At 42.4% G+C, this 576716-nt stretch overlaps 1 protein-coding gene across 2 annotated transcripts; it reads right to left on the bottom strand.

Annotated features, from left to right (window-relative positions):
• Positions 1–170232: 170232 nt before the first annotated feature.
• Positions 170233–551492, bottom strand: pot1 (protection of telomeres 1 homolog). Of its 2 annotated transcripts, XM_073059088.1 has the most exons (21): positions 551443–551492; positions 465245–465386; positions 459571–459643; positions 443541–443638; positions 435446–435556; positions 415667–415717; positions 400601–400715; positions 339827–339957; positions 307341–307631; positions 256224–256379; positions 229203–229384; positions 224343–224431; positions 218458–218514; positions 217321–217477; positions 212257–212468; positions 211105–211240; positions 210176–210264; positions 208096–208190; positions 202907–203012; positions 200341–200493; positions 170233–170354 (listed from the first exon to the last, which is right to left on the bottom strand). In XM_073059088.1, the coding sequence occupies exons 2-20, from the start codon at positions 465365–465367 to the stop codon at positions 200378–200380; spliced, it is 2388 nt and encodes a 795-aa protein (XP_072915189.1). In that variant the 5' UTR covers positions 465368–465386; positions 551443–551492; the 3' UTR covers positions 170233–170354; positions 200341–200377. The 2 variants fall into 2 exon arrangements, with proteins under 2 accessions (XP_072915189.1, XP_072915187.1); XM_073059086.1 differs by lacking the exon at positions 170233–170354 and having other exon boundaries at positions 199447–200493.
• Positions 551493–576716: the final 25224 nt, after the last annotated feature.

Genomic DNA, 576716 nt, shown 5'->3' with positions numbered 1-576716 from the left:
GAACAGAAAGGAGATGTAGCAAGGAGGCAAAGGCTTCTGGGAATAAAATCCTATGGGGTGCTGATTCGCCCGAGCAACCAAGGCCCCAGCAACAGCTCCCATCTTCTATTCTCAGTTGATCTGATGCAGCTGTTCATCAGGACTACTGAGCAATTAATTATCCATGAATATTCTTGGATGCACTAGGGTTCCAAATGTAATTCTGTTTTGATAACAAAATGCTTATGACAACAGACAGTGTGAGTAAAGTGAAACTATGTTACTGTGCAGGTCACTGATACTGCATCAATACTGAATGAGACATTAAGGGTGCAGCAAGATTTCAGTAAAGGAAAGAGAAACAAAGTAAAGTCTGTAGAAGACAGAAAGGATTATGTGTGCTAGGAAGTTTGTGAACCCTGTAGAATTTTCTCTTTTTCTGCATTAATATGACCTAAAATGTGATCCAATCTTCACATATGTCCTAAAACTAGATAAAGAAAACACAATTAAATAAATAACACAAACGTATTGGACTTGTTCATTTTTTATTGAGATAAATGATCCAATATTACATGTTTTTTGTTGGAAATGTATGTGAACTTTTGCTTTCACTAATTGGTGTGACCCCCTTGTACAGCACTAACTTCAACCAAGCTTTTCTGGTTACTGTTGATCAGTGCTGCACATCTGCATGGAGGAATTTTAGGCCATTCCCCCTTACAAAACTCTTCAACTCTGGGATGTTGGTGATCTTCCTTGCATGAACAGCTTGCATCAGAACTTCCACAAAATTCCTTTAGGATTAAGGTCAAGACTGACTCGGCCATTCCAAAACATGAATTTTCTTCTTTTTAAACCATTCTGTTATTGAAATACTCTTGTCTTTTGGATCATTGTCTTGTTGCATTACCAACTTTTATTAAACTTCTGGTGATGGGCTGCTACCCTGATATTCTCCTGTAGAATATTTTGATACAATTTTCAATTAATTGTTTCCTCAATTATTGCAAGCTGTCCAGGCCCTGAGGCAGAAAAGCAGCCCCAAACCATGATGATCCTTCCACCATGCTTCACAGTTGGGATGAGGCTTTGGTTATGGGGTACAGCGCCCTTTTTCCTCCAAACATAGCAATGTGCATTTCTGCCAGAAAGTTCAACTTTTGTCTCATCTGTCTATAGAACATTGTCCCAGAAGCATTGTGGGACATCCAGGTAGTCTTTTGCAAACCTGAGATGTGCAGCAATTTTTTGTTTTTGAAGAGCAATGATTTACTCACTGGTGTCCTTCCACGAACAACATTCTTGTTCAGTGTTTTTCTTATAGTGGACACATGACCAGGGACTTTACCAAGTTCTGCCGGTCTGGGGTTCTTTTTCACTTCCCTCAGTATTGCATGCAGTGCTTTTGATGTGAGCTTGGCAGGATGCCCATTCCAAGGGAGATTAGCGAGAGTACTGAGTTTCCTGGATTTGTAGACAATTTCCCTTACTGTGGATTGATGAACACTGAGGTCTTTAGAAATGCTTTTGTAGCCTTTTCCAGATTCATGCATCTCTAAAAGCTGTTCTAAGACACAAGACCATAAGATATAGGAGCAGTATTAGGCCATCTGGCCCATCGACTCTGCTCCACCATTCAGTCATAGCTGATCCTTTTTTCTATCTCCTCCTCAACCCCAGTTCCCAGCCTTCTCCCCGTAACTTTTGATGCCATGTCCAATCAAGAATCTATTAATCTCTGCCTTAAATACACCCAACGACCTGGCCTCTGCAGTTGCATGTGGCATCAAATTCCAGAAATTCACCACCCTGTTGACTTTTATAAATAGTCTTTGTGTTCATTTAGAAAGAAAGGTTTCCTGAAGATGAAGTACAACAATGGTCAGCTTTTGATTTCTCCGCAATTGCAGATTGTGACTTCACATTCAGCGATAAACAGGTTAATGCCTAATGTCTAAAATATCATGATTTTCTAGCTAAAAATACTGTAATAGTTAGACAGTTTAATGATTTCAAATTTTCTGTGCAAGAAAAAATTAAATCCAAACTGATTTCAAAGTTTGCTCAAATGGTGGCATTTGTACTTCAAATGAACAGTTTTGCAACCTTGCACAGTTGATGGACACTGGGGGAACCTTTCTTGCGTCTACTGTGGACCATGAGCAAGGTTTTAGCCTAATGAATATACTCAAAACCAAGCTGAGAAACTGTTTAGGTGAATGTCATTTAGATACGTTAATGAGAATCAAAAGCTGTCAATTGGATGGAAGTTCTATTAGTCTAGACAGAGTTTACAAAGAATGAGTAATTGTCAAAGACAGAAGAGAGAAAAAAAACTGAGTGACTTAAATATGTATGTTATTTTGTTGTTATTCTGTGCAGTTTTATGTCAAATATTCTGGTAACCTACATAAACTGTACCATGTGTGCATTCAGTGCGCACATACTATCGTCACAGGAAAAAAATTTGCATAAATTAAGATTTTTGTGCACACTGACTACTAAAAATTAGAGGGAACATTGCATGCCAGAGTCCAATGATTTTTGAAAGATCATTTCTAATGCCTCCACAATCTCTATTGATACCTAATTTAAGACCCCTAGGATGCAGTTCCTCTGGTCCGGGTGACTTCTGAAGTCTTTCAGCTTTTTTGAGCACCTTCTCTCTTGTAACAGTAAATGCACCCACTTCTCTTGCTTCACACACTCATACATCAGGCATACAGTTAATGTCTTCCACAGTGAAGACTAATGCAAAACACTCATTTAGTTCATCAGCCATCTCCTTCTCTCCCATTATTATTTCTCCTGCCTCATTTTCTAGCGGTCCTGTGTCCACTCTCATCTCTCTTTTATTTTTAACATACTTGAAAAAACTTTTACTATCCACTTTGATATTATTTTCCAGCTTGCTTTCATATTTCATTTTTTTCACTTCTAATGATTTTTTTTTAGTTGCTCTCTGTAGGTTTTTTAAAACTTCCCAATCCTCTGTCTTCCCACTAATTTTTGTTTTGTTGTTTGCCCTCACTTTGGCTTTTACAATAGCTTTGACTTCCCTTGTCAGCCACGGTTGTACTATTTTACCATTTGAGTATTTCTTCATTTTTGGAATACGCATGTCCTGCACCTTCCTCATTTTTCCCAGAAACACTCGCCATTACTGCTCTGCTGACATCCCTGCCAGCAGCTCCTTCCCACTTACTTTGGCCAACTCCTCTCTCATACTTCTTCAGTTTCCCTTACTCTACTGAAATACTGCTACATCAGACTTTACTTTCTCCCTATCAGATTTCAAGTTGAACTCAATCATATTGTGGTCACTGGTTCCTAAGGGTTCTTTTACCTTAAGCTCCCTAATCACCTCCGGTTCATTACATAATACCCAATCCAGTATAGCTGATCCCCTAGTAGGCTCAATGAGAAACTGCTCTAAAAACCTATCTCTTAGGCATTCAACAAACTCACCCTCTTGAGATCCATTACCAACCTCATTTTTCTAATCAACCTGCATATTACAATTTCCCATTACTACCATAACATTACCCTTTTGACTCACCTTTTCTATTTCCTGTGGTAACCTGTGGTCCACCTCCCAGCCACTGCTGAGAGGCCTGTATAATACTGCTATCAACATCCTTTTATCCTTGCAGTTTCTTAACTCAACCCATAAGGATTCAACATCTTCTGATCCTGTGTCACATCTTTCTCCTGAATTGGTGCCATTCTTTACCAGTAGAGCCACACCACTCCTCTGCCTACATTCCTATCCCTCAGATAAAAAGTGTAACTTTGGACATTCAGCTCCCAACTACAACCATCCTTCAGCCACGATTCAGTGATGGCCAAAACATCATACCTGGCCATCTGAAATATTGCAACAAGATTCTCCACCTTATTTCTTATACTACGTGCATGTAGATACAACACCTTGAGTACCATATTTGCTATCCTTTCTGACTCTGTGTCCTTAATGATTTGATACTCAGCCTGTTGGCTGCAAGTAAGTCCCATCACCTTCCTGCCCTTCCTGACAATCTGAGTCCCTTCACTCCAGTTCCCACCCCTTGCTAAGATAGTTTAAACCCTCCCCAACAGCTCCAGTGAATCTGCCCATGAGAATATTAGTCCTCTTCAGGTTCAGGTGCAATTCCTCCCTTTTGAACAAGTCATACCTGCCCCAGAAGAGATCTCGATTATCCAAGAACCTGAAGCCCAGCACCCTGCACCTGCTGCTCAGCCACGCATTTATCTGCCAAATCATCCTATTTCTACTCTCACTGGCGCATGGCACAGGCAGCAATCCAGATTCACTACCTGGGAGGTCTTACTTCTCAGCTTTCTACTTAGCTCTCAAAATTCTCTTTTCAGTTTCAATCAGGACATAGTGCACATAAACAGATCTTTTTTGAGAAGAGCAGGCTCTGTCAGTAACCTGACTTTGTGTGTCTTTTTTAATATAGGGCAGGGCATATCTACAACCCACACCTCCAATTTCATCTCATTGACTGGAGAACCTGACTCCAAATAGCCTTTGTAGAAGGCATTGCCCCAGAGGTTCACATACTTTTTCCAACAAATATGTAATATTGGATCACTTTTCTCAATAAATAAATGAATGAGTATAACGTTGTTGTGTTATTTATTTAACAGGGTTCTCTTTATCTAATTTTGGGATTTACGTGAAGATCTGGTCACATTTTAGGTCATATTTATGCAGGAACAGAAAAATCTACAGACTCACAAACTTTCTAGCACTACTGCATGCCTTGCACCTTTTCTGAAGGAGCAGAGCAAAAGCAGTGGCAACTAAAGAATGAAAAGCTGATTCTAAGAGAGATGTAAATAAAATTGGAGTTATTAGCTGAAAATATTGAACCAAGTGTTGAATCTCCAGGACTCTGATGTGCCTAATCAAAAGATGCGGTGCTATTTCTCAAGCTTATTTTGAGCATCAGAATCAGAATTACAGTTTGTAGCTTCTTAAAGAATGCAGGTGGCCAGCAGAAACAATCATCAATCAGTGACTGGACTGGATGAGGCCGGGGGCTGAAGTTATAAGCTCCGCAGTAACTCACTATTATGCTTCCGGACTAAACCGTGATGTTCCATGTCACAGACGTCCAGTCTGTGCCTGGTGCAGTATAGACCTCCTATGTCCCACCTTGCTACTGACACCCTCTGTTGCTCTTTCCCTTTCTCCTAAAACTTGCTTCTGTCTAACTTGTCCTTGTTCCGATAAGAGGGCATTGCCTCTTCTTACCTCTCCAGAGATATGACAAGGCCTACATTTCTATGATTTCCATCGCTTTCTGTTTCATTTTGTTTGGGCAGAATTTGTGGTATTAGGTTTATAGTAAGTGCTTTATCAGATCCTTTAAGTCATCCGAACAGTTAACTCCCACAGGTATTGATTGCAAGTGTTCTGTTTGAATGATAGGCCAGTCGAGGATCAAATTCTTGGTTACCCTCATAAAAGAGAAATATCCTCAGAGGATGCAGGTAGAATGAGCATAATTCTGAAACTCTGGAACCCATTTCTTATTGAATCTCTCAGTGTCTCACACCATTAAAAGGTGCACTGCTTTTGGCTTACCTCAGAATATCCCCAGGGAGGTGTCTAACCTCATCAATGATGAAGTAATGGAGAGACTGGATGAGTGCAAGGTGGTTGACTTTCGAATGGCATTTGATAAAGCACCACATAATAGAGCTGTTAGCAAAATTGAAACCCATGAGATCAAAAGGACTGTGGTAGCCTGAATATAAAATTGGCTATGGGACAGAAACAGAGTTGTGGTGCATGGTTGCTTTTCAGACTATGGAGGTTGTGTGCAGTGATGTTCCCCAGGGATGAGTGCTTATTCCAATCTGTATTAATAACCTGGCCTTGGCTATACAGGGCACAATTCCAAAGTTTGCAGATAGTGCAAAACAAGGAAATTATTAGCAAAGGAGGAGGGGTAAAAGATCCCCTAAAGGCATAAACAGTGGTGAAAAGGCAAATACTGGCCTTTGAGCTATGATGAAAGGATGTGATGTATGATTTATTCTGTTATGCATTATTCCTCAGTGGTACTATATTAAAGAGAGCTGAGATCCCTTGAACTCATACAACCTTCTACCTCAAGTTATCAAACCATAGTGTACTACAGCACAGAAACTGTGCCTTCAGCCCATCTAGTTAGTGCTGAACTATTATTGTGCCTAGTCCCTTCACTAGCTCTCCATACCCTTTCCATCAATGTACTTATCCAAACTTCTATAAAATGTTGAAATTAAACCTTCATACAGAACTTCCACTTTCACACTCCCAATATGCTCTGAGTGAAGAAGATCCCCCTTATGTTCCCCTTAAACAGTTCACCTTTCACCCTTAGCCCATGATCTAGTCTCACCCAATGTAAGTGGAAAAAGCCTGCTTGCGTTGTGGAGTCACAAGCAGGAAAGGCTATTAAAATAGTTGCATTTCCATCTCTTCTTATTCCTGACTAAGCATTGGACTTGAGGATAACTTAGATCCAGTCTGGTTTCATGGTTTCTGAGGTGACAGATGAGGCCATTCTGTGAACTGCGTACTCTTCCATAGAAGGGAGTGGTAGGCACATAAGGGTAGATGGGTGCCCGCCTTCTGCCACTTATGCAGGACATCTGCGCGCTCCTGGTCTATTGCTTCAGGGTTCTGAATGTCATCCTGCATGCTTCTACTCTGAGTGAGTGGGGATGTTGCACTACCTCAAGGAGGCATTGAGGGCATTGTTGAATTTATTCCTCACCCCAGCTGGTAATTTCACCCATGACAGAGCTGGCAATGGAGATTTTGTCATGTGACATCAGGTGAATCATTTTCTTTACCAAATGACAGCCAGCTGAGAGTAACTAAGGCGTAGTGTGTGGGCCGTTGTCCTGGAGGAGTACACTGACATTCTTCTTCCAATGAATTTGCAGGATCTTGCAAAGACAGCATTAGCTATGTTTTCCTAGTGCCCTGACAACCATCTCAGAAGCTGGTAGGAAGGTAAGGATCATTGCTACATGGAAGCTGAACAGATTGCAGTTGCTTTCAAAGCATAGATTTAAACATTATGTCCCAATTGAGGTTGTTCTATGTAAGACTATTGAACAGAGCTCCTGTATGATAGGATGGACTCTTGAATTCTTAATCTTCCTCATCATGGCCTTGCACCTTATTGCTTATCCCTGTGACTGTAACACTATATTCTATATTTTGTTATTGCTTTTCTCTTGTACTACCTGAATACATTGATGTGATGAAATCTTCTGTATGGATGGCAAGCAGGAGAAATTTTTCACTGCACCTTGGTACCTGTGTCAATAATAAACCAATTATCAATTGCCAATGACATGATATGCCATGGATTTTGTGACAGATATGAGGCATTGCTTTTCAAGCACAGGTAGTTCTGCTACAACGTGCGTTCCTATAATGCTAATTGTTTATACAGGGTAATGCATTTGAGGGATCATGAAACAGTGTTTGCTTTACGTCAGTTGCATTGGTTATAGAGTAACTGTGAACAGGAAAACCCTTTTCAATCTGTGCTTTGGGGGCAACTACAACCTGTTCTACTATAACTCAACTTCCTATAGCACCAGGTTTCTTTGGAATGGAACAATCACATTATAACAGAACTACCTGTACGTTTTTCTGTAAATCACACTGGCACATTGCAGGCAATGGCGAATTTTACCCTTTACCAAAAACTAACTCATGAAATATGAGCAATAGTTCTGATTTCTCAGACTTTCGGCATTGAACTTAATTGTAGAAGGGCCGTAGTGGACAGCAGACACCTTTGCCTTGTAAATGTAGACTGCAAGTTTGGTCTTCTTATCAGCTTCAGTGAAACCACTAAAGCTGACTTGGAACTCAGCCCCTGAGTATGCAAAAGCAGGAGCATCACCCACTGCTATAGCTTGGGCTACATAGAAATGGATGTTCTTGTTTCTGAAGTACAGTCAATTTAGAAAAACTTGCCAATTGGTAGGAAAGCCAGCTCCACTCTCACAGAAAATTTGTAGAAAGTGAGTTAATGCATGGCAAAAATTATTGAGGCAATGGCATAGCCTTGGATAAAAACAGAAGATGCTAAAAACAATTAGCAGGTCTTCTTTTTGGAAAGAGAAACACTTAATAATTCAAGGTGTAAACTCACAGAGTCATAGCCATAGAACACTACAGTGCAGGCCCTTTGGTCCATCTAGTCTCTGATCTGTTTTATTCCTGCTCCTATCTACCCATACCTGGACCATAGCCCTCCTTACTCCTTTCATCTATGTACATATCCAAACTTCTCTTAAGAGTTACAATTGAAACTCCATCCTACTACCACCCCCCCCCCCAGCATTCTAGTATCACCAACCCTCAGGGGAAAATATATGCATGCATTTACCCTATTTATACCCTCATAATTTTGTATATCTCTATCAAATCACCTCTCATTCTCCTAAGCAGAGAAACAAAATCCTATCCTATTCAACTTTTCTCGTTTACTCAGGTCCTCAAGTCCCAGCAACATCCTTGTAAATTTTCCTTGCACTCTTTCAAGCTAATTAATATCTTCCCTTAGACAGGTGACCAGAACTCCACACAATACTCCAACTTCCACCTCACCAACATTTTATACAATTTCAACACAGCATCCCAACTCCTGTACTCAATGCCCGGATTTACATAGGCCAATGTGCCAAAAGCTATAATTATGACCCTATCTATTTGTGATGCCACTCCTAAGGAATTATAGATGTGTATTCCCAGATCCCTTGTTCTACTGCACACTTTAATGTCCTACCATTCACTGTGTAAGCCCTACACTGGTTTGTCCCGCCAAAGTGCAACTCTTCAGACTTATCTGCATTAAATTCCATCCGACACTTTTCAGTCATTTTTCTAGCTGGTCCAGACTTCAACAACTTTATTTTTCTGCCTACAGATGCTGCTTGATCTATTGATTACTTCCATCATTTCCTGGTTTTATTTCAGATCTCCAGCATTGCTGTGCAGTGAAGGGGAAATATTTAAGAGGAGCCTGAAGGGGAGCTTCTTCACTCAGAGGGTAGTTGTGTGTGCAATGAGCTACCAGCAGAGGTTCAATTGCAACTGTGGGGATGCTTGGTTGTTTCACTAGGAAGAGAATCAGTTAATGTTTCACGTCTGGGATCCATCACCAGTTCTGATCTATACACAAGGTTCTTAAAGCAAATGCAAAAGCATATCAACATTACCGATGGCTGAAGAACTAATGGCAATAAAAGCAAGGGGGAACAGGAGGATTTTGTTTTTAAAACCTCTGATCTTTAGTGTCTTGTAAGGGTAATGGTAGACGATTCGATCAGATCTTTCAAAAAAGTTTGCTCTTGTAAACAAACAAAAAATAAAGGCTATGATGACAGAATAAGGAAGAAAAATACCACACAAAATGCTAGAAATACTTGTAATGTCAAAGAGTACCTGGGAGAGAGAAGTAGAGTACACGTTTATGTCGATTACTTATTGAGTAATTCTAGCATTTTCGTGTTTTTTTTAGATTGACAGCATCTGTAGAATTTTGCTTTGTGGAGAAGAGAAATTAATTGGTGCAGATTTGATGGCCCAAATACTTTCCCCTTCTTTTGTTTGATTCTATCATCTATTGTAAGTGCTGTAATTGAAGCATCTAATGGAGTTTTTTGCCATATGCACAAGCACAGGTGCAATGAGACGATTAATTGGCAGCAGCATCACAGGCATACAGTATCATGTATACAGCATTCACAGGAAAAACATAAATGAAGCATACATTAACACAATTTTTATAATAAAACACAATTAGAACAAAAACATACAAAGACCATTTCAATGTAAAATGTACAAAGTAGTCACAGTGTTGCAAAGCTCCAGCTGGTTCAAGAATTGAATGGCTGAAAAGCAATAGCTGTACTTGAACCTGGTGGTGTGGGACTCTAGACTCATGTATCTCCTGCCGGATGGTAGCTCCAGAAAGATGGCATAGCCCAGATGGTGGGGATCTTTGATGATAGGTGTTGCTACATTAGACACTTGTGTTGTTGATTTCCAAATACTGTATTGCAAAGCAATAAGGATTAATAAAGCACAACCAATTCCAAATGTTATGTTTTCACACTGACTAATTACTAATGCGCCTGTAATTCTAAATCCCACTGTCTATTTTTTTTTCAGAATAGGAAATGATTCCCATGGTGCAAGTAAGCTAGTTGAATGTAGGTCAGGCGTAAAATCAATACAATGAACTCAGTGCCTGAGGATTTGGGACTTTTAACTGCACATTTGCAACTGGAGTGTTGAAGAGGCCAGAATTTCGGGTCAATCCTTTTGAGCTCTGGAAATCAACTTAAAATTGAAAGGTTTTAAATTAAAGCGAGGATGTAAAATGCATCCCTTCCAAATGAATGGCAATTCATTTTCTCCATTTCCTATCTCTTTCATTTCTTGTTCTACTGATATATTTATTAAAATTCATGGAACGTTCTGTTTCTATTTTTACTTCAATAGATGGTTGTTTGCTTTCCTCTATTTGATCTCTTTATTTTTAAAAGTGCAATGTTTCTGCCATCTCTCTATTTTCCTTTTTCCATCTAACACTGAATTTTCTATCTTTCCTCGGGTTCCACATTATTAATTGTGTACACGTTTAAGCTGACACCCAGTTGTGTTCTATCCTTATTCTGGTCACGAATCCTCAGTTTCTCTCAGACTTTCAACAACTTTCCAACCTTTGAACCATCACAACATATGGACTACTTAGATTTAGATTTACTTAATTATCACATGTACATTAAAATATACAGTGAAAAGTGCCATTTGCATTAACAACCAAAACAATCTAAGGATGTAGTTGTGGGGGGGGGGGGGGGGTGGTGGGCAGGCCTCGACTGTTATCACACATTCCGGTGCCAACATAGCATGCCCACAGTATAAACAACATAAGCAATGACAATATCATCAACAAAACAAAACAACACAGAAAAACAAACACAAGAAACTCTACAGATGCTGAAAATCCAAGCAACAGACACATAATGCTAGAGGAACTCAGCAGGCCAGGCAGCATCTATGGAAAAGAGTCAACAGTCGACATTTCAGGTTGAGACCCTTCTTCGGGAATCTTTACTCTTACACAAGACTGTTCACTGTTAAACAGGTAAACAAGCCATTTTCCTACGCTATCACCAATCTATCCACTCACACACATAGGCAGGCCACCTCCAGGCCTCTTCCCTCCAGGCCTGGTCTCTCAGACTCACAGACATCAGGCCTCCGACCTCTGAACAAGCCGACCCAGGGTTTTGGCCTTCAGATCCTGGACTCCGGACTTGCCAGCCTCTGGCTTCAACCTCAAGACTTGGCCATCCGCTAGGTATTTGTCACAAGGATTCACCAGTCACAGGACCTCTGTGCCTCAGCCTCTGGATTCACATGGATCTCTGACATTAGGACTTACCGACAAGGGGGTCATCAGTCCTCAGCCTTGGGGCCTGTCAGTTCTTGACCACGGAGACCATCGGTCTTTGTACTCAGTGCCTGTTGAATAACCTGCATCCTCGGGAATTGCTGGCCTTCAACCGCCAAGCTCTCCGACCTGGGCTTTGACCTTTGGATCCTGCCCCGCATCTTTATTTACTGCCCCTGATGTTCAACTCTCCTTATCACTGTACCTAAACCATAACCCAACCCCTAACTCTCTGTGCTGTCCCCAAAACCATCCCTATAAACCTAAAAAACAACTAAGTCCGAGCCATGAGCTCAATGCACATTGCAGCTCAGTGCCATCTTGACCCCTCCTCTTGCCAATGAAACTCCCAGCATTGTTTGTGTGGAATTCCATTATTTTCTCCAAAAAGAGAAACACCTAGTGTATTATATGATTTCATTAAATATTAGCATCTGTGAAACATTTCAAGGTTTGACTTAACAATTTTACTTCATTTGTTATGCAAATTTGTTGGCAGCCTATGATGCTTTTATGAATATTCTTAGTTCCTTGTTGACTTGATTAGTGGTGTTTATGCCTCTGAGCCTAAAGATTGTCAGTTCAAGTCCCACTTCTGTGACTTGAGTTCATATACAAGCTTGGAATTACCGTGGAGTATTGGGTGATGCATAATCACAAGTGCCATCTTTCAGATGAGACATTAAATTGAGAACCGGAGTGTTCTGTTGGAGGATGTTAAGAATTCCATAGATCAAAAAGAGCAGAGGAATTCTCTCTGGTATCCTGCTCTACATTAATTCTTCATGCAACATCTGAAACTGATTGCATTGACATTATCGTATTGTTGGTTTGAGACCTTGCAGTATCCACATTGTCTGCCATACATCTTGCAGGATGAATGTGATCAGATTCCGAAAGGAACTTAATTGGTGGCAAAATGTTTGGAATGTCCTGAGCTCAGGAATAGTGCTACAGCACTCGCAGCCCTTCTTTTCCCCTTTTTAGTTTCTTCCTCCAGGCACCAGAACCAACAACTACTGGCTCAGAAAGGAAAGTCAGAATTGTTTGTGCTGGTGACATGCTTGTTCAATTCAACAGAATAGAAATGACACACCTTTGATTTTAGAGACTTTAATCTGTGGTTCTTCATTGGCAAACACGCTGAATGGGTGTGGAGTCATGGCTTCATGGTGCTTTAATTTGCTTTTGCAGTTCTTTCAGTCTTAGTGTAATCTTCCAGAGGGACAGGGACTGCACCTCTAAAAGGGTACCGCACAAACTGCATGTTCATGCAATTGTAAATGGAAAAATCATGGAAAAATTCCCAATTAGCATATAATATGTCATTCTGCCCTCAAAGTAAGGCATACAGAAACTGTAATGGTCTGCAATAATAATTTGCTTGCAAACTTAAAATTTTAAAATGAAAAGGGATATTGCAAAGGATGTGGATATAAATAAGAAAATCTAATGAACATTGATCTGACTTCAACTGATGGCAGATGTCATTCTAAGCATTAAAGTCATAACTTTGTGAGTAATTCCCAGAACTTCAAAATACTAAAAAAAATCTGCACTTTAACAGTAGTTATATCTTTTGAAACCTGAAGGTGACATCCTTACATCAGTCCTTATAACATATTCAGTATAGCATACTCACTATTTACAGCCCAACCACAAAGGTCTTCTAGACCCTGGTGCTGTGCTATACAGCCAGGTGATGGATGTCTAGTTGTTAATACTGGACGGTGCAGTACAGCTGGGACGTTCTCTTTTGCCATGAAGGCAGTATTAAGAGGATGAGAGATGCAGTCTTAAGTATGCCATGGCAAAGTAAGATGGTGCATTAATAATACTATTCAAAACTGCGCAGTTATGTTCTTTGAACATTAGAAAGACGAACAGAGTGGGCTAATCAACAGATTGAAGATGGTTCAATCATTAGCCTGAACACTTATTTCCCACGCTTTCCCCACATCATTGACTCTCTTGAAGTTTAAATGCCTGTCTGTCTTCATCTTGGCTATAGTGAATGACTCCATCTCCACAGCTCACTGTGATACACAAATCTAAAAGTTTGTCAATCTCTGAGAGAAGAAATTCCTCCTCATACCTGAAATGAGTGATCATTTACTCTGAAACTGTGCCCATAGTTCTAGACACATGTTTGCACCTCCTAGTCTCCACCTAGCTAACAAGAGTCACTTGTCACTCATTTCCAATTCATCACCTGCAACCTATTTAAACCCAGGTCTAAATAATAATTCATACTAGCCAGCCTCAACCAGTTGTTCCCAGCCTTCAGTTACCTTGTTACTTTGTCATGTAAAATGTCTGTTCTCTCTTGCTTTGCGGCCCCTCGTGACATGTTATTTTTCCATTTATTATTAAAGTGTGGTCCAGAAGTAGTAGAAAACCATTAACCATTGGCTCACTGGTCTCAGCTAACTCCCTGTCTCGATACAGCGACCTTGCACCAGTCAACCACCTCCCTTGGAACTCCAGATTCCACTGTCTGAATCCTTTGATGGATCCCCAGCCTGATACCACAACTTCTTGTCCCAGTGTGTATTACACTTCGAGGTCCAGCTATCTCTGTATGCCACAGACTGAGCCAAGGATGCTTCTGTCATTTCTGTCTCTACTGGGCAAGCTCTCACTTAGGAAGTCGCTAAATATGGAAATTCAGCACTGAGATGCTCTGGGTTTTTGCCCATCCAGGAAGTGGAAGAGGAGACAGTGGATTGGATACTTAGCCTGTATCAAGACTCACAGATGGTGCTGGAATTCTGGATCCTTGTGGTGGAGTGTGGCTGGAATGTGGAATGTGATGCCCATTACCATCATAGCCTCTTGGATCACTGGAATGATGAGCTGTCTACACGGGAGATGTCCACCAACATTGAAAGCCTCATCATTCTGGACCTCCTATGGAATGACCCACCAGATCATCTGTCATAACCGCAGTTCCACTCCCAGAACAATTTTCGGCTGCAGGACCCTCATCATCAATGCCTCCAAAAGCCATACAGTTGGGGAGAGCTCCCTTAAACCTCCAAGAACAAGAGTGTCGGTGGAGAAACAACTTGTGCACTTGCTGCAGAGCTGCAGATCACCCATGAATCAAATGCCACTGCATCTGGAAAAACAGCAGAAACATGTAGAGACAAGGAGCCTTCGATCTGGTAAGCTCCCCAGCCCCTCGTTCCAACATTATAGCCTGTCTCATTCTCTTGGTCATCCTCTATATCCCAAAGCTCTATACACATAAAAGGGCTGTTATGGATTCTGGCACAGTGAGCAACCTTCAGCCTGTACTCCCTACTGAGACAATCTTTTGTCCGTTCTGCATCACAGCCATTGATGGATATTCTTTGAGGTATGGGTTGGTCAGAGTACACATGAGCTTCAAATAACACCGTGAATCCATCAAGTTCCTCCTTCTCGACTCACTCAACACTCCTCTCATTTTGGGTTACCCCTTGCTCTCCATTCGAGACCTTCACTTCAGCTGGTCAACTGGTTCACTGCTGAATTGGGGACCCATCTGCCAGACCACCTGCCTGCAACCTCAGTTGACCTCATCCCGCAACCCCATGGAAATGGAGGTAACCCTCGACCTCACAAAATTCCCACAAGAGCACTTAGCCATCACTTTCTGTTCTCTCCCTCCCCTCCTGAGACTCAAGACATGAATGAGTTCATCAAAGCGCTATAGCACAGCTTCATTAGACCATCCCAGCCCCCAGCTGGTGCACAGTTCTTAGAACCATAGAACCATAGAACATTACAGCACAGAAACAGGCCTTTTGCCCCTTCTTGGCTGTGCCGAACCATTTTTCTGCCTCGTCCCACTGACCTGCACCTGGGCCATATCCCTCCAAACCTCTCTCATCCATATACCTGCCCAAGTTTTTCTTAAATGTCAAAAGTGAGCCTGCATTCACCACTTCATCTGGCAGCTCATTCCACACTCCCACCACTCTGCGTGAAGAAGCCCCCCTAATGTTCCCTTTAAACTTTCCCCCTTCACCCTTAACCCATGACCTCTGTTTTTTTTTCTCCCCTGGCCTCAGTGGAAAAAGCCTGCTTGCATTCACTCTATCTATACCCATCATAATTTTATACACCCCTATCAAATCACCCCTCATTCTCCTACGCTCCAGGGAATAAAGTCCTAACCTATCCAACCTTTCTCTGTAACTCAGTTTCTCAAGTCCCGGCAACATCCTTGTAAACCTTCTCTGCCCTCTTTCAACCTTATTAATATCCTTCCTGTAATTAGATAACCAAAACTGCACACAAAACTCCAAATTCAGTCTCACCAATGTCTTATACAACCTCACCATTACATTCCAACTCTTATACTCAGTACAACACACACAAAATGCTGGTAGAACACAGCAGGCTAGGCAGCATCTACAGGGAGAAGCGCTGTCGACGTTTCGGGCCGAGACCCTTCGTCAGGACTAACCGAAAGGAAAGATAGTAAGAGATTTGAAAATGCTTGCATTTCCACCTCCCCCCACTACTTTCAAATCTCTTACTATCTTTCCTTTCGGTTAGTCCTGACGAAGGGTCTCGGCCCGTAACGTCGACAGCGCTTCTCCCTGTAGATGCTGCCTGGCCTGCTGTGTTCCACCAGCATTTTGTGTGTGTTGTTGTTTGAATTTCCAGCATCTGCAGATTTCCTCATGTTTGCTCTTATACTCAGTACTTTGATTTATAAAGGCCAATGTACCAAAAGCTCTCTTTATGACCCTATCTACTTGTGACGCCACTTTTAGGGAATTATGTATCTATACTCCCAGATCCCTCTGTTCTACTGCACTACTCAGTGTCCTACCATCTACCTTGTATGTTCTACCTGGCTTGACCTTCCGAAGTGCAATACCTCACACTTGTCTGCATTAAACGCCATCTGCCATTTTTCAGCCCATTCCTCCAACTGGTCCAAATCCCTCTGCAAGCTTTGAAAACCTTCCTCACTGTCCACTACACCTCCAATCTTTGTATCTGTGGTGAACTAGATATACCTGTCTGACTGCTCCTGTGGCTCCTCCCACAGACCCTGCTGACTGCTCCTGTGGCTCCTCCCACAGACCCCTGTATAAAGGCGACTGTGGTCTGCTGCTCTCCCTCATTTTCCCAGGATGTAGTGTTGTTCTTCAGTCAATAAAAGCCGATATCTCACTTCCTGTCTCAGCGTGAGTTATTGATGGTGCATCAGTATCATCAGCAAATTTGCTGATCCAATTTGCCACATTATCATCCAGATCATTGATATAGATGACAAATAACAATGGACCCAGCACTGATCCCTGTGGCACACCACTAGTCACAGGCCTCCACTCAGAGTAGCAATCCTCCACTACCACTCTCTGGCTTCTTCCATTGAGCCAATTGAGCCTTTGTCAGGAAGAAAGATGGGGGTCTTCATCCATGCATTGATTACTGTGGACTCAACAAAATCACCATTAAGAACCTTTGCCCTCTCCCCTTGATAGATAGCACATTCAAAACACTCTGAGGCCCAGATCTTCACCAAATTGGATCTATGAAGCACATACAAACTGATTCATATCCACCAGGAGGATGCAGACAACATTCATGACACCCACTGGCCATTGCCTTCTCTACATTATCCTCTGTGATTGCTTCTCCTTCCTTGGATATGGAGACCAAAGTTTTCTACACTTCTCCAGGAACCAACTCATCAATCACAGATAAAGTTGCATCAAAACTTCTCAATTTTAATCCCCGTGCTATATAGACAAATACTGGCACACAGGGAATACAATTTTCAGTGTATATTACCAATCTTGCAAATGCAGAAAACTCATGTGTAATGTATTGCTCTCTAGTCATCTGATGTATACTATATAGACAGCCACAGCATAATAAGTTTTAAATTGTCCCATTCAGGCCTAAATATTTAATCATGGTAGAGGATTTCTTACTCTTGTAGCATAATGTATTTTCTGTCAAGGGGGTGGGGGGTGCTCACTCTGCCTGGCGGGCGAGACTAGTGGCTGGGGAACAATCTCAGGTTCTGGGGCCTCCTCCATGGTGGTTGTAGGAGTTGACTCTGGGACTGCAGGAAGTCATTTTAACAGCTCTGGGCACCTTACTTCTCTAACAAATGACTCTGCTCTCCTCAACTGATTGATATGTCATCTGCAAATGACATCAGACGCAATCTCCACTGTGTAGGGGAGTGATCCAGTTCTGTCCTTAATCTTAACAAGTACCCACTTTTGATGACCTCTGTAATCCCTTGCCAGGACTGCTTGTCCAAGTGTGAAACATGAAACTTCCTTGTTTCAGGAGCCTTCAGTTTGTCTCAGCTGCATACTCCTTCTGAGATTGACTGAGTTGTTGGCTGTGGAGTGTGCTGCATTGTGGTATGCATGGAGAAAATTTGCGAGCTTCTGATTAAGTGTGGTGTTTTCTGTTGGCATTGCTCACAGAGCAGTCTTTAGACTCCATACTCTGGACAAACCTTTCTGCCCTGGGCGGTAAGGTGTCTTATTCAATTCATCTTCCTCAACCAAACTGTGGCCCTTTGTTGCTGACTGTGTTCTGGAACACCCATCCTTGAGATGAGGCTACAAAGTTCAAAATAAATTTATTATCAAAGTGCATATATGTCACCATATAAAACCCTAGACTCTTTTTCTTGTGGGTATACTCAATAAATATATCATAGAATAAACCATAATAAAATCGATGAAAGATTGCACTAACTTGGGTGTTCAACCAGTGTGCAAAAGACAACAAGCTGTGCAAGTACAAAGAGAAAGAAATAATAAATAAATAAGTGATAAATATTGAGAACATGAGATAAAGAATCCTTGAAAGTAATTCCTTTGATTGTGGAAAGAATTCAATGATGGAGTGAGTGAAGTTTCCCCTTTGGTTCAAGAGCATGATGGTTGAAGGGTAATAACTGTTCCTGAATCTGTCAGTGTGAGTCCTGAGGCTTCTTCCTAATGACAACAGCAAAAAGACAGCATGATGTGAGTGGTGGGGGGCCGTGATGCTGGATGCTGTTTTCCTGTGACAATACTTTGTGTAAATGTGTTCAATGGAGGGGAGGGTTTTACCTGTGATAGACTAGACCATATCCATTACTTTTTGAAGCTTTCTTCCATTCAAGGGCATTGGTGTTTCCATACCAGGCCAGTCAATATATTCTTCACCACATGCCTGTGGAAGAGTATGCAAATCATGAAGGGTATAGATAGGGTAAATTCATGCAGGCTTTTAACTGAGGTTCGATGAGACTGCAACTAGAGGTCATGGGTTAAGGGTGAAAGATGAAATGCTTAAGGGGAACATGAAGGGTAACTTCTTCACTCAGAGGGTGGTGAAAGTGTGGAGCAAGCTGCCAGCGGAAGTGATGAATGCAATTCCGATTTTGACTTTTAACAGAAATTTGGATAGATACGTGGATGGAAGGGCTATTGTCGGGTGCAGATCAATGGGACAAGGCAGTTTAAGTGGTTTAGCATGGACGAGATGGGCCGAAGAACTGTTTCTGTGCTATATGCTTCCATGATTCTATGACACCTTAGCCTTTCTAATTATTTTTTGAACTTTATTTAGAGATACAGCATGGTAACAGACCCTTCTCACTGAGCTAACATGCATGCTAACAATTTGTGCTTCATGTACCAGACTGCTCAAATCACTTTGTAACACAACATTTTGAGTCTCACTAATAATAGTTTTCATTTCTTCCTTCCTAAGTGGATAAACATGCGTTTGCCCACATTAAACTCCATCTGTCAGTTTCTTGCCCACTCACTCAAACTTTTTCGTCCAAGTACCTTGGTATCAACAGTTCAGCTACAGTTCACTTGGTCTCTTCATCAAAGTCATTAATATAGATGAAAATAGTTGAGGCACTTATGCTGATTCTGGTATCATTGCATTAGTTGCTAACTGACCCACTTACTGATTTTGTATTCTGTTAGTTAGCCATACTCTGTCAATGCCAGTATAATATTACCCCACCCCATGCACTTTTACTTTGTGCAATGCCTTTGTATAGCACTTTGGCAAATGCCTTGGAGAAATTCAAATGCATTACTACCACTGATCCAGCATTAATCTCCCTGTTTGTTACATCCTTTAAAATTTTACTCAGAAATTTATCAAACAGCTAATTATCCAGCTAATTTGTCAAACACAATTTACGCTCCATAGAGCCATAATGATTCATCTCGACGGTCCTACAATTTTCGAAATGTTCTGCCATTACCTCCTTACTAATTGATTCCAACATTTTCTCGATGACAGATATTACTGGCTATAACTTTCTCATTTCTATGTCCCTCCCTTCCTGAAAAGCAGCATTATATTTTCAGTTATCTAGTCCCCTTAGCAGCTCTCCAACATCTGAGATAGTTTGCTAGGTTATAACCAACGCATTTGTGTCACTTAATCAGGGGCCTGCGATGGAAACCATTTACTTTAACTACTCTCTTCCCTTTTACACACCTGCAGAAGCTCTTCCTGATTATTTTAATGTAAGGGGTTTCTTAAGTTACTGCGTATGTTAATCAAAATGGCTTCTTTGTTAAGTAAAAGTAGGAATGCTTCTTTGTTATGGTAACTGGTGAGAGAGTGCTTTCTCTGGCAGCTTGTTTGGGTTATAAGTACTGATAATGAGAATTGCATTCATTTGTTAACCAATTGGGATAGATGTTATTCTTTCTTGTGGGTCTATGAGCTGTTGTTGGCGGACTTTTGGGGAGTTGGGGAGGAGATCGCGAGGAAGGCGGACGGTGCTGGATGCGCTCTGGTTGACCACCGAGGTTGGTCCCAGGTGCACGGGTCGTGGAGGTTGGAGAAGATCGAATAGTCGACCAAAGACTTTAATGGTTGAGCTCCAACAACTATGCACTAATTGACTGAACCCTGATAAGTTCTGGCGCCTTTTCTTTCCTTTCTTTTTTTCATATATATTGTATCGCTATTAATCACTTAGTTCTAGTAAGATTTATAAAGTGTATTCTGTAAACGTACATGGTGTGCGGTTTGATATTGTGTGTGCTAGTTTGTGCCAGTGTGCATTTCACAGCATCCACGTATACAGAAGGCGCGGTTTGGCAGGTGGACGAATTTTCCCCTAGACATACACCGCGTGAACGTTTTGGCTATTTTATTCTTATTTTATATCTTCTCCCTTTTCATGGTTTTTTTGAATCAGAATGCTATTTTTCTTAACTTTCACAAACCTCATGTCTAAAACTAATTTGATGCCATCATTTCCTTTCTGATATAGCCATATAGTTAAAATAAAATGAGAATCCATCGAACACAGGAAAATACTGATATGTAAAAAGCCATACTTAGAAAACCCAACTTTCTCATTGGAATAAATCTACATTCAGAATCAGAATCAGAATCAGAATCAGATTTATTATCACCAGCATGTGTCATGAAATTTGTTAACTTAGCAACAGTAGTTCAATGCAATACATAATATTGAAGAAAAAAAGTATAAATAAGTAAATAAATTACAGTATATGTATATTGAATAGATTAAAAATTGTGCAAAAATAAAAATAAAATATATTAAAAAGTAAGGTAGTGTGGACAGGTTCCATGTCCATTTAGGAATCGGATGGCAGAGGGGAAGAAGCTGTTCCTGAATTGCTGAGTGTGTGCCTTCAGGCTTCTGTATTTCCTACCTGATGGTAACAGTGAGAAAAGGGCATGCCCTGGGTTCTGGAGGTCTTTAATAATTGACACTGCCTTTCTGAGACACCTCTCTTTGAAGGTGTCCTGAGTACTTCATAGGCTAGTACTCAAGATGGAGCCGACTAAATTTACAACCCTCTGCAACTTCTTTCAGTCCTGTGCAGTAGCGCCCCCATACCAGACAGTGATGCAGCCTGTCAGAATGCTCTCCATGGTACATCTATAGAAGTTTTTGAGTGTATTTGTTAACATACCAAATCTCTTCAAACTTCCAATGAAGTATTGTCGCTGTCTTGCCTTCTTTATAACTGTATCGATATGATAGAACCAAATTAGGTCCTCACAGATCTTGACACCCAGGAACTTGAAACTGCTTATTCTCTCCACTTCTGATCCCTCTATGAGGATTGGTATGTGTTCCTTTGTCTTACCCTTCCTGAAGTCCACAATCATCTCTTTCATCTTACTGACGTTGAGTGCAAGGTTGATGCTGCAACACCACTCCACTAGTTGGTATATCTCACTCCTGTATGCACTCTCATCTTGTTGATCAACAGCGAGGAGGAGATATTATCACCAGTCTGCACAGATTCTGGTCTTCCGGTTAGGAAGCAGAGGATCCAATTGCAGAGGGTGGTACAGAGGCCCAGGTTCTGTAACTTATCAATCAGGATTATGGGAATGATGGTGTTAAATGCTGAGCTATAGTCAATGAACAGCTTCCTGACTTAAGTGTTTATGTTGTCCAGGTGGTCTAAGGCCGTGTGAAGAGCCATTGAGATTATGTCTGCCATTGACCTATTGTGGTGATAGGGAAATTGCACTGGGTCCAGGTCGTTGCTGAAACAGGAGTTCAGTCTAGTCATGACCAAACTCTCAAAGCATTTTATCACTGTAGATGTGAGTTCCACTGGGTGATAGTCATTAAGGTAGCTCACATTCTTCTTCTTAGGCACTGGTATAATTGCTGCCTTTTTGAAGCAAGTGGAACTTCCACCCATAGCAGTGAGAGGTCGAAAATGTCCTTGAATACTCTCACCAGTTGGTTGGCACAAGTTCTCAGAGCCTTACCAGGTACTCCATTGGGACCTTTCGCCTTGCGAGGGTTCACCCTCTGTAAAGACAGCCTAACATTGGGCTCCTAGACAGAGATCACAGGGCACCGGGTGCAACAGTGATCTTCACAGCTGTATTTACATTCTCCCTTTCAAAGTGGGCGTAGAAGACATGAGTTCATCTGGTAGTGAAACCATGCTGACATTCATGCTATTGGGATTTGTTTTGTAGAAGTAATGTCTTGCAAACCCTGCCAGAGCAGTTGTGCATCTCATGTTGTCTTCAACCTCATTTGAAATTGTTTCTTTGCCCTTGAAATAGCCCTCCACAAATCTTAACTGGTTTTCTGGTACAGGCCTGGGTTGCCAGACTTGAATACCACAGATCTAGCCTTCAACAAACGACATAATTCATGGCCTTGGTTTTGGGAATGTACAGTAAGTCTTTATAGGCACACACTCATCCACACAGGTTTTAATGAAGTTAGTAACAACTGCAGCATACTCATCCAGATTTGAAGATGAATGATCCAGACCACAGATTCAAAGAAGTCCTGTAAGCACTCCTGTGGTTCCCTTCTCCATACCTTCTTGGTCCTCACTACTGGTGCTGCAGTCTCTGAGATTTATGGAACATGTTCTGAAGGACTTACCACTGTTGCTTTGTATCCATTCATCAACTTTCCCAATCCTCTTTAACCATCTTTGTCCTCGAACCATTACAATTGTCTTTATTTAAATTCAGGATATTATTTTCAGACCTGAGTTTCTCAGCCTCAAGCTGCATTTGGAGTTCTGCCATGCCATGATTACTTGTTCCTATGGGATCCCTTACTATAAGATCATTAATTAATCCTGTCTCAAAACATAATACTGGATTTAAAGTACTCTCTTTTCCGACTGGTTCCATAATGTTTTATTTTACGAAACTATTTTGAAAACACTTTGTAATTCATCCTAATGGTGACCCTTGATTGGATTTCCCCATTTTATATAATTAGAATTACCAATGACTAGGGCAGTTTCTTCATTACAAGCCCTATTATTTCTTGATTTATAGAGTACAGTATCTTGTTATAACTGGGGGGGGGGAGAGTCTATGTACCACCCATTACTACTTAATCCTACTATTTCTTATCTCCAGCAATCTGATTCTACACCTTGATCTTCTACCCATATATCAGTGCTCAGTGAGATCAGCCTTTAACACAGCTATCTTTCTGTCTATACACCTGAGTACCAAAGAACACTGAAGTTCATTCCCATTCTTGGTGCGTACAGCCATGACTCTGCAATGATGACAGGAACCATACACACTTCTTTGTACTTACGGCATCAACTACCATGTTATGAATGCAACCTACTAATGCAACAAATATAATAAACCTTTAAGCTTAGCCTAACATTTTTCCTTTATCCAAATCTAATTACTGGTGCGCTCTTACACACATGCTCTACCCTACATGGTACGTTCTTGTTGTCATTACTGTCACTGCCCTGAATTAATTATCCCTTTTATTTCAACTCATCTTTTATTTCCAGCTTAGTTTTACTCCCTTCTGTTGTACCCCTAACCCTGTCAAGCTTCTTTAAATCTTCCTCAAATGTACAGGCAAATCAACCCCCTGCCCACCTCAGCTCCCAGCCATGATGTCGGCCCTGATTCTGTTAATGTGCAAAGTTTGCTGCCAGCCTGGTTGTCTGCAGCATCACGAAACCTCTCGGTCCATATTCGTGTCTTCTATCCAGCTGAGCTATTTCAGACGTTACTTAATAACGGCTCCTCACCCTGGGAGACTTCATTTGTTAAAAGCAGCTGTCAATCAACAGTTATGACCCATTTAATAATGTACTGAAATGCTGTAGAATGGAATTTACATGAGAAACTGTTTGAATTCTAATAAATACACTTCTGCTATTCAGAAGAATATTATTCACGCATCTTGATTATCCTCAGATAGGGACATCTAAAGCTTATGCATTTAAATAACTAGTTTGCAATGATTGTACTTTAGCACATTCATTGCGCAATAGAATTTTAAAATAAAATGAGAATCCTTTGAACACAATGAACAACCTATTTTCGACAAGAAAATGTTGATGTATAAAATCAAGCCTTCTAACATCTTGCCACTGGTCTAAAAGGTACTTGAGAGAAAAAAAATTCAGCGTTTACTGCACCAAGCTCTCAATGACACGATGCTTCGGTGGTAAAAAAAAACTATCACGCCCAAATTTCAGCTTTATATTTTGGAAAAATCTGCAAGTCAAGACTGAGCAGGAATCAATTTTCTTGTCAGTAAAAGATCCATCTTCTTGGACATGAATAAAAATGAATTTTAACAATCAGTATATACTTAGAATCTGTACTTTGTGTACAGTATTGTACGTCTTCAGAATGCTGTATGTCCTTTGGCTGTGGTGAACTGGAAAGCTCACACTGTGGATAATTGTTACTTATTCATTTAGAGATACTACGTGGAAAAGCCTTTCCTGCCCTTTAAGCCACGCGGCCAGAAACCCACTGATTTAACCCCAGCCTAATCGCGGGACGATTTAAGTGCTATATTTTTAACAAATTCAACCAAAGTGTGGCTCCATGAATATAAAACTAACCAGAAGGTTAAGTAACAAACCTGACCTGAACTGAGCATGAAGTGTCAGGGATACCACCTTTGTAACAATGTGCTAATAGCAGGAACATTCATTTACTGTCTTCCCCTTTGCAGGTTCAATAGGACAGAATCAGAATACCCCAGAACCAGTGATTGGTTTCACTAGCCACTAAATACCAGTTGCAAGTTAAATTGTGTATAGGTTTTATTTCCGCAAGACTGGTTAACATTTCGTAATTATGCAATACACGATGTCATTACTCCAGAATGATCCCTACTACACGTAACACAAAGAAACAAGAAAAGTGCTCAGAATTTATTACCTGGATATTTATCTTCCTCTGGCAGCACTGAACATGTTTTAGTGTAATGTCACCGTGTGCGTGGCCCAAAATTCAATTCTATTGATTTTAATAGAACCAAATTTGAGAGGCAGAATGCAAAGCTTTGCTGTTACTATAAACGTAGTAGTATCGTTGTAAACTGTATGTTCAGGAATGTATACAGAACGAAACCTTGAAGATAAAAACAAGATCAGTCTACTTGTTAGTTCTGCTTCTCTCTAACAGTCTACAGCACAGAAGACCTTCTTTTATCAAAATTTAGAAAAAATTGCAATGTTTCACCAAAACTAAGTAATGACTGAATTGTTTGTTTTTTTCAGTTTTGTTACAGGATGTACTTCCCTGCTTTTTATGAGTATTCCAATCCCCTCAGAGAATGGATGCAATTCCACTTTCATTTGTCGTCCAACAGTATGGTGCAGCAATTCGTGTGGCACTCTCTGCAGCAGAACCACAGGCTAAATTGTGAACTGCCGTCTTCGAAATGGGTCTTGGGCCTATAACCTTGCAATTCAAAGGCCAAAGCATTGTCAATGAATCAAACAGTAAAACAACATAGGTCACAAAAAAAACTTAATTAGTTTATGAAAGCAAAAACCATGATAAATCTTCAGTGGTGTTGATAAAGAGATACATGAGTAAATAAATGTGAGAGTTTTCTCAGTTGCTTTAGAACACTTGCAGTGTCGTGTGCTGTTCTGTTTACCACAATATAAGAAGGATATCATATACTGGAGAAAGTGCAGAAGAGATTCCCCAGGATACCGCCTGGATTAGAGGTAGCTGAGAGAAATATCTAAAAATATGGGTGGTGGAGATAGAGTAAATAGTCAAATTCTTTTTCCTGTCGTAGGATTTAGAAAACTCGACACAGAGAAAAACAACAGCGATTGGGATTAAGGTGAGAGATAAGTGATAAAAGTTATCTTGGAGAGAAGCTTTACACACAGAGACCGATTGACATTGAAAGCACACTGCCAGAGGAGGTGGTGGAATTAGATGCAATTACAGCATCTAAGAGGCATTTCAATAGACATTTAAATCGGCAAGGCATACAGTAGATTGTAGGATACTGCTTTCGTGCTGCCAAATGGGATTAGTGTAGATGCGGCTGGTGGCCAAAGGGCCATTTTTTGTACTGCACAACTCTATGATACAAGAAACCTTGCTCAAGTGGATAAGTACTGTATATTTCATATACTGTGAGTTAAAAAGTCATAACTTCCTTGGCAGCAGACTGACCTAAACATGTCAGGAACAGCAAAAGGCTCTTTCTCATGTGCTGATTTGTATTTACATTCACACAAAAAAGTAAATCTCATTAATATCATCTTCTCTGTGAGATATTGGTGACCACAAATTACAGTAAAATTTTGATAAACACATGTCTGATTGTTTGTTCGGAAATCCTGATAGTTTGGCATATACCTCACTTAGTGCTCTATAATGTGAGTGTGAATGAAGGGTGTTCCGGAGCTGGGGGTTCAGAGTGAAGTTGTGGCCAGAATCTGGACCATGGGCAGACAGAGCCAGAGTTAGGGTCAGGGACGTAGGTTTGCCAGAGACCAGTACTCCTGTATATAGTGGATTCTGATTATTAGACGCTGCAGCATGCTTAGGGCGAACAGTTTTTTAAATAGCTTCAGTTGCATGTGCTTGTGTTCAAAAAGCAGTGATTTTTGTCAATGATAGTTGATGAGAAATAAGCAAGAAGACAACTTAGATCTGTTTTGCCCTCTACAGTTTCAAACGTTCAAGCTTGGAGATGTGAGAAATGGCTGGGAGCGCAAGTGAAACAATTTCACTACTTCAACAATCAGGAACTATGAAGAATTTGAAAGTATTGACAATCATCTTGAATGTTGCAATGAAAATGAAGATTCAGAGGATGCAATAATTGAAAGCATTGTATGACAGCAGTCCATTATCTACATTAGGTGTCTGTGCTGATTTTATTCATTTACCACCAATCCAGAGAACATGGCAGTGTATACTGGATGAATTCCTCCATTGATAACTATTAGGAACTAATACACAGTTTTATAGTACTGTAGTAGTATTGGTAGTGCTCTAAAATGTTCTGAATTTCATTTAAATACAGAACTTGTTACTCAATTAAATAACAGTTTGTCTTTTTTATACCTTTTTAACTATTTCCATGAAACTTTGGCTAATTGGAACAGCCACCTAATAAGGCCAAAATGTACTAACCCCAATGTGTCCCAAGTAGCTGGAATCCATCGTATTTTTCACTCCATTTAAACTCACAGGGTTAACGAAACATTTTATTTACAACTGTGTAACATATAAAAATGTAAAATGAAAATGTGTTTGAGTATAGGAGTAGAATACAGTATTTTGGAAAATCTGCTTGCCTAACAGTCTCATATTATCAGTTTCAGTGCGGTTGTGAAAGTCACTGCATAAATGCAACTCTTCTTAATATAATCGTAATGAAAGATGATGGTGCTGGAATGTGAACCATTTTTTGATGTTATGCATCAATTGTCAGGATCAAATTGCCCTACATCAGCTGAAAGCCGGCCGAATGAGGCAAAAAGGACCTTTTCGTTGTATGTATTAACCTCAGATTTAGAAGATCACCTCTTTATAGTGCCAGCATCTCAATTTTCCAGTTTGCACACATAGCAAGCTTGCAAAACCCCACTGGGAATTAACTGAGACAGCAACTAGTCTTCCCTTCAGATTAGTTGTGAGTTATAGCTAGATAGGAAATGGATGACATACAAAGCTATTGCAGAGATCAGCTGTATATTTCATAGACTATAATTACTTCTGATGGCATTGAATATCCCAATAGGAAATTCAGAAGTTCCTTATTTACCAGAGTGGTTAGCATGTGTAATTCGACAGTACTAGTAGACAAGAAGAATAGATGTACCTTTGTATTTCAGGAGAAGCCACTCAAGGTAATTAGTATGGAAGTTCATTATCATGTCACCATTGCCATAGATGTGGACTTTTATCAGGCCAAATAATCCATGGAACACTGGACTGCAGTGAAGATGCTATACTTCGAAGCTTGGGGAAAAAAAACAAGCTATTTCATTCACATGACATAATCCGTAATGTGGATCAACACCTCTGATTATTAATAATTATTATTATACAAGAAGCATTTGTTACATCTTTCTATCATTAATGAAAAAGGAAAAAAATATAAAGAATCCAAAGTTGATAGACCTGGTTGGACGTGACAGGTTTTGAGAGGCATAGGTAGACTGTGTCTTTTTCCAGTGCTGACATAGAGTGCATGCATTGAAGATGAGAAGGGGTAAGTTCAAAGGAGATGCAAAGGCAAGTTGTTTTTTTACACAGAGAGTGACGGGTGCCTGGAATATGTTGCCTGGGGTGGTAATAGGGGCAAATATGAAAAAGGCATATTTATTAGGCATATGAATGTGCAGAGATGGAAAGAAGTGGACATTGTGTAGGCAGAAGGGATTAATTTAGTTAGACTTTGATTTACTAGTTTAGTCTGGCACAACATTAGGGTCTCTAAGGTCCTGAACCTGTGCTGCACTATTCTAAGTTCAAAGTAGCACTTGTGTTTTATGTACTTTACCTGGGTACACAGTTTTACAGTTACTTGTGGTGATAGACTGTGCTTCTAGATCTGGTTCCCACTGCTTGCTATTCTTCCAGTGTCTGTTGTCTAGCTGTAAGGTTTGTGCACTAGAAAATTATTGGTGCAACCTCTAGATCTACTTCATAATGCATCTATTTGGAAGAGCTCTCTTACCAAACTGGCACACCCACTTTTTTATGCTCTTGGCTGAGGTTAATTTCGTGTCACCATTGCCCTTTTTACATTTGGCATTGGTTTGATGTTGACTTCATACTCATTGCTTCCACTTCTTCCAAGTTTCTCACAAGACTCATTGAACCAAAAGTGCAGGATAAAGGTTATTAGTATAGCAATGCACTGTGCCAACAAAGAATGTGCTGCTGGGATTCAGCTGTCGAACAGCATCCATAGGGAAAAAAGGAATTGTTCATGGTTCAGGCCAAATCCCTGCAAGAGGACTCATAGCTGAACATCAGCAACTCCTTTCCAGCTGAACCTAGTGAGTTCCTCCAGCAGACTCTTTGTTGCTCCAAATTCCAGCATCAGATGTCTCTTGTGTCTCCAATACAGTGGGCCATGTTTCTTTATATCGGCTAGTTCTCTCACTTATTTCCAAACTTATTCTTGATCCAGCTGCCAGGAAAGGCAAAAAGAAACACCTTGTCAATAGTTAGCAATCAGACAATTTTTTTTCTATTTGTAAATATTTGAGGAAGTTCATATCCCAACATTGATAAAATTTTTCCCTACCTGTATCAAGAAAATCCACAGGTTTTGTAAGTTCGCATTTATATTGAGTAGCGCTCAAATAGTCATTGCCAAGCTACATATTCTGTCCTTACATGCCTATTTTCATCATAAAACCACTGAACCACATTGTTGGCCAATGATCTGTGGCTATGTAAGCCATGAGATCCATTTAAAGGGAAGTGTATACTCACAGTACGTGGACTCACTGAGGCTCCAAATGTACTTTGAAATGATCATACTATTTATTTTGCCACATTAACTTATTGCTGGAGATATTCATGCTTTCATCAGTAAAGTCATAAATAAGATAAAGATTGGTAGAATAAGACAAGATTCTGAATACTAAGAGGCTTTCAGAATCAGAATCAGGTTTAATATCACTGACATATGTCATGAAATTTGTTGTTTTGCAGCAGCGGTACTGTGCAATACATAAAAATCTATAAATTACAATAAACATATATTAAAAATTAAATTAAATAAGTAGTTCAAAAAGCAAGCAAAAATACTGAAATAGTGTTCATGGGTTGGTTCATTGTCCATTCAGAAAGATGATGGCAGAGGGGAAGAAACTTTTCCTAAAATGTTGAGAGCACTGTATGTCTTCACATTTCAATTAAACTTTGTTAATTTTCTAAGATAAGTTTCTGAGAGCAGAGAAAGGTGGATCAATATAAACAACCAATTCTGAGCAGTAATTGTATGGGCTATCAATACCACTGTCTGTGTACTTTCTTGCTGAATTATTGGGGGAAACAATGCACCAAAGATTTTGAAATGTGTTGCTGTTCTAGCTGAAAGAAAACAACCAGAGTGCATTGTGTCTTGTAATCACTTGAACTCACTGCCTGACTTTTACCCACAATATGTGGAATCCAAACAGGGCAGATATTGTTCTTGTTTGGACCTTGAGAGCTGCAAAAGCTACATTTTTTTGCTCAATATTCTTTGTGAGCAGGCAAAGAAAGGTCTGGACCTTCATAATGTATTCACATCTTGTCCCCTTGTTTTGTTCCCCACGCTCCAGTCTTTGTACTGACAGGCAACTCTCTTGTTGAATTCCCATTGGAATAAATAAGCAACTCCCCCCCCATCCCCCCATTCCTGCTATTAGACTATTAGACTCTCACCTTGGTTTGGGGCATTTTCATCTTAAATACTTCAGGTTTTTTTTATCATTTTCAATTATGTCACTTTATTCAACATGCAACTTAAATAGAAACTGTCCTGAATAAGTATTGCAACCTTATCTGCCATTTTATTAACAGAGAAAATTGTTTTGTGACCTTGCATAATTTCACCCAAAGAAAAAGATAGAAATTATAATTCATCATTTCTTCATCTATCACAGTCTCATCTCAATGAATTCTGTCATAAGTAACAGATAATTCTTATGAAGTCAAACTCAGTGCAAGTTCATTCATGTTAGTATCTGCTGGAATACAATTCAAGTAAGTCATTAGTTTTGCACTGTTGCTGTGATTAGCATCTTATTCTTAAATTTGCACTGTAAACCAAGCAGTGCCAAACAATGTGACACCTGCTTCTGTGTAATATAATAAAGAGCACATTGTTTATGTGTACTTCAATGAGACAAAAGAACAGCAACTTGCTTCATTCTCTAAATTCTTGCGTGGGGGCTGTGGGAGAAACAAGCAATCTGTATATACCATGGCACTTAGCATAGAAATGTGGGCCTGCTTACCAGCCTCTCGGTTTAAATGATTTTTTAGGCTAAATGCTTAACTAGTAAAAATAACTCTTAGACAGCTGATTTTCTATCTGCCTTGACCAAGAGAAAAAGTGCATCAGTTCAGTAACTAGCTAATAAGATACTTTTTGGTTAAAGATGGCGTTGGAGGCAAAAACATACCACTTAATGGTAATTATCTGAATGGACTCATTCATGTAGGTATTAAAAGAGGAGTGACACTTACTGGTGGGTGAATCTTGGAGGCAGAGCAGGAATTCAAGTCTAAACTGGTGAAAGGATCGTTGCAGCAATCGTGGAGAGCATGCTTCATCATGGCTGAGCTATGCTAAAAGGAATTTATCTGGCATCAGAGGATTCTATGCTGTTAATCTACACAGATCATAGCACAACAATTAAAAGCAAGCGTGGATCACGTGAGCCAGTTCCACCATTCAATAAGCTCATGGATGATTTGATTTTGTCCTGAGCTCTAGCTCTGAGGTGGTACCCTATTGAATGGCTTCTAAAAATTAAAATACACCACATCTCCTAGTTTGCCTCCTTGTTACATCCTCCAGAGTTCGGATAAGTTGGTCAACACAATTTCCCTTTCATAGTGCAGTGTTCGCTCTGCTTGATTGTGTCAGGAATTTCTAAATGTCCAACAAATGCTTCTTTAAAAGTATAGTGGATTTCAGTTAATTAATTCACATTGGGAGCAGCACATTTTGGCCCAATTAAACCACTACCGCAGTTAGCCAAGGTTTCATAGAAATAGTTAAAAAGGTGTAAAAAAGACAAACTATCGTTTAACTGAGTAAACAAAATTGTGTATTTAAGTGAAATACAGAATAAATCAGAACACTACTAAGCAACACACACAAAATGCTGGAGGAACTCAGCAGGCCAGGCAGCATCTATGTAAAACAGTACAGTTGGCATTTCAGGCCGAGACCCTTCAGTGGGATTGGAGAAAAAAAACACTACCAATACTACTACAATGCCACAAAACTGTGTATTCATTCCTAATGGTTATCGATGGAAGAATTCATGTAGTGAATGTTGTTGCTTTCTTTTAATTGACTGTAAATAAACAAAATCTGCGCAGTCACCTAGTGCAGATAATGGACTGCCTTCTTGCATTGAAAATCCTAATTTTCATTGGAACATTCAAGATGATAGTCAACACTTTACATTTTTTTGGAAATTCCTAACTTGATGAAGAGGTGAAATCGATTCATTTTCACACCTGGCCTTTTCTGGCATCTCCCAGTCTGAATGCTTGAAACTACAGTGAACAAAACAGTTCTGAAATAGCTCTTAGCATGGTTAGTGTCTAATGGCTACACAGGTGTGCAACTGACGCTAGTTAGAAACTGTTTGGCAATAGTCTCCTGTTTTAATTAAGTATCTCAAATCAACTAAGGGAATCCCAGCTATTTTCTCATTTAGTTTTTGTTCTTTAAGAGTTGTCCCAAATAAGTAGTTACCCCAATTAGCCAATGGCCCAATTAACCAGAATCCACCTCATATTCCAAAGTTTTTGTAATAACCTATTGGCCAGAGTTTTCTGATTTTCTCTGGCTCATTTCAATAGACAATAGGTGCAGAAGTAGACCATTTGGCCCTTCGAGCCTGCACCACCATTTTGAGATCATGGCTGATCATCTACTATCAATACTCGGTTCCTGCCTTGTCCCCATATCCCTTGATTCCCCTATCCATAAGATACCTATCTAGCTCCTTCTTGAAAGCATCCAGAGAATTGGCCTCCACTACCTTCTAAGGAGTGCATTCCAGACCCCCACAACTCTCTGGGAGAAGAAGATTTTCCTTAACTCTGTCCTAAATGATCTACCCCTTATTCTCAAACCATGCCCTCTGGTACTGGACTCTCCCAGCATCTGGAACATATTTCCTGCCTCTATCTTGTCCAATCCTTTAATAATCTTATATGTTTCAATCAGATCCCCTCTCAATCTCCTTAATTCCAGCGTGTACAAGCCCAGTCTCTCTAACCTCTCTGCGTAAGACAGTCCAGACATCCCAGGAATTAACCTCATGAATCTACGCTGCACTTCCTCTACAGCCAGGATGTCCTTCCTTAACCCTGGAGACCAAAACTATACACAATACTCCAGGTGTGGTCTCACCAGGGCTCTGTACAAATGCAAAAGGATTTCCTTGCTCTTGTACTCAATTCCCTTTGTAATAAAGGCCAACATTCCATTAGCCTTCTTCACTGCCTGCTGCACTTGCTCATTCACCTTCAGTGACTGATGAACAAGGACTCCTAGATCTCTTTGTATTTCTCCCTTACCTAACTCTACACCGTTCAGATAATAATCTGCCTTCCTGTTCTTACTCCCAAAGTGGATAACCTCACACTTATTCACATTAAACGTTATCTGCCAAGTATCTGCCCACTCACCCAGCCTATCCAAGTCACCCTGAATTCTCCTAACATCCTCATCACATGTCACACTGCCACCCAGCTTAGTATAATCAGCAAATTTGCTGATGTTATTCTCAATGCCTTCATCTAAATCATTGATGTAAATCGTAAACAGCTGTGGTCCCAATGCCGAGCCCTGTGGAACCCCACTAGTCACCACCTGCCATTCTGAGAAACACCCATTCACCGCTACCCTTTGCTTTCTATCTGCCAACCAGTTTTCTATCCATGTCAATGTCTTCCCCCTAATGCCATGAGCTTTGATTTAACCCACCAATCTCCTATGTGGGACCTTATCAAATGCCTTCTGAAAATCGAGGTACACTACATCCACTGGATCTCCCCCGTCTAACTTCCTGGTTACATCCTCAAAAAACTCCAACAGATTAGTCAAGCATGATTTACCCTTGGTAAATCCATGCTGGCTCGGCCCAATCCTATCACAGCTATCTAGATATGCCACTATTTCATCCTTAATAATGGACTCTAGCATCTTCCCCACCACCGATGTCAGGCTGACAGGTCGATAGTTCTCTGTTTTCTCCCTCCCTCCTTTCTTAAAAAGTGGGATAACATTAGCCATTTTCCAATCCTCAGGAACTGATCCTGAATCTAAGGAACATTGGAAAATGATTACCAATGCATCCGCAATTTCCAGGGCCACCTCCTTTAGTACCCTAGGATGTAGACCATCTGGACCTGGGGATTTGTCAGCCTTCAGTCCCATCAGTCTACTCATCACCGTTTCCTTCCTAATGTCAATCTGTTTCATTTCCTCTGTTACCCTATGTCCTTGGCCCATCCATACATCTGGGAGATTGCTTGTGTCTTCCTTAGTGAAGACAGATCTAAAGTACTCATTAAATTCTTCTGCCATTTCTCTGTTTCCCATAACAATTTCACCCAATTCATTCTTCAAGGGCCCAACATTGTTCTTAACTATCTTCTTTCTCTTCACATACCTAAAAAAGCTTTTGCTATCCTCCTTTATATTCCTGGCTAGCTTGCGTTCGTACCTCATTTTTTCTCCCCGTATTGTCTTTTTAGTTACGTAAGTTCTGTTGTTCCTTAAAAACTTCCCAATCATCTGTCCTCCCACTCACCTTAGCTCTGTAATACTTCCTTTTTTTTAATGCTATGCAATCTCTGACTTCCTTTGTCAACCACTGTGGCCCCTTTCCCCCCTTTGAATCCTTCCTTCTCTGGGGGATGAACTGATTTTGCACCTTGTGCATTATTCCCAAGATTACCTGCCATTGCTGTTCCACTGTCTTTTCTGCTAGGCTATCCATCCAGTCAACTTTGGCCAGCTCCTCCCTCATGGCTCCATAGTTTCCCCTGTTCAACTGCAACACTGACACCTCCGAGCTGCCCTTATCCTTCTCAAATTGCAGATAAAAACTTATCATATTATGATCACTACCTCCTAATGGCTCCTTTACTGCAAGATTGCTTATCAAATCCTGTTCATTACATAACACTAAATCCAGAATAGTCCTGTCCCTGGTCGGCTCTCGTACAAGCTGTTCCAAGAATGCATCCCGTAGGCACTTTACAAACTCCCTATCCTGGGGTCCAGCACCAATCTGATTCTCCCAGTTCACCTGCATGTTGAAATCCCCCATAACTACTGCGACATTACCTTTGCCACATGCCAATGTTAACTCCCTATTCAACTTGCACCCAATATCCATGCTACTGTTTGGTGGCCTGTAGACATCACCCATTTGGGTCCTTTTGCCCTTACTGTTCCTCAGTTCTATCCACACAGACTCTACTTCTCCTGATCCTATGTCCCCCCTTGCAAAGGACTGAATCTCATTCCTCACCAACAGGGCCACCCCACCCCCTCTGCCCACATTTCTGTCCCTACGATAGCACGTATACCCTTGTACATTCATTTCCCAGGTCTGATCTCCCTGCAGCCATGTCTCCGTTATCCCAACAACATCATAGTTACCCATTCGCACCTGAGCTTCAAGTTCATCCGCCTTATTTCTGACACTTCGTGCAGTCAGATATAGAATTTTTAGCCCATTTCTCCTCTGTCTGTTTGAATCGCTGCCTATTATGCTTAACCCAGCTCCCCAAACTCCCATTGGGCTATACGCCCCTAGAATTTTGTTGTCCTTCCTAAATTTACTTATTCTTTCAACACATTTAACTCCATGTTCCGTCAGACCATCCCTCTGTACATGTGTCCTCCTTATCACTTGTTCCGTCTCACCTTTCTCTACTACACACTTAATATTCCAGGACCGTGTAGTCCCCACCTGTTCTTTATTCTTCCTCTCACTATCCTCTCTCACATTCTGGATCCCCGCCCCCTGCAAATTTAGTTTAAACCCCCCCCCCCCCCCCGAGAAGCACTAGCAAACTTCCCTGCAAGAATGTTAGTACCGCTCCAGTTCAGGTGTAAACTGTCCCTTCGGAACAGATCCCACCTTCCCTGGAACAAAGCCCAATTATCTAAAAACCTGAAGCCCTCCCTCCTGCACCATCCTTTCAGCCACGTATTAATCTGTATAATCTTTCTGTTCCTTGCCTCACTCGCACGTGGCACAGGTAGCAATCCTGAGATTGTTACCCTGGAGGTCCTGCTCTTCAGCTTCGCACCTAACTCCCTGAACTCCCTACGCAGGACCCCCTCACTCATCCTACCCACGTCATTGGTCCCTACATGGACCACAACATCTGGATTCTTGCCCTCCCTCTCGAGAATAACCTGCACCCGATCTGAGATGTCTCGGACCCTGGCACCAGGGAAGCAACATACCATCCGAGACTCCCGATCTTCCCCACAAAATCTCCTATCTGCCCCCCTGACTATAGAATCCCCTATCACTACTGCTCTCTTCTCTTCCCTCCTCCCCTTCCTAGTCGAGGGTCCAACCTCAGTGCCAGAACAAGCTACCGACTTGTTCCTGGTAGGTCATCCCCACCAACAGTATCCAGAACGATATACTTATTGTTGATGGGAATGGCCACAGGGGTGCTCTGCTCTCTCTGTCTGCTCCCCCTGCCTCTCTTGACTGTCACCCATTTGCCTACCTCTTGTCTTTTCGGTGTGACTACCTCCCGATAACTCTTATCTATCTCTGCCTCTGCCTCCCGAATGATCCATAGTTCATCCAGCTCCTGCTCCAATTCCCTAACTCGGTCTGATAGGAGCTGCAGCTGGATGCACCTTTTGCAGGTGTGGTCATTAGGGACAACTGTGTTGACCCTGACCTCCCACATACTGCACACGGAGCACACCTCTGCTCTAACTGTCTCCCCCATTACCTGATCCCAGATTAGTCAGAATAAATGAAAAAAGAACCTACTGACCTTACCTTTTTACCTCAGCAAGCACGTAATCAGGCTCAGTGATTTCTTCTCACCGAAGTCCTCTTGCGCCGAAGCCCGCTGAGCCAAAGCCCAGCACTCCGCTCCCACGCAGTCCGCTGCCTGCTCCTGAAAGTGGGCCGCTTTTTAAAGCTTTCTGAGGAAGGGATATCAAATTTGTGTTTTCCCAAGCTTCAGGAACTTTTCCATAATTCTGGATATAGAATTTTTCTTCAGTAATTATTTTTCTTCAATAATTATTCACTTATTTCTTTGCCTTTGTCCCTGAATTTTCTAAAGTTATATCTAAACTTTCGGGCTTTGAGGACAAGGAACCCAATACCATTACAATAAGAAATTCTATCTATGATCAATGTTCCCCAGAGCATTCTTTACAATGAAATAATTAGTTAATCATTTTTCATCACATGGATCTAAAATTATAATTGCTTCGTTACAAAATATATTCTAAAATCAATTCATCCTCAAAGTAACATTGATAGTTTGATTTGTCCAACCTACAAAAAGATTTGAGCCTCTCCTGATTATTGTAATAATTTCCATGCAAGCTCCCATCTTGTCAGGGTTGATCATTTGTTTAGCAATGATATGGGGCCAACGGATTACTCTCATCACTGACTTTGTAACTCTCCTATTTTTTACAATCCCAAGCTGCTTCTAACTCTTCAAACTTCAAAGTTCAAAGTAAATTTATTATCAAAGGACACATTTGTCACCATACACTGTACAAAACTGAGATTCATTTTCTGGTGGGCATTCACAGTAAAGACAAGAATCACATCCAACAGGGCAGAGAGCAACCAACGTGCCAAAAAACAACAAACTGTGCAATTCAAAAAGAAATCGAAAAAAATAAATAATAATGTTAACAATAATAAATAAATAGCAATAAATATTGATAACATGAGATGAAGAGTCCTTGAAAGTGAGGCCAATTCAGAGATGGGGTGAGTAAAGTTGAGTGAAATTATTCCCTCCGATTCAAGATGGTTGAGGGGTAATAACTATTCCAGAACACAGTGGTGTGGGTTTTGACGTTCCTGTATCTTTTTCCTAGCCGCAGAGAGAAGTAAGCATAAACCGGGTGGTGGGAGACCCTGATGATGGATGGATGATGGATGTTCCTGCAACAAAGCTCCATATAGATGTGCTCAGTGACGGAGTGGGCTTTACCTGTGATGGACTGGGCCATATCCACTCCTTTTCCATACAAGGGCATTGGTGTTCCCATACCAAGCCAAGATGCAACCAGTCAATGTACTGTCCACTACACATCTAAAGAAGTTTGTTGCAGTTTTAGATGATATGCCGAATCTTTCCAAATTTCTAAGGAAGTAGAGGCACTGCTGTGCTTTCTTTGTAATGGCACGTACTCTACAAGCTGCACCCAGGACAGGTCCTCTGAAATGATCACACCGAAGATCACCCTTTCCACTCTGATGCCCCAATGAGGACTGGCTCATGGAACTCCAGTTTCCAACCTCCTGAAATCAATAATCAGCTCCTTGGTCTTGCTGACATTGAATGACATTGGTTTTGCTTTGTAGAAGGAGATAACATTCAAGCCCTGCCACAGCTGTTGAGCACCTTTCAGTGATTCAAGTTTGTTCCAGAATTGCCACTTTGCATGTGAGATGACTTTCCAGAGATCATACCTGGCCCTCTTGTATTTAACTTGGTCGCCAGACCTGAATGCTGCTGATCTGGCCGATTGGGAATCCCATGATTCATCCAGGGGTCCTGGTTAGGGAAGACTCTAAATGATTATGTGGGGACTCACTAGCTTATGACCACTTCCATAAAGTCAATGACACCAACAGAGTATTTAATCAGATCTTCTGATGAATCCTCAAACACAGCCCACTCTAACGACTTGAAGCAATCTCATAGCCACTTTGTAACCACCTCTTTGTTGTCCTTATCTCTGGAGCTTAATTCAGATTATTGTTCTGTTCTCATCCTTTTTGACAAAGCTACCCCACGATTCCATTCAACCACTCCAAAATTTTTGGTTCTTACACTCAGTTATCTGGCAACCATGTGTCTGTAATGGCTAACAGCTTCCATCCACTCACTTGTATTTGTACCATCACTTTATCAATCAGCTTAAAAATACTGTATGCATTCAGACGAAGAGCATTTTATTCTGCTGGATGACTACTCCCCCCTAAGACCCGACCTGCAGGTGCTCCTTTATATTGTTACCCTCTGCTCCTTCATGTCAAATTCTGGTTTTTGTTCCCTTGCATTATCACATTATCCTGGTTCGATAACTTTCAAATTACTCCTTTACCTGACTGCATTTCCCTCCACAGCTATAACTTAGCTCAATGCCTTACCTTTAGTTTGTGCTAATTGATTTACAGGGAGACTGATTTCAAACTGATTCAGGTAAGCAACAGAATGGGGCAGCTTCCTCTTTCCCTAGCATAAGTTGTGGCCTGACGGAAATTGAAAGCAAATTTTCCTGCACCAGTCTTTGAGCTACATATTCAGCTCACTGGTTCATGAACTAATGGCAATTCATATTGTTTTTGGCATCTCTCCACCCTTGTGATTATTACCAGGCTGTTTGTACCTCCTTCAGCAGAAAGAGTAATGGTCAGATGGCATGGGGAGAGAGAAGGGCTAAGGAGGAGTCAGCAAAATATGCAAAATATGAAATTCTTTTGATCAAAATTAACTTCTAGTTTCACTTTCACTTTACAAAATATGCGTAGCATTTTATGCACTGTGGATTCTGAGTAGAATACAATCTGTTAAAGATGTCATTATACTTCTGTAGACTTAAGCTAGCAGGGGTGCATGGAAAGAAAACCGTCCTCTTTTTAAAATAGACTTGAGCAGAATTAGCTTTGACAGTCTCCAACCCATTCCTATCAACTATACCAATATAGTGTAGAGCTGTCCGTTATTAAACATTAATTTGGTGAACACATGGCAGGGGGCTGTGAATGACTGAAGGGTATGCTTCTGTTTCAATTACTGTACTCCCTTTCATTTCCCATTGGTGTCTCAGATATGTTGCTGGATACTGGAGCAAAAAGTCTACATTTTTATTTATTTATAATCTAATGATGTTTAGTCCAATGATAATAATTTATGGAGTAAATACACATATTTTACACTCTGGGATGAGGGGTTACACTAGAAAGAAGAGTGTGTCACTAAAAAGCAGTGTATTTCAAAGGTTCATTTATTACCAAAGTATTAATGCAGTCTACAACCCTGAGATTCTTCTTCTCCAGATAGCCACGAAACAAAGAAAAACCATGGAAGTCAGTTTGGAGAATAAACAGCAAACACCTGCCCACATAAAAAAGAACAGCAACACAATCATCAACCCCCAAACCCCCCTCTGCCCACACAAAATGCTACAAGAACGTTGGCCCACAAATACCCCTTTCCCTGCACCCTCCTCATCCAGCTCGATGTTTCATTCTCCCTCATTACTTTAATCAGCAAAATGGAGGTGTGCTTCAGCTCATGCCCCGTCCCACAGTTTCCCCACCTCAAGGCTCGTGCTCGCTGTCTCACAGAATCCTCTCGGAGGACACCAATGTACTGGATCACCCAAATAATCTCCAAACTGCAATTTGCAGGCTCCAACAGTTCCAGAAACACATTAAAGACAAAAAACCAGATGTAAAAGAAGTGAAAAAAGTAGTTTTGTGGTATATCCAGAAGATATCGATCAAGGGAGTGTTGTGTGCAGGCGCCATCTTGACTGGATTTCAGATTGGAGTCTCACCTATCTACTATATGTTTAAACAGGCACGAAGTTGATTACCACCTCAATAGTCCTCAATAGCTTTTTTTTAGTAACTGATATCAAACAGAATTCCTTATTCTGCAGAGAAATGCTTTTATTTTTCTTTGATAGCTTATAGTAACCTTAATTGAATCGAATTGACTTTATTACTTACATCCTCCAAATACATGAGGAGTGAAGAACTTTACATTACATTCCATCTAAATATGCAATGTGCAATTTATAGTAATTTGAAATAAATAGTATGTACAGCAGGACAATCAATATAACATAGAAATACAATTGTATCAGCATGAATTATTCAGTCTGATGGCCTGGTGGAAGAAGCTGTCCCGGAGCCTGTTGGTCCTGACTTTTATGCTGTGGTACTGTTTCCCGGATGGTAGCAGCTGGAACAGTTTGTGGTTGGGGTGACTCGGGTCACCAATGATCCTTCAGGCTCTTTTTACACCCCTGTCTTTGTAAATGTCCTGAATAGTGGGAGGTACTCATCTACAGGTGCGCTGGGCTGTCCACACCACTCTCTGCAGAGTCCTCTGATTAAGGGAAGTACAGTTCCCATATCAGGCAGTGATGCAGCCAGTCAGGATGCTCTCAATTGTGCCCCTGTAGAAAGTTCATAGGATTTGGGGGGGCCATATCAAACTTCAACTGTCTGAGGTGAAAAAGGAGCTGTTGTGCCTTTTTCACCTCACAGTCAGTATGTACAGACCACATGAGATCCTCGGTGTTGCGTATACTGAGGAGTTTACAGCTGTTCACCCTCTCAACCCCAGATCCATTGATGTCAATAGGAGTTAGCCTGTCTCCATTCATCCTGCAGTCCACAAGCAGCTCCTTACAGCTGGCACTAAAATCTCCTTCGTTTTCTCTATACAAGCTACAAACTAAACACAATGTTAAGGTCATGTCCATTCCAGTCATCAGTCTAGTAGTGGACTGACAACCAATGATTCTATGAGAAATAACTTCCCATAAGTGACCAGTTCACATCATTTGCTGTAGCCCCAGTCACAGTGTAGCCCTTATACCAATGTAACCTGTCACAGTACAGCCTATGTAACAGTGTAGCCCCAGTCACAGTGTAACCTGTCACCATCTAGCCCCAGTAACAGTGTAGCCCATGTAATGATATAGTCTCTGTTTCATTGTAGCCCCCATCAGTGTAGCTCCTGTGACAGCGCAGCCACATTATAGTATATCTCCTTGTCAGTATTACCCCTGCCACAGTATAGTTCCCACTCCATTGCTTCACCTTGCTGACTTTGTTGGAGAGAAACAATTCCCTTTTCTTGACTGCAGCCCTTTTATTATAATTTTTATATTATTATGTCATATTTTAAGTCACACTCCAAGAGATCAAATGTTGTTTCAGTGGTTCCAATCGCTAAATAAAATTCATTAAAACATGATGAGAAGTGGCCACAACTTCTTCGGACACAAGCAACACAGTGCCAGTTCAGTCTTCTAGCACCATCAGTGATCACAGCCAGCCACTCGTCCCGCAGGAATTGTTACAGTGTACAATGGAAAAAAGGATCCCAAAGCACGGCTCCCTGAGGGACACGTGAGATTAGAGCATTAATGTGTTAATACACTGATCTCATGGAGGATTTAAAAGGTGTGCTGATGTAATAGTTCAGTAAGTGGGTGAACCTCTCAGAATGGCAAGTTGACTGCTGGATTTGACCATCAGTTCAGACTTCATACAGTTTAATTCATCACTCCTGCACCCAAACCAATTTTAACTTTTTTAATATATAAATATGTGTGCAAATCCCTTCAATAATCTTACATCTGAATTTGAAATCTTTTCCAGATCAAAACCCATCTGCTCCAATGTTTCCAGTGTTTTATGTAACCCTCACACTCTTTATATCCTGTGCATTGAGATTCTCTTCCTAAAACCATATGCCACTTCACCTCCCTTTCTTGCAATCCACTTTATTATTCAAACTTCTCGCATTTTTAACACTATCTTTTTTAGATTTCCATCCATTTCATTTTTGATTAAATCCCTTTTAATCTCCTTCACCCACTTTTTTTGTATCAAAGCTGCTACATTAATGCTGTTTTATTATTTTGTTGCTGTTATTTATTTGTTTATTCAAGCATCCCAATTTGCTTCTACAAGAATTAATGGGAGAAAAACTATCTCGGTTTCTAGTGCCTATGCCTGGTGGGAGTGCCCTTGTATGAGAATCAGGTAAGATTGACACTGGAGCTGTCTATGAAGAGCTACAGAACATTGTAAACTTAGCCTGCATCATCAGTACCCTCCCCAGCTTTCAGAACACCTTCAAAAGCTACAAACACACTGGAGGAACTCAGCAGGTCGGGCAGCATCCGTGGAAATGAACAGTCAACGTTTTGGGCTGAGACCCTTCATCAAGACTGAAGAAGGAGGGGCAGGGGCCCCATAAAGAAGGTGGGGGGAGGGTGGAAGGTGCCAGGTGAAAAACCAATCAGAGGAAAGATCAAGGGGTGGGGGAGGGGAAGCAGGGAGGGGAAGCAGGGAGGGGATAGGCAGGAAGGGTGAAGAAGGAATGTAAGGGGAAATCACTATGGGTAGTAGAAGAAGGCAGAATCATGAGAAAGGCGATAGGCAACTGGAAGAGGAGGCAGAGTGAAAGTGGGATGGGGGAAGGGAGAGGGAGGGAATTACCGGAAGTTGGAGAATTTGATGTTCATACCAAGGGGCTGGAGACTACCCAGATGGTATATGAGGTGTTGCTCCTCCAACCTGAGATTGACCTCATCATGGCAGTAGAGGAGGCCATGTATGGACATATCCGAATGGGAATGTGAAGCAGAGTTGAAGTGGGTGGCAACTGGGAGATCCTGCCTGCTGTGGCGGACAGAGCGGAGGTGCTCAACGAAGCGGTCCCCCAATCTGCGTCGGGTCTCGCCGATGTAGAGGAGGCCGCACCGGGAGCACCAGATGCAATAGATGACCCCAACAGACTCACAAGTGAAGTGTTGCCTCACCTGGAAGGACTGTTTGGGGCTCTGACTGGTGGTAAGAGCAGAGGTGTAGGGACAGGTGTAGCACTTATGCCTGCAGGGATAAGTGTCAGATGGGAGATCTGTGGGGAGGGACGTGTGGACCAGGCAGTCGCGGAGGGAACAATCCTTGCGAAAAGCGGAGAGGGGTAGAGAGGGAAAGATGTGCTTAGCGGCGGGGTCCTGTTGAAGGTGGCAGAAGTTGCAGAGGATAATATGCTGGATCCGGAGGCTGGTGGGGTGGTAGGTGAAGACAAGGGAAACTCGGTCCCTGTTGTGGTGACGGGAGGATGGGGTGAGGGCCAAAGTGCGGGAAATGGAGGAGATGCGGGTGAGGGCATCATTGATGACGGCAGAAGGGAAACCACAATTCTTAAAGAACGAAGACATTTGAGATGTCCTGGAACAGAAAGCCTCATCCTAGGAGCAGATGCGGCAGAGACAGAGGAACTGGGAATAGGGAATAGCATATTTACATTTGGCAGGTTGGGAAGAGGTATAGTAGAGGTAGTTATGAGAGTCTGTGGGTTTATAGAAGATGTCAGTGGACAGTCTGTCTCCAGAGATGGAGACCAACTCTGCCTCCTCTACCAGCTGCCTATCACCTTTCTCATGATTCTGCCTTCATCTACTATCCATAGTGCTTTCCCCTTGCATTCTTTCTTCACCTTTCCTGCCCATCCCCTCCCTGCTTCCCCACCCCCACCCCTTGATCTTTCCTCTGGTTTTTCACCTGGCACCTACCAGCCTTCTCCTTCCCACCCTCTCACCACCTTCCTTGTGGGGCCCCTGCCCCCTTCTCCTTCAGTCCTGACGAAGGGTTTCGGCCCAAAAGGTTGACTGCTCGTTTCCACGGATGCTGCCCGACCTGCTGAGTTCCTCCAGCGTGTTTGTACGTGTTGATTTGACCACAGCATCTGCAGTGTGCTTTGTGTTTACCTTCAAAAGGTGGTGCCTCAAAAAGGCAGTATCCATCATTAAGGATCTCCACCACTCAGGCCATGCCCTCTTATCATTGTTACCATCAAGGAGGAGGCACCAGAACCTGAAGGCACACACTCAATGTTTCACAAACAGCTTCTTGCCCTCTGCCATCAGATTTCTAAATGGAAAATCAACCCATGAACACTAATCAGTATTTTCCCTCTCTTTTTGTACTATTAATTTAATTTAATTTTCTTTTTTATATATACTTCTTATTATAACGTACAGTTTTTAATAATATGTATTACAAAGCACTGCTGTTGTAAAACAACAGATTTCAGGACATAGGCCAGTGCTATTAAACCTGATTCTGATTCAGAGTTTCCTCATGTCCAGTAGATGTCAATGTTCACATATACTAACAACTACCTGGCGCAGTATCAGAGAGGATCTGGAGCTTATGCATCCCCAGCGAGCAGTCAACACCCACGACAGGGACAGTGAGAGCAAAGCCCCGGGCTCTTTTCAGAAACAATGCTCCTGAGTCAAGCCAGCGATCAGACACTGGTCACAAGGTGCTAGCACAAAGAACCTGCTAGCACAGCATGGCCACGTCATGCACATTCCAGCTGTTCCTCACTGAGTTAACAAACACAGCTGTGGCTGAGCACTCGACACAATGCCATGTTTGTTAACAGTTGCTGTTGAGCAGCCACTTATTCCGCCGCGTGATATAAGAAATGCAATCTATTTTCTACTGGTTGTTTGGGATGGAGGAGGCCAGCGGTCAAAGAAATAAAGTCATTAAGTTGTAGGGCAACATCAATGGCTGGAGAGTCACTGGTGAGCAGCTAAAAAGGACCATGGCAAATAATGAGGGACTCGTGACTCCTGTGTAATGGGCAGAAATGGGGGGAAGTTGGATTGGTGAAAATGTGAACAGCAACCCTGACTTACTAATGATTTAACCATAGCAGGTGTGACATCAGCTGGGTAAATGGGGAGGAAATACAGGAATCTGAGACGCAAAGGGACTTGGGAGTCCTTGTGCAGAACACCCTAAAGGTTAACTTGCAGGAAGAGTCGGTGGTGAGGAAAACAATGTTAGCATTCATTTCAAGAGGTCTAGAACACAAGAACAAGGGTGTGATGCTGAGGCTTTATAAGGCACTGGTGAGGCCTCACCTTGATATTGTGAACAGTTTTGGGCCCCTCCTCTTAGAAAAGATGTGATGGAATTGGAGAGGGTCCAGAGAAGGTTCACAAGGATGAGTCCAGGAATGAAAGGGTTATCATACGAGGAACATTTGATAGCTCTGGGTCTGTACTCACTGGAATTCAGAAGGATGAGGGGGGATCTCACTGAAACCTTTTGAATGTTGAAAGACCTCGACAGAGTAGATGTGGAAAGAATGTTTCCCTTGGTGGGAGAGTCTAGGACAAGAGGGTACAACATCAGGATAGAGGGGCACCCTTTCAAAATAGAGATGTGGAGAAATTTGTTTAGCCAAAGGGTGGTGAATTTGTGGAATTTGTTGCCACATGCAGCTGTAGAGGCCGGGTCATTGGGTGTATTTAAGACAGAGATTGATAGGTTCCTGATTGGACATGGCATCAAAGGTGACGGGGAGAAGGCTGGGAACTGGGATTGAGGAGGAGATAGAAAAAAAAGATCAGTCATGATTGAATGGTGGAGCAGACTCGATGGGCCAGATGACCTAATTCGGCTCCTATGTTTTATGGTTTTATGATCTAAACAGGTCTGGAGTTGGGATCATTGATCATGATAGTTAAACGATCTTCACTGGTGTAATGTTAGGAACCTAATGAACATTAACAGCAGTGGACCAGGATTACTGGAGCAGGGAAAAGCCTACAGCTGAATGCAGGTGGATATAAGAGGTGACAGATATTTTCCCTGATCCCTCAATCTGACACGTAACAACAATTCTTACAATTGGCATCCTTCTGTTCCAATCTACCTCTCCTGAAGTCCCCTGACCATTTGACTTTTATGAATTGATCTCTCCTATTGCCATCGCTATCCCTTGGAGTTATTTGCATTCTCTCCCTTTTCCTGGTTGCCAAACCCCAGACTCCAACCTCCAGTCTCCAATTGGCAAGTACCTACCCCAGCAAGTTCTACCCATCCAGAGTTAGTCAGCATTCAAGCTTTCTACTTATTCCACAGGAAACTTGGTTAAAATATTCTCGCAAGGACTCGCAACTTAGATTTGAGTGGTCCTCTCTACTGCCCCAATACATCCATGTTCCTGGATGCAAGGGGGAGTCCCAATTCCTTAAAAAAAAATACTAGCAGTAGAACTGATACTCTTAACAGTATAATTTATATCAGATTTCGCAAATTGGACTGAAATTCCATGGGAATTCTTCTACAGAAATCCCTGAAAAATCAAGGAACTGTCATAAAATGCTGCAAATATTTCTCTGAGTTTCCTGTTGGTGCTCTGACGGATGGCACTGGTGAACGCCATCTGCACGAACCCGACCCCTACTGCTCTCTCTATGTTTGCACAGAGTTCCTCCCGATGCTTTTGGTTTCCTCCCACATTTCAAAGGCATGCAGGTTGATAAATGGATTGGTCGATCCATTTGCTCCTGGTCTAGGTGGGTGGTAGAACCTTTGGGGAAGTGGCGAGAATAGGTTACAAGGACATGGGTGAATGGGAGTGCTCTATGAGATGGCAGAGAATCGTGGACTGAATGGTCTCTCCCTCTGTTGTAAGGGAATATGGAAAAGTGCTGCAGCAGACTTGGAGAGCCTCTGTGGAATTTCATGGTCTTGACCTTGGTGCAGCAGTCCACTGAGGACATTTAGATTTCATACAGGAGGTTATCCACTCCACAGCATACTGGTAGAAATTCACCAGTATTTCAAAACTATTATTAAAATGAGGGGCTGTCCACAGGTTTTACAGTGTCACTGAGGAAAGATTTTTGTTAGTGCTCATTGTACAGTGTTGCTTGTGTATAATGGCTCAATTCACATCATTTTTCTGACTGCACAACATCGATCAATGCCACAGCAGTTAACATGATGCTATTACGGTTTAGGGCGTCAGAGTTCATCAGAGTTCAAATGCCACCGCTGTCTGTAAGGAGTGTGTACATTCTCCCCGTGACCACGTGGGTTTCCTCCCACTGTCTAAAGGCATACTGTTTAGTAGGTTAACTTTTCAATGTAAATTGTCCTGTGATACGGCTAGGGTTAAATCGGTGGGTTGCTGAGTGGAACGGTTCAGTGGGCCGGAGGGGCCTGTTCTGTGCTGTATCTCTAAACAAAGATAAAGTCTCACTCAATTTTAGGGGTCATGCGTGCCATGGTGAGCATATCTATGCTATTTAATGTAACAAAACACAAAAATACAACTGCAAATGCTGTGCATCAAAGAATATGTACACGACGCTGGAAGAATTCAGCAGGTCAGGCAGCATCCGTGAGAAAAGAGTAGCCAACGTTTCGAGCCGAGACGTTGGCTACTCTTTTCTCACGGACACTGCCTGACCTGCTGAATTCTTCCAGCGTCGTGTACGTATTCTATTTAATGTAATGTTAGGACAACATCTGCCTATCTAACCCATAGTAATCTGTGGTAATCTGTCTGGAATAATCACTCAAATAGAGGATTAGGTACTCACATCTCCGCAGAAACACAAAAGGTTTCACCTTTCTCGTGAAACTGGAATCTTATCTGACCTTATTGACTTCTGCTGTTACTGCAAGGGTGTGAGCAATGGTCCACTGAATGTGTGGGATATGTTTTCTTGTGACTGGGCTTGGTTCCTTAGTGTTAGAGTAGAGGACATAGAACATTATAACACAGTTCAGGCTCTTTAGCCCATGATGTTGTGCCAAACTTTTAATCTATTCTAAGATCAATCAAGCTTTTCCTCCTACATAACCCTCTATTTTTCTATCAACCACATATCTATCTAACATTTCCTGAAATGTCCCTGATATATCTGCTTCTAGCACCACGTCCAGGCACCAACCTCCCTCTGTGCAAAAAGCTTACCTCTGACATTGGGGCAGCACATTAGCCTAGTGGTTAGCACACCACTTTACCAGTAAGATGGCTCAATTCCCACTGCTGTCTGTAAGGAGTTTGTACGTTCTCCACGCGACCACATGGATTTCCTCCGGGTTCTCAGGTTCTCACCTGCAGTCCAAAGACGTACCAGTTGGTAGTTTAGTTGGTCATTGTAAATTGTCCCAGGATTAGGTTAGGTTGAAATCAGGGATTCGCGGGCGGAGTGGCATACTCTGCATGGTATCACAATAAATAAATTTTTCAAGAAGGTTCACAGGTTCATTTATCATCAAAACATGTATCCATACACATCTCAGAAATTCATATTTCTCCAGACAGCCACGAAACAAAGACAGAACATGAAAGTCGTTCAGAAAGAAACATCAAGCCACACCCCCTCCCCCTGGCACAAGAAAGAATGGTATCCCAATCATTAACCCCCCAAAACAACCCTCCCCCACACAGAACAGAGCAGGAACATCAACCCTTCAGAAAACAACCCCTCCCCTGTACAAAAAAACTAACAGAACATTCACAGATCATTAACCATCAAACACTTCCCACTCACACAACAAATGGAAAAGGAAAAGTTGATTAAAAAACACAGAATAGAAAAACCATAAGTCTGAAAAAGTCCATAAACACAATAGTCCAACGCATACACAACTCTGAAATTTGTATTTCTTCAGAGAGCCACAAAACAAAAAAAGAACATAAAAGTCATTCAGAGAGAAACACCAAACCACACCACCCCCAGTACACAAAAGAACAGCATCCAAATCATCAATTCCCCAAAACCTTCCTTCCCCACTCAGACCAGAAAGGAACATCAACACCCAAAAACAGATCATTAACCCCCAAACACTTTTCCCTCACACAACAAAACAGAAAAGGAACAGTTGTTAAAAAAACACAGAAATAAAATCCTTAAATCTGAAAGAGTCCATAAATGCAATAGTCCAACCCATACACACAGAACCATGATACCATTCTACGACAATACCAACATTCACCGAAAGAGAGGGTCACCACATGAGGCAGAGAGGCCTACCCGCCTGCCACAGTGAATCACACAGTGATAGGCTGCTTACAGACTCCGCTGGCAGTGATCAAAAGGCAGGCAGATGGTGCTGAAACTCTCACTCGCCTTCTCCATTTGGCTCGATGTCTCAATCTTCCTCAATGCTTTAATCAACGATTAATGGACACTTTAAATGCTGAAATGGAGTCAAACATTAGCTCATGCCCTGTCTCGAAGTTTCTTTGCATCGAGGCCACGCAAGTACGTGTTCCATCCTGGAATCTTCTTGGAGCCTGCTGAGCGCTGGATCACTCAAACAATCTCCAGACTGTAAATCACAGGCTCTAACAGTCGCGGAAACATAGTTGAAAAACAGATGAAAGAGAAGCAAAAAAAAAGCTATTTTGTTTGTTATCTGGAAGATGTTGACACCCCCCCCCCCATACTTTCCTTCAATCATCTTAAAATTATGACCCCTCGTATTAGCCAATACCAACCTGGTAAAAGTCCCTGGCTAGTCACTTGATCTATGCCTCTTACCATTTTGTAAACCTCTATCATGTCACTTCTCATCCTTCTTTGTTCCAAGGAGAATAGACCTGACTTGCTCAACCTATCCTCAAACAAGGTGCCCAAATCACTTTTTCTGCATTTGAGATCAATGTAGAAGTGGTGCTGATGAATCTCTGCTGTAGAACATCTGGCAGCTTTGCCACAAGCCCGGGGTACTGGATGGATGTGAGCATTATGCAAAGAATCATCTAGCCCCACACTCATTGCAATGCAGTAAGCATGCTGTAATATAACGCTCATGTTTACTCATCAATTTTATTCCATCAGAAGTCAATACCTATGAAGGTTACTAGATAAACGTTCAGTTTTTTAGATTAACACACAATTCTTGTAAAATCTTTTCCAGCCAATACTGTCAATTGAGAAATCCAATAAAGTCAAGTCTGAGGATTTTCTCTGACACTGCTGCCCATCAGACATGTTGTGGATCTTAAGAGTGGTCTTTCATTAAGTATCCCACCTAATTCAGAGGGCAGTCTTTTTTACAGTCTTCCTTAATAGTTTTCCTTAAGGAGGCTATTGCACGTATCGGACCCAAATTACCAGCTTGATCTCTCCCTAGCTTCATCAGTACCTAAGTTATTTGGATTTGGGAATAGCAAATGGTTCCTAAAATAGAGGCAATCAGTTGGAGACTGCTGATCTGTTTCACGGCCAGGGGAAGAGAAGCAATCTGCTGAACCATAAGCCACTCCATCATCTTCAACAGGAACGGGGATGGGGAGGTGAAAGAAAAATGATGGTGAATTAAAGCCTATTTAGCCAGAAAAAAATTAAGTGAGAACACTAACCCTTACATTTAGGTAATTTGTCTATTTCCACAGAATATTTGCAGCCGTGTTTGAGTTGGTGTTTAAATATTGTGAAAGCAGAAGTCTTTAAAATGCAAGACACTGCACAGCTACAGTGCGATTAGCACAGTCCTTTAATTCAGCTTTAGAGCTGATAATTCCCCATGAGGCTGTGTGCATCACCTGATGGTATTGATCTTCAGTAAAGACATTGCACCAGCTTCTTACTGCCTTCGACCAGTGTAATTTCAGGGTTGCTTTCATCTCATCAGTGTAATCGCCAAGTTATTGTGTGATGAATGCAGTGTATTAGAGCCAGAAGAAAGCAACATATCCAAAAATTAATCTCTGGGAGTAGATTGCATTTCAAACTCATTTTATTTATCATTTCTATGTTTAATACTAATCCTCTTGTGCCTTCCCTTCTAGAAACCTCGTGGCAACGCTGCTCAAGTCTGATTCTGTAACTGTTCATTAATTTTGCACAGTAGCTTTATTCAAATTTATCCATTGTGAACTGCCTTGTTATCCTTCTTCTCCTATCAATTATGCCTCTTCTCATGGACAGTTCCCCTTACTTTATCTTTGAGATGTACTGGGAGAGATGAGCACAGAACAACATGGCCCAGGATTTTGGGCTGTAGCCAGTAAAGTTAGAGCAAGGGAAATCAAAGGAGCTTCTTCTTTGGGGACAATGTCAATACACTTTGTTTTGAAGCACAACAGAGGAAATGAAGATAATCTGTAGAGTTGCCATGGTTTTATATATATATATATTCAAAATAGCAGAAAGTGAAATGTTTAACAAGAAAATTTGGATACCAAGAGGCATATCACTAAATCTTCCTTCTTTTTCAATATCGTCATTGGTTGAATGTTTGGACTTAGCAATGGAGCACAATTACAAAGTACAGAAAGACCTGTGGAATGACAATGCGGTTGTCAATTGGATATCAGCATAATTAAATGTATGATGAAACAATTAGGTAGAAAGATTAAGGAACCCACTTACATCTGTGAAAGTATCTTCAATATGGAGAGGAACATCTGGATGTGGGAAAATGAAACACTAAAAATGCAAATGTTTAATATTGCAGATGGTTTCATCTAGTTTTCTCTCACTTTAATATTCCATCCTATATCTAGAATAGAGTGTTTTTGCCCTATACTGCATCAGTAAATGGAGGATAAGAGGTGACTGAATAAATGATGAGCGGCATAGATAGAGAGGATAGCCGGAGATTTTTTCCCAGGGCAGAAATGACTAATACAAGGTGGCATCATTATTCGGTAATTGGAGGAAAATATAGAGGGATATCAGAAGTATGTTCTTTAAACAGGGAAGTGGTAGGTCTGTGGAATGCACTTTCTGGGGTGGTGGTAAAGGCAGATACATTTAAGAATCTCTTACTTGGCATATGTTTGATAGAAAAATGGAAGAATATGTAGGTGGGAAGGGATAGTTTGATCTTAAAGTAGGATAATAGGTCAGCACAACCTAAGACTATAAGACATAGGATCATAATTCATCTATTCAGCCCATCAAATCTGCTCTGCTATTCCATCACGGCTGATTTATTATCCCTTTCAACCCCATTGTCCTGCCAGCTACCATAACCTTTGATGACCATACTAATCAAGAACCTATCGACCTCCACTTTAAATATATCCAATGACCTGGCCTCCACAGCTGTCTGTTGCAATGAATTCCACAGATTCACCACCTTCTGGCAAAAGAAATTCTCCCTATCTCCGTTCTAAAGGGATATCCTAATATTCTGAGGCTGTGCCCTCTGATCCTAAACTCCCCCACTATAGGAAGCATCCTCTCCATGACCACTCTGTCTAGGCCTTTCAATATCTGATAGGTTTCAATGGTCTCATTCTTCTAAACTTCAGGAATACAAGCCCAGAGCCATATAACATTTCTCATACATTTTAATTTGAAGTTGATTAGAGGAAAGTAGAAGAAATAAGGAATTTTAATAAATATCAGAGCAGACTCGAGGAACAGATGTCCTATTTGTTCTCCTAATTTGTATGTTCATATTCAATCTTTCCTTGCCCCCAATCAATCACAGACCTTCACTTTTGTTCTCTTCACCCCAACACCATTTTCCACAACTTACTGTAATTTTTACACTCTGTAATTGCTAACTGATCTGATGAAAATGTACAAGGGGTGATTGATAAGTTTGTGGCCCAAGGTAGAAGGAGCCAATTTTAGAAAACCTACCACATTTATTTTTCAACATAGTCCCCTCCTACATTTACACACTTAGTCCAGTGGTCATGGAGCATACGGATCTTGGACCTCCAGAAAGTGTCCACAGCAGGGGTGATTGATAAGTTCATGGCCTAAGGTAGAAGGAGATGAGTTATACAGCTCTCGTTACATACACATGCAGTTCAACTCTTTGAGTGATTATGCAGAAAGTTTGAAGCTAATAACTCATCAGTTAATAACTCATCAGGGGTGATTGATAAGTTCGTGGTAGAAGGAGATGAGTTAGGAACTTCAAACACAGTGGCTTTCATCACACAATAACTTGGCGATTACACTGATGAGATGAAAGCAACCCTGAAATTACACTGGTCGAAGGCAGAAAGAAACTGGTGCAATGTCTTTACTGAAGATCAGTACCATCAGGTGATGCACACAGCCTCATAAGGACAGTGGCTTTACTTCATTAGGAGTTTGAAGGTATTTAGTATGTCAACAAATACACTCAAAAACTTCTATAGATGTACAGTGGAGAGCATTCTGTCAGGCTGTATCACAGTCTGGTATGGGGGAATGCTACTGCACAGGACCAAAAGAAGCTGCAAAATTAAATTCAGTTGGCTCCATCTTGGGTCCTAGCCTACAAAGTACCCAGGACATCTTCAAGGAGCGGTGTCTCAGAAAGGCAGCATCCATTACTAAAGACCTCCAGCACCCAGGGCATGCCCTTTTCTCACTGTTATCATCAGGTAGGAGGTACAGAAGCCTGAAGGCACACACTCAGTGATTCAGGAACTGCTTTTGCCCCTCTGCCATCCAATTTCTAAATGGACATGGAACCCGTGAACACTACCTCACCTTTTTAATGTATATTATTTTTGTTTTTTTGCATGATTTTTAATCTATTCAATATACATGTACTGTCATTGATTTACTTATTTATTATTATGATTATGTTTGTCTTATTCTTCTTTATTAAATGTTGCATTGAACTGCTGCTGCTAAATTAACAAATTTCACGACACATGCCAATGATAATAAACCTGATTCTGAATCTGATTCTGACCAAAAAAGGAAATAATTAACTGTTTTTTAAACAACCGTGAGGAGTGGCAGAAGGAAACTAATATCTTTGTAAAAGCAATGTCCCTGTACTCCTGAACAAACCTTACCCAGATCTCTAACCCACCACCACAAACCCAGACTCCGCCACAGGCACCTCTCTAACCAATGGCATGGAAATAAATACACCACTTTAAAGTGAAGACAGGGAAGATGACGAGGTATTCAGGAAGGAAAGTTTGCTGGGGTTAAGCAAAGTGAATGAAGCCGTTGATGGATTATGTCACTCTGATGAGTTGCATAGTTTCCCAAGTTGTGAGCAAGTTCGTTGAACTTGGTACCTACACAGGTGTTGTCCCTGTGAGGAAATTAGATCCCCATCAAGCAGGTGTTGAAGCTTCAGTTAGACACAGCTGAGGAAGCTGTGTTGCATTGCTTCTAATTCCAGAGGATCACAGCGATCATCTTTAGTTGGAGGAGTGTAGGTGTGGTAGAAAATTTCAAGGATATGTAAGGGAAAGCAGTAGCAAGTTTTGTGAGATTAATGAGGTCTCAGCAATGACTGTTACAATGCAGCAGAGTTCTACTAATTAAAAGGTGTGCCAGTAATGGTAATACACATCACTCGTAATCTTATAAATGTGGTGTAACTGATTGTAGCTGACAGACGATCTTACTATTACTGTCAACGTTGATTCATCTACTACATTATTAAATGCCTTCTTAATGAATTTGCAATGTCAATGATTTATGATAACAATTTTTGGAATGATGCATGGAGATGCGCAAGAGATTTGATGAGTGTAAAGCATCACCCTGTCAGGTTTGTGCCTATCAGGACAGAACAATTTATAGTGTCTTTTATGACTTGATGAAACTATGTGCAGAAACGGCATTCTGCTGTCATTACTTCAGACAAATGTTAATTGGCAAAGCAAAGGATGTGGCACTCTGACAGAGAGAATGATTGTACACTTGAAACATAAACAAGCATGTACAGAAGCTAAATTATTAGCTGCAATGATTACTTTGGGTGACTAACGTGACTAAGCACATCAGTTTGACCAGTGATTAAATCAAACTGCACAACATTTCCATCCTTGGTCCATTAAAGCATTCATGTGGTCTTCCAAACTTTACTTTTGTGCTTAGGGTCCTTCATTTATGGCATAGTAATGGAATACTCGTATGAAGCAGATAAAAAACAATTTCAACAAATGACATGAAATCAATTACTATAGTATTCCAAACCTGTGTCCATCATCAACAAACAGGTTATTAGTATTATTCTTAACCACAAAATAATTCAAGCAATCCATCCTTTGAATGATTTGGATATTCAGTGTAATTAAGAGCGTTTTTTTTTATATTGGTCAATTTACAGAAATGTGGGCAGAATTCAGTCTCCAATCTGAAATCTTCTGGAAATCATAAATGAGAGAGACTAATGAAAAAAATAAATAAATCAGGTTGTTACATTACTAAATGTCTGACTTTCTAAATACTTGGGAACCACCAAATGCTTGCACTTTTTGTTTGCCAAAGGACTTCATTATATTGACTTCATGAATAACATCAGCAAATTTGCTGATGATACTAAGCTGGGTGGCAGTGTGACATGTGATGAGGATGTTAGGAGAATTCAGGGTGACTTGGATAGGTTGGGTGAGTGGGCAGATACTTGGCAGATGATGTTTAATGTGAATAAGTGTGAGGTTATCCACTTTGGGAGTAAGAACATGAAGGCAGATTATTATCTGAACGGTGTAGAGTTAGGTAAGGGAGAAATACAAAGAGATCTAGGAGTCCTTGTTCATCAGTCACTGAAGGTGAATGAGCAAGTGCAGCAGGCAGTGAAGAAGGCTAATGGAATGTTGGCCTTTATTACAAAGGGAATTGAGTACAAGAGCAAGGAAATCCGCTCACATTTGTACAGGGCCCTGGTGAGACCACACCTGGAGTATTGTGTACAGTTTTGGTCTCCAGGGTTAAGGAAGGACATCCTGGCTGTAGAGGAAGTGCAGCGTAGATTCACGAGGTTAATTCCTGGGATGTCTGGACTGTCTTACACAGAGAGGTTAGAGAGACCGGGCTTGTATATGCTGGAATTAAGGAGATTGAGAGGGGATCTGATTGCAACATTTAAGATTATTAAGGGATTGGACAAGATAGAGGCAGGAAATATGTTCCAGATGCTGGGAGAGTCCAGTACCAGAGGGCATGGTTTGAGAATAAGGGGTAGGTCATTTAGGACAGAGTTAAGGAAAAACTTCTTCTCCCAGAGAGTTGTGGGGGTCTGGAATGCACTGCCTCGGATGGTAGTGGAGGCCAATTCTCTGGATGCTTTCAAGAAGGAGCTAGATAGGTATCTTATGGATAGGGGAATCAAAGGATATGGGGACAAGGCAGGAACCGGGTATTGATAGCAGATGATCAGCCATGATCTCAAAATGGCGGTGCAGGCTCGAAGGGCCGAATGGTCTACTTCTGCACCTATTGTCTATTGTCTATTAGTGTTCAAATCTGATTGATACCCAGCATGTCATTGCTCAGTTATCAAGGAAGTTCAGTATATTCCTTTTAGAATTGAGAGGTATCAAAACTGTAAGACTTAAATGAAATGTAATGGTTTAGATATAACATTCGTGAAACTGTCAGATTTTCTTGTCATTTCATGATGAAATGATGGTAATATCTAGATTTTACACAGGAAAGGTTCAGTGTCGAAAATCAGTAGCACAGCTTTCGGTACATTGATGAAGTCTCCTCAGAACAGAACCTTCTTCTAATACGTGTACTGATGACAAGTTCAATCTTTCAGGCACTCTGTTAAGCCTAGTTCATTAAGGTGAAACTGTGCTTTTAATGGAGCTATAATCACTGCTTTTTGATGACATTTGCATTGCTGGGAGCCAAGTAATTCTGTGGCAATTACCCAAAGGTAATCTGAAATTAATGTCAGGAAAGGGAAAGTCCAGGAATTTAGAGCTTACTTATATTTGTAGGGAGGTGTCTTCAGATGCTGTTGTTACATTGAGAGCAGACTTAATGTATTCAGCAAACACCAGTGCAGTTTTTCATTTGTAGTTTCTATAGACCTCTGCATCCATCAGAACCTTGGTTTAATTCTTTACATATCGTTACATGTAGTTACCACTGACCCTTGTGAAGATGTCTTTAACCTAACAGCAGTAATTCTCCATGAAAAGTGTTAGACTAGCAAATGTGTTAGACTCTCTAAGTCGCCTGTAATACTCTTTCTAAAATGAAGAGAATGATATTTTCACTTTCAAACGAAACAATTCTTCATGCAAAAATTCCAGCAAACTATTTGACAGTAATGCGTTCAGTGTCATCATGCCATTAACGCTTAATGTTGGCTTTATGGAAAACCTGTGGATTAATGTTCATAAAAGCTCTGACTCAGGACACACTCAGGGATCTGACTCAAGTAAATTTAATCTGCTTTGTAATATTTTGAAGTTAATCTCCACCCCAAGAGACATTTGATTGCATTGGAGTCGGGATTCTCAGTGACTGAGCATCCCTTATTCTAATCTTATTACGTTTACTGTCAACATTAAACTGGGAAATTATTGGAGTCAGAGGCAATTTGCAAAACTGTTTATGTTAATAAGGCATAATAAAGCATAACACACACATACACACATATATATACACACACACACACACTCACACAGACTTATGTGGGTATACACACAGACATGTATCAGTTCAATTTAAAAGTCAATAACACATTGTAACATTTTGTTCAATGAGGAGAATGTGGTTTATAATCTTGTTCATATGGCACAGTTTTCACTCATGCTGTAATCCCAACTGAGATTACGACAATTTGTGATCACAATATTATAGTTATCTTCCATTACTCATCAAATTGAACTGCAATTGAGTGCACTATGCACTCATATTGAAAATAAGTAAAAAGGACTTTGGTGATATTACACCTTAAAAAACACTACCTTGGCACATATTCTGCTAAAATCAGCGCACATTGCCACTGGATGTAGAATCAGACCTTGGATGTTATATTGGGCTTGAGTGTGCAAGTTCTTCTATTAAATCTGGAGATGATGGGTTCTAGCCTTTGCTTGGAGCCTGCCTTTACAATGCTACTTGAAATTTCAAATTAGATTTTCAGGCTGCCCAGACAGAGTCCCGAACACCCCCTTTCATCCTCGCTTTGGCCAGGGAAAGCACGTAGTTCCTAATGCAACAATCTCACCTTGAAGAGCTTGTGTGATGAAGAGAAGGTGAACTGTGGAAAGGAGTGTGCACATCAATTCTACAATCCATTTCTTCTGATTGCAGTTAACTGTGTCTTCAGCTATTATGGTATTTAGTATGCAAAATACAATTGTGAAATATTTTTATGCTGTTTTGCAGTAAAGTACATTGTCTATATGGACTTATAGATACTTAAATACATCAGAAGCCATTCATCTCATCATGCCCATACTGGCTGTAATAACATGTTCCATACTAATCCTGGAAATGCAGGTGTGCCCCTTAAATTTATAAGTAAAGAATCATTTATTCATACTGAAACAGATCATGTTCAATTTTCATGTATAATGCTATCATATTATGATAACTGTTCCCAATAGCCTGCTCAAAGACCAGATCATCAGTCAACTCTAAATTACACAAAACTGTAGTAAATTTAAAATAGTCTCTTCCCTCACTGGTTCCTCAACACACTTATCCTGAAAACCAACTTCTATATTCACTATCCTCCAATCTACAGCTGATAATTTGGTTTGACCTACTTATATGTAGATTAAAATTCTCCACTTCCCATTATTTCCCTATTAATTTCTTGATTTATACTATGTCCTGCCTTACCATTGATATTTGTGGATCTACAGATAATTCCCACCAGTGTTTACTGCTCCTGTTTCTTAGCTCTGAGTAAGCTGTTTCTACTTGATTTTCTGAGCACAGATTCTTCCTTTCCACTATCTCTTCCCTACCTTCCGAAAGAAAGGCAAACTACTTCTCTACACAAGAAAAGTGTCCTGGAATATTTGATTCCTAACTCTGATCACTTTGCAACAAAGTTTCCATGAATCCTATTGGGTATTACATATTTGCTTTTATTTTTGCCATATATTCAAATTATCATGAATAAATGCTGAGCATACTTCTAATTATAACATTTTCCAATTTACTCCTGCCCCGATTTTAATCTTTGCATTAGTTCTTATTGTTTTCATCAATTTTTACTTCTGACAAAGCCATGGCGTCTCAAAATTACACCTCACTGGAGTTTGAACTTGGATAGCTGTGGTCAAGCTTCTAGACTGGAAATTGAACTTTGTGGTTCTGATACACAGGCAAAAGGACTAGAATATTTGCACAGCAAACAGAGAACACCTTAAAAGAAATGCAAGGAAAGAATAAGCATTTCTTAATTCGCATTTACATTATAACAGCAGCAATGATATGCTTCTTAATATATAATCACCAGAGCAAACATTTGATGCATTAAATAATGTAAATCAATAATGAGGATTTCATGGTTTTGCATGAAATTTACAGAAGCTAAGACAAGAAGCAGACAAGAACAAAGAAAAACATCACAGAGGAGGCTCATTTTGCTAATCGATTGTTGGGGTCAGAAAATAAATGAATCAATTTAGCAACATTTTCTCAATTTTTTTTCCTAAGCCACAAAAATCCTCCACCTGAAAGTTATTACCTCTGATTGTGACATTAATAATTAGCTTATTTCTTTTGTGTGTTAACTTTTCATACCAATTGCACAGACCAGGCTGTTAATACAGAGATAGCTTTGCAGTAGTTCATATCAACTACATCAATGTTTTCTTATTCAATGAAAGATCCAGGAAGAATGAAAGTAACTAACACATTCTGTTAGATTTTAAACCATGCTCAGCAGGAAAGAAAAATGCAAAATTTCAATCATGTCTCAAAATGTTTTTGAAATATTTCTCCTTTCAGAGATTAATTGAGCTAATTCAATGAAAGTAATTGAGGTGGCTCTTGAGAAACAACATTAGTTTGAGGTTGTGAGTGTTATTTACTTATAATGACGTCAAATAAATCTTTCTGAAATCTTCCCTTTATTGCAGTGGTCTTTCATGCTGGCAGTAATTAATATATTGAGCTTCACACTGATGAACTGAGAGTCGAAATGCCCTCTCACAGCAAACACAGGGGAAGCATAGTACAGGCACAAGCCAGATGGATATATTGTGGAGTCAAAAAACCTTCTCAGATGGCTTATTACTGCATTGCCGGTTTCCATCAATGCTAATTTATACCTTAAGTTCTATCCATTATATCCTGTTTCTTGCTGGAGACATATACTGCTAAAGGAATATCTATGGACTTGTTTAAATTAGTTTTCACTGTTGTATTGGATCAAAGCCAGTGAAGTGAAGGAAAGGCCAGTGAAGAAATCACTTGAAGGTTATGAGGAACTTGCAGCTTTCCTGTGCACAGATTCACCAAGGAACTCTTTTCCGCCCGGAATTTGCCCATCTATTTTTGAAACCATGCACCCCGATGTGAGGAGACTGCTCCTCAGTTTTCCCACTCTCTGGTTTCTCTATCTGAAGCACACATCAAAGGACATGAAGCAGAAACACTAGAGAATATCCAAGCTCCCTTGACTCATTGAGATAAATGGGAAATATTCAAGCTGTTGTGTCATAGCATTCCCACTCATCCTTCTCTGTCTAACAATAGACAGGTTTCTAATCCAGCAATGTCATTGAAGAAGAAACTTAATGTAATAAATCTTGAAATACAAAATAATTTATTAGAAAAATGAAGAAATTTAATAAGTCATTAAATTCTCTAGCAAATTTATACAGATGTAATGTGAAGAGTACTCTAACTGGTTGCATCACTGTCTGGTATGGAGGGGCCATTGCAAATGATCAGAAAGCACTGCAGTGAGTTGTAAACTCAGCCATCTCTTTCATCTCCCACCATTGAGGACATCTTCAAAAGATGATGCCTCAGCCATCATTAAGGAACACACCAACTAGGAAATAACTTACTCTAATTACTACTGTTGTGTATTTAATATTTCAGTAATATTTGAGTAATATTGCAAATGTGTCATTTGATTAAGCATTGTTTGTTTAAATAATTTATGATGGGTTATATGTAAAATTATGCAAATGGAACACATTATCACGCTTCCACACCACATGTGTGCATCATTATGTAACTACATCATATCATATCTCTGCACCTCGTTAAAGTAAAAATTGAAGAGTACATGTTTTCCTAGTCTCTCCTTGTTTTTCTTTCAATTAGTTTCATGTTTTGCACAACTGAAGCACAACTCACATTTAAAAGAGCAGTTGAAATTACTGTATCAATGGTAACAGCAGACAGAGACACAACTAAGTTGCAGTTTGTAATGGAAGTGACCGTGACCAAAATTGCAACTTCTAAGCAGAAACCTGTCTGGCTAAACACATGTTGTAGTCCAACCCAACCTCAGTGGAAAAAGCCTGTTTGCATTTACTCCATCTATACCCATCATAATTTTGTATACCTCTACCAAATCATCTCTCAATCTTCTATGTTCTAAAGAGTCCTAACTTATTCTATCTTTTTTTATAATTCAGGTCCTCCTGATCTGGCAACATCCTAGTAAATTTTCTCTGTACTCTTTCAACTTCATTTACATCTTTTCTATAGGTAGGTGATCAATACTGAACATAATACTCCAGATTAGGCCTCATCAATGTCTTCTACAACTTCCCATCTCCTGTACCCAATACTTCAATTTATGAATGATAATGTGTCAAAAGCTTTCTTTATGACCCTATCTACTTGCAATGCCACCTACAATGAATTATGGACCTATATTCCCAGATCCTTTTGTTCTACTACATTCGTCAGTGCCCTACCATTCACTGTGTAAGACCTAGACTGGTTAGTTCTACCGAAGTTCAACACCTTGCACTTGTCTGCATTAAATTCCATCTGCCATGTTTCATCCCATTTTTCCATCCAGTCCAGATCCAGCTACAAGCCATGGCAGTCTTCCTCGCTGTCCACTACACCTCTAATCTTGGTGTCATCTGCAAACTTGCTGATCCAGATAAGCATATTATCATCCAGATTGTTGATATAGACGATAAGTCACAGGCCTCCAGTCTTTACAAACCTTTCTGGAGGGAAACAATTCAGCAACATGGACTTAGCTGAGAGTGACCTGCAGATGGAGATGGAAGAAGAGTTCCATGTGTTTCTCACAATAAGCATACACAAAGGGCCTTATCATTATAATAGGCTTATTTTTGGAGTAGCATTTGCCTGGCTCTCTGGCAGAAAACTGTATATGCACATATATGCACATGTTTACTTGAGTGTTTGGTGACATGCCAAACCCCTTTAACCTTCTAAGAAAGCAAGATGCTAGCATGCCTTCTGTGTTGCCTTTAAGGCATTTGTTTAGTTTATTATATTTTCGCTTTAGTAATTCATTTGTTATCGTTTTCTAGTTAAAGTTAAGGTTGCTTAAAGTAAATTTGTTGTCTGTGATATATCACGGCATGCGATGACGTCACACCCGGTTTCGCCGCATCTTGTGGGAAAATACCGGTTTGGAGAAACGGGAAGGAGGGGGCTTATGTGTGCAGGATCAGCGCGAGAAAAGTTTTCTTTCTATGCACTAGAAACATTAGAGAAGCAATGCCGTAAGTTCATGAGATAATCGATAAGTTGAATTAAAAATGTTAACGCTGATTCTGTTAAAAGTAATGACAGTTGATAAAGTTTATGTTTTTTGTTATCTAAAGAGTTGCGGATAGTTTGTGTTGAAGTGTATTTAAAGCCAGTCGATGGCGTAGGTAGATTCTGACTGTATGTTGCACTTTAATGTAATATAGTTGTTGTAGTTTTACCTTTGCAAGTATTTATGATGTAAATGTGATGTCAAGAAGGAAACAAATACCGTATATATTTTGTATTGTTTTATCAACAGTTTTCACCATACGTTAATGTGGAAGAGTGAACAGTAAACGGTTAATCTTACTGGGACCACCTCATTGACTGATTTAAGCTTGGTGTTTAGTTCAGAGTTCTTTTACACCTGTGCGAGAACACTACACCTTCTTTATGATTACATCTATGTACAGGACCCCTGACAACTCTTCTGATATGTTAACATCCAAGAAGTTGAAGCTGATAATCCTCATCAGCACCCATCCACCAATGCAGACAGCTTCATGTTCAACCTCCTTCTCTTTCAGAAGCCAACAATGATCTCTTCAGTATTACTGACGTTGAACAAAAAGTTACAATTGTTGGGTTGAAACATCAACAATTTCTTTTCTCCATCAGATTGTTTGCTACCATCTGTAGTTTGTTCAATAGCAGTGGTGTTGTCAGCTTGGTAATGTTGCATTGGGAAGAAAACGGAGTTTTACATGTATAAAGTCCAAAAGCACCACATCCAATGAATCACTTCTAAGGGGCAGTTACTGTGTATCATGGAAATATAGCAAACAATTTGCATACAGTAAGCTCCAACACAAGAAACATGACAAAGGAATCTATTTTGGTAATATTGGTGGAGAACAGAATATGCCAAAAATAGAAAACTTACAAAAAGTAATGGATACAGCCCAGTCCATCACAGGTAAAGCCTTCCTCAGGATTGAGCACATACACAAGGAGGGCTGCCACAAGAAAGAAACATCCATCATCAATGATTCCCCCCCCCCCCCCACCTATCCAGGCCATGCTGCTGCCATCATGAAGGAGGTGCATTAGCCTTGGGTCCCACATCACCAGGTTCAGGAACAATTATTATCCTGCAACCATAAGGCTCCTGAACCAGCATGGATAACGTCATTCATCTCAACAATGAGTTGATTCCACAACCTATGACTCAGTTTCAAGAACTCTACAACTCATGTTCTCCATTTTATTTATTTACTTATTTATTTTTTATTTGCACAGTTTGTCTTCTTTTGCTCATTGATGTTTAGTGTGGTTTTTCATTGATTCTATTGTATTTCCCTGTTTTACTGTGAATGCTTGTAAGAAAATGTCTCTCAAAGTTCAAAGTAAATTCATTATCAAAGCACCATGTACAACACTGAGATTCATTTTCTTGTGGGTATACACAATAAATCCATAATTGTATAATAACCATAATAGAATCAATGAAAGATCATGCCAACTTGAGTGTTCAACCAATGTACGAAAGACAAGAACCTGTGAAACCACAGATATAATAATAATCATAATAATAATACTATTAAGTACTTTTTTATTGATCCCGAGTGGGAAATTACTTCGTTATAAAAGCAACTTTTAAAAATACACAATTAGCAATAATAAATATAATAACAACAATATTAACTAATAGCAAAGTTCAGAATAACATACAGAATAATAATTTGCCAATGTGCAATATTATGCAATAATAATGCATGAAATAAAACAGAGATTATTGTACAGTACTAAGATGTATGCTCTCCTATCGCACAGAGATGATCTGTTGTATATGTTGACTACATTTGGTGGAAAAGATTTTCTGTAATGATCCTAGTGACAGCGGAGCTGAATGAGTCTGTTGGAAAGGGTGTTCTGCTGCTTATTCAGTAGGTCATGGAGAGGATGTGCCAGATTGTTCGTAATGGATAACGGTTTGTTTAGTGACCTCCTCTCCACCACTAATTCAAGAAAGAAATAATAATATTGAGAACATGATTGTTTGCCACTGTTTGTTTGTTTGTGTGCAGCTTTTCATTGATTCTGTTGAATTTCTTTGTTCTACTGTGAATGGCTGCAAAAAAAAGTATCTCTGTGCAGTATATGAGTATCGGTCAGGATGCTCAACTCTTCTTTAAAATAGTGCCTTGGGATACTTTTTGTTCACCAGAGGGAACAGTTGAAAACATGGATTAATATTCCTTCCACAAAATGGAACTCTAATAAAAAAAAACACAAGCAAGTTTTATAGTCACGATTCTGGAAAAAGATTTGGAGTATAACCTGTAAATTCAACCGAAGAATGCTATCACTGAGCCACAGATACTCCCAACAGATAATGAGTTGGAATTCACTGTAAAAAATAATGACCCTCATTATTATTTGGAATCAAACAGTAATTTCAGCTGAATGCATATTTCTCTGAAATGTGAATTTCTTGCACTTGTGTGGTGTGTGCTGACTCTAATCACCACAGATAATTAAAGCTGAACATATCACTCAAAGTTTGCAACATTGTACTTGTAATTATTGCCAAATGAGTTCTTTGTAATGAAAAATAAATATTATAAGTTGGTATCTCATTCACCCCTCAGGTTTTAAAAAACCGTCTCATTCATTGTGTTAATATTTACTTGACTTTTGTGCCCTTTAATTTAATATCCTAAAACTACTTTCTGTGATGATGGGAATCTCAGGATCATCCATTCAAAACTGGCTGAGCGTGGTTGTGAATACTTCGGTCAAGTCTTGATCACTCATTTATTAGTTCCTGAATTTGATGAGGATAAGGATGTTCTTAAAGCCTCTTCCTCCGCTTAGTCATTTAATGTTCATCTGTAGGTCATGATTTTGCATAACCTTGTGATTTGTCAATTGCAAGACACTTTTGTCTGTGTTTTGCATGTTGTTCTTACTGTTTGACATGCATTCTGAGCTGTGGCTTCACCATGATGGCACCTCACATAGGTGTGCCTTACTCCAGAACTCCCTCTTTGCACTCCTCATTAAACAAGGACTGGTGGCCTGCTTTGCTAGCAAGAGTTGGCTTGCAGAATGTGGTGATATATATTGATGCTACTACTGGTGGTCAATGTGACAGAGCATGCCCTTGATGTGGATATGGGACTTGTCTCCGCACAGCAGTCACTTCTACCAATGGATTGACGCATTTTCCACAGATAGATTAGGTAGGGCAAGTTTAAAGGTCTATATTGTAGCGGTGTGCTACACGCAGCACTGAAATAATGACACGGAGTCGGTAAACTGCAGTTAAAGAAGACTTTATTCGAACTTCGTGGCTTCCCTCCCCGGGCGCGGATGCTGTAGGGGGCACGTACTCACAGTCCTGCGCGGGCTTTTCCCTTTGTTGGTGAAGCAGACCTGGCGCCCTTTTGAGACTGGCCTTTATGCCGGTGTGCTGGCTATTTGTGAGCCGATTCCAGTGCGCTAGGAAGTGGGTCGCCACAATATGACGTTAAGGTCTGGTCCAATTTGTTCAGTGATGAGCACTGATGACCATTACCCAGAGTACAATCTCAAGGGATAAGAGTTTCCAATCACATTTTCATTGATTCCAGGAACCCCCAGTGAAGATCCCTGATGTTTAGTAACCACAGAAAGCAAAATGAAATGTGCAGGGTCATCTCTAAATTGGGTACCATACGCTCACAAGCAGAAGGGATTTCTAAGGCAAGGTAGTGAAAACTAAAAGGGTACTCACTGCATCCCTAACCTAAATTACATCTTGCATTTAAGTTAGGATATAAATGATGGAGCGCATCATTTTGATTTACATTCCTAGTTATACAATAGATCATGATTATTGCTCTCATGTTGCAATTTTGATTCAAACATAACTTGCTAAAAGAAATTATCTTGTTCGAAGAGTAAAGACGTCACAAACTCTTAAAAGTCATTTTAGCTTTGCAAGAAAAAAAGAATCAAAGTTTTGGGAGAAAATTATTCCAATTATCTTTGGTGAAGATTAGGATTAAAGTTAAGATTACGAACAGTACTACAGTGTATTAATGTCAAGATACTTTGTGAGCAGACCCTAAAAAAAGCACACTGGCCTAAAATATGATTTATTGAATCATAATTCAGAGACCCAACCTCAACCTGAAGCATAATGAACATTCACCCTCAAGGGCAAGTTTGATGACTTCATCAGCTTACTGAATTGTAGAATGTAAAGGAAAACCAGCCTACAATTAAAATTAAGAATGGAATATTACATAATGCTGACAAAAGCTGATTTAAATGAAAAGAATTCTCTCATGCTGGTTACAATCAATCTTTCAACTAAAAGGCCATGATTCATAAACCAAAAGGTCTTATGATAGTTATAGGTCATTCTGTGAAAAGATACATTATGAATGCAGAAGCATATGCAGGAGGCATTATAAAAACAAAACCTCTGCAAAGTATTAACTCCTCACATCTTTCAAACTACATGACTTTTATTATGGATGTGGCCATTAATTTTGAAAGCTGTAGGGAAAACAATTAACGAAGGAGATAAGAAGTGATAGAGTCTGCATCTTATAATACATTCCCTTTTGCAGTTTTTTTTTTAATGTGCAGACATTTGCACATTTGAAATGAATGGATATGTACTAAAATGGTGCCCAAAGGTACTTAATGCAAGCAGCCTAGCATTTCTACATGAGCCTTATCAACGTGAAGTTTAACCATAAAGAAAAGTATTTTCTTTTACATAAATTCGCCAAAGGTAATTCAAATTATGATTCTAACAGGTCAATTATATCATAGACAAATTTATCTCACTCTGGGTATTTCACAACATGATCCAGATTGATCCTCCTACAGTACCGACCATGTTACCTACTCTCAAATGTGCCATCTGTCAATGAAGATATTAAATGAGCTTTTGACATCTGTTTTAGCAAAACAATAAAAAGAGGGATCATCATTGGCAGCCTGACTAACAGCCTAATATAGATTATTAATTAATTCATATATTCCATATTTTACAACAGTATTTAATTGTTTATGAAGAGCTTCATAAATAGGATTGTGACTGTAGAAGTCAATTACTAGAAGCAGGTTTTGCCTCTGTAGAATCATGGGTCTAAGTGGACAATCATATGATACAAAGTTCTGATGTGCTCAATGGCTGAATCCAGGTGTAAAATCCATGAATGTGTCTGGGACTTATTAGTTCACATATGGAGTGTAATATGCTTGCACACGAAAGGTGAAGGATACACTGATGTGAGGTGAATCATTGTCAACTAAACTGGACTGCTGATACACAATGCAGAACCACCATGGCTCTCAATAGAGAAGTAGCTTCACGCTCCCCCCCCCAACCCCTACATTCAGAAGGTAGCAAGCCCACTAGAATTTTCTTAGCAGGACAGACATTGACTGCAACATCTGGGGGATACAGTGACAGCAAATGTGGTGCAAACTAGAACACACTTATACTCATAACATTTTTCATGGTGTACAGATAAGATCACTAGTTTCCAATACGCCCAGATGAACCTTGAATTGAGACTCCTGTTCAGAGATATTTTCTAACCTCTATGCTCTGATTCATTAAATACTCTTTTTGCTACTGTGCTCTTTATCAGCTCTTGTACTATCTGCAACTATGAAGATAACACCGGCCAGGAATATTTACAGTTTATGGGTAAGGGGTCAGGGAGCCTAAACAAAGAATTTATCATGCAAAACAGCATCCAAAAGTACACTGGTTTTTGACAAAAGAACAAATATAGATTCCTGAAATCCAAAGTTTTGAGTTAGTAGCTTGTTTCACACCCAGGATCCTATGAAGATAGTGGTGTTATCAGCAGATCTGTCAACAAGAGAAACTAAAACAGCTGTTAATCAATATGGACATTGCAGGCATTACTGTGAAACGATTAATCAGTCAGTGTGAAGCTCTTTAGAAGTAAGAGGATCAACAGTGACAAAATCTTTGATGAAAATGGCAACTTCACTGCAAATTTCTAACTCTGTATAATTTGATATGATCTAAGATCGTCATTGATGCACCATTCCAAAATCAAGAGGAGGTGCCTTGAAGTAGATAGATGCCAATCCGTGTCAGAAAAGGTGATGTAAATTCCAACATCAAACACCCCCTCATCCCAACATGCAGTATAAAAAACAAATCACACAAAGAGCAAAAAGTGTGCAAAAAAACCACAGAATATAAAACACAAAATCGAAGGAGTCCAGGCATATTCAGTTCAGTTCAATCCAGCACTGCATCGTTCATTATCGGCAGGCTACCCTGATCAAACTCACACAAAATAGCAACAACTAAAGGAGGGACCAGCAACCAGAAACACATCAGAACATGAACTACAATCCACAAACCACATCGATTAAACCTTACCCAAACCCAGATCTCCAGCACCTTCTTCCAACAGCATCGAGGGAGAGAGAGAGAGACGATTGAAACACAGGGATGGTCACATGCAGGGTCCAGCAGCAGTGAGTTAGAGGCTGGTAATCGGCTCTGAACATCGGCTCGTTTTCTGCTCTCTCCTCGATGATTTCAATATTCCTCTACACTTCAATTGACAAAATCGGCGAGAAATTGAGTTGATCATGGGCTTGAACCCCGTCTCCAGGCCTCTTGATCTTGAGGCTGCACACTTCAGTCAAAATCTCTTGGAACCCTTTCAGAGACACCAAAGCGCCAAATCGCTCAAACGGCACAACACCAATGCAGTTATAAAGAAGGCAAGACAGCAACTAGACTTCATTAGGAGTTTGAAGAGACTTGGTATGCCAACAAATACACTCAAAAACTTCTATAGATGTGCCGTGGAGAGCATTCTGATAAGCTGCATCACTGTCTGGTATGGGGGGGGGGGGCACTACTGCACAGGACTGAAAGAAACTGCAGAAAGTTGTAAACTGTTACCATCAGGTAGGAGGTACAGAAGCCTGAAGGCACACACTCAGCGATTCAGCAACAGCTTCTTCCCCTCTCCATCCGATTCCCAAATAGACATGGAACCCGTGAACACTACCTCACTTTTTCAATATACATTATTTCTGTTTTTTGCATGATTTTTAATCTATTCAATATACCTATACTGTAATTTATTTATTTATTTTTCTTCTCCTTCTTGAATATTATATATTGCATTGAACAGCTGCTGCTAAGTTAACAAATTTCATGACACATGCTGGTGATAATAAACATGATGCAGATTCTGACCAAAATGCAGATCACAGGCTCCAGTGGTAACAGAAACACATTTGAAAGAAAAAGAAGATGTAAAGAAGTGAAAGAAGTAGCTTCGCGAACCACCTGGAGGATGTCACTCATGGTCACGTTGTTCGCTGCCGCCTTCTTCTTCCAGAATGTCTCAACTCAGATGACCAAAAGATTCCCATATGCTAATGAACAGTAATACAGGGACTGATTTCAGGCCAGTTTAACTAAAAAGTGACTTTGAGAAGAGGCTCAGCTTGCTTCAGCCTATGAATTCCTCAGTGGTACTGGAGCACATATTTGTGGATAACATTTCCTCCATGGTATAGCTGGGAAGGATGCTCCCTCAAAGCTCCAATGACCCAGGTTCAATCCTGACCTCTGGAGTTGTCTGAATGGAGTTTGCAGTTTCTTCCTGTGAATGTATGGGCATCCTCCAGCTGCTCGATTTTCACCAATATGTTAGTTGATAAGTTAATTAACCACTGTAAGTTGCCCCTCATGTAGATAAGTGACGCTTTTGATGAGGAAGTGGGGAAAACATGACAGGGAAAATCAGTAGTGAACAGAATTGCTCTGTGATGCAACTTCACTTTGATGGGCTGAATGGCCTATTTCTATATTGTAAGGAAACATATTCACTAAATCCAATACATTCGCTGTTTTCGGGGTACTGAAATAGTTTTGCAAAGATATTCTACATGATTTTCTCAACACTGATGGGATGGTGGAGCAGACTTGATTGGCTGAAAGGCCTAATTCTGCTCTTATGTCTTATGGTCTTATGGCATACGTTTCCAAACGCATATCTCTTTTGTTGTATTTTGCATATTTATCTATTATAAATATAATCAAGTAAAACGTTAAGCAATTAAATTTAAGAAGCAATACATGTTAAGAAACTGCAGAAATTCATTTGCTGTGTTCTAAATGTATAGATTGTGAGAAATATATTGGCGTTCTGACATGGACATGGCAAACATGCAGTTATGACCTTTAAAATTTCTGTATGAAGGGGCAGTCTGCTCTGAGCATTATTATTATTCAATAAAGCCCTTCTGATTTTGACCTTAAATTGTAACCAGTCATCATATCAGGCCTTTCACGTACAGTGAAAATGAAGAAACAAAGCAGAGTAGAGGGACAGTCGATAATTGCTCCCCTTCAACAGCCATCAAATGGTTCCTTGGGTGTCACCAAGATGAATGAAGAAATCTCAGCATTGTTCAGCCCAAAGAAGTAGGGCATGCTGAAATTGCATTCAGCCAGTGTCATGAGATTGGCACAAAAAAAACAGCCCTAATTAAATGCTAATGAATAAGCTGACTGTCTGGGATTGTTAGTTTTAGAAAAACAATGAACATCAGAATTAAATTGATTCTGGCAGACATGTAGTTATTAGACAAAATGTGCGGATCCCATGGGAAAAATAACTTCTAATAATTGTTATGAAGCAAATTTTCTTGGAGGTAGCTGTTGCTGACTACAAAATTATGAAATTCAGGGATCCTGGTTGAGAATGTGCTTATGAAAGATACAAAATAATCTGGATGGTATGGCACTTTATTTATTAGGGAAGAGACAAGACCCACATCTTATTAACAAGTTAATGTGCTAACTCAGAATTTTATTGGTGTCATAACCACAAGAGATTTTGCAGATGCTGGAACTCCTGTTGTGCCTCCCTCCCTCCCTTCCTTTTATAGTTTTCCCACCTCTACTATCAGATTCCTTCTTCTTCAGCCCTCTACCTTTTCCACTGATTACCTGCCAGCTTAGCACTTCTTTATCCGTCCCCCACCCATCTACCGTTCCCCTCACCTGGTTTCATCTATCACTTTCTTTTTTTTTAATTGATTTTTTTAATGCATTTTCTACAACACTACAAATTAAAAAAAACCCAAAACAAAGAAGAAAATTAGTACAGTGCAAGATAAACATACAATAGTAATATAATACACAATAAGATAATTGAGAAAGTACCCAAATTGAAGTCATGTAAAGTTAGTATCCTCCCCAAACCCCACAACAAAAAAAACTCCAGACCAACCTAAACAAAATGTAGAAAATATAAATCAGAACAATCAAACCCCCAAAACTGTAAATACACTTGAAAACAGAAGATAATAGTGCCTACTACCAAAAAAAAAGAGCTGAAAGCAAGGGACTGAAAAAAAACGTAATTAAGAGGAAAATTATGAAAATACTCAATAAAAGGTCCCCAGACCTTATGAAACTTTATATCCGAATTAAGAATTGAATAATGGATTTTTTCAAGGTCTAAACAGGACGTGATATCGTTAAGCCATTGAGCATGCGTCGGCGGAGAAACATCTCTCCATCTAAGGAGGATTAGACGTCTAGCCAGGAGAGAAGCAAAAGATAATATTCAACATTTAGTCGAACTCAAGCGTATATCTGTCTCACCCAAGAAACCAGACAGAGCAATTAAAGGGTTAGGTTCTAAGTGGTGATTCAGAATACAGGATAAAGTTATAAAAACATCTTTCCAAAATTTCTCTAAGCTGGGACAGGTCCAATACATGTGAATAAGAGAGGCCTCACCATTTTTGCATTTATCACAAAGAGGACTAATACTAGGGTAAAATCGAGATAACTTAGAATTGGACATATGTGCTCCATGAACAATCTTAAACTGTAAAAGACAGTGGCGAGCACAGAGAAAAGTTGAATTAACCAATTTGAGAATCGAGTCCCAAATCTCATCAGATAAAGGGATATTTAAGTCATGCTCCCAAGCCATTCTAATTTTATACACAGGGGCACGCCATAAGGATACTAATTTATCATGAATAAATGATATTAAGCCTTTACCCAGTGGATTAATAGAAAGAAAGAAATCCATAGCATTTTTCTCAGGCATTTCAGGGAAGTTGGGAATTAAAGGATTGATAAAGTGTCTGATTTGGAGATAACTAAAGAAATGGGCATTAGGCAGATTGAACTTAGCAGAGAGCTGTTGAAAGGATGCGAAGTGATTATCGATAAAAAGATCTTCAAAATGTCTAATGCCCTTCCTATACCAATCATAGAATGTTGAATCATACATAGTAGGTAAAAAAAGATGATTATGTAAGATAGGACTAGAAAGGGAAAAACCATAAAAACCATAAAATTTCCTAAACTGGGCCCATATTCGCAAAGTATGTCTAACAAGAGGATTTACAATTTGTCTAGACAAACTACTAGGGAGTGCAAAACCAAGAAGTGCAGAAATAGATAGATCTTTAGTGGAATTCAGCTCCATTGCTACCCAATTAGGGCACTCAGATTGGCTATGAAAAAAAGACCAAAAGATAGTACAACGAATGTTAGCTGCCCAGTACTATAAACGAAAATTAGGTAAGGCCATGCCACCCTCTTTTTTAGATTTTTGAAGATAAATTTTATTAATTCTAGAATGCTTATTCTTCCACAGATAGGACAAAATAATAGAGTCTAAGGAATCAAAAAAGGTTCTAGAAATAAAAATTGGGATAGATTGAAATAAATATAAAAATTTAGGGAGAACATACATTTTAACAACATTAATACGACCTACCAAGGACATAGATAGAGCTGACCATTGTGACAGACTCTGTTTTGTAGTGTATAAAAGATTGGCAAAATTTTCACAAAAAAGATCTTTAAACTTCCTTGTAACTGTAATACCAAGGTAAGTAAATTGATTATGAACTACTTTAAAGGGGAGGTCACGGAATGCTAATACTTGTGCTTCTTTATTAATTGGGAAAAGTTCACTCTTATGTAAATTAAGTTTATACCTATCATTTTCTAGCTTGTACTTCTTACTCTCCTCCCCTCCCTCCACATTTTTTATTTGAGCTTCTTCCCTGCCTTTCCAGTCCTAATGAAGGGTCACGGCCCAAAACATTGGCTCTCAATTCCTCTCCGTAGATTTTGCCTGACCTATGAGTTCCTACAGAATTTTGTGTGTTGTATGGGTGTCTCAAGCTTTACAGTTCAGAAGGGAATTTAAATTCCTGTGTGCTGCTTTTTGGCTCACCAAGGCTTCTGACATTAATCAGATCAGCAGGAATTACTTCTATATGAATGCATTTTTCCCCTTACTCTTTCCAAATTCCTTCTTCCAAACATGCGTAGGGCAACTAATTTAAAGGAAAGCTAAATAAGCACAAAGAGGATAAGGAAATAGACAAATAAAAAAAACCTTTGGTTAAATGGGATAAGGTGGAAGAATTTTCCTTCAGAACATTCAACCTGTTGGCTGAAGGGCCTGTTTCTACACAGTAACATTTTTGTGTGTTATGTGGTTCAATTTCTTCAAACATTGGAATATATTTGGAGTAAGAAATTTGCATTGAGTTACAATTTTCTGGAGTAAAATGGATCCTCTCTGCACCTAATACATTAACAAACAGAGGAGCCAGGATATACTCAGTGCATCTAATCGCAAGCCGATAATGGAACATCCATCTTTAAAAGCATAAAGCATGTTGCCATGGTTACTGCTGAAGGTACCAGGACTTCACAACATATGGGAGCGAACTTCAGGGGGAGCAGTCTCCAGTTCATGGTCCAACACCAGGAATCCTAGGCATCTGGCTCCCATTTAGGTAATTTACTTAACTGTTTCACTTTCTGCCTTCCCTCCTCTGTACTTATTCAACCATCCCAGCTCATGGCTCTTGCCTGACTTGTCCAACTATCTATCAGCTGATCACCCCACTCCTTGACGCTGAACTGCCCCTTTAACTCATATCCTGTTTCCAAAGCAACTGACCCAATTTACTACACTGAAAAACAATCCCCCCCAATCATCTCTATCCCTAACCACTAATCAGAACTTCTACCCCCACCACACCACAATCACTAAAACAACTAACAGCACACCTCTCACAAGTTTCTAGGAGCAGGGTCCCGTTGCCTCCTGGCTTTCTTGTTCATCCTCTGCACTTGCATTGCCTGACGTTGCCGAATCTGGGAATCGGGAGGACATGCACTGGAGATTTGGATGGACATTCCCATTCAGCACGGGTTCACAGGGTGACCAGTGCAATCTTTTCTACTTTCTTATGCTTCCCTTCAGCTTCCATTAATAACATCCCCAAAGTTCAAAGTTTGAACTAAATTTATTAGCAATGACACATACCTTGAGATTCATCTTCAGTTTCTACCTTTAGTCCTTCTCATTGACCACGTATTATTGCTATTTTGTGAAATTTCCTCTGCTTATTTCTTCTCATCCCATTTTCATCTTTTTTCTACTTTCTTATGTAGCATCCAGACCTGGCACAAAATTGTAAATATATAATTTCAAACATTTGTATTCCCTCTCCTCTGCTAAATTTTGTATTTTAATTTTTGATTTGCAAAGTAAGTAGCATGGATGCTCTATGCTTTTGAAACATGCATGGTGTTTTAAAATGGGGGTGTATAAAAATCAGTCAGCAATGAGACCCACTGGTTTAGTTATGAAGATGAAAGATTGGTCAAGACATCAGGGATAGCTTTCCTATTCTTCTTCCTATGACCTTGACATCTCAACTTCAAAGCAACACCTCTGATATTGTCTGTCTCTGTTCTCAATATTTAGGCCAAATCCTTCTCAATCAGAGCTGTAAGATAGCACAGAGCAATGGCACACGAAGGATGAAATTACTTTTTCTTCTTTCCAGTGCCTAGTCATACAAGGCATGCCATTTCCTCCACTGACTGATAACAAACAGATCGGTTCTGGCTGTAAGGCTGTTTGAGTTGTTAGACTGACTCTCCTAATGCCAACATATTCAAGGTCAAATTTCAGTCCATAAACCAATAAGTAATGGTTTATGTTTTAACGTAGTGTGCTTTAGTAATTGAGTGTAATTGAAGAAAAGCAACTGTATCCTTTGTATTTCTGTTACGGAGGAATATCTACTGATAAGATGTAGTCCGTGCCAAAGCATACTATATCTGCTTGGAGACCTGTTGCAGCACAAGTTTGGTAGCAGCTTTCTAACAGCTGAATAGATCATTTTACCAATGGCTACGTAGGTGAGGTCAGAGAATATCACTATATCCTTGTTTCTCAATAAAGAAACAAGAAAAGATTGCTGATAAAAAAGGAATACCACTCAAGTCTGTGAGCTGTTTCAGGATCTATTTTCCTCAATTGTTCTCAATGAATAAATAACGCTAATGATAAAATGCTAAACTTGAGAATTTATACATATGTATAATTTTTTGCTTCTTTTGTTAATTTCTGTTTCTTAAACACATTGCTTGGTTAGACATTGTGGATCCCTTTGTATTGATACAGTGATTTTTTTCTGCGAATAATGCATGTGTTTGCCTGCTAACCTGACCTCACAGACTTTCTGGAGAAATGCTGCATAGCATTTTCCATGTTCAGTTTTATACCTGGCTTCCACAGGGCTGCATCTGCCTCATTAGTGTTTGCAGACAGCACAAAATGGGAACAGCCAGAATTGCAAACAGGAGTTCCCTTACGCAGTAACAAAGCAAATAAATTCATGGTCAGAGAACTGTCATCAGATTGTCAGGAGAAATACACTTCTTCATTTAGTCAAATATATTCCAAGGAACATTACTGCAAGAAAGAATTATAAGTTCAGAGCCATCCACTAGAACAAGCAAAATGTATTATTTATGCACATAAACCTAACTTGGTATTGAATTGCATTGAAGCATGAAAAGCAAAGCAGACCTGTGAATCTCCTGTTCACTTTCCGTTAGTAAATGAATGTAACTAAGTGCCAGATTGAATTTTATACACTCAGTATGATGGTCATGGGAGAATCAACAATTTTCTGCAGACCATTTTTCGGAGTAGAATTATAGGAGCAACTGGATGAACATATCACTCGCAGATTGTTTGATAAGTAGGTCTGACACACCGACTTAACTTCAGCTCCCTGATTTAGTGGTAAAATGTAAGTGTGATAGTTGAAGAATTTTGGTCTTGACTGCAGCGCTACCTGGCCAGCCCCAAGAATCAAGGGCTTCTCGCTATGTGTTGTGACATAACAGAAAGGATTTCACATTTCTCACTGATAGAGGCAGACACTTGCCAGTGATGAAACAAAATGACTGCTGAGGTCAGTAGTAGGAATGTGGCTTGCTTATTCTAGTTTCAGTGGTGTTTTTTGGTTTAATGACCTCACCAGGTCAGCAAAGGTGATGACTGAGGAAATTTGATCCTACATCCAAATATCCATTTGACTTCAACTATCTTAGTCTGTCTCTTAAGTTTAATCCAGGCCATTATTCTGAACACCCAGAATGCAGTAGGTAACATTCTAACTTCCAACTCAAAGGCTCCAGAAGAACAAAGATCTAAAGTGGCTTGAGGAAACTGTACACTACTAGAAGAATCCTCTTTGGCACATTAAATCACATATAATAGCAGGCAACTTTTGTGACATTTCCTAGTGGTGTGTATGAATTCAGATTCAATGTCTACGCATGCATATTTTATTCCCTCCTTTAGTCTGTTACCTATGACAGTAATGCAAATCAAGATATAGTAATCCTGAAACACTTTCAGGTGATTTTTGTGGCCTGTTAGTCACCAGAAGTATCCATGGAGAATTCTGGGAGTGACACTCAGTCATAGTTTAACATTGTTTCCAACAGTTTTACAGGGTTAACTTGCATAGCCTCAGAAACAGCCACAGAATCACAATGTACAATTAACCCATGATTGTTTATTTCAATAGCAGCTTTCTGCTGCTTGTATATTACAACGATTTCTGCATGTAGCCAGCACTAGCCCTGGTGTTTATTATCTAGCTAGTGGCCAAAGCTGAGCTTTCAAGATGGCAAGGTTGTGGAATACACAGCAGGTCACAGTTGGCCTTGAGATTTGCTCACTGGCACCTATTCATTTGCTGGTCCTCTGCCTCTGCATCTACCTGAGAGATTCATTCATTTCTTTCCGATCCAGCTCACCCATTGTACCCAGTCCTTGGAGGCTGTCACTGGTTCTCTTCTCTACATCTCTCACTTGTGATGATGTCATTTATCAAGACTACAAAACTGTCACTGCATTTATGGATATCTGGCTGATGGGTAAGTCATTTCCCCCAAAATGATATTTCCTTGTCTGACCGGAGTGACAGAAGCACACCTTGATCTGCCTCCCTATTTATCTAACATTTACTACCCCTTTGAGGTATCTAATCTTATTCCAAATTCTCAAAAATGCTAAGTTCAAAGTACATTTATTATGAAAGTATGTATAAAGTGTGCAACCTTGAGTTCATCTTCTTGCAGACAGCCACAAAACAAAGAAACACCATAGAACCCATTTAAAGGAACCCCCCAAACAACAAGGCCATCAGCTGTGTGAAAAAAGGCAAACCATTCAAACAGCAAAAAGCCAACAAATAAACACACAAAACAATAGACAATAGACAATAGGTGCAGAAGTAGACCATTCAGCCCTTCGAGCCTGCACCACCATTTTGAGATCATGGCTGATCAATTCCTATCAATACCCGGTTCCTGCCTTGTCCTCATATCCCTTGATTCCCCTATCCATAAGATACCTATTTAGCTCCTTCTTGAAAGCATCCAGAGAATTGGCCTCCACTACCTTCCGAGGCAGTACATTCCAGACCCCCACAACTCTCTGGGAGAAGAAGTTTTTCCTTAACTCTGTCCTAAATGACCTACCCCTTATTCTCAAACCATGCCCTCTGGTACTGGACTCTCCCAGCATCTGAAACATATTTCCTGCCTCTATCTTGTCCAATCCCTTAATAATCTTATATGTTTCAATCAGATCCCCTCTCAATCTCCTTAATTCCAGCGTGTACAAGCCCAGTCTCTCTAACCTCTCTGCGTAAGACAGTCCAGACATCCCAGGAATTAACCTCGTGAATCTACGCTGCACTTCCTCTACAGCCAGGATGTCCTTCCTTAACCCTGGAGACCAAAACTGTACACAATACTCCAGGTGTGTTCTCACCAGGGCTCTGTACAAATGCAAGAGGATTTCTTTGCTCTTGTACTCAATTCCTTTTGTAATAAAGGCCAACATTCCATTAGCCTTCTTCACTGCCTGCTGCACTTGTTCATTCACCTTCAGTGACTGACGAACAAGGACTCCTAGATCTCTTTGTATTACTCTCTTACCCAACTCTATACTGTTCAGATAATAATCTGCCTTCCTGTTCTTACTCCCAAAGTGGATAACCTCACACTTATTCACATTAAACGCCATCTGCCAAGTATCTGCCCACTCACCCAGCCTATCCAAGTCACCCTGAATTCTCCTAACATCCTCATCACATGTCACACTGCCACCCAGCTTAGTATCATCAGCAAATTTGCTGATGTTATTTTCTGTGCCTTCATCCAAATCGTTAACGTAAATGGTAAACAGCTGCGGTCCCAATACCGAGCCCTGTGGCACCCCACTAGTCACCACCTGCCATTCCGAGAAACACCCATTCACCACTACCCTTTGTTTTCTATCTGCCAACCAGTTTTCTATCCTTGTCAATGCCTTCCCCCCGATGCCCTGAGCTTTGATTTTACCCACCAATCTTCTATGTGGGACCTTATCAAATGCCTTCTGAAAATCGAGGTACACTACATCCACTGGATCTCCCCCGTCTAACTTCCTGGTTACATCCTCAAAAAACTCCAACAGATTAGTCAAGCATGATTTACCCTTGGTAAATCCATGCTGGCTCAGCCCAATCCTATCACTGCTATCTAGATATGCCACTATTTCATCCTTAATAATGGACTCTAGCATCTTTCCCACCACCGATGTCAGGCTGACAGGTTGATAGTTCTCTGTTTTCTCCTTCCCTCCTTTCTTAAAAAGTGGGATAACATTAGCCATTCTCCAATCCTCAGGAACTGATCCTGAATCTAAGGAACATTGGAAAATGATTACCAATGCATCCTCAATTTCCAGGGCCACCTCCTTTAGTACCCTAGGGTGCAGACCATCTGGACCTCGGGATTTGTCAGCCTTCAGTCCCATCAGTCTTCTCATCACCGTTTCCTTCCGAATGTCAATCTGTTTCATTTCCTCTGTTACCCTATGTCCTTGGCCCATCCATACATCTGGGAGATTGCTTGTGTCTTCCTTAGTGAAAACAGATCTAAAGTACTCATTAAATTCTTCTGCCATTTCTCTGTTTCCCTTAACAATTTCACCCAATTCATTCTTCAAGGGCCCAACATTGTTCTTAACTATCTTCTTTCTCTTCACATACCTAAAAAAGCCTTTGCTATCTTCCTTTATATTCCTGGTTAGCTTGCGTTCGTACCTCATTTTTTCTCTCTGTATTGTCTTTTTAGTTAAGTTCTGTTGTTCCTTAAAAACTTCCCAATCATCTGTCCTCCCACTCACCTTAGCTCTTTCATATTTCCTTTTTTTTAATGCTATGCAGTCTCTGACTTCCTTTGTCAACCACTGAGGCCCCTTTCCCCCCTTTGAATCCTTCCTTCTCTGGAGGATGAACTGATTTTGCACCTTGTGCATTATTCCCAAGAATACCTGCCATTGCTGTTCCACTGTCTTTTCTGCTAGGTTATCCGTCCAGTCAACTTTGGCCAGCTCCTCCCTCATGGCTCCATAGTTTCCCCTGTTCATCTGCGACACTGACACCTCCGAGCTGCCCTTATCCTTCTCAAATTGCAGATAAAAGCTTATCATATTGTGATCACTACCTCCTAATGGCTCCTTTACTGCGAGATTGCTTATCAAATCCTGTTCATTACATAACACTAAATCCAGAATAGTCTTGTCCCTGGTCGGCTCTCGTACAAGTTGTTCCAAGAATGCATCCCGTAGGCACTCTACAAACTCCCTATCCTGTGGTCCAGCACCAACCTGATTCTCCCAGTTCACCTGCATGTTGAAATCCCCCATAACTACTGCGACATTACCTTTGCCACATGCCAATGTTAACTCCCTATTCAACTTGCACCCAATATCCATGCTACTGTTTGGTGGCCTGTAGAGAACACCCATTTGGGTCCTTTTGCCCTTACTGTTCCTCAGTTCTATCCACACAGACTCTACTTCTCCTGACCCTATGTCCCCCCTTGCAAAGGACTGAATCTCATTCCTCACCAACAGGGCCAAACGTCAAACATCAAGCCACAGAGTCCTCAAAAGTGAGTCCAATGATGGTATCTGTACGTGAACGCATTGAGATAGCTTCACTGCTTTTCCCCCCTGCCTCTGAAATGATCAACTTTTTATCCTCATCAATTTCATTCTCCCTTTTCTTCTGAATTTACTGTCCTTCCATCTATATTGATAGACACCTCCTTGCCCTTACAATCTCTGGTTGCATCACTATTCCCATTTTCTCTTTCATGGGTAGAGCCATCTACACCCAGAGTCATTCTGGTCTCCATCCACACCCCCTTCTAATCTTTGATCTTGTTTCATCTTCCCTTTGAGAAAGCTGCTTTGAACATCCTTTCATACTACTGAGCCAAAGCTTTATGATTTCCTAACTTCTAAACTTAAGTTCTGTTTTTCTCACATTTATCCGTTCTTCCCTTATTTCCTACTTTCATAACAGTTCTCTCTCCTCCCATTCTACCTATCTTCTAAAAGCCTACTGCCATCACCCCTAACTTTAAGAAAAAGCCTCGATTCTTCTGTACATGAGAACTACCAGCTAGCAGTCAGCTTCACAAGCTGTTATCATTTGTTTTGAGAGAACTTGAATATTAAAGCAAGGATGTAATGCTGAGGGTTTAGAAGGCATTGGTCAGACCATATTTGAAGTATTGTGATCAGTTTTGGACTCCGTACCTAAGAAAGAATGTGTTAGCATTGGAGAGGGTCTAGAGGAGGCTTATGAGAATGATCACAGGAATAAAATCCTAGATTTGTCCATCTTTTCTAGAACTCCTTTACTAAATTTCTCCAATCAGTATTCCTCCTTGACTCAGTAATGAAACAGCTCTGTTCAAAGTCACGTTACGAAGATGGTGAACTGTATCTCCTCAGGCAATCCCATGTCACTTCCAACCTTTGACAAGGTAAGATAAAATCCTCCTTCAGCATCTCTCTGTTGTTATGCAGCTTGTGGAGACAACCCTCTCTGGCTCCAATCGTATGAATTAAGGTGCAGCTAGAGATCAGACTTTGACAATTTCCATGCCATTATTGCCTCTGGTGTGTTCCATGCGTCACTTGGTTCCCACATTTTATTTGTCATCACCGAACTGGTAGCTAGCACAGCTCATATCATACATGTACATGTGATCTTCTGTGTTGAACAAACCAACCACAGTGTTAAGAAAGGCATCACAGAGCTAGATGTTGCAACTCTGAGCCACTCCAGAGAGTATGATCCCAATTACTTTTCCACAAGCTTTCTACCAAAAACTATGCGTTCCAATTGCTATAGAATTTCTGTTGATGTTGCAATTCCAAACTTTAGTCAAAAACATTGAGTAGAGAAAGATTGATCTACAACCATCTGTCTTTCATTAATGTTATACACAACATATTGCGTAATTAAAACTCGTGAAATGTGCAAACGTCCATTAATTAGAATCAGTATTCAAAATACGTGCCTTTTATGTAAAAACCTGTACATTACAAGTGCTCATCCATTTATTAGAATTTCAGAAGTGACTGAAATTCCTATAAATAGACGAGCCACTTCGTTCACTCTTCTGTTGCTGATTTCTATTTGGCAAAGCAGCCGCAGCATGGGGATGTGGGGAGCTGAGGGGCTCATTGAGAATTGTTTTACTTCATGAGCTCAATGAATGTAAAACTGCAGTCTCTATTCCACTCTACAAAATGGGAGCACGCTCTGTCACAACCTCGGACTCTACCGCGGAGTCTGGGCACCCTTGCAGGTGAGCTGCTGAACAGAGTAGGCAGTTGTGCTCGTGAATTTGCATGTTCCAGCCAATTAGTGGTTCATTGACATTGTCTTTAATTCTCATTTCAGTCTTGTCGAATATTGTCCAAAAGCACAGCGATATCACCACTCCCTGATTACCATTGTCCTTGTGTGGGAAAGAAAACGACCATTTAAACTGATGCCATAAAGAAGCAGTATTTATTCAGTATTATGTTACTGCTTCCAATCCTCAGTTTGAGTTAACAACCCTGTTGGTCTGGTATTTATCGTTTTTCCTTTGTTCTCCACAGTTCTTATTAAAATTCAATGAACTCTTCATCCTTTTCAATGTCTCTCCCTTTGCACTTGGACCATCTGCAAGACTCGACCAGACTGAAATGGACCCGGCTGATCTTGGCCCTGAATATTGATGGACAGGTAGGAGAAGCTAGAGGATGAGTTGGCAGAAATACCTCTTGCAGTGCATCAGCTACTCACAGAGCGGCATGCCCAGTCCCCCAAAGTTCGTGGGTAAGAGAGAGGAGTTGAAAGCAGTGGAGTTTTGGTTAGCAAAAATGGCTCAAGCAGTACAATAATCGCTTTCAAAGTGGCAAGCCTCGTCTGAACATAAAGAATAGGAGTTAGCAATCAGAGCGATGGTTCAGCTACTCACCCCAGACAGCCAGAATCAGGTGGCAACAGTTACTGCTCTCGTTGATGCATTCAGCAGCTCACTACTGACAGCCAGCATCCAGTAGATGCCATTACTGTTCCCACTGCCACAATTCAGGAGCAACAGCCTTCAGCCAGCACAGACACTGTCAGCATCTCCCACATCTTCCTCTGCAACAGTCTAATCAGCCTTGCCAATAATGCCCTGATTCCCTTCGTAGTTTTGGATCAGAATTGAGTATTCCTCCGCCAGATAGATACTCCTGTGACCCTGATAGCTACAATAATTTTATTGCTCATTGTGAGCTGACTTTCAAGCCCAGCCGGTATGGTTTGGTGATGATGTGAATTGCCTTACATGATGAATCACTAGATGGATCCCCCACTCAGCCTTTTCAAAGCTCTATGAGAACAAGGTTCCCCTGCAGCCCAGTCCTTCCAGTTGGGTTCAAGAGAGTGCTTGATCTTTCAGTATGGTCAGGAGAGAGGGAGGGAGGGAGGGAGAGGGAAAGGGAGAGGGAGAGGGAGAGGGAGAGAGAGAGGGAGAGAGAGAGAGAGAGAGAGAGAGAGGAGAGAGAGAGAGAGAGAGAGAGAGAGAGAGAGAGAGAGAGAGAGAGAGAGAGAGAGAGAGAGAGAGAGAGAGAGAGATCGCAATGCATGACAAGCAGGACAGCCTGGATGACCTGATAAATCTGGCCATTTGATACGACAACTGGGGAACTGAGTCATAGAGAAAGAATGCCCCAAGCTTCCTATTCTTCAGATCACCATTTGTCCTCGTCCATCCTCTCACTCATCACCCAGTACACAGACCATGGAGGAGCTTTTGAAGGTTGGGTGCATGCACCTATCTCAGGAGGAATGAGATCAGTGCAGGACAACAGGTTCCTGCCTCTTCTGTGGTCATTCAGGCCACTTCTGGGCATCATGCTCCAAGCGCTCAATAAGGAAGGAGAATTCTGACAAGTTGATTCTACCTACAAGAATCTTCCCCAATCACGTAATGCACCAAGCTTCTTATTGTGTGGGGTCCCAGAACCATGAGCATCAGGCATTTATTGACTCCAGGGCAGCTGGGAACCTCACAGATATCTCTCTGCTTCAAGGCTGGAGAGTTCCACTTCAGTAACTGAGAGAGAATATCAGTGTCAAGGCTCTGGATTGTCAACCTTTGGGCACCAGCAAACTCCATCTCTCCACGGAACCCCTCCATTTTGTGCTAGAAGGCACCTGAACTGCTGCTGGTGCTTGGTCTTCCCTAGCTATCTCAACACAACCCATGGTCTCTAAAGGCAATCCAAGGACTGGCATGCCTGTCTACCTGTCTGAGTTCAGCTCAGGCTTCTGTCAGCGTACCCCCCTCTTGTGCCAAATGCTAGTGAGGTCCTGGCTGGTATTTCAGTAAAATATGATTACATTCTTTAGGACTCCAGTAAGAAACAAGCCACCTCCCTGCCTCCACACTGGCCGTACAATTGTGCCAGTACCAGCCCTCCCCAGAGATGGCTCTTTTCCCTCTCTTGTCCTGAAACAGTGAATACATCAAGGAAGAAAACATCAAGGAGCATTGGCCTTGGGATTTACCGCTAGCAGGGGTGGGCTTCCTTCTTGTGAGCAAGAAGGATACGAAGCTCTGTTCCTGCATTGATTACCCACCCCTCAACAACATCACAGTGAAGAACAGCTACCCTCTTCACCCGCTTGCATCTACGTTTCAACATCTCCAAGGAGCAACCAAGATAGATCTGTGCAATGTTTACAACCTGGTTCACTGAGAAGGGGACAACAGGAAGACAGCATTCAACACCTCCACGGGTCTCCAAGAGTACGTCGTGATGCCTTTTGGTCTGGCCAGTACTCTTGCTGTTTTTCAGGCCCTAGTCAATAATGTGCTTTGGGTCATGTTGAGTAAATTTGTTACCGTGTGTTTGCATATCATTCTTACGTATTCCTGCCCTCACCTGGACCACATCCAGCATGTCTGGAGGATTCTCAGACAACTTCTCCATAACAGCCTTTTTTCCATCAGAGAAGTGAGTTCCACAAAGAGCTGCTATCATTCTTCGGCTATATCCTCATCCCTTCCAGTGTTCAAATAGACCCATATAAAGTTCAGGTAGTCAAAGAGTGTCCCAAATTATTTACGGTCAAACAGCTGAGGTGTTTCATGGGGTTTGCAAACTTTTCTCGCCACTTCATCAGAAACTTCAGTTCCATCACTGCCCCCATAAATGCACCCACCAAGAAGACCTCTGCAGGATTCCTATGGACAAGTGAAACAGACCAAGCTTCTCAGAATTAAAGCAACACTTCACCACTTCACTTTAACACTTCAGCCCTCGTGCTGCAACATCAAGCCCCATCCTGTCCATTCATTGTTGAGGCTGATGCACCAGATGTCAGCGTTAGAACTGTACTCTCCCACTGCTCTTCTGTGGATAAATGGCTGCAGCCCTGTTCTTTTCTCTCCCATCTTTTCTTCTGCCAAGTGTAACTACAAGGTCAGGAACCGAGAACTTCTGGCTGTAAAGGAGGCCCTGGAAGCATGGTAACACATGCTGGAGAGGACTGAGCATCCCTTTCTGGCATGGACATATCACAAGAACTCTCCTACATTTCAGATGCCAAGAGACTCAACTGCTGTCGAGCTCTCTTCTTCACCCAGTTTAATTTCACCCTCACCTACTGCCCTGACAGCAAGACTACCAAGGCTGAAGCTCTTTCCCACCAGTTTGACGTCTCTGAGGACAATGCTAATCTAGAGCCCATCCTTGCTCACTCGTACGTTACTGCACCAGTGATTTTGGGAATAGAGACAGAGGCGTGCGCTGCCCAACAGTTGACTCCAGGCCCAGGCACAAGACCTAGCAACTGGCTGTTTGGCCCTGTCATCGTGCACCCCAGGGTGTTGGATTGTGGTAATTCTTCTCACCTGCTTGGCTCTCTGCGGATAAAGCTGACCCTGGAATTTACAAAGAGTTGATTTTTTTGGCCATCTATGTCCCAGGATGTCCATGACTTTGTCTCTGCTTGTCTCACTTGTGGCCAGAACAAGATGTCATGACAGTGCCCTGCAGTTCTCCGTTGCCCACTGCCTGTGCCCCACTGCCCCTGGTCCCACCCCTCAGTGAATTTCATCACTGCTCTGCCTTCATCAGATGGAAATTCTACCATTCAGGTAGTTGTGGGCTTATTCTCCAAAGCTGTCCACTTCATCGCTCTTCCTAAGCTCCTGTTGGCTCATAAGACTGTCACCCGGGTTCAACACATGGTCAGGCTGCATGGTTTCCCTCAGGGCATAGTTTCTGAACAAGTTTACATCCTGTTTTTGGACGGCTTTCTGTTCTCTTTTGAGAGCCGCAGACAGCCCCTTATCAGGGTTCCACCTGCAATCTAACAGCAACACAAAGGGTGAAAAAGGAATTGGAGACAACCCTCTGTTGCCTTGTCTCTCCCAAACCCACAACCTGGAGTTCCCAGAGGGTTTGCGCAATAACCTCCAATTGACCTCCACTGGCATGTCCCCTTTAGAATGCCAGGAGGGATTCCAGTCACCACTCTTCCTTGACCAAGAGATTGATGTGGGAGTTCCTGCTGCTCAGTTGTTGGCCCAATGCTAAACCACACATGAAGATAGGTCAGGGCTCTCTGCTGCACATTCAGAAACAATATGCCCAGCAGGCTGATTGGCTCTGACAACAGGTGAGTCCTTTCAAGCTGGGGAGAAAGTCGAGAGCCTCAGGTTGGTCCCACGCTACGTGGGGCCATTTGTAGTGGAGAAGGCTATCAACAGAGTCTCACATAGACAGTGCTGATCGTCATCGATGAAGATTCACCCAGTGTTCTGTCTTTCCCAGCTCAAGCCCCTGACTTCCTCGCCCCTTGCTCTACTCACCCATCCCCCTCCTATACTCTATATGGTGCATCTTCTCCTGGCATATCGCCATGATTGGAATGGGTATGACCCTAAAGAACACTTTTGAGTTCCAGACCATGACAGCCTGGACAATTCTCTCATCTGGAACATTCAGTGGCAACAGGTCTCTGGCACTTTGGCAGCTGCGCCAATGGAATGGTGCCCTGTCACAACTACAGACTTTGCTGTGGAGTCTGGGTGCCCTCGCAGATGGGCTGCTGAGCAAGGTTGACAATCAGGCGGATGAGTATGCACGTTCCAGCCAATTTCATTGAAATTGTATTTAACTTCTTTTCTCTTGTTTCAGTCTTGTTAAATCTTGACCAAAAGCACAGTGATGGCAATGCTCCTTTTCTACCTTTGTTCTTGTTCTAGGAAAGAAGACTACTGTTTCGATTGACGTGGTAAAGAAGCAGTATTGATTTAGTATTAAGTAACTGCTTTTAAGCCGCAGTCTTGGGATTTGCTTAAAGTTTCAAAGTTTTAGTTAACAGCCCTGGTGGCCACAAGTTTATTGTTTTTCCTTGTGTTCTGCACAGTTTTTATTAAAATTCAGTGAACTGTTCCCCTGCTTTACTGACCCTCCCTCTGCACTTGGACCATAACGGCACAACCCAAGGCAGAGAGCCACTTTGTATTGGGTTAATTATTTATAGGATTTTGATTGCTTTCTGTCACAGTTTGTTCTGATCTTAACCTGAATTTTTGGCACAAAAATCAATTGCTGAATGCACTTTGAAGAGTCCATTGATAGATCTCATTCCAACTCCACCAATTTAGAATGAGCTATTTGTCTCAACAAAGAGCAATTACAAGTTGTATTGTTTACCTTACACTAGTCGCATACAGAGTTTCTACTAACTATATATAACAGCCCAGGAAGCATGAAGACATCTTTTTGAAAACCATGTAACCTTTCACAGAAGTGTATCCCGCAGCTTAGCATAAATAATGATCTGCTGATCATATAGATGAAAGCAGTGCATAATGTCTGCATACAAGACTTGTACATGGAAATAATGAATCTTTGATCATATCTTATTGGTGTTATGGCATTCATTAGACTTGTTCCAACACAGAACAGGTAAATAAGAGAGGTTCAGCAGTGATCCTGTTAGTGATGTAAGATCATGTAATGAGAGGTGATATCCCACTGAGTATCTTTGCTACAGGTCAGTTATGATAGATAATGTTGCAAAGGCACCATTCCAGGCAGAGCCTGCTAAGCTAGATATCCTCAGGTCCTGCTGAGAAATACAATTTTGGTACAATCGCATGCGGGAAAAATCAATTATATTAAAGAGGATAACAAAGGTTTGTTCTGACGCAAGAAGTGTAAGAGAGGTGAGAGTAGATGTCGGGCCACAGGAAAACAATGCTGGAGGGGTAGTAATGAGGGACAATGAAACCGCAAACGAACTGAATAAGTATTTTGCATCAGTCTTCACAGTGGAAGACACTAGCACAGTACAGTGGAAGTTCCAGGTGTCAGGGGGCATGAAGTGTGTGAAGTTACCATAATTAAAGAGAGAAAGTGATGCACCATCAATAACTCTCGGAGACGTGAGGCGAGATATAGGCTTTTATTCGCTGGAAGAGAGCAGTCAGCAGCAAGAGATCCCCATACGACATCCTGGAGACTGAGGGAGGAGCCGTGCCTCCAATTGCCTTTATACAGGGGTCTGTGGGAGGAGCCACAGGAGCAGTCAGCAGAGGGGGCGTGTCCAGACAGGTATATGTAGTTCACCACAGAAAGTTCTTGGGAAACTGAAAGGTCTGAAGGTAAATGATCACCTGGACCAACTGGTGTACAACTCAGGGTTCTGAAAGAGGTGGCTGAAGAGAACACGGAGGCATTAGTAATGATCTTTCAAAATGCACTAGATTTTGGAATGGTTCCGGAAGACTGGAAGATTGCAAATGTCATTCCACTCTTCAAGAAGGAAGAGAGGCAGAAGAAAGGAAACTATAGGCCAGTTAGTCTGACCACAGGGGTTGGGAAAATGTTGGAGTTGATTATTAAGGATGAGGTCTCTGGGTACTTGGAGACACATGATAAAATAGGCCGTAGTCAGCAAGGTTTCCTCAAGGGAAAATCTTGCAACACAAATCTGTTGGAATTCTTTGAAGAATTAACAAGCAGGATAGACAAAGGAGAATTGACTGACATTGTGTATTGGGATTTTCAGAAGGCCTTTGACAAGGTGCCACATATGAGGCTGCTTAACAAACTACGAGCCCATGGTATTACAGAAGAGATTCTAACATGGATAAAGCAGTGGCTGATTAGCTTGAGGCGAAGTGTGGGAATAAAAGGAGCCTTTTCTGGTTGGCTGCCAGTGACTAGTGATGTTCCGCAGGGGTCTATGTTGGGACCGATTCATTTTACATTATATGTCAATGATTTGAATGATGGAATTGATGGTTTTGTTGCAAAATTTGCAGACGATATGAAGATAGCTGGAGGGTTAAGTAGCTTTGAGGAAATAGAGAGGCTACAGAATGACTTAGACAGATTAGGAGAATGGGCAAAAAAATGGCAGATGGAATATAGTGTCGGGAATTGTACGGTCATGGACTTTGGTAGAAGAAATGAAAGTGTTGACTATTTTATAAATGGAGAGAAAATACAAAAAATTGAGGCACAAAGGGACTTGGGAGTCCTTGTGCAGTATTTCATAAGGGCTCATTTGCAGGCTGTGCCTGTTGTGAGAAAGGCAAATGCAATGTTAGCATTCATTTCAAGAGGACTAGAATATAAAAGCAAGGATGTAATGTGGAGACGTTATAAAGCAAAAGTGAAGCCTCACTGGGAGTATTCTGAGCAGTTTTGGGCCCCTTATCTTAGAAAGGATGTGTTGAAACTGGAGAGGCTTCAAAGGCGGTTCACTGAAGCGATTCTAGGATTGAGTAGCATGTTGTATGATGAGCATTTGATGGCTCTGGGCCTGTATTCACTAGAATTCAGAAGAAAGAGGGGTGACCTCATTGAAACGTATTGAATAGTGAAAGGCTTTGATAGAGTAGATGTGGAGAGGATGTTTCCTATGGTGACAGAGTCTAAGACCAGAGGACACAGCCTCAGAATAGAGAGGTGTTGTTTTAGAACAGAGATGAGGAGGAATTTCTTTAGCCAGAGAGTGGTGAATCTGTGGAATGTTTTGCCACAGGCAACTGTGGAGGCCAAGTGTTTACGTATATTTAAGGTAGAGTTGATAGATTCTTGATTAGTCAGGGTACGAAGGGATACGGGGAGAAGGCAGGAGATTGGGGCAGAGGAAGATTGGATCTGCCATGATGAAATGTTGGAGCAGACTCAGTGGGCCACATGGACTAATTCTGCTCCTATATCTTATGGTAAGAGTCTCCTCAGAGTCCCACATCAATTAGCTTTAGTGTTACATCCACTTCTGCTGTTCTTTCATTTTTTGCTGGCTATGACAACATGACCTTGCTGGATTCCACCAAGCTGACTGTTGCCCCTCTAGAGGAAGTTGTAATCATTCATTGTGAGAGGACTAGAATATAAAAGTAAGCATGTAAGCTGAGGCTTTATTAGACGTTGGTCTGACAACACAGAGTCATAGAACACTACCGCTCAGTGGGAAAAGCTTGCTTGCATTCACCCTATACGCACACACCTCTCATAATTCTGCATACCTCTTTCACATCTTCTCTCAATCTTCTACATTCTAGAGAGTTAATTTCTAACCTATTCAAACCTTTCCAAATAACTCCAGTCCTCGAGTCCCAGCAACATCTTTGTAAATTTTCTCTTGCACACTTTCAATCTTATTTACAACTTCCCTGTAGGTAGGTGACCAAAATAGGACACCAAATTAGTATTCTCCATTGTCTTATACAATTTCAACATAACATCCCAACTCCTGTACTCAACACATTAAAGTATTGTGAGCAGTCTTGAACTCCATATCTAAGAAAGGATATGCTTGCATTGGAGATGGCGCAGTGGAGGCTTATGAGATTGATCCCAGGATCAATAAGGGGTTAGCATATTAGAAGCATTTGATGGTGGTACTCACTGAATTTTAGAAGGATGAGGGGGGATCTCGTTGAAGTCTACCAAATACTGAAAGACCAAGATAGAGTGAAGATGAAGAGGATGTTTTCAATAATGGCAGTATCAAAGACCAGAGGGCACAGCCTCAGAATAAAAGGATGTCCCTTTAGAACAGAGATAAGGAGCAATTTTTTTAGCCAGAGTTTGGTGAGTCTATGGAATTCTTTGCCACAGATGGCTGTGAGGCCAGGTCATTGAGTGTATTTAGAGTAGAGGTTAGGAAGTTCTTGATTAGTACATGGGGAGAAGGCAAGAAAATAGGTTGAGAGTGAAAATAAATGAGCCATGATCGAATTATGGAGCAGACTTGATGGGCTGAATAGCCTGATTCTTTGTCTATGTCTTATGAGTCAATACACATATTTGTAGAGAGCAGAACTTACATATAATCAAAAGGTCCACTAACCAGCACAGCACTACTTCTTACATGCACTCATCCAAAAACAACCATTTCTTTCTCTTAATGCAAACACGAGGAAATCTGCAGATGCTGGAAATTCAAGCAATACACACAAAATGCTGGTGGAACGCAGCAGGCCAGGCAGCATCTACAGGAAGAAGTACAGTCGACGTTTCGGGCCGAGACCCTTCGTCAGGACCAACTGAAAGAAAAGATAGTAAGAGATTTGAAAGTGGGAGGAGGAGTATACTCTGTGCATTGAGATATAACACTTTGAGTCCTGTATTTGCTATCCTTTTTGATTCTACATCCCTAATGCACTGATATTCACCCTGCTGGCTGCAATGTTGTCCTATCATCTGCCTGCCCCTCCTGACAGTCTGACTGAATGCTATCTTTGCTTTTTTACAGTCCACCCTATCCTGATTCCCTTCACTCCAGTTCCAATCCCCCTACCAAATTAGTTTAAACCCTCCCCAACAGCTCGAACAAACCTGCCCCTGAGAATATTGGTCCCCCTCAGGTTCAGGTGTGACCCATCCCTTTTGAACAGATCATACCTTCCCCAGAAAAGATCCCAATGATCCAAGAACCTGAAGCCCTGCCCCCCGCACCAGCTTCCCACGCAATAATCTGCCAAAATATCTTTTTCTGCCCTCAGTGGTGAATGGCACAGGTGGTAATCCAGAAATTACTACCCTGGAGATTTTGCTTCGCAGCTTTCTGCCCAGCTCTCTCAATTCCGCCTAAATGGCCCTCTTTGCTTTTCCTTCCTACGTTATTGGCACCAATATGTACCAAGGCATCTGGCTGTTTCCCCTGCCCCTCCAAAATGCTGTGGATGTGATCTGAAATATCCCTGACCCTGGCACCTAGGAGGCAACATACCATCTAGATGTCACGTCCAAATGCACAGAACCTCCAGTCTGGTCCTCTGACTATGGAGTTCCCTATCACTGTCACTCCTCTGCTCTCCCTCTTTCCCTTCTGCAGCACGTACCCATGTAACCTGGTCCCTTGGGAGGTCATCCCCCACTACAATATTCAAAACGGTATATTTATTATTAGGGGAATGGCCACTGCGATGCTCTGCACTAATTCCCCATTTATCTTCCCATTTCTTCTCCTGACAGACACCCAGCTACCTGCCTCAATGTAACTTCAGGGTGACTGCTTCCTTCTAAATCCAGTCGATGATCTCCTCACTCTCCCGTACAAGCTGAAGGTCATCCAGCTGCTGCTCCAGATCCCAAACATGGTCTTGAAGAAGCTGCAGTTGAATGCACTTCACACAGACTTCCCTGGGAGACTCTGGCATGACAAACACACAACGGCCATTTAATCTACACCAAGTACCCATGGCATAGTAAGAAAAATGGATAACTTACCCAGGCAACTTCCGAGCGGAAGCCTCCTTTGAGCCAAAGAGGGATGCTGACTCCCTCTCTCACCACTGGCTCACTCCCAACAATGGCCGCTCCGCTCGTCTCTTCTGTATTTTTACTTACTCCTCACTGCATTGCTCCAGCTGCCGGAATGACACCAAGCACCTGCAAAGCTCTCCTTTTAAATGAGTGCCATTGACATTTCATGGCCTTTACAGTTCAAGTCCACAGCTTCTGTAATTTCATCCACCTTCAGCATGAGGCCTCTGCCAGAACCATGTTACCCTCTCCTCTCTTATCTGTATTGCAAAGTAACCAATCGTTCATGGTTCTTCACCTGACTCTTCCCTTCCAGCAATCGCAACACCTATTCTTATCCCCACAGGAGATACAACACCTGCCTTTTTACCTCCCCAAATACTCCTTCCACTTGAAGTAGCTTTACTTATTCCAAATTTGTATCCCCATTTAGTGACCAAGATGGGAGTTTTCTCTTTATTCAAGATTAATGAAAAGTACTCTCAACCATGATTGTTCTATTTCCCTAAGTTTTGTTCATCGCACCCTAAATAAGGACAAAGGCCTCCGTAGCCCTTATCATGTAAGCCTCTTCCATCTGGCTGATCACTGAGAAAGTCTCCAAGGATTATACTGGACTTCCACTTTCCAACTGCACTTTGATTTAGTTTCCTCAGCCACTTTGACGACAGCCATTGGCCGTCTACGTCCTTCCAGAGACACCCAATATCTCTGGAACAGTACCTCACCTTCTGACTTGGTCCATCATAGCCCCCTGCAATCTAACGTTAAATTAAATGACTATAGATTGCCAGCATTTCCAATTTGTCTCAGAACGGATGAGCTCTAAACAAAGGGCATTGTTAACTTCGCTTTTCTCCCCTCCGATGCTGACAGATATGCTGCATATTTCCAGCATGTTTTATTTTTATCGGTAATTGTAACCCATTAACTGCCAAGAAAACAATGTGTTAAGGCTCTGACAAAGTTTGCATCTTTCATGTAGATGTCTTCTGCTCGGTAGGAAAGACAAATCAAACTGTTGGTAACTACTGAGATCTCCACCACACAGAAAGTAATTACAAGGTTCCTTCCTCAGAATCACGTTTATTATCACTGACATATGTCATGAAATTTGTTGTTTTGCAGCAGTAGTACAGTGAAAGGCATAAAAAAACTTTTATAAGTCATAAACTGGACTGGTCAAAGAAAACTGAGGCTGTCTACAAGAATGGTCAGAGCCGTCTCTACTTCCTGAGGAGACTGAGGTCCTTTAACATCTGCCGGACGATGCTGAGGATGTTCTACGAGTCTGTGGTGGCCAGTGCTATCATGTTTGCTGTTGTGTGCTGGGGCAGCAGGCTGAGGGTAGCAGACACCAACAGAATCAACAAACTCATTTGTAAGGCCAGTGATGTTGCGGGGGTGGAACTGGTCTCTCTGACGGTGGTGTCTGAAAAGAGGATGCTGTCCAAGTTGCATGCCATTTTGGACAATGTCTCCCATCCACTCCATAATGTACTGGTTAGGCACAGGAGTACATTCAGCCAGAGACTCATTCTACCGAGATATAACACTGAGCGTCATAGGAAGTCATTCCTACCTGTGGCCATCAAACTTTACAACTCCTCCCTCGGAGTGTCAGACACCCTGAGCCAATAGGCTGGTCCTGGACTTATTTCCACTTGGCATGATTAACTTATTATTATTTAATTATTTATGGTTTTATATTGCTATATTTTTGGTTGGTGCAGCTGTAATGAAACCCAATTTCCCTCAGGATCAATAAATTATGTCTGTCTGTCTGTCAATAAATAATTAAATAAACAGATAGGAAAGTAATAAATCAAGGGATAAGTGAACAGATAGATAAATAGATAGAGGAGTAGGGTGAGCTGGTGTTTATGGGTCCATGGACTGTTCAGAAATCTGATGGCAGAGGGAAAGTGGCTAATCCTAAAACTCCGAGTGTGTCTGAAAAACTGCTCTCAAATTCACAGTGTGCATTCCATCCATCCAGAGACGCAGTGGTCATGATCTTCACCATGCAGCATTACTGAAATACGAGAAACTGTACCAGCATCTGTACATGGGGTTTGACTCTACAAATGAGAAGAGACTGTCAAATTCAACTGCCCACAGAAGCTCATCTCCATTTTCTGTTTTTCCGCCACCATGGCATATTATTAACTAGCCGGTCTATAACAGAACTCATTCATTCAGGCCAGTCCTAGACAAGGTGAAACACTTTTGTAATCTTCCTTGCTGCAATGTGGAGTCTCAGCTCCAGGAAATGCTTCGAGAAGGTGGAGCTGTTCCTCTGAGTTAACAAGGAACTATCTGTGGTGAACTGCATATACCTGTCTGGACACGCCCCCTGCTGACTGCTCCTGTGGCGTATAAAGGTGATGGAGGCCTGAGCCCGGCCTCTCAGTCTCCAGGATGTAGTATGGTGGTCACACACTGCTTGTTCCTTCTTCCAGTCAATAAAAGCCAATACCTCGCTTTTACATCTCAGAGTGAGTTATTGATGGTGCGTCAATTTTATTGACTGGAAGTTTTAAAACATGGAAAGCGTTTTACGTCCAGAAAGATTGGATTTGGATCCCCAAGACCCTGAAGCAGCTCTTGCCTTTGAACTCTGGCTTGCATGCTTCCAATCATACTTGGAGGAGGTTTGTGCAACTGAACCCGCAGTTATGCATCGAATTCTCCTCTCGAGGGTCACCCCGAAAGTTTATTCACTTATCAGGGACCTGTCGACCTACCAAGGGGCTCTGGACACCCTCAAAAGACAGTACCTGCGGCCGGTGAACACCATCTACGCAAGACATCGCTTAGCTACCCGACGACAGCGGCCTGGAGAATCGAGCGCCCAATTTCTCCGAGCCCTACAGACACTCGTCCGAACTTGTGATTGCAAAACACTCACGGTGGAACAGCATGCGGAGCTGCTAGTACGAGACGCCTTTGTGAAAGGAATGAGGTCAGTGTACGTACGGCAATGGATGCTGGAAAATGCCGATCTTACCTTATGCTCAGCGATCGAGACGGCCGACACACTGGAGGCTGCTCTGCACAACGCTGACGCTGTCCAGTCGCGCGATTCCCCGCCAGTTCCGTGGACACCTCAGACCCCGCCGCCGCCGGTTCCTGCGAGTGAATTCACCAACGCCGCAGCCATTCGCGATTCCACGAACTCCCCGAACCCGACCACGGTGGCGGCCAGGCGAAAGCCTGAGCTGTGTTATTTCTGCGGGCTCGAAAGGCACCCCCGAAAATGCTGCCCGGCCCAAGAAGCGACCTGCTCCAGCTGCGGGAAGACGGGCCATTTCGCCAAGGTCTGTAAGTCTAAACTACGAGCGGGGTCGGGCAGCGTGGCGTGTGAGATATGGGGGCCGCCATCTTGCATGCCCGGATGTGGGCGGCCATCTTTGTCGGCGTCAACATGCCCCGCCCCCGACCCGTGTGAGTCATGGGGGCCGCCATCTTGCATGCCCGGATGTGGGCGGCCATCTTTGTCGGCGTCAGCATGCCCCGCCCCCGACCCGCCGGTGTTTACCGGGCACCAAGCTGGCTCAACTCTGGCCACCGTAACCCTCGACCAAAGCGCCCCACACCAGCTTGCAAGGTCAATGATGGACATCCTGGTGGAGGGGCACGGGACTAGCTGCCTGTTTGACACGGGTAGCACTGAGAGTTTTATTGACCCGGACACAGTGCAACGCTGTGGACTCGTGACATGGCCAGTAAGCCAGAGGATCACCTTGGCTTCTGGGTCGTATTCCACTGACATCTAGGTGGGTTGTGTAGTGACATTGGTGGTGCAGGGGACAGAATATCGGAACTTTGCGCTACTGGTCATGCCTCAACTGTGTGCGCCTGTGCTATTGGGGCTGGACTTCCAGAGCCATCTCGAAAGTGTGACTATGGCATATGACGGGCCCCTCCCACCACTCACTGTCAGGAATCCTCAGTTTGGTGGGACTTCGTCATATACCCCGTTACTGCACACACACACACACCTAACCACACCATGCCGACAGCTGCGCTACCAACACCACTTGCAGCCTCTCCACCCTCAAGATCCCTCCCCCATCGCTGTTCGCCAACCTGACCCCTGACTGTAAACCGGTGGTGACTAAAAGCAGGAGGTACAGTGCGGGGGACGGGGCCTTCATTCAGTCAGAGGTGCAGCGGCTGCTCGGGGAGGGGATCATCGAGACAAGCACAAGCCCTTGGCGGTCCCAGGTGGTTGTTGTTCGGACTGGGCAGAAAAATAAGATGGTCACGGACTATAGTCAAACCATCAATAGGTTCACGCAGCTTGACGTGTACCCCCTACCCCGCATCGCGGATATGGTCAACCAGATAGCTCAGTACAAGGTCTACTCGACAAAAGATCTGAAATCCGCTTATCACCAGCTCCCCATCCGCCCAGAGGACCGCCCCTACACCGCCTTCGAGGTGGGCGGCAGGCTCTATCACTTCCTGCGCGTCCCATTTGGTGTCACAAATGGTGTCTCGGTCTTCCAGAGGGAAATGGACCGGATGGTGGACCAGTACCAACTGAAGGCCACATTTCCCTATCTGAATAACATCACCATCTGTGGTCGCGACTGGTCGGATCATGATGCCAACCTCCAAAGATTTTTCCAAGTGGCCGAAGCTCTGAACCTTACTTATAACAGGGACAAGTGTGTGTTTGGAACCACCCAACTCGCAATCCTTGGGTATGTCGTGGAAAACGGGGTCATTGGCCCTGATCCCGACCATATGCACCCCCTGTTAGAACTCCCTCTTCCCACCACTCTCAAAGCCCTCAGACGGTGCCTGGGTTTTTTTCCTATTACGCCCAATGGGTCCCCCATTACGCAGACAAGGCCCGCCCCCTGGTCAAGTCTACCACTTTTCCCCTCTCGGCTGAGGCCTGCGCGGCCTTCAGCTGCATTAAAGGGGACATTTCCAAAGCAACGATGCATGCGGTGGATGAGACCATTCCCTTCCAAGTAGAGAGTGATGCCTCCGATTTTGCGCTTGCCGCTACCCTCAATCAGGCAGGCAGGCCAGTAGCATTCTTTTCTGGTACCCTTCAAGGCTCTGAAATTCGGCACTCCGCGGTGGAGAAAGAAGCCCAGGCCATAGTGGAAGCTATTAGGCACTGGAGGCACTATCTCGCCGGCAAAAGGTTCACCTTGCTGACCAACCAGCGCTCGGTTGCGTTCATGTTCACCAACCAACAGCGGGGCAAAATCAAAAATGATAAAATTTTGCGGTGGAGAATAGAACTCTCCACCTACAACTATGATATCCTGTACCGGCCTGGCAGACTCAATGAGCCCCCTGATGCCTTATCACGGGGAACGTGTGCTAGCGCACAGCTCGACCAGCTATACGCCCTTCATGCACATCTTTGCCATCCAGGGGGTCACCCGATTTTACCATTTCATGAAAGCCCAGAACCTGCCGTACTCCCTGGAGGACATCAGGACGATGACCAGGGACTGCCAAATCTGCGCTGAGTGCAAACTGCACTTCTACCATCCTGAAACGACACAACTTGTCAAGGCCACCCACCCTTTTGAGCGACTGAGTGTTGACTTTAAGGGCCCCCTTCCCTCCACTGACCGCAATGTCTATTTTCTCAATATTATCGACGAGTACTCGCGGTTCCCCTTTGCCATTCCCTGCCCCGACACCACTACCACGTCCGTCATAAAAGCCCTGCGCCAGCTCTTCACTCTGTTCGGATATCCCTGCTATATCCACAGTGATAGAGGGTCCTCCTTTATGAGTGACGAGCTGCGCCAGTACCTGCTGGCTAGGGGCATTGCTACTAGTCGGACCACGAGTTATAATCCCCGGGGAAATGGACAGGTGGAGAGGGAGTATGCCACAGTGTGGAAGGCCACACTTCTGGCCCTTAAGTCAAAAGGGTTGCCGGTCTCTCGATGGCAGGAGGTCCACCCTGAGGCACTCCACTCTATCCGCTCCCTGTTATGTACGTCCACCAATGCCACCCCTCACGAGCGCCTATTCTCTTTTCCCAGGAAGTCTGTCACTGGGACCACCCTACCAGTTTGGCTGACGTCCCCAGGGCCAGTGCTGCTCTGGAAACATGTGAGGAGTAATAAATACTCCTCGCTGGTCGAGAAGGTTCACCTTCTACATGAGAAGCCCCAGTATGCCTACGTGGTCTTACCTGATGGGCGGGAGGACACGGTCTCCGTCCGCGACCTGGCGCCCGCAGGAGCAGCAGACCACTACCCCGAACACTCCACGGTAACTAAGAACGCTGTATCCGAGGTGTCACCGCGCACACCGAGCCCTACACAGACCCCTAATGACACTCATATACCGGGAGTCTCGTACGCGTATATACCAGACGCCTCGCACAGGCGTGAGGGATCACTGACGCCTAGTGGGCTGACACCTCCAGTTAGGCCGGAACCAGCACAGCCTCCATCTCTGGTGCAATCACCATCACCGGCACCTGTGCAATCACCACCGGCATCTGTGCAATCACCATCACCGGCATCTGTGCAATCACAGCCGGTGCTACGTAGATCGCAGCGACGGATTCGACCACCTGATAGACTTAACCTGTAAATATACTTGTAAGGAACTTCGCCACATGGGGACTCTTTTTAAAACAAAGGGGGGGGGGGGGTGAATGTGGTGAACTACATATACCTGTCTGGACATGCCCCCTGATGACTGCTCCTGTGGCTCCTCCCACAGACCCCCGTATAAAGGTGATGGAGATCCATAAAGATTCTCCATAAAGAAGAAGAAGAGGGCGGGGAACATCATAAAGGACTCCTCCCATCCTACGCAGGGACTGTTTGACCTGCTTCCGTCTGGTAGGTGCTTCAGATCCCTCCAGACTAAGACTAATAGGCACTGGAGTAGTTTTTTCCCTACTGCGATCACTTTGCTGAACAGTTAACTGCCGGTTAACTGTCAGCTAACTATTACTTGGATTGCACTACCTGTATGTATAATCTATATTTTCATTTATATTTATCATTATTATTGTTATGAGCAGAGAGACAACATCTGCCTGAAGTAAATTCCTTGTATGTGCATAGGTACTTGGTGATTAAAGTCTGATTCTGATTCTGATCTGAGCCCGGCCTCTCAGTCTCCAGGATGTAGTATGGTGGTCACTCACTGCTTGTTCCTTCTTCCAGTCAATAAAAGCCGATACCTCGCTTTTGCGTCTCAGAGTGAGTTATTGATGGTGCGTCACTATCCCTCCTGTGGTGACTACATTCCAGAAGCTCACTCAATGTCAGAAGTCAATGACCCTCTTGTGTGCGTACACTCCAAGGCCAAGCTCAAAGCCAGCCCAGGCTTGTTCAACAAGGCATGCAAAATGATGGAGCTCCCATTCAACCAACCTTTCCCCTCCACACCACAATAAAGATTAGCAGCAAGACCCTGGAAGGGTCCCATAGTTAAAAAGACTCCTATCAGCGAAGGCTGTTATCCCCAATAAAATTCACCACTGCTTTCCATACAGAATGGAGAGCAGCATTTGAAATGGTATGGGGTACATCAGGACCATGCATGAGGAGCAAAAAGAAATGCACCACCTCACAAACTACCTACCCACTTGCCCCATCAGGCACCTCTTGCCCCCACCTGCATAAATGAACGTGCACAGACATTGGCCTCAATTGCCACCTCAGATCCGACAAATCCAGCATACAATCAAATCACCCTCAATAAAGGGATGGTCTAAGGTGAAGAATATTTAGCTATGTTCCAAATTATTTTTTCTTTAAGATGTTGTATTCCTCGTCCCTTACATGGTGCATATGTTCTGGACTCCAGAATGGGTTCACTCCCAGGACAGCCTTCACTACCCTGGCTGAGGGAGAAGTTTACCTCTAGCCAAAGGGCAATAGATACCAGTCATAACCATGTGGCCACATCCAAGCAATGATTTTTATTAAACTGTGATGGCTGTGATTAGGACAGAGAAAAAATGTCCCATCTCGAGTGTACTTTGTTAGAATAACATTTAAAGTTTGATTTTGATAAAATACTTCTCACATCATCTTGTTATTATGATTATATGTGGCTCAAACATTTTCTCCCTGCTACTACACATCTCCAGTGTCCAATCCCTCATTTATTTTTATCATAGACATTCCTTCCTGTTATTCTAAATGCTACTTGTCATTTTTCACAACAAACTCTAAACAGCAGAGCTTAAATTAAATAAAAGCTTCCCACGTACTCACCTGGAGTTGGCTGGGAAATGAGCAGACCAACACTCTATTCATGTACATTGATGGAGTCAATAAGAACTCAAACAGGATCACACTTCACTGAGCAGCATATTTAATACCTACTGGCACATAAATGGACTGAATCAAGCTTCCAGAGGATCTCAGCTTAGCTTGTCTTGTCTCTAACTAAGTGTGACCTCCATTGGACCGTGAGCTTTTATCCGTTCTGTTCTCATTATTGTCTGTTGCCAAATTCCAAGCCTTTGTATCTGGCTGGTTCCTCAAAGCCCTTCACCAACCCTCCGGCTCCCAGAGAGACATCCGAACAAATTGCCTTTCACTCAATCCCCAGTTGGTTACTTGCTTGGTATTTACTTATTCAATTATGTTGTGGAGATGTGTGTAAGAAATCTGTTCCTGTTTCTTCACATTAGCAATTGCTTAAAAGTTAATTCTAGATGCAAGCTTTAGATTTCTAAATGAGCTTAAGTATAATTATGAAATATAATAATTATTAAATACAAAAAGTAAATTTTGAGGAGTTTGGAACAGCTATATTAAATATACTAATGCAGGAGGGTGCCTGACCTGCATTTTTGATTTCATTTTATATTTCTAACATTTGGATTTTCATTTGCTGCAGAAATTGAGGTTTGTTTTACTTGAGCAGGATGTTTTTACATTTACTCTTGGCACATGGGCAACCAACATTATTGTCTATCCTAAGTATCAGGAGAATAGCTGACAGTCTGTTGAGACAACTCCCTTCTTATTAATCTGTCCTCAACAGAACTTCTGCCATTGCTTTTAATTTTAGCAGTCCTGCTTTGGGACCAGACAGATGAAATTGGACATATGTCAGCAGGCTGTCAGTCACAGCTCATGAAGATTCCAAGAATCACTTTTGCATTTGGGAAAATTCATATAACTTAGAGCCCATTTTTTGCCTGTATGATAAAATACAAACTCCTTTCAGATCTACTGTACAGTATATGCACAATGTAACTATACTGCAAGATATTCACATAATTCTACTTGTAATTTTGCTGCATTTTAATTTGGGACAGACTTCTTCACATTTTGCTGTAAGTTATCAACACATAATAAAGGGTTCACTGATTATCCTTATAATAATGATTAATTACTTTGGTTAGTGTAATGGCTTCTAGAGAATCTAACTTGCTGACTAAACAGGTCAGATACCTAAAATGACAGAGTGAGAGAGCTTCATCTTCACAAAGATTGTGCCAAAGCTTTAGTTTTAATTGAAATTTTTATAAGATGATGCCCTGGTTACATGACCGGATTTTAACCCTTACACAATCACCAGGGGTTACAGATTAAAGCCCTTGTCTCATTACATACTAATTGATTGGAATCTGGATTAAAATTCCTTGAACTATTTGCTGAAGGGTTTTATATAATGATAACTGCTGTCGTGCTAACATAATGTAATAAGAATATTATTGATTTGAATGCTTTGCATTATACAGTATGTATCAAGTTTTAGAAAGAAATGCTTAAATGAACTGAACTTCAACAAAATGATGTTTAAATTATCTATTCCTCAACAAAATGATGTGGTCATTATCTTGTTAATTTTGTGGGCTCCTGCTGTGTGCAAATTGGCATACTGTTTTTGAAAATTGAACAGTGACCACAATTCAAAAATTTCATTGGCTGTAAAATCCCTTCAGATGGCTTCCTATAAAAGCTGAGGCTTTCTTTCCATCCTTTCATGGATCAAGCTGGAGCAGGAGGAAATCAGAGTAAAGCACAGGACACTGCGAGAGCTAATTTTCTTCTGGTTCACTTCATTCTAGTTCATATAGCACAAGAGACTGTTAATACCACTTTAGCTTCAGAGTCAAATGCCTCTAGTTTAAGGCCCATTCTGAGATCTCAGCGTAAAGGTCTTGACCAACATATCAGATCAACATGGAGCTCTGTCACAGGAAAGCAGCATGCACCATCAAAAACTATCCTGGCCAAGTTCTCTTCCTGCTGCTGCCATCAGGAAAGAGTGCCAGGAGCCTCAGGACCTATGCCATCTATTTCAGGAAAAGTTAGTACCCCTCAACCATCATGGTCTTGAACAGGAGGGAAAACTTCACTCATCTTCACTCACTCCAACTTTGAATTGTTTCCACAGCCTATGGACTAACTTTCAGGATCTCTTCATCTCATGTTCTCAATATTATTGCTTATTTACTATTATTATTATTATTATTTCACTTTGTTCTCAGCTCAAGCTGGTAAAACCTGAGGTATGGGCATAGCCATGCGAACTCATTTCTCAATTGCTAAGAACTACCTAATTATTCTAACCGTGTTTAGTATTGTGGCTTTCTGGAGAATTACATAAATATTGTTCTGTAGGCCTAATCGTTTAATGCTATTGTGACATTGGGATGATACCAGTTGTAGATATTACTATAGGGACAATGTATACCCTGTTCATGTTCCATAGTCTTTCAATTCAGCATATTTCTGGTGTTTTTCACTTATTAATTTCTATAAGTTACAGTATGTGTTTGGAATGGCTCTATCTATTAAGTTGTTCCTGCTTTTTTATCCTGTAATATTATATTCAGATTATTATTATGAATTGTCCTATCTGTAAAAATGGATTTGTTGTAATATAATTTGTAAGATTCTGACTCTAAAACTGGATCATGGTTGTATTTTAGTCAGATGCGTTGTCGTTCATGAGTTTGTATTTTAAAGCAAGATTTTGGTGAATAATGTTTGCCACTTGATTGTACTTGTGTAAGTAATCAGATTGAGTTAAACTGCTGCAGGATCTTGTAATATATTGGATTGTTTCTGATTTTCTTTTGCATTTTCTGCATTCATCGTCTTAAATTTGTTGATCATTTGAATTGTCCTGTATTAACACAAGGAACTCCTCTGTTTCTGCGAAAAGGTCTCCAACTCTGAACCAGGTGTTCGACACTTCCCTGTTGACCTCTAATCTGCTCAGATCGTGAAAATGTCTTCCATACAGGCTCATGTTCTTCTATTGTGATAGTTTCATCATTTTTCTGGGTTGTTCTTTAATTTAAGTGTAGTGGTGTGTACTTCTTATCAAAATTGCATATGCTTGTGTGGAGTACTGAATTCAGTATTTGTTGATGTAATTATATTCTTAGAAGTTTTATCTGACTGTTGTGTAAAATTTTTATATCTGTTATTCCTCTTCCTCTTTCTGTTCTAGGAAGTGTTAATCTATGTGCATAAATTCTGTCGACAGGTTTCACTTTATGGCACTATAGAAGGTGGCAAGGTGGAGACATGTCACTACCAAAGGAGGTGTGAGGCGCTCGTTCCCTCTGCTAGGCTGCAGGTTACCCTTAGCACCTGGTTAGCCCTCGGTCAGGGTTATGTGAAGCCTTGGGAAAAGGTGGTGGATGGTCATATGAGCAGCTGGTGCATATCACAAGCCCTGGTTACGCGGCCACTGACACCAGGCATACAATCTCTAAAGGGTATTGTCTTATAAAGACAATGCCCAGAAGAAGGCAATGGCAAATCACGTCTGTAGAAAAAGTTTGCCAAGAACAATCATGGCCACATATGGAAGACCACGATCGCCCAACATCATATGGCACGGCACATAATGATGATGATGATGATGATGATCTATTTTCTTTGCTTGCTGATCTCCAGATATTTATATGTTTCATATTCATCCATTGTTTGTGTTGTTTCCTGTTGCTCTGTTTTAAATTCTACTAGCTCTGTCGCATCTATCTTTATGTTTAATGTTCTGCACTTATCTTGTCCAAAGTTCATGTTTATATCTTTAAAAAATACTTCTACTATTTGAATTATTTGCTTCAGGTGTACTGATGAAGGAGTGCATAATTTCAAATCATCCAATTATAGAAGGTATGTCAGAGTATAATTAATTTGGTTGTCTCTGATTTGATACCCTATTTTTTGTCCGATTCAGTAAATTAGTGAGCGGGTTTAAAGTTATGCAAAACCATAGTGGGCTTAGAGAGTTGCTCTGGAAATGCTTCCGTTTATTTTGATAACAATGGTTGTTCTTTATTGGTGACTAATAGATATGGTGATTATAGTACACCTATGATTAATCAGATGTTGCAGGAATTTCGTAGATTCTGGGTGTAGTTTATATATTAAGAGCTTCTATTAACCATGAGTGTGGGAGAGAATCAAATGCTTTTTGGTAGTCAAAATAACAACATTAAATTTTTTGCTTTTCAACCAGGCTTGTTCTTTACATCTTTTCATACCATTATGGCATCCTTTCTGCTTTTCGGTATGTATATTATGGTTATCTAAGCGAGTTGTGATTGGGTTGTGAGATGCACAATGTTACAATTCTAGTGTTCGCTATTATCTGTCTGTTATCATGAGGGTGTCGGTGTTGGTGAGAAGTTGATATCCTATATTACAACAGTAATTATTTTCAAAAATACTTCACTGGTTATAAGTGCTGGGATTATTCTGAAAACAACATGAAGGGTGTCATATAAATGCAAGGTCATTTTTATGCAGGACGGGCATACAATGTGGTTTCGAAGGTCCCCTAACGTACATAGGCAAAGATTGCTACAAACACATGGCAGGCTTGATCAGCACCCCAGGTGCATCTCTTTAGCACAGCTGCCAACCTGGCAGGAATACTATGTGTGACAGCAGGTTTAGGGCAAAAACCTTCCACGGGGAATAATGGTGCCGGCAAGAAGGAAAAACTGTGCACATCATACAAGGAACTGTTTTACAAGCGTTCCCAACATTGATAAATATTATTCCCTCTGAACACTGCTCAAAAATAATGACTGAAGTGTTCGAATACATGGGAAAAAATAATTAGCAAAAACTATAACCCATCTGGAATACAGATATGCAATTCATTTCATTAGGGTTTAAAGCCAAGGGGAATACAGCACTTAACAAAAAACATAATAGTGTAAAGTGTTTTGAAGCCAATGGAATATTAAATTTCTGGAAGCAACTCAAGTTCAGCATTTGAAATAATAATACTTGGGTATCTGGTTGCATTCACAGTAACTCACTGGCCTGTTCTATCAACATTTCTCAAGGTTAATAAAGAAGGTTAATTCCATGCACATCTTATCCCAAGCAAAAGCCAAGGATTGGCTTAGGATGGCTATTGTGTTTGTTCTCTAGCTGGAGTTACCCAGTAAGTGGCCGAAATGCACAGTCATTTCACCAGTCAGACTGATACCTAAGGGCAGTGTGATTTTGTTTAGTGATGATAGAATCACCGTTCATCTAATTAGATTTCATGTAGATACGGTAATTGCTTATATGGTCTATATTCCCTGTACAATGGCATACGAATTGAGTATGATCTATTTTCACACAGCATGCACATTAATAGTCAGATCTTGCCTATCGCCTACTAGTTCTTCCTGCAGTAACTCCATTCCCAAACTCACCCAGTCTGGATGTGGAGAGCACAACTTGCAAGTCAAAGCAACCCAGACTTTAGCAGTGACTCCTGAATGTCTGCAGGGCCTTCAGTTGCTTACTGGAGAAACCCTGCCCTCAAAATACCTTCAAGAGGATTGGATACCTAACAAAGCCCCCCCAACACCTATAGTTTCATACACTATAAAAAAAAAACAAGAGAAAGAAAACCTCTGATAATCTGAAATATAAAAGTGTGTCTAAATTGAGATTACATCTTAAAAGTACAAAAATTAAGACTTACAATAAATATTTTAAAATGTGAGTAAAATAATTAAAATGTTTAGAAAAGAAAGTTTAGAAAAGAACTGACGTCCTCCCTTCCTTTCTTCACATAGTATTGCAGTCCTCTTTGAAATGAGGTCTGCTTGACAACCTGCTGGGAAATCTTATTGAAATTAAACTCCATTTTTGGAATCCATAGGGATCCCAACAGTTGAGGGGCTAAAAAGATACTGCCCACTCTTACCAAGTGATTTCAGAATACAAACAAGAGAAAATCTGCAGATGCTGGAAATCCAAGCAACAAATACAAAATCCTGGAGGAACTCAGCAGGGCAGGCAGCATCTAAGGAAAAAGTACAGTTGACGTTTCAGGCTGAAAACCTCCAGCAGGACTTCAGGATAATTTCAGGATGTCTGTTAGCAGCACATACAAAAGTCCTAGCACTTAAGTAAATATTGCAGTTTAGTTCTAAGCTGCATACACTGTATACCAGAGGTTCATTTTGGAATCTGAGGTAGATTATAAGGACAATTCCATAAATAGTTTTGATCCGAAGGTTACAACCACACATGAGGGATCTCAGTGTTTCTGGGACAACTATATGGGACATATAGTTGCCTGCAGTGATGCTGTCATCATAGAGTCATAGAACACTACAGCACAGAAACAGGCCCTTCGGCCCATCTATACTGTGCCGAACTATTAATCTGCCTAGTTCAATCAACCTGCATTTGGACCATAGCCTTCCATACCCTCCCATCCACACACCTATCCAAATTCCTCTGAAATGTTTAAATCAAACCCGCATCCTCCACATCTGCTGGCAGCTTGTTCCACACTCTCACCACCCTCTCAGTCAAGAAGTTTCTCCTCATGTTCCCCGTAAACATTTCATTTAGAAACTCCTGTTCTAGTCTCACCCAACCTCAAAGGGAATAGCCTGTCTACATTTACCCTATCTATACCCACCATTATTTTGTATACCTCTATTAAATCTACCCTCATTCTCTTATGCTCCAGGCATAAAGTCATAACCTATTCAACCTTTCCCTAAAACTCAGGTCCTCAGGTCTTGGCAACTTCCTTGTAAAGTTCTTCTGCACTCTTTCAATCTTATTGATATTTTTCCTCTGGGTAGGAATGCACACAATACTCCAAATTCAGCCTCACCAACATCTTACACAACTTTAAAATAACATCACAAATGCTGTACACTGCAGTTTTAAAAACCTTTTAAAATAACATCACAACTGCATAGGTCTTCTTTGATCTATGAAGACCAATGTGCCAAAAGCTCTCTTTACAACTCTATCTACCCGTGATGCTACTTTCAAAAAATTATGGATCTGTATTCCCAGACCCCTCTGTTCTACCACACTCCTCAATGCCCTACCACTCACCATGTAAATCCTACCCTCGTTTGTCCTCCTGCACTGCAACACCCCTCACACTTGTCTGTTTCGTTTGCCAGTTTTCAGCTCATTCAGATTTCACTGCAAGCTCTCCACTATGCCCTCAATCTTGGTGACATTGCAAATTTGCTGATCCAGTTTACTACATTATCATCTAGATTGTTGATATAGATGCCAAACAACAATGACCCCAATACTGATCCCTGAAGCACACCATTCAGCACAGACCTCTCCAGTCAAAAAAACAACCATCTACTACAACTCCTGATGAAGAGTTTCGGCCTGAAACATCGTCACTACCTCCTCCCATAGATGCTGTCTTGCCTGCTGAGTTCTGCCAGCATTTTGTGTTTTCATCTACTACCACCCTCTGGCTTTTCCCATGAAGCAATGACTAATCCAATTGGCTATCTTATCCTGAATGTCAAGTGGCTGAATCTTTTTGATCAACACCTCACATGCGACTTTGTCAAAAGCCTTGCTAATGTCCATGTAGACCACATCCTTGCCTTTATTAACATTAACTTCCTCAAAAAACTCTATAAGATTAGTTAGACATGACCTACTGTACATAAAGCCATGTTGACTATTCCTTATCAGTCCCTGACTATCTGAATATTTATATATTTGGTCCTTTAGAATACCTTTCAAGAATTTACCCGCTACTGATATCAGACACCAGCCTATAATTTCCCAGCTTATTCTTAGAGCCTTTATTAAGCAAACAGAAAAACATTAGCTAACCTCCAATCTTCCAGCACCTCACCTGAGGCTGAAGACCTTTTCAATATTTCTGCTAGAGCCCCTCCAACTTCTGCTCTTCCTTTAAGATCCAAGTGAATACCTTGCCAGACCCTGGGCATTTATCCACCCTAGTCTGCTTCAAATCAGCAAATATTTCTACCTCTAATCAATATATGGTTCATGATCTCCCTGCTGTTTTGCTCCACTTCTACAGACTTTGTGTCCATTTCCCAAGTAAATACAGATGTAAAATATCATTTGAAGTTCTCCTCCATCTCTCTTGGCTCCGAGTATTGCTGACCATTCTGATCTTCAAGAGGATCAATTTTGTCACTTTCAGTCCTTTGGTTCTTAATATATCTGTAGAAGCCCATGAGATTCTTGTTTACCTTCTCCGCTAGATCAACTTCATGTCTTATTTCAGTCCTTCTGTTCTCTTGAATTTCTTACGCTCCTGAAGTACATCATTTGTTCCTTCCTGCCTATACCTGCATTGCACCTCCTTCTTCTTAACTAATATCTCTCAAATATAATCCCATTAACATGGTTGTCACTTTTTTATTCCTCAGTTTTACCCATGCAGACCAAGTAGATGAGTTCTCCATCCTGTCCTCTCTGAGCACTGCTGTGACACTTTTTCTGATTAGTAATGCCACCCCACCCCCTTTAATCCCTCCTGCTCTATCACATCTAAAACGAAACTCTGTAACATTGAGCTTCCAGTGCTGCCTCTCCTGCAACCAAGTCTCACTAAGGACTACAAAGTCATAATTCCACGTGCTGATCCGTACCCTAAACTCATCTACCTTCCCTACAACACTCCTTTCACCAGATAATACTCAAGATTGCCACCTGGCCCGTCTGTATAGCTTCCACTTTCCCTGGAAGAGAGCCCAATGATCCAAAAATCTGAAATCTTCCTTCTGGCACCATCTCCTAAGCTACTTGTTAAACTGTCTCACTAGCATATGCCATGGGTAGCAATCCTGAGATCAGAACCCTGGAGGTTCTGCCCTTTAATTTAGCTCCTAACTCCCTGAATTCCCTTTGAAGGACCTCACCATGCTTCCTACCCATGTCATTGTTGGCAATATGGACTGTGACCTCTGTCTGCTCAGCCCACCCCCTCCAATGCTGTGCACTTGATCTTATATATCCCTGACTCTGACATCTGGGAATCTTGTTTTTGGCCACATAACCTCCTGCCTGTTCCCGTAAGCAATGAATTGCCAATCATTACTGTTCAGTTCTTCTAATACCTTCCTTTCTGAACCATTGAGTCAGACTCAATGCCTGAGACCTGAGCACTGTGGCTAATCTTTGCTAGGTCATCCCTCCCCAGCAGTTTCCAAAGTGTTATTGAGGGGAGTATCTACAGGAGTACTCTGAACTGGCTGTTCCCGCCTGATGGTCACCCAGTTACCAGTGTCCTGCATCTTGGGTGTAACTACCCCTTAGTTTGTCCTGTCAATCAACCCCTCAGCCTTCTGAATGATTCAAAGTTCATCCTACACCAGTTCCAATTCCTTAACACAGTGGATAATAAGCTGCAACTGGATACACTTTATGCAGATGTAGTTGTTAGGTACACCGGAGCTTTCACAGCCTTCCCACATCTCGCAAAAGGAGCATCCCACGATCCTGCTGACATCCATATTGTTTAAGCTATACAATGAGAAGGAAAGAGCGAAAATTAAATGAAAAAAATCTACCTACAACCTTTACCCCTTCTCACAAAGCCAAAGTCTCAGATCTCCGCTCCAACACTATCCTCCTCACACAATGGCCACTGCACCTAATCATAACTTCACTTTATTGGCCCTTGCCAAGTGCCAAATTACACACAATCCAATCTCTCCTCAGGAACAATGGCACACAAAATGTCCTGACTGTCCTCATTCACTCCTTCTAAAATCCTTCTCCGCTAAGCACAGTCCAGCGTTTCTGCAGAATGTTAAGTTTTAATCCAGGAATTTAACAGAGCATTCTAAGAGACTTTGATTCAAGAATCATAGAATCGTTCAGGTAAGGAAGTATACTAGCTGCATTGCTTCCATGTCAGCTTCTTGTACACTAGTTCTACCAGTCCCATCCTCCAGCTCATTCTCTGTAGCCCTGCAAATTATTCCTTCTCAAGTACCGGCCCAATCTGCTTTTGAGGGCACCAATTGATTCTGCTTTCACTACTCTGGTAGACCTCGAATCTACAAAGTTTTACTCAGATCCCTCTTTTAATTTTGTTTGAAGTTTTACATATCTGCCCATTGGTGTCAGAACCATCCACAGATTCAGTCATTTATTTACCATATGTACATTGAAACATAGTAAAATGCATAGTTTGCATTAACAAATGTGCCAGGGACAACCCACAAGTGTCACCACACATTCCAGAGCCAATGTAGCATGCTCACAATGATTGGCAAAACAACACAAAACACAACAAAACAGAATAAAACAAGAAAAAAAACAATAACAGCAAAGCAAATCCCTTTCCTCCTTCCCATCCACCAACCGACACAATGGACAGTCCTTCAACTCCAGGACAGGTTGCCAGTCTCCAGACTTTGACCTTTAGACTTCCGATCAACCCCTGGGCTTCAATCTTCTGTATTAACCCCAAGACTTGCCGGAGACGGGATAGGAAACTCCAGGCTCAAGTGCCTCTTGCTCGCAAGGATATTCGATCCCGACTTGGGACAGCCTGAATCCATATATGCCCTTTATCACACGCCATGTTGCTGACCTTCAAGCACAGAGCTATGGCATAGATGGATGGGACTAACTTCTCTCTAATGGCTTTCCCTAAAGCAGACATTGTCTTCTATACTGTGGCATAGTCATAATATTTATGGGATTCAAAATGCTGAATGTTCATAGCTCTTACAGATCTTCAAACGGCTATTTGATTGAGTGTAATTCTATCATGTGGAACTGCAGGTAATCATCAGTCACAAGATTATCAGATTATTCTTCAGCTAAATGACTAAATACTAGGTATACAACTAGAAGCTGTGACAGAATCTGAGGCTCGTGGAGACATACAAGGCTGGATAAATCATCTGTCTTTTGTAACGTTTACACCACATTTAGACCATAAGACGTAGGAGAAAAATTAGGACATTTAGCCCATTCAGTCTGCTCCACCATTCCATTATGGCTGATTTATTATCCCTCTCAACTGCATTCTCCTGCCTTCTCCCTGGAACCTTTGACATTCTGACTAATCAAGGACTTATCAACCTCTATTTTAAATATCCTCAAGGATTTAGCCACCATAGCCATCCATGGCAATGAATTCCACAGATTCACTACCCTCTGGCTATAGGAATTCCTCCTCATCTCTGTTCTAAATGGATGTCCCTCTAATCTGAGGCTGAAAGATTATACATGGAAACATTCAAAGTAATTGGAGATAGAAGTCAACAAGTTAAACTATCTATTGCCATAGTGAGCTATAGATGAGGTCCAAGTATAAGAGGTGAAGACTATTTACAAGTACTCATTGTTAGTTGAGAAAAATACTGAAGTACAAAGGCAAAGACACCAAAACTTAAGATTCAATGTTCAGTATGTGAAGTTTAAAGCACTTCAGCTCTTGCCACAGAATTGCACAGGTCAGTTTGTTTGGATAATAGGGTTTCTTTGTTAATGGAAGACTACAGATTCCTAATCGATCTCATTATGACTGTGTACAAGGTTCCTGGAGCAAGACTCAGCCACTTTTCCACACTTGCAGTACTGGTCAGTATGTGAAGTGGGTCCACAAAGGCTTGTTACTAGGTATAAGACAAAAGGACAGAGACGATAGAACATGTTTGAGACATGATACACGTACTGTAGTTGCACCTTTACATTATACATGAGAAACCTGAATCCCATAAGAAAGGTCTGAGAGCTTAAGAAAACGTAGGATGGCCAATCAAAGCAATTTGCATTGCTTCAGAAGGTATTGTAACAATGCTGACTTCGACTACAGAGTGAAGGCGAAAAAACCATTGAAACTGAAAGGGCCGTGCAATCAGATTTGCTTTGATTTGCAACATGGGTAACACTCCAGCTACAATGAATAGAACCAGCAGTAAAATATAGCTTAACAGGAGACTTCGTTGTAGAACAATCATAGACTAACTTAAAGGGGTATTGTTTTCAAGCACAGGAAAGGAGAAGTGGACAAATGATGTATGAGCATTGTCTTTCACGGACCATCTCACTGTGCTGGAGTCCACAGCTATTCACATAGACCAGATTGAATCAGCATGAGCCACAACTCCTCAGGCCAGAGAACTTTTTAGCACTTGAGGTCCAATCATTACAACATCTCAGAAGACATGTTCTAAACACTGGCCACAGGATTTCACATGGTGCAGAGAGAGGAAGCGTGATTGTATACAGTAAAGGAAGTAGAAAGAGGGAAAGCATGCTGGCGTATTCACATGTTTTAGATACTAAATGGATAATGGAGAATTCATCTGGATGATAATAGTGCATCACTACAGTGTAGCGGTTAGCATGACACTAGTACAGCTAAGGGCGTCAGAGTTCAGAGTTCAATTCAGATGGTGTCCGCAAGGAGTTTGTACATTCTCCCTGTGACGATGTTGGGTTTCCTCTGGGTGTTTCGGTTTTCCCCAACAGTGCAAAGACCTATTAGCTTAATTGGTCATTATAAATTGTTCTGTGTTAACTCAGTGGGTTGCTGGGTGACACGGTTTGTTATATTAATTTATCTAACCACATGATTGACTCTTATAATACGATGTGATATACAAAGTAATGGTATGACCATAACCGCATGTACCTTCATCAGCGTGTTCTTGACCTATAAGGATTTAAGACCAAAAGATATAGGTGCAGAAGTAGGCCATTCAGCCCATCAAGTCTGCTCTGCCATTCAATCATAGGCTGATCTAATTCTTCTAGTCATCCATACTCCCCTGCCTTTTCCCCATACCCTCTGATGCCCTGGCCAATCAAGAACCTATCTATCCCTGCTTTAAATGCACCCAATGACTTGGCCTCCACAGCTGCTCATGTCAACAAATTCCACAGATTTACCACCCTCTGACTAAAGTAATCTCTCAGTTCTAAATGGACGTCCTTCAATCCTGAAGTCGTGCCCTCTTGCCCTAGACTCCCCTACCAATGGAAATAACTTTGCCATATCTAATCTGTTCAGGCCTTTTAACATTTAGAATGTTTCTTTGAGATCCCCCCTCTCATTCTCCTGAACTCCAGGGAATACAGCCCAAGAGCTACCAGACGTTCCTCATACGGTAACCCTTTCATTCCTGGAATCATTCTTATGAATCTTCCCTGAACCCTCTCCAATATTAGTATATCCTTACTAAAATAAGGAGCCCAAATCTGCACATAATACTCCAAGTGTGGCCTCACGAGTGCCTTATAGAGCCTCAACATCACATCTCTGCTCTTATATTGCATTAGCCTTCTTCACCACCGACTCAACTGGAGGTTAACCCTTAGAATATCCTGCACAATAACTCCCAAGTCCCTTTCCAACTCTGCATTTTGAATTCTCTCCCCATCTAAATAATAGTCTGCCTGTTTATTTCTTCCACCAAAGTGCATGACTATACACTTTCCAATATTGTAGTTCATTTGCCACCTCTTTGCCCATTCCCCTAAACTATCTAAGTCTCTCTGTTTCCGCAACACTACTCACTCCTCCACCTATCTTTGTATCATCGGCAAACTTAGTCACAAATCCATTAATCCCATAGTCCAAATCATTGATGTACATTGTAAAAAGCAGCGGTCCCAACACTGACCCCCGTGGAACTCCACTGGTAACTGGCAACCAGCCAGAATAGGATCACCTTATTCCCACTCTCTATTTTCTGCCGATCAACCAATGCTCCACCAAGGCTAGTAACTTCCCTGTCAGTCCACAGGCTCTTATCGTGCTAAGCAGCCTCATGTGTGGCACCTTGTCAAAGGCCTTCTGAAAATCCAAGTACCCCACATCTACTGCATCTCCTTTGTCTACCCTGCTTGTAATCTCCTCAAAAAATTGCAGTAGGTTAGTCAGGCAAGATTTTCCTTTCAGGAAACTATGCTGGCTTTGGCCTATCTTGTCATGTGCCTCCAGGTTCTCCATGATCTCATCCCTAACAATCGATTCCAACAACTTCCCTACCACTGATGTCAGGCAAACAGGTCTATAGTTTCCGTTCTGTTGCCTCCCACTCTTCTTAAATAGCAGGGTAACATTTGCAATTTTCCAGTCATCCAGTACAATGCCAGAATCTATCGATTCTTGAAAGATCATTGCTAATGCCACCATAACCTCTCCAGCTACTTCCTTCAGAACCCAAGGGTGCATTCCATCAGGTCCAGGAGATTTATCCACCCTCAGACCAATAAGCTTTCTTTTCACTCGTAATTTTCATTGCACATACTTCACTTCCCTGACAATCTTGAATGTCCTGTATACTGCAGATGTCTTCCACTGTGGTCTGATGCAAAACACGCATTCAGTTTATCTGCCATCTCTGTGTACTCATTACAATATCTCCAGCATCATTTTCTGTTGGTCCTATATCTATCCTCAATTCTCTTTTACCCTTTATATACTTAAAAAAGCTTTTACTATCTTCTTTGATATTAGTTGCCAGCTTTCTTTCATAATTCATCTTTTCCTTCCTAATGACCTTTTTAGTTTCCGTCTGGAAGTTTTTAAAAGATTCCCAATCCTCTATCTTCGCACTAGCTTTGGCTTCCATGTATATCCTCTCTTTTGCTTTTACCTTGGCCCTGACTTCTCTTGCCAGCCACGGTAGTGTCCTTCCTCCATTTGAAAATTTCTTCTTATTTGGAATATATCTGTCCTGCACTTCCCTCATTTTTCGCAGAAGCTCCAGCCTTTGCTGCTCTGTTGTCCTTCCTACTAGTGTCCCTTTCCATTCAACCTTGGCCAGTTCCCCTCTCATGCCATTGTAATTTCCTTTATTCCACTGAAATACCGACACATTGGAATTTAGGTTCTCTTTCTCAAATTTCAAAGTGAACTCGATCATATTGTGATCACTGTTCCCTAAAGGTTCCTTAACCTTAAGCTCTCTTATCACCTCCGGATCATTGCACAAAACCCAATCCAGCACAGCCGATCCCCTGATGGGCTTAACAACAAGCTGTTCTAAAAATCTAGACTCCAGACAATACTACAGCACAGTGCAGGCCCTTTGGCCCTCGATGCTGTGCCGACCAAAATATTCTTTTTAAAAAAGTACTAAACCCACACTACCCTATAACCCTCTATTTTTCTTTCATCCATGTGCCTGTCCAAGAGGCTCTTAAATACCCCTAATGTTTTAGACTCCACCACCATCCCTGGCAAGTCATTCCAGGTACCCACAACCCTCTGTCTAAAAAAAAACTTACCCCTGATGTCTCCCCTAAACTTCCTTCCCTTAACTTTGTACATATGCCCTCTGGTGTTTGCTATGCATGCCCTGGGAGACAGGTACTGGCTATCCACCCTATCTATGCCTCTTATAATCTTGTAGACCTCTATCAAGTCCCCTCCCATCCTTCTATGCTCCAGTTCTGCTAACCTTGCCTCATAAAACTTGTTTTCCAATCCAGGCAGCATCCTGGTATATCTCCTCTGCACCCTCTCCATAGCTTCCACATCCTTCCTATAATGAGGTGACCAGAACAGAACAAAATACTCTAAGTGTGGTCTCACCAGAGATTTGTAGAGTTGCAACATGAACTCTCTACTCTTGAACTCAATCCCCCTATTAATGAAGCCTAGCATCCCATAGGCCTTCTTAACTACCCTATCAACCTGTGCAGCGACCTTGAGGGATGTATGGATTTGAACCACAAGGCCCCTCTATTCACCCACACTCTTAAGTAGCCGACCATTAACCCTGTGCTCAACCTTCTGGTTTGTCCTTCCAAAATGTATCACCTCACACTTATCCAGATTGAACACCATCTGCCACTTTTCTGCCAAACTCTGCATCCTGTCTATATCCTCTTGTAACATTCGACAACCTACAGCTCCATCCACAACTCCTCCAATCTTCGTGTCATCCGCAGATACTCACCCATCATTCCACCTCTTCATCTAGGTCATTTATAAAAATCACAAAGATCAGGGGTCCCAGGACAGATCCTTGTGGCACTCCACTAGTCACCGGCCTCCAGGCAGAAACCACTACAACCCTCTGCTTTCTTCCTGTAAGCCGATTTTTTTAATCCAAACAGCCAAAGTTCCATTGATCCCATGCCTCATGACTTTCTGGATGAGTCTCTCACGGGGGAGCTTGTCAAGCTCATCCCTTAGACATTCTACATATTCTCTCTCTTGAAGTCCAGTACTGGCTTGGTTTTCCCAATCCACTTTCATGTTAAAATCCCCAACGATTATCATGACACACCTTTTCTATCTCCTGCTGTAATTTGTAATCCACATCCCGGCTGCTGTTTGAAGGCCTGTATACAACTGCTATTGGGGTCCTTTTACCCTTGTCATTTCTTAACTCAACCCATAGAGTCTCCTTCTGATCCTATGTCATTCCTTTCTAATGATTTAACATTATTTCTTATACATCAGGGCAACCCTCTCTGCCTACTAACCTATCTTTCCGATACACCGTATATCCTTGGACATTCAGCTCCCAATGACAGCCATCCTTTAGCCAAGTTTCAGAGATGGCCACAAGATCATACTTGCCAATCAGTAGCTGAATTTCAAGATTGTCCATTTTATTTCTTATGTTGAGTGCATTCAAATATAACACTCTCAGTCCAGTTTTTGTTGCTTTTTTTTAACTACACCATGACCCTATTGCCCTGTAAATCATCCCACTGGCTGTGATTATGCCTCATCTCCTGCTTGTCCCTTCTATCATCTCTGTTGCACGCTATCTTTGATTTATTGCAGTTTTCCTCTTCCTCAGCCCTAAGACTCCAGTTCCTATCCCCCTGCCAAATTAGTTTAAACCCTCCCTAACAGTTCTATTAAACCTGCCTGCTATAATATTGGACCCCTTTGGGTTCAGGTGTAACCTGTCCTTTTTTGTACAGGTCGTACCTCCCCCAGAAGGGGCCCCAGTGACCCAGGAACCCGAAGCCCTGCCCCCTACACCAGTCTCTCAGCCATGCATTAATATGCCTGATCATGCTATTCTTGCACTTGATTGCACATGGCACAGATAGCAATCCTGAGATTACTACCCTGGAGGTCCTGCTTTTCAGCTTCCTACCCAACTCCCAGGACCTCTTCCCATTTTCTACCTATGTCATTGGTACCAACGTGTACCAAGACTTCTGGCTGTTCACCCCCTCCCTTCAGAATACACCGCACCCGATCCAAGACATCCTGTACCCTGGCACCTGGAAGACAACACACCATGTGGGTATCTCTATCAGGCTGACAGAACCTCCTGTCTGATCCCCTCACTATAGAATCTCCTATGACTACCGCATTCCTCATCTTCTTCTCTCCCTTCTGCATAACGGAACAAGGCTCAGTGCCAGAAACCTGATCGTCATGGTCATCTTCTGACAGGTCACCCCCCCCTCAACAGCATCCAAAATGAGATAATGATTACTGAAGGGGTTGGCCACAGGGGTACTCTCTACTATCTGAGCTCTCCCCTTCCCTTCCCTGATAGACCCCCACATGTCTAACTCCTGCAGCCTTGGGGTGACTAACTCTCTGTAGCTCCTATCTATCTCCTGCTCACTTTCCCTAATAAGCTGTAGGTCATCAAGCCGCAGCTACAGATCCATAACACGGTCTCTCAGGAGCTGCATCTCGTTGCACCTGGCGCAGATGTGGCCATCTGGCAGACTGGAAAATTCCCAGGTTTCCCACATCCAATGCCCAGAGCTAAGTACTAACCCTACAGACATGCTCTCTATTCCTCAAAAAATGCAAGGGAAAAAACAAAGTCCACTTACCCATTCATCTCGCCAAAACCCAAATGTGCCAAAGCCCTACCACTCTGACTCAGACCATTCTAACGATGACCGCTCCGCAAGGCAGTGTCTCCCTCTTATACCTGAGCCTTCCCTGCTCTCCAACTCATGATTGGTGCACTGGTTATAGCCAAGTTCCCGTGAAGCTTTCCTCTTTTAAACTTTATTCCTGGACTTGTGTACTGCCTTCTCTCCCTTAGCTCTCCACCTCATGATTGGTGCACCAGTTATTTTCCTTAGGGCATATCTGGTCTTAAAATATTCAACTAACTCTTGTGGTCTGTGTTCATTGATTGGCTTGTAGTCTGAGTTCTTTGCCAAACCATCAAACCAAATGATGAGAGCCTAAATAAAGAAAGCACACCCAGTACTGTCAATAGTCCTCTCTCAAATCTGTTCTTAACAGTCCTAAGATTTGAGGAAAACAATGCCAGCTTTTTCATTCTAACTTTTCAGTTGAATTACTTTGTCTCTAGATCCATTCTAATAGATCTCTTCTGCACCTCTCTCTAGAGCCATCATGTATTTTCTGCCATTCAACTTTGATCACCATCCTTTAGCCACAGCATAACCAGTATTTTGTACAGGTTCAGCATAATTTTCCTGCTTTGATACTGTACGCCTCTATTTATGAAGCTCAAGATCCCATAGGCTTTATTAACCGTTCTTTCAACAAGCCCTTCAATTTCCAAGGATTTATGCATATATACATCCAAATCTCTCTCTCTCTCTCTCTCTCTCTCTTGCACACCCCATAGGAATCTGTAATTTTGTCAATGTTTTGCCTCCTTTTCTCTCTGCAAAAATGTATTGCTTCACACTCTTTCTGTATCAAATTCCACCATTTGCCTGCTCCTTCAGCCAGTCAATATCTTAAAATCGGTTACTATCATTCACACTTCCACACTTTGCATCATCTGAACATTTGGAAATCTGTACGTGTAAATCGTTAATTTGAATACTGAAAAAAAAACAGTCATCCCAGTACTAACTCCTAGGGAACAACACTCAACAACATTCTCTGTTTTGAAAAATAATCATTTGCCACCACTCCCTTCTTTCTGATTATAAGACAACTTTGTTTTATAGTTGTTTTCCTTGCTGCAATGATTGGTTAATTCCATGGGTGTTGGTTCTGTTAACTCACCTTTTTTCATGGGACTTTATAGATTGTCTTCTGAAAATCCAATTACAACTTCATCAACCTCCCATTACCTCATCAAAAAGCTAATGACATTAGTTAAATGCTAGTTCCCTTCAATAAATCTGTACTACTTGTCTTTCTGAACTCAAACTCATCAATTTGCTGTGACATGGTTATATCTGCTCTGTCATGTGGATATTAAAAATATCTTGGCACACTACTGAGCTATGTTGGTTATTAATCTTGAGAGTTTTGAATGTCTACTCATAAATTTAGAGGAGCTTGAAACTGATAAAGCATATTGAGTCGTCCTGATGAAGGGTCTCAGCCTGAAACGTTGACCGTTTATTCCTCCCCCCAGATGCTACCTGACCTGCTGAATAGCTGCAGCATTTTGTGTGTGTTGCTCCAAATTACCCCCCATCTGCAGAATCTCTTGTGTCTATGGAGAGATGGAAAATTCTGGTTCTTTGTCATCTGGACCAAAGGAAACTGAGAGTTGACACGATGCAGGCATAAAATAATTACAAGAGGGATACAGAGGATAGATAGCCAGAGTCTGTTTACCACGGCAAGGTGTACAAAAATAGAGGGGAGAGGATTAAGGTGAGGGGAGAAGGTTTAAAGAGGATCTGAAGGGTATATTTTTCACAGGAAGAGTGGCTGGTACCTAGAATGAGCTGCCAGATGAGGAGGCTGATCAGGCACTGGTATGAGCAAAGCAAAACATTATAAAATAATTGTAGGCAATCCAGATCTCTCTTCCTAAATATAACAGCACTGATAGACAGGATCATGAAGAAGACCTATGGCAAACTTGCCTTCGTTGGCAAAGGCATAGAGTATATGTGTTGGGGCATCATGTACCAGTTGAGGCATTGGGGCTACCAATATAGATAGGCATTGAAGCGGTGATTCAAGAGGCCTCTTTCTATGATGTAACCACTCTATGACTCTAAGAGTAAGAAATGAGCTGATAACAATTTTGTTAAGTCACATCCATATTCTTATTGTAAACTAAATGTCAGAGCAATACTAGTAAACTCATTGCCAAGACTTCATGTCTTAAACTATGTGAGTTCAAACAAATTAAAGAATTTCGGAAATGCTAGTCATAGCACATGAAAGTAGTGAAAGGGTACATCAGTGGCAGCCGATTTGACATCAGGTAGCGTCTGACTGCAAGATACTGTTTTGTACTTGCGTGTCTGAATAAAGCCTAACGTTCCCTGACAATTCAGACTCACTTGAAGCGAATGAGAACCTTTGGATTCCCAGTCGTAAAAACCACAGAGGACTTTTTCCAAAGCATCTTGGTTATTATGTTTTTCCCTCAATTGACATCACAAGAAGTAAATGATCAGGTCATTAATACATATAATTGATTGGAGTTTGCTGTGCACTAATTGACTAGTTTTTTTCTATATATATATATCAAGACTGACTGTGCTTCACAAGCACTTTGTAGGTCATGAAACACATTAGGACATCATAAAGTCACTAAAGATATAAATGCAAGTCATTCCTTCTTTTAATAAGATGGTTGTTAAAGCAGAATTTTTTAGGATGTGAAACTTCAATGCTCTGCACAAGATAATGAACAAGGGCCAGGCACTTCTTACAAAGAGCTTGATTCTGTCATTGATCGGTTATAGAATCTGCATTCAAATCAAAATCAGGTTTATTATCTCTGACATATGCCAGGAATTCTGCTGCTTTGGGGCAAATAAATGCAAAGGAAATGCCACCCAATGCGTCACACAGTGCAAAACGGATGGACAGACAGACAGATAGGGCAAAGGAGTATGGTGGTGTAGTGTTCATGGACTGTTCTGATTGTAAAGGGGAGAACACTGTTCCTAAAACATTGACTGTGGGTCTTCAGACTCCTGTACCTCCTCCCTTCTGGCAGTCCCAGAAGAGGGCATGTCCAAGATACTGAGGCTCCTTAATGATGGACGCTACCGTCTTGAGCCATCGCCTTTTATATATGTCCTAAATTCAATAGTTTCCGAAAGTGGGTGCAGGATTATCATTAATTCATACTTATTGCTTCCAAAGTGGTCTCCATGCCATTTTTTGATGTGTCCAAATAAGCTTAACTGAAGCTCTCTGTGTCCCCTGTCCATTGTTCCATGCATCCTCTGCTTCAAAGGGAATTTCCAATGGTCCAGCATGTTGAAAAAAAGGTTCAAAATGACAACCTGTCATCAACTGATAATGCACCCTGACTGAAGCTACAATCTGCTCGTGGAACACGGTAGGAATCAGCTCATCATGTAACCGTGGTCTCTAGTTTCATGGTGTCTGGTGCAACTCGCACCTCAGAACTATTCTGGCACAATAATGCCTGGATAACACTCAACAACAATTTGCTGCTTCCTCAGCTTTGATGATTTTCATTTGTACTCAGTGCCTGAGTCTTCTTGCTTAAGTGTCCAACAATAATCAACCGACATTGATGGATTCCAGTTGCCCCGACACCGTTTCTCCATGATTGCAATGTCCTAGTGAAGCCTTTCACCCATGCTTGTCACTGACATCACCCAAGTTTTGCAGGGAATAAGTCTAAATAGGTATGCAAAAAATGAATCTTTAGTGACATGTTGCACTTCATTGTGTTTTTGCTTGAAATATGTTGTTAGCCAGCGGTATGTAGTTCGGTGCGCTGTAGTCGGCAAGAAAATTTTCACCAACATCCTTGAATGTCTTTTCTCCAGTCCCACTAGAAGTTCTTCGAATTGCCTGTCATTGATGATCTGTTTGATTAGTGGACCAGCAAAAATATCTTCCTTAATCTTGGCATCAGTTATTCTGACTAGAATTATAAATTCAAATAACAGATATAGGTGATTTTTAAAATCATGTGACAGGGAAATTTCATGGTGATTTTTCAAGATCAGCAGGCTAAAATCCATAAGATACACCCAAAAAATAGACAGGAAGCAAAATCTTTGTTGTCCAGTGTCATTTGTTGTAGGGATCTGAATTTTGTACCAATATATTTTGTTTAGTATTTAGCAATAAGCAGAGATAACCATCAGCTTTGTGCTTAATTGAACCTTTTCCTGACTTGCATTTAGTGTCATCTCTGTGTGGTTCTGTTGTCTAAGCGTGCTCAGCCACAAAAGGCTATCATCCTGCAGCACTGACAAATGGATGCAGTCCAAGGCTGGATGATAAACCGTTCAGTTTTAAGCAGACAGTTACTTATGATGTTGAACAACGCTGATACATTACGATGAAGGATTAAAGAAATGGATGCTGATGATTCAGCTCATGTATCAGGAAAAGATACCCTCAGTCTGTTTAAATTTAGGTGAGACAGTTCAAGTGATTTTATATTCAGTATTCAAAATTTTGAATGTATAATTACTCTAATTGTAACAAAAATTAAAAAATACATAAGGGCTTCCAACTCTCAGTAACGGAATATTACACAGATTTTGCTAGTAATTCAACACCCAAGTAATCATCAATGTTCCAGATACAGTCAAAAAGTGGAAAATATCAACATTAACAACATGCTATATTCATGCCAAACCTTTAATGAGTTGCACTGAATGGTTCAGATTCAGATTCATACATACAGTGAAATGTGGTAAACTTTAAATAGATTACTTTTCAAAACACTATTGATATTTGGACTTGATTTCTTACACTGGTGATTTCTTTCATCGAGTTTGTGAAAACAGCAATGTGTATTCATTTCAATTATATGACATGTTATATAAACATATATCTGGCCCTCTGACCTGTGAACTCTCTCCTGGCTTCCAGTTCCAGTCTTTTGCCCAGTGTGCATCAGCCACTTCAGTTACCTTACTGTACCTTGTCCTTCCCTCCATAAATCCCCCAACTGTCTTTCTCTCTACTCTTCATTAAATATTCTGCAAAACCACTCAAACAAGGATCACTATAACATTTCCTAACTGAGGATTAATAATTGCATTCTTATTTCTATATACTGATTATGATGGTCTGCTCATCCATCACATCATCTAGCCATGTCCTTATCTTGTTTTTTCTTTTATTACTAGACTTGGCAGGATTAAAATATTATTGGTAAGCATCAATAAATGTCTATTTCACCTCACACTTACATTTATTTTATCAAAGCAAAATCTTCTGTTAATAATTGGAATTCATTAATATATGACCTCATAAAATGCAACAAAAGACCAGAATATTTTTCTATCTTTCGAACTTTTACATTTGATTGTGATGCTCCTGCCAAGTAACTGCAGTGAATTAAAGCAAGTAACAGATATTCATTCACGCATTATCTCTATTTTGACAGGTTATATAAAGCCCTTGATGATATAGTCATTCACATATTCCCTGCCACATATTCCTAATTTTGTGCAATCTTTAAAGATCAAATCAATAAACTTTGATATAAATGTCTAAATAGAAACATTGATATTTTATTTATCTTTTTTTTGTAATTTGCTAAGCCTATTTATCACCATTACTTTTCTGGTTAAGGAAAGCCTTAAACGTTGCTTGTGACTCCTCAATTCCCTGCCTCAAGGTGTTTATTTCTAAGCTAATCAGCCTTATCTATCTTACCTCAGGAATGATCATTTTACTTTGTTTCCTCTGCAGCACAACCCAATTACCATTTATGCAGTCAAAATCCAACTTACACGTACCTCTGAGCACAATATCCAAAATTTTAAATGTCAACTTGAGTTTAACAAATGCATATAAACTTCTCTACTTTGTTATATTTTTCTTCTGGAGTTCATATCCTCCGCTTAACTTAAAGTTATAGAACACTACAGCACAGAAACAGGCCCTTTGGTCCATCTAGTCCATGCCAAACCTTTAACCTGCCTGGTCCTATCAACCTGCACCTGGACCATAGCCCTCCATACGCCTCCTATTGACGTTTTTATCTAAATTTCTTTTAAATGTTGAAATTGACCTCATGTCCAACACTTGCATTGGCATCATGTTCCACACTCTCACCTCCCTCTGAATGAATAAGTTCCCCCTCATGTTCCCCTTAAACATTTCATTTTTCACCCTTAACTCATGACCTCTAGTTCCATTCTCACCTAACCTCAATGGAAAAAGCCTGCTTGCCCTATTCATATCCCTCATAATATTGTATTCATCTATCAAATCTCACCTAAGTCTGTCCTAGGGAACAAGGTCCTAACCAATTCAACCTTTCCTTATAACTCAGGTCCTCAAGTCCCAGCAACATCCTTGTGAATTTTCTCTGCACTCATTCAATATTATTTACAACTTCTCTGTAGGTAAGTAACCAAAACTGCACACAATATTCCAAGTGAGGCCTCACCAATGCCTTATACAGCTTCAACATAACATCCCAACTCCTGTACTCAATACATTGATTCATGAAGGCCAATGTGCCAAAAGCTTTCTTTACGACCCTATCTACCCGTAACCCCACTTTCAAGGAATTATGGATCTGTATTTCCTGATCCATCTCATCTACCACAATCGCCAGTGCCCTACCACTCACTGTATAAGACCTCCCCTGGTTGGTCCTACCAAAGTGTAACACCTTGGGCTTGTCGGCATTAAATTCCATCTGCCATCTATCATTCCATTTCACCAGGTGGTCCAAATCCTGCTGCAAACTTTGATAGTCTTCCCGCTGCCCACTACACACCCAATCTTGGTGTCATCTACATATTTGCTAATCCAGTTAATCACATTATCATCCAAATCGTTGATGCAGATGACAAAGGAGCCAGCACGGATCTTTGTGACACACCACTAGTCACAGGATTCCAATGAGAGAGGCAACCATCCACAATCATTCTTCTGACTTTTTCCACAAAGCCAATGTCTAATCCAATTTGCTACCTCATCTTGAAAGAACTTGTTTAATTTTTTCAATCATCTGATGTTTCTTGACCAAATAAACCTATTTATCAATTGCTATATCTATCTGTGATTTTTTACTTCAACTTAACTTTATCAGTTATGTGAAATTGATATTCCTGCCGTTTCATTTACATTCTCAAATGATACACTTGCTTTACCATTGACAAAATATATGCAGTATATGCACTCAGTGGCCACTATATTAGGTACCTTCTGTATTGAGAGTATGTTTGTGGGCTTCTGCAGCTGTGTTTCATTCACTAGAAGTTTTGACACGTTGTGCATTCAGAGCTGCTCTTCTACACACTGCTGTTGTAACGTATGGTTGTTTGAGTTACTGTCACCCTCCTGTCAGCTTGAACTAGCCTGGCAATTCTCCTCTGACCTCTCTCATTAACAATGCAAACACGAGGAAATCTGCAGATGCTGGAAATTCAAGCAACACACACAAAATGCTGGTGGAACGCAGCAGGCCAGGCAGCATCTATAGGGAGAAGCACTGTTGACATTTCGGGCCGAGACCCTTCGTTAGAACTAACTGAAAGAAAAGGTAGTAAGAGATTGGAAAGTAAGAGGGGGAGGGGGAAATGCGAAATGATAGGAGAAGACCGGAGGGGGTGAGGTGAAGCTAAGAGCTGGAAAGGTAATTGGCAAAGAAGATACAGAGCTGGAGAAGGGAAAGGATAATGGGACGGGAGGCCTCGGGAAAAAGAAAGGGGGAGGGGAGCACCAGAGGGAGATGGAGAACAGGAAAAGAGTGATGGACAGAGAGAGAAAAAAAGGAGGGGGGAAAATAAATAAATCAGGGATGGGGTAAGAAGGGGAGGAGGGGCATTAACGGAAGTTAGAGAAATCAATGTTCATGCCATCAGGTTGGAGGCTACCCAGACAGAACACATAAGGTGTAGTTCCTCCAACCTGAGTGAGGCTTCATCTTGACAGTAGAGGAGGCCATGGATAGACATTTCAGAATGGGAATGGGCCAGAGAAAGCAGGATCTCCCAATGGCCACGCATTTTAATTCCACGTCCCATTCCCATTCTGATATGTCTATCCATGGCCTCCTCTACTATCAAGATGAAGCCACACTCAGGTTGGAGGAACAACACCTTGTATTCCATCTGGGTAGCCTCCAACTTGATGGCATGAACATTGATTTCTCTGACTTCCATTAATGCCCCTCCTCCCCTTCTTACCCCATCCCTGATTTACTTATTTCCCCCCCTCCTTTTTTTTCTCTCTCTGCCCATCACTCTTTGCCTGTTCTCCATCTCCCTCTGGTGCTCCCCTCCCCTTTTCTTTCTCCCGAGGCCTCCCGTCCCATGATCCTTTCCCTTCTCCAGCTCGGTATCCCCTTTGCCTATCAACTTCCCAGCTCTTAGCTTCACCCCACCCCCTCCTGTCTTCTCCTAACATTTTGGATTTCCCCCTCCCCCTCCTACTTTCAAATCTCTTTCTATCTTTTCTTTCAGTTTGTTCTGACGAAGGGTCTCAGCCCGAAATGTCAACAGTGCTTCTTCCTATAGATGCAGCCTGGCCTGCTACGTTCCACCAGCATTTTGTGTGCCTCTCATTAACAAGACATTTTTGCTCAGAGGACTACTGTTCCATGGATGTTTTGTTTTTCATACCATTCTCTGTAAACACTGGAGACTATTATGCATGAAAATCCCTGGCTATCAGCAGAAACAATCATTCCATGGTCAAAATTACTTCTATCATTTTTCTGTTGCTTGGTCTGAACAACAACTAAACTTGTTGATCATGTCTGCATTGTTTAATCATTAAGTTGCTGTCATATGATTGGCTGATTATGTATTTACATTAATAAGCAAATGTATAAGTGTACCTAATAAAGTGGTCACTGGGTATAAATTCCCCACTGAGACATTCCATGAAAGACATCAGTGAGATTGTGTTATACTAATGTTTCTGTTTCACTACTCCTGATTTTTTGTCAAATTTTGAATTTATTTTAAAGTCTTATTTCTGCTTATTGGTCTTGAAGTTCTCAATAATCCCTGAATAGTTCACAATTTTATATGCCTATCAATAAAGTAGTTCTAATTTTTTCCACTCTTCATCATTGCTCAAAATCAAAGAGACAAAAGAAAATACACATGCTGGAAACAGAAAATAAATTGCAGATTGCTGGAGATGCCCAGCATGTCAGGCAGAGGAAAACAGAGGGAGCTGGGATAATGAGTAGGTATAGACTGTGCTCTTGGAAAATGGTGCGTATTTCCTATATAGAATTTTCTGGCTCATCATGACAAGAAGAATTTACCCCTAATTTATTTCCTGAATGACTTAAGCTTCACATCAGTATAGATTTTTGTGTTTTAGTAACATCTTTGAAATTTCAATAGCTTATAATCCTATATTTACAAATTTCCAGCAAAAGATCGGATCTGTAGTCTTCTAATATAGAAGCACAAAATTCTGGAAAATACTCAGCATATCAGTTAGCAACTGTGCAAAGTAAAACATGGTTAATGCTTCAAATTGATGACTTTTCGAAAGTTCAAAGTAAATCTATTATCAAAGTTCATAGTGTATATGGCTGCATATTCTATCCTGGGATTCATTTTCTTGTGGGCATTCAGTAAATACAATAGAAACAATTGCACCAACTGCACACAAACAAAGATGGACAAACACCCGAAATACAAAAGAGCAATGACCAATTCTGTTAAGGAAATGCACGCTATTTCCACAGGGCCATTGTGTCTAACCCTAATCATTGTTCTGTGTCCCTCTCATTCAAATATTCAGCACCCTTTCAGTGCTGTACTTTGTGATGAAAATCCTGACGGATGCTTGCTTTGAAAATCCATTTGTCAGTTAAGCCTGGATCTTGTGATGTTGCTACCTACAATCCATACATGCAAGTGCATATATTTCTACAGTGATTATACTTCAAAAGTACTTATTTGGTTGTCGTGACTATTGAATGAACTGGAGTCATGGAAATGTTGTTTTCTTTCTTTTAACCAGATGATATCCAGGTGACATTAACATTCAGAGGCAAGTGAACTATAACTAAGCCAGTGATCAAACTATCCTGCTGGATGTTTGCCCAATGCCTTGAGCCTGTAGTCTAAATATTATTCACCTGATCATAGAGAGTTGGGGATCAAAGCATTCATCTCCTGGCTTTAAACTAGGAATGTTATTACTGTTCTAAAGGCTCTGTCTTCTTTCAAAGTCACATGTTACTGAATCTCCCATGATAAATCTGCATGAATAAAGCTTTGATTTTTAAGTTGAAATATAAAAAAGGACTGTTCTTCCTACAGCTTCAGCATGCCTGTCCAGATTATATACTGTGCATCCCTTAATGAACTGTCCATCATCAGCAAGACCTGCTTAATTTTTTGACACCTGCTACCGGAAGGGCATAGTTTCCTGCCTGGAATGCTGGAGTCGAAATCTTCCCTGTGGTTTTTAGAAAGCAAGAGAAAAGTAATTGCAGGCAAAAGCAGAAGAACGGATTTTTTTTTATTCTCTCAGCTAATTTGATCTCCTTTGAAACAAATAACTTATTGGAGGAAATATGGCTCAAAGAGAGAAAATTACCCCTTTGTAACCACACAGCAACTCTCCATGTGTGAATTTTTAAATCAGAACTCATGTTGTTAAAGTACAGAACTTATTGAGCTCTGGTGAAGACCATTTTCTTTTACTATGCCATTCCATTCTTCTGTTTAATTAAATGGTTTTGAAATGTTCAGTTTAGACACTGGTGAGCCAATTCCAAAAACAAGTTTCAAAGTGCAAGGCTGAAATTATCTTCTTGTGAATTTTTATCATTTTTCTGTCCTTGTCAAATGCAAATGCATGGATTAGTCCGTGCCGCTTTTGTGTATTACTGTTTTGTCTATTACTGTGGATGTTGATTTAGCAAAGTATTTAGAAGTGTTCTGAGATTAAATTAATACATAAAATGAAATGCATTTCATCAATGTTGTGCTCAGGACATAGGTTCAACAAAGCAACTTGAGGGACTGCTGCTGTGCTGTGTAATTGTACATGCCCAGGTAGAAGTACAGTGAAGCAGTGGGGTCCACATATTGTTGTTTGCCTCAAACCATCTCCCTCCCTTCTAAAGCAGAAACCCTTTAATGGTAATTTTCTTTGAATTTTTTATAAGTCCTGCATCAAATGTCTTTTCTCATGGGAGGGCTGCTTTGGCTAAATAAAGATAGCAGCTGAAAGCTCTTACAGAGGAAAGTAAGTTTGTTTTGTTCTTCCCAAAGAATTGTGTGTCCTGATATTGTTGCAACGGTAAACAGCAGGAACAATGCAGTCTTGCTTTATCAATGTCGATTTGCAGTGGAAATTCTGTTTCATGTGCTGCAAGAATATTTGCTCTAGTCTGGAGAATAAGGACCTACCTTCTTACCTTGGATTCAATCTAAAAGAGGAAAAGCAACCCTCATTAACATAAATTCTAAGAAGAGCAACTGCCTTATTCACTTGGACAGATTATTCATTCCTTTGCCATGAATGAACTGATATGGGAGAAGCCCTAACTAAAACCCAGGGGGAATCATATTCACTTTGAATGTTCTGACCCAGAAAAGAACAGAGCCTCTGTGGGGAGGTAAGTATAAATAGGACACAATAACTTTTGAAAGGCTAAGGTAGCTTCAAAGATATTTACAGTAGATACAGATTCTGATGATCTTGTGTATCACAACAAGAAAAAATGGCATCAATTCCTCTTTGATTATTGTAACTATAATCCACCATCTATATTTTCAATGCATAATATAATTAGGTTGAAGCTGTTTCATGTTGACTGTGACTTAATAAAACATGAAATACTCAGCAAGTCAACCAGCATCTAAAGAGTGGGAAACAGAATTAACATATCAAGTCAATGATCTTCCTTCTGAACCAAAAGTCCTTCAACCTGAAACATTCTCCCTCCACAGATAAAACATACAAAATACTGGAGGAACTCGACAGGTAAGGTAGCATCTTTGGAAATGAATAAACAGTCAACATTTTGGACCTTGCCTGAAATATTGACAGTTTATTCCAGCATTTTATATATGTTATTCTAGATTTTCAGCATCTACAGAATCTCTTGTGTTTATGACTTTTCCCTTAACTTCCAGCATTTTGGTTTGTGTTTCTAATTCCCATTATCCACATTATCTATTTGGCACGTGTCTCTCAATTCGAAGACATTTATTATCAAAGTATGTATACAATTGTACAGCCCTGAGATTCTCTTCCTGCAGGCAGCCACAAAACAAAGGAATTCAATGGAACCTTTTCAAAGAATATATCAAATACTCAATGTGCAATAAAAAGAACAAATCTTACAAGTGGCAAAATAACAAGTGAATAACAGAATATTAAACATCAAAACTGCAGAGTTGTTGGCCATGAAGAAATTAAAATATAGAAGAAAATATTGAACTCAGATGGGTCAGGGACAGTGGAAGCACACAAGCCAGATGACTTTATTCTTGCCATCTACATGAAGGAATTGAGACCACAATTTTTGTGTCATCGTGTCTTTCAGTTGTCTGCAATTTCAAGTTGCAATCTGTGAGATTAACCAAGCTGATAGGATACTGGAGGAAGCCACAGCCAGGAATCTCGGGGAACAGTTTCCAGAAGTCAGCTGAAGAAGATTGGGAAAAGTTTGTCCAGGGGAAAATGGGAAGAAGAGATGGGTGTGCTGATTTTGAGTGAAAAATAGCTTGGAGGAAGAAGAAATAAAGGTTCAACTTTTTTTAAAAAAAAGGCATTCCTGCTTTTCTTGGCTCACAAAGAAACTTGGTAACCTGATGATGAGCAGGTGTCTTCTGGTCTGGAACCAATTTTCCATCAGCCAGATGTGACCCACCCCTCACACACCCCCCCCCCCACTCAATTCTCAGACTAATATCGATGTCAAAACCAGATTCAATACATGTTCCCAGATGTATTTCATAATTTAAATGTGAATATTGTGCAGGTCATAAATTTACGTCTCTGGATTATACTCCTCTGGTAGCTAACTACTGAGCAATCACACCTCACAGCATTCAGGTAACCAGGGAACTATGACCACAACAAAGTTCAGCACTTCCAGAATGCAAATCATGGAAATAAAAACTCTTTTCATATATTCTTTGGACAGACTATCTGTACTTAGCAACAGGAGCCTGAATTCTAAACATTTAGATCAAACAGGTTACAAATCAGACAGGAAATGCTAGTTGTATGAATCTTGCAGAGAGGCTTCAAGAGGATATAGAGAAGCTAAGTGAATAGGTAAAGACGTAATAAAGAATATGTGAAAAAATTTGAAAAAGCTAACACACAAAATGCTGGAGGAACTCAGACGCTCAGGCAGCATCTATGGAAATGTATAAACAGTCGACATTTTAGGCCAAGAACCTTCTCCAGGACTCTTTGATGGAAATAAAATAGAAAATTGCACTTGTTTTGATGTGGTAAGGAATAGAAAGATGTTCAGAAAGGCCTGGGTGTCTTCATTCTCTTCACATACTGCATGAGCCTTTGTTCACAAATTCATGTGCAGGAATCATTTGGAAAACCAAAGTCAGCAAAACCTTAGCCTTTAATAAAGGGGTAATTGAGAGACCACAGTTTCAAAGGGTCCTGGTGAACCATACACAGAATATTCTGTACTGGTTTCTGTTCTTTACCCAGGAGACAGCAGGTGAGCAACAAGTGTTCACCAGATTGATTCCTGGGGTGGAGAATTGTTCTATAAAGGGAAATTCAATAGACTAAGCCCATTAGCCTTAGAGGTAAGAGAGGTGATCTTATTGACACTTGCATACCTCTGATAGAAATTGATCGGGAAGGCGTAGAGATCTTTCTCCCTAATAGGATGTATCTGGAACCACTGGCCACAGGCTGAAAATAATGAAACAGCCATTAGATGAGAAGAAATTTCTTCACCCAGGGAATAGTGAATCTTTTAAAATCTCTACCCAAGGGCTGTGGATGCACAGCAGAATAGAGTTGTGATAAAAGGTTAGTGGTGAATGGTGGAACAGTTGCTAAGGGCAAAACGGTTGATTTCAGTTTTTTTAATTTTTTAATTTGTATTTGTTTTTCCATATGAGAATATATAAAATATATTTACCTGTTTAATATTTATACTTATTTATGTGTCATATATTACTATTTTTATTTACAGTGTATATATTATAGAACATAAAACATAGAACAATACAGCACAGGAACAGGCTATTCGGCCCACAATGTTGTGCTGAACCGGCTAAAAAGCAAATAAAAAACAACCAAACACTAACCCCTCCTACCCACACCATGTCCATATCTCTCCATCTTCCTTACATCCATGTGTCTATCCAATTCTCTCTTAAAAGCCTCTAATGTATTCCATGTATAACCACCATTCCAAGCATCCACGACTGAGTAAAAAACTTACCCCTCCCATCCCCCTTGAACCTACCTTCTGTCACATTCAGTTCATGCCCTCTGATACTAGATGTTTCGAACCCTTGTAAACAGATACTCTTTGTCCACTCTATCCAAGCTTTTCATAACCTTGTAAAGCTCCATTGGACCTCCCCTCAGCCTCCACACTCCAGAGAAAACAACTGAAGTTTATCCAGTCTCTCGTGATAGACGTGCGCTCCAAACCAGACAGCATCCTGGTAAACCTCTTCTGCACCCTCTTCAAAGCCTCAACATCCTTCCTATAGTGGAAATATTAAATATTAAATTATTTCTCATTATGCAAATACACTAATAACTATTAGATCATTTTCCAATAAGATGTAGTCTCCACCAGAAAACTGCGGAACTTGTTATGTGAATGATATTGGCAAAGTGATTTTTAAAGGGGTAGCACCTTTATAATGAATTGAAAAGCTTTCCCGTTGTTTTTCAATATTGTAATTTATGCCAGTTATCACAACAAAAAGGCGTGACATCATGATAAGATCAAACATGACATATTGACTCTTCACCCCTCCCAAACAGGGTTGCTGAATACATTTCATCGAAGGAAAGAACTTCTGGTGAAGAACGCATAGGCTTTTAAATACATGACCATATGGTTGCTCTCAATGATGCAAACGGAGGGGTAAGTGATTTTCCTGGGTTAGAAAGGACAGGATTAACTGGGAAAGTGGGATTTGCAACTGTATGAGAGTAACGGGTGGACGTTATAAATATGAAATTAAAAAGGGAGAATGCTAGCTGGCCATCAGCACAATTTGTATTAATGTTTAATAAGGACTAACAATGGGATATCTCCTTTCATGTCTGTGGTGAACTGCATATACCTGTCTGGACACGCCCCCCTGCTGACTGCTCCTGTGGCTCCTCCCACGGAACCCGGTATAAAGGCGATTGGAGGCACAGCCCCGGCCTCAGTCTCCAGGATGTTGTGTGGTTGTCACTTGCTGCTTGTGCTTTCTTCCAGCTAATAAATCCTATATCTCGCCTCACGTCTCCGAGAGTTATTGATGGTGCATCAATGTCCCTGGCTCACTCACAGACATTGAAGAATTCTTGAATTGTAATGACTGTTGTAATCTGAGAAATATAGCAGGCAAATGCACACAGCAAGATCCCACAAACAACAAAGCACCAATGACAGTATTGTAACCACTGAGCCAGTGGTACAGGCAGGTTATGCACCTCTGTAAGGCAGGCAGCCTGACAATGCAGTTTATAGTTATGACAAATTTTACTAACGAACAGAAGTTTTGTTAAATGGAAAGGCAGGGCAGATTTCAAATAAAATGCAGCTCCTGAGTTACCATCAGATCGAAAATGCAATAGTACTATCTTTAGCACTACGGCTCATAAAAGACTAAGGTCTGAGCTGTCCATCACATAGAAATAAAATGCACCAGTGCTATAAGGTACGTTGTATAAGGTGACTACACCAGTATAATAAAGCTCATCAGTGCCTCAGATTCACATGGAGATTTAAGATCAGCCATACAAATACAACAAGTTCAAGTTAAGCAAAATGAGTCAAATAAAAGGCAGAAGCTCACGCAAAGGCCTACACAATCCTGCAATGTACAAAGGGAGTTGGATAAGTGCACACCTCACACAGGTACACGTGTCACTAAAATCAGTCAACCAAAAGGATCAGCAATACTGCCACTCACCTTCCATTATGGACTAGACAATGGCCCAAGCACTTGTGGGCAGCACACTTTTAAGTCCACCTGGGGAGGAAGGTACAAGCATCGAAACATAGAAAACCGACATCACACTACAGGCCCTTCAGCCCACAATGCTGTGCCAAACATGTACCTACTTTAGAAATTACCTATGGTTATCCATAGCCCTCGCTATTTTCCCTCAAGCTGAATCCAACAGGCACAATTCTTTGTTCCACCTGTCTACAATATGATCTGCTTCTGTGATGTTGAATGGATACATATTGGCCCCACATAAAAATTCCCTGATTCTTTGAAATAGTGCTGTGGACCATTGACAGGTACCTGGAAAAGCACACAATTCTTCCACATTCTATCTTATTTTAAAATCAGCACCTCCAGTGAGGCAACACTGCACTAGAGCATAAAGACAGTGTCAAAAGGGTGCCAATTCTATGTATGTACCACAAGGGAAAACATTCAAGATTGTTAGCGTTTAATTATCTGAGGTCCGAAACATTGCAGCCGGAATTTCATAAGGTAGACACTCTCTTCATCAATGACCTGGATTTCCCAATAAGATTAAATGTGGCGAATGTTAGTAAATGCTGTACAATATTCACCTGAAACCCCACAGATAATGAAGTAACCAGCACAGGCAGGTATGGTATAAGTAGTAAGTAACATCCATGTTACACCAGAGCTTGGCCATAACCATCTCCAACAAGAAAACGCAGAACAAGTATTATTCACATTAAAAATCTCAGCATTTTCCATGTCCCACATGCATCCACACTCAGAGGATTCCCGCTAACTAAAAATGAATTGGTGCAGTCAAATATATTCTCAACAGCAAGTCTGGGACCAGGAACCCCGCAATTCCTCACTGATCTCCAGATATCCCAAGCCTTTCACTTTTTATGTTTTTATATGACATTGAAGGACCCCACTCAGTCCCCTGACAACTTGTACATTTTCCCCACTGCTTCCTCTGTAAGCTACTCACTCTCACGAGGCCGGGGGCCATCAACTTCACCCTCATTCTGCTGCCACTCACATACAGTGGCCTACGTACCCACCAACCCGCACACCTTTGGGATGCGGTAAGGAAGTGGAGGATAGTAACAGAGATGATGTCTGCATAGTGGTTATGTAAGGCTTTGCAGCACCAGAGACCTCGGTTCAACTCCCGCCATTGTTTGTAAGGAGTTTGTTTGCTCTTCCCATGACGGCATGTATTCCCTCTGGGTGTTCTCATTTCTACCCACAGTCCAGAGATGTACTTCTCAGGAATTAGTAAGTTGTGGGCATTCTGTGTTGGTGCCAAAATCATGGTGACACTTGTAGGCTATGCCGAGCACGTGCTCGCTCTGCATTGGCCGTTAATATAAACGATGCACTTCACTGTCTGGTCTAATGTACATCTGACAAATAAAGCTAATCTTTAATTTTCACAGGATCAAAGCTGGCTCACTTTCTACCACCTACAGGACAGAATGGAATATTCTCCACTTACCTGGATGCATGTAACTTCAACAGCACTCAAGAGGATCAACACCATTCAGGACTAGCCATCTTAACATTCATTTTCTTTACCACCAGCACAGTGTGACAGCAACTGAATCTGCTGATGAAGCACACTGCAGCAAGTCGCCAACTGCTCCCAAATCTCAACTATTTATAAAGACTAGAGCAGTATCTACTGAAATGGACTACTATGAACTCCTCTCTAAGCCAAGCGTCAGACTTGGAAATAGCAGTCTGCTTATGGCCTAACATCCTCCTAACCTATCAACACTGTGGGGCACCCAGAAAGCCTACAGTCATTGAAGAAGCCGGTGCAGGCTCAATGGGCCGAATGGCCTACTCCTGCACCTACTTTCCATGTTTCTCTATGTTTCTCATCAACTTCTCACTGCAAGATAGGAATGGGTAATAAATGATGGCCTACCATGTCTTAGTGGTGATTTAAAGATAATATCTGTGACCCTGTGACTTTCAGTAGTAAGAGTGCAAACAACTGAACTGGCTCATATTTTCACACTTCCTTGGTATCCAGTATTTCTGCCAGAGGTGCATATGCAAGGCATCCACTAGGAAGAGGAATATGAGGGTGAGGTGATGGCCTCAGTCAGTCAGAGTTGACCATGGATATTGCATCCTAGCTGACTAGGTACACAAACCTGGGCAGTACGATATGGAGAGCAAGTTGTTGCCCATGTAGCAAGATCTCCCTCTCCACACAACTGATGGACCCAAAGGAATGGCAGAGACCAATATAGTTTGGTCCCAGCAGCATCAAAGGTGTTGCCAGTCAACAATGAACTTAACGTAGGACTACCTAAGGGACTCCACCTCTGGAATTTTACCTCAAGGTTTACTCCCAAAGCCTTCCCCATGAGTGGATGTTTGAGATCAGAGTTGTCCTTTTCCTGGATGAGCTGCCCACCATGGCTGATGAGTCACATCTGCCCGAAGTGACTGGTTTTAAGGCACCAGTAACTCGCCTTTGCCCCTTCTTCTGTTGGTAGAAACGGTTCTGCTGGGTTTAGTAGCTAAGCCACACTTGAAGGCCTGGAGCTGGACTTGGTTGTCAGAAGCTATTTGAGGCGCACGCCATTGGAAGCATTTAGTAGGTAGTGGGAGCTTGTCCCCAGCTATAACAATCTGAAGAAAGCAAGAAAGAGGAATGTAATACCACATGCTGACAATAAAGAAGGCACTTTACGAGTCCCATAAGAATATAAGAAATTCGAGCAGGAGGAGGCCATCTGGTCCATCAAGCCTGTTCCACCATTTAATAAGATCATGGCTGATCTGACCATGGACTTATCTCCATCTACCTGCCTTTTCCTCATAACCCTTGATTCCCCATCTATGCAAAAATCTATCCAACCTTGTCTTAAATATATTAACTGAGGGAGGCTCCACTGCTTCGTTGGGCAGAAAATTCCACAGATTCACCACTCTTTGGGAAAAACAGTTCCTCGTCATCTCCGTCCTAAATCTACTCCCCCAAATCTTGAGGCTATGTCCCCCTAGTTCACGTTTCAACTACCAGAGGAAATAATCTTCCTGCCTCTATCTTAACTATCCCTTTCATAATTTTTTATCTTTCTATAAGATCTCCTCTCATCCTTCTGAATTCCATCTGGTACAGTCCAGGCAACTCAACCTCTCCTCATAGTCTAACCCCCCTCATCTCTGGAATCAACCTGGTGAACCTCCTTCTAAATTACTTGAGGGAATCAAACTCTGTGCTGCAGCAGTTGATTTTCGATCAGCTTATTTTGCATAATTTAATTTGTCGTATCAGAATCAATTGTCAAAACCTTCAGGGATGATATTTATTGAGTTTGTGAGGTATCTTAAAATCACTGAAGTATTTCATTCTTTGACCCACATTGCTTGAAGAAACATATTATAGTTCTAAATTATAGTTCACTCCTGCAAAAAGTCAACTGCAGCCTAATTTGAGATAGGCTTGCTGAAATGTCATAGACATTAGAAGCTCATCCAGAAAATGTGATAGGCGCTGTATGTCATAGCGTGATAGACTGGGTAAAACCTTCCACCGAATTATTAAGGTGAACAAATATGTATTATTAAAGCCAAAAGCATAAAATTGCAATTGATTTATTCTGAATACATCAGTGTCTCATGGGGCTGGCAAACAAGCCTTTCTGTATGTTAGTGTGAGTGTCATTTCAATCAAACCAATATGCTGTAGAAAAATGTGAAAGGTTAGATAACTGGAATGGCCATATGGTGTTAATATGCATAACTGTATGCCCGAGACTGATGCTGGAGTATTTGCTGAACTTTGGTCTAATTACATTTGATGTGCCATCTCAATGTGTTTCAGGAGCTGTGAGTTTGGTCAAGTAATTCACCACAGATACAGAAAATTATTTAAATACATGCAACACGTTATCACCTACCAGTGCAAATAACGGACCCTGGAAAGTCTGACCTGAGCAGCGTTTTCTCCAATCCGCCTGAAATGATTGAGGTGAGTGAAGAAAATCAATTAAATGTGCAGTGAAGACATCTCAGACTTTGTCCTTGTACAGTTGTTCGATGTCATTAAAAATGTAATATTACACGTGCCATCAAAATGAACTAGCAAAGAAGAAGTTTCCTTCTTAGGCAGTGCCTCGGGATTGAGGATGACTCACTTCCACCCTGGGCTTATAGTGGCTGATTACTGGCAGTTACCAGCTGACCGGACATACAGGTTTATAGCTTGTGAGAGGCCTGTTATTTCCATCATTCATACAGGATTTCTGTGCACTCCAGATGTACGGACTCAAATTTCTCAATGCCATCACAACTGCACATTATCCACTTTGAACAGTCATGGGCCAGAGCTTCCGAAGAGTCAGTGAGGTTGTTACATTTCTTTCGGAGAGGCTTTGAGCTCATTCTTGCATCCTTTCTCCCTCTGGTTGCCACCCTCCTTCCTTTATCCCATGCTCTCCTCTCCTCTCCTATCAGATCCTTTCTTCCACAGCTATTTGCCTTCACTACCTATCACATCCCAGTTTCTGATATTATTTGCATTCTCCCCCTTTAACTTGGATTCACCTAACACTTGTAGAGTCCCGTGCCTCCCCTTGCTCTTTTATTCTGGCTTCTGCCACCTTCCTGATGAAGGGACTTGGCCTAAAACATTAACTGTTCTTTTTCCTCCATACATGCTGCCTGACCTGCTGAGTCTTCCTGCAATTTTTTGTGTACTTATCCAGATTTCCAGCATCTGGAGTCTCTCTTGTGTGTCTGTGTTCAAATGGTGATCATTGCCCATGACAGAGCTCAGAACTCTTTAGCAAATCTGCTTTTGGATTCACAAACAACATAGCCTAATGAAGGGAGTTAAATGATTGTAACCAGGACTCAATACCTTGGGTGTTGGCCGGAAAGTGGTCTCCAATATTGGTCCATTTATCTTTCTACCAATTTTTTGGAATTTAGCGGAGACACCATTGTCCTGGAAAGCCTGCTGTAGGTAGTCCAGGTCTTAAGGTTTGCATCACTGTCGCTCAGTAGACCATGAACTTTTTGCCAGGTCTGAGGTCTTGATCCTTAAATACCTTTTCTCTCTATCGTCCAAAGGGTGTGTTGGTGAATTGAAGGCAGTGGTGCATTTTATCATCAATGTCAGAATTTGCTGAGAGGTGACTCCTGAGACATGGGGTGTGAAGCAACAAAGGCTCACACCAAAACCACAGAAGGACAAGATTATGTTCAAGCAAATTATATTATTCAACTAAAGCAGTCTGAGTTTATGGGAGTGACCTCCCGATACCATGATTATATAATTGAGGATTAATCTTGTGCTGAACAAGATTTTACATGACATTATTTACAATAGAAAAAATGTGTTTAAATAGCAGTTTTACTCATGCCTAAGTACTTCATAACCAATCAAATGCAGCAGTAATATTAGAACTCTACCTCCAATTTGTAAACAGAAAACCTCTTCAAGTAACAATTCAATATAATCCCATGTGATTCTTGAATTGAATTGACTTTATTTCTTACATCCTTCACATATGTGAGGAGTAAAAATCTTTACATTACGTCTCTGACTAAATGTGCAATGTGCAATTTATAGTACTTTGTAATAAATAGTATGTACAACAGGACAGTCAATATAACATAGAAATACAATTGTATCAGCATGTATTAATCAGTCTGATGGCCTGGTGGAAGAAGCTGTCCAGAAGCCTGTTGGTCCTGGCTTTTATGCTGCGGTACCATTTCCCAGATTGTAGCAGCTGGAACAGTTTGTGGTTGGGGTGGCTCGAGGCCCCAGAGATCCTTTGAGCCTTTTTTTACACACCCTTCTTTGTAAATGTCCTGAATAGTGGGAAGTTCACATCTACAGATGCGCTGGGCTCTCCGCACCACTCTCTGCACAGTCCTGAGATTGAGGGAGGTACAGTTCCCATACCAGGCAGTGAAGCAGCCAGTCAGGATGCTCTCAATTGTGCCCCTGTAGAAAGTCCTCAGGATTTGGGGACTCATGCCAAACTTCTTCAACAGTCTGAGGTGAATGAGGCGCAGTTGTGCTCTTTTCACCACAAAGCCAGTATGTACAGACCACATGAGATCCTCGGTGATGTTTATGCTGAGGAACTTAAAGCTGTTTTCCCTCTCAACCGCAGATCCATTGATGTCTATAGGGGTTGACTTGTCTCCATTCCTCCTGTACTCCACAACCAGCTCCTTTGTTTTTGCAACATTGAGGGAGAGGTTGTGTCAGGGTGATGACTTCTTCTCTGTAGGCTGTCTTGTTATTATTTGAGATGAAGACAAACAAACAATGTAGTGTTGGCAGATTGGAGAGTTGATCAGTGAATGTGATGGAGAATGTGTGGAGCAGGTTAAGACCTACAAGTATCTGGGAGTACAGTTAGACGAGAAGCTAGACTGGACTGCCAACACAGATGCCTTGTGCAGGAAGGCACAGAGTCGACTGTACTTCCTTAGAAGGTTGGTGTCATTCAATGTCTGTAGTGAGATGCTGAAGATGTTCTAAAGGTCAGTTGTGGAGAGCGCCCTCTTCTTTGTGGTGGCGTGTTGGGGAGGAAGCATTAAGAAGAGGGACGCCTCACGTCTTAATAAGCTGGTAAGGAAGGCGGGCTCTGACGTGGGCAAAGTACTGGAGAGTTTAACATCGGTAGCTGAGCGAAGGGCGCTGAGTAGGCTACGGTCAATTATGGAAAACTCTGAACATCCTCTACATAGCACCATCCAGAGACAGAGAAGCAGTTTCAGCAACAGGTTACTATCGATGCAATGCTCCTCAGACAGGATGAAGAGGTCAATACTCCCCAATGCCATTAGGCTTTACAATTCAACCGCCAGGACTTAAGAACTTTTTAAAAGCTATTATTAATGCTTTTTGAGATAGTGATTTAGATGCATATCATATTTTTTATTGAGTTAAGTATTGTATGTAACTAGTTTTGCTACAACAAGTGTATGGGACATTGGAAAAAAAAGTTGAATTTCCCCATGGGGATGAATAAAGTATCTATCTATCTATCTATCTATCTATCTATCAGTTTTGTCAGTAGGCGAATTGTAAGGGGTCTAGTGTGGATGGTAACAAGCTGCAGATGTAGCTTTGACCAGCCTCTCAAAGCATTTGTTTATTATTGAGGTGAATGTGACAGGACACCAGTCATTCAGACATGTTACCTTGGTCTTTTTAGGTACAGGATCAATGGTGGATGGTTTGAAGCAGGAAGGCACTCTACACTGGGAGAGGAAGAGATTAAGAATGTCTGTAAACACACCTGCCAGTTGTGCCGTGCACATCCCGAATACTTGCTCTGGGATGCCATCCCGTCCTGCAGGCATGCGACTGTCCACTCGTTGGAAACACCTGCGGACCTCAGCCTCAGAGATGACTAAGGTGCAGGTCGCTTCAGCAGCTCTCCTCGGGGGCTCAGTGTTGGCCTTCACAGCTGCCTGGGGAAAAGTTACTACTTCTTATTTTTATTGATTGACGGGGTACAGTCAAGAAGGTTTTACCATTGGCATTATCCTTCAGTTCAAGGTAGCAATTCCAATCAAGTGGATACACCCATATCATCTGAGGATTTAGTTCAGTCTTGATACATCTTATATAGATTAACAGCAGTGTCCAGATGACACACATGAAAAATAATTAATTCAAAGGTAAAATTTTGTTGGGCAATTGTAGTAAGACAGAAATTGCTCAAAATGTCAGGAGGATCTGTGAAAAGCGAAAAATAGTCAATGTCCTTTCTTCAGGATGCAGGAAAGTTACTTAACTGGATTACTGGAAGTCATTAAAGGTTCAATGGTACATAGCTACCTACCAATTGTAAGTGAAGCTCACATGTGAAATTCTCCCAATCCCAACAAACTCAAATCATCAAACAGAAAACATCAATTTCTTCAAGAGATGTAGAGCTGTGTCAGTTACAACTTTATAAACTTAACCTTGCAATGAATTACCTGCTGAAAAAATACAAATGCAATAAATGAAGAGGGAAAATATATCACATTCAGAAGCTGTCAGGACATTACGATATGTTTTCTTAGGCACAATTCTATTTACATTGTGAAAGAAAAACTGGACTCAACTGGGAATGAAATATTTTAAAGCAATTTTGTTTTAGAAACAAGAGTGAGAGAAAAATTTGTCTCTGTGGCCTTGCTTATGACAATAACTCCCACCTCACAAAACAGTCATTGTAGTATATACATTGAAATATATATTGAACAATTCCAGGTTTTTCTGACAAAATTACTAATGGGGGCATTTTTCTTGGAAGGACATTTTTCTCTTCTGAACTTAAGAAATGGAATAGTTTTACACCCTCAAGCCTCTTAGTTTTCCTGAGCCAGCTCACTTTTGCACCTGTTTAACCAGAACCCTTTGTTACAGGCCAAAATGTATTTAGAATTCAACTCTGTACTTGAGTCTTCAAAATGACTTTTGGAATTCTGTTAGAAGCCTGCTCATGTCAAGGAGAAATAGTAAAAAGTAATAGCACTTCACGCAGCCTGAATCTAAAGGAGCTGGAATTTATATTCCCATTTCCTGCTACAAGGCCCATATACCTAGTCCTGCATTCACGTGCAGGTCTCTATAGCATCCCACCAAGCCAGCAAATCATCATCCATTGAGTGAACACCAAAAACAAGATGTTGAGACAATGCATTGTGTTAATATCCTGCTACTACGGAAAAGTTTCATGATGTACTATAAGGGTTTGTTTCTATCCTTGAGATTTCATTTCAGGCTAAAACTCAACTGTGGTGCAGGAAAAAAGTGCTTCTTCACTTTGCAACAGGCTGCTTGCAATCTTCCTTCAAATCTGGAACATGTGGTGCAGAGCTTTACATAACATCTGGTGTTCATATGAAATCTTAATGAGGGATCTTGGCCTGAAATGTCAGCTGCTCATTTCCCTCTATAGATACTGTCTGACCTGCTGAGTTCCTCCAATATCTTGTCTGTGTTGTTCAAGACTTCCAACACCTGCCGTCTTTCTTGTGTCGTATCCTTCCCATAGTACTGACACAAGGATGAATTGGGCTGCTATAAAATTAAAGGTTATGGGAAGGTAGTCTTACAACATCTCAACCCTGAACATATTTTGATCACAGTCAATGATGTAATGCCCACCAGTTGTGTAGCGGCATCGGCACCAGACTTCAAGGTGAATGGTCCCAGGTTCGAATCCGGTCGACCCTCGCACGCTCTCCATCCGTGCTGGGTTGAGCGTTGGGCTAGCAACTTGGCCTCATTTTTAAAAAAAGCCAAAGAAACGGCACAGTTGCTGCCCGATGCGCCACAAGCCACGGAGAAGAAGAAGAAGAACAATGATGTAACATGGGAAACTCATCTGCCATTGTCCTCAAATACTAGTGCGATGAATTCTTATTAAACCATTGGTATGGTGCTGGTTGATGGATAGTTACTGAGCAAGACACCAGAAGAACTCTACTAATCTTCAGTGGTGCTATGAGATATTTCTGATCCACTTGGGAACACAGATAAAGCCTTGGGTATTATGTTTCATCCATAGGCTGGGACACCGAACAGTGTGGTGGAGTGCTTGGAGTTTAAACTTAAATACCTGGAGAGATACTTAGAAGCTGCAACCGTTTTACACCGAGTGAAGGGAATTCATTCTGTCAGACTAACATTTTACATTTATTTATAGTACACTTTACATTTTATAGGAAGTTAAATGTCAAAATTTTCCTTTCTTGTTTTTTATGTATTGTTAATCTTCTTCAAACCTTTAAAACTAGCATATTTGCCATTGACTAGGACATTATCTCCTAAAACACAGAACTTCATCAATTTTTATTTGACTTTCAAATTTTTTCCCTGAATTCATTCTCTGTGGTTGGACTAGTTCTGCAATGAATGTTAAAAGAGCTTTTCAGACCTCTCTGAAAATGTGCTCCATTCACTCTGCCATATTGCAGTTGGTCATCCTACATCATATCTAGGTCAGTAGCCTGGGGTCTGCTTAGCTTCCAATGTGGAAGAGAGATATCGTGCAGTAGGGAACCACTTGGATGGATCAGCATGTCGGCACTGGTCAAGATCAAAATTTGTTGAAATCCCTGAATGCATGCAGAAGTGGTGAAGTAGGTTAACTGAATTGTATGTGGTGATTTCCCTCAATTAGCTCTGAGCTAATGGGACTTCCTTTTGTAGTAGAAGCTTCTACTTGTAGGGAGTTCTGTACGTTTTTCAGTTTTATGATGTCATGGCAGTTTTTGAGTGTATGTTACAATTCAGTTTTTATTGGTTTCTGGAATATCTTGCATGGAACTTTTAGCACCTTAGATTTGTGTTTAAGTTATTCTTAAACCATCAGTTACACAATCTGAAAATAGAAAATTATGAAGTGTCATGTAATGTACTCAAACGAATTGCGATGAAGTGATTATAAATCCAATTGGGCATTAGTTTACTTATCAGATAGTACATTGATTATTAACATTGAATCTCAAAGCTCCTAGTGTAAAGGTAAATGTTCCACATTGTCTGTGAAACTGTTATATTAATTGAGAAGCAGATACACAGTATGACTGTTGTCCAAAAGGATCACAACGCAACACACACACACACACACACACACACACACACACACAGAAAATAGCAAATTCTGTGTTTAAAAATACTTATCACTCTGCTTCCCTGTTCTTTCTTTATAGCAATAATTAAATACCAGTTACCTTTGCACATTTAAAGGACAGCAAAGTAAATTTAGTCTAGTAGCCGGTTTCAGGGTCTCCCTGATCACCTTATTATTTTTAATATTTAATCCTCTTGTGGATTGTTTGTTTCTGAATTTGAGCTCAGAGAAAGACCTTTATCCACCTTGATCCTTCACTTCTCCATGAGGGCATTTAAAATGCCATTTCTCACAACACATCATTTTAACCCCCAAGTCTGCATCTCAGGATTTGTTCGCGTATCAGCTTTCACTAAATTTGTTTAACTGAAAGCTCACACACAGACCTTTCATAAAAGACATGATCCAAAAAGGCTGTGCAATGGTAAGTTTTTAACAAAACCCATCATTAACTGTCTTCCCCTACTTCTGTCTCTGGTCGGCCCAATGGTTTCAGTTATTTCTCAAGGCTTTTGATGAGAGTAATCTCCCAGTTTCTGTACATCTTCAAACATGATGCAAGAACATTTGTCAATGTGACATATGCTTCTTCGTTGGTCACCACTCGGAATAACTTTTCTTGCTCTTTGTTTTATGTCTCATGTTCTCACTTTCTCTTTCAAAATCCAGAATGATTTCCATAGCAACAGCGTGCCCATTCATCTGATATAGAAGCTGATTCTTGAGCTCAGTCATACTTACTGAGGTCTTTGGTGTAGCTACTTATAGAAGCTATGCACTCCCCTTCCTATTCACCTATGACATGGCTAGTTTAGTATATGCAGTAGCCCAATGACAAACCAGTGCCACTGTGACTCACTATGCCAAATACTCACATTGGTATTTACAAAGACCTTTTACAAATGGGGCTGTATGGGAAATTTTGATGAGAAACACAATGAAATGTCACTTCTGCCAGTTATCTAAATCTTGACAGGCAGGGAGAGGTTTAATTAGAAGACCACACACTGCTCATATGTTAAGTCTCTCAGCTCCTGATGCAAAACCGAATGTTCAGACTGCCGGTGAAACAAGTATGCAAACCATACAACTCAGCTGTCCAACTGAACCTTTGAAAGACCAAAGAATGCTTCCAGAATACTTTCTCCTGCATCACTCTAAGCAAAACTTCTCAGTGTGCTGTAGATGGATTTGGACAATGCTTAGAAGACATTTAATTAAATTAACTATCACTTTATAATACAGGGCTGACCTTTATCTCTCAGGCCAGATCTGCAGCCAAGCAACACGGTTCTAAGGTTTGTGCCTGAGCCCTCATCCTATTCATGGTGTTTTACCATTCTGATTAACCTGCTTCTGAATAACAGCCAACAATTGTCAGGGCGGCCCTGTTCCTGTAACATTAACTTCCTTTCATCGCAGTTAAATAATGGAAGAGCAGACTGTCTTCCTCTGAGTGCTGTCATATCTTCGCCTTTGGAGAAAGCCGCGGACCCCATTCAATTGTAAATTAAGTTGAATTAAATTCCCTCTGATTTATTAACTTCTTTCTCTCCCTAACACTCATTTACTTGTTCAAGCCATTGTTAGTTTCTTCCCCTCTCCCTGGGTGGCATTTGAGATCTCCCATTGTCCTAATCGGCTCCTACTGACAACATGGGCCTCCAGTTAGAGATTGAACTCAGCTGCATTAGATTTGTGCTCCTCCACTCTGTTAGCTGAGTGCCAGTTCCTCCCACTACTGGTCAGCCAGTGTTTTCACTGTTTCCTTTTTAAAATTTAATATTACTTTCAATGTTACCTAAAACATTAGGAGGGAGTTAGATGAAGAGGAAAGACCAATTTCCTGAAGCAGAGGGGTCATAGTGTTTGGTTGAAGGATTAAAAGGGGGGGGGGGGAAGTAGGAATATGAGGAAATATTTATTTTGTGTTCGTTAAGGTCTGAAAGCAGGCAGAGATCCCAGATGCAAAACACATTTAAACAGCTGATCAAAAACAGCAGGAGCTCAGCAGGTCAGACAGCATCTACGGAGAGGAACGAACAGCTGGTGTTTTGGGAGGTACTGTTAAGTTCCTCCAGTGTTTTTTAAGTTTCTTCCTCTGGATTTCCAGCATCTGCTGAATCTCTTGTGTTTTCATTCAAACAGCTTTTGGATGTGTACTTCAGGAGTTCAGATCACCAGAGCTACAGAGCATTGTAAGGTTGCATTCGAATGAGTTGCTTTTTAATCAGCTGGCAGAGCTGGACGGAGCCATTCATTTCATAGCTACCTAGGACTGTCATATTAGAATCAGTGAATGTGAGCGATCTGCGACTGGCTACATACAGAATTGCACTGAGGACGTTATCAAGCACATCCGTGTGAGGGCAATTCAGAAGCCATGGTTGCCAGCAGAGGTCCAGACACTGCTGAGTGCTACCTTCTGATCAGGGGATACGGCAGCTCTCAGGATCGGCAAGCTCTGTGCTTTCCCGCACCATCAGGAAGGCAAAACATGATTATGCAGAGAACATACAGCATTTCTGCGACTCCAGAGACACGAGGCATGTGTGGCAGGACATTCAGACTATAACAGAATACAAGTCTACTCTGCATGTCAAGAAGTGATGCCTCTCTTCCTGATAGGCTGTATGTTTTTCCTGTACAGTCGCATGTAGTGATGTGCTAGTGAGGAAGGCCTCCCTCTCCCCAACCAGCTGCATCATCATCTGGCATGGGAATCTGACCACAATACTGTAGGAGGTTTGATGAGGATGGCTGGGGTCTCTTTCCCACGCATCCAAGATATTTATCAGGCATTCTGTGCAGGCAGGGCCCTTGACATTGTTAATGATCTCTCCCATCAATTCAGCATTCTCTTTGACCCCTACCATCGGGCAGGATATACCATAGTATTAGGACAGGGACTGTTCTTTCTCTAGGCTGTGATACTACTGAACTCCCTGCCATCCCTCAAGGCTCATCACATATGAATTGCCAGTAGTGTATATTGTTTACTTTTTGACTTGTGTCATAAATGCACCTTATTACTTGTTCATTTGTTTGTGGTAATATATTTTTTGTGTTGCGTGTGCACCTTGGTCCAGAGGAATATTGTTTCGTTTGGCAGTATACACATGTATGGTAGAATGACGATAAACTTGAACTTGAGCCTGAACTTGATTACTGCAAGCTTGCTTTGATTCTCCCTTTGAAATGAAATGGTAGTACGAGAGAGGGAGCAGATGAGAAAATGTAAGCACGAGATGCAGATGCTGGAAATCCAAAGCAACACACACAAGACGCTGGAGGAACTCAGCAGACCAGGCAGCACCCATGGAAATGAATGGAAAGTCGACGTTTCTGGTCGAGAACCTTCTTCAGGACCACAAGGAAGATGAGAACTCACAACAGATTATAGATAAACCAATGAAAAGCACAAGCCCAGCCCAGGGGTCAGCACAGATTTCTGGGCTGACCTCTTATGGGATGGCAAAGTGGCAATGCTCAGACTGGCTGTCACACAGCTCGAGCAGCTAGGGTCCTGAACTTGGTCCAGGGTTTCCACCAGTTCTCTAATATCCCAAATATAAGTGGGTTGGTAAGTTAATTGGCCACTGTAAATTGTATGGGATGCCCAGGGAGGAGTAGCACCTCTGGTGAAGGAACTTGTTGTACCTGTTTCAGAGCAGCTCGCTCACCTTTGGTTTGCACCGGACCCTCAACTCTCACCAGTGGTTCCGAATAGCTGTTCTCATATGACAACTGCCACACCCCGGTACACGGCATCAATAGATGGCTGAAACCAGGTGAGGGTAGCTGGTGGCCTCATACCCCAGTGAGATAGGGACATGCCTGTCCTAGACTAGTGGACTGGGTGGATGAGATCTACAGAGAGATCCAATGGCCAAAGAGATGGTACTGTTACACTCTGTAAAGAGTGGGGGGCATGAGAAGGAACAGAAGATGCCATGGTCATCCACAAGTTTATGATGCTTGTTTATACCACCGTTCCTGGACTTTTGAGGTCGATAGAGTGGAAGTGCCCCAGTTCCACGGCTTTTCCACATTAAAAACTCTCCTGCACAGGTTTCCAGTCCTCATCAGACAAGACACCCTAGTGTGAATTGGGTGGGGGGGGGGGGGGGGGGGGGGGAAAGCTGATGAAGATAAAATGGGAATAGTATTAATGGGTGCTTGATTTACACCACGAGCTTCAATGTGTATGATGATATGGCCCATATACATGGATCTCAAGCTTCTACAGTTGTCCATGAGCTTAGGAAGTTCCCAAGTGCGTGAGCTCATGGAATCATAGTTATACAGCACTGAAATGGGCCTTTCAGCAAAATCCATTACTGCCAACCAATGATAGGATAAAGTCGAGATGGACTTCGAGGATAAACTGCAGTCAAGATCCTCTTGTTAATGAGTGAACAGGAGGAGTGAATTAGAAGGTGAGAACATCAACTAAAGAATGGTGACAAAGCAATGTAGGAGTCGCAAAATGAAGAGCAAGAGGTCTTCCACTTTCGGACTTTAAATAAAGAGGAAACAAAGTAAGGAAGGGAAAAAAGGAACAAGCTAATATCACAGCTGGATGACCGATTCAGACTGAGAAATCAAGTTACCTGAAGTTGCAGAATTCAGTAATGAGTCCAGAAGGTGGCATCAGGCCCAGATGGGAATCGAGCTGCTGTTCGTCAAGCTTAGAGTGACCATCAAGGTTCAAGTAACTTTATTATCAAAGTGAATGTATGTCACCATATACAACCCTGGGATCGATCTTCTTGCAGGCATACTCAATAAATCCAAAATAGAATAATAACACTAATAGAGTCAATGAAAGGCGGCACCAACTTGGGTGTTCAATCAGTGTGCAAAAGATAACAAAGAGTCCTTGAAAATTAGTCCATAGTCCATAGTCCGATTAGTCAGTTTGAGAGTTAGGTGTGGAATTAAAATGGCAGGAACTGGGAGCTCAAAATGGCCCTGGTGGACTGAACACTGGTGTTCATTATGGTAATCACCCAGTCAGTGTTTGGTTTCTCCAGTGTAGTGGATACTACACTGTATACACTGAATGCAGTGTATGAGACAGGTAGAAGTGCAAGAGAATCACTGCCTTCGCTAGAATTATGTCATCCCAGATTGACCCTATCAGAGACATCCCCCTCAACTCTGCTCCCTGCAGTTTATGTTATCCCCCTCCAGTCCGCTCCCTGCAGCTTAATCCCCCAATTTATGTCTCCTTTACAATTCTGAGGAAGGGACCCTGACCTGAAATGTTTACTCTGTCTCTCTTACCACAGATGTAACCTGACCAGTTTTTGTTTCAGTTTTCCAGCACTGCAGATTTTTTTTTTGATTTCCACTTCAAAAATGGTGCCTGCCACTTGCTACATCAATGAATAACTGAAAAGCTCCAATGGATTGAATCTCTTTTTAAAAATATATCTCGTCCTGGCCATTTCTTGTATTCTCTAGAAACAGAACGGCATAAAGTAGGATCAGAACTAAGGCAACTGAAATCGTCTTTCATCAATAATGCAAGTGAACTTGTCTGCACAGATGGCGCAGTGGATCCATTTGCACAAACAGGTACCCAAAGAGCTACTCTTGAATGACAGCTTGGATAATATGCCTCCACAAATCTTGTAGGTCCATGGTTGGCTTCACCCTGCATTGACAAATGAACTTAAGTAAATGTGACATGTGTGGAACCAGCATAAATTAAAGAATAAATAAAGTATTATGAAAAAGGTTTGAGGTTCTTTTTGCCATGGTAAAATCCAGCTATTTAATTGGACTTTTGCTTCAGATGTTATTCTCAGCAATGTAATCCTACACATTGTGGGCAATTGGAAATGTATTATGAGACAATGGAACCACAATTAAAAAGGGTCAACAACAATGTTCAGGGTTTCAGCATGATTTGCTGTGCTCAGTGCAAAAGAAAGAGGAAATTCTGAACTAATTGTCACTAAGCAGCAATTACTCTGCTCTGTAATTTGTGGGACTTTCCTGAAAACTGAAGATAATGGCCATAGCTTAGCTCCCATCAAAATCAAACAGCAGTTCATTTTCCTGCATCTACACCAACTTCCATCAGCTGCTACTTCAGATAGTAGAAAAAAATGAGAATGGAGTTCTGGTAACACCATGATTTGGTTGACAGTGAATGTTTATTCTGATTGCAATCAAATGAGCTGATAATTTGGACATCGGTGCGCTTGTTGATCAAGAAGCAGTGTCTTCGAATCGTCCAAGAATTACCCATAAAATAATGAATTTGGTTATTTTCCCCATTATTAATAAGAAAATTTTCCACCATCTTAGGACAGAAAAGAAATTTGGCATTGTAAAAAATTCTGGACCATAATGTGTGCATGTAATCCAACACCATGAATTGGACAATACATAATCAAGCAACTTGCACTGTAGAGTAACGTAATTGGTGGAAAAGTACATAATTCACAACCATAGACATTGAGTTGGGGTTCACTTTAAGAGGCAGGTCTTACACGATGACATACTACAGTATGTGAAGTTCTGTTACCGCACTTTGTGTTCAGTTTTTGAGGTACAATAAAAGAGCTGTTATGGTTATGCTAACTGCCGACGGGACAACAACCATCTCGACTTCACCACACCTTGTTCCAATTCCAACCTCACTCCTTCTGAACGCTCTGCTCTCCACTCCCTCTGCACCAATCCTAACCTTACTATAAAACCCCCTAATAAGGGACGCTCTGTTGTGGTCTGGCATACTGACCTCTACCTTGCCAAGGCACAGGGGCAACTCACTGATACCTCCTCTTACTTACCCCTCAATCATGACCCCACTAAGGAGCACCAGGATATTGTCTCCCACACCATCACCAACCTTATCAGCTCTGGGGATCTCCCATACCCCGCCACCAACCTCATAGTTCCCACACCCTGTACTTCCTGTTTCTACCTCCTACCCAAGATCCACAAACGTGTATGTCCAGGTAGACCCATTGTCTCAGCTTGCTTCTGCCCCGCCGAACTCATTTCTGCATAGCTCAACACTATTTCATCCCCCCTTGTTCAATCCCTTCCCACTTATGTTCATGACACTTCTCACGCTCTGAATGTTTTCAATGATTTTAAGTTCCACCACCTTATTTTCATCATGGATGTCCAGTCCCTGTATACCTCCAACCCCCACCAGGAAGGTCTCAAAGCTCTCTGCTCTCTACCTCTCTACCACCTGTAGAGGTGGTAGTTCCCCTCTACCACCACTCTCCTCCATCTAGCAGAATTAGTCCTCACTCTTAGTAATTTCTCCTTTGGCTCCTCCCACTTCCTCCAAACTAAAGGTGTAGCCATGGGCACCTGCATGGGTCCCAGTTATGCCTGCCTTTTTGTTGGCTTTGTGGAACAGTCCATGTTCCTAGCCTATACTGGTATTCGTCCCCCACTTTTCCTTCGCTACATCGACAACTGCATTGGCGCTGCTTCCTGCACGTATGCTGAGCTCGTTGACTTCATTAACTTTGCCTCTAACTTTCACCCTGCCCTCAAATTTATCTGGTCCATTTCTGACGCCTCCCTCCCCTTTCTTGATCTTTCTGACTCTATCTCTGGAGACAGCTTATCTACTGATGTCTACTATAAGCCTACGGACTCTCACAGCTACCTGGACTATTCCACCCTGTCTCTTGCAAGAATGCCACCCCATTCTCGCAATTCCTCCGTCTCCACCGCATCGGCTCTCAGGATGAGGCTTTTCCGTCCAGGACGAAGAAGATGTCTTCCTTTTTTTTAAGAATGGGGCTTCCCTTCCTTCACCATCAACTTTGCTCTCAAACGCATCTCTTCCATTTCACGCACATCTGCTCCCACCCCATCCTCCCGCCACCCCACCAGGGATAGGTTTCCCTCTGTCCTCACCTACCACCCCACCAGCCTCTGGGACCAACATATAATTCTCTGTAACATGTACAAACAAGCTGGATGAACTCAGCAGGTCGGGCAGCATCCATTGCAATGAGCAGTCAATGTTTTGGACTGAGACACTTCGTCAGGACTTCCGTTGAAATGAGCTGTCAATGTTTCGGGCCGAGACCCTTTGTCAGGAATTCTCCATAACTTCTGCCACCTCCAACGGGATCCCAGCACTAAGCACAACTTTCCCTCCCCCCCTTTCTGCTTTCCGCAGGGATCGCTGCCTATGTGACACCCTTGTCCACTCGTCTCCCCCATCCCTTCCCACCGATCTCCCTCCTGGCACTTATCCTTGTAAGTGGAACAAGTGCTACATCTGCCCTTACACTTCCTCCCTCACCACCATTCAGGGCCCCAGACAGTCCTTCCAGGTGAGGTGACACTTCACTTGTGAGTTGGCTGGTGTGATATACTGCATCCGATGCTCCCGGTGTGGCCTTCTATATATTGGTGAGACCTGACGCAGACTGGGAGACTGTTTCGCTGAACACCTATGCTCGGTCCGCCAGAGAAAGCAGGATCTCCCAGTGGCCACACATTTTAATTCCACGTCCCATTCCCATTCTGATATGTCTATCCATGGCCTCCTCTATTGTCAAAATGAATCCAAACTCAGGTTGGAGGAACAACACCTTATATACCGGCTGGGTAGCCTCCAACCTGATGGCATGAACATTGATTTCTCTAACTTCCGTTAATGCCCCTCCTCCCCTTCTTACCCCATCCCTTATTTATTTATCTATTTATTATTTCCCCTCTTTTTTTCCTCTCACTTTTTTTTTCTCTCTGTCTCTCTCACAATCACTCCTTGCCTGCTCTCCATGCTCCTCTGGTGCTCCCCTCCCCCTTTCTTTCTCCCTAGGCCTCCCGTCCTATGATCCTTTCCCTTCTCCAGCTCTGTATCCCTTTTGCCAATCAACTTTCTAGCTCTTATCTTCATCCCCCCCCTCCTGTCTTCTCCTATCATTTCGGATCTCCCCCTCCCTCCCACTTTCAAATCTCTTACTATCTCTTCTTTCAGTTAATCCTAACGAAGGGTCTCGGCCCAAAACGTCGACAATGCTTTTTCCTATAGATGCTGCCTGGCCTGCTGCGTTCCACCAGCATTTTGTGTATGTTGTTATGGTTTTTCTTCACGTCATTTTCCTCACGTCACTTTACTTGTGAATACTTACAGCATCACTACACCATTACTCTCCGATGGCAGCTTGATATTAACCTTGAGTACTTGCTGCATTTGCATTGTAAACTTAAATTAAATGTGCAGTATAAAGTTAAGGTTTTTTAATTATCAGTACAAGTCCCTTCCTAATGATGTGATCATTGTTAATGTATTGCCAGTCAACTCTCCATTAAATGACAACATTTATCCTGCTATTTTGGGAAAAACAGAGCTATTATCATGAGATTACATGCCACCATGTGAAAACAAATTTGTGTGAGTTAGGATTACTGTGAGTGGACTTCTAATTATTCATCTTCCCTCTCCAACATTTCCACGATGTATATTGACTTTTCTCTCTTCGATAATAACATTACATATTCCTCCTCTTTTCTCAATTCAGATCTGATAATGTGCTGAGCTATTAAGAAATAGGAATGGATTTATTTCATACTTGGATTTCAGGCAAGAAAATGTCTGTTAAATCTGAGAAAAAGGTCATCGTCACGAAATGTTAAATCTGTTACTATAGGCTGCTTGACCTGAATATTGCCTCACTTTCACTTTTATTTCAATGATTATTGCTCTCAACAGTTTACAAGAGTGGGGTTTTGGTTTATTTTTTTACCTTGTGTTCTCACCTCAAGGTGTATATAACTCAACTGGAATAATGTTCCACAAATTCTTAACAACAAGAATAACTGGCTATTCACGGCAATGTGCAAAATCCACCCGCTTGGATTTTCATCTCCTAGCCATGAAACACACTGATTTCCTAGTGATAGGTCACTGCCTAGCATTTAATAACAGAAAAATTGGCTTTCTTAGGATAGAGTAATTGAAGCTACTGACAATGGTTCAAGCACTACTCTGGTACTTCTTACCGTAGTACAATTGTAAGTTTTAAGACTCATAGAGCATTCAACCCCATATAATACTTTAATGGGAAAGTGCTGTTGGCATTCCAACTACACAACATTTCAATTCAGATTACACAATATGGGAAGGTCAAAAAAAGGCCAACTTGTGCAAATTAGGTTTTTTTTTCAGATCGAAGTTCTCCAAACCTTCATTATGCAACAGCTAGAAATGACAGGATCTCTCAGCAATGGGCAGATTGGTATAAATCAGTCTGACCAGATGTTGATGGAAGAGGTGCAAATTAGGCCTGACCTGGATCAATTTTGATAAGCTGCGTGGTATTAAAATTAAAATTCAATGGTCTTCCTGGAGGCCGTAATCATAAGAAATTATATGCTTGTGATATTGCATCAATCAAAAGGAATCTAAGACTATTTTTCATTTGTTCAGGTGTGATGAATTCTCACATGAATTATTAATAGCTGCTTTGCAATAGCTATTAGTTAATGCTGCATTATAATGGTCTACAATTTACATTATGGAATGTGTTAAAGTTGAAATCAGTTGGTGTAATTTGTCATTTCCACTTGCATATTCTATAAGAATGAGAACATGAACAAAAGGGGGAGGAATCAGTTATAGGAATCTTTGAGGCTATTTTGTTATTTAATACAACCATCTCATCTTTCCCTCAGCTCCTATTTTCCTGGTTGATCTCCATGACCTTTTGATCCCACCTCCATAGCCAATAAGCTGTCAACCTTGACCACTGATACAGCTTTCACAGCTCTCAGGAAATACACTGCCCACTGAGAGAGAAAGAAACAAAATGACCTTCCCATCGTTTTCTTAAACAGATGACTCCTTATTCTGAAACTTTGCCCTATAGTCCCACTTCACAACACTCCTCAGAATCTTCACAGTTCTTCTCAGAATCCTGTTTGTTTAGTAAGGTCACCTCACTTATTTCTATACTTCATGAAGCATAGATCCAATCTGCCCAATCTTTTCTCATAAAATAATCAGTTCAATTTTAGAATCAAGATAATAAACCTTCTCTGAATTGCTCCAATATCTGTGCCTCATTCCTTAGATATTACCACTGTTCCAAATTTGATCTTGCCAAGACCTTGTACATCTATACAAAGAGTTCTCTGTTTTTATACTCCATTCCTTTGCAAACAATATATTTTTCCTGTAGTACTGCAATTCTAACCTCACTGTCCATTGATGTTTGTATCACCTGTGACACAAGCACTGAACGGCATTTAACTGAAGAATTAGATACCGAACACTCGGAGGAAACATCAATATGACACATCATGAACCTTATTGCAAAACCAGGCTTAGCATATCCTATGGAACTATTATACCTCCTTCATACTTTAGCTGAAGTATATTTTCAACTTAGCAGCTCATATCTTTGGATACTGACCTGAGTGAGTCCAAAATTATAATGATTGGTACAATGAAAGCATACATATTCCAAAGAATGTAGAAATTAGGAGCAAAAAAAAACCCCCCACAAACTGCTTGAGGAATTCAGGGCACTGAGCAGTAACTGTTGGTGGTTGGGGAGAAGAGGAAAAGGCTTTGTCAATATTTTGGGTTGAGATCTTGATCAGGGCCTATCAATAACACCGTTTCCCCAACAAATGTTGCCTGGTTCACTGAGTTCTTCCAGCAGTTTCTTTTTGACTCCAAATTCTAGCCTCTACAATCCCCTGATTTTCTCAAACACTTAACAATTCAGTGTAAAGTTACACTTCCTTAGGTTATTCATGTTCCCTACATTACAACAGAGACTAGAAACGTAGAAAATAGGTGCAGGAGTAGGCCATTCAGCCCTTCGAGCCTGCACCGCCATTCAGTATTGATGCACCATCAATAACTCTCGGAGATGGGAGGCGAACGATAGGCTTTTATTAGCTGCAAGAGACCACGATTAGCAGCAAGGGACCACCACACAACATGCTGGAGACTGAGGGAGGAGCAGTGCCTCCAATCGCCTTTATACAGGGGTCTGTGGGAGGAGCCACAGGAGCAGTCAGCAGAGGGGCGTGTCCAGACAGGTATATGTAGTTCACCACATTCACCCCCCCTTTGTTTTAAAAGAGAGTCCCCATGGGGCGAAGTTTCTTACAAGTATATTTACAGGTTAAGTCTATCAGGTGGTCGAATCTGTCACTGCGATCTAGGTAGCACCGGCTGTGATTGCACAGGTGCCGGTGGTGGTGATTGCACAGGTGCCGGTGGTGATTGCACAGATGCCGGTGGTGGTGATTGCACAGATGCTGGTGGTGATTGCACAGGTGCCGGTGATGGTGATTGCACAGGTGCCGGTGGTGATTGCACAGATGCCGGTGGTGGTGATTGCACAGATGCTGGTGGTGGTGATTGCACAGGTGCCGGTGGTGGTGATTGCACAGGTGCCGGTGGTGATTGCACAGATGCCGGTGGTGGTGATTGCACAGATGCTGGTGGTGGTGATTGCACAGGTGCCGGTGGTGGTGATTGCACAGGTGTCGGTGGTGGTGATTGCACAGGTGCTGGTGGTGGTGATTGCACAGGTGCCGGTGGTGGTGATTGCACAGATGCCGGTGGTGGTGATTGCACAGGTGCCGGTGGTGATTGCACAGATGCCGGTGGTGGTGATTGCACAGATGCTGGTGGTGATTGCTGGTTCTGGCCTGACTTGAGATGTCAGTAATCCCTCATGCATGTGCGAGGTGCCTGGTGTGGGAGTGTCGTGAGGAGTCTGTGTAGGGCTTGGTGTGCGCGGTGTCTTGTGGGTATACACCTCGGGTACAGGGTTCATAGTCACCGTGGAGTGTTCGGGGTAGGGGTCTGGTGCTCCTGCGGGCGCCAGGTCGCGGATGGAGACTGTGTCCTCCCGCCCATCAGGTAAGACCACGTAGGCATACTGGGGGTTCGCATGAAGTAGGTGAACCCTCTCGACCAGCGGGGAGTATTTATTTCTCCTTGTATGTTTCCGGAGCAGCACTGGCCCTGGGGACGTCAGCCAAACCGATAGGGTGGTCCCAGTGGCAGACTTCCTGGGAAAAGAAAAGAGTCGCTCATGAGGGGTGGCATTGGTGGACGTGCATAACAGGGAGCGGATGGAGTGGAGTGCCTCGGGGAGGATTTCTTGCCAGTGAGAGACCGGCAACCCTTTTGACTTAAGGGCTAAGAGTGTGGCCTTCCACATTGTGGCATTCGCCCTCTCCACCTGTCCATTTCCCCGGGGATTATAGCTCGTGGTCCTACTAGTAGCAATGCCCCTAGCCAGCAGGTACTGGCGCAGCTCGTCACTTATAAAGGAGGACCCTCTATCACTGTGGATATAGCAGGGATATCCGAACAGAGTGAAGAGCTGGCGCAGGGCTTTTATGACGGACGTGGCAGTGGTATCGGGGCAGGGGATGGCAAAGGGGAACCGCGAGTACTCGTCGATTATGTTGAGAAAGTAGACATTGCAGTCGGTCGAGGGAAGGGGGGCCTTAAAGTCAACACTCAGTCACTCAAAGGGGTGGGTGGCCTTGATAAGTTGTGCCTTTTCAGGACAGTAGAAGTGCGGTTTGCACTGAGCGCAGACTTGGCAGTCCCTGGTCATCGTCCTGATGTCCTCAAGGGAGTAAGGCAGGTTCCGGGCTTTCACGAAATGGTAAAATCGTGTGACCCCCGGGTGGCAAAGATCTGCATGGAGGGCGTATAGCTGGTCGAGCTGTGCGCTGGCACACGCTCCCCGGGATAGGGCATCAGGGGGCTCATTGAGCCTTCCAGGCCGGTACAGGATATCATAGTTGTAGGTGGAGAGTTCCATTCTTCACCGCAAAATTTTATCATTTTTGATTTTGCCCCGCTGTTGGTTGCTGAACATGAACGCAACTGAGCGCTGGTCGGTCAACAAGGTGAACCTTTTGCTGGCGAGATAGTGCCTCCAGTGCCTAATAGCTTCCACTATGGCCTAGGCTTCTTTCTCCACCGTGGAGTGCCGAATTTCAGGGCCTTGAAGGGTACGAGAGAAGAATGCTACCGGCCTTCCTGCCTGATTGAGGGTAGTAGCCAGCGCGAAGTCGGAGGCGTCACTCTCTACTTGGAAGAGAATGGTCTCGTCCACCGCATGCATCGTTGCTTTGGCAATAGCCCCTTTAATGCGGCTGAAGGCCGCGTGGGCCTCAGCGGAGAGGGGAAATGCGGTGGACTTGACCAGGGGTCGGGCCTTGTCTGCATAGTGAGGTACCCATTGGGAGTAATAGGAAAAGAAGCCCAGGCACCGTTTGAGGGCTCTGAGGGTGGTGGGAAGAGGGAGTTCCAACAGGGGTCGAATACGGTCGGGGTCAGGGCCAATGACCCCGTTCTCCACAACATACCCAAGAATAGCAAGTCGGGTGGTTCCAAACACACACTTGTCCCTGTTATAGGTGAGGTTAAGAGTTTTGGCCGCTTGGAAAAATCATTGGAGGTTAATGTCGTGATCCTGCCAGTCATGACCGCAGATGGTGATGTTATCCAGATATGGGAACGTGGCCTTCAGTTGGCACTGGTCTACCATTCGGTCTATTTCCCTCTGGAAGACAGAGACACCATTCGTTACACCAAAGGGGACACGCAGGAAGTGATAGAGCCTGCCTCCCACCTCAAAGGTGGTGTACGGTCGGTCCTCTGGGCGGATGGGGAGCTGATGGTAAGCGGATTTCAGGTCTATGGTCGAGTACACCTTGTACTGAGCTATCTGATTGACCATATCCGCAATGCGGGGTAGGGGGTACGCGTCAAGCTGCGTGAACCTATTGATGGTCTGGCTATAGTCCACAACCATCCTATTTTTCTGCCCGGTACGAACAACGACCACCTGGGCCCTCCAAGGACTTGTGCTTGGCTCAATGATCCCCTCTCTGAGCAGCCGCTGCACCTTCGACTTAATGAAGGCCCCGTCCCCCGCGCTGTACCTCCTGCTTTTAGTTGCCACAGGTTTACAGTCGGGGGTCAGGTTGGCGAACAGCGGTGGGGGAGGGATCTTGAGGGTGGAGAGGCTGCAAGTGGTGTCAGTAGCGCGGCTGTTGGCATGGTGTTGGGTGGGATGTGTGGGTCGGTGTGTGTGTGTGGTCAGTAGCGGGGTATATGACAAAGTCCCACAAAACTGAGGATTTCTGACAGTGATTGGTGGGAGGGGCCCATCATACTCCATTGTCACACTTTTCAGGTGGCTCTGGAAGTCGAGCCCCAATAGCACAGGGGCACACAGTTGAGGCATGACCAGTAACGCAAAGTCCCGATATTCTGTGCCCTGCACCACCAATGTCGCTACACAACCCCCCTGGATGTCTGTGGAATGTGACCCAGAAGCCAAGGTGACCCTCTGGCTTACCGGCTGTGTCACGAGTCCGCAGCGTTGCACCGTGTCCGGGTGAATAAAACTCTCAGTGCTGCCCGTGTCAAACAAGCAGCTAGTCCTGTGCCCCTCCACCAGGATATCCATCATTGAACTTGCAAGCTGGTGTGGAGCGTTTTGGTCGAGGGTTACAGAGGCCAGAGTTGAATTGCCGTCTTGGTGCCCGGTAAGCACCCGTGGGTCAGAGGCGGGGTGAGGTGGTGCCAACAAAGATGGCGGCCCCCATGCCTTGCACGCGACGCTGCTTGACCCCGCTCGTAGTTTAGACTTACAAGCCTTGGCGAAGTGGCCCTTCTTTCCGCAGCTGGAGCAGGTAGCTTCTCGGGCCGGGCAGCATTTTTGGGGGTGCTTTTCGAGTCCGCAGAAGTAACACTGAGCGGACTTGCAACTGGCAGGAGCCGTGGTCGATTGTGGGGACTTCACGGGCTCGCGACTGGCAGTAGCCGTGGTCGATTCGCCGGAGGGTTGCGGGGACTTCATGGGCTCGCGAGTGGCAGCAGCTGTGGTCGATTCTCCGGCAGGTGGCGGGGTCTGCAGTGTCCATGGGACCGGCGGGAGATCGCACAGCTGGACAGCATCAGCGTTGTGCAAAGCAGCCTCCAGCGTGTTGGCCAGCTCGATTGCCGACTGTAAGGTAAGATCGGCATTTTCCAGCAGCCGCTGGCACATGTACACTGACCTGATCCCTGTAACAAAGGCGTCTCGTACCAGGAGCTCCGCATGCTGTTCCGCCATCAGTCCCCTGCAGTCGCAGGCCCGCACGAGTGTCTGTAGGGCCCAGACAAACTCAGTGCTCGACTCTCCGGCCCGCTGCCGCTGCGTCCCTAAGCGATGTTTTGCGTAGACGGTGTTCACCGGCCGCAGGTACTGTCTTTTGAGGGCGTCCAGTCCCCCTTGGTAGGTTGGCAGGTCCCTGATAAGGGAGAATACCCACGGACTGACTCTGGACAGGAGAACTCTGTGCATGATAGCAGGCTCAGTCACGCGAATCTCTTCCAGGTACGATTGGAAGCATGCAAGCCAGAGTTCAAAGGCAATGGCTGCTTCAGGAGATTGAGGATCAATGTCCAATTTATCTGGTCGTAAAATGCTCTCCATGTTTTAAAATTGCAGCTAATAAAATGGATGCACCATCAATAACTCTCAGAGATGGGAGGCAAACGATAGGCTTTTATTAGCTGCAAGAGACCACGATTAGCAGCAACAGACCACCACACAACATCCTGGAGACTGAGGGAGGAGCAGTGCCTCCAATCACCTCTATACAGGGGTCTGTGGGAGGAGCCACAGGAGCAGTCAGCAGAGGGGCATGTCCAGACAGGTATATGTAGTTCACCACAAGTATGATCATGGCTGATCATCCAACTCAGAACCCTGCACCTGCTTTCTCTCCATACCCCCTGATCCCTTTAGCCACAAGGGCCATATCTAACTTCCTCTTAAATATAGCCAATGAACCGGCCTCAACTGTTTCCTGTGGCAGAGAATTCCACAGATTCACCACTCTGTGTGAAGAAGTTTTTCCTCATCTTGGTCCTAAAAAGCTTCCCCTTTATCCTTAAACTGTGACCCTTCGTTCTGGACTTCCCCAACATTGGAAACAATCTTCCTGCCTCTAGCCTGTCCAATCCCTTTAGAATTTTATACGTTTCATACATTGCAAAGGTATTGAATTCTTTGTATAGCACTCCAGTTGTGAAGTCATACTCCAGCCAACACTTCCACAGGAACAAGTCAAATAATTAGTGAGCATTGATTAATTCCCAGGTTTAAAATTAGGACTTCTGGCCCCTTCAAGCTTTTCTATCATCATAACCAATTTGTTTTCAAGCCATTTTTAAGTGATTTTGGAGATAACTCATAAAATCCAATGGGAACCTTAAAATGTGCCACACAACACAATCAACAAAACAACACAATATTTCACCAAGCACAAAATTTATTTTTCAGAGACATAACACATTAAATTTAGCAAATAAAATGCTCCACAAAAATAGTCTCCCAAATTACTTTGGCATTAAGCATTAAAGAGCTCACAAAGGTCAAGACACAGGCTCATCAGGGGAGATGTTCCCTACCTTACTGAGTGTCTCTGATGAATCTGAAGAATGAGGAGCAAAGATTATGATCAAAACACAACTGAAGACATTTCCTATTCAATAATAATTTTATTTTTGTATCCAACTTATTTTTAGATTTTTTTGCTCAATGCAAAGTTCAAGATGACATTTGGAAGTTTTTTGGTAAGTATTACTTGATTACATTCCACAGTCATGCTAATTATCCATATCAGTGTTGAAATTACTTTGAATTTTATAACGTCAGGAGAGAATTTAGTCTGCTGAGCCTCCCTGGATGCTTTGAAAGAGCTATTCAATTCATCACATTCAATTCTCCTGCCTTTTCACTTCAAAGTCCTACATACCTTCTCCCTCAAGTTTGTAACTATCTCACTTCTGAAAGTTACTGTTGAAAGAACTTCCAACAGTCTCTCAGGCTAAAAGTTCCAGATCATTATAATTCCATGGATTCTTTCTGACAGTCATATCATAATAGATTTCTTCTCAGTTTGTTATCTCTTAAATAGCACTTTCCATATTTGCTTTAATATGTTATAGATGTTCAGCCTTTCAGGTTTAAGTGTGGTGTGGAAATTTGCAGACATCAAAATATCAAGTGAAATCACACAGAATAAAATATTTATACTGGAGGCATTTTTTGCTATGAATTTGAAAATGAAAGTTTTCCTAAAAATATGAATACCTCTCTGGTGCTGAGCTGGAGATGGTTGATAGATTGAAGTTTCTAGGTATGAATATCACCAGCCACGGGTCACTATGGCCAAGAATGTGCATCAGCACCTTGACTTCCTTAGAAGGCTGAGGAAGTACAGCATGTCCATATTGATACTCAACAGTTTTTATAGGGGCACCACTGGAAGCATCCTATTTGTATGTATCAAAGCTTGTATGGCAATTGTTTGTTTACATAACACAAAAAACTGGACACAGCTCAGGGCATCATGAAAAGCAGCCTCCCCTTCACTGACTCTGTCTTCATGTCCTGCTGCCTTGCAGGAACAGCCAGCATAAACAAAGGCATATTTTATTGCAGTAATTTTCTCTTCTGCTTATTTCCTGCAGATATAAAAACTTGTAAGTGTGCACCACCAGGCTCAAGGAAGGCTTTCATCCTACTGGTACAAGACTTTTAAATGGATAGTGATAAACCATTGATATCTCAGTCTACTTCATCATGGTCTTTACACCCTATTTATTCAACCACTGCATTTTCTCTGTAACGGTAACACTGTATCTCCATTCTGTGATTGCATGTTCCCTTATACTACATTGACATACTTAAGTTTTGTAATAATGTGTATGAAGAGCATGTAGATTTTCACTGTGCCCCAGTACATGTGACATTATTAAACCAATTACCAATAACAAATATCTGCTTAGGTAAGTATAATGTGGGACCAAGAAAAGCAGGACATAGGTTGATGATTTCTGCACGGCTTCACATCTGGGTAGGAGGTCTTCATCCCACACTTATATAGTATTTACAATAGCGATTATGCATCTGAACAGATAGTGTATATTGTGGTGGATGATATCAATTTTGGTGACTTCATTGTTTCCCAAAGTACTTCTGAACCTTCAAGAATCTAAAGAGTTTGGAAAAAGAAACTTGATCTAAAGAAGCTAAAGTACACCACCATCAAATAACTGCAGCTTGAAACAAATACCATACAGTCAAACATTGAAAATGTCACCAATACTTATGAAACACATTCAAATATAGAGTTATACCCTTACATCAGAGTATGCTGAATGTCAGCAGCTGGTCTTAATAGTGAGAAACACATGCAATAATGGAACTCTTATAATTTTAAGTGGCTTGCTCTGAGAAATTTTTCACTTGCGTGCAATTTTGATGTTTCACTTCAGAGAGATTCTCAGCAGTCAGTCTGGTCGTTAGTACTCCAATTGTCAACATTGTGATTTGCATTGAAATGGGTGGAAGGTCAACTGGGGTATGGAAGTGATCTTCAAGGCCAAGGGCCCAGGGTGCCGACCATTAGACTGGGTCATCACTGATAATGAAAGGCTCCATCTGCATATTCCACAGCCAAACCTGTTATTATGTGTAATCTATTTTCCAGTGATTTGCACAGATTAATGCACTCGAAGGAACCCTCACAGTTTCTACCATGCACAGCCATGACCTTTGTAGGTCACTTAGATGTCTAATAGCTTGGAAGCTGGCATTTTTTAAAATGACAACCCATCTGAAGGACAGTGCCAACTTCCTAATAGAGTATAACATTGGGTGTGTTTTTAGTGGTTCCTGCGCAACAAAGGTAATATTCTCAAGTTTAATATTGTCAGCCACTTCTTCCTTGTGAATGGGAGGAGGCTGGGATGTGAAGAATATTAGATGAGCAATCTTCTTCGCAGTTGACAGATAAACTCAAGGTCATCAATCTGAGATGAATTCCTGCAAAAGTAGGTGGTCAAGCGTGGCGGGGGGGGGGGGGGCACGGTGGATAGATGAGAGAACAGGGATTTCTAAGTCACTTGCTGATGACATCATTGTTGCCATGATTCAAATTTAACCTATTGAGGAGGCTGGAGCTTGAGACCAAAGCAGAAGGTGCTGTCTGGCCGGGATACTTGCCAGGAATTAGAAGCAGGAGGGTGCCACTCATGATCATGTCTGATCTTTTACCTCAGTGTCAATATCTTGTACTAACCACATAACGTAAAAATTCTATCAGACTTGTATATACTCAATGAATGAATGAACTACTCTACTGGGCAGAAAATTATAAAGATCCCCCATTCTCAGTTCATAAAAAAAACTTACCTGTCTTGAATGGTTGACCTTTGCCTTGAGACCGTGACCTTCAATTCTAAACTCCCCAATGAGAATCTTTAACCCTGCATCTGCATTATCAAGCCACGTAGGAAGTTGGTAAGTTCAAATATCTCCCATTCTTACACAATTAAAAATATAGATTCATTTTGCTTACTTGCCCCTAATAGAACAAAGTGGAAATCAACCTGGTGGTCCTTCAATGCCCACTTTCTATTACATGTGTAACCTATTTTAGATAGGGTGATAAAGCCTTTAGTCAGTGTTTCAGGACTCTACATCATTGGAGCAAGATATCCCAATCCTTGAGCTCTTTGTACTCCATGCAAGCAGGGAGGAGCTGGTGGGCTCCCTCTAGGTCTCATACACAAGCATGCAGTGACTGCCCACCCTTTCTTCCCCACCTGTCACTGCTCCTAGATTTCTGATCTCCACACAGGACCTATGAGGTATGCTTCACCTATGAGTTATGGGGAAAATTTTGAATAGTTTAGGACTTTAGATCCTAGAGCATAAGAGAATGAGGGAAAATTTGATAGAGATATGTAACATTATGGGGGGGTATGAATGGGAAAAATGCAAGCAGGCTTTTTTCACTGAGGTTGGGTGAGACTAGAACTAGAGATCATAGGTTAAGGGTGAGAGATGAAATATTTCTGGCGAACCTGAGGGGGAACGTCTCCACTCAGAGGCTGGTGAGAGTGTGGAATGCACTGTCAGTGGAAGTGGTGGACGCAGGTTCCATTTCAATATTTAAGAGAAACTTGGATAAGTACATGGATGGGACGGGTATAAAAGGCTAGGGTCCAGATGCAGTGAATGGGACTAGGCAGAGTAATAGTTTGGACTAGATGGACCGAAGGGCTTGTTTCTGTGCTGCACTGCTCTGTGACTCCATGACACAATCAAAGATTGGTTCTAAGCCACTCCTTCTTCTCCCCTTTAGAAGGAAGCTTAGGCTGGTTGGTCCTAATTTCTAAAGACCAGTACTTGCACCCTCCTTATCAGACTATTTAATCAACAGACTGGTTAATCAGGGCCATTACGTCAGCAGTTTACCTGGCCTACCACAAACCAGCACCTTCCTGTTAACAGCAACAACATAGTGTCAGGCTGCTTTGTTTGTTGACGTAACTATTGACAGACAGGGCATCACAATCCCATCCAATTTCCCTTTGACATTTGTTCATTGGCCTTTCCAGCACTGAACTCCACATCATTAAAGCAGCCTTCCCCATGCCCATCCCCCATATGGCTTTTTGATTTCAACTAGATTTTAATCTTAACAAGTTGCTTTCTAGTTATTGATCTCCTGCCAGCGGAAGCAATTTCTCTCAAACAACTCTATCAGAACATCGCACTATTTGAACACCTCAATTAAATTGCTTTTAGCAAATTGCACCTGACGCTTTGCTCTCAACACTTGATGGGCCAGTTTAGGCAAAGAAATCCCACTGCCCTTGATCTCAAGGTCAAGATATCAAACTAGAGACAACTCCAGCACAACAGGAGGGGTGGGGAGGAGGCTGAGTTCCTGGAAAACGTTCTGCATTGCAATTGGGAGTTAACAAGAAGTTGCATGGTGTGCACGTAACACGAAGGAAAGCAAGCTTTAAAAAATGTTCAATTTACTTTTCTCACACAAATTCTAAGAGAGAAAGCTTTATTTTTTGTATCTCCATCTTTTAGATAGTGACGTGTGTAAGTCCTGAGAGCAGGAACTTCTGTTACCTGAATAGCAAAAGCCTCATGGTGGCCTGTATATCCGTATTTAGTTTGTCAACAAAACTGCACCAAGATTTTGAAAGTGCGATACCTCTGATGTGTAAACAAACTATGTGCTCGATGGCAGGAATTCAAGCACAGCAGTAAGTTTGTTTGCCATTGTTATTAGCATGTCGTTACCATTAACGTCACATCATTGCCATTACTCTTGATATTATGATGTCATTGGCACTCTTGACATTACCACTGTGCCTGTCATCACCTGCCAAGTTAGCTCATAGACCTCCCGTCTGAATCCTACGTCTTGGCCCAGCAAATGAAACGCAACTGATGCACAGTGATAAGGACAGGGCTTAATGAAAGAAAGATACCTTGTTTTAAACTTACAACTTTATTTGCAAGGAAACGTCTTAAAAAAAAAACAAATGGTTACAGAGCCCATATGGAGGATTATTAAAGTAAAATTATGTTTTTGATTTACAACTTGATTTTACAAAACCAACATCACAAAATAGGAACCATATATTGTCAACATCGGGAGTCAGAACTCTGAACTGCTCATGTACACAGCTTCCAACATTAAATCTTACAAACCAGATGGTCAAAGGATGACAGCTGGCTGCAGTTACTATACAACAAAATACAGCATGTTAGCTAGTTCACATAATTCCCTATGCACGTCACACTTTACACACTTCACCTTTAAGCTTTTGTAGAACACATGGATTAGGGATCACGTGATCTTGACTCAGCATGGCAGTGCAACATGTTCTGAATTATGCTGAATGGATGGAAATAAAACCCTAAATTCTAATCCTGCCGCAGGCTTCCTTCCCCTCCTCTGCAGCCAAGTTGCCAAGCCTTGCAACCATTCCATTGCCACTCTGGGAACTGCCAACGCCACCTCATTAGCACATCTGACACGATATGGCAGAATATACAATTGCAAAGCCTTCTGGTCAACCTGGGTCACATTGGAAAGGATGTGCTGTCAAGTTTGTTCCCGGACAATGTCGAAACATGGCAAAAGAGGGCACTTGCCCCAGAAGTTAAAGGTCAAGGCACCAAGCTTCAACAGTGTGTGGCCACAGACGTGTAGGTGGACATCTCCCGCCGTATCGTGCTGAATGGTGAAAGCTCGAGCTCGGTGGTAAACTCGTTGTCATTGTCGTCACTTGCCACAGTGGATGACTTGGGGCCACATTCCTCACAGCAGCAGCAGCAGCAGTCCAGGAAGGCACGGCTGAAGGGCTTACAGAGGCAGAACAGGATCACCGGGGTCACGCAGGACTTAAAGAACAAGAGGAACTGGCTGATGAGCTGAAGAAGGTCCACCGTCTGCTGGGAGACCCCAGTGGCCATGTAAGCAGTCACAATGTTGCAGATGTTTTCAGGGATGATGCAGAAGCCATAGAGAATGGTCAGCGCCACCACGGTGCAGTTCATCTGGCCTTCGAGTTGAATTTGACGCTTATTTCCTCTGGCACAGGACTTCTCCGCCTTCCTGATTTTCCTTGCAGTCACAATGGAGCTCCCGATGGTGAAAAGCGTGGGCAGGCAGAAGTAGCAGCCAAAGTACCACCACATTCTGGCGCTGTCGTACGTAAGTGCCAGCACGTAAATGGAGTCTGGCAGCTTGGGAGATATGCTCACAATGCAGCGGTCCACGATCGCCGAGGAGGAGGTGATCTCCTCGGTTAACAGCTGCCGAAGGGCGACCTCAGGAAGTGCCAGCAGCATGGCGCCCACCCAGATCACAGCCAACTTGGCTGCCGTCGACGAGCAGTTCTCAATCATCTCGTAGTACATCTGCACGTTGGTGGCCGCTCGGAACCTGTCGATGCACAGCGCGCACAGAGTGAAGGTGGTGACTCCGAGGGAAGCAACCTGCCAGAGGAACAGTCATGAGAAAAACGTTAATGGTCTACTTTTATACATTGCAGAAACAAAATTCTCAAGTAAGAGTCATCATTTACTTAATGCTAATTTTGTTTTGTTGGTTCTTTAAAAATATATATTACAATATTTGAACAATATTGCTCAATATTGTGCTGAGGGAGAAGCATTTAATCTCAGGCACTTTGATGGCTAGGTATACCAGAAGTTTGACTTGAAACTTCAGCAGTAACTGTTAGCCACTCATACCATGGGACTCATACTAGCTTCTTGAAAGAGTTGTCCAACAATCCCAGAATCCTGTTCTTTACCCACCACCTTGTAATTATTCTCCCTTTAAGGACTCCTCCAGTTCTCAATTAAATGTCATTAGTTCAGCTTCCACAAACCCCCCATGTAATGTCTCCTCATGTTACTCTTGGTTCTTTTGCCAATTACCAAACGTTTGTGTCTTTTGATTAATAACCCCACCCCACCCCCAGCAACATTGTCATTCTCATTTCCTTTAAATCTTCCTTTAGCCATTCGAAAAAGGACATTTCCAGCAACACAAGTTCACTACATCGACCCGACATCCTGAGATCTTGCAAGCCACAGCCTCCATTTTGCACCTTCACCACATAAACCCAAGAGCACATATGTAAGTAACCCTTGATGTTAGGTGCACAGCCCAAGGTAGCTGAAACCTTTGCTCCGGAAAGCCCTAATTTACATTAGGTTGGTATTCAGATGCGCACACATAGCAACTGTTCCATGTACACAGGTGTTTAGGTGTGGTCACATTCAGATACACATCCACCATTTTGTGCTCGGTCTTGCACACTGAGTCTCCTATTCTGGTGCACATGTACATAGTTTGGTGTCTAGATGTGCATGTGGGCCTACATTCAAGTCCACACATGTCCATACTCAACTGGGTGTACATACCCAGGGGGATGTTGGACACAGGTAGTGAAGCTGTTGTCTGAGCAGTGACCCAGGGGGTGTTAGAATATCCTTCTTGGGTATTTACACACATCCCTGTTGAGGTGTATGCACACAGTTGTCTACGTATAGGTTCATACTCATAATATACACACATATTAGACTGTACTAATACAATTAACATATTACTTCCATCTTCCACTGTTTTCTCTTTTTACAAAAATACTTGTCAGAAGGATTCTAAATTTCAGGGACTTATGCAATGAGAATGCTAATGAAATATAAATGGATGAAAATAGGAGGAGAGAAGAGTGTGAAAGCAATGGGAACAGCTGGATGATTGGAAAGAGGGAGACATGGATTTAGAATCAGAGACAGAGCAGAGAAACAAGCCCTTTGGCCCAAAGTCCATGCCAACCATCTATTTTCACTGACCCTACATTAATCTTTTTTTAAAATTTAACCTAAATGCTCAATATTCCAAATTCCATCACTCAGTTATGTATTAGTTTCTGTTATAGTGTAGAAACTTATAAAAAAATTATGCATTAGTGGCAAATATCATTGGGCAGTGACCTGCTACTAATCTGCACATCTTTAGGATGTAGGAGGAGATTGGAGTACAGGAAAATCTACAGGAAAATTTAACATCATTTACTCTGGAAAAAGAAACGGAAGAAAAAAAATATAGAAACGATCACTGAGAGGTTCGGATTTTCAGAGAGATTTAGGGATCTCTCAGGAATGATAGGAAATCATGTAAGGGGCTGGGTTGGACTGAAAACGTCTGACCATAGCAACAAAGATTTTTGTGGGAAGCTGTACATTGTGTTCTGTTGTCTTCACTTCAGAAAAAGAGAATCCTTTCTAAGATGGCCCCCCTGAAGGGAAAATGGTGCACTATTGTGGTGGTGATGTATTTTGTTTGCCGGTACGCCTGGTACTTACTGTAAGATGGTAAATCATAACATTTTTTGCTGGCTGATAAAATTACTGATCTGTGATGATTTTTAGTCCCAACAAACTCTGTTAGCTGGTACTCTAAGCACATTCTAATTTACTGGTGATCAATATGCATCATGTTTGTTCATTCTGGTAGTTAGTAACCTCCATAGTATCTCTCATACTCCTTGTTATGAACTACTGTAAGCAACTTTGAGGCTATCTAGGTGAACAGATCTGAAATTATGAGGGCAATTTACAAAGAAGTAGATGATACTATATCTGGAAATTAAATGATGAAATTACAATCAGGAACTGAAATTGGAAGACAAACAGAAGTTGCAGAAACACTCTGCAGGTCAGGCAGCATTTGTGGAGTGAGAAACACAGTTAATGGTTCAGGTCAATGTTCCTTTGTCAGCACTGGAGAAGTGAGAAGTCGTTTATGGTTTCCAGTGATCTTGAAATAATTAAATTACCTTTGTTATCTTAATTGAATTACTAACTAATTTGAAATTCCAAAATTACAACATGCTAGCAATCTGAAAAAGGAAGCAAATGGCTGGAAGGACACAATAGGTCAGGCAGCATCTGCAGAGAAACAGATGTAATATCCCCGGTCAGTAATCCTTCATTTGAAATTCTGAACCAACCAACTCCTCACTATTTATAATTATCATAAAAGTGGGTGTAATTTCTTGGACTAATAATTGTTAACATGCTTTGATACTTTTATTACATATTGTGACCTCAATATGAATTATAAACCATATACTCTTAAGTAGATCTAAAATATGGAAGTAAATTTGTATTGTCAGAATATTTTATAAAATAATAACCTATACCTATAACCTTAGGTTAGTCAAAAGTGCTTCAGGATCAAGAAAGTATTATACTTTTGTAGATGTAAGAAATGTAGCCGTCAATTTTGGCAGAACAATTGATTCTTGAAGGTGCACTGTGGTAACAAGTCGATAATCTGTTTCTTCTGCTTAAGTTTATAAAATTAATATGGGTGGAGAATCAAGAGAAGTCTTTGAGTCATGTTATGAGAGCACTTTTTTTTTACCTTTGAGGGTTTTGGTTTAATAGAGAGCCTAAAACCGGCATCATTTAGATCACGGATTCCCAACCTGGAGTCCATGCACCCCTCATTAATGGTATGGGTCCTTGGCATTAAAAAAAAGGCCATGAACCCATGATTTAGACACACCAATGCAGTTTTATCTTAGTACTAAATAGAACTGTCCACCTAAACTTTTTGCATGTCTCCAACATGGAGTCTGACAATGTGTCAAGAATGGTGCACATCGGTGAATTCTTCTTTCTAAATACTCTTATCACAATTCATTTAAAATCAAGAGATTATTCCAGTTTTACTCCTGGTATTAAAACAGAATTATGCTCTGACGAGCTAGCTGAGATAATCTAATTTTGCACTGTGAGTTTGAAGTCAATTTTCATTGACATAAATGCAATACCCTCATTAAATAAAAATATTCTGGAAGCCAAGACCAGATCTGCTTCAAGTGGATTGATGTAGGCCTGCCACTCTAAGTCATTCTAAAATACTTCATTCTTTGTCATCTATTCAGAAGCAATTATCGCACCTTTCCAAACCATTTATTTAGTCTCAAATATCTGCATTTTAGATCATTGTTCTGTAATAGTAAACGTGCTTTAAGACACTGCAAACATTAACTTGAAATGCTCTTTAATGAGAACATTCACAGCCCAAAGTAGTCACTTTCTCTATCATTGCTACACTTTGCCTTTGCCATGTATCAACTTGCCAAGAAATTTTTAAACAGTATTTTTCAATGCCATAACTTCCAGTGTTTGGAAATACATGCTATAGGAAAGACTTGCTTTCTCTGGAGAGGATGCAAGAGGAAATTTACCAGGGTGATACCTGGAATGGTGTGTTGTAGATGCTAGGATATGCTGTGTTTGCTTTCCTTGATGCTTCCAGAAAGTTGACTATGGTATACACAATTATGAGTGGCTCAGATAGGGTAGATGATGAAATCTTTACTCTCTCCTTAATAGACCTGCCCATAACCAAAGGAAATGGAATTAGATAGATAGATAGATACTTTATTCATCCCCATGGGGAAATTCAACTTTTTTCCAATGTCCCATACACTTGTTGTAGCAAAACTAATTACATACAATACTTAACTCAGTAAAAAAATATGATATGCATCTAAATCACTATCTCAAAAAGCATTAATAATAGCTTTTAAAAAGTTAAATTAAGGTGAGAACTGGGATATTCAGAAGAGTTCTGAGGAAGAATTTTCTCACCTGCAGGGCGGTTGGAATCCACGCTGCACTGTCAGAGAGGCAGACACCCTTGCAACATTTAAGAATCACTTGTTACCTTCTAGAGGGCTAAGGGGTGAGTAATGGAAAAGGGGATTATGATAAACAGAACTTGGACATGTTGAGCTGAAGGACTGTGCTCAGTTAAGCAACAGGTGCATGAGTATCATCTAAATCTTCAGATTCCCCTTTCAGTCTTAAGCCTTCATGGCCTGCTTATGCGCTGCTAGCTGCTCTCTTATTGTTGCTCGTCAACAACTTGGTACTCAGTACCCAACAGTATTGTTGGAGTATCTCACAAGAGCGGCAGGAGCTCAAAAAGGCCCCTTGTTGCCATTTCAAGGTCAATTGCCAAGGGCTAATGAACACAGGCCTTGTTCACAGCACAAGGTGGAGATAGTTAATCAATACCATTGAAGACACTCTCATCTTGTGCAAAGTGGGAAAAGCAACAGAGACTGGCTAATACAACAGATTGACCTTTGCTAATTTATCACTCTTATTGTTAAAACTATCCTTAAGAGTGCTCTTCGATAACAAAGCAAATTTGGATAAGTATATTTACATAAATACTTATTTCATTTAGTTTTCCCACGAGAGGTGAGACGGAAAGACTTGTAACAAATGGATGTTGGCAATCTTTACGGGAACATGATGGTATTGAGAGCCATTAGGGTAATTCTACTCATCTTCAAATATCCTTTCACCACCTAGATTGTTAATTCAACACACAGGCAATGAAAATTCTTCAACAGTGATGAGGGTAGTAATGGTATTGCTTTTCAATCAGATTGTCTCTAAATGACAATATTTCCATCAGCAGAAATTGTAGCATTACTGTTAATGATGCTTCAAATGCTTAAAAAGTCTAGTGTGAAGTATTAGGCTGCCATAATGACAGAAAGCAGTGAGATGTGCTTCGCACTTAATCGAAATAAACTGACCTACTGATGCTGGCAAATCCATTGAATATTAGATACATTGGACTGACTACAGATGTTGAATAAATGAGTGTGGTACCAGATAAATAAATTATAAATACTACATTGTCACTCTCTTGCAAATACTTTCCTTGAATGAGGATGCTCTGTGCGATGAATGTTAAAAATCACAAATAATGTTAAGCTGAAATAAAAACAGAAAATGCAGGAGCTATTCAGCAGGTCTGGCAGTACCCGTGGAAAGAGAAAAAGTTAATGTTTCATGTCAAAAATTCTTCAGAACGATCTGATCTTTGGCTGTCAATTCACTTCACTGCCTGATTCCACAATCCTTGACATTGATCTATCTCAGAATATACATCCTAAATTTTTCAGAATCTGCAGCCTTCTGAGGCAAAAAAATCCCCCAAAAAATTGTGATGCTTTGAGAAAGCAAGAGTTATAGAGTGATAAAAAAAAATCGTGCACAAATTTATGTACTAATCCTACCCAAACACATTCAACTCTCACCAGATTCAACCACCCCCTTACACAAAAGTGGCAACTTACAGCAGCTAATTCATCCCCCAACCCCACACATTTTGGGACTTGGGAAGAAAGCCATGTAGTCACAGGCAGAACGTGAACCTCCTACGCATGGCAGCTGGAGTCAGGGTTACCAGAGCCGCGAAGCAGAAGCTCAATGAGATGTACCGCCATGCTATTCTTAACGAGGGTAAGGGGAGTCTAAACATCTAACTCTGTTGGTATAGATTTCCTTTGATGATCCACTGCCTCTCATCACAAATGGTGTTACAAATGGAAGTCATCATTTTCAGCATGGAATTTAAATTGAGACATATTCCCCTGCCACAAAATAATTGACCAGAAATTCTCAACTTCTCACCAAACTCATATTGTTAAAAATCTCTTGAACAGTGAAAGATAAAATAGAAGCTAACTGAAAGGAAGGGATGGCACAGATAGGAAGCAAACCCTCAACACTTCTGCTCAAATTATTAATGAGAAATTTCATGCACAGAAATGTAATGATTATCATTTATATTACCATTAAAGACTGACTCTATGCTTTAACTCTTAAAGTTTTGTACTACCTTTCATTATCAATAGTTCAACAGTTCCATTTATCAGAGAATGTATACAATATACAGCCTGAAATACTTGTTTTTTCACAGACATCCACTGAAACAGAAGAGTACCCCACAGTGTGCATTACTGTAAATAAAAAACCTTAGAACCTCAAAGCACCCCCACGCACAAGCAGCAGGAAAGCATCGATCCTGCCCCTCCTCACTTATTTCAGCAAAAAGCATCAGCACCCTCCACCCACAAAGCATGCTACAGCAAAGCCCCAGGAAAAACCACAATCTACAGTATAACAAAAAACTGACCGTCCATCTGACAAATTGATATAGCACAAGCTCTCTCCCTCCCCAGTAAAGGGACAGAGAGGTTTCACTCGGCAATTTACGGAGTTAAAATCTGTCGCGCCGCTTTTTCTCCCCCGCGTTCTCTGACTTGAGGACCAGCAACAAACTCCCCCCCCCCACCAACAAGAGAAAGAGGGAGTGAGATCTGGGTACAGAGACCCCGATAGCCGATCCACTGTTCCCGATGTTCCGTTTTCTCCCGTGAGGCTCTAGTCAGCCGCACCGGCACAGAATTGGCTCATCCCCAGGGCTGTGAAGCCTTGGAACCCCAAAGGTGCACTCATTTTCTAGGCCACGTCCTTGGGATATTGAAAGACTGCTGCTCAGTGAGCCCCAGGAGCGGGAACCACCGCCACAAAGAACCAAGGTTACTTCAATTACAATACATATTTATGAAGCCAGTATTTATGTTGACATCATATGCTGCATTTTTACTTTTAACAAAATTCCACCACTTCATCCTTTTCAAATGCTTCTTCTGAAGAAATAATGCATACCCAGAACCCACTGCATGGGCATATGACAGCATTCAATGCTTCACCTGACTTTGATTAAACATTTAAGCAACACTGGGATTTTCTACTTTTGAGTTTATTTGTTTACAGTTTATTGACATTCACTTCAATGAAGAGCTAGTGAATTCAGACAGAAGACCTCTATCACTGAAGGTTAACAGGCTATTTTATATTTGAGTGCATGTCTGATTAGCTATGGCCTATGAGGCTCCATTCTTTTGTTTTCCTTAATGGTCGCTTACAATGTCAAGATACTTTAACAAAGCAATTTTCAAATGAAAATGGATGATAGTCCTCAGTTGATATTCTATCATATTTGTAAGATCAAAGAAAAATAAAATATTGCAGACGCTCGAAATTGGAAGCGAGAAGAAAATGTTGAAAATGATTAGCATCTGCGGAGAAGAAAAAGTGTTAAATTTTACGATCCAATGACATTTCAAAGGTAAGTGTAAAATGGAAATGTCTGCTATTTGCTGAGACTTATAGTACACATTAGTCCTCATGGGATATATTGTGTTCAACTTTGAATAATATGCAATATTTTTTATCAGAAGCACTACAAAAAGTTTACAAAGGAATGAACTATGAAACAGAACGTTCTACATGATAGTACACCATGCATTTTTGTAAGGCAAGACCGTAATCAGTTTCAATGAAGAAGGAACTCAGTTGGTACTGAGCAGACCTCCCTGGGGTAAAGGTAAGTTAAATAAAATATACACCAATTACCATTTTTAAAAAGACTTGAGTGCATAACTGGAAATTGGTCTAAATTAAATTTGGAATTGAATATCAAGAAGTACCACTTTACTTAAAAACTGTTATGCTCTGCTGAACAAAAGATAGGGTAAATATATTGTTTTGTTATTAAAATAGATGCCAAAATGAGAGAATTTATGTAAAGGGGTTGGGAATGAATGCCAGACAGATAATGGTCTTTCTTATACTTGGTTCTACTTGGCTGTTTGACTGACAGAAATGAGGGGCGCAGTTATTAACCTACATTGCAACACATTTATGCAACTGGAATATAGAAGAAACACTTGCGATCATATCATGTATTTCATGACCCTTTCAGAATACTCCCAAGCTCTTTAGATCCAGTGAAATGTTTTTGAAGAAAGGTTTATGTTGCATTGTAGAATAATCATGCACTGATCTGGCTGAAAGCTATCACAGATTGCAATTACATACCTCATACCAGAATGGCCTGTGATAACCCAACTTGCCCCTTGAATCCTAACATGGGTATTTTAACGTCATTAGCACAGCCATTTGGTAATGTATTCAAAACTATTCTACAAATAGATTTGCACTTGTTACAGATGTATAGTAGTTTCTCAATCTCACTTGCACAGATTATGCCGCAAGTTGATTAATACCACTTTGTACTCTCAGTGGCCATTTTATTAGGTACACCTGCTTATAGGAAGGTAGATGTCACCTGAGCCAGATGGACTACACCCCAGAGTTCTGAAAGAAGTAGCTGAATAGATTGTGGAAGCCTTGGAAATGTTCTTTCAAGAATCACTAGATTCTAGAATGGTTCCCGAGGACTGGAAAATTGCAAATGTCACTCCACTCTTTAAGAAGGGAGGGAGACAAAAGAAAGGAAATTGTTGGCCAGTTATCCTGACTTCAGTAGTTCCCATGTTGGAGTTCATTATAAAGGATGAGGTTTCAGGGTACTTGGAGACTCATGATAAAACAGGCCAAAGGCAGCATGGTCTCCTTTGAGAAAATCTTGCCAGACAGATCTGTTGGAATTCTGTGAGGAAGTAATAGGCAGGATAGACAAAGGAGAGTTAGTGGATATTGTTTATTTGAATTTTCAGAGGTCTTTGACAAAGTGCCACACATGAGCTGCTTAACAAGGTAAGAGCCCATGATATTATAGGAAAGTACTAGCATGGATAGAAGATTGGCTGACTGGCAGGAGGAAAAGAGTGGGAATAAAGAGGGATTTTTCTGCTTGGCTATTCCACAAGGTCAGTGTTGGGACAGCTTCTTTTCATGTTATATGTCAATGATTTGGACGACAGAATTAATGGCTTTGTGGCCAAGTTTGTGGACAATACAAAGATAGGAGTAGGGGCAGATAGTGTTGAGAAAACAGGGCATCCATAGAAGAAATCAGACAGATTAGGAGAATGGGCAAAAAAAGTGGCAGATGGAATAAAGTTTTGTGGAGTGTATGCTCATGAACTTTGGTAGAAGGAATAAAGGTGCAGACTATTTTCTAAACGGGGAGAAAATTCAAAAATCAGAGGATTAAAGGGACTCCCTGCAAGTTAATTTGCAGGTTGAGTCAATGGTAAGGAAAGCAAATGCAATGTTAACAATTATTTCAAGAGGATGAGAACATAAAAGCAAGGATGTAATGCTGAGGCCGTATAATGCATTAGTCAGACCACATGTGGCGTATCGTGAGCAGTCTTGGGCCTCTTATCGAAGAAAAGATGTGCTGGCTTTGAAGAAGGTCCAGAGGAGATTCACGAGAATTATTCTGGGAATGAAAGGGTTAACATATGAGGAGCATTTGATGGCTCCAGGCCTACACTCACTGGAGTTTAGAAGAAAGAGGGGAAATCTCATTGAATATTCAAAGACCTACATAGATGGGATGTTGAAAGGATGTTTCCTATAGTTGGAGAGTGTGTGACCAGTCTGTATATCTTCAGACCAGAGGGATGTCCATTTAGAACAGAGATCAGGTGGAATTTCTTAAGTCAGAGGGTGGTAATTCTGTGAAATTCACTGCCACAGACAGCTGTGGAGACCAAATCAATGGGTATATTTAAAGCAGAGTTTGATAGGCTCTTAACTAATAAGGATGTCAAAGGTTATGGAGAATGGGGTTGAGTGGGATAATAAATCAGTCATGATGGAATGGCAGAACAGACCTGATGAGCTGAATGGTCTAATACTAATCCTGTTTTATGGTTTTACTGCAAATACCTAATTAGCCAAACAATCATCCTTCCACATGCCCACAGTTAAAACCCCTCAGTCTTCGAGGCTCCAATGAATATCAGCACAAACTGTCCAATCTTTCCTCGTAAGACTAACCCACTCCTCTCTCCATCCTATTCAGGTCACCAACCACCAAATGTTCTAGAAATGAATTTCTGGCATGTTAACAGCTTTCCTTTAAAAAATGACATCAATACTGTCCACAGTTGAGCTCTCACCTGCGCCCTTTATAGCTACAGCATAACCTCCTACCTTTGTGTTTATTTCCCTTTGCAATAAGCAATAACACTTAGTTAGATCTCCCAATTATTTCCTATACCTGAAAATTAGCCTTTTGAAAAGCTCTGCAGTAGGACACCCAGATCACTATGCATCTTGGAAATGTGTAGTTGCTCACCATTTAGATTCACATGCTTTTCTTTCCAATCTTTCTGCCAAACGGACAATTTCATAACCGGTTGCAGTATGACTCAGATACGAGGTGTTTACCCATACACTTAACGAATTATATCCTTCTGTAGCCACCTTATGACTTCTTCACAGCTTACTTCCCTACTTCCCTTTTTGTCATCAGAAAATTTAGCAAGCACACCCCTACTGCCCTCATCCAAATCCATAATACGAATAGTGAAAGGTTGAGACCTCCACACTTGCAGCCACTTATGCATCACATCTTGCTGACAAGAAAAAAAACACCTGTGCCTAATTAATTGCTGGAACTACTTTGAACAAGTTTATTTCACAATGTATTCTATTGCAGCCGCTGTATTCCTATCTCACTGAAAGGGAAGTCAGCCAGGTCTCCACTTTTGATTAGGATTCACTGACCTGGAAAATGCACAAAGGATGCATCTTTGCTCTTCTTGGCAGTTCTCCAGCAGGCAAGACACAAGAAAAGTAAATCGCCTCTCAGCACACGTCACTGCTTTTACTACAGAGGCTTGGATTTTAAAAGAAAGAGACAAGGGAGATCTTAAATGAATTTTTTTTGCATCTGTATTTGCTCGGGAGATGGACACAGAGTCTATAGAAGTGTGGCAAAATAGCAGTGAGGTCATGGGCCCCATACAGAGGAGGAGGTGTTTGCTGTGCTGAGGTAAATTAGGTTGGATAAATCCCCAGGGGCAACGAAAGAGTTCCTTTGGACCTTGTAGAAATCTAGTACAGAAAATCCAGAGGCCCTGGCAAAGATATTTAAAATGTCCTTAGCAATGCATGAGTCGCAGGAGGATTGGATGATGGATAATGTTCAGTTGTTCAAGAAAGGCTGTAAGAATAAGCTGGGAAATTATAGGCTCATGAGCCTAACATCAGTTGTGGATAAATTATTGGAAGGTATTCTAAGGTACTGGATATATAAGTATTTGGATAATTGGAGACTGAGAAGGGATAATCAACATGGACTCATGCGTGGTAGGTCATGTCTAATTGACCTCAGTAGAGTTTTTTGAGGAAGTTACCAGGAAAGTGGTTGTTGTCTACATGGACTTCAGCAAGGCCATTGACAAGGTCCCAAACGGGAGGCTGGTCCAGTCGTTTGGCTTTCAAGATGAGGTAGTAAAATGGATCAGACATTGGCTTTGTGGGAGAAGACAGAGAGTGGTAGCAGATGGTTGCCTCTCTGACCGGTGGCCTGTGCCTAGTGGTATGCCGCAGACAGCAGTGCTGGGTCTGTTGCTGTTTGTCATCTACAGTATATCAATCATCAAGATGATGACGTAGTAAACTGGATTAGCAAATTTGCAGATGGCATCAAGATTGGGGGTGTAGTGGACAGCAAGGAAGGCTATCAAAGCCTGTAATGTGATCTGAATCAGAGGAAAAAATGGGCTGAAAAATGGCAGATGGAATTTAATGCAGACAAGTGAGAGATGGTGCACTTTGGGAGGACAAACCAGGGTAGGACTTACACTGTGCATGGTAGGGCACTGAGGAGCGTGATAGAAAAAAGAGGGATCTGTGAATTCAGATCCATAATTCCTTGAAAGTAGCGCCACTGGTAGATAGGGTCATAAAGAGTGTTTTTGGCACAGTGGCAGTCAGAAGTCAACGTATTGGGTATGGGAGTTGGGATGTTATTGTGAAGTTGGTGAGACCTAATTTGGAGTACTGTGTGCAGATCTGGTCACCTTCCCTCTGGAAAGATATCAATAATACTTAAAAAGTGCAGAAAAAAAATTACAAGGATGATGCCAGGACTTGAGGACCTGAGTTATAGGGCTGAATAGGTTACGACTTCATTCCCTATGGCGCAGGTGAATGAGGGGAGATTTGATATAGGTATACACAGGTGTTCAGATGCAGCAGCCTCTCCCGGACCAACAAGTGTTTTTTTTTATGGTTGCAAGACAATACTGGACATTAAGGACTATCCCATCTACTCCATCAGCAAGCTGTGGAGCTGTAGAAACATAGAAAACCTACAGCACAATACAGGCCCTTCGGCCCACAAAGCTGTGCCGAACATGTCCTTACTTTAGAACTGCCTAAGCTTTATCCATAGCCCTCTATTTTTCTAAGCTGCATGTAGCCTTTCGGGAGACTCTTAACCCTTACATACTGTTTGGGTCAAATTTGACCCGTTTTGACATTTGACAGCAGTAAAATCAACCTAAATGCCATTTTTTTAAGCTGAAATTTGAGTGACCCAAAATGAGCACAAATGAAAATAATTTAAAAATGTATACTTTTGTACAGGTGCTACGAATTTTTGTACATTGAGGCTGTTCCGAGTCAAATTTGACCTATATCTATTGAAATGGATTTTAGATCTCTGGAATATTAATTAAGGATTAATCACCCATTTATTAATGTCAGATAGGCTATTTATACAATCTAAATAGATCTGTGGTTCAAAATTTGGTATAGACACTTGTTATGAGCGGATTCTTGGGTCAGGTCAAAATTGACCCCGACCATACTGTGAAGGTATAGAATATGAACAGGTAGCCAGGGTTAAAAGACCCTATCATTTCCACCTCCACCACTGACCGCCACTGGCAGCCCATTCCACACACTCACCACTCTCTGTGTAAAAAACTTACCCCTGACATCTCCTCTGTACCTACTTCCAAGCACCTTAAAACTATGCCCTCTCGTGCCAGCCATTCCAGCCCTGGGGAAAAGCCTCTGACTATCCACACAATCAATGCCTCTCATTATCTTGTACAACTCTATCAGGTCACCTTTCATCCTCCGTTGCTCCAAGGAGAAAAGGCCGAGTTCACTCAATGTATTCTCATAAGGCATGCTCCCCAATCCAGGCAACATCCTTGTAAATCTTCTCTGCACCCTTTCTATGGTTTCCACATCCTTCCTATAGTGAGACGACCAGAACTGAGCACAGTACTCCAAGTAGGGTCTGACGAGGGTTCTATACAGCTGCAACATTACCTCTCAGCTCTTAAACTCAATCCCACGATTGATGAAGGCCAATGCACCATATGCCTTCTTAACCAAAGAGTCAACCTGCGCAGCAGCTTTGAGTGTCCTGTGGACTCGGACCCCAAGAACCCTCTGATCCCCAACACTGCCAAAAGTCTTCCCATTAATGCTATATTCTGACATTATATTTGACCTACTAAAATGAACCCCCCACACTTATCTCGGTTTAACTCCATCTGCCACTTCTCAGCCCAGTTTTGAATTCTATCAATGTCCCGCAGTAACCTCTGACAGCCCTCCACACTATCCACAACGCCCCAACCTTTGTGTCATCAGCAAATTTACTAACCCATCCGTCCATTTCCTTATCCAGGTCATTTATAAAAATCACAAAGAGCAGGGGTCCCAGAACAGATCCCTGAGGCACACCATTGGTCCCCAGCCTCCACACAGAATATGAACCACCTACAACCACTCTTTGTCTTATGTGGGCAAGCCAGTTCTGGATCCACAAAGCAATGTCCCTTTGGATCTCATGCCTCCTTACTCTCTCAATAAGCCTTGCATGGGGTACCTTATCAAATACTTTGCTGAAATCCATATACACTACATCTATGGCTCTACCTTCATCAATGTGTTTAATCGCATCCGCAAAAAATTCCTCTTACTCCAATTAAATGCTTTCTAACTTGTCTGTTCCTATATCTCTCCAATGCTATTGTAATGGAGATAAAATTATGATCACTATCTCCAAAATGCTCTCCCACTGAGAGACCTGACACCTGACCAGGTCCATTTCCCAATACCAGATCAAGTACTGCCTCTCCTCTTGTAGGCTTATCTACATACTGTGTCAAGAAACCTTCCTGAACACACCTAACAAACTCCACCCCATCTAAACCCTTCACTCAAGGGAGATACCAATCAATATTTGGGAAATTAAAATGTCCCACCACAACAACCTTGTAATTATTATTCCTTTCCAGAATCTGTCTCTCTATCTGCTCCTCAATGTCCCTGTTACTATTGGGTGGTCCATAAAAAACACCCAGCAGAGTTATCGACCCTTTTCTATTCCTAACTTCCACCCACAGAGACTCTGTAGACAACCCCTCCATGACTTCCTCCTTTTCTGCAGTCGTGACACTATCTCTGATGAAGACTTGGTGTGGATTGTGTTAGTGGCCATTACAGAAAGGCATCGGAGTTGGTGTTAGAAGGTGTTGTGTGGCCTAACAGTGAATGATTGTCTCTGATGTATCTCTTGCGATCACAAGACACTGTTGGACATTGACAATGTAGGATACAGCATGTCCATTTCCCTTGTTTATTGTCATGACAGATAGCAGGGAAGCTGTGTGGCCTTGGTTGTAGTGAGGAGCAGGCTTGCCTGTGCAGCAGTCCAGGAGGGGAGATGCCGGAGGTGGTGTAGCAAAGCCTCCATGCTGGGTTGGAGGCACGCCCCTCCTGTTTGTGCTATATATGTCTTGTACTGTGTATAACTGTTGGTACTGTACTTTGCACTTTGGCTCTGGAGGGATGGTTTCATTTGGCTGTATTCATGTGCAGTATGGTTCAATGATAATCAAAGTGGAACTTGAAAATTATGAGGGGTATAGATACGGTAAATGCAAGCAGACTTCCCCCCCCCCCCCCCACTGCGGGTGGGTGAAACTAAAACTAGAGGTCATTGGTTAAGGGTGAAAGGTGAAATGTTTAAGGGGAACATGATGGGGAGCTTCTTCACTCAGCTGGTGGTGAGAGTGTGGAGCAAGCTGCCAGCAGAAGTGGTGGATGTGGATTTGATTTCAACATTTATGAGAAATTTGGTTCAGTACATGGAAGGGATGTGGAGGGCTATGGTCCAGGTGCAGGTAGCTGCTCTGGGCAGATTAATAGTTCAGCACAGATTAGATGGGCCAAAGGGCCTGTTTCTGTGCTGTCGTGTTCTATGACACTATGATAAAAATGTTACCGTAAAACTATGAAAATCCGGTACCAAACTGGTAATTTTTCAGCCGCACAAGAGATTCTGCAGATGCTGGAAATGCAGAGTAACACACATAATGCTGGAGGAACTCAGCAGCATCCACGGACAGAAATAAAGTGTCAATGTTTTGGGCCAAAAATCTTCATCAGGACTGGAAAGGAAGGGGGTAGAAACCTGAATATGAAACGGGGGGGGGGGGGGGAGGAGAACAATTGGAAGCCAGGTGATGGGTGGGTGAGGGAGGGGGGATGAAGTGAAAAGCTGGGAGGTGATAGATGGAAAAGATAAAGGGCTGAAGAAGAAGGAATCTGATAGGAGAGGAGAGTGAACCATGGGAGTAAGAACTCCAGAAGGAGGTTACAGGAAGAGAAGGAGCAAGAGGGGAGTTCTGGCAAATGGCTCTCTTACTCCTATAAAGTACGAGTAATATCCAATTGTACAGTTTAGACAACTGGATATTACCCAGTGTGAAGCGTGTGAAAATGGGGATTGGTAAGCTTAGATGGGGTACAGGAAACAACTAGCTTGGTGAGCCAGATGTCAAAACAATGTGAATTATCTGGGTTTTTCCAAAATACTTCATAAACTACATATCCCATTTCTGTATTTGAGCAGATAGTGTCAAAAAATAAACTACATTTGACAGATCATTCAGAATCTCTAAGCTGACAAAATGAGAAAGTGGTATTGTACATGACAAACCGATGGTGGATTGTTGGCAGACAACACTTAAAGCAGAATTGCAGAAGCCCATATAGAAGATGATTCACACACGGAGATTGAAAGATCCCTTTTCTGAGGTGGTTGCAATAGATTGTATTCAACTTTCACAGCTGAACATCACTGAGATGAGATCACTTCAAGATGTTCAGTCATTTCAACTCAACAAAATACCGACTCATTTCATCCATAATTGGCTAGAATCCTCCTGCCATGCCCCATTATTACAGGTAAAACCTGTAATTAATTCTGTTATATTTCACTTCAGGACTCATTTAACATAGGATCAATCAGCATGGACCGGTTCTTTATGCTTGAATGCCTCAACTTGTTTAAACAGTGCTAACATAAATCAGCCAGCAAAATGTATTCCACAACTACAGACAAATACATGCATTTTAATGAACTATAGGTGAGACTCCTAATTTTTCTATTGCATACTATTTAGTAACACACAGCTGTGGCAGTGATTAATTTAGTGATTACTAATGTGAATGAATTCCATCTTAATGAATGTTAAAGCTTTTCTTCTGCTATGCCATTACCCAAGTGAAATAAAATAACAACTTCACACAGTATATGATTCTTTTTGATGATAAAGCTGCTTTCTGTTCTGTTGTAAAACACTACCTTGTTTAAACATCAGTTAGGATTTAACTGCTCCTTGGGCATTAAGCTGTCATTTTCACTGAGAAACTGAATGATGCCATGATGGCATTAGTCTTGCTTGTCTGTATTAGAAAGAAATAAAGCTCAGTATGTCATCTGTAGCAAGAGAAACTTCTGACCCCTAGTCTCTGATGCTGTGTGTATGGATTTTGCTAATTCTTCCTGTGACCATACAGATTCCTCCTGTACATCGGTTTCCTCCCAATCCCAAAGAAGTGCAGGTAGTGGGTTAATTGGTCACTGTAAAATGCCCCTAGTGTAGGTAAGTGGTCAAATAATGGGAATAAAAGGAGAACAATAATGGATTAAAGTAGAATTAGTGCATGTAGATACTTGATGGTTATATGACCTCAGTGGACTGGAGGGCCTGTTTCCTTGCTATATGACCATTTATTAGTCTTTATTTAAGCATATTCTTATGGCCACGTTATTAGGTATGCCTATACAACTGCTCATTAATGCAGATATCTAATCAGCCAATCATGTGGCAGCAAATCAATGCATAAAAGCAAGAAGACATGGTGAAGAGCTTCAGTTGTTGTTCAGACCAAACATCAGAGTGGGGACCAAACGTGATCTAAGTGACTTTGACTGTGAAATGTTTATTGGTGATTTGAGTATCTCAGAAACTGCTGAGCTCCTGGGATTTTCATGCACAACAGATGATAGAGAATGATGTGAAAAAAAAATCCAGTGAGCAGCAGTTCTGTGGTCGTAAACACCTTGTTAATGAGAGAGATCGGAGGAGAACAGCCAGGCTGATTCAAGATGACGGGAAGGTGACAGTACCTCAAACAGAGGTGTGCAGAGGAGCAAGTCTGAATACACAACACATCAAACCTTGGAGCGGGTGGGCTGTAAAAGCAGAAGGCCACACCGGCTTCCTCTCCTGTACCTAACAAAGCAGCCACTGAGTATACGCTCCAGGAGTTTGAATTCTGCGGAACCGCACCTGATGCTCACACCTCCAATCCCACTTCAGCACTGCTGTAAAACAGCTGACATGTTACAATATAAGAATCTGCAAAGTTACGCACACACCTCTGCATATCATAGAAACCAGCTTCCCCTCCATGGACTCCGCCTACACTTCCCGCTGTCTTGATAAAGCACCTAGCCTAATCAGAGACCCCACCCACCCAGGAACTTTTCTCTTCTTTGCCCTTCCCTTCCTACAGAAGCTGTAAGCGCCAAAAGCAGAGACTCAAGGACAGCTTCTATCCTTCTGTTATGATTATTGAATGGCCTCCTAGTACAGCAAGATTGACTTTGGACCTCATAATCTATCCCATTAGGGCCTTACATCATATCGTTTGTATGCATTTTGTTAGCCTTCCCTTGTACAACCCCGGGGAGTGATGCGATGAAATGATCTGTAGGGACGGCGTGCAAACGAAGTTTGCCGCTGTAACTCCGTAGCAAGTGAAGATAATAAGCCAGTTTACTACTTTACTACTACAGTATTTGTACATTGCAGGAAGTGGACTCTTTCACCACTCCACAGAACGACGATGAATATCGAAATCAGATTACCTCAGCTCTTTGGTGCTGAGTGGATTCCTATTTAAGGTGTTCAAGAGCCGGGAATTGGTGCTGTGAGAGACTCTTCAACGCACAGGCCGATTCGTTAAGCCAGCCCACTACTATCGTGTGGATGGGAGGCAGGCACCAATGGACAGACCAGGAGTACCCATATTCCAATCATGTGCACAGGTGGCACAGCAGGGCAGCTCGCAGAGTCGCTGTCTCACAGTTACCGTGACCTGGATTCAATCTTGACTCCCCCTGGCCTGTGAGGGTTTCCCCGGAGGCTCCGGTTCTTCCCATATTCCCAATGATAGGCGCAGAGCTAGTATGGTTAGTTGCCCACCACAAATCCTGCCTGTTGTGATAGAATTATGTATGGGGACGGGGCTGAAATGAGTGTTATAGTTGGGGGCGGAGGATGTTGATAAGAATGCGGGGAGAACACTATGGGTTATGGGAGTGTACTCTCGGGTGAATACGCTCCGCCTGCTTCTGTGTAGAAAGTAGCTTCAAAGTAAGCGTAAAATTCTGGAAAGATGTCTTTTTTTTCCTCACCTCAAGATAAGGGATCACCTTGCAGGAGAAATCTCCAAGCAGCCACTTTTTAGTCAGTTCATGAAATATAACCAGCGGCAGGCAGAAAAAGATGATGAGGAAGTCCCAGAAAGCCAGATTAGCCAACAGGGAGTTGGAAATACTCCTCATGTAATAATTGTGGCAGACTATGCACATGACGGACAAATTCGCCATAATGCCAATCACAAAGATGACAATGGAGAGACACATGACGGCGTAGGCTCCATAGGAATTCTCGGTCACAGGGTAGAAGGGGTTCTTCAGCTGTCGCCTCTTGCTTCGTCCATGGAGGGACAACACGCCCGGAGTTTCCTCCGAGGTGAGGGTTAAGGAGGTGTTGAAACTCGCTCCGCTATGGATGTTTGAGCTATCCGCCGACCAGTTGAGAGAGAGCATCGCTGCTTCCTGTTCCTGCACCCCATTCCAGCCCGAGTTGTTGCGAGGCTGCAAGTCGCTCCCTTGCTGACTCTTGCCTCTTGTTTGGCCATTGTTTTTAATCCCATCCGTGCCTCGTTTAGACCTTCCACCCGTGCTCATTGGGACGAGCCCATCCATTTCCCGGGAATGGCTAATTCCGACTGCACCGCTCTCCGATAGGGCAGTTCCCTTGGGATCAAACTTTACACCGGGCCCGCGTTCCCTCTGAGATCCTTGCACTATCTCGCTTGAGTCCCTGCGGAGGGCCTTTGATAGGTCCCACTGATAGTTGAGAGGTGAGCGGGCGGAGTCCCGCCGGCGTACAGACCCTGACCGGCCAACCGGGCAGCAATTCCAAAGCCCGAGTGTGGGAGCAACCCCAGAGCCACCCCGCCGACCAGAAGACCCGGGAGCTTGCAGGTTCGGCGCAGAATTCCCGGTCCCCTCGCTCCAGGTGCCTCTCACGGAGGCTGCCCAGAGCACAGACAGCGCCAGCACCCAGCGCCGCATCCTGCTTCCGAACAGGGGCCAAGTGACAGTGCAAAACGTACACGGAACCCGAGCCAGAACTCTTTGCACCGATTAAGACATTGGCAGTTCACGAGTCAGTTCTTTGCAAGTGAGTTCAGAAGCAATCTGTCCATTGACCAGTTTGGCAAGCGATTGCGAGCGGCGACAGTCTCATTGCTGGGTCCCCTCGTTCATCCGTTCCCCATCACATCTCCAATGCCCGACATCGCGCTCCACCGCACGATTGCTTCGGAACCATACTGTACTTTACTTTGTTGCCACTCCCGGCGCCTTTCAGAGATTCTCTGGCTTGCAGTGAACGAGCCCGAGGAGAGAAGGGGCTCACCAAACACTTTTTTTTTTGGGGGGGGGGAGGGGTGTGATGGACAGTACACAGTATTCTCCTGGGAACTTGTCGCGGAGGTTGGAATCTCTCCAATCCCGAAGTGTCAGAACAGATCCAGCAGGAAAGGACTCACACACCAGAAGCCGCGGTTCGGTCTGACTCTGTGTGTTGGACACAGCGACACTCCTCACTTGCCTCTGGACACCGCTCCGGTCAGTAGAAACGATGGCACTCCCGTACCTCGTCACTCCGGCCGGTACCCCCAACCAAAACACTCCACATCAGGCTGGAATATCAGTTTGCAAGTCTTCATTGGAAAAGACACACTTTTCTCGGCCGGCACGGTGTGAAGCAATAAATTCGCCGAACTTGCTTCCGCGCCCGTTCGAAAGGGAATCAATCGGTGACCGGACCGCGTCATTTCACCGTCCCTCCCATGGCCCTGGTGGAATAGCACGGGTCCGTGTACTCGGCGACTCTCAGTCCACCTGGCGCGCTGACAGTCCTCGGGACTACTCGCTCACTCAATTACAGTCGTTGCAACCCATCGCCGAGAAACACTTCAGCGCGTATAATGTGCCAACAGCTCCCTCCTGTGAGATATAAGCCACTGTACTTAAAAGCAACAACCTAAATATTCCCCTCCTCCAGCAGTGCTCTTAAAGAGACACACATTGCCTTTCTTGGCAACTGTTGATTGAAAAAAAAAGACAGAAAACAAGCTTGTCAAACTTTTAACTCACGAGATGTCAGTGAATCAATTGGCAATTCGGGGATTTGGCAGCTCTCCTGCTTTTCGTGGGTGAGAACTCACGTAGAACACAGAACATGTCTTCGCACGCATTGGTAACACAAGTATAGCCTCCAAGTAGGAAACACACTCAGCCATGAGTTTCACAGATAACCGTAACTAGGGTAAATCAAGTTCCAATCTAGCTGGTATTTATTTTTCCAAACCAGCTATTTATGTTTTTATATATTCAATTTGAATTCCGTCTGGAAATATTAAACTTCTGTTTCTCAAAACACAAAACCAAGGTACACGTACACTTATAAATGGGCGTCAGCTCTGCACATAGTTGCCTCAGTCAGAATATTGTATGAGAAAAGTTAACCCTTAAACGTCAATACATAATTTTAAACGATATTAAAGTGAGCGTTGAGGGAATGCTGCCTTCAGAGGGAGAGCACTTTATATAAGACGTTGCATCTAGCTCAGGCCTGGCGATAAATAGGGCTTATAGAACGTCCCAAGAACACAATTAAGAGGTCCATTGGTCAATAAGTTAATTTGGGAGAGCACGGTAGCATGACCCTAATGCTTTTGCAGCGTTAGTGACCCAGGTTCAAATCTGCCGTTGTCTTTCAGGAGTTTGTCCTTTCTCCCGTGACCACACGTGCTTCTCCTAGTTTGCTCACACATTGTAAAGACGTGGGTTAGTAGGTTATTTGGGCACATGGGTGGTGCAGGCTGGTTGGCCAGAGGGCCTGTTACTGTGCTGTCTCTTTAAATAAAATTAGTACTTTTTCTAACCTGCCTGATGTATGAAAGCTGACTATTGCTGTTGCTGATGTGGAAAAATAGGAGGAAATTAATAAGTATTATTGTGTGGTAACTTTGTAATATATAAACATTACTAAAAACTACTAATGGTCATTGGAATATGGGAAGAATACAATAGGATTGGTGTAAACGGGTGTTTAATGAGATTTATTGAGATGTTCACAGAAATATCCTCAAGAGGATCACAACTTTGTCATAGTTTGGAGGCTTGCATGCCTCGATGACCTGGAGAGTTACGTTGGCTGGAGTCTTTGGATCTTAGTAGAGTCTCCCATGGCAAACTAGTCAAGGGATAAAGGATAGACTAAGAGTGGTCTACTGGTCCTTTAGGTTCGGGGGTCAGCTCAGGCCTAACAACCTTGACTGGTAAGACAAAACTGTTACAGAAGCAGCAATGAAGAATCCTTCTACTCTGAGAGAACAAGGACAGACAGAGATGGAGAATCTTCATTGCTGACCAAATTGCCAGCAGTGTAATGGGCAGTAAGCACACAGAAATGTAGGTGTACCAACAAAACAACGATATCTAACTAAACCTTCCTTCATATAACCTCTTCCTCCATATAAACTTGCACAAGCATTCCTGGGTAACTTGAGACACCACCTTCTCAAGTAATTTCCCACCCATTTATGATTAGTAATCTATTTAACAAAGCATTAACATAACCTGCAAATATCTGACATCCCACCAATAATACCTGAGGCTTATTACAAGTAAAAGCTTGCCTGTTTTTTGCCCATTAACCAATCTGAATCATGCAGGGTGTAGCTGACTGTTCAAAGACAACTGTTGGCATTTTGATGCTCCCAGCTAGATAGACCAGAGCCAACATTTCCAACATTAAACTTTGAAGTTTATCAAATGCATCTGAATAACAGAGAAGTTTTAAAGCTGTTTCAAACTCTTGATAATTTTGACAGCAGGTGAAGTTTCGGTGAGGGGAGGTGGAGGGATGGAGCGCTGTTCAGCACTATATGCATGAGGACCTCCCACTTCTGAGGCCTCATTGGATGCTGCATTTGTTCAGGTATCCCTTTCCATCCCAAGGAAATGGAGGAAGGGAAGGAAAAGGCCATTCAGCCCTTCACATCAGTGCTGTCCATTAAATACCCATTTACAATAACCCCATTTTATTTTTCCCATATCCTGATCAACTCCCCTCTAGAATCCTCCGCTTACCCACACAGCGGGGAAAATTACAGTGGTCAATTAACCTGCCAATCTGTCGGTGGCGAACCAAATCCAGCTCAGCTGGTTCAGCAGCAATAAACACAAGTCCCTCAAGTACCAGGTGATATGAAATAACCTCTCTGCCATCGTTAACTAAATACCTGTACAATTACATCAACAGTTTTGCTCATCTCCACTCTGTCTGCCTTCCTCATGCTTGTTAATGCCAGTACTGGAAGGAAGCATTCGATTCCAAAGCTCATGTGGTGATCTTCCATAAATTCATGGTCATTCAAGCTCTACTGCTCATACACCAAATATGATCAAGTCTCGTTCATCCACCAAATTCTCATTGTTTTCAAATCATATTACCTTGATTCCTGTACTCTGTACTCTTCCAGCACTGTAATCTACTCCACGTTCTCTGCTGCCTTCCAAATTGAAACAGTTGTACATTACCAAATTTCTTCATTCCAGCATTAGCAGTCCTATTCCTATATCCTAAATTTGGAATTTCCCCTGTAAATATCCCCGTTTTCCCCCTTCTTTCAGCACACTTCTCAAAACCTACTCTGACAATTCTCTTTTAGATGACCTGTCCTTACAGCACTTAATCTGGCATCATGTCAAATATTGTTAGGTAATCATGCTTTTGAAAAGCTTTAGGCATTTTACATTGCAGATGTTTCTAATTTTAAGTTATTGTCATGAAGATATTATTAAGATGTTCAACAAGAAAATTCAGCAAGATTAATTTGACCAAATGTTGTTGATGAGTTTCCAGAATTCATCTATTGAACCAAGTGTGAAAATGTACATGCATTTTTTGTTTTGTAAATTGCTTGCAATCAAGCTGGACCATGCAGCCTTCCCTGGAATACTTAAAACATCAGTTACAAATGTACTAAAAGATCATCAACTTGATTCCTTCTGTCTTCACAGACGCTCACTGATCTGCTGAGTGTTTATCACCTTTGCTGTTTATTTCAGATTTTCAACACCTGCACCAATTTAGCTTTTCTTTGACTTGTTAACAATGTTCCCAAAACTTAATCCATCTTATCCTTGGGAACGGCTGTGGATGAACTGATTTCCTTGCTCTTCTCTGGGAAGAAACTAGCTTTCTTATGAGAATGATAAACCTCCACCTGAAGAACTTTCATTCAATGTCTTGCAAACTCTATTACTGCAGTTACAGGGTGAATTCACTGCTAATTGAGTATATTCGGTCTAAATTGACACTCATATTGTTTGGTCTCTTTGAAGCTTTTAAACCAAGTGAAATGCTTACACTGTTGCCTGGATCTGGCTGTTAAACTATTGCTACCTCAAATGGTTACAATTTACAATCAACTTTCAGCTCCCCCCCCCCCCCCCCCCCCCCCCCCGGAAGAATCCAATGACTCTGATCTCAGTCTCGGAGGCTGACGTCAGGCTGTCTTTCAAGAGGGTGAACCCTTGCAAGGCAGCAGGGCCCAATGGGAGTACCTGGTAAGACTCTGAAAACTTGTGTCAACTAACTGTGGGGATGCTCAAAGACATTTTCAAGCTCTCACTGCTACAGTCGGAAGTTCCAACACTGCTTCAAAGGGGCAGCAATTACTTAGACCAGTGCCCAAGAAGAGCAGCGTGAGCTGCCTCAATGATTACAGTCCGGTAGCACTCACATCTATGGTGATGAAATACTTTGAGAGGTTGGTCATGGCTAGAATCAACTCCTGTTTCAGCAAGGACCTGGACGCACTGCGATTTGCTTATCGCCACAATAGGTCTACAGCAGATGTAATCTCAAAGGATCTCCACGCAGCCTTGGATCACCTGAACAATGCAAATACCTACGTCAGGATGCTGTTTATTGACTATAGGTCAGCATTCCTACAACATATCGACAGAGCTATAAAGAAGGCAAGACAGTGGCTACGTTTCATTAGGAGTTTGATGAGATTTGGTTTGTTAACTAAAACACTTGAAAACTTCTACAAATATACTGTGGAGAGCAATAAGCATTGCCATCTGGTACGGGGGGTGATTGCACAAAATTGAACTAAGTTGCAGAAACTTGTAAAATTAGTCAGTTCCATCATGAGTACTAGCCTCAGTAGTATCCAAGACATCTTCAAGGTGCAGTGCCTTAGGAAGGCAGCGTCCATCATTAAGGATTCCCACCACCCAGGACATGCCCTCTTCACATTGTTACCATCGGGAAGGAGATACAGAAGTCTGATGGCACACACTCCGTGATTTAGGAACAGCTTCTTCCTGTCTGTCATCCAATTGAACCCATGCACTCACAAACAAGAGAAAATCTACTACCTTTTTCACTATTTCATTATTTATTTAAACTATATACACACACACACACAGTAATACAAATTTTCTTCTCCGTTTTTATCATGTATTCCATTGCACTGCTGCAGTAAAGTTAACAAATTTCACAACACCTGCAGGTGATACTAAACCTGATTCTGATCCCACCAACCTAAGATAAATGTCAAAACCTACATTTCCAAATACCCACTGGTAACAACTTAAGTTCTAAGTCGGTCCTCAGTGGTAATGTTCTCACAGCAGCTTTGACTTGCCTGTGTGAAATCCAATATAAAGGGGACAGGAAAAGCTCAGTCATAAAACAGTCTAACCCTTGTCAAACTTGCCAAACAACATAAATTAAAATCAAACATTATGAATTAAAAGCTATTAAAATTCAAATTGTAAGAATATAACATATATATACACATTATATTTCAATATTAAAAGGTAAAAATGCCACTTAACATAAAAGATTTTAAAAAAAACATCTCACTGAAGTTAATAAGTTCAAAATGAGAATTATTTAGCACTTAACTCACATGAAGCACTCAAATGGTCTATTCTGGTGCAAGGTTCAATATGAAGATTCACCAGCAGAAGTGCAGAGGATTATTGCAAAATTACCCTTCACTGCTGAATTATGGAGCCCAATATCAGAGTACAGATATGAAATCGTCAGCTAATCTGACACTCACATCCACACAGGAATGCTGATCTTGCTTCCATTTACACCATTATATACTGGCAGTTCTGCACGGAGCTGCAGGCTGGCAAAATCTGGCCGAGTAATATTCTGTTTGAAAGACAACTTCTAATTTTGCAGGGAGGAATTGGACATCTAACACAGAAGTGCTGAAAGCAATAAAATTGCAGGAAGACTGAAGAGTGAGGTCAAATTTTAGTAACAACAACCAATTATATCCATTGGAAACTCAATTAAGTTGATAATCTGAATTACTAGTGTATTAAAAATGTTTATTTCTTCCCTTTCACACAACCCTGTCGGTAACCGTAATGAGGAAGAATTTGCTTGCTTTGTGAAGAGCTGATGTTTTCCTTCGAAGATTCTGTCATCTGAATCTGTGGAAGTCATAGCCACAGAGGATGTGGAGGCTACATCACTGGGTGTATTTAAGGCAGAGATTGATAGGTTCTTGGTGGTAAGGCGGTTGAGGGTTAGAGGGAGAAGGCGAGAGAATGGGGTTGAGAGTAGAAGGTCAGCTATAATTGATAGTGGAGCAGACTTTATGGGCCAAATGTCCTCATTCTGCTCCTGTGGTATCTGCCATTTAAAACTGAATGAAGCGAATCATACATTGTGGGAGCACCCAGGATGTAATATGGTGTCCTGTTTTAATCACTATCAGCCTGGTTATAGTACTGATGTCTAATGATAAAATGTTTTCTCCAAGTTACATGAGGAGGAGATTGAGATTAGACCAACTGGATGGCTGCATTTGGCACTATCCCTGTGCAAAACCTGTCAAGTTTTCCTAAACAAACACAAACTCACATGTTCTCCCTTGCTTCTGTGGGAAGACGTTTAAGTGTGACTGTTTATTTAGAGCTCCACTGCAGAACAGGTCCTTTCACTCCAACCCACCGCACCACCCAGCAACCCACTTATTTACACTAGGACAATTTGCAATGAGCAATTAACCTACTACATAGTACATCTTCGAATTGTGGGAAAACACTGAAGTATCCAGCAGAAACCCCGTGGTGCACGTACAAACTCCTTACAGACAGTACCAGAATTGAACGCCCAATAGCAAAATGTCCCTGTTATGTTTTATAACTCCAGAAACTAATTCAAAGAAAAACACAGGAGACAGAATACTTTTCTACTCAGTTTTTTTTTAAAAAGTGAAGCGTTCACATATGACGTGGTGACATAATAATGTTGCATTAACCACAAGCTACCATGGCACAGAGTTATACCAGTTCACTCCTGAAGACAGAGGCACCTTCAGGAACTCCCTGAGACCCGATGACCTTATGATTTCAGCCTCTGAGAGCATCCTTAAGGCAGGCAAATCCACTGAAGCATCTGACCCATGATGAAATGGCGCAGCAGACTCGATGGGCCAAACAGCCTAATTCTGCACCTATGCCTTACAGTGCTATTTTTGAGTCACGTTCTCTGCGTGTACATCTCACTTGCTTCCTCTCTTTATAGCTGTCAGATTTTAATTTATTGCTTACATCACTGATGACGTTGCCTCCCTTTTATGCCTGTAGTATTTCTGTGCAGTTTTAATGGATGTCTCAGTGTCCACTGGGTTAGCATTTAGAGAGCCAAAGAGTCATACAGCATGGAAACAGCCCCCTTGGCCTAATTGGTCGAGGCGAACCAAGATTCCCATCTATGCTAGCCCCATTTCTCTGTGTTTGGCCCGTATCCCTCCTTTCCTTTCCATGTACCTATCCAAATGTTTATTAAATGTTGTTAATGTACCTGCTTTAACCACTTCCTCTGGCAGCTCATTCCATATCTTCAAACCTTCTGGTGTAAATGTTGTCCCTTAGGTTCTCATTAATTCTTTCCCCTCTCACTTAACTACAGTCGGCCCTCCTTATCCGCGAGGGATTGGTTCCGGGATCCCTCGCGGATACCAAAATTTGCGGATGCTGAAATCCCTTATTCAGCCTGTCTCAATGCAGTGGATCTTAGTACCCAGCAGAACCCCAGACCTTATTTAACCTGTCTCAGTGCAGTGGACATTAGGACCCAGCGGCAGAGATCTGAATCCGCAGTGTTTCTGTTCACGAACGTAATCACGATCGCCATTGAAAATAAAGTGGAAATAATAAAGCGATCAGAAAGAGGTGAAACGCCATCGGTCATTGGAAAAGCATTAGGCTACAGTCGGTCAACGATCGGAACAATTTTAATGGATAAAGTGAGAAAGGCTCTGCCCCGATGAAAGCTACAATTATTACTAAGCAATAATTGTAGCCTTATTGGGTTTTTGATCCTCACATCAACCCGGCACGGTGGAGAGCGCACTCGATAGCGATCTGTCACTGGATCGAACTCAGGAAGAAGTTCCCGAGCCCGGCGCTGAAACATACGTTCTTAAGTGTTTTATATGCGTAGAAAGGTAAAATATATACTATATACTAAGACAAACGTTTGACTTGTATACTTTAAATCATCTCTAGATTACTTATAATATCTAATACAATGTAAATGCTATGTAAAATAGTTGTTATACTGCATTGCTTAGGGAATAATGACAAGAAAAAAAAGTCTGTACATGCTCGAAAAACAAGTGCTGGAAGAGCACTTCCAGGTTTTCGCGATTTGTGGTTGGTTGAATTCGCGGATAAGGAGGGCCAACTGTAGATCCTTGATTTCTTGATTCTGCAACTCTGGGAAAAAGATTGTGTGCACTCACCCTATCTAGGTCCCTCATGATTTTATACACCTCTGTAAAATTCTTATTCTCCTACATTCCAATGGATAATTTCTCCAATATGGTGAAATACAATTACCGGGCTGGAGCAAGCCGCTCAGAGGTAGCATTACTGCCCCAAAGAGAGCAACAAATTGCTTCTAAATGACATCTCTCTATGCAACAAGCGCAGTCACCTGCCCCCTGGTGGCCAGTCAGCTCCAAACTGCAGTCACTGTGTATTTGGCTGGTTTGGTCTTTGCTGCACAGTGGGGTGACACCATGCTGCTCCATCGATTACAGTTATATTGGAAACTGCACTTCTCTGGATGTAATTTCATGATTTAAATTCCTTTTCAGTCCATTTCAAGGCTTTTAAAATAGATAAAAAAAGAAACAAAATCTGAAATTCAATTCTATGTAGCAAAATAAACTGTGAAATTCAATGTCAGGCTATGAAACTTTTATATACAACCGTATCTATATACAGGACATGTCATGAAGTCATCTGAAGTTGCTACAGTTCATTAATATTGCAAGGTATCCCAACTTCTAAAGAACTCGAACATCTTACAAAGTTGCTTAACAAATTTGCAGGAAGGTGCCTCAGATGCCACAATTCGACTGAATATGGGCTGCATGAAATGTGCAGTGTCTTTTAAGCACAAACAGAATTAGTGACAGGATAAAGCCAGTGTAAACTGTATTAAAATACAATAGTGTGCGTCACAAAGGAGCATAAAACAATCCTTATAAAGTGAAGAATCCAGAACAAATCTCTAAATGACAGCTACAAGAGATAATACAGGTGCTGAGGGAGAAAGTTTAAAACATCTTTCAGGAATAAACATTACTGTTTTATGATTAGCGAGAAACTGAACCAATTGTCTAAAGTGAACATGTAGTTACTGAGCTAGCCAGCAACCACTTATATTTAAAAAGTTTGGCAGTGAAGCTAAAGCTTTATGATGAACCATGGCTTTTTATCATAATCTGTCTGTCTTCAGTAGTTCTATAAAAAGGATCCATTCTTATTGATACTTGACAGCGGACAATGATGCACTTACGTGGAGAGAAACTCAACCATAAGGTAATATCACAAACAGGAGAAAATCGGCAGGTGCTGGGAATCCAAGCAGCACATACAAAATGCTGGTGGTATCTATGGTATCTATCTATCATAGATGCTGCCTTACAGATTATAATGGTTTGATGTCCATCCATTATCCTAGTTAAGGAAATAATGTACAGAAATCTGAAAGCAATAGTAACCGCCCCTAACCGATGAAGGATGAAGATATCTTTGATACAAGAAGAAATACTAAAATACTTCAGGGCTCACTCTCGGTAAAATTGGTTCAGGATGTGTTCATGAAATGTTAGATGCCTTCAAATCCTGCAAATGTGGTATCGAAAACTTGATAGCACGTCTTCTCCTCCGAGCCTTCCCCGACGTAATAGGACTTCAGGCAGCATTCTAGCCATGGAGAGCCTTCTGCAGGTATACACGTAACAAAGGCGTCAGCATGCTTAGCACTGATTTGGTAACATGGTCTGACTAACATTTATCAGGAAGGGCAATTAAAAAAAAATCATTGCAATTAAGTAATTACTTGGGAGCATTTTTTAATAGAAAAAAGTAACAAAGAGAGAGAGGGCAAGGAGACGAGAGAAGGGAGGTGAGAGAATTGATAAAGTGGAGCAACAGGAAGAATGAAGCAATGGGAGAGCACGAGAGGAGAAAATCAGTTTGTGTGAGGGAAGGCGAAGGGAAGACTGGGAGCGTGGGGAGGGCAGGAGAGGATGCAGGTCTGTGGGAGGAGAGAGAGAGAGAGAGAGAGAGAGAGAGAGAATATGGGAGAGTGGGAAAGCATATGGGAGAAAGGAAGACTCTGCAGGAGAGTTTAGAGTTTATCTCAGGCCTGCATTCTCTAAGGTTAAGAGTGTACAAGCATAGGACACAACTGCCAACTCTGAAGACAATCTTGTGAACCCTCTCTTCATGTTGAGAGTAGGGGGAGATACAAACAAGAGGACATGAGTTGAGAGTTAAGGGGCAAAAGTTTAGAGGTAACACGAGGAGGAACTTCTTTACTCAGAGAGTGGTAGCTGTGTGGAACAAGCTTCCAGTAGAAGTGGTAGAGGCAGGTTTGATATTGTCACTTAAAGTAAAATTGGATAGGTATATGGACAGGAAAGGAATGGAGGGTTATGGGCTGAGTGCAGGTCGGTGGGACTAGGTGAGAGTAAGCGTTTGGCACGGACTAGAAGGGCCAAGATGGCCTGTTTCTGTGCTGTAATTGTTAAATGGTTATTGAAATAAAGGCCTAGAAGGTGTGCCTTCCTGCTTGCTTGTTCAGTTGTTCCTTCAGTAATTTGTTTACAAGGATATCCAGATGTTTCTGAACACCAACACCTTTTAATTACTTAACTAAAAATATAGTACAGAACAGGCTCTTTCCAGCCCAAGTCACATATCTAACCCTAGCCTAATCACAGAACAATTTACAATGATTAATTAACCTACTAACCAGTACGTCTTTGGACTGTGGGAGGAAACCAGAGCACCCAGAGGAAGCTCACGTGTTCATAGAGAGGACGTGCAATCTCCTTACCGATGGCACTGGAATTGAATTCCAAACTCCGAGCTGTAATAACATTGTACTAACCACTACCATACCGTGGCGCTCTTTTTCTTTTAAAAAAACTTGGCCTTTCTATTTTTCCAGCCAATGGCCTTTTATTTTTTCACACTGTATTCTGTTAGCCATATCCTCGCTGACTCACACAATCTGTCTCTGCTAAGACCTCTTTGCTTCCTTTTATTAACCCACAAAGCCACCAAGCTTTCAATCAATCACAAATTTGGATGTACTGCACTGTGGTTCCCACAACCAAATCTTCAAATCATCAATATAGAGTGTGAGCAGCTGGGGCCTTGCAACGATCCCAGTCTCCCACTCCGGTATCAGTCTCCCAAACTGAAAGTAACTTGTTAACCATTTTCTCTCTGTTAACTAATCCTCTGTAGATTTCCACCATTATCATGTGCTTTAATTTCTTTAATCATTTATATCTACAAGTTTAAGGGAGGGAAGTTTACGGGAGACATCAGGGGTAAGTTTTTTTTACACAGAGGGTTGTGAGTGCCTGGAATGACTTGCCAGGGATGGTGGTGGAGGCTAAACCATTAGGGGTATTTAAGAGCCTCTTGGACAGGCACATAAATGAAAGAAAAATGGAGGGTTATGGGGTAGTGTGGGGTTAGTACTTTTTTTTAAGGATTATATGGGTCAGCACAACATGGAGGGCTGAAGGGCCTGTACTGTGCTGTAGTGTTCTATGGTTCCATCTCTTGTGTGGCACTTTATCAAAGGCTTTTCTAAATGTTCATCACAAAAACTGCCTCTCCCTTACCTATTCCTTAAGTTAGAATTTCAAAACAAAAATTAAACAGATCTGACAAACGTCTATGGGAAATCTTAAATATCCAATGTGGACTCTGACCAATCCTATTATTATTTTTCTGACAACAAAGGATTCAGACATACTAATTTCCAAATGACATTAAGGCTGCTATAATTCAACAGGTTTACTTCCTGCAGCTGGATCCTCTCAGGAAAGTTCCTTCATAATCCCTGAAGTTGATGGCTTTGTCCACAGGTGAGTTGGTAATGATTAGAATGTGGAGTGCACAATCACTCCGCTACAATTTCTATTGAAGCACGGGAATTACGCTTAGTTTGTATTGTGCTAAAATGAAGTTATCTTCTCTGAAATTTTGTGTGTACGTGTGTGCACAAGAAAAGATACAAATTCTATTGGATTCTGCCAGGAATTTCTCCCTCCCCCACCCCTACTCCACTGTGAGAATTAATTAATATGTGCACACTCTATAGCCCTCTTACCGGGATCTGTCTTTGGAGGACACAACGTACTCATTATTCTTGTTAGCTTTTCCTGAAGTACTTCACTGATCACAATGTCAGCTGCAGGAATCCCAAAGAATCGTTCCTGCAAGTACAGATGAGGCACATTTAATTGGACTCCTATTACCTGCTGAGTCCTCAGCTTAATTATCAACCACACTGGACCTTAAAAAAAACGTCCTTTCTGATGTTGCTCTGAGCAAATCAGGTTCTATGATGAGTAGAAACACACACTGAAGCCACAGATGTTTGGTGCTGACATTTATTACTTTGGATCGACTCACAAGGAATATTGGAATCTGTAATCACTGCAGCCAGAGAGCATGGTCTGGGTTGAAAAACTTAAACCAGCTGTTGAAATCACTTGAGATTATTCTAGGAAGCATAGAAATGTTTTTTTTTACACAGGAAAATAAATCAACTTTATCAAATTTTTGAGGAACTTGGTTAAGCTAATGAGAGTGATCATACATTGTGTCTTATAGTCACCTGGTCTTATGAAGAAGTGAAAAAGACTCTTTGGAAACTTTGGTCCACAAATGCTTAAACTGGAGAAAGAGCACTAAGAATATTTTTATTACACCCTCTCAGAAATCCCATTATGATAGTAACCTTCCTGTTTGCTGGAGAAATTGTGGAAATCAAAATGCAAATCATTATCATATTTTTTGGGACTGCCCTGTTATCAAAAACTATTGGAGGGAGATACACAATGCCCCACAAGACATCTTTAAATGTGAAATACCCTTGGAGAGTAAGACCATATATTTTGGATATATACCTCAAGAATGGTTGAAAAGAGATAAATATTTAATGAATATACTGCTGGTGGCTGGTAAAAAGACTCTTACTAGGAAATGGTTATCACAGGAGAGCCCAACTTTAAATACATGGATGGAAATTACAATGGACATTTACAAAATGGAGAAGATAACAGCATCTGTTAATCATAAGCTGGAACGATTTGATTCATACTGGGAAAAATGGTTTAACTACATAATGCCTCATAGGCCTGATTTTATTCTCACAAATCAATGAATCTGTTGTAAAAAAAGATCACTCCCTACTTGTACATAGTTCTTTCCTTTTGCTTGTTTTTTCTTTCCACTCTTTTCTATAAGTGTATACCCCAGATAAATACTTTGTGGAGATTTTGTGATATATATGACATATATGTACAATGTCTGAAATACATCTTATGGAAATGTTTGTTTGATGAACTTCAATAAAAAAATAAATTACAAAAAAAGAATGGCATGGAGCATCTCAAGACCATGCTTCAGGAGCTTAGAGAAGCCCAGTGTAAATCCAGAAAACATGTATTAGTAGGCTCAAGGACAGCTTCCACCTTGCTGTTATATGAGTATTGGAAGATGTCAAGATCCCACGGGGTTGCAGAATTAGTGTGACTGGGCGTGTGTCCATAAAATTACTCAGAGTTCAACAGGTCAACACAAGACATAAACGTGAGCCTGCTAACTTCAAGCCACATAAATATAATGTTTATTCTTATAAATATACTTGGAAATGTTTCTAGCACCAGAAAGGTGATCCACCACTACTGGATCAATTAATATTAAATCTTCCTGCTTTTATTCTCTCATCAATTGCCCGTTCTCTATATTGTCCACAAACTAGAAGACCCCAGTTTGTGATGCTTGTACATACTACCGGACCCGGACTTCCGAGGTCGAGAGAGCGGAAGTTCCCCAGTGCAACGGCTTCTCCACTTTAAAATCACTCCTGCACAGAATTCCTGTCATCATCGGACCTGATGGACAACCACCATATTGTCCACAATCCCCTTCAAAAACACTCCAACAAAGAAGGGACTTCTGGCCCTCTTTGCAAATGATATGGATGAGTTTCTTTGGAGGTATTTCACTTCTAAACTTTAAATAGTCAACATGACTTCAGTGGAAAATCACCATTGAATTTGCTGCATTTCACAAACATTTCCTTTTGTGTAGTGTTCTCATCACAGACAGTTTGCTCTTGTTCCAGTTCAGTCAGAGCGAAGCTTGATGATGCCAGGCCAGTAACTGGCCGTGCATCAGTGATTTACAAAAAAATTATCCTACTTCATATAAATAATGAATGAGTAACAGATGATCACAGGCAATAAATAGAGTGCTGAAGATTCAGAATTTACAGCTTCACTTGATAGTCTGAAGTGGATTAGTGCTTTGCATCTCCCTCTGATCCACCTGCTGATGATGGAAGTAACAGAGAGTCCTGCTCCACAAAATACTTCTACAGAGCAAAAGTTTTTAATGAGTACAGCTATTTGAAGAGTTTTGGGTATTGCACTTACTTAAGTTCAGTAGTCAATGTTTATCATTTAACTTTTAACTTAATCACTGGTTTCTTTCACAGTGGTAAAGTTTCTGCTTGCTTGTGTCAGTTGCAGGTTAATAGGAACTGCTAGTGGGGATTCAAACAACAACACACACAAAATGCTGGTGGGACACAGCAGGCCAGGCAGCATCTATAGGGAGAAGCGCTGTCGACGTTTCGGGCTGAGACCCTTCGTCAGTTAGTGGGGATGATGTGTTTAGAGTTTTTAGCTGGATAAATACAAGGGGAGGGGTGTGGAGTTGTTGGTAGACTGTGTATGGAGCTTGCAGCTTAGTTTCCTGAAATAATGCTTCCATACATTGAATAAATTAGGCAAAGTGGAAGAACAAAAAGCAATTTTACTATACGACGTGGGTGTTTGAATAATGAATATTCATCATTATGTGCCGTGATGTATGACATGGGTGATCACAGTCTTTGGCCATGATTGTTCTTGGAGAATTCTTCTGCTGAAGTGGTTTGCCATTGCCTTCTTCTGGGCAGTGTCTTTACAAGATGGATGACGCTAGCTATCGATACTCTTCAAAGATTGTCTGCCTGGCGTCAGGACTTGAGATATGCACCAGCTCTTCACATGGCCACTCATCAGCTGCTCTCGTGGCTTCATGTGACCTGATTGTTGCGGGTGGGCTAGAAGGTGCTATACTTTCCCCAGGGGTGACCTGCAAGCTAGCGGAGGGCAGGAGCACCTTACACCTCCTTTGGTAAAGGCATATCTCCACCCCGCCAGATTAAAGGACTTGTTAACATGTTAAACTACTTTAAGTATGAATAGTTGTTGGAATAAGATTTTAATAAGTAGAATTACGCTGGTCTAAGATAATGGGAGGGCAGGTTGCAGTTTTGTAGTAGAGAATTTTGGGACAGTGAATAAAACCATCTTCAACAAACACATCATTGGGGAAACATCTCAACCTTGAACCCTCTATCTCAGTTATTGAGCCAGAGACACTGACACATCAGGATAGGAGAAGAAATCCTGGATAGAATTACTGAGAATGCAGCTACAGATGAGTATTAAAACAGATTCAGGAGGATAAGGCGCTACTGTTAGGGAAACAGGCTGCAGAGATTTACGTGATGACACTCTGCCTATTCTACAGACAGTATTTATTCATTATCTGAGGAGCACAAAGAGATGGACTGCAGGGCAATCAGCCACTAGACCACTGTGACGTGGAAGGTTATCCAGGAAGTAAGTTGAGTTGAATAACAGTGGAGGGAGCAAATTATTCATATGGCAGTTAAAGAGGATTCTATACCTAGGGCCCAGTCACTGCTCACTACAGGCAACAATCCTGAAAAGTGCCTTGCTCATGAGGTAGGGTAATGGACGTCGCCCAGAGAAGATCATAGAAAGGGGAGGAGAAACACTAGCTATACTGGCCCACGTTGGAATAAACAATGGAGGACATCACAGGAACTTTGACAAGGAGGGAATAAATCCACACATCATAGTCCCTATTGGAATAATTAACCTAGAGAGGAATGGGATGGGGTGGTTTGATGAAAATATAGTTATAAAGCAACACCATGAAGGTAATCACCTTTGACTCATTCCTTGACACGCTCAGATTCACAGAGAATGAATTTGACAAGTGGTGGAACAGCTGGGAAATTTTTCATGTGACTTTCTTTTCCCCTCATGACGTAGAAAGCAGCTGTATCAGCTCTCCAGAACAGTTGGAAAACACCTGCCCCAGATGGTGTACTTAGAATCTGTGCAAATTAGCATGGATATTAATAAATCATTGAATGGGCAAATAGTTCGTGAAAAAGGTTCATGAAAACAAGGCGGCGCAAGTTGGTCAGAAAAGGAAGGTCATTTGTTACTTAGAAGGTCTCGGTTGGGTAGAGGAACAAAGGGATTTGCAGTTCAAATACACCAAGCACTCAGAGTCTGCTACAGATTGGTTTGGTCATAAGAAAAGACAAGTGCTAACCTTTATTTCTCAGTTAAAACTACCTTGAACGTTATTTGGCCCACAGGCCAGGATACTGGGTGAAGTTCTGGTTGCTATTTTATTTCAGGTATGTAGAGGCAATGAAGAGGATGCTGTTCAGCGTTGCCCACTGTCTTTAGGAAAAAAAACATCGTCATGCACCTCTCCCCTTGGGTCGTTGCTAAGGTATCTGGATTTCATGGATCTCAGTTTCTTCCCCTGACCAATAGGCGGATGCAACACGAAATATGGCTGCTACTTCCCAGAGTGGTGGCCCAATTTTAAACAGATATGATTGCTGGCCAACATTGCACCGTGAGGTTTGAAATGGTCTCTGTTTGCGTACATCAAAGACCCATTCTGCAAGTCTATTCAGGCATTTTCAAGCCTGATACTTGTTCAGCATCCCAAAATCCGGTTTGGCCACAGTAGTTATTCCTAAAATTGCCGTTAAAGGGAGGGAAGTAGCACAATCCATCTGTGAATTCCTGCTCACCAACAACTTCTCATTTGACCTTCATTTGATTTTTTTTACGAAGTGGCTGATCCTGAACCATTTTTGGATGGATGTCTGTAACCGGGCTGCCAACCAGTATTCATGATACTACATCTAGTAGTTGTGGACTATGTCATCACCCTTTGAAGTGCAATGGACATCACTGCACTCTGTGAGACAGCAGTCACACAGGTCCAGACCTGATTAGTGACTGGGTGGGCGATGGCCTCCGAAAGTCACAATCATTCAGTTCCATTCCCCACAGACAGCACTTAACTTCCCATCTGATGTCTCTGAGCCACAGTTTGGCAAATTGCTTGACACGTCTACCATTAGTACTTGTAGTTTATCTACAACTAAGACTGACTTACCGCTTCATCCCACAAAAATGCATCCAGTGATCCCGTTCCATCATCCAGTGTAAACTTCAAGACGAAAACATAATGTAGCCTTTGGATGCCTAAAACTGACGTGGAGACTGCATGTTAATATGGACCAGATTCTGCTTGAGTTTGGGTGTGTGGTCAGGAAGACTGATGCACCCACCTCGCTATAATCTGGAATGGTTTACATGAAGTTACTTCAATGACAGCTGGAAAAACATAGACAAAATACAGGAGAAGGGTAGCAATGACCTAGCAAAGACAGGTTGGACAGAATGGTCTCCTACTGTGTAGTGAAACCATTCAAACTGCCCAAAAGTAGGATTGCATTAACTTCCGCCAGCAGGTGTTATTAACTATTGTATTCTTTTGATTCCTGTTAACAAAATGAAATCACATCTTCATAGTGAGACCTTGGCAAAAAAATCGGTCCCAGAATTTTCAGACCTCCCAGTATGAATGGGATAAACTTCCTGTTTCCATGGAAGTGGATGCTGGTCATATCAAACATGGTAGAAGATTTGTGGGAGATAGATAGTGGTGAGATGGAACAGGGAAGGAGGTGCTTGATCAAGCAAGAAACAGTAACTGGTCAAGGCCTAGTGTTCAGGGAATATCAAAGGTATGGGGAATAGAGTGAGATGATTCTATAGTTAGAAAATAATAAGAATGAAAGCAGATGAAGTGAGTCTGGACAATGGAACAGGGCATTAGAGGAAAGATGCAGTCAATGATGCTCATTACTGTTCAAAGGTAAAAAAAAATGAAGAGGGATATTTTGCTACAGGATAAATCTTGTCGGATTAATCAAGGGCCAGTCAGTGACAAGGTTTGGGCATGGAATTACAGCAATGAACAAGTTGGATTTGGGAGCATCTTTAAGGATTTTGGAAAATTAAGGAAGACAGGGAGATTAATGGTGTCTCTGATCACAAGATTGAATGGGACGAAGTCACTCCCAGGAGATGGAAGATATTAGTGAGATGAGTTAATATGAGCACCAGGAAGGGAAATTAAGCAAATCAAATGGTATTCATTTAAGTGATAAAGATTATGTGAGCTCTGATTGAGTTTCCACAACAGTACCTTTAAGATGGCTTCTTTTTTCCTTAAATGTGGTTTTCTCTTTACAGTAGTTAATCACGTTCCCAACCATTACTCTTCTCTATTTTGTACTTTTTCTTCCGTCTCCTTTCCCTCTAGCTAGAATATGGATAGGATTCCTTCTATCCTCACGTCCCACTTCACCAGCTTCCACATTCAATGGACCATCCTGCGAAATTCTGCCACCTCCAGTGGGATTCCTTTAGCAGATATATTATCACATCCCCTGTCTGAAAGGACTGTTCCCTCCATGACTCCCTGGTCCCCCCATTCATCTCCACTCTCCTTCTTACACCCTATTCATTTATCATTTGACTTGTTCCCTCCCCACCAGTCAGAGACCCTAACAACCCTTCCAGGTGAAGGGGCAGTTCACTTAGATTTCTTCCTATTTGGTGTAGTGCATTCAGTGCTCATTACATGGCCTCCTCTGCATTACAGACACCAGACTCTCAGGCTACATGGTCAGAGCTTTCTGTCTCCTGTCATGTTAATTCTCCACCCAAATTCCAATCTAACCTCTCTGTCTTTGCCCTTGTCCACTGCTCCAGTATTGCCAGCATAAGCTCACTGAAGGGCACATTATCTTTTGACAGGATGCGCTAAAGCTCTTGGGAATAATATTGTATTGTACAATGTTAGGTAACTCTCTACAAAAGTCATTGGACCATTCTGTTTCAATTTGCTTCGCTTCCTTTTCTGACTCCAAATAGTAGATTTTAAAGCAATTTTTTACTGGTCAGCCACCAAAACCATTCCCTCTACCTCTACACCTATCTCAATTTAAACCACATTTGTTTTCTCATTCTGATGAACGCTCCTTGATCCGCTCCCCACTGATGCTGCCCGACCTGCTGATTGTTGTAGCATATAGTGTCCTTGTTTCAGATTCCTGTCATTGGTGGTTTAATCCTCCGCTGCCATGAGATCCCTACTCCTACCGCCTTGGAGTAGTAAAGCTTACCTTTGGCTATTGCTGGTAGCTCCCATGAATCACTGTGAGTCAGGGACTGAAGAGCACTCACTGGCTGAGGGTGAGAGCATTGCTTGCAGCTGAAGGAAGAAAGTAAAATCACGTCTTAGGAAGCAAGCTAAAAACTAAAGAGCCCTTATCGTCAAATGCACAGCAAACTATTTGTCATTTACGAATTGGTGATAACTCTTAAAGCAATTTGTTTTTGTTTTCTTTTCAAGCTTGAGAATGTAATCAAATTCTCCATGCAAGAAAATATAAATCATATTTAAATACAAATAGAAATTTCCGGAAACCATATTAACTTTGTTTAGTTAATATGGGCTGAGCAGACTGTGTGAAATTGACTTATAGATGTAAAGTTTTAAAAATTATTCCTTTGTAATTTGAATGTCTCAGCAAGTAATGGTTAAAAGAATGCACCCACACAATTATCTGAAAGTAGATTGTACCACAATAGTTTTTGCTTGGTTTGCCAATCCTCATTTGGCCATCTAATTTAGTCCTACTAAGCACACATCTGACTTGCCAAGTAACAGTCAGTGAGAATCTGAATCAGCATAATTAACATCTCCTACAACAGACTATTTGATCCATCAAAGCAATGTGCTGTTGTGTAATGGTTTTGACCTACATGGTGTGTTACAGCATGTGAGAGAAGATTGTAAAAGGTTATATGAAACAAAAACACATTTTCACTGATAATGCCTTTCACCTTAGAGAGTACATGATTTCTGTCTTCCACAACTGCCAGAGTGTTGAGTATTGGGTATACAAGATCATCAAAAGAAAATGTCACAGTGTCAGTGTTGAAAATAAATTAGCATACTATTCTCTTATGGTTAGGTCCTAATTTGATGAGCGAGGAAGGTGCAGCCATTTACAGTTGGTAAGATTAGTCATGTTTTAACAAGGATTACCCATAATGCCATTTCCCATCTTGTATCAGGAAAGGAACGGAAAGGTCATTTAGTATCAAATGATCAGTACTGGACGTGGAGGGAATGACATTTCCAAACTTCTCGGAGAAGTGGTACAGCTCATTCAGAGTTACCCCTAAAAGAAAAAGATAAAACAGGAAATTTAGCAATGCAAGTAGTTCTGAATAAAACTCGAAGTGCTTACTAAACCTCACGTTTATAGTCCATCTGTGGGAGCAAGTTAATCCAAATAATCACTGCAGACTGAGTAATATCTCAGCTTTCCCATGTGTTTAACTTTCTTCATTGCACTGAAACAGCTGTTTTCAGAAAAACTAATTTTAACTGAAATCGCTAACGGTATACGTAAATGATCCTTCCAAATCATCAGCGTCCTACAGTATACTGTCAATGACTGTCGCAAGTCACTACAGCAGAGAGGAGAGAGTGTAAAATGCTAATTCAGCTCCTAATGTGGAAAGTACAGAGATGGTACAAACATTTCTTACTGAGAATTAGTTAAAGTCCATGAATATAATGGAATTTAATATATAATTATTGTAAACTCCTGGGCAATCAATGCCTTTTGTTTCTTTGGCTTCTGGTATAGTTTGAACTTCTCAAAAGTTTGAACTGCAGAATTGCCAGGTTTTTATTAAAAACAATCTTCTTTGGTAACACATCCTGGAGAGGTACTAACACTGGCTTTAAGAGTGGGGTTTGATGATGGAGTGTTTTTTTTAATTCATTGGCCCCTCTCCTGTTCCCCTGCCTCTGGCTCTACATGTATCAGTAGATCGCCAGTATCTCACCCAACTTTCAATTCCTGATGCACAAACTGGAGGGCGATTATTAGAGGAAAGGTTAACTAGCCCTGAAACCACCGCGGTCAAGATCAATCCTGCTTTAAAACATAGGCATATTGCAGGATCAGTTCATAGATTCTCAATCATATAGAATATGGGCTGACTCCAATTCCCATAGCTGGGAGTTATGGGACTGAATTTACACACCAATAAAACATTACAGTGAAAAGCGCATGCATAGCGGACTGCAGTGGAAATCTGGCACCAAAACAAATGCCATTTAATGGTTTACAGTGCCCCTCTATGCTTGCATCACACGGAGTACAGTATACTATCATCAGCTTACTTTCCACCAGGATTGTGCATCGTTCTGGGGTCCTGTGCAACCTGTTTGTCTTCACAAAGCGGACTATAATCTGAAGCCGCCTTTGGTCTCCTTGTTCCCAGATAGTTGTTTCATACCACGCCGCATCATGTGGCTGGGAACCAGGTGAGGCACCAGCACAGCAAGCATCTTGCAACAAGGCATTGATGTCATCGTCATCTGGAATCTCCTGCCTGTGAAATGAATCCACAGGGAAACAGTGATCATGGATTCTTCAATAACCATGTTTAAAATGAAGCTTCAAACCATGGCCCACAAATAAGAACAGCAAAAGTAAACGGTTAAAATATTGCCATTAAAAACCCTTCACCAAGGAAATTCCAGTATATTTCTCTTGCCCCACTCATTCATTCAAGTTGCATCCAATTCTTTAAACTCGTGAGTTCATAAAATCTTAACAAACTTCACATTAACTGCCTGGATTTCTCATTACATTGGGAATACAGTTAGACTAATCTGACAACCTCATTAGCACACCATGCTAAGGGGAACCTTTGAATTGAAGGCAATTATGCCTGAAATATGATCCAGATCAACTTGAAAGAAAGATTAAATTTCTACAAGAAGCTAGTCACAATATTTGAAAAATTATTCCAAACAGACTCAGTTATATTTGTACTTTTGCACTTCAAAACAGAGATCAGCACCTGGAAGCGTCCTGAGAACTTTTCTGAAATAAAGGATCTGCAGAGATAAAAACACTTTCAAATCTGTTGCAAGCAAAAATTTATAATGATGGATGCAACAACAGAAGGTGGGATAGACATCTCACTGATTGTCTTGTTGGAGAGTGACCTTACTCCTCCAGTGCTTAAATTCCAACTAGTAGTCTCTAACTCTCCAAAAATGGACAAGCATTCACTACAAGAATCTAATAATCCAGCTTCTTCAGGGCTTTGACAATGGCAGAGTGGCAAGACTTTCTGGACTACTCGATATTAGTGATACTCCAACCCATTCTTAGTTCATGTTTCTACCTCCAACATTTCACAGTAATATAATGAATCTTTCAGTAAGTTTAAAAACTTCACGGGAAACAAATCCCAAAGAGCTTAGAGGGAACATGGAAATTGCCCCCCTGTATTTTTAAAAAGAACACTGGAAATAAAAGCAGGTGCATTTAAAGGGAGTACAGGTTAAGGAGTCCCAAAGAATTTAAAAGGATTGTGGGATAAAGGGTCCCAGTGAGTTTAAGGGGAATGTGGGAACAGAGCCCCAGTGAATTTAGAAGAAGCATGGGGATGGGGCACCTGCTAGTTCATAAGAAGTGCTGGAAACAGGGTCCCAGTGAGTTTATAAAAATGTTAATTTAAGTAATTGTTAAATTCATAAGGGATGTGGAAACATCAATCATCAGGATTTCCAAACACTCAGATATTGCATTATAAAGCCTTCCTGTAATTTTTCTTCATGAATGGTATTTGCTGTAATTCAGCAGAGAAGCCCTTTCACTCCTGCAATAGATGGGCTGCAACTCCCTGGCTGCAATCGCAAATCCCAGTCAACGGAAGGCTGTCCCCCTCCCATCTATCCATCTCCAGAGACGGCTCCTTCAGATTTTCTCTGAGGTTGACACACTTCAAATACTTTGAAAGGTAACCTTTGGCAAAGCGTCCCTCTAATCCTGTCTATTTGTATGTTTAATTTCATCTACTGGAAAAATAAAACCATGCCAATCATGTTCAGCAACAATTCTGCAATTGCATTATCAATATTCTACTACCTTGCTTCATGATCTCAGCCCAAAACATTTACTGTTTATTTCTCTCTACAGATACTGACTGACCTGCTGAGTTCCTCCAGCACTTTGTGTGGGTTACAGCAACTGTAGAATCTTCTATGTTTAATATTCTACTACCTTCTGGTCTGCAACAGATATTAATCTTTGTCAATGATCCTAATGAGAACTGGAAGTTATATTTCTGCAGCCCTGGAGATCTCCACATAACATGGTATCGAGAAACAACTGATTCTAATTACTAACTAATTAATCAAATAAAGTGGATTCTGGTTAATTGGGACACATCGGGACCAGGGGATTTTTGCCCAATTAAGTGGCTGTCCCAATTAGCCGAAGTTTCAAGGAAATAGTTAAAAAGCATAATAAAGACAAACTACTGTGTAACTGAGGAATAAAGTATTCATTAAAATGAAACAGAGAACATACTAGAACACAAACAATTCTACTACAGTATTATCAAATTGTGTATTAGTTCCTAGTATTAGTATATTAATTCCTGCTATTAATATACAGTACTCAAAGTGTTATATTTCGATGCACAGAGTGTAAGATATAAGGTGGATGATCTTGTTGCAGTATAATAGATTGTCAGGTATGATGTTGTGGCCATCACTGAATCATGGGTGAAGGATGCTTGTAGTTGGGAGCTGAGTGACCAAGGTTACACATTGTATCAGAGGGATAGGAAGGGGGGGTGGTGTGGCTCTGCTGGAAAAGAACGGCATCAAATCAGTAGAAAGATGTGAAATAGGACTGGAAGATGTTGAATCCTTGTGGGTTGAGTTAAGAAACTGTGAGGGTAAAAGGAGGCTGATGGCAGTTATACACAGGCCTCCTCCCAACAGTAGCTGGGATGTGGACTGCAGATTTGAACAGGAAATAGAAAAGCTGTGTCAAAAGGGCAATGTAATGATAATCATGGGAGATTTTAACATGCAGGTCGTTTGGGAAAGTCATGTTGATAATGGATCTCAAGAGAGTGACTTTATTGAATGCCGACAAGATGGCTTTTTAGAGCAGTTTGTTGTTGAGCCTACGAGGGGATCAGCTTGAATTGAATTAACTTGACTTTATTACTTACATCCTTCATATACAAGAGGAGTAAAAATCTTCACATTACATCTCTTTCTAAATGTGCTATGTGCAATTTATAATAAATATTATGAACAACAGGATAGTCAATATAACATAGAAATACAGCTGCGTCAGCATGAATTAAGCAGTCTGATGGACTGGTGGAAGAAGCTGTCCTGGAGCCTGTTGGTCTTGGCTTTTATGCTGCAGTACCACTTCTCGGATGGTAGCAGCTGAAAGAGTTTGTGGTTGGGGTGACTCGGGTCCCCAATGATCCTTCAGGACCTTTTTACACACCTGTTTTTGTAAATGTCCTGAATAGTGGGAAGTTCACATCTACAGATGCACTGGGCTGTCCGCACCACTCTCTGCAGAGTCCTGCGATTGAGGGAAGTACAGTTCCCATACCAGGCAGTGATGCAGCCAGTCAGGATGCTCTCAATTGTACCCCTGTAGAAAGTTCTTAGAATTTGGGGGCCCATACCAAACTTCTTCAGCTGTCTGAGGTGACAAAGGTGCTGATGTGCCTTTTTCACTACAAAGCCGGTATGTACAGGCCACATGAGATCCTCAGTGATGTTTATGCCGAGGAACTTAAAGCTGTTCACCCTCTGAACCCCAGATCCATTGTTACCTATAGGGGTTAGCCTGTCTCCATTCCTTCTGTAGGCCACAACCAGCTCCTTTGTTTTTGCAACATTGCTTTCTTGACGCCACTGTGTCAGGGTGATGACTTCTCTGTGGGCTGCCTCATTATTATTTGAGATTAGGCCAATCAGTGTAGTGTCATCAGCAAATTTAATTAGCAGATTGAAGCTGCGGGTGGCGTCTTAGTCAAGGGTATACAGAGAGTAAAGGAGGGGGCTTGGGACACAGCTCTGAGGGGCACCTGCGTTGAGGATCAGAGGGGCATAGGTGATGGAACCCACTCTATACTGGATTGGGATTTATGTAATGAACCAGAGGTGATTAGGGAGCTTAAGGTAAAGGAATCCTTAGGAGAAAGTGATCACAATATGATTGAGTTCAACTTGAAATTTGATAGGGAGAAAGTAAAGTCTGATGCAGCAGTATTTCAGTGGAATAAAGGAAATTACAGTGGTATGAGAGAGGAGTCGGCCAAAGTAATCTGGAAGGAGATGCTGGCAGGGATGTCAGCAGAGAAGCAATAGTGTGAGTTTCTGGGAAAAATGAGGAAGGTACAGGATGGTATGCCAAAAATGAAGAAATACTCAAATGGCAAAATAGTATAACCATGGCTGACAGGAGAAGTCAAAGCTATTGTAAAAGCAAAAGAGAAGACACACAGCAAAGCAAAAATTAGCGGGAAGACAGAGGAGCAGAAAGCAACTAAACAAATCACTAGGAGGGAAAATATGAAATATAAAAGCAAGCTAGCAAACAAAATCAAGATAGATGGATAAAGCTTTTTCAAGTATGTAAAATATAAGAGGAATGTAATATCTGAAGGCCTGAATGGCTGAAACCACAATGAGCAGAACTGTTCTAAATTGTCTTGGTGCTTGTTTCTTGCAAACTATTAGTGAAAAAACACTGCTTTTGAACAAACACATGCAACAAATGTTATTTAAAAACTGTTCGCTATAAGCACAATGTAGTGTCTAAAGGCCACATGAGCGAATGTGACTGACGCTAGTTCAGCAACAGTTGCCCGTCACAATTAAGTGGCATAGTGTCCCAGATAAACAAAGGGAATCCCAGCTAGTTTCTCGATTTGATTTCTTCTTTAACAATTGTCCCAAATAAGTGGCTTCTCGATTAACCAGTGCCCAATTAACTGGAATCCAATGTATTTCCAAACATCACAATAATAGTTAGATATGGCGGCTGATCAAGAGCAGAGAGCTGTAGGTAAGGCTATACTATGGATACACACAATCTTCTCAATATTGACCATGTCAAGATCTCTTAAGACCTTCTTTGCTTTAATAAAGTTACCTCTCATTCTTTGAAATTCCAATGGTTACAACTTTGTTTCTAACTCATTTATATCCTTCCTGAAATAAGGAAATAATATTGTGCACAAAACTCCAGATGAGGCCTCAAAAATGCTTATTATATCTGAAATACTTCTGGTTCAACGAGGGATTAGGACTCTTGCTTTATTTACCAACGCTAAAGCAAAGATATCACCATACCCATAGCAATCCATTACATTTCACTGTATGCATGCAGCTGTTAGTACTTACAGTGTACGACACTTGGGACAATACAGTTTCACTGACTGGTAGAGAGCTCTGGGTTCATAATTCACGAGCTTAGCTCTAATGCGATGTTTGCAAGGAGCTGCTTTGTCCAAAACTTCTCTTAGTGAGGTTGTGCTGATGTGCTGATGAGCTGTGAGCACTGTAACACAGAGATTTTGAAAATGTAGATTGAGTAAGTACAATGGTGAAATCAGACAGTAAAACTACTAGAGGAGAGTGAAAATTTTTCCAGTGGCATAGCTGGAACAACAGCTCCAGAGACCAGGGTTTAATTCTCACCTCTGGTGCTGTGTGCAGTATGCACATTCTCTCTGTGACAATGAGAACTTCCCCTGGATATCTCATTTCCTCCTACGTACCATAGGACATGCAGGTTGGTAGGTTAATTCATCACTGTAAAGTGCCTTACAATATAGTGAGTGGTAGAATCTGGGGGGAACTTATGGGAATATGGGAGAACCGATTGTAAGGAAAATTAATTGGGGGAATGGGATTGACCTGTGAGTTGGCATTTACCCAAAGGACTGAAACAGCCTCATTCTATATTGTAAGGAAATATGGAAATTCAACATGAACATCAGTTAAGCAGAAACAGAGAGAGCATTAAGAGCCTCAAAGGAATAAGAAATCTTTGTGATTCTTGTCAAAGCATTTCTGCACCTTCCCCTTTCAGTACGAGCGTCTGAATAAGCCGATGTATTCTTTGAATTCATCAGGCTCAGTGAAATGCTGCACCACCTATCACTCCCTCCACTCTCTGAACTCAGAATGAACGGATGAGTAGAGATGCTACACCCCACTCCCTAAAGAGTCCAACAACGAGAAAACGTATGATCACAGTGACAGGACTGAGGCTCAGAAAGGCTTTGGAGTCACAGAAGGTGTTTCCAATCCAATTGACCTTAATGTGAGGTTACCTTTTCAAACGGTCCCATAACCACATTATGTTTCACCTCTAAAACTCTTGATGCAGAATAGAGAATGCTAGGACTTTGTCATGATTGACATCGACGACAATGTCACCATAGGTCAAGAGAACAACTACAGTTCGAATATAGGATATCCTGTGAAAGGGCCAAGAACAAATTCAGTTTGTACACGGCACCTGTTAATACCAACCTGTAGCAGATTCCTGATGACATCGCTCTACGCAATCTGGTGAGAATTCTTGACATGCTGTAAACAACAAAGTTTCATTAATATACCAATTAATGAATGACCATGAGACCATAAAACAAATGAGCAGAATTAGGCCATTTGGCCAATCACTGCATCATGGCTGATTTATTATCCCACTCAACCCCATTCTCCGTGACCTCTGAAGCTCTTACTACTCAAGAATCTCTCAACCTCCACTTTAAATATATTCAATGACTTTGCATCCACAATCATCTGCAGCAATGAATTTTGCAGATTCACCACCCTCTGGGTAAAGAAATTCCTCCTCATCTCTATTCTGAAGCTGCTTCCTCTGGTCCTTGACTCCCCACTATAGCAAACATCCTTTCCCAATCCACTATATCTAGGCCTTTCAATATTTGATAGGTTTCAATGAGTTTTGAGGCAATGCCTCAAAAAGGCAGAATCCATCATTGAGAACCCTCATTGCCCAGAACACGCCTCTTCTCATTGCTACCATCAAAGAGGAGGTACAGGAGCCTGAAGACAAACAGAACAGTTCAGGAACAGCTTATTCCTCTCTGCCATCAGATTTCTGAATGGACAAAGAACCCATGAACACTTCTTCCTTTATTTTTCCCCTCTTTTTTTCTTCCACTACTTATTTATTTTTTAGAACCTGTACTTCTTGTTGTAATTTATAGTTTTTATTATTATGTATTGCAATACACTGCTGCTGCTAAACAATGAATTTCACAATATATGCTGGTGGCATTAAACCTGATTCTGATTCTGAGATCCTCCCCATACCCTCTTAAACTCCTGTGAGTACCGGCATGGAGCCATAAAATACTCCTCATTTGTTAACTTTTCATTCCCATGAACCTCCTCTGGACCCTCTCCAATGCTAGTGCATCTTTTCTTAGATAAGGGGCATAGAAGATGATGTGTATAAGATGATGAGTGGCATTGATTGTGTGGATAGTCAGAGGCTTTTTCCCAGGGCTGGAATGGTTAACACGAGAGGGCAGTTTTAAGGTGCTTGGGAGTAGGTACAGAGGGATGTCAGGGTTAAGTTTTTTTACACAGAGAGTGGTGAGTGCTTGGAATCGACTGTTGGTAACAGTGGTGGAGGTGGATACGATAGGGTCTTTTAAGAGACACTGGATAGGTACATGGAGCTTAGAAAAATAGAGGGCTATGGGTAACCGTGGGTAAATTCTAAAGTAAGTACATGTTCAGCACAGCATCGTGGGCCTATATTGTGCTGTAGGTTTTCTACGTTTCTAAAAATGCTCACAGTGCTTCAAGTGAGGTCTCACCAATGCCTAACAAAGCCTCAACATTACACTCTTGCTTTTCTATTCTGGTTCTAAGGAAATGAATGCTAACATTGCATTTGCCTTCCTTACCACTGACTCAACCTGCATGTTAACCTGCAGGGAATCCTGCATGAGGACTCCCAAGTACCTTTGCACCTTTGGTTTCTGAATTTTCTTCACGTTTAGAATACAGCCTATGCTTTTATTCCTTCTACCAAAGTGCACGACCATACTCTTTGCAACACCACATTCCAGCTGCCATTTCTTTGCCCATTTCCCTAGTCTGTCTAAATCCTTCTGCAGACTCACTGCTTCCTCAACACTACCTGTCCTTCTACATATCTTCCTTTCATTTACAAACTTGGCCAAAAAGCTATTAATTCTGTCATCCAAGTCACTGACATATAATATGGAAAAAAGCCGTCCCAACACTGACCCCTGCAGAACACCACTAGTCACCAACTGTCAGCCATTCTCTGCCTCCTGCCAGTCAGCCAATCGTTTATTCATGCTAGTATCGTTCCTGTAATACCACGGCCTCTAACCTTGTTAAGCAACCTCATGCGTGGCACCTTGCCAAAGGCCTTCTGAAAATCCAAGTAAATAACATCCACTGACTCTCCTTTGTCTGTCCTGCCTGTTATTTGCTCAAAGAATTCCAACACATTTGTCAGGCAAGATTTTCCTTCAGGGAAACTATGCTGATTTTGGCCTATTTTATCAGCTCTTCGAAGTACCCCAAAACCTCATCTTTAATAATGGATTCCAAGATATTCCCAATCATTGAAGTCAGTCTAACTGACCTAGAATTACCTTTCTTTTCCTCTCTCCCTCCCTAAAGAGTTAAGTGACATTTGCAATTTTCCAGTCCTCTGGACATATTCCAGAATCTAGAGATTCTTGAAATATCACTACTAATGCCTCCACAGTATCTTCAGCCAGCTCTTTCAGAACCCTGGGGTGTATTCTATCTGGTTCAGATGATTTACCTACCTTCAGACCTTTCTGTTTCCCAAATACTTCCTTAGAAATAAAACTACACTCACTTCTGCCCCTAATACTCACACATTTCTAACATACTGTGGAGTCTGCCACAGTGAGGATTGACACTAAATACTAATTAAGTTTTTCCATCATTTCTTTGTCCCCCATTACTACCACTCCAGCACCATTTTCCGGACAGAGGTACCTGAAGAGACTGTAGAGTCATTGGTAGTAAACTTTCAAGAATCACTAGATTCCGGAATGGTTCCTGAGAACTGAAAATTTGCATATGTCATTCCACGTCTTAAGAAGGCAGAGAGACAGAGAAATGAAAATTTTATGCAGTTTTGAGCTCTTTATCTAAGAAAAGATATGTTGGCATTGGAGAGGATCCATAGAAGGTTCATGAGAATGATCCCAGGAGTGTAAGGGTTAACATATGGAGAGTATTTGATGGCTCTGGGTCTGTGCTCAGTGGGTTCAGAAGAATGAGGGGAGATTTCATTGAAACCTATCGAATATTGAAAGGTCTAGATAGACTGAATGGGGGGGGGGGGGGGGGGAGAGAATGTTTCTAACAGTGAGGGTGACTAAGACCAAAGCGCACAGCCTCAGAATTGAGAGACGCCCATTCAGAGCAGAGATGATTTTTTTTTGCCAGAGTGGTGAATCTGTGGAATTCATTGCCCCAGACAAATGTGCACACCAAGCCATTGGGTAGATTTAAGGCAGAGGTTGATAAGTTCTTGATTAATCAAGGGGCCAAGTGCTCTGGGAAGAAGGGATGAGAGGGATGACGGATCAGCCGCGATAAATGACGAAGCAAACTCTAGGGGCTGAATGGCCTAATTCTGCTCCTACTTCTTAAGGTCTTACGTTAGAGGGAGTGAACGGCTGTGGATGAGGTGCCTACCAGGAGGGCTGCTCTGTCCTGTATGGTGTTGAGGCTGCACTCATCCAGGCATCGAGAGTACTCCAACACAATCCCGATTGAGGCTTGTGGCTGAAAGCCAGACTTCGGGAGCTACCAGACTCGGTACTCGACACAAGATTCCTTGTCTCTAACTTGTTGCTACAGACACATTGTGCACTTGGCTGCTCCGGTTCAGTTTCTCACAAAAATAACCGCCAGGCTATTAATAGCGAGGGCCTCAGTATTGGCAATGTTATTGAATGTCAGGGGGTGAAAGCTTAATCTTGTTAGATGCTGGCATTACCTGGCACTTTTGTCACAAGCATGTTCCTTGCCCCCTTCAGCTTTTCAGATGCACACTATGCAACGGGGGAGTGGCATGTTTCTGTGCTGGAAAATATCCTGATTTATGGAGAGCAGATATTGGCTTTCAAACAGCATTTAATTACTGGGCTACTCGAGGTACATCCTTTATCATCCAAATTAAATAAAGGCGAGTTGGCAAGGAGAGCAGCACTGTTCAGAAGCACAAAAGTAATTTAACTTCACAAATACACATGAGCTCTCATCTCCACCTGGAACTATGAGTCACTGATTTAAAATATGTCCTTTGAAAACCAATTTGCAAGTATCAGCTTCAATACAGACACAGAGGTCTGCTGTCTCTTATAGATCACCCCTATTGCATCTGATCCGATAGCCCTGCTTATCCTGACTTCCCACCCACCATCTTCATCAGCGAACAGATTGTGACTGCAGCACTTTATCGTTCCCTTTGTAAATAATGACAGAACTGTCAGTGCAGATGCCCTCAGAGGCCACTAGAGTTTGATTTCAAAATAGTAAAGGTTTCTGTCAACTCAAAACAGGTGGTAATAATAATGCATAGATAGAAAGCTCTGGCTACACAGTTAGACAGGTAAAAGAGAACCAAACAGATGGCTGAATTGATCTTCTCCTGAGGTCACTTTGTGTCTAGTGAACCCGGGAAGCAGGATGAAGACTATTTCACAAACACACCCTGGTATCTCTTAACCAAATGCCCATTAAATGTGGCTGTAAAGCAGCTACGTAGAATCATCTGCCGACTTTCACATGGCAAAGACTTCAACTGTTCTCTGGAACGTGAGCCCTCTCCACCAACCAGCACTGATAGCCCAATGGGCAGCAGTCTCCTGTCTCCACACCTAATCTCCATTCTCTCAGTCCAGTTGCCCTCGCAATCTGAGTGCAGAGCATTGTATCATTAGCAGAACTGTGTTAACTCTCCACACTCTGTGGTTCCTCTCATCTGTGTCCAAGAGTATCTGGGAGCTGAGCAGACTCAATGGGCCAGATGGGCTAATTCTACTCCTATATCTTATGGTCGAAGCTGTACCATCAAACTGATTCTCTGGTATATCAGCTTCAGTTCATGGACTGACAGCAGCCTTGTGTTTACAACCAGGTAAGCGGCATAAGGTTCCACATGTAGCAGGACAGAATGTGTTCCTCCTGCTCTCCAACTCCAACATTCTTTTCTTCTATTTCAGGAAAATTCTTGGTGGGGTCTCTCACACTCAATAGGAAGGGCACAGTCACACAACAACTGTGATAAACCTTTAACAACAGTGTCCATTGTAAAGAGCTTGACTGTCAATTTTCTGGAGTCAAAAATAGAAGAAATAAATTGGAATCACCGTGCAGAAGTGATGAACTGAGCACTGAGGCCATATTTGAGATATCAACAACATTACTTTGGGGTGTTGAGTCCAGAAAATTCCAGTAGGGTTCTGGCTTTTACCTCAAACGAATGCGAAAGAGGCACCCACATTAAGGTATATTATTGAAGTATGATGTTCAGAAGTAGAATTAATACCATAGGGAGGATTTTGAGTTTTCGGAAAGTCCATCTTGATCCAATGGGGACACTGACTCATTTGTGAAAACGTAATTAGGGATGTTTTTAAAAGAACAATTCTTTTTTTTGTTTGGACAATTCCGATCTTAGGGAAATTAGCAATGTCAGTCCTGATGAAGGGTCTCAGCCCAAAGCATTGACTGTTTACTCTTTTCCAGAGATGCTGCATGGTCTGCTGAGTTCTTCCAGCATCTTGTGTGTATTAAAATAAAAATGTGATTGGAAAAAGCCCATTTCTGTAAGTTTTGTGCAAAATTACACTTGATTTACAAAACTGGGCAGGTTAAACCTTTTTCTTTGCTGAAGTATGAGGATGTGGAGTTCACCTTCAGGGTGCAGAACCTGCAGGTCACACTGAGGTAGATGAAGGAAGGAAGCAGAAATAGGAACAGAATGGGAAAGTGTACTTAGAATCATTTGCACATGTGAATGTTAAATTCCAATACTGACCTGTAGATTGGCCACAGATTACTGTAATTTTCCTCAGCCTAATGCATTAATGAATACCCTCAAGTATTAAAGCATTCCATTCATGCTCTCTGGCCGGATCTTATTTTGAGCACTGCAGTGTTAGACATGAGGTCAGAACTATCAAAGCCACTACCGATCTACAGTTCCTGGCTCTATACCAGAGAACATATGGAGGACAATCCACAAAGCTTGTATTTTTTGTTTTGCTGATTTATCAATATCCTGGGCCTTTCACAATACAAGCCTGCAAAGTCTGAAAGTCCACAGAGGTACACAATAGGGTCAACCCGCTTACCTGAAGGCCCACTTGAACTGTTCAGTATTTCCATCTGCGCAAGTTCTCCCATGCTATCCTGATTTGAAGGAAGTGCTGACTCTAAAGATCTGAAAGAAAATAAATAACTTCAAACATATTCCATCAAAGCAAATAAAAAACTAAGTATGACAAAAATAAGTTAGGTCAATTAAGACGATGATTATCTTAATGCAAATTGATGACAATCACAATGATTCTGTAAGCCTAACAATGAATAAAAGTGAATAAAGACAAAGGTGATGTTGGTTGAGAGAGAGCTGGATGGTGTCAGTGTTTATGTGGAAAATGAGACCATAATTTTTGGATGAGGCTGCACATTGGACGGGTTGCTGGTAGGGAGAAAGAATGGATACCAGAGAAGCCACTGTTGGTGGAACTCTTGTCTAGAACTAGAATAAGGGACACCATTGGAAAAGGGCTTACAGCAAGGGGTTCCCAACGTGGTTCATGGTGTCTTGTTGGTCCATGGCATAAATAAGGTTGGGAACCCTTGGCTAAGAGGCTAGTGAGGCACAACATGCCAGAGGGAGGTTGTAGACAAGTCACAATGACATGAGAGGTTATTCTAGCTTTGATGGGACTATTTCAGTAAATCAGTCAGACGAATCAACAGAATTCTGAGAAAGATAGGCGCTGCTTTGAAGAATATGGAGGCTTTGGAAGGACTAACCAGGATGTTACCTGGACTAGAGGGTATGAGATACAACGGAGGCTGGACAAACTCAGGCTGCTTTCTCTGGAGCACCTGATAGAAGTTTATAAAATGATGAGAGACAGAGATAGTGAGACATTCAGTATCTCTTTCCTAGGGTAGAAATGTCACGTACTAGAGGGCATGCATTTAAGGTGAGAAGGAGAACATTTAAAGGAAAAGTACAGGGAAGATATTATTTTTACACTGAGAGTGGTAGGTGCTTAGAAAGGGTTCCAATGGGTAGTGGTGGAGCCGGATATGATAGTGGCATTGAAGAGACTCTTAGGTACGTATACATATGAAGGGAATGGAGGGATAGACCATGTACAGGCAGAAGAAATTTAGTTTAATTTGACATTATGTTTGACATAGACATCGTGGGTTGAAGGTCCTGTGTATATTCTGCACTTTGTTACCAAGTTCAATAACTAAGAGGACGGACATGAGTTTAAAGGAATTACAATGACAGAGCAGCCAACAGTTGTTTTTTTTGAGGAAGAGTTGTTGATGAAGAATTGAAAGGACCATTAAATCACATTTTAAGAAGGAGAATGATTAAAATCTCAACTAGCATGGGTGGACAGGAGGTAACATTCATTGGGATCAGGATCAAGGGAAGAAGTGGTTTATCTGAATGGGTGAAGTGCAAGTTGAGATGTGAGAGAAATTAGAAACAGAAGCAAAATTCACAGCATGGGCAGGAGGAACTTTACAGGGAAGTTTGGCTGGTGGGGTAGCGGGAGGAGGAGCAGCTGGCCACATAGGCTCAGTCTCAGTAACTATACCAATCATGAGCTTCTTGTAGTTACTGGTGGAGGTGGGATTGTTAAAGAAGAACTTGTCACCCTGCAGCAATTGTAAAGGGCTTTTTAAGTGAACTCTCTGCTCAGAAGTGGCAGAGAGGAAAGACCAACGTGAAAACAGTTTGCACTAGAGAATCAGATAAGAGAAGACGGATGTCTCTTTACATTCCAGCCCAGTCTGACTGCACATCAGAACCAGCTGTTAGCCAAGTCCATTCAAGTCACTGTCCCCAGAGATAACGGTTAAGTACCAGGGCAGTGATCAGTATGTAAGAGCGGTGGTTTAAATAGGGACCACGGATTCAAAGGTAGAATCAGAAAGTGGAACATTGTGGCGTAGGAAGTGATGGATGACAAGACAAAAGTGACCGTGACAGTATGTGGTTTGGGAAATTTCTATTTGGGGGTTGAAGTCTGGCTGGAGGTGGAAAAGGATAAGATGATCACTATCACCACTTCTATGATTTCTTGCCCTGTTTTGTGTTTACCCAACAACAGCTTTGAGGAACGAAGAATTGTCCCGAACCATCTTCAGCAGTTTGTACCTTGTTGACACCACAGAATTAAACTCTTACGTTAGCCTTCTTGTTGGTGGCACAATGAGTCCTTAGTACATCATTAACCTAGTGTCAGACAACTGTTCAACTGAAAATATATTATGGTAGTGGTCAGGTTGATTGCCCTCACAGCTAAACTGCATTTCCCTGTATTTGAATCACTCTAATGCCACACTCATTCCTATCTCTGTAGCCTTCACTAGCCTCACAATCCACTGACATTGTTGCACACTCCCAGTCTCGGCCATTTCTCTTACTGTTCTCATTACACATGGTCAAGCTCTAAATCTAAACTGGAATTGCTTTTCCCACATACTACATGGATTCATCGATGCTGGTGGTACATGATGACATCATGTATGAGGGATGTACATGATGAGATCATGAAATGATCTGTATTGATGCAAAACTAAGATTTTCACTGTATCTCGGTATACGTCAGAATAATTAACTGATTTATCAACTCTTTCCCTAAACCTCCCCATCTGTCATTCTTAACCCACACCATAAAATTGAGCCTGTTGGACATAAGGAAGTTGTGGCAAGGTAAGGGTTAAGCTAATGTCCGGGCAAAGATATTTTACAAATAGTGTGTAGTCAACTCAGATAAGAAAGGTCTTTGAAGAGAATAGCCCCCTTTGCTATTTGACATACCAAGGCACAAATCAAACAAAGGATTCTTGGGTGACGCTTACTATTGGACAATAAGTATTATTGGCTAGTAACATCTGTATCACCACAGTGTAATAAGTAATTCATTACACAAAAAAAGAATTTGAACACCCACAAGGTTACCTATCGGTCAATATCTGTAGCCAACCAGGCATGTTTTGTATAAACATGACATTTCTTAGTTTAAACTTTAGACCAGCCCAGTGGCAAGGGCCAGGCTGTTCTTGTGCACAAGTAAACAAGTGTGACTGAGGAACGAGCTCACGTTTTCAGAGACCAATTCATTAGTGATGACAGTCAACTGACCTAAACAATTCATTCTTTTGATTTCCTTGAGAAGTTTGCTACATTACCAGCATAATGTAGAGTATGACAGGTGTTTGATGGCTGGAATGGGTAGTGGATGGAGTATTGCATGGCTCTGTGAATCTATGCAGTTATTATTTTATTGTTAAATAAGATCATTAACTGAGGACACTTGGGTTTGGTTTAACCACACAGATGCCATGGCCAAGAGAGTGCACCAGCACCTCTACAGCTTCAGCATGTCCCCTTTGACTCTCACCATTTCTTATCGATGCACCATAGAAAGCATCCTACCAGGATGCATCGTGGCTTGGTACGATTACTGCTCTGCTCGTGACTGCAAGAATCAACAGAGCTGTAACTCAGCATGTCACGGAAACCAGGCTCCACTCCACGGACACTTTTTGCCTCCTTGATAAAGCAGCCAGCATTATCAAAGATAATCCCCACAAAGAAATTCTCCATTCTTTCCCCTCCCATCCTGCAGAAGATACCAAGCCTGAAGCACGTACGCTCAAGAACAACTTCTATCCCACTGTTACAAGATTATTGAATGGTCTACACTTCTTGCTGCTTCAATAAACCAGCCAAGATAATCAAAGACCACAGCCATCCTGGACGTTCTCTGCTTTGCCCACTCCCATCGGGCAGTAGAGACAAAATCCTGAAAGCACAGACCAACAGGCTGAAGGACAACTCCTATCCTGCTGCCATAAGATTACTGAACGGTGTGTTGAAGATGAAATCTTATCATCGCAGTCAACCTTGTGACTCATTGTCGGCCTGCATTGCACTTTCTCTGTAACTGTTACACTTCATTCTCCACTGTTACCACCTCGATGCGCGTCGCAGTGAAATGATCAGTATAGAGGACATGCAAAGCAAAGGTTTTCTCTGTAGCTCAGTCCACGTGACAGTAATAAACTGATTTACCCATTTGTGCAAACAGCAGCAATCCAGGCAGTGCTGGCGCTTTCTCAGAGGAGGACTGATACTGGAAGGAGACACATAATGGACTATACCAAGTCCTCAATGGCCAGAGACGCTCAATGTAGGGGGTACATGTTCCAATCATGCAATCTCTCACACCCAGTGCGACATGATAGAATAGCTCAGGGCTGATGTAACAATAATCATATGCACTGTAAAGGATCACATGACTGGTAGGCTGGGAGAAACTCCTACCCTTTTCCTGTCTTCTAGCAGCCAATAGGAGGTTATTTGTCATAAAAGCAGAAGGCACCAACTTTACCTGACGGGATAAAGACCAGAGGGAGATGAGGCTTTGTTTAAAGGCGCCAAGTTGCAATGGTATGGATTGCATGAAGGAATCTGAGTCAGTAGTGGTCTACACAAAGGAACTGAACAGATAGCTGAAAGGGAGACAAGAGGAACACAAACAGCAGAGTAACACACACAAAGCTGTAGAAACTCAGCAGGTCAAGCAGCATCTACGGAGAGGAATGAACGGTCGACATCTTGGGTTGAGATACCTACTCTTTATTTCCCTCTATAGATGCTGCCTGTCCCATTGTGTTACTCCACAATTTAGTGTGTTCCTTTAGGTCCCAGCATCTGCAGTCTCTTGTTTTCACAAATGGCAGAGTGTGGTTTGGATCCTCTGACCTCTGTGTTATTGGCCCAGCACAATAACTTTCAAAAAAACAGCACCAGGCACAAAGGGGCCAACTGCTCCCCCTCTGCAAGACTGGTTAGCGAAACATTCCAACCCACTCCCGTTCCCGGTGGGACAAGGAACGCTGAGGAGCTTCACATTTTTCACCTGTCAACCTGCCGTGTAACTTACTGCTTCAGCCTCTGAGTGTCACTGCAGTCTGCTGGCAACACCACTATCCCTCGTCCGTACGACGTGCCCCCATGAAGGTGGAATTCCATCTCTGGCCCTCCGTCCAGACTCTCGTTCTGTTTCTCGGCGCTGGCTGCTGTCAGCTTTGCGTGAATGTTGTGGATTTTCAGGTACGCTCCCAGCTGCAACGGTTTTGGAAAATAAACAACCATTATTCATGCTATTTTGCTCTGTTATCTGGCATTTGGCATTCTGGAGATAAACTGAACTGAAGTCTAGATTCCCTTCTCAATCCTATATGGTGATAAATGGTTCACTGCCAAACTTAACAAATGGAATAAAATATATACTTTACATTCATTGACAATCAGGTCTATTATCAGTGATATATGTGGTAAAATTTAGTGTTCTGTGGCAGCAGTAAAGTGCAAGACATAAAGGTTACTGTAAGTTACAAAAATGGTGCAAAAGGAGATCAATGAGGTAGTGTTCATGAACCACTCTGCAATATGATTATGGACGGGAAGAGCTACTCCTAATACATTGAGTGTGAGTCTTTAGAATCCTGCATCCCCTACCCAAAGGTAGTAATGAGAAAAGGGCATATTCTGGATAGTGTGGTCCTTAGTGATAGATCTCTCCTTCTTGAGGCACCTCAAGATGCCCTCAAAGGTGCGGATGGATACCTGTGCCCATGATGGTGCTAGCTGAGTCCAAACCCCTCTGCAGCCTCTTCCGATCCTGCACAGCAGGTTGTAATGCAACCAGCCCAGTGCTCTCCACTATACATCTATAGAAACTTGCTAGAATCTTTAGTGCCAGACCAAATTTCCTCAAAGAGTCCTAATGTAGTTTCACTCTTAGTGCGCCTTCTTCGTGATTGCTTCAACATGTTGGATGCAGGAGGGGAGGTGTACCGGGCAGGGTATTGAAATCCCGTGCTGACCAACTGGCTGGATCATTTACCGACACCCTCAACACCTCAGTGCTGCAGTCGGAGGCTGCCACCTGCTTCAAATGGGCATCAGTCACAGGCCGAAGACAGCAAGTCTGGATGTTGAGACCCGATGAGTGAGGCCCTAGGGTCTGCAAGTTCGTGCCAGCTACTGGAGGCTCAGAGGTGACTTGCCTGGGGTTGGAGACCTCTCTGTGAGTGAGTGGGGGTGGGGTGTGACTGGAAGGGAAAAAAGGTTGTTGTTTTGTTGCTGCCGTTGTGCTGTTGTGCTGAGCATTGTGGGAGTGCTATGTTGGCACCATAATGTGTGACAAGATTTGCAGGCTGCCCCCAGCACGACCTTGGGTGTGCTGGTTGTTAATGCAAACAACACATTTCACTGCATGTTTCAATGTACATGTGCTAAATAAATAAATCTGAATATTCTCTGTAAACTCATTTCTCCAAGTGTCTGCACATGTCGGAGGGGGAATTTCAGTTACAACATTATGCCCCCAACAGATAATGGGCGAGGGAGTGCATTTAAAGAGGAAGAAGGTGACTTTTCTATGGGGAACTGGAGAAGAGGAATGGAGCAAATCAGACTGAATGGCAGGACAGGCTTCAGAGATCAAGAGGCCCAACTCCTACTCCTATTTCCTCCGCGACCTGGAAGGTCGAATTCTTTGATTGGCAACCTTGCTAAATATCATTTCATAGTTTCGTTATCACCTCCTGATTATTAGTCACTCCTCTGACACTTAAATGCTTTTAGACCGAATAGCGAGCCAAATAGAAACATATATTTTGTTGAGGAAGACGATACCCCGGCACAGCTGGTAGAGTTGCTACCTCATGGCTCCACTGGTCCAAGTTTAATCCTGCCCATCGGCACTGTCTGTGTGGAGTCTGCTTGCTTCTACAGAGTCATACAGCAGGGAAGCAAGCCCTTCAGCCCATCTGGTCCAGTGCAGCCTGTGTTACCTAGTGAGCTAGCCCCACCCGCCCTCTAAACCTCTCCTGCCCATGTACTTAGCTAGATGGCTTTTGAATGTTACCAATATGCCTGCCTGAGCCATTATTTCTGGCAGCTCATTTCAAACGCACATCGCACCCTGTGAAGAAGTTGCCCCTGATGTCCCTTTTAAATTTCTGGCCTCTGATTGTGAACTGATGCCCTCGATTTTAGCGCCCTCTCCCTGGGAAAAAGGCGATGTGCTTTCACCGTGCCTCTGCCCCTCATGAGATTAAATATACCTCTGTCTTTCTCTGTGACTGTGTGGGGTTTGCCCCAGATGCTCCGGTTTTCTCCCACATCCCAAAGGCATGTGGGCTGGTAGGCCAATTAGCTGCTGTGAATTGCCCTTCATTAATGTGTATGTGAGTGACTGAATTTGGGTGAAGCTAAGGGGGAGTTAAAATAGGATTACTGCAAATGGGATGCTTGATAGTCAGCACAGACTTCCTCGCTGTACAACTCTATCAGGATATTATTGATGTATTAAATGTCCATTTTAGATCTGTCTTCAGAGAGGAAGTGGATGGTGTTGTTATATTGAGAGGTATTTCAGGGTATGGCCCACCAGAGACCTCCTTGTAGGTCCCCCCACCCATGTTGGAATACTGAAAACAGCAATGGTTGCAAAATGTGAAGAAATGGTCACAATCTTTCAATCGTCCGAGGACAGAGAGGTAAGGTCCCTCATGGTGCAGCATGCCAGAAGAAAGGGGGCCGGGATAAAATAAGAAGCCACAGCCACCAAGTTAAACATCGATGGCAGGAGAACTATACAAGCCATTCAGAGAAAAGGTAAATGTTCACGTTACAGAAAGCTGAAGGCAGGCACTCAGCGATTCAGGAACAGCTTCTTCCCTTCTGCCATCCGATTCCTAAATGGACATTGAGCCCATGAACACTACCTCACCTTTTTAATACAGTCTGCCCTCCCTATCCGCGGATTCCGCATGTGCGGATTCAACCAACCGCGGATCGGGAAAACCCGGAAGTTCTCTCTCCAGCACTCGTTGTTTGAGCATGTACAGACTATTTTTTCTTGTCATTATTCCCTAAACAATACAGTATAACAACTATACAATACAGTATAACAACTAATATTAAGTAATCTAGAGATGATTTAAAAGTGCAGGCAGTCCCCGGGTTATGAATGAGTTCCATTCCTGAGTCCGTCTTTAAGTCGGATTTGAAGTCGGAACAGGTGCATCCAGTATTATTTAGCGTCAGTTAGTAAAACGTTTTTCTTAGTATAGATAGATAGATAGATACTTTATTCATCCCCATGGGGAAATTCAACTTTTTTTCCAATGTCCCATACACTTGTTGTAGCAAAACTAATTACATACAATACTTAACTCAGTAAAAAATATGATATGCATCTAAATCACTATCTCAAAAAGCATTAATAATAGCTTTTAAAAAGTTCTTAAGTCCTGGCGGTTGAATTGTAAAGCCTAATGGCATTGGGGAGTATTGACCTCTTCATCCTGTCTGAGGAGCATTGCATCGATAGTAACCTGTTGCTGAAACTGCTTCTCTGTCTCTGGATGGTGCTATGTAGAGGATGTTCAGAGTTTTCCATAATTGACCGTAGCCTACTCAGCGCCCTTCGCTCAGCTACCGATGTTAAACTCTCCAGTACTTTGCCCACGACAGAGCCCGCCTTCCTTACCAGCTTATTAAGACGTGAGGCGTCCCTCTTCTTAATGCTTCCTCCCCAACACGCCACCACAAAGAAGAGGGCGCTCTCCACAACTGACCTATAGAACATCTTCAGCATCTCACTACAGACATTGAATGACGCCAACCTTCTAAGGAAGTACAGTCGACTCTGTGCCTTCCTGCACAAGGCATCTGTGTTGGCAGTCCAGTCTAGCTTCTCATCTAACTGTACTCCCAGATACTTGTAGGTCTTAACCTGCTCCACACATTCTCCATTAATGATCACTGGCTCCATATGAGGCCTAGATCTCCTAAAGTCCACCACCATCTCCTTGGTCTTGGTGATATTGAGACGCAGGTAGTTTGAGTTGCACCATATCACAAAGTCCTGTATCAGTTTCCTATACTCCTCCTCCTGTCCATTCCTGACACACCCCACATACATAGTATATACATACATATATACATAGTATATACATACATATATACATAGTATATAGTATATATATTACCTTTCTACGCATATAAAACACTTAAGAAACATACGTATTTCAATAATTAAACCACTGCGTTGCTTAGTAATAATTGTAGCTTTCATCGGGGCAGGGCCTTTCACATGCTCCATTAAAATTGTTCCGATCGTTGACCGACTATAGCCTAATGCTTTTCCAGTGACAAATGGCGTTTCAACCTCTTTCCGATTGCTTTATTACTTCCACTTTATTTTCAATCGCGACCGTGATTATTTTCGTGAACAGAAAGACTGCGGATTCAGAGCTGTGCCGGGTCCTAATGTCCACCGCACTGAGACAGGTTAAATAAAGTCCGGGGTTCCGCTGGGTCCAAAAGACCACCGCACTGAGACAGGTTAAATAAAGTCCGGGGTTCCGCTGGGTCCAAAAGACCACCGCACTGAGACAGGTTAAATAAGGGACTTGAGCATCCGCGTTTTTTGGAATCAGCGGGGGTCCCGGAACCAATCCCCCGCGGATAAGGAGGGCCGACTGTATATATTATTTGTGTTTTGCATGATTTTTAATCTATTCAATATACATATACTGTAATTGATTGACTTATTTATTTATTACTATTATTTTAAATAATCCTTCTTCTCTGTTATGTATTGCATTGAACTGCAGCAGTGAGAATAAACCTGATTCTGGTTCTAAACAGTGTAGATATAAAGCTGAGCACCATCCCTTCCAGAGCAACCCAAAGGGCTTCATATCACTAACGCCGACCACGCTTCAAAGCTGCAGGAGGCAAGTCAGCCATGTTTACACAGCAAGCTCCCACAGATCGCATTGCAATGAGGCACAGGTAACCACTTCACTTCAGAAATAGTGGGCGGACAATAAACATTAGGCTAGGTCCACGAGACCAGGAGATATAGGAGCAGAATTAGGCCATTTGGCCCATCAAGTCTGCTCCACCATTCCATCATGGCTGATCCATTGTCCTCTCAGCCTCAATCTCCTGCCTTTTCTCTGTAACACCTTATGCTCTGACTAATCAAGGATCTATCAACCCCTGCTTTAAATTACCCAATGACTTGGCCTCAACAGCTGCCTGAGGTGACGAGTTCCACAGATTCACCACTCTGACCGAAGAAGTTCCTCCTCAGCTCTATTCCAAATGGACATCCCTCTTGTGAGGTTGTGCCCTCTGGTCCTGAACTCCCCTCCCCAAGACTCCTCCCCTTCCTCAAAATAGCTCCAAGGAGCATGTCACATTACCCTCTAATGCAGTTTGATTGATCAAGTGGTGTGAGCATGGACCTGTGAAAGATAAGCCATGTCTGACTAAGGATCGACTTCCTTTGAAGTAATAGAAGGGATGAAGTGTGCTGGAGCTGCTCCATATATGGATTTGTTGAAGGCACCCAATAGCGAAGACTTATTAAAAGAAAACCAGTGAATGATGCGCGCAATGAAACTGGGTAGTGTCAGTAGACAATAGGTGCAGAAGTAGACCATTCGGCCATTTGAGCCAGAGGCAGAGCAGGGTTGCTGCTGGGATCACGAGTGTGATGGGGGATGGGCCTGAATGACAGCGTTGCTGGGGTGAAGTGTGGCAGATTAGATCACGGCAGGGAAAGGCGAGCAACGCACCCCAGGAATGAAAAGGCACGACGTGTGGGCGAGTAGCAAGACCTTTGGCCCACAGTTTTTGTCCTTAAAAGTGGTGGAGCAAGCTCTGAGCATCTGTGCTGGAAAACCTACGCTGTCGCAACACTGAGCACTGGAAGATGTACCAGGTTCAGGAATGGACCTGAGGCCACACACTAGATTACTCCCCAAATGCAGGAAATTCAGTCAAAACCAGAGGTACCACTATTCTCTCCAGAACGGACCCTCGAGCAGGGTTCCCAACCTTACTCATGTGGTGCACCAGTACCATTAAGCAAGGGGGCCATGGACTCCAGATGGAACTCTTGCCCTACAAGCGTTCAGGATGACCAGGATTTTGACAAAAGAGGTGAATTAACCAGATTTTAATGCATTAGCAAAACATCAGCCTTCTCATCACAGTGAAAGGTCTTCAATTTGCCTGGAAGGTCTAACTCCATCAATACTTGTCCAGAAGGGTAAGGAAAATGAAGAGAGATAGGACCACCCACGACAAACCTTTCAAACAATCTCAAGGCTGCTCCACTGACCCTCAGTATCCTCGACAAAGTAAAACCACCCTGGCCAGGTAAAGCTGCGACCTCAACATGAATTATCTCCCAAACACATACTCTCTGCCAAGCAATTTTAACTCATAGGCTTTAATGATGTAATCAAAGTGAAACCAACCATCAATAACTTGGCATCTGCCATTTACTTTCATTACCAAACATTTAATTTGAGACGTCCTTTGAGAAAATCTGCAGCGAATGTCAAAGATACTTATCCGTCTAAATTTATCATTAATTCAGTCAAATTCTTGTAATCAACTGCATAAAGAAACCTGTTTAAATACAACACAAAAATACACGAGGGCCCGCATTAGCTCAATCACAGGCCCATTTAAAAGGATTACCATCAATCCATGGCTGCTCTCAATTGTAAATTATAACAGCATTCTCATTAACAAAAATAAACTCAGTTCTATTTAACGTTCAGCCAAGTGTGATGGATTTGAGAAACTTCCTTGCTTTGATTACTTGGAGGAGTATCTGTGTACTGAAAAGCAAACAGCAGGATATACTGTGGGAAGACACAGACCGTTGTCTACTCTCACCCTGGGGATGGAGTGGGGGGGCGGACACAGACCGTTGTCCACTCTCACCCTGGGGATGGAGTGGGGGGGGGGGCGGACACACACAGACCGTTGTCCACTCTCACCCTGGGGATGGAGTGGGGGGGGGGCGGACACACACAGACCGTTGTCCACTCTCACCCTGGGGATGGAGTGGGGGGGCGGACACAGACCGTTGTTTACTCTCACCCTGGGGATGGAGTGGGGGGGGGGCGGACACACACAGACCGTTGTCCACTCTCACCCTGGGGATGGAGTGGGGGGGGGGCGGACACACACAGACCGTTGTCCACTCTCACCCTGGGGATGGAGTGGGGGGGGGGGCGGACACACACAGACCGTTGTCCACTCTCACCCTGGGGATGGAGTGGGGGGGCGGACACAGACCGTTGTCCACTCTCACCCTGGGGATGGAGTGGGGGGGCGGACACAGACCGTTGTCTACTCTCACCCTGGGGATGGAGTGGGGGGGGGGGACGACAGAGACTGTTGTTTACTCTCACCCTGGGGATGGAGTGGGGGGGGACGACAGAGACCGTTGTCTACTCTCACCCTGGGGATAGAATGGGGGGGGCACACACAGACCGTTGTCCACTCTCACCCTGGGGATGGAGTGGGTGGGACACACAGACCGTTGTCTACTCTCACCCTGGGGATGGAGTGGGGGGGCGGACACAGACCGTTGTCTACTCTCACCCTGGGGATGGAGTGGGGGGGGGGACGACAGAGACCGTTGTCTACTCTCACCCTGGGGATGGAGTGGGGGGGGGGGACGACAGAGACCGTTGTCTACTCTCACCCTGGGGATGGAGTGGGGGGGGCGGACACAGACCGTTGTCCACTCTCACCCTGGGGATGGAGTGGGGGGGGGGGGGGGAACAGACCGTTGTTTACTCTCACCCTGGGGATGGAGTGGGGGGGGACGACAGAGACCGTTGTCTACTCTCACCCTGGGGATGGAGTGGGTGGGACACACAGACCGTTGTCTACTCTCACCCTGGGGATGGAGTGGGTGGGACACACAGACCGTTGTCTACTCTCACCCTGGGGATGGAGTGGGGGGGACGACAGAGACCGTTGTCTACTCTCACCCTGGGGATGGAGTGGGTGGGACACACAGACCGTTGTCTACTCTCACCCTGGGGATGGAGTGGGTGGGACACACAGACCGTTGTCTACTCTCACCCTGGGGATAGAGTGGGTGGGACACACAGACTGTTGTTTACTCTCACCCTGGGGATGGAGTGGGTGGGACACACAGACCGTTGTCTACTCTCACCCTGGGGATAGAATGGGGGGGGAACAGACCGTTGTCCACTCTCACCCTGGGGATAGAGTGGGGGGGGAACAGACCGTTGTCCACTCTCACCCTGGGGATGGAGTGGGGGGGGAACAGACCGTTGTCCACTCTCACCCTGGGGATAGAGTGGGGGGGGAACAGACCGTTGTCCACTCTCACCCTGGGGATGGAGTGGGGGGGGGGACGACAGAGACTGTTGTCTACTCTCACCCTGGGGATAGAGTGGGGGGGGAACAGACCGTTGTCCACTCTCACCCTGGGGATGGAGTGGGGGGGGGGACGACAGAGACTGTTGTCTACTCTCACCCTGGGGATAGAATGGGGGGGGAACAGACCGTTGTCCACTCTCACCCTGGGGATGGAGTGGGGGGGGGGACGACAGAGACTGTTGTCTACTCTCACCCTGGGGATAGAGTGGGTGGGACACATAGACTGTTGTTTACTCTCACCCTGGGGATGGAGTGGGTGGGACACACAGACCGTTGTCTACTCTCACCCTGGGGATAGAATGGGGGGGGCACACACAGACCGTTGTCCACTCTCACCCTGGGGATGGAGTGGGTGGGACACACAGACCGTTGTCTACTCTCACCCTGGGGATGGAGTGGGTGGGACACACAGACCGTTGTCTACTCTCACCCTGGGGATAGAATGGGGGGGGAACAGACCGTTGTCCACTCTCACCCTGGGGATGGAGTGGGGGGGGACGACAGAGACTGTTGTCTACTCTCACCCTGGGGATAGAGTGGGTGGGACACACAGACCGTTGTCTACTCTCACCCTGGGGATGGAGTGGGTGGGACACACAGACCGTTGTCTACTCTCACCCTGGGGATGGAGTGGGTGGGACACACAGACCGTTGTCTACTCTCACCCTGGGGATGGAGTGGGGGGGGGACGACAGAGACTGTTGTCTACTCTCACCCTGGGGATAGAGTGGGTGGGACACACAGACCGTTGTCTACTCTCACCCTGGGGATGGAGTGGGTGGGACACACAGACCGTTGTCTACTCTCACCCTGGGGATGGAGTGGGTGGGACACACAGACCGTTGTCTACTCTCACCCTGGGGATGGAGTGGGTGGGACACACAGACCGTTGTCTACTCTCACCCTGGGGATGGAGTGGGGGGGGACGACAGAGACTGTTGTCTACTCTCACCCTGGGGATAGAGTGGGTGGGACACACAGACCGTTGTCTACTCTCACCCTGGGGATGGAGTGGGTGGGACACACAGACCGTTGTCTACTCTCACCCTGGGGATAGAGTGGGTGGGACACACAGACCGTTGTCTACTCTCACCCTGGGGATAGAGTGGGTGGGACACACAGACCGTTGTCTACTCTCACCCTGGGGATAGAATGGGGGGGGCACACACAGACCGTTGTCCACTCTCACCCTGGGGATGGAGTGGGGGGGGGGACAGAGACCGTTGTCTACTCTCACCCTGGGGATGGAGTGGGGGGCGGACACAGACCGTTGTCTACTCTCACCCTGGGGATGGAGTGGGGGGGGGCACACAGACCGTTGTCTACTCTCACCCTGGGGATGGAGTGGGGGGCGGACACAGACCGTTGTCTACTCTCACCCTGGGGATGGAGTGGGGGGGGGGCACACAGACCGTAGTCTACTCTCACCCTGGGGATGGAGTGGGGGGGGGGGACGACAGAGACCGTTGTCTACTCTCACCCTGGGGATAGAGTGGGTGGGACACACAGACCGTTGTCTACTCTCACCCTGGGGATAGAGTGGGTGGGACACACAGACCGTTGTCTACTCTCACCCTGGGGATAGAGTGGGTGGGACACACAGACCGTTGTCTACTCTCACCCTGGGGATAGAGTGGGTGGGACACACAGACCGTTGTCTACTCTCACCCTGGGGATAGAATGGGGGGGGCACACACAGACCGTTGTCCACTCTCACCCTGGGGATGGAGTGGGGGGGGGACAGAGACCGTTGTCTACTCTCACCCTGGGGATGGAGTGGGGGGCGGACACAGACCGTTGTCTACTCTCACCCTGGGGATAGAATGGGGGGGGGGCGGACACAGACCGTTGTCTACTCTCACCCTGGGGATAGAATGGGGGGGGGGGCGGACACAGACTGTTGTCCACTCTCACCCTGGGGATGGAGTGGGGGGGGGGGTGAGGAACAGACCGTTGTCTACTCTCACCCTGGGGATAGAATGGGGGGGAACAGACCGTTGTCCACTCTCACCCTGGGGATAGAGTGGGGGGGGAACAGACCGTTGTCCACTCTCACCCTGGGGATAGAGTGGGGGGGGAACAGACCGTTGTCTACTCTCACCCTGGGGATGGAGTGGGGGGGGAACAGACCGTTGTCTACTCTCACCCTGGGGATAGAGTGGGGGGGGGAACAGACCAATGTCTACTCTCACCCTGGGGATGGAGTGGGTGGGACACACAGACCGTTGTCTACTCTCACCCTGGAGATGGAGTGGGTGGGACACACAGACCGTTGTCTACTCTCACCCTGGAGATGGAGTGGGTGGGACACACAGACCGTTGTCTACTCTCACCCTGGAGATGGAGTGGGTGGGACACACAGACCGTTGTCTACTCTCACCCTGGAGATGGAGTGGGTGGGACACACAGACCGTTGTCTACTCTCACCCTGGGGATAGAATGGGGGGGGACACTCAGACCGTTGTCCACTCTCACCCTGGGGATGGAGTGGGGGGACGACAGAGACCGTTGTTTACTCTCACCCTGGGGATGGAGTGGGGGGGGGAACAGACCGTTGTCCACTCTCACCCTGGGGATAGAGTGGGGGGGGAACAGACCGTTGTCCACTCTCACCCTGGGGATAGAGTGGGGGGGGAACAGACCGTTGTCTACTCTCACCCTGGGGATGGAGTGGGGGGGGGACGACAGAGACTGTTGTCCACTCTCACCCTGGGGATAGAATGGGGGGGGGAACAGACCAATGTCTACTCTCACCCTGGGGATGGAGTGGGTGGGACACACAGACCGTTGTCTACTCTCACCCTGGAGATGGAGTGGGTGGGACACACAGACCGTTGTCTACTCTCACCCTGGGGATAGAATGGGGGGGGACACTCAGACCGTTGTCCACTCTCACCCTGGGGATGGAGTGGGGGGACGACAGAGACCGTTGTTTACTCTCACCCTGGGGATGGAGTGGGGGGGGGAACAGACCGTTGTCTACTCTCACCCTGGGGATGGAGTGGGGGGGGGGGAACAGACCGTTGTCTACTCTCACCCTGGGGATGGAGTGGGTGGGACACACAGACCGTTGTCTACTCTCACCCTGGGGATAGAGTGGGTGGGACACACAGACCGTTGTCTACTCTCACCCTGGGGATGGAGTGGGTGGGACACACAGACCGTTGTCTACTCTCACCCTGGGGATAGAGTGGGTGGGACACACAGACCGTTGTCTACTCTCACCCTGGGGATGGAGTGGGTGGGACACACAGACCGTTGTCTACTCTCACCCTGGGGATGGAGTGGGGGGGGACGACAGAGACTGTTGTCTACTCTCACCCTGGGGATAGAGTGGGTGGGACACACAGACCGTTGTCTACTCTCACCCTGGGGATGGAGTGGGTGGGACACACAGACCGTTGTCTACTCTCACCCTGGGGATGGAGTGGGTGGGACACACAGACCGTTGTCTACTCTCACCCTGGGGATAGAGTGGGTGGGACACACAGACCGTTGTCTACTCTCACCCTGGGGATAGAGTGGAGAGAAGAGAAGAGTGGGTTAACTAGTACACTAATTCTCAGGAATTGTAATGAAATTGAATTGACTTTATTTCTTATGTCCTTCACATACACGAGGAGTAAAAATCTTTACGTTACATCTCTGTCTGAATGTGCAGTGTGCAGATTATAGTAATTTGTAATAAATAATATGTACAGTAAGATAGACATCAGAACAGTCAATATAGCTTAGAAATACAATTGTGTCAACGTGAATTAATCAGTCTGATGGTCTGAGGGAGGGAGGGATAGGGAGAGAGGGAGAGATGAATAATTCACCCTGGGAATGGAAAGGCAGAAATGCGTGACTGAGCAGCAAGACTTTTGGCCGATAGTTTTAGTCTTCTGGTCCTGTGGGTGCATTTGTCGGTGCACGTTCTACCTGGGTACTTGTCTAAGTGTGTGAGTGAGTGTGGGTCAGTGAGTCCGAGTGTCTGTAGGTAGTGATCCAGTTAAGGACAAGCAGTTTATAAAGTGATCACTCAACCCGCATTCGGTTTCCCCAATTTCGAGGAAGTCGCACTGTGAACATCGAATGCAGCAAGCAGATTGGAAAAAATGCAAATGAATCAATCGCTGCTTCACCTGCTGAGAGGGTCTGGGTTCCTGGATAGTGGGAAGGGAAGAGCTAAAAGAACAAGAGCTACAGCCACACGGGATCGCTCTTTGCTACGGCTCCCTGGGGCTCTCTCTTGGCTCTCTTGCTGAGAGATGACCATCGCTTTGGTCCTGTCTGCAAATGATACTCACTCAATGCCTCTGTTGCACCAATATTCTTCACGTTTTAAAAATGACTACTGACTCATTGCTTATCCAATGAAAAACCACTCAACCTGCCTGCTCCTCCCTGATAGGCTTAGGGCAATGTGAGTTTACAGTATATCTAAGGCCGCTGGAGAAACTTCTGTTTAATATCATCCAGTAAAAATTTCACCATAAAACAAAGAAAACCTGCAACATTCCCTCTTCGCAATGTTACCGTGGGAAGGAGATACAGAAGCCTGAAGGCACACAAGAACAGCTTCTTTCCCTCTGCCATGCGATTTCTAAACAGACATTGGAACCCATGAACACTACTTCACTACTTTTTTATTTCCTGTTTTTATTCCATTACTTATTTTAACTTAACCATTTAATAAACATATATAAATTTACTGTATTTCATGTTTTTTCTCTATATTTATTTATCAATTTTCATTGTACTGCTGCAGTAAAATTAACAAATTTCAAGACATATGCCAGTAATATTAAACGTGATAGGAGACATAGAGTACTAACAAGGGGCCATTAAACACAATACAACCAACCGCCAGTAGAGGTCACCAGAGACCTACATATCAGCCACTGCTTTTGCAGTACTTTAACTCAACCAGAACTTAACAGCAGTTGTAACTAATGGCGAACAAGTCCTGTTCAATTAGAAAAGGAAAGGGGAGTAAGAAAAACTACTTACAAAAATCATTTAATGCATTGTGTCCCATCTAATTATCTTGAAAACCTCTCAGTCTGGGAGTGTTGGATTGATTACAATCAAGTTCACTTACCATGGGTGTGACATGAATTCAAAGTAAAGTTCAAAGCAAATTTATTATCAAAGGACATACATCTCACCAGAAACTAACCTGAGATTCATTCAAAGAAATACAACTGAATCAATGAAAAACGACACGACTGTCAACCAATGTTTAAAAGACAAACTGTGCGAATAAAAACAAAATAAATGAGTAATAAATTATATTGAGAAAATGAGTTGTAGAGTCCATAGGTCGTGGCGACTTAAGTTATCCATGCCGGTTCAGGAGCCTGTTTGGTTGAAGGGTAACTATTCCTGAATGTAGTGGTGTAGGACCTATGACTGCTGTCCCTCAGCAACCCATGTGTCTAATACAAACACAGGCACACACATGCACACGCACACCAGAGTATGTCTTTTCCACGTAGCATTTAAGGGCTAATTGCATTGCAGTACCTCCATATTAGTCAAGACTCGTGGTGATCACTAGTATGGCAGTCCGTTTCATTTCTTGTAGCTGGAGAACTTCATTATTTTGCTGCCAGGAATTCATTAGCACTAATCAGATAGGAGCAGAAGGCCATTTGGCCCTACGGTCCTCCTTTACCATTCAAAAGTACGACTGACCTTCCACCTTTGTGCCTTCTCGTACCACATCCGTACGTCCCGATTCCTGAACACCCAGAAATCCATCAGCTCAGCTTTAAATTAATTCAATATCTGAGCTTGTTCAACAGCCAACAAAGAGTTAACAAACTCAACTCGATACGTTTGCTCTATTTCTCTTTCCACAGATGATGCCCGACCGGCTGAATGTTACCAGCACTTAGTAAGTTTTATTTTGCATTTCCAGCATCTGATTTTTCACTTGATGACTCCAGGCTACGAGTGGGACTGAGAGCAAGTCCCTGCTTTCAGCAGCTGGACAGAGCCTGGGCCCAGGAGGACTTCCAGTGACGTTGCACAGTGTGGTTCTAGCGGCCTCTGTTGGCTCGAGGTTGTGCTTCAACCAAAGCAGCGAGCGCCACCTCACCACTCGAGACTCAGTGAGTACATCACACCAGTTAAGTTCATAATTTCAGCTTGTAATCTCTCATCCAGCCCACCGTTCCCCTTGGGAACATGCCCATTACGATGCAAGTACAAAGTTAAGCCTCACTCTATGAAATCTGGATGTAGAGACTCCTTACAGATGACGTTGAAATTGAACTCTGAACTCCGAGCTGCAATGGTGTCACGCTAACCGCAATGTTACCGTGGCAATCAAAGTCAGGAGCTCTTAACAAGAATTTGCTGGCATTGGACAGCGTACAGTGGAGGTTTATGAGAATTCTCTGGGAATGAAAGAGTTAACATATGAGGAGCATTTGATGGCTCTGGGTCTGAAGTTCAGAAGAATGATGGGGAATTCTCACTGAAACTTATCAAATATTGAAAGGCCTAGACAGAGTGGATCTGGAGAGGATGTTTCCTATAGTGGGGGAGACTAGGACCAGAGGTCACCGCCTGAGAAAAGAGGGATGTCCATTTAGGACAGGGAGGCCGAGGAAATTTTTTAACCGGAGGTTGGTGAATCTGCGGAATTTGGTGCCACAGACGGCTGTGGAGGCCAAATCATTGGGTATATTTAAAGCAGAAGTTGAGGGGTTCCTGATTAGTAAGAGTAACAGGTTATGGGGTGAAGGCAAGAGAATGGGGCTGAGAAGGATGATAAATCAGCCATGATAGAATGGCGGAACAGACTCAATGGGCTGAATGGCCTTATTCTGCTCCGATGTCTTATGGACTTGTGTTAAAGGAAGAGCCTGCAGAAGCTAGGATTCTATTCTTGGGGGCTGAGGAGAATTAAAGGTGTCCTGATAAGGATGTGGGGTGAATATACAGTGTTATCACAGGCAAAGGGAATCAAGAACTAGGTTTAGGGTGGGAGGAGGAAGACAAACGGAATCCAAGGGACAACTTCTGTATCAAGGGGGTGATGAGTATATGGAATGAGCTGCCAGAAGACGTGTACAATACTGGGTATAACAACAATATATAAAAGACAGTTGCACAGCTACGTGGATGGGAAAGGTTAAAGGGGAACGAGTAAAATGCAGGCAAATGGGTCTAGTTTTGATGGCCATCTTGTTCAGCATGGACCAGATGGGCTGAAGAACCTCTTTTGGTGCTGTGGGACTCTATGACTATCATTGATCCTACACGGTCTTGCCTGGCTCTGCCTGCCTGAATTCACCCAAATGCCCACTGTCACCCCTTCACCCGGCCTCTGCTGCTGAGACTTGTCACCGGGGCCCTGAAAACAACACTCCAGCTGTGCCCTTTGACCTCTGAAGCTCTCCGGCCTAAAACTAAACGACTGGCAGTGAGTGCCACACGTGAAGGCACTGGAGTGATTCCGGCTGTGCTTTCCTGCTGGAGGAGTAAAGCATTGTTGCTTACTATTGGGCGGCACAGTAGCGTAGTGCGGCTCGGGGTGTTCCAGAGTTCAGAGTTCAATTCAGGTGCCATTCTGTAAGGAGTCTCCGAACGCTCACCACACGGAATGCGTGGGTTTTCCCTGGGCGCTCCAGCTTCCTCCCACAGTCTAAAGATGTACCGGGTCGGTTAACTGGTCTTTGCAAGTTGTTCCGTGATTAGCTGAGGTTTAATTAGGGTTGTGGGGTGGCATGCTTCGAAGGGCTGGAAGGGCTTACTCCCCGCTGTATCACTCAGTAGATAAAATAATGACAAGGGATTCTGCAGATGCTGGAAATCCAGAGCAACACACACACAAAATGTGGGAGAAACTCAGCCAGTCAGATGGCCTCTCTGGAGGGGAATAAGCAGACGACATTTTGGGACAAAAACCCTTCATCAGGACTGGAAAGGAGGGCGGAAGGAGCTGGAATGAGAGGGCGGGGGAGGGGAAGGAGGTCAAACTGTCAGGTGATGTGTGAGACTCAGAGGGGCAAGTTGGGTAGATGGCTTGGGGGAGGGGGGATGAGGTAAGAAGCTGGGAGGAGACAGATGGAAGAGGTGAAGGGAATCTGGAGAGGACAGTGGACCATGAGAGGAAGGGAACGAGGACTATGATTTGGTTTCCTGTGTCTGACTGTGTGCCAGTTCTTGCGCATGTGGTTCAGCAGAGGGCGACAGAGCTACACGATGAACACCCACAGGTTGCCGAACCGGTCCCCATCTCACTGCCCCTCCAAACTCCTCTCCACCCCAATGCACTCTCCAAAGCCCTCTGAACTCCAACCCCACCCCTCCCAAAATATCTCCCCTGTCCCTCCAAACTCCCACCTATCCTTTGCTCCCAGCACCCAGGTTTGCCTGCTCGGCCCTTCCCCGACCTTTCACCCCCACGGCTGAGTGAACCCACGGTGCTGAAGCCGTGGAGAGGAGCTGCCATCCCTGGAGGTAAACAAGGCAGGTCTGCTTCAGTTGGCCCTGTCCTTTGTCGTGAATGGGACACCACGACAGCTCAAAGGGAGCACATTCAGCCCTTTGGGTCTGTACCTAGCCCATATGACTACCCCACTGGGATTAAACAAGAAATAAGGCATTACTAGCAGTTTGTGATCTCTTTGAAGGAACAGGTCCAAAACTTACATTTCATTAGCACAAGAGTCCAGTTATGCCATTAACTGCAGTGAAGGAAGAAACTCAATACAGAGCACTGAGTGGGAGAAACCATTTAACCCCTCGAACATGCTGCACTTTCACTAAGATTGTAGCTGCCTTTCTGTCCCAGCACTTCCTGACTATCCCCGTATCCCTGATCCGTCTAATATCCACAATTCATTCTTCGGAACCCACTGAGCCTTCAGTCCGATGGTGATTTCACATGGAAAGCCAACAGGAGGGGATCGATCAGGGCCAAACCCATCACTTCTGCTTTCTTCATGCCAATGCTACAAACCAAAACTGATCACACACACAAATACACACCAGTACACACACATATACACATGCATACACGCACAGACTTTGGTCCGAACACACTTGCACATACATGCATGGTGGTTGTCTCTCAGGGTCCGAGGAAGATTAAACATTGTGCATTCGGCTGTGGATACACATGTGGCTTCGGAGGCCAGAGGCCGAAGCACACACGAGGTTGCAGGTGGGACACAGAATGCCGTTGTTGGAACAGGTGCATACACGGTTTTGTGACGTCGGTCTCGTGCTGCTGCAAGGTGCTAATTCCGGACATCCTCAAACTCAGATGCAGCTTTCCTGGTCAGGGCACGCCACACAGCCCTGTCAGCTGCAGACTTCTCAAGCTGTCGAGGCTGGAGGTCTGCCCAATTGATGTACGATTGCAAATTGTCTTTTTATCTCTTTTTGGGGCGGCCCTGATTGCGACTGCTATGCTCAAGCTCACTGTAGAGCAGCTGCCCGGGGATTCTTGTTTCACCCGTGTGGATTACACGGCCAGTCCAGCGTAGCTGGGCCTGGGGGATTCTTGTTTCACCCGTGCGGATTACACGGCCAGTCCAGCGTAGCTGGGCCTGGGGATTCTTGTTTCACCCGTGCGGATTACATGGCCAGTCCAGCGTAGCTGGGCCTGGGGATTCTTGTTTCACCCATGCGGATTACGTGGCCAGTCCAGCGTAGCTGGGCCTGGGGGATTCTTGTTTCACCCGTGCGGATTACACGGCCAGTCCAGCGTAGCTGGGCCTGGGGATTCTTGTTTCACCCGTGCGGATTACATGGCCAGTCCAGCGTAGCTGGGCCTGGGGATTCTTGTTTCACCCATGCGGATTACGTGGCCAGTCCAGCGTAGCTGGGCCTGGAGGATCCTTGTGCTGTTGGCTCTGTCAAGGACTTCCTGGTTGGTGATTCGGTCCTACCATCGAATCCTAATGATCGACTGCAGAGAGTGCATGTGAAACTGCTCCAGCTGTTTGATGTGCCTGTGGTACAGGGTCCAGGTTTCCCAGCCGTACTGGAGAGAGGTGAGGACCACAGCCTTGTACACCTTGAGCTTGGCTGAATGCTGAATGTCTTTGTGCTCCAGAACTTTGACACGGAGTTTCCCGAGGTCCTGGCTGGCTTTCTGGATCCTTGCTATGATCTCTTTGTCAAGGGATCCATCACGGGAGATGGTGCTTCCTAGATACTTGAAGCTCTCCACATTCTTCAGCACAGTGCTATCCATGGTGATGCATGGCTGAGGAGGGTGACTGTTTGGTGCAGGTTGTAGGAGAACTTCTGTCTTACCGAGGCTGATTGTCAGGCCGAACAGCTTTGGGGCTGCAGAGAGCTTGTCGACAATCATCTGCAGGTGGTTCTCCTGGTGGGCCATGAGGGCACAGTTATCAGCAAACAGGGCTTCAGTGATGAGCCTGCTCAACGTTCTGGTCTTTGCAGCAAGGCGTCTCAGGTCAAACATTGATCCGTCTAGGTGATATCTTATGTAAATACCCAGGTCTAGGTCCTTAACAGCATGTTTCAACACTTGGGTGAAGAAGAGGTTGAAGAGAACTGGTGCCAGAACGCACCCTTGCTTCACGCCATTTGAGATGTTGGAAGTCTCAGATGGGGAACCATCTGAGAACACTTCTCCTGTCATGCCTTCGTGGAGCAGGCGGATGAGTGGAGTGAATTTTTGCGGGCAGCCAAGCTTTCTAAGGATGATCCACAACGCATTTCTGTTGGCCGTGTCAAACGCCTTCGTCAGATCAATGAAGACAGAGTATAATGTCATGTTCTGGTCCAGGCACTTCTCCTGTATCTGTCTGACGGCGAAGATCATGTCGACAGTGCTGCGTTCGGGACGAAAGCTGCATCGCGACTCGGGAAGGTTCTCTTCTGACACTGTTGGAATCAGTCTGTTGAGGATGATGCAGGCAAGGAATTTTCCAGCAATGGAAAGTAGTGAGATGCCTCTTTAGTTCCCGCAGTCGGTCCTTGAACCTTTATTTTTGTAGAGGGCGATTATCGTTGCGTCTCTGAGGTCAGGGGGCATCTCTTCTTCTCCCCAAGTGCTAGTCAGGGTGCTGTGGAAAGCCTCAAGTGATTCCTTGCTGAGTGTCTTCTACAGTTCAGCAGGTTTTCCATCCTTGCCGGGCACCTTGCCACTGCTCATCTGTGTGATAGCCTTCTTGACCTCATCTATCGAGGGAGGATCATCTAGTTCCTCGTGAATAGGCTGTTGGGGGATTTGGTCCAGAGCAGACCGGTCGACCAATGAAGGACGGTTCAGGAGCTGGCTGAAATGCTCTTTCCATCTGTGTTGGATGTTCTCTTTGTCCTTTAGTAGTGTGGTTCCATCAGGGGATAATAGTGGAGATGAGCCAGATCTTGATGGGCCGAAGATCATCTTGATGGAGTTGAAGAGCAGCTTTGAGTTGTTGATGTTGGCGAAGCGTTGCACCTCTTCAGCTTCATGCATCTTGCGAATTTCCCGTTGGGCATGGGCCGGAAGGGACTTGAGCCGCTCTTTTTTGGGAATGGAGCTTGGGTCATTTTGCCACTCCATGAATGCTTTGTTCTTCCTTCCCAGGAGATCTTTGATGGCAGTGTCATTCTCGTTGAACCAATCTTGGTGGTTCCGGTCCTCGGGGCCGAGGACTGATTTTGCTGTCTCTGTCACCATCTCTCTAAACTGATCCCACTTCTGGGTTGGCCCACCAGTTAGTGGTCCATTGACAGACAGCTTCTCATCAAGGGTGGTCTGGAACTTGCGAAGATACAGCGGCTGGCAGTGTTAAAAGCTGTTCTGATGAACTTAGGGCGCTTGGGATGATGGGAGCAATACGTAGCTTCAATGTGCTGCGGACAAGTCTGTGGTCAGTCCAGCACTCCGCTCCTCGCATGGCTCTGGTGATGAGGACATCCCGGATGTCTTGGCCACATACTAGATCATGTGCCAATGTTTGGATCTTGGGTGCATCCATGTTGTCTTGTACTTACTCGCCAGCCTGAACACTGTGTTTGTGATGAGGAGGTCATATTTTGCACATTTGATAAGGAACAAGACGCCGTTGCTGTTCATATTGTCAATACCATGTTTGCCTAGAACCCCTTCCCAGCGAGTGTGATCGCAGCCTACTCGAGCATTGAAGTCACCGAGCAGGATTAGTTTGTCGTTGTCAGGGACTGAGCACAGAACAGAGCTAAGGTCAGTGTAGAACTGTTCAATGGTCTCGTATTTGCTGGTCATGGTGGGGGCATAAGCGCTGATGACTGCTGTGTGACGTTTGTGGCTGAGGGGCAGACATAGCCACATAAGCCTTTTGCTGATTCCCACGGGCAGGTTGGAGAGTTGTTTCAGGAAGCTGGACTTGACTGCGAATCCAACTCCATGAATCCTCTCTTCATCTTGCGCTTCTCCTTTCCAAAAGAAAGTGTAGCCGCTGGTGGTTTCATTCAGGGATCCTTCCTCCGCAAGCCTGGTTTCACTGCGATGTCGATGTTGTAGCGTGGAAGTTCCTTGGCAACAATGGCTGTTCTTCTTTGGGGTCTTGCTGAGTTCTCTCTGTCCATGAGTGTGCGGGTGATCCATGACCCTAACGGAAGTTTCTTTCTTCTCCATTGAGTGTAACCACATTAGTGGATGAACGGCCAGCCGCGGCAAGCTGGCCAGTTGTCTGCCTGTAGGGCAGGCAATGTTTAGGCCACCTTTTCTAGGCCCCTCCCTATCAGAGGGCGAGCAGTGCTGTCCTGAAAAGGGCTGCTCAATCGCCATTGGTGCTGCCGGACTCTGCTGCCCTGGGTACAGTGAAGAACAACCACTTGCCCAAAGGCCACCTACATGTGGGCTTGTGACTACAACTCCCAGTGGTCACCTCCACCTGTTGCTTCACCACTCCCCCATCGCCACAGGACCTGTAGAAGACTGGTAGGAATTGAAGGTTGGGAGATGGATATTGCACAATGTAACCAGTGCGTGAAAGATATTGAAGTGGAAAAGCCTTGCACAGAGACGATCCCACTCTCTCGGCCTCAGAAGTCAGGATCCAGTGGCATGAAGAATCGTTCCGTCTGGCAACTTCCTTGGCTGCATACGATGGCCACGTCTTCTTAAGTGCTCTGCCGCGCCCTACGCACCCCACAATGCGCTGCTGCAACGCCTTCTCAGCCACTGAACCCCTGGGGTTTCCTCCGCCTGATCCACCGAAGCAGCCTTCGCATGCTGGGATGAGCAAATCCCTATCTCACCGAGGGTTTCAGACCCGTTGGCTACCCTCACCTGGTTTAGCCGGCCTGTCCGGGGTTGCCCGGGGTGTGGCCGCTGCTACATGCAAACAGCTACGAGGAGCCACAGGTGAGAGCTGGGCGTTGGTGAGGACCAACAGATGATGAGCCAGTCGTCATCTTCATGGGGTGCATGGGAGGGGTAGCACCTCTAGATGGGGGGGGCTTGTCGCACATACATACATACACAGGCCGTATGGGCAGACACACAAGCATACAAACGGTACTGGATCACTGCAAGACTGACGGACAGTCCTTACTGAGTTTCGAAGAGTACCATGACAGTAAACTGGCCAGTTGACAAATGATCCGTACTGAGTTTCGAAGAGTACCATGACAGTAAACTGGCCAGTTGACAAACGATCCGTACTGAGGTTCGCAGAGTACCATGACAGTAAACTGGCCAGTTGACAAACGATCCGTACTGAGGTTCGAAGAGTACCATGACAGTAAACTGGCCAGTTGACAAACGATCCGTACTGAGGTTCGAAGAGTACCATGACAGTAAACTGGCCAGTTGACAAACGATCCATACTGAGGTTCGAAGAGTACCATGACAGTAAACTGGCCAGTTGACAAACGATCCGTACTGAGGTTCGAAGAGTACCATGACAGTAAACTGGCCAGTTGACAAACGACCCGTACTGAGGTTCGAAGAGTACCATGACAGTAAACTGGCCAGTTGACAAACAGTACTAGTGAAATTCGAAGAGTTACTATGACAGTAAACTGACCAGCTGACAAACAGTCATTACTGAGGTACTAAGAGTTACCATGACAATAAACTGACCAAATGTTGAACGATCCGTACTGAGGTTCAGAGTTAATCATGACAGTAAACTGACCAGCTGTCAAAAAGTCCTTTCAGAAGCTCGAAGAGTTAACAGGGCCATAAACTGACCAGCTGACAAATGTCCCTACTGAGGTTTGAAGAGTTACCATGGCCATGAACTGACCAGCTGATTAAAGAAATGCTGCAAAATGACCAAACGTAGACTAGGCTGTTTTCAGAACACCAATTCACTTTCAGGATATTTAGTGAAAACACAGCCAGAAATGATCAAGTGTGGTGATATATCCCTATCAGCTCAATGACACCTCTGTTAAACCATTCTTTATTGGCTATAGTTTGCATCAGTCTTCACTGTGGAAGACATTAGCAGTACATTGGAAGTTCCAGGTGTCAGGGGTCATAAAGTGTGTGAAGTTACCATAACTAAAGAGAAGGATCTTGGGAAACCTAAATGTCTGAAAGTCGATAAGTCACCTGGATGGACTACACCCCAGTGTCATGAAAGAGGTGGCTGAAGAGATTGTGGAGGCATTAGTAAAGATTTTTCAGGAATCAATAGATTCTGGAGTGGTTTTGGAAGACTGGAAGATTGCAAATGTCATTCCATGCTTCAGGAAGGGAGAGAGACAGAAGAATGTAAACTATAGGCCAGTTAGTCTGACCTCGGTGGCTGGGAAAACTTTGAAGTTGATTATTATGGATGAGGTCTCAGGGTACTTGGAGGTACATGGTAAAATAGGCCGTAGTCAGCATGGTTTCCTCAAATCCGTTGGAATTTTCATAAGAAATAACAAGCAAGATTAACAAAGGAGAATTGGTTGATGTTGTGTACTTCAATTTTCAGTAAGCCTTTCAGTAAGTACTTCAGTAAGATGCCACACATGAGGCTACTTAACAAGCCATGAACCCCTGGTATTACAAGAAAGATTCTGCCATGGATAAAGCAGTGACTGATTACCAGGAAACAAAGAGTGGGAGTAAAGGGAGCCTCTTCTGGTTGGCAGCCGGTGACTAGTGGTGTTCCACAGGGGTTTGTGTTGGGACCGATTCTTTTTATGTTATATGTGAATGATTTGGATTATGGAATTGTTACAAAGTTTGCAGACGGTATGAAGATAGGTGGAGGGGCAGGTAGTTTTGAGGAGGTAAAGAGGATACAGAAGGACTTAGATTAGGAGAATGGGCAAAGAAATGGCAGATGGAATACAGTGTTGTGAAGTGCATGGTCATGCATTTCGATAGAAGAAATTAAAGTGTTGACTATTTTCTAAATGGAAAGAAAATACAAATAACTGAGCTGCAAAGGAACGTGGGGGTCCTTGTGCAGGATTCCCTAAGGGTTAACTTGCAGGTTGAGTCTCTGGTGAGGAAGGCTAATGCAATATTCACATTCATTTCAAGAGGACTAGAATATAAAAGCAAGGTTGTAATGTTGAGACTTTATAAAGCAGTGGTAAGGCCTCACTTGGAGTATTGTGAGCAGGTTTGTGCCCCTTACCTTAGAAAAAATGTGCTGAAACTGGACAGGTTTCGTGAAAATGATTCCTGGATGGAATGACTTGTCATATGAAGAGTGTCTGACGGCTCTGGGCCTGTAGTCAGTAGAATTCAGAAGAAACAAGGGGTGACCTCATTGAAACCTATCAAATGGTGAAAGGCCTTGATAGAGTGGATGTGGACAGGATGTCTCCTATGGTGGGAGTGTCTAAGATTAGAGGACACAGCCTCAGAAAGAGGGCTGTCCTTATTAAACAGAGATGCAGAGGAATTTCTTTTGCCAGAGAGTGGTGAATCTGTGGAATTCTTTGCCTCAGGCAACTATGGAGGCCAAGTCTTTATGTATATATAAGGCCAAGGTTGATAGATTCTTGATTGGTCAGGGCATGAAGGGATACAGGGAGAAGGCAGGAGACTGGGGCTGAGGGGAAATTGGATCAGCCATGATGAAATGGTGGAGCAGACTCAAAGGGCCAAACGGACTAAATGTACTCCTATATCTTATGGATTACAACTCTGCCTTCAATACGATAATTCCATGCAAACTCATCTCCAAACTCCTAGACCTGAGCCTCAACAACTCCCTTTGCAACTGGATCCTTGACCATCTGACCAAAAGACTACAAATAGTTAGGAAAGGCAGCAGCAACTCTGGCACAACTGGTTTCAGCCCAAGGCTGTATCCTCAGCCCTCCACTCAGTATTCCTCACAGCTGTGTGTCCAGATTTGTGGCTAAGCCCATACACAGGCTTGCACGTGACACCGCTATAGTGGGCCATATGTCAGATAGCAACAAGTTGGCAATGTAACTGTAGGGACTCCATCCTCTCCTTACTGGAACATCCTGAACAAGAAGATAGCATCTTAAAATATAGCCTCAGCTGTTGAGGGCAGAGATGAGAAGAAATTTCTCTGCCCAGGGAGCAGCGAGCCTGTGGAATTCTCTGTCCAAGAAAGTTGTGGGGTTCAGTCGCTGAGAATGATAAGAGTTCGGATTTGAAAGGTATCAAGTCACATGGCATAAATGGGAGAAGGTGATATGGTACAGAGTCAAGCATGATTTTACAAATTGGCTGATTAGGCTTGAGAGGCCAAGTGGCCGAATCAGTCCTCTGTGGCTTTAGATAGTATGATCCCCATTAGTCTGCCCATTCTTCTAAATAATATTCTTATTCTCTTTACCAACAATTTAAATGTGATGATTAAAGACAATGCAGGTGGGTCTATTGAAAATGGACAAAAGGTGATGCTGGATTGGGATTAGGTCTATCATTTCACAGTTCTAAGCATACGGCATCAGTACTTTGCCTCAGCAGGCAGAATAATGAGACTTTGCCAAAGACGCCGATGGTCGATCGAGACGTCACTGTCATCCTGCGTGGCTTGGGATCACAAGTCACATTCGATAGCAGTAAATGAGCATACATAGCAGAAACTGTTTTCTAGCAAGCAGGACACAGGGTAATTTGACAGAATTTAAGAAAACTACCACTAGTATAAATAACGGATCTACTGGCCACAGTCTGGAGCAGGAAGATGTCTCATTGCAGAAATGACACTGAAAGGTCGCGAGCCACATATTCAAGAACATACCAAGTGGGCAAAACAAAAATGGACAGGAAAGATCCAGGTCCTGCTGACTAAGGCAGCTGATCAGAAACCAAGCGCAGTCTCATTTCACAGCTGGACCAAACTGTTACCTCTGTAACCAATATGGAGTGAACTATTTATTAATTTCTTTATTGAGATGAAGCAAAGTGGAAACAGGACAAAATGAGATTTTCTATAGTGATTACTCTGCATGATCACCTCCTGGAAAGTGAGGCAGCTTATGATCCAGTATCGCTCTGCTCACATTGATGTACAAACCATTCCAGCTTCCACCAGGGAAGCAGACCAGGAGGAATGGGGAGCAAGAAGAGCAGAGACCACAATACCACAAGCCACTGCCAGCCCCACTGGGCCATCCTGTTGGCTCCAGCTTGAAGGGGATTCAAATCTGAATGATTACTAAAATATACACCATTGCTGCTCCGACTTTTCTCATTTGACTTACGATATCCTTTACAAGCATTATCTTCTCAAGGAAGGTCTGATGAAGGGTCTCGGCCCGAAACGTCAGCTCTTTATACCTTTCCATAAATGTTGCCTGACCTGCTGAATTCCTCCAGCATTTTGTGTGTATTACTTCCTTGAAGTCTCTTTCCATCCTCCTCTCAATAGACTAGCTAGCTCTGTTAAAGGAGTCAAACTGGACACACTGGAGACTGTGGTAGAACAAAGGACCCTACGGAAAACCCTGGCAATTCTGGACAATGCTTCTCACCCTCTACATGCCACCTTGACTGAACAGAGGAACACTTTTAGTAATAGAGTAAGACAAGTGTGTTGCTCCAAAAATACTTTATGAGGTCATTCTTACCCTTGACCATCAGGCTCTATAACAAGTCAACCTTTAGCTGGGTAAGTGATGACCCCCTCCTGTTAAGACTGTTTGAGGTAATTTATCTTTCATTCTTTCTACTTCTCTTCTATTATTTATATCTGTGCACTTGTAATGCTACTGTGACACTGTAAATTCCTTTGGGATCAATAAAGTATCTATCTCTCCCTCCCTCTTTTGGTAATGCTTTATTTTGTTATCAATTATCTGCCCATAACACTTCTAACGATTCTAGTTCATTTCATGATGTGCACATACACAATGGATTTTTATGGGTGTATTATGTTTACAAGGATTACCAAAGCAGCTTATTGTTGATGTTCCTTATAAAATGATACACGTCATATGAAATCAACTTAAAATTCATCCACAATAACATGCAATGCTTATATATTTTGTTTATAATTTTTGTCAGATTATGTGCAATTCATTAGATGTCTCTGGTTTTAGTTCCCCTTTACTCTCCCCTCCACCCAACCCCTTCTTTGTTGTAATTGCAAAATGTGAAATATTAACAGAAAATGTTCGAGATACTCAGCAGGTCTGGCAGCATCTGTGGAGAGAGAAACAGGGTTGATTCAGGTCAATAACCCACTTGGCAGAAGCCATCATTTCTGATTGCTGCCATTTCCTATTTCTCTGCCAGCTACCCTATACCGTCGGCATGCAGACAGGGTACCTTGAGGGAGTTGGCAACACTAGTGTGATTATCGTACACCAGCACGTCCACAGTCATCTGGCTCAGTCCACGGATTTCACTGAGATCTCCTTCCAGGGCACCCCTGGCCACTGGGACTGGCCTCAATAGGTGTGGGCATTTGGTGCCATCCCAGACCTGTTGGGAAAAATCATTTTAACATTATTATGCCCAAATTTAATTAACATTCACTCAACTTTCTGCTATAAACGACTAACGTAATAAAGCATATACCATCATTCTAGCTTGCTGTACTCCCAATTCCCTGTTACAATAGCACTTGACATCAAGTGTAAGCCTTTGTGTAGTTTGGCCAAAATGGATTTCATAAAAATAGTTCTATTGGATTTTATTCTTTATCCAATACAAAAACCATAACATTTCTCATAATAAACTAACATGAGTCCTCTTATGCTTTTAGTTCAGTGTATGCCCATTTAATAGTTGGTATTTCCCTGTAATCAAGGACACCAGATGCGCCAAATGCTCTCGTATAGTTTCAGAGCAGTTTCCTACAGCCCTCAATCAGATTATTGATCCGAACTGAAAAACACAATCCTACCTCAACGAATGAACATTACAGACCACCTTTTGCACTAGCATGGAATTGTCTCTAATTGCATTTTTGAACTAATGTAATTTAAAAAATTTTTTTTGTACAAACTAAGCATAAATTGTACTTAAGTCATGCACAGTGTGTTTTCTAATGTATACACTTGTGATGCTGCTGTAAGCTTTCAATTGTGTGTACCTCACTGTACTGTGCACAAGACAATAAACTTAACTTGACAAAGTACTGGTGGGGCAAACAAAATGCTGGAGAAACTCAGTGGGCCAGGAGGCATCTATGGAAAAGAGCACAGTCGACGTTTCAGGCCGAGACCCTTTGGCAGGAAACGTTGACTACTTTTTTCCATAGATGCTGCCTGGCCTGCTGAGTTCTTCCAGCATTTTGTGTGTGTTGCTCGGATTTGCAGCATCTGCAGATTTTCTCTTGTTTGTTAAGGTACTTTTGGGCAGAGCTAAGGTGTGGAAGCCAAATGAGGACCTGTGGCTGAAATATTTCAAAGATTGTGGTTGCTGCAAACAGGTTGTATGTCATTGTTATAAATGACATTTAAATAGAGTGCAGTCATTGTAAAAGATTGAAGATAACTCTGTTTTTATCCAAATATATTGTTAGAGGCTTGTTTCATTTGTAACTGGGCCTAAAATGAAGATGAATGTCACTTTTTACAGCCTTAGGTTGTATCAATGTCCTGTTCAATATTACAGATCAAGAGCAAGGTTGACACAAACACATTCTTTAACCTGTAGATCACGCACAATGTGGAAGCTCAGTCTCAGATGCCAATTCAACAAATTGTATTTTTAAAAGGAATTGAATATTTTTATTTTGAACTAGACTTAGCAATTACAATGACAGCATCAACGCTGACTGCCTTACAGACAAGAGCAATGCACAGTAAAGCTATGCTGTTCACATTTAAATTATTTAAAAAGGCATCAAGTCCCAGCTAACAAATGATCTGGTCAATGGAAAGGAGTGCAATAATCTATGATTGTGACTTTGAACCTGATTAATCGGTTGCTTTCTGCTGCCATCAGGTGCTTGGGATCGAGAAATCTAACTCACTGGGAAAAGTTCTCTGCGTGAAGTTTAGAGAAACTTTGGTCAATGTTAGGTCTTTAACTCCCTCGTTGTCAATTCCTAGACCATCCAGGGCCCCGAACAGTCCTTCCAGGTGAGGCGACACTTCACCTGTGACTCTGTTGGAATCATAGTATTTGTGTTCGGTGCTCTCAGTGTGGCCTCTTGCATATCAGTGAGACCTGACGTAGATTGGGAGACTGCTTCGCCGAGCATCTTCGCTCCGTTCGCCAGAACAAGTGGGATCTCCCAGTGGCCACCCATTTTAATTCCACTTCCCATTCTCATTCCGATATGACCATCCATGGCCTCCTCCACTGTCGGGATAAGGCGACACTTCGGTCGGAGGAACAACACATTATATTTTATTTGGGTAGCCTCCAACCTGAAGGCATGAACATTCATTTCTCAAACTTCCAGTAATACCTCCATCCACCCCTTCCTTCGCCATTTCCCATCCCTTTTCCCTCTCTCATGTTATCTCCTTGCCCACTCATTGGCTCCCTCTTGTACTCCTCCCACCTTTTTTTTCCATGGCCTGTCTCTTTCACCAATCAGCTCCTAGCTCTTTGCTTCATCCCTCTCTGCTCAAGTTTCACCTGAATGCATAAACTTCCACAATCTTTTTTAACAGCGATCATAACTGTATTGCCAAAAAAAGATAGAGACCCTTTAAAACCAACATCATATAGGCCTATTTCTTTGTTGAATACAAATTATAAAATACTAGCAAAAATTTTATCTAATAGAATATCTAAATATTTACCAAAATTAATACATATGGATCAAACAGGTTTTATTAAAAATAGACAATCAATGGATAATATAACTCGGTTACTTAGTATAATTCATTTGGCACAAAAAAGAGAGGAAATGAGTGTGGCAGTTGCTTTGGATGCAGAAAAAGCATTTGATAGATTGGAATGGGATTTTTTATTTAAGGTATTGGAAAAGTATGAGTTACGAAAATCTTTTATACAATGGATTAAAACTTTAAATACTAATCCTCAAGCTAAAGTAGTTACAAATGGTCAGATTTCAACACCATTTTGCTTAACGAGGTCAACTAGACAAGGCTGCCTATTATCACCTGCTTTATTTGTATTGGCAATAGAACCATTAGCAGAACTAATTAGAACAGATCCAGATATTGGGGGCTTTAGAGTTAATCAAGAAGAATATAAGATTAATTTATTTGCTGATGATGTTTTGATTTATTTAACAAACCCATTGCAATCCTTGCAAAGATTATCTTTTAGATTGGAAGAATATGGGAAAGTATCAGGTTATAAAGTAAATTGGGATAAAAGTGAAATTTTGCCCCTCACCAAAGGAAATTATAATCAATGTCGATTAACAACTCACTTTCGATGGTCAATGAATGGGATAAAATATTTAGGTATTAGAGTTGATAACGATGTAAAAAATTTATATAAACAAAACTATTTGCCATTATTAAAAAAAAAGGATCTTGATAAATGGATGATGTTATCAATAACATTAATAGGTAGAGTTAATGCTGTTAAAATAAATATATTTCCTAGATTGCAATATTTATTTCAAAATTTACCAATACAATTACCTCAGAAGTTTTTTCAAGAACTGAATAAATATGTAAGGAAATTTCTTTGGAAAGGTAAGATGTCAAGAATATCATTGGAAAAATTGACATGTAAATTTGATTTCGGGGGGTTACAACTTCCAAATTTTAAGAATTATTATAAAGCAAATCAACTTAGATTTATTGCATCTTTTTTTGATGAAGAAAAATCGGCATGGATTAAAATAGAATTAGATAAGATAGGAGAAAATATACCAGAGGATTTTATATATAAATGGGAATCCAAATGGATACGGGGAAAAAAAGAATCTCCTATATTAAGACACTTGATTGATTTATGGAATAAGGTAAATATGGACGATGAGATAAAGAAATCTTTATTAGCAAAAAGAACTTTAATTCAAAATAGGCTTATTCCTTTTACAATGGATAATAAACTTTTACATAATTGGTTCCAAAAGGGGATTAAATATATAGGTGATTGTTTTGAAGGAGGTATATTGATGTCGTTTGATCAATTAAAAAATAAATATAAAATATCAAATAACACTCTTTTCTGTTATTTTCAATTAAAAGCCTATTTATGAGAAAAGCTGGGACAAACAATGTTAATGCCAAAACCTAGTGAAGTAGAAATATTAATTCAGAAAGGAAAAATTAAAAAATTTACATCTTGTATGTATAACTTGATTCAAAAACAAACAAGTTAGGAACTCATAAATCAAGACAAAAATGGGAATCTGATCTGAATGTTAAAATTGATGGAAAAAACTGGTCAAGATTATGTTTTGACAGTATGAGAAATACAATAAATGTTTGACTTAGATTAATACAATATAATTTTTTACATCAATTATATATAACACCACAGAAAATAAATAGATTTAATTCAAATATGTCTGACCAATGTTTTCGATGTAATCAAGAAATTGGTACTTTTTTACATTCTACCTGGTCCCGTTTTAAAATTCAACCATTTTGGATAAATTTAAGACTTTTATTGGAACAAATTATTGGAGTACAACTCCGACATAGTCCACTATTATTTTTATTAGGAGACATTGAAGGGACAATACCGAAACTTAAATTGAACAAGTATCAGAAAAAATTTATAAAAATTGCATTGGCAGTAGCCAAAAAAGTTATCGCAGTTAGTTGGATATCTGATTTATATTTAACTATGGATCACTGGAATAATGAAATACATAGTTGTATTCCATTTGAAAAAATTACGTATAATCTAAGAAATGAATATGATATATTTTTGAAAATTTGGCTCCCATACTTACAAAAGATAGGATTAAATACACAGGTCCTTTGAAGATAAAATTATAGTAATTGGGGAAAGTAAAAATAAATATCAAAATTATTTTGAACTCCATGGAGCATGAGGGGGTCCTCCGATATCCAGGCAAACTTTCTCTTCTTTCTTTTTTTTCTTTCTTTAGATAAGGGTTAAGGGGGGGAGGGTTAAGGGGAGGGGGGAGGGTCAATATTATTTTTCTTACTATTTTATTATTACATTTATTCCTTGTAATTTCTAAAATTTAATAAATTAAAAAAAAAGTTTCACCTATCGCCTGGTGCTTCTCTCTCCTCTCCCCCAACCTTTCAAATCTACTCCTCAGCTTTTTTTCTCCAGTCCTCCCACATTGGGCCTCCTACAATTCACCTACCGACACAACTGATCGACAGATGATGCAATAGCCACACCTCTACACCCCGTCCTTACACGTGTGGAGAAGAAGGATGCTTCTGTGAGATGCTGTTCTTGGACTACAGTTCAGCATTCAACACCATAACACTTTCCAGGCTAGACAAGAAGCTCAGAGACCTCAGCCTTCACCCTGCCTTGTGTAGCTGGATCCTGAACTTTCTGTCAGATTGCCAGCAAGTGGTAAGAGAGAGTTCCCTCACCTCTGTCCCTCTGACCCTCTACACAGGAGTCCCTCAGGGCTGTGTCCTAAGCCCCCTGCTTTACTCTCTGTATACCCATGACTGTGGAATCACCCACAGCTCCAAACTAATGACATTACCTTGTTTGGCCTTATCTCAATAACAAGGCAGCCTACAGAGAAGAAATCATTATCTTGACACGGTGGCGTCAAGAAAACAACCCCTCCCTTGATGTCGCAATAAAAAAGGAACTGGTTGTGGACTACAGGAGGGATGGAGACAGGCTAACCCCTATTGACATCAATGGATCTGGGGTTGAGAGGGTGAACAGCTTTAAGTTCCTCGGCATACACATCACCGAGGATCTCATGTGGTCTGCACATACCAGCTGTGTGGTGAAAAAGGCACAACAGCGCCTCTTTCACCTCAGACAGTTGAAGAAGTTTGATATGGGTTTCCTAGTCCTAAGAACTTTCTACAGGGGCACAATGGAGAGCATCCTGACTGGCTGCATCACTGCCTGGTATGGGAACTGTACTTCCCTCAAATGCAGGACTCTCTGTAGATGTGAACTTCCCACTATTCAGGACATTTACAAAGACAGGTGTGTAAAAGAGGCCCGAAGGATTACTGGGGACCCGAGTCATTCCAACCACAAACTGTTCCAGCTGCTACCATCCAGTAAACAGTACTGCAGCATAAAAGCCAGGACCAACAGGCTCCGGGGACAGCTTCTTCCACCAGGCCATCAGACTGATTAACTCATGTTGATAAAATTGTATTTCTATGTTATATTGTCTGTCCTGTTGTACATACTATTTATTATAAATTATTATATATTGCACATTGATGGAGATTGAACGTAAAGATTTTTACTCCTCATGTAAGTAATAAAGTCAATTTAATTCCTGCCGACGGATTTCAGCCCGAAACGTCAACTCTACTTTTTTCCACAGATGCTGCCTGGCCTGCTGAGTTCCTCCAGTTTTTGTATTTGTTACTCGGATTTTCAACATCTGCAGATTTTCTCTTGTTTGAGAACATGCCCAATTTGTCTCATCAATGCCTTGTACTTCACCACAACATCCCAATGTTTATACTCAATGTTCTGACTGTTGTTACTGACATTGAGAGTAACTGAGGGAGAAGCATGGCTGACAAAGGAAATCAAAGACCGCACAAAAAGCAAACGAGAGGGCAAAACATATTGCAAAACCTTGTCTGAAGCTCATCGATCGGGTAGCTTTTAAAAACTAACAGAAGGCAAATAAAAAAGCAAAGAAAAAAATGAATTAAGGAGGTGAGCTATCCGATAATTTAAAAGAGTCTACCAAATAAATAGCAAAAGAAAAGTGGGAGAATTATGCTGGAGAGGTAGTAATGGGATAGATGAACTGAATGAGTATTTTTATTTTAGACCTTAAGACATATTTTGCATTAGTATTCACCATGGAAGACACCCGCAGCATGTCAGAAGCTCAAGAATGTCAGGGGCTGAAGTGAGTGTAGCTGCTATTTATTAAGGAGAAGGTGTTTGGGAAGCTGAAGGTAGATAAATCACCTGGATCAGATGGAATACACCTTTAGGGTTCTAAAAGAGACAGCTGAAGAGATTTTGGAGACATTGGAAGTTATCTTTCAAGAAGCACTAGCTTCTGGAGGAATGGAATATTCCAAATGTCACTCTATTCTTCAAGAAGAGATGAAGCAAAAGTAAAGGAAATAATAGGCCAGTTAGCATGACTTCAGTGGTCGAGAAAATAGTAGAACCCATTATGAAGCATAAGGCTTTGGAGTACTTGAAAGCACATGACAAAATAGGTCAAAGTCAACATGGTTTCCTTAAGGGGAACATCTTGCCTGGCAAAGCTGATGGAATCCTTTGAGGAAATAACGGGTAGGATAGGCAGAGAAAACAGTTTACTTGGATTTTCAAAAGCCTTTGACAAGGTTCAAAGTTCTAAGTAAATTTATTATGGAAGCACATATTGTCATTATAAACAACCCTGGGACTTACTTTACTTTGGGCACTCACAGTACATACAAAAAAGCACAATAGAAACAATGAAAGACCCCACACAGCAAGATGGACAAACGACAATACACAAAAGATAACAAGCTATGTCAATATAAAAAGAAAAAAAAAGTAAGAATAGTAAATAAATAAGCAATAAATATCAAGAACATGAGAGAAGAGTCCTTGAAAATGAGTCCATATGTTGTGGGAACAGTTCAGTGTTGGTGTGAGTGAAGATGAGTGAAGTTATCCCCTCTGTTTGAAGAGTCTGATGGTTGAGGGGTAATAACTGTTCCCGAACCTGGTGCTGTGGGACCTGAGGCCCCTGTTTCTCCCTCCTCTTGGCAACAGCGAGAAGACAGCATGCTTAGACAGTGAAGGTCTTTGACTGATGTTGCTTTTCTCTGACAGCGCTCCATTTAGATGTGCTCAGTGAGTGACGGAGAGGGCTTTACCCAAGATGGACTAGGCTATATCCTCTACCTTTTGTTAGCTTTTCTGTTCAAAGGCACGGTGCCTCCATACCAGCCTGGGATGCAACCAGTCAATATACCCTCCACCACACCATATAACAATTACGGTATGGAAACAGGGCATCTTAGCCCTTCTAGTCCGTGCCGAATACTTACTCTCACCTAGTCCCACCGACCTGCACTCAGCCCATAACCCTCCATTCCTTTCCTGTCCATATACCTATCCAATTTTACTTTAAATGACAATACCGAACCTGCCTCTACCACTTCTACTGGAAGCTCGTTCCACACAGCTACCACTCTCTGAGTAAAGAAGTTCCCTCTCGTGTTACCCCTAAACTTTTGCCCCTCTCAACTCATGTCCTCTTGTTTGAATCGCCCCTACTCTCAATGCAAAAAGCCTATACACGTCAACTCTATCCCCCTCATAATTTTAAATACCTCCATCAAATCCTCCCTCAACCTTCTACGCTCCAAAGAATAAAGACCTAACTTGTTCAATATTTCTCTGTAACTTAGGTGTTGAAACCCAGGTAACATTCTAGTAAATCTCCTCTGTACTCTCTCTATTTTGTTGACATCCTTCCTATAATTCAGTGACCAGAACTGTATACAATACTCCAAATTTGGCCTCACCAATGCCTTGTACAATTTTAACATTACATCCCAACTCCTATATTCAATGCTCTGATTTATAAAGGCCAGCATACCAAAAGCTTTCTTCACCACACTATCCACACGAGATTCCACCTTCAGGGAACTATGCACCATTATTCCTAGATCACTCTGTTCTACTGCATTCTTCAATGCCCTACCATTTATGATGTATGTCCTATTTTTATTAGTCCCACCAAAATGTAGCACATCACACTTATCAGCATTATACTCCATCTGCCATCTTTCAACCCACTCTTCTAACTGGCCTAAATCTCTCTGCAAGCTTTGAAAACCTACTTCATTACCCACAACACCACCTATCTCAGTATCATCTGCATACTTACTAATCCAATTTACCACCCCATCATCCAGATCATTAATGTATATGACAAACAACATTGGACTCAGTACAGATCCCTGAGGCACACCACTAGTCACCGGCCTCCAACCTGACAAACAGTTTTCCACCACTACTCTCTGGCATCTCCCATCCAGCCACTGTTGAATCCATTTTACTACTTCAATATTAATACCTAATGAATGAACCTTCCTAATTAACCTTCCGTGGGGAACCTTGTCAAAGGCCTTACTGAAGTCCACACAGCTACAGAATTTGTCTAAGTATGATATAAATACTGAATCTTCGCAAACTCTTAATAAAGCACTACCATGCTTTCTTTGTAATGACACTTGGACCCAGGACAGATCCTCTGAAATGTTAACACCAAGGAATTTGAAGTTGTTGACCCTATCTACCTCTGAGTCCCCTGATGAGGAACAGGTCCTGGGCCCCTGGTTTCCTCCTCTTTTAGTCAACTATCAGCTCCTTGGTCTTGCTGACATTGGGAGAGAGGTTGTTGTGGAAACACTCAGCCAGGTTTTCACTCTTCCTCCTACAGTATATGCTGATTCATCACTATCTTTGATTCAGCCATCGACAGTGGTGTCATCAGCAAACTTAAATATGGCATCGGAGCTGTCTCACAGTCATAAATATAAAGTGAGTAGAGCAGGGGGTCAAGTTCACAGCCTTGTGATGCACCTGTGCTGATGATGATTGTGGAGGAGATGTGATGTTGTCCATTCAAACTGACTGGGGTCTGCAAGTGAGGAAACTGCGAATCCAGCTGTACGAGGAAGTATTAAGGCCCAGGTCTGGGAGCTTGTTGGTTAGTTTTGAGGGGATGACAGTATTGTATGCCAAGCTGTAGTCAATCAAGAGTATCCTAATGTCAGATGTTCCAGGGTTGAATGAAAAGCAAATGAAACGGCATCTGCTGTTGACCTCTTGTGACAGTAGGCAAAGCAGAGTGTATCCAAGTCACTCCTCAGTTCATCTCCACCCTCTCAAAGCACTTCATCACAGTAGATACAAGTGTCACTGGACAATAGTCATTGAGGCACATTACCACATTCTTAAGCACTGGTATGATTGAACGGCAAGGTGACACACATGAGGCTGCTGAACAGGGTATCACAGGATAGATACAAGCTTGCCAGAAGATTAGCTGACAAGCGAAAGGCAAAAAGAGTGAATAAAGAGGGTCTTTTCTGGTTGGTACTTGTTAACTAGTGATGTTCTGCAGGTGTCATTTTGGTTCTGCTACTTTTCACACTATATGTTAATGACCTGAATGATGCAACTGAAGGCTTTGTAGCCAAATTTGCAGATGACACAAAGGCAGGTGGAGAGGTAGGTAGTGCTGACAAAACAGGAAGGCTGCAGAAGGACTTGGTCAGATTAGGGGAATGGGCAAATTAGTGACATATGGAACACAGTGTAGGAAAGAGTATGATTATGCACTTTGGGAGAAGGAATAAAGCCATAACCCATTTTTGAAATGGGAAGCAAATTCTGAAATTGCAGGTGCAAAAGGACTTGAGAGTCCTTGTGCAGAATTCCCTATACTTTATCTTGCAGGTTGAGTTGATATTAAAAGAGGCAAATGCAATAATCACATTCATTTTGAGAGGATTAGGTTATAAAAGCAAGGATGCAATGTTGAGACTTATAAAGCATTTGGCAGTCATATAAGTGAGAAGATTTGGCCTCATATCTAAGAAAGGGTGTGTTGGCATTTGGAAGGATCCACAATAGGTCTACGAAAATATCCCAGGAATGAAAGGGTTAACACAAGAGGAGCATTTGATGGCACTGGACCTGCATTCACCAGCGATCAGATGAAGTGGGGTGGGAGGAATCTCACTGAAACTTATCAAATGTTGAAAGGCCTAGACAGAATTGGCGTGGAAAGGATGTTTCCAATAGTGGGGAAGTCTTATACGGGAGGGTACAGCCTTAGAACACAGGTGTGTCTCTTTACAGCAGTAATGAGGAAGTTTCTTTAACCAGAAGGTGGTGAATCTGTGGAATTCATTGGCATGGGCAGCTGTGGAGGCCAAGTCATTGGGTATATTTAAAACAGAGATTGATAGGTTCATGATTAGTAAGAATATTGAATGTTACAGGGATGAAACAAGAGAATGGGGTTGAGAGGGAAAATCAATCAGTTATGTGACTCAGTGGGGTGACTGGCTTAATTCTGCACCTATTTCTTATGGTCTTATGATACATGTCATGAAATTTGTTGTTTTTTTTGTGGCAGCAGTGAAGTGCAAGCCATTATCATCGCTATAAGTTTTGAAAATGTCCTTAACGATGGGAAACCTTGAGCCTTTGATGGAGCTGGCTGAGCTCCTAACCCTGTGCAGCCTCTTGCGAACCTGCTCACTGCAGCCACCATATCAGGCGGCGATGCAACCATTTTAAATGCTCTCCATCATACATCTGCAAAAATTTGCTAGAGTCTTTGGTGACATACCAAAATCTCCTCTGGAGACTCCGAATGAAGAAAAGCATAAAATTATCACTACGTTGGGCCCTCTGAGATATTAATCCCAGATCCCAGGAATTTGAAACCCAGTTGCTCACCAACAACTCCTCAGCATAAGTGTGAATGGCTATTACCAACATCTCCAGATATCAACAATACCTTACGTAAGAAACACTTCCATCACGAATTGCTATCCCTAGTTCAAGCGTGCATACTTGGTTGGTGCCATTTAGCTTAACTTTTGCCATTGGAAAGTTCTGGGCAAACATCATTCATTGAAAAGCCAAAGATTATTGAAAATACAAATCCAAATTCAAATTCAATTCTAATTATCCTGCAACCATACATGAATACAGCCAAATGAAACAGCATTCCTCTGGAGCCAAAACATACACGGCACATTCAAAATAGCATGCAAATAATACATAGTCACGCCACAAAAAAAGCACGTCTATGCATCAGGCAATATCAACATGGTTTTGTAATAGGAAAACAGTGCTAGACGAGTTTATCAGAGTGTTTTGAAGAAATACTATGTGCAGTAGGTAACAAGGCGGATATTTGTACCTGGATTAACAGAAGTCATATAATGAAGTGTAAAGGTTATTGCAGAAAATGGAAGTTAATGTGCTGGAAGTAACATAGAGACATGGCTAGAAGATCAGAGGACCAGCAGGAAGAGGAGTGTGTGCAGAAATGGTTCGGAAGACATAATGAGTGCCACAAGAATCAGTGTTGGGGCCTCAATTATTTTCCGACTTTGATAAAACATGAATTAAGGGGTTAAATACATGGTTGCCAGTTTTACACAAATGACACAAAGGTCCACAAAGATCACCTGCAATTAAAATTTGAAGATGACGTAATGATCCTACCAAGATATGTGAGTGGGCAAAGATCCTGCAAATAGAGTACAACGTGGGAAAATGTAAAAATGTTCATGTGGCTATGAAATTTAAAAACATAGCATGATACCTAAATGGGGAGAGATTCCGGTGCTCTGAGAAGCAGGAAGATGTTGGTGACTTAATGCATGACTTGCGCAAGTTTAATAAGCAGGTACGATGTAATGAGGGAAATGAACAGAATGCTGTTATTTATTGCAAAGAAATTTAAATACCAAAGTTGGGAGATCGAGCTTCAGTTACATACAGCACAAGGGAGATTATATTTAGAGTATAGTACTGCACTCCTTATTTCAGGAAGGATGTTAACGCATTGCAGGCAGTTCAGAGAATATTTAGTAGAATAATAGCTGGAATGGACTGCTAGCGGATAAGAGATTGGCTGTATAGGTTTGGCTTATATCTGCTTGTATCCAGTAGAATTTGGATGAGTGTGAGGGGCATGATTAAATAATCTGAGGGGAACTGACAGGTTGATGCAGAAAGGATTGAGGAAGAATCGACTTGTGGGAGAATCTAAGATAAAGAGTCAATACTTAAAAATAAGGAACTGCCTTTTTAAGAGAGAAATGGAGTTAAATCTCTCGCAGAAGTCTGAACGTCTTTGGACTTTGCTTCCTCAAAGAGAAGGAAAAGGTCTATGAATAGAGGTAGACAGGTTATTGATCTATCTACCTCTAGGTAGGGGGTGGGTGAGGTAATGGTGGGGAAGGCTACTGTGGAGTTCAGGCTCCAGAGGGGCCTTCTTCTGCTCCAAACACATTGGATTTGTATGCATAATGCATTCTCACAACGTATCAAGTATAGAAAGAACTTAGAAAATTATTAAATTCAAAAGATCGACTCTGCTTCTCTAAATGTGGTGCCCAAGTTGCTGAATATTTCCAGAATTCTTGTATTTATTTCAGATTTCTAGTGAAAGGGGAGAAAGACCCTCCGTGCTCTCAAAGTGTGGCACTCAAAGCAGTCTGTCATTTTGTAACCAAGGTAAAAACACAACATAGTTATGTAACACTGAAAAAATGTCTATTTCTATTCTGTAGTGAACTCCACTTGGGTCTATTGATATCCTAATTTCAATTCATAAGTGAAAAACATTAAGCTAACCATATAATCATAAAGGGATTAACTCATCCTCAAAGGGGCTCTGCATCAGAGCAAGTAAAGACATTCTCTACAGCTGGTCATGCTACACAACTGCTTTTGAATTTCTCTGTGGGGAACCCAGTGCAAAAAGCAACACAACTGGAACAGCTTGTATTTATATAGAGCATTTGCTACAGGATTGTTAACTGACAAAAGCTGATACAATGCCATGTAAGAAGCCAATGACCAAAGGCTTGGTGAAACGGGTTGATCGTATGAATTGTCTTAAAGCAAGAGAGAGGAAGGGAATTCCAGAGCTTCAAACGAAAGCTGCTGAAGTCTGCAAAAGTATAGGAAAGGAAATCAAGGTTGCACGAGAGGCCGGGGTGGGGCAGAAATACAATGAACAATGTTGGAAAACTTGCTCCATCAAAGACTGGCCATTTACACCAGGGTTATTGAAATGGCTTTCATTCGTAGCACCAGTACATTGAGGTTTAGTTTTGTACAAGAACTCAGCTGGATGCAGTCACTAACATGAAAAAACCCAAAGCAACCTACATAAAAGCAGAAAGTGACAAGGGAGTCAATTAGGAAGCGATCCCTCGGGAAAACAGAAAGTTGCTGCTTCCTGCACCCATGCTGAGCTCATCAACCTGCTTCCAGCACCTATGATGTGCTTGGCAACTAAATCAACTTTGTCTCTAACTTCCACCATGCCCTCAAATTTATTTGATCCATTTCCAAAACCTTCCTCCACTTTCTCTATCTCTGGAGACATCTTCACTACTGATATCTTTTATAAACTCACCAATTCTCAGAGCTACCTGGACTATACCTCTTTTCACCTTGTCACTTGTAAAACTGTCATCCCCTTCTCCCAGTTCCTCGCATCTGTTCTCAGGATGAGGCTTTTCATTCCAAAACTACGGTAATGAGATGTCTTCCTCCTTCAAAGAAAGGGGCTTTACTTCCTCCAGCATCAACGCTGATTTCACCTGGATCTCTTCCATCTTTGCCCTCACCCAATCCTCCTGCTTTCACACCAGGGATAGGCTTCCTCTTGCCCTCAACTACCACTCTAATAGCCTCCACGTCCGGCACATAAGAAGAAGAAGAAGAAAGCCCTTAACTCCAAGTGGAGTCACTGGGACGCCATTGTGACGGCGTTTTTTGTTTAGCAGGCTTTCTTATTTTTACGAGGCCGAGTTGTTAGCCCGACGCTCAACGTCCTCACACGGATGGAAAGCGTGCAAGGCAGCCGGCTGGATTCGAACTCAGGAGCCTTTGCTCCGAAGTCCGGCACTGATGCCACTACGCCTCCAGCCGATACGTCCGGCACATAATTCTCTGTAACTTCCCACCACCTCCAATGGGATCCCACCACCAAGCACATCTCTCTCACCCTCCCCCCATCCATTTTCCAAAGTCATCATTCCCCTTGTGACTCTCTTGTCCACCTGTCCCTTCCCACTGATCTCCCTCCTGGCGCTTATCCTTGCAAACTGCCCCTACACCTCCTCTCTCGCTATCATTCAGGGCCTCAAACAGTCCTTCCAGCTAAGGCAACACTTCATCTCCCCCCCTTCACAACTACCACCTTTCACTCCTTACTCCCCTCATCCCACCTTCTTACTCTGAATTTTCATCATCTTTCCAAGTCCTGATGAAGGCTCTCAGCCCAAAATGTTAGCTGTTCACTCTTTTCCATAGATACTGTCTGACCTGCTGAGTTCCTCCAGCACTGTGTGTGTGTAGCTTTGAATGCACTCACTGTATAGATCGGAATCACACACACACACACCCATCCACCAGAAGCTTCTCTCATTTGCTCCTGGTCTGTGTTTAAATTAATTGAATCAGCAATGCAATAGCAAGGAGTGTTAAGTAATTGGTATAGGTGATTCAAATGCAGTCACTTGGCTGATGACAATCCCTACCTATAACTCTGTGGAAGAGGAGGCAAGGGAATTGAGTGGGCATTCACTCTTTAGAAAGGTATTCCTCCTCTGTTTTTTTTCCTGTTTATCTTTTGCCTATCAGGTATTTGCTTACAAAGTGAAGCTATGCCTTTAAAAAAATATATACAATGTTATTTATCTTTGTTACCCCTGCAAGTAAGACATTCTAAGCATTTTAACAATCTGCACTGAGCGCTAGAGACTGCTCATTTGATGTCCTGACATCAGCTCACAGCGATGACGATGAGGGTGACAATAATCCCTGTGGTGGTGATGATGCTAAGCAACATTCCACCTACACAGTGCTCTGTGCTAAGACCAGAATGCCGAACACAGTTCACATCACTCACGGTCAAATTATAAGGCAGTGGGTTCAAATGGCATTGCAGAGACCTGATCACTTAACTTAATCAGTCTAGTGCCGTAACAAATGAGGTGCTGTCTTCGTGGTGAGACATTCGACAAAGGCATTGCCTGTCCTTTTCGGGCAGATGTAAAATATCTTGCGGGACAATTCAATTAAAAGCAATGAGATACACACTGGATTTGTCTCTCGTTGATCTTGTTCCAACAGGTGGAATAATTTGCTGATGAGTGCACAATGTTCATTCAACATTCAAGGAGCCCATGCCGACATGCACTAAGATTCAGATAACATTCAGGAATGAGTGGGTAGATAGCAAATAACATCTGTACAACAAGAGTGCCAGACAATGACCATCTCCAACAGGAGAGTCTCATCACCTACCCTTGTCATCCAAGGATATTACTATCACCGAGACACCACAGTTAATGCCCTGAGTCAGCTCTGATCAATGTCCTCAGGTCAGCCAATCTGAACTGGACCAGCTATGAATGTTCTACAGTGAATAACTTAATTCTTGCCTGTCAAAAGACATTCCACCATCAACAAATCAGGAGCATGCTGGCATATTTTGGATGACTGCAACTCCAGCAACTAAATGCCACTTTGATTAGCACCCGTCCTCCATCTGAAACTTTCACCCACTCCACATCAGGCACACGTTGCCTACTACCATCTATAAAACACAATGTAGCTTTTGTGGATGACATTCATTGTCAACCCATATTGACAATAACTATCAATTGTGGTTGACTGGATTATCTCAGTGTCTCTGCAAAGTGATAGTTTAGGGCAGGAGTGTTCAAAGTGACTCTTTAAATGTACCTTACCACACACACACACAGAGCTTAGTAATTCCACACTGGCTGATTTGTTCAAAAAAGACGGCACGCCTGCCATTGTCACATCAGTGTTTCCCAACTGTTTTTAGCCAAACACCCCCCGAAGCACCTCCATACTTGCCAATGCATCCTTAAAGCACCTTCATACTTGCCAATGCCCCTCTTATGCACAAAATACTTTCCAGTGCCCCCATAGTGTAAAAACATGTCTACCATATGCCAACATAAGAAAAATGATTCTGCTTAAAATTTTAATTTGTCTTTAAACTGAGCTTATACAGCACCTCTGAATTGTACAGCAGCTTCGATATCAATATAATCCTTGAGTTTGATGGTTTTTAGAAGAGTTGAAATATCTGGTTCAAGTTGTGACAACAGAAGCTTTAAGTCCCCACGTGTAACAATGTCCAAGCAGTTTCTGTTTTTTGTGAGTATGTGGTTCTCTGCACTGAAGCCTCTTTCAACAAGGGAGGAGGATGAAAATGCAATGAAGAGCAGTTTGGCGTTTCTCCAAAGAGCAGGAAACTTTGTACGATAGTGCAGTTACATACCACAAAAGCCGACATCTTTGACATTTTGATTCTTCATCATTCTGAATTTTGATCATTTCTTCTTACAAGCTCTCTTCCTGTTTTACCGCCTTGCAAAGAAATGGTTAGTTACCCAATCTGGAATTTCTAGATCATTCAAATTCTTGAATCGATTCTGAAAATCCTTCATCAGTGACTGCAGTACACTTGCAAATTACCCTCTGTGAAAGAGAGTGCCATACTTTCCATGCAGGGACACTGTGAGAACATTCTTCCCTCTATATTTTGCTTTATATTTTCAATTTTCTAATAAAAGTGGACACTGCACTTTTAGCCTGGATTAAATTGAAATTCTTACCCTGCAGTTTCATATTTAGAATACTCAGTTTGTCATACAGATCGGCTACGTATGTCACATCTCCACATAAAAGTTCAATCTTGTTTGCCAAGCTCTTGTTGACTTTGAGTAGAAATTCAAACACACAGTCAAAAAGATCAAAGAATCATTTTATGCAGCAGCCTTTTGACAGCCAACACACTTCAGTGTGAAGAAACAATCAAACTCTTCATCGTTGTCTTGGCATAACTGGTGAAATTTTCTGCTATTTAATGGAAGAGCTTTAATTTTGTTGATAGCAGATATTACAACAGTCACGCTTTACAAAAGTCACTGGCTGAGGTTTTTGGCTGCGAGATGATGAATTACAATAGATTGCAAGAAGACTTGGAATTTCTTTTTTCATAAATGCCACTAAACCAGCATGATAATCTGCCAGATATGGTGCTCCATCTGTTGCACAAGAAATCATGTTCCTAACTGGAATACTTTTATCCTCAATATACATCTTGAGCTTGTCGTAGATTAATTCTCCATTGACATCGGCTTGTAACATTTTACAAATATAGAATCTCTTCATAAGCTTTTCCATTTTTGATGAATGCCTCGTTGTCTCGCATAGTTGACTCAACCAGTTGTATCCCAAATTCTGGTGTTCGTAGCTCTGTGCATTGTAGATATTCAATGTCTTCACTCATTTCATCAATATGATGAGCTACAGAGTTATTACTCTGAAGAATTGATTTTAAAATACTATCTATTTTGAGAATGGTGATGAACACTTCTGACACAGCAGGCAATATCAATCTTTCACCAATTGCATGAGATTTTACACACTTTGCTATCACTTTGGAAATGTTGTAAGAAGCAATGAGACCACTATCATTGTTAACCTCCCTGGCACACTAACGGGACTAAATTAAAATAAAAAATTAACACAAACTGGGAATGCCTGTCGGATGTTGACGATGGCAATGAGTTGACACGGATGGAATGATGGTAGAGGCATGCAACGATAAAGACGATCACAGCAGCGAAAATTACGATGACAAGGGTTCAGATTGGATTCTGAATGGTGGTCAGGATACAGCTGATGTTTGGCAAGCTATCTTTATATTATCCTAATTAGCATGATTGACCAATCATGTTAAGTTTCATAATCGTCAAAGATGGATCGTGACCACACATATGAAGCCGAGGTCACTTTGAACATCTTAAGAGGAGTCCTCAGGGTCGGCAGGTTCACTGACTGGCACTATTACTCCGTTTGGTTCCAGCCAGCGCTGTATCAGTGCATGACCAGTTTTCCACAGATCTGTAGAGAAAGGCCAGAGGGTGTACTTGACTTACCAACTGTTAATTGCATGAACTCATGCCGTGCCGCGAATCAAGGGGAAGTGTTAGGTGCCCTGGTTGCTAATTTATGCACCCCAAATAATGTCCGTTTGATTGATAAAGTCAGACGAGATTGCCAAGTTTCAGATGCATTACGATGACGAATGCTCACCGCGTGAAGAGCTATGGTTCTTCCTGTGTTCCAGTGCCTCATCCTTTTATTTGGAAGTGCCTGCTCTACTAATGGTTGGTCAGGTCTCGTGCCTCAAGTTAGGGTGCTGCTTACTGCCCCTTCCCCAAGAATCTTGAATGCCCCCCCCAACATTTTCTATTTCCCCTAATGCCCCCTTAGGACATGTAACTGACCCCATTGGGAATTACTGGTCTACAAGAAAGAGATTCACCATGATCCAAGATTTAAGGTGCAGCCAAAGTCTAGAAGCTCTACTGCTGGAAAATCCACCATATCTGATTGGATATCGATAATTCAAAGCAGATTCTGTACTTTTGGTTCCAGTTTCCAGACTCCTTGAAAACATTTGGGCATTGGTGACAACAGCACATCAATAGTGTTCAAGATCCTTAAATTTCTGACCCTTCAATGCAATGACTACTGCAATGTTAATTCTTTAAAACAAGTTATCCTTGGAGCTTTATCTATCTGCATATTGGAGCTAGCTGGTGCTTTCTGATATTAATAGTGACTACTTCACTTGGTTTGAAAGGTCACCAAAGTTGCTAAATCAATGCAAGTCTTTCTCAGCTAGCACTGCCAAGCTAGGTGACCGTACCACCAAGCAGCAAAGACATCAACTTTCCTCACATCTCACCCATGCTCCCTGTGGCTGTTTGCTTAGCAAGCAAGACAGCTGTAGATCCTTGTATCCCTTAATCCTCATCCTTCCCTCACATGCATAAGAAGGCTCTTCAAGATTGCAACTACAGCAAGCTCTCCATTCTGGTCAAGGCTATGACGAGACCTCAGTACAGGATTTGCCTGCTGTATCGAATCCAGCTTCTTCATTCACATTCTGCTGTTAGTTCCCACTGTCTTCAAGGATGCTTTATCTATTGCCAACATTAATATCATAGGTCCTAGCTGATAGGAAACAGTAAATCATTGGTGAATTTCAATACAGTCCAGACAGGTTTTAACAGAAATCTAAGGGTTAATTAAGTTAGCAGATAGCTTGCCATAGGATTGGTTCCAGGTCCATCAGATTGTGGCCGTTCAGATGCTGCTTTCCATTTATCATCAAGCCTGGATACATTTGCACAGAGTATATCACCTTCAGTGTCAAGCCTTGTAAATGCATCAACTTTAAACTATAAAAGCATCCATTGATTCATCCTTTCTTGTCTTTGGAGGCCAAGCTCAATGGAAATATTGTTTGCTGTTTATTTCTTGTGAAGGTTGTGGCTGTGATTTAACCATAGCTCACTGGAACAAGCCTGATTGATCAAACTGTTTAACAAGAAAACAGGGTTCTCCAACATATCTGACAGTGGATTACGGTCCTTCTTTCGGACAGCATCAAAGGTTCATTACTGCACTACTTTTGCTCTATCACAACCATGGCCGCCCATGTTCTGGAGCTATTGGTTTGCAAAACCTGGCCTAGAATGGCACCATTGACCTCTGAACCAAGGGCCAGGTCCATTCGAGTTTTGAGAGCAGTTTGAAAAATGAAAGAAGAAGAATCACAGTAAAATTGCTTAATGATTACCTCCAAAACAAAAAACAATGGAGAGAATTGGTGACTTACATTCAGTGATCACTTTATTAGTTACAGGAGTGAACATAGAACCTGGTGTGGTCTTATGCTATTATAGCCAATCGAATTCAATGTTCGACGTGTTGTGCATTCAGAGATGCTCTTCTGTACACCATTGTTGTGCATGGTTATTTGAGTTACTGTCACCCTCGTCAGCTTGAACCAGTGTGGCCATCGTCCTCTGACCTCTTTCATTAACACGGTGTTCACCCACAGAACTGCAGTTCACTGGATGATTTTGTTTTTTGCACAATTCTTTGTAAACTCTAGAGCAGAGGCTTCCAAACTGGGGTCCACAGACCCCTTGCTTAATGGTATTGGTCCATGGCATAAAGAACGTTAGGAATCCCTGCACGAGAGATTGTTGTGCGTGAAAATCCCAGGAGATCACCAGCTTCTGAAATACTCAAACTACCCCATGTGGCACCAATCATCATTCAACAGCCAAAGTTAGTTAAATCACATTTATTCCCCATTTTAATAATTGGTTTGTGCAACAATTGTACAAACAATTGACCATGTCTGCACTCTTTTAAGCATTGATTTGCTGCCACATCATTGGCTGATCAGATATTTGCATTAACAAGCACGTGTACCTAATAAAGTGACCACTGAGTAGGTTGTCAGGTCACCGCAGAAAGAAACAAAAAGAAAACTAAAACGGAATAGAAATAAAGAGTTATATTTTGTGCCTTTCATGGACTTAGAATGACCAAAATACTTTGGAGATTTACTTGGTAATTTGAAATGCAGAAATGGCTGTGTTGTCAATAATGAAGCTCAAGAAATTTCTTTCCTTCACCATATATTTCCTTGGGGGTGAAAGAAATAGAGGAAGCAGCCTCTACCATGCAAGATTCGTTTGAGTCCTGATTAGGTTCTGTATGATTGGAACTTTTTCAGCCACTGAGTATTCTCTCCACATGGATGCCCTTTGTATCACAATTGTTGTTGAGGGATGTGATGTCCGATTGTGGAAAGGGATGTTCAAAACCAGACTGAGCTCCAATCACAAGACCAATCCAGATACAAAAGCCACTTATCTGCTGACTAAATTAAAAGTGTGCGCCAGGGTTTTGATAATATGTTTGAGGATCAGTTACATAAATACAGCATAAAATGTAATGCAGATAAATGCAAATCAGCGAAAACCAAATGGCATTGCTATGCAATTTTAGAAACAGACTTAGCATAGCAATAGCATTCAAATTGTCAATATCAATGTCAAAACAGCTTGAAGAGGCAATCACACATTAAGCAAATAGATCATTGGGATGATTTACAGTGCAATACAAGGGGCAGTGTGATTGGTTGGTCAGATGGACTATTGTGTAAGCAGTAGCTGCTGCAAGCTGTTAACAATTTTCCGTGGTCTAGATTATACGCAAGAAAACTGGAATATTTGTGCATGCATTTAAGAAATGTGACAGACTTCTACAAGATAAATTTGGATTGTTAATGAACAAGTCTCCTTTTAAATACAAAAGATGACTGTGTCAGAGCTGTCTGTATGCTCTCTTTATTAGCATGGCATTTATGCATGTAGTAGAACGGTGCCAGAGGGAGAGCTGACAATCTGATCACTGCAACAGATCAGTTAACATCCTCTTTGATCTTGCAAGACTGAACAGACCTCCAGCCCTACAACCATGAGATAACCGACTGGCTCTATCCCTGGCTTCTTGATCAGCCCTGAATCTAATCACTCTACCATATGAACCATTCCCCGAACTACTAAGGAAATCTGCTTTGAAATTCTCTCACTCAATTTCGAACCACACTTCCTTTGTCTATGATCCTCCTAGAAACCAAGCTCCCAGAGAAAACCTTCACACATCTGCTCTAATATCGCCACGAGGTTCAGTACCAAATCAGTGTTGGCAATGTTCCTGAGAAAAACACTCACACATTCTACTACATTGTAGGCACAGAGCATCTTGTTTCCACCCTAGAGCCGCAATATAAAAACACTTTCTGTTGCTGTTACACTCCCTGATGTTTTGTAGGTCAGATTAGTTCCTACCAATACATGGTCCATCCACAGCATCTCCCCTTTAAGTGGTTAGCTATAATTGTAGACGTCCACTCATGCAAATGACACATTGCTGATCAAAACTGCGGTTAGTGTTGGCTGGAGGCAGAAACCACTGCAATAAGCAGACAGCACCAACTTCCATGTTGCCTGCAAAGCAATCAGTAGGTATTTGGCAGCACTGTGATCTCCGGGGGCACTTTCAAGTTTCACATTCCTTGCAATCTGAAACAGTGGTTTCTACTACTAACTACTAAAGAAGCCTGGCTTCCTAATGAAACACAACATTTGGACTTCTGTGTAAACTAGCCCTGCCTTTCCTGTTTCCTAATTATTCCTGTGTTTGTTGGATTGGACTAAAGTCAGTCCTGAGGGATCAACTCACAACTAAGTAGAAGCATCAAGCTTTGATTACCTCAGATTGTTTCTCTTCAAGGTCTACTTCGCCATTTCTGTTTACCTTGGAATGATTTCCTCTTTTGTTATTTCCTATTAGTTTTCTTTGATTTCCTATGCTGATATGGCGCCTCTGTTTATATGGTCACAGATTCAACAGCCCCTTTGCCTCAACTATCCATACTACAGTATTTATCTCTGACTGCCTGCAAGCTCCAATCTCAGTTTTAGATCTACATGTAGCTGATCTCATTTACTCCTGTTTTAATTTTTCAGAATATAAATTGTTTCTTTGCAATGTCCTCAATCTTCTTCATATTCGAATTCTCTTTAAGTGAATATTTCTCTGCAGGATTCATTCATGTACAAGCAAGGTTTGCTTCCTGAAGGCATTGATTTAGCATAAAACCTGTCAAGAGGTGCTTCATCAAAGCGATACACTGCATAAAGACATTTAAACCTATATAATTCTTGGTCACTTCAACAGTCCACTCTAACCTGCCACCAAGTTTCAAAGGTACATTTAATGTCAAAGAAATGTATACAATATACACCCTGAAAGGCTTTTTCTTCACAAACATCCACAAAAACAGAGCAGTGACCCCAAAGAATGAATGCCAGTTAAATGTTAGAGCCCCGAAGTCCCCCCCCCCCCCACCCCTCCCCTCCCTCCTGTGCATAAGCGGCAGTATAGCAACAATCCACCCTCTCCCCACTGGCAAAAAAAACATTGGCACCCGCCACTGAGCACAGCAACAGTGAAGACACAGACTTGCAATACCTGAAAGACTACTCGTTCACCCGGCATTCGACATACCACAGGCTCTCTCTCTCTCTCTCCCTAATAAGGGAAAAAGAGGTGTCTCTGTTTCACAGTGAGAGGGGAGACATAACAAACAACTCACTGGTTTACGATGTTAATTCCATTCCATGGATGCATAGAACTAACTATGAAGACATCCTTCCACCGTTCAGGTTCACACTGACCATCTACACAAATCCTACATTAATCCCAGGTTTGGTTTTCGCCAGGTTCTCATCAACTCTTCCCAGAATCTAAGCACTCACCTATACACTAAGGGGAATTTATATTGTGGCTAACGAACCTCCAACTTGCACGTGGGAGGAATCGATGCACTCAGTGACGGAGAATATGCAGACTGCACTAATCACACTCACCCATTCCAAAGCAGTCCAAAATCAATGTGGCTTCCATACAGCACAACAGTATTTGGCACTAAGTTTTAGATTATGCAGACCTGGTGAAGTAACAATGTTTCTGAAGTTTTACTGAGTCAGTTTTGGTTGGGATCTACGCTCCACTGTAGTGGGGTGTTGAGGATTGATAGTAGAAGTAGTAAGATACCATAGGGGCCAGCAGCCATGAACTTGAAGCTCGGACAACTCATTAGTGACGTCACTGGAGAGATGTAATTTCAACAACTTATTTTCTCCAGGCACCTTGGCTGCCCAATCATGACTTGGGTTTTGATCTTACAAATATTCATCACAGATGCAACACCTATTCTATGAGTTCCTCTAGCTTGCCACATCCTCTGATTGATTGAAACACAGGGTTCTAAGACATCAAGAAGATGCCAGAGACGATGTCGATTTGAACTGGATAAAACATCAACTGGTATAGTCCATTCAATGGAAAGTCTGTAGAGTAATCCAAATCCCAGGACCAGGAATTTTTTATTGTACTTTCGAACCTGAAGGACATCTTCCATCTGAAATGTACAGTTCTATATATAAAAAGTCCTTGTTCCTTACACTTGTGCTACAATGTAGGTTGCAATGAATAAATGAAAGTCTGTCCACAAGAATTAGCTCAAACTTCTAAAGATGTGCCGTAGGAAGTATCCCAGCAGGTGGCATCTCTGCCTGTTACAGCAACCGCTCTGCTCAGAACACTGGCCAGTCCATCACAGGCACATCACTTCCTTCCATCCAATCCACCCTCACCGTCTATTGCTTCAGGAAGGCTAGAATTATAGTCATGGATGTCTATCATCCTGCCTATTCCCTTATCTGCCTTCTGGGAGGAGATATGGGAACTTGAAAGCACAGACGACCAGACTCAAGAACAACTTCTCAACTGCTATCAGATTCTTGAACTGAATGTCTTATATTGCATTTTAGATGGGAGATGCCTTCAAGGCTCAAAAGGGCAATTGAGAATTAAATTCCTAGTCCTGAGGTGTGGATCACTCTGCAGAGTTTCCACCAGTTGATACTGCATGGATGACAACTGATGTTGCATTACCGTCTTTGCACCATTTTACTGTTTGGGGTCCATCACTGTATTTATTATTACCATTTGCATGCTTTCTCTGTGAATTTCATGCAAACAAAGAATTTCATTGCAACCTGATGGATATGACAATAAACTAATCTGAACCGGAACCTGAATTGTTATCTTATTCCAATCACTATAGATTCAATGCCACTCCAGTGAGGATCAATTCAAATTGGTACATACAAAACTGGCTGATCGTATAGCTTCCATCATTTTAATCTGTTTTTAAATACTTTATGCTTGAAGCATAGAACATGATGTAGTCTTCAATAAAAGGCTGCTTCATATTTTATAGAATGGTAATAAAATTTAAATTATGATGATCAGTCTTTCAGAAGGCTTCAGTGATTTTATTCTCCAAATCTATTCAGACTGTGAATTGTGGATCTCAGAGTGGTTTGTGTTGAATCAATAAAAGCATCAGAAGAGTCCAGAGGGGGAGGGGAGGAGTAAACACTTCCTCTGAGGCTGGAAAGGATTCATTACCTCCCTTTTTCCACCAGTGAGTGAGGATGTTTGTGGGATTAAGTGGGGAAGAACTTCAAAATAATTTTTTTTTAAATCTTGCAGATGCTGGAAAACTGAAATAAAAACAGAAACTATGGGAAACACATCAGATCAGGAAACAGCTGTGGAAAGGGAAACAAAGTTACCATTTCATGTTATAACCATATAACAATTACAGCACGGAAACAGGCCATCTCAACCTTTCAAGTCCGTGCCGAACCTACTCCCACTGACCTGCACTCAGCCCATAACCCTCCATTCCTTTCCTGTCCATATACCTATCCAATTTTACTTTAAATGACATTATCGAACTTGCCTCTACCACTTCTACTGGAAGCTCGTTCCACACAGCTACCACCCTCTGAGTAAAGAAACTCCCCCTCGTGTTACCCCTAAACTTTTGCCCCCTAACTCTCAACTCATGCCCTCTTGTTTGAATCTCCCCTAGTCTCAATGGAAAAAGCCTATACACGTCAACTCTATCTATCCCCCTCATAATTTTAAATACCTCTATCAAGTCCCCCCTCAACCTTCTACGCTCCAAAGAATAAAGACCTAACTTGTTCAACCTTTCTCTGTAACTTAGGTGCTGAAACCCAGGTAACATTTAGTAAATCTTCTCTGTACTCTCTCTATTTTGTTGACATCTTTCCTATAATTCGGTGATCAGAACTGTACACAATACTCCAAATTCGGCCTCACTAATGCCTTGTACGATTTCAACATCACATCCCAACTCCTATACTCAGTGCTCTGATTTATAAAGGCCAGCATACCAAAAGCTTTCTTCACCACCCTATCCACATGAGATTCCACCTTCAGGGAACTATGCACCATTATTCCTAGACCAATCTGTTCTACTGCATTCTTCAATGCCCTACCATTTGCCTTGGAGTTTTGGATTTACCTTTATGTTGAAGACCCTTTTCCTGAAGGGGTTTATTTGGAGGCCGAACCATTGCCTGTTGAACCTTCTTCAACACCAGTGAAGTTGCGGTTGCTACTACAGCTGGTTCCACTGATCCACCTGCTCTCCACCCTGTCCACCCTTCATGGACACCCAGTTCAGACCTTTCCCCCACTCACTGGCATTGTCTGTCAATGTCAATGTCAAGTAATGATATATCTTTGGGACTTCAGCCTAGCTCCTTTGGTATCTTTGGGGCCCTCCACATTAAAATAAAAGTAATTCTCAATAATTATGTATGTCTAGAGAGAAAGTTAGAGCTTGAGGAGTTCCGAGCAAAAGTTACAGCAAATGCCCTGATGTAACTCACAAAGAGCTGCTAAGTTTGCAACTGGCAATTCAACATCAACCATCATTGGCAACAGAGTGGCCTTGCAGGGGGATTGACTTCAACTGATGCTGCGCTTGTAATTATTGCTAAGGCAGTGGAAATCAATGGGAGGAATAAGCTGGAAAATGGATTCAAATGTGGAGTAACTGGGTCGAAAGGAAGAGGGATAGAAAAGGATAAGACGAAGTGCTGGGTATGGGTGTTTGTCTTGCACACGTGAATGTTTGAAATAGAAGCAGTATGTCATTCAGCCCCTCACACCAGCTCCCTGCTATTCAATAAGATCATGGGTGCTTCTTTCCCACAGTGCCATTTTTTTGTGCATTATACCTTTACTTCAGAATCTTGATAAACAATCAAAACATCATCATCTTATGGGTGAAAAACAACATTTCTGTGTGCCACCAAATTAAAGTTCAAATACACTACTAATTTGTCCTCATATATTTTGCAAGACACAACTTCCAACAAATTTGTCAAACGCGATCTTCCCTCTCATAAATCCGTAATATCGTTGTCCAATGTTATCATTTTCTAAGCATGCTGCTATCAAGTCCTTAATAACAGATTTTAGCATTACCCCTGGTCTGCAGATCCGCATTTTCCCACCCCGTCATGTTATAAATATTGAGATTCTGGGAACTATTCCAAAATTGACAAGTTACAAGCAGTGCATCTAATATTTCCATTATCAGCCCTTTAAAAACTTGGAATGCATTAGAACTGGGAATTTCTCAGTTTTCAACAATGTTAATTACTATAGAAAGATAGAAAACCTACAGAACAATACAGGCCTTCCGGCCCACAAGGTTGTGCCAAACATGTCCCTACCTTAGAGATTACTAGGCTTACCCATAGCCCTCTATTTTTCTAAGCTCCATGTACCTATCCAAAAGTCTCTTAGAAGACCCTATCGTATCCGGCTCCACCACCGTTGCCGGCAGCCCATTCCATGCACTCACCACTCTCTGCGTAAAAAAACTTACCCCTGTCATCTCCTCTGTACCTACTCCCCAGCAGCATAAACCTTTGCCCTCTTGTGGCAGCCATTTCAGCCCTGGAAAAAAGCCTCTGACTATCCACACAATCAATGTCTCTCATCATCTTATACACCTCTGTCAGGTCACCTCTCATTCTCCGTCGCTCCAAGGAGAAAAGGCCGAGTTCACTCAACCTGTTTTCATAAGGCATGCTCCCCAATCCAGGCAACATCCTTGTAAATCTCCTCTGCACCCTTTCTATGGTTTCCACATCCTTCCTGTAGTGAGGCAACCAGAACTGAGCACAGTACTCCAGGTGCGGTCTGATCAGGGTCCTATATAGCTGCAACATTACATCTCGGCTCCTAAATTCAATTCCATGATTGAAGGGCAATACACCGTATACCTTCTTACCCACAGCGTCAACCTGCGCAGCTGCTTTGAGGGTCCTATGGACTCGGACCCCAAGATCCCTCTGATTCTCCACACTGTCAAGAGTCTTACCATTAATACTATATTCTGCCATCATATTTGACCTACCAAAATGAACCACTTCACACTTACCTGGGTTGAACTCCATCTTTCACTTCTCAGCCCAGTTTTGAATTCTATCAATGTCCCACTGTAACCTCTGACAGCCCACTACACTATCCACAACACCTCCAACCTTTGTGTCATCAGCAAATTTACTAACCCATCCCTCCACTTCCTTATCCAGGTCATTTATAAAAATCACAAAGAGCAGAGGTCCCAGAACAGATCACTGAGGCACACCACAGTTCACCGACCTCCATGCAGAATATGACCCGTCTACAATCACTCTTTACCTTCTGTGGGCAAGCCAGTTCTGGATCCACAAAGTAATGTCCCCTTGGATCCCATGCCTCCTTACTTTCTCAATAAGCCTTGACTGGGGTACCTTATCAAGTACCTTGCTGAAATCCATATACACTACATCTACTGCTCTTCCTTCATCAATGGGTTTCCTGTAACTCAGGCCGATTTCTTTCAGCTTTTCATTCACTCTAAACCTGCTCATCACCACTATTTTCAGGTGATTTTCAGACCTTCTTCCATGATGATAAACATAAAGATTCTCTTCCATTTCCCTATTCCCCAGGATGGTTTCTCTTCTATCTATAAGGTCACAATATTAATCTTTTCATTTTTACATACCCAAAGAAGCTAATACGATCTTTCTCAATGTTTGGCACTAAGTTACTCGCAGATGTGCCTTTTCTTTCCTGATCAATACCTTGTTCCTCCTTTGCTGAATTCTGAAATGTTTTCAATTCTTCAGATTGCTGGCCTTTTTGCTAACATTAGCCTTTTGTTTTGCTCTAACAATGTCTTTAATTGCTCTTATTCCCACTACTAGATGGCATATCCCAAGGGATTCTTTCCACCTGAAAGGATGTATAAACTACATTGTTATAAATTGTGTATTCACTTTTTAAACATAATCTATTCCTTGTTTACAGTTCATCATAGTCTATCATCACCAACTTATAACCCACATCTTTGAAGCATGTTTTCTTAGTCTTAGATCAGATTTCTTTCAGGAGAGTGCACCCTCTCAGGTCCCGATGGTGTACCTGGCAGAGCATTGAAAACCTGTACCAACCAACTGGCTGAACTGCTCAGGGACATCTTTAATCTTTCACTGATGTTCCCCACATACTTCAAAAATGGCATCAGTCATACCAGTGCCCAGGGAGAGCAGGGTGAGCTGCCTCAATAACTATCACCCAGTAGCAGTTACATCTACTGTGATGGCGATTCAATATAAGGTTGGAGATGGTTAGAATTAACTCTTGCCTGAGCAAGTAGATAAAGTGTTTCAACAGTGGACATAATCTCACTGGACCTCCACTTGGCCTTGGACCACCTGGGACCACAGCAATACCTACGTCAGATTACAGCTCAGTGTTGTACACAATCACACCCTCAGTACTAACTGACAAGCAGCAAAACTTGAGCCTCTGTACTTCCCTCTGCAACTGGATCCCTGACTTCCTCACAGAGAGATAACAGCCTGTGCAGATCGTAGATAACATCCCTCTCACTGACAATCAACACTGACACACCTCAGATATGCATGCTTAGCCCACTGCTCTGTTCTCTCTACACCCACAGCTCAAACCCCTTTCAATTAATTCATCAAGGAAACAACTGTCAATGGCAGAATTACAGATGGTGATGAGGAGGCGTACAGGGGTGAGGTAGATCAGCTTGTTGAGTGGTGTCACAACAACCTTGCACTCAATGTCAGTAAGACCAAAAAATTGTCGTGAACTTCAGGAAGAGGAAATCAGGAGAACCCACACCAGTCCTCGTTGAGGGGTCAGCAGTGGAAAGGATGAGTTCTTAGGTGTAAACATCTCAAAGGATCTAGCCGTTTGCAACATACTGATGCATTTATGAAGAAGGCTTGCCAGCGGCTATATTTCATTAGCACAAGTAAATTTCTTCAGATGTGACATGTATTCTGACCAATTGCCAATGCATAGGATTATAAGGGGCTGCAGAGGGTTGTAGAGAGAGCCAGCTCCCAGCTCCATCATGGGCATAATCCTTCCCACCATCGAGGACTGCTAAAGAAGGCGATGCCTTCAGGAGGCGGTATCCATCATGAAGGACCCTCGCCATCCAGGACATGCCCTTTTCTCATTTCTGTCATAAGTGAGGAGATACAAGAGCCTGAAGACACACACCTCATGTTTTAGGAACAGCTTCTGTTCCACCATCATATTTCTAAATGGTCCATTAACTCATGAACATTACCTCACTATTATGCTCTTTTTTGGAATTATTTATTTTCTATATATTCTTAATATAATTTATAGTAATTGTCCTGTATTGCACTGTACTTCTGCTGCATACTAATAAATCTCATGACTGGCGGCAGTGATAGTAAACCTGATTCTGAAACTATAATATCTTCACAATTTATTTAAATTCCAATCATACTGTGATCACCGCCCTAAAGACCCATTAATTACGGATCATCAATTAACTGTTTCTCATTATATTGAATCACATCTGGCGGGTATGTCTAGAAGCAGTGCTTAAAAATAAGAGGTAAACCATTTAGATAAGAAGATTCCATATTCGGAGGGCTTATGCTTTTGGATTTGTTGCACATGGATGGAAATGATACTCGACTGTTCAACATATTTCAAGGAAGAGATTGGTATATTTACGAGCACCATAGGATTAACAGATGAGGGATATGATATAAATAAATTGAGTGAAAAGGCAACATCTTTGCTTTATTTTTTACTTACACAGTCCATCAGATTTGAAGATGACTTAAGTAGACACCAACATGGCAGGAGGGGTACCATCTGGAAAAATACGGCATCATTCATTTGATAGAAAAAGCTGAAAAGCCCTGTATTTTTTTTTTAATGGTGGGAAACATTGATGTTCAAAGGTATTAAAGAGATCTTTCACACTTAACACTGAGAGTTAATCCAGAGATAGCAGGGAATTAGAAAGGCAGTTGGTACACTGGGATTTATTATTGGAGAGTTTGGGTGTCAGTAACAGTTTAGCTTTTAGTATGATTTTTTTCTGTATTCTGCGTTTTCACCCATTCTTTCCTGTGGCCATTTGGCACAATTTGCCTGTTTTTTTTTGTGTGGGGGGTAGGGGTTGAGGTTTTGGTGTTTGATGTTCTTGTTGGCGCTTGGTACGATACATTATTTTTCCCGCGTGGGGTGGGGGTTGATGATGGTGTTGCTGTTTGTGAGATTTGTTCGTTTTGTGCGGGGTGGAGGTGGTGGGGGGTGGGGGGGTTTATGCTTTTCTTTGAATGACTTCCATGATTTTTATTGTTTCATGTCTATCTGCAGAAGACGAATCTCAGAGTTGAATGCTGCATACAGACTTTGATAATAAATGGGCCTTTGAAACTTCGGTGAGGTGACAACATGTTGTATTGCATGCAGGTTTGGAGTCCTTATTTTAAAAAAAAGTACTCTCTCATTGAATGAGTGTAATGAAGAAGTGGCTCCTAGTCTGTGTGTCCCTGACAAAGGAAAAGATTGAGAAGGCTGGGCCTCCATTCTCTGGGGTTCAGAAGAATAATATCCTGAGGCAACTTCATAGATTCTGGCAGCCCAGTCAGCAGCAGGAGAAGGCCACTGCGATGAGGTTTCTCGCAGGTTGGCGACGCTTGTTTTAAAGTACAGAAGGGACAAGTGGTGCGGACATTGTTAAGAGCAGGTCAGTGGTGAGAGGAGGAATGTCAGGCTTTGGCTCAAAAGAGGCGTTGCTTCTGGGTAAGTTTCTGTTAAGGTTCCCTTTTTTCCTCTCTCTCTCACTGTACCTGGTGCAGTGAATGGCCATTTGGTGTTCTTCATGCCAGATGTTGGAGTCCTGGGAGACCCAGAGTCTCCCCGAGAACTACACCTGCGTGAAGTGCATCCGGCTGCAGCTCCTTGAAGACCATGTTTGAGATCTCGAGCAGCAACTGGATGACTGTCGACTTGTAAAGGAGAGTGAGGAGATAATTGATCAGAGGAGCAGGGAAGTAGTCATGCCGAAGTAGCAGGAGGCTTGTAGCTGGGTGACTGTCAAGAGAAATGGAAATGTGAATGGGCAAAGCAATAATAAGTGTACCGTTTTGGATACGGCTTTGGAGGATGACCTTCCATGGGAATGCCACGGAGACCGGGTTACTGGCACTGAGTAAAAGGTGCAGAAGGGAAAGAGGGAGATGAGAAGAGCAGTAGTGATAGGCTACTCATTAGTCAGGGGAACAGATAGGAGATTCTGTGGACGTGAACGGGACACCCGAACAGTATGTTGTCTCTCAGGTGCCAAGGTCAGGGACGTCTCGGATTGCGTACAGTGCATTTTGGAGGGGGAGGGAGAGCAGCCAGTTGTCTTCATTTATATTGGTACCAAATAACGTAGGAAGAAAAAGCAAAGAGGTTCTAAATAGAGAAATTAGGGAGCTGGCTATAGAAAGCTGAGAAGCAGGATCTCCAGGGTAGTAATTTCAGGACTGCTGTCTGTGCTACATGCTAGTGAGGGTAGAAAAAGACAGATTAATGCGTGGCTGAGAAGCTGCTGCAGGGGGTAGGGCTTCAGGTTCCTGGATTATTGGAAACTGTTCTGGGGGGAGGTATGACCTGTACAAAAGAGATGGGTTGTACCTGAGCTTGAGGGGAAACTGTATTCTCACAGGCAGGTTTGTTGGAACTGCTGGGCAGGGTTTACACTAATTTTGCAAGGAGTGGGAACCAGAGTGAAGGGACTCAGGATAGGACAGATGGTAAAAAAGCAAAGGCAGTGTGCAGACTGTCTGGAACGGCAGGCAGATGATAGGAAAAAAAAATGCAGCCAGCAGGGTGAGAATTGGTGCATTAGGGATACAAAATCATAAAGGGTAGCAAATACAATACTCAAAGAGTTGTATCTCAATGCACAGTGTATAAGAAATAAGGTGGATGATCTTGTTGCTCTATTACAGATTGTCAGTTATAATTTTGTGGCCATCACTGAAACATGGCTGAAGGATGGTTTTAGTTGGGAGCTGAGTATCCAAGGTTAGGGAGAGGAAAGTAGGCAGGGAGAGTGGCGTTGCTCTGCTGGTAAAGAATGGCGTCAAATCAGTAGACAGATGTGACAAAGGATCAAAAGATGTTGAATCCCTTTGGGTTGAGTTAAGAAACCGCAAGGGTAAAATGACAACAGTTATATACGGGCCACCCAAGAGTAGCTGGAACATGGACTACAGATTACAATGCGAAATAGAAAAGGCGTGTCAAAAGCTCAATGTTATCACAGACATGGGAGATTTCAACATGCAGGTCAATTGGGAAAATCAGATTGGTTAAGGATCTCAAGAGAGTGAGTTTGTTGAATGCTTAAGGGATGGCTTTTTAGAGCAGTTTGTCATTGAGCCTACGAGGGGATCAGCTATACTGGACTGAGTGTTATGTAATGAACCGGAGGCGATTAGGGAGCTTAAGGTAAAAGAACCCTTAGGAGACTGTGATATGATTGAGTTCAACTTGAAATTTGATAAGGAGAAAGTCTGACATAGCAGTATTTCAGTGGAGTAAAGGAAATTACAGTGGCATGAGAGAGGAGCTGGCCAAAGTAAGGAGATGGAAGGTAATGCTGGCAGGGATGACAGCAGAGCAGCGATGGCCTGAGATTCTGGGAAAAATGAGGGAAGTGCAGGATAGATGTATTCAGAATCAGAATCAAAATCAGGTTTATTATCACCGGCATGTGACATGAAATTTGTTAACTTAGCAGCAGCAGTTCAATGCAATACATAATATAGAAGAGAAAAAAATAAATAGAAATAATAAAAAGTAAATCAATTACAGTATACATATATTGAATAGATTAAAAAGTGTGCAAGAAACCAGAAATACCATATATTAAAAGAGAGTGAGGTAGTGTCCAAGAGTTCAATGTCCATTTAGGAATCGGATGGCAGAAGGGAAAAAGCTTTTTCTGAATCGCTGAGTGTGCGCCTTCAGGCTTCTGTACCTCCTTCCTGATGGTAACAGTGAGAAAAGGGAATGTCCTGGGTGCTGGAGGTCCTTAATAATAGATGCTGCCTTTCTGAGACACTGCTCCCTGAAGATGTCCTGGGGACTTTGTAGGCTAGAACACAAGATAGAGCTGACTAGATTTACAACAGTCTTCAGCTTCTTTCGGTCTTGTGCCATGGCCCCCCATACAGTGATGCAGCCTGTCAGAATGCTCTCCATAGTACATCTATCTAAGTTTCTGAGTGTATTTGCTGACATACCAAACTCCTTTTCAAACTCCTAATGAAATATAGTTACTGTCTTGACTTCTTTATAACTACATCTATATGTTGGGACCAGGTTACATCCTCAGAGATCTTGACACCTCAGAATTTGAAACTGTTCACTCTCTCCATTTCGATCCCTCCATGAGGATTGGTATCTGTTCCTTCGTCTTACCCTTCCTGAAGTCCACAATCAGCTATTTCGTCTTACTGATGTTGAGTGCCAGGTTGTTGCAGTGTCATCACTCCACTAGTTGGCATATCTCACTCCTGTATGCCCTCTCGTCACCACCTGAGATTCTACCATCAATGGCTGTATCATCAGCAAATTTATAGATGGTATTTGAGCTATGCCTAGCCACACAGTCACGTGTGTATAGATAATAGAGCAGTGTGCTAAGCACACACCCCTGAGGTATGCCAGTGTTGATCGTTAGCGAGGAGGATATGTTATCACCAATCCGCACAGATTGTAGTCTCCAGGTTAGGAAGTCGAGGATCCAATTGCAGAGGGAGGTACAGAGTCCCAGGTTCTGCAACTTCTCTATCAGGAATGTGGGAATGATGGGATTAAATGCTGAGCTATAGTCGATGAACAGCATCCTGACATGGGTATTTGTATTGTCCAGGTGGTCTAAAGCCATGTGAAGAGCCATTGAGATTGCTTCTGCCGTTGACCTACTGTGGCAATAAGCAAACTGCAGTGGGTCCAGGACTTTGCTGAGGCAGGAGTTCAGTCTAGTCATGACCAAACCCTCAAAGCATTTTATCATTGTAGATGTGAGTGCTACTGGGCGATAGTCGTTAAGGCAGCTCACATTATTCTTCTTCGGCACTGGTATAATTGTTGACTTGGAAGGAAGTGGGATCTTTCGCTTGTAGCAGTGAGAGGTTGAAAATATCCTTGAATACTCCCGCTAGCTGGTTGGCACAGGTTTCCAGAGCCTTACCAGGTATTCCATCGGGACCTTCCGCCTTGCGAGGATTCATGCTCTTTAAAGACAACCTAACATCGGCCTCTGAGACAGAGATCACAGGGTCATCAGGTGCAGCAGGGATCTTCACAGCTGTAGTTAAGTTCTCCTTTTGCTCTCCAAAAACAAAGAAATACTCAAATGGCAAAATAATCCAACTGTCAAAGCTAATGTAAAAGCAAAAGAGAGGGCATACAACAAAGCAGAAATTAGCAGAAAGACAAAGGATTGGAAAGGTTTTAAAAATCTACAGACAGCAACTAGAAGAATCATTAGGAGGGATGAAACATGAAAGCAGCAAGCAAAAAATATCAAAGTGGATAGCAAAAGCTTTTTCAAATATGTAGAAAATAAAAGAGATGAGAGTGGATAATGGACCACTAGAAAATTAGGCCAGAGAAATAATAATGGGGGATAACGAGACAGCAAATGACCTAATTTTGCATCAGCTTTCACTGTGGAAGACACTAGCAGTGTGTCAATCTTGAAGGGTGTGACAGAAGAGAAGTGAGTGAAATTACCATTACAAGAGAGCAGGTGCTTAAAGAGCTGAAAGACTTGAGGGTACATAAATCACCCGGAGCAGATGAACTGCACCCTAGGAGTTCTGAAAGAGAAGGCAGCAGAGATAGTGGAGGCATTAGTTATAATCTTTCAAAGATCATTGGACTCGGGCATGGTGCCAGAGGACTGAAAAACTGCAAATGCCACTCCACTCTTTAAGAAAGAAGGGAGGCAGCAAAAAGGAAATTACGGAGCAATTAGCCTGACCTAATGTTGAAGTCAATTGTTCAGGATGAGGTTATGGAGTACTTGGTGACACAGGATAAGATAAGACAAAGTCAGCATGGCTCCCTTAAGGGAAAATCTTGTCTGATGAACCTGTTGGAATTCTCTGAGGAGATTACAAATAGAATAGATAAAGGGGATGCAGTGGATGTTGTATATTGGACTTTCAGAAGGCCTTTGACAAGGTGCTGCACACGAGGCTGCTTACCAAGTTAAGAGCCCATGTTATTATAGGAATGTTACTCGCCTGGTTAGAGCTTTGGCTGATTGGAAGGAGGCAGTGAGTGGGAATAAAAGGATCCTTTTTTGGTTGGCTGCCAGTGGCGAGTGGCATGCTACAGAGGTCGGTGTTGGGACCGCTTCTTTTTACGATATATATCAATGATTTAGATGATGGAATAGATGGCTTTGTTGCCAAGTTTGCAGATGATACAAAGATTACTGGAGGGGCAGGAAGTGTTGTGGAAACAGGTAGGATGCAGAAGGACTTAAACAGATTAGGAAAATCGACAAGAAAGTGGTAAAGGAAATACAATGTTTGAAAATGCAAGGTCACATGCACTTTGGTAATAGAAATAAATACGCAGACTATTTTCTAAATGGGGAGAAAATCCAAAAATCTGAGATGCAAAGGGACTTGGGAGTGTTGCAGTTAACTTGCAGGTTGAGTCAGTGCTGAGGAAGGCAAATGCAACGTTAGCATTCATTTCAAGAGGTCTAGAATACAAGAGCAGGGATGTGATGCTGAGGCTTTATAAGGCACTGGTGAGGCCTCACCTTGAGTATTGTGAACAGCTTTGGGCCCTTCCTCTAAGCAAAGATGTGCCGGCATTGGAGAGAGTTCAGAGGAGGTTCACAAGGATGATTCTGGAAATGAAAGGGTTATCATACGAGGAACATTTAATAGCTCTGGGTCTGTACTCACTTAAATTTTGAAATATGAGGTCGGGTTCTCATTGATACCTTTTGTAGTTGAAAGGCCTAGACAGAGTAGATGTGGAAAGGCGGTTTCCGATGGTGGGGTAATGTAGGACAAGAGGGCACATCCTCAGGATAGAGGGGCGTCCATTTAAAACAGAGATGCGGAGAAATTCCATTAGCGAAACTTAGCCATTGGACATGGCATCAAAGGTCATGGGGAGAAGGCTGGGGAATGGGGCTGAGGAGGAGAATAGAAGGATCAGCCATGATTGAATGGCAGAGCAAATGGCTTAATTCTGCTCCTATGTCTTATGGTCTATGATGGAGGATAGTTCCTTGTGTGACAATGTATGACAAGGAGTCATGGCTTGAAAAAAAGAAGTATGTTATAAAGGTAGTAATGAGGTTGATTTTCGCTCTCAGAAGGTCACATATTTGGAATTCTTTTCCTCAAAAAGAAGTTGAAGTAGAGGGTTTGAATAGTTTTAGGACCGAGATAGACACTGGATAAGCCAGACCAGTCATAAACAAGAGAAAATCTGCAGATGCTGGATATCCAAGCAACACATACAAAATGCTGGAGGAACTCAGCAGGTCAGGTAGTATCTATGGAAAAGAGTGAACAGTCAGTGTTTTGGGCTGAGACCCTTCATCAGCACTGGGTAAAAAAGAGGAGTCAAATTAAGAAAGTGGGGGGAGTGGAGGATGAAACACAAGGTGATAGGTGAAACCGGGAGGAGGGTAAGAGTGAAATAAAGAGCTGGAAAGTTGATTGATGAAAGTGATACAGGACTGGATAAGAGGGAATCTGATAAGAGAGGACAGAAGGCCATGGAAGATGGAAAAGAGGGAGAAACAACAGAGGGAGCTGATAGACATGTAAGCAGATAAGGTGAGAGAGGGAAATGGGAATGGGGAATGGTGAAGGGGGGTGCATTACTGGGAGCTCGAGAAATCGATGTTCATGCCATCAGGTTGGAGGCTGCCCAGATGAAATATGAGGTGTTGCTCCTCCAACCTGAGTGTAGCCTGTTACGTACCCGTGGGTATCTTGTACTTTGTCACGTGACAGTGGTGTTGAAGATATGCTGGACCTAAGGTAGTGGTCTTGTGATGGTGGAGTGACGTCATTTTCCCACCAGTAGAGGTCATGTGACAGGTTTTTTTTTTACAGGGTATAAAAGCAGGACCCCTCCCTGTGAGGAGGGGCAGCTCGTGGCTGGATTTGCCATTTTGACTCCATGCCACTGCTTGGTCCAATATTATGACGCAGTTTGGTTGAAAGGTGGAGTTTTATTTAATGCATAAAGTTTAAAAGGTCATTGCCGGCAGTTTCTTTATAATACTGCCAGTTAAAAATCAGTGAAGATCGGAGTTCGGGAGCTAAAAGATCGAGAAAAGTTGATTTTGACGGTGAAACAGGTTCAACCTTGTTTGATTCTCATTCGGAAGGAATTCGTTGGCTGTGCCCGTGTTAACCCCTGCAAATAATAGCAGAAAGGGTTGGGTACAGTTTTGTAAAGAAAAGGTCAGTGCCTTTAAGCCGTTTCATTTTCATCTTCGTAAATTCTCCGGGAAAAGTATAGTTCGACTGGGAACCGCAACAACACGACGTGAAAGAGAATTTAAATCGTCTAAAAAGTCTCCCCTTTAATGGACTGTAAGCATTTTGAACTTTTGCAGTACTACTTTGAAGAACTGTTTTTGCAACATCGCTTTAAGAACTGTTTTCGCTTTATTCCTTTAAGAACTGTTTAAGCTGCCGCACAGCAGCTGATTTCCGGTTACGTTAGTTGTTTGTTTACTTTTGGGAGTTTGTTTTTCAGTGTTTAATAAACGTGTTGTTGGTTATAAAAAACCCCTGCCTCACTGATATATTTATTGTTGCTGAATCGGTAACAAGCCTCATCATGACAGTAGAGGAGGCCATGGACAGACATGTCAGAATGAAAGGTCATTTAAGGAAGGTCACAATCAGATCAGCAAAGGTCCTATTGTTTGTAAGGCAGCTCTAAGTGGCTGAAATGTCTGTTCCAAATACGTATGTTTGTATGGTCTTAATGAAACATACAAAATTCACAGTGGGCTCAATGTGTAGACATGGGGACAATATTTCTCCTGGCTGCAAACTTAGGGGCTTAGGCTTGAGGTCTCAAATTAATGGTGAGGGCATTTTGTTATGATATGAGAGCAATGTCTTTATTCAGATGGCGGTAAAGCTTTAGAAGTCTCAATCTTGAAAGGCAAAGAAGGTTCAGTGATTGTCTGCATTCAAAACTGAGAATGATGGACTTTGGCAAATTCAGGAAATCAGAAGAACTGGTGATCTGATGGGAAAATGGTGCTGTGTCAGAAGATCAGCAGTGACCTCGCTGAAAAGCAGAGCTGGCCTGAGGGGCCAAATGGTTCTCTCCTGCTTCTGCTTATGACATTCTAGAGTCTAAGTCTTTCTTTAAGTTGTTGTTATGTTAATTAGGCATGAAGTGGAAGCTCGTCCCCTGAAATCCATCTGTCCAATACTCAAGCACTCTGATATGCCGATGGATTCGACTAGGACTGTGTTGCTACTAATAAGTGTTTATCAAACTGATGCCTGTGCTGAAGCACACACAGATAATTTCCTGTTGCTTTCTTGAACTTGAAGCTTGTGGCTGCTATGCCTAATATTGTCTTCCAGAAGTCAGAATGCAGGTCCTACGTTCATATTTTGTTAAAGCCGGGCCAGCTACTTAATCATTTTTGTTTGGCAATGAAATACCAGCACAGCTTGCAAAACAGAATTTCAATCTTCGTATGAGTGATAAATCAAATCAGGTTCTCTGCCGTGTGGTTCATTTTACTTAAGGCTCTGCGGTCTTTTCATCTGCTGCCATAGAATGGCACCATAAAAATAGCAACTCATATCCCTTTCCCTTGATTATTTTAGAACATTGTGCTGCATTATAATCTGATCAAGAAGCATCTAACCTCACTACTCATTTCCACTATAAAACTTCCCCTGTTCTTTCTGATCAAGACAAGGGATAGTGTATGGAGGTCGCCACTCCCCTCCATCTGTTGTACATGGGCTTTCATCCGCACTCTTCCCAACCCATTGTATACAGACTTGCATTCCCCTCCATCCACGATATTCGGACTCATGCCTCTCCAGAAAGTAGAGGTTCAGGGCTGGGAGGTAACAAGGCTCAAAGCTATGGAGGGAAGATCTCCCTCAGAGAGAATTCATCCCATCAGAGATAGTCCTTTTGTCCTATCCATTCCTTCTACGCAACTTAAAATAAATTTTAAATACCAGAAATTCTGCAGATGCTGGAAATCCAGAAAAACACACACAAAATGCAGGAAGATCTCAGCAGGTCAGGCAGCATTTATGGAAAAGAATTTTTAAAAAATCATCGTTTCAGACCGAGACCCTTCTTGAAGACTTAAAAGGAAGGGGGATGATGCCAGAATAAAAAGTTGGGGGAGGGGAAGGAGGATTGGAGGTGATAGGTGAAACTAGGTGGGTTGGAAAGGTAAAAGGCTGGAGAGGAAGGAATCTGAAGGAGAGAAGAGTGGACCATAGGAGAAAGGGAAGGAGTAGGTGACCCAGGGGGAAGTGATAGGCAGGTGAGAAGTAAGAGGCCAAAGTGGGGAATGGAAGAGGGGAGGGGAGGGAAACTTTTTTTTAAACCAGAAAGAGAAATTAATATTCACGTCATCAGGTTGGAGGCCATCCATAAGGTGTTGCTACTCCACCCTGAGGGTGGCCTCATCGTGACAGAATAGGAATGTCGGAACAGGAATGGGACTGAAAATTAAAATGTTTGGCCACCGGGGGGTTCCACTTTCGGTGGATTGGCAAACTTATTTGAGGAAGTCATTGAGGTAAAATGTTATTGGTTCCTCTTTCCACTGATGCTGGCTGATCTGCTCGATGTTTCTGACATTCCTTCCATATCACTGTCTGCAAGGAGTGAGCAACAGCTTTCCAGTGGGAAATGGGTAAATATTAGGAAAGGAAACCTCTGTAGGTTAGGATTCTGGGAATGAGGTTCATTGGCCATCTGTTACTATCACTTTTGCCCTTTTCATGCTACCTGATGCAATAACTACACAAGAATGGTTTTCCATGCTGGGTGCTTTGAACTTTCTCTTGTTTAATGATACAAAAAAAAGCATCACCAAGCTTGTTCGAGAAGCCACTAAACATTCCATCCAGACAGCTGACAGTCTTCAATATTAGCACAGCTCATTTAAACCATCCCTTGGAGACAGTGAGTACTGGCTGAACCTAATATTGACACAAGTGCACTACTCTGTTTGGTCACACAGCTTGCTAGATTAAACGATGCAGTATAACACATGGTACCCTGGCAGGCTGTATTTTCAACCATCACAGTAGGGGGTCACTTGACCACAATTCATCTCATTGAGTTGATTTTCTACCTGAGATAAGGCTCATGTGATATCTCCAAATGCAACATGGGCCTTAAAAATAATAAGCTTCATGAAGATTGCATGCCACTACAACATGAGTTGCAGCATTACATCGCAATTTGGTAAGTTGTATAAGACTTTGGTGAGACCAGATATAGAATATTGTGTGCATTTCTGGACACCACCTATAGGCAAGATATCAGTAAGCTTGAAAGAGTGCAACATTTAGAAGGATGTTGCTGGAATCTGAGGACCTGAGATATAGGGAAAGATAGAATAGGTTAGGATTTTATTCCCAAGAATGTAAGAGAATGAGGGAGATATGATGGGTACACAAAATTATGGGGTATAGATAGGATTAGTACAAGCAGGTCTTTTTTACCCTGAAGTTGGGTGAGACTAGAACTAGAGGTCATATGTTAAAGATGAAAGGTAAAATACTTAAAGGAAAACTGATGGGCAACTTCATCACTCAGTGGGTGATGTGAATGCAGAATCAGCTGCCAGTGGAAGTGGTGTATGCAGGTTCACTTATGAGAAGTTTGGATGTACAGGTAGTCCCCAGGTTACAAACAAGTTCCATTCCTGAGTCCGTCTTTAAGTCGGATTTGTACGTAAGTTGGAACAAGCACATCCAGTATTACTTAGCGTCAGTTAGTCAAACCCTTGTCTTAGTATACAGTATATATTTTACCTTTCTTTGCATAAAAAACACTTAAGAAACGTATGTATTCCAATAATTAAACCACTACGTTGCTTAGTAATAATTGTAGCTTTCATTGGGGCAGGGCCTTTCACATGCACCATTATTCTCACTTTATCCTTTAAAATTCTTCCGATCGTTGATCAACTGTAGCCTAACACTTTTCCAATGACCAAAGGCGTTTCACCTCTTTCCAAACGCTTTATTATTTCCACTTTATTTTCAATCGCGATCGCTTCCCGTCAATGGAACAGAAACACTGCGGGCGGCGGGTCCCAACCTGCGTCGGCTCCCGAGGTCCGCTAGGTCCTAAGGACCACCGCACTGAGACATGTTAAATGGGACAAGTGGGAGCTGTGCTGGGTTTGGGTATTTGATCCTCACCAATATTCCGCGTGGGAATTTAAACTGGAGGTGACAGTGTTTTTTACGATGTCGAGTTGCGAGCTCGACATCAACCCGGCATGGAGGCTACGGGAGTCACTGGATCGACATCAACCCAGCACGGGAGCGGTCTGTCGCTGGATCGAACTCGGGAACCTCCGTTCTCCAACCCGGCGCTGACCTCACTGCGCCACCAGCCAAATGGAACCGGGGGGGGGGGGGCGGGGGCAAGATCAGGGTGAATCATGCTAAGAAAATTTAAGCCAAATACAAAGTTACACACTCAACACAGTGTCAACTGCAACGACTTAAAATGGCGGACGGCATTCTCCTTCCTCGGTTCATAAGTACGAGTTGTCCGTAAGTCGGACGTTCGTAACTCGGGGACTACCTGTATGTCAATGGAAGAGGTATGAGACTAGGCAGAATAACAGTTTGGCATGGACTAGATGAGCAAAAGTGCCTACTTCTGTGCTGTTGTACTCTATGACACTAAGTATCCTCTTGCTCAACGTATAGGGAGCCCCACCGTTTTACAACACAACTTGAATACCAGATTATACGTTGAGTGGTTCTCAGGGTGCAGGCTGTGATTTGTGGGACATCATGGGGATTGACGATTAGTACCCAACTATACCAGAATGGTGACAGACTTTTGAAAGTGGGGAGAATACAAATGAGATGAATATAAATGGGTGCTTGAAGCCATGTGCATACTCACTGAGCTAAAGGATCTGCATCCATATTGCATGACTCTCTGTGACTCTATTCCCAAACAGTATCAGCAATTTGATGGGATTAAGCATCATATTTCCAGGTCTGCTGGTGATGCTAAACTAGTCTGGGATGTGGCAGGAAGGAAGAGGCTTCTTTACAGAAATGGGGAAAATAAATTGAGAGAATGGGCGAGAACACTCCACAAGCAGATTACAATTTGGAAAGGTGTGAAGGTCATCCGCTTGCATGTACTTGACAGAGAACAAAATACAGGTTGAAGCTCTCTAGTCCAGCACCCTTGGTACATGGCTGGTGTTGGGCCACAGGAACTCCAAACCACAGATATGCATTCATCTTCTTCTAAGCATTCATCTTCCTCTAAACTGTTTGCCTAAAGTATAGACATTCCCACTAGTCGCATAAGGGTTCCCAGAACTGTTCATAACCCAAAGTTTCTGTATATCGGAAACACTGTTGGCTGAGATCACTACAGTTGCAGTGGTAGGTTAATTAATTACATTACTGTACAGACATTAGTTACCTTTAGATCTTACATAGAAGTAGTTAATTTGTGTAGATTTGTACAGGTCAACCTTCACTAATCCGACTACCTGCAATCTGGCACTGATTTCGATTTTCCACGCAACTGTAATTTCAAATTTCCCGGGCCACCGTACCAATCTGCTGCACATTGTTTTGGTTGCGCTATATCTGTTCACGTGTTGGTGCGCTCTTGTAAGCACAGACAGGTGATTCCTGCTTGTTTTCCTGCATTTACTAATATCATTTGTATGAGGTGTGGCCACCTGGCACCTGCCAGCAGTTGTGGAGCTGTCGCGCACTGGATCAGTTCACCTTCTCGCCTGCCTGCCGGCACTCGCGCACTACCCTGTGGCATCGCCCGGCCAGCGCTCAGTTCTCTTCTGCCTACAACCTCAGATCAGACGTGGCAACCCGCTGAATTTAAGCTTATTACTAAACGGAGGAAAAGAAACTAACGAGGATTCCCTCAGAAACTGCGAGTGAAGAGGGAAGAGCCCAGCGCCGAATCCCCGGCCGCCTGGCGGTCACGTGCAGTGAGGCGTATAGAAGATATCCTTTCTCCAACTTCTGCTTCTGCTCACCCAGATGTGCTGCCACCAACATCAACAGGTTTTGAAGAAACCGTTGTGCTAGTTTCAGCACCAGTTCCTGATGCTTCACTCACTTTTCAAGATGAAGATGTTGATGATCCTGACAACCCCACACTTGCAGACATGTAACTTTGCCTGAAGGTATATTAAACGTCTCACTTTAGAAGCGTGAGTGCTCAACTGTTCTGTATAAGTTAATTCCTGTACATTTACCTGAACCCTTTATTTTATCTGCGCCTGTACAGTATATTACTTTATTAAAATTTCACTTGATACTCATTTAATATTTCTGTTTCATTATTATCTAATTTGTACTGATTTACATGATATTTTAAAGGTATGATGAGGCAGTTAGCTATTACTTAATGTGATCCTTCTGTAATTCGGGATTTTCACTAATTTGGCACTCCTCAGGTCCCAATGGTGCCGGATTATAGAAGGTCGACCTGAACTACCAATTCAAAACATGGTGATACACAGATGTTGCCAGATCACAGAGATCAGATTAGAGAGGTTCAACCTGCATTTGTTAAATGCCCAAAAAGCACTGATGTTCAAAGGAATCACGTGTGTTGTACACAAGTCACTGACAAGCAATGAAACTAGTGATTGAAAGGACATATTATGGCCATCCCTGTTCCAACACTTTTTAATTCCGATTCCCATTCCTGTTTTGACGTGTTGGTCTATGGCCTCCTCTTGTGCCATGATGAGGCCACTCTCAGGGTGAAGGAGTTAGTTAGTTAGTTAGTTAGTTAGTTAGTTACTGCCTGTTACATGGCTGGCTGCTAACAACCCTGACTGGTCAAAAAAAATTGTTACAAAAAGAGGGTGGAGGAGCAACATCTTATATCCTATCTGGGTCACCTCCAACCTGATGGCACAAACACTGATTGCTCCTTCTGGTAAAAATGTAAGGTAGATGGTTCCCCTGACTGAGGACGCAGATGAAAATATGGGGTCAGCCATTTGGGACTAAGATGGGAGTACCTCCTGGTCAACCTTTGGAAGTCTCTACCCCAAAGGGTCGGTCACTGTGCTCATTTAAAAGTAAGATTGAGGCTTCTGAGCATGAGTGGAATCAAGAAAATTAGGAATAGTACTGGAAAATGACACAGAGGATCGGTCGTAATGTTAATGAAAGGTGGACCATATCAGAGTCCCTGATCCTGTACCTATTCCTTGTGTCAAAGTACTGAGCTACAATCATGCTGTTGTGAATTCTCCAGACATGAACTCTGCTGCAATACGATTATTCCACAGCTACCATTTAAAAAAGTGGAAGAAAATCTGGATCCAGGATATGAGCAGCATTTGCAATTTAGCATTAACCAGGTACACAGTCTAAGACTATTACTATCTACAATTTCATTCAATAGACTTTTGTCCACATTCAATACAAACACAAGTTCAAATGTAAGTGCTTTGAGAGATTGCTTATAGCTAGAATTAACTCCTGCCTCAGCAAGGACCTGGATCCACTGCAGTTTGCCTATCATCACAAGAAGTCTACGGTGGATACAATCTCATTGGCTCTTCACACAGCCCTGGATCACCTGGACAATACAATGCAGATACATAACACAAAGTACACTGCAGATGCTGTGGTCAAAGCAACACATCAAAGCAAATTCTCCAACTTCCGGTAATTCCGTCCCTCTCCCTTCACCCATCCCAGTTTCACTCTGCCTCCTCCTCCAGCTGCCTATCACCTCTCTCATGATTCTGCCTTCTTCTACTACACATAGTGCTTTCCCCTTGCATTCCTTCTTCACCTTTCCTGCCGATCCCCTCCGTGTTACCCCTCCCCCACCCCTTCATCTTTCCTCTGATCGGTTTTTAACCTGACACCCACCAGCCTTCTTCCCACACTCACCCCACCTTCTTTATAGGGCACCTGCCCCCTCCCTCTTCAGTCCTGAAGAAGGGTTTCGGCCCAAAACGTTGACTGCTCATTTCCACGGATGCTGCCCAACCTGCTGAATTCCTCCAGCTTGTTGTACGTGTTACATGCAATACGTGTCAGGATGCTGTTCATAGACTACAGCTCAGCATTTAACGCAATCATCCTACAATTCTGATCAAAAAGCTCCAGAACCTGGGCGTCTACACCTCCTTCTACAACTGGACCCCCCCCCCCCCAACCCCGCCACTTCCTAACCAGAAGACCACAATCCATGCAGATTGGAAATAACACCTCCAACTCGCTGCCAATCTACACTGGGGTGTGTGCTCAGCCCACTGCTCTCCTCTCTTTACACCCAAGACTGTGTATGCACAGCTCAAATGCCATCTATAAATTTGCAGACAATACAACTATTGTTGGCAGAATTTCAGACGGTGATGAAAGGCCATACAGGAGTGAGATATATCAGCTAGTTGAGTGGTGTCATAGCAACAACTTTGCATTCAGTGTCAGTAAGACCAAAGAACTGATTGTGAACTTCAGGAGGAGTCAAACGAGGGAACCCACACCAGCCCTCATAGAGGAATCAGAAGTGGAAAGAGTGAGCAGTTTCAAGTTTCTGGGTGTTATTATCTCTGAGGATCTATCCTGGGCCCAACATATCGATGCAGTTAGAAAAAGATGTGACAGCAACTATATTTCATTAGGAGTTTGAGGAGATTTGGTATGTCACCAAAGACACTCATGAATATCTGCAGATGTACCGTGGAGAGCATTCTGACTGGCTGCGGCACCGTCTGGTATGGCGCGGGGTGGAGGGGGGAGGGGTGGTTAGTGGGGCCTACTGCACAGGATTGAAATAAGCTGCAGAGAGTTGTAAACCTAGTCAACTCCATCAAGGGCACTAATCTCCGTGTATCCAGGACATCTTTAAGCAGCGATGCCTCAACAAGGCAGCATTCATCATTAAGGACCCCCACCACTCAGGTCATGCCTTGTTCTCAAGGCTACCATTAGGAAGGAGGCGAACACTCAATGATTCAGGAATAGCTTCTTCCCCTCTGCCATCCAATTTCAGAATGACACGGAACCTATAAACCCCACCTCACTACTTTTTATTTTTATTTTTTAAATACCTATATTTAATATGTACCTGTATATACGTACTGCAGTTCATGTTTTTTCTATTATTAAGTTGTGCATTGTATTGCCGCTGCAAAGACACCAAATCTCACAACATATGCCAGTGATATTTAACCTGATTCTGAATTATTGTAACTAAAGTAATCTGACTAATTCAGAATGGCCTTGTATTCAAGCCAGTAAAGTATTCACAAACTCCACAGATTGGCAGTTGAAGACATCAATAGGCTCCCAAACGTGATTTATAAAGTTTTGCTTATATCTAGTTTCAACACTCTGATGATATTTATGCTGGAGTGTTTCAACTATGCTTATTGCACTGAATAGATTAATCACTAGTCGGACATGGTAAAAATCTAGACAGTTGTTCATACAGTGTTTCAAAGTTATGCAAGCAGATCTGAAAATTTTTTTTTAACCACTATAAGTCATGCCTTTGTTCACTTTTATTCACTGCTTTTGGTTTTCAATGTGTTATGTAACTGTATCTATGGTGCTCCTTTCTTCCCCGTGAATGATTTTCAAAACAATGGATGGAAGCAATCCAACCCTGGACTTACCACTTGATTGACCACCCTAAACATTCACTTCCCTTCTGCCACTGGACCTGACCACCATGTGCACCATCAGAAGATGCATTGTCAAGACTTCTTCCACAGCATCCCTAAGGATGTACCACCTAACTGGATAAGGGCACAAATATCCTGACAATATCTGTTGTCCTTCCTTTAATTTCATTAGAACTCACCACTTAACTGGACGCATGCCAGTGATATTCAACCTGATTCAAGTTCATTACTGCTTGCTCTTAGGTAGCTAGGGGTCGGGAAACTGATGTTGCTCCCACATTCAGAAACAAATTCTCCTTAAGAACTTTAAGCATCATTCACAGGCCCTTTCTCTTGTCCACATTAACTTCTATCTGCCCAATGACATACTTTGTCCAAATCATTCTATAACTTCAGGGCTGCCTCCGTCAATTCTACCCACCATCTTAGTTGGGTATTGCCTCAGTTTCATTGGTGTCCCATCAACAACACTGGCCCTCAAAGTATTTATTTTGTCCAGTCACCAGCTCTACCTTAAATCCTCACAATTTTAAGCTTAACTTTAAGTCTTCCACCCAAAAGCACTTCTCAGAGATACTTGTGGTCACATTCTGCCCTGTTGCTGGAGAGTATGTTGTTGCAACCTCCTTTCTGAACCACCGTTCTCCATGGCTTTGTGCCCATCCTCCAGTTCACAGACTTTAGTTTTGAATATATTCTCATTCTGTCCTTTCTGATGAAGTATTGGGAAAAAACTCTTACATCTTGCACTTCCACTTTCTGATGCTATTCCTTGGGATTTTTGCACCCATTCCAGAACCTTTCCCAAACATATTTCAGCTCGTTCTCAAAACTTAGTGAGCCCACAACATTCCACCCCTAGGATTTGTAGAACTCATATTTTCCTAAAGATCTCTCTCAATTTGCCTTATGATTCATTAAACATCATGCCCAAGTTGTCTACTTATCCTTTAGTTTCTTGGCTAAGGAGGTTGGAACAAAGACTGCATTGAGATAGCAGGGCAAGGAGTCCTCAGGAATTTGAAACAACGCCTGGTTCTATTGAGTTTCTTACCTTTTTAAGCTACAGCCAAACAGAATTCTCTTTATTACCAATATTATTGAAAAGAAGCTGACTGCTATTAGCTAAGTGCAGGGTGTAGACAGAAGTGCAGGGCTACTACTGCAAAAGGCCGTCTGCTACACTCTTCCTGTAGCAAGGCACAGACTAGCACAGAGTGCACCGACATGTAGCTTTGGTTCTATTCACTGTTGCACAATTGTTCAACGTATAGAACTTGGTACAGAATACACTGAGCATTGCCTTCTAATGAATTTGTATCAATGCAACTGCATCTAGGACTCACACATACACAAGGGGAGAGCGATATAGTACAAATCCATACATACTCAATCTATTCATCTGAATACCCAGTGCATATCTTCAGTCTGTTTACAAGCATCAGCATTTAGTCCAAAGTACTGCAAACTCCAAGGTTGTATTTTTCTTAAACCAAAATACGTTTTTTCACATCTTCCCTTTTGACAGCAGATTCTAAATTTGAGCTTTAACATAAATAGCCAATGCATTGGCCAACTGCATTATGTACTAGGAACCTGCCTGACTGTAAATGAACAATGCAGGAAATACTTGCTGAGTACATTATTTTGCCCCTTTCTCCTCAGCAACCTGGCAATGCTCTTGTTTATTTGTGAAATATTTTGGAAAAAGTATGGAAACAATTGGTGTATTGATGTCATGCTACAAACCATCCCTGTTTAGAAATCTGGATTTGTTGAACAGCAGCATTTGAACCATCCTGCTATTACTCACAGCTTTAACCATCATACGCCGATTAAACCAGGGTTTCCCAAACTTTTTTATGCCATGGACCAATACCATTAAGCACAGGGTCCATGGACCCCAGGTTGGGAACCCCTGTATTAAGCATTTTTTTTATTTAAAGAAGTAATATTTTAAGCTTCCACCACAAATGTCCAGTGGTTTGGCTCTGACAGAGTAGGGAGCTCCAAGAAGGCTGAATGAGAAGTTGCACAGTACTGCATTGGTGGGATTAAAAAGGAGGCAGCAGTTGGGCAAGATACTTGGGGTGCATGGGTAGATGTGTCTAAATGTTCAGGAGCATAAAGCTTGGAGCTGACATTTTCCAGTAATGAATTGGTGTGATAAGTAGTACTTTGGCGCACTTCTGGGCCTGAACGGAACATCTGATGAGCTTCCAATGCAGTAGACTTCCATCAGCCAAGCTGCAGCCACCAGAATAATGTGTTACAGCATCAGGAAAAGAAAGCAGCCACTGAGACAATATCATCGTACAAATTTGGAGCACGATTTGGTCACTTGGCTTCTCCATCCTGCTCAGTGGCTGATTTGACTGGATTGCCAGCTGCACGTTTCCATTTATCCCCAGTTCTCAACTATTTTGAACTCCAGCACATTCACTGAGAGATTCAATGAGACAAAAAGGAGAGGGAGTGAAGAGAGGACAGAGAGTGGAGGAGAGAAAGAAAGAGAGGGGAGAAGAGAGGAGGAGAGAGGGAAAGAGAAAGAGAGAGAGAAAAAGGGAGAAGGGAAGAGGGAAGAGAGGGGAAGAGAAAGAGAAAGGGGATGAATGAAGGGGTAGAGAGGGAGGGGGAGGGGAGATGTAGAGTTAGAAGTGGGTGGGAGGGGGAAGGGGTAAGGGAGGGAAGGAGGGACAAAAGACAGAGACAATAGCAGCAGTTCACATTGCTTTCCGATTGGGCACCAGCCACGAGCATCCATGACGACTGTAAATGTTCAAGCAGTTAATTCAATATGATAGTGCGAATATATTAATGGACAAACTTTGACCCTTTAACTTTTGATTCTGGTGAAGACAAGGGATCTGATTAAGCCTCATCCTGCCTCCCAATGAGATTTACACTTCTCGCCTTACCTTCAGCATAACAGCAGATCGATCCACTACAGCTTTTGCAACAAGTTGACAGGTCAAGTCAAAATATTCAGCAGGCTTGACTTCTGAGAGTTTGATCGCTGTTTTGAGGAGGGAAATGTTTGCATTTGTCCATCTGCGCAGTTCCTCCACCTTTTGCTGGTCTGTAGATGTGAAATTGTATGTCTTGCTGGATGTCCGTGGATTAATGGATGCTCCTACAGTTCCATCAAATGTCAAGGCTGAGAAACCAGGGGTACTGATGGCCTGAAGTTCATGGTTGAATTCTTGAATCTATACAGAGATAATATGATGCATATTTAGTACCAAACAGTTTATAACTTTATCAATTTAAGGTCATTAGATTGTGCTGGTTGTTAATGCAAACAACACATTTCACTGTACATTTCAATATACACACATGTGATAAATAAATCAATCTGAATTCAGTATTTATAGACACCTCTGATGCCCCATTAACCCCAGTTGCAGAATCATTCGTTGTTTGGATGACATGTAGAACAGATTAATGGCATGGGTGGTGGATCAAGAAACCCTAATTTTTTTTTAAATGAGAAACAAGGTGGATTATAGACAATTGCACAGAATTAGTAGTCAACAACAAAGTCTTAAGCTAAAAGCTGGTGATTAGAATTCTATGGACGTAGGTACTCATTAGAAACTTACTCATTTAAACCTTCCTTCTCAAGCAGTAGTTCCTGCAAGAAGCATTACTCCTTTTCTTTCAAACACAACAAATGATCTTGCTAGCCAAAAAGCTCAAATATCCTGAGATAGTAAAAGGTGCAAATTTCCCATCCTTGTTTCTATTCCATCCCACTTAATTCCATCCTCACAACATCTATACGCCTTCAATCCAGAACCTGTTGCATTACTTTACCACCCACACAATTGGGGAAGTTGCAGTATTACTTCTCAATCCAGGTATGATCTGTCATTTAAGGTCAGTAGTGCACGAATCTTCTTAACTCTACCCAAACACTGTGAAATGTGAGGACCAAATTCTAGGCAAAACTAGGGACAGGTATTATGGGAGGAGGCAGGTGGATGAAGTCTTCCAAGGTGTGGCTGACAAAGTATGAGGTTTGGTTATTCTATGGTTAATAGACCTACTGCAGCAAAGGACAAAGAATGAATGTGTACCAAATCATTCTAGGCTAAGACAATAACCTGAAACACTGGACTCTGGGAATATCCTCCATTAAGATAGATAATGCAAGATTCCCCACTATCAATCTTGTGAAAGATATACATGTAGAAGATGATTTTATATTCTTCTGCAGGACAAAGCTGCAGCATGCAATTCTTCTGTCATTAATAAACTCATTGGCTGGGTGTTAGCTTTTCATTTATATTGTTACATATGACACTCTACTCAGCTAAAGATCAGAGCCACTCTGTAGACTTCTGCCAAACTTTCAAACTCTGTGGTTTAGGAATGTTAGTGAAAGACAGCAATTCAGAAGAGGCATGATGCTTTTCAGACATTACTTACATCCTGCTTGTTTGCTTTTAATGGTTGAAATTTTAGGAAATTAATCTGCTCCCAGAAAACTTATGTATCTCAGATTAACCAACAAAAAATTTTAAGCTGTTGTATTGGCCAAGTTGTATCCGCCCATGCCCTTCCCTTGGACAACATCGGTGGCGTGGAGAGGAGAGAATCGCTGCATGGGCAACTGCCGGTCTTCCATACAACCCTACCCAGGCCTGCGCTCTGGAAACCTTCCAGGTGCAGATCCATGGTCTCACGAGACTAACGGATGCCACCATTTTAATTAATGCATTATTTGTAATCTTTGATAAAACAATGCAGGACAAATTCTTTAAAATTGTGAGTGTATTTTTAATTAATGAAAACAAAATCTAAAAGCTTTTACATTTCCAGATCTGGAAAAAGTTTGATGCACTGAGTGGGAATGTTGAGTGTCCTATAACCTGCATCATGGTCCCCTTACGCTGGACCATTCAAAACAACTTTTCATTAACAGGTAACAGAGCCATGGGAGGAGCCTCTGGAGGAGGCCCATGAGAGGAATCTTGCCAGATACAAGGAACTGGTCAGCAACTGTCAGAGGCAGGGATGGAAGGCAAAGTGCATGGCCATTGAAGTGGGCTGCTAGGGCTTTTCTGAATAGCCTTTTTACAGAGCCCTCAGCACATTGGGCATCGCTGGTACAAGGAGGCAGAGAGCCATCGGCAACATCGCCGTGGCAGCAGAGAAAGCCTGAAGGAAGCTCTGGATGAAGAGAGCAAATCCATGGGGATCTGCAGCACCTGCTATCTGAACACAAGTCGTGGCTTGATCAAACACAGCTGGGTGAGGGTGTCTGATGTTGAAAGATTCGAAACACCCAATGACCCCAGATTACATCACTGATGATGTGTTCAGAGCATCATGAGATGTATTTATCAAAAAACTACATCTTTGGAATTTCCATTCTGCCTTAAATTTATTAAATCAATCAATTAATTGGCATTCGAAGCCTAGTTGAGACAAAACTGGTGAATAATCAATACTTTGTAAAGGGAAGAAGGGGTCTTGGCTTATAGGATAGTTTGTTGAGATTATTCAACATCAGCTCTAACAAGGAATTTTACAAAGATGACATAAATGAGGGAAAGAAAATCTCTCTGCCCTTCCGTTCCCAACAATTAAGTAGCCCTTTCTGAAACTAAAGTGGCACCTTGGGAACAGTAACCAAATCAGGAGAATGCTTAACCAAGGAATCTCACCATGATTTAAGGGAAGCCACATGTAACCAAAATGCATTGATATGAAATTCAAGCAGATGGTGCGTGAATTATTTTTCCTATTTCTACTTCCTGTAGGTTGTTGAACCTTTTTTACACTCCTAAGTTTTAGAATGTGCTATCGTTTCACATAATGAACACGAAGGCAGGAAGTCAATGTAGTCCACTTCATGCTAAGCCTGATTCTTCATTATTGCAGAAGATTTAGTGTGAAGTGTTCATTAATTGAAAGATCACTAATTATTACACATTTCTAATGAAATCAAAATCAATATTTCACCACAACTTCAGGAAACGTTTCAACAGAAGCATTCCAATCTTCTTTCATGCCACACTTACACCTGAGTAAACTGCTCCACATTGATAACTCGCTGAAAACAATACCACCTACATTTTATTTCCGAAGTCCAAAAGGTAAAACTGATTTAAGTACATGGAGGTGTACATTCCTGTAGTTTAGGGGGCACATCATTATCTGCCAAGAGATGCAAAGCATTCTTCCACCTCTCACGGAGTATTTGTAACAGGGGACAATTTGCTGAATAAATGTGTCCTATTGTAAGTAAGATTGTAGTGAATAAAACAGTGCATTATTTATTTTTCCTTTATATATGTGCTGTTCATTCACAAGATAGCTTCAATGACAACTTATGTGTGAACCCAAAGCCCTTTGTGTTAAAACTGTTTGATAAAAAACTTGTTTGCAAATTCAATGCTTACAATATAATCATCACATCTTGAGGAAAGGGAAACCTTGAGTATTTTTCCTTAATTAATGGCTCTTCACAAAATAATGAGATGAACAATTCCTTGTTACTTCATCAGTGGTTCAGTGCTGAGAGAGGAAACCAGATCAGCTATCAACAGGTGGAATTTTATCCATGCATTTAACATCTATTTCCATCATTCATGTAGAAAGCTAGCAGATGTCCTAAAAACAACTTCAACTTTTCCTTCCAAACACAACCCTGCAGTTTATCACAAAGTTACAAAGCAGAACATCCATTACCACATAAAAAAGTTCAATCAACTCGTTGAGTATGAAGATAGTCTATGAAATAGCACAGAAGGAATGCTTCACTCCACATACTGAGTTGTTTTTATTTCCTGAAGGTCTTGATAATAGACTTTCAAGGAATGTGAAGATTTTATGCATGCAAGAGGAATCATAGAATTAAGTCTAGAATGTTGATCCAATTTGGAAACACATTTGAAACTCAAAGCAGATTCCAACAGGGAGAATCTGACAGAAGTGGCAAGATGGCAGTACACAGCTTTATCATAAGTGGCTGTCAGAAATGAATCATGCTTGTTACACTATATAATCAACTAATACATTCTGCTCCCCTTTGCAAGAAATAAGTTATTGCAGTCTGCTTCAGATTCTATCATTCTTGTCATATTCCTCTGCACATATATCTGACCTAAGTGTGTTGGGCAGATGTCAGAAGCAAAAGATTCTGATCTGACCTTCAAGTTAAGCCAAGAGAGTCTGCTCCCTCTGACAAATCGGAAAGGTCTTATGGCACAAGGGAACTCTCCAGCCAATATTTAACACTCTGCTGACATACTAAAGCAGGTTATTATAGCTTTGTTGTTTGTAGGACTGTATGCAGATTGACTGTCTCACTAAATTTCCTCTTGACAATAGTAACAATGCTTTAATGGTGCTCATTGATGCTGATATGCCTTGAGGGAGTCATGAAGGGTGCAGCCAAAATACCACTCCTTCCTATCAATAAAAGCAAAATAAGTGAGGCTTGACAAGACGACACAAGAGGGCAAGAGGAAGACGGCAATGGTAAAACAGCAAGGCAAGCCAACTGCCTGCATTACACAAAGGTCTGCACAGAGAAAGCCCCTAACATGCTTGCCAGTTAATGTGCAACGGGAAATTAACATAACCTGCATGAACCAAAAGGGGCAATAACTATCCAAAACTTTCATTTGCATCATTCTACTCTGCATTTAATCTGGAAGCAATTTATTCACCACAACAAATTGTAGATTTCTGCAATAATTAAAACCCACCAGACTTTATACAAATCCATTTCTAACGTTCAGGATTTTTGAAGCTTAAAATATTTTAATGCCTTCATATTCTTATTTGCATACTTCAATGATTTCATTACTTAAAATACCCAAAGCTCTGCCAAATGAGAATCAGTGATATGCTAAAAGAGAGCTGTTGTTTCTCCCATGCGACCTGCAAACTCCTGCCTATTCAGGCAGTACAATGTGCGTGGAAGAATTTGTATCCTAAGGTAATTGCAGTATCCAAATGTTCTTTATTCCTGAATGTACATTACTCCATCCAAAAATGTCACCCTTTTAAACAAAAACAAGCAAGGCTCTATCATTTGAATAAAGATTTTTCCCAATGGGATCACTCATAATAAACACAGAGCAAAATACCAAATAATGTAAAAGAGCTCATCAAATCACAGTACAGTTCTGACTTTAAGATCATGCTTTATACTCAAAATAAGGCCAAGTATCTAGGCTAGGTAGCTAACAATTCTGTAGCCAAACACTGGACATTTTATAATGGTTTACAGTTCTGACTAAGCAAACAACTTGAGACCCGATGTAGATCAGGAAAACGCTTCGCCGAGCACCTACGTTCCATTGCCAGAAAAAGCAGGATCTCCTAGTGGCCACCCATTTCAATTCAGCTTCTCATTCTGACATGTCAGTCCATGGTTTCCTCTGTTGTCAAGATGAGGTCACATTCAGGTTGGAAGAGCAACATATTATATTCCGTCTAGGTAGTCTCCAACCTGATGCCATGAACACTGATTTCTCGAACTTCTCATAATTACCTACCACATCTCGTTCACTGTTCTCCGTTCCCATTTCCCTCCCTCACCTTGTCTCCTTGCCTGCACATCACCTCCCTCTGGTGCTCTTCCCCCTTCCCTTTCTTGCATAGCCTCTGTCCTCTCTTATAATAACATTACAGCAGCACTGGCAATAAACAGAGAAATATCTGAGGCTTATAAGAACAGAACAGCAGTTATCGTGGGTGACTTTAACTTGCACGTAGATTGAGGAGGACTTCATAGGATGCATCCATGATGGCTTTTTTGAACATCATGTTACTGAACCTAAAAGGGAATGTGCTATCTTAGATCTGGTCCTGTGAAATAAGACAGGTCAAATTAGTGATCTTGCAGTTAGGGGTCCTCTTGGAAAGAGTGATCACAGTATGACTGAATTTCTCATACAGATGGAGGATGGAATAGTTCAATCTAAAACCAGTGTATTATGCCTAAACAATGGCGACTACAATGAGATGAGGAGGATTTGGCTAGTGTAGACTGGGAACACAGGCTATATGGTGGGAGAGTTGAGGAACAATGGAAGACTTTCAAGGAGATTTTTCACAGTGCTCAACAGAAGTATATTCCAGTTAAAAGCAAGGACAGTAAGGGTGGGGAGAGCCAGGCTTGGATAACTAAGGAAATAAAAGAAGGCATCAAACTAAAAGCTCTTGCGTACAAAGTCGCCAAGAGTAGTGGGAAACAGGAAGATTGGGAAAACTTTAAAAAGCAACAAAGTACCACTAAGTGAACAATAAAGAAAGGGAAGATAGATTATCAAAAAAGACTAGCACAAAGTATAAAAATGGATAGTAAAAGGTTTTATAATTATATAAAGCAGAAAAGGGTGGCTAAAGTGAACATAGGTTCCTTGGAGGATGAGAAAGGGTAATTGATATTGGGTAATTAGATTAGATTCAACTTTATCATTGTGCTGAGTACAGATACAAAGCCAAATGAAATGCAGTTAGCATCTAACCAGAAATGCAGAGAATAGTGTTATTTACAAAATAACTGTGAATAAAAAATGCTACAGCACACAAATATAAAAGTACTGAGACAGTACAGTATGGGTGCAATACTGCTTAGCACTGTGATGTGAGGTTCAGCAGGGTCACAGCCTCAGGGAAGAAGCTCTTCCTGGGCCTGCTGGTGTGGGAGTGGAGGCTCCTGTAGTGCCTACCGGATGGGAGGAGAGTAAAAAGTCCATGGTTAGGGTGAGATGCATCCTTGATAATGCTTTTCACCCTGCCCAGGCAGCGTTTATGGTAAATATTCCCAATGGTGGGCAATTGGATGCCGATAATCCACTGGGCAGTTTTCAGCACCCGCTGGAGTGCTTTGTGGTCCGATACGGGACAATTGCCATACCACACTGAGACACTGTTGGTGAGTATGCTTTCAATGGTACAGAGATAAAAGTCCGTCAGTATCCTGGGACAGAGGTGAGCATTCTTGATGCTCTGCAGGAAATAAAGGCACTGTTGCGCCTTTTTGATCAGGACGGAAGGGTTCAGGGACCAGGTGAGATCCTCGGAAAAGTGGACACCAAGGAATTTGAAGCTTGATACACGCTCCACTACAGCTCCATTGAAGTAGATGGGGACATGAGTGTGGCTCCTAGCGTGCCTGAAGTCCACAATGATCTCCTTGGTCTTCTGGGTGTTAAGGGCCAGGTTGTTGTCGGCACACCACGCGGCCAGGTGCTGGACCTCGTACCTGCAGAGGCTTTGAAAGACTACTTTGTGTTGGTCTTCATGATGGAGAACACAAGTAACATGCAAAAGAGAAATGTTATGGATGCAATGGGAGGTGAGGACATCGATACAACAGCTATCACTGAAGAGGCAGTGCTGAGCAAACATGTGGGCATGAAGATAGATAAGTCCCCTGGTCCTGATGGAACGCATCCCAGGGTACTGAAAGAAATAGCAGAATTTATAGTAGAGGCTTTGTTGATCATTTACCAAAATTCTCTGAACTCTGGGCAGATCCTGGTGGATTGTTAAATGGCTACTGTCATGCCATTGTTTAAAAAAGGATGCAGGCAAAAGGCAGGAAACTATAACCCAGTTAGTTTAACATCTGTAGTTGGGAAAATGCTTGAAGCTATCATTAAAGAAGAAATAGTGAGGCGTCTGGAAAGAAATGGATCCATTAGGCAGATGCAGCATGGATTCAGCAAAGGCAGGTCCCTGTTTGACAAACTTACTGGGGTTCTTTGAGGATATAATGAGCGCAGTGGATAGAGGGGAACAGATGGACATTACTTACTTGGATTTCCAGGTGTTTGATAAGGTGTCACATAAAAGACTTATTCATAAGACAAGGACGCACAGAGTTGGGGTGATGTATTCACATGGATAGAGGATTGGTTAACTAATAGAAAGCAAGGAGTTGGAATACATGGGTGTTACTCTGGTTGGCAATCAGTGGTGAATGGTGTGCCGCAGTGGTTGGTGCTGGGCCCGTACTGTTCACGATATACATTAACGATCTGGAAGAGAGGACCGACTGTAGTTTATCAAAGTTTGCTGATAGAAACATAGAAAATAGGTGCAGGAGTAGGCCATTTGGCCCCTCGAGCCTGCACTGCCATTCAGTATGATCATGGCTGATCATCCAACTCAGAACCCTGTACCTGCTTTCTCTCCATACCCCCTGATCCCTTTAGCCACAACAGCCATATCTAACTCCCTATTAAATATAGCCAATGAACCGGCCTCAACTGTTTCCTGTGGCAGAGAATTCCACAGATTCACCACTCTCTGTGTGAAGAAATTTCTCCTCATCTCGGTCCTAAAAGGCTTCCCCTTTATCTTTAAACTGATCCCTCATTCCAGACTTCCCCAACATCGGGAAAAATCTTCCTGCATCTAGCTTATCCAATCCCTTTAGAATTTTATACGTTTCAATAAGATCCCCCCTCAATCTTCTAAATTCCAGCGAGCATAAGCCCAGTCGATCCAGTCTTTCTTCATATGAAAGTCCTGCCATCCCAGGAATCAATCTGCTGAACCTTCTTTGTACTCCCTCTATGGCAAGAATGTCTTTCCTCAGATTAGGGGACCAAAACTGCACACAATACTCCAGGTGTGGTCTCACCAAGGCCTTGTACAACTGCAGTAGAACCTCCCTGCTCCTGTACTCAAATCCTCTTGCTATGAATGCCAACATACCATTCACCTTTTTCACCGCCTGCTGTACCTGCATGCCCACTTTCAATGACTGGTGTACAATGACACCCAGGTCTCGTTGCATCTCCCCTTTTCCTAATCGGCCACCATTCAGATAATAATCTGTTTTCCTGTTCTTGCCACCAAAGTGGATAACCTCACATTTATCCACATTAAATTGCATCTGCCATGAATTTGCCCACTCACCTAACCTATTCAAGTCACCCTGCATCCTCTGAGCATCCTCCTCACAGCTAACACCACCACCCAGCTTCGTGTCATCCGCAAACGTGGAGATGCTGCCTTTAATTGGAGATGCTGCCTAAATCATTAACATATATTGTAAACAACTGGGGTCCCAGCACTGAGCCTTGTGGTACCCCACTAGTCACTGCCTGCCATTCTGAAAAGGTCCCATTTACTCCCACTCTGTTTCCTGTCTGCCAACCAATTCTCTATCCACATCAATACCATACCCCCAATACCATGTGCTTTAAGTTTGCACACTAATCTCCTGTGTGGGACCTTGTCAAAAGCCTTTTGAAAATCCAAATATACCACATCTACTGGTTCTCCCCTATCCACTCTACTAGTTACATCTTCAAAAAATTCTATAAGATTCATCAGACATGATTTTCCTTTCATAAATCCATGCTGACTTTGTCCAATGATTTCACTGCTTTCCAAATGTGCTGTTATCACATCTTTGATAACTGACTCTAGCATTTTCCCCACCACCGATGGGGAAAATAACCGGTCTATAATTCCCCAGTTTCTCTCTCCCTCCTTTTTTAAAAAGTGGGGTTACATTAGCCACCCTCCAATCGTCAGGAACTAATCCAGAATCTAAACAGTTTTGAAAAATTATCACTAATGCATCCACTATCTCTTGGGCTACCTCCTTAAGCACACTGGGATGCAGACCATCTGGCCCTGGGGATTTATTTGCCTTTAATCCCTTCAATGATGATATTTTGATGATACAAAACTGAGTGGAAAAGCAAATTGTGTAGAAGATACGCAGAGATAAAGATAGGTTAAGTGAGTGGGCAAGGGAGTACAATGTTGGCAAATGTGAGGTCATCCACTTTGGAAGGAAAAATATGAGCGCAGATTATTATTTGAATGGTAAAAATTTGCAGCATGCTGCTGTGCGGAAGAACTTGGGAGTGCTTGTGGATGAATCACAAAAGGTTGGTTTGCAGGTGCAGCAGGCTATCAAGAAGGCAACTGGAAAGTTGGCCTTCATTGTTAGAAGGATTGAATTCAAGAGCGGAGAGGCTATGCTGCAACTGTATAGTGTATTGGTGAGACCACACCTGGAATACTGCTTCTGGTCTCCTTACTTGAGGAAGGATATACTGGCTTTGGTGGCAGTGCAGAGGAGGTTCACCAGGTTGATTCCTGTGATGGGGGTGTTAGACTATGAGGAGAGATTGAGTCGCCAGGAACTCTACTCGCTGGAATGAGATGAGATCTTATAGAAACATAAAATTATGGAAGGGATAGATAAGATAGAGGCAGAAAAGTTCCCTAGGCTAGAACTAGGGACATAGCCTCAAGATTCGAGTGAGTAGATTTAGGATGGAGATGAGGAGGAACTGCTTTTCCCAGAGAGTGGTGAATCTGTGGAATTCTCTGTCCAATGAAGCAATGGAGGCTACCTCAGTAAATATATTTAAGACAAGGTTGGATAGATTTTTGCATAGTAGGGGAATTAAAGGTTATGGGGAAAAGGCAGGTAAATGGAGATGAGTCCATGGGCAGATCAGCCACAATCTTATTGAATGGCGGAGCAGGCTCAATGGGCCAGATGTACTAATCCTGCTCCTATTTCTAATGTTCATACATTCTTATTAGATTCCCCCCTTCTCCAGCCCTTTAACTCTTTCACCAATCAACTTCCCAGCTCTTTATATCACCTCTCCTTCTCACCTATGACCTTGTACCTCTTCCTCTCCTCCCCCCACTCTGACTTCTCATTTCTTTTCTAACTGTATCTTAAATATATTTAGTAAGAAGCCTCAACTACTTCCCTGGGCAGAGAATTCCACAGGTTCACCACTCTCTGGGAAAAAAACAGTTTCTCCTCATCTCCGTCCTAAATCTTCTCCCCTGAATCTTGAGACAATGTCCCCTAGTTCTAGTTTCACCTAGCAATGGAAACAACTTTCCTACTTCTATCTTAGATAGATAGATAGATAGATAGATAGATAGATACTTTATTCATCCCCATGGGGAAATTCAACTTTTTTTTTCCAATGTCCCATACACTTGTTGTAGCAAAACTAATTACATACAATACTTAACTCATTAAAAAATATGATATGCATCTAAATCACTATCTCAAAAAGCATTAATAATAGCTTTTAAAAAGTTCTTAAGTCCTGGCGGTTGAATTGTAAAGCCTAATGGCATTGGGGAGTATTGACCTCTTCATCCTGTCTGAGGAGCATTGCATCGATAGTAACCTGTCGCTGAAACTGCTTCTCTGTCTCTGGATGGTGCTATGTAGAGGATGTTCAGAGTTTTCCATAATTGACCGTAGCCTACTAAGCGCCCTTCGCTCAGCTACCGATGTTAAACTCTCCAGTACTTTGCCCACGACAGAGCCCGCCTTCCTTACCAGCTTATTAAGACGTGAGGCGTCCCTCTTCTTAATGCTTCCTCCCCAACACGCCACCACAAAGAAGAGGGCGCTCTCCACAACTGACCTATAGAACATCTTCAGCATCTCACTACAGACATTGAATGACGCCAACCTTCTAAGGAAGTACAGTCGACTCTGTGCCTTCCTGCACAAGGCATCTGTGTTGGCAGTCCAGTCTAGCTTCTCGTCTAACTGTACTCCCAGATACTTGTAGGTCTTAACCTGCTTCACACATTCTCCATTAATGATCACTGGCTCCATATGAGGCCTAGATCTCCTAAAGTCCACCACCATCTCCTTGGTCTTGGTGATATTGAGACGCAGGTAGTTTGAGTTGCACCATATCACAAAGTCCTGTATCAGTTTCCTATACTCCTCCTCCTGTCCATTCCTGACACACCCCACTATGGCCGTGTCATCAGCGAACTTCTGCACATGGCAGGACTCCGAGTTATATTGGAAGTCTGATGTGTACAGGGTGAACAGGACCAGAGAGAGTACGGTTCCCTGCGGCGCTCCTGTGCTGCTGACCACCGTGTCAGACCTACAGTCTCCCAACCGCACATACTGAGGTCTATCTGTCAAGTAGTCCACTATCCAATCCACCATGTGAGAGTCTACTCCCATCTCCGTTAGTTTGTGCCTTAAGATCTTGGGCTGGATGGTGTTAAAGGCACTAGAGAAGTCAAGGAATGTAATCCTCACAGCACAACTGACCCCATCTAGGTGAGAGAGTGATTTGTGCAGCAAATACATGATAGCATCCTCCACTCACTTTCAAAATTTTGTATGTTTCTATAAGATCCCCTCTCATTCTTCTGAATTCCAGAGAGTATCATCCCAGGTGACTCAATCTCTCCTCATAAGCTAACCCTTTCATCTCTGGAATCAAGCTGGTGAACCTCTTCTGCACTGCCTCCAAAGCCAGTATACCCTTCCTCAAGTATGGAGATCAGAACTGCACACAGTACTCCAGGTGCGGCCTCACCAGTACCCTGTATAGTTGCAGCATAACCTCCCTGCTCTTGAATTCAGTCCCTCTAGCATTGAAGGGAAACATTCCATTTGCCTTCTTAATAACCTGTTGTACCTGCAAGCCAACATTTTGCGATTCATGCACAAGCACTCCCAAGTCCCTCTGCACAACAACATGCTGCAATCTTTCACCATTTAAATTATCTGCTCTTCTATTATTCCTTCCAAAATGGATGATCTCGCATTTACCAACATTGTATTCCATCTGCCAGACCTTGGCCCATTCATTTAACCTATCTTTATCCCTCTGCAGACTCTCCACATCCTCTGTACAATTTGCTTTTCCACTCAGTTTAGTGTCATCAGGAAGTTTTGCTACGCTACACTCAGCCCTCTTCCAAATCATCAATGTAAATGGTAAACACCGACCACTGCAGCACCCCACTCACCACTGACTGCCAACCAGAGAAACACCCATTTATACCAACTCTCTGCCTTCTATTGGTTAACCAATCCACTCTCCATGCCAATACATTTCCTCCGACTCCATGCATTCGTATCTTTTTTATAAGTCTCTTGTGCAGCACTTTATCAAACGCCTTCTGGAAATCCAAGTATACGACATCTACCTGTTCCCCTCTATCCACTACGCTTGTTATGTCCTCAAAGACTCCAGTAAGTTTGTCAAACAGGACCTGCCCTTTCTGAATCCATGCTGCATCTGTCTAATGGAACCACTCCTTTCTAAATGTTTTGTTATTTCTTCCTTAATGACAGCTTCAAGCATTTTCCCAACTACAGATGTTAAGCTAACTGGTCTATAGTTGACTGTCTTTTGCCTACATCCTCTTTTTAAAAAGTGGCATGACAATTGCTGTCTTCCAATCCGCCAGGACCTGCCCAAAGTCTAGAGAATTTTGCTAAGTGATTACCAACACGTCTACTATAACCTCCGCCAATTCCTTCAGTAACCTGGGATGCATCCCATCAGGACCAGGAAACTTGTCTACCTTCAGGCCCTCTAGTTTGCTCATCACTATCTCTTTAGTGACAGTGATTTTATCAAGGTTTTCACCTCCCATTTCGTCCATAACATCATTCTTTGGCATATCAGACGAGTCCTCCACCGTGAAGACCAACACAAAATAGTCATTCAATGCCTCCGCCATTTCTTTATCATTCAGTATTAATTTTCCCTTCTCGTCTTCCAAGGGACTTGCGTTGACTTTAGCCACCCTCTTCCATTTTATATATTTATTAAAACTTTTGCTATCTGTTTTAATATTTTGTGTTAATTTACTTTTATACTCTGTCTTCATGTTCCTTATTTCTTGTTTAGTTCTTCTCTATTGCTTTTTAAAGTTTTCCCAATCCTCTAGTCTCCCACTACTCTTTGTGACTTTGTACACATCAGCTTTTATACCACCCTTTATTTCCTTAGTTATCCAAGGCTGGCTCTCCCCACACTTAATGTCCTTAATTTTGACTGGAGCATACTTTTGTTGAGCACTGTGAAAAACCTCTTTGAAAGTATTCCACTGTTCCTCAACTGTCCTACCAAATAGCCTGTGCTCCTAATTCACATTAGCCAACTCCTCCCTCATCCTGTTGTAGTCTCCCTTGTTCAAGCATAATACATTAGAAATCCTGCCAATAATTTAACATATTGGCAGGATTTCTGTTTGATAATAACTTTTTTTAATGTTAAGGTTTCTGCATTTTGCATTTGCATTTTTAAAGACAAATGTAATTTTGGTTAAAACTGCTTTAGCACTGATAATCAAATGTTACAAGCATCGAGTCTCATTCCTCAAGAATTTAACTATTATTATTAATATTTGATTAAATAATGAATTACTTTAACGTTTTCTCTGGCTCTCCTTATCTCTAACTATTGTCTCCCCTTCTAATTTGTCAGTCAGTTGGAATTTGGTTCTCAGCAAACTGGGACTACTAAAATTAACAAAACACAATACAAATTATAGCAACTTCTGCCAATAATAGCAGGGCAATTCCTCAAGAAAAATGCAGTAAGTGCGGCATAGTTACATGGAATTCACTGGTACAAACCCTATCCTAGTTCAACCACTCCACTTAATTGACAGGGGCAAGAGCCAATCAACTCCAGCTTGGTTGATTACACTGTCACTAATAAGCATTCTTGTACTCTCGACCTGATTTGTCATAAACTGTTTATTCTAATTTACACAGCCTGATGCAGGTTGTTTCTTTATTCCTGCACAGTATGCAGCATCAGTGACAAGGTCATTGATTCCTTCAAGCTGCTTGCTAAGCCATTTCTCTCAGCAGCTTGGATTAGTCACATTGGTGTGGGTTTGCAGTTATATTTGGCCAGACCAGGCAGGGATAGCAGATATTTAACAGCTACATTTTGAAATAGCAGATTTTTAATTCCAGAATCACTTAATAAAAATAATTTAAATACATCAATTGGTATGGTGATTCTTCCTCCAGCCAATGATAAAATAGCCATTCACCGCTTACATATCAGAAAAATCCTCCCTGATCATTCTTCCTCACCTCCTCATCCTAGGGCATCCACCCCACTTGCACTGAAACAAGACAATGTCCTCCATCCCAGGACAATCTTCCCCCACCTCCTCCATCCCAGGACAATCTTCCCCCATCTCCTCCATCCCAGGACAATCCTCTCCAACACCCTCCATCCCAGGACAATCTTCCCCCACCTCCTCCATCTCATGTCAACCCTCCCCCACCTCCTCCATCCCAGGACAATCCACACCTACCTCCTCCATTCTCTCCAGCCTCATCCATCCAAAAAGAATACACCCCCTACCCTCTACATCCCAGGACGATCCTCCTGCCACTCCAGGAAAATCCACTCCACCCCTTCCAACCTCGGATAATCCACCTCCTAAATATTCAAACACATGAATGCAAGGAAGGAATACAAGGCTGATTCGGGATACATGGGTCATGGAGGCAGAGTCAGAGAGTGATGGTTCACTCAGCACCTTCGGCCCACTGAGTGTGTGCCAACTATCAACCACCCATCCACACTAATCCCATTTTATTCTCTTCATTTTCCATTCAACCTCCCCAGACTCTAAAACTCACCCACATTAGTCACGCATCAATCCACACATCTCCGGCGTGACGGAGAGAACATGCAAAATCCAGGGAGTCAGAATTGAACCGAGGTTGCCAAGGAGCAGTGAGGCAGCAGTTCCTCTACCTGCATCCACAGACTGCCCAGGGGCTTTGACTCTTCATCAAAGCATTCATTCAGTGATTCTTTCTCAAAGATGTGTAGATATCACTCGGGGGCCTCAGTGAAGGCCACCTGTAGATTCCAAACACAACGAAGTACAAACTTAAACCTATAGGTGGCAGTATGGTTCACTTTTCATAACTGGGCTTGGCAGGCAATTTGCAGTTGTTTGCATTTTTAATTCCCATTCCAAAGAAAATTAGATCCACTTCATTACACCTTTTATGCAAGTGGATTAGAGCACAGTCCCAAAGGAGGACTAATTGGAAGAACTTTAGTTACTGCTCTGATTTTCATTCTCCAACTGCGACTCTTTAATTTGCCCTGCATTAACCGCCACAGGGGAACAGAAGTCAGGCTCACTCAGAGAAGGCCTTCTCTCTGTTCACGAATGAAGGTCAGTTCGTTTTTTCCTTCACGCTCCAGTGTCTGCACACAGATGGGGTATGTACATTTACGGGCACAGTACGATTCTGTGCGTGTGGTTTTGTAAACAAACTCTTTGCAGGTGCTTGGAGATGTTGATGGTGTAATGAGCAACAACCAGCCTTACATATGGGCCCCATATCTAAGAAAGGGTGTGCTGGCATTGAAGAGCATCCAGAGTCCAGAGGAATTTAACAAGAATGATCCTGGGAATGAAGGTTAACATGTGAGGCGTGTCTGAAGGCTTTGTGACTGTACTCTCAGGAGGTTAGAAGAGTGAGTAGCTGAGGTGTGGGTGGTGTTTGAAGCTTATTGAATATTATCAGGCTCTGAGTGGACATGGAGAGGATGTCTCCAATAGTGGGAGAGTCTGGGAACAAAGGTCAAGCCTCAGGATATAAGGATGTCCCATTAGAACAGAAAAGGGGGTGAATTTCTTTAGTCAGAGGCTGGTGAAACTGTGGAGCTCATTGCCGCAGACGTCTGTGGTGGCCAAGTCACTGGGCAGATTGATAGCTTCTTGATTAGCAAGGGGACCTTTCATTTCCAGGATTATTCTCGCAAATGTGTTCTGGACCCACTCCAATGCCGGCACATCCTTCTTTAGATATGAGCCCAAACGTCTGCTCACAATACTTCAAATGCCTAGTAAATGCTCAGCGGTTCTTAAGATACTTTGATATTCTAATCCTCTTGAAATGAATGCTAACATCAGATTACCCTTCCTTATTACAAACTCAACCTGCAAGTTAACCTACAATAAGATATTCGAGACACTTTGCACCTCCAATTTCTGAATTTGCTCTCAGTTCAGAAAATAGTCTACATCCTTATTACTCCCACCAAAATGCATGACCACACACTTCCCTGTGCTGTATTTTTCTTTTAACTACTTGTCCATTTTCCCAATCTATTCAAGTTCTTTTGTAGGCTCCCTACCAAGAGAGCTTTCAGCCATCATCTTGAAGTGGTGTACATTCCATCTGAGACCAATGTCAGGCAGGCACTGGAGGGGCTGAGTAACATAATCAGCAGACATGAAACTATGCACTATGATGCTTTGGCCATCATTGATGGAGATTTCAACAAGGCCAGCTTGAAGAAATCTCCGAACAAGTACTGCGGGACCAGTGAGGGCAACGCACTTGACCACTGCCACTGTGCCACCCCATGCCCACACTTTGGAAATTCCTATCACCCGGCTGTACTTCTAGACCCGGAAGTAATAGCAACTATGCTTATTTCTGCCCTTGTATTTATGGCTTGATGCTGGTGTCTTCCACACTGAAGACTGGCACAAAATACTTAACAGTTTATCCACCATTTCTTTGTTCCACATTACTCTGTCTCCGGCATCATTTTCCAACAGTCCAATGCCCACTCTTGCCACTCTTCCGTTGTTTATATATCTGAAAAGTATGGTATTCCTCATCTATATTTTTAGTTTACCTTCATAGTTCATGGTTTCATGCCTTATTGCTTTTAAGTTGCCTTCTGTTAGTTTTTAAAAAACTTCTCAATCCCCTAACTTCCCACTAATTTTTGCTATATTGTATGCCCTCACTTTTGATTTATACTGTATTTGATTTCCCTGTCAGCCACGGTTACCTCATCCACCCTCAGAGTGCATCTTCTTTGCGATTAACTGATCCTGTGACTCCGAATTGCTCCGAAACATTCCAGCCATTGTCATTATCCCTGAGTGTTGCTTTCCAATCAACTTTGGCCAGCTCCTTTCTCATGCCTTTATTCAGCTGTAATCCTGATGCATCCAAACTGCAAGGTGAATTCCATCATATTATGGTTACTGCCTCTTTTCCTTAAGCTCCCTAATCAGATTGGGTTCATTTCACAACACCCAATTGAGAACTGACTTTCCTCTATTGGACTCAATAGAGCTCTAAAAAGCCATCTCACTGGCATTCTACAAATGCCTTCTCTTGGGATTCAGCATCAACCTGATTTTCCTAAACTATTTGCATACTGAAATCCCCCAGGACCATCATAACATTGTTCATATTACATAGCTTTTCTATCTTATTTTAATTTGTAACCCACATTCTGGCTATTATTCAGAAACAGGGTCTTTTTACCCTTGCAGTTTCTTAACTCTATCCATAAGGATTCTTCTGATTCAATCTCACCTCTTTCCAATGATTTGATTTCATATTTTTATCAGCAAAGCCACTCCACCCCCTCTACCTATCTGCCTGTCCTTTCGATGGTAAGCTGTCAGCTGTGGTTTTCCTCCAACTACCACTTTGTGATGCCCGCAAATTCGTACCTGCCAATCTCTACCTGAGATCTGAAGATAATCTATCTCCTTTTATCTACTGTGTGAATTGGAATATAACACCTGCAGTCCTGTGTTCACCATCCTTCTCAATTTTTCCTCCATGTTGCTTGAAGTTAAACGTTTTTACCTTTGTAAAAGCTTACAAAAGATTCAGAGAGCTAGGTAATGTTAGAGATCTAGAAGATTATAAGGCTACTAGGAAGGAGCTTAAGAAGGAAATTAGGAGAGCCAGAAGGGGCCATGAGAAGGCCTTGGCGGGCAGAACTAAGGAAAACACCAAAGTGTTCTACAAGTATGTGAAGAGCAAGAGGATAAGACATGAAAGAATAGGACCAATCAAATGTGACAGTGGGAAAGTGTGTATGGAACCGGAGGAAATAGCAGAGGTAGTTAATGAATACTTTACTTATAGTATAGTATAGTATAGTATTATAAAGTATATTATAAATTATATTTACTATGGAAAAGGATCTTAGTGATTGTATTGATGACTTGCAGCAGACTGAAAAGTTTGAGCATGTAGATATTAAGAAAGAGGATGTGCTGGAGATTTTGGAAAACATCAAGTTAGATAAGTTGCCGGGACCGGAAGAGATAGATAGATAGATACTTTATTCATCCCCATGGGGAAATTCAACTTTTTTTCCAATGTCCCATACACTTGTTGTAGCAAAACTAATTACATACAATACTTAACTCAGTAAAAAATATGATATGCATCTAAATCACTATCTCAAAAAGCATTAATAATAGCTTTTAAAAAGTTCTTAAGTCCTGGCGGTAGAATTGTAAAGCCTAATGGCATTGGGGAGTATTGACCTCTTCATCCTCACGCTACTGTGGGAGGCTAGGGAGGAGATTGCTGAGCCTCTGGCGATGATCTTTGCATCATCAATGGGGATGGGAGAGGTTCCGGAAGATTGGAGGGTTGCAGATGTTGTTCCTTTATTCAAGAAAGGGAGTAGAGATAGACCAGGAAATTATAGACCAGTGAGTCTTACCTCAGTGGTTGGTAAATTGATGGAGATGATTCTGAGAGGCAGGATTTATGTACATTTGGAGAGGTATAATATGATTAGGAGTAGTCAGCATGGCTTTGTTAAGGGCAAATCATGCCTTATGAGCCTGATTGAATTTTTTGAGGATGTGACTAAACACATTGATGAAGGAAGAGCAGTGGATGGAGTGTATATGGATTTCAGCAAGGCATTTGATAAGGTACCTCATGCAAGGCTTATTGAGAAAGTAAGGAGGCATGGAATCCAAGGGGACATTGCTTTGTGGATCCAGAACTGGCTTACCTACAGAAGGCAAAGCGTGGTTGTAGACGGGTCATATTCTGCATGGAGGTCAGTCACCAGCAGAGTGCCTCCGGGATCTTTTCTGGGACCCTTACTCTTCGTGATTGTTATAAATATCCTGGATGAGGAAGTGGAGGGATGGGTTAGTAAGTTTGCTGATGACACAAAGGTTGGAGGTGTTGTGGATAGTGTGGAGGGCTGTCAGAGGTTACAACGGGACATTGATAGGATGCAAAACTGGGCTGAAAAGTGGCAGGTGTTCAACCTAGATAAGTATGAAGTGGTTCATTTTGGTAGGTCAAATATGATGACAGAATGTCATATTAATGGTAAGACTCTTGGCAGTGTGGAGGATCAGAGGGATCTTGGGGTCCAAGTCCATAGGATGTTCAAAGCAGCTGCGCAGGTTGACTCTGTGGTTAAGAAGGCATATGGTGTATTGGCCTTCATCAATCGTGGGATTGAATTTAGGAGCCAAGAGGTAATGTTGCAGCTATGTAGGACCCTGGTCAGACCCCACTTGGTGTACTGAGCTCAGTTCCGGTCGCCTCCCTACAGGAAGGATGTGGAAGCCATAGAAAGGGTGCAGAGGAGATTTACAAGGATGTTGCCTGGATTGGGGAGCATGCCTTATGAAAACAGGCCTTTACTCGGCCTTTTCTCCTTGGAGCGAAGGAGGATGAGAGGTGACCTCATAGAGGTGTATAAGATGATGAGAGGCATTGATCGTGTGCGTAGTCAGAGGCTTCTTCCCCAGGGTTGAAATGGTTGCCACAAGAGGACACAGGTTTAAGGTGCTGGTGAGTGTGTACAGAGGAGATGACAGGGGTAAGTTTTTTACTCAGAGAGTGGTGAGTGCGTGGAACGGGCTACCGGCAACGGGTGGTGGAGGCGGATATGATAGGGTCTTTTAAGAGGCTTTTAGAGAGGTACATGGAGCTTAGTAAAATAGTGGGCTATAGACAAGCCTAGTAATTTCTAAGGTAGGGACATGTTCGGCACAACTTTGTGGGCTGAAGGGCCTGTATTGTGCTGTAGTTTTTCTATGTTTCTAAACTTTTTGTCTTAGCCTTTATCTTGGAGACTTCAGCAACCTCTCTTGCGCTCTCCTTCCCTAATACTTTATATTTTTTCCAAGCTGTTGAACCCATCTCCTTACTATTTAGTTTAAAGCCCTGTCGTCAGCCCTAGTAATGTGATTTGCCAGGACCCTAGTCCCAGCATGTTTCAGAGGCAGCCTGTCCCATTGGAATAGACCCCCTCCTTCCCCAGTACTGGTGCCAATTTCCCACAAATTCAAATCCACTTCTCCCACACATCAGGGAGCTGTAACTTTCTAACTGTATTAACCCTGTGCCATGTTGCACACAGCTCGGTTAACAATCCAGGGATTATTACTTTTGTGGTGCTCTTTTAATTTAGTATCCAGCTGCTCAGATTTGCTCAGCACGACACCCTTCCTTGTTCTTGTTTTCACCAATTCCGGGCATCAGTCAAAAAACTGCAAGTGCTGGAAATAGGAAATAAATACAGAAATCTCAGCAGGTCAGACAGCACCTGTGGACGGAGAAGCAGTCAACATTTTAGGAACATATATGACCCTTTATCATGAGCTGTGGAGTAGAGCTGCAGCCACAAAATGTCCTCTTTCCACAGATACTGCCTGATTGCCGAGCTCTTGCAACATTTTCTGTTTTTATAAATGCCAAATTAACCTTCTCTGAACTGACTTCTTTTTGTTCCAATTGTCAGCATATGCATGCTCTTGTACATTTCTCCTTAGGAATGGAGAACCACTATTGAATATATACGCACCCCCGGGAAGTGATATTGGTTTCTTTCAGAAAATTACTGATATTATGGTAGCGGACAAAGAAGGTCTCCTGATATGTGGGGGAGACTTAAATTTATAATTACAACCAAACTTAGACTCTTCCAATAGAAAAACCTATGAAACAAAATCTTTACAAAAGAAAGTTAATACACTTTTTGAGGATGTTGGTTTAATTGATATATGGAGGGACCTTTTCCCGACAGAAGGGATTACACTCATTATTCTGCTCCCCATTCTGTATATACAAGAAAAGACTATTTCATAACATTTTGAAAAGACAAAGACAAAATAAACACCTGTGGAATTGGGACAATAAATGTAAGTGACCATGCACCTATATATTTATCTGTTGATTTTGACCTACAACCGAAAAATACTATTTGGAAACGAAATTCAAGTCTACTCAATGATCCGTACTTTAAGGAACAAATTTAAAAAGAAATTGGTCTCTACTTAGAATTTAATGATAATGAAGAGGTTTCACCTCCCATTTTATGGGATACTCTGAAGGCTGTCTTAAGAGGGAGAATTATAGCGATATCTTCATATAAGAAAAAAGGAATAAAACATTAGAGGAATTACAAAATAGGCTGAAGGAACTAGAGAAAAAACACAAATTGAATTTGGCACAGGATACATTAGGGGAAATTAAAAGAATTAGGAATGAAAGTAATAGTTCCTGAGCAAGAGCTCAGGAAAAATTTAATGTTTCTGAAACAGAAACATTATGAAAGTGGATCAAAATCTATGAAAATACTGGCATGGAAACTGAAAAAAAAAGATAGCAGAAAATACAATTAATAGAATTAGGAGCTCAAGAACAAAATGATAAAAAAATAAGCTAAGTTAAATTCAAGAAGCTTTTGAAGTGTTTTACAAAACTCTATATTCCAAAGTTCCAGCAGGAAGCACAACCCAAATTGACACCTTCTTGAGTTCTCTGGAGTTACCCACTTTAAACAAAGAACAAAATAGCACGATGACTGCTGACATAACTGAAGTTGAATTAAAAGCTGCAATTAGTAGGCTTAAATTAAGCAAGTCACCAGGATCTGATAGGTATACAACAGAGTGGTACAAATAATTTAAAAATGAGTTAATTCCTGTTTTACTCCCCACACTGAACTGGGCTCTAAAAAAGGCACAAATGCCACCCAGTTGGAAGGAAGCGATAATCTCAGCTATACCGAAAGAAGGATAAAATGGAATGTGGGTCATTTAGACCAATATCCGTTCTTAATGTAGATTATAGATTATTTACCTCTATCATGGCCAAATGATTAGAGGAGTTTCTACCCATACTGATATGTAATGATCAGACAGGTTTTATATGACAACGCCAAACACAAGACAATATACAAAGGGCACTTCACATTATGGATCATATACAAAAAAATAAAATCGAAGCAATAGTGATAAGCGTGGATGCTGAAAAGGCACTTGATTTGGTTAATTGGAATTTTCTTTACAGAGTTTTACATAGATTTGGTTTCCAAGACACAATTATTAAAACTAAACAGACACTATATGACAACCCTACTGCTAGGATTAAAATCAATGGATATTTATCAAATAGTCTTACCCTAGAAAGGGGCACGAGACAGGGTTATGCATGGTCACCGCTACTCTTCGCATTATATCTAGAACCATTAGCTCAATACATCAGACAAAATGAAGATATCTAAGGGAATTACGATTAAAGGGATCTACACGGATGACATTTTGATCTATCTAGGGCAACCAACATACTCTTTACCTAAATTGATGCAATCCTTTGAACAATACGGTCAATTATCAGGATACAAGATCAACACAGATAAAACCCAATTACTTTCATATTACTATAGCCCACCGAGAGAAATTGAAAGTCGATATCCCTGGGCATGGCACACAGAGTCTTTCAAATATTTGGGCATCATTATGCCAAAAGATTTGGCAAAATTATCAGAATGTAATTATCAGCCTTTATATAAAAAAATTAAGGTTAGATATGGCAAGATGGAACCTGATTCCTTTTTTCAGTCTCAGTTCAAGGATTGAGTCTATTAAAATGAATATACTGCCCAGACTGTTATATCTCTTTCAGACCCTACCAATAGAGATTAATCAAAATCAATTCAATGAATGGAACAAGATGTTATCAAGGCATATTTGGCAGGGTAAAAGGCCTAGAGTTCATTTCAAAACTTTGCAATTAGCAAAGGCAAAGGGGGGGATGGGGCCTACCTTCTCTTAGAGATTATTATTTTGCAGCACAGTTGAGAGCTGCGATATGTTGGTGCAACCCATCATATGACGCTCAATGGAAAAACATTGAGGAGCAGGTACTTCCCATCCCCATACAAGCAATTTTGGCTGATAACAACCTGAAAAGGTACATAAATACTATTGATAACCCATGGGTGAAATTGACTCTTAAAATATGGAAAACTACTATAAAAGAACATATTCTAGAGGGAGATATTGCAATTCTTAAATGGTGTGCAAATGACTTAGATTTTACACCAAATAAATTGGATACTAGATTTAAGGACTGGACAGCTAAAGGAATAACAGTTCTTTGCAACATAATGAAAGAAGGAACACTGTTCAGTTTTGAAATGCTTAAAGAGAAGCACTTATTAGAAAAACAAGATTTTTATCGGTATTTACAGATGCGACAATATGTTAATAAGATGCTTAAAAATGTAGCCAAGGCAAGTACATGCTTGAGAGAGCTATTTAGAAAAGCATATTATTCAGATAACGGTAGTAGAATCATTTCAAGCATGTATAAGGGATTGTCAAATATTAAAACACATTCAACTTCATACATTAAAACAAAATGGGAGAAGGAAGGAGGGATAATTATATCTGAGAAGAATGGACAATAATATGGAGGTATCAATGGAAGTGTACCAGTTCACAGAAATGGAGGGAGTTTGGATGGAAAAACTTGATAAGATATTTTATTACACCCTCTCAGAAATCCCATTATGATAGTAACCTCCCTGTTTGCTGGAGAAATTGTGGAAATCAAAATGCAAATCATTATAATATTTTTTGGGACTGACCTGTTATCAAAAACTATTGGAGGGGGATACACAATGCCCTACAAGACATCTTTAAATGTGAAATACCCTTGGAGAGTAAGACCATATATTTTGGGTATATACCTCAAGAATGGTTGAAAAGAGATGAATATTTAATGAATATACTGTTGGTGGCAGGTAAAAAGTCCCTTACTAGGAAATGGTTATCACAGGAGAGCCCAACTTTAAATGCATGGTTGGAAATTACAATGGACATTTACAAAATGGAGAAGATAACAGCATTTGTTAATCATAAGCTGGAACAATTTGATTCATACTGGGAAAAATGGTTTAACTACATAATGCCTCATAGGCCTGATTTTATTCTCACAAATCAATGAATATGTTGTAGAAAAAAAGATCACTCCCTACTTGTACATAGTTTTGCTTGTTTTCTCTCTCTGCTTTTTTCTACAAGTGTATACCTCAGATAAATACTTTGTGGAGATTTGTGATATATATGATTATATGATATATATGTACAATGTCTGAAATACATCTTATGGAAATGTTTGTTTGATGATGAACTTCAATAAAAAAAATAAATTACAAAAAAAAAGGAATGGAGAACCAAAACTGTACATTGTCAATGTGGTTACCAGGATCTGTTAAGTCATGGCCATGTTGCTTTTGCAAAAAGGCCAATGCTGTGCTTGCCTCCTAATTACTTGCTGTACCTGCATACTAACCTTCTGTATTTAATTTACAAGGATTATCCAGTACAGCAGCATTCTCAAGCCCTTTACTTGACCACCCCCCTCCCACAGGGTAACATGATTAAGAAACACATCACATTCTACCATTCCAGTGTGCGTCAGAAACCTAGCACTCTCTTGTCAAAATCTCCCTCAACTACTCCACAACTATAATTTGTCACACTGCCTGACCTGGATAAACAGAAATTTCCAACAACTAAATATCAGCAAAACCATAACCATTGCTTTTGGTGCCTCTCATAAAGCTCCTGGTCTATAACCACCGACTCCTTCTCTCTCTTTGACACGTACCTGAGGTTGGACCAGAGTAGACTTCAAAATGAGCCAGTGTCTATATAGCTCCTCCTTTGTTTTTTAAATTGAATAGACAAAATCGGCAATACTACCAGCAAGGTTCAGTAGGAAGGCAGTTATTGCTTCTGCCACACAGCTCCAAGGACTCGGATTCCATTCTGACACCTGGTGCTATCCATGTGGAGTTGGCGCATTCTTACCACGACTGCAGGAATTATGCCCAGATACAGTCGTTTCCTTCCACACCCCAATGATGTGCAGGTCAATTGCTTCATTCACCTCTGTCAATTGACCCTTGTATATAAGCAAGTGGTAAAATCTAGAGGAGGGGGAAAGATTTACATAGAATGTTGGGGGGAAATAATAAAGTATGGGATTAATATTAGTGTTTCAGGGCAGCTAATAGTTATGGGTTTGGAGGACCAAATGTCCTGTTTCCATGCTCTGTAACTGTGATTACAGGAGAATTAGTGACAGAGGAAATTGTTCAAGACCTGGCATAAACTTGATAAACCTCTGTCTGTAGCATAGAAAGATATGATAATATCACACTACTCCATTCTTCTCTGGTATTATCTGAAATTGAAAATGTCATCCATGTTTTTGTTACATCAAAGCTGTTCTAAAGCACTGACCAGCTTCTCATTTTATACCCTACATAAGCACTGTGCTATAAAGCTGACCTACAGTACCCTGGGCCCCAGTCTCTATTTCTGAACTACATTCATTTCTGGCCCAGGATCACATGAGTTTTACCATTCTTGTTCTGGTTTTTGATTCAAAGATTCAAAGTACACTTATTATTGAAGTATCTAAGCTGTATACAACCTGTTGGCACACAAAGAGATACATCCACTTTTCCCTGTAGTCTCCACCAGTTCCACATCCCAGAGGGTTTGGCATGGCCTTCTAACCCCATGTCCACTGGATACCTTCAAATCACGAGGCTGAAAGGCTTTCTCTCAAAGCCTCTCCCATTGTCTTCCATCCTCTACTTCATTACAACACTCCAAATTATTCGAAGATTTATGGTTCAGTTTAAAATAATGTTCCTACCAAGCATCTTTTACTACATTAGAGGTGAGTTGTTGTTGAGATACACTTGAGCACTGGTCTCTAAAGAACCACACTTATCTCTAAAATTATATTCACACAATTTTTCTACATTAATATTAAATGTACATTAAGTTATTAAATTATATTTCTAATAACTGCAGAATAGTAACACAAATGTATTGCATTAATAAATTCTACAATAACTTAATACAACTCATATATAAAACATATTCAAATATATTTTCTCTGCTTTTTATGTCTTGTTTTATCTCTGAAAATTAAAGTGTGAAGCCTTCTAACCATCATTTATGCATATCTCATGATGCAGATTCAAGAAAATATAATCACAGTACTTTTTGACTATAACATTTTATAATCTCATTTAAAACTGTCACTCAGTGGTAGAACACATTCTGCAGACTTCGTTAACAAAAATCTCAGCAAACTGCATAAGTAGGTCATAACTTTTTTTCCTGTATTCAGTAACATATATGCAAAACACTTGGATGAGTAGTGCAAGGACAGGCTTTGCAGAAGGTTTCCTAGACAGTTATTACTAGAATCCTGAGAACCTGGGTGATCTGGAGTAAGTCACTTCAGTCCTAAGAATGGTTCGATGCTTAAGAATAAGTTGTAATAAAAATACAGGTTTTTTTTTCTTCCTATTCTTCCTCATCATCCTGAATTTTGGAGGTTTCCTTCGTTTGACCTTCAAAACATGAGGAATTGCAGGAACCATTTGGAAATCCATTCTAGGACTTCTGAACAGTGGTTTTCCTCACCTCCTTCATCTCACCCAGAATGCAGGGCTACACATTTGCCTAAATCGGCCACTGTTTTATTCCCTTGACTCCTGGTGAAACTTTGAACAATGATCCTTGGTCCTTCAGCTGCAATTCTTTGTAAGTGCATTTGACACAATTTAACCAAGGAAATTTCATGGGGAAAAAAAAGACATTTTCAAATGTTTATTGCTTTACTGAGTAGTCTGGTTAACATTCAGTCATTTGAAATTGTCTAGAACAATGCAAGCTTGTCTTTCGTGCAACCAGCAGCCTCTGTCTGGTACTGTTATTCTGCGCAGTACACCAACACATTTAGTAAAACCCAGCTGCTGCATCACAGATTTAGGGACTCCCCATTGATTTCCTCAACATGTTCCCAATTCTTCCCCCACCGAAGATGGGACAGGCTAATTGGTCATTAGTGTGTAGCTTGGTGACAGAGCCTGGGGGCTGGAAATGATAAAAACACGAGTAGAATAGAATGAGTAAGAGTAGGTGGGTGCCTGATGGCCAGTGTGGACTTAACAAGCCAAAAGGCCTGTTTCTGTGATGTGTGACACTGATGTGATCAATACTTGTCAAGAAAGACCACTTCTTAACAAGCAGCCACTCAGACTACTGTGAGCCCATATTTTTTCCAATTACTTACTCTGTCACTGGTTTGTTCTCAAAACTGGAACTCCTGGGATTAAATGAACAATGGCAGGTCACAAATGAAGCTAGCTAAGGAATATAACATAAGGTTGCAGAGCCTCAAAGTTGCCCATTTTTGCGTAGAGAACACATTGCAAAGTGACTTCAGTATGACATCAGGATTTCCTCTCCACAAGGCAGTGACCACCCCTGCCATAATGTCCACAGGTAATAGTTGATAAGATGAGGACAAGATGAAGTGGCTTCCTCGTGTGCTGGTCTCCTTGTCACAGGCATGTTGTTGATTAGGATTCAGTTTGATCATGGTGATGTTACTAACAACCAATAAAGACCTTCAGTGTAGATTGTGAGCCAGTCTCAATAGCATTCTATGACTGACTGATTTGCTGTGCTTAGCTACTCTGTGACAACACTTCCCACAATTATGGTGCAAGCTCCATTTACTAATGAGAGTACACCGCAGATTGAGTTCACCATTGGCACAATCGCATCCACGGTGCAGGTCGATGCGGAATGCACTCTGATAGCAGACGTGAGACATCTCAGTGACTCATTTGGCATTTTTAAGGAGTTGCATATAGGCAGGTTTCCTTTCCGAAAGGACATCAGATTGTGTTTTTACAACAATCTGGTGGCTTTAATTGTCACCATTAATGAAAGTAGTGTTTTAATTCCAGATGTATTTAATTAACTGAAGTTATATTTCTGAACTGCTGTGGTGGGATTTGAACCAGTCCCTGGATCATTAGTCCAGGCCTCTGAACGACTGATTCACTAACATAACCATTCTGTTCTCACAAATAATTAATTCGTGGATAGGTCACATTCTGTTCCTGCACTGATCAGGGAATAAAACTATTTTCTTTTCAACACTGACAGAGTATTTGTTCAGTAGATACAAAGAGAATTAACAGGAAATATAAACTAAATCTAAAATATCCATGGGAATTAATCGATTCACTTCCACTCAGTTTAATCTGTGTTGTTATGCGGCCTCAAATCTCATTCTTTTCTGCTTATTTTCCTCCCACCATATCTGGTACATTCAAAAAGAGATAGGAGCAAAGCATGTTTCAATAAAAAATATTTTAAGGAGAAAGATTCTGGTTCATTTTCTGCAGATTGTTTTCAAGATGTTCAATGCTATTCAGGAGTAAGTGAGCATCAATGTTTAATATAAGCATTTAGCAGTAGGTATTAATATTAATTAGCTGTTAGGAAGATTGCAAAATGTAGGCACTTTATGTAAATCCATCCATGTCAGATCTGAACACCATTGAAATTAATGTGACCTTTTCTGGAAACAGAAATTTGCATGCTTCTACATAATAAGTGTTTATCAGGATTTGGGAGGAATAGTTCAGAACTGAGAAATGCAGAATGGGGGAAGCAAGCCAATAATGTTATTGTTTTTTATTGAACCTTGAACTGGTTGGAGAACCATGATATTTGTGCACTATGGACAAATCTGGTAATAAAACTCAGAGTTTTCAAATTGTGGATTGTCTTGGAGGGAAGAGCAACCTCCAATTCTTCTCTCTTCGCAACGAACCATCTCTCTACACTTTTATTCCCTGTCTGGTTATCTCTAAGACTATCTTGGTTATCATCACCAAGAGAGAGGACAACCCACACCTGTGGCTTCTGAGAATTCCACTTTAAGTTGACATCCAACACCATGCATCACAAAGAATTCTTCTTCTGCTCTTTTCATCTCTACTCAGCCTGAAAATCAATAAATCCTTTAGATGGTGGTATTCTTAAAATCTTTACACTTCCCACAACCTTGCAAAAATTCAAAAATTCAAAGCACATTTATTATCAAAAAATGTATAAATTATAATCCTTAAAATTTGTCTGCTTATAGACAGACACAAAGTAAGAAACTCGAATAACCCAATTAAAAAAAAAGACCAAAGACCACTGTGACTTTTGAGAGAAAAAATACACACATCATGGAAACAATTAGAAGCAAGCCAACAGCATCCCAAACCAGACTGAGTCCCAGATCCATGCCTGGAGCAGCTGGAGTAGGCCCAGGCCTCGGCCCCCAGTTTTCACAACAGCTGGGGAGAAACGCACAGCAGCCGAATCAGTACACAGCCTCAGCTCAAGAATGAGCTTTCAATAACTTTAATGTACATATTTATTTCTTTCCCCAAGTAACCAATTGTTTCGTCTTCAGAGCACCTATGTTATTACGAACTCCATGGAGCATGTGGAGATCTTCCAACATTCAGGCACTCTTTCTTTTTTTCTTTCTTTCCTTCTCTTTTTTTTCTATAGGGAAGTTAGGGGGGAGGGGTTAAGGGGAGGGGGGAAGGGTTATATACATTTTTTTTCTATACTTTACTCTGTAATCACTTACAAATGCAATAAAAAAAAAGAATGAGCTTTCACAGGACAGCAGGCAAAATCAGCCTGACCCTCACCTCCCTATCTGACACTCGGGCTTGCAGCTTTCTATGCTGGTGTTTAAATTAAAAGCTAGTCCAATGCAGTTGCCTGACTCACACTGTTTACCAATTTCCCTTTTCTCATTGATTTACAGTAATATTCCATTTTTATATCTTAAGTTCTGTTCCTCAAGTCTAAACACTTCCCTGGCCCTGTTCTTTCTTGTCTTTGTAATAATCTTTTTAACAATTCTGCCCCCAGTCTTTTGCACATATCCATTATTTGTGCCTACTCTGGCCACTATGCCTTCAACGACCCTAGCCCCACACACACGATGATTGAACTGGGTGCACAAGCTTGCATTTCACCATAGCAGCTTGGAATCCCTCATCACTCTGCCTCCACATCAGATCCTCAATGAAAGCCATTTTGAATTCAAACTTTTCTTCACTCTCCAAATATCTCCTCCCTTTCTTCAGATACAACTTAGATGTTAGTTTCCATGAGCTATGTTGGAAATACACGTTATTTTAGTAGGCTTTCAGTGGTTAATTTAGGCTCATTTGCAAAAAAATCAAATTCATCACTAATTCTATGGCATTTTATTGGTGAAACATCCGAGAAAACTTTTTTCCCTGCCTTAAAGTATATTAATTTAGTCTTAACTCTGATAATATATCTTCCCTTTCTGTCATTCTAGAGTCTGGCACCAGATTCTCTCGATTCTGGATCCACTTCATATTTGAGTCTACCAGATTAATTCTGCACATTGAGCAGAATAATAACAAGGTTCTGCAGGTTAGACACAGAGGACAGATTCATAACCTAGTGACTTAGTCTGTGTTGATGCCACTTTGCAGATCAAGAGGTGATTTCACTGATGATCTTGGGATGTTGAAAAAAAAACTCATAGAATGTACGTTTACGAGAGAATCTATGGTAGGATAATCACCCTAAAATCATGAGAGAAACTATGACACTTTTGTTAATGCAGAAATATAGAACTCTATCACACAAGACATAGCAGCTCACTAAATACTCCAATTGTGTGAATGGTATAGATAGTAGTCCGATCACTCGAATCGAGTATGATATTCTGCTAACATGACTCTTAACCTGGGAAGTTAGGATAGATTCCCTTAATGGAGAACACTTGTGTGTGACTTTGGTTAATGTGGGGAGCTGAGGCATGGGCAGCCACCATGTGGTCTTTGACAGATTGTGGTTAGGGTCCAAGTGGGATGGAATGCCAGACAACTGGGTATCCTTTACTGGTGCAGCCTCCCTCCGCCTTCACTACTGTTGTGATCTGTCATCTTCCACCAAGTCTGCCACTGAGATCTTGATTGGATCACTGTCTGGAACCTCCCCCTTGACCTTACTGCCAAGGGTGACCCTACCAGTCACTAAACACCAGACAGCAGGATCTCAGCAACTCACAAGCCCTTTCACACAGACAAGGTGGAGATCCTCGGAGAATATTACAAGGCCTGGAGCTGACATGGCTGTATGGAAGCGAGATGCATATCAGCCACTAGACAGTGGAGAAGGCTTGGGGAGCCCAATGGCTACTCTTAGCTTTTCGTGATGCCTGCATATTAACTTCTGCTTTGGTTTGGCCTGCCACCAACTTCTCCAGCCTCAAGTTTTTCTGAAATTGTTGAATGTTTTCAACATAATTTTATTATAATCAATCTATTCAACAGCACTCTTCTCCTGGATAGCTTTAATGGGAGTTCTGTGGAGATAAGGCAGTAAATCATCTGGCCAATACATATCCATCAACTAAATTACTACAGCAGATTATCCAGCTGCTGCACAGGTAATCCTGCTGAGCATAAATACCACATAATAACAACCACATTTGAAAAACAGCTTCATCACTTATAAAATGTTTTGGGCTGTTTTGAAGCTGCAAGATACGAAAGTTCTTCCAAAAGTGAAATTGTTTTTTTCCTCTCTGTTAGTCATCATGCTCACTTCACACAAAGCAACTGAACAAACCCACCTTCACTCTGTGGAAGCGAACCACATCGCCAACTTTGTAGATTTTAGGAAGTAGATCAGGATTCCCGTTGAAAATCACGCAATTGAGTTTTCCTTCCGAATGGTCCACTATGGTGACTGTAGAACAGTAATCTGCAAAAGTGTGATCACACTCAGTTAAAAGGTCATGGCAAAATATAGAATATTTATTGCAACACACACACACACACACACACACACACACACAAAATGCTGGAGGAACTCAGCAGGTCAGGCAGCCTCTATGGAAATGAATAGATAGTTGACGTTTCGGTGGGGGAGGGGGTTGAGGCAAGCAGGAAGGAGATAGGTGAAGCCAGGTGGGTGGGAAAGGTCAAGGGCTGGAGAAGGATGAGAGCAGAGTGGACCATTGGAGAAAGGGAAGGAGAAGGGGCACCAGGGGAAAGTAATAGCAGTTCAGAAGAGATAAGGTGCCAGATTAAGGAATAGAAGAGGGAAGGAGGAGGGAAAAAATTACTAGAAGGAGGAATCGATGTTTATGCCATCAGATTGTAGGCTTCCTTGATAGAATATATGTTCCTCCTCCTCCTGAGTCCCTTCCTTCTTCCCTTTCTCCTATTGCCCACTCTCCTCTCTTATCAGATTCCTTCTTAGAACATAGAACCATAGAACACTACAGCACAGTACAGGCCCTTCAGCCCTCCATGTTGTGTTGACCCATATAATCCTTAAAATAATCCTAGCCCTTGGCCTTTCCCACCCACCTGGTTTCACCTATCACATTCCAGCTAGCCTGCTTCCCCTCACACCTTTTTATTCTGACTTCTTTCCCCTTCCTTCTCATCCAAAGTGTTGACTATTCGTTTCCATAGACGCTGCCTGACCTGCTGAGTTCCTCCAGCACTTTGCGTGTGTTGCTTTGGATTTCCAGCATCTGCAGACTTTCTCGTGTTTATAATATTTATTTATATTTGTTCATGTAGTTAAGCTGAACAAGAAGAAATCTGGCTTTCTTTAGTTGGGGAGATTATGAAGTACTCGCTGTTCTCATGTGGGTAAGATGACTGTGCACATCTTTGTGCATCGTGCTTCTAACAAGAAGACCCACAAAACGATGCATGGGCTCTTATCTTGATATGTCCCTATCAGCTGTGTTCCAAAACACTATGAGAAGTTCCCAGGAACACACAGCAAGAAGCATTGAATGCTGCTAATAGATCATCAGCTTGCAGCAGGATTCTCTTTGGTTTGGCCAAAACAAGTTCATCTTCAATGCAACAAAACGTCTGGAAATGAATGCTGCCAACTGCTATATTTCAGTCTGCAGTTGTGTATGCTAAGGAATTTACTGAAGCCCGATGTAGCCAACTAAAAGGCTTTGTAGAGAGGGACTGCAGTTTTAATATTGTGTGGGCATTGGACGCTGAGGGATGGGGTCCTGCTTACTAGCATCTCAAAAGCATGTTTAAAGATGCCATACGAGTGTCACTGGGGCCTTATAAACAGAATGGGCTGATTTGACGGCACAATGAATGTATTGATTTGATGATACTATGTACATACAAAAATTCACACTGATTGTGTCGATTTCATCCGTGTATTTTTATGAATAAAGTTGACTTTCGAAAGAAAAGACTTAGAATTGGGAGAATACCCTAAAAATTAGCCGAGTGATAACGTAGAAAGCACTTAGTCCACATACAGAGGAGCAGAAATCTGCAAACATCCCTTCCCCAAGATCAGATCACTGAAACATTTTATAACCCTCGTTACAGGCTTCCTTCTTCAGTAATACAGGTAAATAGCCAGGCAACATCAAGCTACAAATTCTTTTGCATTTTAAGCATGAATGCTGATTTTTTTTGGGGGGGGGGTGAATGCCCCACAAAAAAACTAAGATGGAATTTGAGTACTCCCTTTTACAGCTTCCACGTTTTGTGCTGATTAATTAGTCAAGTTACCTGCCAAAATGTTGAATCTCTGCTGGTTTACATCATTAAAATTCTCAGACACAAGACTTATTTCACTCATTCACGAGAATGTGACATTGTACAACAAGGATTTTTTGCAAGGAAATATCTGCCCTTGAACCTGACAGATTGGTTTGGAACTCAAGAAGTCACTGTTGCATTGACCACATTACATAATTCACATTTAAGATAGATCAAGATGTTAGATTTCCTTCCAAATTATATTAGCAAACATAATTTTACCACAACCTGGTAATTACATAGCCAGCACTTACTAAGAGTGATAATACATTACAAATTACTTTATTTTGATGAAATTAAATTACATGGTAGGATTTGAACTTATTTCTCCAGATCAATCATCCAGGCTTTGATAGGTTGAAACTCTCTAATCCAGCACCCTTGGGACCTATCAGGTGCTGGACCTTAGAAATTGCCCTTGATCATCTTCCTCTGTGTAGGAGAACTGCTAGTTTTAAGTACAGATGCACTCATGAGGTCACGTAAGAGCTCTGAGAATTGTCCTAAACCTGAAGTTTCAGTAAACTGGAAATGCTGTCAGCTGAGAATGCAAACATTGCACTAGTAGGTTAATGAGCTACAGATTAGCACAGATCATAGCTAGATCTGAGAATTAGTTAATTAGTACAGATCTGTAGTACAGATTCACAACATGCCAGACCAAAGGAATTGAAACATCACAGAATTCTGGACTGGAGAGTTTCCACCTGTAAATTAATTCTACCACAATACCATTGCATACATCAAATGTCAAGTGCTATTGCATGAATAATTAAGAGACTGACCTACTGTTATATAACAATCATTTAAGAGTAGATTTTAGAGCATTGCAGTTTTAAAGTAACAGGTTGGAAGTTTAACAATTCCACGTCCATTTTAAATACTTGTTCTCTAAGCAGCAGAAGTGTAATCGTAAAGCTAAGAATTCATGCTACAATTCACAAATCGCGAGTACTGGGTTGTACTGTGGCAACATTGAACCAAGGTTACGTTGGGAATACGACAGTTTCCTGAAGACTCTTACATCATCACCTTTAGGAAGCAGTATGGATAATCTGGATGGAGACTTCTTTATTGACTGGGGTATAAAATATAAGGGCCTGGCATTGTCAACAAGCCAGCTATTCAAGGACTATGGGTTCAAATATGACAGTCATTAGCCAATAACACCTGTTTGGTTCACTCTATCCAAGATTAAATATTTGGCAGAAGGCTTGTCCCAGGTCTTTTCTAGTGCAAGTGAATCTTCAAACAGTCCTGCAATCTCAAAATCTCCTCAAAGCCCCTCACACTATCACCTTCCATACTTAAATTCAGAATGTGAACAACTGACGATATGAATGTATCTCCCATGATAGTGCAACATCTTGGTCCCCCAGTGAATGAGAATGGCATTCTAATTTGCAGAATTCCCACTGAAGACACCTTTAAAAGTAATTCCAAAGAGTTTTTAAACACACAACAAAACTCCTTGGTCCATGCTAAATTTGGACTTTCAACAGAGACGCTTGACAGAATTGGAGTATAAAATATAAATGTTTTGCATTGTCAACAAGCAAATTCCACAGGAATAGAGGAACACTGTCAAAGTTTAAAAAATGAATACAAGTTTGTAACTTTCAGAATGTGTGTTTCAAAAGCACTTGACGTACTTGCTCCCAACAGACCAGTGAAAGCAGGTCCCAGAATAAATTAATTTCCACTTTGTGAAGAAAAACAGCAGGAAGTCATTAGATTAACCTTTTGAATTTTAATGCCTGGGGTTTTTGTGTCTACTTCTAAATGACAACTTAACATAATAGCACTTATTCTCCTGTGCTAACCACTTGCTGGTTGACATATGTATCCACTATCGCATCAGACATCAGAACTCATGGGAACAATTACGTACACAGCTTCATGGATTAGGTACCCCCGTGCTTGAAACAAAAAATAGTATTTCTCAGCCTTAAATCCACAATATCTCACAGTAAGACCCAATATTAAGTAGTTCCCATTATCACATTCAATATTGACCACTTCAGTAAGAGAACAGCAGTTGGGTTATTTTATGCGGCTCAACATCTTTGTGTGAGGTTTCAAGAGACTGAGGCACAGAGCTAAATAAGGGGTATCTGCTTCTCTAAATAGGTATTTACTGGAGCCATGAGCCTCCTTAATCAAATGACTCAGATTTACTCAGTTGCAATGAATTTATTTATGTTCCACTTCGTTTTCAGAGTTGGCTCTTCATTCTGTGGAAGACTGTCCTACCTTTTGATCAAACATTAAGGCCACAGTTTAACCCACCAAGGATACCAACAGTGCAGCACTTCTTTTGCCTGGATTATACGCTTAGCACTATGGGACTTGTACAAAGCTTCTAGCTCCAAGGCTACCACCAGAGACTCCTAAAATAAAGCTAAAAGCCCAAATGAGAGCTTTCCTCAGAAATCTGCATATTTTCACCCAAAATAAATTTTCCCACTGAGAATGCTGACCAACCCTGCTGTACACTTCCTGGATTTTCAGCTTGATCTTAGATTCTTAACATATACAGGTTCCTAAACAAGAGACTAAACCACCTCCAACAAGAGGGACACAGGTCATTGTACCATGCAACAATGAAACAGGCCCTCTGGCCACACTGATCAGAATGCCATTTGTCTGCATATGGCTCATATCCCTCGAAACCTTTCCTATCCATGCACCTGTCCATGTGTGTTGAATGATATTGTACCTGAATCAACCGCTTCCTCCTGCAGGTCATTCCATACATACACCATCCTCAGCATAAAGAACTCGCTCCTTACGAGCAACCTCAAATTAACAACACTTTTGATATTAAGTGACATTTCATCTACCCCAAGTTCCCCACCATCAGCACATTGAGAATCACCATTGACAGAAGCTCAACAGAAGCATCTTAATAACTTTTGCAGCTACCAAATCGGGTCAGATCCGAGTACCCTGTGATGACTAACTCCCTTCCTGTCAGTCCAACACAATGTTGTTCGAACAACACGTAGCTGACTTGACATTATCCAGTACAAAGAAGTGCACATTGACCAGCATCGCAACAGTCATCAAGATACTTGCTCCTTCTTTCACCAACACACTGTGGCTGTTACCATTTAATTCATTTGTCGGGATCTAGATATCGCTACCCTAACCCTATACACCAGATGTTGTCTATCATGGACCTTGCACCTTCTTTTATAAGTGTACAATATTAGCCTTTTACATTTTTCATCCAATTATGACTATGTTAATGTAAAGGGCCGACTGCATTTTTGTATTTTTTTCTTCTATCTCCGTAACTTATCACACAACCATACTATGCTTCATCAGCAAATTTGGTTTTGTTGATCTTTCCTGTATGGGGAAAAGCCATGGCACACAGTTTTGGCTCCATTCGTTTAGTCATCTAATCCAGACAGATACGCAGAGTCCACTTATTGCAGTGCTACATCTGTCCCTTCTACCAACTCAGACTAAAATCTGTTTTTGTTGAGCATTTTAAAACATTTAGACAACATTTTTTTTAAAAGATGGCAAACTTTTTTTTCAACTGCAACCTATCTGAAGTGGGTGAGGCATAGGATAAATTCTTCAAAATAGGAATGTTAAAAATACTTAATTATTAAAACATACTGTTTTAATCAAACTCCAAAATACCATGGCTAATTAGCTATATGCTTTTAAGGGCAATCATGTCTCTCTTTATGCCAGGGTTCATGTGCTCATTTCAATGCTGAGGGAATGAACTTAGACAGGGGGCACACTGCACACCATGTGAAAAGTGGTGGTCCTGGCAAGCTGCCAAATCAATTGAAAAGCTGTCATTAAACTCATTGCAAGAGGAAACTAGTGACTGGATAATGTAACTCAAACTTGCACTTTAACAGCACAAAAGAAAATGCACAGAATTTCGTATTCTTCCCAGTCCATTATAATGCCATACTTGGTGTTATGGATGAATTTAATAGCCCAAGAAGTCACTAATGATTCTACTTGTGTTTTTTTTAAATAGATGGCAACTTTTATTCTGACACGGATTGACCTGTTGCATTTAGGTGTCAAAGCTGGGTCAACATTTTGCATCCGGGCATCTGGCAGCTGATGGATTAGACTTTCAGGCGAGTGAACTGAGCACAACTCCAGAGCAGGCAATGAGAAGTGAATAAGGAATAAATAAAACTATCGTATCCCTTATATTGTATCCCTCAGGAGGTACCTAATAAAGTGGCCACTGAGTGTATGTTCATGGTCTTCAGCTGCTGTAGCCCATCCACTTCAAGGCTCAGAGTGCTCTTCTGCACACCACTGTTGTAACATGTTATTTAGGTTGCAAGCGCCTCCTTGTCAGCTTGAACTAATTTGGGCTTTCTCCCCTGGCCTCTCTCGGTAACAAGGCACTTTCACCCACAGTACTTCTGTCCTCTGGATTTCTTTTTTGCAAACTCGAGAGACTGCTGTGAGTGAAGATCCCAGATTAGCAGTTTCTGAGATACTCAGACCACCCTAACTGGCACCAACATTCATTCCACAGTCAAAGTCACTGACATCATAGTTCATCCCCATTCTAATGTCTGACGTGAACCTCTTGACCATGTCTGCATGCTTCTATGCAATGAGTTGTTGCCACAAGATTGGCCGATTAGATATCTGCATTAAGAGATGTGCAGGTGTACCTAAAAGAATACATTTTAGAAACAATAAGACTAAACAGAAGTAAAAACAAAATTAAGGTTCAAACTAAAGGATCAATTTTAATCATAATGAAAATATAGTCAGCAGGCAGTTTTCCCTAGTTTTCAACTAGTTTTCCCATTTCAGAACTGCAAAACAACATTTCCTAATGCAGTTGCATAATTAGACTATATGCCCAAAACCAGTAGTTCTGCTATAAGTATGTAGATCAAGTTTCCATAAATATGTAGACCTGAGAGTGTTGGACATTCTGACATGTCAGTCCTGCTACCATGGAAAGGGTGACCTCATCATGGCAGTCGAGGAGGACACTCTCAGGCTGGACGAGCAGCTTCTCATATTCCTTCTGAGTAGCCTCCAACCTGATGGTACGCACATCGATTTCTCTAATGTCCGATAACTTTTTCCCCTCACACTTCCCTCTTCTTTCACTCCCATTCTGGCTTCCCTCTTCTCTCCTCACCTGCCCATCAACTCCCCAAGGTATCTACTCCTTCTCGTTCTCCCATGATCCACTCTCTTTTCCCATCAGATTCTTTCTTCTCTAGTCTTTTACCTTTTCCACCTAACATCTTGCAACATCTTACTTCAACCCTCCAAACCCCACCCAGTTGGCTTCACCTATCACCTTCTAGCTTGTACTCCTTCCTCAACACCCTCCTCCCCCACTTATTTATTCTGGCTTCCTCCCCCTTCCTTTCCAGTCCTAATGAAGGGTCTCAACCCAAAAAGTCAACTGCTTGTTCATCTCTGTATATGCTGCCTAACCTGCTGAGTTCTTCCAGCATTTTATGAGCATTGCTATTACAAAACTACTGTATATACATTTCGCTATCAATAAATATGAGATTCACATGAAAATTGACAGCCTGGAAGTTGATGGCATTAACATTAGAATTATTTATGTTTCTGTGATCTATTTATCAATTTTATTGCATTGGATATCCTAAAGTATTTTTTAAATGATGACTTAAACAATACAACATCTGCCTACTGACTGAACACGCAAACATTTCTCAAGTTGTCTTGAGAACGTATAAAATAAACTCACTAATGCTATTTTGAATTGCAATAAAGGGATTTTTTTCTCAACATTTTATACTGTACTGTGGTTTAAGTTCACCACTTTGATGAAGGTCCATGGGAGACTGTTCAGTTAGAACATAGAACCATAGAGCATTACAGCACAGAAACAGGCCTTTTGGCCCTTCTTGGTTGTGCCGAACCATTTTTCTGCCTAGTCCCACTGACCAGCACCTGGGCCATATCCCTCCAAACCCCTCTCATCCATCTTAAATGTCAAAAGTGAGCCCGCATTCACCACTTCATCTGGCAGCTCATTCCACACTCCCACCACTCTCTGCTTGAAGAAGCCCCCCCCTAATGTTCCCTTTAAACTTTTCCCCCTTCACCCTTAACCCATGACCTCTGGTTTTTTTCTCCCCTGGCCTCAGTTGAAAAAGCCTGCTTGCATTCACTCTTTCTATATACCCATCATAATTTTATACACCTCTATCAATTCCTTCCTCATTCTCCTACGCTCCAGGGAATAAAGTCCTAACCTATTCAACCTTTCTCTGTAACTCAGTTTCTCAAGTCCCGGCAACATCCTTGTAAACCTTCTCTGCACTCTTTCAACCCTATTAATATCCTTCCTGTAATTAGGTGACCAAAACTGCACACAATACTCCAAATTCGGTCTCACCAATGTCTTATACAACTTCACCGTTACATTCCAACTCTTATACTCAATACTTTGATTTATAAAGGCCAATGTACCAAAAGCTTTCTTTACAACCTTATCTACTTGTGAAGCCGAGTTCTGCTGGTATTCACAGATATTCACAGAAATCTTAATCCATAACCATAGTTACTTATCACAACACAGGGACACACAGATTCAAGCTTTGGAAATATTGTGTTACAATTCTTAGACCAAGAACTCACTCACTCTCTTACCTAGACACTGTCTCAGGTTAAATCCTGCAGATGCTGGAAATGTGAGATAAAAACTGAAAATAATGAAAGTACTTGACAGATTCAGCACGACTGCATCACAAAGTGACAACATTTCAGGTCAATGAATCATAATTCCTACCTTCGAAAACACCAGCTTTACTCCCTTCCTTCACCTTGTTTACCACTGCCATCCGTTTTCACTTTTTTAAAAATTTCACACCATTAGCAATCCCAACATTCTATATTACCTTGGTCAGGCTGTGATTCTAATGTCATTCTCTTCCAAGGCACGGTTTGCCCATTACAAGCCTTTTAACATCATTCACCTCCCTCTCACAACAGCCTAATTGCTGCCAACACCCATCCTCCACCCCCCACCCCACATATCCAAGTGTTTTTCCTTCTTTAAAATGGTCCTGACTAGTCTCCTCTCTTCCATCTTCATTCTAAAGCAACATTCACCACATCCTACCTCACACGAGACTCTTATGATTAGCGACCTGGACTGCTTCAAAATTTATCCTCATATGCCAATGCTTCCACGACCTCACTCTTCCTCACCTCTGTAACCTCCATCTCTATAATCCTGAGATTTACCTGATGTCCTCCATATCACCAAATTATTTTGCTGCATTATTGCTGGCTCTGATTTCAATCATCCAAGCCCTACAGCATGCTCTTTAAATCCTCACCTCCCCTGTATAATACTGTAAGGCACTGTTTAATACCCGTCCCTTATACTAAGCTCTGGTTATGTTCTAATGTTATTTCATTTTGTGCCAGTTTCTGTTGGGAATTGCTTCATAAAACAGCTTGGGACATTTAATGTCAAACAGAACCACATTAGTTAGTATCCAGAGTTACCAAGGTAACTCTAGAGGGATCAGAATCATCTTCATTGATTTGGAGTACAACACTGAGTAGATGAGTGAAATGTGGAGGGAGTTTGTCACTCTTGCTTATTCCAACAATGCTAAGACAACCACAATAAGAACTCAACAAAATAAAAACCAGCCTTATAACAGTCAACCAGACAAAACTGATTAGCTATTAACTGAAAAAAATCCAGAATGGTCTGGGAAATAAAAGCTCTTAACACAGAAAAGTAGACCCTAGGTGTAGATCGGAAAAAAAACACTCCAGTGGGTTTGCTTTCAATCAGCATTCCACTGAGTGAATAAACACGAGTAATCTCCTTGGAAACAGGTGAAGGTAGTCGCAAGACAGCGAATAAAGTGCACAATGAATGATTCTATAGAGATACCATACCCTCAGTAACAGGAGCACTATTGTATTTCACTGTGTTCTGCCCTGAAAAACAAATAAATCTTTTTATTGATACATTAGCACTTCCACCATTAGCCCTCAGCAACTTGCAAATCAAATAATGATTTTACTCTGCAAGCATTCATCAGTTGGTGTCATGTTCTCACTTAATGGTTAATAGCTTACGTTTTTATGCCAACCAGTAAACTTAAAGACAGGTGGAGGCTATCATTTGCCTTTCTGATGTCCAATCGCATTGCAATTATGCTCACGGGCAACTTGTAACAAGTTGCATTGCATGCAATGATCACAGAAATTGGGAGAGGCAGTGCCAAGTTCAATTCTCAAAGGAACACTGCAAAGTGAAATTAGTTGATGTGGCACAAACTACAAAATGTTAAAAAGCTGCCAGGCAAAATATTACAACTGAGGATATGATACCTGTCCCGTGCCACAATGGGCATCCAAGGATTTGCAACTTGCTGTGTGTGCCCTGAGGTTTGGTGATAGTGCAGCATACAATCACCAGGTCGGTTCCTTGGGACTGTCTTACGTACAGAGATTGAATAAAATTGACCTGCACACTCACTGGAGGTTAGAAGAACAAGAGGTAACTTCATCAACCTATGCCAATTCTGAGAGTGACTGATGGTGGTTAACGAGAGGTTGTTTCCTGTAGCTGGAGAGTTTAAACCAAGGAGAGGAAACCAGACGAGGATGGATTGGATAAACTATTCCACAGAGTACCCACATTAGGTTCATAACCCACAGGAATGACCATGTGGGTCAATGACTCATTGGGGCTGGCTTTGGAGAAGATACAGAAGAAACTTACCAGGATGTTGTCTGGTTACTAGCTACAAATAATGGTTGGGACCAACTTGGGCTGTTTTATCTGGAACACTGGAGAGTAAAGAATGACCTGAGAGAAATGTATAAAATGATGAGAAACGGAGATAGCGTAGACAGTCAGAATCTTCTTTTATCCCCAAAATTGAAATGTCAAATCCAAAAGGACATGTATTTAAGGTGAGAGAAGGAAAAGTTTAAAGGAATGTGTGGGCAAGCGTCTTTTTGTTTTAAACACAGGGCTGAGTGTGTCTGAGACAGAATGTCGGGGGTAGTGGTGGAAGAGGATACAAAAGGGGCATTTAGGAGACCATTAGCTAAAACATATGAACATGCAGGGGAAGGAGAGGTATGGATCTCATGCAGGTCGAAGGGATATAGTTTAATTCAATGTGGTGTTCCGTGCAGAAGGGCCTGTTCCTGTACTGTATGCTGAGTGAGCAGCCTTGAAACAGCTCCTACGTGAACAAATGGAAGCAGTGGTGATCCACTCTACCAATTAATCTTGCTCCACCAACCAGAGATCACACCTGAATTTTAACTTAGCATCACTTTTCTGTTTCAACCCCAATGGTTTTGATTCTCTTTATCAGCAACTGAGCCTCCAGACCCAATAGGATAGATAATTCCAAAGTATTGGCATCCTCCAAGTGGAAAAATCTCCTCTTATCCTTGTCCACAATGGACAACTTATGATTTTGAGACAATGACTCCAATTCCAAACATCCTAATCAGGGGAAATGGTATCCGTATTGTCAACTTGGACAGCACTGTCAGACACCCATATCTTCCAAAGAGACTACCCTCCACTCTTCTAAAATCCAAAGACTGCAAGCCAGTCTACCCAACCTCTCCCGGAACTACAGTCCTCCCCTATTCAAAACTCTAAGTGGGTGGCCCTCAGTGGGTCATCCTCCCCCATGGAAGCACTACAAACCTGCAAGGAAAATCCAAGGTGAGCCTACACTCGGACCCTACAAATTTCAGCACATTATCTCTCCTCTTGAGGTAAAATCAGAAGCTCTAGTTGACAGCAGAGGTCTGGGCTCTGCTGAGATCGGGATGCTGCTTTCCGATTGAGGGATAACTCAGTGGCTCTAAGGTCAACAAGAGCTGTGCTTCGCAGTGTCACCTGGAAGGCAAAACGGGACTATTCATGGAGAATATCCAGTCACTTCTGTGATATCAGAGACACAAGGCACATGTGGCAAAGCATTCAGAAAATAACTGACGACAAGTCAATCCTGTGTGTCAATGACAGTGAGGCCTCGCTTCCTAACAGGCTGAAGGGCTTTTATGCATGGTTTGATGAACAGAACAATGTGCCAGTGAGGAAGTCTCCCCCCTACCCCCCAGAGGAGCAGGCACTCTGTCTGACTGCAACTGATGTGAGCCAGGGTCAACACATGTAAAGCTGCAGGGCCCAATAACATACCTGGTCAGGTGCTAGGGGACTATGCAGGACAGTTAACAGAGCTGCTAACAAACACCTACAATATCTCTTTGGAACAGTCCACTATCCCCGCAGGCAGTCACCATCGTCCCGTTGCCCATGAAGGTGACAGTAACCTGCCTTAATGATTCCTGTCTAATGGCACTGACCTCAATAATAATGAAGTGCTTTGAGCAGGTGGTTATGGACTGCATTAAATCTCATCTTCCCACTACACTGGATCCTTTCCAGTTTGCTTATGCTCAAACCATTCCACTGCTGATGTCATAGTCTCTGTACTCCTCTCCGTCCTTTTCACACCTGCAAAATAATCCTCATATGCCAGGATGCTGTTTATTAAATTTAGCTCAGTGTTTAATATGATCATCCTTCAGAGCTGGTAGCTAACTTGTCCTTGTTGCGTCTCAACAGCCCTCTCTGTCACTGGATCTTGGACGTTTAGACAGAAAGACGAACTGTGTTGTCAGGAACATCTCTAGCGCCATCACACTAAGCAGCGGTAGGACTTGGGCTGCATGTGCTCACCTCACTGCTGTGTTCACACGTGGCTGTACTACCAGACCTGATTCAAACCGATGACATGACAAGTGGCCGGCCTCATCAACAACAATGATGGGACAGCGTACGGTGAGGAGGTAGAGCGGCTGGTAAAACGATGAAAGCACAACAACCTGAATCTCAAAGTCAACAAGACTAAAGAGATTATTGTAGACTTTAGAAAGGAACAGGCTAACTACTCCTCGCTGGAAATAAACAGCTCCTCCATGATCTCACCTCATCCCTCAACATCACCTCTTTAGACAAGAAAGCACAGCAGCATCTCCTCTTCCTGAGGAGACTGAGGCGAGCAAGGCTCCCACCAACCACCCCCACATCTCCACCACCATTCTAACCAATTTTTACAGGAGCACCATTAAGAGTGACTTGACCAGCTGCATTGCCGTTTGGTTTGGGAATTACAAGGCATCTGACCACAAGACACTACAAAGGATAGTGAAGACAGCTGAAAGGATCGATAGGGGTCTCTCTTCCACACATCCGAGATATTTATCAGGAGTGTTGCAGATGCAGGGCCCTTGGCATTGTCAATGATCTCTCCCATCCATCCAACAATCTCTTTGACCCCCCACCGTCAGGTAGGATGTACTGCAGCATCAGGACAAGAACTATTCAGATGAGTAACAGCTTCTTCCCTCAGCCGTGAACCTACTGAACTCTCTGCCACCATCCAGGTCTCATTACCTATGAAGCACCAGTAGCATATACTGTTTACTTACTGACTTGTTAATTGTTAATTTATTTCTGGTTATATCACTTTATGTGCTGTGTTGGTCCGGAGAAATGTTGTTGTTCATGTGTACGGTTATACAGTTGAATAACAATAAACTTGAACAAGTGTTTGCCCCTTCAATTGCCCACTATTACTGCAGTGCCAATTCTTCATGCCTCTTGTCTGAAGAAACCTTGATCCTTCTGATCAACAACACTTTCAGTCTCTCATTATTTATAAAGTACTGTGCTCTTTTAATTTTTTCACCAAAGTGGATAGCTTCACATTTTCCCATCTAATACTCCACATTCCACGTCTCCACATGTTTGCTCTGCCAGTTTATATCCACTTGAAACCTTACTGTACTATTCTTAGAATCCTTCCTATTCCACTGCCTTGTGCTACCAGCAATCTTGTATAAGACCATAAGACACAGGTGCAGAATTAGGCCATCGAGTCTGCTCCACTATTCCATCATGGCTAATTTATCATCCCTCCCAACCCCATTCTCCAGCCTTCTCCCTGTAATCTTTCATGCCCTGATCAATCAAAAACGTTTCAACCTCCTCCTTAAAAATACTCAATGATTTGGCCTGCACAGCCCTCTGTGACAAATTTACACAGATTCACCACCCTCTGGCTAAATAAGTTCATTGTCATCTCTGTTTTAAATGGACATCTGAAGCTGTGCCCTCTGGTCCTAGACTCCCCCACTATAGAAAACATACTCGACACATCCACTTTGCCTAGGCCTTTCATTCTTCTAAACTTCCCCTCTCATTCTTCTAAACTCCAACAGCTGAAGGCCTGAGCCATCAAACCTTCCTCATATGTTTCCTGGGATCATTCTCGTGAACTTCCTCTGGACCCTCTCCAATGCAAGCACATCTTTTCTTTGATAAGGGGCCCAAAACTGCTCACAGTACCCCAAGTGCAGTCTGATGAATGTCTTATAAACCTTCAGCATTACATCCTTGCTTTTGTATTCTAGTCCTCCCAAAATCAACGCTAACATTGCACTTGTCTTCCTTATCACAAACTCAACCTGCAAGTTAACCTTTAAGGAATCCTGCATGAGGGCTCCCAAGTCCCTGCGGACTTCCAGCACCTTCCAAATTTCCCCCAGAATCACCAGCCATTGATGTTCAGCTGTCATCCCTGCTAGTGTCCCCTTCCAATCAACTTTGGGCAGCTCTTCTCTCATGCCTTTAATTCACTTAATTCTGTTGTAATACTAATACATCTGACTTTCGATTCTCCTTCTCAAACTGCAAGGTGAATTCTATCATACTGCAGTATGATCATTATTTCTTAAGGGTTCCTTTACCTTAAGCTCCCTAATGAAATCTAGGTCAGTACATGACACCCAATCCCGAAATGCTGTTCCCTTAGGGGGCTCAACCACAACCTTTTCTAAAAAGCCATCTTGCAGGCATTCTACAAATTCCCTCTCTTGCGATCCAGCATCAACTGGATTTTCCCAATCTATCTACATATTGAAATCCCCATGATTACTGTAACATTGCCCTTTTTCCGTGCCTTTCCTATCTCCCATTGTAATTTATAGCCCACATCCTGGCTACTGTTCAGAGGCATGTATAACTCCCATCAGGGTCTTTTTACCACAGCAGTTTTTAAACTCTACCCACAATGAGTCTACATCTTCCAATCCTCTATAACCTCTTTTTAAGCATCTGATTTTATTTCACCTGCACCACACCACCTCTGCCTGCCTGCCTGTCCTTTCGATGGAATAAGTATCCTTGGATGTTAAGCTCCGAACTATGATCTTCTTTCAGCCACGATTCATTGATGCCACAATATCACACCTGTCAATCTCTAACTGTACTACAAGATCATCTACCACATTCAGTATACTGCATAGATTCAAATATAACACCTTCAGTCCTGTATTCACTACCCTTTTTGATTTTGGCCATCACTCACACTGTAACTCATTCCACTGACTGCAATTTTGTCCTGTATTCTGCCAGTCCGCCTTCACACGTTGCATCTAGTTGTATACCAACTGCCCCATGCCCAGTCCTATCACTCAGTTCCCATACCCCTGCCAGATCAGTTTAAAACCTCTCCAGCAGCTCTAGCAAAAATGCCCACAAGGATATTGGTCCCCCTTGGGTTCTGGTGTAACCTGTCCTTTTTGTTCAGATCATCTCAGAAGAGATCCCAATGATCCAGAAATCTGAAACCCTGTCCCCTGCACCAACTTTTCAGCCACACAGTCATCTGCCAAATCATCTTATTTTTACCTCCACTGGCACGTGGCACAGGCAGAAATCCAGAAATTGCAACCCTGGAAGTCTAGCTTTTCAGCTTTCTGCCAAACACCCTGTATTCTCTCTTCAGGACTTCCTCCCATTTCCTATCAATATGTACCACAACTTCCAGCTGTTCACTCTCCCCTCTTGGAATGCAATGGACCCAATCCTGACAGCCGTGACCCTGGCACTTGGGAGGCAACACAACATCCGGGTATCTCTTTCACATCCACAGAATCTGCTAACTGTTACTCTAATTACTAAATCCCTTATCACTACAGCTCTCCTCCTCTCCCCCCTTCCCTTCTAAACCACAGAGCTAGAGACCTGGTTGCTGCAGGTAGACAACCTGGTAGGTTGTCTCCACCCCCACCCCCAACAGCATCCAAAGTGTGATACTGATTACTCAGGGGAAAGGCCACAGGAGTACTCTGCAATGGCTGCCAATTCCCTTTCACTCTCCTGACAGTCACCCTAGGTACCTGCTTCTTGCAATTTAGGAGTGACCATCTCCCTGTAGCTTCTATCTATCACCTCTTCTCTGGTCATCCAGCTGCAGCTCCAGTTCCTTAACAGAGCCACTAAGGAGCAGCCGCTCGGCATGCTACGTGCAGATGTAGTTATCAGGGACACTGGCGGTCTCCCAAAGTTCCCATATCTCACACAAAGAACATACCATTACTTCCAGACCCATTCTCAGCGCTCTAGCTATGTACTAACAGAAAATAAAAATGACTGGAAACGCACTTAGAGCCTGCGTCTTTGCTTGTCCAAGCCTGTTCTCACCTGAACTTGTTAAGCCAAAGCCTGACCACTCTAACATTGGCCCACTCGCACAATGGCCACTCCACTTACACCATCCTTATTTTTATTGGCACCCACGCTGAATACATCATGCCAAAATGAGTCAAAAGTACCTGAGTCCTTTTTAAACCTCACGTTGCATCACCAACGAGCAACCTCTTGCATTAATTACAGCCTGCCGAGAAAGAGCCAAAAAGCACCCTAGCTCTTTTTAAACCCTGCACTTCGTCACCAACGAAAGACCTCTCACGCTGATTGCAGCCTGGCAGAAAGCACCCAAGCTCCTTTTGAACCTCACGCTGTGTCACCAACTAACGACCATCTGCGGAAACAGCCGAAAACAGCTGAGCTGCTTTGAACCTTGCAGCGTGTCACCAATGAACAACCTCTTGCACTGATTGCAGCTCACAAAATGAGCCAAAAACACCTGAGCTCTTTTTAAACCTCCCACTGTGTCACCAATGAACCACCTCCTGCACTGACTGAGATATTACACTTGGTCCCCTCACTGACTCCATTAATATTAGCCATCGATTAGCCATTGGCTTGTGGCATTACATATATCGCACACTTGAAAAATCAGAGCCAAGAGCATTTGCTTCAAAACTTCTTTGCAACTCGGAGTCAAAGTGAGGAGATCAAACTTTGGCACAGATCAGAAAAATACCCCTCTTCATGTCAGAGTAACAACAGAAAGAGGCCTTTCAGCCTAAAGTTTTTCATGCAGACTAAGATGCACAACTCTGTTGGTCCTATTTGTTCACTGTTATCACTAACGTCGCTGTTTTGCTCTCTCTACAGACACTGCTTATCTACTGAATATTTCCAGCACTCCCAGTTCCTATTTCCAGTCTGCGACATCCATCATAATTTCACTCTGATCTTTCTAAAGGAAATTACATTAGATCAAAGCGTGTTAAAATATTCATGTTGCTCAATGGAGTAATGGATTTTTTTTTAATCACTGCACTATTTTTCCTACTGGCATACCAAAAGCAGCTTGAAATCAAAAGTCATTATTGAATCCAATTTATACTTTTAGGCGACATCAGCAACTCTGGGAAGCTGTATTCTTTGCTGCTTCAATACAGAAATACAAATGGAAATAGCAACAGATTTTATACTTAGCATACATTACAAAAGACTGTTATCCTGAATTTAATTGCTTTGTAAACACAAAATAGTCTGCAAACGCTGGAAATCTAAAGCTACACACACACACACACACACACACAAAGTGCTGCAGGAACTCAGCAGATCAGGGGGCATCTATGGAAATGAGGAAATAGTCGACCTTTTGGGCTGAGACCCTTCTTCAGTACTGAGAAGGAAGAGTGTAGATGCCAGAATAAAAGGTGGCGGGCAGAAGGGAAGAAGGATAGCTAGGTGATAGGTGAAGCCAGGTAGGTAGGAAAGATAAAAGGCCTGGAGATGAAGGAATGTGATAGGAGAGAAAGAATGAGGAGGGGTGATAGGCAGGTGAAAGGAGGTAAGAGGCTATAGTGGGGAATAGAAGAGGGGAGGGGGAGGGAATATTTTTACCAGAAGGAGAAATAGATGTTCATGCCATCAAGTTGGAGGCTACTCATATGGAATAAGGTGTTGCTCCTCCACCCTGAGGGTGGCCTCATCTTGGCACAAGAGGAGGCCATGGACCAACATGTCAGAACTGGAATGGAAATTGGAACTTAAATGTTTGGCCACTGGGGAGTTTTGCTTTTGATGGATGTAGCAGAGGTGCTGAACAAAGCAGTCCCCCAATTTACGACGGGTCTCACCAATGTAGGGAAGGCCACATCGGGAGCACCGGACACAACAGACAACCCCAGAAGATTCACAGGTGAAGTGCTCCCTCACCTGGAAAGACCGTTGGGGGTACTGAATGGAGGTGAGGGAGGAGGTGAATGGGCAGGTGTAGCACTGTGGCCAGTTGCCGGGATAGTTGCCAAGAAGGAGATTAATGGGGCGAGACAAATGGACAAGGGAGTCATAGAGGGAGCGATCCCTGCAGAAAGCAGAGAGGAGGGCGAGGTAAAGATATGTTTGGTGGTAGTATCCCTTTGTAGTTTTATATATCCAAGTCATTATAAGTTTACCGTTGAGATCAGATCAGTACTAAAGTTATGGGTCATCAATCACACCAGAGCAGCTCAGATATTCTGCTGGAAAGCACTATTTCTGAGAAATGAGTAGACCAGAAATTTCAAATACGTAAATCAGGACTGGCAGAACATCTGAGCTGCTCGTGTGATTGATGAACCATGACTTTACTACAGATCTCTGCTCAGCAGTAGTAAACTTATAATGACTGGGATATATAAAAGTAAGAAATGGCTGTTGGAGTTCCCCTGCCCATTCTGAAATGTGTGCTGACTGTGCCTCACTGAGAGATGGTGGCAGGAAAGACTGTGAGATATTGCTGCACTTATCCACTTGCTTACCAGCAAACCCACTAGGTTTGTATCTGCCCATTCAAACAATAAGCAAATTCGTAACAGCACGATGAGTTCCGATTGTTGTCGAAGAGAACCGGAGAGGTTTTTATGGGAAGGAGGAGGTAACCATGGGTCAATTTCAGAGTGATGATGCAGCCATCATCAGAAGGTGATCCCGCATTCCTAAGCAATCCAGTAAACTTAGGGATGATGGGCCAATGGGATTCAGCTGAGTTCGGACACGGGTAGCAAATAAGCTAGATGTTCTCACATCTCCATCACTCCCGAAGCAGCTGTCTCTTATTGGAGCAGAGACACACTGGCCCCAGCTTCCAAGACCTCATTTAGCACCAGCCTTACACCACATAGCCGGCTGCTAGCATAGTGGCATCAGCGCTGGACTTTGGAGTTCGAATCCAGCCAGTTCCCATGCACGCTTTTCATCTGTGCTGGATTGAGCGTCGAGCTCGTAAAAACAAGAAAGCCTGCTGAAAAAACACCATCACGATGGCATCCCGATGACTCCACTCGGAGTTAAGGGCCTTCTTCTTACACCACGTGGCTGGATGGAGCATCGTTAAGATACTTAACACAGGTCTGGCCCTCACCCGTCGGAAATGCATATACAAATCTTTTACAAAAGCCGTAATACAGGACTGACTGTGAATGGAAGGCCATAAAGCCCCATTTTCTCAGTGCAAAGGCAAATTACTCACTACTGCTGAGATGGAAGTCAGCTAACCTAGCCATTGCCACCCTGGACTAGCTGGAGGCAGAAGCTCAGTAGTGAACTTGCATTACGAGTATTTCCTAACTCTTCACTGTTACATTGAGGCCCTGTGTTACTTCGTCAAAACACCTCCTCTTTTTCCTGGACATATTGCTGTGATCCGGATTTAATATGGAATTCACCACCTTAAGGCCACTCAATCTTTCTCTCTGTTAATTCTGACTATTTTTGCTAGTCAACTTGCCCGCTGCTTTTCTCTTTCCACGTGTATAGCTCGACCTGCTTAAAGCAGTCCACAGTTATGCTATTGGTAACACATAACAGGCGCTCTGCGCTGAACTGCAGACAGATTCTCTTTGTGGACCTCAGTTCAGAACCCTATTTGCTTGAATTTATTATTTACATGAATTGTGTTTTCTTTTCCTCTGCATATTGGGTGTTTGATGGTCTTTTTTTAAAAAATGGGTACTTTTGGGTTTCTTTGTTTCGTGGTTGCCTGTTAGGAGACTCATAAGGGAGAATGAGGCAGTCATAGATGAGAGCTACAGGGAGGTAGTCACACCTAGGCTGCCGGAAGCAGGTCGTTGGGTGACTGTCCGAGGGGGGGTAGCGAAGGAAAGTAGACAGGTAGTGCAGAGCACCCCTGTAGCCATTCCCCTGAATAATAAGTTTACCGTCCTGGATGCTGTTGGTGAGGATGACTGACCAGGTGTGAGCCATGGTGGCAGGGCCTCTGGCACTGAGTCTGACCCTGTGGTGCAGAAGGATGGGACGGAGAAGAGGAGAGCTGTAGTCATTGGAGACTCTATCGTCAGGGGAGCAGACAGGAGATTTTGTGGACGTGAGAAGGAAACCCATATGGTTTGTTGCCTCCCGGGTGCCAGGGTCCGGGATGTCTCTGACCGGGTGCATGACATCCTGGTAGAAGAGGGAAAGCAACCAGAAGTCGTGATACATGTTGGGACCAACGACATAGGCAGGAAGAGGGATGAGGTCCTGAAGTGTGAGTTTTGGGAACTAGGCAGAAGGCTGAAGAACAGGACCTCAAGGGTGGCGTTCTCAGGATTGCTGCCAGTACTACATGATAGTGATGGTAAGAATTGGAGGAGATGGCAGTTGAATGCGTGGCTGAGGAGTTGGTGCAGGGGGCAGGGTTTTAGATTTTTGGACCACTGGGATCTCTTCTGGGGAAGGTGGGAGCTGGACAGATTGGATGTGTTGCACCTGAACTCGAGGGGGAGCAATATCCTTGCTGGTAGGTTTGCTAGCATGGTTCGGGAGGGTTTAAACTAATTTGCAAGGGGGATGGGACCCAGAGTGATAGAGCAGTGAAAGAAGTGAATGGAGTAAAGCCAGATCCAATAAATAGAGAGGCTTTGAGGAAAGAGAAGCAGAATAAAGGGTGTAAAGGTAGTAAGGTAGAAGGGCTAAAGTGTGTGTACTTCAATGCAAGAAGCATCAGGAACAAAGGTGATGAACTGAGAGCTTGGATACATACATGGAATTATGATGTAGTGGCCATTACGGAGACTTGGCTGGCACCAGGACAGGAATGGATTCTCAATATTCCTGGATTTTAGTGCTTTAAAATGGATAGAGAGGGGGGAAAAAAGGGAGGAGGGGTGGCATTACTGGTCAGGGATACTATTACAGCTGCAGAAAGGGTGGGTAATGTAGCAGGATCCTCTTTTGAGTCAGTATGGGTGGAAGTCAGGAACAGGAAGGGAGCAGTTACTCTACTGGGGGTATTCTATAGGCCCCCTGGTAGCAGCAGAGATACCGAGAAGCAGATTGGGAGGCAGATTTTGGAAAGGTGCAAAATAACAGGGTTGTTATCATGGGTGACTTTAACTTCCCTAATATTGATTGGCACTTGATTAGTTCCAAGGGTTTAGATGGGGCAGAGTTTGTTAAGTGTGTCCAGGATGGATTCCTGTCACAGTATGTTGACAGGCCGACTTGGAGGAATGCCATACTAGATCTAGTATTAGGTAACGAACCGGGTCAGGTCACAGATCTCTCAGTGAGTGAGCATCTGGGGGACAGTGATCACTGCTCCCTGACCTTTAGCATTATCATGGAAAAGGATAGAAACAGAGAGGACAGGAAAATCTTTTAATTGGGGAAGGGCAAATTATGAGGCTATAAGGCTAGAACTTGCGGGTGTGAATTGGGATGATGTTTTTGCAGGGAAATGTACTATGGACATGTGGTCGATGTTTAGGAATCTCTTGCAGAATGTTAGGGATAAATTTGTCCCGGTGAGGAAGATAAAGAATGGTAGGGTGAAGGAACCATGGGTGACAAGTGAAGTGGAAAATCTAGTCAGGTGGAAGAAGGCAGCATACATGAGGTTTAGGAAGCAACGATCAGATGGATCTATTGAGGAATATAGGATAGCAAGAAAGGAGTTTAAGAAGGGGCTGAGTAGAGCAAGAAGGGGGCATGAGAAGGCCTTGGTGAGTAGGGTAAAGGAAAACCTCAAGGCATTCTTCAATTATGTGAAGATTAAAAGGATGACAGGAGTGAAGGTAGGACCGATTAGAGATAAAAGTGGGAAGATGTGCCTGGAGGCTGTGGAAGTGAGCGAGGTCCTCAATGAATACTTCTCTTCGGTATTCACCACTGAGAGGGAACGATGACGGTGAGGACAATATGAGTGAGGTTGATGTTCTGGAGCACGTTAATATTAAGGGAGAGGAGGTGTTGGAGTTGTTAAAATACATTAGGACGGATAAGTCCCCGGGGCCTAACGGAATATTCCCCAGGCTGCTCCACGAGGCAAGGGAAGAGATTGCTGAACCTCTGGCTAGTATCTTTATGTCCTCGTTGTCCACAGGAATGGTACCAGAGGATTGGAGGGAGGTGAATGTTGTCCCCTTGTTCAAAAAAGGTAGTAGGGATAGTCCAGGTAATTATAGACCAGTGAGCCTGGTGGGAAAGCCGTTGGAAAAGATTCTTAGAGATAGGATCTATGGGCATTTAGAGAATCATGGTCTGATCAGGGACAGTCAGCATGGCTTTGTGAAGGGCAGATTGTGCCTAACAAGCCTGATAAAGTTCTTTGAGGAGGTGACCAGACATATAGATGAGGATAGTGCAGTGGATGTGATCTACATGGATTTTAGTAAGGCATTTGACAAGGTTCCACATGGTAGACTTATTCAGAAAGTCAGAAGGCATGGGATCCAGGGAAGTTTGGCCAGGTGGATTCAGAATTGGCTTGCCTGCAGAAGGCAGAGGGTCGTGGTGGAGGGAGTACATTCAGATTGGAGGGTTGTGACTAGTGGTGTCCCACAAGGTGCTGTTCTGGGACCTCTACTTTTTGTGATTTTTATTAACGACCTGGATGTGGGGGTAGAAGGATGGGTTGGCAAGTTTGCAGGCGACCCAAAGGTTGGTGGTGTTGTGGATAGTGTAGAGGATTGTTGAAGATTGCAGACAGACATTGATAGGATGCAGAAGTGGGCTGATAAGTGGCAGATGGAGTTCAACCCGAAGAAGTGTGAGGTGGTACACTTTGGAAGGACAAACTCCAAGGCAGAGTACAAAGTAAATGACAGGATACTTGGTAGTGTGCAGGAGCAGAGGGATCTGGGGGTACATGTCCGCAGATCCCTGAAAGTTGCCTCACAGGTAGATAGGGTAGTTAAGAAAGCTTATGGGGTGTTAGCTTTCATAAGTCGAGGGATAGTGTTTAAGAGTCGCGAGGTAATGATGCAACTCTATAAAACTCTGTTTAGACCACACTTGGAGTACTGTGTCCAGTTCTGGTCGCCTCACTATAGGAAGGATGTGGAAGCATTGGAAAGGGTACAGAGGAGATTTACCAGGATGCTGCCTGGTTTAGAGAGTATGGATTATGATCAGAGATTAAAGGAGCTAGGGCTTTACTCTTTGGAGAGAAGGAGGATGAGACGAGACATGATAGAGGTGTACAAGATATTAAGAGGAACAGACAGAGTGGACAGCCAGTGCCTCTTCCCCAGGGCACCACTGCTCAGTAGAAAAGGACATGGCTTTAAGGTAAGGGGTGGGAAGTTCAAGGGAGATATTAGAGGAAGGTTTTTCACTCAGAGAGTGGTTGGTGCGTGGAATGCACTGCCTGAGTCAGTGGTGGAGGCAGATACACTAGTGAAGTTTAAGAGACTACTAGACAGGTATATGGAGGAATTTAAGGTGGGGGGTTATATGGAGGCATGGTTTGAGGGTCGGCACAACATTGTGGGCCGAAGGGCCTGTAATGTGCTGTACTATTCTATGTTCTATATGAATCTCAAGGTTGTATAATGTATAAAGATAGTTTGAACTTTGAGAAGCATAATGTGCTTCAACTGCTGCATAACCCTTTTGGCGTTTTGCCTGCCAGAGACAATTCACTTTGCCCTACCCAGCCTTATTTCACTTACTCTATTACTGAAAATTACTTGTTTTTTTCCCCTCTTCCCTGTTCTGAAGAAATGTCTTAGACCTTGTTTTAACACTGTTTATGTTTCCACAAGTACTGCCTGACCTGCTGAGTTCCTACCACATTTTGTATATATTGCCCAAGACTTCTGACATCTGCAGAATCTCTTGCATCTCACTCTCTGAGCGTTGACAGCATATTCTGCTTTTATTTCAGATCTTCAAACATCTGCATTTTGTTGTTACGTTCTCCTCTGTGTGTCACATCACTAAACGACCCCGGCCTCATCTATTATAGTGAAATTTAACGAACAAAAACAAAAGGAACTGTGTTCACCTATCTCAGCCGGCTTGCCTTCCTTCCCTCAAACAAGCAAGCAACTAACAGCTTCAGCTTTCATGATGTCACTCCTCAAGGGAAAAATCACTGATTGGAAAGGAACGTGAAGCATGTCGCCACAAGGTGTTGGAGCTCCTGTTTCGCCCACACAGTGATGTGCAGAATATTAGAAGTTTACCGCAAAACCAATTCCATGCTCGTCTCATTTAACACAACTGGGGAGAGATGGGCTGAAACTTGCACTGATAGATATCTGCAGTGGTCTCACACAGCCTCCAGGATTTCTGCCTCATTATAATGCTAGCTTGAACACAGTGAACCTAGTGTCCCATCAATTATAAACCTCACTGCACATAAATTAAAAGGCATCTGGAGATTTATTTCATTCTAAATGTGTAGTTAGAGGAAAAAAAAGGTTTCCTCACTAATTACTTTATTTTTGAAAACATTTACTTTTGTGGATTACTGAAGTGCGTATATGCCAAATGTACAAACAGTGGCCACTTTATTAGGTACACCATTCATTAATGTAAATATCTGATCAAACAAATCAGCTGACAGCAACTAAATGCATAAAAACATGCAGATATCGTCAAAAGGTGCAATTGTTGTTCAGACCCAACATCAGAATGGGGAAGAAATGGCTTTTTTACCATGAAATGATTGCTGGTGCCAGATGGGGTAGTTTGAGTATCTCAGAAACGGGGATTTTCACGCACAACAGTCTCTAGCGTTTACAAAGAATGGTGCAATAAAAACAAAATATCCAGTGAGCAGTACTTTTGTGGGTACAAATCCCTTGTTTATGAGAGCAGTCATAAGAAAAGAATGGCCAGACTGGTTCAAGCTGTCAGAAAGGTGACAATAGCTCAAATAACCACGCATTATGCTGGAGGAACTCAGTCGGCCAGGCAGCATCTCGGAAAAGAGTAAACAGTCAACATTTTGGGCCAGGATCCTTCATCAGGACAGTGTTACGCAGTAGAGAATCTCTGAAAGAACAATGCGTCAAACACTGAAATGGATGGGTTACAGCAGCAGAAGACCACAAGCATATACTCAGTGGCTACTTTATTAAGTATATCTCTTGAAAGTGACAACAGAGGGGATTTTCTTGGGACAACAGGCTCCAGATTTATGGAAGTTTCTTTCTGTATTTACTCATTTGCCCACCAAAGTCTCAAAGTACAAAGCAAACTTATTACCAAAGTAAATATTTGTTACCATTATACCGCCCTGAGATTCATATTATTGCTGGCATGCACAAAAAACGCAATAATCATAAAAGAATCAATGAACAGCTGCACCGAAAGGGAGACGGCCAGTGTGCAAAAACAGTGTACAAGCTGTGCAAATAAAAAAAGAAAGAAAAATAATATTAAGAATAAGTATATAAGCAATACATTTTCAGAATGTGGGAGGAAGCGTCCTCAAAAGTGAGCCAGCTGGTTGTGGGAACAGTTTAATGATGGGGCAAGTGAAGCTGAATGAAGTTATGCCCTCTGATTTCAGAGGCCAATGGTTGAAGGGTAATAACTGTTCCTGAACCTGGTGGTGTGAGTCATGGGGCTCCTGGCAGCAGCAGTAAGACAGCACAGTGGGGGAGAGCCCCTGATGAGGGACACTGCTTTCCTGCAACATCAGTCCCTGTAGATCTGCTTAACAGTGGGAAGGTCTGTACTCGTGATAGACTGGACCATATCCACTGCTCTTTGTGGGACTTTCCATTCAAGGTATTTTCATACTAGGCTGTGTTGCAACCAGTCAATATACTATCCACCACACATCCGTAGAAGTTTGTCAAAAATCACAGAAGTCATGCCAAATCTTCATAAACTTCACCATCTTTGATTCGGCCTACAGCAATGCTGTCAACAGCAAACTTAAATATGACATTATCTCATCTTCATCAGACCTATCCCTCCCTACCTCCACGTTAAAGTTAAAGTCTGTCCCGAGCCTTGTAGGCTCATCAGGCTGGTGCTTATGCCGGGTTCCATGGTGTGAAGTGACTGAGAGTACGAGACTACCCCCCCCACCCACCCAGATAGGATGCCAGTCTATCGCAAGGTTAACACCCAGCATTTTGCGGTACCCATTTTCAGCTGGGTGGACTGGAGCAATGTGTGTTTAAGTGCCTTGCTCAAGGACACAACACACTGCCTCGGCTGGGACTCGAACTCACAACCTTCAGATCGCCAGTCCAACGCCTTAACCACTTGGCCACGCGCCACACGCTACCTTCATAGGCCACGCTCAACATCTCAAGCACCTTCCTTCTGTAATGTTTGATTTGTCTTTTACCACCACTCAGGCGTTGCAAATTCAGAAGAGTGAAGACTGTTCCACTCTCTTGCAACAACATCTCAGTCCAGCTGCTAAGAAGTAGTTTCCATTCAATATATTTATCAATGTCATAGCTTGCTTTATTAATCAACCTTCAGGGGGTTGATTTGGCCAAGTCCGGCAGCATTGCCAACCAAAGAAATCCATGGAATGAACGTTCAACATTATGAACTGAAAGAGCGAAAATCAAATATTAAACCGTGCATTGTCATGCTGAGATTTAATGTTGATTTGAATAGAAATGATAATACTTTTTGTTATTGAGCACTTACACTCACAAGGGGAGGATAGGTCTGCAACGCTCATGAAGAAAGGGAAATGTGAGGGGACTCATTAAAAGATCCTGCTGAGAAACCAATGGTCTTATTTTCTGACTGTAAGATTACCATATGTCAAAGAAGGCACAGCCAACACTTTTATTGGAACAATCAAGCAGACCTTACGAAGCCTCTTGCAATCAAACGTTGCCACTTCACATTTGAGATGACTTCATCTATTGATATGTTTGGTCTTGTTCATTCCGCTTAATCGGAACTTCCAGGTTATCGACACTCTTTCATAAAGCACAGAAACAGTCTCTCTGCCCAATTGGTCCATCCCGACCATTGCAGCTAGCCCCATTTGCCTGTGTTTGACCCACGTCCCTCTAAACCAGGGGTTCCCAGCCTATTGGTCCATGGCATAAAAACAGTTGGATAGTCCTGCTTTATACCTTTACCATCCATGCGCCTGTCCAAGTACTATTTAAAACATTTCCTCTGGCAGCTCAGTCCATATACTGACCACCCTCGTTTCTATTAAATCTTACCCCCTCACCTTAAAATCTTTGCCCTCTAGTCCTTGATTCTCCAACTCTGGGCAAAAGCCTACTCACTGACCCGATCTCTGCCCCTCAGGATTTTATACATCTCAATAAGATCATTCCTCATTCTCCTACACACCAGTGAGAAATGTCCCAGCCTGCTTAACCGGCTCTTATAACTAAATCCCCCAAGTCCCAGTCCTAAATCTCCTCTGCACTCTGCAGGTTAAAGGCATCTCTTCTAAAGCTGGGTAACCAAAGGTGAGCACAGCATAATTGGATGAGGCCTCACTGTAAAGGGTAAGCCCTGCCACCAAATGGAGAGGAAAAGGGGCACTTTACTAAAAAAGGAACATATAGCAAAATCATTGATATGATAGGTCTCGTCATCAGAGCTAATACAACAGAAAAAACTGGAAAAAAACAGAATGGAGTCCCGAAAGGAAGGAAGATGGGGCAACGCGTTTGTGAAGACACAGGGTGGAAGGAGATATACTTTAAGGAAGCAGAATGGGAGGTGGTGTCTGGGCACGAGCACATCAAACAGTACAGCACAGGAACAGGAAATTCATCCCACAATGTCGCACCAACTAATGAAATTAATAATCAGATGCCAACTAAATTAATGCTTTCGGCCTACACAAGATACACAGCGTTCCATTTAAAAGCCTCTTGAACGTCTCTATCATATTTGCCTCCATCATCATCCCAGACACCAATGAGACTGTGTAACAAAACTTGCCCCACACATCTCCTTTGAACTCCCCCCCCCCCCCCCCCGGTATGTTTTCAGACCACCCATTTTAATTCTACTTTCTTTTCCAATTCTGACAAGTCGGCCCATAGCCGCCTCTACTTACACAATGAGGCCACGCTCAGGTTGGAGGAACAATACCTCATATTCTGTCTGGGTAGCCTTCAACCTAATGACATGAACATTGACTTCTCCAACTTTTGGTAATTCCCCCCCTCTTTCTTTTTCCATTCTCTATTCTGGATCCCTTCTTTGCCATTCTCTTCCCCTCACCAGCCTAACACCACCTCCTCTAATGCCCCTCCCTCTAACCCTTTAGTTTACTCTCCTCTCCTATCAGATTACTTTCCTTCAGCCCTTTACATCTTCCACCTATCACCTTGTAGCATCTAACTATATCCTGCCTTTCCCCACCTACCCCCTCATCTGATTGTAGCTATCACCTGCCAGCCAGTACTCCATCCCCTCATCCCATTTTCTTATTCTGGCCTCTCCCCCAATCCTTTCCAGTCCTGATAAAACCCGAAACCTCAACTGCTTATTTCCCTCCATAGATGCTACCTGACCTGCTGAGTTCCACCAGCATTTTGTGTGTGTTACTCTTGATTTCCAGTATCTGCAGAATCCCTTGTGTTTGTCTCCCTCAGATCCATCCCCCGGCCAGAGCCGACTATTGAAATTGCTTGGCAGTTTCATCTCTCAGAGCAACACAGTTGTAGTGAACAAAAGGACCATATGTACAAGTTCAAACACACTGAATGTAGCAGCCCAGGTAGTAGATGGAGTGGGGCAAAAGGTGTACAGGGGATGCTTTCTTCATTAACGAGGACAGAGTTTGAGAGTAGGGAGTGGGACGTTCCTGGAAAATCACAATTGGAATATTGTGTGTAGTTCTGGTTACCACACTATAAGGATGCGACTGCACAAGAGATGGTGTAGAGAAGAGTCTCCAGGATATTATTTAGGATAAAAGATTTCAATTAAGAGAAGAGAATAGAACGGCTGAGTTTGCTCTCTTTGGAGCAGAAGAGGCTGAGGAGCAATCTGATAGATGTGTACAATTGTAGATGGTAAGAAACTCTTCCCCCAAGGCAGAAGTCAAGTCAAGTCAAGTCAACTTTTATTATCATTTCGATCATAACTGCTGGTACAGTGCATAGTAAAAATGAGACAACGTTTTTCAGGACCATGGTGTTACATGACACAGTATAAAAAACTAGACTGAACTACGTAATATAAAAAAAAACAACACAGAGAACGCTATACTAGACTACAGACCTACACTGGACTGCATAAAGTGCACAAAAACAGTGCAGGCATTACAATAAATAATAAACAGGACAGTAGGGCAAGGTGTCAGTCCAGGCTTCGGGTATCGAGGAGTCTGATAGCTTGGGGGAAGAAACTGTTACATAGTCTGGTCATGAGAGCCTGAATGCTTCGGCGCCTTTTCCCAGACGGCAGGAGGGAGAAGAGATTGTATGAGCAGTCCATGGGGTCCTTCATGATGCTGTTTCCTTTGCAGATGCAGAGACCAGCATCTCAGACCAGTGGACAAACGGGTAACGTGCAGAGATGTTTGAAAGGAATCAAACAGAGAACATTTTCAACACAAAGGTGGTAACAATCTGGATTTCATGGACTGAGAAACTGCTAGAGGCAGGTACCACTTAAAATCGCTTAGCAACATCTGGACAAGCACTTGACATGCTTGTCCACAGTAAACTATAGATCAATGGAATTCAAATAGGTACTGTGGGTACTTAATGGTCGGCATGGCCACAGTGAACTGAAAATTCTCCAAAATTCAGAATTTCAAAGATTCCCCATCCTCTCTGTGATAAGAAATTCATGCAAATGTCAATTTTAAATGATCATCCTTTATCCTCTAACTACAACCCCTTGATCAAGGCTCTCTTACAAGTAGAAATATCCCAACATCTATCCCATCATAACCCCTTAAGATCCCCTGTTTCCATCAGATCATTCTTCATTCCTAAGTTCCAACGAAGGCGGATCTATTTTTTTCAAACCTTCCACGATAGGCCAACCCTCATCCCAGTACGTAGCCTCATGAATCTCTCTAGATTGCCCTCAATGCTTTCTTACGTACGGGAATGAATTAGATGTGCTGCTTTGTCAAAGGCAATTTGTCAAAATAATTATGTTAACAGTACTCAGAAATGTGGGTCCAATTTCCCAATGGGGATGACTCCCCTGCAGGACTATCTAAACTGGGTTAAGTTTCTTTTATATGTGACTTATTCATATAAAAAAAAGGCAGCGATCAATCCCATTTCTTGCCTAATGTTCTTTTGAGCAGTGTACTTTGAAATATGATCAACAGGAGCAGTAATTTTTTAACAACCAGCTGTCATTTAATTCAAATGGCTCCACAGGGTTATACATAGTGAACCTGCCAGGCAATTAAACTGCAAAGCAATCAAGTCTACCTACTCAATTACTGCAACTTCAGCCAGAGCATCATTCCAGAGACGATTCAGACTGAGAAGTTTAAATGCTTCCAGCGAATTGTAAATGGGCAATTCACAGGCCTGTCAGAACTATGACAAATCCTATTCTTCTTATAGGAAAAGTCAGTTATTGGCCAGTTGAATCAATGTGAATTAAAAGACACTTGCACAATGTGCACTCTGCTGTTAAATAATAATAATAATAATAAAGGAATTAACTTTGATTCATACAGCATTCTTCACAATCTCAGGACATCCCAAAGTATTTCACAGCTAATTAAGAACCTGCTGAAGTACAGAAGTGGAATTGCAATGTCATAAATAACCTAATAATCCATTTTACTGATAGTTTTGATTGATCAATACTGTCTCTACTCTTTTTTTTCCCAAAAGAGTGCCATTGAATCAGAGGGGGGTTTTAATAAAACATCTCTTTCAAAAGCTGATACCTCTGACAAAGCAGCTCCCTTTCTATGCTACACTTGGACATTTGATTAGATTTTACCAAGACCGTGAGTAAGAATGAAAACAAAAGCCCTCTAACCCAGAGGAAGAACTCTCTCGCTGTCCCTATCACAAAGAGGGAGGTGGAGAAGGGGAGGGGGAGGAGAGAGTGAACTTCAGTTCTGAGAAGTTATCCTAGACCTGAAACATGAACTGGGTTCCCTTTCCACAGATGCTGCTTGACAGGCTGAGTGCTTCCGGCACTTCTAACTTTGCTTCAGATTCCAGCATCTGCAACTTTACTTGCTTTCCAGACAGTTTTACACACCTGAAGAGGTGATCATTTAGCTGCAACCTAATATTTGGCAATGTAACATAATGCACATCCCACATCAAGCAGGGCCTTGGTGAATTCTTGCAGGAACAAGTGTCAGACAGAGGAGCTCAAGTTCTACAGTTTGCTAGAAATCACTCTGTAAAAGCCATGGTCTCGCCCTATCACAGATATTTCCTTTGTCCTATACATCACCCCAAACCTTCTTTGCAACAAGACTAACATTTGCCCTCTCTTCCTGACAAAGGGTGTCTAATCTGAAACATTAATTCTTATTCCCTTAAAAGATTTGTTATGACATAGAGTGTTTTAAGCATTTCTGTTTAAATACATATACTCTATCCACAAGGCTGTTTGGTACATGGACTATGTTCCCTCTAAGCTGTGCGTGTGTCCACGCACACACACGTTTTTCAACCAGCAAAGGAAATTAATGTGCACACAAGTTTAGTTACCTAAAATAATGTAGTAATCAATAATTATACTTATTGAAAATAATCTTTTAGCTAAATGTTTCTGTTAACTAGTTAGTCAGTTTTTCAAATACCACAATGCACGTCACTAAATTACATCACCTCACCTTTCCTGTTCCGGTTTGTACAGCTGCATCACGGTGGCAGCCATCTTTGGCGGACAGTGTTCATATCGTAAAGTTACAGTTTTGCTAAGCCAACAACGTGAAGAAAACGTCATAGTACATACAAATTCGCTGTTGACTTTTATAAATAGTCTTTGTGTTCATTTAGAAGAAAGGTTTCCTGAAGGTGAGGTACAAGAATGGTCAGCTTTTGATTTCTCCGCAATCGCAGATTGTGGCTTCACATTTGGCGATGAACAAGTTAATGCCTTAGGCCTAAAATATCATGATTTTCTAGCTGAAAATACCGTAATAGTTAGTTTAATAATTTCAAATTTTCCATGCAAGAAAAAATTAAATCCAAACTGATTTCAAACTTTGCTCAATTGGTGGCATTTGTACTTCAAAATGAACAGTTTTGCGACCTTGCACAGTTGATGGACATTGGGGGAACCTTTCTTGCGTCTACTGCAGACTGTGAGCAAGGTTTTAAGCCTAATGAATCAACTCAAAAACAAGCTGAGAAACTGTTTAGGTAAATGTCATTTGCATATGTTAATGAGAATCAAAAGCTATCAATTGGATGGAAGTTCTATTAGCCTAAATAGAGTTTACAAAGAATGGGTAAATGCCAAAGACAGGAGAGAGAAAAAATAACTGAGTGACTTAAATATGTATGTCATTTTGTTGTTATTCTGTGCAGTTTTATGTCAAATATTTTGTAAACTACATAAACCGTGCCATGTGTGCATTCAGTGCGCACATACTTTTGTCACAGGAAAAAAAACTTGCACAACGTAAGATTTTTGCGCACACTGAGTACTAAAAATTAGAGGGAACATTATACATGGGGAGCACTTTCCAGGAAGTCACAGATTGATTTGAGAAGGCAGAGAGGGATGTGGAAGGTACAAAGACAACATGGATAAAGTCATCGTGGCATAGTTAGTAGAGCTGCTGTTGAAGAACTTTCCCTTAACTTTCGGATCATTGAACTGACCTGCTCAACCCTAATCCTACCCAAGCAACAGAAACTATAGTCCATCTCTTGCTCTACCATGGACAGGTTTCTAATTGGGTCTTTTCTTCATTGCCTTCTATAACTTGTATCAGTTGATGGATAATTTATGCTTTGTGCATTGGCTGAATCCGTGCACCCACAATGCTGCTGCAAGCAAGCTTTTCACTTCATTTGTCCCTCACTGTGCTTTGTGCATATGACTCGCAGAGGTTTGGATGCCCTCCGCTGCTGCCTGAACAAGTCTGTGTGCTCTCCCTGTGGACCGCATGGGTTTCCTCCAGCTGCACTGGCTTCCTCCCACATCCCAAATACATGCGTGTTAATACGCAAATTGCCCCGAGCATGTAGATGAGTGGTGGAAACTGAACTGGTCATGAAAACATGGTAGGAAAAACAGGATTGGTATTAAAGGTGCCTATTGGTCAGCACGGATTCAGTGAACGGAAGGGCCTGCCCCCACGCTCCATAATGATGATTCTAAAAGGTTTTTCCAAGAAGCAAAAAAGACAGCAAAGAAATTTGGTATTGCTTAATGATTTACTAATGCAAAAATTTCCAAGAAATGTGGAGAGAGCTGAAGACACTAAGACATCTATGACATTGGCACCATTCCTTTTACTGAAACATGGCAGTTTAAAATTCCTGGTTCCGGGATTTTTTATGAGACCAATACAAAAGCTGAGAGACACACAAGTCAGCAATAGCCACACATTTCCTCTTTGATTGTGAATAAATGCTGGTCTTGCCGCTGGAGCCCTCTCCCAAATTTCTTTCTCAATAAATAAATAAATTTGCATGCTGCATTTGATTAGTCTGAATTGCTGGGAGCAGGGCACAAGACTGCACCTGGGGACTTTGCTGGAACAAAGAGTGTGGCTCAGAGCAGATGGAGTAAAAGCAATACTGGCAAGATCCGCTAGGCCTGGTCCACTATTTTCTCAGATCATGGAGAGGACCCAGAAGTTGTTCATAAGAATGATTCTGGGAATGACAATTAATGCACAAGGAGCATTTGATGGCTCTGGGCCTGTACTTACCAGAGTTTAGAAGAATGGTGGGGGGGGGGGGGGTGGAGATTTCATTGAAATCTATCAAATATTGAAAGGCCCAAATAGAGAGTAACCGCGCCGCGGACAGTCCCAAGCCTGACTGCGAAAGGAGGATTGGGCATGGGATTATCCTGTATAAACCCAGTGCCACAGAAATGCCAACAGAAACTCCAAAGACCTCATCCCTTGGAAAGGAAGTATCTTTGCCTGGAAGGTGTATGAAGTTGTGTGGTGAAAGCATAAGACATAGGGTTGATCAAACTTCTATCAACCCTGGACGCTGGTGAGCTCCTGTTGATTATTAAGGGTGTCAAAGATTAGGGGGAGTGGGGTTGAGAGGGATAATAAATTCGTTATGATGGAATGGCAGAGCAGACTCGATGGGGTGAATGGCCTAACCCTGCTCTTATGTCTTATCGTCTTATGAACTTGGCAGAGAGGAACATGGTTTTACACAGCTACGGATAGGAACATAGACAGAGCAGAATAAAAGCTTCAATATTAACATAAGATCAAGTTTTCTAGACTGAGGTATTGAACAGCCATGGATTAGACACAGCTATATGATCCTAAATTGGAGCAACAAGAGAAATTCAAGGGTGCAGTGAAGACTTGCACCAACTATAACCCCAATAAGGAAAAATTAATTGGGTGTGAAAGAAGTAGGGGAAGGGTGAGGATGGTTCCTTAAATCTAGAGAGAAAGAAACAAGATAGGAAAAACAACCAACAAGGGTAATCTATTACAATGTAGTAAGATTAGCAATGCACAAAGCCTGGATGTGTGTGTAATGCTCTCGTTAAGATCTCTACTGCTATGCTGCAGGTATTCCATTTCAGCAGTTCTCTGCAAAATCAGCATGTCTTGCCGGTAGAATGTTTTGGTTTTGGGCAGAGATAAGACACTATGATGTTCAACTTAGGAATGTTGTCCCAGCCAATTAGATCTGGAGAAAGTTCTAGAGAGAGCAGGACAGAGTGAGCTTCGTGAAGGAAAGTCGTCCAGCTTGGGGTCTTTTGGCGGGAGCTGTGGAGGGGGACAGGAAGCCATTGGAAGGAGAACCCCTCTCGCATGAAGTGATGAAGTGCTTTGTGCAGCTGAATAGCCCCAAGGAGGAAGGACCAATACTTCTGAGGGAGAACCAGTTTGTTCGAGATTAACTTGGAGGGAGATTCGGAATATGACGTGTACTTTCCTATTAACTGTTTGATAATGCTGACATTTGTAAAGATTCTTTCTTTATAATTTATGCAGAATACAATCAACTGACAATTGTGTATGGGCAGCATTTGCTCAAATTGAGGTTTCTTTAATCAGAACATCACGATATTCCTGTTTGGTTGAACCCCAAATCATGGTGACCCTAGATGGATATTGTTTATGAAAGGTGACCTTCTCACCATTGAGTCACAAGGCTGATTGCAGAGCTAGATAACGAGCCAAGTTTCTATACGAGTCCGACGAGGGGTTACATGTGTACAAAGTACAGGGTGAAATTGAAAAGGTCCAAAGGGAGTATCTGAAAAGTTACTGGGAAGGCTAGTACACCAAGGATAAACCAGAGAGAGAAAGCAGGAATTGCTGCTAGGCCAATTTCCTGCAATCCTACACTACCAGGGGTGCCAAATGTTTTGCACTTCAAAAGAAACTGAACGTGCTGGTTGAGCTGGACTTAACCTGGCTTCTGAAAGTCTGTAAAAGTTGACTGACTGGAAAAATTGTTCTGTCACACAAATGTCCATAGAGAAAGCTCTTATCTCCAATATGGCAAGCATCGGTGGTGGAGCAACAATGGGATTTGCAGCTAATCCAGTTCTCTTGCCTGCACCCATACTTTTAAGAATGCTTCATCCTGGCGCCTGCTTCCTTCACGTTTCCCCAGAGTGAATTTCAGAGCCTTCACAGAATGACTCAAACCATATCCTCTACAATTTCTAAACCACAGAATGGAGTTTAAAATGATCCAGGCAACCACTCAGCTCTCCTAAATATTAATGCTCACACTTTAGCTTAGGAATGAATGGACATGTGGAAGGAGCAGAGGAACTGAGCAAGTCTTCCTCCCTCCTTCCAGCAGCCAGCCTCACACTGCTCGAATCACAATGAACTGACAGAAGCTCATTACACCGACACTACATATCAGCTTCTTTGAGCTTTGAACGTGCGCCACTCCTACCCCACACTAAGCAAGGTTTCATATGAAGTCCATACATAACCTTCAGCAACAATTCACTCACACAGCAAGAACAAGCTGCAAAGTGAACAATTTCCACTTGCAAGTAGCTGACAGTAGATGTCAACTACTTAGGTGAGTGGCTATGAGCAAACTGCCTTTTGTCTTCAGATAAGCGTTCTTTCAGAAAGGTGAACAAGTCAGTCAGAAGTAGCTCTGTTCTTATTTGTAGAAAATTGGCTTGAGGGAAAAAAAAGCAGACCAAATATTCACCTCTGACTATCCTAGCCATTAATTAACTATTTATCAATTGTAATTAATCAATCTAAAACTAGCCTAGAAATAACTTGACAAAAACCTCAGTGTGAAGAACTTTAGGAAACACAAGTTTAGTCAACTGTTAACAAATTTCATGACACATGCCAGTGATAATAAACCTGATTTTGATTCGCACACACTTCACATTGGGCGTGCAAATTTTTACATACTTTGTGAGTTACAATGTGTTATTTTCTGCTTTTTAAACATTGTTGAAATGTCACAGGTTTAGCTGTTAGTGAGTTTAATAAATAATTGTTACTATTTTCCTCTGGTATTTAAATATAACTGAAGACCATATCATACTGCTACTAGAGGCAGAGTTCCTTAGATTCAAATATTAATTGCCAAGTGGATAAATCAATGTTTTTGTCTAGATTTTGCATTAGCAACGTAACTCAAACCATCTGTGTTTACCTTGGTTTACAAAACACTCACCAAGTTTTGGATCTCCACACTGTGATCAGTGCATATCTGCAGACTATGTGTACTCATTGAAGCCTTTTCCAGCACAATCAAAGGAACTCAATGAGTAATCTATCTATCTGTTTATTGATTTAATAGAAGGGCAGCCCTTCAGGCTCAAAGAGTTTGCACTGCCCAATTACACCCTTGTGACCAATTAACCTACTAACCCGTACGTCTTTGGAATGTGGAAGGAAATCGGAACACCCAAAGGAAACTCATATGCTCAAGGCAAGAACATACAAACTCCTTATAGACATCAATGAATTGAACTATGTTAGCTAGCGCAGTAATAGCGCTATGATAACCGCGATGCTTCCATGCCATCCATTAAGCTATATTTAAGCTACTTACGAACTGGCTCCACAGTAAAATCCCGTGAAATTCTCTTTCGTTTTGGATACATGAGATTATGAGAAATTGTGAATAGCATACGAGGTCTGCTTAGTAAATTATCTGACTCTTAGTACTAATTATCACTAACATGCATCATATTTCAAAATTTAAAAAGAATTTCAAAATGTTCAAAAATTGGTGTAGAACAACATGTAATGCACAATGCCCAAAATCATACATGAGCAAATCTTTACAGAAATGCCCTTAGAACACACACAAAGTGCTGGAAGAACTCAGCAGGCCAGGCAGCATCTACTTTGAAAAGTACAGTTGACATTTCAGGCTGAAAGTTCAAAGGGTTTCGGCCCAAAACGTTGATTGTACTTTTTTTCCATTGATGCTACCTGGCCTGCTGAGTTCTTTCAGCATTTTGTGTGCATTGCTCAGATTTCCAGCACCTGCAGATTCTCTTTTCTTTGCCCTTAGAAAACATTGAAATTGACACACTTCAGGTCTATAATCACTGCCTTGTCAAACTTTCACACTAAAATGTGCAGTTAACATTTTATTTACCTTTCAAACCTCCTAACACAATATTCTGCTCTTCAAGTTTCAATAACTAGGTCCACTCTGTCAGATAATAAGCAGATTACATAATATTATTTTCTATTATTTTTCTATCTTCTTGTATATTTGAATTTTCTTACGAACAATTTTTATTGTGCTTTTATTTATTAAACTTTATTATTAGTTTCAACAAAGTTATACTTTGAATGCACCTTTAAACTTTTATTTCCCCACTAAAGTATCAGTCTGAGCTCAGCACTACTTGCTTCATCCAGCAGTTATAAAGACAAAAGCCGTGCTGGGTTTGTTGTTGTACCCTTGGCCTTTCCTCCAAAATACACTTGAGTTCCTTTGAAATCTCACCTGCTAAATCTCAGCTGTCTCAAAAAACGGACAGGAAGCATCCAAAGGTGTCAACTAAATTCTTGGGGAGAGGTAGCAAGGAAATTAGGTAAAGTAGTGTAAATCAATGGCTAAAATAATCCCGCCCTTACTTGTCATATGCATCTTACGAAGTAACTTTTCGGCCAAACGCCTTTGACTATTTTCCTCACAGTAACTGTTTAATGAAGACTAAGAATATGGAGAATTAAACTTCTCCATGCTGCCATCAGCCACACCGTCAGCTTCCTGAAATACCTTTGTTTGCAGGCATCCTGCCCTCGAGCTCATTTCATTGGTAGGAAGCTAACCTTTTTAGTTTAAAGGCTGTTATTCATGGTGAGAAGCACATGTTTGCTTCAAACACAGAGCTGGTAAGATGTACCAATTATGCCAAGAAGCTGAACTGTTAATCAAGAAGCACCATTAAACTATCACAAATGGCTCACGTGCCTTGAACGAAAGCTGCTCCATCTTTTCTTGCCAAACCAAATTGGGTAGAGACCAAAGCCTCTTCACTGTGATATTCCAACCTATCGTCCAGAATTGCGACTTCCTGTACTGGATGCTCAGATATATTACACACACACAAGGTAGACTATTTTGCTATATAATTAGTGTACAGAAGCCAATCGTCCAGCAACAAAAGAGGCCCTTCAAACCCAGCATTCAGTGTGGACCATCAAGCAATCATTTTTACCAGGGGTTCCCAACCTTTTTTATGCCACCGTCCAACACTATTAAGCAAGGGGTCTATGACTTGGGTTAGGAACCCCTGATTTATAATAAACTGCTTTTACCTTCCCCACATCCCCACCCCCTCTCCTCAGGATTCTACCGCTCACCTACACACAAGGGCATGGTGTATAAATAGCCTAACAACTCACAGGCCACTGAGAAAATGTGAAAATTCTACCTGAGGTGGAAATGTCACTGTAGCTTTGAGTGCAGTGTGAATAGCCAATACTGATCAGTTCCACTGTGAAGAAAGACAAGTTTTTCCAACATTCTGCACTTCATAACGAGGAAAAAGGAGAAAAAAGACATTGTTAGTCCCTGCACTAGTTTCCTTGCCATCTTATTCCCAAGCACTACCTTGGTGTTGGGGATGACATGCTTCCCTTCTGGTCTTGTGGGTCCTGGGCAACTTAAACTCTTCGAACATGTTGTAGGGGAAAGAATAGCAAGGGCTAATAACTAGTGCATCGGGATGTGGATTGTGCTAATCTGCTAATAGGGAACCACAGAGAAAGCTGGAAGTACAGCCATGGAATGCAGCAGTGGTGACAAGTTTCAAGAATTTCATTAATTATGTTATAATTAAATTGTTGTAATAGAAAATTGGATATCCTGTAGGACCTGTGGATAAGCATTTTATTCTGTAATAAGGACCAAGTCTGTTACTTAATTATGTCTTTCTGTAACCACCATTCTGTTATCAAAATGTAGTTTTACTGGTGGTGTGGTCAACTGCAAATGTGAAAGCTGTACCAAAATCATGCTCAGCTGGATCAGCTTTAACTGGTTGCCTGATGTGTACCAGTTTTCAATAAGACCTGTTATTTCAAACACCAATTCCCTATAGCCTTTCATTTGCTCCCACAGAACATTCTGTGCCTGATACGAGTGGTTGTGCAGTCGGGGAGGTAACGTAATCTTCCATCCATTCACACAGAGTTCCTTATGCATGGGGGGGATGTTCACGAGATTGTTCCCAGTGTTCCTTTGGCACCTAGAACACTCCCGAGCCAACAGTCTGCAGGGATGTTTAAATTCTTCAAGAAGATATTGAGCACAACGTTTACCTCAGTCCCTGTAACCTTTTCCAGTGACTGACCTCAGAATATAGTATCTGTTTTTTTGGGCGGGGGGGGTCTGATGCTAGGTACATGAGTGATGTGGCCTACCAGCATAGCTGAGTGTGATTAAAGCCTCCATGGACTGGGAGAAGCACCCATCCAGTGAATTTGATGGAATTTACAACATTGGTGGTACCATTGCTTGAGAGTCCAGACATCAGAAGCACATTGGGGGTGGGGGGGGGTACAGAGATTATCGCTGCTGAAAAGAACATATTTTTAAAAATCAAATCTGAGGTGAATTTTCATAGGTTTTCTTATAACGAGGGCAAAAGCAGTAACACTTCCTAATGGAATTAAAGAGGCAAGAATTTTAAAAATGTCAATTGGAAACAATGCACTGTTAATTATCATTGATAATCTGCACTAAACACACAGATATTGGACTTTGCATTACGTTTCTCCAGTGCACACCTTGAGCGATTTGTGTGCAAAGAGCAAAAGAAGGGAGCAAAAATTAACAGGAAAAAAATCGAAGTGTAGCTGGCATCAGAAAAATTGAGGCTGTGAAGGTGGGTCTATGAAGGTGATTTTATTGGATGTGGTAAGAGAGAAAGAAAAGCTGCAGAGGACAAAACCTTCTACAGAGTATCGTTAAAAGCACTGAGTAATACAGAGAATGCCTGACAGTGGAGAGGTGAGAGGAAATATAATGAAACCAGGGAGCAGCAATGAAGAAACAGGAAACAGGAAAGGTACATAGCAAATGGATAGGGAATAGTGAGGAAGAGAGCTGATTGGAAGGGAGGTCAAGAGGTGAATGCGTAAAAAGAGGGGGAAGGAAACAGTTATGCAGCAAGGAAAGAGATGGAGAAGTGATTTACAGAGGAAGGAGAAAACAATTTTTAAGGAAGGCAAAGAAAAGAAGGTAACAAAAGGAGCCTTTGGCGAGTTCTGCTCCAATAACACTGTTATCATTATCCATTCCATTCTTTTAGCGCAGGCCTATCATACAGAGTGAGCTGACACACAGAGAAGAGGAATAAATCTAGTTGTGAGCCTGGACATGCAAGCAATATAATGACTTCTAAATCGCTCTTCAAGTTTACAACCTTTTTTCATTTATCTGCATTCCTGGTGGGGAGAGAGTTTGAGTTTAAACAGTGACCTTGTTGGGGCAGTCTGGCAGCTAATTTCAGAAACGCAGCAGCTTTGGGCAGCATCAGTAAAGAGAGCTATTAGCTCGACTGCTGAAGAATGAAAATATTCAGCCATTTGAGTAGGACTAGAGAACGGACAGAGGGAAAAGATAGTCAGCAGATGCAAAATCCAGACTGCAAATAAACCCAAAACTGGCCAAGTGAACCACTTTAACAGAAATACAAAACATAAAAGATTTGTATCTGCTGTCTATATGAAGCTCGTTCGTCCTGCCTGTGGCCCCGTGGATTTCCTCTGGGCCCCCCAGTGCTCAGGCCAAAGACGTATCATTTAGTAGGTTAATTGGCATTGTGAAACATCCCGTGATTAGGCCATGGTGTAATTGGGGATCGCTAGGCAGCGTGGCTCAAATGGCTGCAAGGTCCTATTCTGTGCTGTATCTTAATAAATAAATAACCAGAATTAGAACAAAAATGGTAGCAATTGAAAGTATCACTACCTGCCTTTGCATTCACACGTTGAACAATCAGTTTTATTTTTCCAGCATTTTCTAGGGTAGTTACAGTTTTCCAGAATTTTGAAGTTTTCTTTTTTTAGTTTATTTGAGTCCATGCACTGAGGGAAGCTACAAGTGCACCTTAAAGCAGATTACACTATGAACAGAACAATGCTCATACTGGACATATGCCAACAACAAGATTGCTAACCATTTTCCATCCCCACATTCCCAGCTCCACCTACAAATGGAATCAGCAGTGCCCAGTCTTATCTGAAACACTGAAAAAGATCAATATTCAGAGAGATCGCCAAGTCATCAAAATTCAGTCCAATAGTTGCAGCCGGCTTGTTACCAGCAACTAGCTCTACGCCTGCATCTGTCTGCTTATCGTTTCCATTTTCTCATGCCATTGCAACATCTATTAACCATTTAACTTTTTATTGCGGTCACTCATCCACATCCTAAGCTGCTTTTCACCGATGAAGCAACTGCAGATACAAAATCCAAAATGCAAAGGGGTGGTGGGGGGTAGATCGATGATTTTTGGCATTTACAACTGCATTGGGACACAGAAAACTGCAGCCAGTTCTGCTTCTGTTCGCCTGCTCTGGCTGGCCAGTGTCTGGTTGATGATGCTAAATGAGGTTTAGACTTTCAATTTGTGAAGCTTGATCTGGGGATAATTACCACATCCAATGCTTGTTTGTTGTTTCTTTTAAGTTCCAGTTTGCAGTATTTTTTCTGCCGACTGATTGCAGTCACACTACAATTAGAGCAATGCTGATGAGAAGCAGGGAGCTTCCTGCTCTTCACTGCAACAGGTGAACCTGATCCACATTTTGGATTCTAACAGAGGGAAGTGAAGTGGAAAATGGAAGACTGTATTCTCAAAGTCTCTTTTGAAGGCTGCAAGTCCCCCAATGACTCTTCTCATTCCTGCCCTGTGACCATTCAAAATGGAAATCTTGAGCATCAACATTGCGAGGACATGGAGGGGTTGTGAGTCATTCCAAATATCCCACCCACTGAACATCAAATACCACTGACCACTACTAAGCAAACATACAGGAGATTCTGCAGATGCTGGAAGTCCAGAGCAACCCACACAAAATGCTGGAGCAACTCAGCAGGTCAAACAAAATCAATGAAGAAGATTAAACAGTCAACATTTTGGACAAGGCCCTTCATTAGAACTGGAACGGGAAAGAAGCCAGAATAATAAGCTGATGTGGGGTGGGGGTGAGGGAAAGGACCTACCTTCCTGACACCTTGCCCACCTGGTTTCACCTATCACCTGCCAGTTAGTACCTTTCCTTCCTCCCACCACCTTTTTCTGGCTTCTACTGCAATCCTTTCCAGTCCTGAAGTGTCTTGATCCAAAATGGCGACTGTTTATCTCTCTCCATAGATACTGCCTGACCTGCTGAGCTCCTGCAACATTTTGTGTGTACTACAACCGCTGCCAATTCCACATGGGACTGTTTCTCATTTGCAGAACCCCGCAAAACTGAAGTTGGCCCTGGAGGAGACAGCTTAAAAAAATAGATTAAGGCAGAAACTAACAAACAATACTATCAGTGGCTACTTGATCAGGTGCCTCTTGTACCCAATAAAATGGACACGAGTGTATATTCGTGTTCTACTGCTGTAGCCCATCCATTTCAAGATTCAAAGTTCCGTGTGTTCAGAGATGCTCTTCTGCACACTACTGTTGTAATGCCTGGTTATTTGAGTTACTGTCACTTTCTTGTCAGTTTGTCCAAATCTGGCCATTCTCCTCTGAGCTCTCTCATTAACAAGACATTTTAACCCACAGAATTGCTGCTCACTAGATTTTTTTTTGGTTTTTTTTTGCACCATGCATTGTAAACCCAAAAGACTGTTGTGCGTGAAAACCCCCAGAAATCAGCTAGTTCTGAGATACTCAAACCATCCTGTCTGGCGCCAACATTCATTCCATGGTCCAAGTCACTTAGATCACATTTCTTCCCCATTGTGATGTTTGGTTCGAACAACAGTTACAGCTCTTGACCATGCTTGCATGCATTGAGTTGATTAAACACAACACTGAGTTGATTAGTACTGACCACCTAACGTGGGTGTGAGATTGGATCATTCCAAGTGCTGAGCCGATCTGGTGAGATCGAGAATGACTTCAGGCTGTGTTGCTGTGCCGAGATCCTATACTGCCCAGTGCTTGGACAATATAAACATTGGTCCAGATAGTCTGGAAATTCCAAGTGCCAGAACCAGAGGCGAGGGTCGGGCTGATTTCACATGCTCTCCTGCAATGTTCACTGCTCTCTCTACAAGTTTCGTGGCATTTCTGCCCTGCTAATATGATGAAATGAGATTGAGGCTTGGGCCTACTCTGTCTGCTGTGGGGATTGGATCTAAGGACTCAACCTAGTTCCGAATGATGTCGTTTGATGTGTGTGTCTGCGTCTGTGTGTGTCTCTGTGTGTTTCTTTCCCTCTTTCTCAGTGCAGTGGTTATGCCCTGTCTTTCTTTATAAATTAGGTTCTTCGGACTTCTTGCTTTGTGGCTGCCTGTTAGCAAACAAATCTCAAGGTGTATGATTTATGCATTCTTTGCTAATAAATGTACTTTGAAAGTCTTTGAAATATTTGCATTAACAAGCAGGTGTACAGATTCACCTAACAAAGTGGCCACTGTGTGTAGATTTGGAAGCACTGCTTCATGAGAGGGAAATGAAATAACAGCTAACGTATGCAGGACGAATGAGGTGTGTATGCACATATGTATTTGTGTGTGCTTAGGGGAAAGGAAGGAAGACGTTAATGAGTGTGCGGCCCGCTTGATGAACCAGCTGCTCTTTTCCTGCCGAGCATTTTAGCTTAGCGGCTAAATTATCTACAAGACCAGCTCCGCAATGATTAAAGTTAATTGGGCATTGTGCACTCTACCATGGTGAAACTCAGTACAGGAAAACAACTGGTCAGTGCTGCTGAATTTTAATTAAGTTTTTCACATAGCCAGGTGCTTCTTACCAGATCAGTCATATGCCCAGTCTACACACAAAGATAAACGCAAACACTGCATTTGACTAACAGACCCCAATCTGTTAAGTTAGACAACCTCTCCTCCTCTGCTCTCATCCTGAACACCGGCGTACCTCAAGGCTGTGTGCTGAGCCCTCCTCTGTATTCCCTTTTCACCTATGACTGCGGTACTGTACATGGTCCTAACTCCATAATCAAGTTCGCAGACGACACTATGGTGGTTGGCCTGATCAGAAGGGATGATGATATGGACTACAGGGACGAGGTCCAGCACCTGGCCGTGTGGTGTGCCGACAACAACCTGGCCCTTAACACCCAGAAGACCAAGGAGATCATCGTGGACTTCAGGCATGCTAGGAGCCACACTCACCTCCCCATCTACATCAATGGAGCTGTAGTGGAGCATGTATCAAGCTTCAAATTCCTTGGTGTCTACATTTCTGAGTATCTCACCTGGTTCCTGAACTCGTCCATCCTGATCAAAAAGGTGCAACTGTGCCTTTATTTCCTGTGGAGCATCAAGAAAACTCACCTCTGTCCCAGGATACTGATGGACTTTTACCGCTGTACCACTGAGAGCATACTCACCAACTGCATCTCAGTGTGGTATGGGAATTGTCCCGTATCGGACCGCAAAGCACTCCAGCGTGTGGTGAAAACTGCCCAGCGGATTATCGGCACTCAATTGCCCACCATTGAGAATATCTACCATAAATGCTGCCTGGGCAGTGTGAAAAACATTATCAAGGATGTATCTCACCCTAACCATGGACTTTTTACTCTCCTCCCATCCAGTAGGCACTACAGGAGCCTCCGCTCCCGCACCAGCAGGCAGAGGAAGAGCTTCTTCCCTGAGGCTGTGACCCTGTTGAACCTCACATCACAGCGCTAAGCAGTATTGCACCCATACTGTACTGTCTCAGTACTTCTATATTTGTGTGCTGCAGCACTTAATTTTTATTCGCAGTTATTTTGTAAATAACACTATTCTTCGCATTTCTGGTTAGATGTTAACTGCATTTCATTTGGCTTTGTATCTGTACTCAGCACAATGACAATGAAGTTGAATCTAATCTAAACACACCGAACTTGGCCTCAACTCAGGGTTGCTGTGTGACGACTCAGCCATCCATTGTCCACGCAATGATGGCTGTTCTTGAAACAATTTCACCTGATTTTCTCCCTCTCAGTTCCAAACGCTCTACGGATTAATGCCATCCCACACCACACAGCACTGACACACTGAAACCAGTGAATGTGAGTGAACAGCAACTGGAAGTACCTGGGGATATTTCTGGAATGATGTGTGTCAACCAGGGATGGGCGTAGTTGTGCTCCACTCTAGAGAAAGAACTCAACGTTCAGACACATAGTGCGGAAAAGCAATAAATATGAGACCATATGACAGAGACGTTCTGCGATTTAATTATTGCTTATTTATTATTCCCTCTAAACCCTACTTTTCTGCCTTGTCTCCATAACCTTTGACGGCCTTATTAATCAAGATCCAAGCAACCTCTGCTTTAAATATACTTGGTCTCCACAGCCTCAGTGGGAATGAATTCCAATGATTCACCACCCTCTGCCTGACGAAACTCCTCCTCATTCCTATTTCTAACGGGACATATTTTTATTCTGAGGGGATGCCTTCTGGTCCTAGACTCTCCCACCATGGAAACATCCTCTCTACATCTACTGCATCTAGGCCTTTAAATATTTGGATGGTTTCAATGAGATACATTCCCCCCCCCCCCCACCCCATTCTTCCAAACTCCAGCAAGGACAGGCCCGGTGCCATCAAATTTTCCTCATATGTTAACCCTTTCAACAGCCAGGATAACTAACATAACCGTTCTCTGGACCCACTCCTCCCACAGACCACTGTATAAAGGCGACTGAGGCCTGTTGCCCTGCCTCATTCCCCAGGATGTAGTGTTGTTCATTCTTCCAGTCAATAAAAGCCGATACCTCGCTTCCTACGTCTCAGCGTGAGTTATTGATGGTGCATCAATTTTATTGACTGGAAGAATGAACAACACTACATCCTGGGGAATGACACTACATCCTTTAAAATGGGATCAGACTAACACCTTATAAAGCTCCAGCATTACATACTTATTTTTAGATTCGAATCCTTTCAAAACGAATTTTAACAATGCATTTTCCTTCCTTAATACCAGCTCAACCTGCAAGTTAACCTTTAGGGAATCCCGCACTAGGACTCTCAAATCCCTTACCAGTTCCAATTTCTGAATGCTCTCTCCATTTAGAAAGAGTCGACGTCTTCATTCTTCCTACTGAAGTGCATGACCAGACACTTTAGTGTGCTGTGTTTCGTCTGCCAACTTTTTGCCATTCTTCTAATCTGTCCAAGTCCTTCTGCAGATTCCCTGCTTCCTCAACACCACCCACCCCTCCACCTATCTACAAACATGGCCTCAAGGACATCCATTCTGTCAACCAGAACATTAACATGCAACAGGAAAAGTAGAAGATCCAACATTGTCCCCACAGAACACTACTAGTCACTGGCAGCTAAGCAGAAAAAGCCCTTCTTTATCACCAGCTCTATTTTCTGTCAGTCAGTCAGTCCATCTTCTATCCATGTCAGCACATTTCCTGTAATATCATGGGCTCTTATCTTCTTCAGGAACCTCATTTGTGGCATCTCAAAGGTCTTCTAAAAATCCAAGTAAATAAAATCTACTGACTCTGCCTTTGTCCATCCTTGTACATCTTTGACACTCAAAACCAGGGACCCAGAAACATACAAGTCCCGATTGACCCACTGGAGTCTGTTTTAAAGGCAAAGGTACAACTCTGATTGACACTAGAGACAGAATCGGATGCATATCAGCTCTGGCAGGGTTTGCAGGCTATTACTTCCCACAAAGCAAAACCTAATGTCATGAATGGCCATGATACCTTGTTCCCAGATGAGCTCAATGCCTTGTATGCACGTTTTGAGAGGGAGAATAAAAACGCAGCTATGAGAGTCCCTGCAGCATCTTGTGATCCTGTGATCTCTGATCTTGTGCCTCTCTTTTACTCTTTATAAATCTGAAAGAGTATTATTCTCTTTTATATTACTAGCTAACTTACCTTCCTATTTAATCATTTCCCCTTTACTTGTATTTTGAGTTGCATTCTGCTAATTTTAAAAAGTTTCCCAATTCTCGTATCTTTATGCCAGTCTTTGTAATATTTTATGCCCTCTCCTTTGCTGTCATGTTGACTTGGACGTCTCTTGTCTGCCACAATTGCCTCGTCTTCTCTTTAGAATACTAGTGTTTCCATGGGACGAAATGATCCTGCACTTTCTAAATTGCTCCCAGAAGCTCCTACCAATCCTGCTTTACCATCATCCCAGCTAGTGCCCCATTCCAATCAGCTTTAGCCTGCTCCATGCCTCGGTAATTCCCTTTATTTCACTGTAATACTGATACATATGATTATAGGCTCTCTATTTGCTTCTGTATTTCTAATTGCAGGATGAATTCTATAATATTGTGATCGTCTTCTCCTAAGGGTTCCTTTACATTAAGCTCCCTAATCAAATCTTGTTCATTGCACAACTCCAAAGACATTCAAATGACCAAATCCAAAATACTGGAGAGATTTGTTGGCTAATCAACTATTATCACAGTTTCTGCTAAAAATAACATCCAGCTGGTTTGTATGGAAATGTTACTGCGTTAAAGTTGCATGTTTTGAAACCAGTATACAAATTCCAATATCCTTTCAGAAGCATCCACTCACTTAACTTCAAATATTAGTTGTACAATACACTCAAATAATAACTTGAAGAAGAGTAGAGTTGAAACAGTGAAAATGTTACAGCATACATTCATAAAACTAATTCGTTACCATTGCAATATAGAGCAAAAGAGAGAATTTTATGCATTGTAACGACAGCATGCAATCAGTTGTCCCAGTGCAGTAAAGACCGTAGAGACTGACTGTATCATTCTTCACCTACCAGCTCTGATGTGGTATGTATAGTTGCTGGACAAGGAGAGACATAGGTTGTTTAATCCCACTGTTAATAGTTATAAAATTAGAAAATAGTACCGTACAATACAGAGTAGGTTAGCCAGTATCCTTGCAAACAGAGCTCCCACTGAAAGCTTTGAACCATCAATTCTCTTTTTACCTGACCTACTAAACATCTCCATCATGCACTGTTTATATATAAGAGCTCAAGCATCTATAATCCTTTGCTTTTAGATTAACTAAATACATCTTGTGGATTCATGGCTATGGGACTTGACTGGTGAACAGTTATTCCATTATCTATATACCCTTCCCTGCATTAAAGCAGTCATATACCCAGATGCAGTGATTGTGCACACCAGCTGACAACTGCCCTATGTCGAGTGTAAAGAGTCAGGGTTCAATGGTATCCCTGTGTATATCAGAACACCTTACAAAGCCCAAAGTGGCCTCATAAAATTGTAAATCTGTAAAAATATCTGAGTGTTTTTAACAAGCTACTTAGCTGATCCATCTAATGATCCTTTATTGAAGACACAAGGGACTGAGGGTGCTGGAACCTGCAAAACAAACAAACTGCTGGAGAAACCCAGCGAGCCAGGCAGCACCCACAAGGGGAAATGGGCAGTCAGCATTTCAGACTGAGCCCCTTCATCTGGACTGTCCACAGATAGTAGATGCCCTGTGGCACAGCATAAAATTGAGAAAGGGATTACTACAATGAGTTGGTAGTGTGCAAGGTGAGAGTGAGTTTGCACAAGCTGGGAGATGGCTGTGAGAAAAGTGAGGTGGCTGAAGCTATTATTAGGGCAAAGATTTCCTCAGGATGAGGGAAACATAGTCAATGAAAGAGAACCCAGAGCCCTAAATAGAAAAAGTGGGAGGTGTTCAAACAAGGATCATTTACACTAGACTCAATACAGCATGAACCGTGGAATTAAATATTTGCTTTGGACAGCTGAAAAACATTTTTCTGATTTGACACATCATTCACACAGCTCTGACTTGAATAGATTTCAAAAAGTGCTACTGACTGCACGGTCTACAGGCCATCAATGACTCTCTGCTTGTCATTATGCCACTCATCAAAAGGATTTTACATGACTTATCTTCATGTACCTGATCTGCAAGAAATTTCAAACTAATTCCATCCTTACAATTCTTTCAGACGGGCTGCTTTCTTGCAATGGAACCCAAAGGTGAAAAGCTTCCAACGTGCTTATAACTTGAAGATCAAAACTATCAGGTTGAATACAGCAAACATGAGGAAATCTGCAGATGCTGGAAATTCAAACAACAACAACACACACAAAATGCTGGTAGAACACAGCAGGCTAGGCAGCATCTATAGGGAGAAGCGATGTCGACGTTTCGGGCCGAGCCCATTTGTCAGGAAGGGTTCTACCAGCATTTTGTGTGTGTTGTTAGGTTGAATAGAATCGGGTTGAATGATGTCTGGGCAAGTCTAGTCCGGTGGTATCTATACCCCTGTATTCCGTCCCTCTTGATTAGTTAGTCCTCATCCAAACAGGTTTCTGTTCTCCCACCTTGTTTACAATCAAATTCCAGCTCTTATTAGAGTGCGACATTTGCCTTTGTTAAAATTCAGGGGAATACTGGGGCATGAACACACCAGACTAGACTTGCCCAGGCATCGTCCCTGAAGAAGATGGCAGAGTTTTTCATAGAAACGTCGGTTTTAATCAATATCTGTACCCAGCTTGAAGCCCGAGAAGAGTTTACTCATCACCTGGAAGCTTTCCACACACTTGAAGGATATTTCTCAGCCCTAAGCACACTCAACTGTAAGTAATTTTGAAAAGGATATCCCTCCCTGATCACTCTAACTCAACTTCAGTGGTGGCGCATTTAAGGGACTTGCAGAGTTGGAAAACATTGTCTTGGTTCCAAAAGGCAAGCACATTTTTACATTTCTTGGTCTAGTTTCTTTGGAGGGCAACATCCTTTCATTCCCATCTTAATATATTGTTCTGCAATCTTATTGAATTTCTTTTCACAGCTTCTATTTCCTTATCCAGTTCGCTGAATTGATTCTCCTAATTTAACAGCTTAGTCGGACCCTTCTTTGCATCAATATTTCTTGAAGCATCTCAGTAGTCATTGCTTTCTTCCATTTTTTTCAATTAGTATATTCTCTATATTTTTTTCCTTAATCAGAACACTACATAATGAATTGCAATTGGGAAAGTTAATTTCCTAACCTGCCTCTATTTGAAGTCTGTTTGTATTTTTCAATTAGTTTTGTGTTAAAATCCAGGCAATTTACACCAGCTTGCCATTTGTCACAAGCGAACACTTAAATAACAGAAGAGCCATACTATTTATGATTCTGACTTTTGTGAATTCATGTCATTGTGGATGCACAAAAGGCTTTAGAGATTTAAAATAAATGATTTGCAGTTATTGATACTCAGGGCAATGAAATCCTTTGCACTGGGTTAGAACTCCTGTGACAATCCAACTCGGCTTGATCAAAGATTACCAGGATTCATGGACTGAAGGAGCAGTAATTAGTTCGAGCAACCATTGTAACTCTCTTGCTGCTATTCATTCTGTGCTGTACAATAATGGTGCTTAGATTACAAAAAAAACATAATAATTAGGATTATAGCATTGATAATTTCTGTTTTTCAAAATAATGGAGGTTCAAGTTCGCTGAAGCTTTCAAAAATCAATCAGGAGAGGGTCAAGAAAGAGCACAGATCAAAAGCACTCCTTCCTCAGATGACATGATCTTCCAGCAGTATGCAACAAAAATCACAGTCAAATACCCAATGAATCGCAGCCAATGATGTACTCAGTACCATTAACGTGACACAGTCCTGAAAATGGGTGGAAGGCATTTGGTGTATGGCAAAGTTTTCCACATTTTTTCATGGAGAGAACAGATTATCTTTAAAGTCATCGACAAATCTGCTTACTAATCATATGTCAACAATCTCTAAAGCATCACTGGAAATATTCAGTAGCGTAATTATGACCTTATGGATTACTTAAGAGACAACACAATCTGGGGATGAACTCTCAGCGGTCTGCCCAGCAAGGTGTCTCCGCTAACCACCCATCCATATGAGCTTAGCAACTTCATGTTAAATGATTAACCAAGTCGACAGAGTGGTAAAGAAGGTGTTTATCATGCTGGCCTACATCAGTCTGGGTATGGAGTTTAGGAGCTCGGACATTACGCTGCAGTTATACAAGTCATTGATGACACTGCACTTGGAGCCCTGTGTACAGTTGTAGCCAGCCTGTTACAGGTTTGGCATTGTCAAGCCAGGGAGGGTGCAGAAGAGATTTATGAGTTTGCTGCCTGGATTAGAGGGCCTGAATTCTATGGAGAGGTTGGCCACAATGGATCTTTACTCCCTGGAGTGGCAGAGAACAAGGGATGTCCTCATAATTGTTTGTTATATGCTGTGTCGTATTACATAGGTGATCATGCTCTTTCCATGACCATGACTGCTCTTGGCAAATTCTTCTACAGTTTCGCCATTGCCTTTTTCTGGGCAGTGTATTTACAAGACCACGACCATGGCCATGGCCATTATCAATACTCTTCAGAGGTTGTCTGCCCGGCATCAGCGGTTCATGGTCAGGACTTGTGATAAGCACCAGTTGTTCATCGACCGTCCACCACCTGCTCCCATGGCTTCACATAACACTGATCGGGGGGCCTAAGCAGGTGCTACACCTTCTCCAAGGGTGACCCGCACACCAGCAGAGGGAAGGTACGCCTTACACATCCTCTGGTAGAGGCGTCTCATCACCCCACCACCCAGGTCCTCACATAAGATTTATAAATTAATAAGGGTATGGACAAGACTGACAGTTATACTCTTTTCCTCAAGGTTGAGCAGTCCAAAAGATGAGGGAGAGACCTGAGAAGGCAAATTCTTTACCCAGAAGGCAGTGAGTACTTTGAATGAGCTGCCAGAGGAAGTGTTTGAGACACTTAAGGGCCACTTGAATAGGTACACAGAGGAGAGAGGCTTCAAGCATTATGGGCCAAACATGAGCAACTGGGACTAGCAGGGAGGATTGCTGGAGTCATCACGGACTATTTGGGCCGATGGGCCCGTTTCTGTGCTGTATTACACTATGTGTCCCAGATGGAAATACTTAATTCTATTCAACAATTATATCTTCCAGTACTCAATGACTCAAACAGTCTTGAAAGGCCTGAATCTATGCCAGTCTCTGGCCAGATCACAGGTAAGAGTCAGTGCCTGTGTTACTGGAGTAAAAAAAATCAGCCGAGTGCTCTCATTATCAATCCCAATCCAGGGAACTGTACCTGGAATACACGCATGGACATTGGGCTGCAGGCTGTGACTTCTCAATAATCAAGTCCAAGGGCAATTACAGCCACTTCAGGGGGTCTCAAATGATAATTGACAACTACGCAATTTTGCACAGTTGAAAAGTCAATGCCCTCAAGACAGAAGGAAACCTGTGGCAGAAAGTTTAATTAAACTGCTAAAAACATTCTATCTGCTGCTCCAGTTAACCACCAGACTGGAACTCAGTACAAACTAGGAGCACGATTTTCTCAGCTGCCTGTTGTAATGTAGGACCTATGGCACCTTCGAAACAGCACACACACAGTTAAGAGCTAAATGTCAGACACAATTCCCAAATTGCGTACAGCCAATGCTTTTTTAGTTCTCTCCTCCAGAAACCAGGGGCTTTCATGCATTCAATAGTTCCTTCTGCTCTAACAATTCAGGATGTAGTAAACTTTCTGACAGAAGGGCAGAACTTTTCATGACATGCTGTGATCTAATTATTGTACAATTGTTTTGTCTCTAAACATACTAATTTCACATGTGCATATTGTCACTCAGATTGCAATTTCAAAATCCAAAGGGGTTCAAAATAATAATTATTATTTTTGTAATAAGCTGCCTTGCAATATTATCACTTTCCACTGTAATCTCTTGCATATCTTCCAATCTTTATCTTGCACTCACTAGCACCCCACTATTGAGTCCACAATCCAGTCCATCTTGTTATTTTACCCCGGGAGAAAGCCCCAACAACTGCTCATTGATCATGTGCCTCTATCATTTTGAGCCTACAGTCAAACGATTCCTGGCCAGGAACTCCCAGCATAGAGCAATCACTTGTAAAAATGTGTGTTTGATACTTCCAAAGAAGATGAGCAGCAAATCTGTAAATAAAGTCACAAGTGAATCTGTAGATTCTGGAAAACTCGAGCACAAAAACTGCCAGAGGAACTCAGGGCAGGTAACATCTCTGAAGGAAAATAAACAAAATTTAGGGCTGAGACCTTTCATCTCAACTGGAGCTTCAGCTCGAAACATCGACTGTTAATTTCCCTCCATAGTTGCTGCCTGACCTGCTTGAGTTCCTCCAGAAATCTGTAAAGTGTCGATGGATATAAAAACAAACTGCAGATACATGAAATTTGAAATGAAAAGAAAACATTACTAAAACACACAGTGGGCCAGGCAGCATCTGTGGAAATTAAACAGCTTATCTTCATCAGAACTGGGCTGATGATGGCTCTCAAATCTAAAACATTTTCTCTACCCACAGGTGCTGCCACTAGGTTCAGGGACAGTTATTATCACTCAACCATCAGACTCTTGAACCAGTAGGGACAACTTCATTTAACTTCACCCACCCCATCACTGAACTGTTTCCACAACCTATGGACTCACTTTCAAGGATTCATAACACCGGACTGCATATTTTTCCCGAAGTTATGTTTCCTCAGAAATTTTTTTGAGGTTGTGATAGACTGCTTGAAGCTGAACACAAATATACTTTCAGACTACTTGCATCATGTACATGCACTTGTTCCAGTACCACTTGTATTTGGAGAAAAAAAGAAATGATCTTTTATTGACGATAATGTGTTTAATTGCATAAAGCTGCTGACGTTTTGCAGTAGTTCAACTAAGCTAAAACTGTTTTGCTGATTATTTTCGTTTATACTCTGTGTTTAAGGCTTCGTGCTTAAGTGTCCAATGTCATGTTCTTGATATTTATTGCTTATTTATTAATGTTTTTCCTTTCTTGTTGTATTTGCACAGCTTGACGTCTCTTGCACATTGGGTGTTTGTCCATTCTGCCGGGCGGAGTCTTTCCTTGATACTATTGTGATTCTTGTATTTACTGTGAATGCCCGCTAGAAAATGAATCTCAGGGTTGTATATGGTGACATACATGTACTTTGATAATAAATTTACTTTGAACTGATCTGCAGAGCATTTCTAACATTTTCTACTTTATTTCTGTGGATAGAGTTGTCACTTAGTGCAAATGTCCCCAGCAAACTAAAAAACACAGCAGAAGGCACAGACACGGTATTCATGCTTAGCTCTATCCCGGCAATTGAAGCAAACACAGCCTTTGCAGCGAACGCACTCAATCAATTTGACCTACAGCTTCGACTTAATGGATACTTTTAAAATGCAAAGCAGCTCTCTAATTATGGCCTGCGAAAATGATTAGAATCATTTACATGCCACAGTCGGTGTCTGCAATCTCCGCCTCGGGTGTCACTGAGGTAAATGCACCACCCACTGCCACCAGATGCAGCTGCTCGCTGCTCGAGTGAGGAACCACTGCTCTCTCAGACGAGACACATCTGTATTCTCACCACTTTCCCTCAGAGCCCCAGTCACTGCTTTGCCTGGTTCAACAAAGAACCAATAAAAATGCACAGTGGGTGTGTTTAAACCAGCACCGCTCAGGTTGACTGTTGTGCAGTCACTGTGTCCGAGAGCGGAATCAAGGTAACATTGGTAGCTCACGCTCAGGTGAAAATCCGACTTGTACACTCTAGGTGAGATGTAATAGAGGAAATAAACAACAGCCCACTAAATACTGCCTGGCACAGAGGATCTGAGAAGCTGGCTTTAAAAAGTCAACTCAAATCTACGGAACATCCAGTGTCCATTGCCAATGTGAATTAATTTCACCTCTACCTCCTGCTGGTCATCCAGTCCCGAACGCCACCCTCTTCCTTCCCATCCAGGTTGCTGGCTGACTTGTTCCACAGCCTCCTCTTTTAATTGCCACAATATTCACCTCTCCCATCACATCATCTCCCCAGTCTTCTCCTTGACCACTATGCACTCTGTGCTGTCAACCTTTCCACACAACTTCCCACCTCCCTCTAGAACCCTGTTCTCGTGTCATGAGAAGTTACTTGTGTGAGGGTCAGGCTCGACACTTATCTCCTCCTTTGCACCAGAGGAGAGCACCCTCTCATCTAGATTCCATTACAAAGCCCATATCAGGAGGCCACAAATGGAATGGCGCCATTTCTTCCATTAAATACTATATAAATTGCTGAACACACTTCAGACACAATTTATCCTGGACCAGCTATGTGGATGCTATGCCCAGAAAGCACACCAACACCTCTACTTCCTCAGAAAGCTAAGGAAATTCAATATGTTCCTGTTGACTCTTCCCAATTTTTGCAGATACCTGGTCAGAATGCATCATTGCTTGGTACAGCAATTGCTCTGCTCACGATGAAAAGATACCACTGAGAGTTGCATAATCCCTTCAACTGATTCTGTCTACAATGCCCACCATCACTGGAAAGTTGTTAATATAATCAAGACCTCTCTTCTGTCTCCCAACAGTTAAAAAATTCAAAAGCTTTAACTAGACCCAAGGGCCGCTTCTACCATCCTGATATCAGGCAGTTGAACAGACTCTAAAAGTAAATTCTTGATTTCCCAGTCTACCTTGTCGGAGGCCTTGCATTTTATTTGTCTACGTGCATGAACTGCACTATATTCTGCACTGCTTACCCTTTTTTACTACCTCGGTGTATGGAATAATTTGCTTGAATAGTATAAAAACAAATGCTGTTCACCATTTATTTATTGAAATACAACGTGGAATAGGCCCTTCTGGTTCTTACAGCCACACCACTCCTCAACCCTCAACTTAACCCTAGTCTGATCACTGCAATATTCTCAATGACTAACTAACTTACAAACTGGTACACCTGTGGATTGTGGAAGGACAACGCAGCACCCGGACTAAACTCACGCATTCCACGGGGAGGACATATACACCCCTTTCAGATGGCGTCTCAGTTGAACCCCAAACTCCGACATCCCATGCTGCAATAGTGTTGCGCTAACCGCTACACTACCCTGGCAATAATAAACAAGTACTGTATCAATGCCAAAATGACCTCTGAATGAGAGGAGTCCTGTTGAGTAGCTATTGCTACCTTTTCAGATTCCCTGAGAGTCCATGCCTTGCACTAACTTCATCAAAGAACACACAGAAGAGAAACATATGAAGGAAAATGCCTCTCCACAAATATTCAAGTTCTATTGGCACAGAATGTATAAAGAAATGAACAAGTATAATGTTTTTGTGTTATTTATTTAATTTTGTTCTCTTTATCTAGTTTTAGGACTTCCGTGAAGATCTGATCCTATTTTAAGTCATATTTATGTAGAAATAGAGAAAATTCTACAGGATTCACTAACTTTCTAACACTACCATACTTGGACACAGCCACAAAAAGAGTGATGGTGGGGCTGAAACTCAGCTGTAATGTTAACTCAATAAACTTTGTAGGCCATACATTAAAGGGGCAAGAATATTCATGGACAGTATCATTTTATTGGATGCAGCTAGGATTCAAATGTTGGTGTTCTCAAGGTTCAAGGCAACTGTGAGTTTTATTTGGACAATGTTGACTTTCTCTGAGCATAAACCAAAGTTGCAGCAAGTGAGACTATAGGCAACAAACCCATGGCCAGGTTCAGGTCTGGAGAAGTATACCTTTGCATGTTCCTTACCCAACACTTGAGCAGCACATTTATAGACGGAAGTCTACCTTCAATATGACACTTAGAGCCAATTTTCCCCTTCTCCCAAAGGCTTCTAAAATTCAAGACTTCCAAAGGAATTCTAGGTTGACATAATTTTACACAATTGGTTGTGTTTCCTGAGAATAGTCAGCGCATGCAAATGCTGCAATGTTGGAGCTGCCATCTTTTGCAGTAAGTTTATTCCTAGGGCAATTAGAAAATAAAAATCACATGCTGCTGTTCTGAAAAGAAGGCAGGAAGTTATTCCAGTGTCCTGACTGACATTTGTCTTCTGACTAGCAATAACAAAACAGATTGCTTGAAAAGCACCTCTACGTTGTTTGTCCGGGGTTCCCATTAACGCCATAATCCTTACATCAGAGCAAATACAAACTTTCAAGCCCCTACTCTGGCTACAAAGGATCCCGGGCTTTTCAAGGGGAGATGCAAACAATACTACAAGAGCATGAATCCCATTTATTCAATCAGCTAAGGAACAATAGCATTAAAATACCCCAAACCGGGCAAACTCCGGCTTGGATCCCTAGTGACAATTTTACTTAGCAAGTTCAGTATGTATTTTAAGCAGCCAGTTCAAGAAGGGCCTCAAGAAGTGACCCTGGCAACCACGAAAGAGACAGCCGAATTACTCAAAGCCTGATACCGCTGCACCACTCTGATGTATTTTATTCACTCGTGTTATTTCTCTGCCTCACAGTGAACTTTATGGCGAAGGGCATGCAGTCACGTTCGCTGCGGAAGCACAGAGGTAATGAGGACTGACTGTGCCATGGAGACTGCCCTCTGGGTCGTGCCAGGCTCAATCAGAAGCACATCCTCTGCAGCAGGTGACATCTCCCCCTCGCCCTCGCACCATGCAATCACAATGAGAAATTCTGAAACCACACAGGATTATCAGCTTATAGGCGGCAAGTTTCACTCTGTTGGGGGATTACACACACACTCACTCTGAGAGTAATTTTAACCCACAAAAACACGTGGCAAAACGATAAATTGAAAAAAAATTCTAATATGATCCAAACCAGCCTCTGAATGCAGACAGTGGAATATGCACACAGACTTGCTTTGCATATTTAATTTAAACTATGTGCCTGATGCTTTTAAGGTCTAGTTCAGGTTTTACTAGTTGGGTTTCCCCAGATGAGGTATGAAAGGCAGGAATTGCAGTGTGGGGAATAAAAACTCTTCCCCCACCCCTGCTTCCGGATCTCAGACCAACAAACCACTTATTGCAACCGGCTTCACCGTGTGATCACGCCACTTGCTACATCCCCACAACCAAAACTCTTCACCAGTCTGACATGTCCAGTGTCCTACTAACACACTCCTTGCTGTAAACTGTCGTCTCCAATCTTTACACCAGCCACTCAACACCACCTCCTCCCCTCCCCAAAGACATAGTCCTTCCCTCTGCCCTAGAGCTCAGAACTTGCCCATCCAATTGCCACCTCAGCAATGGGTTACAGACATTACCAGATCCTTACACCTGGTAGAACTTGTAAGCCAATTGCAAACCCAATATGTAACCATGGGCACCCACACTATGCCTGCCTTTTTGTTGGCTATGTGGAATTATCCACGCTAATAACACCCCCTAACTCTTTCTGCTCCATACTGATAACTGCATTGTTACTACTACCTGCACCCATGCCGAGTTTGTCAATTTTATCAACTTTGATTCCAACTTCCAACCTGCCCTCGAGTATCTTTTCTAACTTTTTCCTTTTCATGTTCTTGTTGTCTCCATCTCCAGATTATCTCCTGGTATCTTGTATAAACCTACTGACTCTCACAGCTATCCTGACTATATCTCTTTTGACCCCGTCAATTGCAAAAAAGCTATTCTCTTTTCTCAGCTCCTCCACACCTGTTCTCAGGATGAAGTTTTCCATTCTAGAAAATCTGAGATGTCCTCTTTATCGAAAAAAATAGGGTTTCTCTTCCATCTCCACTGACGCTGTCATTACTCGTATCTCCTCAATTTCTTGTACATTTCTGCCCTCACCCAATCCTCCCCTTGCCAGAACAAGGATAAGGTTCCCCTAGTCCATACCTACCACCCTATAAAGCCTTCGTATCCAGCATATCATTCTTGGTCATTTCTGCCATTTACAACAGGACTCTACCACAGGGTATATCTTCCCCAGCCCACCCCTAATTTCCGTTTTCCAAAGGCAATGCTCTCTACGTGACTCCCTTGTCCACTGTCCATAGAACATAGAAAACCTACAGCACAATACAGGCCCTTCAGCCCACAAAGTTGTGCCGAACATGTCCCTACATTAGAAATTACTAGTTATCTCATATGATGAACACAACTAGATTTCTAGTATCTGAGATAACTAGTTATCTCATATGATGGCATAAAAATTGATTTCTCAAACTTCCAGTAATTTTTATCTCCCCCCTTCTCTCTTTTCCTATTCCTCTTTCTGTCTGCCCTCTCGCCATTTCTCTTTGCTTCATCTGCCCATCACCTTCCTCCTTTCCTTTCTTCCATGCTCCACTGTCCTTTCCTATCAGAGTCTCCTATCTTCAGCCCCTCATCTTTTCTACCTATCACCTCACAGCTTCTTGGCTTCATTTCCCCCCCCCTCCCCCAAGCACTCACCATTTCCCCTCACCAGCCAGCTTCTACTCCTTCCCCTGCTCCCAAATTCTTAATCTGGTTTCTACCCCCACCCCCTTTACTTCCAGTCCTGATGAAAGATTTTAGCCTGAAACATCAATGGCTTATCTCCCTCCATAGATGCTGCCTGGCTTGCTGTGTGTATGAGTTGGTCAAGATTTCCAGCAGAATCGCCTGTATTTATCACATTTCTAACTGTTCCTCTAAAGCAATATTTTTCATAGAATTTATCATTGGCAGTTCACATTGTTTCATTACACACCTTGAAGATATGCAATTTACCTTACCTCATGTAAATTACAAGATATTACATACCTGTTCCTTTGGTGCGATATGGAGGCTTGAAGAACTTCACGACGCCATACACGTTTACAGTGACTCCATCTTTGATCATATTTAGTGGTGTGTAACTATAATCACGTGATCCAACCTAAAGAAACCATAAAAATAATTTCAGACTTACTGTACTCTGCAACGTTCTCAAATCGATCAGCCCAACTTGGCCACGTCAGTGAGTACAAAACTTGACTTTGGCTAATTGACTGTCTGGAGTAAAATGACAGCAATGTGGAATAACAAAGGCAACTAATTGCAACAACATAAGACAGGTCATTAGTGGTTTGTGTGAAAACTGTAAGAACAAACAATGTACATGTAGCAAAGCTCTTCAGATCTGCTGATCGATGAAATAAACAGAAGAGCCGCTGGCAGCCCTAGGGATAAAAATGATTCACTGGCTACTCACTAAAATCATTCCCATTATTGCTTTCACCATGTGCAACATTTACACATATCTATTAAACTTTCATAGAGAAAAAACAACTTTCTTTCCTTTCAATTACAATGCAACATATAAATTAGAAATGGGCCATTCAGCCCCTCAAAGGATGCTCAATAATTCACTAAGGTTATAGCTAATCCGACTGTGACCTCAATTCAACATCGCCATATATCCACTGTAACCGCCCACCACTGCTTACGCTGGACAATCTTTTTTTCCAGTGTTGCTTCCTCAGAATTTTTTTTGTTTATATTTGTGAAGCTGAACACAAATATAATTTCCATCTATTTGGATCACATAGGAAGTTGGAGAAACAGAAAATAACTTTTATTGAATATAATGTGTTTAATTGCATAATGGTGTTGACGCTTTGCAAAAGTTCAACTAAGCTAAAAATGTTTTATTGATGATTTTCATTTGTACTTAATGTCTGAGGCTTCTCACTTAAGTGTCCAACAATAATCAGTGAGCATTGATGGATTCCAGATGCCCTGATATCGTTTCTCCATGACTGCAATGTCCTGGTGGAACCGCCCACCATGCTCGTCACTGACAACACCAAGATTTGCAAAGAAGAAATTTAAATGGGAATGCAGAAAATGAACCTTTAGTGACATATTGCACTTCATGGTTTTGTATGCTTGAAGCATGTTGTCAACCAGCTGCATTAGTTTGGTGTTCTGTAGTTGCTGAGAAAATGTTCCAACCACATACTTGAATGCCTTCCATGCGATTTTCTCTGGTCCCACTAGAAATTCTTCAAATTGGCTGTCACTGATGACCTGTTTGATTTGTGGACCAACAAAAATACTTTCCTTAATCCTGGCATTAATTATTCTGACTTGAAATAACAAATGTTGGTTATTTTAAAAAATTGTGCCTGATAGGGAAATTTCATGGTGATTTTCATGATCAAGCAGCTAAAAATCCATAAGGTACACCCAAAAGCATTCAGGAAGCAAAATCTTGGTTGTCTAGAGTTATTGAGAATCTATCTGCCTCTGCCAGAAAGAAAAAAAAATTAAAACCTCTTTTTATATTGTCCTTTGATGGAGAATTCTGATGACTCACAATCTCTCATTATTATATTAAATGTGCAACCCCTTAGTTTTATACAATGATTCTCAATTCTAGATATCCCACAAAATGTTCTTTCCACATCCATCCTGTCAAAAATCCTCAGGATCTCTTCCATTAACTTTTGAAAATCTGATGAAATTTTGAGTTTAAAAATTACAGTAAGGAATAACACAATGATCTGGAACAATTTCATCATTATTACACAACTGTGCCCCTCAATGTTACGGCTTTCAAAGATATAGTTGAATTTTAAACATAAAAAGTTACACCTGCTTAAATGAAATACTTTTTTTTTCATCCTTTCACTAAGATCATAGAAGTACTAGTTATTTTGTACCTTGTTCAAGTTCGGAATGTTTCTAATTCTTTTCTTTTTAAAATATTTTTTATTCAGAAAAAAAAACAAGATTTACAGAGTGCAGCACATAGATACATCTCAACATACTTTGTGTACATTCATATATTGTAATAAAATTGATCAAAATGTTTTAGCATAACACAAAGGTATACCACTCTGTAATCAAAAATTTAAAGATAAGTCATACATCATAAAATAAATTTTTTATATAAAAAAAGTCAACCCCCTACCAACTACCAAAGAAAAAAGCTGATGGATGACAATGGATAATTAGAAAAAAAAACATATTCACTTCAGAGGAGAAGATAAAAATGTACATAAAAGTCTGTGCACAGTTAAACTTTATAAATTGGAAAAGTAATTTAGGAAAGGTCCCCAAATATCATTAAAAAATTGTTTCAAATTTAAGACTGAGCAGCGGATCTGTTCTAAATTTAAATAAGACATAATATCACATAGCCATTGAAGATGTGTAGCAGGGGTAGACTCCTTCCATTTAAGCAAGATTGCTCTTCTTGCTAAAAGAGAGGTAAAAACTAAAACCTGTAGGTTAGGAGTATTTAAAGTTATATCTTCATTTGCAATAATACCAAACAAGGCAGTAAGGGGATTTGGGTCAAATTGGACCCTAAAAAGTTGTGAGAAGGTATGAAATACTTCCCGCCAAAACTCTTCAATTGTAGGGCAAAACCAAAACATATGAATTAAAGAGGCATCAGCAGAGTTGCATTTATTACAAAGTGGAGAAACATTCGGGTAAAAACTGGACAGCTTCTGTTTAGAAATGTAAGCTCTATGAACCATTTTAAATTGTAGAAGAGAATGACGAGCACAGAAAGATGATTTATTAACCCGTTTAAGAATTTTATTCCATCTATCATCAGAAATCTGACAATTTAGGTCATCCTCCCAAGCTTTTTTTATTTTTCTAATTAAAAATAATTAATGTTTCTAATTCAAGTTCAAGTTTTATTGTCATTCAGCCATACATGAATACAGCCAAATGAAAAAGCATTCCTCTGGGACCAAGGTGCAAGTCACAGGAGCAATAGTCATACACAGCACGAGGTACATGTAGCACACATAAGATAGCAGTAAACTTACAGTCACATAAAAATAAAATATATCCCAAATCCCTGAGTCCACTGGCGTTGTCAGCAAGAACAAGCTCGCAGCAGTCCACAGATGAACGTAATCCAGCTTGTCTTTCACCCATTGCACACTAGATGGCAGTACCAACACCAGCATGGACACCACGTCGCACCAGCTCCAGCGTCACCTCTCTGAGCAGCTGGAACAGGCGACACCGCGGCATGAGGCCTAGTCCGCGAATAAAGCCACGAAGTTCCCCCGCCATCGGTCCTGCCGATAAACCAGTGAAGTAGACTTGCAGAATTTCACATTACCAATGTCCAACGGGGTTTTGCGATCACAAAAAAAAGACTAAGACAACCGCTTGCTATTAAACTACACGCCACCTTCGTGCACCAACTCTGGCACGTCTGTGTCGCAAGCAGCAACGTGGTGCGTGCCAATCCAGCTCCTCCGCCACTGAGCAACTCGTTGATCGGGTAGACCTGCAATGCTTGAAGTTCTTATTGTCCAGTGTTGTGATAGTAAAAAAGACATTTAAAAAAATAACAACAACTTCAGCTGTCAAATGAACCATGTGCTTTTGAATTGCTGTCAATATTGAGGCTACCGCATCTAACTTTTGCACAGAAAGCTCCCACAAACAGCGAAGTCACAGTGAGCATAATGATCAGAGTTGAGGGATAATTATTGGCTGGGACTTCCTTACTTTTCTGTGAATCCTGCTTTAGGGCCATTTACAGTCAAGAGGGCTGGCAGTGTTCTAAGCCGACACTGCAATTATAAGAAATAACTGTTCAGTATTGCACTGCAATGTCAGCCTAGATTACATGCTCAAACTCCTAGAACAGGACTGAAACCCACAAACTTTACCCCAGAGGCAAGAATTCTTTCACACAGCAGAGACTGATCCTCTTGCTTGTCTTCTGAAATTACCTGTTACCACAGATATACAAGTCCAAATACACAATACCCTCAAGCAAATTTTAAAAAAAGACAAAAATAAACACCTTTTGTCTTGGTACAAAAGAGACCGAGACCCCAGAGATGTAGTGCATTCTCAGACCTGCTCAGCCAACCAAATCAAAAATGCTATTTTGTTTAAATATTTGTTCTCAGGATGAGTTCAATTTATTTAATCGAATTTGAACTTCTGGCTCTGCACTGGCAGTATCTGAACTTCTGTTGCTGAACTGACGGCTCAGAACTCTTGACTTGTATGAAGTGTTGCCCATTCTTCACCCACACTGCTCGTGGATTTCTCTCCCCACCCTCACGGACCTTTTGAGGTTTAAGCATGAAAATCCAATCTGCTCTATCAGCCTGAAGCCCCATCTGAATACAAGAGATCTTTCACCATGATTACCATGATGATCAAACACATTACAGTCTCCTGGTCAATGAAGCTACACTTACAGGATTCACTGAGCAGGTACATCCACTTACTAATACAAAGATCTAATCAGCCAGTCAATGAATAAAAGTGTCAAACATGGTCAAGAGGTTCAGTTGTCACTCAGACCAAACATCATAATGGGGAAGAAATGCGATCTAAATGACTGTGGAATGATTGTGGGTGCCAGATGGGGTGGCTTGAGTATCGCAGAAACTGATCTTCTGAGCTTTTCGTGCAAAACATTCTCGAGAGTTTACAGAGAATCGTGTGAGAAACACAAAACATCCAGTGAGTGGCAGTTCTGTGGGTGAAAATGTCTTGTTAATGGAAGAGTTCAGAGGAGAATGGCCAGACTGGTTCAAGCTGACAGGAAGGCGACAGTAGCTCAAATAACCACATGTTACAACAGTGGTGTACAATGTTGAAGGCACAACACATCGAACCTTGAAGTGGATGGGCTATTCCAGCCGAAGACCACGAAGATATACTCAGTGGCCGCTTTATTAGATACTGAAAGCACATCAATATTCACCACTAAAATAAATTGAGAGCTATCACACTACAATTTTTGTTGTAAGAAAAGTAAGCTGATACGTTTCTACACAACAACAGTGACTACTCTTCAAGAATGTCACCTTGACTGCAAAGTGATTTGGGGCATTTAAAACACTTCAATGCAAGATTTTAGCTTAACAGCAAGAGTTCAAATCAAATCTCATTGCTGTCACTGTGTAAACATGGTTGGCCTTGCTACAGCTTACCCTGCCACCAACTATAGCTGACATGATGAGAAGCATTTTATGAGTGAATGCTTTCATGATGAATGTGCCCGAGGTAACTCATCCTTTTGTACTCATTAAAAGTGAAAATGAAGCTTTTAATAGATCAGCATGCTGACCATTGACCAAATGTTCAATTATAATAAAATGAAAGCATTAACTACCTGCTTTTGCCACAAGCAAAATATGCCACATGGATGATGAGAAGACAGGTGCTTCGAATACAACTTAAAAATCACTGGTACTATTGTCAGTCTTCAAACCCCAGCACACACCAGGTCTCAAATCACACAAGAGCCACTGTAAGGGTACTAAATGCAAAGCAATTACCCTGATGGTGATACATTAGCCAAACTCCAGACAATGCTCGTGTTTGCACACATTGAAGACACCTTTTCGAGAATGAAGAGTATACTGACCAACACTAAACGAGGCATGACAACCCGCCTCAGAGTACTGAAATGTTACGTTTATCCAGTTATGTTATATGGTTCAGAATGTTGGACAATATCTAGTAACACGAGGAAACAAATTGTAGCAGCAGAGATGTGGTTTTTGAGGAGGATGCAAAGAATATCATGGACAAAACGAATATCTAACGAGGATGTCGTAAGCAGAGCAAGCACAAAAAGAGAATTAATGTATGAAATCATGAAACGGCAACGTAACCTCATTGGACATGTGATTAGGAAAGAGGAGTTAGAATGCACGGTAACTATGAGAAAGATTGAAGGGAAGAAAGCAAGAGGAAGGCAAAGACAAATGATGATGGAGACTGGAAATGAATACCAATGAATTGATCCACTTGACCGGAAACAGGAGTGTGTGGGCCATGGCAGTCAAAGCTCAGACTGGGCATGGCACCTGATAATGATGAGAGGGAATGACCAGCAAGCTCTCTGCAGCCCACCTCTAAAGGCATACAATGTGCCCGCCACCCCTTGTTCCAGCACTCCTCCACCAAGTCATAGTACTTTGTCTTTTTCCTTTCATGGGCCTCCTACATCCGGTCTTCCCAGGGAACGGTCAGCTCTAATGTGACCACCTGTCTAGATGGCTCTGACAGCAGCACCATGCCTGGCCTAAGCATGGCAGAGGAGATGTGCTCAGGGAATCTGAGTTGTTTCCATAGGTCGACTCTCAATTCCCAGTCCTTTGCTGGTCCTAGAAGGCCAGCAGGCACCTTAGATCAGATCTGAGCCTTCTCCCCGCCTTAATAAAAGCAACTGCTTGCTTTGCTGGACGATGCTGTTTGGCCTGGGCGATGGCTATGCACAAGGTGTCTGTCACTGTCGTCAGCTGGTCGTGGCACCAATAATGCCCCTCCCCCCTGGGGCTTTTGGGCAGCAGACGAGGATGTGCTCTAGTGTCCCCTTCCCTCGGCACAGGGAGCATGCTGGTGTCTAGGCCTCGCCCCAGCAGTAGGGGTTCGCTGGGCTTGGCAGGACAGTGCAGACCAACTGGATCAAGAACTCGATGAGGTGGGGTTCAGCTCACCAAATTTCCCCCCACAAGATGTTGCGCCCCGTTACCTGGTCCCATCTTGTCCACATGCCTTGTTGCCGCACGGCAACAATCTTACCGGCACTGAGCTCCTCCAAGGCAGCTCGCACATCCGGCTGGACCAGCTGGCGCCTCGCTCTTCCTTGCACCTTATCGCAACGGACAGGCCTGTCCCGATGCCACTGATCCCACCGGCACCCTTTGGTGCAGCTGTTGTTCGGCTTGTTCAACAGCATCCTGTGCCCACCACTTCCTGCCCATCCGCACCTCAACTCCAGTGTGTGAGACCTTCGGGTCGCTGGACGCTCTACACTGCAGTGCTTCTCTTGCGCGGGTGACCATGAACGCCACACTCACACTGCTGATGGGGAATTTCATTCTGTTTTTCTCCCCATACAAGGCCATCTTGTTTAGGCTCCTAGGCAGGCCCAGCAGCCTCCGTAGGTGCTGGCTGATTTTTCTCTCAAAGGTCTCAACTGTTGCCAGTGGGGCATCATAGACTAGCAGAGGCCACAGGATCCAAGAATACCGTGCTAGTAAATCCATGCCTTGAGTTTACTCGGCCGCCCTGACTCGTCCACAGCAGTCCACCTTTGCTGCAGCTCTTCCCCGGCTGCTTTGACAGATGCTGCGTCCTTCGGTGAGCATTTAAACACTTTGTCAAGGCTCTTCACCCACTTCTCCAACAGGATTGGAATTTGGGCACCTCCCAGGTTAAAGCAGAATTTGTCAACCACCTCTCCTCTCTTAAGTACGAAGGATCGTGATTTCTAGAATTGAAGCTCATCTTTACCCAAGCGGTGAGCTTTTCTAGACACTGGAGGATCCATCTGCATCCTGGCACTGACATTATTTTTACAGTCAGGTCGTCCATGAATGCTCTTTTAGGTGGCTGATGGACACCAGACCTGTACAATAGGCCTCTGCACTCTAACTCTGCTGACTTGGCCAATGTGTTCATCGCCAAGAGCAGGATCACAGACATTGTACATCTTGTTATGGTCCCCTTCTCAAGGCGATGCTGATCAGATGTGACTGTCCCAGAGGTGACTCTTAGACTACCGAGTTCCCTGGTCCTGATTGGGACAAGGTGGCACTCGAGGGCGTCTTCATCCATCTTATGGGGTATGGAACCATGCACATTTGTGAGGTCCAGCCAGAGCACGGTGAGATCTCCCTCATCTTCCTGAGCTTCTGAATGATGAGTTCTGTATGCTCTACGCACGCTGGAACCCACGTTACCACGCCCTTCTGCATTGAGGTGTCAATGGAGCAATTCTTCAGGAGGTATTCCTTTAGGCATAGGATAACGTCACTGAAAAATATCTTCCCCTCAACGCTGAGCAGGGAGATGACTGAAAACTGCTCGATGTTCTTGGAGCTCTCCTCCTTGGGAATCCAGACACCGAAATTCCTACTGGGTCCTAAGAGTCTCCGGCCCACTATTACTCAAGCTGAAGGAGGAATGTTCAGGTTGATATAGAGCCTGTGCATCAACAGGATGTAGAAACTCGGTACAAGCAGTAAAGGAGCACAACAGCTCACGAACTATCCACCCACCCTTTTCATCAGACACCTAGCACTCACTCTCTCTCTCTCTCAGAAGAGTTTGCATTCCCCACATTGGTCTCATCAGCAAAGCCACAAAACAGGAGCAAACAAATGACCTCCTCGATTCTGAAGGACTGCTTAAGAGGAGAAGACAGACAATTCAACTCTGAGCACCATTCACACACCCAGTAACACCAGATAAAACTCTTTCAGACACTGAATCGATATTATTTATTTAGTTATTTGTTCCATTTGTCTTATTTTGCACATTGGCCGTTTGTTGGTCTTTGTGTAGCTTTCATGAATTCTGATCTATTTCTTTATTTTCCTGTAAACACCTGAAAGAAAATGAATCTCAAAGTAGTATGTGGTGGCATCCAAATACTTAGAAAATAAATCTACTTTGCTTTGATAATTATGCAATCTAATTCCTCAGCAGATAGTCTAAATCTACAGCTTACCTCTCTGAACAGGAAATTGGCCGTGATGTGACAAGAGAATTCAAAATATTCCACCCATTTGGAGTGCTCTGAAAACAAGCAGTTTCATCACAGACTCACAAACAAGTGGCACATCTCCAGTGACTTGAGATTCCCTCCATCTTCCAGCGGCAGTTCATGTCTTCCGATACAACCCTTCCTTTCAAATTCCTATCCACAGAAACTCAGAAGCACTTAACATTCTTAAAGGTACACGAGTTTAAAAATTCTAACACACCATCTTCATCTTCAGTGATCATTTCAGCTTTGGCCTGAATTTGCGCCTAGTTGGCAACTGGACCGTCCAGATAAATAATCCAAACTCCAATGCTGTAGAATATATAAGTATTTTAATACATAATGCTTGAAAATCCCAGCAACTGTTTGAAAATTAGTGCTGACAGCAATTGTTACAGGTCATGAGAACTCAATATTCAATCTCCGAATTGTACTCACTCTTCTTCAGCTGCTTTCTGATTATTTTTTGTAGAGTAATTCAAATTGAAAAAAAAAACAGAAACCATTCAGAAACAGCTTCTTCCTCTCTGCCATCAATGGTCCATGGACCGGTAAACACCACCTCATTATTCCTTTATTTTTGCACTATTTATCTGTTTTTGTAATTTACAACAACTATGTCTTTGCACTGTACTGCTGTTAGAAATCAACAAAATTCAAAGTATTCAAAGTACATTTATTATCAAAGAATGTATAAGTTATACAACCTTGAGATTTGTTTGCTTACAGGCGGTCATTCAAATCAGTAATAATAAATTTGACTGAAAAAAAAATGAAAGCTACTATAGGTCGGGAGAGGCATTAACTGCTTTAAGCTTTAGTTTCTTGTCCCATTGTCTCCCTTTCCACGATCAACCGCTCAGTCATATGCCAAATCTCCCATGGTCTTACTGAATGCTCACACAGACATTAGCAGTGTGCCTCTAATCCGAACCAATTTATTTGCCACACAGATAAGTATGAAACGTAGCTATCCACGGTAAAACAGATAAACATCCTTGAAATGGATAAGCTCAGTGAGTGCTATAGAATTCAGTTTGTACTGCACTGAATGGAGGACGAGCATCACGGACCCCGGCTTTCATTGCAAATCAAAACAGCATATTGGCTCTGAGAGTCAAAAGAGGAATAAAGATAAATGGTTGGAAAAATAGAGAAGTAACTTCACGACTGAGAGATCACAGACCTAGGATTTATAGATCTATTGGCAGCCCTGCTCAATGCTTTCAAGAACCTCGGTACGGTACAATGAAACGTTAGTTATCTATTTATGATTACCTGTATTTGCTACAAATTTACTTTATTGATTCAGCTGCAAAAGATGGTTTGCTCGAGTTATCCATCTGTTTTTCTGCAGAACCCTGCGTTTGATCTGTGTGCTACATAGCTGAACCTTTGCTCATTTGGTTTCCTAGGCTCAGGCAGTGCCATCACGGCTCGGGCAGTGCCATCACGGCTCGGGCAGTGCCATCACGGCTCGGGCAGTGCCATCACTGCTCGGGCAGTGCCATCACGGCTCGGGCAGTGCCATCACGGCTCGGGCAGTGCCATCACGGCTCGGGCAGTGCCATCACTGCTCTGACTGAACACTACTGAACATGGGATCTCAGTTTGCCTTATCCACACCAGTGCCCTGCACAAAACCATCGTCCAAAGTTCAAAATAAAATTATTATTAAAATACATTCATGTCACCATATGCAACTCTGAAATTCATTTTCTTCCAGGCATACTCAGTAACTCCATAATAGAATAATAACCATAATCAATGAAAAAAAAACACACAAAATTGGGCATTCAGCCACTGTGCAAAAGACAACAGACTATACAAATACAAAAATGAATAAAAATAATAATAAATAAATAACCAATAAATATCGAGAACAGTCCTTGAAAGTGAGTCGATTATTTCAGTGATGGGGCTAAGTGAAGTTGAGTGAAGGTATCCCCTCTGGTTCAAGAGCCTGATGGTTGAGGGGTAATAGCTGTTCCTGAATCGGGTGGTGTGAGTCCTGAGGCTCCTGCGCCTTCTTGCTGGTGCCAGTAGTGAGAAGAGGGCATGACCTGGATGGTGGAAGTTCCTGGTGGTGGATGCTGCTTTCCTGCAACAATGCTCCATGCAGATGTGCTCAGTGGAGGGGAGGGCTTTACCCATAACATACTGGACCATATCTACGACTTTTTGTAGGATTTTGCATTAAAGGGCATTGCTGTTTCCAGACCAGGCCGCGATGTAACTCATCAATATTCTCTCCACCACATAACTATAGAAGTTTGTCAAAGTTTCGGATGTCATGAATCTTCGCAAACTTCTAAGGAAGTAGAGGTGTTAACATGCTTTCTTCATAATGGCACTTATATGCTGGGCCCAGGACAAGTCCTCCGAATTGATGACACCAAGCAATTTAAAGTTGTCGATCCTCTCCACCTTTGATCTTTCAATGAGGAATGGTCTGGTTTCCTCCACCTGAAGCCAATAATTAGCCTTGGTCTTGCTGACATTGAGTAAGGGGTAGTTGTTGTGGCACCACTCAGCCAGGTATTCAATCTCTCTCCTACATGCTGATTTGTCACCAACGTTGATTCGGCCAACAATAGCTATGTCGTCAGCAAACCAGAATATGGCATTGGAGCTGTACTTAGCCACACAGTCATAAGTATAAAGTGAGTCGAGCAGGGGGCTAAGCACACAGCCTTGTGGTGCACCTGAGCTGATGAAGATTGTGGAGAAGATGTTGCTGCCCATCCGAACTGACTAGGGTCTGTCAGTGAGGAAATCAAGGATTCAATTGTACAAGGAGGTACTGAGGCCAAGGTCCAGAGCTTTTTGATTAGTTTTGAGGGGATGATGGCATTGGATGCTGAGCTGTAATTGATAAATTGAGTCCTTAGATCCAAATCCCCGGAGCAGCCCGAAGTAGGCCCAAAGCCTCAGCATTCAGTTCATCATTTTAGTGGGGAAATAGCTGTAAAGTTCGCAGATATGAAGCACAGTAGTTGGGGGCAGTCTCACAGCCTTAGTGTCACGGAGAGAGGACCCCCCTTCCCCCCACCCATCTGTCTGGGCCAGTGTTTAAACTGAGCAAACTTCCCACTAGGACCCAGGTCCTGCCTGCGTCAAATTGTTCTGGGCAAAGACGTTGGAGAACAGCGAATGTTGGAGAAGCCATTCTTGACCTCTCCAAATCAACTGGATGCTTAGAGTGATCCTCCCTTTCACCCGGGTTAGTTGGATGAGCATCAGACCTCCTCCATTCCGTGTTCCCTCCTCTGGGTCATTCACTCCAGCCAGCTCGGCAGTGCATCAGCAGTGCACATCTCTGGAGTTTATTTTACCCTTACTCGCCTCTTCATTGTTTGCGGTGATACTTTACCACAACTTTCTTCAAAAAAAAAACTGTTACTAATGATGTTTTGATTGAATTCCCTTGCTTTCAAACCACTTGTAAGCTGTCGCATATCTTTGGTAATGCCATCTTAATTAAGAACCTATCCATCTGTGCCTTAACTACACTCAATGACTTGGTCTGCACAGCTCTCTGTGGCAACAAATTCCGCAGATTCAGCACCATCTGGCTGAAGAAATTCCTTCATATTCAAGATTCAAAAACTTTATTGTCATTCTAACCGTACATCAGCTCTGCAGGGCAGAATGAGACAGCGTTTCCCAGGAGCAGTGCAATCATAACATAACAAACGCAACACTAAATAATAAACATAACAATAAATAGTAAAAAACAGCCACATGTCAGTTAAAAACAAGTTATAAGTGTCCAGTGCAAGTTAAAAGTGTCCAAAGCAGAGTCAGGTAGAGCAGCTATTTAGCAGTCTGACTGCCTGTGGGAGGAAGCTGTTTAGTAGCCTTGTGGTTTTAGTTTTGATACTCCTGTAACGATTTAGATGAAGGCATTGAGAATAACATCAGCAAGTTTGCTGATGATACTAAGCTGGGTGGCAGTGTGACATGTGATGAGGATGTTAGGAGAATTCAGGGTGACTTGGATAGGCTGAGTGAGTGGGCAGATACTTGGCAGGTGACATTTAATGTGAATAAGTGTGAGGTTATCCACTTTGGGAGTAAGAACAGGAAGGCAGATTATTATCTGAACGGTATAGAGTTAGGTAAGGGAGAAATACAAAGAGATCTAGGAGTCCTTGTTCATCAGTCACTGAAGGTGAATGAGCAAGTGCAGCAGGCAGTGAAGAAGGCTAATGGAATGTTGGCCTTTATTACAAAGGGAATTGAGTACAAGAGCAAGGAAATCCTCTTGCATTTGTACAGAGCCCTGGTGAGACCGCACCTGGAGTATTGTGTACAGTTTTGGTCTCCAGGGTTAAGGAAGGACATCCTGGCTGTAGAGGAAGTGCAGCGTAGATTCACGAGGTTAATTCCTGGGATGTCTGGACTGTCTTACACAGAGAGGTTAGAGAGACTGGGCTTGTACACGCTGGAATTAAGGAGATTGAGAGGGGATCTGATTGAAACATATAAGATTATTAAGGGATTGGACAAGATAGAGGCAGGAAATATGTTCCAGATGCTGGGAGAGTCCAGTACTAGAGGGCATGGTTTGAGAATAAGGGGTAGGTCATTTAGGGCAGGGTTAAGGAAAAACTTCTTCTCCCAGAGAGTTGTGGGGGTCTGGAATGCACTGCCTCGGAAGGTAGTGGAGGCCAATTCTCTGGATGCTTTCAAGAAGGAGCTAGATAGGTATCTTATGGATAGGGGAATCAAGGGATATGGGGACAAGGCAGGAACTGGGTATTGATAGTAGATGATCAGCCATGATCTCAAAATGGCGGTGCAGGCTCGAAGGGCCGAATGGTCTACTTCTGCACTTATTGTCTATTGTAACATTTACCTGATGGCAGAAGAACAAACAGTTCATGGAGAGGGTGTGAGGGGTCTTTAATGATGTACCGTGTCTTCTGGAGGCATCGACTCTGAAAGAGGTCTTGGACAGAAGGTAGGGAGACCCCAATAACCTTCTCTGCTCCCCTAACCACCCTCTAGGCACTCCAACAGTTCCATGACACCTCAGGGATGTGTGCTTAACCCACTACTCTACTCTCTCTACACCCATGACTGTGTGTCTAGGCACAGCTCAAACGCCATCTATAAATTTGCTGACAATACAACCACTGTTGGCAGAATCTCAGGCAAGAGGGCGTACAAGAGCAAGATGTATCAGCTAGTTGAGTGGTGTCGCAAATTCAACCTTACACTCAGCGTCAGTAAGACTAAAGAAGTGATTGTGTACTTCAGAAAGGGTAAGACGAGGGAACACACACCAGTCCTCAAAGGGGGATCAGAAGTAGAAAGAGTGAGCAATTTTGGATTCCTGGGTGTTAATATCTCTGAGGATCTAATCTGGACTCAATATACATCGATGCAGTGACAAAGAACGAACAACAGCGACTATATATCATATTGAGTTTGAGGAAAATTAGTACATCACCAAAAATTTCTATAGCTATACCGTGTAGAGCATTCTAACTGGCTGCATCACCATCTGGAATGGGGGGGGGGGGTGGAAAGAGGGCTACTACAGAGGATCAAAATAAGCTGCAGGAATTGTAAACTTAGTCAGCTCCATCATGAGCACAAGCCTCCGCAGTATCCAGGACAAGCTCAAGGAACAATGCCTCAAAAAGGCAGCATATCATTAAGGACCCCCATTATCCAGGTCATGCCTTGCTGTCACTGCAGTACAGGAGGTACACTGCGGTACACTGAGGTACAGGAGCCCGAAGGCACACTCAATGATTCAGGAATAGTTTCTTCCCCTCTGCCACCTGATTTCTGAACGGACATTGAACCCGTGAACTCTACCTCACTGCTTTCTCATTTCTACTTTTGCAATAATTATTTAACGTAAATATACATATCTCTACATATACACACACTGCAATTCAGTTTTTTTGTATTATTATGTATTACATTGTACTGCTGCTATGAAGACTACAGATTCCACAACATACACCAGTGATATTAAACCTGATTCCAAATTTGAATGTGTTTTTTGGAGTGCCTCAGACTGCACTGGACTAAAACTGAAATGCAGTTAATAATTTTACATTTACTTTCCCCCTCGGTCACATTCCCAGTGCTGTAAAAAATAAACTTTGATCCTACGCATCTAACTGAACCAGTTCCCATGGAAACAAAACCAGGAAGTGTTTGCTCTGATATCCATTTTATACAGTTAAAGTTTCGTAAAACTTTAAGAAATTGATAGCTGTAAATATTTCATTGGTCATAAACTATGTAGTGGTCTTTGAAAGACATCAATACGTATGATACTTCGAGAGGACAAACATTTACTCGGCTGAACTGACAATTACCTTAGGCTTTTGGATGATCGGTGCCGATTCTTGCTCAGTTTTGCTACAAACCTAAAATAGAATAAATATAAAAGATAAATAAGAATAAAAGATGCAGTTGCTAAAACAGAGGCAGAGTCAAGTTGGATTTACAGATTCTAAGCTGCATTGTTTACACTATTAATTCAGAAAAGGGAGAGATCTTGCTTCCATAATTTATAGACTGCGTACAGAAGAGCTCTAGTAATACTGTTAACGACTGCACCAAATATCAATGCAGCACCAAGCTCAATGCAGACCAGATGCACTGAAAAAAGACAAAATGAGCAGGTTAGCTTAGAAATATCAGAGGAAAGGTCCTGTGAATAGAAGTATTCCCATCAGAAAGGAAAATCTGCCAGCTGCATTCAATACTTACCGGGGAACTTACAACACAGAAAATAAAGCCACTGGGCATAACTAATAAATGTTGTTCATAATATGCAAAACTGGCATCCTCCCATGCTACTTCTCCAAGCTACACACCTTTCAAACTCCTAAAGCTGTTTCGTTTTCCTTACAGTGTACCTCACCCTTTTTACCACGCAAGGAGTCCCTGTGACAGCCCGCCACCTTTTCTAACTATTCTCTGGATAAAAGAGTTTCTCCTGAGCTCCCCCAGGATACTTCAGTCATAACATTTCTCTGTCCTCATCTCTTTAATCCCCATAAAATTTTAATGATCACCATTTTCTTTGCTTCTTTATCCTTTATTGATGGCCATCATCACTCTGCTCCAGAATGTCTTCATATTATTTTTATGTATTTTTTATTAAGTCTCTTGTACAGAACAGGTTGAAATTCTAATCAAGTTTAAGATATCTTTGCTGCTTTTTAATTTCTTGCTACCTGTTTTATTTTAAAGTCAAAGACATAGAGACAGGCTCTTTGGCCGACTGAGACTGACAATCAGGCACCCACTTACAACAATTCAACCCAATACATCTGCCCACATTTCCTTAAGTTCCACCCAAATTGTATCACATTCCTTCCGTCGTATCAGAGGCAATTAAGAAAGGCCAAAACAAACCAAAGGCTTCCATGTCTCAGAGCTATGGGAGGATAACCATGTAGTCACAGGAGGAACAGGACAACTCCACAGACACAGCAATGGAGGTTAGAATCGAAACGCAATCTTTGGAGCAGGAGGACTGCTATAACATTAAAATCACCTGCAGTAATATTAATTTGGCATTTTAAATGGTGTATATTTTACTCTTCTTAATAAAGGATTCCCACACTGTTCAACAGTAATATCTTTGACCATTCATCAGTAAATTCATTAATATGTAATTGTTGTTTATCATCAAATAAAAGCATTTATCACAAAGATGCCAAAAGAGGATAATCTAATTGTGAGAATCAATTTGTGGAACTGTTTATACAAAAAAAAATTGGTTTATACTTGGCATATTAACCAATTCAGGTGCAGCACTGAAACAGTAAAGGCAACTTTATCATTGTGAGGCAGAAAGCATTAGAAACACTCAGCAGCTCAAGTAACATTTCTTCGGAAAGAAAGAGTTAACATTTCAAGTCAAGGACCCTGAATTGGAACTGAAGTGAAACTATGCTACGAACTGCAGAGGAGACACAGGCAGAAACATAGAAACATGGACCTAGAAAGCCTACAGCACAATACAGGCCCTTCGGCCAACAAAGCTGTGCCAAACATGTCCTTACTATAGAAATTACCTAGAGATACCCATAGCCCTCTATTTTTCTAAGCTCGATGTACCTATCCAGGAATCTCTTAAAAGACCCTATCATAACTGCCTCCACCACCGTTGCCGGCAGCCCATTCCACGCACTCACCACTGTCTGCGTGAAAAAACTTACCCCTGACATCCGCTCTGTACCTATTTCCAAGCAGATTAAACTGCGTCCCCTCATGCAAGCCATTTCAGTACTGGGAAAAAGTCTGACTATCCACACGATTAATGCCTCTCATCATCCTAAACACCTCTATCAGGTCACCTCTCATCCTCTGTCACTCCAAGGAGAAAAGGACAAGTTCACTCAACCTATTCTCATAAGGCATGCTCCCCAATCCAGGCAAAATCCTTGTAAATCTCCTCTGCACCCTTTCTATGGTTTCCACATCCTACCTCTAGTGAGACAACCAGAACTGAGCACAGTCCTCCAAATGGGGTCTGACCAGGGTCCTATATAGCTGCAACATTACCTCTTGGCTCCTAAATTCAATCCCACAATTGATGAAGGCCAATGCACCGTATGCCTTCTTAATCACAGAATCAACCTGCGTAGCAGCTTTGAATGTCCTATGGACTCCGACCCCAAGATCCCTCTGATCCTCCATGCTGCCAAGAGTCTTACCATTAATACTATATTCTGCCACCATTTTTGAACTACCAAAATGAACCACTTCACACTTAACTGGGTTGAACTCCATCTGCCACTTTTCAGCCCAGTTTTGCATCCTATCAATGTCCCGCTGTAACCTCTGACAGCCTTCCACACTATCCACAACACCCCCAACCTTTGTGGCATCAGCAAATTTACTAACCCATCCCTCCACTTCCTCATCCAGGTCATTTATAAAAATCACGAAGAGTAAGTGTCCCAGAACAGATCCCTGAGGCACACCACTGGTCTCTGACCTTCAGGCAGAATATGACACATCTACAATCACTCTTTGCCTGTGGGCAAGCCAATTCTGGATTCACAAAGCAATGTCCCCTTGGATCCCATGCCTCCCTACTTTGTCAATAAGCCTTGCATGGGGTACCTTATCAAATGCCTTGCTGAAATCCATATACACTACATCTACTGCTCTACCTTCATCAATGTGTTTAGTCACATCCTCAAAAAATTCAATCAGGCTCGTAAGGCATGACCTGCCCTTTACAAAGCCATGCTGACTATTCCTAACCATATTATGCCTCTCCAAATGTTCATAATTCCTGCCTTTCAGGATCTTTTCCATCAACTTACCAACAACTGAGGTAAGACTCACTGGTCTGTAATTTCCTGGGCTATCTCTACTCCCTTTCTTGAATAAGGGAACAACATCTGCAACCCTCCAATCCTCCGGAACCTCTCCTGTCCCCATTGATGATGCAAATATCATTGCCAGAGGCTCAGCAATCTCCTCCCTAGCCTCCCACAGTAGCTTGAGGTACATCTTGTCCAGTCCCAGTGACTAATCCAAACTTTATGCTTTCCAAAAGCTCCAGCCCATCCTTTTTCTTAATATCTATATGCTCAAGCTTTTCAGTCTGCTGTAAGCCATCCCTACAATCGCCAAGATCCTCTTCCGTAGTGAATACTGAAGCAAAGTACTCATTAGATACCTCTGCTATCTCCTCCAGTTCCATACACACTTCTCCATTGTCACACTTGATTCTCTCAAATCTTATCCTCTTGCTCTTCACATACTTGTAGAATGCCTTGTGGTTTTCCTTAATCCTGTCCGCCAAGGCCTTCCCATGGCCCCTGCTGGCTCTCCTAATTTCATTCTTAAGCTTTTTCCCACTAGCCTTATAATATTCAAGAACTCTATCATTACCTAGTTTTTTGAACCTTTCTTTTTTTTAAACTTTTCTTTCCTTCTTGACTGGATTCTCAACAGCCTTTGTACACCACAGTTCCTGCACCCCAGCATCCTTTTCCTGTCTCATTGGAACATATCTATGCAGAACTCCATGCAAAAATCCCTTGAACATTTGCCACATTTCTGCCATACATTTCCCTGAGAACAACTGTCCCCAGTTTATGCTTCCAAGTTCCTGACTGATAGACTCTTATTTCCCTTTACTCCAATTAAACGCTTTCCTAACTTGTCTGTTCCTATCTCTCCCCAATGCTATGGTAAAGGAGATAGAATTGTGATCACTATCTCCAAAATGCTCTCCCACTGAGAGACCTGACACCTGACCAGGTTCATTTCCCAAGACCAGATCAAGTACAGCCTCTCCTCTAGTAGGTTTACCTACATATTGTGTCAAGAAACCTTCCTGAACACACCTAACAAACTCCACCCCATCTAAACCCCTCGCTCTAGGGAGATGCCAATCAATATTTGGGAAATTAAAATCTCCCACCACGACAACCCTGTTATTATTACAACTTTCCAGAATCTGTCTCCCTATCTGCTCCTCAATGTCCCTGTTACTATTGGGTGGTCTATAAAAAACACCCAGTAGAGTTATTCACCCCTTACTGTTCCTAACTTCCACCGACAGAGACTCCATAGACAATCCCTCTATGACTTCCTCCTTTTCTGCAGTTGTGATTCTACAGTTGTGACACTATCTCTGATCAGCAGTGCATGACCGCACCTCTTTTGCCTCCCTGCCTGTCCTTTCTGAAACATCTAAAGCCTGGCACTCGAAGTAACCATTCCTGCCCCTGAGCCATCCAAGTCTCTGTCATGGCCACCACACCATAGTTCCAAGTACTGATCCACACATCTCAAACCATCGGGCTAAGTGTGTCCTTTCTCTAGCATCTGCCTATCCTCCCTCTCGCACTGTCTATAAGCTAGCAGAGTGATTTCCTGTGATGGAGTTCAGACCAAATGGTTAATGTGACAAATACTTTAAAGACTAGCAGTTGGAGTCAAAAGGAAGAAAGAAAAGAACAAATTGAAGAATAGCTACATCTATGAAGGCAAAAAAAGAGAATGATATATAAAATAGCTACATTGAGTATTAAGTCTGAGTGGTGCAATGTGCCCAGAGAGGAGAGAGTGCTATATTCTAACAGGTTATACACGAGCTTGTGATTAAATCAAATAGAAAAATTCAAAGCAAATTGGTCACAGAATGTGCAAGATCCACATGAACAGCATCTGACGGCAGGATTTAACCTGGGACCCCATGAAGCAACACAATGGATGGAGGCTGCTATATAGCTTAGCAGAGATTATATCTTACTAAGGCAAGACCAAAGGAAGATCCAAACATTCAGCCAATCTGCCGAAAAGAAAGTAATCAAAAATTGTCTAATTAAACTTGCTCTGCTGCGTTACTGAAACATGAAAACGATAATGAACGACTTTACTTAAACTAGGCACTTAGCAATATTCAGGCCTCGAATCTATTGAACGAAAGCATACTGCTACCTCTTTACTTGTTCAAAACCTACTGCTATCTCTCGTTCATTGATTTACTCAGACTCAACACATCCCATTGGTCCAGTCATCTCATAAAGCATAAAATCTATAAATGCTGGAGAATGAAATAAAATAAAGCAAACACTCAGTGGGTCAAGCAGCATCTGTAACTCCAGTGTTGCAGGGCTGTTGGAAGCAGAGCCCCGGATATATCTCACTAGAGGGAAAGGAGAGGGTGGTGCAGAGCAAGGAGTTGAAACAGGAAGGCGCAGCGAAGTGCAGTTCTAGCAACTGAAAGAGAAGAAAGTTCAAAATGCAAGCTTGGGGGCCAATTTTCAAAAGGTATAACTAAAGACAGTATCCCCAAGAAGGAAATTAGTGCAAGGGACGCAGGAAGAATTAAAAGAAATTGAGGCAAAGGGAGTCAGAAACTTCAGAATGAAACCAAAGTAGGGACTTGTTATTGCATTTCTCACATCAGTATATTAAAACATATTCTATTCATTGTAGCTCTTAATTAGCTCTAAGAGTCTATATTAAGATTTATGTAGAGTTTGATTCATACCAACAACATCAAGAAAGGACTGAAGCAAATCACAGGATATAAAGTTATGGATAATCTTAATAATGTTCTGATTGCTCAAAATATATCATCTTTATACGTCTCTTCAGCTTTGCTATAAAAACCTTGTTGTATTCCCATTTCAGTCTCCTCCTTCTCCAGTCTCCACAGTCACATTCCCCTGTTCTGTATCATCTTCTGGGGTATTGATGATGTTATTTGCATTAAGGCACAACTCCACACACTCCAAATATAAATCAAATCTCTGGGCACATTCAACTTCCAATTCTACTTCTCTCACAGCAGGTCACTGTTTTGCTACCTCCTCGAGAAGCAACATCCCAAACATGACTTGAGGATTGCAGGGCAGGATTCAGGACAGAGATGCAAAAAAAATTTTTTAGCCAGATGGTGGTGAATCTATGGAATTTGTTGCCACAGGCGGCAGTGGAAGCCAAGTCATTGGGTATATTTAAGGCAGAGATTGATAGGTATCTGAGTAGTCAGGGCATCAAAGGTTATGGTGAGAAGGCGGGGGAATGGGACTAAAAGGGAGATTGGATCAGCTTATGATGAAATGGTGGAGCAGACTCGATGGGCCGAATGGCCGAATTCTGCTCCTTTGTCTTATGGTCTAACTAATAGTTCCTTGGGAAGACCAGATCGAGGAAGTGTTTGACCATATGAAAGCCACTTAGCAGGAGCTTGTGGAGCAGTGCCAGAGACGGGGGTGGAGCCACGATGCGAGCCAACAGAGGTGACGTGTAGAGGCTTTGCTGGCTGTTCGCTGTGCAGAACCTGGGGCTGCAAAGAAAAGAGCCATCAGGAGCCGCTAAGCAAGCCTCCAGATGGCTACGGACCAAGAGGTATGACTCGCAGACCAATGCTGCTAGGACGTAAGCCAGGACCTGCTCCGTGCTGGCTTGGTTGCCTGGGGGAAGAGTGTCCAGTGAAAGACCCAAAGCACCCGATGTGCCCAGGTAACACCGCTGATGACATGAACCAGCGTGTCAAAAGTTGTACCTCAGAATCAATGTCTGTTTGACAAATAAAGCTAATCTTTCCCTTTTAATTTACATTTCTTCCAATTGTAAATTATTTTCCATAGCAATTACATTTACCGTAGATGTCGGATTATAAGCCGCTACTTTTTTCCCACATTTTGAACAGCTTTGAACACTGCGGCCTTTACTACGGTGCGGCTAATGCATGATTTTTTATCATGCCGCCAAAAACATTTTGCCTCGTAACAGTAGACCAATAAAATTGATGAGTAGTTCACAGAGGTCCAATGAAATTGTACGATAAATCAAGCGCACTTTCACAATTAAATTATTGTAAATCAGTCATTTGTACTCACCCTCATCAACATGGAAAACACTCGAAGAAAAGCATTGTGCTGCCTTTATGGCAGTTATTTAGTTTATAATATTTTCGCTTAGTAATTCATTTGTTAGTTAAAGTTAGAACTGTTTTAACTATATCTGTTTTCTGTACTACATCCCGGGATGCTATGACGTCACACCCGGTTTCGCCGCGTCTTGTGGGAAAATGCCGGTTTGCGATAAACGGGAAGGCGGGGGGCGAGCGGCGGAGCGGCGGAGCCAAAACGCTGCTTTTAAGTTAAAGGCGATCAATAACTTTTCCTGGTAGGCTGCAGTATATATATTTTTTACCAGTCGTTAGGAGATATTGGAATGTTGTTCAGTAAAAAAGTATACGCAACGTATATTTAAAAGTAGCCGCGTTACAGGCACGGTTCGAGAAAAAGCATTTGCAATATGTATTTGTTTATGTTACCATATGGATTTAATTAAAAGTTAAAAAATCCTCACGTGTAATATCTTTCTGTGTAAATATCTCATATTACAACGTGGGACACCTGCAGCCGAAAATCCGGTGCGGCCGAAAATCCGGTGCGGCCTGTACAAGTACAAAATTGATTTTATTTCTAAAATTAGAGCCAGCGGCTTTTAATCAGGTGCGCTCTGTAGTGCGAAATCTACGGTAATTCCCATCAAAGCTGTGGCATCACCAGAGAACATTTTGAGGCGAGCATGTTTCAGTGAGGCAACTCCATCGTGGCTGAAAAGCTTCCGTTTTACTTAGCCTATGGTGCTATGTAAATTAGAAATGTGCAAACACGACTGAACATATTAACAAAATGACATGACAAGTGCAAAGAGCTTTCTAGTGTCTTCAATCGCTTTCTATGAAATATTTTCCTACAGCGGGTGACCTGCTAGAGCAGATACTAGACAGGTAGAACTCTCCACTGACAAACCCACTGCAGCTTCCAGCTGCACTAGCTTCAGCTAAAACTGGATCAACTGGGTCTGAGCTATTTGGAGATTTTTCTTCTAAACCCATCCAACTGAATCAATACTTTCATTTGCCATGTTCATTAAGATATGATAAAGGAGTGCAATGAGATTGGGATTCCACTTTGCTCCATTTCAGAACCTATTCTGATCGAGTAAAAGGAATCTGGAGGTTAGCCAATAAACAACTCAAAAATTGCAGAGAAACTAAGTAACGGCTTGAATATTCACCATCAAAGCGGGTCAGAAAACATTTGTATGCGATTGGAATCTGGTGGGATTTATCAAACAGGAGAAGTTTCAAATAAATGCACTGTTAGCCATTATTAGACCCTAGTGACCGAGTTAACTCAGCACGTGCGGCTGTTTGAGTTGCTTTATCGATCCTGCAGTCTTCTGTCAGTCAAAGGGAAATTACTGAGTTATTAATTAAATCAGGGCATCTCAAACCTCGCTTTAAATTCTGCTGGACAGTTACTGCCATTCAAGTTACCAGGAACAGGCCCAGTGTGTATAGGCTTCCTTCAAGTAATCTGAATGCCAGTGAGACATGAAGGTCAACAAATTACAGTACAGTTCAATAATTTTACACAAACAAACTTTTTCCTGTAGCACAGATTCCTTTGATTTAAGGAAAGGTCAGTATCAAGATGACCAATCAACATGATTGATCCAGTTTAAACAGTTTTTTTATGACAGATAATGTTGCAACACTGCAGTGTTTGGGGAATTCTATCTTCCCCCCAATTTATATATGTCTAATTAGCTTCATGCTTTAGGAAAGCCACATATTTGATACTTTAAGTTACAAAACTACAACTGCTTTCTCTAAACCCCTACTTACCCCTGCACTGAATAAACAAATCAAGATAGTTCAAGGAATTTATTTGATTCTGCACTCCATGGCTTTCCAGTGAAACTCTTCACCACGTCACTGACTCTCAGGGTTATATTAGACTCTTCACATTCTGCTCAATCCTGACCTCATATTATCATCACATTAACACAGCTCAATGGAACAAGAGCCAATGCTTCACAGCTCCAGTGTCCCAGATTCAATCCCAATCTTGGGTCCCGTTGGTGTGCGGAGTCTACATATTCTGCCAGCGACTACGTGGGTGAGTTTCCTGTTACAAACTGTGGGTGGGAGGTTAACTGGCCATTGTAAATTGCCCCTATTGTGTGGATGTGTGAAACAACCTGGGGAGGGAAATTCTTGATGGGATTGTAGACAAATAAAATAGAATTAGTGCAGGATTATCATTTGAATGGGTGGTTAATGATGGGCTGAAAGGCCTCGGTGCTGTGACTATCACTTTCATCTCTGATTTACCCTGCATTTCTGACACTAAAACCATTCGCAGCGCTTTTCACATTTCCAAACTTGGTAACTGTGTTGTGCTGTCTCTTGGCTCCTCTAAGACTATCCTCAACCTATCATGCAGCATTTTTTCTGAAGATGCTCCATCTGCTGAGAACTGGTATCTGAAGTTAAAATGGTCACATTGGTATGTAATCCTGCTCTTGGCATCATCTCTCCCCGACCACACCCGACCTGCTCTATCCACATTCTGATCCCTGCATTCTAACTTGCCATGTGTAAAATTCTCAACAGTCTTTTGCTCTTTTACAAACATTGTTTCCAAATGCTCGATTCCAACTTGTTGGAATTCCCTCAAAGTTTTCCTTAAAGTCTGCTTCTAAGTTTTAAACTCCAATAATCTTGTACTCATGACTTTTATCATGTTGGACGAGCAGATTTACCACGCTACCAGATATTATACTTATTGATACCCAACAGAACTTTTATTTCATTTTGTTATGTTAAACTTTTCAGTCAACCCAGTGAGTTTAAAGGGAACAGGTCTGGCCACAAACCTACCATAATCCTGCCTAATGCTTTGGACTCTAACCCCAGTTCCAGCCACACTCCACCTATACTGTCATCCAATACTCCCCAATCAGGACGAGCAACCATTTGCACTCTGGACCCTGGCTTCTGAAATAATAACTGATTCAGGTGCTAGTCCATCAGGATTTCTAAACAACTGGATACCAGATTATCAGAGTAATACATTAGTACAGTTGGCCCTTCTTATCCACGGGTTCCACATGCGCGGATTGGGAAAACCCGGAAGTTGAGCATTGTTCGCCTCGTGTCTTGTTCGCTCGCTACTTGTGTTGTGAGTGAGAGGAAGGAGTTTAAGGCTAGTAAGGGATGACTGGCTAGCTATGTAAAGCGCTACAGCCTCAAGAACTTAAAAAGATCACGGGAGAATCGGGATCGGCTGATGCCGAGGCAGCATCAGCGTTCCCAGACGAAACGTACTGAACATGTGGACTTTTTTCTTGTCAATATTCCCTAAACAATACAGTATAACAACTATTTACATAGCATTTACATTGTATTATGTATTATAAGTAATCTAAAGATGATTTAAAGTATACAGGAGGATGTGCATAGGTTAAATACAAATACTATGCCATTTTATATAAGGGACTTGAGCATCCACATTTTTTGGTATCCACGGGGTTTCCCGGAACCAATCCCTCACGGATAAGGAGGGCTGACTGTATATGAAAAGAAGCAAGCTTGTCAAAAATTATAACCCCATTTAGACATGGTGTGAAAATCCTGAACAGATTCACTGATGAGGACTAAACTATAATACCTAAACAATCTTCATTACCTAACCCAGTGTCACTTCCCTAAAACCAAGTATACTTTCAAAGGCACCAAAGGTTTCAAAAATTCTAGCAGGGGCTCCCTTGATGAATGGTTTTGGTCCATGGCATAAAATAGGTTGGGAAACACTGAGTTAGAGAAAACTTAGAACATCTATGATCAAAGGCCAAGTGAGATGGAGTGGCATCCATGACATTCCTGTACACTGGAGAATAGACTTAGAAGAAAGCTCTTGAAAACTACCTGCATCTGAAATACCAAAACATATTTTGCACTATGGGCTCAATGAACTAATTCTGCTCCTAAGTCTAAATTTTATCCTTGAAAAATGTTCCTTCAGATCTATATGGTTAGTATGTGAATGGGAGGGAAAAAAATCAGCTATAGAAAAAGATGACATCAGACAAGTACCTCTGCAAATTACTGTTGTATATTTTCAGTTTAGAAAGATGATGAGATGACTAATATTATCCACGGATAAAACATCACATAGTATTTCCAGTTCAATATAGATTTGATCACTTAGTTCCTACCACCTCATAGCAAAAAAAGTGATTTACCAAATAAGCAACTTGCCAAACAAATTCAAAATACTGGTGGAACGCAGCAGGCCAGGCAGCATCTATAGGGAGAAGCACTGTGGACGTTTCAGGCCGAGACCCCTCCAAGTGTCCTCGAAGGGTCTCAGCCCGAAATGTCGACAGTGCTTCTTCCTATAGATGCTGCCTGGCCTGCTGTGTTCCACCAGCATTTTGTGTGTGTTGTTTGAATTTCCAGCATCTGCAGATTTCCTCATGTCTGTGTTGCCAAACAAATTTGCCTATTATCAATACAGCTAGTTGCCACCTAGTTAAACTACAATGCGCAAGTTCATTCAAATACAACACACCTCATTGGTCACAATGTGAATAAATCACACTTTGAAAACAAAAGAGGCGAATTAGTGTAATTCCCTTGAGCAATATTTTATCATATATTTAATTCTAGCGAACTAAAATAATTTACTCTTCTGGTGACTAAATTCTAAGAACATGTGATAGGTTTAAAAACAATGGGCTAAAGAACTCGGTATCTTCCTTTAACAATAAGATAGTCAATTTTATAAATTACAAGTCAGTGAACCAGGAACAAATTGTACAGATATATAAGATTTACCTCCATCCCCCACCAGGAAGGTCTCAAAGTACCTCCATCCCCTACCAGGAAGGTCTCAAAGCTCTCCGCTTCTTTTTGGATTCCAGACCTAACCAATTCCCCTCTACCACCACTCTCCTCCATCTAGCGGAATTAGTTCTTACTCTCAATTTCTCCTTTGGCTCCTCCCACTTCCTCCAAACCAAAGGTGTAGCCATGGGCACCCGCATGGGTCCCAGTTATGACTTCCTTTTTGTTGGCTTTGTGGAACAGTTCATGTTCGAAGCCTATACGGGTATCCGTCCCCCTCTTTTCCTTTGCTACATTGACGACTGCATTGGCGCTGCCTCCTGCACACATGCTGAGCTCATTGACTTCATTAACTTTGCCTCCAACTTTCACCCTGCTCTCAAATTTACCTGGTCTATTTCTGATACCTCCTTCCCCTTTCTTGACCTTTCTGTCTCCATCTCTGGAGGCGGCCTATCTACTGATATCTACTGCTTCTCACGAGCCTGTGACAACTTTGGGCTTACAATCAGCACCAAAAAGACCGAAGTTATGTACCAGCCCGCACCCGGAAAGCCCTACCAGGAACGACAGATCACAGTAAAGGGGCCGAAGCTACTGGCAGTCCACAGCTTTACTTATCTGGGCAGTACTCTATCACAAGCGGTGAACATAGATGCAGAGATCAGCAACAGAATTGTCAAAGCCAGTGCCGCCTTTGGGAGACTCCGTGAGAATGTATGGGAGCGGAGAGGACTCCGCCTTACCACCAAGCTGAAGGTCTACCGAGCAGTGGTTCTCACCACCCTCCTCTGTGCCAGCGAGACCTGGACTGTCTACAGCAGACACACTAAACAGCTCAACCACTTCCACTTGAGCTGCCTCCACAGACTTCTCCATGTACGATGGCAGGACAGAGTCCCAGACACGGAGGTCCTGGAGCGGGCTAGCACCCACAGCGTCTACACCCTCCTACAGAAAGCCCAAGCCAGATGGGCTGGCCATGTTGTCAGGATATCTGACTGTCGACTACCAAAAGAGCTGCTGTACAGAGAGCTGAGCCAGGGCAAGCGGTCAGTTGGAGGGCAGAAGAAACGTTTCAAAGACTGCCTCAAAGTGTCCCTCAAAGACCTCAACATCAATCCCAGTAGCTGGCAATCGCTTGCTCTGGACTGCCCAACCTGGTGGAGCAGGACCGCTAAAGGAGTGTATGCAGCAGAAATCAGACGCACTGCAGAGGCTCAGAGGAAACGCGCCGTGCGCAAGGCTCGAGCTACCTCCACTTCCACTGCAGCACCTACCCTCATGTGTCCCACATGTGGGCGAGCTTTCAGGGCCCGGATTGGCCTCACCAGTCACCTCCGGACCCACAGTCACAAACCCTCCACCTGACAGAAGTCGTGGTCGTCTTCAACTCCAAAGGACGAACAACAACAACAACAACAACTATGAGCCTACAGACTCTCACAGCTACCTGGACTATTCCTCTTCCCACCCTTTCTTTTGCAAAAATGCTATCCCCTTCTCACAATTCCTCCGGCTCCGCCGCATCTGCTCTCAGGATGAGGCTTTTCATTCCAGGACGAAGGAGATGTCTTTCTTTTTTAAACAAAGGGGCCTCCCTTCTTCCACCATCAACTCTGCTCTCAAACGCATCTCTCCCATTTCCCACACCTCTGCCCTCACCCCATCCACCCACCACCCCGCTTGGGATAGGGTCCCCCTTGTCCTCACCTACCACCCCACCAGCCTCCGGATCCAACGTATAATTCTCCGTAACTTCCGCCACCTCCAACAGGATCCCACTACCAAGCACATCTTCCCCCCCCCCCCTTCTACTTTCCGCAGGGATCGCTCCCTACGTGACTCCCTTGTCCATTCACCACCCCCCATCCCTTCCCACCAACTTCCCTCCTGGCACTTATCCTTGTAAGCAGAACAAGTGTTACACCTGCCCTTACACTTCCTCCCTCACCACCATTCAGGGCCCCAGACAGTCCTTCCAGGTGAGGCGACACTTCACCTGTGAATCGGCTGGTGTGGTATACTGCGTCCGGTGCTCCCGGTATGGCCTTTTATATATTGGTGAGACCCGACGCAGACTGGGAGACCGTTTCACTGAACACCTACACTAGGTCCACCAGAGAAAGCAGGATCTCCCAGTGGCCACACATTTTAATTCCACGTCCCATTCCCATTCTGATATGTCTATCCATGGCCTCCTCTACTGTCAAGATGAAGCCACACTCAGGTTGGAGGAACAACACCTTATATACCGGCTGGGTAGCCTCCAACCTGATGGCAAGAACATTGACTTCTCTAACTTTTATTAATGCCCCTCCTCCCCTTCTTACCCCATCCCTGATATATTTAGTCTTTTTTTTCCCCTCCCTTTTTTTTCTTTCTCTCTCTGCCCATCACTCTGCCTGTTCTCCATCTCCCTCTAGTGCTTCCCTCCCCCTTTCTTTCTCCCTAGGCCTCTTGTCCCATGATCCTTTCCCTTCTCCAGCTCTGTATCACTTTTGCCAATCAACTTTCCGGCTCTCAGCTTCACCCCACCCCCTCCGGTTTTCTCCTATCATTTTGCATTTCCCCTCCCCTTCCTACTTTCAAATCTCTTACTACCTTTCCTTTCATCAGTTAGTCTCGGCCCGAAACGTCGACAGCACTTCTCCCTATAGATGCTGCCTGGCCAGCTGGGTTCCACCAGCATTTTGTGTGTGTTGCTTGAATTTCCAGCATCTGCAGATTTCCTCGTGTTTGCCAGATACATAAGGGAGCATGCTTGCTTGGAAATTGATTAATTGTAACAAACTGTTCACGAATATCTTTGTAAAACACAATGCATCAAATGTGAGAATAAAATAATCACAGCCCCTGGGCTGAAAAATGCATCCTGTTGTTATTAGAGATGTCTGCATTAAATTTATTGGAGCTTCTATAGAAAATATTAATGTGATTCTCCTGATAAGGAGGAAGGAAAGATTCAAAATAAAAAGAAAAATGCTGGAAGCACGTAGTAGGTCACAAGCATGCATGGAGAGAAACTTCTTAGGACAATACTTTTTCCAAGTTATTAACTCAGCCTGTTGTGCATTGGAAACATTTCCTATCTTTATTTCATATTTCCTGCATCCACAGCATTTTGCTTCCCTGAGAAATTTGGGAACTGTGCAAAGAGCGATGAGGTTGATCTTCAGTGTTAAATCTAGCACTGAGAAAAGTTGGAATACACAGTTCTGACATCTTTGCAGAAACATCCAAGTTTGTTAAGAGTTTGGAGAAGTCAAATTCTTTTAAATTAAAAGAATAAATTTGGACAAGAGGAACACAGGTTCAATTACTGCAAGTTAAATGTCAGACTGGCCTCAAAGGGTCCTTCACAGAAAGAGATCAATAAATAGAACTAAAGAGAATGAGGTATAAACCCTGGAATCACCGGGGAAAAGAACACATTCAGCACCAGAGTGCTGAAAGACATTTTAGATTATTTATCAGAAGTGGACCGATTCTGTCATAATTATAACCTCGTGATGGAAAAGTGTACTATACCTGTGGTAGTTCACTGTCAAAATCCAGCACAAGGGCATAACATTCTTCCCACTGAGGTCTCAGGGCATAAATGGCCCCCTCTGCTGGCAATCCAAAACACTGCAAGCTAGATCTACGCAGCTCAGCCATAAAAAGAGACTGCAGCAAAGCAAATAAATGTCACATAAATGAGGTCAAGATCCTGACAGAGTATCATATCTGAAGTATTTCCCAAAACTCTATCACTTCCTGCCTAATGAAATACCTGAGGACTATTCCAAGACAACACACACAACATGCTGGAGGTCAGCAGGTTGGGCAGCATCTGTGGAGAGGAATAAAGAGACGATTCTTTGAGCCGCGACCCCCTCATTAGGACTCATCAGGTGATCCTAATGAAAGGTCTCAGCCAGAAACGTTGTCTCTTTATTCCTCTCCATAGATGCTTCCTGACCTGACCTGACCTGACCTACTAAGTCCTTCCAACATTTTGTGTGCGTGCTCTGGATTTACAGCATCTTTAAAATCTCTTAATTGTTGAAGATTATTCCAAATTTTCTTTTAAAGGTGTGAGTTGCTACTGTCTAGTGTTTCTATTTGTCAGCACTGATGCACACCCTACATAGAAGTTTAGAAGATCGTAAAGCACTGGATGTTGACCTGGCTGGTATTTATTTCCTTATAAACATAGAAATTTACAGTACATTACAGGCCTTTAAACCCATAATGTTGTGCCGATCATGTAACTTACTCCAGAAACTGCCTAGAATTTCCCTAGCACATAGACCCCTATCTTTCTAAGCTCCATGTTACCTATTTAAGAGGCTCTTACAATACCCTATTGTATCTGCCGGCAGTGCATCCCATGCACCTCCAACTCTCTGTGTGAAAAACTTACCCCTGACATCCCCTCTGTACCTATTTCCAGACACCTTAAAGCTATGCCCCTCGTGTTAGCCATTTCAGCCCTGGGAAAAAGCCTCTGGCTATCCACACGATCAATGCCCCTCATCGTTTTAGACACCTCCATCAGGTCACCACTCATCCTCCAACGCTCCATGAAGAAAAGGCCGAGTTCACTCAACCGATTCTCATAAGGTACGCCCTCCAATCCAGGCAACATCCTTGTAAATCTCCTCTGCACACTCTCTATAGTATCCACATCCTTCCTGTAGTGAGGTAACCAGAACTGAACACAGTACTCCAAGTGGGGTCTGACCGAGGTCTTATAGAGCTGTAACATTACCTCATGGCTCTTGAACTCAATCCCACGGTTGATGAATGCCAACATGCCATACCAACATAGCAACACCGTCAACCTGCACAGCAGCTTTGAGTGTCCTATCGACACAGACCCCAAGATCTCTCTGATCCTCCAAACTGCCAAGAGCCTTAACATTTATATTACATTCTGTCTTCAAATTGGACCTACTAAAATGAACCACTTCACACTTATTTGGTTTGAAGTCCATCTGCCACTTCTCAGCCCAGTTCTGCATCCTATCAATATCCCACTGTAACCTCTGAAAACCCTCCACACTATCCACAACACCTCCAACCTTTGTGTCATCAGCAAACTTACTAATGCACACTTCCACTTCTCCATCCATGTCATTTATAAAAATCACAAAGAGTAGGGCTCCCAGAACAGATCCACGTAGAACACCACTGATCACTGACCTCCATGCAGAATATGAACCATCTACAACCACCCTTGGCATTCTGTGGGCAAGCCAATTCTGGATCCAAAAAGCAAGGTCTCTTTGGATCCCATGCCTCCTTTACTTTCTGAAGGAGCCTTGCATGGGGAACCTTCTCAAATGCCTTACCAGAATCCATATTCACTACATCTACTGCTCTACCTTCAAAGTGTTTTATTACATCCTCAAAGAATTCAATCAAGCTTGTAAGGCACAATCTGCCCTCGACAAAGCCATGCTGACTATTCCTAATCAGATTATGTCTCTCCAAATGCTCATAAATTCTGTCTCTCAGGATCTCCTCCAACAATTTGCCCACCACTGAAGTCAGACTCATTGGTCTATAATTTCCTGGGTTATCTCTACTCCCTTTCTTGAACAAAGGAACAACATTTGCAACCCTCCAATCCTCTGGCACTTCTTCCATCCCTATTGATGATGCAAAGATCATTGCAAGAGGCTCAGCAATCTCCTTCCTCACTTCCCACAGTAGCCTGGGGTATATCTCATCCGGTCCCAGTGACTTATCTAAATTAATGCTTTTCAAAAGCTCCAGCACATCCTCTTTCTTAATGTCTATATGCTCAAGCATTTCAGTCCGCCGTAAGTCATCCCCACAATTGCCAAGGTCTTTTTCCCTGGTGAATACTGAATCAAAGTATTCATTTAGTGCCTCCGCTACCTCCTCCGACTCCATGCACACATTTCCACAATCGCACCTGATTGGTCCTATTCTCACACGGCTCATCCTCCTGTCCTTCACATACTTGCAGAATGCCTTGGGGTTTTCTTTAATCCTGCTCACCAAGGCCTTCTCATGGCCCCTTCTGGCAATAATTCCATTCTTAAGCTCCTTCCTAGCAACCTTGTAATTTTCTAGAGCTCTAACAGTACATAGTTTTGTGAACCTTTCATAAGCTTTTTTCTCCTTAACTACATTTTCTACATAACGTGTACATCATGTTTCTTTAACCCTATCATCCTTTCCCTGCCTCAATGGAACACACTTTTGTAGAACTCCATGCAAATGTTCCCAGAACATCTGTCATGCATTTCCCTGGGAAGATTCGCTCCCAATTTATGCTCCTAAATTCCTGCTCAATAGCATCTTATTTCCCCCTACCCCAATTAAATGTTTTCCCAAATTGTCTGCTCCTATCCCTATCCAGCACTAAGGTGAAGAAGATAGAGTTGTGGTTACTACCTCCAAAATGCTCTCCCACCGAGAGATCTGACACCTGACCAGGCTCATTTCCCAATACCAGGTCAAGTACAGCCTCTCCTCTAGTGGGCTATTGCGTCAGGAAACCTGCCTAAACACACCTAACGAACTCCACCCCATCTAAACCCCAGTCAATATTAGAAAAGTTAAAATCTCCCATCACAACAATCCTATTATTATTGCACAGTTCCAGAATCTGCCTCCCTATCATCTCCTCGATATCCCTGTTACTATTGGGGGGGTCTATAAAAAGCACCCAGTAGAGTTATTGCCCCTTACTTGTTTCTGACTTCCACCCACACTGACTCAGTAGACTATCCCTCCATGACTTCCTCCTATTCTGCAGCCATGACACAATCCCTAATTAGTAATGCCACATCCCCACCTCTTTTGTCTCCTGCTCTGTTCTTTTTGAAACATCTAAAACCTGGCACACTCAGCAGCCATTCTTGCTCCTGAGACATCAAGGTTATTATATCAACTATAACTGAATAGCACTCAAAATTGAGCACTTATTGTTAAAGGGGACAGCCACAGGAGTGCTCTCCACTACCTCACGCCCTCCCTTCCTTCTCCTGACTGTCACCCACTTCTGTGGCCCCAGGGTGACTACCTGCCCGTAGCTCCTATCTATCATCTCCTCACTCTCCCTAACAAGCTGAAGATCATCGAGCTGCCTAACTCGGTCTCTAAGGAGCTGCATCTCAACGCACCTGGTACAGATGTGGCCATCAGGGAGGCTGGAAGTCTCCCGGACATCCCACATCTGATACCCAGAACAGAAAACTGGCCTCACAGTCATACCCATTATTCTAATGTACCGAGCCCTGTGAAACTCTCCTTAAAACTCTTCTCCCTCTCTTCGAATTGATTAGTCCGCTACTAAAGCTCTAGGGAAGATGTCAAGAATCACTTGCCTGCCATCTGCTTCTCAGCAAACGCATATTTTTCTTTGTATCCATTTGTTTAGGCTTAGAGTAAACATTTCACATCTCAGTGACCTTAACTGCTAGCTATTGCTATCACTTTCACCACTATTTTGATTGCCCACATAGGGTATGCTGTCATCAGGAAGATGGCAAAAGCCTCAGAATTCAGACCACCAGGTGCAGGAACAGTTATTACATCCCAATCGTCAGGCTCTTGAACCAAAAAGGATAACTTCACTCACCCCATCACTGAAATGTTCCCACAACCAATGGACTCACTTCCATAGGTTCCATAGCCTCAAGGACTCTTCATCTCATGATCTCAATATTTACTGCTTATTTATTTATTATTATTATTATTTCTTTTTTGTTTATTTGCACAGTTTATTGTCTTTTGCACACTGGTTGAACCCCCAAACTGGTGCAGTCTTTCATTGATTCTGTTATGGTTATTATTTTATGGATTTATTGTGTTTGCCCACAAGATAATGAATTTCAGGGTTGTATATGGTGATATATATTTACTTTGATAATAAATTTACTTTGAACTTTCTAAGAGTACACAAAAGACTTTAGTTAATTTAACATACAAACACAGTGGCTCCTGCTTCGTCTGAAAGTTCGAGCTGAAAAGCATGCCTTCCATCCTGACTGGCACTTGAGGACTCAGTCACTTGGAAATTCCTGAGCACCACCGCGTCCTAAACAGAAAATGGAAGAGAGACAGAAGAAATCATTACAAATTAGAGAAGGGGGGGGGTGAATTGGAATATATCAATCACTTTCTTAAATGATTAAATTCAAGTGTAAACAAAATACAATTTGGGAAATATACTGTGAAATACTTCTGAGGTAATCCACCTTCAGAAGAGTTTTATTTTCTACACTGCATTGCATTTCAATTTACTGATCTTCACCTACTGCCACCACCCTCAAAAAATACACTATTGTGAAAGATTTTTCCTTAAAATAATTGGATATTACCAAGTTCAGAGAGGAAAGAAACAGCCCCTTCATCCCAACAATCTAAATCCATTACCACATACAGTATTTCTCTTCCTTCCTCTCTTGTGCCCTTATATAGCTGTTGATAATTAATCTCTAAACATTCAGTTCAGTTGCTCATATCAACTACGGCTGAAGAGCAGGACCTTCAAGTTGTAATGTCTGGGTTTCTTCCAGTCACACATGCTAGTCGGGGCATGAATGGGATGATAGTACAGATGAATGAGTGGCTGAGGAAGTGGTCCAGGGGGCAGGGTTTCAGATTTTTGGATCATTGGGATCCCTTCGGGGGGAGGTATGACCGGTACAAAAAGGATAGGTTACACCTGAACCTGAGGGGGCCAATATCTTTACAGGCAGGTTTGCTGGAGCTGTTTTAGAGGGCTAAAGCTAATTTGGTAGGGGGATGGGAACCAAAGTGATAGGGCTGAGAATAGGGCAGTCAGTATACTAAGTTGGTGCAGTGTGCAATGAGATTGTGAGGAAGGACAGGCAGATGATGGGCAAAATCACTGTTAATGGGACAAGTTGATGTGCACGGGGGCAAAAATCGAAACGGGAGATGAATACAGGACTTCAGATGTTTTATTTGAATGCACACAGTACATGGGATAAGGTAGATGATCGTGTAGCACAGTTAAAGGTAAGATAGGTAAGATATTGGGAGCATCACTGAGTCATGACTGAAAGAAGATCATAGCTAGGAACTTACCATGCAAGAATGCAGATCGTCTCTAAAGTACGAACAGGTAGGCGGGGGGGGGGGGGGGGGCGGGTGGCACTGTTGTTGAAAAGTGAAATAAAGTCCTCAGAAAGAGGTGACATGGGATTAGAAGATGTCAAATCCTTATGGGTAGGGTTAAGAAACAGCAAGAGTGAAAAGCTGCCGTTTAGAGTAGCAATTTTTTGGTCTCAATTTCCCAATTGTCATTTATTTTGATTCTAACTTATTGGGGAAAATTGATAAAACAGGCTTTTTTTTAAAATTTCAGACTAAAGGAAGCCGAGTGAACTGAGGAAAGAGATGAAGGCTATGCAGGATGGGAGTTATATACAGGCCTCCGAACAGTAACCAGGATGTGGGATATAAATTACAATGGGATATGGAAAAAGGACGAATATTACCATCGTCATGGGAGATTTCAATATGCTGGTAGATTGGGAAAATCAGGTTGGTACTGGATCCCAACAGAAGAAATTTGTAGAATGCCTACGAGATGGCTTTTTAGAGCAGCTTGTGATTAAGCCCGCTAGGGGAATGGCATTCTGGATTGGGTGCTGTGTAATAGACCAGATTTGATTAGGGAGCATAAGGAAAAAGAACCCTGAGGAGACAGTGATCATATTATGATAGAATTCATCCTGCAGTTTGAGAGGCAGGAGCTGAAGTCAGATGTGTCAGTATTGCAGTGGAGGAAAGGGAATTAGAGGCATGAGAGAGCAGCTGGCCAAAGTTGCTTGGAAGGGAACATTAACAGAGATGGCGGCAAAACAGTCATGGCTGGAATTTCTGGGGCAATTCGCAAGGCTCAGGAATAGATATGTACCGCTCTAATATTCAAACCACTCTCTGGATAAGGAATTGCTTCAGCAATCTGGTTTACTTTGCAATTAGCTTATAATTTTAGGCCCTTGGGTTCACAGAGAGTCATAGGGCAGGTAGCAGAGAAATGGGTTCTTCAGCCCTCCAACTCCACACCAGTCCTGCTCACCCGACTCACACAAGATCCAGATCTTTTCATGTCCTGTCTATTCAAGAACCTGTTGAAATGTAGTGATTGTATCTGAGTCCACCACATCAACCCTCAGCCACTCTCTGTAAAAATAAGCAGCTTTTCCCCTCAAATCCCCTTTAAAACTCCTTCCTCTTACCTTTACCCCAATGCCCTCTTGTATTTAATAATTCTGGCAATCTTTTAATGTTATATACCTCCACCATGCTTCTCTCAGCCTACAGAACTCCAGGGACTACAAGCCCCACAATTACCACTTCCCCACATTGTTAAAGACCTGCACTCCAGTCAGCATTCTGGCCCTGAACTTCCCCTGCACTCCCTCCAGCACATCCAGAACCACAACTTTGTCCTGACTTAACCTCTGTGGAGACGTCTTCATGTCTACCCTTTCAAATTTCTGCACAGCCTTCATCCCTTTCCTCAGTTCACTCTGCTTCCTTTAGTCTGAAATTTTTAAAAAAACAAAGCCTGTTTTATTAATTTTCCCCAACAAGTTAGAATCAAAATAAATGACAGTTGGGAAATTGAGACCAAAAAATTGCTACTCTAAACTGCAGCTTTTTACAAGCCTCGAAGAAACACAGAAGTAAGAACTAGAACGCCCATCCACATATATCACAGAAACATACTTTTAACATTAATTTTTTTTAAAAAAAAAGCATAAATTGCTCGAAACTCATCTGTGGAAGGGGAAGGAAATAGTGTTATCCTAAAATATTATCTGTTTTCTTCCAACAGATACAGCCTGACCTGTTGAATATTTCCACCTCTTACTTCAGATTTGCAACATCTGCAGTTCTTTTGATTTTCATCTAACACTGATGCTCCCTTGACACTATGTAAAGCAGAGTGTAAATAGTCGAAGTGTTTTCATTCATGAAATTAAATGTGAGACAGATACTTAACACAGCACAGGTGCTGTTAACACTAATGTATTAAAACAACAATTCCACTCAATATTCAGGGACTGCTCATTTAGATGTTACTAATCCCTTCAATGAGTGTACACACATGCCTTGTAGGTCAGCAAAATGTGGTAGAGATTCCTCGAGAAAGGGCCTCTGCCCGAAACCTCAACTGTTTGTTCATTTCCACAGATGCTGCCTGACCTGCTGACCTGTGTGTGTCGCTTTGGGAGGATCAGTTCAATGGAGAATCGCAATGGCACGGCCTCGCAGCACCAGAAACCCGAGTTCCGGCCTGACTCCGGAGCTGCCCGGATGGAGTTTGACCATTCTCCCTGTGATGGTGTGGTTTCCCTCCCAATGCTCTGGTTTCCTTCCACATCCCAGAGAGAGCAGCTGGCAGGTTAACTGGCCACTGTGAGTGGTGGAATCTGAGGGGAGTTGTTGGGAAGTTGGGGAGGGAAAAGCACCTTTAACATTCATGAATGCTGGATGAGCAGCACAGACTCAAGCCCTTTGGCCCACGTTCCCTTGCTCTGTGGACACAGGAGACAGCAAAATCTGAAGCAAAGAACAAACTCCTGGAGGAACTCTGCAGGTTGAGCAGCATCTGTAGAGGGGAAGAGGCAATGTGCATTTTGGGACAAGACCCTACATTGTTGCTTGAACATCTATGACTGTGACTCCACGGAATTTTGTTGCTGCTGGAAAGTAAACACATTCTAGGAGGGAAGATCCTGAATGTGGACCTCAGATGAATGATACATTCTCATCACAGACTGAATTGGGTTTCCTCTGAACAATCAGGCAAACACTGCAGAATTGAAAGACCACCAATAACACCAGTTGATACATCTCACATCACTGGTGGAACTTATGCAGTCAAGCAAATTGCTTAGAAAATGCAATGCACTCTTGAGAGCTGTGCACTCTCAAGAGAATTTGAGTTTCCTTGTTCTTGCTCTTTGATTGATTCTACCACAGCTCGTCACTTGCTGACATTCCAATTCAAAAGGTTCAGGTGGGACGTCAGCAGGCATTTTCTGTCAATGGCAATACAACCAAGATTAATGGAGATACAGAGATTGAAGATATTGGAATCTGGAACAACAGAAGAAACTCAGTAGGTCTAGCAGCATCAGTGGAGAGATCAATGTTTTGAGTTAAAACCTTCATCCACACTTTCAATGATAGCTGGAATGCCATCTGAGTCGGGAAGCCCAGCTGAGCGTTCTCACCAGTGTATTGGGTGTCAAAAGCAGCTTCAGCAATCCCAAATATTCCCAGCCAAGGCCTGGCAAACTTCCCCCAATGGATCAATTGGCTTCAACTGCAGCAAGGAATTGTCACTGTGATCTGATTTATGGAAATGTGAGAAACATTCCATGCTGAGTAAGGTAACATTCATAATGATGACTTCAGCTTGAAGAGTTCTTAGAAAGCTGCACAGGCACACACACAGAATATAACTCATCGATAATTTTCAGAAAGCACCAAACGATCATCTACCATTTTCATTAACAATTAAAGATGGAGTGAGGGGAAAATTTCAGTGAAGGAAAAACATATCACCTTTCACGCAGGTAAACTAAAATCCATCCTCTGCAGGTGAAAACCCACACCTGAAACCACCACGGTGGGCTTCACAGCTGAACAGGTGACAAGACAGCTGAAATGTCTCCACCCAAGCAAGGCTGCAGGCCCGGACGGTGTCAGCCCCAGGGTGCTCAAATCCTGTGGCCCCCCAGCAATGTGGAGTACTTTACTATGTCTTCAACCTGAGTCTCAGGAGGGTTCCTGTGCTGTGGAAGACGTTCTGCCTCATTCCTGTACCGAAGACAACGTGCCCCAGTGGCTCCAATGACTACAGACCGGTGGCATTGACCTCCCACATCATGAAGACCCTGGAGAGACTTGTTCTAGAGCAGCTCCAGCCTATGGTTAGGCCACACTTAGACCCCCTCCAGTTCGCCTATCAGCCCCGACTAGGAGTTGAGGATGCCATCGTCTACCTGCTGAACCGTGTCTACACCCACCTGGACAAGCCGGCGAGCACTGTGAGGGTCATGTTTTTTGACTTCTCCAGTGCGTTCAACACCATCCGCCCTGCTCTGCTGGGTGAGAAGCTGACAGTAATGCAGGTGGATGCTTCCCTGGTGTCATGGATTATTGATTACCTGACTGGCAGACCACAGTACATGCGCTTGCAACACTGTGTGTCAGGCAGAGTGGTCAGCAGCACTGGGGCTCCACAGGGGACTGTCCTGTCTCCCTTTCTCTTCACCATCTACACCTCAGACTTCAACTACTGCACAGAGTCTTGCCATCTTCAGAAGTTTTCTGATGACTCCGCCATAGTTAGATGCATCAGCAAGGGAGATGAGGCTGAGTACAGGGCTACGGTGGGAAACTTTGTCACATGGTGCGAGCAGAATCATCTGCAGCTTAATGTGAAAAAGACTAAGGAGCTGGTGGTGGACCTGAAGAGGGCTAAGGCACTGGTGACCCCTGTTTCCATCCAAGGGGTCAGTGTGGACATGGTGGAGGATTACAAATACGTTTGTACCTGGGGATATGAATTGACAATAAACTGGACTGGTCAAAGAACACTGAGGCTGTCTACAAGAAGGGTCAGTGCCGTCTCCATTTCCTGAGGAGACTGAGGTCCTTTAACATCTGCTGGACGATGCTGAGGATGTTCTACGAGGCTGTGGTGGCCAGTGCTATCATGTTTGCTGTTGTGTGCTGGGGCAGCAGGCTGAGGGTATCAGACACCAACAGAATCAACAAACTCATTTGTAAAGCCAGTGATGTTGTAGGGGTGGAACTGGACTCTCTGACGGTGGTGTCTGAAAAGAGGATGCTGTCCAAGTTGCATGCCATCTTGGACAATGACTCCCATCCACTCCATAACGTACTGGTTAGGCACAGGAGTACATTCAGCCAGAGACTCATTCCACCGAGATGTAACACTGAGCGTCATAGGAAGTCATTCCTGCCTGTGGCCATCAAACTTTACAACTCCTCCCTCGGAGTGTCAGACACCCTGAGCCAATAGGCTGGTCCTGGACTTATTTCCACTTGGCATGATTAACATATTATTATTTAATTATTTATGGTTTTATATTGCTATATTTCTACACTATTCTTGGTTGGCGCAGCTGTAACAAAACCCAATTTCCCTCGAGATCAATAAAGTATGTCTGTCTGTCTGTAAATATACAACTGCATTAAAAGCAGCTACCTTCCTCTCCTGTCTTTGTTTAGATGCCAGATGCAGCCATTAATGCAGAGAGAGTGATACCATGATTTTGATGCAGTGTGCTTAGCTTCTGAGTGTGGTCCTTGACAACAGTGATCTAACCCCAGAGATATAATGGTTCTTACATTGCACAGTCCAGCACTTCTTGTCCTCTATAAGCATTTACTCTTCACCCATCAGCAAGATACCCCTCTTGTATTGCTATCTGCTGCCCTTGAGTGAGCATTTCAGAGAAGGGACTGCTACCAACCCTTAACATTTATCCAATTCTCTAAGCCACAAAATTGTCGATGTCTTCAAACTATAACACTAGGATGAGCAAAAATGTGTTCATTTTTCCAAATTTACAGTTTATACCCGTTCATGGTTATAAATTAAGCCTTTCTTTATCTAACCAATATTCTTGACCTCCTCCCTGAGCTCAAGAAAAATACTTACAGTTCCTGCATTGCTGAAGCTTGCTGATGAATTTAGCTTTTCCTTTAGGAGCCAAACAAAACCTTTCCTTGATCTTCCCCATCAAATTCTTCAGAGAATAGAATCAACAGGATTCTCAGATCCAGGTCTAGCATCACTCAAATACTACTTCGCAACTTAATCACCTCTTTAATTCTTGAGCGACTGAGGTTCTGAACCAAGTTTCTGAAGAATTTATAGCAGGAAAGGTTCAGTGAACAGCTTTCTTGTTGTGGTACAATGCAGTGGATTTAGTAATGTTTTCTCAGCCAGGGTTTAATTTAAACATGGAAGGGGAGAGAAAACTCCCACAGTAAACCACAGAGTTCCCATGCTGCTGTAGGACCTTCACTGTGTAGAATTTCTCCCTGTGACATTTACCCCCATTGACAACTTGCTTTCCTCTCATAAATTAGATACAGAATTGGGCTGGGAAGTTGCAGTGGGACATGAAGAGTGAGAGGGGAGAGTAAAGCTGCAAACAGAGGCATGTATTTATAATCAGAGGGACAAGTTATTAACTAGTTAAATTAGAGAGAGCTGAAACTTACTTGCAGGATCACCCAATTAGCATGGATCTTATTCTTCATGAGTGGAATGTGACAGGTCTGTTATGCACTCGCTCTATGCTCTATTGAAATCTCCAGCCCCAATCACTATGACTTCTTGATTTACATGGAACGATAACAAACTTACAACAGAGAAACAGGTAGGTGACTCTACTCATGCTCTTACCACTTGCATCAACAAAAAAAAAACAATTCCATCCCCTTTCACATAGATAGCTTCCCATTAAATACATCCACGCTATCCTCTCAGTTTTTCCTCATTGTAGTAAGTTCTACATTCTTTACCAGGAGAGCAATATGAAAGTTTCTCCTCAATTCAACTTGAAACATTAACTCCAATTCTCTTCCCACAGATGCAGCCTGACCAGCTGTGTATTTCCATCACTTTGTTTTATTTCAGATCTCCAAAAACTGCAATTTGCCCACCTTCTCCCCAATTTCTTATTGATCCCAATGACTAGTTTAATAGTAACGGCTCCCGGTTATTATACTTTCTCCCACAAACACCAATCATCTATATAGGGTGACCTTGTTATGCAGAAGATGTAGAATCTGGTTATGTCCCTTAGCATGGACATCTTTTCTCCAAATTCTCTGAACCTCCAAATTTCTCCAAGTTCTTTCTAACTTCCATTTCAACAAATCATTCTGTAAAATCATCCAACAGAATACGCATAAACCATATTTTTCTTTGATAAATCTTTCCCGAAAGCTTTAAACTTTCAGTTGACAAGTTAAGTTGAATACTTTACCCCTTGTTTAAGAATGCTATCACAGTCTCCCACCAACTTTCCAAATATAAAGGTGTTGATTGAAGCTTGGCTGGCTGTTGACGGCTGCAAAGTTGACTCTAAGAAGAACAGGAAATTACAATCACGTTATATTGCAGTGAAGGCCGGAGATTCCAAAGCAAAATGCACGCTGACACCTTTATTTTTAACTGTAAAGACATTCACAAAATCAAAGTAGAGAGCCTTTGCAATTCCCACTCCAGATAAAAATATAAACCTGCTTTATGCAGATCACAGAAAAATTCTGGAGGATCTCAGAAAGCCAGGCTGCACCTATGGAGGGGAATAAGCATAACTCAGTCGAGTTTCGGACAGTAAATGGAGACTGGACAGAAGTTTATAAATGAGATAGATATAGTAGACTGCTGGTATATTTTTCCCAGGGTTGAAATATCTAATACTAGATGGCATGCATTTAAAATGAAAGGGGGAAAGTTCAAAGTAGATGGGCAGGACAAGTTTTGTAAACAGTGAGAGTGGTGGGAGCCTGGAACACAATGCCAGGAGTGGTGATGGAGGCAAATGCGGTAGCGACGTTTCAGGGCCCGTAGGCACACATGAGTGTGCAGAGAACGGAGGAGTATAGACAGAATGGATTAGTGAAGACATTCAACAACTAGTTTAATTAACTTGGCACAAGATCGTAGGACAAAGAGTTTGTTCCTGTGCTCTACTGTTCTATGGTCTGTTTAACCATTTTCCTTAATAAGGAACCCAATGCTACAGGCAGTAGTCCTGACCTAATGGATACCTATATAAGTGAAGCATAATCTCACTATGTTTGCAACTACATTACTGTCTCATCATTTGATCGTTCTTTTACTTTTCCTGCCAAAAATAATAATTTCTCATTTTCCACAATTTTCCTGTCCAAATAAATTTCATCTGACACCTTCCCTATAAAATTTCTTTTAAACTTCTTACAATGTTTCTATCATTTTGAAGAAAAAGCATTTTATTTACTCCAATGACCTCATCACGAATTTTAACACCTCCCAAGGAATTTTTCCTTAACCTTTACTTGGAAGAGCAGCCTCACTTTTTCCAGTCATTACTGTTTTCCCTGGTTCCATTCTAATACATTTCTAAACTCCTCCAAAGCTATAGCACTCTCATTGATATGATACACAGCATTGAATTCAATACTCCAGCTGATATGTAACTGATGACTTGGCAAGATTTAGTATATATTGCTGTTTTGTTTTACTATAAGCAGTTGGCACTGTTTGGCTATTTACTGAAATTTGAGGTTCAAATTTAGACCTGGCACAGATGCCGAGTATTCACAGCCATAGCTTTAGATTTATTTTGATCAGGGTAATGGGAGCTGGCACAGGCCTGGTGGTGTGAATTGCCACCTTTTGTATGCAAGTGATGTGAAAATTGCTGTTGCAGTTAGTAAACTACCAATCAGATGGGAAGCTGGACAGGGCAGTCATAAATGGAATTTAATCCCAACAATGGTGAGATGAAGCATTTTAGGAAGCAACACATCATTGTCTTCCCCAGGGAGGGGGTACTAAAAACTGAGTACATACAGTAGGTTTAAGATCAGGGGCGAGAGATTTAAAAGGGACATCAGAGGCAGCTGCTTCACACAGAGTGATGCATATCTGGAAAGGGCTGCCAGAAATAGCAGTGGAAGCAGCTGTGGCTAGGAGAGGTGTAGAGGGCTTTGGGGCAAAATGTAAACATAATGGATTCAGATGGTTAGGAGAGATATAGAGGGCTTTGGGGCAAATGTAAACATCGGATTCACTGGGCAACAAGGTCAGCATGAATGAGTTGGGCCGAAAGGCCTGATCCCATGCTGTATGACTCCACGCCTCTATAATGTACACTAGTATTAAAGCAACAGTTAGCAAAACTCAAACAGAATAGTTTGTTGTACTACCCTCCCCATCAAAATAGACAGCACAGATTCCAGTGATGTTTATTAGGATAAAGACTGCCAAATACAACCCATCCAAGCCTAGTCAGAGATCGTCTCCTTCCAATGATTTCAAACAGGGAGCATAGGGTTAGCTTCCCAGACTGCAGCTCAGCTCTCAACCGCCAATCCACCTCAAATCTGCACCAATGTTTCACTTCAAAATGAGCTAAATAGTAACTGATTAACATATTTCTCCTTCAACATTATCACAGCATCAATAATTTCACATGAATTCAGCAAATTGATGTGCAAAGCCATTACATGGCGAGGTGTGGAATTTGGAGTTCAAGGCCAAAACAGTGTCCAAGAAGTTTCTCATCCTTCCCACGAGCGTGTGGGTTTCCTCTAGGTGCTCTGGTTTCCATCCACAGTCCAAAGACGTAGGTTAATTGCTCATTGTAAATTGTCCTGGGGTCCTAGGGTTAAATAGTGTTGCTGGACAGTGCAGTACATCGAGCAGGAAGGGCTGTTCTAAGTACCTCTATTTATTTACCTCTAAGTAAATAAATTATCCTCCCATGGATAAACACTAGCCCGTAAAAACACTTCACATCTACAGGCTGCCAGGGTTTAAGGCAGTGATTTAACCTGCAAAGTATTTAGTTTACAAGTTAGTCAATACTTTTAGGATCTATTTTAACCTAACTGGCTAGCATGTGAGATAATTAATACAAATGTAAAAATACAAATCAGAATGGAGTTACAAGCCAGTACTATGACAATAATTACTAAAAATTAGTTATAGAAGGCAAAAGTCAAAGACAAAGTAAGTTTTCTTTAATCAAAGTATGTACAATATATGTTACCACATATTACCTTGTGTAATTTTCTTGCAGGCATTTACAGGAAAATGAATAAATGCAATAGAATTTATGAAAAACTATACATAAAGACTAAAAATAATCAAAGTGCAAATGAAGACAAATTGTGCAAATAAACTAATAAAATACTGAGAAGATGAGTTGTAAAGGAGTCCCTGTAAGCGAGTCTGTAGGTTCTGGAATCAGTTCAGGGTTGTGGTGAGTGAAGTTTTCCACACCGGTTCAGGAGAATGATGGTTATAGGGTAATTACTGTTCCTCTCCTGGTGGTGTGGGACTTAAGGCTTCTGCACCTCCTGTACAATGGTAGTAGCAAGAAGGCGGCATGGATTGGATGGAGAAGGGAGCTTTGACTCTGGGTGCTGCTTTCTTATGGAAGTGCTCCTTGTAGGTGTAGCCAACAGTGCAGGCTTTTTCATTCTTGGGCACTGGTATTCCCATAACAGGCCCTGACCAATCAGCCAGGATAAACTCCACTGTGCACCAATACAGGTTTGTCAAGCTTTTGGGTGACATGCCAAATCTACACAAACTTCTAAGAAAATAGAGGCACTATTGTGTCTTCTTTGTATCCCAGGACAGATCCAAGAAACTTAAAGTTACTGACTCTCCATCTCTGATCCCTTAATGAGGACTGGTTCTCGGACCTCCAGCTTCTTCCTGCTGTCATCGATAATCAGCTTTTTGTTTTGTTGATGTTGAGTAAGAGGACGTTGTGGTACCATTCAAACACATTTTCAATCCCTCGCCTATAAATGGATTTGTCGCTACCTTTGATTTGGCCAGCAACAATGGTGTCGTCAACTTTGAATAAATACAGCATTGGAGCTGTACTTTCCACACAATCATAGGAATAAAGTGAATGAAGCAGGGGTAAGTACACAGCCTTGTGTTGCACTTGTGCAAATGGTGAACGTGGAGGAGATGTTGTTGCCAATCAGTACTGACTGGGATCTGCAAGTGAGGAATTTGAGGATCCAGTTGCATAGAGAGGTATTGAGGCCCAGGTCTTGGAGCTTGCTGATGAGTTTCAAGGGCACTAAGGTGTTGAATGCTGAGCTATAGTCAATGAAGAGCAGCTTGATGCTTGTATCATCACAGTCCAGATGTTCCAGAGTTGAATAAAGGACCAATGAAATGCATCTGCTGATGATCTGGCAGGACTCCAGATTTGCAATCCTAAGTCAGTGGCTCAAACAAAAAAAAACCTGCTGCTGGACACAACTGTATTTTCCCTGAACAGCTATTGTGAACAGTTTTGAAAGACAAGTCATGTTACACAGGAGACAACACAATACACCTAATCACAGAAATCCCAGTTCCAAGGCCAGCCTGAACCAATGGAGAGGCTGAGTACTGTGTACATTGTTAACATGATCTCTAACTGAACGAGCCAGAGTTTTAGTGAAATATTCTCCACTTTGAGAATGAGTTGAATTGGCAACTACAACAAACAGACAAAGACAGACGGTCTTCCCTGATGATTAGATCAAAGGGGCAAAACTGATCAAATGAGGTAACCAGATGAGATTCTGGTTCAACAGAGACCACTAGAAAGTAGGATCAGGAGTAGGCCATCAGGCTTTTCAAGTCCTTCAAGTGCGTCCCACTATTTCCAATCTCCTCCACATATGCTGATTCGTCATCACCTTTGATTCGGCCTACGACTGTAACGTTGTCAGTGAACTTGAATATGGCATTGGAGCTGTGCAAAGCCACACAGATATAAATGCAATGTGAGGGGAGCAGGGGGCTAAGCACACAGACCTGTGGTGCACCTGTGCCGAAGGAGAACAAGGCAATATGTTGTTGCCAATCCGAACTGACTGGGTACTTAGCGGGCTCCGCTACAGGCACAAACGCCCAAGCACAGAGGACGTGTTCAGGAGCTGCTGCTTCAAGAAGATGGCATCCTGCCCTCTTGTTGTTACAACTATCAGGGAGGAAGTACAGGAGTCTGAAATCCCATACTCAACTATTTAGGAATATCATCTTCCCCTCTGCCTTCAGATTTCCGAACAGTCCATGAACCCATGATCACCACCTTACTATTCCTTTCGTTTTGCCACCTTTATGTAATTTACAGATTTTTAATGTCTGCATTGTGCTACTGCTGCAAACCAACTCATTTCATGTCATATATCAGTGATAATAAATCTGATTCTGACAACCCTTTTTATTCTGGGAATTTACTTGTGGAGTCTCCTTTGTTTCTGCCTCTAATGTTACTATTTTTTTAAGGAGGTGAATTTAGATAACTGTGTACAGTACTCCAGGCAAGGCCTCACCAGCACAGCTGCAAGTACATCTGCCTATTTTAAAAGCTTTGCATGGAAGACAAAATTGCCATTTGCCCTCTTAACGACTTGTTGGGCCTGTCTGCTTTTACTTAAATTATATTTTGTAATTCATGAACAAAAACACCCTGAACACTCTACACTTCTTTCACTGTCAGTCTCTCTCTCTATTTAACTAATAATTTGCCCATTTGATTTTTCTTACTAAAGTTCATGTCTTCATACTTCTAAATTCCAGGGGCACACTAAAATGATAAGACTATTCTTTTGATTAATGTCATCATGTGATCAAGGCTGGCAGGAAAATTGATAAAGGTAGACTAGCATCACTTGTGTGACCCAGTAGAACCAAATAACTTTTATTTTGAATAGAAAGAACGGAAAATTCTTCCATGCAGCATAAGATATAAAAGCCTAACAGCTCATATACAAGGCTCAGTGACTGCTTTTACACTGCTATTTGTAAGACTATTAAATGGTTCCCTAGGACAATAATTTATACTCTTGACCACACAATCTACCGCCTTATAATCTTGTACCTTTTTGTTTACTCACAATGCACTTTCTCTGTAGCTGTTACACTTTATTCTGCATTATTATTCTTTACCTTGTTCCTCCTCAATAGTCTGTATCATGTTCTGATCTGTATGAACAGTATCAAGACAAGCTTTTCACTGTATCTCGGTAAATGTGACAACAATAAACCAATTCCAAGAAAGAAAACAGAGGAAAAGTACTTGCTACCCTTTTTGCCAGTGTTGCCTATAAATCTGTTCTAATAATTATCGATTTGATCATTAAAGTTTCAGCCATTATGAGTTTCAAGGTAGTGTATTGGAATTCCAACAGACTGTTGTATATTATTTTGAAAGCAGCTTCCCTTCACGTCTTCTCCAGTCATCTCTGCTGCCCCACGTCATGGTGCCGAGTGTGGAGCTGAGATGTCTATTTTCCACACTTTATTTTCTCTTATTAAACCCATGTAATGGTCACAAAATGTTAACTTGCATGCATAGTCACATGGTATGGACAGATTGGAAGAATGAAAGCAGTGAAGGAAGAAAGGTCAAAGAGACACAAGACAGATGAAATTCATGCAGAACAGTACACAGACAGACCTTGATTGAACAAATTGAGGAACTGTTCAATATAGCCAGTGCAATATTAAACAGGGCTTCATAAAAATACAAGCATAACAGAGCCAAGGAATTACCCTAATCATTTATAAACATCTGTTCAGTCCAAGACACACATTCTGGACATATTTTAAAATAGACAGACTGAAATAGTTGCAGTGGTGAGATTTAGTGTTAAAGTCTTCTTGAGAACCTGTGACTGCATCCTCAGCAATTTTACAGTACAGTTTCCTGAAATCGGGGGTTTAAATTGAGTAGATAAAGAGAAATGAGTTCCAGAGGCCGAAGGATTAGCAACCGGAGGGCACAGACAAAATTTTTGGCAAAAGCAGAGGGAAGAAATGAAGCAAAACATTTGTGGAACAAGTGGCTCGGATCTCCACTAGTCCATGTGATGGAGTGTGAATATAGATCACTAGCAAACTTCGGGATGGAGGGTCATACATATCTGGAAGAAAATAAAGTTGGATGGGGACCAGGCGAGTGGAACAAGCTGGACTGCATTTCCATCAAGCAAGCTCAAGCTGAATGGATTGAATGATCTCTTCTGCCCTTTACAATTCAAATGAAATAATTACGAAAACTGGTCCGAAAAAAGAGAAGCAAAAGAGATGTGAATCATGTTCAGTAGACAAAGTGCATCAAGTGGACGTACAAACCTTCATTTCCAGAAGCCACTTGACAAGTTGAGGCACGAAAGGTTTTTGTGGAAGACAAACCTCACAATATAGTATGCATTGGAGTGGGTAGATGATTGGTCTACAAGAAACAAAGTAGGGGTAAACTAGTCTCTTTCTTTGTTGGGAAATGTAGCATGTGACACACCTTAACGATTAGTGCTGGGACCTCATTGTTCTGCAGTTTATCTAAGTGACTGGAATGGTATGGTTGCTATGTTCATTCATTTCATTATGTGCTATATCATATGACATGGGTGATCATGGTCTTTCCATGGCCTTGACTGATCTTGGCAACTTTTTTCTACAGAAGTGGTTTGCCATTACCTTTTTCTGGGCAGTGTCTTTACAAAACAAGTGACACCAGCCATTATCAATAATCCTCAGAGATAGTCTGCCTGGCGCATACCCAAGACTTTCTATATACACCAGCAGCTCATTTGGCCGACCACCACCTGCTCCCATGGCTTCACATGACCCTGATCGGGGGGCTAAGCAGGTGCTACACCTTGCCCAGGGGTGACCTGCATATTAACAGAGGAGAGGAGCGCCTTACACCTCCTTTGGTAGGGGCGCATCTCCACCAGGCCACCCAGGGTGCTGAACATAAAAAATACAGGCAGGAATAAGGCTGTAAGAAAGGCATTATGCAGTTTACCCGAGGAAGATCGGTCACATTCAGAATAATGTAGAAAATATGAAATTAGTTATAAGTCTATCTTTGTTGCATACACTGAGATACAGTGAAAGTTTTTTTGTTTGCATGCTTTCTGTAGCTGTATCAATGTGGCACAAAAGGGGGCAAACAGAATGCAGAATACAATTCTGGAGAAAACTGCAGTGCAGGAAAAGAAATGAAGTGAAAAATCAAATAAAGTGCAAAGACAAACTAATTGCCCATTCTAGCATGGAAAATATAAAGGAATATTATTTAAGCGGTGAGACAGTGCAGAAGGATCTGGGTAGGCTTTGTACATCATGGAAATACAACAAGTAGTTAATTAAGCCAATAAGGTGTTGTCATTGATTGAAAGGAGAACTGAACACAAAGCAGGAGGTTTTCCTTCACCTATAGAGGATGAGGCAACGTTTAGGTTCGATATTGTCATTTTTAAAAAAATGGATATATGGCCAGGAAAGGAACGGAGGGTTATGGGCTGAGTGCAGGTTGGTGGGACTAGGTGAAAGTAAGCATTCAGCATGGACTAGGAGGGCCGAGATGGCCTGTTTCCGTGCTGTAATTGTTATATGGTTATATGTATGGAGTATTGTGCATATTAATATTATTGTTGTCCTTTTGTACTCTCAACTGAAGCAGTTCTGGTTGGTTTATGAGAATAACTGAACTGGAAGGTTCATCTTATAGTGAAAAGATGAACGAACTCCGTTTTGCTGAAAACCTACGCTCGGTCCGCCAGAGAAAGCAGGATCTCCCAGTGGCCACACATTTTAATTCCACGTCCCATTCCCATTCTGATATGTCTATCCATGGCCTCCTCTACTGTCAAAATGAATCCAAACTCAGGTTGGAGGAAACAACACCTTATATACCGGCTGGGTAGCCTCCAACCTGATGGCATGAACATTGACTTCTCTAACTTCCATTAATGCCCCTCCTCCCCTACTTACCCCATCCCTGACATATTTATATCCCTGACATATGGAGAACAGACATGTTTGCCTGTTCTCCATCTCCCTCTGGTGCTTCCCCCCCCCCCCCCTTTCTTTCTCCCGAGGCCTCCCGTCCCATGATCCTTTCCCTTCTCCAGCTCTGTATCACTTTCGGCAATCACCTTTCCAGCTCTTAGCTTCATTCCACCCCCTCCGGTCTTCTCCTATCATTTCGCATTTCCCCCTCCCCCCACTACTTTCAAATCTCTTACTATCTTTCCTTTCAGTTAGTCCTGACGAAGGGTCTCGGCCCGAAACGGCAACAGTGCTTCTCCTTATAGATGCTGCCTGGCCTGCTGTGTTTCACCAGCATTTTGTGTGTGTTAGTGTTTGACTGATAATCTATGAGTGATGAGGAAACAAGTTGTAGGTCAAATGCCCCACTCTTGTATCCACTTCAATGAATGTTTAATGTATGAACACTTATTTGTAGTGAGTTTAGCAAATCTTAATTCGATAATTACCCATGCTTTCACTTGAAATAATATTCAATTACTTTAAAAGCTCATGCATACGCAATCAGTGGTTAGACTTAAAAAAAACCTTCTGTACATAAATTTAAGTTGCTTTATCAAGAAAGACCTGACAAAACTATGTGTTAAACAGTATCGAGATTTAAATCAAGCCAAAACTCCTTATTGTCTATTTTAGAAAAAGACCTATTCATTCTATTAGAATTTAAAATTTTGAAGTGATGAACTGAATTGACAGCAGAAATTTATGCTGAAATGCTTGATTGATTAAGCAATGATCAGTGGGAAGTACTTAAAACAGCATTTTGGAACATTACTAAACAAATATACACCCTATAAAAGGTATTTGAGCTGTTAAGCAAGCATAATTAACAAAGACATGGCATCAAGACAAATAATAAAATTTACAAGAATGCAAGAAAATTGTTCAGCAGACCAGGAGAGCCGTAGGGATCAGTAAGTACCAGAAAGAAAACAAAAAACTCACATTGGTGAACAAACGTACACAATTAATAGAAACAGTCTTATAACAGTTAAAGAGGTGAAAAGGTGAAGAGACAATTGAACTGGAAATAAATAGCATTAAAGAATCACAAGCTTATTGTATCTGTTTTGACAGCAATGAGAAGAAAATAATGTTAAAATTATGAGAAAAAGAGGAGGAAAATATTTACCTATAAAGTCACAACATTTTATTGGGGAAGATTATGAAACCGAAGACAAAAGTCCAAGAATTTCTTTCCAAGCATGCAAAAGTCTTGCTCTATACACAAAAGAACTTGTATTTTAAAAATTGTGTGAATTTTATTAGATGTAAATATACTTCCAGTCCCCACTATAAAGAACACACTTACACAAGATAGTGTCCCAATACGCATAATGGGATTAAGCAAAGTTCAACACATTTGAATAGCACATTCAGCCATGCACGGAATGCAAAAATGAACAGCTCAGTCCTAGAGTAGGCACGTGATTCGGCTCCTACATTAGGAGCAGAATCGTTCATCGTGCAACCCCTGGAAATGTACAAAACACCAACCTTACTACCACCAGACTGAAGGAAACCAATGCTCACCAATGAGTAAAACAATTGATCTGGTGTATGGACAGAAGAACAGCTTTCGCAAGACAAACAAGGTGTGGGACTATGCAATTTGAGCACAACCATTCTCACCTGGTTTATGGCCAATGAATCTCATACACTGATCCTCCCTTCATGTTTTCTACCTGCCTTTCAGTCCTACAGGCAACTTATCCCCTCCTGCCTCCTCCTGAACTACATGTTTCAGTCTTCTTCACCAAAGACCATCTGAATCCTGCAATAACAATGTCCACTGTGCATGTTAAATGATGCAAGCTTTGACCTGTGTACACTACTGTGAATAAAATTGATGATCTCAGAGCTAGGGTGCTGAATCAGAGGGACATTAGGACCGTGTGTGTCTTTTTCTTCACGGAATCCTGGTTATCCCCTTCCATACCAGATGCAGCAATTCAGATTGATGGGTTTATTATACACCATCAGGATAGATCTATAGAGTCTCTCAAAAGCGAAGGTGGAGGAGTATGCCTCATGATCAACTCTTCTTGGTGCACAAATATATCAGTGCTGTCCCAATTCTGCTCACCAGACCTGGAATATCTCACAGTTAAGTGTTGTCCATTTACCTACCATGGGAGATTTCCGGGATCATTTTGGTAGCAGTATATATTCCACCTCAGGGCAATGTCAATCAGGTTTTAGATAATCAGAGCAATGGGATCAACATGCACGAAACAGGGCACCCTAATGCTTTCACCATTGTTTTGGAAGATTTTAACTAGGCCTGTCTGAAAAAAAAATCACTAAACAATTACCATCAACAGATCATTTGCAAAACCAGAGGAAGCAACACACTGGACCACTGTTACACCACCATCAAGAATGCCTACCGTGCTATTCCACACCCTCACATTGGGAAGTCTGATCACCTGGCTGTACTTCTACTCCCTGAGTATAGGCAGAGACTGAAGACTGCAACACCAGTAGTGAGGACCAAGAAGGTATGGACAAAGGAAGCACAGGAGCACTTACAGGACTGCTTTGAAATGGTGGTCTGGGCCGTATTCAGGGATTCATCTTCGAACCTGGATGAGTATGCTTCTGTTGTTACCAACTTCATTAAAACCTGTGTGGATGAGTGTGTGCCAACAAAGACTTGCTGTACATTCCCAAAGCAAAACCATAGATGAACCAGGAGGTACGTCGCCTGCTGAAGATTAAATCTGTGACATTCAAGTCTGGTGACCCCAGTCTATAAAAGAAAACCAGGTACGACTTGTAGAGGGCTATTTCAAGGATGAAGAGAATTTCAAACAAGGTTGGAGGTAACATCGGATGTCCAACAATTCTGGCAGGGTCTGCAAGACATGACTTCCTGCAAAGCGAAATCCAATAGCATGAACGGCAGTGATGCTTCACTACCAGATGAACTCAACGCCTTAAATGCACACTTTGAAAGGGAGAACACAACTACAGCTGTGAAGGTCCCTGCTGCACCTGGTGACCCTGTGACCTCCGTCTCAGAGGCCAATGTTAGGCTGTCTTTAAAGAGAGTGAACCCCTACAAGGCAGAAGGTCCTGATGGAGTACCTGGTAGGGCTCTGAAACCTGTGCCAACCAACTTGCGGGAGTATTCAAGGACATTTTCAACCTCTCACTGCTGTGGACTGAAGTTCCCACTTGCTTCAAAAAGGTAACAACTACACCAGTGCCTAAAAAGAATAACATGAGCTGCTTTAATGACTATCGCCGTGTGACACTCACATCGACAGTGATGAAATGCTTTGAGAGGTTGGTCATGACTAGACTGAACTCCTGCCTCAGCAAGGAACCGGACCCATTGCAATTTGCTTATTGTCACAATAGGTCAATGGAAGACACAATCTCAACGGCTCTCCACCCAGCTTTAGACCACCTGGACAACACAAACACCTACGTCAGGATGCTGTTCATCGACTATAGCTCAGTATTTAATACCATCATTTCCACAATCCTGATTGAGAAGTTACAGGACCTGAGCCCCCGTACCTCCCTCTGCAATTGGATCCTCGACTTCCTAACCTGGAGACTACAATCTGTGCGGATTGGTGATAACATATCCTCCTCGCTGACGATCAACACTGGCGCTCCTCAGGGGTGTGTGCTTAGCCCACTGCTCTACTCTCTCTATACACATGACTGCGTGGCTAGGCATGACGCAAATACCATTTATAAATTTGCTGATGATACAACTATTGTTGGTAGAATCTCAGATGGTGATGAAAGGGCGTACAATAGTGAGATATGCCAACTTGTGGAGTGGTGTCGCAGCAACAACATGGCACTCAACGTCAGTAAGACGAAAAAACTGATTGTGGACTTCAGGAAGGGTAAGACAAAGGAACACAAACCAATCTTCATAGAGGGATCACAACTGGAGAGAGCGAGCAGTTACAAGTTCCTGGGTGTCAAGATCTCTGAGGACCTAACCTGGTCCCAGCATATTGATGCAGCTATAAAGAAGGCAAGACAGTGACTATACTTCATTAGGAATTTGAAGAGAATTGGTACGTCAACAAAAACACTCAAAAACTTCTATTGATATACCGTGGAGAGCATTCTGACAGGCTGCATCACTGTCTGGTATGGGGGTGGTGGGCTACTGCACAGCACCAAGAGAAGCTGCAGAGGGTCATAAATTTAGTCGGCTCCATCTTGGGTACTAGCCTACAAAGTACCCAGGATATCTTCAAGGAGCGGTGTCTCAGAAAGTCAGTGTCCATTATTAAGGACCTCCAGCACCCAGGGCATGCCCTTTTCTCACTGTTACCGTCAGGTAGGAGGTACAGAAGCCTGAAGGCACACACTCAGCGATTCAGGAACAGCTTCTTCCCCTCTGCCATCTGATTCCTAAATGGACATTATACCCATGAACGCTACCTCACCTTTTTAATATATGTTATTTCTGTTTTTGCACGTTTTTTTAATCTATTCAATAGACATATATCGTAATTGATTTACTTACTTTTTTTTCTATATTATGTATTGCATTAAACTGCTGCTGCTAAGTTAACAAATTTCCCAACACATGCCGGTGATAATAAACCTGATTCAGATTCTGATTCTGCTCTTCACCAAACCCTTGTTTGAGAGTGGGGGAGGGCTAAGGCGGTGTTCACACACACAACAGAGCTTTAGGCTGCTGTATACCACTAGTCTGATAAATTATTTGAACCACTGAAAATTTTTCAGCCACCAAGAACTCTTCAAGGCATTCTTGCTCTCTTGGGAACTGGTAAAATACTTGCGGAAAGTGTAGTTATATTGTTTCAAATCTCCCCAAATTACAGTTTCTCAATCCAGCATCTCATTCTTTCCCAATTCCGTTGGATCTCAAACCTAAAACATGGACTATTTCACCTTCCAATGATGCTGCTTGAAGGAGAGTTTGTGCAGCACAAATTTAAACTTTTTTTTCCATGTACAGTACTTATATTCCATTGACCAGATACTTCAGCAAGTATGAATTAGTGTAAGTTTATGTGGTAATAGATTAGAGCAAGAGGTTAGTTACAAACGAACAAGCCTTTGTAAACAGATAAAGACTTACCAAGTCAGATAAGTCAGCAGGCACATGGTGGCACATACAGTTGACAGAAAGGATAGACCGGCCAGTTAACCTCAATGATGAGTATGTTTAAGCATGGATTTAATATAATCTGGATTTCTAGATGGTATTTAATAAAGATCCTTACATGAGATTGCTAAAAAAGCTGACAGAATTGAATATGGGAAATTCTGCAGATGCTGGAAATCCAAAGCAACACACACAAAATGCTGGAGAAACTCAGCAGGTCAGGCAGCATCTATGGAAAAGAGTGAACAGTTGACAGTTAGGGCCTAGACCCTTCTTCAGAACTGGAAAGGAAGAGGAAGTGACAGAATAAAAAGGTAGGGGGAGGGGAAGGAGGACACACTAGAAGGTGATAGGTGAAACCAGGTGGGTAGGAATGATAAAGGAATCTGCTGGGAGAGTAGAGTGGACCTTACCAGAAATGGAAGGTGGAGGGGACCCAGGAGAGGTGGTAAGCAGGTGTCAAGAGGTAGGGGGCCAGGATGGGGAATAGAGGAAAAGGAGAGGAGAGGGGACTTTTTTTTTTAAACAAGAAGAGAATGCAATATTCATGCCATCAGGTTGGAGCCTACCCAGACAGAATATGAGGTGTCATCACAAAATGCTGGAGGACCTTAGCAGGCCAGGTAGCATCTATGGAAAAGAGTAAACAGTCGATGTTTCGGGCCGAGACCCTTCATCAGCACTGAAAAAAAGAGAGTTTAGAAGTCAGAGTAAGAAGGTCGGGGAAGGAGAGGTGAAACTGGGAGTGGAGGATGGGTGAAGTAAAGAGCTGGGAAATCAACTGGTGAAAGAGATACATGGCTGGAGAAGGGGGAATCTGATAGGGGAGGTGAGGGGAAGGGGAAGGGGAAGGGGGACAGAGCACCAGAAGGAGTTGATGGACAGGTAGGCTGGATCCTACCCAGAAGGAATACAAGGTGTTACTCCTCCAGCCTGAACAGCAGTATAGGATGCCATGGACTGACATGTCAGAATGGGATGGGGAGTGGAATTAAAATGGGTGGCTACCAGGTGATCCCAGTTTTTTCTGGCAGACATAAATTGTGAGACTGCTCCTTCTGCCAGAAAATGCAGGAAATCCCACTGGCCACCCATTTCAATTCTATTTTCCATTCCAACATGTCAGTCCATGGCCTCCTCCACTGCCGCGATGAGGCCCTGCTTGGGTTGGAGGAGCAAGACATTATATTCCTTCTGGGGTAGCCTCCAACTTGATGGCATGTAAATCAATTTCTCGAACTACCTGTAATCATCCCACAACCTTCTCCTCTACCATTTCCCATTCCCATCTCACATTTTATCTCCTTACCTGCCCATCATCTCCCTCTGGTATTCCTCCCCCTTCCCTTTCTTCCATGGCCTTCTGTCCTCTCCTATCAGATTCCCCTTCTCCAGCCTTTCATCTCTTTCACCAATCGACTTCCCAGCTCTTTACTTCACCTCTCCCCATCTCGTGGTTTCACCCATCACTTCCTACCTTGTACTCCTTTCCCCACTCCCACCACCTCTTACTCTGACTCCTAAGATCTTATTTCCAGTCCTAATGAAGAGATTCAGCCCAAAACGTCGACTGTTTACTTTTTTCCGTGGAAGCTGTCTGGCCTGCCGAGTTCCTCCAGAATTTAGTGTGTATTACTTTGCTTTTCAGCATCTGCAGACCTTCTCTTGCTTGTGATAAGGTGTCATCAGGTCGGAGGTTGTTCTAACACTATGACTTGAGTCAGTAATTGACCAGGATAAAAAGGAAACATTCTCAGATTGACAATATCTAACCTTACTGGGCTACTTACTGGAACATTTATTAATGACCTGGAATAAAGAGATGAATATCAAAAATTCTAAATTATGCTATCTACATAGCACAGTACACTGTGTAGCTGAAGAGAGGAAGTTGCACAAATAAATGAGTGAGAAATAACCATGGCACGTAGAATTCAAAGTGTGAAGCTGCCTCTTTTGACCAGAGATAAACATTAATATTTTTTTCAATGACGAGAGACAAGCAATTTTTCAAAGGTGTCAAAGGAACTTGGTGTTCATTCATATAAATAGCTAAATTCAGGTGCATAAGTACGAACAGAAATGGAAGGTGGAACCTTGGTCTTTATTTCAAGGAAGATGTTTCTCAATGCAATTAGAAAATATGTAACCATTTTAAGATAGACAGCATCAATCGTGCATTCTGGTTAAAACTGCAGTAATTTTAAGTTACAAATGGAATGGCAACAACAACAGTGCATCAAAGTGAATTGTGTTCTCCTTTAAAGAACAGTGCCTGTGTTTTACTCTAAATTAGAATTTGCTCCATCAACCAAGAGTAGCTTACCTTCCAAAACTATTTTTAAAACTTTTTCTCCTGTTCCAAGTTCATGCGGTGAATACTTCACTGAAATTGTTCCCTAGAAATCAGAAAGATACAATCCCAATTAAAAATTGGTCACTGCCTTCTTGCATGTGGCTTTCAAGATGTTTTGTTAAACATTCTTCCCTGCTGTTCTTGCAAAGAGATACTAGATAGGAAAAAGCAGATTCAAGAAGAAAATAAATCCCACCAGTGTCATTATAGAAAATCACCTTGACAATGACTGGAGTAAAGCAGCTTAAAATGAGCTGCACACCACATTAAGCCTCCTCCTGAAATCCAGGAGTGATGCCATATCACTTAATAACATTCGAAATGGAAGCGATACAGCACATGGCCCTTAGTCCATTAAATATCACAGTGGATCATCAATTTTGTCCAGCTATCATCATGTTCCTTGATTCTTTAATTTAAAAATTTCTACCATAATGTATACTATATCTACTTATATATGGTCAGTAACTAATGCGTCATAGTATTCTGAGGTAAATAGTTTCTGACCATAAGCGCAAAGATATTTTCTGTCACCCCAATACCATTGGCTACTCCTGATGCCTTGAGGCCTGGACACTTCATCCAAGTGAGGTGATCTCTCAGCGTCCAACTTATCAAGACCTCTCCAAAGAGGAAATCACCTCCAAGTCTTTTGAATCTCAAGCATCGGCCATCTTATTCAAACCCCCAGCCCTTTGCCCATATCTTGACACAAAAGTTAACTTAGTGACTGCTATGCTACTTCTAGGACATTTTTTAAGGTACATGCTGAATCACTAAAACAGAAGCTGAATGCTGACAAGGTTATTGAAAACATGAATAATGACAGCAACTACATGTTGCACCAAGTAGCCTGTTTCTGTGGTGTACAGTTGGATTTCCAGCATCTACAGACTTTCTCATGTCTATGACTCCATGTTCTCTTAATGACCAAATATTGGAAAACCAGTTAAACTACCAGATTTAAAATCCAGAAATCTGGATTAATAATGCAGAGAGGGAGTTCAAATCCCATTAAGGCACTTATGGAATTTAAATACAATAAACATGGCTTGGACAACATAATGGTGACCATAAAACTACCATTCTGTCATAAAAACCCCATCCAGCTGTCTAACGTCCTTCAGAAGCTGAAATGTGCTGTCCTCCCTGAGTCTTTGTGTGCCTCCAGGCATACTGCAATACAAATATCTCTGAAAGGGACCAGCTAACCAGTCTGTTGCATTGCAGCTCAGCTCACCATTTCTTCTTAAATGAAGTTGGCAACAGGCGACAAATACTAGATTTGCAAATGTTGGGCACGTCTGTATAAAACAATAAGATGCAAAATCCAACTTAGAAAAAAACTCTTATGAGTATGAAACTTCAACAACAAAATTTTAAAAATAAGCATTATCAATGGTTACAAACACAAGAAAATCTACAGATGCTGGAAATGCAAGGAAACGCACACAAATTGCTGGAGGAATTCAGCAGATCAAGCAACATCTATGGAGAGGAATAATCTGTCAAGGTTCCAAGCTGAGACACCACATCAGGACTCAATGGATAGCTTCTTTGACGACAAACTGCAGTTGCAAGCCAATGTATCTGATTAAACTACAGGTTAGTTCCTACATAATCTGACGTATTTAAATTGGAGGGCAATCTTTAAAGCCACTGCAGTCTGAGAATGTGAATTCAAACCCGAGAGTCCTGTGCCCATCACCACGGTTACTCACTAATTTGGTACTTGAAGAATACAGTGACACCAGAAGCTTCCCTAATGTTAGTGCTTCTGTAAAAGTGCATCTTCGCCAATACAGACCGTTCCAACAGGAACAAACGTGTAAATGACCATTATCAGGTGAATGGCATTCTGCAATTAACACAGCCCACTGCCTCTGTTGCATGAAGAGGGAATAGTTCCAAGATACTAATCTCCAGCAGTACTATAAATGCAAAATACTCCATCCAGAGATTAAGCTAACATGTGCTCGGTCACAGCACTGGGAGTGTGCGCAGCCAGAACAAGTTCTGTTCCAACAGTCAGCTGCTGGTAAACCAACTCAAACAGAAGCCAGAGAGTTTCCTTTGAATCATAGAGCTATGTTTTTATTATTGTATTGTAGATCTGTGCAGCATCCCTTCTTAATGTGACTCTCATCTACCACCGCCCATGAACATTTGTGGTTCATGAACAGAAATCATTTAAAGCCTCAACACAACTATTTTTTCACCTCTCTGGAGAAACACAGAAACAGAAAACCTGCAGCAAAATTCAGGCCCTTTGGCACACAAAGCTGTGCCGAACATGTCCTTACCTTAGAACTACCTAGGCTTACCCATAGCTTTCTATTTTACTAAGCTCCATGTATCCATCCAGGAGTCTCTTAAAAGACCCTGTCGTTTCCACCTCAGGCAGCCCATTCCACACACTCACCACTCTCTGCGTAAAACACTTACCCCTGACATCTCCTCTGTATCTACTTCCAAGCACCTTAAAACTATGCCCTCTAATGCTAGCCATTTCAGCCCTGGGAAAAAGCCTCTGACTATCCACACTATCAATGCCTCTCATCATCTTGTACACCTCCATCAGGTCACCTCTCATCCTCCTTCGCTCCGAGTAGAAAAGGCAAGAGTTCACTCAACCTATTCTCATAAGGCATGCTTCCCAATCCAGGCATCATCCTTGTAAATCTCCTCTGCACCCTTTCTGTGGTTTCCACAAGTGTGGAAAATATGTTGAATTAAAAACAGCCCCATCAGCAAGTCCTTAGTGAAAGTACAATAAAAAAGCCTTTATCTCAAGCCGCCTGCTTCACATTTCCAATTGATATTCTCATTCCCTGTATTGATGAAGAGCTTTGGCCCAAGATGTCAAATGTTTACTCTTTTTACAGATGCTGTCTGACCTACTAAGTTCCTCCAGCATTTTGTTGGAGATGAACGTATTCCTATGTGTCTGATATCCTTGTTCTTAAAGTGCGCAGAGGCTGGAGTTTACTAACAAAGGCTTGGAGCTTTGATAGGTGAATATTAAGAGCCTGATGAGATATATGCAAGCTGCCAAGGAAGGTAATGCAGTGGCTCTGTAAGTAATTTTCATACTTTAAACACAAAATATTGGCTTTTTTCAAGATCAGGAGAGATAGGCAAAGTCAGTGGTAAAAATTAAAAATTAGCTTTATTTGTAACATGCACATCAAAAATTACAATAAAATGCACCATTTGTGCCAAATCAAATGTGCCTCCACACTTCCAATGCATGTTCACAATTTACTAGCAGCAGTGTTCTGAATGAGCTGAAGATTGTCACTAGGCTGCAGGTAGAAAGTGCATTGTAGTAATCTAGTGTATTTGACATAAAGTATAAAATTCAATAAGGGAGTGGTGAACTGCTTTTAAATCAGAAATGCCCCAGCTAATGGTGTACCACGTGGATCAGTGCAGGGACCCTTGCTATTTGTTATATGCATTAATGATCTGTATGTGAATTTAGGAGGTATGACAAGTAAGTTTGCAAGTGATTCAAAAATTGGTGATGTTGCTTGACATTAAAAAGGATTGTCTTCAGTTTAGGAACAAAATACATGTGTTGGCAAGACAAGACCATAAGACATAGGAGCAGAATTAGGCCATGCAGCCCATTGAGTCTCCTCCATCATTCCATCATGACTCTCAGCCCCATTCTCCTGCCTTCTCCCGACAATCTTTGACACCTTGACTAATCAAGGACCTATAAACCTCCACTTTAGATCCACAGCAGTCTATGCCAATGAATTCCACAGATTCAAAACCCTCTGATTAAAGAAATTCCTCTTCATCTTTGTTCTAAATGGAAATTCCTCTTGATCTAAGACTATGACCTCTGGTCCAAGACTCTCCAAATTACTGGAAACATCCTCTCTAATCTACTCTATCTAGGTCTTTCAATATTTGATAGGTTTCAATGAGATTCCCTCGTCATTCTTCCAACCTCCAGCGAATACAGATCCAGAGCCATCAAACACTTCTCATATGTTAACTCTTTCATTTCCAAATCATTTTTGTGAACCTCCTCTGGGCCCTCTGCAATACCAGCATGTCTTTTCCTAGATAAAGGGCCCAAAAATGCCTACAATACTCCAATTGCAGTCTGAGCAATGCCTTATAAAGCATCACGGCAGATGGAATTTATTCCTGAAATATATGAGGTAGGGAGGTGAAATATGTATTAATATGGCTAGGATATTCAAAATGATTTTTAAAAATCCTAGGAAATATTAAGAACTAGAGGACGCTTTGTGAATATGTTCAAGGATCTCTAAAGCATGCAGCACAAGCAAGTAAGTTGGTTAAGAAGGGATGCCTGTAACATGCAATACAAGAGCAGAAAGGTGATGGTAAAACTCCCTAAACCACTATTTAGGCTACAGCTGAGAAACCTTGTGCAGTTCTGGTCTCCACATGAGAGGAAGGGTGGGATTGCACTGGATAGTGTACAGAGGAGATTCACCCGGATGTTGCTGGATCAAGTACTTCAGTTATGAAGACAGACTGGGCCTGTTCTCCTTGGAGCAGGGAAGCTGAGGTCGGTCCCAATGAAGGATAAAAAAATTCTGAGGCCATCAATAGGCTAGAGAGCCAGAAATTTGTCCCCTTAGCAAAAATGTTCATAATGAGTGCACAGTTATGAAGTAAAGGCTTTTAAGCAGAAAGGTCTGGCCATGGGATAGTTAGTCACTTCAAAATGCATGAAAGTTTGGGAATGAATGTGGATCATTTGTTAATGCAATGATTCTATCCAAGAGGGGTATCTTATGTCAGAAGTATATCAAGCAATAGAAAACTCAAAGGCAGCTATTTAATAACATTAGAAAATTTCTGCACTTTGAATTGTCAAGTTAATTAACACCCAAACTAATGACACAAAAGTTCTCAGTCACGACAGGTAGCAAAGTGCTTGGTTCAAAAAGTCTGGCAAAGCTCCGGAGTACCCACAGGGCGATTTAATTTTCAATTACTGGAATCCAGAGTATGCACACTTGCCATGACATTCCTGTCAAGTTAGCTAAATTAAACCAAAATTGATGTCCACAGAACGGTGCTGAACAGAAAAAGGTCCTCTCAAACACTATTGTCCTCCATTACCACTCCCGAGAGCATACTCCAGAAACTCACTACTCTCTGTGTGGAACAAAAATGCAAACCTTCCAGTATCTGACATCTTGACCTAGGTACCAGCTGCCTACTCCATCTCTGCCTCTCATGACTTTACAAAGTTCTAACAAGTCTCCCTTCTGCCTTCGCCCAGAGAAAATAATTCAAGTTTGTTCAAACTCCCTTTAATCCGGGCAGAATCCTGGTGAACTGCTTCTCCACCCTCTCTGAAGGTTCCAGATCCTCATTATATTGGGATCTATAGCTCATCCATTGCACAAAGTGCTCACATAGAATAAATATTCTTGCAGTTCTGACATACTTAATCCATTCAAAATCAGTAAAAAGTGACATAATTCAGAAAGACTCAGTGTCCGTGATCCTTAACCGGGTGACGTTCCTGTCAAAAACAGGAATTTGAACCAATAGCCTTCGTATCTATATTCTCAAAAAGTGTGACAAAATGCACTAGGCTGAACGATGCAATTAAGTCTCACTGATGCATGTGGATGAGGCTCACCTTAACATACTTGTCGACGTGAGCGGATCCCAACTGCAGTTTATCATATTCAATCCACTCACTAGAGCCAGACAACTGGGTTTCAATGGGACCGTCAGACTCTCTGAGCTGCACAAGCGGCATGCCTGGTTCCACTGATTAACTGAAAAGCAAAAAGGAATTTAGTTGAAAATCCCCATTTGAGAACATTCATAAACAAAATTAAGAATGAATCAACAAGAATGAACAACAGTTTCAATTTAAATAAAGCCAGGGTATTAAAAAAAGACTCAAACAGTTCCATTTGAGTTGTTATGCAGAAATATTTTGATGGGTGCATGTGAAATGCCTTGGTATTAAAAGTCTATTAGGCAAGCAACTCCCCATTAGCCAACAGGAGTTTCAATTTGCGTCAGCATTTGTCACTCACTTTGCTAGATTTCTACAAAAGGGAGAATAAAAATCCCGTCACTCAGAAGGCTGTTGATGCTGTCAACAGAAAATTATATTAATAACATGGTAAAATATTTCCCAACAGCACTATGAACAAAACATGATACCAAAATCCAAAGAAAATATTCGGGGAAATACTCAAATGTATGATTAAAGAGGAGCATGTTAAGATGTGGGAAGTTCAGGAAGGGGATTTCTCAAGCTAGGAAAAGCCACAGAGACCGACTAAAATCAGTAATCAAGAGGCTGGAAAAGGAGGACTGCCCCCATCTCAGATGGCTTGTAGAGCAAAAGGAAACTACCACTATAAGGATCAGCTCCACAGGAGCAATCGAAAGCAAGTAGAGATTATAAAATTCTCTATTTCCAAGCCTGAGAGAAATCAACTTTTGGTAGGTAAGCATATCAAGGTTTAGGATGTAAGTACAGGATAACTCCAAGGTCCCCCCCCCCACTGCACCGGGCTTCACCAATCAGCTGGAAACCAACTCCCCAGCAGAAGAATGCACTCAGACACCTGCTCATGGGTTTGTATGCAAGCAGCCAGCAAGTTCAAATACCTCGGAGGTCTATGGAACTTCTATGCTTGGATAGCTCCTCAGTTACTGCACTCAGGTATCATGGTAGGCCTTGCACATAAGGTTTTGGCATGGGATCTGGACCTGGGCCTTGTCAATGCCCAGCAAGAGTCAATGACATTTCTCCTACATTTATTTTCAGGATCAGGGCACAGCAGGCAAGGCCAGACTTAATTGCCTTTGAGAAGATGGTGCACGACTCACTTTCTTGAATAGCTGAGGCCCTTCTGATGAAGGTGCTCCCACTCGAGCTGCAGCGTGATGGTTACAAGTCTTGCTGTGAAGGACGACAATATGTTTCCAAATCAGGGTCGTGTGTGACTTAGAGCAGAACCTGCAAGTGGGTGTCATCTCTTTCACTTGCTGCCCTTGGTGGCAAGAGTTTGAAAGCTGAATACTGCATGGAAAGTAACTGCAGGGCATCTTATAGATGGTGATCAGTGCAGCCACTGTGTGCCAGTAGTGGGAGGAACGGACATTGAGGGTGTCTAGTGTGCCAGTGTAGCGGGCAGCACTTGTCGCTCTCGCTTTCTGGCTAGCAGTCTCGCAAAAAGGAGAGCTGAATGCACAAGTCTTTCCCTGCCAATACATAACCTCTCCAACAGTAAGCCTCACCTCCTCGCTGGCGACACACGGAAACAGAACTTCTTTGAGACTCGGGCTGAACTACAAAGGTTAGGGAGGAGGCCCCTGTACACCTAGCATGCAGGCCCACCGGCACGTGAACATGTCTTGGTGCTCGTGAACAAGATCCCCAGCTATGGGTGAATAGTCCCACTGCCTCGTGGGCAGCCTCATCAGAGACCAAGTATACGGGAGTAAACCCAGAGTAAAAAATCCTGAGTGGAGCCCCTCAGGCGGCTGAACGTCACTGAACATCCTTCTGGCAGCTCCTGCAGACAAGCTGCTGCCAAACGTACTGCTTTACTTTCCTTTGGACTGTACCCGTGGGGCCGAGAGGGGGTTCTTGACAACTGGTCACCCCAGGATCTCCACACCTTCCACCTAAGCTCATGCCCTGGAGAGGTCACTCCAGTGCCAAATGATTCCATTGTCCTTCAAGACAGACAGATCATCATCAGTCAAACAACCTACACTGTTCTGCATGGTGTTTCATGGTCCTTGAAAGACGTTGACTCTACACTTAGTCCTATAGGTCACTGGTGAGGCCATATTTGTAATAATGTATTCAGCCTTGGCCAATCTACCCCAGCAAAGATTCCATTAAGCTGGAAAGAGTGCAAAGATTTACACAGATGCTGCTGGAACTTGAAGGTCGAGGTGATGGACAGAGGCTGAGTGGGTTAGGAAGTTTTCTTTCATTGGAACATGGGAAAATGAGTTGTTGTTTTGGAGATGTACATTATCATGAAGGGAAAAGACAGGGTGATTGCATACAGTCCTTTCCATCTTCCTTCCACCCCCCCTCCCAAGAGTTAAACAATCAAGAACAAAAGAACATTGTTTTTGGGGGAGGGTGGCCAGATTTGATCGGAACCTAAAAGGCAACTTTCTCCACCCATTCAGAATGAGCTGCCCAGTGAGGTGCTTGAGGTAGGTACACTAAAAACAATTTGGACAGATACATGCATAGGAAAGGATATGGGCCAAACACGGGAAAATGAGACAAACTAGATGGGAATCTTGATCGACGTGGACCTGCTGGGCCATGCTATGCAATAGGAGGTGGGTCAAGTGAATTGTGGAAATTAAAAGGCCTTCCTTTTTTAAAATAAAAATAATGCTGCATTGTAATGTTTACATGTAGAAAAAAGACACTCCATACAGTTAACAGAGCAAATGTTATCAGTGCCCTCATGGTTAAGACTAAAAATCAAATTATAATTATACACCTCACTCTGCCCCACAAGCTCTGATTGCCAGCAGCTTCCAACTGAGAGAGCAATTTAAGGAACAGTATGTACACCTTCATAGTACTAACGACAGCTTGCTGCTTGATGAAACAGCCTGAATAAAAGGTGAAAAGCATCAACAACGTAACCAAGGGCAAGACTAGCACAAAGCTGAGGGGAGGGAGAGAGAAAAAACAGGTCACTGCCTTGCCACCGCTGTGCTTGAGTTTACTGAATGGGGGCTGAATTTTGGGAAATAAAGTATAAAGTAGACAACTATTCTTTAAAGTGTCTGCTCACTTTCATTTGCAAAGAGGAACCCAGGCTGTGTTCACTGAGTGTCCATTAAAGGGTCACGGTATCAGTATACACTTTGGATAAAACTACTTATCTGGCAAAGGGAGAGACTGAATGCCAAGGGTTGGATCGATCTTTCAAAAGATGCTTCATGTGGTAAGGAAGAAACTGCAATCTTAAGTTGTCAGGGATTTGGAAGTTATTCAAGAGGAACGTAATGTGTAGAAGACCAATCACGTTGTACGAGTTGGGCGCGGGGAATCTTCTCGACGGTGGTATCTGGCTTGCACGGTTTCTGAGAGAGCACATCTTTCCAAGATTTCACTCGAGGGGGCACTCAGATACAACTGCTTGAGGATATTTCTGAGATGGAATAAAGAAGCATGCCATCACTGCTGAGAGAGAGGATTTCATCCCACTCCTGCAAGAGAAGATGCAAACTCTGCACGTGTCCAATCCACACATCCCATCAACGCATTTATCCTTCAAGCCCTCACCTTCCTCAGGTAGGTCTAGGTGAGAGAGGCAGTGACATCAAGAATACACAGGACACATATTCAAAACATTAAAGGCAGCTCAGAGAGCAGGCGGGAATGGCGATGTTGTCCATCCGCTGTCGTGCGTCTCCACCAGAATCACCACTATCATCTTAGGTTTTACCCAAGCCAACCCAGAGGGTGCTGAACCTCTGGCCAACCAAGGAATAGAATTACAGGCCCTTTGGCCCACAATGTTGTGCCGACCCTCAAATCCTGCCTCCCATATAACCCCCCACCTTAAATTCCTCCATATACCTGTTTGTAAATGAAGCAGCTCTCTGTGAAACAATCAACTGCTGAAAGAGTAGAAAGGAGAAACAGCAAGCATCTGACTGCCAGACAGCCAAATGCTGAAATCTCGGTGCTGAGGCTGGTCACCAGCACAAAACACATCCTATTCAAACACGGCTAAAACACTGGCAGAGACAAGATACATGGGACCAGACAACGCCAATCAGAACTGACTCCTAAAGAAACCAGAAATCCTGTCCCCAAAGCGGCAAGCAATCGGATGGGAAAGAAGAGCAAGGGACAGAACAAGAGTCTGGGGTCCGAAGAGTATGGAACCATTCCCAAACCCTGTTCAAAGGCTGCACAGCAGATTGAGAGCAACCCAAGGACAGCAGAGAGCTGCACGACTTGGGAGGAAAGGAAAAGCGCGCAGGTCTGAGGAGCTCAATGCATAAAGCAGGACGAGGTGCCTGGAGTCCCCACACAGCCACAATGAAGCCTTCTCTTAGGAAGAAAGGCAAAACTAGAGGCGAATTCAACGAGCAGCTCGAAGAGCAGAGAATGACAGCACTGTGGAAACGGGGCTACTGATGAATCTGCCCCTGGAAAACCGGTGTTAAAGGCAAAGCTGCCCAGCCTCAGGGCAGTGCAGCAACCCCAGAGCCTGAGCTCCTGCAATTCAGGGACAACAGTGAGGAAGGCAAAGCAATCCCAGCTCGGAGAAACGAGCAGTTGTACTAAGAAAAGGTGGAGAATCCCAGCTCCAGGAATCTTGGAGCAGCACTGTAGAGAGCAAGGAGGAAAGGAACGCCAGCACTGGGAATCTTGGAGCAATAGCAAGGGCAAGGCAAGGTCTCTTGGTTCCGCGAATCTAGGAACAGCAGCAGGAAGAGTGAAGTATCTCAAATCAGGAATCCATGAGGAGTACTGTGAAAAATAAGACAATTCAGCTCTGGGAAGTAGGAAGCACCCACTTTATAAACAAAGGACAGAGGAAACCACACTTTTCTACATCAGAAAACAGCAGCCTGAACAGATCATATGCTGGGTAAGTGCACAGTTCATACCCACTGGAGTAAAGCAACCAACTGTGATGGGCTTAACTCTGTATATTATATTTTAAAAAGCAAATTAAAACTTGCATCTATTAGCATGTGCAGTGTCAAAAACACTGCATACTGTTCTCTATTATAAAATTAGATTGTCAAGGTCAAGTCCAAACCTGCTAATTTTGAAGGAATCCAGCTTGCCACACAGCAATTATTAGACGTAGTTAGGATGATGCCCCTATGGGCTACGGCTCTGGTTATAGGGTAGCTGCAATCCTCAGGTCTGGTTGTTTGGTGCGCTGGAGAAATAATTTCATCACTCGAGTCAGAGGCGCAGTCATGAAAAGTGCAGTGGTGGTGGGGAGAAGGGAGTTGTGAACTCATTATTAAGAGATTTATAAAGACATTCTATTAAAAATGGTGCTGTGCCCAAGGTCCTGACCAGATGCAAAGCTGTGCAATATCTTCAGCAGCCCTGAAGATGGAGCACTGTGACAATACACCTGCTCTAAACCAGGTATGTCGCACCATTCCAGTATTTTTCTGCTTTGCATCCAAAGAATTCACTGCTTAATCCACATTCATATCCCTGTCTGACCCATACCTCATGTTGGCTGTCACCCATAGAAAGGCATCGGTGTTTGCAGAAAGGACAATGGAGTGGAATGTCAAACTGGTGTCCTCAGAGATTGATCAAATGGGTTGGATAGAGACTGGTGAAGCTGCTCGTTGATTTCCTGATCCACATATGGGAAGCAATCAACATGAACATCAAGACGTTCAAAGATCAAAGTCAGTTTATTATCAAGGTACGTATATGTCACCATATCATACCTTGGTAAAAAGCATCAGCAACTTTAAATTACTGGGTGTTATCTTTTTGAAGGACCTGTCCTGGACCCAGCCAGCACCAAGGTGCAATTACTAAGAAACTATGGCAGTGAATCTACTTCCTTAGGAGCTTGCAAAGATTCAGCATGACATCTAAAACTTTGACAAGTTTCTATAGATGTTTGGTGGGGAATACAGTTGCATCACAGCCTGGTATGGAAACACCAACGCCCTTGAACAGAAAATCCTACAAAAAAGTAGTGGATGTGGCTTAGTCCATCATGGGAAATGCCCTCCCCACCATTGAGCACATCAATGTGGAGCGCTGTCACAGGAAAGCAATATCCATCATCGGGGAATCCCACCACCCACGTGATGCCCTCTTCTCGCTGCCATTAGGAGAGTGGTACTGGAGCCTCAGGACCCATGCCACCAAGTTCAGGAACAGTTAATATATCTCAACCATTAGGCTCTTGAACCAAAGGGGATAACTTCTCTCAACTTCACTTGCCCCATCATTGAAATGTTCCCACAGCTAATGGACTCACTTTCAAGGAATCTTCATCTCATGTTCTTGATATTTATCACTTATTAATTTATTATCATTTATTTGTTTGTATTTGCACAGTTTGTTGTGTTTTGCACACTAATTGAACATCCAAGTTGTTGCAGTCTGATGGATTCATTGAGTATGTCTGCACAAAAATTAATCTCAGGGTTGCACATATGTACTTTGATAATAAATTTGCTTTGAACTTTGAGAGACGTTTTCTTGCAGGCGTTCACAGCAAAAGAGGGAAATACAATAGAATCAATGAAAAACTACACAAAAGAGTCACCAGCCAACATCAATGAGCAAAAGGGGTCAAAATGTGCAAATAACAAATAAATAAGTAAATCAATAATACTGAGAACATGAGCTGTAGAGTCCTTGAAAATTAGTCAAAGATTGTGGAATCCATTCAGAGATGTAGTGAGTGACATTATCCACGCTGGTTCAGGAAGCTGATGGTTGAAGAGTAATAACTGTTCCTGAACCTGGTGGTGTGAGACCCGAGGCTCCTGTACCTACCTAGCCTTGATGTTCAATGACACTGCCCAACCTACAATATCCTGGGGGGCACCACCAGCCAGGAACTCAAATGAAATAGATACATAATACTGTTGCAACAACATCAGCCAGTGGTTTGGTTCTCTGTGATTAGCGACTCACCATTTTCAACCATCTACAAAGACATGTGTTGGGGGAGTGAGGAAATACTCTCTGCTTGTCTGGACAATTGCAATGCTAATAACCCTCAAGAAACTCATTCCTATCCGGAATAACACAAGCTGCTTGACTGGCATCTCATCAACCAATGTAAGCATTCATTCTCTCCACCGCCAGCTCTCAGTGGCTGCACTGGGCACCAATCTACAAAGAGTGCTCCAGTTATCACCCAGGCTACGCTGGCAGCTCCTATCGAACCTGCAGCGTCGACCACCAAGCACAAGGGCAGCTGTTACAGGACACCACCACATGCAGATTCCACACAGCGCACAAGCCACCCTGACTTCTAGATTTATTACAGGGTGTAAATCCTGGAATTCCCTGCCCAACAGCACAGTGGAAGCAGCTTCACCAATAGAAATATAGTGGCTTGAGTCACCACCACCAAGGGCATTTAGGGACAGGCAACAATACCGGGCTTATCAGTGAACCCAAGATCTCAAAAATAAGCAAAATAAAATATTATAATGAGCCTGAATCAAATATTATATGTAATTGTTTCTTTAAATTTGATTAAGATCATATTTTATTACAGGGGTCGGCAACCTTTTTGCCTCTGTGGGCCGGATCGCATATTAATGAGCCGACGGTGGGCCAGATAAATGCCATAAAAAATTTGAAATATGGGAATCATCCATTTAAATACATCTAGTTATGTTTTGCCTCAAATTAATGAGTAGAAAATCATTTGTGCTTAAGGTTGCCCACCCCTGCTTTATAACATTAAAAAAGCATTTCTGGGATATTCTCCTTTTCAAAAACCACTTTTTCCCTTCAAGGGTGTTTTTAGTGTTACTTTAGACAATCGATATTTCTGGACTTATCTCTGGAGGTTGTTTTACTGCTGGTCTGGAACAGTTCTGGAACAAATGCTAAAGTGTCATGTGGTACATCTGATATTGGGCTAAAATGTCTGACAATGAATAAATCAGATTTATAAGAGAACAAATCTAGTCCATGAACATAGAACATTACAGCACAGCACACAGCCTTCGGCCCACAATATTGTGTCGACCTTTTACCCTACTCTAAGATCAATCAAACCTTTCTCTGCTACATAGTCCTCATTTTTTCTGTCACCCATAGCAATGTTGTGGCAATTCTCCCACCTGCGGAGGAGAGAACAACCTGATTCTGAAGGTACAGTGTGATGGATTGCAAACACCATTAAAATGGCACACAGTTGGTAGAGCCTGTCCTCTGCCCCTGCAGCAAATCAATCCTGCTTCACTAAACAGTTAGAACACAGCCCTGACACCAGGAAATCACTTGAGGAAAAGCATTTCTAAACGGCCACCTATTTTCTTTTGAAAAATTACATTGAAGGATCAGGTATTGTCATAACTCACTGGAATTTGCAAATATAAATCATGAGCAAGTTATTTTCATCCATCTCACTGTGGAAGAAGAGAACAAACCTCTCTTTTACGGAAATAGTCAGTAACTATCTCCCCTCCAAGATGCTGCCTTCCCCACAATAACTGTGGAAATAGAAAGGAATATATTTCCATTTAAAAGTCATAATGGCGCGATATACCTGATAAAATGAAGCAAAAGGCAATGCTACCATCTTCTACATGACATGCCAAATAATGCTGAGGATGATCAGGGTGTATAAAGTATACACAGAGCACTGAGATCCTGTACCATTCCCTGCTGATCATCATGTAGCGTGTAAGGCTGCAGTTTCAAATAGCTTTTGCAAAGTCCGAGGATTGAGTCACTTCATTTTGTGCACCTAAAAGCCACTTGATGAATTGTACACTGGGCTTAATTTGGCCAAAGGTTACTGTGGCTCCATAACCACAAAAACCATAAGCCATAGCAGCAGAATTAGGCCATTTGGCCCATCGAGTCTGCTCCGCCATTTAATCATGGCTGATCCTTTTTTTCTCCCCTTCAACTCCATGTCCCGGCCTTCTCCCCGTAACCTTTGATGCCATGTCCAATTAAGAACCTATAAATCTCTGCCTTAAATACACCCAACAACCTGGCTTCCAGGGCTGCACATGGCTACAAATTCCACAAATTTCACTACAGAAATTTCTCCGCATCTCTGTTTTGAGTGGACGCCCCTCTATCTGTGGGAAACATCCTTTCCACATCTACTGTCTAGGCTTTTCAATGTTCAAAATGTTTCAATGAGATCCTCCCTCATCCTTCTGAACTCCAGTGAGTACAGACCCAGACCCCTCAAACGTTCCTCGAATGATAACCCTTTCATTCCTGGAATCATCCTTGTGAACCTAATTTGCAAGGAGGGTGGGACCCGGAACGATAGAGCAGTGAAAGAAGTGCATGGAGTAAAGCCAGATCTAACATATAGAGAGACTTTGAGGAAAGAGCAGCAGAATAAAGGGTGTAAAGGTAGTAAGGTAGAAGGGCTAAAGTGTGTGTACTTCAATGCAAGAAGCATCAGGAACAAAGGTGATGAACTGAGAGCTTGAACACATACACGAGGAAATCTGCAGATGCTGGAAATTCAAGCAACACACACAAAATGCTGGGGGAACACAGCAGGCCAGGCAGCATCTATAGGAAGAAGCACTGTCGACGTTTCGGGCCGAGACCCTTCATCAGGGCTAACTGAAGGGAAAGGTACTAAGAGATTTGAAAGTATTACAGGAAAGTTACTAACATGTTTAGAGCTTTGGCTGATTGGAAGAAGGCAGCGAGTGGGAATAAAAGGATCCTTGTCCAGTTGGTTGCCGGTGACTAGTGGTCTTCCGCAGGGGTCGGTGTTGGGACCACTTCTTTTTATGCCGTACGCAAATGATTTAGATGATGAAATAGATGGCTTTGTTGCCAAGTTTGCAGATGATACGAGGATTGGTGGAGGGGCAGGTAGTGTTGAGGAAACAAGTAGGCTGCAGAAGGACTTCGATTAGGAGAATGGGCAAGAAAGTGGCAAATGAAACATAATGTTGGAAAATGCATGTTCATGCACTTAGGTAGTAGAAATAAATGTGCAGATTATTTTCTAAACAGGGAGAAAATCCAAAAATCTGAGATGCAAAAAGACTTGGGAGTCCTTGTGAAGAACACCCTAAAGGTTAACTTGCAGGATGAGTCGTTGGTGAGGAAGGCAAATGCCATTTTAGCATTTAGCATTCATTTCAAGAGGTCTAGAATACAAGAGCAGGGATGTGATGCTGAGGCTTTATAAAGTACTAGTGAAGCCTCACCTTGAGTATTGTGTACAGTTTTGGGCCCCGCATCTTCGAAAAGGTGTGTTGGCATTGGAGAGGGTCCAGAGGAGGTTACATAGAACATAGAATAGTACAGCACATTACAGGCCCTTCGGCCCACAATGTTGTACTGACCCTCAAACCCTGCCTCCCATATAACCCCCCCCCCCACCTTAAATTCCTCCATAAACCTGTCTAGTAGTCTCTTAAACTTCACTAGTGTATCTGCCTCCACCACTGACTCAGGCAGTGCATTCCACGCACCAACCACTCTCTGATTGAAAAACCTTCTTCTAATATCCCCCTTGAACTTCCCTCCCCTTACCTTAAAGCCATGTCCTCTTGTACTGAGCAGTGGTGCCCTGGGGAAGAGGCGCTGGCTGTCCACTCTATCTACTCCTCTTAATATCTTGTACACCTCTATCATGTCTCCTCTCATCCTCCTTCTCTCCAAAGAGTAAAGTCCTAGCTCCCTTAATCTCTGATCATAATGCATACTCTCTAAACCAGGCAGCATCCTGGTAAATCTCCTCTGTACCCTTTCCAATGCTTCCACATCTTTCCTATAGTGAGGCGACCAGAACTGGACAAGTGCAACCTGTCACTTTTGACTAGGTCATACCTCTCCCAGAGGGATCCCAATGATCCAAGTATCTGAAGCCCAGCCTCCAGAAGGATGTCAGTCAACAGACCACATGTAGGAGTCTAGCTGATACTGCATAACAATCCTGAGAACAGCCTGCCATTGCTTGTGCCCTCAGGTAGGCATTTGACACCATTCTGAAAAACAGTAAATGTTTTTGCCAATGACTTTACATCAACCAACGGAATTAAATCAGATTGGTCTACAAATTGTGAGAGTGCATCATGATCCACCTAACGCTTACTACATTGCCTCATGCTTGCTTTACATGCTCAAAGGTCTTTCCTCTGCTCATACATCAATACCCTTCCTAGGATTGCCATTGAAAGGAGCAAGTTCTCCATTCAAAGCAGACCTAGCTAAAGCTAGATTCTACTACCAAATTCCAGAGCAGAAGCTGATCTTCTTCATGAAAGTCATGGAATGGTGCTCCACGTGATCTTTCCTGGAAATTTAGTCAAGTACCACACTTCAATATAATGCTAGACAATAGTGTCTCTAAACACTGTCATTATTACATTGCTGTCTAGAGCAGCTCATGCACATGTTCAAGTCAAGTCAAGTCACTTTTTATTGTCATTTTGACCATAACTGCTGGTACAGTACACAGTAAAAATGAGACAACGTTTTTTTCAGGACCATGGTGCTACATAACACAGTACAAAAACCAGACTGAACTACGTAAAACACAGAAAAAAATACACTAGACTACAGACCTAACCAGGACTGCATAAAGTGCACAAAACAGTGCAGGCATTACAATAAATAATAAACAAGACAATAGGGCAGTAAGGTGTCAGTCCAGGCTCTGGGTATTGAGGATTCTGATAGCTTGGGGGAAGAAACTGTTACATAGTCTGGTCGTGACAACCCTAATGCTTCGGAGCCTTTTCCCAGATGGCAGGAGGGAGAAGAGTTTGTATGAGGGGTGTGTGGGGTCCTTCATAATGCTGTTTGCTTTGCAGATGCAGTGTGTAGTGTAAATGTCTGTAATGGCGGGAAGAGAGACCCCGATGATCTTCTCAGCTGACCTCACCATTCGCTGCAGGTCTTGCGATCCGAGATGGTGCAATTTCCGAACCAGGCAGTGATGCAGCTGCTCAGGATGCTCTCAATACAACCCCTGTAGAATGTGATGAGGATGGGGGGTGGGAGATGGACTTTCCTCAGCCTTCGCAATAAATAGAGACGCTGCTGGGCTTTCTTTGCTATGGAGCTGGTGTTGAGGGACCAGGTGAGATTCTCCACCAGGTGAACACCAAGAAATTTTGTTGTTGGCTCTGCACCAGTCCGTTAGCCACTGCACCTCCTCTCTGTAAGCTGACTCGTTGTTCTTGCTGATGAGACCCACCATGGTCGTGTCATCGACAAACTTGATGATGTGGTTCGAGCTGTGTGTTGCAGCACAGTCATGGGTCAGCAGAGTGAACAGCAGTGGACTGAGCACGCAACCCTGGGGGGCCCCCATGCTCAGTGTGATGGTGTTGGAGATGCTGCTCCCGATCCGGACTGACTGAGGTCTCCCAGTCAGGAAGTCTGGGATGCAGTTGCAGAGGGAGGTGTTCAGGCCCAGTAGGTTCGGCTTTCCAATCAGTTTCTGTACAATCATATTCTGTACAATGCAGAGATTATAGTTCAGCTAAATTACTGAAAGATACCTGTACGAGGAAGATAGAAAATCTGGCTGACTAGTATCATAACAATAACTTCTCACTAATGTCAGCAAAACCAAAGAGCTAACTATTGATAAGAAAAGGAGGAAACCAGAGGTCTATGAACCAATACTGCATAAGAGGAGAGAGATGGTCACTTTAAATTCCTTGGCTTTAACATATCAGAGGATCTGTCCTGAGACCAACACATAAATGCCATCACAAAAGGACAACAGTACCTCTGCTTTCTTAGAAGCTTGCGCAGATTTGTCACGTCACCTGTAACTTTGACAAACTTCTATAGAACCACAGTGGAGATTGGTGCATCACAGGGTGGTATGAAAACACCACAGCTCAGTCTGGCACATGCAATGCTCTCCAAAGCACTATGAACATCTACAAGGAGCACTGCCGCAATAAAGCAGCATCCAACATCAAGAACCGCACCATCCACGCCATGCTCTGTTCTTGCTGCGGCCATCGGGAAGCCTTAGATCCCACACACCAGGTTCAGGAACAGTTAGTACCCTTCAGCTCTAAGGTTCCTACACCAGTGTGGATAACTTCTCCTCCCTCAACTATGAACTGATTCCACAACCTACGGACTCTCTTTGACGGACTCTACAACTCATGTTCTCAGTAATAGTCCTATACTTAATTTTTCTTTACTAGCAGTTTGTCTTCTTTTTGCATATTGGTTATTTGTCAGTGTTCTTTCAAGTAGAATAGAGAAAATTTATATTTCTCTATTCTACTTACAATGCCTGCAAAAAAAAATGAACCTCAAGGTAAGATGTATGTACTTTGATATAAATTTACTTTGAACTTTAATAAAACTGCAATCTTGACCTCTCGGTCTGCCTTGTTGTGACTTTGCACGTAATCATCTATTTACACCGTACTTTCTCTGTAGCTGGTGAACTCCAGCCTGCACACAGTAATTGCTTTACCCTGGACTACCTCAATGCTGTAATGAATTGATCTGTATGGATGGTATAAACACAAGGTTTTCATGGTAACATATGACAATAATAGACCAATTTACTAGTTTACTGAAGATCCCTCCCCACGCTGAAGAGGCAAGAGATTGCGGATGCTAGAATCAGGATGGGGAAAAAAACATCTGGAGGAACTCAGTGGGTTAAGCAGCATCTCTGATGGGATCCAAGGAGAAAGAAACCAGGTGGGTGGATCGCTAGGTGATAGGTAGGAAAGGACGTTGAGTTATTGTAATGAACACAGGAAGGATGAAAATTCCTGTACCACTCATCACTCTTCCCCTCCTGGTTCCATCTGCCCATCGTCCATGCTTATTTGCTCCCACCCACCAGCCTTACTCTTTCACCTGGCTCCGTTTCCCAACCCCTCACCCGCACCTGGGTCCACATCACCTTCCCAGCCCCAGCCTCACCCTTCCCTCCCACTTCTGCATACGACCTCCTTCCCTCCACATACTCCCCCCTGATATCGGCTTCTATTTGAAATGTCTGTTGCTTCCAGGTGCTGCTCCATCCGCTGAGTTCCTCCATCAGCTTACATCCCCCTCCTCCCAATCCATACTCTCTTCTGCAGCAATCCCCTTCCCCTGGGCTTGTTCTGCAGTGCCTGCAGCAACTGCGTGTCTTCTCAGACCATGGCAAGTCAGTCTTTCAGTTACACTCATTATTAACCATGCCAGTATAATGAGTACTAACATTAATCTATGAAAAGAAAAACACACAAAGCATGGGATTTAATTAAGAATATTCAATAGCATATGCTTTAATTGCAGTGAATTATACCAACTACAGTTTTGTTCTAATCTGGATAATTCAACGTTTGTCTCAACTGTTAAACATTAATGCTGAAGTCTGTGCTTGCTGTTGTAATTCAATCCTGACATGCCCCCTCCCATAAAACTCCTGCCTTGTGCCCATCCCTCCAGTTTTCTTCCTCTGTGCCTCCAAATTCTTGTAGATTGACACGTGACCTTGACTCCTCCACCTTCCTCCATTTCAGATGTACATCTCTCGAGCTTTGCTCCACTATCAACAGTATCTTTAATTCTCAAAGCTTTTCTTAACATCCCTTTTAAAATGCTCCTTCTCTTTGGATAATCTTTGAGATCAATTTTTGTTCTGCTTACCCTTCAGTGAAGTCACAATGTTAAATGCCAATTAGAAATGCAAGTTGCAAAATATAGTCCATACTGTTAAACTTGCTTCAATTTGTTACGAATGTGCCACAACTCTGAAGGGTACAAAGTCGCCCCCTCCTTTTTGAGAATCGCAAGATCGCTATTAATTCGGGTCTAGGACCCAGGAAATCAGAGAGAGACACGCAGAATCCTCAAGGTTTGGAATGTGTCCTGGCCTCAGCGAAACAAAAACCCCTGATAACGGCTATTGTCTCTTGGAGACGGAATTGTGTATTGAGTACTGTACTATTCATTGAAGCCCTCAGGGAATGACCAGAGTGGGCTGGTTGAGGGATTGCATCATCCCAACCTGACTGACATCTGAGACCCCATGAGTAAGGATAAAAGAGGGTCTGGGGAACAACCCCTTTAGACGCACCAGGAGAAACGCTGGAAAGCCAGTGACAGCGTTTTATAGCGAACGCTGGTGAGGGCCCGTGTGCGTCCTCCCTTGCCAGGGTAGCGGGCTCATCACGGAAGAACGGCTTAGCTAAAGGAGAGGCCACAAGTGAACGGCCACACCAACGGGACTCCTGACGGATCGAAATCATAAAGGAATTGGCAAGTTTCTCAAAATCTCTCTCTCGACTCCAACCAAGGCTGCAGCCTGCATGAACTAAGTGACTTTTATATTTCCATCGGACAATACATTTCCCCTAGACAACAATAGAGCTATTTCTTATTATTATTATACCCGCACTTTTAGATTTAGTATTGACGACGTATATTATCTGTATGTTTGCATTGATATTATTTTTGTGTATTTTTACTAATAAATACTGTTAAAAATAGTACCATCAGACTTCAACGGACCTCTCTATCTTTGCTGGTAAGTGACCCAGTTACGGGGTTCGTAACAAAGTGGGGGCCTCGTCTCGAGATTTGATACCAAATTGGAGGGCCAGTAAATCGGGCTTTGAAGTCCAAACTTGGATCTGGTTGCGCGGGTAACCAGATGGGAAACCAGCAAAGATGGACGAGGATGAATTTATAGAAAACCCGACTCTGGAGGCGCTAGAGGCTGCCACAAAGTCAGACTTGATAAATATTGCGAAAGAACTAAACCTCGCAGAGGTGAGGTTGTCAATGAAAAAGCAGGAGGTACGGAGGGCCATAACTCAGTATTATATTGTGAAAAATGTGTTTTCGGCTGAGGTATTGGAAAATATCCCTGAAAAGGTACCAGCTAGTGGGACGGCTCAGTTATAGAGTTGGAGAAATTAAGGTTGGAACATGAAATTAAGTTAAAGCAGCTGGAAGCAGCTGAAAAGGAGCAGGAAAGAGCTGAAAAGCAAAGGGAGCATGCGCTCCAGCTAAAGGAGTTAGAGGTGAAGAGGGAGCAGGAAAGAGCTGAGAAACAAAGGGAGCATGAAATTCAGCTAAAACAGCTGGAAGCAGCTGAAAAAGAGAAAGAAAGGGCCGAGAAGGAGAGGGAGAGAGCCGAGGAGAGAGAGTATGAGGAGAAAGAGAAACAGAGGCAACATGACTTGGACATGGAGAAGTTAAGGCAAGAGCGAAGAGCTCAAGGGTCAGACCGAGAGGAGCGGTTTAATGTTAGTCGGGAATTTAGGTTAGTACCTCCGTTCGAGGAGACGGATGTTGATAGTTATTTCTTGCATTTTGAAAAGGTGGCAGTGAGTCAGAAGTGGCCCAAAGAGCAATGGGTGGCGTTGTTACAAAGTGTGTTAAAAGGGAAGGCACAACGGGCATATACGGCGTTGTTCATGGAGGAGGAGTCTGAAAATTATGAGAAAGTAAAGGAGGCCATTCTTCGGACCTACGAATTGGTACCGGAGGCCTATAGACAAAAGTTCAGAAATTTAAAGAAAGGGTGGAATCTGATGTATACAGAGTTTGCCTATGAGAAGGGTGTGCTCTTGGATCGTTGGTGTGCAGCAGAAATAGTGGAAGAAGATTTTTGGCGTCTCGGGGAGTTAATTCTGATTGAGGAATTTAAAGGTTGTGTTTCAGATGATATCCGGATGTATTTGAATGAGAAGCCGAATAAATCCATCTCCGAATTTGCCAGGTTCGCAGATGAATATGCCCTAACCCACAAGACAAAGTTTTCCTCCAATAAAAGTTACCAGAAAGCCCGCAGGCTGAGGCAGAGATCCCGCCGGGAGCTAGTGGTAAAATTGAGGAAGAGAGGCAAGACGGCAGGAGAGGTCCTGGCTTGACCTGTTTTAATTGTGGAAAGGTGGGTCATATTGCATCTAAGTGCCTTGCTCCGAGGAAGGAGACAAGAAAATGGAAAGCAGCAGTCCCTACAGGATGTGTTGTGGTGATCCGTAAATCGACAAGAGAGCCCCAGGTAGACAGAATACGAGAAGGGTCTGAGAAATGTATTTTAGAAGGAACCGTGTCTGTGAGAGAGAGAGACACACACCAGTTCCACTGCGGATCTGGAGAGACACGGGAGCTGAGCTGTCATTGATTAGCAGTAAGGTACTGGATTTTGGTCGCAAGACTGGAGAGGTGGCTTTGAGAGGCATAGGAAAAGGGACAGAAGCGGTGCCCTTGCATAGGATCATTATAAATTGTGAGCTGGTATCTGGACCAGTTGAAATAGGGGTGCGATCAGAATTCCCGAGAACTGACGTAGACATCCTTCTGGGTAACGATTTAGCTGGTGGTGACGTTTGGTCGACCATGGAGCTGCCGAGCCAGCCTGTAAGTGTTGAGGACCCGCCCCTAGATTCCAAGATCTATCCCGCATGTGCGATCACTTGCAGCATGTCGAGAAAGGCAGCTGAGAACGAGACCAGTTTAAATCCGGCCAGTATCGATTTGGCCGAGACGTTTTTACCGACCCTGTACCAAGAGGGGTTAGAGGGTGGTAAAATGGAGAATAGGGAAGTGGAAAAGAGTAAGGGAGAGGAGGTAGACCTGCACTTAGCCAGGAGGAAATTTATAGAGGCAGGGAGTAAAGATGAGAAACAGATAAGGCTGTTAAAAGGTCCAGGGTTGGACATGGATGATCTGTCTGGTTTGGCAGAACTGTTTGAAGAAGTTGAAAATTCTAAAGGTGTTCCCGATAATGAAATGAGGGCAGTCCTAGATGAAAAGGATGCCATTACCTTGAAGAAGTCTGCTGGGTTGGCAGATGAGGTTGTTTCAGCCCGCGGGGTTGAGTTTACTCCGGAAGGGAGTTGCCCAGAGAGTAACTGGGAGGATCAGGGGAATTTAGAATTTGAAAAGGGTACGGGTATTGAAAGCCTGGAAGAGGCAGACGTCCTGTTTGAGTGTGTTCAAGATGTGGATGCACGTGGTACTGAACCTAGTAATGAAACTCAGAAAAAGTCTGAGGTATTTGATTCAGTTGAAAAGGAATGCAGTCCTTGTGGGTCAGATGGACTTGGTTCAGTGAAGAAAGGGTTACCCTTAGTACTAGTGGGAAGTGAGAACTCCCAGTTGTTTGTGTTCGAAGGTGTGTTAAAAGTTAGTGAGGAGATAAAAGGTGGTGAGGTGAATCTTATTATTGAAGGAAAAGGGAAAAGTGTAGTTCCTAAATTGAATGAAGAAAATTTAAAGTCTGGATTGATGTCAGAAGCAGCAAGCAGGCTGCAGAGACAATGGCTTGGTAACACAGTGCCTGCGAATCAATTACAGGATGATTTGGAATGTAAAGGTGCCCCACATGCTACTGTTATTCAAGAGAGTGCTGTGAAGAGGCAGAAGGGTCCTGAAGATAAAACCAACAACTTGTTTAAAATTAAAGAATTGTGTGGAAATTTGGAAAATGGTCTAAGTTTGGAACACATTGTTGATAAAATAACTCCTATGAAAGGAGCATGCGAAAGCCTATTCCACACTAGTATACAAGTTAACCACATGGGAGTTAACTGGAAAAGGGGTGAGGGTTGACGGGATGCCATTTTAAATAACAGGATCCGGTTTTCAGGGATTTCGACAAAGCATGTGAATAATAAAGACAACCCCATGGAAGATTGACTGTTAAGTTTGAAAGTAACATAAAGATTAGTATTTGCATGAACTTTTGTAGTATACACGTAAGCTAAGATCACAACTCTTTAGTTTTTGTTTGCTGAAGAAAAGGAATAAAAAAAATACCGTAGATGTCGGATTATAAGCCGCTACTTTTTTCCCACATTTTGAACAGCTTTGAACACATGCGGCCTTTACTACGGTGCGGCTAATGCATGATTTTTTTTCATGCCGCCAAAAACATTTTGCCTCGTAACAGTAGACCAATAAAATTGATGAGAAGTTCACAGAGGTCCAATGAAATTGTACGATAAATCAAGCACACTTTCACAATTAAATTATTGTAAATCAGTCATTTGTACTCACCCTCATCAACATGGAAAACACTCGAAGAAAAGCATTGTGCTGCCTTTATGGCAGTTATTTAGTTTATAATATTTTCGCTTAGTAATTCATTTGTTAGTAATTTCTAGTTAAAGTTAGAAGTGTTTTAACTATATTTGTTTTCTGTACTACATCCCGGGATGCTATGACGTCACACCCGGTTTCGCCGCGTCTTGTGGGAAATACCAGTTTGCGATAAACGGGAAGGTGGGGGCGACCGGCATTAGATCTGAGCGAACGCTGCTTTTAAGTTAAAGGCGATCAATAACTTTTCCTGGTAGGCTGCAGTATATATATTTTTTACCAGTCGTTAGGAGATATTGGAATGTTGTTCAGTAAAAAAGTATACGCAACGTAATTTGTGTGTTACCGATACGTATGTATATTTAAAAGTAGCCGCGTTACAGGCACGGTTCGAAAAAAAGCATTTGCAATATGTATTTGTTTATGTTACCATATGGATTTAATTAAAAGTTAAAAAATCCTCACGTGTAATATCTTTCTGTGTAAATATCTCATATTACAACATGGGACACCTGCGGCCGAAAATCCGGTGCGGCCTAAAATCCGATGCGGCTTGTACAAGTACAAAATTGATTTTCTTTCTAAAATTAGAGCCAGCGGCTTTTAATCAGGTGCGCTCTGTAGTGCGAAATCTACGGTAGGTGATTATTAAATTGGAGTCTGATGCTACAAGAATTTTATTAAGGTACAAGATGTTAAGATGTTAAAGTAAGTGACAATGTAATCGCTAACTGTTTAGATGCTGAATTGAATGGATAACTGTATTACTCTGTAGTGAAAAAAAACTCTTTTGTATTGTGTTAGATTCTAAAATCCTGTAAGACTCTGTATTAATTCATTTTTACCGATGATAAAAATCTTTGAAGGAAGGGGGTGTTACGAATGTGCCACAACTCTGAGTGGCCGAAGGGTACAAAGTCGCCCCCTCCTTTTTGAGAATCGCAAGATCGCTATTAATTCGGGCCTGGGACCCAGGAAATCAGAGAGAGACACGCAGAATCCTCAAGGTTTGGAATGTGTCCTGGCCTCAGTGAAACAAAAACCCCTGATAACGGCTATTGTCTCTTGGAGACGGAATTGTGTATTGAGTACTGTACTATTCATTGAAGCCCCTCAGGGGACGACCAGAGGGGGCAGATTGAGGGATTGCATCATCCCAACCTGACTGACATCTGAGACCCCATGAGTAAGGATAAAAGAGGGTCTGGGGAACAACCCCTTTAGACGCACCAGGAGAAACGCTGGAAAGCCAGTGACAGCATTTTATAGCGAATGCCGGTGAGGGCCTGTGTGCGTCCTCCCTTGCCAGGGTAGCGGGCTCACCACGGAAGAACGGCTTAGCTAAAGGAGAGGCCACAAGTGAACGGCCACACCAACGGGACTCCTGACGGATCGAAATCATAAAGGAATTGGCAAGTTTCTCAAAATCTCTCTCTCGACTCCAACCAAGGCTGCAGCCTGCATGAACTGAGTGACTTTTATATTTCCATCGGACAATACATTTCCCCTAGACAACAATAGAGCTATTTCTTATTATTATTATTACACCCGCACTTTTAGATTTAGTATTGACGACGTATATTATCTGTATGTTTGCATTGATATTATTTTTGTGTATTTTTACTAATAAATACTGTTAAAAATAGTACCATCAGACTTCAACGGACCTCTCTATCTTTGCTGGTAAGTGACCCAGTTACGGGGTTCGTAACAAATTCAACAGTCAAGATTTAATTTTCTCAACCATAATCAAAGTGAGACCCCCCCCCCACACACACACACACATACACACACACAAACAAAGATTTAGTTTCACATACCCGTGGAATGCATGAAAATCCCAGTCAACATTCTTCAAACCACTGTTTGAACAGGGTGGAATCAAAATGAAAAGTTTGACTTCAAACAGTAAAGGACACCATTACCACAACTCTTAAGACTTTGGATTTTTTTTTACTCTACAATTTAACTGAGCCAGCTTCTCCCAGATCACGACACATGAAATGCCATCTGGTTTTCAGAAAGAAGAATCCAGGTCCCAGTGTGCTTGCTGGGGAAGGTGGGGGGGTTAAGATTATTCTTACGGGATGCCATCAAGCAATATCACCAAGCTTCCAAGTTTACAGAAATTAATTCTAAAGGTCAACAGGTTTCTGAGGGTCTAAACAAAACATGGACAAACATCGAGCAAGGAAAATGAGAACATAGTTCCAAATTTCAAGCAATCAGATCTCAAGACACCATGTGCTCTGGGCATTCACGCTTGATTAATTATGGTGAAGGAAGGAATGAGGCCAATTATCTATCCTAAACTCTGCTGAGTGCCAAAGTAATGGCCTCCTCTTAATTTCAGCTTTATGGAGCAGGCAGCTTGCTTTCCACTCATGTGCTGCAGCTGTAATCAGTCTCGCCTTTCCTGGATTTAATCCTTCTTTTGGTCTTGTACGTTAAAAGACATTTAATGGATCATTTGAACTACAAGGCAATGCTGAAAGCAAGGATTATAAACAAGCTCTTCCTTGATTGAAAGCATAAATGATTTAGGATTCCAGCCAGTTTTATCATCATCTGCAAAGTTCCCTCACATTCATTCAATACTGGTTAAAAGATTTCAAGCACACTCCTATTAAGTCATGATCATAAAAAAATTCTACCCTGAAAGAACTCGAATAGTTTAACACAACCTTAAATCCTGTGCTCACCGTCCATGGCTGACAGGACCAATTTAGAATATGTCATTTGACAAAGAGTAACCTGCACAGTTAAGGACAGAGATAAAGAGAGGGATGAACCAAAAGAAAAGATTTTTGGACAATGAGCTGCATGTAAATTGGTAATTTGCTCTATTATTGACAAATGTACTGAGATGCAATGAAAAAGATTGTTGTGCATAGCCACTCAAACAAATCAATTCATTAAGGAGAACAAGTGTTCCAGTTACAGAGAAAGTGCAGGTTGACAATAAGGTGCAAGGGTCATAGGAAGGTAGACTGAGAGATCAAAAATCCATCCGACTGTACAAGGGCTCAGTAGCTTTTAACCATGGGAAAGAAGCTATCCTCGAGTCAGATCATACGTGCTCTCTGCCTTTTGTACCTTCTGCCAGATGGGAGGGGAAGAAGAGAGAATCCCCAGGGTAGGAGAGATTAAGTTGGCTGCTTTACTTAGGCAGTAAGTGGAGCAGAAGCTGCTTCTGTAATGTGCTGAGCTGTGTTCATAACTCTCTGCAGTTTCTTGAGATCTTAGGCAGAGTAGCTGCTGTACCAAGCTGTGATACATCTGGATACGATGTTCTCTACCTTGCATTAATTGATGAACCATGGCATCTACATGTTGCTCTAGGACAGGCTAATGATGGTATTCACATCCAGGAACTTGAAGCTCTCGACATCTTAACTTCAGCAAAGGAAATATAAACTGACCCCTTCCTGAAGTCAATGAACAGCTGTTTGATTTGTTGACATTGGGGGAAAGGTTGCTGTCATGACACTCAGTTATGAAATTATGTGTATACAGGCAGTCCTCGGGTTACGAACGAGTTCCGTTCCTGAGTCCATCTTTAAGTCGGATTTGTATGTAAGTCGGAACAAGTGCATCCGGTATTATTTACTGTCAGTTAGTCAAACGTTTGTCTTAGTATATAGCATATATTTTACCTTTCTATGCATATAAAACACTTAAGAAACATATGTATTCCAATAATTAAACCACTGCGTTGCTTAGTAATAATTGTAGCTTTCATCGGGGCAGGGCCTGTCACATGCTCCATTATTCTCACTTTATCCGTTATCCTTTAAAATTATTCTGATCGTTGACCAACTGTTGCCTGAAGATTTTCCAATGACCAATGGTGTTTCACCTCTTTCCAAACGCTTTATTATTTCCACTTCATTTTCAATCGCGTTCGCTTCCCGTCAACGGGACAGAAACACTGCAGGCGGCAAGTCCCGAGCTCCGCCGGCTCCCGAGGTCTGCTGGGTCCTAAGGACCACCACACTGAATTTCCCGGGTCCGCACTGAGACAGGCTAAATGGGACAAGTGGGGGCTGTGCTGGGTTTGGGTATTTGATCTTCCACAATATTCCGCGTGGGAATTTAAACTGGAGGTGGCAGTGTTTTTTTTACGAGGTCGAGTTGCGAGCTCAACATCAACCCAGCACAGATGGTACGAGAGTCACTAAATCAACATCAACCTGGCAGGAGGTGTTCTGTCACTGGATCAAACTCGGGAACCTCCGTTCTTGAGCCCAGCGCTGATCTCACTGCGCCACCAGCCGACCGAAATGGGGGGTGGGGGGCAGGGTCATGGTGAATCTTACTAAGAAAATTTTAAGCCAAATACAAAGTTAAACACTCAACACAGTGTCAACGGCAATAACTTAAAATGGCAGACGGCATCGCGATCCGACTTAAAATGGTGGACAGCGTTCTCCCTCCTCGGTTGTTTCCACTTCAGTACAAGTACAAGTTGTCCGTAAGTCGGACATTCGTAACTCGGGGACTAACTGTATAGTTGATATTAATTCAAGCAAGAAACCGTCTTCAGTTCTTAACGTAAATTGTAAGCAATAATCAGTCTGAAGTTAAAAGGGCAACTTTGCACAGTGCTGTCTCCAGAGAATAGGATGTTGGCCCACAGCATGGGACTGGCTGCTCAGGAGATAAGGTTTACAACATGAAATGACCATGAGATTTTCTCATAACATTGGCTAAATGGAAGACAACGGGGTTTTGCATCAAAGCAGGAAACACTGGTTAAGTTATTTGCACATTGGGACTTGGGCTCAAGCTGACAGACCATACTGACATTGTCACTTATATATCAAACATGATGGGAGAGACTGTCCATGATGGTGACTGTCCACCATCACAGACAGTCTCTCCCTAGACTCCAAGATCAACAGACGGATTGGACGAGCAGCCTCAACATTCACCAGGCTGACAGAGTCTGGGAGAACAGAGAACTGACGACACACACCAAGACTGCAGTCACAGGGCCTGAACCGTCAGTGCACTGCTTTACGGCAGCGAGACCCAGACAACAGCGGCGTCTCAACGTCTTCCACCTCCGCAGCCTGAGGCGCATCCTGGGCATCAAGTGGACTGACCGAGTCACCAACAATGAGGTCCCGGCCCGCACCCAGATACCCAGCCTCGTCACCCTGCTCCAACAACGCCGTCTCCGCTGGCTGGGCCACGTACACCACACGTCAGATGGGAGGATCCCGAAAGACCTGCTGTATGGGGAACCGGCCTCCGGTAAGAGATCACAAGGGCAGCCCCATCGTTGTTTCAAAGATGTCCGCAAGAGAGACATGCAGCCATCGAGAGGTGGGAGGGCATTGCAAGTGATTGCTCTCACTGGAGGCCATAACTACGCAGAGGTCTAAAAAGAGAAGAGAAGCTGAGGCTTGCTGCTGAAGAAAAGCGCACTCGCTGAAAAAGCAACACCGAGACAACACCCGAGGACAGCGCCTTCAAGTGCAGTCGCTGCGGCCGAGACTGTCACTCCTGTGTGGGCCTCTACAGACACAACAGACGCTGCGGCCGAGACTGTCACTCCTGTGTGGGCCTCTACAGCCACAACAGACGCTGCGGCCGAGACTGTCACTCCTGTGTGGGCCTCTACAGACACAACAGACGCTGCGGCCGAGACTGTCACTCCCGTGTGGGCCTCTACAGCCACAACAGATGCTGCGGCCGAGACTGTCACTCCCGTCTGGGCCTCCACAGCCACAACAGTCGCTGCGGCCGAGACTGTCACTCCCGTCTGGGCCTCTACAGACACAACAGACGCTGCGGCCGAGACTGTCACTCCCGTCTGGGCCTCTACAGCCACAACAGTCGCTGCGGCCGAGACTGTCACTCCCGTCTGGGCCTCTACAGACACAACAGACGCTGCGGCCGAGACTGTCACTCCTGTGTGGGCCTCTACAGACACAACAGACGCTGCGGCCGAGACTGTCACTCCTGTGTGGGCCTCTACAGACACAACAGACGCTGCGGCCGAGACTGTCACTCCCGTCTGGGCCTCTACAGCCACAACAGATGCTGCGGCCGAGACTGTCACTCCCGTCTGGGCCTCTACAGACACAACAGACGCTGCGGCCGAGACTGTCACTCCCGTCTGGGCCTCTACAGACACAACAGACGCTGCGGCCGAGACTGTCACTCCTGTGTGGGCCTCTACAGACACAACAGACGCTGCGGCCGAGACTGTCACTCCCGTCTGGGCCTCTACAGCCACAACAGATGCTGCTCTACCAACACAGACTGAAGCAAGACTTGACAGGCGCAGAGCCATGGTCTCACGAGACTAACCGATGCCATCACTTATATCAAACATGGTCATAGATATAGACAATCAATAGTTGGGATATATGTGCACTCAGAGTCAGCCCTAACAATATTAATTTTGGGCATCTGGGATTTCTGCCCCCCAGAAGCTTTCAGACCATCTGTGTGAATTAACTTGTCCCAGCAAAGGTGTTTGAACAATCACAGGCATCAGCCACTGTAGATATATAATTCAAAGGAAGCATTGTCAACCCAAATTATTGAAGTAAACAATGTCATTGTAACTATATTGGATTATTGACTCTTTTTTGGATCTTAACAGGATGAAAAAAAGAGATGTATTTTGTATTTGAGAGACTCTACCCAAAGTGTCTCCATAAGAATGACTGGTTTTCATAATGAAGAAAGACTTTTAGAATCATCAGCTTCAGTGTCTCTCCAGTGATTTCGCTCGGCCACAACACCTACTAATCCGTGCGTCTTCTGGAATGCGGAAGGAAACCGGAGCACCTGGAGGAAACCCATGCGATCACAGGGAGAATGTACAGACTCCTTACAAACAGCGGCAGGAATTGAACCCAGAACTTCCTGTCACCGGCACTGTAAAGCGTTAGTCTATCCACTACACGGCCATGTGTTCCACAACGAACACATATAGTATGCTGAGGTAGTGATGCCACATAATGATTCCGGTCACCATAGGAATAATGTCATTTGAAGGTGCCATACAATTGAGGGTAGCACACTGACATATCTGCCTCAGAGACCCAGAAACCAAGGTTCACTTCCCACCTTGTGTGCCACATACATGAAGCTTACATATTCACCCTTGTCTCCTCTGGGAGATCTATTCCATTTGGTAGGTTAATTAATGACTATGAGTTACCCACAAACTACTGAAGAGGATAGATTCTTGGGTAGTTTATGTGAAGGTGGATAGAATAAGACGGGGTTAAGATAAACGGTGCTTGATGGTCAACTCTGACTTGCTGGGCTTTATGATGCCAAGATCTGCGATCACTTAGACAGGGTAAAAATACCCTTTGATGGCATTCAGTCAGGAAAGGGTTAAGCAGTCATTCTCTTATAGTCAGTTGTAAATGACAGATTTTTTTTAACTAAAGCATCAATAGTTTATCAGTAAACCTCAACAAAGCTGCAGAACTTACAAGTTTGCAAGAGCTAAACATCACATGATAAATCAAACTCTGGAGCAATTGCAGTATACAGTTTACACCCACGAAGTTCAAGTGGGTGTAGGAATTGCAAGCAATCACCTACTACGCAAGGAGATTACTGAGTGCTAATTTATGATGAAAGGTGTCAAGATTTGCTGTTTGCCCAAACTGAAAGTTAATTTAATGTCTATAATTCAATGACTATAGCTTCCCTACACAAGCCAACCAGCCAATCCCTCTCTATTATTGCTTTCGTTGTTACATTTCTCAAAACTTGTATTCCAAGTATTACACAAAGGGAATTGTTGCTGGATTTCCATACAGAAATCCTCAGCTTGGCCAGGTTTATTTGGAATTAAAGGAGCAGAACATTTTTGTTAATCCATTTACAGATGTAACTGCAATATTTGTTGCCCATACTTACTGCCCTTCAGAAAATTGAGGCAATAATTATGGACGCCTTCTTAAACTATTGTTACCATGGTGGCGAAGACATCCCTGATATTGACTTAAAGGCAATGCAAGAAAGGTAATATACTTCCAGGTCAGGGTGGTATAATCTTGAAGTATCACTGGTATTCCCATGGTTCTATAGCCATGGCCCTTCTTCCCATGTTCTAGACTTGGGAGTTGTGCTGAAGATATGGCAGTGTCACTCTTCTTGCATGCACTCAGCATGTGCATGACCACTCCAAACTATGCCCATCAAGACCAACTTTGAGAGGTCATTACATGTTGGTACTGCTACAGCACATGGATTGGCTGAGAGACGCCACTCACTTCTGGAACCTTTGCTTTCCATTATGCTCAGGTGGGGATTCCACTCTCGGATGTTCAGGAGCACATCTCTTCCCGCCCTTCCTCCGAGGACACCATTTTGAGAATGGCGCTGGGATGGGGCTCTGAGCCACAAGTGTGCAATACGGTGGCACTGTTAGTAGAGAAAGTGTCACGCAGAACAAGAAATCCAGGTTCAATCCCGACCTCAGGTGTTGTCTGCATGGAGTTTGCACATTCTCCCTACAACTACCTAGTGCTCCTGTTACCTCCTACGTAGCTGAATTTCCATACAGAAATCCTCAGTTTGGCCAGGTTTATTTGTGTTGTATGGATTATTAGGTAATAATAATAATAAATACTTCATTGTTCCCAAGTGGGAAATTCTTTTATTACAGCAGCAACATTTAAAACACACTTAGCAGTGCACAGACTTAACTAATAATAAAGTACAGAATATTAATATGCACAATAATTTACCAACGTGCAATAATAATGTACGAAATAATAAAACAGAGACCATTGCACTCCTATCACACAGAGGTGAACTGTTGTAAATGCTTATCACATTTGGTAGGGAAGATTTTCTGTAACGATCCTTGACAGCAGAGCTGAATGAGCCTTTTCCAAAGGGAGCTCCGCTGCTTATTCAGCAGGTCATGGAGAGGATGTGCCAGATTACTCCAAGCATGTTAACAAGTGCTCGAATCTGGCGGAAACTGATAGAAATGAAGGGAGAATAATGTGAAATCCATGTAAGTGGGTGGCTGATAATTGACTAGAGCTTGGGAGGCCAAAGGGACCACTTTTGAGCTGTATCCATGTCATTGGACATTTACTGCATGGCTCACTCTCTCCTGAATTTTCAGGTATTCATTTTGTGGAAGACTAGCACATTGCCCACCCCTGGCTGCCACCAATGTGGTGAAGTACTCTCTCCAACAACTGCAGACCCTCAGTTGAAAGGATTCTTGCTGCACCATTAGCTCCCCTCCAAGTCAGGACAGTGTTACTCTGGGAGAACCTGCAGGGGGAGCCGTTTCCAAACGTCTGCTACTCTTCACCTCCTGAGTGGTAGAGACTGTAAATTTGGGGAGGTAGTCAGAGCAGCGTGGGCAAGTAAATGCTGTTTATTTTATAGTATATATGCACTGAGGCCACGGTACACCAGTGGTGGAGAGGATAATGCTTAGAGTGATGGATGAGATCACAATCAAGTAGGCCGCTTTGCCCTGAAGTCAAGTGAAGTCACTTTTATTGTCATTTCGACCATAACTGCTGGTATAGTACACAGTAAAAATGAGAACGTTTTTTCACGACCACGGTGTTACATGACACAGTACAAAAACTAGACTGAACTACATAAAAAACAACACAGAAAAAAACTACACCAGACTACACACCTACACAGGACTGCATAAAATGCACGAAACAGTGCAGGCATTACAATAAATAATAAACAAGACAATTGGGCAAGGTGTCAGTCCAGGCTTTGGGTATTGAGGAGTCTGATAGCTTGGGGGAAGAAACTGATACATAGTCTGGTCGTGAGAGCCCGAATGCTTCGGTGCCTCTTCCCAGACGGCAGGAGGGAGAAGAGTTTGTATGAGGGGTGCGTAGGGTCCTTCACAATGCTGTTTGCTTTGCAGATGCAGCGTGTAGTGTAAATGTCTGTAATGGCGGGAAGAGAGACCCCGATGATCTTCTCAGCTGACGTCACTATCCGCTGCAGGGTCTTGCGATCCAAGATGGTGCAATTTCCAAACCAGGCAGTGATGCAGCTGCTCAGGATGCTCTCAATACAATCCCTGTAGAATGTGATGAGGATGAGGGGTGGGAGATGGACTTTCCTCAGCCTTCGCAGACAGTAGAGACGTTGCTGGGCTTTCTTTGCTATGGAGCTGGTGTTGAAGGACCAGGTGAGATTCTCCGCCAGGTGAACACCAAGAAATTTGGTGCTCTTAACGATGTCTACTGAGGAGTCGTCGATGTTCAGCAGGGAGTGATCGCTCTGTGCCCTCCTGAAGTCAACAACCATCTCTTTTGTTTTATTCACATTCAGAGACAGGTTGTTGGCTCTGCACCAGTCCATTAGCCACTGCACCTCCTCTCTGTAAGCTGACTCGTCGTTCTTGCTGATGAGACCCACCACGGTCGTGTCATCGGTGAACTTGATGATGTGGTTTGAGCTGTGTGTTGCAGCACAGTCATGGGTCAGCAGAGTGAACAGCAGTGGACTGAGCACACAACCCTGGAGGGCCCCCGTGCTCAGTGTGATGGTGTTGGAGATGCTGCTCCCGATCCAGACTGACTGAGATCTCCCAGTCAGGAAGTCTAGGATCCAGTTGCAGAGGGAGGTGTTCAGGCCCAGTAGGCTCAGCTTTCCAATCAGTTTCTGAGGGATGATTGTGTTCAATGCTGAACTGAAGTCTGTGAACAGCATTCGAACGTACGTGTATTTTTGTCCAGGTGGGTTAGGGCCAGGTGGAGGGTGATGGCAATGGCGTCATCTGTTGAGCAGTTGGGACGGTACACAAACTGCAGGGGGTCCAGTGAGGGGGGCAGCAGGGTCTTGATATGCCTCATGACGAGCCTCTCGAAACACTTCGTGATGATGGATGTGAGTGCAACGGGACTATAGACATTTAAGTGGGACACTGAAGACTTCTTCGGCACTGGGACCATGGTGGCGGCCTTGAAGCACGTTGGACAGTGGCGCAGCTCAGGGAGATGTTGAAGATGTCAGTGAGAACATCTGCTAGCTGGTCTGCACATCCTCTGAGCATTCTACCAGGGATGTTATCTGGTCCAGCAGCCTTCCGTGGGTTGACCCTGTACAGGGTTCTTCTCACATCGGCCACAGTGAGACACAGCACCTGGTCATTTATAGGAGGGGTGGCCTTCCTCGCCGCCACGTCATTTTCCGCATCAAAAAGAGCATAGAAGTTATTCAGCGCATCTGGGAGGGAGGCATCACCTGCACAGTCAGGTGATGTTGTCCTGTAATTGGTGATGTCCTGGATGCCCTTCCACATGCGCCGTGTGTCACCGCTGTCCTGGAAGTAACTGTGGATTAGCTGGGCATGTGCACGCTTTGCCCCTCTGTTGGCCCGGGACAGTTTGGCCCTCGCTGTTGTTAAATCTGCCTTGTCGCCTGATCTGAAGGCGGAGTCACGGGTCTTCAGCAGCACATGCAGCTCTGCGGTCATCCATGGCTTCTGGTTGGCACATATAGTGATGGTCTTGGACAGAGTAACATCATCAATGCACTTGCTGATGTAGCTGGTCACTGATGCTGTGTACTCCTCTAAGTTGGTAGAGTCACCATTGGTTGCAGCCTCCCTGAACATGTGCCAGTCAGTGCGCTCAAAGCAATCTTGAAGAGCAGAGATGGCTCCTGCTGGCCAGGTTTTCACCTGCTTCTGAACTGGTCTGGAGTGCCTGACGAGCGGTCTGTATGCTGGGATTAGCATAACAGAGATGTGGTCTGAGTAACCGAGGTGGGGGCAGGGCTCTGCCTGGTACGCGTCAGGGATTTTTGTGTAAACCAGTTCCAATACCATCAAGAAATAGTGTTGAGCACTGAATTGCCCTCATCCAGACAAGTATTCCACTACACTCCAGACTTGTTCCTTGTAGATATGAGTTAGGCTCTGGAAGTGTCAGGAGGCACTGACCGAAGGGATACCCAACCGACCTGCTCCTGTAAGCCATATGCGGCTCACCTAATTGCACGTTATAGGAATTCTGATCTCATATGCCGAGGACACATAGAACATAAACCAGTACAGCACAGGAACAGACCCTTCAGCCCATGAGATTGTGCCGAACTAATTAAACTAATGATACTTTATTGTCACCAAACAATTGAGTGTACAATCATCACAGCTATACTTGATTCTGCACTTCGCGCTCCCTGAAGTACAAATCGAAGTAAATATAATAAAATTTTAAATTATAAATCATAATTAGAAAATAGAAAAGGGAAAGTACAATAGTGCAAGTCAGGTCCGGATATTTGGAAGGTACGGCCCAGATCCGGGTCAGGATCTGTTCAGCAGTCTTATCACAGTTGGAAAGAAGCTGTTCCCAAATCTGGCCGTACGTATCTTCATGCTCCTGAACCTTCTCCCAAAGGGAATCGGGACAAAAAGTGTGTTGGCTGGGTGGGTCGTGTCCTTGATTATCCTGGCAGCACTGCTCCGACAGAGTGTGGTGTAAAGTGAAACCAAGTTAACAAAGTTAAACCAATCCCTTTCGCCTGCAACATGGTCCACATCCCTCCATCTTCGGCATACGCATTAGGCTCTGAAATGCTTCCATCATGTCTGCCTCCACCAGTCTCAAAAAAAAATATTGAAATCTCCTTTGAACTGTCCCCCTCTCACCTTAAATGTGTGCCCTCTGGTATTGAACTTCTTGACGCTGGGAGAAAGATACTGGCTGTCTGTCTGTGCCTCCCGCCCTGCCTTACAGAAGGGCTGGTTAAGGTGGATTAGTTAGAGGGGCCAGGCATACGCTGACCCTCAGGATGTTGACAATGGATATTCAATTATGGTAATAACAATGAATGCCAAGGGTAGGCAACTGGATTCTCGCCTGTTGGGGACAGCCGTTGCCTGGCATTTTCTTGGCAGAAGTGGAGCAATGCTGAAAGAGATTTCATGACCTCGTACAATATGCAAGTCAAGCTGGTCGGCACACCTTGTTCCTGCCTGCAGAGCAGAGACCCAAAGAGAAAATTTCTCTAAGCAGATGTCAGGTTTCTTTAAGCAAGGTGCCACTCATCAGGAAACGCAGACATGTTGAACCAAGCCATTAAAGTAATTGGAGCGGGAATGCATTCACTCACTGCCAAGTATGGTGCCAAGGGATTTTCTGAACCATCTGGCCTCTGCAGTCTGACTTCAGTTGATTTCTGTTGGCGTTACAGACCGTGGTGCGGGATGGGTCACTGGTTCTGGGGAGACTGATTTCAGAAGGAGACGAAACCACCGCCGTACACCTGGGCAGCCCTTGCCCGCCTCCTCGGCCCAGCTGGAAGATGAAGTGACAGAAGCTGAGCAGGGGCAACCCCAGGAGATACCCTGAACATCTGCTGCTCCTGCTCCACCTGATGACGCTTCAGACTCAGAGACTTCTCCCTGCTCCTCCGCTGGCTCATCCTGCACTCCGCAGCTTGCAAGCTTTTGCTGTGCAAAATCACACCATCGTCACCACATCTGTACTGCGGGGACTGACACAGATAAACAAAATTCATCTTTAGCACATCCACAGCATTTTGACCATTTCAGCTTGGAGCCCACAACTCTCCCACGGTTTGAGTCCTTGGCCACCAAGATTAGAGAGCACACTTACAAGATACCGGAGGACAACCCTTGCCCCTCCCCATCCCAAGATCCATCATCTCTGGACACCACTCGCTGCTGAAAGCTTCCAGCCATCCTGACTCCACCTGGAACAAGGAGCCACATGCACTTTCCAGAAACAGGGCGGCAGGAAATATTTCTTACAATTACGGGAGCACTGCAGCACAGGAAGTAGAGTAGCTATCCAGAGACGTAAATAGGAAAGGTACAGGCCAAACGTCAACAAACAAGACAAGCTCAGTGCAGCATCGTGGTCAGCATGGGCAAGATGGGCTGAAGGGGCTATATCTGCACTGTGTCACTCTACGACTGTGACGCAGGTTCAGTCCTGACCTTGAATCCACTCTGGTTCCTGTACCTGTCACAAGGTGGCTTTCCTCTGGCTCCCTCCTACACCCCAAAGGGGTAGGTTCTATGTTAATTGGCCACTGTAAATTGCCCCCACTGTATAGATAGGTTGCAGAACATCGGGGGATTGGTAAGGACTTGGGATAGATAAAAAGCATGATTGATCTGGATTTGTATAAAATGGGTGGTTGATGGTCAACATGGACTCAGTGGGCTGAAGTGTCTGTTTCTATGCTGGATATCTCTGTGATAAATGTCTGTTCATTGAAGGAATGCAAACCTTCGCTGTTTATCTAAAAATCCACTCATTAAGGGAGTCCTGTTTGGCATGAGTGGCAGCACAGTGGAGTAGTACAATCTTCTACAGTACCAGCGACCCGGGTACAATTCCCACTGCTGCCGATAAGGAGTGTATATGTTCTCCTCATTGGTTTCCTCAGCATGCTCTGGTTCTCTCCCACAGTCCAAAGACATACCAGTTGACAGGTTAATTGGTCAATGTAAATTGTTCCGTGATTATTTTAACATTAAACCAATGGTGGGTGGCACAGCTCAGAGAGCAGAAGGGCCTATTCGACGTTCTATCTCAATAAATAGAATAAATAAATGAGTGCAAATTAATGACTGGCAGGACTTGGGAAAAGAAGGCAATCGTGCTGGGAAAACAGAGCCTGAGATGCCACCTACTCCTCAGTAGCAAAGACAGTGAAATTGTTTCTTCACAGTTGCAGTGGCAGCAGACAGAAACTAGCTATGGCCACATGGAAAGGTCACGTAGTGAGGAAGCTGAGGATCATGGCAATATTGACTGTCACAATGTGACAGACCTCATGGATGATAGCCTTAGTAAACTTGAACCTGCAATCACATTGGTCACTGGTCCTGAGGGGATACAGAGTCATAGGTGACTCTCTGGCAGTTGGCTCTCCACCATGGTCATACTGGTGCTTCAGTAATGGTGTGCTACCAATAGTGTCACCCCACTGAGGGGCCAGACTAGCTCCTCAACAGCCATATGATGTATCAAGCCTCAAATTCCTTGGTGTCCACATTTCCGATGATCTCACCTGGTCCCTGAACTCCTCCATCCTGGTCAAAAAGGTGCAACAGTGCCTTTATTTCCTGCAGAACATCGAGAAAGCTCACCTCTGTCCCAGGATACTGACAGACTTTTATCACCGTACCATTGAGAGCCAACTAACCAACTGCATCTCAGTGTGGTATGGCAATTGTCCCGTATCGGACCGCAAAGTACTCCAGCGTGTGGTGAAAACTGCCCAGCGGATTATCGGCACCCAATTGCCCACCATTGAGAACATCTACCATAAATGCTGCCTGGGCAGTGTGAAAAACATTATCAAGGATGTATCTCACCCTAACCATGGACTTTTTACTCTCCTCCCATCCGGTAGGTGCTACAGGAGCCACCGCTCCCACACAAGCAGACTTAGGAAGAGCTTCTTCCCTGAGACTGTGACCCTGCTGAACCTCACATCACAGCTCTAAGCAGTATTGCACCCATACTGTACTGTCTCAGTACTTTTATATTTGTGTGCTGTAGCATTTTTTATTCACAGTTATTTTGTAAATAACATATACTTTGCATTTCTGGTTAGATGCATTTCTAACTGTATTTAAACTGTATTTCATTTAGCTTTGTATCTGTACTCAGCACAATGATAATAAAGTTGAATCTAATCTAATGTAAAAACACACGGCTTGTGAATTGCAGCTCACAGTGGACTTCAGAAGGTGTCCGAGCTCCATGCACTCAATTCTCAAGGTGCTCATTCAGTTCTCTTCATATCAGCAGTGTAATACCAACAAAGTAATTCAACATGCTCATGGTTTAAATGCCACAGTAACACAATTTCCATTATCTACCACAACAGATATATTGGTGAGCTTTGGTCTCCAGTTCAAATTCACACTGGAGGAAACCAGAGCTCAACAAATAACCTAACGTTGGACTTGCAAAGATTAAAAGGAATGAATCCAAGTGGCATCTGGCACAATTGGCACCTGGCTGAATGTGAGCTTTCCCAAGAATCCTCAAGCTTTCAAACATTTATCTAATTCTACCTTAAATATATGTAATAATCTGGTTCTCTACAACCCTCAGCAACACAACAGTTCTACAGATAACAAGTGTAGGGAACTTTGGTTTTCAAGAGATACTGAGGCTCTGGTTAAGAAAAAAGGGGGTACATAGCAGGTATAGACAGGTAGGAATAAACAAGTGCTTAAGGAGTATAAGAAATGCCAGAGAACACCTAAGAAAAAAAATCAGGAGGGCTAAAAGAAGGCATGAGGTTGCCTCAGCAGAGAAGGTGAAAGAGACTCCTAAGGGATTCTACAGATATGTTAAGAGAAAAAGGATCACAAGGGACAAAACTGGTCCTCTGGAAGATCAGAATGGTAATCCATGTGTGGAGCCAAAAGAGATGAGAGAGATCTTCAATAAATGTTTTGCATCTGTATTTACTCAAGAGATGGACACAGAGTCTAAAGAAGTGAGGCAAAGCAGCATCAACTTCACATACCCTATACAGATTACACAGGAAGAGATGCTTGCTGTCCTCAGGCAAATCAGGGTGGATAAATCCACAGGGCCCGACAAACTGTTCCCTCAGACCTGACAGGAGCAAGTAGAGAAAATGCCAGAGCCCTAGCAGAGATATTTATACCATCCTCAATGAAAGGAGAGGTACCAGAGGATTGAAGGATAGCCAAAGTTGTTTCATTGTTTAAGAAAGGCTCTAAACGTAAACTAGGAAATTATAGACCGTGAGACTGACACCTTCTGCAGGAAAGTTATTGGAATGGATTCTAAAGGAACTAGATATGTAAGTATTTGGACAGACATGGACTGATGAAGGATAGTCAGCATGGCTTCATGCATGGCTGTTCATGTCCTACCAATCTTATAGAGTACTTTGAGGAAGTTACCAGGAAAGCAGATGAAAGAAGGCAGTGGATGGTGTCTACGTGGATTTAGCAAGGCATTTGGACAAGTCGTGCATGGGAGGTTGGTCAAGAAGGTTCCGTCACTCAGCATTCCAGATGAGATAGTAAAGCGAATTGGACATTGGCTTTGTGGGAGAAGCAGAGTGCTAGTAGATGGTTGCCTCTCTGACTGGAGCCCTGTGACTATTGGAGTGTCACAGGGATCGGTGCTGGGTCCGTTGTTGCTTATTATCTATATCAATGATCTGGATGATAATATGAATAACTGGATCAGCAAATTTGCGGATGACACCACAACTGGAGATATCGTAGACAGTGAGGAAGGCTACCATGGCTTGCAGCCGGATCTGGATCAGCCGGAAAAAGGGCTGGAAAAAGGGCTGGAAAAAGGCAGACGGAATTTAATGCAGAGATGTTGCACTTCAGTAGGACCAATCAGGGTAGGTCTTACACAGTCAACGGTAGAGTACTGAGGACTGTGGTAGAACAAAGGGATCTGGGAATACAGGTCCATAATTTGTTGAAAGTGACATCACAAGTAGATAGGGTTGTAAAGAAAGCGTGCAGAACTTTAGCCTTCATAAATCAAAGTACTGAGCACAGTACAAAAGATGGGATGTTATGTTGAAGTTGTATAAAACATTGATGAGGCCTAATCTGGAGAACTGTGTGCAGCTTTGGCCACCTACCTACAGGAAAGAGTACAGAGAAAAATTACAAGGATGATTCCAGGTCTGGAGGACCACAGAAAAAGGAAAGATTGAGTAGGTTAGGACTGTATTCCTTAGAACATAGAAGATTGAGAGGAGATTTGATAGAGGTATACAAAATTATGAGGGGTATTGATAGAGTAAATGCAAGCAAGGTTTTTCCATGGAGGTTGGGTGGGACTACAACCAGAGGTCATGGGTTAGGGTGAAAGGTGAAAAGTTTAAGGGAAGTATGAGGGGAAATATCCGCACTCAGAAGGTTGTGAAAGTGTAAAAAGAGCTGCCAGGACAAATGATGCATACAAGCTTGATTTCAACATTTAAGCAAAGTTTGGACAGATACATGGATGGTAGGGGCATGGAGTGCTATGGTCCCAGTGCAGTTCAATGGGTGGAGGCAGTTTAAATGATTTCAGCATGGATTAGATTGATTCAAGGGCCTGTTTCTCTGCTATACCCTTCTCGGATTCTGACTCTATGTTTACCAGCTTCTGAGAGATTAACTGATTGATCCGCTATCTCGTAGTTTTGTCTCCTTGTTCAAGAGTCTCCTAATAAAAATATCCCAGCGTCTACCCAGTCAACCCACTCCTTAGCAGAGTATATTCTTTATTCCTCTATACAAACCTAAACTGTTCAGCATCTTTATAAGACAATCCTCTTCACCCCAGCAATTAGCCTAAAGAATCTCCTCCAGACTGCGTCCAATGCTACTCTATCCATTTTAGATAACAGGTCCATGCACAGTAATCCAGGTGTGGCCTCACCAATACCCTGTACAAATTTTACAAACTCTCCCAATTCTTACACTTCAATTCCTTTTGCAATAAACTGCTGCTTGCCTTCTCAACTATTTCTTAGACCAGCTTGTTCATGTTTTATGAGTTATGCACCAGAACACCTAGATCCTTCAGAACCACTCCCTTGCAATCTTTCTCCAGTAAGACGACAATCCTTCCTTTGATTCTTCTCACTGAAGTGAATAACATCACACTTCCCCATTGGGTATGTTTTTGCCAACTCAACCTCTATATTACGCTGGAGAATCACAATGTCCTCAACACAACAACCCGTCCCATCTCTTTTATATCATGGGCAAACTTCAAAACCAGGCATTTCCTTCCTCCTTGATGTCATTAATTTAAATAGTAAACAATTGCAAATTACGAAATGGTCCCATAAGACTGTAAAACAGAGGAGCAGAATTTAGCCATTCAATCCATCAAGTTTGCTCTGCCATTCTATCATGGTTGATTTATTATCCCTCTTAACCTCATTCTCCAGCCTTCTCCGCATAACTTTTGACACTGACTAATCAAGAACCTATCAACCTCCACTTTAAATATATCCAATGACTTGGCCTACACAGCCATCTGTAGCAATGAATTCCACAGATTCACCACCCTCTGGCTAAAGAAAAAACCTCCTCCTCATCTCCCTTCTATTATGAGGCTGTGCCCCCTGGTTCTAGACTCCACCACTATAGGAAACCATATCCACCCTACATAGACCTTTCAATATTCAATAGGTTTCAACAATATCCTTAATGTACTCCACTGATTAAATTCCTCCAGCTGAAAAGGGCCCATTTATTCTAATTATCAATTTTCTATGTGACAGTCAGTTTTCAATCCATTCTACATGCCTCCATCAATACCTTGAGCTCTTAATTTATGCACTAGTCTCTTATGTGACATCTTATCAAAAACCTTTTGGAAATCTAAATGATGCCCATCTGCAGGAACCTCTCTATCAATTCTCCCCGCTTGACCTTTAAAGATACTGTCAAAGACTCAATAACTGGATCAATAGTGAAGTGAACACAAGATGGAGAGAGCACTGCAGAGCCATCCCTGAAGATAAAGTCGTCAAGTCAACTTTTATTGTCATTTCGACCATAACTGCTGGTACAGTGCATAGTAAAAATGAGACAACGTTTTTCAGGACCATGGTGTTACGTGACACAGTACAAAAAACTGGACTGAACAACGTAATAAAAAAAACAGAGAAAGCTACACTGGACCACAGACCTACACAGGACTGCATAAAGTGCCCAAAAACAGTGCAGGCATTACAATAAACAGGACAGTAGGGCAAGGTGTCAGTCCAGGCTTCGGGTATTGAAGAGTCTGATAGCTTAGGGGAAGAAACTGTTACATAGTCTGGTCGTGAGAGCCCGAATGCTTCGGAGCCTTTTCGCAGATGGCAGGAGGGAGAAGAGTTTGTATGAGGGGTGCATGGGGTCCTTCATAATACTGTTTCCTTTGTGGATGCAGCGTGTAGTGTAAATGTCCATGATGGCAGGAAGAGAGACCCCGATGATCTTCTCAGCTGACCTTACTATCCGCTGCAGGGTCTTGCGATCCGAGATGGTGCGATTTCCAAACCAGGCAGTGATGCAGCTGCTCAGGATGCTCTCAATACAACCCCTGTAGAATGTGATGAGGATGAGGGGTGGGAGATGGACTTTCCTCAGCCTTCGCAGACAGTAGAGACGCTGCTGGGCTTTCTTTGCTATGGAGCTGGTGTTGAGGGACCAGGTGAAATTCTCCACCAGGTGAACACCAAGAAATTTGATGCTCCTTACGATCTCTTACAAGCCGTCGATGTTCAGCAGGGAGTGGTCGCTCCGTGCCCTCCTGAAGTCAACAACCATCTCCCTTGTTTTGTTCACATTCAGAGACAGGTTGCTGGCTCTGCACCAGTCCATTAGCCACTGCACCTCCTCTCTGTAAGCTGACTCGTCGTTCTTGCTAATGAGACCCACCACGGTCATGTCATCGGCGAACTTGATGATGTGGTTTGAGCTGTGTGTTGCAGCACAGTCGTGGGTCAGCAGAGTGAACAGCAGTGGACTGAGCACACAACCCTGGGGGGCCCCCGTGCTCAGTATGATGATGTTGGAGATGCTGCTCCCGATCCAAACTGACTGAGGTCTCCCAGTCAGGAAGTCTAGGATCCAGTTGCAGAGGGAGGTGTTCAGGCCCAGTAGGCTCAGCTTTCCAATCAGTTTCTGAGGGATGATTGTGTTCAATGCTGAACTGAAGTCTATGAACAGCATCCGAACGTATGTGTCTTTTTTGTCCAGGTGGGTTAGGGCCAGGTGGAGGGTGATGGCAATGGTGTCATCTGTTGAGCGGTTGGGACGGTATGCAAACTGCAGGAGGTCCAGTGAGGGGGGCAGCAGGGTCTTGATATGCCTCATGACGAGCCTCTCGAAACACTTCATGGTGATGGATGTGAGTGCAAAGGGACGGTAGTCATTGAGGCAGGACACTGAAGACTTCTTCGGTACGGGGACGATGGTGGCCCTTGAAGCACGTTGGAATGGTGGCGCTGCTCAGGGAGATGTTGAAGATGTCAGTGAGAACATCTGCTGGCTGGTCTGCACATCCTCTAAGCACTCTTCCAGGGATGTTGTCTGGTCCAGCAGCCTTCCGTGGGTTGACCCTGCACAGGGTTCTTCTCATGTCGGTCACGGAAAGACACAGCACCTGGTCATTTGTAGGAGGGGTGGACTTCCTCGCTGCCACGTCATTTTCCGCCTCAAACCAAGCATATAAGTTATTCAGCGCATTTGGGAAGGAGGCATCACCTGCACAGTCAGGTGATGTTGTCCTGTAATTGATGTCCTGGATGCCCTTCCACATGCGCCGCGTGTCACCGCTGTCCTGGAAGTAACTGTGGATTAGCTGGGCATGTGCACGCTTTGCCCCTCTGATGGCTCGAGACAGTTTGGCCCTTGCTGTTGTTAGAGCTGCCTTGTAGCCTGCTCTGAAGGCAGAGTCGCAGGACCTCAGCAGCGCACGCACCTCTGCGGTCATCCATGGCTTCTGGTTGGCACGTATAGTGATGGTCTTGGACAGAGTAACATCATCAATGCACTTGCTGATGTAGCTGGTCACTGATGCTGTGTACTCCTCTAAGTTGGTGGAGTCGCCATCGGTTGCAGCCTCCTTGAACATGTGCCAGTCAGTGTGCTCAAAGCAGTCTTGAAGAGCAGAGATGGCTCCTGCTGGCCAGGTTTTCACCTGCTTCTGAACTGGTCTGGATCACCTGGCGAGCGGTCTGTATGCTGGGATTAGCATAACAGAGATGTGGTCTGAGTATCCGAGGTGGGGGCGGGACTCTGCCCGGTACACGTCGGGGATGTTTGTGTAAACCAGGTCCAACATGTTCTCCCTCCTCATTGCAGAGTCCACACACTGATGGAATTTGGGGAGCACTGACTTAAGGTTCGTGTGGTTAAAATCACTGGCAACAATAAACAGACCATCAGGGCATGCGTTCTGCAGTTCGCTAGTAGCCCCGTACAGTACAGATAAAGTGTTCACCACATTCTTCTTCGATTGGTACACTGGGAAAATCAATTTCACAGTGTCACTTGCTGATAGGAATGCCCATTGTGGCACAGGAACATCCACAGAGATTGAGGAGGCCGATAAGGACTCTGGCAATCCCTTTTCCCGTGGAAGCAGTGAATTAAGCATCCCATAGTTATTAGTGACCTCTGAAAGGATCACAACCTTGATGTAGGGTTTGCAGCTTTGTGTGCCTCAACGATCCAAAGAGCTATGTTGACTGGAGTCAGGGCATGGTGCTTTGGCTCTTGGTGGGGTTACTCATGCCAAACAGGTCAAAGGATAGAGGACAGACTGAGAGTGGTCCACCACTTCTCCAGGTTCAGGGGTTCAGCTCAGGGCTAACAACTCTGAATGCCGTTTCCATAACAACTTTGTTACACCGATGAAGAATCCTTCTACACCTGAGTGCGACAGTATTCCTGAATCTCCACCCTGTACTTGCATCACCGACAGTCGTGAAAACAGAGAGGAAGCTACCAACATCAGGAAGGAGGGCCCAAACACCACCCACCAGAGATACAGGGCCTTCATGGCTGCCCTAAACACCAGCAAGGTAACAGGCAGGCATCAGTCATCGGTGACTATATCTCCTCTTTTGAAGATGGTCATAATTACTGCAACTCGGTGGCTTCCAAAATAAAACTTTTCTTCCCTAACATGGAGAAGAGATTGTGGATTTGTGATGGAAGCACTTTACCACCAAGCTTTTGGATTCCAACAGATTTGCTCTCTGTTGCTAAGGCCTTGTAGTTTTTTTCGTTAGAGTATACCTTTTTGACCGCTTGTCATTCAGGATTAGCATCAACGCTCTACCAAAGAGGCTGCTGTGAAGCAGGGTCAAGAACACTCACAATGATAACAGAATCACAGTTAAAGAATTCTTTGAAGTTTTCCTTCCAACGGGCACTGACAGCCACTCTTTTCTTGACAGGTTTTGTAATTGGCTTATTATCATTACATGGACTGAGATACTACGAAAAGCTTTCATTCATGTGCCATCCAATCAGATCATGTCATTCATAATTATATCAAGGAAGCAATAAGGAAAGCAGAATGCAGGATTGCATTTCACACACAGAGTGAAAGTGCGGTGCAGAGAATGGAAGCAGGGAAGAAAAGCATATGTCCAGGTTGGGAGGGGTCCATGATTATATTAGCTGCTTTTTCAAGGTAGTAGCAAGGCTAGTTTTGTGACAGACTCAGCTACATTCACAACTTTGCAAATTCTTGCAGTATTTTTTATTTTATTGATATACAACACAGAGTAGCCCCTTCCCACCCTTTGAGCAATGCCACCCAGCAATCCCCCAATTTAATCCTAGCCCAATCACAAGATAATTTACAATGACCAATTAACCTACCAACCAGTACGTCTTTGAAATGTAGGAAGAAATTAAAACACCTAAAATACAAACTGCTCACGTGCAGCGGCAGGAAATGAACTCAGGTTGCTGGAACTGTAAAGCATTGTGCTAACTACTACACTACCATGCCCCCCCACCCCCCGGCTAGAGTAGAGTCTTAGTTCTAGACCATGGATGGCTTTGAGGTCGCTGATGGACCTGTAGATGTCAAAAGCTGTCACCAAGTTGCTGAACCTGTCGTCAATCCAGCCACAGATTTTTTTTTAGGGCAAAGGTTTTTGGAAAGACATCTGGTATTTGGTACAGGCACGTCTTTTCCCTTGACAAATGTAGACATTCCAATCCAGGAAAACCTTAATTATGTGCTTATTTGGCTCTCTGATCTCTATATTCTACTCTTCATTTCAAGTTCTTCTTCTTAGGGAAGCCAAAAGTGTCTTCACAATTGTCTGTTGTTATGCTTTGTAACTGCAAAACATAAAACTAATTGAAAGGAAAACAAGGGAACCAAGAAATGTGAATCTTAGTTTATTTTTACTTGTAAGCAAGGCACGCAAGTGTCACATGGGTGCCTGATGATGTTTGCGATTCACGTACAGGTATCCCCCTCTTTACAAAGGTAGAGCGTTTCTATGAAACATTTCTTAAGCCAAAATGACGTAAAGCAAAGAACCATTAATTTATATGGGAAAAATTTTTGTAAAAGCAAAAATCCTCTTTGCAGTGCAAAAACAAGTTACTAATGTAGGTCTTTTGTAAAAGCGAAGTGGCGTGAAGTGAACATTCATAAAGCGGGGGACACCTGTACTTTGTACATATAATCATAATGAAATACTGTAAAACACTACAGAATGGTTTAAACAACATTTTCAATATTACTCAAATATTACTGAAATATTTAAATACACAATGCCCCTCCCCCTGCTTAGCTATACTTCCAACTCAATAGAGAATGTATTTGAACATATATACATTCTGGTCTAAAGATTTAATCACTGTGGAAGCATTCGTACTCTTGTTGGATAATATCTTTCTTGACAACAAGGTCACTGTTTGGCGGATGAGATTTGTGGCTGTGAAAATAATCTCACGGTCTGAAACCTCCTCCATGGTGGTTGTAGGTGTTGACTCAGAGTGCAGGAGGTGGTTCTGACAGCTCTAGACACCTTTCTTCTCCTTTTATTTGGCTTTTCTCACTGGATCTACAGTACTTTGATCCATGCTCTTCTCCCAGTCCTGGCTGGTTTCTAACTCTCTGTCCCGCCCTCCATCCTTTTCTCGGTTGTGCTCCCTGTTCTTATCCTCTGTTCCCTTGTGATACCCACCACAGTCTCAGTACCACTCACACTCACATTCCTGCTATTTTTCTTTCTCACCTTCTTCTTCTCTTCCACATCTTGCTTTCTCACTCATGTTCTCCATCTCCTCTCATTTTCAATTTGTCCTTTTTCTCATGTTCCTTTCTCTACTGGTTTCTTGTATCTCTGAAGTTGCTCACTTCTCAAGAAATTTGGTCTCATTTATCCTCTTCCATTTCCAAAGCACAAACATCATGCTCCTCTTTCTTTTCCTTCTTTCTAGATTGTGCATCTTGATCTTAGACCATAAGATCATACGATTATAGGCCATTTGGACCATTGCACCTGCTCTGCCAGTTCATCATGGCTGATCCAATTTTTCTCTCAGCCCCAATCTCCTGCCCTCGCCCCATATCCCTTTATGCCCTGACCAATCAAGATCAATTAACCTCTGCCTTAAATATACACACAGACTTTGCCTGTGGCAAAGAATTCCACAGACTCACTTCTCTCTAGCTAAAGAAATTCTTCCTCACTTCCATTCTAAAAAGATACCCCTCTATTCTGAGGCTGTGTCCTCAGGTCTTGGACTCTCCCACCATAGGAAACATTCTCTATCAAGGCCTTTCAACATTTGATAGGTTTCAGTGAGGTCAGCCCTCATTCTTCTGAATTCTAGTGAATACAGGCTCAAAGCCGTAAAACACTCTTCATATGACAAGCCATTCTATCCTGGAATCATTTTTGTAAACCTTCTTTCAATCCTCTTCAGTTTCAGCAGATCTTTTCTAAGTAAAGGGCCCAAAACTGCTCACAATACTCTAAGTGAGGCCACACCAGTGCTTTATCAAGTTTCAACATTGCGTCATTACTTTTAGATTTTAGTCCTCTTGAAATGAATGTTAACATTGCATTTGCTTTCATCACCACAGACTCAACCTGCAAATTAATCTTTAGGGAATTCTGCATAAGGACTCCCAATTTCCTTTACACTTCAGTTTTTTTGTATTTTCTCTCCATTTAGAAATAAATCAACCCTTTCATAGTGCACCTCAGTTTTTCCTCAAAACTACCTGCCCCTCCATCTATCTTCATATCATCTGCAAACTTTACAACACAGCCATTAATTCCATCATGCACATATAATGTAAAAAGAACCTGTCCCAACAGACCCCTGTGGAACACCACTAGTCACAGGCAGCCAGCCAGAAAAGGCTCTCTTCATGAGAGGAGCTGGCTAGAAATGATTGGAAAGGAACACTAGTAGGGGTTGTTACGAATGAGGAGCAACTCTGATGGGCAGAAGGGTACAGAATCGCCAATGCCCGCCCCCCCCCCCCCCCCCACTTTTCTTGAGAATCGCAAACTCACTATTATTTCAGGTCTGATACCCAGGAAATGAGAGAGATACACAGCATGTCAGTAATAAGAGAGAGACAATGCAGGGATACACAAAGGTGGAATGTCTCCTATTGACAAAGAGAGAGATTACTGCTATTGTCTCTTGAAGAAGGAATTGTGTATTGAGTACTGTACTATTCATTGAAACCCCTCAGGGGGCAGCCAGAGTGGTCTGGTTCAGGGATTGCATCATCCCAACCTGATTGACACCTGAGACCCCGTGAGTGGGGATAAAAGTAGGGTCTGGGGAACACCGCTCAGACGCACCAGGAGAGACGTTACGAGACCGGTGGGGGCTTGTGTGTGTGTCCACCCTTGCCTGGGTGATGAGTCCTCCACGGAACGGTCTAGCTAAAGGATGGATACGGATCAAGATCGTAAAAGGAAAGTCGGCAAGTTTTTTTCTCTCTCTCTCTCTCTCTCTCTCTCCAACAATTGCAACACAGTGATCAACAACGACTGCAGCATGTATGAACTGAACTGAACTTTATATTTCCATCGGACAATTCATTATCCCCTAGACAACGATAGAGCTTATTTCTTATTGATGATTATTATACCCGCACTTTTAGGTTTAGTATTGATGACGTATATTATCTGTATATTTGCATTGATATTATTTTTGTGTATTTTTACTAATAAATACAGTTAAAAATAGTATCATCAGACTTCAACGGATACTCCTATTTTTGCTGGTAAGACACCCAGTTACGGGGTTCGTAACAGGGTGACTGCAGACCAGCAATGGCTGGAATTTCAGGAAGAGATTTGGAAGGCACAGGATATATACATTCCAAAGAGGAAGAAGTATTCTAAATGAAAGCTGACACTACCATGGCTACAAGAGAATTCAAAGCCAACGTAAAAGTCAAAAAGAGGGCATATAATAAAGCAAAATTAGCAGGAAATTAAAGGATTGAGAAGCTTTTAAAAACCAACGGAAGGCAACAAAAAAGTCATTAAGGAAGTAAAGATGGAATGCAAAAGTAAGCTAACCAATACTATTACAAAAGCTATCAAAAGTTTCTTCAGATACATAAAGTGTAAAAGAGGCAAGAATGGACATTGGACTGCTGGAAAATGATGCTGGAGAGGTAGTAATGAGGGGCAAGGAAATAGTGGAAGAACTGAATAAGCACTTTGCATCAGTGTTCACTGTGGAAGACACCAGCAAAATGGTGGCAGCTCCAGGTGTCGGGGTAAGAAGACAGTAGGTTCTTGGGTAACTGAACGGTCTGAAGGTCGATAAGTCACCTAGACCAGATGGTGTATACCCATCTATCCTGTTGTACATACTATTTATTACAAATTACAATAAATTGCACATTGCACATTTAGAAGGAGACATAGCATAAAGATTCCTAATTTATATGAAGGTTATAAGTAATAAAGCCAATTCAATTCAGAGTTCTGAGAGAGGTGGCTGAAGAAATTGCAAAGGCTTTAGTATGATTTTTCAAGAATCACTAGAATCTGGAATTCCCTTTACTCCATGGTAATACAGATACATTTGACTTTAGCTTCTCCTACTCAAATTTCATGGTGAACTTGATCATATTATGATCACTTACCCCAAAGGGTTCTTTTACTTTATTGAGTTCTCTAACTGATTTTGGTTCTTTGCACAACACCCAATCCAGAATAGCTGATTCTCTAGTCGGCTCTAAAAAGCCATCACATCGGCATTCTAGAAATTCCCTCTCCTGTAATCCAGCACCAATATGGTTTTCCCAATCTACCTGCATATTGAAGGCCCCCGTGGCTATTGTAACGTTTCCCTTTTGGTATGCATTTTGTATCTCCCATTGTAATTTGTAGCCAAAATCCTTACTACTGTTAGGGGTCTATATACAACTCCCATCAGTCTCTTTACCCTTGCAGTTCCTTAGCTCTATCCAGAATGATTCAACACCTTCCAACCCTATGTCACCTCTTTCTAATGATTTGATTTCATTTTTATCAACAGAGCAATGCCACCTCCTCTACCTTCTTGCCTACTCTTTTGATACAATGTATATTCTTGGACATTAAGCTCCAAGCTATAATCTTCTGTACAGGTCCCACCTTCACGAGAAGAGAGCCCAATCATCTAAAAATGTTATGCCCTCCCTACTACACCAGCTCCTTAACCACATATTAAACTGTATAATCTTCCTAGTTGAGACCACACTTAGAGTATTGTGTTCCACTCTGGTCACCTCATTATAGGAAGGATGTGGAAGCTATGGAGAGGGTGCAGAGGAGATTTACCAGGATATTGCCTGGTTTGGAGAACAAGTCATATGAAGCAAGGTTAGCAGAGCTGAGATTTTTCTCTTTGGAGCGTAGAAGAATGAGAGGGGACTTAATAGAGATCTACAAGATGATGAGAGGCATAGATAGGGTGGATAGTCAGTACCTGTTTCCCAGGGCACCAACAGCAAACATCTGAGGGCATATGTACAAAATTAAGGGAGGGAAGTTTAGGAGAGACATCAGGGGTAAGTTTATTACACAGAGGGTTGTGAGTGCCTGGAATGACTTGCCAGGGATGGTTGTGCAGGCTAAAACATTAGGGGTATTTAAGAGCCTCCTAGACAGGCACATGGATGAAAGAAAAATGGGGTAGTGTGGGGTTAGTACTTTTTTTTTTATTAAGGATTATATGGGTCGGCACAACATGGAGGGCTGAAGGGCCTGTACTGTGCTGTAGTGTTCTATGGTTCTGGCCTTACTAGAACATGGTACAGATAGCAATTCTAAGATCACAATCTTGGAGGTCCTGCCCTTTAACTTGGCACCTAACTCCCAGAACTCCCTATACAGAACCTCGTTACTTGCCCTACCCATGTCATTTGTACCTACATGGACCACGACTTCTGGCTGTTCACCCTCCCACTTCAGAATGCTGAGGGCTCAATCCAAAATATCCCGGACCCTGGTACCCCAGAGGCAACATACCATCTAGGAATCTTGTTCTCACCCACAGAACTTCCTGTCCATTCACCTAACAAATCTCTTATCATTACAGTGTCTCTTCCCCCCACCTCCCTTCCCTTCTGAGTCTCAGTGGCAGGCTCAGTGCCAGAACCTGATCACTGTGTATTTCCTCTGTTAAGTCATCCCCCCTCCCAACAGTATCCGAAGTAATACAACTGTGGTTGAGGGGGATGGCCACAGGGGTACTCTGCACTGGCTTCTTAACCTCCTTCCCTTTCCTGACTGTCATTCAGTTTCCTGTGTCCTGCACTTCAGGGGTAACTACCTCTCTATATTTCTTATCTATCACCCCTTCACAGTTCGAATGATCCAGAGCTCATGCGGTTCCAGCTTCAGCTCCTTAATGTGGCTTGTTGGAAGCTGCAGCTGGATGCACTTTTCGAAGTTGTAGTGGTCAGGGTTACTGGAGGTCTTCCAGCCTTCCCCCATCCCACAAGAGGAGCATTGCACTACCCTGCCTCACATCTCTTCTGTCCTAGATGAGAAGAAATAGAAAAGGAACAAAGTTTGTGCATTTCTTTCCACTGAATGAAGCCTCTCTTCACTGAAGCCTCGAAGAGCTAAAGCCTCAAGATCACAACTCTTGCCCACTCAGACGACAACCACTGCGCTTTCCCCTGCCTTTCTTTAATTTGCTCTTACTGATCAATCTCAAACACCAACTGACCACTGGTCAAAGCTCTATTACGCTGCCGCAAACTGCTCTTGCATTTTATCCTCGGGTGGTGGACCTACTTGAACTCTCATCCACTCCAAACTTCCAAAGTCCCACTAGCCACCAAAGCTCTTGGAAGGTGCATTTAGTTCATTGTTTGTTCTGGTATTAATCCTTTTATTGCTCCCTTTGCAACCTCATCTGTTTCTTCAACTGTCAAGTCACTTTTTAATGTCATTCCGACCATAACTGCTGGTACAGTACACAGTAAAAACGAGACAATGTTTTTCAGGACCATGGTGTTACATGAAACAATACAATAACTACACTGAACTATGTAAAAACACAGGAAAAAAAAACTACACCAGACTACAGACCTACCCAGGACTGCATAAAGTGCACAAAACAGTGCAGGTATTACAATAAATAATAAATAGGCACAGTAGAGGGCAGTAAGTTGGTGTCAGTCCAGACTCTGGGTATTGAGGAGTCGGATAGCTTGGGGGGAAAAACTGTTACATAGTCTGGGTGTGAGAGCCCGAATGCTTCGGTGCCTTTTCCCAAATGGCAGGAGGGAGAAGAGTTTGTATGAGGGGTGCGTGGGATCCTTCATAATGCTGTTGGCTTTGCAGACGCAGCATGTAGTGTAAATGTCTGTAATGGCGGGAAGAGAGACCCCGATGATCTTCTCAGCTGACCTCACTATCCACTGCAGGGTCTTGCGATCCAAGATGGTGCAATTTCCAAACTAGGCAGTGATGCAGCTGCTCAGGATGCTCTCAATACAACCCCTGTAGAATGTGATGAGGATGAGGGGTGGGAGATGGACTTTCCTCAGCCTTCGCAGAAAGTAGAGATGCTGCTGGGCTTTCTTTGCTATGGAGCTGGTGTTGAGGGACCAGGTGAGATTCTCTGCCAGGTGAACACCAAGAAATTTGGTGCTCTTAACGATCTCTACTGAGGAGACGTCGATGTTCAGCAGGGAGTGGTCGCTCCGTGCCCTCCTGAAGTCAAGAACCATCTCTTTTGTTTTATTCACATTCAGAGACAGGTTGTTGGCTCTGCACCAGTCCGTTAGCTGCTGCACCTCCTCTCTGTATGCTGACTCGTCGTTCTTGCTGATGAGACCCACCACGGTCGTGTCATCGGCGAACTTGATGATGTGGTTCGAGCTGTGTGTTGCAGCACAGTCGTGGGTCAGCAGAGTGAACAGCAGTGGATTGAGCACACAACCCTGGGGGGCCCCCGTGCTCAGTGTGATGGTGTTGGAGATGCTGCTCCCGATCCAGACTGACTGAGGTCTCCCAGTCAGGAAGTCTAGTACCCAGTTGCAGAGGGAGGTGTTCAGGCCCAGTAGGCTCAGCTTTCCAATCAGTTTCTGAGGGATGATTGTGTTGAATGCTGAACTGAAGTCTGTGAACAGCATTCGAACGTACGTGTATTTTTTGTCCAGGTGGGTTAGGGCCAGGTGGAGGGTGATGGCAATGGTGTCATCTGTTGAGCGGTTGGGACGGTACACAAACTACAAGGGGTCCAGTGAGGGGGCAGTAGGATCTTCATATGCCTCATGACGAGCCTCTCGAAACACTTCATGATGATGGATGTGAGTGCAACGGGACAGTAGTCATTGAGGCAGGACACTGAAGACTTCTTCGGTACGGGGACGATGGTGGCGGCCTTGAAGCACGTTGGAATGGTGGCGCTGCTCAGCAAGATGTTTAAGATGTCTGTGAGGACATCTGCTAGCTGGTCTGCACATCCTCTGAGCACTCTACCAGGAATGTTGTCTGGTCCAGCAGCCTTCCGTGGGTTCACCCTGTACAGGGTTCTTCTCGCATCGGCCACAGTGAGCCACAGCACCTGGTCATTCATAGGAGGGGTGGACTTCCTCGCCGCCACGTCATTTTCCACATCAAAAAAAGCGTAGAACTAGCTTTGCGGATACAGCGTGTGGTATTAATGTCTGTAATGGCGGGAAGAGAGACCCCGATGATCTTCTCAGATCATTTGCAACATCATCTGACGAATGCACTGTTTTCGTATCTCCACTCACTCCTTTCTTTTTGCTTTTCCATTCATCCAGCTGGGCTTTGGTCTTTGCATCAACTTTTACAAGCGGCTTTTTGTCTCCCACATAAAGTTCGGGCTCTAACGTTAGTGCATGCAGAGTAGATTCTTTTTATACTCACAAAAGCTGAATCCTGAAGCTCCTTGAACTCTCTTCCAGCTTAAAATCAAGCCACGTCTCACAAGTACTGCCTGATTAACATATCCAAAGTTTTCTCCAACATGTTGCCTCCAAACACTGTTGTAGTCAGACCACTACTTCCATCATTTTCACAATCTCTCTGCATGGTCCTTCCTCGGTCCAATATGATTTCCAACCAGAGGCACAGAGGTTGGCACTAACACCTGTTTGGCCTCTGTTGGGCAATGGTTCATGGTGTTTGGCATCTTCCAATACCTTTCATAATTCACTTTCAGTTGACTCTATTGCAGAGGATGTGCCACGCAGCTGGTGAATGGATCTCCAAGTTGTTGTCTCAGCCACTCACACCCCCACAATGCTGATCCTCCTTTTTTTTAAAAAAAACATAAGCCCAATGTGGGATACCAGCTTTTTTTTTTAAAAAAACACATACACGTTTTTTCTCTTTCCTGTGGTGTACATTTATTTGTCTCTCCAACATGCTCTTTGTATGTGTCCTACTTCATTACATTTTCTGCAAGTTTCACCTTTAAATCTGCACTGGTCTAGTGTATATGAGGCCATGCGACAATAGTGATGCAATTTGTTCAGCCAGGCAGCCTTATGTTTGTCATTGTAATTTTGTTCACACTCACCTTCATTCCTAATTGCAACTCAACTGCATATCTGCTATTTCCATTGATACAGCTATTTCAACTGCTCTTTCAAATGCAAATTGTGCTTCAGTTAGGAGTCGTTTTTTGAATGCCTTCATGTAAAACTCCACAAACTGAGGCTACGTCCACACTAGAACGGATAATTTTGAAAACGCCGGTTTCGTGTAAAAACGACCGGCATCCACACTAGGCATTTTTAAAAATACCTCTGTCCACATTAAAACGGATATTTGGGCGAATCTCCTCCTACTGGGCATGCGCAGGACAAACAGAAAACAAGCGAAGAGGAAATGGTATACTTGATGTGTGTTTATCCAGTTACCGACTAGAAAAACTTAAAAAGGAAATTGCCAAACGAAAGACTTGGTGCGCGTTTGTCCAGAAACATTTCCTATACCGATGATAGCTACAACTAAATACAATAAGGCTTGTTACTGGGCAAGAGTGAAATTTGCTGTTACCTCATCTGTTTGCCTTTACTTTTGCTATATCTTTGTGTATTATTTTCCTGTATTTAACAGGTGCAATAAAAAGAGTTACTGGGCAAAAGTGACAATTGCATCTATTGAATGTTAGCACAAGCAATACATTAATAAAGCACCTTGTTAATGTATAAAACATGTCTTTATCAGTGTTATCTTGTATTTCCATACAATGTTACATTAGGTTGTTACACATCTATTGTCAGATATTGTGGTGTTGGAGGTTGCGTTCAAGAAAACAATGAAATGCCCCGCTGCCACCCCCATTTGTTCCTGCACGTCATGACAGCTGTTTTAAAAATAGCCAGTTACCCTGTCCACACTACGCTGGATATTAGGCATTTTCAGATTTATTCTCTCTGAAGAGCGTTTCAAAATATCTCCATTTTCGGGGGACGAAAATGCCATTTCAATGCAGCTTAAGGCTACGTCCACACTAGACCGGATAAATCCGTAACTGAAGTTTTTACTCTTCGTTTTGACCCTCCGTCCACACTGAAACAGCGTTTTCCTCCCCCAAAAACAGAGCTTTTCTAAAACGTTCTCCAGAGTGCGTAAATCTGAAAACGCCGGTTGGGCAGTGTAGTGTGTATGGGATAACCGGAGCTTTTTAAAAACGCTGTCATGACGTGCCGGAACAAATGCAGCAGATACCAACCATTTGCATCCCATTTGACCTTTCCCTGCTCCAGCAAAGCTCAAGGAACAGCATCGCATCTTCTATGAGTATTCTACAGCCATCACTGAATTGAACAATCTTAGATAACTAGACTTCACAATTTTCATATAAAAACAATATTGTCATCTTGAAATTTTAACTCAGTTTTCCTGCACATAAATACTGCCCAACTTGACATGGTTTTTCACTACTCCCCTTTCTTTGTATTCCTCGAAGACATTGTTCAATTCGCTGTTGCTGTAGGTACTCTGGTTTTTGACCAATGGAAACAGCACAACGCCACCACCAAAATGAAAATAGTTTCCCTCTTTGCTTGTTTTCTGTAGATGTGTCCTGCACGTGCCCAGTAGGAGGAGATTCGCCCAAATACCCATTTTAATGTGGACAAAGGTATTTTCAAAAACGTCTGGTGTGGACGCCTATCATTTTTACGCTAAACTGGCATTATCAAAATTATCCTGTCCAGTGTGGACAAAGCCTAAATGATCTCTCAGTGCATCATTAAGCCCATTATCAAACTGACAATGTTCAGACAATCTCTAATTCGGCTATGTGGATACCCCTTCCTTTTGTTTCTGCTGAAGAAACCGACAATGTTCTGCAATCAACAATGGTTTTGATTCTAATTGTTCCTACATTACTTTCACAATATAGCAAAGCTCATTTTGGCTGGTTTGGTTGGAGCAGTCAAACTTCTAGCAAACTTTACCACCCAATGCACTCAGCAAAACTAGCATTTGTTTCCCATTTGCTTTAAAATACTGCTTGATCTGTTCCATATACAATATCCAGATTTCTGTTGTGTAATTAAACGTGTCAATCTTTCCAATGTAGCCGACCACTCCTGCACTTTATTTCATGATCATCACCCGGTACTCTATGTTTATGAACCGTGAATTATTCCTTTTTCTGTCTTTTTTTTTTAAATTCAATCGTCTTTCCATTTGTGAAGAAAGCATGATGCTCCAAAGAAAAAATGTACTTTTTCCTAACACAACTGTTTCTTGCTGTGCTCTTTTTTTTTTTAACTCAAACATCTCACCACACTTCAACAGGGAGGAAGTCACCACAGAGTAGTTTAAAACTTCATCATCATCACTACTATGTTTTATAACTCCAAAATATAAAACTAATTGAAAGGAAAACAAGGGAGTCAAGAGGTGCGAGTCTTAGTTTGTTTTTACTTTCAAGCGTGGTGTGCACATATTATGTGGTGGCATGATGACTTAGGATCTTCATGTACTTCGTACATAAACCATATTGAATTATATAAAAACAAATTAAGGTTAATCAAACAACATATTTACAATATTACTCAAATATTGCTGCTGCTGAAGGCTTCGTCAGTCAGAGCTGACCATAGATATTGTGTCCTGTCTGTCTAGATACACACACCAGGGCAGTACAACATGGAGGACAAGCTCCCAACTCCACAGATGAACCCGAAGGAGTGACAAAGACCGATACAGTTTGGTACCAGTGGCGTTGCAGGAGATGCCAGTCATCTATGAACTCAATGTAAGACTGCCTTAAGGACTCCAGCTCTGGACATTTCCCTCAGGGTTTACTCCTGAAGCCTTCCCCATGAGTGGGTATAGGCACAAGGCAGTGGAGGTTTGACATCAGAGCTTTCCTTCTCCTAAATGAGCTGCCAACCATGGCTAACAAGTCTCATCTGCATCAAATATTAAATACACATTGATCATGGCATATTTCAAGGAAGCTCATTCAAATGTGGATTCTATGCACTTCCAACTGGCTGAGGGTCAACAGGCTGAACGTGAGGCATTGTTTGAGAAGATCTCCTCTCCTGACGTCCTCATGGGCTTCAACAATGATCTTCTTGCAAGGTCCCCACCATCTCCTGGACTTAGATATCTTTGCCCAATGACCACACAATGTGGAAGACCAACATTCAGGATAGCACCAAGAACCTCACATGCATAAGCCAGGCGAATACAGAAGGCATCTTGAACCTCAACCTATCCAACCACCCCTCCTACTAGGTACCTCCTGGCTGATCTGTAGAAGGGACTCCATTTCCAAATAACTTCACTCACCTCAGAACCTCAGGAACGGGAAGACCAATTCAGGCTCAATCCCAAGGAACCATGTCAGAGTAACTGGTGAACTGATGTCGCTGACTCAGTTTATGAAATTAGGGATTATAAATCTACCAAGTCACAGCACATTTTAACACAGCATGCAGTGCCCGCTAGGTGTAGTACCAATTGAGTCTCAACTTTGCTGAGTCAGGGACTTCAATGAGCTAAGTTACACCTTCCTACCCAAAAAGATACGAATGGAAGGACAGATGATGCATTGCAGCCGTAGAATTTGCAGAAGCTGACAGAAACCAATGTGATGCATCATGTCTGCCGCTTGAAGAACTAGCTCAGAGTTGATGACCTGACATCCAAGATTTGAACACTGTCTTCAGGTAAAAGTTAACTGAACACTTTGTTCTAAGAGACAGCCACACACTTTAGAACAAGTTTTACAAATACAATCCGATGGACTGCTCCATGACTGAAGAAAGAATGGAGACTTTGTCCACTGATTACCAATCATTTCTGTATTGCCAAGGCTCTAGGATGCAAATACAGCCTTGGCATTAAGGGCGGTCACTCTCACTTCAATATGAACTTCAGCTGTTTGGTCTACATTCGGACCCTGTTTATCCATTTTGTTCTATGCTGTTTACTTTCCTCTCTAAATTCAACAATTGCCCCACATCCAAACCATTTATCCTACCCATCCATCTCCTGTTTAGGGCCCTATCCACAGCCATCACCAGATGTACTAACCCTGTTGAAGTGAAGTACGCATAGCAAGCTAACCTCCCCCCACAAATCCTCTCACCGTCTTAGATGCCAGAATCATGGAGTCCATTGGATTGAAATAGTGGCGGTCTACGACACTCTCTAAACCATGCACTTAATCCAACTGTGTTCACTTAATCCAGAGATACTGCCTTCGAGAAACTGGGTGTAAATTCCTGCTGAGTTCCTCCGGCATTTGTTTGTGTGTGTTGCTCCGGAATTCCAGCATCTGCAGAATCTCTTTCAATACCAACTCACTGGACTCTTTAACAAATAACCTGTTTTCAGAATGCGGGTCCTACGTAGACCACGATAAGTGGATCTTCAGAGGAAGGGGAAATCAGGAGGGAAAATGGCTCAAGGTATATCGTCCCTGATCCCATGGAAGGTCAGCTCCTACCTCATATGTTCTGAAGAGGTGTTTGTAGCTCCATCACTGTGGATTCCTGGTTAAGGCAAAAGGCAATTCGTAATACGTAACCTGGAACACGCTGTGGCTGCCAGTGCTAAATGCCTGCTCACATAACCCCTTGATTACTCTGCAGTTCTATAGTGCCTATTCTAGCCACAAGCCATTAGATCCATCAGCACCCACTTTTTTTTTAAATATGCAAATCACAAATAAGAGCAATTGAATCCAGCCTGGCAATCAAGAAAGATGGATGTTTACTCACTGGAATCCAGAATGTGATGCGATGCGAATGGGGTAAATGTTGAGTGGACCCTTTCACTGACTCAAGATGCACAGAATGAGAGAACAGTCACAGGAGAGCAGTTGATCATTTAAGACTGAGACAAGATGACGATTTTGTTTTTCTTTTAAGGACTACAGAATTTGAGAGTGCTCTACCCCAGGGGAGCTGTGCACATTCATTACAGATATTGCAGACAGAGATCAGAAGATTCTTCAGCACAAGGAATCAGAAAAAACGGGGAAGTAACTTTAAGAACTTGATCAAGTATGGTCTTGCTTAATGACACCAGGGTCACATACCCTAAATATGCAAATATAGTTCATTTGACCAATTGCAAGCGGGGGGGGGGGGGGGTGCCAAGGTAAATATCACAAAGCACAGTGGAAAAATGTAGGGAAGAGTTTCTATTTCTGTCAGAAATATTGACATTGAAGGCACAGTGCCAGCCAGTTATACATATGCGTTCACAACAATAAAAGATCTGCTTTCAGAAACCTCAAAAGATTTTCCCCAATTATATTACATGGGTACACCAGCTCTTCTTAATAGAAGCTCCAGTTTAAAAACAATGCAGGAATCCAGCTGATGTAGTTATTGACTCGTCCTTATCTGAAGGCTCACATGCTAATTCGATTGATTCTGAAATCATTACAAGTGTTGCTGTAGCTTTTCAAATTCCATCACATGCGGAGCACACCAGTTGTTCTGTGCTGTGACCAAAAAAACAGTTCAGAAAGCATCAACACCAGAAGCTTACAGTTCAGAGCTACAACATCTTCACAGTCTTTTTCTTTAAAAATAGCCTGTTTTTAACTTCTTCCACTCCTGTAGGTGTCAGTTCCTCATTAGCCAGGTGTTCCTGCTGTCTAATTAGCCTCTGAGACCTCCGCTAGGTTCCCTGGACCCTGTGTGTGCCTACAGGCAAAAGGGTGACACAGACCACCAATCATAACCTCAATGAAGGCACAAATATACACAGTCACACATTCCAGCAGGCAATGAGAAAAAGCAGAAAATTTTAGGCAGTTTACTGCTATAATTCACGGATAAAAAGAGCTCCATGTATATTCTGACTGCCTGACCGCAGGCTGATGGGGCCCTTCTTGTAACGCAGCACAATGGCATAACGTTTAACGCTGTTGGTGTGCAGCTTCAGTGTGACTGGTTCAACCCTGAACTCTGGTGCTGCCTGGTGGTGTCAAGTTTGAAGGTTCTCTCCGAGACTCTGGTTTCCCCTCAGTGTTCTGGCTTCATCCCATTTGCTGTTAGATAACTGGCAACTGTAAATTACCCTTCCTGTGAGGGACAGCAGGCAACAGTGTCGACATTGAACTAATGGGAAAGCTCTGAGGGCCAGCATAGATTTGATGGATTGAGTGGCCGTGTGCTACCTGGCTGAGATCAGCAGATTTGGCAGAGACAGATCAAGCATGATTATGTTCTGATCTGAAGTTAAGAACACATTAGTTATGATCACATAAAATATTGAGGCAGACTGTCCTCAGGAGGGCGCAGTTCACTCTGTTCAAAGGTCACTTCCATTGTGATTGGTTGGTTCAGAAACTGCAGCTGCTTTTCCCATTGGTTAGCTGCCTGGTGTCCAGTTTCAAATATCCCAAGTTTAAAATAGCACGTGGAAGAGGCTTGCTCTCTCTCCCTTCGTTTAAGGCAATCAGTGCAAATAACCATTTCGAAGGTTTGCTCTGTGCACACTTATAATAAACATTTGTTGAATATATGTCTGTTGAATATTCAGTTTTGTAGCTTCTGTAACTTGAGGAACATGAATGATTGAATTTTTACTGTTTGTAAATAAAAGATTAATATATTTATTGCCAGTAAGTATTTTCTGTCTCACTTGCCAGACCTGCAAACCTGACTCAGCGTTACACAGGCTCAAGGACCAGGTGGTCAAGTCCTGCTTCTATGTTTCTTTTGTTCACAACAGTCGATTGAAACAACCAACATCTGTAACACAGTCACCTTCACAACCTCAGCACCTCCCAAAGACATCTCCAACCAATGAAATCCCTAAAATACTGATTAGACTTCAAAGACCCCTCACTCGCTACAGTCCGAGGTTGTGAAGGATGCCATCACCCTTCCTCCTTCAGGCCAGTGGATGACCCAGAATGAAGCATTTGGAGATCCTGCAGTTGGTTTGTCTGTGAGCAAAACCAACTCCAAGCCTACCCCCCAATGAGGGGGACAAGGTATCCTGACATGGGAGGCTCAGTTCCTAGGTGCATCATCATGTTATAATAGGGAAAGAAAATGAAGAGATGGGGGTCCTTCCTTATATCTGACTGTTTGCCTTCCATTGACTAAGCCATGGTGCAGCTAGATGACTAGAAAGGAAGATCAAAGATTGATGGGGAGAAGCCAGCGCTATGTGTTTAATCACTCAAATGAAGGAGAGAGGGAAAGAGGTAGCTCACATTCCATACTCCATCCTCTCTTCGCACTTCACACTTAACAGAATATTGTGTGAAGAATTCTCCATGTTCCAATAGCAACCAGCAGGCTCTCAGCAAGCTCCTCCAACGGGCACTTCCAATGGCAGAATATGGCTACTTCTGATGACATTAAGCTCAGGAATAAGATCACTGATACCTGGGACAACTCCCACGCAACATCTCCTTCAAAACAATGTTGTGAGATTATTGACACCCAGCTGATAGAGTGTTCATTAGCAATTGACTGAAGACTGCATGTCTGACAGGAAGCAGACCCTCAGTAGTGCACTGCGAGCATGCGCTGGTTTTCTGTCCCTGGACTGTGACTCGGCTCCCTTTTGACTCAAAGACGAGAGTGCTACTAACTGTGCCTGTACGGCACAACAGCAACTATATTTCATTAGGAGATTTGGTATGTCACCAAAACCACTGAAAACTTTCTACAGATGTACCGTGGAGAGCATTCTAAATGGCAGCATCACTGTCTGGTATTGGGGTGGGGGGGGGGGGGGTGCACACTGCACAGGATCGAAATAAGCTGCAGGAAGTTGTAAATTCAGCCAGCTCCATCATGGGCATTAGCCTCCCCAGCATCCAAGACATCTTCAAGGAGCAGTGCATCAAAAAGGCAGCATGCATCATTAAGGACTCCCATCACCCAGGACATGTCCTCTTCTCATTGCTACTGTCAGGGAATCGGGACAGAGCCTGAAGGCACACGTTCAATGATTCAGGAACAGCTTCTTCCCCTCTGACTCAGATTTGTGGATGGGACATTGAATCCATGAACACTACCTCAGCATTTTTTTTGCACTAGTTATTTAACTATATATCTACCGTATATACACGCACCATTCATATACACACACATGCACAGATACACATATACACATGAAAAATTGAGAATTACAATGTGTAATTCACGTCCTTTTCCCTATTATATATTGCAATGTACTGCTAGCGCAGAATCAACAAATTTCACAACACGTCTCGATGATATTAAACCTGATTCTGAAATGAACCACAACAAAGACAATCTGAGAGGGCAACACTTATGAAAAAGTTATCTCAAAGATCCAGTTGTTCATCGACCTTGGATATCGGTGGTTATGGAGCAGATTTCTCAGACTATTGCATGTTACTCTTATAAATACCCAAAAACATTTATTTCATTTTTGTTATAAACAAGCTACATGGTAGGACAATACATTTTCCAGTGCACTGGTGAGTTGAAAGGGAGTGGGAAATATGCAGTACCCCATTCCACAGCTCCAGTCACATCACACATAGCTGGTGTTCCAAGTCCACACCATAGGTGAACACTTCAGTTGCATTTTGTACAAGCAAGGTAGCCAACAACAGATCATCAGAATTTCCAAACAGAGATTTACTGTAACTGAAGCATGTAAAAAAAAATCAGGAAAAGGTAAGCAACCACCAATCCCTCACCACCAGAGATAACCTGTTGGTTCTGCGTACCAAGGCTGGAGAAGGCATCCGAAACAGCTTACAATGACTTGGATGCCTGTAAAACCTTGATACATCCTCTAATATCAACTGTACTGAAAGAAATCCCATCACAGCTTATTTAACTCAGCAAATTTTCCACTTTAAAAACCTCTAAATAGATTTGAGAATCCTAGTATTTACAGGAGCTACTTAGGCAGAATACTACACAAGAAAGACTGCAGATGCTGGAATACAGCAACACACAAAAAAAAAGCTGGAGGAACTCAGCAAGTCAGGCAGCATCCATGGACAGAAATAGCAGTCAATGAAGGTCCTCGGCCCGAAACATCAACTGTTCTTTTCCCTCCACAGATGCAAGTTTTGCTGTTTCAGGTCACTCATTGTCAAGGAGTCACTGGAACCAATTAGCTTATATCATCCCAGCAAGTTTTGTGTGTTTCTGCTTTGTGTCAATGGATGTGACGTAAATAAATTGGGTAAGGAACACAACTTTAAACCATATAACAGGTGACAATCAGAGCAACACAGCAATTGCTGGAAGAACTCAACAGTCAAGCAGCATCTATACAACAGAATAAACAGTCTACGTTTTGGATCGAGACCCTTTACAAGGATAGGACACGCTCAGTTTTACAGCCACATAAGAAGAAAGCATTGTTCCATTCTCTGAATAAGAGGAATGGGTGAACGATCGCACTGCAATCCAACAGCTCACTACTAGTAAACTCTGATGATGGAGCATTCACAAAATCATCTTTTTTTTAAATGGTCTAACATATAAAAGTGAAAGCACTGATCAGATGAAATGCAGCAAGGGCAGTGAATGAGCTTGTGAGGAATGGGGTCAAGTGGGTCAATCACCTGATCTTCCCCAAGTTCTTCCATGTCCAACATGCAGATGTGCACTGCTCTTTCAACTCACTCATTTTCAAGGAGTCACTGGAATCAATTAGCTTATATAATCCCAATAGGAACTACAGTAACAATTCATCTCACCTAGGCACCAGTTCTGTGCACCTTTACTGCAATCCTGCAGAAACAATGGCATTCCTCTGAAAGGATGCAACAAACTGAAGCAACAAGATTTTAAGGATGCACTAGCAATTATGTTTGCAGTAAAATTGAAGTCTGTGCTTGATGCCACCAGACGATTATTGAAAGGCAGTTCAACACTTTTTATTTTCAAAGTCTAAGTTATGAGGGGCACAGAGGGGTGAGATGGTCGGAAGCTTTTCCTTATAACAGAGGTGTCAAAATGAGTTTAGCCTTGGGAGGATGTCATTTAGAGGGAGTCCACAGGAGAATTTATTTTACCCAGAGGATAATTGGGATCTGGACTGCAGAAATTGTGTGGGTGGTAATGGAAGCAAGTCCTTTCACGGGATTTAAGTGGTAATAAACATTCAGTGCCCACTTTATTAGGTACAAGAGGTGCCCAATAAAGTGACCAGAGTATATTTCTGTACGTTTGTCGTCTTCTCCTACTTTAGCCCATCCACTCAAGTTTCAACATGTTGTGCATTCAGAGATGCTCTTCTGCACATCACTGTTGTACCATATGGTTATCTGAGTTACTGGCACCTTCTTGTCAACATGAACCAGTCTGGCCATTCTCTTCTGACCTCTCTCTCTCATTAACAAAGTATTTTTGCCCCAAGCTGCTGTTAACTGGATGTATTTTTGTTTTTCCACACAATTCTCTGTAAACTCTAGAGATAGCTGTGTATGAAAATCCCAGGAGATCAGCAGTACTGGAGATACTCAAACCACCCATTTGGCAAAACAAGGTCACATTTCTTCCCCATTCTGATGTTTGAGTGGAACAACAGAAGTTCTTGACCATGTTTACACACTACCGCATGATTGGCTGATTAGATATTTACATTAACGAAATGCACCTAATAAAGCAGCCACTGAATGAAGATGGGTATTTGAATTGCTAAGGCAAAGTCATCTACAGACCAAATGATAGTAAATGGGATTCTTACTAGCACTTGGTGTTCAAGTTATACTTGGGTATAATCTTCCACTGACCTCCCATTTGTATTCTGAAATTGCTTTGTGATCTAATGTCAAGCAATGCAAAAAAATTGCTTCACTACAAAGCACAGGATAGTTGAAGAGTTACACCGTAATTTCAGCACCTTTTTAATCTACCTTCTCATGGGAGCATGCTCTGCAGGTCAAAATGCACCACGCTTTAGTTTAGACCACCAACTCAATGCCACATGATTCACAGTTTTGACTTATTTTAAATATTTGCTCATTTCCAGAAACAATAGTGTTTGAAGATAAAACTTTTACTCCATCCCAGTAACGAATGAGAAAAAAAATTAAGAACTGCACATGCTGGAAATCAGACACAAAAGCAGAAAGCTCTGGGAGACTCAGCAGGTCAGACAGCGTCCAAGGAGACAGCAACAGTTAACTTTTCAAGTAAAGACCTTTGTTTCCAGCATCTTAAAACTGTCTTTTTGTAGTTCTCTCCTCATTGTGACAAAGGGTAGTCAAACTGAAACATTAGCTGTTTCTCTCTGCATAGATGCTGTCTGACCTAAAGTTTCCTTTTTTCACTACAGAAATGCATTTGATGATTTCTTCCATTTATGATTTCTAAAGAAAAAGTGCAATATTTCCACAAACACCAACAAAAACACTTTTGAGCTATTAGTTTTGGGAGCGAGCCAAACCAAACATTCAGAACTCTCTGCTCTTTTCCACTCTTGATAATCACACGGTAACCTTAACATTTACCTGAAAAGACAGAAGACATTTATTGTTTCAAATGAATAATACCTTCACCTCCCAACAACACTGCATTCTCTGGGAGCTGCAGTGAAATGTCAAGTAAAGCATAGTGTAAGAATTCAACCCTCAATCTTCCAAATTCGGAGGTAGAACTGTTATTAATCATCTTGGCACTTGAAAGTGCTACCCTGACACTCACCAAGGTCAAAGCTCAGAAGATGGTAAAAGCTTCTAGAACATAAACAATTCACAACATTACTAATGAAAAGGACATTATGGCTGCCTTGTGAAGCCAAATTCACACACAGATACAGGAACAGTTTTTCAGCAAGAAACACTTTCAACACAAAGGCATGTCAAACTGCTACTCAGACAACATGTCCAGAGTCAATTAAATGAAAGAAAACGTTCTGAAGTAATTTGCTACCAGATGTTGCAGATCAACCATTTTTGAAGTAATTGTGGAAAGTAAAAGACTGACTTTTATTCAAAATGCTGTGCAGGCTTTTCATGGTCATTACTAACCACGTCAATGGTGTGATACTGCAAGCATCATTCATTTCTTATTTGGTATGTTCCCCTTATAAGGGGCTGAGAATTTCTCATCAACCCTGCAGCATCTGGCTGCCTTCACTAGGGATGAAAGTAAACTCTTAGCAAACCTTTGCTCAACTCCTGCCATAACTGTTGGAAACAACATCAAACTTACTGATCAAACAGACAGATCATCACAAATCAAAGCAGAAGTAAGCTTTTGCACTTTGTAATTATACAGTCTACACTAAAATGCATTTGAGCACTTAAAGCAGGTTTTCAAGTTGCAATGGTAAACGCTCCATCTTCTTGTGGCCTTAACAGTGATAGAGTTCCTCTCTACAAGGGCACAATTGAGAGCATCCTGACTGGCTGCACCACTACCTGGTATGGGAACTGTACTTCCCTCAATCGCAGGACTCTGCAGAGAGTGGTGCAGACAGCCCAGTGCATCTGTAGATGTGAACTTCCCACTATTCAAGACATTTACAAAGACAGGTGTGTAAAGAGGGACCGAAGGATCACTGGGGACCCAAATCACCCCAACCACAAACTGTTCCAGCTGCAACCATCTGGGAAACAGAACCACAGCATAAAAGCCAGGACCAACAGGCTCTGGGACAGCATCTTCCACCAGGCCATCAGACTGATTAATTCACGCTGATACAACTGTATTTCTATGTTATATCGACTGTCCTGTTGTACACGCTATTTATTACAAATTGCTATAAATTGCACATCGCTCATTTAGACGGAGACGCAACGTAAAGATTTGTACTCATGTATGTAAAGAATGCAAGTAATAAAGTCAATTCAGTTCAATACCCACCATCCATGAGCCTCCACATCTAACACATCTTTCTCCACAACTTCCACCATTTCCAAAGGGATCCTACCAATAAACATGTCTTTATGTCCCCCTTCCCTCTCCACATTCTACAGAGATCGCTCCCTCTGTGATTCCCTTGTCCATTCGACCCACCCCACAAATCTCCCTCCTGGCACCTGTCCTTGCAGGCGGCCAAAGTGCTACACCTACCCATTCACCTCCTCTGTCACCTCCATTCAGGGCCCCAAACAGTCCTTACAGGTGAGGCAACACTTCACCTGCGAGACTGCTGGGATAGTTTGTGTTCTGTGCTCACGATGCAGCGCTCCTCTACAACGGTGAGACCTGTCATAAATTGGGGGCCGCTTCACCAAGCTCCTTCGCTCCATCTGCCAAAAGCGGAACTTCCCGGAGGCCAAACATTTTAATTCCAATTCCCATTCCGATACGTCAGTCCACGGCCTCCTCTTGTGCCCTGATGAGGCCACCCTCAGGGTGGAGGAGCAACACCTTGTAATCCGTCTGGGTAGCCACCAACCTGATGGCAAGAATATCAATTTCTTCTTTTGGTATAAAAATCTTTTCCCCCCCGTTTGTTCTTCTATTCCCCACTCTGGCCTCTTCTCATCTGCCTCTCCTTCTCCCCTTCTCCAATAATCCACTCTCCTCTCCTATCAGATTCCTTCCTCTCCAGCCCTTTGCCTTCCCAACCCATCTACCTGGCTTCACCTATCACCTACTAGCCATCCTCCTTGTCCTCCCCTGGCATCTTCTCCCTTCCTTTCCAGTCCTGAAGAAGGGTCTCAGCCTGAAACGTCGACGGTTTGTTCACTTCCACAGACGCTGCCTGACCCACCGAGTTCCTCCAGCAGTTTGCGTGTGTTGTTGAGGTGGAATTACGAGTCCTTCACCTCCCCCAATCAGAATTCTATCATCAGGTAAATTGTATCCGGCTCACAACCTACAACTACAGAAAATTAATTGCACCAACTAATATAATCCATTATCTGACATTCTGGCAAAGAACAACAGTATGCTGCATCAACTCCGGAAAAGATTGTAACAGATTAAGATGAAATATTTTCTGATGTCTCCTCTCACCCACCACAATGGTGATCTGCGTAAGTCGTAAGATATAGAAGCAGAATTTGGCTATTCAGACCAAAGTTCAGCTATCAACAAATATGGCTGTACATATTTATCAGCAAATATAGAATAAGGTTTCTCTTCAGTGGTGGAAGTCAAACACCTTAATAATAGGGTGAAACACCACACTGGGTATGCATTTTGTGCATCAGACCAAAGAAACGCCAAATTATGAGACAACTGCACAGTGAGGACTGAATGGACCCTGGTTGCTAAGATCGAGGATTGTTCATCTAACTCTGAATATAGGGTGACAATGAGCAGAATAAACCAAACAAGTTCAAATTAAAAAACAGTACCAAAATATTAAAGAAACCAAACAAACAGAATACAGTGCATTCCAGTTATTTGGGCCATCAGTTAATCAGGACAGCCGCTTATTTGGAGCAACTCTTAAAGAACAAAAACAAAGTGGAGAAAATAGCCAGCATCCCTTTTGTTTACTTGGAACGCCATGGCATTTAACTGGGACAGGGCACTGTTGCCGAACAGTTTCTGACTAGCGTCAATCGCTTGTACTAGCGTGGCCATTAGAAACTACACTGTGCTTTGAGCAATCGGATTTTAAAATGGCGTCAGTTGCATGTCTCTGTGTTCAAAGAGCAGCAAATTTTGTCACTAACAGCTCGTGAGCAATGAGCAATAAGATAATTCAGAACAGTTTTGATCATTCTGGTTTCAAGCATTTAGGCTTGGAGATGCTAGAAATGTTAAATCTCTGACCCAGCATAAAGATGCTGAAAATTGCCTTTGCAGATCCAATGGAAGTCATTCTCATTGAGCAGAATTCTTTGGAACGTGGAAGGAAACCGGGGGACACTGAGGAAACCCATACAGGCACAGGGAGAACATACAAACTCCTTACAGACGGCAGTGAGAACTGAACCCAGATCACTGGGGTTTTAATATCGTTTTGCTAATCGTTACATTACCATGCCACCATTTCAATACCATCCTACCTGCCCGTGGAAGGAAGAACTGCACAGCTCTGAAATGACCATCTAACCCGCCACTTAAAAATAACAGATTACATTCAATGGCCTGTGACCATTCTGCTAACTCTTGATTCTCGTAGCTACACTGTTGCCTTGTAAACTGCTGGTTGCTGCACTGTTGTCTGGTATGGTATTGTCCTGCATTTTATGCTTGGCACCGAACCACAATCAATTCTGGTATCTTTCACAAACTGGCAAAAAAACAATTTTGATTCTAATTCTCAAGAGACTGCAGAGGCTGGAATCTGAAGCAAAAAAAAAAGCTGCTGGAGGATCTCAGCAGGTCGAGGAGCACCTTCAGAAGGAAAAAGACAGTAAGGCTGGTTATACGAATCCACTTATCAGTTGCCAGATTTTGCTCCACCTACTCCCCTAACCTCTGCGTGCCATCTCCCCTCTTCCATTCCAAAAGAACAGTGTCAACCTGATACATTCTCTTTCTATTGAATCTGCAACCTTTATGGTTTCAGACAACCAAAGACACTTCACAGTTAAATAAGGTCCCCTCCCTCCACTGCCTAACCACCAAAAGTAAAAGTTTAAAAAAAAATATTTGCAACCAGTGCCTGCTTTGCAAGTACCACAACCACAATGTATTTGTGCTCCAATGATTTTGGTTAGTGATGGTGACTGAAGGGTAGATATTGGCCAAGATGTTGCCCTTTTTCCGATACAGCCAGAGGGCTTTATATGCATCTACAAAGGCGGGGGGGCTCAATTTGGTCCAAAGCTTTAGAGTGGATTTTGTGGTAAAAGTAGAGAGCCCCGCCAGGCACCATTAAGAGACAAGAAGTGATTAAAAAAATAAGAAGTCATTAAATGGCAGCAGCCATGCTGGATTCTAAAATAGTACAAGACACATTTCTCTGAATGCCTGTGACTGTAGTGACAGGAATTAGTCTAAGTGGAAGTGCAGAGGCAAATCCTTTGCAATTAATGATACTAAAATACAAACTGAATGCCAGAAGAATATTTTGTTTGAACAAATGCTCATTTATTTAAGCAATTGAAAGTGTAGTTTCCAGTCAGCGTCTTTGCTCTTCCGGTCAAGGTGGCACCAGCAGACACCGATTCCTTGGACAACGTCCTCCAGATAGTCAATTCCTTCACTTTTTCTATGCCTCTTACTTATTCTTTAAATCTTAATTGTGTTTCAAAAACTATTGGAGCCTGTAAACTTACAGTTTGGCATTCAATCAATTGATCTAGTGCTCTACTGTCCCCAAGAAAATTTCAGCTGAGGATTGCGAACACAAGCTGTCCCACGCAGGAGACCAGAGACAGGGTATGGGGCCGTCATCAACTCCATTTCTCACCAACTGAAGCATCAAGGAAAACTGAAACATCAAAGCGAATGTGGAGGAGGCTGGGTCGGTGGTCGCTCCTAACAGTCTTTGTGTTCAAACAGCAGCAAATTTGTTTGCTGTTGGTTTTTGTGCAAGGAAGAGGTTGGGGGGTTTGGGGTTTACAAGTTTTGATACTTTTTTTTCGTGTGAGAGGAGGGCCTCAACAACGTCCATCATTTCGCTGTATTTTATGGCTATCTGGAGAAGTCTCAGAGTTGTATTCTGCGTACAAACTTTGATAATAAAATGAACCTTTGACCTTTGTTCTATAAAAGTGGATTTATGAAAACACAAAGACTATCAAAGTTCACCAAATTACAACAGCATTACAAGATTTATGTAAATTAGAGGAGAATAAGGGACCAGGCAACGGAAGCCCATTACTCCCAAGAACTACAGTCAAGTGCTCCCTCTCTAACAGAACTCCCAGTTACCTGAAACAAGAGCAATTATGGAGCAAATAGCAAGACCTGCAAAGCACTGGGCACTGTGATGGCAAGCTCAGAGAGTTCGATATAAAATGCTCTGCAGGAAATGAGATTACCACTGGAGGTATACTGGCTAGTAATTGAAATTTAAAATAAATCTAGAGATTACCCAGAATGATGAGAGGATATTCTAAACCCTCAATGATACTCCCACCTGCAGAGAGGATAGGAACAGCAAAATCAAAGAAACAATTTGAAGAGCAGTTGATGTGTGAGTGGGAAAAAAAATTATCAACACCATCCTCTACCCCCCCCCCCCCCCATAGCCTCGCTCCTCATATAATCGGAAGTTTCATCAACAGAGCAAAAACCCATCCATCACAATAATGGCCCAGTGACTGTGTGGACCACAAAGCTATACTTAAAGACACAAGAACAACCAGTGGTTCTAAAGCATGAAAACAGAAAAGTTGAAAGGCTGATTATCAAGCACACCAGGCTGGAGACTGGAAGCAAAATCAAACTGTGGAAAGAATCAACCTTTAATTAGTATGTGAAACTGATGCCGTAGAGATGATCCACAAAATAGGGATATGCAGTGGAACTGCACGGCCACATGGTAGACCTCCCCCACCCTGAGTTTTATGTTGTGACAGCAGCAGATGCCTGCATTCAACATTTAACTTGACTTCCTCACTCTTTTCCAAAGCACAGTGACGTCTGATCATTATTTCCCTGTGGGAATCTCCACCTGTGTCTCAGCTTTCCTTTCCTACATCTCAGAAGAGTATGCAGTTACTTTCATCTACAAGGTTCCATAGACAGACACAAAATCTCCAATATCCAATTCTCCCAGTCATGGAAGAAGGCTTGACCTTGGGCACTACATTTGCACGACTGCAGAAGTTATAGCCAAGCAGCTACAAACATGGCCATGGACACCAAGACATTCCATGAAACTCATTAAAAAGTCGCCCTCTACAGACTTTTTCCTCAAGTTTGTAGAAATGAATGTACAAAAAGGACGAAGTTATGAACCTGAAATATCAACTTTTGTTCACAGACCTAAGTATTTTGTACACTTCCAACTTTTATATTTAAAAGCCATCTACTTACAGGGGAGATCTGTTCTGAGCCTATTAATCATCTCCAACCTATCATAAACCACTTGTACCTCAGGGGAGCTTGAAAGTTTACTCTCTAACTTAAAGACAAAGTCCCATTAATTCCCTGATCAAAGCCAGAATGAGGCATCTGTTGACCAATGAACAATTCACAACTCACAAATCATAAAGCAAAACTAATTAAACATTTTCTTGAGCTTCATAGCTCAAAAAAAGAGGTGTCAATATGCCTGAAATTGCAGCTCCACTATTAAACATAGGGTCAACTAACTAACTACTACAAGAAACTTTTGTACAGCAGTACAGTATAAGGAGACTTGGAAGTGAGATATGGATCATCAAATGAGAAATGGAGTGCTGTATGGAGACTAATGCTCAGACCACTCAGAGCACTGTAGACACGGCTGCTGAGCACCTTACCTGGAGCAAACACATTAAATGCAGAAATGGCAAGCCTAGGAGGCAAACATTGAAGCCACCTGTGGTGAACTAGATATACCTGTCTGACTGCTCCTGTGGCTCCTCCCAAGACCCTGCTGACTACCCCTGTGGCTCCTCCCACAGACCCCTGTATAAAGGCGACTGTGGCCTGCTGCTCTCCCTCATTTTCCCCAGGATGTAGTGTTGTTCTTCAGTCAATAAAAGCCGATATCTCACTTCCTAAGTCTCGGCGTGAGTTATTGATGGTGCATCACCACCCTCACCCAACTCTGCTCCTGTCACGTCATTTGAAAGCGGCCATTAAGTTTACACACACCTCAGTAAAACACTGCAAGGAAATTTGCAGGAGTATTATCAGATGACCCTCTGCACCAACCCGCATCAGGATGAGAGACCAAAATAATTGGTCAAACGTTCAAATATTAAGGAGCAAACCGAAAGAGAAAGGCAAAGTGGTTTGTGGAGGGAGATGCAGCACTGAATGCACAGGATCTTGAATCCTAAGCCTACACAAACACAGCAATGTGTATTGTCCAGATGTTCCCAGCAAAGCTTTTCATTGCCCCCATTCACCAAGATCGACAGTGGCCACAGCAAAACCACCCCAAGTGTACCTGAGCTCCAGCTCCCCAAGCTCAAATCAAGCTGAAACAAATATCAAGACTTTGTCCAGGAAACTACCTGCCAAAAAAAACTATGTAAAAATGGAGCCATCTCAATGCAACACTAAATAGACCATAAAGCTCACCACTTATAACTCAATTCAATACTTCAAAGATTAACAAAAACAAAAAATAGTTGTTTTACCAGATCCATTCCATTGCTGCCACATCTTATTGGCTATGATCAAATTATGTCAGTTCCTCAATACGGTCCAGGTATTGACACCCTCAACTGAGAAGAGATGGGAGAGGGGGTGGTTGGCGCTTGGCTCCATGAAACTTACAAGAAGCATTGTCCACAAGAAACCAGCATCCATCACGGAACTCCACCGTCTAGACCACCCCCTCTTCTCCCCTGCTGCCATCAGGAACAAGGGACAGGAGCCTTGTAACTGTGCAACAACTAAGCATTGCTCACAGACAGCGGGCATTCCTAAGGGAAGTCTGCAGAGCCCACAAGTTCAGATGATCCAGAGCACAAAATGTATCTCTCAAAATTCTCAACTGATTGGCAGTGCTAACTCCCAAAGACACATTCTGAGACGCAGAAGTCTTACTCACAATTTGCAGTAATTTAATCTTAGTTTTATCCAAGAGATAGACTGTCAAGGAGAGAACAAGGATTAATGGCTTCTCTTTCCTTCCCCTGGGTCTCAATTACAGCAGAAGAAACCCTGAACAAGACTTTTAGTTTTGCAAGAAAACACCTTCATAAAAGAAAAAAAGAAATCACAGGATCTTGGTACAAACTCCACCCGCTGTGATTTTCTCGGTTATCTGAACTCCAAATATATACGTGTAAAAATAACATCAGTGTCATTAACTTGCCTGCATACTAAGAGAAGCTTCCTCACCAACAGCTGGCTGTTTTATCCTGCAATTCTGATCCATATGTACTACAGATTGCTGGAAAACATTTATGTTCAATATTCCTGCATCACTTAAAATACATTGAGGAAAATCATATGATGTGCCCATTGTTCAAAGGACAACACATTTCAGTTCAATCCAACTTAAATGACTTTAACCAGTTTGCAGGGGCTCTCAAAACCATGTGTTTTTTATTGTGTTAAAGTGAAGTTATTAGTTTACGAAATGCATCAGAAGGAAGGGACTTTGTATATCAATCATGGAAATCAACAAATCAAAGGCACAAAGAATGCGACTATTTGAGAGCAGATGTTTGAAAATACACTAGTGGAAAAACAGAATCTAAACTTTAATACCTGAAAATTCACGGGGTCATACAGCACAGAAAGAGGCCTTTCAGCCCACAGGGTCCAAGCTGACCTTCAACCCCCCGTTTTACAGCAATCCTACATTAATCCCAATATATTCTTCCAATATTCCCAGCAGTGCTGTCCAAATTCACCGCAAGGTCAAATTACAAGAGTTCATCAACTTACCAACCCACACGACTTTGGGTTATGGGAGGAAATAGGTGCATCCAAGGGAAACCCATGCAGTCAGAGAAGATGCACATACTACACAGAGAAGCACCCATGGTCAGGGTTGAACCTGGGTCACTGGAGCAAAGGGTCTACTAGCTGGGCTACTGCTTTACCCATAGGTTTCACAAGCGACAGTTGTGGATCAAGGGGAAAACCATGCCACAGGCTGAATGGCACCACTATGTTGTCAATGGGGAGATGAATCCACTCAACATTATTGACAAGTTCAAACTAGAATGACTTTTTCTACTTGTCAAGTTACTTTTCAACTGTTCAACTTCTTTTTATTTGTTAGTATTAAGTACTGCTGGTGGACGTAGCACGTGCTCTACCCAAAGCAGACCAATTTCTTCTTAGGCTAATGAAACTTATCACTAACACATACAAAGGGCCAAATGGCTGTTTAACCTGCAAAACAGCCTGACCTATCAATATTAGGCTGGTTGACCAACCATCCTTGGGGGCACACAAAATTATCATCTTTTATTGAACCTGCTGTATTTCCGATAAGTTCTTATATTTGTACTGTTTGCCACTCACATGTCAATAGTCTGTGGAGTGACTCTTAAGTTATAAAGACCATTTCCAAGAAACCATCTGACAATATCGATCTGCCTTCAAAAACCCAAAGCTCAATATGTCAGAAACAAACAACAATAATAGATCAACCAACCCCAAATCAATGCACTTCAGGTGCTGATAACCTGAAATAAAACAGAGAATTGAAATACTGTAAGCTCTGATGGCATCTGCAGTTAGAAAGATTGATAAGCTTTTATCAGAACCAGAACAGTTATGGGTAACATTTTATTTAAGATGCAGAGGGGGAGACAGGTGGATAAAACAAAAGAATCAATTGCTGATCAGGTGAAAAGCAGAGGGGGTTGAAAGTGAGGAACCAATGGTGAAGAAAGGCAAGAGTATGATGGGAGCTTGACCTATCATCAAGAGATTGTTCTCAAATGTAAATGTGAAAAGGCCAATAAAAAAAAAATCAGAAGTTTTCAGAGGAAATGAAGGTAAATCTGTTCATTATCTAAACTCAAAGCTGAGTCTAGAAGGCTGTAAAGTGCCTTCGCCAGATGAGGTACTGTTCCCAATGCATTCAATAGTCCTCGCAAAGATTGAGGACCAGAAGCAGGATGGGGAATTTATGAGACAGGTAACAGGAAACTCGGGGTTTAGATCACCTCAACTGACAAGTGGTTCCTGCCAAGAAACAAGCCTGGAAAAAAAAATTCTGAATCATTTTCAAACTGCAGCGAGTTACTGATTTACAATTCCATTACAGTTTGCTGTGGAGATTTAGTTTTGCCTTGATATCATTCTCTTAATTACAAATCAGATTTCCCATACTAACAGTACCGTATATGTTTTTCACAACCAGTACTCTTGTACTGCGCTCCTCCGTACAGTACTTCAATACACAGAACTCCAGCATACAGTGGCACTATCCGAGACCATTGCTATGATCGTTACATAAAATGCACAAACCTAGATCTTGTGCCATTTTGCTGATGAGAACAGATAACTTCACTCTTGCTACAACCACAAGTCCAACACCAGCTTTGAGAGTCAGTAGGTGCACTGCGACAGAGAGAGTTTGTGTTTGAGTTGCATTGATTCCACTCAAGCTTCAGCACGCCCGCGCCCTGCAAGAGACTTTACACTGAACTACACGAAGGATGCTCAGTACTCACCCCCTAGAGGAGCCCAGTGAAACAAATGCCTCTAGCCATCTACCACCACCTTCACTAATTCTCCCTCGGTTTCCTTCCTTCTTTAACTTCTCTTTATTCGCAACCAATATTCATTGAAGCTCACTGCCTTCCCAGCCACCTATTTATGCATCTTCTCAGCCTGCTCACTGTGGGCTTCCATCTCTTTGTCACACCTCAAATGGAGGGGATCCTTCCAACATGATGGGGAGCCCCACCCACCATTTCCTCTCCTTCAGTTCTCACTCCTCCCTACCTTGCCCTATTTTTTAATTGTTTTATCATTGTCACACGTACCAATATACAGTGAAGAGCCTGTCCTGCATACTGTTCATGCAGATCAAACCAATACATAATGCACTGAGGTAGAACAGCGTTAAGCAAGAACAATGCAGAATAAAGTGAAGCAGTCGCAGAGAAAGTGCAGTGTAGGTAAACAATAAATTGCAAGATCACAAATTAGATAGATTGTGAGGTCAAGGCACCATCTTATCAAACAGTGGTTCGTTCAAGAGACAGATATCAGCAGGATAGAAAATATCGAGTCCAGTGGAACATGCTTTCAGGCTATTGTACCTTCTGCCTGAAGGGAGGGGAAGAAGAGAGAATGTCCGGGGGGTGGGAGGACTCTTCCATCACGCTGGCTACTTTACTGAAGCAGAGAGAAGTATAGACAGGGTCCACAAAGGGGTGGCTCAATTTCTACTCTACAATTTTCAACATCCCCACTGTGCTGTCATTAACTACAATTGCCACCCTTCCAAGGGGGCCATTCCCTCTTCATTTCCCTGATTCATTTCTCCAGCTCCTTGGTGCCTTCCCATGTGGCCACAGGAGATTTAACACCTGCTCTTTTACTCCCCCCGTCCCCCCCACCCGTCCGAAGTTCCAAACACTCCTCACAGATGAGAGAGCAATTGATTTCATGCATTGCCCTTGGTGATAATCAGTCACCCTGCATGGAGGAACCCAAACTCAGAATGGCCAAAAGGTTTTCTGAACATCTCATGCCTGCTCGTCACCGTGACTAATTCATCATTTCACTCTTACCTCAAGTGCCAGTGTTAAGCTCAATGTGTGCTCAAGGAAGAGCACAACTTCCGACAAGGCACATTACAGTCTTCCAGACTCAACAATTTCATACTATCAAATAATCCACCATTTTATTTTTACTTCATTTTTTCCCAGTATTTTCCTTTGGCAATTTCCAGTGTTGTCTGCTTCTCCCATTCTCACCTCCTCTCTGACAACCTTTTGCTTGTTTCTTGCTCTATTATTCTCTTTCATTTGCACCATCTTTCTATTTTGTCATCTAATACTGTACTCCACTATCAACCATCTTCTGCATTTTCTCTTGCTCTTTCCTTTCTCTGCATCTAAACACTTTATCTGAAACCGTTGCCTGCTACAAAGATGAGCAACTTGAAGCTTAAACTGTTTCTCTCCAATGCTGCCTGACCACCAAATATTGAGATATTTCAGTTTTTATTCTAACTAAAAGTAGAATAAATCCTTCCCAACGCAAGTGAATCTTAATAATACAATGAATTTTAATGAAGTTTGAAATTTCAAATATTTAAGATATTTTTAGATAGGCAAAATGGATGAAAGAAAAATGAAGGGTTATAGACTATGTAAGAGGGAAAGGTTAGATGGATCATGGAATAGATTAAAAGGTTCACACAACATCATGAGCCATGTTCTGTACCATGTTCAAAAAATTCATTACTGTTGGAGATATTTTAATGATTAAATCCAACCACTTGAGTTATATACTTATTGTTTCTCTCTTCTAACTTTTTTATGTCATATGGTTTAAAATAAATGATATAATTTAAACAGACAGTCCTTGTTTAATTCCAACATGGCTGGGAGGGGTATAGAGAGTTTCTGGTCCAGGTTAAATGGGACTCGGCAGAATAACAGTTCTGTATGGTCTAGATGGGCCAAATGGTCTGTTTCTGCACTGTAGTGTTCCATGATTCTTTCTGAAGGGGGAAAATGTGCTTCGACTAAGAAGCCTCAAAAGTTGTGGAGAATTAGTTCTGAGGTATGGGAATTAGAACCAAAGGTTTCTTGAAAAGGAAGCAGACTGATTATCAGACTTTGGTCTACCTTTGGCAGGAGATACTCTTCAGCGAACAGCACTGGGTAAGAAACAGCAGATGTTTAGTGAGGAAGCACTCTCCAATGCTGGATACAGAGAGTAGCCTTTGAATGGGGTAAATTTATAGTCAAGCCCGAGACACAAAATACCACCTACCAATCAGTTACCCACACTTTCAAACTTTCACCCTCTCACCTTTAATGCAATCCCTCCCACATTTGCCATTTCTACCCTGAAGGGGGGAAAAGACCACACTATCAGTGCTTCTCAGTATTTCATAAACTCCCATCACGACTCCCTTCAGCCTCCAAAGCTGCAAAGAAAACAACCTTAGTTTGTCCAACTTGGCCTTATTGCTCATACCCTCGAATACAGGCAAATCCTGGTAAAGCAGTGCCACACCCTTCCCAAAGCCTCAACATCCTTCCTGTACTGGGACAACCAGAACTCCCAGTAATGAGGAAATTCAAACCCAAAAACAAAGGAACTTCTCTATAAAAGACAATCATAATATTTTTGTGCCTGTAATTTATTGCATTTCTACGCTAATCTCCTGACATCGACAATTACCCGTATTTCATACATTTTGATCATGCCTCCCAGCCAAAAAAATTATGAGCTGTCTTCATGCAGCACTGGTTGCAATTGTGATGTACACCCCATTCTGATAGTTGACTTCCCTTTTTATTTCATTATCCAACAATTCAAATTGGCTGCTGCAATTTAAAAAACACATATTCAAATTAATGCAAGCCATAATTTCAAGTCCTATTTCCTGGTATATTATTTTTAGTCTATGCTTTGGACATATTTGGGGAAATTCAAGTAAAGCTATATGCATTCATATCCATTGTTCGCAAAAGATGGGGAAATTTACTAACTAAAGTAGCATCATCCAGGCAAGAGTAATGAACCAGGTTTATTGCTGCTGACATATTTCGTGAAATTTGTTGTTTTGTGGCAGCAGTTCAATGCGGACATAAAGTATTACGATATATTACAATATATAAAAAAGTGCAATACAGGAATAGCAAGGTAATATTCATGGAAAGACGTACAACACGCTGGAGGAACTCAGCAGGTCGGGCAGCATCCGTGGAAATGAGCAGTCAACGTCTCGGCCCAAAACATTGACTGCTCGTTTCCACGGATGCTGCCCAACCTGCTGAGTTCCTCCAGCATGTTGTATGCATTGCTTTGACCCCAGCATCTGCAATGTACTTTGTGTTTAATATTCATGGAACACCGATGGCAGAGAAGCAGCTGTGCCTAAATCAGGGTTTTCAGGTCTCCCTGATGATAATGAGAAAAGGGAATGTGCTAAATGGTTGGGGCTCTTCATGACGGATGCCACCTTGTTGAGGCACAGATTTTTGAAGATGTCCTTGAAGATGGCAAGTTCTATGCCCGCGATGGAACTGGCTGAGTCTACAACCTATTGGCACCTCCATACCAAGCGGTGGTGCAACCAGTCAGAAATTAGCTAGAGTCTTTCGTGACACACCCAGTCTCCTCAGGCTCCTAATTAAGTATAACTGCTGGCATGCCTTTGTTATGATTGTGTCAATATGTGGGGCCCGGTATCGATCCTCTGAGATATTGGCACCCACATTCTATCCACCTTTTCCACCGCTGACCCCTCGATGAGGATCGGTGTGTGTTCTCCAGACTTCCCCTTCCTGAAGTCTACAATCAATACTTTGGTTTTGCTGACTTTGAGTACCAGGGGTGTAACTGCAACACCCTTCGACCAGCCAATCTATTCTGCTCCTAACTTACCACCTTGTCACCTTCTGAGATTCTGCTAACAGTGGTGTTGACAGAATCCCAGATGACAACAAAATGGTGTCATTGGTGAATGTATAGATGGTGTTTGAGCTTTGAGTGTAGAGAGAGAGTGGAACAGTTGGCCAAGCATGCATCCTGTGTTGACTGTCAGTGAATCCATACTGACTGTGGTCTCCTGATGAGGAAGTCAAAAATCCTGATGCCATTTGATGATGGAGAAACACTTTGTCCACATGGAAGTGTAGAGAGAAACCTTCACAATAACAAGACGGAAGAAAATAGAATCGAAATAGGCACTAAAAGGTCAAAGTTGAAATGTACATTATCTCAATGCTAGAAACATTTGCAGCATCATCAATAAATTACCTTCCAAATGCAAAAGTATTTTGTCTGTATTTCTTGCTGCTTCAGTAAAGCAGCCAGCATAATCAAATACCCCCATCCATCCTGGCTATTCTCTCTTCTCACCTCTCCCATCAGACAGAAGATACGAAAGCCTGAAAGCATATTCCACCAGGCTCAAGGACAGCATCTATACCACTGTTTGCACTCTTGTACAATAAAAGAGACTCCTGACCTCTCAATCTACCTGGTTATGATCTTGCACTTTATCTTCTATCTGCAGTACACTTTTTTCCTGTAGCTTTGAAAACTTATTCTGGATTGTTAGTATTTTAATCTTGTTCTACCTCATTACAAGATTTGATCTGTGTGTAAGACAGGCTTTTGATTGTACCTTGGTACATATGGTAATAATAAAACCAATTTTGATAAATAATCAGATACTGATAAGAGTACAGGAGCAGAACAATAGGCTCCCGGAAGGATATAGATGTGGAACAGAGAAGAGAAACACAACATCTATGATGCCTATTTAAACAATTCCCAGCTGCCAGCACACGATCTATACCACTCCATACATGCTCATGTCCATCTATGTGCTTCAAACATTGCTACTGCATCTGCCTCCAACACATGCCCCAGCAGCAGGTTCCAGGCACCTACCACTCTTAAAAAAAATTAGATCTATGGTCCAGGTGCGGGTCAATGGGACTAGGCAGAATAAAAGTTCATCATGGACTAGATGGACTGAAGGATCTGTTTCTCTACTGTAGTGCTTGATGACAATGAAAAAAAAAGTCTCACAAATTTTGTCTAAAGTTTCCTCCTCTCCCTCTTACCTTGAACCTATGTCTTCATCTATGTGGCATTCCCACCCTGGGTTAAAAAACCTGTGTCCCCTATAATTTTATACACTTCCATCAGTTTGCCCCTCAACCTCCGACACTCCAGAGAAAAGACTTCTTGTCGCTAATACTCTCCAATCCAGGCCAATAACCTGATTAGCCCCTTTTGCACCCTCTCCAAAGCCTCCACAATCTTCACTGCAATACAACAAAAACTGCAAACAATAGCCCAAACATGACCTCGCCAAAGTTTTATAAAGCTGCATCATGACTTGTCAAAGTTCATACTCAATGCCCTGACCAAAAAAAAAGCAAGCATGCGGTGTGCCTTCTTTACTATCTGATCTACCTGCATTGCCTCTGTCAGGGAGATAAGGTGGTTGAGACACACTGGGATAGATATTTTCAAAATCTATTAACACCATTAGGGTAAACTTTGAGGTAAATAACACTTCAGGGTGTATGCTCTGGATTTAAAAAGCCCCAGCAGTTCTGAGGTGTACAAGTCCTCCAAGAAACTATTCATATTAAACTGGGTACAATAAATAGAATTTGAAAAGGTGAGCACTTAGTGGATATCAACCATTTATTAAATCTTGCACTATTGATGGATCAAGTAATCTCAAAGTGGAACAAACAAAAACATTCCCAATACATTGCTCCTGGAAATATATTCCGCATATTACAGGGGTTATTTTGGGAGGAAAAAGAGTTAACTATGTGGTTAGAAGACTTAAATCAGTTAGCATATTCAGAAGTAGAATTAGAATCATGTTTATTATCACTAATTTAGGTCATGAAAGTTGTTATTTTGTGGCAGCAGTACATTGCAATACTTAATAAATTACTATGTTACAAAGAAAAATGCATAAAAATGAATTAGTAGCTCAAAAAGAGAGCAAAATTCATGGTATACAACATTGTTTTAAGTATGATAATAATCCAACAAAAGATGATTTTTTAAATGTCAAGACACAAAATAACATGAGGGGTGATGGATCTTCAGAAAGTCCCAATGGGTTCAAGGTCAGAGCATTTCTAGAAGCGAGAAACCCCTCTTAATATTGGTCCTGCCAGGGATACAGCGAGTGTAGATACTGGAGTAGATTTTTCTCTAAAAAAAAGCTATACAAATCACCCCCCACCCCCAATCAGAGAGGGGATCTGATTGCAACATATAAGATTATTAAGGAATTGGACAAGATAGAGGCAGGAAATATGTTCCAGATGCTGGGAGAGTCCAGTACCAGAGGGCATGGTTTGAGAATAAGGGGTAGGTCATTTAGGACAGAGTTAAGGAAAAACTTCTTCTCCCAGAGAGTTGTGGGGGTCTGGAATGCACTGCCTCGGAAGGCAGTGGAGGCCAATTCTCTGGATGCTTTCAAGAAGGAGCTAGATAGGTATCTTATGGATAGGGGAATCAAGGGATATGGGGACAAGGCAGGAACCGGGTATTGATAGTAGATGATCAGCCATGATCTCAAAATGGCGGTGCAGGCTCGAAGGGCCGAATGGTCTATTTCTGCACCTATTGTCTATTGATACCTTTGGGCAAGTTCACTTTGATGGATAAACAATTGCTCCAGGCATCAAAACAACCACAGATATCTATCAGCCTGGAGGAAATGGCAAGGATGATAGGAGACAAACTCTTGAGCAGGATGGGTGGGATCCTTCATGATATTACTTGCTCTTTTCTGCCACTTTTCTGTATCTATGTTCTTAATGGTGGGTAGGCTGGTGATGCATTGGGCCATTGCAACCACCTGTTTTTAGACATTTTGTCTGCCGCAGTACAGTTTCCGCACCATGCAGTAATGCAACACGTTAGAATGCTCTGTAGATTGACAGTGTGCCACCAAATCAACCCAACACAAGAGGGGTTTCCAAAGGCATTCTGCAACATCAGGAAAGCAAAAAGCATCTTCAAAAGGCAGCGATTCCAACACAAAATGGAAAATGCCACACATTGTTATAAGGAGCTTTATTAGATGTAAAGAACGATCCAGATGTCCATTAAACACCTTTATTGCCAGGTTACAGATAAATGCAGCTTAATCACAGAAAGAACCTTTACCATCAATATTAGAAATTTGTTCAAGCTCAGATCCACCAGCATAACAATGCAATCACCAGGGACAACTTTGTCTTTCATCTACTCCAACAGCACCTCAACGTGCAAAGCAACCATTATTATTTACAAATGGTACCGGTGAGGAGCAGATGAGAGCCACTCGTAGTCAATATCATCATGGCCAACCTAACTGCAACATTCGTTTTGAATCGCTGTCTACTTGCAGTACATTGTCACTCTCTTCCATATGAAAAATCTTCCTCACAAAAGATTGTGATTCCATTGGCACATGAGGAAGAATTCCTGAGACTCAAGACGCTCAATGATGTAAATGGACAACCTCTACTTTGAAACAAGAGTCGGGGTTCCAAATTCTCCTACAAGAGGAAGCATCCCCTCTCTATCATGTTGCCGCTCAGGTTCATATATATGTTTCATTTAGAGAGTACCCTGAAAAGCTACATGGGTTTATTTAACTAATTTGAGGTTTAATCGCTAATAAGACAACATGTTATTTCAGTTATCTCCTTTAATATATATTTAAACATTTAGAAACTCCAAACTCTAGATTTCAACTAGTTTTTACATTGGAACTGATTAGAAAATACTTTATCCTTTCCTGAAATTTCACTTAATTAAACACTTTTACAGGATACGATCTTTTGGTAAATCAAGGAATATCTGGATGTTCCTAGCTGAGGCACAGAATAAGAGAAGGGGGCCATGATCAAATAATATGAAAACAGGTTCATAAGACAGAGTTCAGAAGCAGCCTATTCAGCCCCACCAAAGTATGCTAGAATTGAAACATTTGAATCATCTCCCATCTTTTCTCATCTGTTCCACTCTCTCTCATATCTCCAGACTGTTCATACTATTCACTTTAATCAGTCCCCATGGCAGCAAATTCCACATTTTCAACACTCTGACGAAGAAGTTTCTCCTGGATTTTCCACTGAACATCATGGTCACAATTTTATGTTGGTGGTGCTCTTTCCTTCAAACATTTTCTTTGCATACAAATTATTCCAAGATTTTAAAAGGCTTTATTAGGTTATGTCAACTCTTAAATTTCTTTTCTCAAGAGAAAGGAGAACAGTCAATACATCCTTTCCTCATGTGCATGTCCTTACCTTTCCACATGCTCTCCAGAGCCTCCCTGGCCCTTGTTATAACAAGACAATTGGAACAGTATAAAGTGCACTTAAAGTGGTTTAACCAAGGTTCAATACAGGTTTAGCATTACCTCTCATCAATTCAGTTCCCCCTAGAAATAGACACTGCTCCCCAACACCCCTCCCCCCATTTTGGGTGCCTTTTTGTATTTCAAGATCTGTTTGTTCTTTATCCCATCCAGACTCATGCATTCTAACTGATCTCCCTATTCTATATTCATAAACTATGTCACTTTGCTGTTGAACTTTATCCATTTATTTGTCCATTCTGGAGTTTATTTGTTGCCAAGTGTAATTTGCTCCTATTCTTAAAATATTCTGCATTCTCTGACCTTACTCATTAGTCAGTAAGGTATCCCAAACTAAACTGTCTTTTGGAAATCTAGAGAAACCCCAACACTACATTGCCCACTCTCTCATTAGCTCCTCAAAAAAATTAAGATTTGACCAAACTAGATAATCCTTTTTGAAACTCTCAGAATATTTCTATGTTTTTTGTTTCTAGATCCTCTGTTAATCCCTCCTTTTGTGGAGATCCAATTATTTTTTGAATTTTGATATTACCCTGACAGTTTTATAATTCCCTGAATATTCTATCCCTCTTGTATATATAATTACATTAGCAATCTGCACAATTCCTTTCTCAAACAAATGTGTTATAATGCCCCTGATAGCACTTGCTAAGATTCTTTAAAATGCATAAATGCAATTCGGCTGGAAGGATTTTTACCCTTTTGAGTTTCAGCTTTTCAGTAGCCCATGTAATACATCACCTTTCTCTGTTCGAAAGTACAACCTTCAACGCCCACCCATTCTATTTCCCTGGTAGGTACTGAAACAAAATGTTCAATTGATCTACAATCTTCCCCATCACTGCTTGTGATATGGTTCTTAATGTCACTATTTCTACTCCACATTCCTCTTTTAAGATGTGTCTGTAAAACATTTAACTATTTTATTATTTAGTTTTATAATTCCAATGTATTTCCTAATCTCTTCATATTCTCTCTTATACAACCCTCAGATATCCACATAATAAACCAATACCTCTTTCCTTACACTCTTCTGTTCCCTTATGTCTAAGTCTCACCACTGCTTAATTTTCCCACTCTTAGGGGATGTTTACATGCACACCATTGAACAATGTGTTTCTCATTAACACGAGGAAGTCTGCAGATGCTGGAAATCCAAAGCAACACACACAAAAATGCTGGAGGAACTCTGCAGGTCAAGCAGCATCTATAGAAATTAATAAACAGTCAATGTTTCAGGCCGAGACCCTTCTTCAGGACTGAGAAGGGGAAAGAAGACAAGCTAGGTGATAGGTGAAGCCAGCTGGTTGAAAATAGTCAAGAGCTGGAGAAGAAGGAATCTGATAGGGGAGGAGGGAGGATCATAGGAGAAAGGGAGGAGGAGGAGACCGGGGGTATTGATCATTGTTGGTCCACATCACTGTCTGTCAGTATCACTGCAGTTTCAAGTTCTATTATCCGATCTTCAAAAGTCAGCTTTCTTTAATGTATTGATCTTCATCACATTGCCCTCCATTATTACATGTTTTTGCCCAGCTGTTCCTCTACTCTCAATACACTGCAATTCGTACACCCCAAAGTGTGAAAAGTCAATGTAGTAACTCTTTTGAAAAATGTTCAAGCTTATTCCTTTACTGTGCCTCTTCAATCCAATTTACATCAGCATAGAATCATGAGTCAATTCAACTTTTTGCTCTAGTCATTTCCTAAGTTTACTGGTGCTTTTTTTCCTTTCTCTAGATGCCTATCACTAGTTGATGCCCTGACGATTATGACTATGATGATGCCTGACCCATAATTTATTATCTCTAACCATACAGATTTTATTTTTGCTCTCAGTATAATTGTACTTTTTTTTCACTACTGCCCTTCTGCTATCCCAGAGGAGTAGCTTCTCTTTTATTTGACCCTTTTTAAACACATTAGACCCTGCAAACAATTCTGTCCATCTCTCAGTAATCCACACTATTTTCACCATATTAAAAAATGAATTTGTATTCATACACGATGCTTACCAACATTGTCACACATTTGTAAAATCGAAAACGTTGAGCTCACATCCAAAAATTCACATTGAACATTTATTATATCTAAATCTTCATCCAAAATCAATTTTGCAATGAAAACCATGAGAATGCATTACGAAAACATAAATTCACCAATTCAAAATTAAGCAAAATTCTTCATTACGTATGCAGAAAATTATAAGGCACAAAAAAACTATTTCAACAAATTTCAAAATACATTGTTTTGTAAAATGCAATCCACTAGGCAAGAGTTAATTGCTGTTAAAGTCTGATTTGAGAAGATATCCTCCTTAAATGCACACCGTTTTAAAAACTGGCAGAAAACCAAACTGCAAGCCGTAACTCACTTATCAGCTTCAAAATTGGCCTGGCTCACGTACAAATGAAAGACGATAATTTTTCAGATTGATGCTGAGGTGACCCAAAACTTTATTTCTGTAATAAGACTGTAATATCACTGTATGTAATAAGACTGTAAAAGCTGCCATACTCTGCCAGCAGTTTCTGACATATCGCAAAAAGCTTCAAAGTGTGTTGGGCAGGACATGAAGTGAAATAGTCATAACTTTTGAGGTCTAAATTTACACAATACATTTGTAAAATTAATAAAACGGTCAATAACCAACGCAATGAACTCTTTAAGAACACAACCACTGTTCTAAATAGTTACTACCACCTTTTATATGAACACAACTACCACAAATAAAAGCATAAATACAAGCTTTGCCATGAAATAAACTGGGATGTAACGGAATTTGAGGCACTGCTTGCAGCCAGCATTAAGGTTCTCATAGGAGTCACAAAAACATCCCCAGTGGAAGGGCATTTCGAGGGTTGAAAGTTTTTAACAACAGGGGGTGCCAGACAGATCGTTTCTTTAAACAAAATTGGACCATCCAAAATGTTGCACTAGTAATTAGTATTTGAAGTAATTAATATAGTTTTTTTTTAAAGTAATATTGGAGGAGAAATTACTCAAATTTTGATAAGGGGAAAAGAGTTTAGTAAATGATCATCCATCAGGCTTCAGAATTATAAAATTTGTGAAATATAGAGACAAAATGAGAGCTCAAAATGTACATGCTACAAATTAATTAGCCTTATTAAAATGTCTCAGCTTTGACATCTGGAAACCACTACTATATCAGTTCAAAGTAAACCACAAACATAGAAACAACCAATCAAAATTGAATTTATTTATCAGTCGTCTTTCTTCACAGATTTCACTACAGGTTGTAAAAAATACTGCCATTGAAACGGCCAATAAACGAAAACCTTATCGGCAACACCCATATCCCAAGCATTATTTTTAAAGTGAAGAAGTATTAACTTTTGCTACAATTATCAAGTAAAAATGTTGAAGAAATTGCACTAACAGCAAGCATCGTGTTATACCTTTGTACCCCTTGCATTATTTTAACCGACTGAGTTGAAGAGAGATTCTGAATTTTTTTTTGCTGAAAAATAGAGCAATAAAGCACCGGAGACGTTTCCTTTCCCACTCATGGCCAGGTTGTCTTTTTTTTTGCATTCCCTCCCCGCTTTACTGACATTAATGCTATAGCACGTCTGCCTATTCCTATCAATTCTATGATTCCCAGCTCTTCACTCCCTGTGATGGGGAAAATTATCCAGACTGTGAGCACCCTCTTTATAAATCGGCTTCAGACTGACTTCACTACGGGTAGAACGTGCCGTTTCGTTGTCCACGTTGCGAGTTAACGCAGCCCATGTGGCTGTGCCACACATTACAGTGCACGAGTTAATTACTAAGGCTAAACTACTGGCTGCAATGAATATGATTTATTTGCTTGCAGTCAACGTTTTATCCAATCCTGTTGGGTGCTGTAACCGATGCACAATATGAGCAACGCCTTTGCCCAGAATGCGACCCACAAACCAACTCCCGCTGCTCTGCAATCACTTCCAGTACTTTGTTTTGGTTACTTGCACCGAATTTTTTTTTTGTCCTCTTTCGTTTCGTTTCTGCGTCTAAAGCTCACTTTCGCCCGCCCAAAATAAAAACAAAACAAGAGTGGCACAGCAGCTTCAAGTTGAACCCCAGGAGCCGTTCCCGCCGCTTTTTGCTACGGAAGGAATCGGGGGCAGACTCACCGTTCGGTTCCTGTTTACCAGTCGCTTTCCAAAGGCAGGACGGGGGGAACCCGGAAGCAATCGGTTTATTGCGAGTTAGACACGTGTTTCGCTGGGCTAGAGTTAGAACAGTGAGCTGTTGCCGTCTAGTCAGTGTCCTAGTCCCGCTGAGAGGCTGCAGAGAGACAGAAATGGAAGTACGAGTGCAAAGTTGGATGGGGCAATGTTACTAAATCAGATTTTCCTTTCCAAAAATATGCTGTATTCATAATTATTTCACTAAATACATTCGGGACACGTTATTTTACGCATTTATTGAACCAAGCAATTCAGCGCAATATGTATTTTTGAATTGTTTGGTACAATAAATTGAATACTTTGCAAGTCTTTAGCAGGCTATCGGCTTCTTGCTTGTTAAATCATGAAATCCAAGTAGCACCGTTTCAAACTTCAAGATCCTGGGCGCCATCATTCCACAGCACCTCATCAATAACAAAAACGTTCAACAGGGGATGTACTTCTTGCAGCAGATGGTAAAATTCCATCTTCCCCACACCATTCTGGTGCAATTCCACACTGCCATTTTAGACAGCATTCTCAAGTCACCCATTAATCTCTTGGTTCCGTGAGCATCCTGACAACGTAGTGAAAACAAAACTCTCAGAAAAGGTCATTGGTTGCAGTCTATCATCACTTTATGTGTCCAGGATAAAGAAGTGAGCAAGAAAAACTTTGCAGACACTGCCTTTTCCAAAAGCTCCCTTCTGGAAAGTGTTATAGGGCTATTAAAATAAAAACCACAGCATTTTAAAAGTTTCTTCCCCCAGACAGTTAATCTGATCAACTATTCTAGTTACTTCCCCCAACTCCTCTATTTCCTTAGTCACTGTAAACCACACTGTAAACACTTAAAGTTACTTTTTATAATGCTGCTTGCATTGTAAATACATGTTGGCATGTATGTATACACATTTAACCGAGTCATAGTCATAGAACATTACAGCATAGAAACAAGCTATTCTGTCCATCTAGTCTTTGCCAAACCATCAATCAGCCTAGTCCCATCAACTTGCTCCTGGACCATAGCCCTTCATACCCCTCCCATCCATGTACCTATCCTAATTTCTCTTAAATGTTCAAATCAAACCCTCATCCACCACTTGCCCTGGGAGCTCATTTCACATTTTCCCCACCTTCTGAGTGAAGAAGTTCACCCTCATGATCCCCATACAAATATCACCTTTCACCCTGACCAATCATCTCTAGTTCTAGTCTCACTCAACCTCTGGAAAAAGTCTGCTTATACTTACCCTATCTATACCCCTCATAATTTTGTATACCATTATCAAATTTCCCCTCAATCTTCTAAATTCTAGGGAATAAAGTCCTAACCTATTCAACCTTTCCCTGTAACTCAGGTCCTCAAAACCTAGAAACATCTTTGTAAATTTTCTTTGCATTCTTTCAATCTCATTTACATCTTTCCTGTAGGTAGGTGACCACAACTGGGAACAATACTCCAAATCGGTCCTCACTAATGTCTTATACAATTTCAACATAACATCCCAAAACATGTACTCAATAGATTGATTTATGAAGGCCAATGTTCCAGAAGCTTTCTTTGTGACCCTATCTACCTATGATGTCACTTTCAAGAAATTAATGAACTGTATTCTCAGATCCCTCTATTTTACCACACTCCTCAATGCCCTACCACTCACTGTGTAAGACTTACCCTGGTTGGTCCTCCCAAAGTGCCACATCTCACATTTGTCAGCATTAAGTTCCATCTGCCATTTATCAGCACATTTCACGAGCTGTTGCAAATTCCACTATGGGCTTTGACAGTCTTCCTCGCTATCCACTACACCCCCAATTTTGGTGTCACCTGCAAATTTGCTGATCCAGTTTACCACATTATCATCCATATTGTTGATATAGATGACGAAAAAAGAACCCAGCACTGATCCCTGTGGCACACCATTCGTCAAAAGCCTCCAGTTAGAGGACAATATCTACAGGCATTCTCTGGCTTTTTCCATGAAGCCAATGTCCAATGTCTAATCCAATTTACTACCTCATCTTAAAATCCAAGTGACTGAAACATCTTGACCAATCTCCCATACAGGATCTTGTAAAAGGCCATGTAAACAACATCCACTGCCTCGCCTTCATCAACTTTGCTGGTAACTTCCACAAAAAATTCTACAAAATTGGTCAGACAGGACTTACCATGCACAAAGCTGTGTTGACTATCCTTAGTTAGTCCCGGTCTATCCAAATGCTTATACATCCCATCTCTTAGGATATCTTCCAATAACTTTCCTATTACCGATGTCAGGCTCACCGGCCTATAATTTCCTGACATATTCCGAGATCCTTTCTTAAACAATGGAACAACATCAGCTATGACGAATAAACTCTTCTCAGGCTTCCAGTCAGTTACAAGTAGCGTTTTGACGACAAACTCTGTCATTTTCATCACACAAAAGTGGCCGAGCTTGTCACTGAAATGTCAGTTATAATCAATACCCGTACCCAGTTGGAAGCTTGAGAAAAGCTTATTCACCAGGAAAACATGAGATCCTTTTTCAATATTAGCTATCTTCTAATCCTCCAGCACATCACCCGTGGCTAAGGATGTTTTAGATATCTCTACTTGGGCCTCTGCAATTTCTGCACTAACCTCCCACAGGGTCCGAAGGAATACCTTGTCAAACCCTGGAGTTTTACCCACCCTAATTTGCCACAAGACAGCAAACACCTCTTCTTCTGTAATCTGTACATGGTTCGTGACCTCACTGCTATATTGGTTAACATCGATAGACTCTGCCCATCTCCTGAGTAAATAAAGATGCAAAAAAATCCATTTAAGACTGCCCCATCTCTTTCAACTCCACACATAGATTACCATTCTGATTTTCCCGAGGACCAATTTTGCCCTTTGCTATCATTTTGTTCTTAATATATCTGTAGATGCCCTTGGGATTCTCCTTTGCCTTGTCTGCTAGAGCAATTTCATGTCTTCTTTCAGTTCTCCTGAATTCCTTCTTTAAGTGTTCTCTTGCATTTTTGTACTCTTTAAGTTCCTCATTTGTTTCTGCTTGTCCATATCAGCTATGCACCTCCTTTTTTTCTTAACCGTGGCCTCAATAGCTCTGGAAAACCAAGGTTCCCTAAATGTGTTCTCCTCCCCTCTTATTCTATAGGAACATACAACCCTTGTACTCTCAAAATTTCACTTTCGATGGCTTCCACTTAACAAGTACACCTTCACCAGAAAGCAATCTACCCCAATCCACACTTGCCAGATCCTTTCTGCTACCATCAAAATTGACCATTCTCCAATTTAGAATCTCAACCCAAGGACCAGACCTATCATTTTCCATAATTATGATCACTAGATGCAGAGTGTTCTCCAACACAGACTTCAGACACCTGCCCTGTCTCATTCCCCAATATGAGATCTAGTATGTTACTCTCTATAGTCCAATCTTCTATGTGCTGATTAAGGACACTTCCCTCAACACATTTGACAAACTCTTTCCCATCCAGCCCTCTTACAGTATGGGATTCCTAGTCAATATGAGGAAAGTTAAAATTACCTACCATCACAACCATATGCTTTTTGCAAAAGTCTGTGATCTCTCAACAAATTTGCTCCTCTAAATGCTGTGTACAGTTGGGTGGTCTATAATATAATCTCATTAACATGGTCATACCTTTCTTTTTCTCTATTTTACGATAAAGCATCATTAGATAAACTCTCCATTCTGTCCTGACTGAGCACTGCTGTGACAATTTTTTTCCTGACTAGTAATACTAATCCTCCCACTCTATCACATCTAACACAACAGAACCCCAGAAAATGGAGCTGCCAATCCTGTCCCTCCCATAACCAGGTCCCATTAATGTCTACATTGTCATAATTCCATGTGCTAATCCATGCCCATAGCTCATCTGCCATCCCTACAATAATCCTTGCATTGAAATACATGCAGGTGAGAACATTAGTCTCACCAGGCTCAACCTTTCAATTCCTGTCTTTGTATATCGGCTTAACAATATCTTTCTCCACAACTACTTCACTTTCTGTTTTGGCACACTGATTCCCATTCCCCGAAACTCTAGTTTAAATCCACCTTCCCCATGGAGCACTAGCAAACCTTCCCACTAGAATATTAGTCCCCTCCCCATGCAGGTCATGTTATTCCATATCCATACTTCTAAATTTATTTTATATAACTTCTATTCTTTTATAATTGTTGAATGGTGTTTATATTGCATGTTTCACCAACACACCAGAGCAAATTCGTAATGCATGTAAATGCGTATGGTGAATAAATTTAATCCTTGATCGAGTATGAGAATCTGCTTGAATCTGTTGGAACTTTGGAAGAGCTCTCCAGTTAGAATTGGTTTATTATTATTGTGTGTTCTTAGATACAATGGAAAGCTTTTGCTGGAATACCATTCAGTCAGATCACGTAATACATAAGTACATCAAGGTAGTTAAAAAATTAAACAGAGTGCAGAATATAGTGTTGTGGCTGCGGAGAAAGTGCAGTGCAGGTTAACAAGTAAAGTGCAAGGGCCACTAAAGATTGGGCGATCAAGAGCTCAACTTTAGCAGTTGAGAGGACCACTCAAGGAGTCTGAAAAGAGCAAATAAAAAGCTTTGAATAGCGACCAATCAACATTTGGGATTGATTAGCAAGAGCAAGTTAAAGGAAGGCCATTGTTGCAGCAGCTGTCATCTTAGTGGTCAAAGTCAGAATGGTGACCTTGAGGGTTTAGCTCTTTGAGGTTTCTATGAAGAGAGGCTTCGCTTGGAAAAAGCAAAGAAAATAAAAGCTCTAGATTATTTTTTCTTCCTTCTCTTCTTTAGGATAGCAGAGATGCCAGGCAGGATAGTTGAAAGCTCCTCTTGCGGGATATGGCAAGGCAGAGAGACCGCCAGTGTCCCTGATGACTACAACAGTGAGAAGTGCATCCAGCTGCAGCTTCTGGCAATCCATGTTAAAGTACTGGATGGACTCCAGACCATTCGGGAGGCTGAAGAGTTGATAGATAGGACATATAGAGAGGTAGTTACACTCATGGTGTAGGACACAGGAAACTGGGTGACAGTCAGAAAGGGGAAAGGGGTTAAGGAGCCAGTGCAGAGCACCCCTGTGGCTATCCCTCTCAACAGCAGGTGTATCACTTTGGATACTGTCGGGGAGGGATGAGCTAACAAAGGAAGATCAAAGGTCTCTGGCACTGAGTCTGCCTTTGTGACTCAGTAGGGAAGGGGAGAAAAGAGGCATGCTGTCGTGATAGGGAGTTAGGGAAATGGTCAGCAGGTTCCATGGGCAAGAACAAGACTCCCGGATGGTATATTGCCTCCTGGCTGCTAGGGTCCAGGACATCTTGGATTGAGTCCTCAGCATTTATAAGTGGGAGGATGAAAAGCCACAAGTCACGGTCCATATAGGTACCATTGACATGGGTAGCACAAGTGACAAGGCTCTGCATAGGGAGTTCATAGAGTTAGGTGATAAGTTAAAGGGCAGGACTTCCAGGATTATGATCTCAGGATTGTTATCTGTGCCACATTCTGGTGAGGCCAGAACTAGGAAGATTATTCAGTTTAATACGTGGCTAAGGAGGTGGTGTAGAAGGAAGACCATAAGATTTCTGGATCATTGAGCACTCTTCCAGGAAAGGTAGGACCTGTATAGAAGGGACAATTTGCACCTGAACTGCAGGGAGACAAATAACCTGGTGAGAGGGTTTGTTAATGCTGCACAGTGAGGTTTAAACTAGAGTTGCCGAGGGATGAGAACCAAAGTGCCAGAACAGTTAGTAGAGAGGTTATGGAGGCAGATGTTGGTAAGACCTCAGACAAAGTTAAGAATCAAAAGGTCGAGCATGGTGTGGCTAGTTGCCTGAGCTGCATATACTTCGATGCAAGAATTATCATAAGAAAGGCGGATAATAGTACTGAAGATGAGGAAGTTGGTTTACAAACAGAAGCAATGTGTAGTGAGGAGAAACCACCGATAAAGCAAAATTGCAGACAACAGGACGAGTTGCAACTTAAAGGCAGACAAAATCGAAAAGGGTGAATACAGGACTGAAGGTGTTGTATTTGAATGCGCGTAGTATACAGAGTAAGGCAGGTGAACTTGCAGCACAGTTGCAGATTGGCAGGTATGATGATCCTGCAAGGGTTTCACAATCACGTCTGAAAGAAAATTATAGCCGGGAGCATATTGTCCAAGGATACACATTGTACGGAAAGGACAGTCAGGAAGGCAGAGCGGCCAGCATTGCTCTGTTGGTAAAAAATGAAATCCAATCATTAGAAGAAGGTGACATAGAGTCAGAAGGTGTTGAATCATTGTAGATAGATCGATGCAACTGCGAGGGTGAAAAGACCCTGATGGGAATTGTATACAGACACCCAAACGCTAGTAAGGATGTGCCCTACAGATTACAACAGCAGATAGAAAAAGCACAGCAAAGGGGCAAAACTACAATAGTCATAGGGGACTTCAATATGCATGTTGATGGAGAAAATCAGATTGGTGCTGGATTCCGGGGCGGGTTTCTAGAGTGCCAATGAGATGGCTTTTTTAGAGCAGCTCATGGTTGAGCCACTAGAGGATCAGCTGTTCTGGATTGGGTGTTGCACAATGAACCAGAATTGATTAGACAGCTGAACGCAAAAGAACCCTGAGAGGAAGTTATCATAATATGATTAAATTCACCATGAAATTTGAGAAGGAAAAGCGAGATCACAAGACCCTGCAGCAAATAGTGAGGTCAGCTGAGAAGATCATCGGGGTCTCTCTTCCCGCCATCACGGACATTTACACTACACGTTGCATCTGCAAAGGAAACAGCATTATGAAGGACCCCATGCACCCCTCGTACAAACTCTTCTCCCTCCTGCCGTCTGGGAAAAGGGACTGGAGCATTCGGGCTCTCACAACCAGACTATGTAACAGTTTCTTCTCCCAAGCTATCAGACTCCTCAATACCCGAAGCCTGGACTGACACCTTGCCCTACTGTCCTGTTTATTACTTATTGTAATGCCTGCACTGTTTTTTTGTGCACTTTATGCAGTCCAGTGTAGGTCTGTAGTCCAGTGTAGCTTTTTCTGTGGTTTTTTTATTACGTAGTTCAGTCTAGTTTTTTTGTACTGTGACATGTAACATCATGGTCCTGAAAAACGTTGTCTCATTTTTACTATGCACTGTACCAGCAGTTATGGTCGAAATGACAATAAAAGTTGACTTGACTTGACTTGACTTGAAAAGTCCGACGTACCAGTATTACAGTGGAAGAAAGGGAATTACAGAGATATGGGAGAGGAGTTAACCAGAATTGATTGGAAAAGAACACTAGTAGGGATGAGCAGCAATGGCTGGAATTTCGGGAAGCAATTAAGATGGCACAGGATATTTACATCCCATAGAACAAGAAGTATTCTAAAGGAAAGATGACACAACCATGGCTAACAAGAGAAGTCAAAGTCAAAGAGAGGGCAAATAATAGAACAAAGATTAGTGGGAAGTTAGAGGATGGGGAAGCTTACAAATACCAACAAAAGGCAACTAAAAAAGTCATTAAGAAGATAAAGATGGAATATGAAAGTAAGCTAGCCAATAAAATTAAAGAGGATACCATAAGTTTCTTCAAATACATGAAGTGTAAAAAACAGATGAGAGTGGATATTGGACCACTGGAAAATGATGCTGGAGAGGTAGTAATGGGGGACAAGGAAATGGGGGATGAACTGAATAAATATTTTGCATCAGTCTTCACTGTGGAAGACCCTAGAACAGGGGTGGGCAAACTTTTTGACTTGTGGGCCACAAAGGGTTCTAAAATTTGACAGGGGGGCCGGACCAGGAGCAGATGGACGGAGTGTTTTGGTAATACACCTCATAAGAAAAAATAAAATATCATGGGATATGTAGAAAACATGTGCTTTAATTTCAATTGAAAATGAACAAATGCATTACAACAAAATATCTGTCTTTGAAGTCCCATGGTATTTAGTTATTTATTGAAATGACTTTTAAAACACTGAAAATTAAATGAATAAAATACAGCTTTTTTTAATAGTAACAGTTATTATTTTAAAGCACTGAAAATTCTGTTATCCTTCAAGATATTATCATCATCACTCTCCTCCTGACTGTCTTTATTTCAAAAACTGTAGGAGATGCAGGTTTACTTGTCCTGCTGCTTCTTATTCAATTGTCCCCTGTGCCAAAACTCAACAACGACCAGCACAAGGACAGAACAGTGACAGCGCGCCAGTATGCGGAGCGCGTTGTTTGATCTGGAGCGCATTTTTTATTTTGAGAACGTACGTGCACCTGCGCACTACTCATGTCCATCACTTAACAGAAATGACATGTAACATGTAAGGCTTATTGAAAAAAATATTTTCAAATGCATTTTTTACATAACACAATGAAGAAACATTTTTAATTTCAGTGGGAACAGTGTTGTTGGTCTCCCTTTTTAGCCAGCACATCAAAGTCTGGATTTAGTTTTGTTGTGGTGATTCTCAGGATGGATCTGAGGTGTTGGTCAGTTAACTTGGATCTGTGGTTGGCTTTGTTGATGTTCATGACGCTGAACGCCTGTTCACACAAATAGGTCGAGCCGAACAACACCAGCATCTTCTGTGCCGTCCTCCGGAGGTTTGGAAACACCTCTTTACCAAGTGAAGCATAAAAGTCATTCAGTTTAAGAGAGTTGAACTTCTCTTTTAAGACGGGGTCAGACTGAAGGTCGATCAGTTCCAGCTGTAGCTCCTCTGGTGCTGTTTCAGGATCTTGTGACAGGGGACAGGCCACCAACTGAAGTGACTTGTCAATTTTTTCAAAATCAGAAAAGTGACGGCAGAATTCTCTGTGCAGCGCATCCAGTGACTCGCTGTATTTTTTCACATTTGCGCCGGCCTCTTCCACCGTGGCTAGTGTGGGAAAATGAGTGAATAACTTATTCAAAATTTGCCTGGAGAAAAAAGCCAGCTTGGATTTAAAGGCTTTCACGTTTGTGTACATGTCATGCACAAACTGATCCTTCCCCTGTAGCTTCACGTTCAGTTCATTCATGTGTGAAAATATATCCACAGCAAAGGCAAAGTCACAAAGCCAGCTCTTGTTGCTCAGCTCAGGAAATTCGCCGGCCTTCCTCAGTAACTCCAAAAATGCACCGATCTCCTCTTTGAGCTCCCATACTCGTTGAAACACTTTGCCCAAACTTAACCAGCGGACATGGGAGTGATAAAGTAAGTCCTGGTGATCCGCATCAGTTTCCTCCAGGAACGTGATGAACTGACGGTGCTGAAGTCCCCTTGCACGTATAAAGTTGACAAGTTTTACGACAGGATTCACAACATGATTCAGCTGTAATACCGATTTACATAGAGATTCCTGGTGGATGATGCAGTGAAGGAAAATAACATCCTGGTCAGGATTTTCATCTTTCACTTTATTCTGTATTCTCCTCAGCAGGCCGACATTTTTCGCTGTCAAATTAGGAGATCCATCTGTGGTGACGTTGATAAGCTTACTCCAATGGAGCTTCATATTTTCGATGACAGCAGACACCCGGTCATACAAGTCCTCTCCCCGTGTTTTTCCTTTCAGAGACTCCATTGTCAAAAACTCCTCCGTTATTTCAAAAGTATTGTTAATTCCTCGGATAAAAATGAGGAGCTGAGCAGTGTCTTTTACATCGTTGCTTTCATCCAGTGCTAATGAATATAACGTGAACGACTCTGCCTTTTTATTTAAGTCGCTGGTTATATCTTCATCTATCAGTTCCACACGGCGAGTCACTGTCCTGCGTGATAAACTGATTTTTTCAAATTTGTCTTTGCTCTCCGGACACAATACACCTGCTGTCTCCACCATACATTCTTTTAAAAACTCGCCTTCAGACAGAGGCTTGCTGGCCTTTGCTAATTTGAATGACAGCATAAAACTCGCCTTGGTACTTGACTCATGAATGGCAGTTTGACGGTGAAAAAAATTTTGTTGAGCCTGTAAACTAGCTGCCAACCTCTGAGCATTAGCTTCCCGTTCTTTCGTTGACTGGTTGCTAGCATAGTTGGCATGTTTTGTGGCAAAGTGACGGCTGATATTATATTCGTTAAAAACCGCCACAGTCTCTTGGCATATCAGGCATACAGCAGTTGATCGGTGTTCAGTAAAAAGATATTTAGTTGTCCACTCCTTATTAAACACCCGACATTCTCTATCCACTTTTCTTTTCTTAGCTCCACTCATCTTTACAGAAGGGGTGAGAGGTCAAAGAGTAAAGCGCAAATGTGGAATAATACGCTGCACCTCAACAAAGGTCAATGTATATAGAGTGCATCATCTATTGGGAAAACGCCAGAATTGCGGGGAAAAAACGTTAACAAGGTTTATTAATATAATTTCATCAAGTTCTGCGGGCCGGATTAAAAAGCTTAACGGGCCGCATTTGGCCCCCGGGCCGTAGTTTGCCCATGCCTGCCCTAGAAGTATGGTGGGAGCTCTAGGTGTTGGGGGGGGCATGAAATGTGTGAAGCTATCATAACTAGACAGAAGGTCCTTGGGAAACTGAATGATCAGAAGGTAGATAAATCACCGGGAGCAGATAGTGTACACCCCAGGGATCTGAAAGAGGTCATGATAAAATGGGCCATAGTCAGCATGGTTTCCTCAAGGGACCTGACAAATCTGTTGGGATTCTTTGAAGAAGAAACAAGCAGAATAGATGTTGGAGAATTGGTTGATGTTGTGTACTTCAATTTATAGAAGGCTTTTGACATATTGCCATACGTTAACAAGCTAAGAGCCCATGGTATTACAGGAAAGATTCTAACATGAATAAATCAGTGGCTGATTGGCAGGAAGCAAAGTGTGGGAATAAAGGAAACCTTTTCTAGTTGGCTGCCAGTGACTAGTGGTGTACCACAACGGTCTGTGTTGCAACTGATTCTTTTTATGCTATATGTTAATAATATTGATGATGGAATTGAAGGTTTTGTTGCAAAGTTTGCAGATGATGTGAAGATAGGTGGAGGGGCAGGTAGTTTTGAGGAAGTAGAGAGCCACAGAAGGATTAGGAGAATGGGCAAGTAAACGGCAGATGGAATACAGTGTCAGGAAATGTATGGTCATGAACTTTGATAGAAGAAATGAAAGGATTGACTATTTTCTAAATGGAGAGAAAATACAAAAAAAAAAACTGAGGTGTAGAGATACTTAGGAGTCCTTGTGCAGATTTCCTGAAGGTGAATTTGCTGGTTGAGTTTGTGGTGAGGAAGGCAAACGCAATGTTAGTATTCATTTCAAGAAGACTAGAATATAAAAGCAAGGATGTAATGTTAAGAATTTACAAAGCAGTGATGAGGCCTCACTTGGAGTAACGTGAGCAGTTTTGTTCCCCTTATCTCAGAAAGGATGTGCTAAAACTGGAGAGAGTTCAAAGAAGGTTCACAAAGATAATTCCAGAATTGAACGGCTTTTCATATGAAGAAAGTTTGATGGGTCTGGGTTTGTATTCACTAGAAGAATGAAGGGTGACCTCATTGAAATCTATTTAATGGTGAAAGGTCTTGATAGAGTGAATGGTGGGAGAGTTTAAGACCAGAGGACACAGCCTCAGAATACAGGGGCATCCTTTTAGGACAGAGGTGATGAGGAATGTCTTTATGTATGAAAGTCTTTATGTATATTTAAAGTGGAGGTTTATAGATTCTTGATTGATCAGAACATGAAGGGAAATGGGGAGAAGGCAGGAAATTAGGACCAAGAGGAAAATTGGATCAGCCATGATGAAATGGCAGAGCAGACTTGATGGGCCAAATAGCCTACTTCTGCCCCATTGTCACAACCACATATTCAGCAGCGCAATAGATACGGCAATTGTGCTTGCGAATGAGCATGTGTCAGCTAATTATTGTTTAATCGTGATAGTATTTAACTCCATACTCATTGTAGTGTTTGTCAAGGCTTGGACAGAGCACAGCAGCACTTCGCTTTTGTTTGCATCGGCCTCGTCTGAGCAACTGGGCTGTCGAGTCAACTGACTCTGAAGACAGGCGGTATTCGTTTAGTAATTAGATATTCTTTTCCACCACAATGTAGGCTTTGTTTCTCATTTGAGAGTTTTAGTTAACAGCCCTGTTTGGACTAGCGTTTATTGTTTTATTTTCCCTTTAACACTGTTCGCATTAAAGTTTTGTGAACTATCCACCCGCTTCAGTGTCTCTCAGTCCGCACTTGGGCCATATTCGAACCCGGTGACACCTATATCATGGTCTTATGGTATTAGGAGTAGGATAGAAACTGTCCTTGAGTGACAGATTGTGCTTTCATGTTTTTTTTATCTTCATCTCTGAGGATTTATCCTAGGTTCAACATACTATTCAGTTACAAAGAAGACACAACAGTGACAATGGCTATGTCTCATTAGGAGTTTGTGGAGACTTGGTTTGTACCATGGAGAGCATCCTATTTGCATTCTAACCAGTTGCATTGCAGTCTGGCAATGTTCCCCTTAGTTTTTTTTTACAGCTGCATGGATCAACTATTGCTCTGAGCATGAAATTCTTACACAGCCTGAAAACAGCAGGTCGCTGAATTGTATTGAAAATACACGTGGACTAAGATGTTAACTGTCCTGTGCTATCATCAGTTGATCTGCCACCTGTCCTCAGGAGTTTCGACCCGCTTATGCTCAAGACTCCCTCGAGGTGGTGGGCCAGCAGTGCTAAAGCACAACCTCCCACTGATGAGCTTAAAAACTTGGCATCTGCCTCTATCAGAGTTGTTGGTCGCTTCCATCCAACAGATAGTCTACTCTTCAGGTATCTACGCAGCTACTGAAGAGTTTACAAAAGATGGATACACTGTCCGACTATCTGCCCCTCTGGACGTACTTAGTCCACACCCATGATGATCCTGCCTCTGCTGCCTCAGCTACAGCCCTGCTGGTTGACTTGATCTCTCTTCTAGTGAAGCCAAGGTCAGGCAGCCACTTCTGGAAAATGAACGCAATAAAGCCACGGCATCCTACTTCGAATGGATAGCATGAGACCTTCCACCCTCTGTCTCTGCACTCTGATCTTAATTCTGCATACTTGGTTAACTTGCGCTCATGGGCTTCATCGATGTTGTCTTCCCAGGGGACTGTGAGTTCACCAATAACCACTTCTCTACTGGTGTCAGACCAGATGATTATATCTGGACGCAATGTGGTGAAAACTATTTGCTCTGGGAAACTGCCTTTCCCATCCAGGTCGGCCTTGACAGACCAATCATTGGCTGAAGAAAGTATGCTTGATCGTGGACCTGCACTGTACACCCTTGACTTAGAGCCTTCTTTCACAAATGATATGCGATGTTCTGTGCAGCATGGGGCATGAGATAAGTTGTGCTGCAGTACTCTCTGCTCAACCACTTCTGTTACAACTTTGAGAATGTTGTTATGTCTCCAAGTGTACATGCCGCTGGAAAGATTGACTCTGTATGCACTCAGAATATGCTGATGTTCCCTTCTTGCCACAAGCAACACACCTGTCTGTCTGTCTTTAATATTTTTTGTAAGATGCATACTATGAATATTTAGAATGAAAATTGAAAAATTTTATACTTTTGATTTTAGTTATTAATTGAACGATATAAAAAAACAATACAACAAAGAAAATCTTACACATTTCATAAACTTTTTCTCAATTCAAGTTGCTTTTATTGTCATTTTGACCATAACCGCTGGTACAGTACACAGTAAAAACGAGACAATGTTTTTCAGGACCACGGTGCTACATGAACAATACAAAAACTACACTGAACTACGTAAACCAACACAGAAAAAAAACTACACTAGACTACAGACCTACCCAGGACTGCATAAAGTACACAGAACAGTGCAGACATTATAATAAATAATAAACAAGACAATAGGCACAGCAGAGGGCAGTAGGTTGGTAGTTTGATGGCTTGAGAGAAAATCTGTTACATAAATAATCAGCTGAATGGCAACGCCTGGGATTCCGTCCGTTTCTGTACTCAGGCCGAGTATTTCGTTGCCACAGATGCAGTCCAATTCTCGTCTGTCTTTATTACAAATACATTCTCTATAAATGCCATCCAGATTAATACAGTATTGCATCCAGATGAAAGATGCATTTTAATCCACATAAGATCATTCAAGTGTTCCACTTCTCATCTGCTTCTGGATTTACATTTCATTGAGTTCGTCAGACTGAGTCCAGGTTCACAATGAGCTCTAGAAGTTGGCCACCAGTTTATTAACAATGAGTTTACAACTCCCATTCTGTGTTAATTACTACGATTTATAACAATGTTGTAACTTTGAAACACTAACAATGTAGATTTTGAAGTTCTGAAATGTTTCAAAGTTAAGGTTGTGGTACATTTTCTTTTGAAAATTTATAGATGATATTCATTAACATATAATTTATTACAGGGTATTTCACAACTATTTTCACGTTATATAAAATAAAATTTCAGCAGCGCAGAAACAAAGGCTATGAGCAAGGGAGCATTTCACTTACTGTGCAGGTGTGCACCCACACAGCTTAGAAGGAACAGTGATCTGTTATGGAGGGGCCACTGCAGAGAAATGGAAAAAGCTGCAGGAAGTTGTGAACTCAGGCAGCTCCATCATGGACACTAGTCTCTCCAGCATCGAGGATATCTGCAAAAGGCAAAGCATCAGAAAGGTGGCATCTATCATTAAAGACCCCCAGTAGCCAGGATATGCCCTCTTATCAATGTCACCATCAAGAAGGAGGTACAGAAACCTGAAGACACACACTTAATGTTTGAGGAACAGCTTCATCTCCTCCGTCATCAGATTTCTGAATGAACTATGAACCCATGAACACTGCCTCATATTTTTTTTCTCTTTTTGTACTACTTACTTAATTTAATTTTTATATATTTTTATTGTAATCTGTAGTTCTTATTATGTATTGCAATGTACTGCTGCTGCAGAACAACACATTTCACAATGTATGCCAGTGGCATTAAACATGATTCTGAATATTCTTAAATATTGAATTAAGAATTTTTAAATATTTTATCTTTCACCCTTAACCTTTAGTTCTAGTTTCACCCATCTCACTGGAAAAAAACTGTCAATGTCTGACTTCTTCCTTCCTTTCCTCAACTTCTTCTTCTCTATCTCGTTGAACGGGTTAGTTACTGATATCTATTACAATCTATTGACTCGGACAGAAAATGCAAATACAACACACACCTCAGCTTTTCTGCTGTCTGGAGCTGGTGTCATAAACAAAGGCAATTACAAAGGTTAGGAGGCAGAGCTGGCTAAAATTGGCTGGCAGTATATATATAATAAATAGGAAGTGACAGACTATTAATAAAACATTTTTATAGTTTTTACTTAAGATATATTCCGGGGCAGCACAGTAGCGTAGTGGTTAGCACAATGCTTTGTATTACAGGTGACCTGGATTCAATTCCCATCACTGCCTGTAAGTAGCTTGGTCATGTTCTCCCCACGAACACGTTGGTTTCCTCCGAGTGCTCCAGTTTCCTCCCACAATCCAAAGACATACTGATTGGTAGGTTGGTAGGTCATTGTAAATTGACCCATAATCAGGATAGGATTAAATCGGGGGATTGCTGAGCAGCACAACTCAAAGGGCCAGAAGGGCCTATTCCACATTATATCTCAATAAATAAAATAAAAGTATTCCTTTGAGAAATAAAGACTCCATGAGAGGAATGATCAATCTGTGACTAATCAAAATAAAGATGGATAAAAAGGGATAAATGTTGTGGATATGTGTGGTAGGTTAGATTAATATCTAGCAGTTAAGTGCCGTCTTTTTTACCTAACACAGAAGATCTCCAGGATCATTTTGGTAGCGGTATACATTCCACCTCAGGCCAATGTCAATCAGGCTTTAGATGATCTGAGCAATGGGATCAACATGCACGAAACAGGGCACCCTAACACCTTCACCATCGTTTTGGGAGATTTTAAACAGATCAGTCTGAAAAAAAATCACTAAGCAATTACCATCAACAGATCACTTGCAATACCAGGGGAAACAACACACTGGACCATTGCTACACCACCATCAAGAATGTCTACCGTGCTATTCCACGCCCTCACTTCAGGAAGTCTGATCACCTGATTGTACTTCTGCTCCCTGAGTGTAGGCAGAGACTGAAGACTGCCGCACCAGCAGTGAGGACCAAGAAGGTATGGACAAGGGAAGCACAGGAGTGTCTACAGGACTGCTTTGACTTGGTGGACTGGACTGTATTCAGGGATTCATCTTTGAATCTGGATGAGTATGCTGCAGTTGTTACCGACTTCATTAAAACCTGTGTGGATGGATGTGTGCCCACAAAGACTGCACATTCCCAAACCAAAAGCCATGGATGAACCAGGAGGTACGTCGTCTGCTGAAGGCTAGATCTGTGGCATTCACGTCTGGCAACCCAGGCCTGTACCAGAAAATCAGGTATGATTTGCAGAGGGCTATTTTAAGGGTGAAGAGACAATTTCAAATGAGGTTGGAGGTGACATCAGATGTACGACAACTCTGGCAGTGTTTGCAAGACTACTTCCTACAAAGCAAAACCCAAAGGCATGAATGACATCGATGCTTCACTATCAGATGAACTCAATGCCTTCTATGTCCGCTTTGAAAGGGAGAACACAACTACAGATGTGAAGATCCCTGCTGCACCTGATGACCCTATGATCTCTATCTCAGAGGCAGATGTTAGACTGTCTTTAAAGAGAATGAACCCTCGCAAGGCAGAAGGTCCTGATGGAGTACCTGGTAAGGCTCTGAAAACCTGTGCTGACCAACTGGTGGGCATATTCAAGGACATTTTCAACCTCTCACTGCTATGGGCGGAAGTTCCCACTTGCTTCAAAAAGGCCTAAGAAGAATAATGTGAGCTGCCTTAATGACTATTGCCCAGTAGCACTCACATCTACAGTGATGAAATGCTTTGAGAGGTTAGTCATGACTAGACTGAACTTCCACCTCAGCAAGGGCCTGGACCCATTGTAATTTGCCTATCGCCAGAATAGGTCAACGGCAGCTGGAATCTCAATGGCTCTCCACATGGCTTTAGACCACCTGGACAACACAAACACGTGTGTCAGGATGCTGTTCATCAACTATAGCTCAGCTTTTAATACCATCATTCTCACAATCCTGATTGAGAAGTTGCAGAACCTGAGCCTCTGTACCTCCCTCTGCAATTGGATCCTCGACTTTCTAACCGGAAGGGCACAGTCTGTGCAGATTGGTGATAACATATCCTCCTTGCTGATGATCAACACTGGCGCACCTCAGGGGTGTGTGCTTAGCCCACTGCTCTACTCTCTCTATACTCATGACTTAGTGGCTAGGCATAGCTCAAATACCATCGATAAATTTGCTGATGATACAGCCATTGTTGGTAGAATCTCAGTTGGTGACGAGAGGGCATACAGGAGTGAGATATGCCAACTAGTGGATTGGTGTCACAGCAACAACCTGGCACTCAACATCAGTAAGACAAAAGAGCTGATTGTGGACTTAAGCAAGGGTAAGATGAAGGAACACATACCAATCCTCATAGATGTATCAGAAGTGGAGGGAGTGAACAGTTTCAAGTTACTGGGTGTCAAGATCTCTGAGGATCTAACCTAGTCTCAACATATTGATGCAGTTATTAAGAAGGCAAGACAGCGACTATACTTCATAAGGAGTATAATCTCTTCAGATTTGGTATGTCAACAAATACATTCAGAAACTTCTATAGCTTTCTGACAGGCTGCATCACTGTCTGGTATGGGGGACTACTACTTTGGACCGAAAGAAGCTGCAGAGGGTTGTAAATTTAGTCAGTTCCATCTTGGGTACTAGCCTACAAAGTAGCCAGGACATCTTCAAGGAGCGGTGTCTCAGAAAGGCAGCATCCATTATTAAGGACCTCCAGCACCCAGGGCATGCCCTTTTCTCACTGTTACCATCAGGTAGGAGGTACAAAAGCCTGAAGGCACACACTCAGCGATTCAGGAACAGCTTCTTCCTCTCTGCTATCCGATTCCTAAATGGACATGGAACCCTTGGACACTACCTCACTTTTTAAATATATATTATTTCTGTTTTTTTCACAACTTTTAATCCATTCAATATACATATACTGTAATTGATTTACTTATTTATTATTATTATTATTATTATTATTATTATTATTTTCTTCTATATTATGTATTGCATTGAGCTGCCACTGCTAAGTTAACAAATTTCATGACACATGCTGGTGAAAATAAACCCGATTCTGATCTGAATTGAAATGCACTCCTTGCTACCACACTGGTTTGCAGAATGAGACCATAAGACCAACTCCAATTTTCTCTCACATCTCAAAGACATGGTAGCTGGTATGTTAATTGGACACTGTAAATAATTCCTGATTGGTGAAGAGCTGAAGGGCATTTGAGAGAGAATTGCTTACAGGGAAATCATTAGAGGAGCAGAAATGATGGAATTGTTGGAATTGTTCTGGAGCGCCAGTATAGACTTGAAGGGGCAAATAGTCTCTTTCTGTGTTGTAAGGAAATATGAGCTATGAAAGAATGGTGTTAGTGATTCAGGAGTTAAGGATTACCTGAATATGCTCAGCATCTATTCAAGTGAGAACCAGTTTTCAGTTCTTATGTAAATTGCAGGCAGTAATTAGTTTAAAACCAAAAGGTCAACTTTGTAAACAAACTGTGCTATATACAGAGTACAGGTTAGTCAGAGATACAGTTTGCAAGCTGACATGACCATGAGATGATCTTGTATGCAAAAGCAAAATGCAGGACAAGGGGATATGTCAATTGGCCTGCATCAAGCCAGACAACACCATCAAGAAGTTATTGTTGCATCAGTGTGAGCTTCTAGACTGGCACATCAAACATGGACATGGGCATATTTGTCCTTTCTATAAATAATGAGAATACTTGTGTACTCATAAACACAAGAGATTCTACAGATGCTGGAACACACACGAATGCTGGAGGAATTCAGCATGTCAGACATGTTGACTTGCTAAATTTCTCCAATATTTGTTGTGTATTTGTGTACTAGACCGTAAGCCCTCACAATTTTGGGTGTTCTGGCTCTGTCCTCAGAAGCCTTTTGACCAACCATGTGAATTATTTTGTCTCAGCAAAGGCATTTGAATATTGCAAATTGTCTTATCAGCTGTGGTGTGGTCCTATTTTAAATATATGATTCATAAACCCATTTGTCAGACTCAAATATTTCTACAAATTGATCTAAATGAATTACAAATATAAAGCAAAATAATTTATTGCATAAGTATTCACCCCCTTCAAGTCAGTATTTAGTAGATGCACCTTTGTCAGCAATTACAGCCTTCAGTCTGTGTGGGTGGGTCTCTATCAGCTTTGCACATCTGAACACTGCAATTTTTCCCCATTCTTCTTTCCAAAACTGTTCAAGCTCTGTCAGATTGCATGGGGATTGTAAGTAAACAGCCCTTTTCAAGTCCAGCCACAAATTCTCAATTGGATTGAGGTCTGGTCTCTGACTTACCACTCTGGGTCATTAACTTTGTTGTTTTTAAGCCATTCCTGTACAGCTTTGCTTTATGCTTGGAGTCATTGTCTTACTAGAAAACAATCTTCTCCCAAGTCATTGTTCTCTTGCTGACTACCATCAGGTTTTCCTGCAGGATTTCCCTGTATTTTGTAGTATTCATTTTACCGCCTACCTTCACAAACCTGTCAGGGCCTGCTGCAGTGAAGCATCCCCACAGCATGATGCAGCCACCACTGTGCTTCACGGTAGGGATGGTGTGTTTTTGATAATGTGTATAATCCAAACATAGCATTTGGTCTGATGGCCAAAGAGCTCAATTTACATTTCATTAGACCATAGAACCTTCTTCCAGCTGACTTTAGAGTCTCCCACATCCCTTCTGGAAAACTCTAGCGGAGATTTCACGTGAGATTTTTCAACAGTGGCTTTCTCTTTGCCACTCTCCCATAAAGTGGTGACTGATGAAACATCCAGGCAACAGTTGTTGTATGTGCAGTCTCTCCTATCTCAGCCACTGAGCTTGTAACTCTTCCGGAGTCGTCATAGGTTTCTTAGTGGCCTCCCTCACTAATCCTTTTCTTGCAAGGTCACTCAGTTTTTGAGGATGGCCTGCTCTAGGCAGATTTACAGCTGTTCCATATTCTTTCCATTTCTTCATGATTGATTTAACCATATTCCGAGGGATTATCAGTGACTTGGAAATTTTCTTGTATCCATCTCCTGACTTGTGGTTTTCGATAACCTTTTCGTGGAGTTGCTTGGAGTGTTCTTTTGTCCCCGTCGTGTAGTTTTTGCCAGGATACTGACTCATTAGCAGTTGGATCTTCCAGATACAGGTGTATTTTTAACTATAATCTATTGAAACACCTTGACTGCACACTGGACTCCAAAAGCAGATCTCTACTTATCTAATTATGCGACTTCTAAAACCAATTGCCCGCATGAGTGGTGATTTGGTGTGTCATTTTAAAGGGGGTGAATACTTCATTCAATCAATTACTTTGTGTTTTATATTTGTAATTATTTTAGATCACCTTGTAGAGATTGATTTTCACTTTGACTTGAAGGAGTCCTTTTCTGTTGGTTAGTATATTAAAAAAAACAAATTAAATCCACTGTGATTCAATGTTGAAAAAAAATAAAACATGATAACTTCCCAGGGAGAATACTTCTTATAGGTACTGTATCTGAGTTCAGGGAGATTCCATTGACAATGTCTCTAAGAGGCTGCTTGTTGAGATGAATAAAGATCTTTTATATCAAACAGCTTCAGTTTCTGAGTAACTCAGTCCACAGTTACGTCAAACCGGACTAAAGGCTGATAGTTCTCCTGGACACAACTGCCAGCATCCTAGGGTCTTAAAAATGGCTGTAGAGATAGTAGGTGCATTGGTCGTCATCTTCCAAAATTCTCTAGATTCTGGAAAGGTCCCTGTGGCTTGTAAAACCACAAATGGCCTTACCAAGAAAAGAGGGAGCCAAAGAGTTAAAATCTATAGGGCAGTTCGCTAAACATCTGACTGTAGAACACTCTCTTTTAATTCAGCCACACTCAGAAATACACCACTGTCTCATGCTTTCTCCATCAACGGCATGCAAGCCACAATACTGATCAACAGGACTATGGTGCAGCCATTCTCGGTGAAGACTTATGTTAAGCAAGGATTTCTCATCGCCCCGATCTTACCTTGGCTGGATTGTTGCCTCTCACTTCTGACTGAAGTTCAGTGGGAGTGAAGCTAATCATTAGAACTAACAGAACCAAGGTAACTACACTCCAAAGCTCAGTAGTCAAACTGCGGTGTGGAGACAACACTGATGCTTACGCATGCTGGAGATTTATAAAGTATTTGTCAGACCTCATTTAGAGTATTGTGAGCAGCTTTGGTCCCCGTATCTAAGAAAGTATGTGCTGGCATTGGAGAGGATCCAGAGGAGTTTAATGAAAGGGTTAATATATGAGAAGTGCTTGATGGCTCTAGGTTGACTAGAGTTCAGAAGAATTATGGGGGGGATCTCATTGAAAATTATTGAATATTGAAAAGCCTAGATAGCATGGATGTGGAGGGGATGTTTCCTATAGTGGGAGAGTCTAGACCAGAGAACACAGCCTCAGAATAGAAGGACACAGATGAGGAGAAATTTCTTTCACTAGAACGTGATGAAACTGTATAATTCTTTGCTACAGATAGCTGTAAAGGCAAAGTCATTGGGTATATTTAAAATGGAGGCTGATACGTTCTTGATTAGAATGGGTGTCAAAGGTTACAGGGAGAAGACAGGAGAATGAGGATGGAAGGGAAAACCTGTCAGCCATGACTGGATGGTGGAGCAGACTCGACAGGCTGAATAGCCTAAGTCTGCTCCTATGTCTTATGCTCAAAGGCCAAGCTCTCAGCCATTATCAATGCTTTTAGTGAAACATCTACATAGGTGGGGCCTACACTCAACATTCACAAGTCAAGGTCCACAACCAATTGACTGCACCACACAGCCTCCCAGCCATACATAAGTGACAAGCAAGATGTGATAAGTACTTAAAAAAAAAAGAAATAGACAACTTGGTGGCCCAAAATTTGACAAACATTGTAAATGTGGGGAAATACAAGGCTATCCATTTTGATTTAGAAATAGAAATGCATAATATTGTTTAAATGGAGAGAGACTACAGAATTCCATTCAACATAGGGATCTGGATTTTTTTTTACATAGAATTGAGAAGATAGCTGGCAAGTACAGCTAGTATTTAAGACAACAAAATGAAACATTTGATTTTAGAGGGAAGTGATTAATTATAATTGTGAAGTTTTAATACTGTTGTACTTGGCATCAGTATGCCCACTTCTGGAGTGCAGTTTATAGTTTTGCCCTCATTTTATAAATTAGATGCATGCATTGGAGTAATTCACTCAGTTCATTCTCTGATGAAGGTTGACCAAATTGAATCTATTCTCTATGAGATCAGAAGCGATTTTATTGAGAGTTATCAGCATCTGAATGACCTGGACATGTACACGTAGAGAGAACATTTCCTGTCACAGGGTAACCATGAACCACAGAAAAAAAAAGTTTCTGAACAAGGCAGTTCCCATATTGGATGGAGATGAGAATGGTGTTTCTTTGGAACCCTCTATCTCAGAGAGTTGTGCAGGTATGACCATCTAATATATTTAAGAATAAGAAAGGTTGTTAGATTGTAGTGGAGTCCAGGATGATGGAACGTGAGGTGACACCAAGATCAGAACTCACTAAATTGCAGACCGGACTCAAGGAAGTGTATGCCTCAGAGTCAAACTTCTTTGTCATATATAAGGATGGTGAGGTACAGATGATGTGAAAGCATGCTTGCAGAAACTTCAGAGGCATGAAGATTCAAGATAGCCTCTATTTTTTACATTTTCGTAAAGGTGTGACTGTCTAATAATTTTACATACGTGGTGGTGGAACCTTTAAAGAATTTGCAGATCCCTCAAAAGCTAACAAATGAAACTTCACTTAGGTGAAAAGTCTTTTGCATATGTGCTTAACATTAGAAAGAAGAGGTGTAACTATTTGAGTAATGGAGGGCAATAAATAATGTTGCTTCTAAAAAGAACTTTATCTACAGCATTAAAATAAAACAGACTTTTAGCGGGAAGATAGAAGATTGGGATGCTTTTAAAAACCTACAGAGAGCAACTAAAAGAATCATTAGAAGGAAAAAGGTGAAATATAAAAGCAAGCTAGAAATGATATCAAAGTGGATAGTAAAAGCTTTTCAAGGATGTAAAAAATAGAAAAAGAGATGAGAGTAGATATAGGACTGCTAGAAAATTAGGATGGAGATATAATAATGGCAGACAAGGAGATGGCAGATGAACTAAATGAGTATTTTGCATCAGTCTGCACTGTGGAAGACATTAGCAGTGTGCCAGACGTTGTAGTGTGTGATGGAAGAGAAGTGAGTACAGTTACTATTACAAGGGAGAAGGTGCTCAAAAAGCTGAAAGACCTAAGGGTACATAGGGTAAGGGAGAGTATAACATCGGTAGCAGAGCGAAGGGCGCTGAGTAGGCTACGGTCTATTATGGAAAAGCCTGAACATCCTCTACATAGCAACATCCAGAGACAGAGAAGCAGTTTCAGCGACAGGTTGCTATCGATGCAATGCTCCTCAGACAGGATGAAGAGATCAATACTCCCCAATGCCATTCGGCTTTACAATTCAACTGCCAGGAGTAAGATATGTTAAAGTGCCGGGGTTAGGACTCAATGTATTTAAGTAAACTACTTAAGAACTTTTTAAAAGCTATTATTAATGCTTTTTGAGAGGGTGATTTTAGATGCATATCATATTTTTACTGAGTTAAGTATTGTATGTAATTAGTTTTGCTACAATAAGTGTATGGGACATTGGAAAAAATGTTGAATTTCCCCATGGGGATGAATAAAGTATCTATCTATCTATCTATCTATCTATCTATCTATCTATCTATCTATCTATCTATCTATAAGTCACCGAGAGCAAGTGAACTGCACACTAGGGTTCTGAAAGAAGTAGCATTGGAGATTGTGGAGGCATTAGCAATGATCTTTCAAAAAAATCATTGGATTCTGACATTGTGCCAGAGGACTGGAAAATTGCAAAGTCACTCCACTATTTAAGAAAGGAGGAAGGTAGCAGAAAGGATGTTACAGACCAGTTAGCCTGACCTCAGTGGTTGGGAAGATGTTGGAGTCAATTGTTAAGGATGAGGCTATGGAGTTCTTGGTGACACAGGACAAAGTCAGTGTGGTTTCCTTAAGGGAAAACCTTGCCTGACAAACCTGTTGGAATTCTTTGAGGGGATTACAATTAGGATAGATAAAGGGGATGCAGTGGATGTTGTATATTTGGACTTTCAGAAGGCCTTTGACAAGGTGCCACACATGAAGTTGCTTACGAAGTTAAGAGCCTATGGTATTATGGGAAAGTTACTAACATGGTTAGAACATTAGTTAATTGGTAGGAGGCAGAGAAGTAGGAATAAAAGGATCCTTTTCTGGTTGGCTGCCAGTGACTGGTGGTGTTTCACAGGGGTTGGTGTTGGTACTGCTTCTTCTTATGCTGTATATCAATGATTTAGAAAAGATGGCTTTGTTGCCAAGTTTGCAGGTGATATGAAGATTGGTGCAGGGGTAGGTAGTGTTGAGGATACAGGTAGGCTGCAGACGTACTTAGACAGATTAGGAGAATGGGCAAAAATGTGGCAAATGAAATACAATTTTGGAAAATGCACAGTCATGCACTTTGGTAGTAGAAGTAAATGTGCAGATTATTTTCTAAGCAGGGAGAAAATCCAGAAATCTGAGATACAATGAGATTTGGGAGTTCTTGTGCAGAACACCCTAAAAGTGAGGAAGACAAATGCAACGTTATCATTCATTTCAAGAGGTCTAGAATACGAAATCAGGGATGTGATGCTGAGGTTCTATAAGACAATGGTGAGGCCGCACTTTGAGTATTGTGAACAGTTCTGTGCTCCTCTTTGAAGAAAAGATGTGCTGACATTGGAGAGGGTTCAGAGAAGGTTCACAATGATGATCCCGGGATTGAAAGGGTTATCATATAAGGAACGTTTGATCACTCTGGGACTGCACTCACTGGAATTTAGAAGGATGAGGGGGGATCTCATTGAAACCTTTCGAATG

This window comes from Hemitrygon akajei, chromosome 10 (assembly GCF_048418815.1).
Source record: "Hemitrygon akajei chromosome 10, sHemAka1.3, whole genome shotgun sequence".
In the NCBI taxonomy this organism is placed as follows: Eukaryota; Metazoa; Chordata; class Chondrichthyes; order Myliobatiformes; family Dasyatidae; genus Hemitrygon; species Hemitrygon akajei.
This window is presented reverse-complemented; position numbering and strand designations above follow the sequence as displayed.

Bases quoted from the DNA above. Each gene is read 5' to 3' on its own strand.
- pot1 (XM_073059088.1), bottom strand. From the start codon at position 465,367: ATGCCGCTTGTGCAGCTCAGAGAGTCTGACGGTCCCATTGAAACCCAG. The intron at 415,718-435,445 runs GTATGTTAAATT...ATTCTATTTTAG, and splicing joins AAGCAGGAGCCACTGTGTTT to GTTTGTAGCAAAACTGAGCA. The intron at 211,241-212,256 runs GTAAGCTGATGA...TTTTTCTTTTAG, and splicing joins ATGCACAATCCTGGTGGAAA to GGGTAACTCTGAATGAGCTG.